The sequence below is a fragment of the Lepeophtheirus salmonis genome, chromosome 5 (genome assembly GCF_016086655.4).
Source record: "Lepeophtheirus salmonis chromosome 5, UVic_Lsal_1.4, whole genome shotgun sequence".
Taxonomy (NCBI): domain Eukaryota; kingdom Metazoa; phylum Arthropoda; class Copepoda; order Siphonostomatoida; family Caligidae; genus Lepeophtheirus; species Lepeophtheirus salmonis.
Window position 1 is genome coordinate 5470153 of NC_052135.2, and position 549428 is coordinate 6019580.

Here is a 549428-nt window from a genome sequence, read left to right on the forward strand (position 1 = left end):
ATTGTATTTCTTTATTAATAGGAACAGATTTTGATACAGCGACCTTGACATTTCAACAAAATGAAAAATAAGAAACACCCTAATTGGGGATGCTACATGCTCTCTCCCTTTGTGGAAGAATCATGCGGCAAACTTATACTTATTTATACTTTCAGTTTGTATTATACTCTGTTCATTACGATCTCGTCTAGATAAAGAGGGAATTTGCAATTAGACTATGTAATTTCATTTTTAATTACTTCGTAATGAAGTTGAACGGAGTTTATGTTTTTGCTTCAGTTTGTTCGTTTGTTTGTTAGTCACCCAGATTACAGCAAATGTTCAAGATCGACTTTAATCAAATTTAATACAAAGATTATATGTGATCACAGTACGAGGCCATAAAATATTGAGAGGTCAACGTTAAAGTTACACAAACCCTAAAAAGGTATTATCGACCAGGTTCTGCGCTCTACCGAGTGCACAATCTAGTTATACTTCACACTGGGGTGTCTTGACATTTTATGCACTTTTCAAAAGTATCCTGACTGGCAAAAGGTTTTAGAAACGCTGACCTAGAGCAACTTATGAGCAGATTGTCAGATATTAATTATATTTTCAAAAAATAGTGATATTTACTGTTGTAAAAAGTTTGAAGGGGATTTACTTGGAATCCTCTGGAATGTGCGCTTAAAGACTTTGATGGTAGAGTAAATTACTATCCTACTAAGTTTAATTAACATATGGCTTGTTGAGACTATATGTTCCCCATTTAGAACATAATGTTTTTTTATAATAGCATAAACTGTTTGTTTTATAATATGTATTTATGTACAAATTAGATTTAATTTGTTCACTTTCCTTAATTACTCTTAGAAGAAAATTATTTTCCTATTTAGGATTAGAGCAAATATATCTAAATTTGATCTTTAATCTTGTTTAATTATAAAGTATGAAAGCACAGCATGATTTCTTCCTTTGTATGCTGGAACTAGTATGTATATAAAATGTAATCTTATTATTATCCTCCTTTTACCAAATAAAACTTTCGTAATTAAATTATTCCTGCAAACAATTGCTTAATTAATCGTATAAGCCACGTATTATATCCTTAAAATTGATATTTTATATACTAACGGAAGTATCCGACATTGCATGGCGTAATAAGGCGTCATTTGGAAGATAAATCCAAAGAAATACCCCGTATTACTCTCGGTTGTTCATTAGTACACTTACACGTAACTACTCAATACAATAATACTTATATTTATTCATATGATTTGTTCTCTCCTCAAGATTGAAAGAATAATTATAAGAGTTTGAGGAAAAAATATGTTGGGATGAATCAAAATGTCATCATTTCTAAACTGTCCAATGCAGTAATTTTTTTTCAATACGTTTACTTTAAATATTTGGGATAAGGCAATAGAATGGGTACCAATAATGTAGCAAAATTTATGAATATTTCATGTGCCACTCCTTTTCAATCTGGTATTTTGTCGAAAATTTATGATATTGAAAGTATTTTTTTTATTTTTTTCAATTGAGAAAAGAAAAGATAAATTTGTTTTCAAAAAGAAAATTTGAAGAAATAAGAAATTTGGTGGCCTATCTGTTATTGATCTGTCAGCTCTATGGAGCTACTTGAATCTCTATTGAATCGGTCAACTTTGGAATAGTGATCATTAATGGAGTATTTATCTTAAAAAGTTTCTTGTGAAACAAGGCCAAAATTATAAAAGTAATCCCTGCAATGGAGTGTCAAAAAGTTTAAAGAAACCAGGCCCTTATTCTTCAAGACTAGAGGGATCCTGCAAAGGCTCAAAATAAATTATCAATTAATATCTTTGGAATGGGAGATGCTGCTGAAGGAATGTTTATATCCAATAAAAGTTAGACCCCATGATACGTGGATTGTTGCTGACACTGATATATACCCATCTTTTGTAAACATAATATCAGTTCGACACTATTATTCTATATTTCCCAAGAAAATTGAAGTCCAAAGACCAATTGTGCTATTCAGATTTAGGTTAGCTACAATTTCTGAATTATTGCTGAGAAAGTGCACTCTATCCCCTGCACTTAACTCTTTATTGAATATCTGAAACGAAGAAAAATAAAATGAACATACACGAAGCTAAGCTTTTATTATTAGTAACTTTGACTTTGGCAGAAAAATGGTTTACTGATCGTAAATTATACGTTACCCTGGAAGTTAAAAGTAAATTTTATAAAGACAAACATGAAAAATACCCTTTTTGCTCTTTAATGGAGACTTCCAATCATTCCTTGTGTGAATGTTTTCTTTTAAATATAATATATAGAGACGTTCTTTCAGTTTTGGATCACTCCTTTGGATGCCAGCTCCAGATTAATGCATTTTTAACCTCTTATAGAGGGACAGACAGTCAAAAAGTTAATGCTGTACTTACAAAAACACAGCATATTTTCTTCGTCCTAAGGTCAAGGAGAGGGTTTAAACAATGTAAAGCTGTACACGAATATTTTAAAATATTTATATTACCTAGTATTTTTTCTTACGGTTGTCATTATTAAATAGAGGATAATGTATCTGTTTATTATTCCATTTGCATATTTCTTTTTGTTTGTGTCTCAGGTTAACTGACCGAAGGTTCTACATGCACTGACTCTAAGAGTCTTTATTAATACAACTATTATACGTACTTTATTTACATGTTAATACAGTACATAACAAATTCTTAATTAACTTCTGGCCATCTCATTGCCTGAATCTCAGCCCGCTATACTATAGTATCTGGTTGCAAGTGAAGTCCAAAGTCTGCCAAGCCCACTCGTAAGCATTGTCGATCTCAAGTCTTCCATAAAGAAGATGAGACACAACTGTATCTAGTATGAATGCGCAGTCTTCTGACCCTGCTTGTAGACTAGGTTATAAATAATGTTCATGTTTATACATTAAATGTATCTTGCAAGAATGTAGAAGAATTATTCACTACCTGGTAGTTGTTTAGACGACACTATTTTAGTACACTAGAGGGATTGAGTGCCAGGAATTTAGCTCTTTAATTGTGTCTACAATTCTAGAAAATATTGTATACGTCGTGAGTAAAAATCATATGGTAGCATCATCTATGGTCTCATAAAAAGAGACATCTTGCGTGGGAGAAAAGTTTTCAAGTAGCCAAAGAATCTACTCAAGGTAACAGGGGCGTTCATAACATTGTAGGAGGTTATTTATAGCCACTCATGATGCTGAAACTAAGGATGTATCAAATGTTCACATTCGCTTCTGTTTAAAAAAAAAAAAAATCTAGTCACGTTGTTACCTCGCTATGACAAAAATACCCAATTTATTTTCTTGTCAGCTATGAATTCCCTCGTCTCACTTAATACGTCGTCATGACTACTTCATAATTTATTATTTTTGATAAATAAACGAAGTAATTAGTTATACTTAGACTGGACATACGTGCAATTGATGAAACAAGACATTTGGGTCTATTGGTTGAAGTTAATTTTTAATCAGCTGCATATTATGTTATGATTTTGGAGTATAGATTATGACATGTTTCTGCTTTAGAAATATTTCAAATAACTTGTATATTTTATACTTTAGAAATATTTACATTGAGACCTCTTCCATTTCTTCACTTAATGTTGCAAATATGATATGTTATACGATGAGAAATACTACAGTAATTATTATAATTTTACCCTTGGCCGTAGATTACTAGTAATTTGATAAATTAAGGTATTACATAAGGGATATTTGAGATAGTAGGATAAATTGGTATTAATAAATTTAAAAAAAACAACGATTATCTGTAATTAAAAATATTGATTGTATATACATGTAGAAAATTGGGCAAATTAAAAATGACAAATGATACGATTTACCGGGGGGTTCATTGAAATCTGAACACTTAATAATTTAATAATAACACCGTCTACTCCGTCAGCTGGACCAAAACGTTAGAGAGGAAGATTGGCTCTGTAAAAAATGTCAAACTGTACCTTTGAGGATTTAAAGAAAACAGTCGATGCTAATTCCCTCAAGTCCATAAGGGCCCATACAAGAGATCTCAGGCTTTCAAGCCGGACTGTCCAGAGACCTATCGAAAAAGTGGGTAAAAATAGCCTTGTGAGGGTGGAGAGGCCACTTTTGACTCCAGAAATATCATTTGTTCCAAGATTCCTTTAAATGAGTTTTGTTCCAGGCCTTTTGCCGCCACCTGGAAGCCATCATTGCCACTAAGGGTGGCTTAATTATTGATTAAGAGATCTCAGACACACATCTATTTACAGTATTAATTTTGTTGAAATTATATTGTAAATTGATAAGTTATTTCTTGTTAAGTTTAAAACTCAAAGTGTTCAGATTTTAATGGACCACTCTGTAAAAGTTATTTATATCAAATAAAAAAATAGATTCAACAAATTATAAATTCAATAAATGAAATGAGACATTTTTATACATAAACAAATATACTTATTAGCCAAATAGTTTGCAGACATAAATATATACATAGATAAAAGCACATTATTTTTAAGAGTCTAGAATAATCTTTTACTTGTTTCCGAATGACAAACAAGACTTACAAGTAATAAGCAAACAAGGAATAAGATTGGAGTGTTCATTGTTTTAATTATTGACCAAATAGACCGTATATCACAACCTCCACCTTATAAATGGAATTCATATCAATCTGACTGAGATTAGTTATTTTTGAGTTATATGTATCAATGGTACTGAAGGACTCTTATGAATGAAATAGTTTTCTTAGTGTAGGAGACGAAACAGAGTGGACTTAAGGAGGCATATAACTCAAGAATTGCAATGAAGGAGCTGGGGATGGAGGATGATTACTTTCTTTGTTCCTCACTATGTCTTTCAGTCGATTATTCTGTCTTTTTATGAAACTGCTCAGTTCATATAGGAGTATACATATGATGATTCTGTAGAAGATTTGGAGCAATTTCTGTAATCTCGAGCAGAGAAGCAATGATTTACAATGTCAGTATTTATATCACAGACCTTGATGTAAAGGTGTATCTAAACAATGAACAACCCTTCCATTAAAGAAGATGAGATCAGCCGAGTGAGGCACAAATAGGTGAGATGTCTTGAGCATAACATGAATTTAAAGAAATGATCAAATGATGTTTGGATAGGAGATCTAAATGGAAAAATATGAACTCTTAGTAACGAAGGGTAGATGCAGATCTCATTAAATACAATCTGGGTGTAGGTGAAATAATTTTTCTAAGTCACTTCACTTATAATTTTAATTATATTCAATATTGCACTAAGGTAGTCGAACAATGGATTCCTTATTAAGGAGACTTATCGCAACAATGATTTGGCAAATAATGAACAAAAAATAAAGAAGATCACAAGAAACACCTTTTTTTCCTTTTCTATTTTCAAAACAGTTATTTATCAACACTTTTTGTCCAGTCATACTATGAAGATGCTCCGTTTTACAATTTCTTGTTAATCCTTTGCCGTATATAGATTTATATTGATCATTTTATTAGTTCTATTAATAAATTTTGGAAATCGTATACAAATATATAGCTATAATTTTAACAAAATCATACTAACCAATATCATAATACAATATTGAATAAATACTATTTAGGATTTTAATATTATGAAATATATACAGGGTTGGGATTTTAAATCTGGAACAAGTTTAGACCTCAATATCTTTGCAAACCTGAAATCTACGTTTATAAAAGTGTGCTTATCAGATTTAATTGACAAAACATTATATGAAAAATACAACCTCCCTTGAGATGTCTTCCAAATACCAACGTCGTGCAGACCTTATTGTGTGCCTTTGTGACCCATATATGCTGAAAGAAACAAATAGCTCAATAAATAATGATAATGTACAGCATAAATTGATGTTAATAGCTCCGGTGTCATGCTAGAATATTAAAATGGTACAGTTTGTTCAGATCCCTGAATTGGAACCAGATATATTTTTAAAAAATAACCAATATTATTAAGACCTTTATGTTTTGGGTAAAGGAAATGTGGCCTCCTCTGGAGCTGAACCCCTTGGACTACTATGTGTGGTGTGTCTTGTAGAGAGAGCCCAAAAAACGTACACTTGACACTTTTGCCCCGTGCAGGATTCCATTCTCATGGCAGTAGCCAACATGAACAAGGAGTTCCTCATCAAGGCCTTTGCCAGGTTCATGTTCCAGGTTGGAGACTGTGGTTGAAGCTGGAAGGGGTTGGTTTGAGTGTTTGACTTCACTATGGACCCCATCATGTAAGAGCTAAAGATTTGTGTTTTGCTGAATTAACTTTGGGAATATCTATTGTATATATCTTATATGTATATCCTTAAATTTTCTGTTTTTAATATCTCAAATCTGTATATGTTTTTAAAAATTGTAGAGAAATAATGTGACAAGACAGTTCTGGAGTAATTTATTGATGAATAGCAATTTTAATGATTGACTTATTTGACTAACTATCAACTGATTTTGAGCTTCTTTTTCTATTTCTTTTTGGATGAAAGTTTGCATAATAGAATAGAAGTAAGAAAGTCCAATTGTTTATAACCTTCTGTCACTACATCATGGCACTTTTAGATATGTGATACATCACTTGTTTAATACGTAAATATAAGTACATATGAAACAACTAAACTAGTCCATCGTTATTATACAAAGAATGATAGTTTTCTTGAATATTTATACATTCATAAATTTTAACCAAAAAAATAATATATATATATATAGGATCTTTCACCATACTATATAAGATGTGGACCAAGTATGTCACATCACATTTAAGATATTTCTTTATTTTTACTTTTTTATATAATATAAAACTTGGAAAAACTCATATCCTTTTTTTACAGGCATTATCGTTCATTTCCCAAATGACGAAGAGAAGAAGAAAACACACACAAGCCATAAATAGTAAATAATTTTTCCTTAGTTAATGTGTTCTTTTGAGTGACTGTATTAATGTGCATAGAAAAAAAAGTTTAGAACTTGAAAAGTTAAAAGAAGGAGCTTTCAAACATTTATGTTTTTTTTAAGTATATAAGATCTCTTTAAAAAAAACATGGATTTATGACCATAATTATATTTCATATGCATTTAGTGGGGGAGATTGAAACAGTTGCAATATACCTTAAAATAACCGACTCTAGTATTTGTAATGACACGGACTCCGACTCCAACACAAAATTGGATAAACTATATTTTATAGCCTATATAAGTACTTATGAGTCATTTGAGTGTAGAGAATATAAATATAAATTTAATTTATAGCTATGGGTAGTTGTTAGTTCTGGTGACTGGAAGATTCACCCAAGAGTTGTCACCCTGGGAAGTTTCGCCTTCATACACGTGGTAGGGTAGCAAAATGTGGACTGTTAATTAATGCTTATTTTTTCATTACTATGAATAGGTGTATTAATTAATTTTTGATATTCTGTTTTTGCCGTCCTTTTTACATAAACAAGCTATACTAAATATTTATTCATTTCATCATCATGAGCGAGCAACAAGCAAAAAGGCAGCGCATCTCAGATCTCCTTGATGCTGGAGTTGATGTGATGAAGATTACGATCATTGTTAAATGTTCTAGTAGCCTGGGTTTTAAGTTGGGCAAGATGGGGGAAAAAAATGGAAAATACCCCTCCAGGATGTTAGGAAGTGGAGGGCATAATTAAGAGAGTGCTCCGAAGTTCTTGTTAAGTTTGGAAAAACAAAGGAGGATCCCAATCAGCCGATGAATCGCCTCGCCAACGACTTCTTTGTGTCTCATAGACCATCAGGAGGGCTCTAAAGCACAAAATGGCATTAGTTTCTTTAACAAGGACCCCATGGCACTTTCAGACAAGTTCTGAAAAGTTTCTCGGACAAGAAGATTTTCACAGTTGATCAATTCCACAACTGCTGGAACAACTGTTGGCTTGCAGAAACAAGAGTATAGGACCAAGGGATTTACCACACCAAATATCCGGCCCAAACTATGGTCCTCGGTGTTGTGACTTCTGATGGAAAGAAGATGATCTTTTTCAAGGCTGGACAGAAAATTGGACGGGAGGCCTACTATAAGGTGCTGAAGTACACCATCTTGAGATGGCTGAAGACCAACTATCCGGAGAGTAACTCCTTGTGGACTCGGGAGGACGGAACCCCTTCCCACACGCCCACCAAGTGCCAAAAGTTATGTACAGATACTTATAATTTATAAACATTTTGAAAAAAAACAAAAAAAAACACCTCAGGAACACTCAATGTTGGGGAAAATTTTGAATTAATATTATTATGTTCGGCGCTAAGGGTCATTTGGAACAAACTATGCAAATTTCCTCATATTGTTTATTCTTCATTATTATTTTATATATTTAAGCAATTCAATTGAACAAGTAAATAGACTTTCTTTCAATGTTGTAAAACTTATTAGTATATAGTGACAGCATGTATTTCAAGGCTATAATTCCTTTGTAGAGGAATCCCGTAAAAATGTGGGCTTTCATGTGGTTTGAAGGAAAACCTACCAACCCCAAAACTGCATTATGCATTAATAGACAAAATAGATCTGATACCACTTGACACACCACGAAAACATGTATGACACAATTTTAGATCGTGGCAAAATCCTTACAAAGTATACTGAAGAAAAAATACAGCCTGTTGAAATTTGGAACTGAGCAGTAATTTTGTTTCTTCAGATAATGTTTCTAGAGTGCATGATTATTTTCTCCCAAACTGGTGGATTCCTAAGACCTCCATATATTTAAATCATGTTATTGCTGTTTCAGATTCATTGGTAGGATTATATTATGATCTTTAAATGCAATGGTGCTATGCATAAATGCAGTTTGGCCGACCTAAATTGCGAGCATTGAAATTTTCAATCTATTAGTCTAGTTGTTGCATTGGTTCTCATGTCATGATAATTTTTTACTTTATTGGGCTTTCATTCACCCAAAAACGTTATTAGTAATACAAGAGAAATTATATGCTTTTGTAAATTTAACTATAAAGGGATTTTCATTGGATGAACAATTATCCACTCTTTCATTCATAATTGTATGTAATGTTTGGTTCATTCATACAAAAATGTAAAAAAAATGATATGGATATATTAAGAATTTATCGCGGAAACTGCCCAACTTTATTTAACCAAATTACCAAGAACACAAGCAAAAACTCCCTTACCTAATTTCAGACTGAAGGGTTAGGGCATAAGTGAGTTTATCTCAAAAAACGAAACTGTATAACATACATACATAAATGTGTTTATGAATTTTGGTTGATTAAATGTCATCAGCAGATATAGTGATTAACAAGGCTACGATATTCTTCATGACATCAATCTAAATTTCCACATCCCTAAATATGATATCATGGATTATTCTTTTTATATACATAAATAATCATCAATAAATGCCATCATTATACAAATTGATCAGTGGGAGTATGATAAAATACAATTGTACTAAAAATAAAAGTATTTTTAATCGTTAACACTTAAGTTATCATAATTGAGATGCATCCGAGTCTTTTCATTTAAATATTTGAACTAAATATTTTTAATAGTATTTATAAATTGACTTAGTAAGCTACATTCAAATATAAAACTCAAAACTCTACAAATTTTACATAAATAGTTCAAAAAATGTATGTATAATACTAAGAAAAAATTGAAATTCTAATAATAATATTATAAATTTGAGTTTTTATGACTTTTCTATTAAATTTAGGTAAGTTCCATTTCTAATACTTAATTTCAAGACATTAATATATGTAAAGAGTTGGGATCCAAAACTTGCAAGAGCATGACTAAATTACAAAAAACGTGATTTTTATGGAGTCCAAAAAGACGACACAAAACCAATTTGTGAATTTTATAAATATTATATTAAGCTATATTTTTATTCAATACTTCACAACCGCTCGAACAACCCTGAGTAAAACAATGACAAAACTGTTACATACACCATCACAAAACTGATCATCAATAATTGCCCCAGCACGCTGGCGAATAGATTGACAGCTCTTGAAGATGAAGGCCGTGTCGATTGCATACCACGTTGACAGCTTGGAGTTAATCCAAATTTGGATGGGGGGTGCGGCATACATTTTTCTCTAAGACGCTGCAAATTACAAAGTCTAGTGGGTTGAGATTTGGGATGGAGAAGGGCTACATGGAGGTAGGACATAAATCAACCATATTGTTTCTCCATAAGTTTTTGTTATTCTTTGCTTCATGGGGCTATAATGAATTTCTTCATGTTGTAGACAGTCCGGATGGAGATGTCAACGGTCTCTACAGCCTTCTTTGTACTGACACTGGTGCAGAGGAAATTGTACAAGTTTCGCCTTTTTTGTTGTTGCTCTGACATTTTCACACGTAGAGACATATAATAAAAACTAAACTTGTTTTTTTTTTGTTTTAGCTATCGTTTGGCTGCATAATGAAACCTCGAAGCAAGAATTGACGGGGATAAAGTTGTAATTAATTACTAACACTTGTTTTGCTTCCCTACTCCTAATGTACAAATTCATTTTAAATGATAAATACATTGAATGATACCTCGAAAGGCAATTAATAGTGATATAAAACTATTAAGATCTATATAATTCACCCCCATCTTGCGAGCTAATAACCTTCATTCATTCAATTTAATTAAATAAATGTGTATTTTGAACTCACGTTTATTATTGTATTTATTTATTAATACATTATTAATACTTTCAAAAACTTTATTTCAGATGTTACGTACCATCAAATAAACATGGGGTATACTTACATAATACTTGGTTTAAAAAAAAAGACAATACTTATGGTGAGTTTTTTAATTAAGGTCGAATATTTTTAAAATATTCCACACATACTGCTATACTTGGCCAAAATTATAGTATTTTAATACACTTTGTATACAAGGGTCGGAAGCAAAACGTGTGACTGATTTTAGAAAAATGTCAATCATTTTATTTTTTGATAAATAATTGTAAAATATTTTTTAACAAAACCTTGAGACACAACCTCTGTCAACATGTTCACTCCATATGGCCGCCCTCAGCATCAATCACAGCCTCCACACGGTGGCAGAAATCCTTACAAGAGATGATGATGAACTTTCTCAGACATGTTGTTCCACTCCTTCATAATGGCGGCCTGCAGGGAGTCCACTTTTGGGTCAGATGTCCGGTTAGTTTCTCTCTCCGATGTGTTCCACACAACAAATTCCAACGGGTTTAAATCCGGCTAAGATGATCACCACATGTTCTTGAGCCAAAAATCAGCCATGTTCTCGGCGCAGAACTTTTGGCATTTGGCCGATGTGTGTGAGGGTGCATCATATTGTGTCCCCACATAGTTGTCATAATATAGTATTTTGAATATTTATTTATTTTTTAATTGATATATGTCTAATTTGTTCTATTATCTCATGTTTATATTTGATGTTAATTTAGAAAAAATATAGAAAATACAGTGTTAATAGAAAATAGAGATGCAAAAATCAAATTACTTTATTTTTATTTCAAATTGGTTTATTAATATAGGTAGGAATTCACCATGGGGAATTCATCACGTGGTAATTAACCGGAGGAGAATTTTCTTGGTGGGAATTTTCTGGGAAGGAAAGTTCTCATTTTCCTGTCAAAGGGGTCATTTTGACTATTTTGAGTTTTTGGATAATCATTATTCGATCCTGTTCAGTCCATTCTTAGAACCGGTCTATCGGTCTTTGGGATTGGTCCTTAGGACTCTCAGTAATAGAACTGACAAAGAAGCAATACAGTTGAGTGATGTCATCAAAGACCAAACTTTATAATTTTTTAAGTTACTGAACTGGAAGGGACTGAAATTTGCAGTCCTAAATAAGGACAAACACAATATTATGTAGTTACAGGTGCTTCCATGGAAAACATTTTTTGTCATTTTTCCTGTAGCATAAACCATAGCAAACTTTATATCAAGTTAATTTTCATTCTTAACTACACTTGTAATTGAATGAATTACATACAGAAAGCTTATGTTAGCAAAACAGTACATACATACGGGAAGGAACACAATCACACAAAGGGGTGTTTGTGCTACTACAGCTTTCCTCTTAAGTCCTCTTTCATTTTATAGTTATTATCAATCATTTCTTTCATTTTTGTACATTTCATAAATTTAAGAATATGAAGATCTTCATCATCTTCTTACATGGCATGGTATATCTCATATAAGAGCGATAAAAATCTGTTAATAAGATGGTCTGCACTTTCTTCCATGCAAATATGTCTTTGCGTTATTAATGAAGATAATATCAGTGATGACAACTTCGTTGTAATTCAGAATTTGTATTATTTTGGGAAGAAACAAGTATTTGATTTTTACAACCCAATCAAAGAGGTGAAAATAATTATGAAATCCCTAAGGATAATCATGTATATTGTTAAAAAAACTCATGTATTTTGGGCATGTTAAAAAAAGATAACTAAAACCAACATGGTAACCCTTATGTGTTAAATAATAATGACAACAGCATAGGAAAAGAAAATTTATTTCTTGAGTTTATTAACTCCAAATAAAACAAGTGAGCTAAAAAAAATTCTATTTTAATCACTAATCATGTCCAATTCTTTCCCGAGAGTCCTTTAGATAAATCTACTTATTTCTAAGTCTCCTTCATAATTAATCCTGATTTGGTATTTGCCTTCCAGGTACATGTCCAAATGAGTAATGTAGACTCATTTATTGTAATGTAACATTATTATCTTCTCCATATTTAATAAGCTCAATGGAATCGCCATAGCTTAGTGACAAAGCGCTCCGGGGAGAATATTCTCTTGAACTCAATGTGTGTTCGATCCCAGGTGATTCCTGGAGAAAGAAATGTACATATAATACTTTATATATATATTTCACAAAAAAATTCCTAAATTAGATGGAGTAATTGTAATACTATAATGTTTACTTATACTTAATCAGTGCAACTCCATCTTACCAATTAAAGGAACATAAAAAAAAAGAAGCTCAAAGCTGTTCACCAAATGAATAAAAAAGATAAATATATATTATACTTGTGGCAAAATTGTGAATATTAATACCCTTACACATACTTATATATAACTGATTTCGAATAAATTTTCTCATTTATAGCAGTTGTACCAGTGGGTGGGGGTTGTTCAAAATCAAATTCATTTTTACCTCTACTTTTCGGGTGCAAGGCCATGTTTAAGCATTCTATATAAAATAATTTTTACTTTCTCGCCAAAATGAGGACATTATTAAATACACTTTCAAAGGTTCTTGAGATTGATTGTAAAACAAAGTTGAAACTATAAAAGTTAATAGCAACTTTTGTTTAAAACTATGATCTTTTCTCCAGAATATTGAAAGTTGAATCCTGGAATCAACTGGAAGCAATCAATCATTCTGAATCATGCCTGAAGTCTTATATTTTATGAAATAATAAATATTAAGCGATTTACTTCCAATGATGCATTAATAAGTCATAATTCATTGTAGTGTACTATGAAATAAGGGTTAAGACCGCATATCTATATATGTATATTGTAAACTTTCACTAATAATTAATATGGATACCATCTGGGAAATTAATATATATGTAGATATATATATATATATTTAGCTACATCAATCCCAAAATATACAATATACGAATTTTAAAAATCCTAGTTATAGTATTTACATGAAAATTTGACACCCTTCAGATGTATTGAATTATTTTTCTAATAAAATTATTTTATTTCTTCTCTTACTAATAAACTCTAATTAACTCTTATTTCCGTTGTCCAACGATTTGACACTCTATGTAACAGTAATTTCTATTACTTAAGCCACTTGCAATAAAATTGAAGTACTGATAAAATCTGATACTTTTTTATTCGATTTGTAGGTCAGTTCAGTGTTTCTGATCGTTTGGGCATCCAATGTATTGGGGGCATCCACTTGATTTTCTTCAAAATGAAAATAAGGAAAATATTCTTATGTATCTCTTGAGAAATGGAACTTTATTGAAACTTTAGATAATCAGCAAAATAACTTCTTAATCTCTCAACAAATAGAGAAAAACGTTTAAAAAAAGGACATTTTCTATTGGCTATACAGGAAAAAAATGCTTTTTTAAGCCTGAAAATTTAAAGACATAACTTTTTCCATTAAAATACAATAAAAAGTCGAATCACTCTAATAGTAGGGCACTAATACAAAAGCTAGAGTAAAAGTTTAGAAGAATTTTTGACCATTTAAATGACCTTAAGATTGTACAGTATTAACATAAAATATGATATAACTATTATTTAAACTATAAAAGGGCTTTCATGATCGCAATATTCGGTAGTTGCTTCTTATTACTTTGAAAAGTGATAAAAAAAATTATGGTTGAAAAAGTAATTTTTGGGCTAGGGCTCATTTTTTCTCTCACCAAAATATCACAAAGATATATTGTCAATAGAAAAGTTTGGCTTAAATTGAACTTAGTTGTAGCATATACTTATTTTGAATAAAATTATATCTCTATTAATTAAGTAAAGAGTATATGTGTGTAAAACATGGGCTTAAAAGTGCCGGGCTTTCCCCCCCAATGGCTTTATCTTTTTTAATTCGCCTCATTTTCAGTTAGTACCAACCTTCAAAATTTCATGACAATATATTCTTTAGTTTGTGAGCCATTGTGCTAAGTGTGACGCTAAATTCGATTTTAAATTTAACACTTCTACTTGATAGGAAATAATACCGTTAAGGTTAAGTAATGGCTCGAAAATTATTATTTGGATTCTGCTCCATAAACCAAATAAAAAATAAATAATTTTAAAAAAGCCAATTTTGAACGAAAAAAAGTGTTTTCTTTGTTAAGTCCGTGACTTTTCAGTCAATGTGTTATGTATGAAAATAGTCAGAGGGTACGTTATATATAGTGCTCCCTGATATATAGCAGATACCCGTACATTATAAAGAAAAGTAGGGAGGATAATATACCGGAGCAATGTATAAAATGAATTAAATATCAGAGGCGTTGGTTCAAGTAATTTAAAAAAAAGGAAACAAAAGATTCAATATTTTATATTAAATTTTAAAAATGAATGCAAGTTTGTAGAAACGTATAAATGTGTTCTTGAAAAACAAAGACTAAAGAAGAGGATTTGTTCGGGAGCTACCTTCTATAATATTAAAGCAAAATTTGTATGTTCGTCAACACCCAATAACACTGGACAGTGCCAGGTACTACTGCTAGTAAATTTTATTTCAACATGATATAATCCAACCTATTAGGACCGAGGTGTAGATTTTTCCACATCGCCATTTAAGTCAGTTTAAATATTAAATATCTGCGTGAATATTTATTTTATTTGAACCTTTATTTTTGCTAACGATTCTCATGTTGATCTTATTTATATATTTTTTAGATATGAAGTACGGTCAAAATAAATATTAATTGCTATATTCATTAAAACCTAATTGAACATTCGTACGTGCTCATAAAAGACGGGTAAAAGACCTTGAGGATATGTTGCAGAGTTATAATTGTAAGTCTTTGTTGGACTCAAAGTAGAATTGAGGATCGACATCGGAGTAATTCTTGGCAATATCCTTGTTTATTTCCTTCCACCCATCCTTCCACGTAACAGCTGATTGTAGCTTATCTTTTAAAACGGCATGACAGCTAAGCTGTTCTGCTTCAAAACATTTTCTAAATTGTGAGGTTTAGCATGATGTTTTTAGGTTTCCTTTTTTTTAAGATGCCCAGAATACAAATGATATTCGTCACTAGCTATCATACGTTTTTGACCATTTTCTTTTTGAAGACGAGAGGAGATGATTGGCTAAAAATGCTAGTCATGTATATTGAGTTATATTATATAAATGAGTCAGCTAAACTTATTCCACTTTTATCAATTCCTTATTTTTCCAATTCTCTTCCTCCTCATCGTAAAGTAGTTTTTAAAAATACTTACTCAAAAGGCAATGACCTTAATTCACTCCATCCAAAGAAATATTATTTTTACTTTAAAAATAAATATTTTGAAAGGCTTTGTTTATTGTGTTCTGAGATCTTATGAATAGTATATTGAGGAAATCATTTTATTCAAACGTTACCTTACATATATGAATGTACATATGTAAGTATATTCAAAATTAATGATGATAATAAATATGTAAATAACTATAGATTATTTCATATTTTTTTTCAATAAGTCCAATTTCCAATCAAAAAATATATAGTACATATCAATTCTGGGTCATTTTGCCTCGAAAAGATTCTGCTGCATGAAATATTCCCCGTCTTTTTATCATTTTATATTATCGGTTCGAACTTTACTGTTGTATCTCGATCAGACTAATTACAAGTATGCAGCTGGGAGAGGAAGAAAAAAGAAAATATTATCAATATGATGAACAATTATCATTTATCAACCATTGATTAATGAATTTTATAGTCAGTCCTGTTCTTCTTTCATTTTGAATCCATCTTTTTTATAGGATTTCCAATATTATCTCAAAATGGAAGAGTTGCTTAATATACCAGGAAATGTTGAATTAAAATTACAACTACGACAAATATTATAGTTTTATAATCGTAAAAGTTCATTTGAGTTACCAAGTGGAATTTCTCAACAGAGATAATGTTATTTTCTACAACAGGTTGCGTGTATGGAGCTTCTGATCCTCCAAAGAGTATTAGAACTCTTTGACTGTTTTCTTTTCTATTATTATTTAGTAATGATTTTCCTTTTTTCTTTTTCTCCTATCTAGTTAATAATTAATCTAAATGAGATAGAACTATAAAAACATGGAAAGGCGATGAATTTGTCATGCAGAAAAATCTTCTCGAGACAAAATTACCAGGTGCAAAAATATATGTAAGAAAATTACAAGGCTACAAAATTGTTCATAGCAAAATTACCAGTCACTTATATATCATATGTAAATGATTGATTATACTGGTTTTCCTATTAAATATTAATATATTATCAAGATACATTCCACCACAAAAATACATTTATTACATTTGTCATATACAGATGTATATACGCTGTATTGGAGTATATATATTTAGAAAGCACCAAACACTTTCCTAACAATAATTGAAGTCTTACAAAAAGCATATAATTTGTATATTTATAACATAAACACAACCGTCTCTCAACGGATTAGAGTACCAGACTTATTCTACTTACATAAAAACATGAAATAATGTTCTAAACGTATACATATATGGCTTGTCAATACAAAAGTAAGCTAAAATTATTTGTCTCAAAATTGAGTGTGGATTACATTGGTATTCTTTGACGAATTATCTGTGATTTTTATCAAAATTTACCCATTGAAGGAGTACTACGGAGTGGATACATAAAATGTACGACTCCGACTCCAGTATTTTGAATATCTCCAACAAACAATTTTACAACAATATATTATATAGACTATATTACTATTGTTAATTTGAGTGTAGATACTATAAATATAGATTTAATTAATAGCTATAGGTAGTTATTAGTTCTATTTAGTAAATAATTTGGCCAGGTATAAAGAAAATATTTAGATTATAAAATATTTTACATGATGAACAACCATTGAAATGGATCAAAAGCTATAAGTATCTATTGCTACTTCATTAATAAGTTTTTGAACATTATGCATGCACTCGTAGCATCTCACTGCAACGCTATAATTCACATTGATGATATTGACTATTCACGAGAATAAGTAATGAAGTAGCATGCCTAGTGTCTACACTCTACGCAACATACTCATTCAGACTTTAACGTGGTTTATAGACATTCTTCCTTAGACAAAAGCTTCGGAAAATTCGCAGTGAGCCAGTTCTACGTAATTCCTGCATATTTTTGTGACCTTTAGACATGTCTGACATCACTCTTCCCATCTTTCCTCCATGTTGTTCTGGCTGTGTGCAAAAAAAATATCGTCCGAGAAAAACCAGAGCATGTCGCGATGAAGTGTGTGTTTGAGGCTGTTACAAAAATTTCGGAAGTGATTTCCTTGGCTTTTTTTTTGTTGTCAAGACCTTCCTCATCTTGTATGAGTGGTTACGAAGTTTTTTGTGAATGCTTAGCTGGATCAGTGACTCTGACCTGTCAACTTCTCGAGCAATTGCGCTGATGAGCTTCTTTGGGTCCTCATTGACGTTTGCTGGATTCTGGCCAAAAATCCTGCCGTTTGGACATAGTCTCTTCGATCTATGACCTAAAGCGGTATTAATGTTCCCTTTAGACCTCTCAAATTCCCGCTTAACCTTGAGAACAATCGTCTCAATGAGTCCCAGAGTTTGATAAATTCGTCGCTCCCAGCGCGGACTCCAAGGAGGCCTCCATACCTTTTCCAAATATTTGGGACAAAAAATTATTAAATTGATTCAATTTTAAACAAACTATCTAACAAAAGAAAGAAAAGAAAAATGAGCTGCCCCCAAGAGACCGCATTTACCAAAGAGAGAGCGCCAATTGAGCACCCTGCATATTTGGGTTTTATTCTGTTGCACTACATTTGTACGTATTACATATGTTTGTAATACAATTATACACTTCTTATAAAGTGTATTTACATAGTAGGCGCCTACTCAGAGTGGTTACAGCTTACTTGAAAATGATTAATAACACAAAATAACGAATTACCTTCGTATATACTTTGAAAATCAAACTTAATTATATACATGCCTTGGGTAATATTTTAATCTAGTTCACTTACTTCTCTATACATACACATATTTACACGCAATAAATCATTGCTTTGAATGTATAACTATGGGTTCATAAATTCCTATAAATTATGACTTTGCATCATTTAAAAAATAAAATGATGTAGACATATCCTTTAAATCCCTTAGAAGGAAATGTCTAAAAATAGACGTTGATTGTATATACAACCAATTTTAAAATAGTTTTGTTTATTTGAAAATAGTATTATATATAAATAGCATGTCCCAGTGTATCGTGAAAATAAACTTTGGAAAGGTTTCATTTACTTACAAAATAATTTACTGTAATTTAAGTGGTAAAGCACTGAAAACAAACAATTATTAAGCTTAAAGACTACATAATGCACTTTGACCTTAGCCAACAGGCCGATAAGTAACGTAGCTCTATGCACAACATGCTTTAAAGAAATTATTCACACCTGAACTGAATGTGCGTAGGCTCGCGTCTTGGTAGTTCATATAGAAGGAAATAAACTCAGTGTATGTATATGAGCTTAAAAGACAATTTTTAGGGCAGATGGGGTAATTTCAATACTATAATATTTACTTCTAATTAATCCTTGCAACTCCATCTGAACAGTTAAAGGAACATAAAAAAATTGATTGTGAAACAAATTTCTTCATTCAGGTCAAGAACTACTGAGATAAAAGCCAAAAGAAATCGTGTTTCAGCACTTCTTGACGTGGGAATGAGTTATTACGAGATATCCCCTAGCGTCTTCTGCTCAAAGGGTATCATTACAAATATTAAAAAGCTGAAAGACGACAACAAGAACCTTGAGTAGATGCCTGGAAGCCACAAGGTAAAAAAAACATCTCAAAAGTCAAATTGTGAAGGCAAATTGACAAATCACTAGCCCAGGTAAATGTTTCCTTGGTCCTCACTAGAAGGTAACCCTCTTGACTATGGGAACGGGGAATGACATCGAGAAGAAAGCATTTGTCACTTCTTATGTGAATGGTCTAAAAGGTGTTGTGGAGAAGGGGTGGGCTGACATGTAAGAAGATGAATACGTGAAGAAGACCTGGAAGTTTTCATTCCTAGGATGAAGGCCAATAGTGTCCACTTTATGATTTAATTGTTTATAAAACATAAATAGATATAGGCAGTCTCATTGCCTGACTATGTCACGTGGTCTTTTTTAGTATTTTGATCAATTTGAGATGGGTAAAATTCGTTCACGATTTGCAGGTACACATATTCTAGTTGAATACAAAGTTTATCTCATAGTTTGCAAGTAGAAATATATACAATAAATCAAATTGACTTTGGGGGTACCAAATGGCTCTAGATATATACCTATGTAGAAACAAAATTCTCGAGAGAGTCCTTCGAAATTGTTGAAAATAATAGAAATGTTGGACAAAGGACATACAATTAATACCCGATTTAAAAAAGGAAAACAGAGATTTAACTTATTAGGTATTTAAAAATCTTGTAGATTTTTTTGATACGTAGTATGAATATTTTAATATGAATCTAAATATTATACGGAGGCATGTATAGTATATATTGGAATGTTTTGATTTCTCATGAGAAAGAGAGACATACAATAGAAAAAGACAAGGGAAAGAAGGTTAATTTATTGATCAGCAGCAACAGAAGACTTTCTCTTCAATATATATATATATATAATCAAAATAGAGAGCTTTAAATGGTACCACTATGGAGTTGTGTAACATGATATTTTAGTTCAATAAAACATTTTTATAACAATATATATCAAAGCTTAAGAAATACAAATTTTTGTTAATAAATCTTTTATTTTTGAGGGAGGAATGAAGATATTAAATAGTAGACGTAATAAATATTATTTTTTGTTAAAATGGTGGATGGAGAAAATAGTTGAAGAGAGTGAGAGAGAAAGAGAGGTATTCGGGCTGAGGTTGGTTCCTTTGGGCAGAGCTGGCAGTATAATATAGTTTTAGAGTATGTTATTCCCTTCACTCTCTCTCTCTCTCTCTCAAAATTTTTGCCTTCAAATCTATTTTTCTTATGAAAAGGGAATAATCATTCTAAGGCATAGCATGATTGAAGACAATTTTTTTCACAAGTGTATTATTTTATGAACTGTGTGAATAAGTTTTAACTAAAAAAATATATAGGGCTACTACCCTTATCAACATTGATATTTCTACATGCTTAAATAAGCAGGAACAAACCTTCAACAAAAGATTTTTCGTACTCCAAGTGCTTTCATCCCCTTTGAAAGGTAAATATAAAATATCTTTAACATTGATGTTGTACATAGAATAGAATATCATAGATAAGATAAAAATGGGCCAATTTATAAAATTGCATGAATTGATTTATTCCTCTATTTACATCTATATGTACATATAAGAAGAGTTCAGCATTATTTGGGCGTGAGGGAAAGTTCTTTTTTGTGTGGAGGAAAATATGAATGAAAGAGACATTTTTTTCAAAGCCAGGCTTAATATATTATGTATTATATTGGATGGCTCTGTTTATCCTTTAACTAAAACTAGCACAAAAGGAATCTCATCAGAGATAATTATACATTTTCATTCTTATCATATTATATTTTTACTCAAAAAAAGTGGAAGTGATGTAAAATATATTGAATAGGAGTGCCTGAATCACGTGCTCTCTTTAAAGTATCCCCCCGTCCGACCTTGTAGTATATATATATGTACTTAATTATAATATTGAAGTTGTACCTATATACTTTGAAAATATAATTACTCTTTATGCTACATACAATTTGTATAATATTTTATAATCATAATTGTATTATAAAACTAAAACAAGGCACAATTTTTTGTTTTTTTCTAACTACATAATAAAAAGATACTCGTATTTTTAAAATCAAATTAGATTCCCTTTTATTCTCCCTTTTCATAAAGCATCCTTCAAAGCCATATACTCACTATACTTTTATATTTATCACACTTCTATAAATCTCATTAAGCTTTCTTACATCATCAAAAAGAAAAATAAATACAACGTCATTAATTTCCGCAAGTCCTTTACAAAACTCTATAGAAAAAAAAAATCATTTTCCTAATAAGTTAATTTAGTGTCTATGTACCCATATAAAAATAATTTTTTATCCGAGGATGACAGATTCTATTTATCATTTATGGTATATACTTTGTGTGTAATCAAGGAGTTCTAAATATATTTAAGGTTTGTTTAAGTTGATAAAAAAAATAAAAAAATTCTTTTGAATTTTTTATTTTATTTTCTTGCCTGTATGTCTTTGTGCAGTTAAATGACAAGGATTGGAAATAAACTTGTAAAAAAGTTCAAGGAATGGTTTCACAGGCATAGTTCTGTATTATTTATAAGACTGTTGAATTACAAATTTAGAAATTAAGAGTTATATTAGTCCTTATTTATTCAGTAAAATTAATTGCAGTCTTAAGACCAGTCCTTTGGACATTCAGTACGAGCCGATTAAAAAGAAGCAATAAAGTTGAGTGACGACATCAAGGACCGAACTTTACAAGTTTTAGGACTGAACTGGACAGTACAGGCCCTAAATAAAAACTGACTCAACACTATACATAACTACTATTTGAAACATTTAAAGTATTCACCCTTAGCTGTAATGCCATCCTAAGGACATTGCTGAAATTAGGAGCAAACTGAAGTAATCTCTTCCATAGAAAGAACCTCTTATTTCAGTTTTTTCCTTGTCTCCAAAGAATAAATGATGTTTTCTAGATTTTCTTGCTTTGATAAATCAGTTATGAACTCCTTTATCAGAAAGTAAAGAAATGTTACTTAATTCCACCTAATTAGTAACTTAGTAAATCTAAATAACTTTCCTAATTACTACCTTGTTACATAATAATATAGTTATGCATTTTGCTCCAATAACTTATCAAATGGAGTTAGTAGTCTATGTGAACAGATCTTTCTGTGAATAAAAATATAATTATGCATATTACATATGTATATGTTCTTTTATATGTTTTGCAAATAAAGGGCAGAATAGTACACTATTTGTTTACGTTAGTCAAAGTGAAAAAAAAAAGTTTTTAGATGTTCTAAGCTAGCATCAAAGTCATTTAAGTTTATTTACGGAAATTTTGTACACTTTTGAGAACACATGACTTGCAAAAACCGTTTCAATATATTTAAAGAATTTATGGAAAAAATAAAAACATTTTTATCATAACTTGTAATTCCACAATAATTTACTTTTTTTTAACAAAGTTTATTGTGAGTAGAAAAAAAAATACTTCAAAAATGACCAATGTTTATATTATGAAAATACTTTGAAGATTTACGTTTTATATTCAGCGTTTTAAAGTTTTGATTGTATATTTATTGCACACCTACACTCACATACGTACCGAATGCGCCCGATACACATGATCAAAAAATATTTGAAAACGATCTGTAATGCAATATTTTCTCTTCTACTCTTTGATTTATCTCCATGATACCCTCAAGACGACTCCTGAAGGTTTGACACGTCTTTCTTATCTATTCATTGGACATATATCCCCAGTGTTCGTTTACAGTAAACTTCATAGCCTTGATTTTTTCGTGTCTAAGTTTACATGCCTTGCACTCTAATGCGACAAGAAGGCATAGTACAAAGGGTTAGTGTCGGGCTTGTTGCAGGACCATACTATCATCAGGAAAGCTAGATCGAAACCCCTTGCCCCTGGGAGGAAGTGAGCCTCCTTATTTTATATCCTACATCAAGAAGCGCGTGAATCTTAACGCGATTGTCGCGTTCAGACGCAATGTTCTTGATAACTTAAAAAAGTACAAGACAAAACTTACTAGAAATTCTGTTTATTTGTCACATCCTATTGATCAGAAGTATACAATGATTCGTTTTCAAATAAGTAATTATATATACAAATAGTTTTATGCTAGAGTAAAAATTAATTTTATAAAGTGATATGTATATACATATAGCTAGCAAAGCCTTTTACAGGCTTCTTCTCTTTAACCTTTTTGTGGCATATATATGTATGTATATTTATTATATATTATTTTCTGAAGTCTAAGAGGAAATGTAGTATACTATTCATTAATTATTTTACTGATGAAAAACGGCTGCATTTAATGATCTTACATGCTGCATTGACCATGAAATCTACACTGCAGTATATTGTACAAATTTGCCGGCAAGCCATACTTTCTCTATCTATCTCGAATAGATGAGACAGCGACAGAATATAGTTGAAATTCAATTATCGCAACAATTTAATGATAAAGATATAACTTTTCAGTAGGAAGAGAGGGATCTCGACTTTTCGAGATATTTGGTGAATTAGCACTTTGGAGGAACATAAAAATAAATAGAATGTCTCATTACATAGAAAAGGTTTTTGAGTTTGTCTCTTATGAAGTATTCGGGGGGGAACTCGGAGTCGATCCGTGGACTGAAGAATGAGACCAAAGGAGATCATATCTCATTCAGTAAAGCACTAACTTTTTCTTTTATCTATCATGAGCCATTACTGTGTAATAAAGTCCTCCAATGATTGTATAATTCTACTTAGAAACTTATTCGAGCAATTTTGATCGATTGAGTCGAGATCCCTTTCCTCTTACTCTAATAATATATTCTTCATTTTGCAAAGCTTTTGCAAAATTATTTCCATATTATTAAAAGGTTGCGATAAAGGAATTTCAACTATCAACTTATTGTTGTCTCCAATTTTGAGCTAGAAAGAGATAGTATGACGTGCCTGTGGGTCAGATTTGGACTCTCTGATTCCAGAAATTTTAACTATGGTTGCTGTGTCAAAAAATATACCTGGTGCAGGGTACCAAAATAAGTCGGGTCCAAATAAGAAACAAAGGCTTTGGAGTCTTTCAACCTGAATCACCGCAGGGTACTTCTCAAATCTTGGATCAGAAAATGGATGTATCTTTTTTAAAGGCTAAATCTTTAAAAGAATCCATGAATTCCTTTCCTTCCTCTCAGTTATAAACAACATAATTAGGGATTTACATCAATCAAAGAGTCCCTTAAGTGTATGAACTCCTTTTGGATTCTTAGTCCCGGCATAATCTAATTTTCTTTTTGACATATTAAGAAATCATTATTTCCAATTTCAAACCAATTGATTACCCTTTTTTTTTTTTTCTTTCTTCGAGTCTACAAATGTAGTGTTCGCATCGCCAGTGTTAGGTGAGCTCCCTCTAGTGGTATGTATATAAACATCATAAATAAGTTAATCCTCTGCTATTGTAAAGTCAGTTTGATCCTTACGGTGGTACTTGGAGATAGATCTTGATATTTTCTCAGGATCAACACAATGTTAAAGTTTTGAAAACCACTGCATAAGGGATTTTCTACATAATATAATGTTCAAAGCAAATTTTGAGAGGTCAAGGTAAAAGATGAAGGGGGGAAAAAATATTAAAAATGCATAATTGATAATAATTTAGTCATTTATTCATGATACTGAGCTCAAATTTGTAGTCATGACGTTTTATATAAATCTTTCATATAGAAAAAAAATCCAAGGAGAAAAGTTTTTGAAGTAAATATAACCATGCCATTTTGGTTGAAATAAAACCCCCAATTTTGTTGAATATATTTTGTAAGAGTGTCTTAAAGAGTCTTCATTTCTTCATTCCTAAAAAAATTGAGCAAAATGAAATATAATACCTAATAATATAATAAGGAGCATATTTTACGCATCAAAAATTAAGTATCAAAATATATAAAATCCTCTTTATTTTGGCTTATATTATATTTTGATTATAAATTCCCCCTTTGTAACACAAAAGAGAAAGCAAAGGAATATGAATTGAAACTATAACAATGCACACCAAGAAAAATCACCATTTTTTTGAAGTAATTAACACTTCAATGTGACACTTTAAATAAAAATATATTACCTGTATTCGGTCAAGCTTTTCAGACGATGTGTTATGAATTTTCGGAGAAATTTCAATTCATCGAATTGTCATAAAACCAGTCATAAATATACAAAAGTGTTTAGTTTTGTAAATGAAGCAAACATAAATGAGTGTGTATTCAATGTGTCAAGAAGGGAATCACGACTGGACACAAGGATGGCCAATAGACCAGTTTGTTTTTCAACTTTTTTTGGAACTTCGATTACGGCTTGTTCAGAAAAGTTATAATATGGTAAGAAAATTACATATGGACAATTTAATTGTCATTTGCCATCTTTAGGTAGCACGTCTAGTTCAGAATGTGAAAAGAAACAAAAGTTCGTTACTTTTCATGGTTCTTTTCAAAAAATGTTTAAAAAATAAAATAAAAATGATGCAGATGATCAAATTTTCCAAACTTTTTTTTTTTTTTTTTGCTCAATAGCATAATTTTTTTTAAAATACTTTTTATAGGTTAGAAAATGTATATAATATTTATTTAATGCAAAATAGCTAAAAATATATTTTTAGTATCTATATTCACTAAGATAAAAGTTTTTTTCTTTAATTCATAATTTGATTGAGATGTGCGACCTAAGTATGGCCTTGCAGAACAATGCAATTTAGGATAGTTCATTTTCATACCATATAACAACTTTTCTAGAGTGACCGTAATCAAAATTGGGGAAAAGTTGAAAATCAAACCACTCCAATGGCCCCTCTTTGCTTGTTAAGAGAAGCAATGTACTTTTAATGAAAAAATATAGATAACAATGTCTCCTCATCTTACAATAATTATATAGTAAATGTCATATTCTTATTTTTCTGTCCATCTACAATTATTAATCAAAAAGTTTCCCTTTCTATTTAAACTTTAGTTAGAAACATAATTAAGAAGAACTACCTACACAATAATGTATACCTCATTTCGACATATAAACGATTAAATGTCAGTACTGTCCCTGTAAGTTATCATAATTTAGATACAGGGTGGACCCTAAATACAGTAAAATGAATAATTGTATTTTTTTTTTTATGTTATTAAATACCTAAAAATTTTCATGAATACTACTGACTATATTAATAAAAATGACGAAAAAATTATTAAAATTGGTTTTTTTTTATTTTTTTATTACAAAATTACAGCCTTGAGTTTGTTAGGGAAGCATCACAGCAGGCAAGGGCCATTTGCTTGAGAATATCATCCCATTCTTGAATTAGGCAGGCTTTCAGTGAGGTTTCTTGCCGGTTCTGCCCTCCAAAATGGGCAAAGCTCAAAAATTCATTGGTTTCCAATCTTGACTGGACTGGATGGAGGTAAAAAGTCGCGGTCCAAAAACTGAGGAAACGATTCTAATACCACCCCTACGTCATATTGTTGAAAAGTCTAAGCCTCTTTTTGAAGTGAGAATTTCAGAAACCCATTCTCCAGGATGTATTTACTGTTAATTTTGAATAAAAAGTGTCTAGTGCCTTACATGATCTTCTGATAGCCCAACAGAAAATCACTAGCTGTGGTTTTTTATTTGGATAGATTATACGAGTTGTATCAGATTATTCTATAGGCAAAGCCCGATCATTTTTAAATGTTCAATTTAGCCTCAAATGAAAAAATATTTTCATCACAGAAGATAATGTTGGGAGCCATGCCCAGCTTCAACAAACTGAGGAGTTCCTTGCTTCTGATTGCTTATTTTCTTACATTTTGAACAAAAGGGACGGTCTCTTTAGATGGCGGTAAGGGAACATCTTCATGTCGTTCTTCACAAGTTTGTTCATTGTTGTGGAGCACATGCAAATGTCAATAGTCATTTTACGGAGGCTCCTCTTAGGATTTCGCCGAATTCTATCTTATATGTTTTTGATGTTCTTTTTTGTCTGTGTAGTTCGTGGTAGACCACTTCGAGGAAGATCTTTGACACTACTTGTCAGTGTGTTTTATAAAGTTTTATGACCTGTAAGGCCATAAAAATCTCTGGATTACTCTTTCCCAAGCAGTGAAGCTAGACAACAGCATCAAGGTTGACTTCCATCCTTGTAAATGAAGAATCACAAAAAAAATATGTTAACAAACTTTGTTTACAATTAGTCACTTATTTACCACAAAAATTTTTACACAGATATCGAGATACCTCCTTTAGTTATATAAGCTTAAACATTTGTTGCCGTATTTGGTGTCAGCCTCTATATCTAAGCTTTCTATATTAGGGATTTTTCGATTATATCGTATATAAGTACATACGTTTCTGTCTGAGTGTGAATATCTCACTTAATACGATTATACTAGTTAAGTTAATATCCCTTTTTTTAGTTCCAAGTATTATGTCAGTCTGTAAACTCAGACTATAACGATTAGATTTATTGAAAATTTTATATTTTTGGTATTTTGAGGTTTGAGGTAATGGTGGTAATTTATTAAAAGCTCAATAAGTAAAGTTAATTATTTACCAGTCGTATGTAATACCAACTAACAATAAGAAGGAATCCAGACCTAACAAAGTAGAGTGTAAAACTCTCACTGATATTCATGTTTTTTTATGGCCCTTTAATTGGTAAGATGGAGTTGCACAGATTTAGTATAAATATACACTGTTGTATTACAATTACTCCATCCGACCTCGGAATCTTTTTTAAAGTCCATATCAGTGTAAACTTCATCAGCTATTTTCAGTTTTGTCTTGTCTTCGTCTCATCTTCATCTCGTCTTCGTCTGCCAATAGTCTTCGTCAGTCATTAGCCTTCGTCCTCATTTCGTCAGCTTTCGTCTTCGTAATAGTTTCGTCTGCGGCATAGTATTGTGTTCGTCAGACATCCGTCATTGTTTTGTCATACTTATCTTTTATTTCGTCTCGTCTTCCTCAGAGTTTCCTTATTCCTTATAAACCCTTATTCGAGACTTTATTTACTTTTTCTGCCTACATGTTGTACAATATACCAGCGGGCCCTTCACTGTTTTGATATGACTTCTCGAGTATAACCAAATTTTTTAGTTATATGATCCATTTGACTTCCTACTGGGTTTGCAAACACATCCCCAAGGGGTGGGCTGGAGGAAATGTTGTACTCCGCAAATTAAGGATTTTTTATTAGGATAAATTTGTTTTCGTTACTCTGGCAATTTAGTTGTCTCTTCGTAGCTATGGATTTTTAAAATTTTTTCAAAAAATTTAATATTTGTAATTTAATTGTTAAAATTTTCTTCTAAAAATGAATCTGAAAGATTTTTTTTTTTACAGACATTCTCATTCTTTATAGCCAGTGCTATTTTTTCTTTGTATTCGTAGCCGTAATAGACGAATATTTACATATTTAATTTTTTAAGTGTTCTATAGTTTATTAATTATTTAAAATTGAGTACAATATCTTTTAAAACGTAATGATATTAAAAAAAAGCGTACAGATAATAAAAATATCAGTGCCAGTGATTGGAAAAACTTTTAAAGAAATATTCATTTCATTTTGCAGTAACTAATTATGAATTCACATGTAGTTTATACAAAAGCCATTACTTCCAAATTAATTGACTTTCCTAGTTTGCTATCTTCAAGTTCAAATCCAAGAAGTGCCTAATTAGAAAAATACGTACAGAAAAATTTCATTCTAATTCATTATTGTTATATTAGTGACTTTCTTCAGATCCCCCCCCATCCAAAAAAGAAAAACGTTGAAGAGGCATTTATCTCCTATTTACTTAAATGAAAGATACCTGATGCAGACTCATTACCAAATATTATCTGGTGAGTAGATCAAAATTTTATGTGGCCATAATAACAATGTATTGCAATACATTTTTGCCTTTAATGAATTAAATACGTTAATGTTTGCCTAATACGGCTACGAATATAAAAAAAGAGAATACTGGCCCCAAAGAATGAGAATGTCTGTAAAAAAAACACTTTTTCTCACAGATTCATGAAGGATTCAAAAGGGACTAAAATTTAACAGATTTTAAATATTTTAAATTCAACAAATGCTATTTTGCAATTTATAGTTATTGTTCTTAAACGTTTCCAAGCCTGGCACCACATCCTTGATGTTGACCGCCTTTACAAACACAGTAGGAAGTCAAATGGATCATATAATGTGATTTGAGTCTCGCATAAGGGATTCATTTGCCAACTACAACGATTTGACGGTGGGTTATGAACCTATTCCGGGGATTCTGATTTATTGCACAACTTGTGGGCTGATGAAATACATATGTTACGGACAATGCAATGTGGAAAAAATTTTTTATAAAATTTCCAATAGTGTGGTCATTTTACATTCATTAACGTTGTCAGATAAAATAATTGAGGGTAATTTGATTATTACACAATTCAATGCTAAATAATTTGATCGTTAGGTTTAATACTAAGTATTACACCAAAAAAAGTTCAAAAGTCCTGCGAATAACGACCCACCTTTTCGACCAGTGATTCACTTGGACAATCCATTGGCTGTGGTGTATTATAGAATATTGAAAGGGATCCTTAATGGTCAGGGAAGCTGTGGTGGTGGTTAATGATCCACTTTTTGAACCTGCGATTGTTTTGCACAACCCATGGATGGGGTGTATTATATGATATCAAAAGGGGTCCTTGATGCTCAGGTAAGTGGTGGGTAATGATCCACTTTTTGAACAAGTGTTCATTTGTACAACCGGGATGTATTATAATATATTAGAAGGTGTTATTGATACTAAAGATAGTGATGGAGATAGGTTTTGATCCCTCTTTGGAATCACCTGTATATTTTGCAAAATAGAGATGAGTCTCTCGTGACAATTTCTATCTTTAAAATAGTTTGATTTAGTGAATACTATATCTATTTCAATGAAAACATAACAGAGTATGAAATGAATAGAAATAAAATTGTATCATAATAAAATGCTTAACGATGAAATTGTTTAGCATTGAATTGTTTAATAATCAAATTACCCACAATAATTTTATCTGATAATGTAAATGAAGTTAAAATGACCATTGACCATTCCATTGGAAATTTTATAAACTTATCGGGCATTTTTCACATTGCCCACTCTAACGTGCATTTTGCACATTGCCGGTGGCACATACATACACACCACACAAACACATAATTATTAATAAAATTTAATACGCTTTAAGTAAAGTTTTGTGTTATGAGTTTCTTTTAAGACAAGTGAGGCATGTTGTAGGAACCATCAGTATCAGGTATTGCATGGAATTTTTTTTTTTTTTTTGTGGTTCGTAATCGTAAGTCATTAGTTTGTCAGTGTCATAATATAATCTTCGGTATAATTCGTCATTTTGTGTCGTAGTTATCTTTTATTTCGTCCTCGTCGGAGTTTCGTCTTCGTCAGAATTTTGTCTCCGTCAGAGTTTCGTCTTCGTCAGTTCCGTCTTCGATTCGTTTTAGTCATGATTTTTGCAAGATTTTTGCCTGCATCTTATCTTCGTCATGATTTTTGTTAGATTTTTTTTCTCGTCTTCGTCATGAAAAAAAGTTGGATGTACATCAATTATTAGTCTGGCTTCCATAAGCCTCCAACTGCTTCCGTAACCTCTAACACACATTGCCAATTATTGACTATTTTTTTATTCAAAAAGTTGACTCAGAAATGCTCAAAAAATTCTTAAAAATCAAATTTTGTTCGAAAAAAAATAATAATGGATTGATAATCGGCGCGCCAAGTACTACAAAAATGGAATATAGAACTTTTTTTCTTGATTTGTGTACTTTTTTTTTTGTACCTCGGAACAACTAGGTATATTTCAACTTATTATCTTAACTAAACATAAATCTTAATTCTTCTTCATTTTTTATACAATTTTTGCAAAATTAAAGTAAAATCATTAGGGAATTGAGTAATTGTGCTTTTAAATTTATATATAATAAATTTTAAGTTTGTAGTATCATAATTTATTGCCTTTTATTTAAGCGAGTGTAAAAATATTAAAGATACTTGAGCCCAAAAGCCAATTTAAGCTTAAACTAATCTCAATTACTTGGTTCGTTATACTAACTTTATGATTACACTCAAACGAAAAAACTTTGGATGTCTCAAGTGATTGTTTACAAAAGAAACATGCTCTTTTTTACGGTGTTCCGATGATAAATTATTTATCAATAGTCTAAGAAGTTTCTTTAATTTTTTTAATTAACCTTTATTTTTGAGATAACAGAGATAGTAAACAAAATGAAGGAATTTCTGAGTTTGTTGAATTCTGCCACGCCTCCCAAAAGTATATAGAGGTTTTTTCTCTGGAGGCTCTATTCAACCACTCAAAATGATCGGGTTTTAGTTAAAAAAGATATGACTCTCCTTGTTGGAGCTATTAGATGCACAAACCAAAGTCAGTGATTCTATAGGGTGCCATTGACTGGCCCGGTAAAGTGATAATTATTTTTGTGACCTCAGGAGTCAAAGCTAACAGTATTTAGGACGTGGACCTCATCCTAGAGAAAAACCTCTAGCCATTACCCAATTTTCACTTCAAGCAAGATCTCAACAAGATCACTCTTACACATCCAATATGATGCAAAAGTCATATGAGATTCATTTACTTGGCTTTTGGATCAACAACTTTTAACCGTTATCCAGTCCGAATATGAATCGAATGGTTTTTGAAATCTAATCTATTTAGGAAAAAAAAAAAGTCAAAATTTGATTGAGTCAAAAAGACTCATCCTCATTTGGATGTACTGTACGCCTCCCTAACTAGGAAAATGGGTAAACATTCTCGAAGAAGGGCTCAGTGCCTACTGTGATATCTATCGAAATAAAATCAAGACTGTAATTTCTGCAAAAAACGACTATTTTGATAATTTTTTGGTCATCCATTGCCTTAATATTCAGTAGCATTTATGCAAAATTTTCGGTTAAATTTTATGGAAATTTAAAAACTTTTTTGAAATTATTCATTTTACTGTATTTAAGATCTACCCTGAATTTGCCAATTTGTTATTTTCTAAAACTAATTTCTAACATTCCGTTTTTCAAAAACTTTTACAGCTGATTTTGTGTGTACTTTGTTATGATTGAAACAATTAATTAATTAAATTGATAAAGGCACCTTTATCTGAATAGGGGTATTTAATGTATTATTTTGCTTTAGTCTTTTGCAATATCATTGAGTACACCTTTATTATTGATTTTTATGGGTTAAATCACTCAACATTATATTTTTTTACGGGTGTCTATAATTAGCTTCTTTCCGTCCTCATTACTCTTGATCGTGACTATATTTTTAACCTATATATTGGTATTTTATAAAGTTTTTGACAGTAAGTCACGTAAATTTAAAAAAAAATAGAATTAATGCATAGACACAGAGACATTATAATTATTTTTGCTTACTGTAAAATGCATACATAATAGACAAAATAAATTTCAATTTAAAAAAGCCTTTCAATAGGTTTACAGTTGAAGTTGAATGCACTTTTTTTAGACATGTTCATTGATACACTATATTTATGAAGTCAATAATTTTTTTTTTGATTTTTAAGTCATAAATGTATATACCAATACCCATATACCAATAAAACGAAAATAATATTTATTACATTTAAATCAAATGCAGAATGAATTTTACTCTGTAACAAGTTTAGTAAACATATTTATCCTTTATTTACTAATTTTCTAATGGTCCTGATCTTTTAATAAATAAATGAGTATGTATATAAGTAAAATACAAAAAAAAAAAGGTGAAAAAGTAACTTTAAGATCAACAAGACAATATATTATGGTTTAACTTTATATATTTAAAAAAAAAAAAAAAAACTTCCAAAGAAACCCTCTGTTCTCAGAATCAGACATTTAGGTGAGTAAAACTAAACTTAAAAATAAAAAAAAACTAGAATGGGCTCTCGGTTGAGAGCAAATCCTTCGCGCCTAAAATCAAATTGAGTTATGCATCTCAATTTGTTCAAAAGTTATGGTCGATTATGCATTTTGTACTTGTTTTACATTGATCTCTTAAAATTGAATGACATTTTACTGTGACCATATATAATCTTAATACAAAGTTAGATCATAATCGATCCTAACTTTGATCAACAAAATAAAAAACAAGCAGGAATATAAATTTAACTTAACTTCGTTGACGGAGATAAAAATCTTTAGCACCAAAAAAAAAAAAAAAATCACACAAATTACAAAACAAAACAAAAGCCACAAACAAAGATTAATGTCGGACAAGTTGATTAGAGGATTGTTAGCCAAAAAAAACTCCATACCACACCGTGAATGATATAAAAAAAGCTCGGAGATTATTTTTATAAAAAAATAACAACTTTTTTTTCGTGATATTGCATTATGTAAAAACATTCTTAACAGTGAAATAGGATATTATATTCCTTTGAACCCATATTTTTGTGTTATTTTTTTTACCCAGCTCTCTATACCTGTTACAAATTAATGTTCACTTACGAAAGGTTAACACACCAAGAAAGCTATAGCTTAAAACCTTTCTTTAAATTAAGATACTTTTATTGGCCCTAATATAGTTATTTTCCCAAAAAAGTATAATAATTTCTCATTACCTCAGTAAGAGAGTTTTTGTTTTTGTCTCTGTTTGTTAGTTAAAAGGATTACGGCAAAAGTTACAGATTGATTTTTATCAAACTTGGTGCGTAGCTTATATATGGTCACAGTAAGAGTCCTTTGAATTTTGAGAGGTTAAGGTAAATGTGACACAAAATGTAAAAAATGTATCATGGACCATAACGTTGGAACTAATTGAGATAAATCACTCAATTTGATTTTTAAGGGAATTTGTGCACTCTACCAAGGGCCCATTCTAGTTTGTTTATTGTGAAGATTAACGTGGGATACTTTAAATGCAATTTGGAGCGTCTACAACGTGTTCATAAGAATAATTGATTGCTATAAATTTTCGATAAGGTATCGAATTATACAAATGTAATCAACTCTCAATTTCGAGAAAAATCCTTCTAGCTTGCTTTTGTGTTGATGGTTAAATATGTAAATATTGCATGTATGTTTAATGTACATCTGTAAATCAAAATCGTGTATCTTGGTAAAATAAATCAGTCTGTAAGTAAACTCACTTATAATACCCTTTTATTTTTTTTCGATGTTCCTTTAATTGGTTAGATGGGTTGCATTGATTAAGTATAAGTAAACATTATAGTAATACAATTACTCCATCTAATCTAGGAATCTTTTGGTGAAATCCATATACCTATAATATATATTTTTTTCTCTAGGAATCACCGGGGCGCAAACGTATACCATAAAACCATTATTTGCTCATGTAATTCATCTTTTTCATTGCTTCATTACTTTTGTGCAAAAAACAAAAACAAAAAAACAAGCAAACTATATTACTCAAAAAAATGAAAAATAGCAATAGCAATATCCGAGTGATTCATTACAAAAGCGACATATAACATATAATGTTATTACAAGACATAGTAGTTTGTGGATACAAATATTGATCTTTTGGGGTTGTCATGTTTTTAAAAAATCCGTTATTCATCTTCATTTTCCAATTATATTACAAATAAAAGATGGCCGGCAAAAAAAATCAATTAAAAAAAAAATTATAATAATTAGCCAAATGAACTCAAATAATATGATATAACTAGAATGGGCACTCGTTTGAGCGCAAACCTCTGCTTATGGTCATTTTTTCCTAAATAAAATATCATTTAATCTTTATATTTAAGTCAACAATGTGCAATGTTAAATTTCATGAAAATTAATCTCTATTGCATTCACACTTTAATATGTGTTATACATAAGTATTGTTTGACACAAAGAGCTGATTTCATCTTATTCAAAATTGATGGTCGATTATGCGTTTTTAACCTTTTGAATGACTTTGACCTTTAATGTTTTATGAAGCATCTTTATTGAACCAACATAATGACAGCAGTTTTGAGCTTTGTACCTTAATATGTTCCAAAGTTATGGTCTATTATGTACTTTTCACGTTTTGTGCTACCGTGACATTTTACCTTGACATCTCAAAATCTAATGAATTTTGACCCATATAATATATAGCCTGTATGCTAAGTTAGATCAATGTCGATTTGTAACTTTGCCGTAGTCCTTGTGACCAACAGAAAAACAAACTAACAGAGGCAAAAACATAACTTCCATCCAAATAAGCTCAAATCACAACTATATTTATAGGAAAATTATTTGCTACACTTTTTACTTTTTTACATATTACTCAGCTAGTAAGAGTTATGTATATTGAGATCTCATATTTTGTACCAAGTTATAGACAATATGCAATATTTGGCACTAATTTCATTATACATATACTTATAAAGTAAAACCAAAAATTAACGCAAGCAATTTTTGTAGCCAACTTGCCTCATCTATGTGGCAATTTGGAACAGTTTTGATTATCGATAAATACTCGTAAAAAATAATAGTAATATCTTTAGGTATAATTGAAACAAATTCATATAAAAATAAATTATAAACTTATCAAGCTAAAAAATATGGTAGTTATTTGGCTGGTGATGAGGGCTTTACAATTAAGAATGACAAAGTCCAAGGTTCTCGTTACCACAGAAGTTCCATTATTCTTTTTTGAAATTTCAAAAAGAACGAGACCTTTAACGTATTTTTTTCTCCCTTTGTCAACGCTTTTAAGTTGACGGATACAAAATATTTAAGGATACTGATGGGAGGGCAGTCTACAAACGTAGGAAGTATGTTTTTATAGAGTTCTCCAATTGACATTATTGGTTTGAACTTTACTGTTGTATCTTGACAGCTAGGAGAAGAAGAAAAAAGAAAATTAAAATCAATATGATTGATTTATGATTGACCAACAGGAATTTCTCATCAGAAATTATTTTTTCACAACAGGTTGTGTGATTGAAGCTTGTTTTCTCTAGATAGTATTGAAACTCATTAAATATTCCTTAGTTATTAATTATTTTATCATTGTTAACCTTTTTTTTCTTTTTCTCCTAGCTTTATAATTAGTTTGATCGAGATACAACAGTAAAGTTGGAACTGATAATAAATAAACACATAAAGGTGGCAAATATGTCATATGGCAAAATCTTCTCGAGGCAAAATCACCAATCAAATGAAGGCGATGAAATTTTGGGTATAAAATAGCCAGTCACGCACCTGTACCACCATGACAGAAGCTGTGTTTTTTAGAGCCATTATTTTATCTTTGGAACTAGCAATATACAGATTGTTGTGCAGTCATCCCCATTGTAGATTTTTCCACCTAAAAAACTTTGTGACGTTGGGGAGCTTTTTCATTCAAGATAAGACTTTACTTTGCCAATCAAGCCTCTGCACTTACATTTCATCAGTGAGAAGCTGCTTGATTTCTCTAGCAAAGACTTTATTCCAAGATGTTTCACAGGTCTTTGAATGTTTTGTTCGGACACTCATCGCGTCATTGTCATAACAGATATTGACATCATAGGATAAGCCTTTATGGTTCGCTTAGGAGTGCGGATTTTCTCCAATCTTGGCTTAGGTGGAGCTATTTCAGTTTTACGAGTATCACGATAAACCTTACAATTCTAGACACAGTAGTCATATGTAATTCAGTAACTTCTTTTAATTTCTGCAATTGCGTTGTAGGTACAGCAAAAATTTAGGATAATTCACTTTTTAGACTGCTGAATTGATGATTCTTTTCGATATCCCGCTTCTTTTTTTTTTGATGACTTGATTATATTATATACTAATTTAAGGTAACCATTTTTTTAACGTGTAATCGCTAATAATGACAAGAAATTATAAATTATATCGATGACAGAATTTACCTGTGCATCACTGTACGTCGGATCTCATTATAAAATATTATAAGCAATTCCGTATTAACAACCTTTCATTATAATAACATGCAAGTTATCATACAATCAAGATAGAAGGGACTAGATCCAAATACTTTTAATTATTTAATGTGTTTATACTAGGTTGACGTATCAGACAGCTCACAACTTCAACGTGAATGAATTGGTAACCAATATTTCAAACACGGAACACGACCCTTCCTACCTTTCCTGCAATGTTCACTCGACTTTTATGTTCCATCATGTTATCATATGGTAATGGTCTAAGGTAGAGAACAATGAACGATTCATTCATTTCACACAGATCTGTACTATTGCCCTGTACCATATAGAAGATGTTGCATATTTTCTATGTTGTAACTATCTTTCTCGGTTTTTTAGCTTCCTGAAAATTATGTATGTATTGGACAGGTAGCCAATGGAATTATATCATTATAGCTTAATTTTTTGAGCATGCAGGTATTTAAAAACTTATTTTATATGACGTACACACTTAATTGTATTGGTATTTCTTAGATCAAGTATCTACACTAAAAATGACTTAGATTTAAACCTCGATCTAACGGATGAAAAGGGGAGAGGGTGTCTGTTAAACCCGATAGTCGTTAAAGCAACCATAAATTTCACACACCGCGAGATACATAAACACTATCTTCTAACTTCTGAATGATATCTATTTTATCACCAGTATTTAGATTCACGGTCTTTCGTTTCTCTACAGGTGCCATAATAATAATTTAAAGCACAGAGTAACAAAAAGATATTGTTTCACTGCGTAATATAATTAAAATAAGATAAATATAGTTTAACAGAATCAGTGGTAACCAGGCTGTAATAAAAAAAAAACATACGCCGCCAAGCGGACAAAATTGGTGTAGCTGACTTAGTGTGTTGTATCCGAAATCTGTTGCAGCTGGTCCTGTTAGATCAAGGTGTTAGTTAACTTTCAACATGGATACACATACTGACAGACATACTTTGTATTATATTATAAATTCAATAAGAAAACGAGTAGCTAGTTTGGATGTCTTGATTGAGTCCTTGTAGAGGACAACTAAATGACAATTTATAAAAGTAAAAGTTCCTACTTGAAGCATAATGAACCAGAAATTGGTCACTCTTAAGTTTTTATTTTGAAAATGCACATAAATAATATTTTAATACTTAAGTCTACTTTCCCCAACTTTGGTGTGAGGGGCCTGTATAGCAAAGTTACTGACACTCTGACGGATAAAAAGTTACTATATAACACCAATAGAAGATCTCTTTCAGTCTCTTCTGTCATTTTTACTTTGTAACATCGATAAACTTGCATAATGAGTGAATTTTTAGCTGTTGTCATGACTCTTCTTCAAACTAAATTATAATGATCCCTTCCATCTACTTTCATGATAACTCCAAAGTCTGTATTGTCTGAATATCTTCTCAAAAAAGTAGAGATCCCTCTCCTCCTGCTACAATAATATATTCTTTGCGTTCCAAACCGAAGAAGAGTTATTTTCTTATTATTGAAAGATTATAATTATTACATTTTAAGTTTTCACTGTCACTATCTAAAATTGTAGACTTAAATAATGTACCTTTTACAAAATGGCAAAAGCCTTTAAGAACTAAAATATGAACAATTTTTTTAAACACTAAAAACATGATTTATTCTCTTTGAATCTGTAAGGTTTATATTATACAAGTACACATTGCCAAGTTTTATTTAAGTATATAATATATAAAATGAATGAACTAACATGAACTGTTTAAAAGGGTTTGAATTCAAAAAATATAAGCTACAATTTTATTATTTTATGTATCTAATGAACATTATATCCTCCTTTTTTTTATATTCATGTCGTGAAAATATAGAATTACTTACACTCTATATAATTAATGTGCAGATAGAAATAGTTAGACTACACCATCTTCCCACTAAAAATATAATAATCTTTTTACATTCTATGTTCTTGCCAGAAATTGGAGACTTGCAAAAAAAAAAAATATATATATATAATTAAACAAAAGATGTGAGTGTATAATACAAACGCTTTCTGGATAGTATTTTGCTTGGCCGGTTCAGTCGTGAAATATCATGTGTTGACTATGGAGGTTTCAAAGGAAGAAATTTGCAATGTTCTACAATTTTAATCCCTAAAAAGGAAAAAAATCGTCGAAATATGAGATGTATACAGGCTGATACTCTTTCAGTGGTTCAAGCAATGTCGTTTTGGTGTAGAGGATGCGAATGATGTACCATGCACTGGTAGGCTTGTCGTTAAAAATGTCGATAAAGTTGAAGAAATTTTTGTGACAGACCGGCATGTATTCAGTCTTAGCATCGTCCAGGAGCTGAATATCGATCACAAAACCGTTTTGAACCATTTGTAGAAGGCTATATACAAAAAGAAACTCAAACAGAAGAGGTATTGTGTTTCATCTAGACAACATTAAGCCGCACACATTTTTGATGACCCGTTAGAAGCTCCGGGAGGTTGAATGGGAAGTTCTTATGCATCCACTTTAAAGTCTACACCTCTACCAAGTGACTACCATCTGTTTTTGTAAACGGTCAACACACTTGGGGGTACAAATTTAGTCTTAATAGAGGCATGTGAAAATTGGTTGGCATATTTTTTTGCCAATAGGGACAAGGGCTTCTACGAGAAGGGAATTATGAAAGTAAATTTTCGTTGACAACAAGTGACCAAACAGAACGGGGTATATGTGACTTAAATCGGATGATTATAAAGCATTAAAATAAAGCAAATATTACGAAATTACTTTTTCCCCAACCTATTGTAATGTATAATTAATCACATGGGGGTTGTAAAAACTGCAAAAACTCAAGTAAGGAAACATAACATATTTAGAGTTGTAGAAAATATGACCTAAAACGAGGGAGATACTTTTTGTAGTGTTTTTTATTATTTTTCAAGGCAATTATCTTTATTCTTTCATCCTTGAAGAGATTCAAAATTTTGAAATAATTTGCATTAAATAATTTTGATAGACATTTTTTTAACCTATAAAAAGTGTTGCAAAAGTTTTTTTCTAAATTTGGCTTATAGAACAAAAAAGTAGAGAAAAAAGTTAGAAAATTTTATGATCCACGTATAGCACGCGTCCTTTTTTTTTATAATGACATGTAAAGAAAAGATTAAAAATTTCGTCTATTAATATTGTTTTTGCTACATAGGGTAGCTTTAGAAAAAAATGAATCTTTTGTATATCCTAAAATAATGTTTACCATTTAATTATTTAACACAAAATAATGATTAATATTGTATTTTAATGATGAAATAAAGAACTTTTGTCTACTTTCAAACTTTGAACAGGATGTGCTACCTAAAGATGACATTGTAGAAAAATGAACTTTAGCATAGGTAATTTGCATAATATATGACAACTATTCCTCACTATCCGTAGTCGAAATTTGGAAAAAGTTGAAATCTAACCGTTCATATATATATGTATATGACGAGGAATCAACAGGAAACTGTATTCTTGTCCTTTAGGAAGCTGAACATAAGTGTGAATTGACATGTTTGTACGGAAGAAACTACGTTTAAAAATTAGAGAAGGAAACACAGTTGGTGCATGTTTTCCCTAGACTCATAAGCATTACTTTAAATATATAAAGTATTCTGTATTGATTGTCATAATAAAAGAATACGAAATTGATAGATTTTATTTGAAAGACTATTTTGGGCCAATATAGGGCTTTTAAATAATATAAAGGTTTTAAACAATTGTTCAAATTCTGGGGTCAAATTTATATTTTTTTCCTTTCATTGATTTTTTTCTCAAGATTTTTTTTATGTTGATGGATAAATATGTACTTACCTTTTCTTTTCAATATGAATTTCTTAGCTTTTCCAATACACTTTTTTCAAAATGTGTATTCCAATATTACAGAGAAAGACAAAATTTGCTTAATTTTAATATAGATAGTATTAAAATTAAAGATAGTTTATATGTTTTAGTTTTTCTCTAAAAATATAAATATTTTTTGTTTTAGGACCCCTCAAGGTGAGAGTCCTGTTCATAAGTAAGAATTGATAGTTTAAGATTATCTGGTATGATTGCTGAAATGGTATTGATCCCATGATGGCACTTCTGTAAATACCAATGATCATAATTAATAAAGAGGAAATTTTACAAAAATATCAACTTTTTAAATGATTTGGGCTCTCCTGTTTAAAAAAAATCTACTTTTTAATCAAGCAGTTAAATAATAATTGGATGTAAATGAACCGAAAATAATCTGTGACATTATTTATAAAAAAATGAAACCTTATTTTATAAGACCTAATGGTCCTAACGTAACTTCCCTGTCGATACATAATCTGAGACCAATCATTTTGGGCCACCAAAAATTGTTATCTTACATATTTACAACAATCACAATGAATTTGTTTGATTTTACACTACATTCAACATCGTGTCTTTAAAAAAATTCAATTTTTGTTAAATTATTTACCAATAAAAATAAGAAATAAATGGGAATATGGAAAGTTGAACTCTAATTTAACCTAGAATATCTTTGTCATATACGGTCATTCCATAATCAAGTGCTTTGCAAATGGTGTTGTAAGAAATTTTATAGAAAGTAATTAATTTACATAGTAATTGATAATTCAAGACAAAAAATTAGATCCATATTCTTTAAATATATATTTATTTTATTTTAGACACCCTCAAAGATAATAATTATTATACTCATGGTCAAGAAAAAAACTTGTAGTAATATTTGAAAAAAATAGTAGATAGAAGCAAAATAAAGACAGTTCATTTTTTTCCCTGTTCATTTGTTCAAAAATGAGCCCATCCATTCTATCTACAAGCCTGCATTTATGAAGTCCAGTTGACCAATGGGGGGGTTAGCGATTTAATGATTCGTTAGGATGAGGGGAGGGAGGGGGTATGGGATATTTCGGAGTCTACTATATTGAGAACTGTTAACTGTTTCGCTGATCGTCAATAAAACCTTTTCAATACGAAGTATATCAGCAGGTGTGTCTGCAGATAGGGGGGTGGAGGGGATGTAGCCTACCCGAAACAAAGTAATTTTTGTTTTATTTTAGAATAAAATTTCGCTTGGTAAAAAAAATTATGAGAAAATAGGGTTAACAATTTTTTTTTTAATAATTTCTTTTCTAAAAAAGGGCCATTCGATCAAATCCCAGCAAAAATTCCAAAAATCATCTCTCCAAAATATAATACTACGGACGCCGCCCTTATCAGTGGTCTTCAAGATAACCAATGTATTTTATATATATGTACATACAGGGGGATCTAAAAATTAAGGATGTCCAATTGGAGGGGGTCAACATTTTTTACTTTTTTCTGGACGTCAAAAATGTATTATTCCAGGTCCCCAAACATTCTTCAATACTTTCCAAGTCATGTTTGAGTTGTTGTTGTTTTTTCTTTAAATACTTTCAAATCATATTTTCACCAACTCTAACCATATTCTTTATAAAAGCTGGAAAACTTATTTATAATTGTAATGTAATGTTATGTCGCAAGGGAACATTGTTTAATTCATAAATGTATAAGATGTTTAAAAAAGAAGAAATTACTTATATAAATATCTACTTAATTTTCCATTTGCTGATAAAATCCTTTTATGCTCGTTAATCCTTTCATTACTTTTGATCGTAACTTTGTTAGGTTAATAAGGAATTTTACCAAATAAAACTCTAATGATCATTTTTATAATCAAGGCGTACTACATCATTCAAATCATTAATTCTTAATTCGCACAAGTAAGACCATAGCTATTATGATTGTAATCCTTACAAAAAACTTTAGGATGTCTCAATCAAATAGGGAAAATCTTTGATAAAATCATTAAACATTATTTGAAAATAAAGAGCTCAACTTTTTGATTCCGCTGCATTTAAAAAAAATTCATACATAAATCACAATTTTCCTCTGAGATAAATCAACGTGGATTAGTCTACATAAAAATAAGATTTATTATTATATGCAATAATTTTCTATTATGTAGGGTAGACCAGGTACATTTGAAACATACTCTTTTTCCCAAATATCAAAAAAGCTAGAGACACCAAATTTACTTAACATTTGTATAATTGAAATACAAATGATTGTGAAAAAACATGAACAATTTAAATTTCCTTGGATCTACAAATACACAATATAATAGGTGTAGTAAAAATAATCATTTATTTCCCAATAGATAGCTTTAGTAATGTGTATCTCGCGTTGTACATCGGTTTACACTTATGTTTACTTCCAGTGAATTATAACTGAAATCGACATTTTTATTTAAAATGACCTTCCTCAACCTCAATTACGGCCTCCACCCTCTTTCTGAAAGCCCCACAAACCTAAGAGATGTATTCTTCGGCCAAGACAGCCCATGAGGCCTTGATGGAGGATTACAGATCCGTAAGGCTTGTTGCAGGCTACTTCCTCGACCTTAGCCTAGATGGAATAATCCAAAGGCTTAAGATCGTTCTTAGACACATTCAAAAGAATTTTGGGCAAAAAACAAACTTTTCTCCTTTTTGCCCTAATAATGAAATGTTTCTTCTTCCTTGTTCTTGATTTTTCTCCCAAGTCATCTTTAATGATCCTTTGGAGCGTAACCTCACTCAAATTCATCTTTTTGGGCGTAACACGAATCATCCTCACTGGATTTCTAGCAAAGCAGTTTGTGACACGTATAATCATAGCCTCTGTTCTTATCGTTCGTTTACGACCCTGTCCTTAACTTCTGTTTGAGCTCCTACATGGCCGTCCGACTAATTCTGAGGTAATATACACCAAATATTTACAAATAAAACAATTGCAAATAATTATATGAATATAATGCAACCAGGAATTTTGTAAAAATTCCGATCAAAACTGGAACTATGTGCATTTTTTTAACTCTAGAATTAAATATGACGCATGTATTATTTTTAGAAAATATAAGTAAAAATAAAGTTGTACTTTGGTTAAATGGAAAAATAATTTACATTGAGGTTTAGTTCATCAGCAAATCTATCGAAGTTAAGTGTTGAAATTTTAAAATTCGGTTATAATTAATTACATTATTTATATAAAAAAAGGAAATAAATAAATCAAAATATAAATAGATAAACAATGGAGCTTTTATTTATTTTTTATAAACCTCTTATTATTGATTATTTCCATTGTAAAATTTGAAAACACATCAATATTGCGACTGAACAAGACATTTTAGTACAAAATACTCTTAATATGAATTAAATCCTTTTTTTTTTTTTTTTTTTTTTTTGCTTTAAATAACTTCCTTTTACGTAAAAACATTTGAACAACAAGGCGTTATTCTTTTTAAAAAACCCATTAAAATATGGTGGTTTTTAACTTTTAAATGGCATTTTCTAAAAATGGAATGTTTGCATATAAAATATAAGCAAATATTTATGAACAGTATTAAGTTTTTTCAAGGGGTAACTTAGCTTCATGTGGACGATTGGCTTTTTTCTTATTCAAAAGTTAGCTGAAACCTATAACAAGGCTAAAAATACTAAAAAAATTAAAGCAAAATTTCTAAAAAATAAGTTTAATTCGCCAAAATTAATTATAGATTCGTTATCAACGCGTCAAACACAATAAGAATTGTATATGGAATTCAAAATATTTATTGTTGACTTGTATATACATACATAATTTTAAAATATTGAACATAAAGTGAATATTTTTTTTATTTTTTTTTTAGATGTAATATTTTTGTAATAATCGATCGTTTATTTTAATATATTTACTGTAAATTATAAAAATCATTTGAATTATTGACCCTGCCAGTCAACAATCGTTGCGGTGATTGTAGACGTGGTCAAAAGTGAAAATCTGTTTATCAGAAAATATTTTCACATTTGAACCATGTCCCTTGTGGTAGCTGAGGATCTTCTAACAACTGGTGAGCCTCTTCTCCTTCAGGGCTATATTAAGGAGGAAGTGGAAGGACTACATATATAAGTCATTGTGGACAGCGGCTCTGACGGTCTTTTCATCGAGCTTGAGCTCCTTGTCTTGCCTTTGGATACTCGTAGTGGGGTCCTTATCGAATTTGATCTTCAGAGAGACTAGGAACGCTTGAGATTATCGGTACTACTCCCAGAGGACCTATTGACACCCTTCCCAGCCTCTTTGGCAAGTTGAATGCGATGGATAGTGCGCAGGGTGGCCCCAACGATCTTTGCAATCTTCTTGAGGCTCAAGAAATTAATAACTCTTTCCCTTTTTGCTTTGCACTCAATTTTCAACGTAGAACATTGAACATGAATCGAGGACTAAGAGTATGGACTTTGTATTTGTAAGAAAATTAGTCAGTACAATGATAAAAAATGTACAGGACAAATTTAATTCCGCAACTTCTATATTTTTTGTTATTTTTCAGTACACAATCATTGCAGTTAAATTTGAGATATGGTAACACTTAGAACACCGGAGTCAGTTGCAAAAAAGAGCTGAATTTTTCTTGGTTTTGTCATTTTATATATTTACACTTTGCAACAAGAATATTGGATAGACAGAGTAGGCCTCTAAATAGGTAAATGGGAGTTAAGTCCAGCCAGCTCTGAGTAATTGAGCCGTAAAAAAAGTGTTGACAATATCCTTGATTTTTAATTTTTGTGCCATCATTATAAACATCAGATAAATTAGATCAATGCGCTAACAAAAGTACATGAATTCAACTATCGAAATTTATCATTTGTTCTTTAGATCAGTGGTTCCCAAACTTATTTGAGTTCACCCTTAAAATATATTGCTACACAATGTTCGACTCCTACACCTCTCATTGAGAGATGAATAAGAAATTTGGATTGCATTTTGGCAAATAGATTATTAAAGGCCATTTAACCCCCATAAAGTCCAACCCAAATGTAAATAAAAACTTATTTGACATTATTGATCAAAAATAAAGATTTTAATTCTACAAATATTTAAAAATATAAGAATCCAACGACAAAATAATCGAATATATTGTAATTATAAAACCAGTGATATATCTACTACTTATAATTATTTTATACTATCAATTCTCTTTTTTGCAATAAATAAAGTAAAAGTTGAGACTTCCAAACAAATAACATTATAGACTATGGATGTGATAATCTGTTTATAAACAAATTATGGTCTTAATGTTACCCCCACTTTAGTAACCACTGCTTGTGATCACTTTCTCAATTAACAGTTTATTGATTATACATTTTTTATTATCTTTAAAACTCTAGCTTAATTTATACATAATTGTATTTTAATTAACTAATTGATTTATTTGTCAAATGTATATATGATAATAATATAGTATTAAATCTGCAGAATGTACAATTACTTTAATTAGATGACGTGCATGTACTATCCTTATCAATGTTACGACAATATCAAACCACATTAGGAAGTATTTATATTTTTGAAATAGAGATACTTGATAATTGAAAGAAAGGGGCATTGCAGCCTAAATTAATATAAAACTTCTACGAGATAATAATAACAGATATAAAAAAATACTTGTTTTTTATATTTTTTTCCGTTTTTTCTCCTGTCTTTTTAGATAGTCTTCTAAATTATTATTATCTTGACGTATATGTATGCAAAAATAGAATGCAATAGAATAAAATACAAGAAAATAAATTTTTTACTCGAACAAACCTTAAAAGAAAACACACTTTTTTGCCTTTTTTTAGAGCCACGAATAATAAATGTTCAAAGCCCATGCGGCAAGCATAGCCGTTGTCCAAAATCCAAATGACTTGTATATTTAATTTCTATAAACCTTGAAGAAAGGGGAAAAAGTTAAAATTTGAGCAGGTCTATTGTATATGTAAAATAATAAAAATATTATTATTTTACATATATATATGTATATGTGGCTTGTCAACAATAAAACCAGTTAGAAGGATATTTCTCAAAATTGAGCTGGATCAAATTTGTATTATTCAATTAATTATCTACCATTTCTGTTTGTAAAAATTGTAACTAGTCTGTTGGAGGAATTGCAGATTATACTTAAAGGCTTCAAAAATACACTTTCAAAATTAAGTATGATAGATTTTATGTTTATTAGGCTATATATTGGTACCAAATTTGATAACGTTTTTATGTGACGTTGCTATTGTTGATGTCCGTCATTTTGGGGGCCAAAATCAGTAAGCTTTATGACAATAAAAACACTTTTTTTTATTAATATTAAGGAAAGTAGTGAGCTATTGGATGTCAAAATGGAAGTAACAAATAAGAGGACTTAAACCTTAATTTCTATTAAAAATCTATCTCTCTAAGTCTTAGTTTTATTATATATCAGACCCTAATATGTATAAAAGATAAGTTATTACATCGTTCCATATTGTAGAAAATCAATTAAGTATTACAATGGAAGGAATAAAGTATTGTTCTCTAATGATCCCTCTTTCCTCGTTCCTAATCTAACTAAAAAGTATTAATGGTTATACAAATTTGCAATTTATAGTACATATTACTTTGATTAAATTCAAATATTACAGTATCTCAATGCCATCAATTCAATGTAAATGTTATTTCTTTTTTATTTTAGAAAAAACAAACATTTAATGGAGTTTAATCAAAATTTATTAATAATTTATCTATTTGACAATTATCAACTCTAAATTACATCTCCTTCAATTATGATGCAATTTATGACGTCAAGGGAAATAATCTATACTAAACATTCTTAAGTACCTTAATTACTCCAAGAATTTTGAATATTGAACCAATATGTATTTTAAATATGATGTAAAAATATATTTGGATTTTTTTAACATTCTTTATCTGGCTTATAGATTATACACAATATTTTTATATAAATAAAACCGGAGCAAAGGCGTAACAAGTACATAAACAAACATTGTAGCTTAAACTTACTCGTCCGGAATATAATTTCAACAAATATTCTTAAAAAATCAATCTTAAAAGAAACTAATAACAGAAAAAATAAATTAACAATCCCGAGTTATGTTTTATATTTATTTAAACTTCCTAGACCCCTTTTAAAAAGAACTCTTTAATTACGTGAAGTCAATGTAAGGTACTGAATTTTCTTGCCTGCAAAACTCCATGGCTACATACTGATTTAGGAATGCCTTCCTAGATGATACCTCTGAATAAATATTCTCGAATAGGCTGATAAGTAGTAAGTCGGTTCGTAATGAGGGCTTTATAATTAAGAATCGTAAAGTCCTGGGTCTTTCTTAGCGCAGAAGTTCCATTCTACTTTCTAGAAATTCCGAAAAGAACGGATTTAAAAAAATTATGGATGTACATAAGTAGGCTGTCTACTCTACTTAGAGTAATTTTTGGGATAATAAGAGATAGTTGGCCTATACCAACACTTACATGGGATATAGATCATTTAATGCCCCCAATATTTATATATTAAATGCATATGTCTCTGTGTCCGGGATTTAAGGGGAAAGCAATGAATAGATTTTGCAAAAAAAATTCATGTAGTTTTCTTGAGACTCCAGAAACGATTCTGGTAACATTTTGTTGGCCTTCCCCCCAATGCCGGCATTAAAATAGCATTGCTCTAAAAACAAATTTTTTGATTAACAAACGACTACTTCATATATACAAAATGAAGAACGTAACATTATAAAAATGATTCTCGTTGTATATTGGTTTGTATCCTTACACACTTTAAAAAAAAAGGAAAATATAAGGTTTACCAAGAAGAAAAAAGAAGAGAGACTAAGACAAAGGATTTTTAACCTAAACATGACAGTTGAGTGAAGGACAGTTACACAGTTGAAGCTCAATTGTCCATGATTTTTATATTCAATAGTAATAGTTTCATTTCATTAAAATTCAATCCTTTAAGAAGTTTAAGAAAATATTATATTTTTTTTACTATAGGTTTATTATTTTTTCAGAAAAGTATAAATAAATGTCCTGGGCATCACCGGGCCATCTATTCTAGTAATTTAAAAAAAAATTGAGTCAGTGGTTTTCGTCTAAACTTGCGTTTTCATTTAGTTCTTACCTTGTTGTAGCCTTATATCAAATTAAAGGTACTGCTAAATTGGTATAAAAGTTAACCCTTTCTGAAAGTTGAATCTTTTCAAGAAAAAAATACTTTTGTCGAGGGAACCTCATATTTTGTTCCAACTATCTTCTAAAATATCGCTATTATTTTTCTTTTCTTGCTTTGTTGTTACGTACTAAATAGAGAATAGCTATTTGTGCCACGAAAATGATTTTTTTATTTAAATGCAATTTTCTCTCCGACCAGTTATCAAATTAAAAAAATAAAAACAAATTCTTAAAGCTTTATTAATTCTAATGTATTTTTTAAATAAAATCGTATTCAGCTTCAATTACAGTAAATTTACGAGGCCAAAAGCGCAAGGATCCCTTCGAAACTTGGTCATTTGCTAAATCCTGAAATTCCTTCTCGGTCCGACCAATAAGTTTGGGGTTGCAGGGGGTTCGGCTGGTTTGTCATTCGATCGTACCCCACACACAAAAAAAATCCATCGGCTTCAGGTCCATCGAGTTTGGATGGCAAATTTCTGGCGAGATAAAGTCGTCCAAATTATCTTGAAGCCATTTCATACTTCTTTTTTTTTCTTTTTTTGGAAGTGTGCCAGGGAAAATCACCTTTAGAGGTCTCAAATTCCTTCACAACCTTGCAAACGAACGTTTCACTAAATCCCTGAGTTCGAACAATTTTTATGTTGTGGCTCTTGGTGCGGATTCCAAGGAGGGCTCTAAGCCTTTTCCAAATATTTGGGTCAAAGAATTCATCAATTGATTCCATTTTTTTCCAAATGGGCAAATTAGAACGAGCTATCTAACAAGATAAAATCGAGTACCTAGGTACCTGCGTTTGCCCAAGAAAGCGCCTCAAATTGGTGATATAGATAGCTTGCACAACCTTTTTATCAGTTAAATGATATATGATTAGAATATTTTATTAATGTAGTGTCAAATATTACAAATGAAAAATGAGCATGCACATTTTACTTTTACATATATACATATAATATAAGTATTATATACATGAAGTGATTGAATAATTAAATGAATAAAAACTGTATTTTAAACATATTTGTTTTCGTTTTCAGGTAATTGAATTTCACTTTGTACTTCTGTCATATTTATATGGGGTAAGTCAAAAAATATACTTTATTAAAAAAACTGTAAGCTATGTTAGAATAAAGAAATAAATTTGAAGTGCATTTTTATTCTTGAATTTTTTGTGTACATAGATATCATCAAACTATATTAAAAATATAAAATTTATGTAATTATTAAAACATTTTTTCCGTCAAAAAATGTTTTTACATGAAAGAAGAGATATATTTATTTCTTTTATAAAAATGCATTTATTAAAACACTTTTAAGAAGAGCTTATATAAATATAGTTATAATCAAAGTTTTATCAAAAAACTTAGACCAAAAAAGGTTTAAGCCAGATGTTATATTGATAGCTTAATATAGTTTTTATCTATTTATTGACAACAAGCAATAATAATTGCTAATAGTTTAGATAAATTTATCATTCTAATTTGGATGATTAATAACAAGTATTAGCAAAAATATTTATCTTTGAGTCCAATATTTGATTATAGTGTATTCTTGACACGGGAATAAAATATATGTCATTAAAGTTTTCGTTGACCAGGCCACAAGTCAATTGATACATAAATAATCTGTTCTTGATCCTGATAAGAAATATACAAGGCGTTGTAACCTAGAACAAGGCTTTATTTGACTATCTTTGACTACAAGTAATATTTAACTGACTCCCAAATCAGTTTTCATTGAATATTCTCATTATGATATACAATATTAACAAGATATTAATGATAACATAATACTACAAACAATACACATAATAAATACCACCCAGAGTGGGGATTTTAAATACGGAAAATTTAAATTTCCAAAATAAATTCTGCTATTCACAAATCTGTTGATCTTACATGTACCAGCCCATAGTCAAGGATATCACTCAAAAACCCCACACCAGATTCAACTACATCTTCCAACCTGAGCCCGAATAGGCATATGTCTTGATGAGGAGCTCCTTGTCCATGTTCCTTAAGAATGGAAGACCCGTAAGGAAATAACAGTGTTATGTGTACGTTTATTGGACTCCCTCTCTAAGTCTCCCCGTACATAGTCGTCCAAAGGGTTCAAATCCGGCGAGCCATGAGGCCACATTTCCTTTGCCCCCAACATAAAGGTTTTAAAAGTTTTCTTTAACTCCTTTGGATCCAGTTTTGCCTTTTTGACAGAACCCTTCTTTCTTTCCAGCGTTTCGGACTTGATAAAGGTGTAGACGATGGTCTTGGAGACACCCAACTGTTTGGAGTGCACGAATGGAAATTCGTGGGTCACGTTCAAGTGTCATTTTTTTACTTGTACGGAAGTTAGAGATCTCAAGTTTATTTGTTTTGTAACTAATTGCTTATGCTTTAATATCTCAAAATATGAACTCATTTATGTTACTGAACCTTAATTAGTTATTGAATTAGTAAGTGTTCATATTTCAATGGAACACCTGGTAGATGGTGATTTACTACTCTATCTACGCTTGTTAGGTGAAGAAGAAAATATTAAGTTCATTACAGCTTACAAAATGAACCAGTTCTTCTTCGGTACTCTTTCAAGTCTCTATTTTGATGTAACGGATTTCTTCCCCTGCAAAATTCCATTACTCACATCCTGAATTAGGAATTTTCATTGTGAAAGAGACATAGTGGGTTGAAACTGCCAGGATGATACCTCTCGACTCATCCTCCGAAATAGCCTGATAGTTTGTTGGCTGGCGATGAGGGCTTTACAATCAAGAATTGCAAAGTCCAGAGCCCTTGTTACCTCAGAAGTTCCACACCGTTCTTCTTTGAAATTCCAAAAGAACAAGACCTTTAAAACATTTTTCTTCCCCATTCGTCTTCCCTCTTAGATTTATTAGAAGTTTCAATTATTCCGAGATGGAATCTAGGATTGAATATTTTCTTTTTACGATCCTCGTTAAAAGAGTTAGTCATTGTCTTTGCTGATATCTTCATGGATTTTGCCATTCTTCCTATCAAACTTACAAGATAGAGCAAAATTATCATATGGAAAATCTTTTATCACATTAGGAGCTCTAACATGCAAAATTATCTTTTTTCTTAGCTTTGGAAGGAGGTTTCTAGTTGAATGCCGTGTAGTTCGTGCAGGGTGATTGCCTTTGTAATAAAGTTCAACAACAGCGTTTATTTGATCACCAATCATGATTGATCAAGATTACCTAATGTAATAGCTGTTTATACTAAAAGGTCAGAATTAAATCCAGGATTAATTCTAATTTACAGCTTGCTCTAAAAAAATTATTTATTGCCTCAAAAATAAGGATTATTCTATTTTTAATTATTTTTTATGGTAATCAGCTATGCATAAAAAAACCTTGTATAGTTATATTTTTTTTAGTGAAAATCTAACTATATAACTTAAGTAAACTTTATTGTGAAAGCAGAATTCATTTTTCATGTATTCGTAGAAGCATATATTATTAAATTTGACTCTCTATATTTTTTTTCACCTTTGATGTTTATTTTTTCATAAGTTTTTTTTTTTTTTTTCATTCCGATTCAAGAAAATTCAATGAATCTTATAAATATTTCATATTTTATTTATTTATTTATATACCTTTGTTTAGAGCAACTGTTGAACAAACAAATCATTGGGTTTTAAAGTATAAAAAGCAATAATATTTATCTATTATAATCAAACATTTACTTTACAAAATAAATTGCTTTCAATAATGTTTCATAAATTTATATATATTTATATATTACAGTAGGGATTGAAATCCAGTAGAATCGTTGATTTTCTTAGTGATTTCTACTAGGAGAATCAATAATTCTACTATTAGAAATTACAATACTATTCACTCCTAGCACAAATTAAAATTTTACAGAGGGAGATAGGAGCATTGAATATTTTAAGAAGTTGCGTGTTTTCGAAAATATGACGGTATAAGTCATACCCTCTAATTTACCTATTATAAAATCATAGCTAATAATAAATTCTTAAGTTAAGAATTTTAACATAAATAGCTAAAAATAAATAAAATATTTTTAATTTGTAATCTTTAAGATAGCGTGTTTGTGCTAGTAATAGCAAATCATTTACATCATATTTGCCTCTTAGAGTTTTTGTACCCGTGTATTTCTTCTAGTAGTCCTTTACTAGTGCTTTTTCGTTTCCGAACGATTCGTTCTTTTGAACGAATCTATTTAGTGACGTACTCAGTTGCATAAATGATTCGTTCGTTTATACCGTAATTTTCCCATGTATAGAATATACCACCCAACCTCGATCAAATATTTCAATCCACTTTGACAATTTTATTAATTTATTATGAGTATATTCAAGTGAAGAAGCATAAATTTGTGTATCGCACGGTAGTTAATTAGGTTGCTACTTTGAGTGCACTCTAATTTGATCATACGAACAACTGCCAAGTCACCAACCCACCAACTAAACTGGTTTAACAAAAGATCTGAATCTTTAAAAAAAAACTGTTCAACAAAAAAATTGAATCCTTAATATATCCTGAATATATTCATATTAACTTAACAAAATTATCTCCGTGGAATCATATTTTCATAGTTCACTGTGATAATGTTCAAATTTGTTTTGAATTTCCAAAAGTGATAAATTACATTGTATTAATGATTGTAAGTCGTATATTTTGAAGGAATCTATATTTTTCCAATAGTCTTTTAATTTTTTAAAGAAAAGAATACTTTGACTTGTTACTTTTTTGATTTTCACTTTGTAAACATTTTTTAAAATCAGTTCATGAAGATGATGACGACAAGTAAATAAAAGGATTTATCTTTTAAATTTTTGCTGTAGCAGCATAACGGTACTGTTAAGACGACCAGCATTGGAAGCTGTGGTATCACAGCCGAGAACTTGCACCTTTTCTTTGAGTTCCAATTCTAGGATTGCCTTCCATATGTAAAGATAATCGGGAAACATTCTTCTTTCGTCTTCCTGTTATTCAAAGCAGGCAGTAGTTTTCCATCTCAAAGTAAAGCTATAAGATCTGGTCCTTTGTCTATAAAATCAATTTTTATGGCGTTCCCTGATCTTTTCTTCGATCACTCCGTATCCTTTAGATAGGAGACTACTGATAGAAAATTCATGAATATTGAATAGTTGCTTCAAGAATAAAGACTGTATCTCTCATACTTAATAGACACCTATCTAATTCAGCTATTAAGTTTGGAGTGATGAAATCTTTCTTATTCATTTTTCAGGTTTTTATTTCATGTGAAACTATTTTGAACTTGTTCAGATATAAATTGGAAAAAATTCAAACAGATTGTATATTAATTTGGAGCTCCTAGTCTGTAATTGCCTTTGAAGTTAAAATCAAACAAGGTCAAAACATTTCTCTAATCTGAAATTTAAAATGTAATATGTAAAACCTCACTGTCTTTAAAATATACTAAGACTTAATGGAATACTTGTATGATGAATAAAAAAAGTATTATTTATCAATTTGAAAGATAAACTCAACATCATCAATTTATGTAAAATAGGGTGGATCTATATACTAATAGTCAGACGAGTTAAAATACACGTTTGCTTAGTACTTTTTGTGTCATCTTTATTTGAATGAAAATTTCCCGGTCCACCCTAAGATCAAGTCAACGAATTGCCTTTAAGCTCTCGTTGGCACCTGTTATCGTTGTCTTAGAGAATTTATTTGTTTCATATTTGAGTAACTGAGATTAAGCAGAAAAAAAATTAGGGGTTTACATTTCAAATTTTTGAGAAAAGATATTTATGTTATACGTCTTGGGACACCCTAATGTATATGGGTCATTCACAAGAAATTTTCAAGAATAATCATATTTAGCTCAAGTTTTGTATGTTGTATCATTGATAGAAGTCATACTTATAAATAAAATATGGAGACATCATTTGCTTTCTCTTTTTCTTCAAAATATCTTCCATTTATTTATTACATAGTTTGCGTGACGTGAAATGTTTAATATACTTAAAAATTTCTATATAAAGTCGATACTACATTTGTGTATGAACACATAATATATAAAAACCATTTTTCTATTTATTTTCTCGATATTTTTGATAATAACTGTATGTTTTCGAATAATTTATTGTTTTTCGTGGGGTAAATTTATGTTGAGTGTTTATACCTTTTTAATTGCTACAATTGGGATAAATACTCGGGTAATTCATTTGTATGTTCTAAAATACAGAATTGTGCACTACAATTGCAAAAAAAAAAATGACCTCATCCAGATCTTGTAGGAGTCTATTGCAGTTTTGTTTTTCCACCTGAAGAGGTTAGGTAACTTATTAAATACATTTCTGTCTTTTTTTAATTTTAGTCAGTTGTCAAAAAGGAGAAACACGATCATTGATCATTGTATCATGAAAAATAATACAAGTACGAATTAATGAAAATATGGCACACCAGTGCTCCGTCGATGCAAAGGGTTAAGGTTTTTTTTTATATGAAGTGATGACGGATGATAACTTTAGTCTCTAGAGCACTCACTAACAAAGACAAACAAAAAAGTGCTCAGAGTATGAAAAAAACTCAACAGTAACTGTTTGCGCGTTTATGCAAGATTAATATTTCTCTTTAGGAAGTTCATGTTCTATTACCACCTATGCTATTAAATAAAACCCAAAAATTCCTCATAATATATTTGTTCAGCATCTGGAAGAGGTCAAAGTTGTTAAAATGAATGTGCACGACCCTGTATATATGAATATCAATGCCTCATAATGTTTTGTACACAAACAGGCAATATATTTCAATCATTTATATTTTATGAGCAGGGAATTGGATCTATACATGGCAACACGTCACTACGTCAAAAATTAATTAAATTTACCTAGATATTCGGCTATATTAGGTATGTACGTACATGTAGATGTAGCAATATGAAATGGAATATCAAAGTAATATTTAGTATCGCATATACCTTTTGTAAAAGTTATATTTGAAAGAGGAAGAGAGACACATGAAGAATATTTTCATACAATATGGGTAAATATTATTTTATTGCATAAAAAAGAATTCTTTTTTATAATCTGAATAATAAAATCAAAAGATAACCTGTATGAAAAACAGGGATAGGATACATTGCATATAATACTCCCTGATGTGTATCATTTTCATATATTAATGACAATGCAGGCGTGTGCATATAGCATCGAGCGTTTTATATTGGGAGCACTATCTTGACCGTATTTGTGTCCTTATTTCTCCCTGATGTAAATCATGTATACATATTTTGATCTAAGGTATAACAGTGTAGCCGTATTAATGCAATGTTGGAGGCCTCTACACATAGCATCGAATCTGTAGCACTGTCTCGGTTTGTATTTGTTACTGTCCTCTTAACTATATCATAATTCATATGCATTTGTTAGTATATGTTAAGATACACGCTTGTATGTAAAAATGAATTAACTTTACTTTTTTTCATACTTTGAGCACTTTTTTTTGTTTGTCTTTGTTTGTGAGCGCTCTAGAGACTAAAGTTGTCATCCGTCATCCCTTCATATCAATTTTTTTTTCTTAACCCTTTGTATCGACGGAACACTTGGTGTCCCATATTTTCATTATTTCGTAATTGCATTATTTTTCATCTTATCTAAAAAAAAAAAAATGAAATCATAATAAAGACTAATAGAAATGCTCTCAAATTTATTAAAAAATATTTTATAATTGAACTCTATCTTCGTGCTATATAAGTCTTCAAACTATGTTTTTTTTTTTTGGAATTCGATAAAATTATATTCTAACTACAATATACTTTTTATCTATGAATAATTTGAGTTTTTCATTTCTTATTTAATATTTGTCTAGTATAAGGAGTAATTGTTAAAAATTTTGCTTTGTTCTGATTAAAAATGCAAAAGTTATCTAATTTTAAAATCGTTGGGACCGTGGTGTCCCTCTGGGTTTCAAAAGTATTTTTTTCGCTTCTTTCTTTTCAGACACGTATATATTGTTCTTTTAGCTCAGGGGCTGGCAACCTATGGCATGCGTGCCACTGCTGGAACGCGCAAATTATAACGTATTTCCGTAGTTTGTGTGGTTTTTTTTTCCATTATTGTTCATGGTGGGACACTCATTGATTAGAAATATTGAAGTTGGCACTCTATGTCTCAAAGGTTGCCTACCCCTGTTTATAGTATTCATATTAAAGTAAACTTTATATGTAGACAGATTATCAAGTAAAACATAAAATAAACTTAAACTATTATTGAACAATTTTGAATATTTTTTGAGTAGTTATTGAATGTATGTAGAGTTGTTCATTTACTAAATAATGAAGAAAACATCAAAGCAAGAGAAATTTTAATATTTTAGCAGCAATATTCGTGACTCAATTTATAGAATTTTGGACGAAATAGATAGTGCGTATGAAGAGATTAATATTAAATTTATTGGTAGTAAAGGTATTCAAAACACCATGACCAGATGTCGTTTTGTAGACATACTTCGAAATCTTTACCTTGCTGATAGTTTTAAAGATGATAATAAGATGAGCATATGATTAAGTTTAAAGGGCGTTGTTCATCTATGTAAATATATCAGATTTAAGCCCATCAAATGGGGCTTCAAATTTTGGTGTCCTTGTTCCAGCAAAACAGGGTTTCTATGTCAAATGGATATGCCCCTTGTAAAAAAACTTGAAACAGCAAAAAGCCTAGAAGGAACGTAATGGAGTGCTTACTTTGACAACTTATCACTCCTTTACAGAATAAGAAAAATTGTATCCAAGAAAAAATTATGGAATTGGAACGGTTCGATGAAATATGACAAAGATTATGACATATGATAAGGAAAAGGAACGAGGTAATAGCGAGTTTATTTTTTCGGGAAATGTAATAATATATAAATGGATAGACAACCAATAAGTTATTCTTGTTTAGTGAAGGATAGGAATTGCTTTGCAATGTTTCACATGTAAAACATTTATTATATTCATATTAATCATTTTTCTAAATAAATTATTCCTTGTTTGAATTGGAAATAAAAATTATATTAAAAAAATGAATAAATGTAAAGAATTCAAATACAAAGTGTAAATAGAATATTTTTTATATATTTAAGAATTACCGTTTTCACTCAGAGGGACACGGGTGTCCCACCAAATTCTGGCAAGCCTATTAAATTTATTCAAAAAATTATTTCTAATATGATAAAAAAAAATCCAGAATTTACAAAAAAGTTGTTTGTTTTTATTTTCAATTCTTTGTGAGCCTGAAATGGTTAAACTCTTACCTTTATTCTTTGATTCTTGAGGAAATAACATATATGAATTCATATAAGTATTAAGTAGTAACGACCAAGTGTTCTTATGAAAAATGGAGATTAGCACTTTAGATTTCTTACGTAGTTATCTTTTATATTTTTAAAGAAAAAATTTCATGAGCGGACGCCTAATTACTCTGGGCAATGCCGGGTACTACCATTAGTATACTTAAATAGAATATATATTATATGTAATACATCAACATAGAAACAATTTTGAACAAAAATTAAAAAAAATAAAAATCCCAATTTATTTTTTATTTCGTATATACCTACAGCTTTATTTTTTTTATTAATATAAACGTCAATTAAAGCCTTTGTATTCAAATTTGTGGGATGATTGGAGATACGAAAGAATTTGACCTATAGTTTAGAGCCATTATTTGATTGAAGAACTTTATTTTGTCCCTGATTCGGTATTTTAAAGAAAATTCTCACAACTTCTCAATCTTTTACTGTGACAATCAAGTCTCCTGTCTCCAAAGGGTTAAAAATAACTAGTAAGGGTGTACAGATGCATCGATATTGGCAAAAATCAAACTATTTTTAAGTAGCTGAATCGGCTCAATACTGCCGTTTCCACCGATACCGTTGTATACTTATTTAGATAGATCATTTGATTTATTTAAGCTTTTCTTGAAAGAAAAATTTAAGGTTACAGATAAGTGAAATAGTTGCACTAGACCATGTCGTTCAGACTAAAGGACTCTAGGTAAAGTGTGGGCACTCTTGGCAAGGAAGGTAAGGATTTAGTAGCTCTCAATTCTGATTGGATTAAAATTAGAAGCTCCTACATGTTCCTCCAGACACGCAGCCAGTTTGAACAGGCCTTCTCCCCCTTAGTGAGAAGAGAAGAATAAGGGCGACTACGTCACAACAATAATACGATATTATAGGTCGGTGTTAGGAACTTAGTCTTCCTTGTATTTAGATTGAATTGGTTATTTTTCCCTTGACCGCTATTTCCATATATTCCTTTAGTTCAGACAAATTTAAAAAAAAAAAAAAAAGAATATACAAATTTGCAGGTATGTACAGGAAATTTACATGAAAGTAGCCTTTTAGAAATTAGTCTTTCAAGAAGTCCGTAAGGGTAGGAGTTGGGTTGAGCGGTATATTTTAAAATCATTAAGTAACTTTTTCACTAAATATTTATTTTTCTTGTTTGTTGAATAATATTGTTTATAACAGAACTGAAAACGAGTCTATATTTTCTAAGTCAAGGTCGTCATCAGTATTTGTACTGGGCCGAATTAAAAAAGACACAAGTCTGGACTCGTGTACTATTTAATACATATTTCAAGTCCTAGGGGAAGCATATAAAACTCAGATAGAAGCTGGAAACAGTTCCAAGACGATTTGATCTCATCTGGGTCGACCTTGTAAAATAATAGAAAATAGCCTTTTGTTAATGTCACAAGTATTTTTAATTATTATCAGTGAGGCAATTGAAATCAGATCAGAAGCGACGAGGCTGACTTTAAATGTTTAACAAAGTAGGGGTGTAGGACTCCCTAATATGACCCAACCAGGAAAAATTTGAATCCTGAGTGTAGAGAGGAATTAACTTTTTAAAATTTATATTCATGGACAGCTAATTATGATTTATATATTGATGTATTCTTAATATTCCTTCCGAAAGTAATAAAAAGATAAACATTAAAAAATTAAAGAATTTTGTTATTTGTTTATAAAACTCATTAAAACTCTGGGACTGAGATTTAAAAAAATCGAGATTCAACTAGTTCTACTCCAACATGCAATAAATAATATATTTTTCGCCTTGCGAAAACATTTCCTTATTATTAAAAGATTACGTCTGTCGCTGTCTCCAATTTCGAGATAGAAAGAAAAAGTAAACTTATACAGTGTACCCAAATACTTTAAATATTATTCATTTTGATTTTATTTATTGTAAAAAATAATTTTATATTATATTATATCAACATAATCCATTGAATTTTATAAAAGTGTTAACTATTTATTACTCAAGCAAAAAAAAACCTATGATAACTTCAATCATATTATGCATGTTCCCTTTTTTATATATAATATATATGTGAAAGAAAACTTTATTTACAAAAAAAGATATTTTTTTTGCACAACATATCCTTTTTAGCCCCATATATACAAACAAATCATTTAAAATAATTTGCACAAATTGTTTATAAATACAATATTATGATTGAATAACAAAAAAATAAACTATTGCTTCATAATTAAAAAATATGTTCTATTGTATACATATCTACATTGTACCAATAGTATCTTTTTAGATTTTTGATAAATTAAAATACTTTCAACGGAATTACCTAGTAGAGATACAAATACCAGTGACGTTAAAATGTATCGCATAAAAAAAATATCTATATTAATAAAATATATAAATTAATTAGATTTATTCATTAAGATATCTGCAGGGCGGATATTTTCAATACGGAAAATTTAAAAACAGTGTATATTACTATTTATTTCCTAAAATTAGTTCTGCAATTCACCAATCTTTTGCACTTACATGTAAGGAATTCCATAGTTAAGTCAATCACTCAAACCAACCACCTCGAGCTTCAGACACAGTCTCTAACCTGGCTATTAACCTGCTACAGTCCTTGATGATGAACTCCTTGTCCATGTTGGCCACTGCTTCAAGAATGGAAGCCCAATAGTAGTCAACAGTCCCTCCACGACGTCCCACACTTAGTTGTCTAAAGGCTGGGCTAGAATGCCACATAGAATTAGTTCTTATTAAATGTTAAACTAACGACCAAACTAAAAGAGATATATATTATCTGCAAGGTGGTATGATTCACTGTCGCTTGGGCTAATATAAGTATGGATTACTTAAGGGCGCTAGTATCGCTTAAGATTTCGTCAACTATTGTGTGCTACTGGTGTATTCTTTAACTACAATATAAGATTTATAGTTAATAATTATACTTATATTAATATTAGTTATTACTTATTAATTAATAATATTTCATCTTTACAAATTACAATATTTGTAAGTTTTAACTAATTATTATAATACATACATACACCATCGTCTGTGCTGTCCCTAGATGCTCGAGAGGAGGACCATTTCGATTCCCTTCAAATGAAAGTACATGACTTAAAAGGAGGATTGCTCTGAGACGAGAAGGCGTGAATGGTTAACTCTGGAGGCTATCTCCATACTCTGTGTATTATGTGAAAAATACTTCAAACCAGAAGATTCCCGAGTGCCAAGGCAAACTCTCGCTTCCGTGGGAGAAAAATCATATCGGCATTTGAAACGAGATGCATTCCCATCTCTTTTTCCTTGACCACAATTAAGTAAAATCCAGTTAAGGAAAATTTTCGTTTGATCAACATTGAAAATGGAGCAAGTTTAAGGTCTTTAAATCTTCCCAAGAAATTTTAATTTATAAACTCATATTTTTTTATATAGAATGGTAACATAATTATCTATGGCAACAGCATGATCATAACTCCTGATCAATACTTGGATGTGTTAATGGAGGAGATATAGACTGACAACATTAATCAGGATATTTTAAGTCCAACACGAGATTAAAATGACCAATCAGATCCGTTTACCACAAATAATCAATATGTTCAAACTGCCTGTACCTAAGAGGAAATCCTTCGATCTATGTTCTCGATCCGAAACTTTGTTAATAACTCATCGGGTAGATGAATAAAATACTATTTATCCTAGGATATTTATTTAGAAGGATACTAAATAAATAAATTGATATTGAAAAAATATATTTAATATCATAAATTAGATAGATCTGAATATCATCATATATGTATTAAATATTAACAGAAAATTAACATTCAAATGCAGTATCTAATTCAAAAATACTAGAAAATTTACAACAAAACATTAAAACATAGCTATTTCTTGCCATTGCATAAGAGATCAGAGGGCTCCAATGAAAACACTAAAATTTAGATTTTTATAAATTGTATGAAGATAAATTATTTTTAGATGTTGAGTGCTATTGTTGTCTTTTTTTAAGAGCTACAAAGTCATATTTCCTCAATATAATTTTTTCTTGAGAATAAATGTTGGTCACTTTCATTAACTTTGTGAGAATGAGTAATTCATAAACTATATTCGTATTATTTTGAAAGATCCGTATCCAAAAGGATGATAGCTCTTCGATAAGTTGGCGAGTCTCTGTATATTTCTGTAGTTAATTACCTTAGAGTTGGATAACTAAGAATAGATTTTGGGCTTTTTTTCTGTTTCCTATCTTATTAAAGGTTGCTCAATACATTAAAGTAACGACATATTAACTCTCTACTCTCCAAAATATATCGTTTTGAGATTTTGTAGATGATGTTACTTCATCATTTTTTCTGTTCAATTTAAAGAAAAAAAAATCCACTCTTTTGCAGAAAATTTGACACTTTTGAAATTCTTCAGCATAATTGATATAAAATATTTTTACAGGAGGAATCAAAAATGGATTTTGAAAAAGTCTACACTGCTCATACAAATGAATTTCTTGATTTGAATACCAATGTAATAAATTTGTTATTTTTCATAAGAGTGTATTGATAACATCCAAAGCCAACAATATTTATTTTTTCAAAATATTTTTAAGTTCCAAGTTTAGTCGTATTAGTGGTACTTGATATGCTGATTAGTGTTTCATATCACATCAGATTTGCATATAATTTTACACATTGTAAAGGTTTGAACCAACTTTTGATTAGAAAAATCAGTAACTTTCATGAAAAATCAACATGATTGAATGCTAATCTTAAAAATATAAAATATGTATTTTATGTAGGATTAATGTAAAATAGTATACTACAATTTTAGAAGATAATTTTTAATTAATAAATGATAAAAAAAAAAAATCATTTATAATTAATACAATATTTTGATAATAATTTATTGTAATATTGATATTGGATTAAAATAAGAAGTAATCGAATATAAATTTGCAAATGATGTAATAACTTTTTTTATCATCATATCAATCTTTAAGGAACTTTGCATTTAAAAATTATGATCAAATCAATATTGCTTAATAATTACCCCCTTACCAGCACTAAGCATTTATAGCTTGAGTGATTTACTATTTATTTTTGGGGGAGGGAGGCTTGGTTTTTGATTTTTTTTTTTTAAATTCAAATATCCCATTTTTTGGAGAAAAATTTAAAAATATAAAGCTATTCACAGAAAATTAAATAAAATATCAAATAGAAACTTTTTTGAAAAAAAAAATCAAATATTACAGTTTTTGGAACAAAATATTCAATTATTACATTTTCTAGTAAAAATCAAAAAATCCGTAATTATGTGGTCTACAGGCCACACCCTCCGGATTCCCCAGAATTATGGACCACTTATAAAATGTTCTTTCAAAATTTCAATTACCCCCTGGAGTCCATCTAAGTACCCCAAGGGGTACGCGTACCACCATTGAGAATAACAACCCTGCATAAAATAAGTTTGCACTTTAATAGATAAAAACCAGTTATTATATAACCTTTTAAAAACTTTATGTTATTTTTTGTCATGATTAAATAGTACCATATAGAATTTAAACACAATTTTTAAATTAACATTAAATTTTGCAGATAATATATTAAGTTGACTCAAACCTAAAAAAGTGTGAAAAATCAAAGACTTATACGATATGAAATAACTAATTAAAGATCAATGATCAACACTTATAGTATTAGTAAAATTAAATATAAAACATGGAACACTTTTTTGTTGGCATGTTTAATTAATTAATTATTTTTACAAGTGTAACAGATAATTATCGTTTTTAATGGAACTGAAAGTTTTGTTCTTAACTCATTGTCTAAGATTCGTTTTGTGTTGATCTTCCTTTTAAATAGTACTGCCTTATCTTACTAAACACTTACAACAAACCTTTATATGACATTAAAGGTTTTACAAATAATATTTTCTATTTCAAATGAGTCAATTTGATCTCTCTTCTTTTTTTTCACTGGAATTGAAGCGAATTAACAAATATATTACTCGATTAAATAGAACGAGAATCATCGGTATTGATGGTTCTTAGTAATTTTGTTAAGGTTTTTAGCCCGTTCAGCTTCAGAGGTTTTATCAGTCCCAGTTTCGGTTATTTCATTTCAACAGGTTCGGTCTTGGTTCAGCTTTATCGGTCTCGGTTCTTTTTTAAACAGGCTCAGTTTGGTAACAGGCACTTAAAACAAGAGGCGTGACTAGAAAATTCGGCCGATAAAATGATATTAAATACAAGCAGGGCTGCAGCTAACTTATACGCTGGATGCGTAGTGCCCCAAGTTCCAGCAGGAACCCATAAAATGAAGGTTGCTTAAGAAAATGGTTTTTAAAGTGGGGGACGTGAGGGTAGACTAGGGGGGCACAGGAAGATAGAGACTTGAGGATTGCTTTCAGTTCATACATATGTTATACAGTACACAAATTTCGTATAAAAGACCCATAGGTAAAAAATTATCAGTGTGGGGGGGGGGCCTTGCCCTTGTAAAGTTTTGGAACCCCTGGCTTAAGAAATATTATAGGGCCCCGACATGCTTAGTATCTGACCTGAATCCATAATATACCCGCTTCCACCTCCGCCTGGAAGCGGTCATTCCCGTTAGGGACCTTATATTAATGATTGAGAGTGCTCAGATACACATCTATTTATAGAATTAATTTTGTTAAAATTCTGTCGTTAATTAATAAATTATATCTTGTTCTTATCTTCTTGAAGTTTTAAAATATAAATAGTCAAAATAAATTAGTGTTTTTGTATTATAAAGAATACAGATTTAAATGGACAATGTAGGTATATTTAATTCAAAGACCATTTCTAGATCAGATGGAGTAAATGTAAAACTATAATGTTAACTTATACTTAATCAGTGCAACTTAATGGGACCAATTAAAGGAACAAACAAAAACAAAAACACACAATGACATTTCCTGATTTCAATCAACTGAATTGATTGTGTGTAATTATTGCATCATTCAAACAAAGAATAATAAATCCAATTTTCTATATTATCTCATACATATCTACTAAAAGAACTTTCAAGGGTTTTGTGTCTTACCACGACTAGAAAGGTACTTCTCTCAACTAATAAACAAATAAAATATAATGTTCAGAAGAGTACACAAAAATATTATGACCTTGACCAAATAGCCTTTTGGTAAATTATAATTCTATTTGAGTGCCTTTCTCTTTTATATTATATACAATTTCCCCATTCCCTCATATGGATCTTCAATGTACGAGTATAAGAATTTAAAAATTAAATTAATATAGAAAAGAACATATCATATCTAATCCAATTACTATGAATAGTTCTTATTATCTATGTTCACTTTTTAGATTGCTTGTCAAAAAAAAAAAAAAAAAAAAAAAGTCGAAACTCTCAAAGCAGTATCTTTATTTTTTTAAATATATATGTACTTTGTAAAAAAAATTTCATACATACATCTTCAAAGAGAAAAAAACAAACCCAATAAATAGGGAGGAAACTATTGCTGGAATATGTTTTACTTTAAATCCACAAATGTTTTATACAATATTTCTATATTGTAATTTATAACAACAGTACTAAAAAAGAAAAAAACGCGGATCATTAAAAAACCATGAAATCATCAATTATTCAGGGTTCTTTTGAAACCTAATGTGTATTTTTAACTATTAAAACAAATAAAGTAAATTTCATTAAGGAAAATGATTTTTATTTTGTCATTATTGAGAACGCTCTTATGGTATCTGCCCCATAGGTCAAATTTTAATTAACACTTAAAGAAATGCTCACAAATCGAGTTTTAATTGAAAAAATATAATATAATAGTGAAATAAATTTTGTTTGCACACATCACTATATAGAAAGGAAATTTTTTAATTTACTATTGTTATGCCATCAGAAATGTAAAAGTCAAATTAAAACTGTCAACTCATTTTTTACCTCTACTGTATTTTTTGAAAATAACACTTCTTCATTATAAGTTTATATTTGCATATAAGTTTAATAATTTCTTTTTTCGGATGATATGTTTACTTATTTTCCTCGAAGAAAAATCAAATATTATATATGCTTAACTACATATATTTCAACTCTACAAAGTTTTTGTTGTTAACGAACCTACTTTCATTCAAACAATGAGGACCAAAGATTTGTATAGTAAAATATAATAAAAAAGTATGGTAGTAGTTTTAAATAAAGATAAAGATTGTATATACAATACAAAATAAATACATTAAGTACACACATAAGGCAATTTTTACTAAAGTATAAGTTATCTTTAAGTATATGTCATTTGATATAATATTAAAATATTTTGCCGGAACAATTATTAAACAAAGACATCACACAACCTCGTAAATACGCTGAATATTTATACACTTTTTTTCAATTATCAATTTATATGTCTTCTTTCCTCAAGAATGATAAGAGTATGATAAAAAAAATTAATATGAGGGGATGACTAATGAGTACTTTAGATACTAGAGCCCTTAAAAACAAATAACATTCCTTTGTACAAACCAGCGCTTAATTTTGCATACACTTGCAATATTTCATTAATACGTACACTGTTACTCCTTAGATCAAAATTTGTTTATGATTTACATCAGGGAATACTATTTACAGTGCATCATGTTTTCATAATTCAGACATACATACATACAGATAAACTTTGCTTTATTAATAAGATATGTTCTATTGAATTTTGTTAATATTAAAAAATATAGCGAGAATAATTGTTCTTACTGAAACGTCCTCTCATCAACTAACACAAAAGAGTTATTATATACATACACGCTACGGAGGTAGCAACACGAGATTGAATATAAACTGGGCAGATAAATATAAGGATAACTGCATATATAAAACTCTAAACATATGTACATATATACACTCATTATTTAAAAAAATGAGTCATCATCGAACATACAAACAAACTGACAGACACATAAGCCTAGTTATATTAACATAGACATTCATATATGTGCATGAATAAATATTTTGAATTGCCGTAGGGAATATGAAAGAAAATATATATATGCACTTTACATATTTTATTTCTTATAGATAAGCCTTTATAAAATTAATTAAAAATTTTATTTTCATTTCTAGATTCATATATCCTAAGAGGCAATAGAAAAACGATAGCAAATCTTTATATTTAAAAACAATTGTACGTAAATGAAAAAATGTTAAATATGTTGTGTGGTACTGTATTTTTGAACACAAATCAAGAACAGGGGAACATCCCAATTGTGTGTTTTATTTCATAAATATATATATTCCAATATTTCAAAGACATATTCTCCGCCAGTATGTAAAAAAACAAAAAAACAGACAATAGAACGTGTTCACTCTGACAATTTTAGGAATCTTTGGGAAGAGAGCAGCTTAGCTTGTAAGGATGTTCATTTAAATTAGCTGCAAGTAGGCGTGAGATCAAGGAAATAAACACAAATCTGGATCTTCTATTTTACTCAAAGTCCAACAAAGACTTACACTAATATCTCCCTAGTAAAACATCATTTTTAGTTTTCATCTTTCATAAGCACACGCACTTGTTATTATTTATACTTAGATGTTCTGTCTTCAAGAATCAAAGAATAATGACAACCACATTAGAAAAATAAAAACCCTGCTCAGATTACCAAGCAAAAGTTTTTTACACTTCTTCATATGACTGATGTGAGTAGGGCTGGGCTAAAGTATTGAAAGAAGGTATCGTATCGAGGCAGCTCGCCTGTAATAATTCAGCACACGCGTTTTATTTTTTTTTATTACAAGAAGTTGCTTTTGAATCAACCTTCTTACGTCACAATTCCATTCCTGTCATTAATTTCATTCATGTATAACCATCATTTTTTTTTTATTCTACCTACTTCATTCTTTCTTCATTACGAAATAGCATTATATAATTCTGTTATATCTTCGATGAAAAAATGAAATTATTTGTAAAAGAATTAGTTGTTATGAAAACGAAATTCGAAGTTTTCAATTCAGATTCGCTCAAAAGATAAATATTCAAAAAATCGAAGTTTTACTAATGAATCTATTAAAGACGCATTAAAACTAGGAATGGCTTGTGATAAATTGGATTATTTTATTAAGAGAATACTTGCTTCTTCTTTGTACAAGAACTCTACAAAAAAGCACTGAATTTTTTAAGTTCAATGACGGAATTTTAACTAAAGTTTTTTAAATGTTAAAAAGATTAAAATAAGAAGTATGTCCAAAATTGATAGGAAAGCTTCTTTAGCCGACAAGTGCCCCATTAAAGTTTCTCTCAATTATGAAGATAAGAGTAACTCCTTCATAGAAAAATCAAAATTTATTAATTCAGAAGAACATATCACTAAGCATTAGTTTTTATGCTCTCGAGAGTGTCCACAAGTCGTATAAATTCTATAGCTGAACAAATGTAATCTTATCTATATAGAAAAATTGTACATGATAACTGTTTTTGTAAGTCAAGCATTTCATACTTAAGAAAATGGTCTAGAGTTTTAAATTTAAATTCAATAATTTCCTCTTATATCATATAATTTTATTAGATTTTTTTATTTTGATTTCAATTAATGTTTAACTCCATGGCAATCGAAACAATGCTTACATGACAGTCACACTGAACGATCTCCAATATTTTATAAACATTTTCGACAATTGCCCTTCCAGAGCATGGAGCAACTTTGGCATCAAAATGACTGGAACGGAATGTACGCGATTAAAATTGCACGGGAGTGTCTGTCACAATATCAAAATCATAAAAACTATTTACATTTGCCTTTATAGAATAAAAAATTTCAAATACGGCGTATTTCCTCTTTGCTGGTGTCCATCTTTGACAACCCCTCAAAGAAACCTGAGTCAATTAATCAAAAAACTTTCTTTTAACTTTTTTTAGTACGAAATTTTATCTTTATAACGGCATCTAAAGTAAACCGATCCTATTTATACATAATGAGGTAAATCGAGTTAATTTTTTATGTGGCCCTTTATCTTAGAATTTGTAATCTGTAGAATGAATTTTCTTTTCCTAAGCATTTCTCATTATCATTTAATTCCTGAGTATCTTCCTAAATAGATTAAATTATGTATATTCTATGCCAGATTGAATATTCGTGTGTGCTCATAAAAGACTGAGTGTAACCTAGAGGATTTGTTGCCAATTAATCATTCTAAGTACTTGTTGGACTCAGTGTAGAATTCGGGATTGATATCGGACTAATTATTGCCCCATATTCTTGATTATTTCCTCCTCCTCCCTTTTCACAGCTGATTGTAGATGATCTCCTCCAAAACATTCTTCAAATTTTGAACCATGTTTATTTTCGGTTTCTCTCTTTCAATATGCACATTATACCCATGATTTTCTACACTACTGTTACAACGCAGGATACACTTTAGTAACGCCATCTTTTTGAAAAATAATGAATATCTTTTATCCTATAATTTCCGTGAGAAACTCAAATAAGAATGAATATAATAACTTTTTTCAACTTCTTTACGAGTTTTTTTGTTTTTTTTTTTACTTTGGGCTTACACATAATTCACAGCTTTATTGATAAAGTAGGAAAGATGCTTATGATGAGGAAAATAGTTGTCTGGCCATTTATCAAAAATATATTGAAATCTTATTTTATTTTCTATTCTTTATTGTTAATTAAATAATGTTAAACAAAAGTTATTGAAACATAATTTCTCCTTTTTTGTATTCCAGCTTTTTTGTATGAAAGGTATCAACAGCCTACACTTGGATCATCGTTGGATATTCCTTTCCATTCGTATGTATATATGGTTGATGAACATAATGCAATAGGGTAATCTTCCTATACTAGCAAAGTAGCCATATAAACATCGATATCCTCATCGATAAAGGTAAGCCTTACATTTTGTTCGTGACTATCTATTTGGTCCATGATCCCATTATCTAGAATTCTTTACAATATGTGTTTATGTAATTTTATCACACTCCTTATCCAATTGTATGTTTTTCTAATCCTATTTAGATTTAAAAATCAGAAGTAGTGTACAATACAGGGACTTTATGAAACTTTATTTAATAAAGTGCCAATGATTCTTTACATGGATGATACATTAGTGATGTGCTGGTTGGTTTTTTTGAATTCTGCTACCGGCCCAAAAATTTTTATTCCATATAACTATTAAATAATTATTTAATTACTAACTGTAGTTCCTAGTGTTTCCCGAAGTTATTAGGTGTCGACGAAAAGACACATATTGCTTTAATAATATAGAATATAACTCGCCAAAAAATATCAGTGTTACTCTCCATTTTTCTTGAGCACACTCACACGTACCTACTCAATACTTCAGGGCCATACACATTTAAACACTTTCTGAGGAATTGGAAAATGTTTATCTTGCATCCACACAAAACCAGCATTCCATTTCACCTCTAACAATATATTTTGAAAACGGCTAATAGAGTGAAATAATCTGAAAACGTCGTTTTCGCATAATTATGCTCCCTGTATATTATACTCATTTTCTTTCTTATAACTGTACGAGGGTGGTCTAAAAATTTCTGACTTAACCAAGATACAATACATTTTTTTCTGATGTTTTTTAGTGTTCCTTTAATTGGTTAGATGGAGTTACACTGATTAAATATAGGTAAACATTATAGTATTACAATTACCGCATCTAACCTAGAAATCTTTTTGTGAAACCTACGTACATACCGGGTCGTGCAAAATTATTTACTGATGATGTAAATATACTTTTTAAGAGGTTTTGTGGCAACCAATCTGATGGTTTCGTATTTTACTGTTAAAATAAACTAAAATCCTTCCTGTGAGAGCGTAACAACTTCCACACATGAGACCATGTCCAATCAGGAAACAAAGAGTATCGAAATTGCAGCCCCTCCGAGTGGGAGTGCCTCATAACAACATTAAGGAACAGGTTGGGGCTTCGTTGAAGACAATTTACAACGTTTCCAAGCGCTTGGAGGCTGGGGGTGATCTCAAGCATTCTCCTGGGGCTGGCAGGAAGCCCACTGTCTCAACAAGGCAAGTAAAGGCAGTGTTCAAGAGGACTCCCAACAGGTCCATTGCCGACATGGCCAGAAAGATGGGAATGTCGAGATCAACTGTTTCAAGGGCATTGAAAAGGGCTGGAGGAAAGTCTCTGAGGCGTACTGAATGCCCTCTGCTAACTGAAAGTCAGCGAGAAGTCAGACTTGAGCGTGCCAAGAAAATCTTGAATGATATCAAGAGCTCATCTGGACGGATCATCATTTTTTCAGATTAGAAAACTTTTACGGTCGATCCTGTTTTCAACAGGCAAAATGACCGTGTTGTGAGCTTTGGAAGTGTTTGAAGACCCAACGGGAAGGCCATGAAACCGTTATGGGTCCCCACTGGCTCAGATTAACAGCGGGGGAGTATGTGAAGATTCTGGCGTCAAAGGTCCTTCTGTGGATCAAATCCATAGTCGGCAACTCTCCTTGGGTTTTCAACAAGATGGAGCACCCGCCCACGCTTCCAAGAAAGCTTAGGAGTGGCTCAAGGACAACAAGAACTTTTGGCCAAGGATTACTGGCCCCCTCAGAGTCCAGATCTGAACCCACTAGACTTCCCTATCTAGGCACACGTGGAGACCAAGGCCTGCAAAAAAGAACATAAATGCCTTAAAGGCTGCTGTCAACAAGGCCTGGGCCTCCATGGACGCCGATTACATACAGCAAGTCTGTGGCAGCTTCAGACGTCGCCTGACCAGTGTCATTGAGTCAAATGGTGGCTACATTGATTAAATTTGATCACAAACTATTTTATTATTCTAAAAATGTATGAATAAATTGTTTCTCAAGTCATTCGAAATGTCATTATTGTCCGCGATATGTTCTGAACAAAAATCGGTAAATAATTCTGCACGGCCCGGTACTTAAATTATTAAATATTTATTTCTCTAGGAATCACTTGGGATCGAATGCACATTGAGTTCAAGAGAACAATATCTCCCTAGCACATTGTCACTGAGCTATGTCGATTCCATTGATGTGACTAGCTTTTATATACGAGTGCTGCCATCTTCACGTTGAGATCGAAAACTTTTCAAACCAAACTCGTATGTGTATATAATATATTCCTTTAGTGAACTGATTCAGTAATAACGGGGTTTACTTATATTTCCCAAGGTATAAATATGTAATATCATCGGATTCTATTTCTACTCGCTATTAAAGATTTATCATGACGTCAATTCTAATCCATAAACATCAGTTACCAATTGTATTTACTCCTATCCATCATTAATCATCACTCATCTTAAGTGCTACTCCCAATCACCCACCCATCCTACAGCCCTACACAAAAATTACTAACTAGTGTAGAAACATAAACCGTATGACGTCATTAAATATCCTTCTTCAAAATGGGAATAAAATGTCCGAGAATGAATTTACTGGGAATGAAATTACTAGGAATAAAAAGACACGGGAGGAATTTACGGGGATATGCAACTTCTTCAAATATTCAATGCTACCGTCTCCCTGAATAAAATTGTAATTAGTCCTAGGAGAAAATATGATTTTAGTATCTACTAATAGAATTATTGATTCTCCTAGGAGAGATCATCATCCTAATCAGTTCTAGGACAGATTAAGATCATGATCTCTACTAGGAGAATCAAAGATTCTACTGGATTTCAATTTCTACTTATATATATCCGACGAGGGATCTACAAGAAATTGTAATCTTGTCCTTTTGGAAACGGAGTACGAGTATATAATAACTTATTACTTCGTTTATTTGTCAAAAAGAATAAATTATGAAATAGCCATGACGTATCAGGTGAGAGGAGTAGATCCACAACAAACAACAAAATACAAAGGGTATTTTTGTGTTAGCGAAGTAATGCCGCGCTAAATGTTAAACGAGTTCTTTTTTGTTGCGGTAATTTTGGCACGAAAATTTACGTTACCGGTAATTTTGCTACATTACATATTTTCCCCCTTTTTAAGTTTTATATATTATCAGTTCGAACTTTAATGTTGTATCTCGATCAGATTAATTATATAGCTAGGAGAAGAAGAAAAGGAAAATAATGATGAATTAATAAAAAGAAGGAATAATTAATGAGCTCTAATACTATCTGGCCGGAGAAGCACAAGCTCCAATCACGCCCTCTGTTGTAGTAGAAATCATCATTTTTAATTAGAAATTCGAGTTGGTCAACTCGTATGAACTTTGTACAATTATAAAAATAAAATATTTGTCGAAAAAGCAATTATTATATCAACATCACGTGGTATTTAAGGCAACTCTTCCATTTTGGTATAATATTTGAAATCCCAAAAAGTATGGGTAGTCTAATTGTATACAATTCAAAATCAATGAAGATGCAGGGCTGAATAAAAAATCATTAATCAATAGTTGATTAGTTAATTATATTGATATTATTTTCTTTTTTTTTTTCCTTCTCCATCTTGATAATTAATCTGATCGAGATACAACCGTTAACTTCGAAACTATATTATAAAACATAAAAAGGTCAGAATATGGCAGGTGGCAAAAACTCCTCTAGGTATAATTACAAGCAGCGGAATGTTCGCAGAAAAATTTCATAAAACCAAAATACACATTCTGAGCTATGGGCTATAATCAACTCGCACATCACTAATTATATTACTGTATAGGCTATGCATAAATTAATTTTCATAAAATCTAAAACTGTTTTAAAGTGTCCATACTAACATCAATGTATAAATCATATATGTAGAAACATAGTTATTTAGAAAAAAACACTTTTCGTAGGTAGATATTATCATTACATTATTTGTACTCATGATTTTATTCTCATTATTTTGCAAAGGTCTAGTTGCAAATACTTTTATTGCAATTTAATAAATATTTACTGTCTTTGCACTTTTTTTTTAAATTGTCCTAAAAATAAAGTTGGATTCGAGTAAAACTCTCGAGTTTGAGATTCTGATGATATAAGTCGAGCAAAGTTTGAGTAAGGCAATATTCTTGTGTTTTCTTTCCAGTTTCTAATATCGGGTTCGAGTTTGCAATCAAGAAATAACTCCAAGGGCCACAAAATATTGATTGTGTTCATAAATAAAAGATAACGTTCATAACATGAAAATATTCTGTGGCCATTGTCTTGGGCAGTTAATTTTTTTTTAAACTGTAAGAGTGTGGCGGGCCTTAGAACTAGTTATAACCATTGTTATTGTGGTCCTAATTAATTCAGTCTAGTCTTCAGAACGGTCCTTGGGAATGTCCTTAGAATTTTTACTAGAAATGTCGAGGGTTTATTAAGGAAAATAAGATATATGAGATACGTATCAAAAACATTGCATATTTCTTCCAAAAAAATGTCATGTTTTCATCATAATTCAAAATAAAAGGAACATATATTTTTATTTTTACTTAGTTATATGACTTATTTTATTATATAGTGGAATAATTTATAAAAACGAAAAATATTAGATAACTATAGATTGCTTAAAGGAGCTGTCGTTGCAGCATTTCATGTCAGCTATTGTCCGGCATTTTAAATCAATCAAATTTATTATTATAAGGAAAGAAAACATGAAGTGATCATATAATGCTTAATACTTTTATAATAATACAATCACTTTATATATGACGTACATATGAGTTATGACGTATTATAATTTTGAATGAAGAGATCGTGGAGGCAATTATCATTTATGTTTACTATTATTAACTATTCACCATCCGTAATTGAGTTAAATAATTCAAAGTAATGTCCAAAATTGGTCATAGTTGTGCTGCATTTGGGATTTTCCCAAAATAAAGGGGATTTTGTCTAAGACTTGGTAAAAATAATTTTATTCATTTTAAATTGTAGTTTTATGTATGTGCAACAACTTCTTTTAATTTATTTTTTTGTTTTCTATGTATTTTTGAAATACAAAAATAAATAACATTATGTATGTATTATTCAATTCTCGAATAAGCGTATTTATTCTCAAAACGATACTTTAAGTTCTTGTCTGAAACGTAAATTATTGAACTAAAATATTTCATCTATCATCTGACGAAATTGCATAAGCATGGCATTAACTATCCATGTGATATAAATATTTTAGTTGCTACTGATAACTAATAAGCGATAAATATTAAAAGCTAAAAAGATTCAATTCATAACATAACTTTGCCCCGACAACAGTTGACTCCTAATCCACTACTGCAGAGCCAACAACTTTTACTTCGTCACTCTATATATTCGCTATGGGGGAAACACTCATAATGACGTCAAGAAGAATCAATTTTACCTACTTTTGCGACTCACAAGTTGGATTGGACTGGAAGGGACCGGACGGCGGTCGTAAATAAGGACTGACAAAACCCTAGTTATAATCTGTAGCCTGTAGGTTATACCCCCACTTCTATCCTTTGTTATGAATAATAAGAAGTAAAAAATTTGTAGGTTTGGCGTCATAAGTATCCGTTATTTTCAATAGTTATTTATAAATAGTATTTCGTAGGCAATATTATATGTTTCTTGATATCGGAAATAACGAACTAGATACTTGATTACTAAAGGCTCAAATAAATATTTCGAGTTTGCTTGGTTCGAGTTCAAAGGTATTTTGAGTCTTCAAAAGATATTTTGGATGAGTTTGAGTAATACTCGATTTCAACTCTTACTAAAAATAAGCGCAAACTTTGTATCTACTTCAAAACTAAAATAATGTAATTTTATTAGTTAAGGTATGTATTAAGTGTCGTAGAAAATACGGTTTTGTATTAGGCAGTTGGAATGATTTAAGACATGCTTGCACGCAACAACAACTTACGGGAATAAATCTATACTGATTATAGGTATATGTAGTGGAGAAAATAAGTATTTGATCCCTTACCGATTATTTAAGTTTTCCCACTGACAAAGAAAATAACTACCTATAATTTAAATAGTATGTTTATTTTAACTAGGGGTGTACCGCAAGCTGAGGTTGCTAGGGTATTTTTTAGTCTAATTAAAAAAAACACTTGCGGAATTAAGAGTTTATTTATTACTGTCTCGAATACTCGTTACTGGCCTTAAGACTTTTTCGTCGGTAACAAACTTGTCAATCAAAAACACATATTTTTAAAATAATTATTGAAAACCTATCAAATAAATTATCCGCCCCGTAATGTATATTAAATAAATTAATTAAAAAAATTATTTGAATTGTGGACATAAGTGTAATTCAACAGTTCAAATAATTAACCTTTTAGTAAAGTCGGGTTCTAACAAATATATTTTTAATGACACTAATGCAAATTTATATCAGGATTGTTGATCTATATATGTTCATCAATAAAAAAAATCGTTTAAGAACGATCAACGAATTCAAAAAGTAAACGACAAAAAATACACTTTTAAATTGTTCATCGTTATTTAGAATACATTACCTCATATCCCTCTTTTTTTAATATCTCCTAGAATCCCATGGTGTGTTATTTTTTTTCATGAAGTACTTCGATTTCTCTCGATATATATATTCTCACAGACAAAGATAAGAATTCATGACATTATTTGAGATGTTTTGAAGTACTTTACACGTCTCGATACGCTAATAAATTTTATATTTTACGGACTTGGACGCGTTTGAATAACGAAAAAAGAGGGTGATGAGAAAATATTAATTTCGAAATTACAGGGAACTAATCAAAATTATCTACAGATGGAATTAATAATAGTTACTGGCGATAATTATATAAGACAGTTAGAAACAATTTTGCTCTAATTTTATGTATATATGACTCAAATATGAAAAATTGCAGAAAAATTCTAATAATAGAATGATTGAACACAAGAATTTCAAAGATTTGTGGGTGGAGGATGAGGAATTTCTGTATTTTCCATTATATTTTTCTTTGTATAACTCTTCAGTTCAATAATATAAGTATAGGATGATTTGATAAAAGATACAAACATTATTTATATCCAATAGCAGAATAGAAAGGCATTGTAGGCTAAACTATCGAGAAAAGTCTATAATCATCTTCCACTTGTATTCCAATCACAAAAGAGACTCGTACGTAATAAAAAAATGGCTAATCAGCGGTGAGGCTTATACATAGAGAAAAAATATAGAGAGATGGCAAGAATTTATTATCGGCTACTTGGCTTGGTTAGGCAGACAGGGGAAACACATTCTTATCTTAAAAAATAATGTACAGCTCTAGTAATGTGTGTAATTGTAGATATGTTCTAATCCGAAGGGAAAAATAGAACTTGAACTTGATTTGACTTGAACATATCCTTAATTATTTAAAAAATCCTCTTAATTCTATTTACAGGGATATATAGTTAGGTTTTTCAATTTATGGCTGTTTTGGGGTTATTATTTAATTTAAAAATAATCGGCAGATTGATACCGAAGTAAAATTCAAACTGTTTACAGCGATTCGTTCAGCACTTATAAATTATAGTTAACGTATTTGCTTTAATTTTTTGCTATTAGTTTCAACAATAATATCAGTTTGTTGTTTTGTATACATTGGTTTGAATTATCATTTGACATAGTCATCGTGGTTTTATATTGTTCTATGGCTTCTCAAATAAGAGCACTAAGCCTGGTCTTAGGTTCCATAAATTTCCTAGATACCCAGTTCCATCGAAATTATGATAAACTACCTATATTTGAATTGTATCCCATCCCATAGGAGTTTGAATCAGAAAAACAACATTTTCCTTCTCAGAATACGTTATGGAGACAGATATGTACATTTAGATTTCGAACAAAGAAGGGGAGGAATAATGAATTCGTGAGTTAACTTCATACTGAACAAAAGTACCGAACCAATCCGTATGGATAAGTAACTATTTTGATATCTCAAGATATTTTTTAGGAAATTTTATATAATTTTTTTGTTCAATGAGGACTCAAACAAGTATATTCTTTACATGAATAATTGTTTTCCTTGTGACGACAAAATTATTTGACTTCTATGACTCTAAAAACCCCTGAATATGAGTTCTTTCAAAGTGTTGTATCTCTATTTTTTTAAATTCCCAACTTCGAATAAGATATCAAAAAATCCCTATATTATACGACAAACGTATGCCTTGTCACCTCTCTATATATTTTTCTCTTTGGGATTATAGTGTCCAGGTTATATAATTATCAAAATAGACCATAAATAACAAACTCCACCTTATAAATTGAATTGATATCAATGTGATTGAGATGAGTTATTTCTGTGTTGTATACATCAAGAACACTAACCAATGAAATAGTTTTCTTAGACTAGGAGACGAAGCAGAGATGAAATAAAGAGAAAAATACAAAAAAACTTAAATGAAGGAGCTGTGGATGGAGGAAGAGAACTCTCTTTGTTCCTCCCTGGATCTTTAAGCAGATTATTCTGTCGTTTTATGGAACTATATAGTTCTCATACGTAGAAGTATACGATGATTCCGTAGAAAATCTTGAGGAATTTATCTATTTTTGAGGATAAAGTAAATGATTTCTGGTAGATCTCCACATATAATACAGCAAAAATGAAGCCAACGGCCATGACCGAAGAGGGGAACTTGTGCTACACCACATGAGCATCCTAATAGATCTCGTCAGAGAAAAAACAAACCAACCGAGTCGTATTTCAACTTCTTCAAGAATGAGGTAGAATTCGTCTCACTGGCATGTTGATGGGGTTTTGATTCAGAGTGGGAGTCACAAAATTCCTAAAAGTTGAAGTGTTTTAACTGTATTAACCTTATTCAGATTGTATAATTTTACACCCTTAACAGACAGCATCTGTACAAATGTACCCACATATATTTTGATTGAACTAGGTGTTCTTTTTTCAATGTTAAATGATATTTTTTTCTAAAAAAATATTATTTTTTGATCCGTTTGATTTTCGATAAAGCATGAAGGAAGAAAAATATGGCTTGGATGAAAGCGTTGAACTTGGTACTGCTGTATCTCAAAATCAAATTTTCACTTAGATGCCGAAGGATGAAACTGAATGCCTTAAAAATCCAGTGCCAAAGGTGCAAACAAGATTGCGTAACATTCTTCAACAAAGAGGTGGGCCTGCAGCTAACACCAACTTATTTACAGAAAATAGCTATGTATGTCTGTGATCAGTACAGAGATGAGTGACATCATTTTGAGAGAAAAAAATTGGAAAGGTAGAAGAATTTGTAAAGCTTTTAACAATAGCCTCATCCTAAGATTTTTTAATGATTCTGAACAGTCAACAGTAATACCATTTGAGCCATTTACTAACGTTGAGCTCAATACATTTTTTGGCATTCTTATTGCTGCTGGTGTACATCGAGAGACTCTTGAAGATATGTAGAAAAAAGGTTCTCAACTATGTCTCGTAGCCGCATCAAGATGATGCTCAGAGTTATTAGATTTGACAACGAAAATATATGTGTAGAGGTTGCTCCAACGGATGAAGCTGCATCAACAAGATATCTTTGTCTACTGTTATATAAAAATTTTGAGATATCCTACAATCCACATGAATATATCATTATTGAAGAACAGTTATTTCTAATTCGAGGGTGTAAAAGTTTCACTCAATATATACAATCTAAACCGGCTAGGGATGATAGAAGATTTTCTGCGATTGTGATGCGTCCAACGCTTACCCTCTACATAGCAAACTTTATACTAGAAAACCAGTAGATGGCCCCAAACTGGTGAAATTGTGGGAGATACAGTTTTGGATCATTATATATGTATAAAGGCTCTAGGACCACCGACAATTTATTTAGAAGTATTGAACATCTGAGATATGCCTTTAGTTAGAGCAATAAACAAAAAAGATTCCTATCAAGTAATAGACATTCAAGTAAGGAAAAGAAAGTTTACTTGAACAATTTTGCCCACCATAAAGAGGCAACTTTTTTTTCATAACACCTTAAGATGAACATATCAGTTGTGCTTCTGTCATCTATGTATATAACTAGAAAAGTAGAGACCACGCAATCAAGCAAGCCAGAGATTATCAACCATATATTATAACAAAACCTCAGCAAGATTGGTACAATGCTGAGAGATTACGCTGTAAAACAATGAGCAATGCGTTGGCCTTTGGTATTTTTCTATAATATGATCCACGTCTCTGCCTTAGCGTCGTTTATTATCTACAGACAAAACAACCCAGGGATAATGAAAAAAGTACAATGGAGAAAGTTTCTGAAAGATCTTGCAAAATAGTTGAACATACTCGCAATGAAATCTGGTTTGTAGTAACCGGATCGTTATGAAAAACCATTATCTTCAAGCTGCATTGGAAATGGTCTTAGAGTAGTTTTTTGAGAGCTCTCAGATGTGTTGATAAAAAGTTAGACATACTTTCATATGAAAATGGGTACAAATGTATCATACAGTCCGCCGAAGGTTCAAATTTATTTTTTTGTGTTCTTTTTTCCTCTTTTCTCTCAACTAAAGTATACCTGTAAAAAACGGTTCAAATTCATCCTAATAAGAAACAACATACATTTAATATTATTAAAATACTCTTATTTCAAGTTATTTCATTTATATTTTCATTTTTTTATATCATAATTATTGAATAATCAGGTGTATGATGAAATTTTCGTTTTGGTATAAGTTCTTTTAGATCAGTGGTTCTCAAATGGGAGTACAATTACCCCTTGGAGGTAAACAACAACAGGGGAAAAATGACGTAGTTAGTACTACTAAATACGACATTTGAATCACTAAAGTAACATCATACCTAATTCAAAACCTCTTTCAAACAGACAAGTTGGTTATAGGAGGATTCGCCTAAACATTTTTGACTTGAAAGTGCCTGCCTTGTAAGGGTTTTGCTTAGTAACGTTTTCACCTTCTCCCGTTTTAACCTTGTACTGTCTTGCTTTCCAACGTTTTTGCCTTGAGGCTGTTTTACCTTTTTTTTTTTTTTTTGTATATAAAGGGAATAGTTTTAGAAGTTCGTTAGTGGAATTTTTACAGTTGTATTCCTGCTTTGAGAATCTTGAAAGCAAAAGGTAAACAAATTAGACATTCACAGTTATTCAACCCTTAATACGAAATTTTATAAACATTTAGAAAGAATCACAGAATACTACGGCTACAGTACGTTGCGTAGAATATTTGGTATTCATATGCAGTCCATATTTTCAATCAAAATACCATGAACATAATTAGTAATGTTTACTTACATCAAACTTTTATTCAAGAATTATACATCAAGATATGAAAGTCAAGGATTATAACAATAAATATATTTATTATTATATCTCTGAAAACTTTATTAATGATTGTTGTATTTAGGTAGATATTTTTTTGCGCTAAAGTACACGAATCCAGTATTTATATTTATAATTGTTTCAAATCAATCATAGTTATGTATATATATCATTAGTTAAATAATTATATTTCCCAACAGTATTTGTTATTTTAGTTTATCAAATTGCAATCAACCTACTTTATTAAGTTATCAAAAAGTTCATAATTTAATATATTTTCAAACTAATAGTTTTTTAGGTAGGTATACAAATCTATTTTTGTGGGTTCTACAAAATTATATTTCTGAACATCCTTAAATTATTACCAAAAGTGTTCAATGTTGAGGACACGGTGTTTCATATCACTTTATATGTGCCAATCTTTTTTTTATATCATAATGATTGAATCAGGTGTATGAGGAAATTTTCGTTTTGGTATAAGTCCTTTTATATCAATGGTTCTCAAATGGGAGTACACGTACCCGTTGGAGGTACTTGAGATTTTGAAACAATATTTAACAAGTGGTATAACTCTCAGGGGCGTCCGCAGTAGGTGAGCTGGATTAAGATCAATGTTCTTAATTGATCCCCCCTCAATTAAGAACATTTCGGTTTTTTAATAGACAATTTAATGTTTAATTTTTTTTTTCAAAAAATTAAATATTTGAAATCTTATTAATTTTTTTGTGAATAGCTATGGATTTTTAATTTTTTTTTTAGAATTTTAGAATTCCAATTTTAATCCGAAAAATTAATTTTTTTCTGAACAGCTGTATATTTTGATTTTTTTTCTAAAAAACCTAACATTTTGAGAATAGATATGGATTTTTGAATTTTTATTCTCTAAAAATTTAATTTTTTGAGAATAGCTAAGGATTGTAAATTTTTCCCAAAAAATTTAATTTTCTGAGAATAGCTATGGATTTTTGAAAAAAAAAATCGGAAAAAAATAATATTTTGAAACGTTTGTTCCAAAAATTTAATTTTGGAAACTTTTTTTCCAAAAAATTTTAATTTTTGAATTTTTTTTATTTTGGTAGGGCCCTGATACTATGTTTTTCTTCCATTTGGTAGGATCCAATATCCTCACTGTAAGTGAAAGATGGTTAATTGCCAGAAACAAAAGATTTTTTTCACACATAGAAATGCATATAAGGCATGAAAACACAAAATTGCAAGAAAATTTATTCAAGAGGCAAAGGGAGGGAAGCAAAAGTGAAGGGTTAAAGCGAGAACAGCAAAAACTAGGATTGTGATAAATTAATGAAGTATGTGATTATATTATATTCACAAATTCATGTAGAGACTTTCATGGACGAGGTCCACATTTTGATCTTGATCTATAACTCAGAACTATAGTACAATCCTTGATGTTAGTAGATGTTTCAGTATATTTTTATGGCCTTTTGTTGACGAAACGGTCTGCATATGAATCTAATGTTTTTTCACTACGTACCGTAGCAATAGTACTCCGTGATTCCTTTTAAATGTTTGGAAACCATCGTATTAAAGGTTGTATAATTGCTATTTTATACCTACATTCAAACTACTTCATCGGGGGAAAGGAAAAAAAAAAGATGATTTAGCACTTTTTTGTGAAAACAGTTCATATCTATAGTCATCAAACTAATTATTTATAAGACAATAAGTATTGTTTGGATGGATTTAAAAAAAAATACATCCGGATATATGGATCTGAGTCCACTCGTAGTTCTGTTCATATCTGTTTATGACATTGGGATATCCACGGTGTTCAAGGATCTCATCTCTTTAGAAAATGTTTTTGTCCCTTGCTCGGTGGATGACATCTCATTTAATGGAAGAATCAGTCATTGTGTGGATACCCTTTAACGTTCACATTTGTTTATTCATCATTCATTTGTTCAAATACACATCCGTCGCCCTAGATCTTGTAAATTGTATGGAATAATTGTACACTTCTAGAAGAACTAAAAATATGTTTTATCAAGATCAATAATACCGGAAAGAAATGTCCATTGTGGAACAAAGGTACTTATCATCAATTTTGGCTAACATATACAAATGGAAAGGTTCGATTTTAATAAAATTTTACGAAATAATTCTATATACAGTATCGAATAGAATACTATTTAGGATGTCTGGGAGTACTTAAGAAAATAATTGCAGTTGGTATGACTGACTTATTTGACTAACTACAAGATGATTTCTGGCCTTCTTTCTGTTTTACCCCCATTGTATTATCCGAGATATTTTTTTAAACGTCATTTCATAGCTTTTAATTTTATAAATTCATATATGTGTGGCGATAAGATAAAAGCAAGCTTGGATTTTTTTCATGAAACAGAGAAAAACGCATTATGAGTTTTTTAATTCAATGAAAAACCAAAGAGGATTTTTTAAAGAGTCAAGTACAATATAAAACCATTGAAAAACTGTCTAACGAGTAATAAATCGATATATATTTGTTTCAATTTTTACATGAACATATTATATACAAATTCAGTCAATTTGATTGTGCAGTATTTGAACTTTAAATAGAATTTTGATATCATCAATATAATCAATTTCTGTTGGAGAGACTTTTGTTAACCTGATAATCCTTTACTTTTTTTCGTTATTCTCGCAACCTCAATACTTCTACACTCTTCTTTAAAAATAATTTTCACTTCATGAAGTCTCAGTATCTTTTATTATCAGTGTTACCAAATAACTGATTTTTATCAAGTTCAGTTAACCTTAAAAATGGGAGGCTCCTTAGGGCTCTATCACTTTTTTAAACTAATATAAATTATAGTACTCATATCAACGGATATGTTTATCATACCGTCGCAATATTGAGAAAAATTATCCCATCTTATGTTATATAATTATTCATATATTTATGAATATCCTCAAGTAGTAACTACGTTATTTGCCAAAGATAATGTATAAATCTTGAATTAAATTATATATATTTTATTCTGCACATCCTTTATATACCAAGTAATACCATACTATACTATACCATATAATTAAATATTCAATGTATGTACTGTATATATGTATATCCACACACACACACATATTATAAATGGGTACTAAGAAAAATATATTTCTAAGTTTATACTAAAGATGACAAATCTAAGCATGTTTCTTTTTTCAAAACTATTGAACATTCGGTGCGAGGTAAATTTGTCTTTTTACATTTTGCCTTAGGATATTTTGCCACAAGGATATTTCGGCTTAACATATAAATAAATGAAGTTTATACGTCGTTATTGTTTTTTTCCGTTGAAATTGATGTTCCCTTTGAATTTTTTAAATCAAAATAAGTACATAATATTTATTACTATAAAATACATTAAATGTTTGTTTTCTGTTGGGATAATGGTAGAATTATACTCTTGCCTTATACTATGCTTGTTGTCAGTCCATGAGTTTTTTAGTATGAATATTCCATCATGCTTAATGATAATTACTAACGGAGAAGTGATTAGCAATTCTTTGATTCGAATCCTTGCCCTTTGAATTTTTGTTATTATACTAATTTTATTACCTTTTTTGTGTCTGGTTCGAATTCATTAAGTAGTGAAATTTTGTTGGTATTTGCATTGAAATTTTGGGGCAAAATTCCATCATTTTTCCAACAGAAAACAACCATATAATGCGTTTTATCGTAATACACAATACATATTTGGATTAAAAAATTCCAAGGGAACATCAAATTTAACCAAGATTAACCAAAACGACGTATAAATCTTATTTATTTATATACTAAGGAGAAATATCCTTGAGGCAAAAAACTTGGAAGCAAAATTACCTAGCGCCTGAATATTCATATAGCTGTTGTAACCCACTTCTTCATAAAATAATATTATAATGATATTACATTAAATGTTTATTGTTCTTTTGATTTTGCAAATGAATTTACAATTGCTAGGGAAATGCTGAAGAGTAAACATGAATGAACACAATCAACAGCATGACAAGAGTCAAAGTGGCTATAAGTCGTCACAAGTGCAGCGTGGTCCAGCTCCATTTGCTTCCTTTGAAGATATAAGTGTTGCGTCCTTTGATTTGTCACCAGGGACTGACATTCCACCTACATTGCCAGGTATATTTAGCATGTAGTTATTGAGTAGCTTGCTTATAAATTATTAGATCTAGGCATGGTTTGCTAAATTTTCTTTCTGAAATCCTAAAGTTAGTCTAAAACCCATTAATAAACATTTATTTTTATATTGAAACTTTAATACTACATATTATGCATAATTCTATTTTAAAAATGATAAACACATAACTTAATTTAATTACCTTTTCCTAGGGATTCGAGAAAACGTTCACGCAGATTTTAAAAGACGTGTTGACTCTTTTCGAAGAAGAAACCCTCCAGAGCCCACGTCTCCTCTTGACCAAACGGAGAGACTTATTTTTGTAAGAATACACTTTCTTTCCGATTATGATTGTCATTATTTATATGTTTATTATCATATTAGGGTCAACGTGATCAGTCTGTGACGTTTGGATTCAGAGAAGGTCCTTCCTCTCTGGATTTACGTCGATCTGGAATCGAAGACCTGGATTCTAAAGAAAATACATCTTCTCCCCTCTCTCGGGGAATTTATATTCGTCGCTCACAAAGATCAAAAAATGAACAGTCTTCACCTGCTGCTAAAAAAGCAGCAGTCAATTATAACTTCAAAATGATCGATGCTTCTGCTACGGATCTTAGAGATCCAATTGATCGTAGAGGATCAATCACATCTCGTGAAAGCTTTACACCATCTATAAAAAGTAATTCCCCTATTGGAGGGTCAAGTTTAAGAGCAATAGAAACAAGCTTTTGCGGTCCAAAGCCCATCCATAGTGGACCTAGTTTTGAAACAACACCTGTACAACCAGCAATTTCCTCAATAGCTTCATCTCCTATGAGTAAAACAACCAGTCCAGGGCATCGATCATCTGTAGAAGATAATATTAGTTTAACAGAATCCGAAACAGAAGACAGGAATCTGGTTGAGGAAATTAAGAACCGTACACAATTGCCTCTCACAAAGCAGGACTCCTATGCCAGCGCTATATACTCTAGTGCAATAAAAAGACGAAATATCAAAAAGCAAAGTTCTTATGAAAATGCTGTTGAGTCTGGCTTGCAGCAAAATTTTCGGCGTAATAAGCAAATACTTATGATACGGAAACAACCCTCTTATACACGTGCAATCGGAGGATCATTTGAAGATGAACATAACGAAGAAACTCGTGGAGTTCGTATGAGAAAACAAGAGTCTTATTTAAAAGCAGTTGGTGAACTATCGCCAGAGTCTGAAGGAGGTAATCCAAAAATGGATTTCCAATCTTTTGATGGGTCACCCTATAGGTAAGATATGCATCTACAATACTTTAAGCCACGGGTATACTATTATGCTACTAACACACATTACCAGATACTTATCAAATGTATCACCTGATGCTGTTAAAAACAAAAAAAAGTTTTATAATTAAAGTTATTTTTGTTGTCATTTCGTATATCTGCAAATGATAAAATTTAATTGGTACTCCCAAAAGACCCTCTCACAGCTTTGATAGAACCATTGAACAGTCATTATGAATTTATAATACACTTAAATTCGTTGTGTTTGTTCTTTCATGTGGTCCAGTTCTGTCCACATATTAGTCAACCAATTTATACAGTTCGGTCTTTCAGGATCTCATTCAAATATAATTATTCCTTTTTTTTAAATCAATTCTGTTAGTACTGACAGTCCTAAAAACTGACATTCTTAAAAAACGGTCTCTAAGACCGTTTGAACCGCCTCTAAGACGTGACTAAACAGGATCGAATAAATGAGAACCTACACAATACTAGTTAGGTAATTTTCCCTATAAACTATATTTCCTTGAACAATTTCGCCTTCGGACATTTTGCAGCTATTTTTACTCAATGATGTTTCACTTTAATGTATATAAATAAATGAGATTTATACATCAATTTGGTAATTTTTGGTTAAAAATGATGTTCTTTTGGAACTTATTAATCAAAATATCTAATATGTATTAGTATAAAATGTATTAAATGGTTGTTTTCTGTTCGAAAAATGATGGAATCTTGCTCCAAAATTTCAATACTTACAACAACAAAATCTCACTATTTAATGAATTCGAACCAGAAACAAAATAGGGATATATTTATATAATAAGAAAAACGGAAATATACAAACACGTCAACGATTCGAAAGAAGAATCACTTCTCCGTTCACATAGAACATGATGAATTATTCATACTAGAAAAGACTCATGGAGTGACGAACACGTATAATATTAGGCAAGGACATAATTCCAACATAAAATCATCATTGAATGTATTTTATAGTAAAAAACATAACTTATTTTGATAAAATTTTGAGAAAATTGCCAGTGTAGAAAATTGCCAATTGGCAAATTTCCGTCATTTATTAATATTATCAGAATACCTCAGCCCAAAACTTGTTTTATGCCATGGTAATGCTTTGCGAAGTTGTGGCTGTGGTTTTTAAACTCCTGGATGGTCCTGCCATTACACAAAACAAGTTTTGGGCCGAGGTATTGGGATAGTGTTAATAAATGACGAAAATTTTCCCAATGTCAATTTTCTCTGTTAATTCTCTCCTACATGTAAATATATCAACTGTTACGCAGGTAATACAATTTAAAAGGTTAATGACTTCTGGATAATTAGTACTTGTGGGTGAAAATAAAGAAAAACATTCGCACTCCATTTCACCTCTCCCTCCTTCTCTCCAGAGATAAAAGCAATGTAAGGAATTTATTTTGTCAAATATTTTGTTTATCCATATATTCATTAGATTATCTCTTTATGAGTTCAAAATTCCTTTAGTTCTAAATGAGTTAGAACAAATACGTATGTATATCATGGACAAAATGAAACATTCTAAGATAATATCTCAGACGCATTTTTGATGCGTCAACACAAAATATTATGAATAAACATCACGAAAAGGAGACATCCCTCGAGTGTTGTCGCTAGCCCTTTCTTATCATATAATATAATATACATATTTGCAAGTCTGTTTTGGGTTTTATCACTCATGGGATCCAAAATGGTCAAACAGATCCGTCCGAAATAAAGCAAGTAGACGTATAAAATAACCGAGCAGATTCCTATGATACTTTTTTTTTGTGCTCCCGAGGTCATTAGATTATGTTTTTGACCGAATTCTTTCTGTTTCTTCCATCTTCTGTTCTCCTCCTTTCTCTTTTTACATTTTTCTCTTTTCTTCAACCTTCATTCTTAATTACTATTCTCTTCTATTTATCCCTGCAACACGGGCACCCTACGCTACTATATAAATCAAATAAACCTATTTATATAACTAATTATAGAACGATGTTGATAATTTTTGGACTAAGCCCCCCCCAAGGATGAAAGCTAGTAATACCCCTGCATTCAACATTTATTTTTTACTTCATAAATGTGCAGACTAAAAAAATATTATCCAAATGTATTTTGGGAAATACATTTATGTTATATTGGAACTTATTTGATAAGTTGAAATGCTCAATACTGTTTACAAATGTATTTAAGACATTCATTTGACTAACGAGACTTTCAAATATAATATATTATATTATTATTTTTAATTTGCAACAGGGAATGTTTACGACATTTAATTGTAATTTTCTGTGCCTCTAAGGGATTAATCAGATTTTTTTTAACAACTGCATGCATATGATTTTTTTGTGGCAGATCAAATGAATTATTAACATAAAAAGGAGAATTTTCTATATTTAAGTTGCTATTAGTGTAGGAAAAATATTGTAATTTTACATATTTAAATATATATATAATATATTTTATTAGTACCAATAGTATCAAACATTGCTAGGAGTTATTAGGGGTTGGCGAGCAAACAAACGTTGCTTAAAAATATACAAGATAATTCCCAAAAATTCTCAGTCTTACTCTCCGTTTTTCATGTGTGCCACAAACTTGGTAATACACTTTATACTTATATGTTCTCTCCTCAATATAAAAATAATACCTGTAATTGCAAACATCTTTTAAAAAAAATAGATTGCCAGGAATGATAAAAACTGGCACATTAAAAATACTTAAAATTTACACCCCTAGATATGCATTCCTTTTTTTAATTTTAGTAAGACTCGATCTGAAGTCATAGCTACGCACACTTGTTGCTATATGGTTATTTTTAGATCAAGTAGTAACACTCAAAAATGAGGAATCTGTAAACATTTAGCCGAATTGTGCTTATTAACATAGTTGTATTTAAAAAAAAAAATATAGACTGGCAAGAAAAAGTTTGAAATCTATACTTTTTCGTTATTTTCATCCATATCAATATTTTTTGATACTTGATCAATATATTTTACTTTAACACGATAAAGATTAATATGAAAAAAATAGATCCATTGTATATTATTTGTCTGTTTTGGCCTAGCTTAACAACGACAACGATCCGATACGTTCATGCAAATGAAAGAAGCCTCTCACATCTTATATATAGAGCTATGGCCAGCCCTCTTGATTAGAAACTAATATGACTATTGTGTGAACCGTATTAGGAAGATTCGCCTGGAACATTTTTGCCTTTTACGTATTCGCCTTGTAGATTTTCGGTTTGAGAGATTCTCACCTTGAGACGTTTTTCCCTTGTGATGCTTTTGCATTGAGACGTTTTTGCCTCGTACTGTTTTGCCTTGTGAGGTTTTCGCCTTGATATTTTTTTGTCTTGAATAATAATAGAGGGAATAATATTTCTTCTTGGTTATATAGGTTCTGTGTAGAATTTTTACTGTTGTATTCACAATTCTTCACACCTTAATTATAATACGTTGGTTTCAAAGTATCGGAAAGTAATCACGAAATGCTACTACTACGGTCTGTTGCGAAAAATAATTGGCATTCAAATGCAGTCCATTTCTTCATCAAAATGCCATGAAGATATATTGACTTACATCAAGAGTAAATAGAGTTGAGATGACGACCTCTTACATGAAAGTCTACATGTATTTTTGAATATAATATACCAACATACTGCATTAACTTATCCTTTATTACAATCATACATTTTGCTGTACTCGCTTAGACCCTTTACCTGAGCTTCCCTTCCTGTGCCTCGGGAGTAAATTATACAGCAATCTAGTGTATTTTTTCTTTCTTATGCGTGCTTTGTGATTATATGTGGCAATTAATCATCTTCCTATTACTGTGAGGATTTTGGATCCCAACGAATGGAAGAAAAGTATAGTTTCAAGACTCTTCCGAATTAAATCATCCTTTTTAGTGGTTGATAAATAGATACAAGAGCCCCATTGAGCTGTAGAGTTGTCGAGCTTTGAGGATTTTCTAAGATTAGGAGATCTTCACAGTTTGAGGTTGAAATATCATTAACTAATAAAAAAACTAACTTTGATTATTATTTCAGTCTATTTCAAACTCATAAAAACTCAAAGAGTCCATGCCTAAGATGGTACATAGAACATAGGCGACTATGAAATTTCTAAGGAACATAAGCAAACAGTGTAACTAGTTTGTTAATTTTCCTATTACATAAAGAGAGTCTTCTGCGTAGATTGTTATAACCGGAGATATATCTGATGGGCGAGACTTTATAAATTTGTGATGGACAATATTACCTCACATCAAAGTTTCTTTTCTCAAGAGATACAGAAGAATAAAATCATCAATTTCCATTTTTAAGAGATACAAATAGTTGCTCAGTGAACTATTTTGGATACTCAAACGATCAACACTGTTATTACCTAAAAATTACATAAAATGAGTTTGTGGAAAAGTATACAATATACAATCAGAAATCCCTTTCCATTGTATAATACAATAAATTGTGACATATTTAACCTTTTCTTCTCTAATAAAAGAAAACGTATCGAATCATTTTAGGTTAATCTATCCTTATTAACCATTTCATGAAGTATATAACTTGGACCATGATTGAGAATATTTTATTGGTTCCAGTTTATTTATATTCAACTCTCAATGTATAGGGGAAAGATAGTATAAAAAACAGTTGCCAATTTTATGAGAATTTCCATCTTTTAAATTGTATTTCAAGAGGATCTGTCTAAATAATCATTTGATATATGTATGAAATTCATTTGGTTAGATATGATCACATTAAATCTCCAAAGACATATACCCTGTGTCGATGAAATCCTCCTCTTAGAGAATATCTAGAACAACGACTTTTAAGATTATGTCTGAATGAATTGAAAAGTTGACTAAGAATATCTAGGAGATGTCCTAAAATGAATTATTTCCTTCATTCTAAAATATTATATCGAATATTCGTGAATATTTTGTAATCCTATAGTCTGGAACAGTCGTTAGGAACCTGATTTTTTTTTTGTTGAGCCTATGTCTAGGCCCATATAACAAAAAAGATAATCTTTACTTAATAAATTTTAAAGAAGTGAGGGGAATATCTACACGTGACCCATCATTGTGAATACAACGTTAAAAAATTCAACTAACAAATCTTTATAACGAGGAAGAAAAATTCCTTTTATTATTATCCAAGGCAAAAAAGGCTCTCGGTGAAAACATCGCAAGGCAATATTGTACAAGGCAAACCCGTCTTAAGGCGAAAGTGTCAGAAGGCAACAACCGTACAAGACGAATACGTAAAAGGTTCAAGACCAATTCTCCTAGAACCTGTGGGAACACCTAGACAGAAAAGTTTGGGAAAAGTGTCCCACAAGTAAGTGGAACATTTTGAAGAATGCCTGCAAAGATATCACACCTCCCTATCATGAAAAACTAACAACAAGAATACCATAAGTCTGTTGAGCAGTTATAGCGGCAAGAAGGATTTTTTAATTTAGATAAAAATTGAAACAAAAATATTTTGATTTTTTACAAATAAATGTTTATACTCATATTGAATCTTAATTCTTCTTCATTTGAATGACCTAATTACTGTCTTACCTGATGATAAAGTCATCGATTGTTAGAAGTATAAGGAAATTCCATTTCTTTTTTCCAAAAAATTTCTTGGCAGTGTGTATTCGAAAGTTTACCAATAATATTATGTTAACTGAAAGAGATGTTAACATTATATGACGATCTTGTACAAAAAGAACAATAGCATCAACCGTTTTTCCTTTACTAATATCAAAACTATAATTTTCCCCTACGTTTTGCCCATCATTGCATAAATGTAGATATGGAACTATTTTATCAAATATATATTAATATTACAAAATTTGTTCTTAATATATTTCAAACCTGCTTGAGTGAGGTGTAGAAGAACGGAGAAATCACAACAATGGCATAACAGAAGTATAAATGCCCATTTATCAACCATTTGTCATACTTTATTGAATATAAACCCATTTATTAGATCCAAATATCCATGTCCCATAGGTATTGTAGCATTATAAGTATTGATAATCCTCAAGCAAAAAGTTAACACAGTTATCAAAATATATCCCTGCACTAACACAAATTATTTATTGGATTTTAATATATTTGAATTAATTGTTTAATTTATATGTATCTTTTTATCCTCCATTAGAAGAATGCGAAAACAAGACTCGTACATGAGAGCTATCCAGAATAATGAAGATGATGATATCACTCCACTTCCACGGGTGTCCATTCGGAAACAAGAATCGTATATGCGAGCAATTCATGGCTTAAGTTTTGAGGGTGGTACCGAAAATGAGTCGCCTCAAACGCATGCAAAAGAGTGTGGTTCCACGTTTAGGAAACAGGACTCTTACGTTCGGGCAATTGCTGCATCTGAAGGTGAAGATGCAGCGGATATTATTGGAGCTCGTTCACCCTACTATAAAAAACCCAAATTTTCGTTCTCAAGTAGTAAATCTAGTTCTATGGAGAGTGCTGGTTCACGCTTTAGGTAATTTAATCTCGTTTGATTGGACAATTATATATAGACTGTGTTTGGAAATTCTTATACTAATGTTTACTTTGTTTTCAGATATAATAAATTCACAGATCAAATTGAAGACTTACACAAAAAAGAAATTGAGACCGCCAATGCAGCCGCCATTCGCATTCAATCAAACTATAAAGGATATAAAACCCGAAAGGAAATAGCTGAAATCCGTGCGTTTTATAAGCAAGTATCCGAGTCAGATGACATTAGAGAGCCCTTCTCTGCGAAGAAGCGGCAAGACTCATATCTTCGAGCGATGGGCTGTTTATCACCTGATGAAGAATCAAAATCAGACAACAACAACAAGGGTACATTAAAAAGCTCATGGAAAATTCGGCAAGCATCTTATCAAGAAGCTGTGAGATCCAATTATGAGCTCAACGGAGCAAATAACAATGATATTGTGAATGAAAATTCAGAAAATGCCTTTAGTAACAATATCTTCAATAACAATAACAATAATAATAATAATTCTACGAATATCAATAACAATAATATCAATAGTCGTCCAAGGAGACAAGACTCCTACCTTCAAGCCATAAATACCTGCTATGACAAGATATCCCCTCCTTCACCCCGTCGTCAACCTCCTAGGCTCAAAGGGAATAGACAGGATTCCTATCAAAAAGCTATTATCGGTCCTGAAGATCACGAAGATGAAGAAGAGGTGCTTAGAAGGCGATATCCATTTAAGAGAAGACAGGACTCATATCAAAATGCGATTGAAGATATCTACGATGAGCCACGGATAACAATCGATGAGACAGCTGCTGCTCTGAAAATTCAAAAAGTATTCCGTGGACACAAGACGCGGCAGGCTGTGATAGCGATGAACGCTGCTATCAAAATTCAAAAAACATTTAGGCGGCACAGAAAAATAAAAAATGCGCGGGAAGTTTCCTTGGCCATAATAAAAATACAAAAATCATATCGAAGATTTGCAAAAGGAAAAAGACAGCAACAGGAACTGAATATGACAATTAAATCCGCTATTAGAATTCAAGCCTTATATCGTTCTTATAGAGAACGCAAAAAAGTAAGACAAATAGTTGAGGAAAGGAAAAAAATGGAAGAGTTGGAAAAAAATACTCAGAAAAGTAAGGAGGCCAAAAAGAAAGATGTGGCTACTAAAGGTATTAAAAAGTTAGAGGAGAAAATCCCTGCAAAGTCAGTAGAAGTTAAAGAAGGTGATATGAAGGTAAAGTTGTGTGAAAAAAGGAAAGAAGACTCCATGCCAAAATTGATTTTGCCTCCCAAAAAAAGTGCTAAGGCACGGAGTCAAATAGTAGAAATTGAAAAAAATAGTGCGTTCTTAGCAAGTAACGAAAAAGTTAGGAAACAAATCAGGGAAAATGTGAAATTTTCTGCTGAACTGTCCAAAAAGGTGACATCCTCGTCAAATCAAAAAAAAGAACAAGCCAATACCGAGGAAAAGGCTAAACCTGTAAAAGTTGTAAATGCAAGTCATGATTCAAAACTGTTCCCAAAACAAGAACAACCTAAGTTATTCAAAAAATCATTGGCAATGAAAGATTCGACTAAATTGAAGACCACTAAGCCAGAGGAAAAGAAAGAAGAATGTTTACTTAAGAAAATAGAAAAAGTTGAGAAAAAATCGAATCAAATGAAGAAGAGTACCAATGTTCGAAGGTTAACAGAGAAGAAAATTGAAACACAGCCCTCAAAGGAGAAAAAAACAGAAAAGAAGAAACACAAGAAGCTGACTAAAGAAGATGAATCATTTGCAGATATGGACGCAGAGGAGTTAGCTGAGGCAGCTATGCAAATCCAATCTGTATTCAGAGGAATTAAAGATAAGAAAGATGACTCACATGATTTAGATCCAGTTGAAGTTATAAGAGCTGCCTTGAAGATTCAATCTGTTTATAAAGGGGTAAAGTCAAAAAAACTGAATAATAAACCAACTCCTCTACCCCAGGAATCCATGGATGCTGGGGATGTAGCAGAAGCTGCCTTAAGGATGCAGTCTGTTTATAGAGGATTCAAGGCAAGAAAAGAACTAAAAAAAGAAAATACTCAAATCAAAAAGGACGAAGAACAATATCAACTATCAAGAGCTGCAGTTACAATTCAGACAATTTACCGAGGCTTTAAAGTTAGAAATAAGTTGAAAGAACATAATAAAAAAAAATTGCAAAATATCAAGGCTAAAAAATTTGTTCATGAATTAAATTCCACTAAAAACAAAAATAAACCTTTACCAAAAGAAATAAATGTTCCTGATAAAAATGAGTTGAAAAAAGGCAAAGAAGTTAAAAAAATTATAAACATTGATAGAACAATAACTCCTAGTACAGATGGAGTAAAAACATGTGTCATTGAACCCAAACGAAGAAAGGCAAGTTCATTGGTGGGGAAAAACTCACGCAAAGAAAAGGAAACACTACCCAATTTAAAAGAAAAAGATCTGGCTAATACTGCCGTCAAAATTCAGTCAATTTATAGAGGATTTAAAACATGTCCAAAAAGTAAGAAAGAGGATAAAGATTCTTTACCAGATCTAAATGATAAAGAATTGGCTGAAGCAGCTGTCAAAATACAATCTGTTTTCAAAGGATTCAAGACCCGTAAGAATGTTAAACACGACCAAGACGATAATTTGCCTAATTTGAAAGACAAAGAGCTCGTTCAAGCTACAATAAAGATTCAATCGGTATTTAGAGGTTTCCAAACAAGAAAAGATATCAAAAATAATCACGAATTATTGCCAGATCTTAATGATAAAGAATTAGCAGAGGCTGCAGTAAAAATTCAATCGGTATTTAGAGGTTTCCAAACAAGAAAAGAAATAAAAAACGATGAAGAATCTTTGCCAGATCTTAATGATATTGAATTAGCAGAGGCTGCAGTAAAAATTCAATCGGTATTTAGAGGTTTCCAAACAAGAAAGGAAATAAAAAACGACGAAGAATCTTTGCCAGATCTCAATGACAAAGAATTAGCAGAGGCTGCAGTAAAAATTCAATCGGTATTTAGAGGTTTTCAAACAAGAAAAGAAATAAAAAACGATGAAGAATCTTTGCCAGATCTTAATGATAAGGAATTAGCAGAGGCTGCAGTAAAAATTCAATCGGTATTTAGAGGTTTTCAAACTAGAAAAGAAATAAAAGAAGATGAAGAATCCTTGCCAGATCTTAATAATGAAGAACTAGCAGAGGCTGCAGTAAAGATTCAATCGGTATTTAGAGGTTTCCAAACAAGAAAGGAAATTAAAAACGATGAAGAATCTTTGCCAGATCTTAATGACAAAGAATTAGCCGAGGCGGCAGTAAAGATTCAATCGGTATTTAGAGGTTTCCAAACTCGAAAGGAAATTAAAAACGATGAAGAATCTTTGCCAGATCTTAATGACAAAGAATTAGCCGAGGCGGCAGTAAAGATTCAATCGGTATTTAGAGGTTTCCAAACAAGAAAAGAAATAAGAAATGATGAAGAATCTTTGCCCGATCTTAATGACAAAGAATTAGCCGAGGCTGCAGTAAAGATTCAATCGGTATTTAGAGGTTTCCAAACAAGAAAAGAAATTAAAAACGATGAAGAATCTTTACCAGATCTTAATGATAAAGAATTAGCCGAGGCTGCAGTAAAAATTCAATCGGTATTTAGAGGTTTCCAAACAAGAAAGGAAATTAAAAACGATGAAGATTCTTTACCAGATCTTAATGATAAAGAATTAGCAGAGGCTGCAGTAAAGATTCAATCGGTATTTAGAGGTTTCCAAACAAGAAAGGAAATTAAAAACGATGAAGAATCTTTGCCCGATCTTAATGACAAAGAATTAGCCGAGGCTGCAGTAAAGATTCAATCGGTATTTAGAGGTTTCCAAACAAGAAAGGAAATTAAAAACGATGAAGATTCTTTACCAGATCTTAATGATAAAGAATTAGCAGAGGCTGCAGTAAAGATTCAATCGGTATTTAGAGGTTTCCAAACAAGAAAGGAAATTAAAAACGATGAAGAATCTTTGCCCGATCTTAATGACAAAGAATTAGCCGAGGCTGCAGTAAAGATTCAATCGGTATTTAGAGGTTTCCAAACAAGAAAAGAAATAAAAAACGATGAAGAATCTTTGCCAGATCTTAATGACAAAGAATTAGCCGAGGCTGCAGTAAAGATTCAATCTGTATTTAGAGGCTTCCAAACAAGAAAAGAAATAAAAAACGACGAAGAATCATTGCCAGATCTCAATGACAAAGAATTAGCCGAGGCTGCAGTAAAGATTCAATCGGTATTTAGAGGCTTCCAAACAAGAAAAGAAATAAAAAACGATGAAGAATCTTTGCCAGATCTTAATGACAAAGAATTAGCCGAGGCTGCAGTAAAGATTCAATCAGTATTTAGAGGTTTCCAAACAAGAAAAGAAATAAAAAACGATGAAGAATCTTTGCCAGATCTTAATGATAAGGAATTAGCAGAGGCTGCAGTAAAAATTCAATCGGTATTTAGAGGTTTTCAAACAAGAAAAGAAATAAAAGAAGATGAAGAATCCTTGCCAGATCTTAATGATAAAGAATTAGCAGAGGCTGCAGTAAAAATTCAATCGGTATTTAGAGGATTCCAAACAAGAAAAGAAATAAAAAACGATGAAGAATCTTTGCCAGATCTTAATGACAAAGAATTAGCCGAGGCTGCAGTAAAGATTCAATCGGTATTTAGAGGTTTCCAAACAAGAAAGGAAATTAAAAACGATGAAGAATCTTTACCAGATCTTAATGATAAAGAATTAGCCGAGGCTGCAGTAAAAATTCAATCGGTATTTAGAGGTTTCCAAACAAGAAAGGAAATTAAAAATGATGAAGATTCTTTACCAGATCTTAATGATAAAGAATTAGCAGAGGCTGCAGTAAAGATTCAATCGGTATTTAGAGGTTTCCAAACAAGAAAGGAAATTAAAAACGATGAAGAATCTTTGCCCGATCTTAATGACAAAGAATTAGCCGAGGCTGCAGTAAAGATTCAATCGGTATTTAGAGGTTTCCAAACAAGAAAGGAAATTAAAAACGATGAAGATTCTTTACCAGATCTTAATGATAAAGAATTAAAAGAGGCTGCAGTAAAGATTCAATCGGTATTTAGAGGTTTCCAAACAAGAAAGGAAATTAAAAACGATGAAGATTCTTTACCAGATCTTAATGATAAAGAATTAGCAGAGGCTGCAGTAAAGATTCAATCGGTATTTAGAGGTTTTCAAACAAGAAAAGAAATAAAAAACGATGAAGAATCTTTGCCAGATCTTAATGATAAGGAATTAGCAGAGGCTGCAGTAAAAATTCAATCGGTATTTAGAGGTTTTCAAACTAGAAAAGAAATAAAAGAAGATGAAGAATCCTTGCCAGATCTTAATGATGAAGAACTAGCAGAGGCTGCAGTAAAGATTCAATCGGTATTTAGAGGTTTCCAAACAAGAAAGGAAATTAAAAACGATGAAGAATCTTTGCCCGATCTTAATGACAAAGAATTAGCCGAGGCTGCAGTAAAGATTCAATCGGTATTTAGAGGTTTCCAAACAAGAAAAGAAATAAAAAACGATGAAGAATCTTTGCCAGATCTTAATGACAAAGAATTAGCCGAGGCTGCAGTAAAGATTCAATCAGTATTTAGAGGATTCAAAACGCGTAAGCATGTAAAAAATCAAGATGATCATGATGATGAAGACTATTCACTACCCAACTTGAATGATAAGGGATTAGCTGATGCAGCAATTAAAATTCAATCAGTTTTTAGAGGATTTCAAACAAGAATATCAGCTGCCAAAGAAGATGATGAAGCCTTACCAGATCTTAATGATCAAGGACTGGCTGATGCTGCAGTTAAAATTCAATCTGTTTTTCGCGGTTTCCAAACAAGAAAAGGCATCAAACAGGATGATGATGATTCATTACCAAATTTAAATGACAAAGACCTGGCAGAAGCAGCACTTAAAATTCAGTCTGTTTTCCGGGGGTTTCAAACAAGAAAATTTAACAGGAAAGAAGATGTAGAACCCCTGCCAAACTTAAATGATAAAGGTCTAGCTGATGCAGCAATTAAAATTCAAGCAGTTTTTAGAGGATTTCAAACAAGAAAATCAGCTACCAAAGAAGATGATGAAGCCTTACCAGATCTTAATGATAAAGGACTGGCTGATGCTGCAGTTAAAATTCAATCTGTTTTCCGCGGTTTCCAAACAAGAAAAGTCACCAAACAGGATGATGATGATGCATTACCAAATTTAAATGACAAAGAAGTGGCAGAAACTGCAGTTAAAATTCATTCTGTTTTCAGGGATTCCCCAACAAGAAAAAACATCACAAAGGATGACGTTGAATCGTTACCAGATTTAAAGGACAAAGAACTGGCAGAAGCAGCAGTTAAAATTCAGTCTGTTTTCCGCGGGTTTCAAACAAGAAAATCTTCCAAGAAAGAAGACGAAGAACCTTTGCCAGATTTAAATGACAAAGAACTTGCAGAAGCTGCAGTTAAAATTCAGTCTGTTTTCAGAGGTTTCCAAACAAGAAAAGACATCACAAAGGAGGATGTTGAATCGTTACCAGATTTAAATGACAAAGAACTGGCAGAAGCAGCAGTTAAAATTCAGTCTGTTTTCCGCGGGTTTCAAACTAGAAAATCTGCGGCAAAAGAAGATGAAGAGCCCCTACCGAACTTAAATGACAAAGGGCTAGCTGATGCTGCAGTTAAGATACAATCAGTGTTTAGAGGGTTCAAATCAAGAAAAAGAGTGAATAATATTAATGATCATTCTTTGCCTGATTTAAATGATAAAAATCTTTCTGAAGCAGCTATCATGATTCAATCTGTTTTTCACGGTTTTCATGCAAGAAAAGACCTTAATCCGGCTGACGAATCATTACCTGATCTTAGTGATAAGGATTTGGCAGAATCTGCAATAAGGATTCAATCAGTTTTTCGTGGATTTCAAACTAGAAAGTATATTACAAATAATGAGCTCCCAAACTTAGATGATAAAAAACTTGCAATGGCAGCCCTAAAAATACAATCAGTTTTCAGAGGATTTAGAATGCGTAAAAAGATTGATGATAAAAAGACTGCAGCACTTGTAGGCTCTGCTATAAGAATCCAAACAGTGTTTCGTGGGTATAAAGCCAGGAAAAAAATTAGGAACGACTTACTGCTTGTTCGATCGGCAATTAAGATTCAATCACACTACAAGGGTTATAAGGTCCGTAAAGCATTGATAAATGAAAATAAAAAAAGAATGAGAGCAGCTATTTTGATACAATCATGTATTAGAGCTTATAAAGTCCGTAAAGCCTTGAAAGAAGATAATCAGAGGAGAATACGAGCAGTTATTTTGATTCAATCATGTATCAGGGGATATAAGTCACGAAAACGGTTGAAAGAAATTAAAAAGACGACTTCAGCTGCTTTAATGATTCAATCTTGCTTTAAACGATTTAAGAAAAGAAAACTTGCATTGATAGAAAAACAAAAAGAAGAAAATGCAGCCATTCAAATTCAAAAGGTATACAAAGGGTTTAAAACAAGGAAAGATAAAAAAGAAATGGAAACTTTGATGTTCGCCGTCATCAAAATACAATCGAGTTACAGGTATTATTTTCTATGTTTATAAGATTGTATGTTATCTTAATACTTGATAAAATATCTAAAATATATGATTATTTTCTATTTAATATATTACAGGAGCTATAAACGTCGAAAAGAACTAGAGAAAGATCAAAAAGCTGCTCTTCAAATTCAAAGAGTATATCGTTGTTTTAGAACAAAAGAATCAACTGAGGATATTACCCGTTCAGCCATCCTTATTCAGGGTGCATTCAGGAGATTCAAGGCAAGAAAAAAAGCCCGTCTTGAACGAGAACAAATTTTGAAGGAAATAAGAATAGTTTCTAAGACCAAAGAAGTGGAAGTCGAACAAAGAGATAAGATAGATGTTTCGTCAAGGCGAATGACACTAAAGGAAACTTCAAGTTTTGACGAAAGGTTTAATTTATCTGAATCCAAGCTCCCCCAACGTCGCCGAAGTGCAGCACCTGGATATTCTCTTCCAATTGTTGATGAACGAGAAACCGTGAAAAAATCAAGAGCCCAAATAATTGCTCTACAGAATAAAGAATTATTCAATATTGTAGCTCCAATCGAGGAAAATCCATCACAAGAATTATTCAGACATCCTGGTGATGTAGTTGCTGCTGCAATAACACTTCAAAGATTTTTTAGACATATTAAAGAAAGAAAAGAGTTATATGGAAGCACCAGGAGGAATACGCGTCACCGGCAAAGACATGCCATTCGTAAGAAAAGACATTCAGGAACCTCATCTAGTTCCGAAGAAGGAGTTCAACATCACGAATCTGAATCTGAATCATCCGTCACTGAATCAAAAAGTGCGTTAATTCATAAGAAACCATCCTCTTTGTCCTCCTCTTCCTCTGAAGAAGCAATTAAAAAAGGGATTTATTCCTCATCTGAATCCTCTTCATATTACGCAAAAAAAGAAATGAGTCACAAATCCTCTTCAGATACAGAGGAAGAGCTTCCAGATTTAGAAGACTCAGATGTTGAAAAATCTGCTATAAAAATTCAGGCTGTTTTTAAAGGGTTTAAAACGAGAAAAGCTATTCATAAGGATAAGAAGGAAATGGAAAATGCTGCCATAAAAATCCAATGCGCTTATAAGGGTCATAAGGCCAGAGAGAATCTTCAAAAAGAAAAAGCGGAAATGGTTGATGCTGCTATTGCTATTCAATCCGTATATAAAGGTTTTAAAGCAAGAAAAGTGTTAGAAGAATCAATCAAAGAAAAGGAAAGGGTTGTTCAATGTAAAGATGCAAAGAAGCCATCTATTGTAATTACAGATAGGTCTATCGAAAAAAATGACGCCATAGACGAGAAACAAATCCGCTCTGCTCTGAAAAAAGGTGGAATACCAGCAAAAGATATAATTATAAAAGGAGAATATAAAGAACCAGTTACTCCAGCCTCATCAATAGACTTTGACCATATGCCCCCAGTAACATCCTCTGGTAAAAACTATCCCCCTCCTTCACCACCAAGTAACGGACGAAAACTATCATTTGGAACAAGTAATCAAAGATTTAAAATGGAACAAGTTAAGAGAGATTTTGGTGTGGTTGGAACCCTTAGAAATGTGGGCAAAAGCCCACTTCCTGCTAGGTCTTCAAAATTAAAGGAAGTATCCATCCCAACAGTGCCCACTTCGAACACCTCAAATCTACCTCAGCAACAAGTAAAACCAAAAGATTATGAGTCTGAGGCTTCTGCTGAAGCTAACACTCTACCACAACAACCCATGACATTCCAAGGAATTATGAGACAAGCATCCATAACAAACTTTTTTAAAAAAGGATCTCCTACAACACCAGATTCTCCGGATGTAGAGGGAAAGAAAAAATCTATTTCTAATGTTCTTAAAGAAATGAACGTCATTCCTGCCAAAATAAATGAGGAAGTTTCATCAAAACAGACTTCTAGTTCTAATAACAGTAGCAAAAAACAAAATTTCTTTTCATTTTTCAAACGATCTGACAAAAATAAAAAAGAAGCTACTCCGGAACAAGCCTTTTCTCATCCAACTTCAAATGTTGAATTTAAGTTTTCTGAAAGTGTAAAAAACCAAAAACCAAGGGAGGAGGCTAAACCTACAAATATCCAAGAATCAAATAATATATCAGCACATGAAAAGAAAGCTCCATTTCCTAACAAAACAGAAGATCAGGATGCAAATAATCTTAAAGAGGATTTGATTCACAACGTTTTGACTGCAGTCGAGAAAAATTGGCTAAGTCAAGCCCCTCAACCGACATTAGATAAAGTAGCATCACTGATGGATAAACAAGCATCTGCAATGAAACAAGAGTCCGAGTCAGACTCCGAAGAATCATCAAGGACACTTGCTCAAACTTCAACAGGAAGAAAAGAAGATGATGAAGAAGAAGTCGGCTTATTTCGCCAAGAATCTGGTTCTGAAGATCTTCCATATTTAGAGACAACTCTTCCTCAGGAAAAGTCGGGTGTCATTACAATTACTCCAGCAGCTAAGCGACCACAAGAATGTATGTTAGCAAGTATCTCAAGACCGCGTAGTTCAAGCAGTCCTAGATTTGGCAGTAACATGAGATCAATTTCAATTGCTGTTCCAACTCCCCCAGTTGTTCCAGATTCACGAGGCGTTGATGAGTCTACTATGATTAAAGTAAAACTCCCTGGTGATCCCAATAGAGCTGGTCGATTTGCTAGAACCCGTCAACGATCAGTAGATACTTATATTTCTTCAACTCTTCCTCGAAGGACTAATTGGGTGAACTGTGAGGACATTCCAGACAAATTACGAACAGTTCGTCATTATGCATCAAGGGAAGACATAGAGATGCCTCGGATAATACCTAGAGAAGAGTGTGATTGTGACTGCCATGGTGATACACATTCATTATCTTGTAGCAGTAATAGTAGTTATTCAACCGTCAAACCCATAAAAAAAACTACCTCTTTCTCTTCAAGAGATCAAGGCTTAGCCACAGTCAGACCTTCCTCTACAAGAAGTTTGCCTCGGCCTCCCAAAAGGGAACCCCCTCCACCCCCTCCAAAACGAAAGACTCAAGGACCTCCGCAATCATCTAAAAAGAAGTAATAGATGTTATCATTTTGGTATTGTTATCGTTATTCATCTACCACCAAAAAATACCTAGAATTTGACGTCATCCATGAAAAGCCAATTTTGTCCAAAGTTACAATTGTGCCAGATATTGCATTTCAACGAATTTAGTATTATCTTATTTATACAAGGTTATGCATAATCTTAGCCAAATTTTATTGTTGTTGCATTTACACATTTTCTAATTATTATCTCTATTCTCAATTGGTAATTTTATACTCTTCTTCACAATTATTCAATATCTTCAAAGTTGCATTTAATCTTAAAAAGCAAAGGCTAAATAAGGGGTTGTTCAATAATGAAACAATGGAGCACATTGTTTAAATAAACAATATCCCCTTGTTTCCTCCTAGTTTTGGCTTTAAAAAAGTTAGCATTAAAAAAAAAAAGTTGAGTGATTCAATCTTTTTACTTTCTTGTTCAAGTGTGTTTACAAATAAAACCACTGTTTTCAATGGATAGCCTCATACACATTAAAACAAATTAAGAAATGTTTATTGAATTATTTAAGGTACTTTTAATAATTAAGAGAACAGTGTTCTTTTTGGCTTTTTAACTTATCAAGTGCATGATCGTTTCATTCTTCTACTTCTTTGTTTTCCTACAAGTTTTAATTACCAATAGTAAAAGAATAATTATTCAATGCAATTTCTGATAACCAATATTTAAAAAAAAACCTGTTAAAAATAAGTATTTATTTCAACTTTACAGCCAATCATTTTTCAACCTTAATTGAAAAGGGTGCATAAATATTTTAAAAATTTCTCTGCCTTTCTTCTTTGTGTTTTTATAAACACAGTATAATAAGTAAAGCTGAGATTTTTTTTTCTCAATTCATTTTTTAATATGTACATTACATTGAATCATTGTGGTTCTTATATTTTTTTTCACTTTGCACAAAAACCTTTCCCTGTTAGGGACAATAAAAAACTGACTGTGGTAATGTTTTTCCTTTTCTCCCCAACAACTGTCACTTCTTCAACAAGGGTAAAATAAAATAAAGCTATTTTTTAAATGGGAATTTTGGGTTGAAATTATCCTCTTTTAATATATATTATTTTAGTAGTACAAAATTGTTCTTAATAAATTCTCCATTATGCATTGATTCTTTTTGAAAATTAAACGAAGTAATAAGCTGTTTTATCCTTAAATTCAATAAGGACAGGAATACAATTTCTTGTTGATCCCTTGTTGTATTTAAGTTTATGTAATGGCCATTTTAATATTTGTGTGAATAAGTTTTGGCTATCACATACAAATACAAATGTATAGATACACTTTTTTTATAATATTGCTATTTAATAGAATAATACAGTATCGAATTAAATGCTATATAGGACATTAATATTATGAAATGTATTTATGTAATTCCTTTTAAATTTTTTGGATAAATTATATGACAATGATAGTCTGTGATGACTACAGAGATAAATATCAGTTGGTATGATTGACTTATTTGGTTAACTACCATTAAAGGTAACGACGTGTTAACTCACGTGGGCCAATGGTTTCATTAAACACCCAAGTATTCAAGCATGTTTAAACATTAACTTTCTCTATTAGTACTTTTTTTTTGCTAATGACGCTCACGAGAATTTAAATAATTTTTTTTATTCTTCTTTAAATATGAAGCACTTTAAGTTTTACTCATAGGATTTAATGAAATTTATTTAAAATAGTGCGTCTCAACTCATTAGGATAAGTAGTGCTTTTTGTTTAGAAGTACTAATTTTCTTATTGTAATACATTTCATATTAGTGTAGTCATGGAGCATTCATTATATACATGGATACTACTTTACCAAAAATACATAGGTTGACATAAGGAATTATCTTTAGTATATCTACGTGGCGTTTGATTGGATAAAAGATTATAGGTAGATATTTATTATCCAATCCAACGCCACGTAGATATACTAAACATGATTGTTTATGTCAGCTTATGTATTTTCTGAAAAGAAGTGAGTGTCTCCATGTGTCCTTGGTATAGTCAACTAATATTTGTACAACATTTTAGATACATAAATTATTATTTTATTTAAAAAAAAAATCATTTCAATGGAAGAAAGTGTTGAAATGTGTAAATTATTTTCGGGACTCGGCCCTTATGGGTGAAATGATAAAAAACAATATGCATTATCTTTTCTAAATAAAAAAAGATATTTAACAATTAATTTGTGCCTATAAAACCATATTTAGAGGCCATTTTGATCCCAAAATTCCATTTAAAGTAAAATGGCTTGTGCCACGCCAAAATTGAATGAGGGGTATCAAACAATGTCAAAGTCAGTTTTTTTATTGTTACCAGTAGAAAAGGCCTTTTTGAAGGAGAAAAAATATTAATCCAAAAACGGCAGAGCCTAATGTACATGGATAAACTAAATATTTAAGTTTTAGTTTGGCATTTTTCTCTCTCCATAGCTTTAATGGCTAGGTAACTCTTGTTTGTTTTTATTATTATTTAAAAGAAAGCATATTTACTATGACATGAGATCATAACTTTACAGTTTTAATTTCCTTTTAAATAATGATGATACTTCCTTCAGTACAATATAATTTGTTATTTAATACTGTTATCCCTATCATGATATATAATTATTAATTTTCCTTCAGAGTATATCTATTTAACTTTGCCTATATTTCATTAAAATTTTGTCTTAAATAAATATTATATATTGTTTTCATTTTTTTAAATATATGAACTTATGTATGTTTGAAAATGCATACTCTACTTCCATTTATAAACCAATTTACCAACCTAATCTTTTAACTCGGCCCATTTACAACATCATCATCAATCATGTTAATACTTTTTCCCATTGTAGACATTGAAATATAAATAAAAACCTTATAAATTTACATCTAAAGTATCAAGAATTTATGTCAATTTTATTCATCTACATATAATAAAATTATTCATTCCGATTTTCAACTATTTAACAAATTCTTTTTGAAAAAAATAAAGACTCTCAATCTAGCGCTACGAATGTATTTGTACTTTATTAGCATAAAGAGGGGTTCATCTAAGTGTTCGCCAGCCTAGGTAAAAAAAGTAAAATACTGTTCTAAACGGATTTTATTAAAATTTTCACAAAAATCAAGATTTTAACATAAATATGATGTATAATTAATAAAACCGCCATTAGATCTTACAAGAAGTTAACAACGTCCCTGTGAAATCCCTACTGCCTTCTTGACTGTCCGATTTGGTAAAGACTCTTTATCATAAATCTGTTAGTTTTCTGGTGTTGTAGGAACCTTAATTGAAACCCCACTTAATATTTCTCCAGACAAATAGTATAAAGGGCACAATACTGGAGAGTTAAGAGGCGAAGAACTTGACGGGGTGTACATCACTATCTCAAGAAAATGAGTGTACTTTTGCTGGTGTAACAGTTTGCTTGTCTTGCGGCCAGATCAAATCCCGGTATGTCATGATGCTGCGTATCCAGGGAAGTACTGTGGTGTAGAGAAAACTGATGTAGACCTTGGTTGACTCTTAGGCCTTGCTTGAAAATGAAGGCCGGCATAACGTAACCCTCTTTGCCAAATACCATAACTTATTCTGGGTACTTGGCTTTCATGATCCTGGGGATGTTATAAGGACATTTTGCCAAGCATCTATTGTTCCTCGATTTATGATTCTAAGCTTGACATAAATTTTTCTCATCTGAGAAGAACCAGACAAGATCTTTCTCGGAAGCCATAAGTTTAGCTTGATCAAAGCCTTGGCTCGGCTGTTTTTTTTCTTCCCTTTTTGATTCCTTATTAAGAGCATCAAAAGAAAATTTCCCCCCGGTTATTTATGCTTGTATAACAACATACTATTATCATGAAGGATACAAACCATTGCTAATTATAATGTTACACCCAATGCAACTACCCCCGTTGTTGTGAACATTTAAGCCGTTGTTTTTGCCTTTTTATGAGCTTTCTGAACACCATTTCTTGGAGCTCATGAACCATAGCTAATCCTTAAGTGACAAAAAAGTAATATTTATTGACTATGTAATATTGGAAACCCTAATGATCATACCCAAGTCTTTAAGTGAAGAAAACTAGTGTCAGACAAACTAGTTGTGAACCATCCAAAGCTACTACCCTCGTTGTTGTGACCATTTAAGCAGTTGTTTTTGCTATTTAATGAGTTGTGTATCATAATTCTTGATATGTTTAGCTAAAATAGAAACATATTTTAGGGTTAGATTTAAAAAATATTGAATACTTACTGTTAGGCAGTACAAAATTCAGAGTTCCATTTCGAAATTAGTAAATATTTTATACTTTTTACTGATAACTTGATCGTCATATGGTGTGGATGACTCAAAACATTTTTATATGTATTTCTATAAATGACATCAGTACCAACATCCTCCATTAATTTAATGATGGTTCCTCGAGAATGGACGTGTTTACCCGTGTATTTCTCCATAATTTTTTTGAACGTAGGATGATTAGCAATGGATAAGGGTATATTACATGTAATAAGCATCTTTGTGAGATCAGAGTTAAAGTCTGATTTGATGTATTCATCATTAACTTGATTTTTTAGATGAATATCCATGCTCTTGATATGAGATGAGGATAATGAGTGGCGTGTAATTCTAGACAGGGGACTATAGGCACATTTATATCGACATATTCGACAAGCCATCTATTTCTCGTCCGGTACATATTTTCCAGATTCCTGGGCCTCCATTTTCATAAATCTAGACAGAAGGCGACGTTATTTTAGGCATTTTATTCAGTTCTCTATTTACTATCAGTATCTAATATTATATTAATATTGAATAATAAAGGCAGGAATGATTACGTTCTTGATAGAAGAAGATGTATATTATTTAATCAATGATGTCATGCGTATTTATTCTTTTCTCCTCGCAGGCTTTTCTATTCTTACCAAAATTATCAACCTTACTCATAGCACAAACTCGTTTTAGTGCTCTGTTGTTACGAAGGGAGTTTGTCAACCAAGATTTCCAAGATATATGAACCTGTCTACCCTCCTTTCGATGAAGCAAGTTATCATTTCTCCTTAGCAGAGAAACGCCCCCAAAATATGATTTTTCCATCCCCATGGGTGACGATGGTGTTCTCGGAGTTATACTCAGCATTTTCCTTTCTCCAAACACTTTTTTTGTTCTTTACTGTTAAAATAATCATACCATTAAAATTATAAACCGTGATTTTCTTTGTCAGTAGGCAAACTTACAAAATAGGCAAAGGATAAGAAACTTATTTTATCACCTACATACATGGATACTACGAAATTTGGGAACATAAAAATACTTTTTAAATATTAATAATAAAAACAATTTTCCTTTTATTATAAAGAAACTCTTTTACGACTAATATTACTCGTTTGTAGGATTGAGTATCGTCCTAAAAATATTGTTTTAAAGCAAATCAGTCAGTAAATTAAATAAAAAATAATATGCCAACATAAGAAACATTTCTGGTCCTCTTACCTAATTAGGTGTTGTTTTGAAAATGATGAAATGATTACATTAATTTTTTTTTTTCCTATATATCTATTATTTTCCAAAAATTATTCCATCAATCATTCAATAGAATGCACATTATCAAATTGTCAAAGTTCAAATAAATATTTAAACCCACAATTGCTATACTTTTTTGCCAACTGTTAGATATATAATTGCACTTAATTTTCACGTCAGAATTATTTCATCATATTTTGAAATTAAAAATAAGATTTTTGCACTTTAATTTATCTCCTTGTATTCACTCAGGGTTGTCGACAGCAATCTATGTCCAATGGCAAATCAATTTTGTAAAGGAAGGAGTAAATAATTTAACATAATGTGAACATAATTCTGGTCTCAGTTAAGTGGCGAGAAGGTTGGTGCAAGCAATGTATTGTGTATATCCTACAGTATTGAATCGGTTCTAGAACTAATTCTATTATAAGTCTTATCCCCCACCCTCCCTTTCAGTTGAATTGTTATCGAAACGATTTTTTAACGATTCAACGGTTTTACAGGCCGATTAGACCATTGGTTCCCAGCCTGTGGATCCAGGGGTGTCTGCGAGTTTATATATATATATTTGTGTGTCTGTGTGTGTTTTTTTTTTTTTTTGGGGGGTTATTTTTATAGATTTACTTTTATAGTTGAAACAGGGATAGGCCACGATCAAACTAAAAAATATATATATTAACCACAAGGCAGTGTGACAGGTGTTACATCAACTTATGTTGGCCCCGTTGCATTCTCAAGTTATAAATTATTACTTATTAAACTATTATAAATCCTAAGATTCCTAGCTTTAGCTAAATATTAATATTTCATATTTGGAAATTTTAATATTGCGATATTTTTATCTTGTAAATTAGTGAGTATTAAAATTCATAAATATGCGATTGTCTTTTGTTGCCCCTGGGTTCACTAAGGAAGGATTATTGGGATTCCCCGCTGATGAAAGTGAAAGTTTTAAATGGTGGACTGTTCTGAGACGTGAAGACGTTAAAGCTTCACTTTGGAGGTTATCGCCATATTCTGTCTTATGTGAATAACACTTGAAGGCGGAATATTTTCGCAAGTGGCAAGGCAAACTTTAGCTTCTGAGGGAGGAAAATCATATTGCCATTTGAAACAATATAAAGTCCCATCCCTTTATCCTTGGTCAAAAGCAAGTAAAAATCAATTTGAGGAAAATCGTCGTTTGACCAATATTAAAAATGGGACAAGTCATAGGTCTTTCAATCTTCCTAAGATATTTTAATTTATAACCTTATGCTTTCTTTTATAGAATGACACCATAATTAGCGATGACAACATCATGACTATGACTCCAGATCAATACTTGCATGCTTTAGTTGAGAAGATACAGACTGAGAACATTAATGAGGGTATTTTAAGTCCAATACACGATAAAAATAACCAATCAGATCCATTGATCACAAAGGATCAATATGATCAAAATACCAGTACCAAAGAAGAATTCCTTCAAATCATGTTCTCGATCAAAACTTTGTTAGTAATTAAAAATATTTTAAGAACTGTTTAATCCTCATCACCATTTTCCTAATGCAATTCATCTTCCTAAATTTTGAAACTATATGCATAGTGGGAAATCACTATTTTTACAAATATTGACTAATATTATAACATTAAAACAAGAGATCAAATAAAGTTAAATCAAATAATTTGAAATTAGCCATAACTATGTAATAGATTCTAAAATAAATAAATAAATTGAAACTCATTTCGAATACAAAAATGGATTTAAATGTACATCTGGATATCATCATGTATATATTAGATATTAACATTAAAAATAAAAATTCAAATTGATGAGTCTTATTCAAAAATTCTAGAAAATTTACAACATAATTATTTATTTTCATTGCATAAGAAATAAGATGGCTCCAATAAAAATAGTATTTAAATTTCTAAAATTGTAATGAAATAAATTATTTATAGATGTTGACTGTTATTGTTGTCTTTATTTAGGAGCTACAAAGTAATCATACTCTATCAACTCTATTAATTTTGTTTCCTTGGTGTCACTCCAACTTGGTAAATGTTATGAGGGAGTCACAGTTCCAGGAAGGTTGGGAACATCTTGATTAAACGGTCTTTTCGTACTATGGGACTAGGTATATTTTTATTTTCTTCACTTCTAGTAGGATTGATGAATATAAAACGAAGAAAATACTATAAATAATAGCTGGAATGTATAAATTTCCAGCATTATATGTTCTAGCCACGCACTTTAAAAATTTAAACTTCAGGTATCTTGTTTCTTTGTAATAGGTGATGCAGAACAGTTGAAATAATGTGGTTTGGAACTACGTCATTCCAGCTAAATTTTATTTGGACCAGACTCATAGGACTGGAGCCTTTTTAGACTGACCTTACACTAATCAAATACAAAAATATATATCATTTAAAATCCGTTTATTAATAATACTTTTAATTTGTAAATGCATCTTAGAAACAATGAAATTCCTTAAAATAATACATTTCTGGATTATTTTATTAGTCATGAATAACAATATTTAATTAATTAAAATAGATATTAAATACTAATAAAATTCATTCCCAAGCAGGAAAAGATTTTCCAAAGCATTATAAACTTGACAATCTACCAATTTAACTATATCTTAGAGCACTCAAAGAAGATTGGAAACCTGCCAAAAAATCAAATACCCAATACGTATTTGAGATCTACGTTGTTCACAAAGAACCCAACATAATTTGCCTTCATTGTTGCAGTTTCAAAGTGACGTATGTATTGTATTTCGAAAATTATTTTGTGTTAGTTTAATTTGCAACATAAAAAAAAAGATGAATGTAAGTGTCAAAAAGGCTAAAAAATCTCTTACGGAAGGCTTCATAAACATGAAAGTAAGACAATTAATTTGCTTTCTGTCTATGTTTTTTCCCTTTCAAATTGTGGGAGTTTTTATTTTCGCCCAGTTGAATAAAATTTAATAAATTAGGAAATCATCTATGATTAAGAGACTAGAAAATGAAATTTCAAATCTGTAACTTAATCCAGCCCTGAGTTCTAAGCTTTTTTGATTAATTAATTATTATAAATTGATGGAGGTATTTATAATTTTGTAATGTTTGATAAATTATTTTCCTAAATTAAGGTTTCTTAATTAGAGACAATTTAGCCTAAAGGAAAACTTGGAGGTTCAGAAGGTAATTGTTTTCTCTGAATAACTTTTATATGAATATAAATTCCTGTTTTTCTTTTAAAAATACTAACGATGGTGTGAGATTCCTGGGAGCATGCTACTAACATTGTCAAGTACAAACTCTCAGATTCAGCTTGACAAATGACTAGTTTTATAAAAAATGTTCAGAGATATAAACGCTTTCATGGAGGGAGACCAATAGATTGATGTCTATGTTTTAAAATATTTCGTATATGTTTCTTTTATACAATTTTGTTCTAGTCTTATTGAAATATTTGATTGTTTTTTTTTATTTCGATTAATAGACGTTGTCTGAGCTTTCAAATAATTAATTATTGTAGAAATAGTTGTGAAAAATTAGTCATAATACAATCAAATATAATGTACAACTTCACTATCATTCTTATTCATAAGTTATAGCTTTTTAAGCAAATTTTAAAAGAGTTAATCTATTTGATGTATAAAATGCGAATGTCTGTGTGTTTGTGTGAGTACCTCTATCATGGCCAAATTAAGAGATTGATTTTTCTGAAATTTTTCATCTAGGTTTTGAAGGATCAAAAAAAGATTAGGGTAAGAATTTTTTGGCCTTTAAGGTCATGGCAGCCTTAAAATGATTTTTTGAAAAACAAATAACTATTTTATAAAAAATAAAAAGTAAAGACCGTAAAAATACGCCGGCCAGACTTAATCTACCTCCTTATAAAAAATGGGTGCCATTATACTTACAAAAACCAATATGCAGTAAAACTAATTTTTAAAATTTGACTGTCTTTATTTTTTATTTTATATTAAGCAGAATAATTTTTAATTAATTTTAATTTTTAATGTCACGGGAAACGCAAGGAAAACCTTCTTTAAGGTTATATTTAAGTATCCATCACAGCAAAAATATACACAAACTAAACAACTTTTTGGATATAATCTCTTATACTGTTTAATTTGATTGTTAAAACTTTACCTTCCTATATGAGGTGCCAAATTCTATCTGCCAAGATATATAATTGTTTTTTTCTGTCAAAGCAAGTAAGAACAACGAATCAATAAGCTCTACTCATCAATGTAATATCATAGAATAATTCATGTTTTTGTTTCTTATTAAAAGAATAAAACAGGTTTAATAAGTATTCAGGGCCGTCCACAGGGGAGGGGGCTTGAGGGGCTTTAGCCCCATCCCATATAAAGGAATTCTTGAAAAATTCATGATTTGAAAAAAAAGAATATTGATGGGGTAGAACAAATTGTCATGAGAAAACAATATAATTTTTTTTTTTTGGGTTGTGCATCAAGAAATCTTTGATAATTTGAATAATTTTGGGGGAAGAGTAGCTTAGCTGTTATGACCTATTATTGAGAGCAGCAATAAGATGAATGAAATAAACACAAACCCCACTCCGTATCTAGCAATGATATGAGGAGGATTTACAACAATGTCCATCCCAAATTTTACTCTTTGTTCAACAAGGACTTACACTTTTAACTTTGCAACAAATCTTCAGTGTTACTTTTCGTGCTGATTACTTTATATCTATGATAATAGCTTTGACAAATTAAAAAAACAAGAACTATATATTCAGGTAGAAACTTCAAAAAAACCATTACAATATATATTTTTCATCATTGGTAAAATATGTTTATGTTTACGGTTGTATCATCATCAGAGCGCGAGGAGACGCAAGAGCGATACTTATGGTACACTTGAATGAAGACCCTAATTAATATCAGTATCAGCTATCTGTTATATGATTTGGGAGGGAGAAAATATTTCCTTAGAATCTTTTCAGCTCGTTTGTTGAGGTTAGGTAATGTTCTTTAAAATATTTATTGACAGTTGTAAGACAAAGGTTATAGTTGAAAGATTCATAACATCATTAAAGCATTATTCTTCATCCTTATAACGAATTTAAAACTTGAGAACACAGTTGAATGACGTAACACAACTTATGTCTTTAATAATTAATTTTAAAAATCTTACGATAAACTAATTTCAAAACATGAGAGCCCTGTGGTATAGTTACATTAAGATGTTTATAAAACCAATTTCATTTTATGTTTATTAGACAGCTAGAAGTAGGGGTTGCTTTTTGGATTTGTGAAGTTTAACTTAAGGTCTTAGGAGAACGAAAAGAGAATATACATTCCATGTAGTAGTGATTTATATATTGCATTTGGAACAGGTTACCCCTCAATACGACTACTCACGTACTTTTACCTCTCATCCTTTTTAATCATTATTATTCAGAAGTACACCTAGAAACGATAGAGGGGCACTGTCATAAATGAATGGAATGGCTCTTAGGAACAATTTTTGTGGAATGCTACTTTTGAGTTCGAATCAGAAAGTAATTGCTAATTAGGAGACGCAAAAATGATCAATAAATGTTTCTATGTAAAGGGGAAATCATTCAATTTTGGGACTTAGAGAGGCTCAGAAAGTATATAAAGGGACTTGAATCCTTGAGTCTTGGGGTATCATTATTCGACTAAGGTATATGGAAGGATACCTACTGGGCTTTTCTTCTTAATTAAGTCATCAACAGCCGAGGTTTTGGGGACAAATCAAATCTTTACCACTTATTTATAAAAAAAAGAGATAATATGTGTGCTTTACCTTAATCTTTTCGGAGCTCTCAGAATAGCCTAAACTCTGCCTGTTACAGTGGCCTCCACAGACAAGGGGCTACATCATACTTGAATTGATTAAAACAGGAAGAAAGAATGATTTTTGAAAAAAAATAATACTGCATATTAGCTTCAATTGGATTAGAGTCTTTCCAGATCCCAGATAAAAAAAAAAGTTTTAATAGATTGAAGGGACAAGTGGTGATGTGAAGAAAAGTCCGATATATCACTAATATATACTTCATTAAGTTAAATTAAAAATTACATTTGTATGGTTGTTAAAAAATTACTATTTGGTTGTATCAATACTATTTATTGTACTAGGGGTTAATTCCTGGAATGTAGATGGTTCAAGAGTGAAATCCTAGGGGATGTAAAGATTGGGGGGGGTAGTTATTCAGAGATAAGTGCCATAGAACCCACCCATTGCTAATGTTTTAAATCGTGTGAATTTTTTATCTCGCAAGTTCGTTTTGGAATTGGTAATTTGAAGAATGATATTTTTTTTCTTTAGCATTTGTCATTACTGTTTAATTTCTGAGTATTGAATTTCCTTTCCTAAAAAGATTCAATTATATTCCAAACCTGATTGAACATTCCTGTGTGCTCATAAAAGACGGAGGGTAACCCTGAGGATTTGTTGCAAAGTAATAATTATAAGCTCTTGTTGGACTCAGAGTAAAATTGGGGATCGACATTTGAGTAATTCTTGCCAATGTCCGTGTCTATTTCCTTCTTCCCCTCCTCCCTTGCTACAGCTGATTTGTAGTTGATCTCTTACAAAACGTTCCTCAAACTGTGTTAATTTTTGTTTTTTTAATATCCCTATTATACACGCGATTTTCATCACTACACATTGCATTAAATAGTTATAATAGGAATCGATAGAAGCTCTTCTTTGATTATATAGAAATAATGATTCAGATTTAGATACAAACGTGTTATAGCTCTGACAGTCTACAGCGAGTAATTAATTAATACATGTAGAATAAACATTTATTTATCAATATTAAGTACTCGACTTTTCCCATAGTCGCTACAGAACTAATAATAATTTCTTTTCTTCACAATGATGGACTTAAAATGGATGGAGATGGACTTGAGGGAGGAAGTTGCATTTCCACGTGGCATTGTTTAAGATACATTTTTTCTTCCTTCATATTAAACATGCCAACGTATATCATATTCATTTTTCTTATTTACAGGAAACTCTAAGTAAATAGATTGAATTTTAATGAAGAAGATTTATGTAAAAACTGGAAGATGTTTCGCATTTTTTAAATATACATACATTCTGAGTATATATTTAAAAACATTTGCACCTGTGTAGTATTATTTTTTTCTTTTTCTTAAAGAGAAAGAGATAATAATGAGGAAAAGGAATGGATAATGTATATTAATAAAATTGTATAAAATATGACCTTACGCCAGTGAGATTTTGTTATAGTTGGCACTATGTAAAGTGTGTTTTTTTCTGAAGCTGTTATCGTTATTATTTAATTTTTGAAGAGTGACAATTTAATCACCAATACATGTCTTCCTGAATGGCAAAGACTAGTATTAATGAATTTGTTGGATAGTTTTACGTAGGGATGCTAATCGAGAGCATTTTGGGCACGTTAAAAAAAGAAAACGAACATCAAATAGTAACCCTGACAATTGGAAGAACGTTTTGGAGAAGATGGGCTTTGCTTTCATGCTGTTACACTAGATAAGCTACTATCAATTGTGACGTGTGAGGAGGGGTGGAATGAAACAAACATGGCAAGAATTACTCCGATGTCGATCCTCAATTCTACTTGGAGTCCAACAAAGACTTACAAATATAAATCCTCAACAAATCCTCAGGGTTAATCGCCGTCTTTTATGAGCACACAAGAATGTTCATCTAGTCATTGAATACAAATGAATCCAGCATGAAAGGAAGTTCACTACTCAAGAATTAAATAAAAATGACAACTGCCAAGATTCTTCAGATTGCCATTTAAAAAAGAACCCACAGGCCAGCTAAAAAAATCAAACGATTACATCACTACCTAGCGTTACTTTTCGTATTTCAAGAGCACATCCATTGACTTATTTTTAACTAAATTGAATTATATACTATAAGATTTGGTTAACCATATAAGCAGTACACCTAGAGACGGAATTTCCATTGATCAAAATAAAACTATCCATTATTATGTTAAAAACAGAAACCGAAAATTAACGGGGTCATTTTGAAGGTTTGGGAGAAGAGAAGCTTAGCTGTCATGACGTTACATTAGATCAGCTTCAATCACTTGTGACGAGGACAGAGGGAAAAGGAAATAAACAAGGATATAAGCAAGAGCTACTCCAATATCGATCATCAATTCTACTCTGAGTCCAATAATGACTTACAATCTTAATTGTATTAACAGGCTCCGCAACAAATCCTCAGAGTTACTCTCTGTCTTTTATGAGCACACACAAATATTCAATCAGGTCTTCAATATAATTGAATGTAGTAGGAAAAGAAATTCACTACTACATAGTAATATAATAATAACAACAGCATAGGAAAAGAAAATTAACACTTCAGTTTACCAACTGCAAAAAAATGGGAGACCTAAAAAAACAGCTGATTTTAATCACTAGTTTTATGTTTTAGCTCTTGTTGTTATTAAAAAAAGAAACCGAAAATCATCATGATACCCCTAGCAATTTGAAGAATGTTTTGTAGGAGAGCAGCTTAGCTTTCATGGGTTAGAATTAGATCAGCTTCAATCAGCTGTGGCTAGGGATCCACAAGAAGTCGTATTCCTGTCTTTTTGGAAACGGAGAATAAGTAAGTATTGCCTAACCTATTACTTTCGTTAATTTATCAAAAATAATAAAATATAAAACGTATCAAGGTAGAGGAGGGAATAGACAGCTGACAACAAAACGCATAGAGTACTTTTGTGTTAGCGAGGTACTGCTGTGTAAGACGTCTATAAATTTACCTCTTCAGAGTGGTCATGAAATATCCGTGGATGAATTTTTCCGGGAACAAATATACATGGAACTTATTAACCAATCAAGAGCTGCCAATCTGATTGCTGGCGTTTGAAGGAGGACATATTGAAAAATCAATAAATAATATACCTAAATATAGTATTTAAATATATCCAAATTGTTTTTGAGTGGTCCTTTCTGAATTTTATAAAAATCATGTATACTGAGCTTTAGTTATGATATTCCAAGTTTTGAATCCCCACTCTGCATACCAAAATTGAAATATATTACATATGTATGTGAGTACACTGTATACATTGAGATGGAATCATTCCTCAATTATGTGACTTTCAAAACGTGGTAAAAGTTGTTTTTTTTCGGATGAAGTAAAGCTCTCTCTTTTACACACACACATACATTGTATATACAATCTAAAATAAGAATCTTTGCTCTCAAAATAGGTAAGAAGAAAATAGTGATGCGACAATTATGCTAGAAATATGGTTTTCATAAAACGATGTTACATTAGTTATATATGACAAATAGGTATTCAATTGATTGTACTCAATTCAATATACATTGCTCTATGATCTATACTTCAAACTATCTCCATCACTTTTTTCCTTTTTTTTTTTTTTGCATCCGTTCCTACCCTCCTCCCTTATTTATTCTTTCCTTGCACGCCCGTACCTATTTAAAAAGGAGAAATAAATACAGGTGCGCTTTCAAAATGGCTTTCCAAAAGAGGGAAGGGGAGAGGGGGGGGGGGCACAAAAGGAAAAAAAGAAAGAAAAAGAATCTTCTATGGAAAAGAAAAAAAAAAAAAAATACGATAACTTAGTTATCTTAGAAAAGTCATTATGTCACCATGAAACATAACTCCTAAAAGAGTACTTCTGTTGAAGTACTCATGATTTTTTTTTTGTCGAGGGAATGCATTGTGGATACACGAGCATGATGCATTCCTTAGACTCATTATTTGTGCTTTGTAAATATTAGTTCTATATAAATATATTATTACTGTAAGAAGATAAACAAAAATAACCCATGGACGAGGTTTCTTGACCCATCATCTCATAAAGGTAACAAAATTAATAATTCAAATCCTACGAAGGAGTATTTTCCCCTATGTATGGAAATACAAAATCAATGTCAAATGTAAACAGATACTTTTCTTTATATATGTATGGAAGAAGACTAATCCGGATTTTTATATAAAACATATGTTCTTTTGTTCGTAAATATGTCGTTTACCACTAATTTTTTAAAAGGAATTTCCAGATAAAAAAATATGTAACTCCAGATTATTTTTTTATTTTAATACCTTCATAATATATACATATTACATGCACCTAATAATATATATTAAATGATTTTTTTTTTCATTTGCAATACACGTGGCATTGCTGACTTTCTAAATAAATAAATACATGAATCATTACTCATTCATTATGTCAAAAAGAGGGTTAAAAAGAAGAGATGGGAGTGTGGGGAGGTACAGATAAACGAATAACCATTTGGCTAGTGCAGGTGTGTTAACTCTGTTCATCTGGCATTCTGTGAAATGCAATTGATTTAAAAAAAGCTTAAATGGAAATTTTTATTTATTTAATCAATAAGTTTATATTTACTGTGTAAATACACAAGTTTAACTAAAAACATGATAGAAGCAAAGGCAATATGTGAAGGAATGTCTACACATATAAAATATTTGATCACATTTTATATTCATTCACGTTCCAAATTTGCATTTTGCCTTGGTCATGGTATATTATTGTAGTAATTCCTTCATAACTTTTTTAATTTAACGTAAATTTTATATTCAAATTGATTTTGGGAATTACAAGAATCATTAGATCTATTTTTAGTGGAGCAACGGGGAACATAGAATTAAGGACCCTTCCCTATTTTCCGTATCTTTTTTTGTGAATTTTGTGGTGTATGATTTCATAGTTCTACTTTGCCTCTTCGCCACATACTCCATCAAAAGTTGACGTAAAGACTTAACAACAAATGATCCATGCAATTAGGAAGTGTCTATATGGCAATGAAGAATATTTATTTATCTCATCTCAACAAATTTTTTGAATATTTTTTTACTGAACCGATGTTTTTGAAAACAACCACGTAAAAAAGCTTATTACTTCGAATACTAGAAACAGATTCTTAGATTCAGATGCAACATCGTAGTTATAAAATGAATTAACGTAACGGATAATTATCTATTATCCTTCTTATCACACATAATAATAGTACTTTAAATGTGTAGGGTAAATTCTCTTACAAAGAGATCGATAGATTCATCAAATAACATTTTGTAACACTTACGGATCCATTCATAGCATGACCCAGTCCTTTTTTATATTAAGTATTGAAAACATTTGTGAGTTAGGATAAAAAAAATGCAGATGCAGGTTGTAAATTTAGAATGAATTAACATATCAGAAAATAATTAATTAACCTTCTTTTCAACGAGTAACAAGAGTCATCAAAATGAGGGGGATAAAGTCCTTACATACATTTTGTAAGACGTAAAGATTTATTCATAGTATGGGCCAGTCCTTTTTATATTGAATGAAAACTATTGATAACATTTGTGGCCTCCAGTTGGTACCACTCGATATTTGTGATAGCCTGTATGTGTATAAGTCCCGACAAAACATTCACTCATTCTCTTTTATAATCATGTTTAAAAATCAATGTTTCTCCTTATAACCAAACTATGACTGCAAGGACAGCTTTCTTCCTTTGGAAGAAAGCACTTGATAAAGGGGTAGAAAGCCCTCTCTTCCTCTGAGTGGTTCACCCTTAAGAATAAAACAGAGCAAGCCTTCTCTCTGTACTCTTTAAGCCTCCATTTCTTTTTCTTCTTTTGTTTATTCATAGAAGTTATAATCTGTGAAACTAGTATTCTCACATGATGGGAGCCATTTTAGATGGTAAACCATGGAAAAAGTTTTAAGTGTAGAGAAAGTAGCTGATATCATCAGTATTTTGATCAAGGGTGAGTTGAAAGTACTTACAAACTTTATAATCACTTATTTTAAATGTTAATTAAATACACTTTCATTGTTTGAACGATATATTAATTGTTTCTTAGTATTGCTTTTATCGTCACAAGGCTTTTATTTTCTTTTTTCTTTTTCTTTATATAAGGAGAAGAGAAAAAGGAATAAAAAGACGTGAAGCGAAAATATTTATCAAATAAAACTGAAAAAATCGGATATGATTTTGAATTTAGAATATGTTCAAGGGATTGGCTGGTATAAAGAAGGTCGTAAAAGGTGGTTTTAACGTTGTTGCAGAAACTTCAAGTCAGCTTGCAGATCAGGTGGTAAATGACCCCAATAACTCAAAAGATAGTATCAAGGTAAAAAGAAAACTCAGACCATTGTTTATAATTTTTGATAGTAAAATATGCCCATATATGTACTTAAATTGTAAATATGAGTCAAATATCAAATATTTCATTATTTTTAATTGATTTTTTATTTAAGGAAAACATTAAAAAAAAGGTTCAGGGTGGAGTAGCAGCCGTTGTAGGGGCAAAAGAATCCTCTGCACCAGTGCGAACCGAGGCAAAAGACAAAACATTAAAAGTAGCACATGACATTAAGCACTACGGAGCATTTTCTGAAGACGTTTTAGGCTATTCAGATCCGACCAATGAACTTAGAAAGGCTGTGAAAAAAAAAGAAAAAGCAGCTAAAAAGGCTCGTAAAGAAAAGAAAAAGAAAACTGGTAAAAAGGAGGATCTTTTTGATCCTGAGAACCTTGCTAAATATAAAAAAGAATTAGAGGAAAAGCGAAAAGCTGCAGAAACTGCCGATAAAGCATCCGACGCATCATCCAACAAGGACGAAACTGAGGATGTAATTAAACAAGTGGATTCGGCCTTTGCTACACCTGATAATCGATCTCCTTATATTTCAAAAGCAAATACACCTAAAGAGGAAAAGGAAGAGTGGCAATTATTTAAGGTGAGTAATTTATCAGATTGTTCGAATTGTTATAAGTATCTATTTACAAACTTAATTCATACGTAAATATTTACTATAAAATATACTTGATCATCCATTTTATCTTTTTAGAGCCTTACCTCAGGAGTTGATAGTATAATTCAACAGAAAAAATCTGAATTAGAAGAGCTTAAACTTGACAGTTACTTTCAAAAAAAGCCTACAAGCGAGTCAAAAAGTGCTCAAGAGCAAGAAGCCGATCAAAAACAAGCAAGGAAAAAAGTTTGGGTCGATCTCGATCAGGAAGAATTCGACGACTTTGATGGTGTACTTTCTGCAGAAGAGGATAGTCAGGAGGGAAGAAGCTTGAAGTCCAAAGATTCAAAAAGTAGTGATCAAGTTCAGAAAAAACTAGAAAAAAATCATTCTGCGAGTAGCGAGGAAGAAAATAGTATCGATGAGAAGAAGGAAGATGATATTGGTCTAGTTGAAATACCAGAGGATGATCCTTTTGATCTAGATGAAGAAGTTGAACTTTTTAATACAGATTTTGTTGAGGCACTAGCTAATGTAAAATTAGCTGTTATTCCAGATTCCCCTACTTTTGAAGATGATGCTGATGACCCCTTTAATACGGCTATAGCAGATGATATTATTAAGAAGGATCTGAGCGAAAAAAAGAAACTAGACACAAAATTAAAATTTGAAGGTCTTGGATCTGTGGCAGACGTTTTAAGTGGAAAAGCCGAAAGCGTTGATAAAAGCTTCATCGAACATACTGTTCGCAAGAAAAGACGAAGAGCAAATCGGATTAACTTAATTGCAGAGTCTGAATCTGAAATAACTGCTATAGAAGATATTGGAGTTATTGAAATAAAAGTAACTAACGGAGAGTCTGAGTCAATATTAATCGATGAAGTAAACAAAGATTCATTGAGTACAGGAATTGTTGAAGTTTTAGCTACTACACCAATTAATGAATGTAATAAATCTGAAGGCGAGAAGGAAAAATCAATCGATGTATCCGAGTTTGAAAATATTGAAGACAATGACAATAAGCAGCAAGCTCTCACCTCAAATGTTGCAATACTCGCTGGAGAATTAGGAACAGCAAAAGAAGAATCTGAAGACGAATTTGATGCAGCTTTTGATGCCCTAGCAAAGGAATCAGTTACTAAGACAAAAATACAAGAAATTGAGAAAACTTTTGAAAATGATGAAGATTTATTTGACACATCAGCTGCCGATAGAATTCTAAACCTTGCTTCACTTACAGATAAGGTTCCAGAAGAACCAGATGAAATTGAAGAATTAGCTAACTTTGATGATCCTTTCGATACATCTGCATTTGATGAAATAACTACTGGTGTTGAAGAAGAACTTGAATTTGATAGTTTAGCATTTAGAAGACCTGAAGTTATTATAACTCCATCTGAACTCACTGTTTTACCACAGAAATCACGAAAAAAGAAGTCTAAAGGAGAAGACAATCCCTTTGGACAAAAAACTGCTTCTTCCACAGACGACAATTGGACTGCATTCAAAGAACCTCCTAAGCGTCCACCTCCTCCTAACAGACCTCCTAAGCCTCTCCCCTCACCTGTTTTAAAAACAATACAACTTGATCCTAGTCAACGACCATCTGTTGTTGTTAAAGCTCCAAGTAACGATTCCATAAAATCTTGGAACTGCGCTGTTGCCGATAGTCTGATTCATAAGTCCCAACTTGAGGCGCAAGAAGCAGCTCTTCAAGAAGAATCAGAAGAGTCTGACGAAGACGATCCTTTTGATACCACTGAGTACGATCATAAAGTACCAGATATACCAGAGGAAGAAAGTGAAGATCCATTCGACACATCAAACATTGGTGAGCTTGTTCCTGGCGAAGCTGAAATAAAGGCACTAGGAGCAGAAGGGAAAATTGATTTGCTAGGAGATAATGAAAATACGTTAGAAACTAAAACATTAGAGCCGCAACTTGAAGAGCCTGATCCTTTTGATACTGATTTTGCATCGAAGGTATTACCAAATAAAGGAGACCCATTTGATACTTCTTTCGTAGAGTCAGGTGAACCCGGTAAAGCAGAAATACGTGCCTTGGAAGAGGAATTTATTGATAAAGAAGAAGAGTTTGAAGTACGCAATAAGAGAGAACTTCAATCTTTAAATAAAGTCATCGCGAAAGGATCTGCAGGAAGGGCACGGCCATATGGTAACTTAGAAGCTAAACTTCAGATAAAAGTTCCAGATATTGCAGATAAGCATCAAGAAGAGGAGGAAGTACAAGAGGAGACTGAAGACGAAATAGATCCTTTTGATACTTCAATTGTTGATAAAGTAATTCCGGTGAGATCAGTTAAAAAGTTAAAGGCATTATCAGTAGAAGATGATGAATTTGATCCAACATTGACATTTAAGGCTGCTAAACAAAAAATAGAAGAAGAATTAGATCCTTTTGATACATCTATTGCTGGTGAAGTAATACCTGAGCTTAAAAGCCCAGAACCTCCACCATCCCCTCCAAAACAAGCAATTGAGACACAGATTAGTACTGATAGTGACGATTTTGACCCAAGAAGATAATCATGGCAAATCCTTTTTTATTTGACTGTCCTCCACCTGCAGCAGAAGCTAATCCCTTTTTAGCCGATGTGGCTCCCCCTTTAAATCAACCTCAACAACCTCCAAATCCTTTTCTTGCTGAAACCCTACAGCAAGTCCCTCCAAGTTCTACACATAGCCAACAGGCGTACTATAATGGAGGATCAAGCAATATGGCTGCCAATCCATTTGCAACTGATGCTTATTCAGCTCAACCACAACAGCAATATTATGGCCATTATGGTCAGTTTCCTCAAATGCACAGTTATGGTGTAGCGCAACATCCACCTCCTCCAGATTCGAATTTAGTTGGAGCAGCTGCATTTGGGGTTGTTTCTCATGAGCCTGTTCATGAGCTTCCACAGAAGTCACCTCATGAGCTTATGACAGAAATTCCAAACGAGCCACCTCAAGAGTATATAAAAGAAATTCCACAGAAGCCACCTCAAGAATTTGTTAAAGAAATTCCCAAGGAGCTACCTCAACAAGTTATAAAAGAAGTTACAAAAGAGCCACCTCAAGAAATTCTAGGGGAACCATCCCAAAAAAGTTCAATGAATGTCCTTCCAGAAATTAGAAAAGAGATTCCTTCAGAAATCTCGAAACAAATTTCCAACGAGATTCCTCAAGATATTATAAATGAAATCCCTCAAGCTTCAACTGAACTTCAAAAAGAGCCATCTCCTCCCCCACCCCCTCCTCCTACAGCAATAACATGTTCAAATGTTTTTCCTGAAGTCGAAATGCCTAAGTCCATTGAAGAAAATGGGGATGAAATTATCAATTTTGAGGAACAGAAATGCCAAATCATTGAGAAAGTTGAGGAGATCAAGATTGAAGAAAAAGATATTTCTATTGAAAAAAATGATGAGTCAGATACAAAAGCAGGTGAATCTTCTGGATTTAGTCGCATTTTTACAAACGAGTCATCCATTGACGAAACAAAGAGTGAAGAACAGACAATTCCAGAGGAGAATGTGATTGAAATATCAAAAGAGGAAGTAACAATGAAAGATGCAAGTGATATAATTAAGGAAGAAAAAGGCAATGAAGAAAATGAGTCCAAGCACCTTGAGGATACTTCTGTTGGAACTTCTCTTTTTGGAACTTGTACAGAAGAAACAGAAAAGAAGCTGGATTTGACAGCAGCTGCTTACGGAGATGATGAAGAAGTTAAAGATGTTGAAATCCTATTAAATCAAAAATCTGCTCCCCTTCTGGAGCAACAAATCGCTCAAGAAGAAACTACATTGAAGATGACAACTGGCGATGCAATATTTGCCGATTTACCTCCAATGCCTAACTTAAATTCCACTGGAGCATCCATATTCGGAGTGAGTGAAGAGGCAGCCCTTGATAGTACAGGAGCTACACTATTTGGTGTTCATGCTCCGAGAGAAGCTAGGCCTGAGTTAGGAGCTATGACAGGCTGGGATGATGCATTTGATCAAAAGTTTAACTTAGCTGATGTTGGAAATGTGGCAAAGCCTGGAGACCCATTTGACCCATTTATAACTTCAGAAGGAGCTGTTCCAAGTAACGATCCTTTTGGAGTTGGTGAAGTTACGGTGAATAAAGTTGAAGGCTTTGGTTATGATGATGGATTCTCCAAAGCAAAAAGTATTACTGCAGTAAAGAATACAGAAGAAAATCCTTTTCTAGAAACATTGGAACCGCCTGAAGATGAACCCCTCTTTGATGATGATACATCTCAACCTTTGGAACCCTTCCCTAGATTAGATTATTCTGCTGATGGATGGGAGATGTTTCTAAGACATCCTCCCAAGAAAAAACTCACATCCCAAAGGTAACACATATATAATCATTTTATAATTTCTTCATTTTTTTTTGTTTACGTTTTTGTTTTTAGATTTTGGAAGAAATGTTATGTTCGTCTAGCTATGCAAGGTGATAATCCAGCAGTAGTTTTATTTGAAAGCAAGGACAGTAAAGACCCATTTCAAGAACTACCACTTCAATCAGCTTACTCTGTTTCTGACATATCTCATCAAGTATTTGATCAGTACTCAAAGATATTCACCTTAAAACTTCAGTATATCTTTTACAAAGAAAGAGCCGGAATTCGACCTGGTCAGATGACAAAAATGCAAAAACTTACTGGAAAAATTGGTTTTCTAGCAAAAGCAGTGGAAGAAGCTGATTACGAAGGCGTCAAGGAATTTGCTAGTGACATGAAAAAACTTGGTGTTCCTCTAGAACATGCTCCACAGGTATATAAAATAATTTACCTAAATCCATTCAGATACAGTTTTAAACTATTTTTAATTTCCAGATCTCAGAACTCTTAAAATTAGGAAGTTATAGTTTTGAAGACTTGAAACAATTCACAGTTTCTATTGAAGAAAAATTATTTGGTATGGACATTCATCGGGATCGGTCTCTGACTTATAAGACAGAGGAGGTCCAATTGACTGCTGTGGATGAACTCTATGTTGAGCAAGACAAAAATTGGAAAATATTGAAACAATTGGCTCGTGTTAGAGTATTCTTTTGCTCATTTTTAACTGGTATGCCAGATGTTGAGTTAGGTGTGAATGACATGGAAAGAATGGGATTAGAAGTAGTTGGAAGGCATGATATTCTTCCAGTTCCTACGGAACAATGGATTCGTTATGAAGACATTGAATTCCATTCAGTGATAGATAAAAAGGCCTTCGAGTCTGAGGATCATATAATTAAATTTCAGCCTCCAGATGCTTGTTATTTAGAATTGATGCGCTTCCGTGTACGACCTCCAAGGTCACGAGAACTACCATTACTTGCTCGTTGCAACTTTGAAATCACTGGGAATAACGTGAGATTTTACAACTAATTTAACATATATTTGTAAAGAAATTATCATCATTATCTTCTTTCTTTTAGGTTATAATCAAAGCGGATATGCTCATTCCATATCATCACACAAAAGCATGGGGTCAAGTACCATGTGATGACGTCTCCATGAGAATACCCCTGCCAGAGTGTTGGATATATCAATTTCGAACTGAGAAGCATCATCTTTCCCTCTCTCAAATAGCAACTGGTAGCTTGAATCTATCTACTCGAATGGGATCTGTTAAATCCGCTCATCGTCGTGCAGGAAAGGTCAAAGGCTTAGAAAGATTTTTAGGAACCATGGAAACTCATAGTCAAGAGCTCATGGAAACTTCATCAGGACAAGCAAAATATGAGCATCAGCATAAGGCTATAGTATGGAGAGTTCCACGTCTTCCCAAGCATGGTCAAGGTAATAAATTTAAGAAAATCTTTTTGTAAAATATAGATTTTACAAAAAGGATAATTCATTTTTCTCTTTCAGGATCATATACAACACACGAATTCATATGTAAGCTCCAGTTAACAAGCTTTGATCAAATGCCTGAGCAATTTGAAAAGAATTTTTATGTGGAGTTCACACAGCCAGCCACTGCAGTAAGTCATACGGTACTCCGCTCTGTCTCTGTTTCAGGAGGCTCTGGAGAGCCACCAGAGAAATTCGTTAAATACCTTGCTCGTCATGAATACAAGTTAGAGATTGAATTTTCTGAAAAGGAACAGAACACCTATATGCAGGCAGCTCAAAAGAAGCCACAAACTGAAAGCAAGACTCCACAACATAATCCAGATGCATATATAGGACAACCAGAGTTTCCTGATGATCCTGCAATCTGTAATAAAGACTCAGACACGGATTCGGATTAAAAACCATGTTTAGGAGAATAGGAAGTATCTGAAATACCTGTAACCAGTCTAGGGTTATTATTTTTTACATACACTCAGATTATCAGGAAATTTTTTGTTGTTAATGTACATAGCTATTTAAACAAACAAAAATATAATTAATTACATATACTTTATTCAATATATAATTATACTACATATTATGTAAATTCTCTTTGGCGAGTACACTTTAGTGATCATTTATTGTTCATAGTCAAACACATTAATTCCCTTTTTATATAGTATATACAGCACATAGTAAAATGGCATATGCCCTTCTAATGACAGCTTTTTCTTATTTATTTGCTTTAAGTTTAGTGTGCTTAACTTTCCCTTACTTCCTTTTATTTTTCTTACCTTAGTTTTCCCTCTTTAAAATTCAATGCAACTGCCAAAGTTAGTATCCTCACCCTATTGTTTCCCTACACATTATTCAAAATTCTAATACATATTCTCACACAGAAAATCACGGTAAAAACGTTACTTTTGCATAATAAGTGAATTAGTTTTTATTTTTTTATGAACTCATATACTATGTAAATAATATATTTAAATTTAAGTCTACATAGATTGATGATCTTCTCAATAGAGAACAAATATCATCATCACACATCAATGCAGCATCATACCAAAAACTAAATTTAATTTATTCACATACAATATATTGAATAAAGCTCGTTATATTATCTTCAATTGTTTGATTATTAATTTATTGTACATACACTAATTATTATAAAGATGTTCATGTAGCTCACATATTCGTAAAAATGATTAAAACTATATTAATTAAATAATATTTATTCCCGTCGTTATAAGAACCCTTTGAATGGGCCGGACGATTCGAGTGCAATCTAGTCAATATTTAATACCGAAAGCCTAAACAATGTTGCTCTGTCACATTTAAATGGTTTATTTCATGTATATTTTTCGTTAGTATCTTGTACATTTATTTATTTTTATTAGTTTAATTTATGTTTAATTTAATTTTTACACGATTACGTGTCTCAACTTTTTGTTTCAAATTGAATATATATTTTTGGATAGTCAAATACTAAATTAAATATTTAAATCATGTCTTATAAGGGTTGTTAAACCTTACCCGTGTTATCGTGGATGCCATAATTATTTTATTCCATAATATTCAGCCTCCCATTATAAAAATACTACCCCTCCCTACAATATTTTTTCTGTATAGCAAATCCATTGTTTCAATTCCTTGTGTTTGTAAATAAAATGCTTCTTATTTCAATCTTATACTTTATCCTTTCTTCTCATACTATACATATATTGTAATTTTTAAATTAAATGTACTACATTTGCACCTTATCACTGATATTTATGTATTTGAAAATTATAAATTACGTTGCATTTGTTGAAAATACCTAAATTAATAAATTCTCAAGACAGTGTTTTGACAACTCTGATTTGAGGTTTATTTCAAAACCTTGATTTAAAATTGCAGGATATCTTCTTTACCTTTAAATACCAGACAATTTATGGGGCGGATAATACCGACTGATTTCATTGGATCCAGGTTTACTCTTTGGCATCTTATTATACCGTCATAGCAAAATATGGAATTTATTGCGAGGTTTCTTTCATAGTAAGCCATAATTCAAAATAAAATCCATTCGGTAAAGGGTGTGGCAATATTAATCATATAAAAGAAGAAGGCTCTATGACTAAAGTGGGAAATAGAGGGGAAACCCCAATCGATAGACTTCCATGGTACCCGGTACTTTCATATTAAATTATTTTGCCTTAAACCAATTCGCATTATTTCGCCTTAATATATATATAAATGAGGTTTATAACACATGGGATGAAAATTCCCAGACTTCACACTTACATGGCGTTTTTTAAATTTAACTCATTTCTAGATAGTACCAACCTTTTTTTATAGATCAAACACGGTACAAAAATCTTATCTAAACACTCAATTATTTTTCAATACCTATGAAAATGGAGGACTATGTCGTATTTTATTTTTATTGTCATCAATAATTGTGGGCTTTGTTATTCAATTATGGAACATATTTGAAGATTAAATTAAATATTCATAATTTGAGAATTTTATATACAGTAATAGGGTGGTAATAAAAAACAGCTACGAACCAACAAGAACAAAGAAAATATAATTTTCTGTTTTGTTTAAGCTGCATATGCCATTTATTTATGCATTGAGGTTTAATTTTATATTTTTAACATTACATAATACTCTTGGGAGTACCCAGCATTGCTCGTAGTCATTAGGCGTCGTCAATAGACAAATATAAAAACTTTACTTTATTATTATAGATAACTCCTCTTCTTTTTTAATATACTTTATCATCCAACAAATAACGGTACGTCATTACCTATATTGTATCACACAACCTTTCCTATAAAAATATACAGAAAAAATAGCTAAAGTAAATTGGTAATTAGCCAAATAAGTCAAATATACCAACTTCTATTTATCTCTTAAGTACTTCGAGACTGTCAGTACATATTATTTCTCCACAATTTTTAAAATGAATTATTACTTATGAATATATTTCATTAATTTAAAATCCAATATAGTATTTTATACAATACTAAATTATCATATTGCTAAGTGAATACTCTTATTTGTACATGATGACATTTAAATTATTAATTATTTGTATTCTAACAGTCGTTTGAGTGACATGATGTCAGTGTTTTTCTGAAAATAGATAAAAAGTTTTTGCTTTTTTGGTAGATTGTTTCCCCTTTGTAGTCCTTGTGCAGACTGTATTTTTGTTTCTGGCGGATATTGGTGTATCCAAGTTTCATTTAAATTAATGAATCGGCCTCAAAACTTGGATTTAATGCGCCAAATTTCATTATAAATAAAAATTTAGATTTCTAAGGATTCATGGGACTAACATATGAAATTCATAAAATAGATTATAATGAATTTTAAGAATTAAGATAGGGATGGGTGATAAGTGATAACTAAGGTTTTTTTTGGAAAAGTTCTCGACAATCTTCCTGTACTCTTATTATGTTGTTATACTTAAAAAAACCTTTCCGAAAATGTATAACAAATTATGTTTACATTAAATTTTCCCCTAACATGTTCCAAAGAAAATATAGGATAATTATATTTCCAAATTTGTCTGCCTAATAAACTTTAAGTATCTTACACATTAAATTAACAATTTATATGTAATGTGTAATTTAACATATATTCATTTTATATTCTATGTGTATAACTTTTAGAAATAATTTCTGCCACTAGATAAATGTTATTTATAAAACGGCTACATAGTTAAAATGATGAATATATTAAATCTTAATATGTATATGTGAGATATTTTCTTCGTAGGATTTCTAAATTGTTCAATGGGGACAGTTTTTGTTGAATCTGTTCTTTCCCCAATAATATTTTAAATGCAATAAGGTATTTTTCATCAATTTTTTCTTTCCTTTTCTTACGGGGACAGTCACTTGTATTCTGAAGGGGGGGGGGAGGAATTTCAAAGATTGAATCAATTCACAAAAAAAAAAAAGATTCGTTCAATAAATTAATTCTAAAATCCCTCTCTCCAATAAAAATAATTTTCACCATTAGTCGGAATGATTCAAACTGATATTTAAAAATCCTGTATTGAATCAATATAGAATTATTTTTGAGATTAAATTGTAATGGAAAAATTGTAATCTACTGACAAAAATTTATTTAATATATATATAAAATATAGATTTAAAAAACATTGTAGATAATTTATTACTACATTACAGATCGAACTGCATTTAATCCAAATTATTACTAAGGAATACAAGCTGGCTGGCTATGGTTGGATTTACACTATTTCTGCGTTCAGAGATTATTTATTTTGTGATGCTGTAAACACGTTCCGATGGGAAAGATGTAGCAATAATGCATAGTATTTTTCATTAATTTATGAAGTTTCGAATAAATAATCCCTCGATGTTGCCACCAACTGAGGGGTACGAAGTTCTTGATGGTAAAAGTACTGCTAGAAAAGCTCGAACTTCTAAAATTTCAGCTGAACAGACGTAATAATATTCTTACTTCTGGCTTTAACTAATTTAAAATTGGAATTCCTCACTGAACATGAAATTGAAAGGACAAAACATGTTTGTGAGGTTTCAAATCACTCTTCCTAATGTTATTCTATAGATTTTTCTAAAATATATAAATATAATAATATCTTAAAATTGGACCCTTTTGTTCGTGGGCTCGGTTAATTCACCTCTTCTACCTCCAAACTTTTTCCAAAGCTGCCTACTGAATAAGATAATTTTACCTTCCAATAACTATGCATTTCTCGAAACATAGGGATTAGGGATGCTATTGAAGAGAAATTAAAGGGCTTCGAGGCTTCCCACAAAAAGGGTGCCTGGTAAAATTATATTGTTAAAAAGTTTGGGCTATATCGTTGCGTTGTATGATTCATGCAAGCAAACTATTGAATAATACAAAAAAAAAAATCCATCTTTTATACTAAAACATATCTTGGCCCAAAACAGGTTAAATTCTTGCACTGCCGCTTCTCTGAGCATCAAGGATCCCTTGTAATATCCTATAACCTACTCTGGTTCACTAGATAACTTAATGCAAAAGTCCACATATCAGTTCAACATTCCTTATATGCTAAAACTTCCATATCCTATGAATAATGATATAATATCATAAACTTGTTTTGTAGTAATGTAATGTAGGCATTCATTTTAGTTATTAGTTAAGATCACATGCCGTGGGCCGAGCTGTATTTTTAGATATTATATGATTTCCGTGATGCTTGAAGAAGCGGCGGCATGTGAATTTAACCTACCTTGGGGGCCAGCAGTTCACATAAACAATCCGTGGGTCGGGGTGTATTATAGTATAATAGAAGAGGCCCTTGATTCTTAGAAACGCGGCGGTGGTGGAGTTTTAACTACTATGGGGCTCAGCCCTTTACCGGCACAACCCATGGCCAGGGTGTATTTTTGGATATTAAAAGATGCCCTTGATGAGCGTTTAGTGAATCAGTTCTTTTGATGATTCAGTTCATTTAGTGAATCAGTTCCTTTGATGATTCAGTTCTTTTAAAGATTGGGTTCTTTTGATTATTCGTTCTTTTGAGGATTCCTTCTTTTAAAGACATAGTCTCTTTGATGATTCGTTCTTGGGATGACCCAGTTCTTTTGTTGAATCAATTCTTGTAGTAAATCAGTTCTTATAGTAAATCAGTTATTTTTATCAAACAGTTCAGTTGGTGGGTTGTTGACTTTTCAATCATTTGTGTGCGCGAATTACAGTGTACTCAAAATGAACTAATGAACTTCTGTACTATACTTGAATATATTCCTATTTCATAATAACTAAACATAAAAGTAAAAGTGGATAGAAATATTTGATTAAAGTTGAGATATATGTATGTTCTATAAATGGGAAACTTACAGTATAAACATACAAATTACAGAGTTCCATTAAAATGTTAATTAAAAAGAGGGTCCGGCTTTTTGCAGTTGTTATCTGATTCAGCAAGAGTATTCCCTGCCTTAATATATATTTTTATTTACGAAAGCCTTTATCATTATTCTTTTTTATCTATCCCATCAAAAAGTCAATGACAATGAGTTCTACTAATATCTGGAGTGGACCGAGTGTCATCACTTCACCTCATGTAGGGGTTAGTGTATCTTTTATAGTTTAACATCAAATGGCAAAACCTAATTGACTTTGTAAAGTATTACACCCTTTTTATTTCAACACCATAAAAAATCTTGGTCAAGTCAAGTGCTACAAATAATATCTTTTCCATGGAGACAACATTTTCGAAGTAAAATAAAAATGGTTTTGATTAAAGAAAAGGAAAAAAAACTCGTGTAGAGTAAGTGTTTCGATCTGGGAGTGATATGGATAGATAATTAAGAAAGAGATAGAGGATCGAAGGGTTGAATGATAATTATACATAAAAACCGAAATCCAGTTTGGATTTTGGATCTTTTCAGATCATACTAGTTTACTTAAACCGTACCCAAGTGCTTCAGATCTGGATCAAAGGCCTGGGGATCTTTTAAATTGAATAACACAAGGAGTAGAATATACCGAGCACAGCTTCAATAAGGAATATTGGCAACATTCATTTTTCAAAAAACATTGGTGTATTTTTCTTCATTTCTGACATATATTGGCTGCCTGGGGCATATAATTTCATATGGAAGTATAAAGTAAATAAAAAGGTTCCCATCGGCCATTTTGTAAAAGAATAAAATATTTAAACTTATGAAAAAGGCTTCCTCCTCTTTTTTAAACAGAATGATGGATTTGAATTTTTCCTTAATCATCTAGAGAAGGTTTATCATACCAATAATAATTAATAATGATAACTACGCTATTCTCAACGCACTCTGTCAAGCATTATAACTAGTGATGGGGCGATTCTTAAAAAATTCCATTAATATTTTAAATAATAATTACAAAATACCATTTTGCTATCAGTGGTATCCACATGATTTTATATTAGGGTGGGGGAGGGGGGCTTGTTTTTGAAAATCCACAAATTTCCACAATTTTTTTTCAAAAACCAAATGCTATTCTCAAAAATTAAATTTTCGGGAATTTTTTTTTAAAAATCGACATCTATTTAAAGAAAAATTTGCAAAATCCACAGTTGTCCACAAAACTGAAATTTCAAAAATTCCATGTTGCTCAAAAAAAAAATTCAAAAATTAAATTCCGGAAAATTTAAGGATAATGTTTATTACTCAATCACTCATTTTCCCAGGAATAATTCAGCAATTCACAGATTTTTTACTCCTACATGTCTATAATGATGTCAATCACTATAGCCAACCACTTCCAGCTTCAACCACAACCTCCAACCTGGCCCTGAACCTGGCACTGGCCTTGATGAGGAAATCGTTGTCCATATGGGTCCCTTCCTTGAGAATATAACACTCAAGTAGTCCACAGAGTTATGTGCATGTTTAATTGCCTCTATCCAAGACGCCCAACACATAGTAGTCCAAGGGGTTCAGATCTGGTTAGCTAAGAAATCATTTGTCTATTTATTTTAATCGTGCATTACATTAATGCCCTATCATTTATGATACCATAACGATCTTGAGTCTTCCTTGTAGGTTTTTCCCGACGAATCAGACTCCTTGTAAGCCTTGATAACATGGGGAAAAAAATGATTTCTTTAGTTTTGCGAACTTAATAATCTCGTTGGTGGTGTACCTGGCACGTAGACACAGAATAATGTCTGGACGTCTCATATTGGTAGGATATCTAAAGGATTTTATATTTATTTTTATATAGTTTTGTTAATTAAAACTGATGAGCACACTTTCAGATTTAAAATACACACCTTGTATGTAGTATATGAAATTATGAGCTTAAAAGGTGAATTTCTACTTGGCAAATTATTATGTTTAACAAGTTCACAAGTCATTCCATGATTCAAAATGAGTAAATTTTTTTTTAAATTGTTGAATAAGATATATTTTTAAAATTACACATATTTATATTTATTTAAATAAAATTATTTCTCAAGTAGAGTATTATAAACAATTCACATTCAGGAACAATCAATTATTACAAACTAAAATGAATAATAATTATTTATTGTATACAATAGGTAAGTGAACATATAATACAAAATTTTAATGTAAATAGAATATTTTTGCAAATTTATATATATTTATATATTGTCCATTGATAAAAAGTTTTATATATTTTTTTTGATATTTCATATACGGATTGTGTATTATTACATCTTCTGCAAGAATAGCTCAAAAAATTAAATAATGATTGTGCAAAATAAGATGCTTTAAAGATATGTCTCTTCTATATTAGGGTCTTGTTGACATGAATTTATTCTGACATCCCCCAACATGTTCCCTCTCGTCTGTACAACACTACTGTAATCAATGGCGTCAAAGCTGGGATGGCGTGAAGGCTCTGATTTTCTTGTCCTTTGCATACCTCTAATCTCTCCTGGAACTGTGTAGACTTGTGCAGGATAATTTCTTCGGGCTTCAAAACGATATCGTTGTATTGATCTTTCATGAGGTTTTTTACCTGGTCAAATAAAAAAGGAAATTTATTTAAATGTATGCCAAATTGTCAATTTCATGCCAGAAATAATACAAAAAAAAAAAAACCGTCGATGTGTTTATAAATTAGAAATTAACATATTAAACGTAACAATTCAAACAACTTCACGCAACCATATACTTTTTAATGATTTTATAGTGTTTTTGATCGATAACTAGATGTATATATAAGAAAAAATTGAGGAAAAAATGGTAGATAAAAAAATGGCAAGATTAAATAAGGGAATAATAACAAAGTGGAAAAAATGGCAGTAAATAAAATGTCAAGATAAAAAGGGAATAGTAAAAAAGTGGAAAAAATGACAAAATTCTATCATAATCATATCACCATTGTATCACATTGTAAGATTATTTAAATAAACAGACACGGCCGTGATTCGAATGGAAGAAGTGCTAATCACTTAATTCTCTGTATCAAATATAAGGGCTGCAGAGTCGGAGTTGGTGCCTTTTTTGGTGGAGTTAGGAATTGAAAAATGTCTTCCGACTAAGACTCCGGCAACCTAAATTAGGATCATTTATTTAAATAAAACTTATTTATAATGGAAGGCGTACATTGAGTATTCGTAAAGTTTTTGGTTATAAATTATAGGTATTAAGTGTGATTAATTTTTGCTTATTAAGTTAACTCATTTATAAATTTACTTCAGAAATTTATAAATTGCTCTATGGTCCATACCCTCACAATTCCTAAACATCTTTAACCCCTATGGACCAGTGTTCTTTCAGAAGTACGCCAACAAAATCGTTCATATAATTCATATTTATAGTTTAATTTTTATTTATCTTTGCAAGCATGCTCAAAAGATACTATACAGCAATTAAGAATATAATTTGGCATAATAATATAGCTTGAAGTACAACTAAGAACTCAAAACTCAAAAGACTAATCACATTGCTAATTTAACTCCTGCAAAAAATAAAAAATACATTGGTTCATATAGGCCTAACCACTATATTATTATGTTTGATCGAGCATAGACATTAGCTATCCTAGTTCATTACTTAAGTCTTGTGAATAGTCAATGTCATCAGAGTAAAGTTTAATATTGGAGTGAGAGGTTGTGGGTATTTTTTCCCCGGTTAAGAGTCTATAAATTAGGTTCATAGAGTTATGAATGTATTAGCAACGTATATATTGCGATCCATTTCATTTGCTGTTCATCTTGTTGAATATCTTACATTCCAAATATTTTATATATACCTTGCACAATTATGTACTACATTTAACTAAAAACTACCGATAGCTATAAATTAAATTTATATACATATATAGTCTATAGACTCAATAGTACTTATACACGGTATAAAATAGAATATGTTATTAACAAGTTATATGTGGTACTCTTTCATCACAGAAATTCAGAATTTGTCAAGTGTTTTTTAATGAAAATTTTTTATTTTCTTAATTTTATTTTAATTGGTTAGATGTACATAGTTGCAATGATTAAGTATAAGTAAACATTATAGCATTATATTTACTCTATCTAATCTTCTTTGAAGTCTATATACATAAAGTATATTTCCTTCTTTAGGAACGAGGTCGAATTTTTTTTAGTGTTTGGTCACATGAAAGATCGATATATGCATCTTCCATACCCAACAACAGATGATTATCTGTGGCGGTAAAAGGGGGGTATCCAGATATGTTTTTGCGGAGCACTATCTTCTGGGAAATACCTCTTAATATGATCCATAAAAAAATATGTACATTCATCATTATTTAAGTTTTGATGCCAGAATCTAAATTATATTCTTCTTTTTTGGAAGTCATCTTACGACTCCGCGACCCCCACTTTAAGAACCACTGCTATAAGTAACCAATTTAATATTTAAAAAAAAAGTATATATATAAACATATCTTTGGAAATAAAAATAATTTTCAAAAAAATTATTACGAAGTTACAATGGGCATATTATTGCATTGAAAATTTGTGGTCTCAATTATAAATTGGACAAAATCGGGAATAGTTTGTCTGTTCTTCTAGTGTTATTCCTATTTCAATATATATATCCCAAAATAAAGGCAGATTTATTGTTCCCAATGATTGTATTGTAATAATACATAAAGAAAACCCATAAAATTTTATATCAAAAAGCAAACAAATAGTTGTAAAATTAAATTCAACCAAAATGGTTTCCTATTACTTTTGGTTGGGAATCCACATGAAAATACGTTTTCATTTATACTGAAATTCGTTTCTATAAATATTTATAGAAATAACCGAGTAATTGTATTATTTTTTTCGGAAATACATTATTTATTTAGTTATCTTGAGTTAAGTTCCTACAAAATGGGTAAAATCATACAAAAATCAAGTAAAATTAAGGGTCTTATTTAAATGATAATATTTTTGTACATATTTGCATTATATTATATATGAAATCAAAGAAGGAACTTTACATTACAACTTAAAATAAAAAATATAATTAAAATTGAACTTTTTACCAAATAATATTACTTTCATTGAAAATACCTGGAACCAACATTATCAAGAAGAAAAAAATATAAGTCTATTTTTCTCTTTGATAAAACTATTCTAAGATGTTTCTTGTTTTTCCAATCAATGAGGACAAAATAATTATTCCATAGAACCCCCCGTAACTTTCATTGGGATTTTAAGACCAAGTTTTTATTGAATATATTTTTTTATCATTTACACGCTTCTGCTTCTTTTTTCTAAGACATTCCTGATTTTTATTATTCTATATATTAACTTATACTGCCTTTTTCGGGATTTGTAGGTGTGTTCGTTTAAGACAAGATGCTAGGTATACAATTTTCAATCAATCCATCCAACGGATATTGCAAAAAATCTGTTCCACCTTGCCCCTGAACTTTTTATAGATGTTCTTCATGAAACTCTGGTCCAAGTTGGCTCAAGCGTTAAATACGGCGAGTTTCAATTTGTCTAGTGAGTCCGCCCTTCACACCCCACAATATGGTGTAGTCCATTAGTACAGCATCCAGTGAGTGGGAAGGCCAACACTCCTTTGGAAAGTTTCCTTTCTCAACATCTTTTGTTTACTTTGGAGTTGTAACAGCTGGTGCCGTCATACTGCAGGTCCCAGTCGTCTCCGTAGGTCCTTCTGGCCCAGAAGAAGATATCCTTTCTAAAATAATAATGAAGATGGCTGAATCCAACTTCTCACCAGGTTAAAGGAATGGGAAATCTTACTTTGTTCATCCGATCCAACCACTGCCACTGAGTGTTTAACAATTATTCATTGTTTTGACTCTTCCAAATCAAGGTTTTGTAAAACCAAAAAATAAGTATTGCAGTATAATTGATCTTGAATGTTCAGATAAAAAAGAATCAGTGAAAGAAGAAATAATTAGGGACAGTTGGAATCCCGTTTAAGTAAAGGTTAAAAAAGTATGATTTATCCTAATGACAACATTAAAAAACAATTTGTAATAAATATCCATATTTATTTTTGATAGTTAGGTTTGACATTTTTTATTTTATTGATATTAATTTACAAACATATTGTATATTTCGACTTAATAGCCTTTTTTATTGCTATCTAATAATGTGTGAGTTTATATCGTTTCATTTAAATACATAAATGAAATTTGTATTCTATTTTTAACAATATGTTTACAATATTTTTTATTAGTAATATCAAGATATACTGGAAAGACGATTTTGGTGCAAGTGATACAAAGATGGCCAAAGTATGAAACATCATGCTGAAAGAGGCAAAGAGAATCAAATTTGGATGTGACAAGAAGATGAAACTTCTAGTACAAGGTCACACAGGTCACGGGACATTCCTGACCCACCTGAGTAAATGGAAAAATATCAATGCAACACTGTATGGAAGAATCAGAGGCCGTAGAACATCTTATAAGCACATGCCCTGAGATTTTATGAGATATATCAAGTAAATCAAGAAGAAGATGAAGAAGAAGTTTGTGTTCTAAAATTGATGAAATGTTCAAAAAAAAAAAAAAAATAATAATATTCATAACAATTTCAATGCCAAACTAGTCATCAGGGTATGTTATAGTAGCATTAAAAAATACCCCAAAGTAGGGATGTGTTCTTTACCTTAGTATTTGTATATTCTTTTCACATGTATGGCTATGGTCAATAAACAAAGTTTTAAACAAATTGACTAACCGGAAAGACCATTTGTATTAGTAGATGAGGTGCTTTAACCAATATTTTGGAATATATTTGAGTAAGAATCAGTGGCGGCTCGTAATTAACACTTATAGGATGCTATTACTAATATATAGTTTGTGTTGAGACTCGGTTCAAGATAGATTTTTTTTCCAATTCGGTCCTAAATGATTTTTTTCTAGGCATTAAGACCGGTCCAAACATCGTTTCTTTAGATTACCGAATTAGTCTAATTGTGCCGAACTGCCAATGGAAGCGTCTTTGATATATTCTTTACATAAACCCCTATAGTTTTAGTAATAACAAAGTAATTAGTCAATTTATGACCTAAACAAAATAGATAATTATAATAATAACATGTTATATACATTTTTTTGGAATGATAAATGTTGTCACTAATGAGTTGAGTTGTTAATTATACATATCCTTTACTTTCTTTTAGTACTATGATGACGCAATACGATCATCTCCTAATTTTTTAATCAAAGGTATTATACTTTTTTTTTTACCCTTTTCTCCAAATCCGGTAGGAAATATTAAAGGATGTGTCAGTAAATCATTTCCCGAGTATGACAATTATACAGAATAGATGTTTTAATAAAATTATTTATTTCATTAGATGTGACATATTTTAATCTTTTTATAGCATAAATGTATGTATAAAATACCTTATACATAAACTGTTCAAAACATTCTTAATTACATGTCTATATACAGTTGTACTCTATGCGTTATTTGCATAATTTTAATGAGTTTTTCATATACAGTGTCCAAACTCTGTTATACAACAAAATTTGAGCGCCTGCAACGGACGTACATTTGATGTACGACGTTGTTTGTTGTTTTAATGGCATCAATCAACAAAATATTTTTTCCACAGTCGCGGAAAAGGCAGAGTGCTCTTGTTGCAATCCGTACCGGATGAAAGTTATTTGGTTAAAACTTTAAGTTTAAATATTAGCAATTTTTTGAAAAATACAGTTAATTAAATTTATGGTCATGTATTAACTTTTCTTATAAACACATTAAAAAATTGAAGCATTATTGTTTATTTTCAAATAAGACCTATTTTTTTATTCTGGATTTTTGAATCTTTTTTTTTAATTTTGAAAGTTAGTTTTTCATAACTGAATAATTTAAAAAAATATTATGAAAGTAATATGGAAAATGCTCAAAAGTATGACGGAATTAGTGATGGGAAATGCTGAGATTGCAAACTTCTTAAACATACATAGTTCTGTTGTCAGGAGAGTCATGAAGGAACATTAGTGTTGTGACGGTTAATAAAATTAATATTGACATTTTGATACTTTTTCGACTAAAAATGTCAAAGAACTTGTTCAGGTTTAAGAAGTTTGCAATCTCAACATTTCCCATCACTAATTCCGTCATACTTTTGAGCATTTTCCATATTACTTTCATAATATTTTTTAAATTATTCAGTTATGAAAAACTAACTTTCAAAATTAAAAAAAAAAGATTCAAAAATCCAGAATAAAAAAATAGGTCTTATTTGAAAATAAACAATAATGCTTCAATTTTTTAATGTGTTTATAAGAAAAGTTAATACATGACCATAAATTTAATTAACTATATTTTTCCAAAAAATTGCTAATATTTAAACTTAAAGTTTTAACCAAATAATTATTGTTTCGTTTGTTAACTCAACCCTTTAGATAAAAATTTATCTACCCCGCTAATGAAGTTTTTATTTAATTGGACAGTAAATAACATTATCATGATAAAAGTAATTGATGTTTGGATATTTTTATTTATAATCATAAAAACTCAAGTGATTCTAATTTTCTCATGAATTCTGAACTAACAGGTCTCCCTGAAAAGTTGACTGATTTCACTGTTACTACTTATAAATATATATTAATTGTGAGTGTTGCCTCTCAACATTAAAAAAAATTGTGTTTGACGCCGGGTTGAATAAAAAGCAAAGAGGAAAATTACAATATGTTGAATCCTTATTTCAATTGACGACTCTGAATAGGTTCTCATCGGTCATTCTGTAAAATTGGAAAAAAAGGCGTTTGAATCGCCTGAAAAAAGAGTCATCTAGAGTTATCATATTCCATTTGGATAAGACGCCTTTTTCTCTTGGTGAAAATGTATCATAAGAGACAGGCTTTAACTTTGACCTCAGCATGTGGAGATTCTCCCCCCCACACACACATTGTGGAAAGGAAATTTGCCAACTAACAAGTGATTGCAGTCGTTGGATCGGATGGACAAAAGTGTGATCTTTTCTTTTTTGAACCTGATAAGAGGTGGGATTAAGCCAATAAAATTAATTATTTGTGAATCGAGATATTCCCTAGGCAAGTGTGACCTTCAGAGATAATTAATGGCTCCAGTAGACGGCGTCACCTGTCACATTTCTAATTAATGAAGGAAGCTCCTAGTTTCTTCCAAAATGAGTCTTGTTGTCAACGCTTACCTGATACTGCACCAATGGACTAATAAACTGTCTGTTTATACTTTTTCGTAAAAAAATTTCTTCTTCTTTTTTTTCTTTTTTTTTGAAAAATGAAACATTTATGCGCTTGAAGGGTAGTCTCATAGGCATCCAATTCAGGAACAAGAATCAGTTGAAGGCCGGCGTAGTTGACACTTGAGCCAAATTGGACCAGAGCTTCTTAAAAAAAGCTATAAAAAGTTCAAGGACAAGCCGGAACAGATTTTTACAACAAAAGTACTTGGATTGAGTGAAATTGTCTAATCTTGATTAAAAGTAAAAAAAAAAAATAGTAATGCCTTTTTCAATTTATTATCTTTTATCCAGTCTTAAACAAAGCGTCTCGTCTTCAACGAACACACTTTTATATGTAATTCTATATTTTGTTATTTCACTATGTATATTTGGTTGCCATTCCTTGATTACGAATATACTAAATAAAGTACTAAAAATCAAGTGTTGAAACATTCGATATATAGGCTGATGATATATTTTTATAAAAAAAATGAAAAATACTATATCTCAAAAACTGGATATGATAGACAAAAACTGAGTAAATCAGCTACTTTAAAAGCCCAAATTTAGTTAGAATTTGTTTAAAAACCTTTTGCTAGAAATATCTCATTGACTAGTGTAATTAAGGCTTCATTTAAAAAGAGTATGTGTTTAGAGGAGGTATAATCCAATTGCAATATTGACTTGTTTTCATTATTATTAAAGTTATAAAAATAATAGGAGGAAGAGTTAATAATATATAAAAGTAAAAGTTGTATTGTTAGCAATTTATATTTGAATTTATTTTCTTCCTCTTTCACACAATGTACATAATTATTTTAGGAATATTAAAATTCATTCATTAAACCTCCATAAATTTCTACTTTAAAAAAATTAAAGTTAAAAAGGTATACCTATTAAACTAGACCAAACAATTTGAAGAACTGGATTCAAAGATAGCGTTTCTATGATTTTATTAGCTAATCTAGGTATTTCTAGTCTATAAAATTTCTCTAATGACTTTAGAGAAAATGGGTCGTCCAGGACGTCCACAGGAGACACACAGCCTTGGCAACATCACCCTTGTTTGTAACCTGATTTACTCAAACCTTCGTCATTGATCACCAACTGTAAACGGAACATAAAGTTTGAGCACAAAGATGTAATTTATTACATCTTTCTTGTTGAAGAAAATTTGTGGATTTCAAGGAGCTATGGGGATGATGATTCCTTCTCAGCTCTGACCAAACAACTAGAAATCACACAAGCTAAAGTTAGGGCTATTGGAAAGGGCATTTGGAGGCATCAGAAATTGCACCTAAAGTAAACAAAATTTATCATCACTATAAAAGTTAGAGAAATTGTTAGATTATATTTGGAAGGCCCCAATATAAATTCATACATCAATTAAAGGTTTCATACTTATGCTGAATTTTTGTAAGTATATATAACTTAAAAACATAATTTGGGATTCGCTCCTTTTCTTGACTTTTGTTCAAGATTATTTAAATGTTGACGGACCACAAATATAATTAACTTCCTTTAGAGAAAAATAAAGCAAACTTTTTTTTGTTTTGACGCGCAACAAATATAGATAAATTGATATTATCGTTTGTTGGGCATAATGAATAGATCACATTTGTATTTGTAATAAAATAGTTGAGATTAAAAAAAAAAATTTATGACTTGCCTTGCTCAAACCTACCTATGTAATCATGTAAAGATACTTAATCATTGTTCTGATGTTATGATTAATTAACAAATCATATCATAGTATAATAATTAATTATTTTTTCTTTTTTTTATTAATAGTTAGATAGATTTATAACCCTAATACGAGAAATATATGAAAGTTAAATGGCAGAAAAGGCTCAATGAAGATATTTATATGTTTTTTTTTTAAATTTTATAAATCCTTTTTTGTATAAAAAATTATATCTATCCATCAAGTTTATTTATATTAATTAATATGAAGAGGATTTGATCTGTTTAAATAGTATGATTGATGAAGATATTTTTCTATTCTTATTGGACATGTAACATATATGGCCTTAAAAATTGTATGATGAAACGCTTAGTACAATTTTGAACAAGATGTAATTTGCTACAAGATTTCCTCATTCCACAAAAAAGAGAAAAAAAACTAACTTTTGTCTCATTTGTTACAAAAAGCGTCATTATTTTTTTTTTATGATGTAGTATTTTATTCTACTTTTTCATAGAAAGATTTAATAAAAGAATAATATACTCATTATCTTGGAAAAAAAGCTCCAAGTTTAAATATGGAGCTGATGCTTAACGAAACTTTTTTTTACATTCAACTACAGAATGTATTCACACACATATTATGTACCAAAAATTATAATTAATTGGAATTATAAAATTACAAAAATTATAATCAATTGGAATGATACAAGTTACTATTGTTATGAACTTTAAAAAAAAATTAAAAATTAACAGCACACGCGTCAACATACAAACGGCTAATTTTTTTTAAGACGTGTTTTTTCTTTCCTTTATAGACCCCTCCATCGCTCTTTTCCTTTTCTCTAATTTATCATTCAGTATATTATATGACGTAGTATCGTTCATTCTATGTTGACGTCATTATCCGGGAATCTTGTCCATTTATTTAGGTCTATAATAACAAAAAATAGCCATTCCGAATCCCTCTGGTCTAGAGAATTCCCGGGTCCGTCGGTAAGCTTTATACAAGGGAATAATTCATCATTTTCCTGTAATCTCTGACTGGACAAAGACAGCTTCTAGTATCTCCATTGAGGGATGACCAGACTCTTCCAGGCTTTGTGGAATAAGCAAGATTTTATTTTTAATTTTCAGGTTCTGTTTGTATTTCAAAGTCGTAGCTATAAGCCAATCTATAGGTCAGAGCTCTTGTCTTTACTTTTCACTGATAATACAATCCACCATTTTAACAGCAGGAGCCACTTTTGAGCAAAAATAAAACAAATGGAATGAGGCCTCAATGTTTTCTTTACAAAAAGAACACATTCTAGAATCAACCATTTGTTTTGACTTATTAGTAAATAAAGAAGAGGTTGCCAATCGGTGTCTTAACAATTTTTGATGGGAATCTGTTAAGTAATTTTTCAATACTGTTTTTGGGTTTTATACCTTTACCATTTCTTTCAAGTCTAGTCTCTCCAATCTTCTCTTGGCGATAAGAGACGAAACTCAATTGTTATCACCGTTTATTGCAGATCTTATTCTATTTTTAGAGAGTGCTTCCACTGCTATGAAGAAGCTTATTGAAGACTCGAGATTACTGGTTTTGGAACGGTAGCATAAGACTAATCTTTTGGTTCAACTTAATAGAAGGAAATTGCCTAGCTCCATATTTTTACGAGATAGGTATTGACCAACAGAAGTTAGTCCTCCTTCCCTTAAAAAAACGTCGCCACTTCTCAACCTTGAATTAAAGTTAAAAGATTCAATAGATCTCTTGGTATGTTGAATGTTATTTATAATGGATTCCCACGACCTAACCATCTTTCTCCAGTATTGACTACATTTTTTTCATCACACCAAATAGCTCCGATGGTCCCATAAATAATCTGTCATTCAGATCATGACCAATTTTTTTCTTGAACTCACCCTTGATCCTTAACGCCCAGAAATCACTGTTTTTCCTCAATCTTGTAAACCAAAAGAAGTTCAGCACTTTCCACAAATCCTCTATGTTTGGTGATCCGAGGTCCCATTCTCCGATTTGCGTATTTGTACTTCATCTAAAAATGTAAGCTCTTTACCCCCCACACATTGATTTTCCCCTCAATTTGTAAATATGTTCACATATCTCGTTGGAGAAAGATGTATATGCCAAGATGTGGATGACATTAGTATTTATGATTTGGTCCCAGACCTTGAGTTTTTCAAATCTGGTTATGGTTACACCTTTAGAAAAGTTAACACTCCTTTCAATGATAGATATAATTTTTTCTTCGTTTCGTTTTAAGGCTCCCAAAGCAGACGTGGACACTTCGAACCCAAGTAGGGTTGCCACTGAAACGGATTTGAATTTTCCAAATTATGGCCTCAGATCTTCCTCACATTTGGTAACGATCATCGTCTTTCCTATATTAACCGATAGTCCAGACTGTATTTTTAATTTTCCCAATGTATCAAAGATTGCACAAAGGGATTCTGTCACTTTCTCTCTGGAGCCTGAACAGAAAACGATGACATCATCAGCATATAAAATACATTTCAGAGGTAAATTTCCCGACGATATACTTTTTATCCTTGAATCCAAGTTTATCATGTCTCATGGACCATTCATCGCAATTATGAAAAGAGATATAGAAATAAGATCTCCTTGTCGAGAGTGTAAATTGTTCGATGAGGTATTTATGTAAAACCGAGTCAAATTCTTTCCCAAAACCACGGAAACCACCGCATACTTACTTCCTGTTGATGAGTCAATGCCTGTGGGTATTTTGTATGATGTATTCAAGAGAAAGATCGGCTTGTGATTTTTTAAATTAAATTGGTCTCTGTTTTTTTTTCAAAATTAAAGTCAGAGAGCCCCAACTCATAAAGTCTGGGATAAAGCCTTTCTCAAAATATTTCCTCGAAAATCTTTCGCGAGTATTGGTGATATAAGTAAATAAAACTCTTTATAAAACTCGAAAGGCAGGCCCGAGGGGCCGGGAGATTTGTATTTCTTTATATAACTACGCAGAAAACTTAGAATTTCATCGTGAGTAAACAGTAAATCCAATTCCTCCATAGTTTTTTTACGAACGAAATCGCCGATTTTTCTCTCTCTCTTGTAGGGTTCCCATTTGCTGAATAGTAGCGTTTTCCATTTCGTGGGCTCTTTTATCATTCTCTAACTGTAGCAAAAGTAACAGAGGTTTTTAGACGCGCACTCTGGACAGACGTACAGGTTTCGTAAAAATTGCTAATATCGCTTGTAATTTCGGAGGGCACTTCTGTGATCTCACCCGTCGGTATTCTAAGTGTAGATATTCTCTTTGATTGGGCTGCTTTGTCCATATCTTCTAAAAAAATACTCTAGGAATTACGAGCTTTACTCGTTACTCACTTGAATACTCGTTACTCGCTTGAATACGTTACTCGCTTGAATACTCGTTACTCGCTTGAATACTCGTTACTCGCTTGAATACTCGTTACTTGCCTGAACACTCGATGCTCACCCAAACACTTTTTCTCCCTAAAAACTTGTCGGTCAAAAAAAATCAAATTTTTACTGAATAATTGAAACTTGTCATTTAAAAATTTGTATAGTTTTCTAGATAACTCTGTATTTGTAATTGAATATAATATATATGTACATATGAAATGATCTTATAATAACAATAATACTAGGATACCTGAAGGACTATAATACATTTAATATCAGGTACAACCCAATTTATTTTCGTAATTTATGTTCCACGGATTAATCTAAAGATTAGTTTAACTTATTTGAATTGTGGTCATATGCGTAATTGAACAGTTATGGTTATAACTTGTAACAAATATTTTTTTAGTGGAACCGATGCTTATTAATATAAATGCATATTAATGATAAGATATAGAGAAATAGACGACTAAGTAATTCCAAGCAATGTTGAGTACTCCCGTTAGTCTTTAAAAAAATCAACAGAAGATTATTTTTAAAACGAATTGAGATTATGAGAACAGATTTCAGAAAATTCAACATATTTTTATCTGTGGAAAACATAAATTCAAAATTTCTAAGAGAAAGGAAGTAAGTCTAGTAAGATTTAGATGTTATAATGGGCTTGAAAAACTAAACAAAAAGAATCCCAAGTTTTGACGAGTTCCGAGTAATTCTATTCTTTTTATGCCCAGGAGCAGAGTTTTTTCCGTCTTTTTTTATATTTACTTCATAAAACATGGACCAATTTACGAGTTTTGCTCTTGGCTTATCACTAAATATTTTATTAGTCAATATGTTGTGTACTAGTTGTAGCATATGTACAAGTTGAAACTTGTATAAGCAAATTGTACAAATTGCAATTTTTAAATCTTAAAATGCATTTTTTGAAAAAAAAAAAAAATTCATCTAATTACCAGATAGGTTAATTGATACTCGTATGTGCCATCGCTTATTTATTTGGTCTATTCCTATCAGTCCTTGGGCCGGCTTCGTAAGACTATTGGTCCTTCAGACTGTCATTGCTAGAACTGATTAAAAAAAGAAGAACTGCATTTGAGTAACGTCATCAATTACTAAACATTATAAGTTTTAGGGCTGATATACATGACTAGTATACACCTAGTCTTCAGCCCTGAACAGGAACTGACACAACACTAATTGATACTATCATTTCATGGTTATCTATTAAAATTACATGCTTATTATGTATTAATGAGAAGTATAACTCAAGGCATTTGAACATTATGATATGCTAAAGAATACTTATAACAAATAATTTTTTAAGTTTGTATTCAAAAATGATCCCATTCATCATTCCTGGAATATTCTATTATTTCATTATCCTCATCCCAAGTACTCTACATTCTTTATTCAAAATTATTCCTCTTTTTGTTTTGGATTTTTGCTTATAAATACTACAACTTGTACAAAATTGCAAGCTGTACACAACAGATATATATCAACGATTCCTTGTTTTTACATAGAATGACATAAAATATAAGAGACACACAAATACATTTAATCATTAATAAAAATAAGTGCAAGAAATACAGATTCGTGGAAATTTATATGTCCAGTACTTTTTGAAAAAATCTTTAAGAGATTAAATTTTGTTGTTTATCTCATTTGAATATCTTAGCCTTGAAAATGATTAACAAATAAGTCTAATCTTTTTCAATTGTTACGACAAATGCGTAACGTATGAAAAGAAATGACTCTAAATAACTAGTTGTTGTGGATAATCATTATTAATTCATGTAAAATTGGGCATATATTGTATTTATATAATAAATTAAACAAAATTTCCCTTGTAATGACTAATTATGAGATAATTTCTTAATTCTTACTGCAAATCAATATATTCTTTACTCTAACTAATTAGTCTATAATATTCAAACGGATAGAAAAGCTTAAAATTATTTTTTTAAGGATCCTAGTATTTTTTAAATTGAAAAAAGTAATTAAAAAAAATATCAACTTGTTAAGAAAATATGAATTTAAAAAAGTAACTCAAAACCACACTTGACAAATTCGGTTGAAAACTAAATATATTCTTTATATTATCTTACAATGACTTCTTATTTTAAGTTTTATTTTTTTTTTAAATTGTTGGTGAAGTAATGATTGATGCATGGAATGAAATCAATGAAAACATGAGGCAATAAATATTTTCTGGAGGAAAAATTAAAATTCAGGTAAAGTACAATGTCTTATAAAAAAAAAATGTCATTTTATAATTGCGAACTCCATAAGCAATGATCATTCCATTATCAAATTATTTTGGTACAATTGTAAACTAGGCTAATATTGTTCGTTTGTTTTTGACATATAAACAAGTTATATATCTTTGATTGCTCCACGATTTTCTACTATTGAAAAAATCAAACTAAAATACCAGTTTAAGAGAATGTTTTTGAATTTTATTTGGAAAGATTGTTTATATCTCCATTATTGAACATCTTTTTTATAACGAGGTTAATGAAGGGGCTAAAAATTTACCACAAAATTAATATGTACTTAATTTCATGATTCACAGTTGAACAAGTAATATTTATAATTAAATAATTTATATTTTTTGTCATTTTTTAATTATTCCATCGATTTCACATTTAAAAATATCAATTAAAATGCTAAAAATATTTGTAAGAATATATTTGAAGGAGAAAAATAAATCATTACTTTAAAATAATGTTAAAAACATAAGTTTGGCATTTCTATCATAATATGATTTGTTATAATTAAAGTAAAAACCTTTAATTTATAGTTAAGCTTTTATGAAATTTGTATTACTTTAGACAAGTTTTGGGAATCAAATTAATACGTTATCGTAGCGCGTATTATATAAAATAGCTACAAAACATGTTGTTGTACGGCTTGACCTCAAATTGAAGAAAAGAAGATTCTAAGAAGTCAAAAGGAAAAACAAAAGAACGACTTTTTAAGAAAAACAGTTAAATTAATTCACTAAACCTCAATGAAACATTGCTAAATATGCCAAATAATCTTTCGCCAGACATTATCATATTAATACAAAAATGTATATAATTATATTCAAAGTTTTAGAAGTATACTCAAAAGTATTGGTGATAAAATGTAAATTCAAAGGAATAAGAAGCATTTTCATAAATGTTGGCCTGTATAATATCCTAGTTTACGAAAGGAGGATCATTCTTTAAAATTTAGCATTTGGTAAAAAATAACTGCTTTTAGGAGAATAAACAATCTTATAAAAAATTTTGCATCAAATATTTTTTTTTTCCCACTATAAAAAAAAGAAGAAAATTGCAGAGCAAACCAAAAGACGTCTAATGTGGCTGATATTGTCAACATACGTTTTGTATACGTGTATCCAAATAACAAAATAAATTAATTTGATAATTGAATGAGAGTAGGGTATGACCAAACTAAAAAATATAAAAACATTATACGCTAGGTGGCGTGAGAGTATGTGGCTTGCTGTTTATAAAATGAGGCATTGCTCAATTTTTTTTTGAGAGTTCCCTCTAAAGGGTGTGCAAGCAATCTATGACGTCACTTTGGCGTGTTCTCTTGGGCAAACATGAGCACTTAAGTAGCCTATTTTTTTTTTTTTTTTTGTTAAATAGCTTGTTGAAAATTAGACCAGTAATACAAAAAATGGAATCAAGTGACAAATTCATTGTTCCAAATATATGGATCCATACCTTGACCTGATAGATACCATAATTGCCAAAGGGAGGCCTTACATGTGGCAGTGGGACTGGGCTCCCGGTCACACCTATAAAAAAAATCTCAAATGGCTCTAAAACAATTTGGTCAACTTTATCTCAGCGCATTTTATCTGCGAGATTTTTTTGAGAATGGTGTCGATGTGATCGAACAAAACACCAACCAAATCCCTTGCAATACTAAAGACAAACTTATCTGTTGGATCAAGAAGGAATTCCTGGAGTTGCCTAGCGACCAAGTGGTGAAGGTCTGTTAGCACTTTTAGCCTTGTGTATAGACTGTAATAGAGGATGGAGATGATTATATTGAATAAACTAAAGGAAAATCAAACAAGCTTTCATAATTTTCTTTATTTTTTTTTAAATTTGATAACTTATTGAAGAAAAAAAAATCATTTTCGGTACACAGATACCTTGCGCACCCTGTACATGGGAAACATCGTATATCCTATCTGATATCTTTTATTAAATAATATTATCATTCAGGGAGTTGTTTTATTTTGCCAAAAGACGGTGCAACTCTCTGTGGCTTTGTCTACAAAAAAATATTAGTGAACAACGCTCATGCCCATTGAATTCGGAATTATAAAATAATGGTTCCTTTTTATTAGTGTAGTATGTATACACATTTAAAGGTAATTTGTTTTTTATCACAGGGCTATGACTGCTTTTGTTTTTCATGCAATTTGGAAATAACTAAATAATGAAATAAGGCATAAGTGAGCATATTTATGAGATTTCATGCAATTATAATTTATTGTGTATATACAGAATAGTAGCTATAGGTAAATAATATTAGTATTATAATATTGAGTATTAGCAAAAATTAATTAATTTTTAATTGAAGCTAAGCTACTTATGGTTTCAAATATCCAAAACGTATTTCTTTTTGTTATGTACATATAATCTTTCCTGAAAGTAAAGAAAAAAATGACGTTAATAAACTGAGGATTTTCTTTAATATCTCAACATTTTTAATAATTATAACGGGTGTTACGTTGAAATCTGAACACTTAATAATTATTGAAAGTTGAGTGATTAAAATTAATTCATATTCGATATATTAAAGCATAATTTATTAGTTAAAAAAATCTGAGCTGTCTAGCTTATGTACAAGTTGAGAAGATGATACTTGATCGTGATCGACAAATTTACATTCGTCCACTCAAAGGAGTTGGGATTCTCCAGGATCACCGTCTACGCCATCAGCAATTCCGAAATAATAGAAAGGGAGAAGGTATCTCTCAAGAAGCAAAACTTGACTCGGAGGAGTTAAAGAAAACAACTTAGGGTAATCCCCTCAAGTCCTCTAGGGCCCATACAAGAAATTTTGGGGTTTCACGCCAGATTGTATAGAAAGCTATAAAAAGTACGTGAAAAGAGCCTTGTGAGGATGGAAAGGCCACTTTGGACACCAACCATGAATAAAACCCCATCTCTTCCGTTGCAATAATGTTTTGAATGAGTCTTTTTAGTTCTTTTGAACTCTTTTGATTTTTTTAAACTACTTTTGGCTCCCTACAGCCTTGATGCGAAACCCCTCAGCTTTACCTTTTGGGTGGATATTGAGGGGAAGGCCTGCAATGTCCGTCATCCAAACACCGAGTAACTCAAGGCCACTGTCAGCCGGGGCCGGTACACTGTGACAGAGGCTTACATCCACAGTGGGTTTTTGGCCTTCTGCCGCTGCCTGGAAGTCATCATTGCCGCTAAAGCGGCTAAAGTAATGATTGAAAGAGCTCAGACACACATCTAATTATACTATTAATCTTTTTGAAATTATATTTTTAATTGCTAAATTATATCTTGTTGAAGTTTAAATTCAAAGTGTTCAGATTTTAATGGAACACTCTGTACATGTAAAGGAAACCTTGCATCCTTTAAAAATTTGATCAAATCTCGAGATACTTCTCCTCAGAATGTCCATATCATTCGGAAAGAAATACATCGAGACGACAAAGTGATTTTGATTGACATTTCATCATAAGTAGAGTTGCCATTTTTTTAAGGAAAAAAACAAAGTTTAAAAATTAGAAAAGGAAACACAGTTTTTGCGTGTGTTACTTAATAGGTAGAGTTGAGTAGTTTACAATTAAAAAAGAACGCCAGGAGATAGTGAACACGAGACATATAGTACACCTGAATTAAGATCCTTGTAAATATTTGCTCCCTTAAAGTAGAGAACCTTCTGCTTTTAAATATAGCATTAGTGCAGGGAAAATATTGCAATTATATATAAATTAATATATATTTATTATTAATACAATTTACAACAAAGATTGGCTGGTAAACTTCAAGAAAAATAAGTTAACAACCCTACCACCGATTAAATAATTGACAATAGCACAAGCAATAATCATTTTTCTGTAGCTACTATTTAAAGGTAGTTTTTTCATTAAACTATTGAGATATATTATTAGGTCGTTCTGTGTTAACTTCTCCCTTTAAAGTAAGCATTCTCGCCTAGCTTTTGTGTAATTTTTTTTATAAATGATTAATAAAATAATTATATATATAAATTTAAATATAGTTATTATATTTTTCTTGCATTTATGGTATTTTAAATGTGAAAAGTTGTCGTTTTTATAGAAGTAATTCATTTTCTCCACATAAAACCATTTAAAAAACAGCTCATATCAACAATGGTCTTAATTCAGAAATACCGTATGTCTCACTCTTGTCTTTTTCTCAAGCTCACTTTTTCCTTACAAAAATGTCAATTCGAGTCATAATATGGATGTATTAGATTAAAAGCTTTAGCCCGCAGCTATGAACATCAGATACAACTAGTAAAAATAAGGATAAAGTAAAATCTGAAGATACGAGTGCGCACAATAACCAAATTTTAATAATGATACAAACTGGTTCAAAGGTCGTCATGGAACACGAACGCCACTTCAATCTTAACTTGTTTATATTGTGATAATTTATTCTGACGTACGAACTACGGTCCAGTAATGGATTAAACTCGTATGTCAAGATATTGTGATGTATTAGTATTTTATCTCAGGGGTATTATAATTTCAAAGTTAGCTACAGACAGAAGATGATTGCTTAACTTTTTATTATACCATCAGAGTCAATTAGAGTTGAATGTAGAAAAACAAAACAAATGTGACATTATATTAGCTGTTATATTTGCTGAATTATGTGCACATCTTGTCTCCTCTAATTGAATATGTACAATTTACAATTTTTTTATCTTAGAATTCATTATTTATTTACGAGATTGGCCATTCTCATTACTACCTATATATTAATACTCTCATTTCATTTTGATCTATTAAAATTACATGTTTATTATCTGTAATATAACTCTAGGCATTTGAACTTTATAATATGCTACAGAATACTTATAATTAATAATTTGTTATAAAATAGTCAAAAATGACCCCATTAATATGTTGATCACCCATTGAATATTTAATTATTCTAAGATATTTCATCCCAAGTACTCTAAGTCCTTCATTTCAAATTATTCATCTCATGCTTTGCTTGCTACTTGTACAAGTTACAAATTCTACACAACATATATATGTATTGATTTATTACTTAGAAAATAAGCCCTTCTAAAATTCAAGTATGATATATTGAAACGTCATATTTCCACCTTCATTATTTTCATGTACATTGACGCCATAGAATCATTTTTAAACAGCTATAGGCTATTTCTTACTTTATTCCCGCTCATGAGTTATAAATGAAAAATAATTGAGGAATGATTTCCCTGTCCTTAAAATAATTGAGGTGTGAACATGATTTTACAAATCATTAAACTTGAACTCTAAAAGGGCTGAACTTCTAATTTTTATCTTATCCTCAAGAGACCAATATGATCATATCGACAAATATGTAGGTATACAAATGTATCTATAAATTAATCATAGCTCTAACAAATATGTTATGATGTAATTATAATGCATTTTGTGCAATATAAATAAAAACAAATATTGTTTTTCCTATTATTTATTTTGATATAAAAAGGTACTCAATAAAATAAATAATAACTTGCATTCTAATGCAACTCAACATTGAAATAACAATCACTATACATAGGGTTGTACTGGCTCTGAAATATTATATCTAGTTCATTCCAATAAAGACCGATCCAATGGACTGACCATTCCAACGTCTGACTGTAACTGATTATTATAAAAGCTAAATCAATTTTGTTATTTAACTTTTTAACGCAACTTAGAAATCTACCAACAGTACAAATCAATTTTATGCATCCTAATTAATGTCCATTTCTTTAAAACTATCTCAAAATTAATCATTTGAAATTTGAATGTAATATTTTCAAAAGATATAGAGGGTTTCGATTTAATATTATGTATATAGTTTCTTAACTATATGACAACCGAATTAACAATCATCATCTTCAGAGTTGGAACTTAAAACTTTGCTGTAATATTTAAATACAATTTTATCTCAATTATTTATAATTACAAAGTTTCATTAGACAAAAAATCGACAGCTGAAACAAAAATAATCTAGTTTTGTTTTGATCCCATGTCTCTAAGTGTAACCACAACTTACTTTTTGAAATAAATAAAGATGTAGTGTATTTTTCTTTCAGCTGTATTGATTCATTTTCGTAAGTTGACTCATGCATAATTTAAAGTAACTGACTCTACGTATTATACTGTGTACCTTGGTAACACAAAAATAACCTATGTATTTTGTTGTTCCCAGGAACCCATTTTTTTTATCCCTAGTCGTATATATTCATATTACCATAATAATAAACACAGGTTGCGTGAGATAAATCTATAGAATTGTTCAGAGGGAAAGAAATTTTTAATATATTGTGTTTTGTCTTCTCTCGTTGCATTTCTTTATGGCTTCATATTATAAGAAATTTTGTGAATATATTTTAATTTGTTTTTATGGTTATTACTATCTTGACGTATTATATGTATACAAAAATAGAATACAATTTAATAAAAAAAAATAAACAAAGTAATTAATTAAACTATAATTATGGTCCGTTTCCAAAACGGCAGGAATACATTTTCTTTATTTCTAGTCCTATATACTTAGCCATCTTATTATTTATATGAAGAAATTTTAGCAATCAGATCCAAATTTATCACCCTTTTTAAAATACTTTTACGATTCCGTGAAGTCAATGGAAGGTACCGGATTTCTTCTCCTGCAAAAATTCCATGACTCACATCCTGATTTAGGAGCTTTCATTGTGATAGAGATATAGCAAGCTGAAGCTGGCAAGATTTTATGTTTTTAATATGGCATTAATATGCTTAATGGCCTATCTTTTTAGTTTGTAATATGTATCAAATTGACCTACACGGTATTCTACGTGTAGTAAATGCTTTGGACTGTTATATAGATAATATAAATACTAGAGCATTAAATTAAATCTGTTCTATTACTTATAATGATTTTTTTTTCTTTTTTGATATGCCACGCTGAACTTAAACTACACATGCTCGTTGCAATACTTTTATTTCTTAGATCATGTAGTGACGCTAAGAGTTGTGTCGTTCGTTATTTATTCGGTCCAATACAGTCCATTGATAGGCCAGTCATATCATTCCTTGATACTGGTACTTATAACCATCTATCCTTGGTAACGGTCCTTAGCTTTTCAATATTTGGAATTTCTCCTAAAAATGCTGAAAGCTTATTAAGGCAAATAAATTATGTATTAAGAATATTTCACATATCTAGCAAAAAGGTTATTTTTTTCATTAAGATACAATATAATACGAGCATACTATATTGTTACTTAGTTATATAATTTATTCTATAGGTATATTAATAAAAAAAACACCCTCAATACGTCATGAAGAATCAATATTACCTTTTTTAAGGATGGACAAGTGGGACTAAACCGAACTAGATGTGATCAGACTGGATCCTAGCCTTGGATTCAAAATAAGGACCGACAAAACACAAGTAAGGTATTAATTAGACACTAAAAAAAAGGTTTAAACTGAAGTACAAACTTTACTTTATAGGGTACGAGTGGGATTGCGCAAGATTGCTTGGAGTTAATAGACTTAAAAAACTGACAGATAAATTTTGCCTTAATAATATACAAATGTACAACTTCCATCTTCCTTTCTTATTCAAATGGCACTACACACACTCATTGCTTATTAGATCAAGTAATGATACAGTTCTAATTTATTTTGCGGATACTAAACAATTAGGCATCTAAATACATACAAACTTTGCTTTACTAGAGGGGGTACCCGACATTGCTCAGACTTAACATACTCACAGACTATCTTTGTTCCAAAAGGATATAGGGGAGAGTGAGGATACTTGTTACGAAGGAGACAATAACTTAAAAATTTAAAGTTATCTAACCACCCTGTTCTTATACAATTGAATGTCTTCCTTTATTTATCAAAAAAAAAAAATCCGGGTTGCCTAATGATTAGAGTTATAGAAAATTTTGACACATGAAGTTAACATTTTAGGTAAGAGTTTGTTGGGATATATTTCTATTATAAAATATGAACTTTTAATTTTATTTTATTAAATGTCATATTCTATCATGTTGTTCAATTAATTAACATGCTTGTATATATTATTCCTTTCAATATTCAGTTCACATTATTTATTTTAATTCCAACACTACGGAGGAGACTTATTACACCCCATTTTTATTATATATACTGGTACTATATATGTATTATATATAATATTGAATAAAATTGGTTTTTTGTATAATTTCATATTTTACTTTAATTATCAATCACAGTAAATAGTAGAACAATAATTTTTTAATTTTATTTTTAACAATACTCTATTTCTGTAAATGTTTTATTTGTTTATCTTATAGGTATATCTAATGATAAGTATCTACTTTATGCTTACAAACTGTAATAAAAGCTAAAATAAATGCAGAAATAAAACAAATGGTGGTTTTTACATTTTACTACTATGTTGTAACATGTCTAATCCTAGCATGTATCATGTCTCTTCTTTGTGTATTAAGTATCCTACTTTTGGTTTGTTTTAAAAACACCAACAAATGGTTATTAATTATTACACTACCTCAAAATACTTTAGAATTATTTTTCTTAGGTAACTACCTATGTCATGTTGCCCGGGCGTTGAATTATCTTTTAAATTGTAAAACTTATGACAGTTAAAAAAAAATTGATATTTTGTGATGTGTATCCTCACTCTCCCCAATTGTGTACTTCCCTATTATTTCTTTTTGAATATGACATGCTGCACTTTAAGTTATGAAAAACCAACCTATAAAAAAAGGAAAAACTGTTTTTGTGTGTCCTCTTTTTTATTCATTATTTAATCGACCGTTATAGTGTTAACTTCTCCCTCTGGTGTACGTATTATTGCCTGTCTTTGCTGTAAATTGTTGTAAAAATGCATATCTCAATTTTTTTTCCCCTGGAGCAATGCTATTTTAAATATTCTCCTTTTTACAGCAGTAATTCATTTCCTTCCCCCAATATCATATAACAGACAGCTGATATTAACAAAAGTATTCAGGCACGTGTACCATATGTCTCACTCCCTCCTTTTTCTTTGTGTTCTTTTTTTCATACAAACAAACTTTGCTTCATAAATATAAGTGTGAAATTTATTTATTTTAGCCCATAACTTGTTTCCTTTCCTACAGACACTATTAGAATAAATACTGTACTCTAAAAAGGTTACATGACAAATATTATGAACAATTTTTGTATAATTGAAGATAAAAACGTTGAATTATGTTCTGTATATCGATTTATACATTGGCATTGATAAATAACATAATATACCTACCTATTATATATATCACATTCAACCATTACATATTATATGAAAGTATGTTATTTTTATAAGATATCATATACATATGTAATAGTTGAATGGTTTTATGACTTGGTATTATTTCACATAAATATACTGTATATGAAGGAGCTTTATTGTGAGCCTTTAAAAATGGGCGGAATGGGGGCAAAAAGTAAAATCCAGGAAACAAAATCTGTCTATCAATAAAATATTTTTGTATGTTTTGATATTTTTATCATATGTAGAAAGCTATGAACGACGTTGATATTTTTATTTTGTGATGTGTCAACAAAAAGTGTTTAACTATGTAACACTTCTTCTCCCTTCACTGTCTCTAAATTATTTTATATTTAAAAAATATAATTTTGATGACAGAAACGTTATTAATATTGATTGTTTATCCAGTATTTTACCAAAAAAAAAAAAATATATATATATATATTTTTGTATCTCTCTTTTTTAAATGTTCATATAATTGTTCAGATGGAGTTGAATTGATTAATTATCAGAAAATTATTATTTTATTTTATGTAGGAATTTATAAAATATAGATATTTGTTCAAACATAATTATAATTATTAATATTTTTTTTTTTACCATTTACTGCTAGGATTAGATAAATTATTTCCAACATAAATCCATTAGATCCCCTTCGAAAAGAAAAATAAGTGATTTAAACTTGAATATACCCATTACAAAATTAAAGATAAAACAATTATTGATGGACTAATGAATTACAAATGTTTGTAATGAACGTAACATCCATAAGAAAAAAAGGGTTAAATGGTGTAAACACACTGAAAAATTAGGTGTTCCTTGGATATATTCGATGAATTTGCGGTAGTTTTTAGCAATCCCACACTACCTTTTTGGGCCACTCTGATGGAAGAGGGTATTCAACCATATTTTATGGTACCCAAAGGTATTTATCCGCCCTCCATAAGTGCAAGGTAATTTTATTGCAATAATATTACTCATACCTGAAGGTAATCCCATGGTGATGGAATAAACAAATATGTTTAGATATTTGCCATAAACAATATAAAGCCAATTTATAATGCGTTATTATTCATCATAAAGTTTAAACAAAATATGGACAATTTTTTCCCAGGCAATTTTCTCCAGGGGTGTTTTCCTAGTACTATAAATATTATACCAGTACATTTACTCCATATAACTGTAGAATTATCTTTTGAACTTCAAATACATGACGAATATTTTCATCTCTATAAACGACTGAGACGCAAACCTACGCACATTGAGTCAATAGAATAATTTATTCTGTTGTCTCTTTCAAACTTGGTAAGGCATTAATTTGGTAGAGTGCAATGCAAAGTCACCATTTTTATAAGATCTAATGGTGTTAAGTTCAATTTATTTTAAATCAAACTACTACTTATGTAGGATAAAATTTATTTAGCCAAGATGGACCTACACAAATTTATACTTATTATAATCAAAGATAATTAGGAATGTTTCTTTCTAAAAGAAGCAAATCAGATCCTTCAAATAAATGGAGCATCAGTTAGTTTTATATTTTATCATAAAGTTTTTCGTAAATTACCTACGTGCTGAAAGTGTACTTAAGACCATTATTAAACCAATCCCATTTGATTTGAAACTTCTTATGTTAAGAATAATTATCCTAATTATCGATGGATAAAATCAACTTCCTCGGATGAATATATGGCATTTTTCAACTATGTAAATATCATATTCCTTTTATTGAAAAGCAATTACAAGAAATCACCTACTAAAATTTCGCCAGATTTAACCTTTCAAATTCGAATTACATGGAAAACTCAAAGAAAATGACACTTTGTTAAATTAACCTGAAGGTCACCCCACCAAATAATACAATTGGTCAAACAATAACAGCTACTAGAATATACCATACCTCGAAGCACCATAGCACTATTATTAAACTGTCTCTATTTTTTTTATTTCAAATATTCTAATGTATGTACTTTAAAAATAATAATAAAATATTGGTGAAGTACAAAGTTCTGAACGTTTTTTGCTAGATGTCTTTAATGAGTTATATATCAAGACTAATCCATTGCATAAAAAAGAAGTTTAAATTCTGCTTATAGTTTAAGCGTACACTGAAAAGAAGTTCAATGACAGTTTTGTTTTTGGTGAAGCCAGTTGTCTGTTAAGGCGTTCCAAAATTGAAGTAAAAAATACTTTATGGCATTGACAGCACTAACCATTTTTATTTAGAATGAGCCATTTTGCAAGTGCACTCTTCCCGTAATTCCCTTTCTCATCGACTATAAATCTTGTTTGGCTATCCTTTTCCTTGCCCATTTTAATGATCACCTCTTCTTGCCACGGTCTCATACGTTCTACTATTGCGGGTATAAACTGTTCAATAAACGATTCAATTATATCTTTAATTTCGAAACAATATCTTCCTTAATAGGATTAGTGATATCAATTTCCCCATTCTCGAAAAATTCCATCTCTTTCACAAAATTCGCGATTTTCTGTATCTGTACAACATGCATCCCCTACATGAGCTCTAAAAATCCTGCAACGTTCTTTCAGAACTAAAGTGTTCCATTATTAACCTCTAGAAAGGCTGGAACTAACCTCATACGCCCTGAAGGTGAATTGTCCCATTTTGATAAGCCTCTTCCGCAATACAAGTAAAGCCAACCTATTTTTTATTGACAAATACAGTACACTATGAATTTATAGGATATATAAAAATCATTAATTCTTTACGGATTCATCTCAGCTGAACCCTATATCATTAGAGGTAAAAGCGAATAGTTTACCAAAACTGTATCAAACATGAACAACTTAACAATTATAAGCTTCTATTGAAATGTAATTACAGTTACAATTATATTTGTCCCAGTCAAGACAAAAGCTACCACAAATGATTTTTCTCAAAATTGATTGTGAATTACATGTATATTATTTGGCAAATTATTGTCAATTTTTATCAACAAACTTTTGAAATTAACCCATTGGAAGCGCTGCATAATGCAGTTAAAGTAGCTATGTAAAATGTGTCGTTACTTTAAAAGTATACAAAATTGTTAAATTTTATAAGAAAGGGCAAATCGGAGTCAATATACTGGGTGGGCCAGATAAATTGAGGAAATCTTTAAAGTCTTACAATGTACGAACTAGATGAAGTAGAACCATAATTTTTTTATTATTTGAAAGCTACATTGAATGAAATTCAAATATTTATATTTAGATCAACCTTTATTGATAACCTCGGCTACACTGCACCAGAAGCTTTGACAAAACTGGGTGACCTCCTGTAGATCCATATTTGCCATAGTACAGGTAATTTACGTTCTACAGGAGCTCTTTAGATGAAAGATAACTGGCACAGACCTCATGCTCGACCCTCCCCCAGAGATGGAAATCGCATGAATTCAGGTCCAGGATGTTTGCAGGCGCAAAATCTGGGCTCCAAAAGTGAGGAAATTTTGTGGTCCAGACATCCTGCACTTTTTTGACTCTGTGGATCGGTACACCGTCTTGTTTAAAGGTGTATTGACCACCTCCTGAAGCACCTTCAGGTACACGTCTGCCTTCATTGTTTGACCCTTCTTGAAAAAGTGGGGAGGGAACATGACGTCCCCTCACTGTAGATGACATCCAGGAGGATTCTCCATCTTATGACTTTTCAAAAGAGAAGTTCAAAAATGAAAAGGGAAAAAAATGAAAACAATTCATTATGGAAATTTACGTATGACTATTAACAAAATAGGATATTAGAGATTGGTGGGGTAGCATTCCTTTAGCACCCAAAGCAGGGCCTAGGTTAATTTGAGGCCAGGAAAACGCAGATTGAGGTAGCTTGGGATCTTCGGGTTTCGGTCCGAAACATTCGAATGTGGCGGAACTGTCACCTTTCCGGGGAGAGTCTCGACAACAAGGGTGGAAGCGGAAGGAAGAAAACCCTTTGGAGAGTTGCAAAAACAACCATCGCCAAAAGTCTCACGAAAAAAGGCTTATCATTAAGGAAATTAGTGAACAATATTGACGTTAAATGGTTATCTAGTGTCACATGAGACTATTTGTAAGTAGTAAATGAAGAAATCTCTGAGGGTCTTGCCATACAGACCTATTATGCAGTCGAAACTCAAGGAGATTTAGAAGAAAACGCGACATATTTTTTGTCGTGAGAGAAAAAATTGGTCAATAATTGACTGAAGAAGAGTTGTTTTCGCTGACGAGTATACCTTTAACTGTTTCACCATCCCAATTCTCAGAGTGATCACATTTGGACTCACAAGAAGAAAGAGGTTGTGCTGACTCCCAAAGTAAAGTTCCCTTGAAAAGTACCGTCTAGGGTCTTATGAGCTAGCGGGCTTTAAGTGAGCTTCATTTTATACCTCGAGGACAAACTGTGACGTGTTCATGCTATGTGTAGACCATACTCCAGAAGTGTATCATCACTGCAATGCAAAGGAGCCGAGAAAACGGATCGGTACTGACGCAGAAAATGTTACTACACATATCAAGAGCCATTTTCCAGCAAGACGGAGCTCCTGCTCATGGCTCTCACGCGGCTCCTGCACAGCTTCAGGCTATCTTTGACTCATTTCGGGCAAAGGTTACAATCTGGACTTGTCTTCCCTAGAAAATCTATATGTTTGTGCCAAGTGTATATATGGCTTTTCGAAGACTGATGATGACTGCTATAACTTCATTGGGCAGGAAATATGGGCCCTCAGCAGTTCAGATATCCGTCTGATGGATAATTTTGTGTGGGGCTACGTTTAATCTAAAGAAAATAGAACATATTATGCCATCAATGACTCTTTGATTGCCTACATCGAGAAGACAATGATCAACATGCTAAAGAACAACCTTGTCAAAGTCTACTCCTCCTTCCGGGCTCGTATCTAGGCTGTGATTGATGATGAAGGCGGATACATCAAAGGATCTCTTTTTGCCACACACATGTACCATTTAAGCTAATTTTCAAGTAAATTTGCCAAAAATGTGGTCTCAGTGATAACTTAAAGATTTTTGAATAATGCGTAGCTTTGATCTTAACTTTTACAATGATAATATCAAAAAGTAAGACACTTACCAACCTATTAATTTCAGTAATCTTAAGATTAAATAAGGACCAAAAAATATACAACAACATTGATAAAGGGTTTTATGAAAATTTATTCCCCAATTAAACTGACAATTAAGTAAATTTTGTCATTAGTTAAGAAAAAACTTTAGTGATATTGTTTTTTTTTAAATTATGTTCAATCTTTGAAAGATTGTCGTGGTGATAACATTTCTATTAATCATACGATTTAAAAAAAAAAAAAAATGTTCTATTAATTAGTCAGAGTGAGTTGCACTAATTAAGAATTAGTAAATATTCTAGTATTCCATTTACTCCATTTCACCTAGGAAGGTCATTGAAGTCCATATCCATGGTCTATATTTCCTTCTGAAAGGAGTGATCGGTACTCGGACTTCCAGACATGGAGTTCAAGAAAATAATTTCTCTCGAGTGTTTTGTTTATTGAGCTACATCGCTCCAAAAAGAATTTTGCTTACCTTTAGTGTACAGGGTGTATCAAAAACTATTTCCTGATCCCTTAGAATGCTGATATCTCGAGGATACGTTGACTGATTTTAAAAATCCTGACGGGAAATTAGAGCTAATAGTCTAAGCTGTTGATATGACTTGTTTTGTTATTTTACAACTATGGAAATACTACGCAATGCGTAAAAGTATCCCCTTTGCTCCGTGCAGGAGTAATAAAAACGAACATTGTCAAGCAGACCGGCGTGGATCCTAATACAGTGTACAACGTCATAAAAAAGACTGGAGGTGGTCGCCCTATAAAAAAAACCATCATATATGATCAAAGAGACCGCCATGGCTGCTGCAAGGAAGCCCACGAGATCAATTGTTAAGAACCAGAATGTTTCAAAGGATACAGTCAGAAGGGATCTTCTGATGAGAAGACTCGGATTGTATTACCCAGTTTGCTTATAACACTGAGGAACAATGATGTAGATTCTCAATTCAACTCTGAGTCTAACAAGGACTTGGAATTATAGCTTCACAACAAATCCTCAGAGTCTTTCACGCACAAGTGATTATTTTATTCATATTGTTATCTCTTCAAGAGTAAAATGATAACTATGATAGCTTTGGTAATTAAAATATAGAGCAATTACAAATATCTTCAAATTCAAAGTATTTTCGGCATATTTTCCGAGGCATCTTAGTCGATTTTCCCACTTTAAGACTCCTAGTTATTTTTTCAAAGTGGCGTTTTTTAGCATTAATAGATGATCTCAGTCTTCTACAATCAAAATGAATACAATAAGAATCTCCACTCTGCAATTTCTGTAAAATATTTATCTTTCATTTTCTAGCATTCTTTTTCACTCCTTTTCAGAAGCCTGACTCACATGGAGTGTGTACATTATATCCCTGTTCAAATATACTTGCAAGAAAATCATGTATCAAAATATTGTTTCTCCACGTTAGTAAACTTGCTGTTCCAGTTTCTGCTTTTCAATTTATTTTGATTATTTTGTGGAGATGAAGACAATGATAAATAATTTGACTAGGGCAGAGGTAAAGAATCAAAAACAGTGTGTTGTGAAGATAGAGTTTGGATCATTGTTTTCTTGATTGAATTGAGCGTAAAATAAAAAAAAACTCGCCTTAACTCTTTATCTAACTTTTAAAATTGAGGTTTTTTTTGTTTTTTATTTCAAATATCAATTCTAAATCTGTAATCGTAATTTTGATCCCACTCTGCTGTCACTTGTCACTGCTGAATACAAAAATAAGGTTTCCGATAATTTGACGATTGGTATCGGGCCAAAAATCAAAAAGTTTGTTAAGCATTGGGATATTTAAACATGTTTTTGTTTTCGAACAAGAAGGAAGATTTTTCTTCCTAATTAAAAAATTTGTCAATGTCATTATATAATACTTTTAAAACATTTTTTATCGTTTGCACAAGAAATAATTATATTTTTAAATACTTACTTCACTATTTTTTTAATTTAAGACTATCGCTGTTTATTTAGTCTAAATAAAATGTCTAAGTAAAGTACTTTAGTTTATTTGCCGATATGGCAAATATATATATTTTTTTGTTTGCCACTAGGGCATTCATAGTTTTCTAATACAGATTACATTGTTTTTAATAATTTAGTAAATAAAATGTATCATTTAAAAAATAAAAAAACTACGCCCTCATTTGAATCACCATTAGTAATCATGTACTACAATACAAATTTAACTTTCGATCATCAAAAACAGTTGATAGTTTCATGACAATAAAATAATAATTAACAAATAATCCCATAAAAGTCCTAAAATACAATATTAATATAGATAAAATGCCATCAAAGTCATCGTCTCTTGTATTGCGCAATTTTTATATTATATACTGTACCTTAGTAATTATTGCACCGATTTTTCTGTCATTTGCTGTTGATAAAAAATAATTTTTCGAAAGCATGCAGGCAAATTCCTCTTCAATGATGATTTGTACACCGCTATAGATTTCTGTTAATCTACTGTATTCCCAGAGTATGTGGTCAGTTGTTTCTCTTGTTAAACCACACAAAAAAAAATCTGCTCTCTTGTCTTTGTAGTATTTCCCGGCCGCTTCAAGAGTAACCAAAAGTACTTAAACCATTTCTCAGGAGTGGTTAGATATTTATTTTTAATGGATTTCATGCCTTGCCGTGGAGTTCTTGGGATTTTGCGACGGCTTAAATAAGCAATTAAAGGCGTAAGGGTATGTTGTGTTAGACATCTTCTCAGGTACCAGGTGGAAAAAATACTGATCTTGATTATCAAAGGAAATGTTGGTCGCTGTACTTGTAAAAAAATGTCCTAAGACTGACCTATAGAAGGAAAAATCCATCTGATTTACAGAAGAGTTAGACTCTTTTAAATCTGCGGCTACTTTCAATGTAAAATCACCAGTATAACTGTAGCTAATACAATTTTTCAGAGGCATTTCCTATCCCAAGGAGACTTCAAGTTTTTTGATTACTTCCCAAGACCCATCACAAAATCCTTTGAGCCTAGCTGAGAATCCGACAAGTTTTTTGAAGACTTTGGAGAGGCATGAGTATGGCCAGTCGTTGTATTTTAAGCCTTTTTATTAACTACAAAGTGGTTCAATTGGTGACTCCAAAAATATTTTGTGTCCCACAATTTCCTGATTCAATAGGAGTTGAAGCCTTTTAAAAATTTAGCAAATGATATCAGACTTAAGCCACCATTTTTTGTATTGGATTGTGCATTCTTTGAGTTGATATATTTTTCTTCGTTAAGATTTTGAGGAAATAATCTTCAATGACATAAATCTCAGAAGCTATATTTGGGCAGAATGCAGATATTCGTAACAAGTGGGTGATTTTGGGCACAATGTACGTGGTCCATGTGCTTAGTCTATCCCATATGCATCAATTTAGGTAGGCGTAGTGGTTTAAAGGTATTTTTATCCTTGAGAGGATTTCTTTACAATTCATCAACATACTACCGGGACCAACACATGAGTTAATAATTTGAGGTTTTTTCCAAAACTAAATTGTGGCCACTCTTTGGATATTAGGGGGCCATTAGGACATAAAAGTTCGGGTTTCTCTTCATTCACAAATAGACCAGATTTGTTGGAAAAGCTTTTAAGTATACTTATAAATGTTTTAATTGATTTTAAAGTTTTGATAGGACTTCCTCAAAACACCATAGTTGGGTTGTCTGCAAGGCACAGATATTTTAAAGTTCTGTCGGATAGTGGAAGTCCTTTTATCGTGGCCTCCGAGTGAACATTACGAATAAGTTTGTCAAAGTATATGATAAAAATTGTTGCAGACAGTGGATCTCCCTGCGGACGCCCCTTTTATTCTCAAAATAACTGCACTGGTTTTCATATCTTCTGGCTGTTCTGTTTCTTGCTAAGGTTACACCGACCATTCCGATGATATAGACTCCAAAAAAATTTATATACAGTGTTTTGATAATATATTCGTGTGATAAAGTATCATATGCCTTGGCGAAATCCACAGCCATTAACGTCAGCTCTTGGAGCTCTTGGTCACTTTCTATGCACGTTTATAGAGTGAAAGGATTGCAGTCCATCAGCTTATGTTTTAAGAGACCATAGTGAGACTCATGTAAAATTTTATCCTAGATGTTGTTTATGAGATTTAAAATAATGTATGTAAAAATCTTATAAAGACAGCTTTGCATAGTGTCAAATGTTTTATAAATTTAACATCATCATTTTTTTTAGGAATCAGTATGATATTTCCATTAGACGCATATGCAGGGAAATATCCGACGCTCATTATCTTTTCGTAAAATTGTAATAGGATAGGAGTGATATAAAGTATATATTTTTTTAAAAATTCAAAACCAGATGGTCCAGGAGTTTTATTAGATCTAGCGTTTCCTCACACAGCAGGTATGATTTCTTGCATTGTTAAATGTTTCTCCATGAAATTATTATCATCAGGAGGAATTGTGAATTTACGGTCCGCATTAAGATATGGCAAATATTACATATGTTATGAAAAAATGTCTTTTAAAATCTTCAGAGATGAAGGAAGTTTTTATGTATATTTAAAAAAATGATATCTGAATACAGTTGTTCCTTGAAAATAAGGAGTTTCATTCGATAAATATTAAAAAAATAAGGTAGGAATCACCCTATCGTCGGTCCTTCGATCTTTAATTGCTGATTAAATACAGAAGAAATAAAGTTGTCTGGTACTGAACTGGTCCGGATGGAGACAGGACTGGTCCTCAGTCCTAAATGAGGATCAACAAGAAGCAAGATATCAATTATTCTTGTTTATATTAATCATAAATAGAAAGAAATGAGGGGAAGACTATAAGGATAGTAATTTCTGAATCTATCAAATCTACCATTCAAATATCTGTCAATGTAAAGGAACATGTAACAACATTGGCTCATACTGAAACATAGAAAAACAGAAACAATAGAGATCAAAAACCTATTTAATATTGAGTATTTTATTTATTTTGACATTACACAGAGCATTAAACATTATTTTTTTTTGGAGGGGGGGGGATTTAGTTTGTATTTCAAACTACATCTACCACCAAAAAAACTTTTGTATAAATGTACAAAAGTATTATAAGACCTAAAATTAAATAACAAAAGGTTTAAAACTTGAAGAACAAAATTAAACAATTCCATTTTGTTGTTCAAAAAAATATGTATGTACTCTTGGCGCCTAAAGATTAGCCTTTATAATGTTCACAAAAGAGTCTCAACTCAATTGAAAGAGACCTGGGTTCTGTTTTCTATTATTCTAAAAAAAGAAAGTCCCTTTTTTAATGTGTGGCTTTTCTTTTAGACAGTGTGTAGTACTTTAATCTAAAAGGAGCATAAATCATTCCTTATCTCATAGAGAAGGTGACCTTAATTTACTGAGTCTTGCTTTATTTGACTTAAATATATCATATCCATATTACAAAACCTTATTACAAAAGCAACCAATTTGTGTATGGTTTTTGGTTTCATCTTTAAACTATCAAAACTCAATTTAAAAAAAATATGGTTGCATTTTTTTTTTCATATAGGTTTATTTATTTTTTCCAACTAGGTATATGTTTTTGTAATTAAAGCTTCAAAGATCCGTTTAATGATTTTCATTTAACAATATAATTAATATTCGAGGGAAAATTACGTGACTGACGACAAAAAATATGAAAAATCCTTAATCCCAAGGATTAATTTCAATTTAAAAAAATATATCAATTATTTGGTTCATTGTACTAAGTTTATGAGTATATTCAATCAAAAAATGTTTAGATGTCTCCAGTGATTGTTTATATAAGAAACATGCTCTACCTAAGATTAGTTAGTTTGTAACCACTTTGTACCACAACCAAAATTAAGAATATTCAAACATATTATTATTAAGCCCTCTTACTATATACCCAACTGTGTATTTAAAGTCAACTCAATTTTTCTTCATCTCAATCTATTCTAAAAATTGATTTCTTTAATTTTAACTCACTAAAAGCATTATTTGCCTCTTGTTTCTTATCATTTTTATACAATTAAAAAATATCCGTATGTCCAATTTATCTTCCTTAAAAAACAATTTCCTTTAAATAAAAAAGAAGTTTTTGGGCTTTATTATACTACTAGAACAGTTGAATATCATTTTTTTAGTTGGAATAATGACTGTTTGATGTATAAGAATAGTCACTAGGCCGCACTATGTTAAATCAAAATTGAAAAGAATATCAAATTTTAAAAGCCAAGAGGAAGTCAAATTTCTATCGAAAAGTTGTAATTACTTTGTGGTATCATTTTCTTCTGATATAAACTTTGATATTAGAGAGGATTTTCTCATAACCTTCACCAACAAATTTAGAAGGAGGTTATGTTTTTCCCCCTTTTTGTTTGTTAGTAAGTTAGTTTTTATGTTTGCTAGTCACCAGGATTACGCCAAAGTCGATCATGATCAAACTTGTTAAGAAAAAAAAAATTAAGGTCACAGTAACAGCCCATAATTTTTAAAAGGTCAAAGTACCACAAACTTAAAAAATACGTAATTGACCATAACTTAAGAACAACTTGAGATACATCACTCAATTTGATTTGAGGAGTAGATTTACCCACTGCCCATTCTAGTTTCATAATGTTTTCAGTCATTATCATCGTTAAAGATCCTATTAAATTTGGCCGCGATACTGGCGTCTGCTTCTGCAAATAATTCGTAAGACAGTCCTATTGGAGGATCGTGAATTTAAAAAAAAATACAATCCAATGAGACATTTTACTCCTTTTGTCAGCTGATTCTTTCCTCAATCAATTGCACATATTGTTCCCTCCATGTATTTCTGTCTCCATAAAGATCACCGCATAAAAAAGTCTTTTTATGTACAAAAAATAAATTCGCTATATTTTTTCCTTTTATAATATAATGATATTAAGGACAGTTGATTGAAAATGTATATTTAAAGTCCCTTATCTCTTTTGCTAGAAAGAAAGAAAAGGCAAAATTTTTATAGTTAGCAATATATTAACATATGTATGTTTCCCTAGTACTTTAAATAATTTGATCAAGGAAGTAAAAAAAAAATTATTATTTTAAAAAAGTACAGAGCATATTCTGTTTTATTTTATTAGCATAAATAAATTTAATATAACAATATTACCTGTTTGAGAATTTTTGTTCACAAATTTAATTTCAAAAAATATAATCTCAGGTAGTAGTGTTTGATTAGAGAATATCTTTGTACTTTCTGAAAATCTACTATATTTTGTCATGGAACTATTTCAACATACACGTTCGGTCGCATATATCGCTCAATCGGATAATAATTTTGTCAAAAGACATTCTGCTAAACAGTATATATATATAACATATAGGCTAAAAAATCCTGGACTTAACAAAGGAAACACATTTTTTTTTGTTAAAAATTTGCTTTATTTATCAAGAGCAACATTACCATTCCATCGCCGCTTTAACATGCCAATGCCACTTTTTTAAAACGGTTTATCTTTTGCCTCAAAATAGTTTTCAGTTTCAGCAATAACCTCTTCATTAGAGCAAAATTTCTTACCAACAAGCATTTTTGTAGGTCTGAGAATACCCATGTAGAGTAAGGTGGATTCAGAAGCAACTTGAATTCATGTAGTTTTGCCATTGTTTTGATTAACTTGTGACACGGTGCATTATCCTGGTGAAACAACATTTTCTTTTTCCTCAAATAGGCCCGTTTTTCGATGATTTTTTCATTCAAACGCTCTAATGATGTTATATAATAATCACTCGTAATGGTATTTCCCTTCTAAACGGACATAATGAATATGATGTCCCTTTTATATCCCAAAATTCCGAAGTCATAATCTTCCCAACTGATTGTTGTGCTTTGGGAGCTTTGGAGGAGGTTCACTAGTTGCTGTCCACTCAGATGATGATAGTTTTGATTCTAGAGTGAAGTGATGGATCCAAGTGTCATCATCCATTGTCACACACCGACGCAAGAATTCCGGTTTGTTACATTTAAACATGGTCAAACACTGCTCAGAATTATCAACACCTTTTGTTTGTGGTCAACAGTGAGCAAACACGGCATCCACTTTGAACAAAGCTTTCCCATGGACCAATGTTCATGCAATATAAAGGCAACACTATCTTTTGATATCTTGGCGATGTCAGCTAACTCACTCAACTTCACTTTCTGAGAATTCAAAACGCTTTTGTGGATGTTGTTATTGTTTTCTGTTGTATCCACCTCATCTCGACGTCCACTGCATTTTGTATCATTGGTATCTCTACGATCACATTTGAAGACGGCAAACCAACGTTTAATTGTTACTTCTGATAGAAAGGAGTCCCCATAACTGTTTTTAAGAAATTGCTTCATTTAAACAGTATTTTATTTCCCGATCCAGAAGCGCGGTAAAATTTAAAAAAAACTAAACTGTTTTTAAAATGACAGACGTAGCTTCAAACTTAGTACAATAACTCACAAACTAAAGAACAGCTTGTCATGAAATTTTGACAGCAGTCTTTTGAAGGTTGATACTAAATGAAAATGAGATTTATTAAAAAATGTTCTCTATGTGTGAGGCTATAGTAAATAATTTTGATTATGATTTATTAAAAAGCGTTTATGATTCCCATTCATGTTGATCTTACAAGGACAAATGCTTTGTTGTACTTACTACACATATTAACCCTTCAGTGACCATTGTTGATTCATTTTATGATAAAAAATTAATAGATATTTACTTTCATTATTCTCTTTGTTGTTCTTTAGTCAATGACTTATTTTTTTACATTCAGTAATGTTTATAATTTGTACTTTCTGATAATGTCATTGAATAAATAGTTTGTGGTTCATTCCGGATTGAGTTAATTAAAGATTGGACGTAAGAATAGTCTAATTAATTTAGAGATCAGTTTTGGATTGAGTTTTGCCTTAAACGCAAAATCCAAAACTTATCTCTTTTTTATCTCATTCTACTAGTTTCTGAGATACTGGAGGTTGCAGTAACTTGATACTAATATAGCAAAAAGTCATTTTTGTACTCCTGACACCTTATGTGAAGTGTATAGTGTGGGGACCCATAACTTGCCGTAGAATGAATAACTTATTTTTTTGTTTCAGCTGTTGTTTAATTACGTAATAAAACCTTGTAATTAAAAACCCCTCATTCTGTATATATAAGGATCTTGAAAATGTCTTAGAGCTTCTGAATATTTTCAATACGCAATATATTTATTTTTTAGTTTGAAAAATGAGGAAAAGCGGAGTTCATCTTTAGATTCTAATAAGTTTGTCATCATTATAGTAATGAGGAGCATCATAGCTATTTTAAATAAAAATATTTCATTTTTGATTTATTAACGACCTATTCAAAGATATTTAATTATATGGTTCTTTGCTCGATTTTGTATTTTTTGGGGTTTTCTATTTTTAGTAGGTGTGTATGTACTAGCAAACAGTTTTGGATTCTTTGTTCAAAGATGAATTCAATTCATTTATAAAAGTCCATGTGATTAATTTTGACTCTTCTATTGTTTCCGGCCGTTAATTATGCTATGTTTTATTGAAGATTTGTTTCAATACAAGAGTGTTGCAGTGTGACAAAGACGGAGGCCACATAGACCACGGCCATAAATTCTCCAAGTTGTATTCATACCACTTTTTTGTGTTTTGTTGGTAATGTGGCTTCCAGGCGTCCTCTTAAGCCACTTTTTATCGTCTTTAGCTTTTTAATTCTTGGCAATGCCACCCTTGGAGTAGGAAACGATGTGGCAGATCTCGTCTTAGCTAATTTATGCGTCAAAAAGCGCTGACAGACTATATGTTTTGGCCTCCTTCTCAATTGTCCTTGTCCTGATGAAGAAATGTTTTTTACAAGAATTGTTTGTTTTTATTATTCGACCAAATGAAGTAAATTTTGTAAAGTTTTTTTTTTTACAATTCACTTGGACTCGCCGTACTATCTTTGAACCTTTCCAACTCGCCCGCCGATGTAATGTTACATTCTTTAGAACTTCGCCCAACAGTTACAAAACGAGGGTTATAATTGAGTGGTTTAGTAGGGCGTAGGGGGATGAAGCTACTTCCGGTCAAAATTTCAGAAGAAAAGTCGTTTGAAAAATACATTTCAGCTTTTTGGTTAAAATATACCTCATGGTTCTGTAACTTCGTATATAAAGTAGTTATATTTTTACAAATATAATTACTTTTCTGATCGGAAATACATTAGTGACATTTTTTTTAAATTTAAAGAAGTAAATTTGATGACGTATCCACAACTTTTGCTATAAACTGAGTGATATAAACTCAAATAATATATTGTAATAGTTGATAGAAGCGGAAGGAAATATTACTCCTCGAATATTATGAAATGTATATACTTGTACATAAATCTTTTTCTTCTGAGTATATTACTTATAACCTGGGGTAGCTAATCCACTACAAAAATAGGTTTATATTTTCTCTTCTATCATATATAAATATAATATTGTAAAATTATCAGGATAAAAACAAACAAAGATAAAGAAAAGCTTATTCAATAAATATTAGCAATAAACAAAACAGAACAAATAAAAACGTAAATGATATATTTGTTTTTTCAAAGCTTATAAAGTATTCTTGTATATAAGTATTATTTCAGTAAAACTATGAAACCTTCATAAATAATAATATATTTATATAATTAGCATATTATTTCTTCTTATTTTCATCTTATCCGGCATTGTACAGAGATATAAACGTTGACAAATAGAATCTTGCAATCTCCTCTGCAACAGTGTCAGGGCTGAGAAGGAAGCAGATACCCTTGGCATCTCCGTCCAGATTGCCTATAACGTCAGCATAGATATGTGTTTCATCGTCAAGAGCTGCCTTACTGCTCGCCACCTTGTTAGGGTGTTACTGATTGTGAGTAGGACATATTTAATAAAAAATATATTATATGAACATATCACAAATTTCTTTTGAGTTTTCTGTTCTTTATTTTATCAAAATCAATTTTTTCTTAATTTTGTTATACTCCTGCAAGTTTTGGGTTCCTACTCTCTACTTAGATGCTCTCTCTCTCTTCAAGGATAACAGGAAAAAGATAACATCTTTTCAAAATAAAAATGTTTGTCAGGTTCAATAAAATAATTAACAATAAAAAACAAAACTAGCAAGCTAAAAAATGTTTAGAATTGACCAATGATGTTTTTGAAGATATTAATTCCCTAAATATTTACATGTATTCCCCCTTTTTTTTACCTGCTGAGTTTTAGCTACACAGGCTAGTTGTTAAACATAATCTAAAGTTACATCTATATTTTTTAAATGTACTCCCCTTTGCTTGTTTTAATGAAATGCACGGTGCTAAAGCTACACACACTCCTAAAAATAAGTCATCCATAGACAATCAAACAAACAGACGGACAATTTTTCCTATTGATGCATATTACAGATGGTTTTTTAAAAATGTATGTGAAACATTGTTTCAAAATATTTTAATAAAGATGTATCTTTACATACTTAACCGACATAAAATCAAAATTTATTAAAAAACGATAGATAAGTGGCTATTCATAAGGTAGACTTTAATTTCATACTTTCTAGTTTCTATTCAGTTTACATATAATTTAATTTTCAGATACAGGGAGATCCATAATTCTTAGGACAATTTTAACAGTCAAGAAAGTACACAAATATTTATATCTCCGACAAGTTGTCCCATGTATATATTATGGGGCCATCAGTTCGCTAAAAAGTCACACTAACCTCACTCTCTAGAATATATCATATGGAGAAGTCCTTTTCGTTGAGATTTGGTGAAGAAGGGGCCACATATTCTTGCTCGCAAAGTGATGAAAAGTGGTTTGACATCCCTCTTGCACAGACTTTGCTGTATGTGAAGGTGCTCCGTCCTGCTGGAAACAGTAAGACCCTTCACAGTGCTGTTCCCGGATCAAGGGAAGTATCGCCCTTCAACCTATCGGGAATGAAGATCGTAGGAGGTAAGGGCCGTCCACACCGTTCTCTATTTACCTACCTTTGTGTCTTCATAGACATTAGGGGACCACTCATATCCTGTCATCGACACTCCTGGACTTCTTGTACGGCTTGATCGTGTAGTGATCCGATGATTTGGACACATTGAGGTCTATAAGTTGCCTCTTTCTAAATGAGGTGAAATGATAGCGTGCTTTGAGTTCATGATGTCGTCGTTAGAGGCTCAAGAACACGTTTAAGATTTTTTTTTTTTTGCTAGCAATCGACAAAGATGAATCATATGCGACAAACAGATTTAAAAAATATACAGCTGTCTAGGAGAAATATTGAGATGAAGTTGTTTTCCTAAGAGTTATGAGTCACTCTGTAAATTACGTTTTCATATTATCTTCAATCCATAATTTACTTCAAGAACCACACTTCTTTCCCTTTCGAACACAATATGTAAGGGTTTTCATTTTTGTACTGTCGCAATAAATCATTAGTAAATATACACTTTCTGCTATTTGAAATATATATAATTCGGAAGAGCACTGGATCTATTATTTTACCCATTCTCAATTTTGTTCTATTATAATTTAGTACTCGAATCTATCAATGATATAATTTTATAACCATTACAACACATGTAATATTAGAGTATAGTAATTTTCGTTCTTTCAAGAGTATTTTTATCAAAGGCTTTCTATATAATTCAAAAAATCAAAATAACTTATTGATTTCTTATATAATCCTTCTTTTATTTTATTTAAACATTAGTAAAAAATGTTGTGTTGTATTGTATCTTTTTCTATAACAAATTAACATTATATTTCTTTTGATAATAAACTGTTCTTTTAAAACATATATATAAAGTATCTACTGAATGATTGGTTTATATTTTAAATCATATTTTCATGCCTTTCAATAAATTGGGATTACTCGAGGGATTATCGTTTGCCTTGGAATCACATCATAAGTGCATATATATAGAACATTGTCCGCTCAAGAAACGCTGAGCTCCCGCTCTGTTAATAATTTTGTGCTCGCACTTCCGCTCCCGTTCAATTAAAAACGAGTGGTGCTCCTTTTTTCGCTCGTATAGGTATATTTGAATTTTACAACTCTCCCAGATTGCAATTAAAGTTGGCTTTTTAAAAATTGTTATTATTATTTTATTTTATTTATGGGCCGGAGCCCTATAACAATTTCAAGCTATTGCTTAGCTTGAACGGTATTTTTCCCATCCAGAAGCAGTGTAAAATTAAAACATGAAATAGTTTTTGATCAATTGTTTTGAAAATAATAAAAGTAGTGTCATACATAGCACGTTAAATAACTCCTTCCCAACTAAGGACAGCTTTTGAATGTTGGTAATTGAAATGATACTATCACGTGCACGCAATCGCAGCTCTTAGCTCTTGACCATTCACAATATATTTAACAATCAAACAAGAGAGTAATCTAACATCTTTTACCTGTCCAAGATAGGCACACTTCATGGTGCATGTCGGTTTACGAACTATGGTGAACTTTTTTGTTTTGTTGGTTTCAAAAATGCCCCGTCAAATATTTACTCAGAGAAATCAGAAAAATTGAGGCACCTATAATAAGAAAAAAATCTCACTTTGTATCAAAGATTATGAAGCCTCACAAAATCAACTTTCGGTTTGGAAGTCGGCATATTCTATTAGGCAAACGACCAACATTTCCCAACAAAGTGTTACATATCAAGAACGTATATGTCGACGTAGTTCCTTTGTCTCAAACAGTTCATCTAAGTCTAATAATTTATCAAACATCAAAAATTACCCACAGGGATTTGCTATTGTTGTGAATCCCCATATTGTCGTAGTAATATTGCTTATAAAAACGATAAGTCACGTTCCAAAACTGATACAGTTTATAATAAAGCAGTACCTAATGTGAAGAAACTATATATTTCTTCATATTCAAAAAATAAAAATTGAAAATCAATGTATACGACTTCAAATTTATCATATATAAATACAAATCCAGCAATTCAAATTTCCAAAGCTGCTAAAACAACCCACACGTAAAAGTCATCTTTACATCTTACTGTGGTAAATCTTTCCCATTTGAAGTTATACCTGATACCGCTGCAACTAAATCCATAATTCCTCTCAACATTCTCCAGGATTATAGCATTTGTTTTTTTTTGGAAGATCGTGTTGTTATTATTCTAGCAGACTCCAGTTCAACAATGATAGCTGAATGCAAAATTGATATAAAGCCAAAATTCGGCACTTATGAGCTATTGTAACGTCAGCATTTTCTAATGATATTCTACTTTCATGGCAGGATATGATTAAACTTGGTATGATAATTCCTAAATTCAAAATCACTAGAAACAATAACAATATTTTCAAAACTGATGTTATTTTGAAATATTCATCTATAGATGGAAGTTCATCAGTATCTTCTCGTCAAAGGCAAGCATCAAATCGGGTTGAGAAGCATTAAAAAGTACAAAATTAGACAATTTATCACAAAGGGTTAAAACACGGATAAATACATATCTTCTGTCATGTAATCTCAGATACTCTTGGAAATAAAAAAACCATACAATACAATATCTAAATAAATTATTTTCCATATGAACAAATGCAACTATTAAAATAAACTTATCATCCATACATAATAATTAAGCAAAATCACTTTGTTTATTTTTAAAACGCCCCCGCTACATGTACATATAGTACACACTATTTCTACTTGAGAATATTCTTCTTCTTTATAAACACAGGAAATGCAAGGCATCGTGCGATAAGACAGGGACCGCTATATACATGGATCACTCTCCATTTTCAGAAAATACAAAGGTTGACATAAACAATTATCTTTAGTAAATCTACGTGGCAAATAAAACTGTTTGATTTCATAAAAGATTAGAGGTAATAATCTACTTAAATATTGGACTTATCAACTTTTTATTTGTGAATTTATCTCATGGATTCATGAGCAAGTTCGTTTCCCAAGAGGAATCCATCTATTTTTGCTTCTTTATTCGTGAAGGACTCCTAAATGACGTTCGACTGGCTCTCATACCCATTTAATGTCTTAAATGATGATTGAAAAGAAGCTCAACCCTCGGTGTACTCCTCGAAGAAAAATAAGAGCTCATATCGTTTTGTATCGTGATCTTTCAAGTCTCAAGTGAATGAATACATATAATATAGAATTTAATATATTAATGAATTAATTCTTTACCTTGGTCTGATACTGATGGATGCTGAACTAAAGGGATGTTCGAAAAAGTACCAACTGCATGATAATTGTTTCCTCCATTTAAGGATTTATGAGAGGATTATGTGCTTAATCTATTTCAAAAAATTACATTTATAATTTTAGAGACCTATTCAATCAGAGAATAATATTCATGTTACATATAAAAAATTGTAGCCATTATATGTATTTCTAAATACTGGCCAATTTTAAAACATATTTAAATCATTAGTATGTTTTGTTTTTTTACCATATGATTTTAATATTTTTATAGTAGCATTATAATTGACATATATCGTCAACATCTAATTATTTGGGAGCATCAACATCGTCTAATTTATTACTAGGTCAACATTAAGTTGTTTAATTTTATAAATTTAGAATCCTTCCCTTTTCTACTATCAGACTCAACATGGTATTTTGATCCAGATCAAGGGCTCTCACATGAATATTCAACTGATGTGTTCAAATCATATGGAAAAAGAAAGAAAGTGTTTTTTTCATGCAAAGGTTGTGATTTGCAGAGTAAATATTTGAGGAAGGATATAAAAAATGTGGAACTTGTAAACGTTCCAAGAAAAAACATATTAAAAAAATACTGCAAAAGATTTATATGTACGGAATATAACTGATAATTTCTTGATGTAATTATTGTACATATTATATAATGATGGTTCTTTTTCTTACGGAATGAAATTTTTAAGAATTTGCCTTTATAAAACTATTTCTAGGATTTATTTTTACATTTTTAATTTTCACCAGATGGCATTTATCACTCTATATCAGTGTGTTCGTTTTTCTCTTCATCTATGTATTCTACGTTATGTATAACTTTCTTAAAAAATTGTTATCATTTTTTCTTCATCACTTAAATATTGTGATGGACAATATTACTTAATATGTGGTAGTTTAGAATATTGAAATATCTTGTAATCAATTTCTATTTGAAACTATTTATACATGGAAAATTAACCCTTAATTTTCTTCTAACAATACATAAGATATTAACTAACTCATTAACTCCATAATGGATTAATTTATTTTCATTTTATTATTTTTAATTTGAAAAGGAAAATAACATTAAAGAATGAAAATCAAAGAAAAAAATGTTTATTTTATTTTATGAATTATAAAATTTACTTAAATCCATTATGAGCTTAATATTGTAAGGAAACTGTATCAATTCGGGATATAATATTTTAGATAAAGGAATTAAACTGTATAAGACAAATTGTACAATTAATTTTTTCATTTATATTTTTGTTTTGCTGCAACAATACGAATTAATAGTAAATATCAATGTTATTTATTATATAAAATGTCATATTTAGTTGTTAATAATAATAAACCTAACGTTAATATATATTTTTTTGTTTTGTTTTTAAATTTACGTGCAATTTTTTAATAATCCAAGAATATACCTATCAAGACATGTAAATAAGTACTGCGTATTGAGTATTTAACTCTTGAAGATTTAGTTAACTTCAAATTGGTTCCAACTACTAATGTGGACGTTCAACGGTCGTCTACTACCAATACTGATCGAAGGCAAAACTGTATGTAGTAAAATCTTTCTAAAATCTTAATTTGTCAATTTAATATAGCAAAATTTATGTGTAATATATAGAAACATTGATTACTTTAAATTTTCCTTATAAAATGATAAATTTGCAAAAAAAATTAACTGCATCTTTTTTAAATACAAATTGCTCAATTTTGGTTTTTGGGTACTCATTTTGGGCAAAAAAAAAAAAATATTTAAAAGTCCTAAGTCAAGTGATAACTTTTTGGTATTTCAAGTGTTCATTAATTTGTTCCTTAGCTATATTCAAAGCAATTTTCTAGGAACTGTAATATTATTATTTAACATGATTGTATTTGAAGATATGATATTATAAACTACAACATACGAATATATTGATCGATGGTTATTAGCATAAGTAACCATATTTTTGAAGATGTTACAATTTTGATATAGTTGAAAGATATTTTCCAAGTTCTTGAACACACACTTTTCTTTCAACTATCCACATACATTATAATAACATTTGTGTTATCTTTTATCAAATATTTTGTATGTAATATATGGTACCTGAAGAGAGAAATGACCATATATCAACTTTATAAAATATTTATTCCTTTTATTTGGAAATACCATCGTACCAAAAATGACTTCCATTACTTTTAACTGAAAAAAACCTTCAATATATTTTTTGTCATATTTGGATGTATTTAACCATAATTTATAAACTTATTTCCATGGATCTTATTATTAGCCAAGATGGTAAAAAAATGCAGAAGACCTCTCCAGAAGGTCAAGGAGAGGAAGGCATAACTTAAAGAGGGATACAAAGTTCTTGTTAAGTTTGGAGAATGATATAATAGAGGATCCTACTAATTTGACGAATCACCTCGCCAACGACTTATCTGTTGCCCTTAAGAGCATCAGAATAGCTATAACGCCGAATTTGGAATTAGGTTCTTTCACAAGGACTTCATACCACCTTTTTACAGAGGGCACCAAAGCTAAGAGGCTCGAGAGGTTCAAGAAAATTCTCACATGGATAACGGCAAATGAAAAGTTTCTCGAATAAGAAGATTTTCACAGTTGATCAATTCCACAACCACTGGAACGACTACTGGCTTGCGGAAACAAATGAAGAGTCCTCGGGATTTTGATCTCTGATGGAAAAAATATACCCCTGTTCTTTTTCAAGACTAGACGGAAAATCGTGCTAGTCGCCTACTATAAGGTACTTAGGTACACCATCTTGACATTGCTGAAGACAAACTGCCCTGAGGGTAACTACGTGTGGTCTCAGGACAGAGTACCCTCTCACACGTTTGCCATGTGCTAAAAGTTATGTGCAGATAACCTGGTTCGATTCTTGACCATAGAGATATGGCCCTCTTACTCACCAGATTTGAACACACTGGAATATTCTATATCGGGCACTTTGGAGAGGGAAAAAAACAGGACCTTACACCCAAATGTGGACTTACTGAATTCAACCATAGTAGATGCATGGGATAACTTGTCAGAGTAGTTTTTCATCAACATGGCCTTCAGGCGACGTGAAAAGGCTATGACGGACAATGAAGGTGGTCATGTTGAGTAAAAATTTTTTTGCAAAAACCTTGATAACATGTTTTGTTAGCATTCATCTTTTTATCTGTTATAGAAATATTGATGTAATTTTAAATTCATCTCTCGAGTCCACGTTTTGCTGCCCAACTCTACATATCAGGCGATTCCTAGGTCAAAAGGAAAAAATTTAACACTATAATATAAACTTATAGTTAATCACTGCAATTCCATCTAATCAATTGAAGTTTTAAATTCAAAACAAACAAACTGTAAAGTGAAAAATTAATGGTATTAGGAGTAGTATTACGATTTATAAAAATCCTAACTTCATTTATATTGTATTTTAAAATGTACATTTAGTTTATTTTCATATATAAAGAAATGGGCAATAAAACTTTTTTAAAGTACATAAATGAGCTTATATTTTGAATAAAGATGTCTGAAATTCAAAGTTGGATAAAATTCCAAATCCATAATTTTATTTATGTGCTAATCTATTGTAAATAATACCATATATCACATTTTAGTTACATCTATTTCCTCGTCAAATTTTAGGATGTAATGACCATATACATTCTGCCCAATATTTAATATACATATTTGAGTATACATATTCTGTGCCCGCTTATAGTAGGTTTTTTAGAGAAAAAAAAAATTCCATGTTATATGAAATTTGTGTAATTGCTCTCCTATTAAACTTTCTTTTAGAATCTATCTTTCTGCAAATGGGTCAAAACTGTTTTTAGATCGATGTTCAGCTCCAGGGCGATGCTAGACTGCTAACATAATGGTCTATCTCGATATATTCAATTATTTTATCTATATTTTCGACGACAGGGCTTCAATGCCTTGCATATAATATAACTCCACTACAATAGAACGAAATTTCTCGAACACGAATCGAAAGAATATCAGACACGTAAACATTGCAAATTTTCTTGATCACTTTCGACGTGTTTTTCCCTTTCATATGGTAAAAATATAAAATATGGCGAATTTATTCCTTTGAGACCTCTACCCGTACAACACCTTATCATATGATCCGATGTGGCTAATAATAAAACAAGATAAACTTAGTTAAAAAAGGTTGGAAATACAAAGTTACTTTTTCTCCAACCTATTATAAAAAACAAAATATCAGGGGGGTTATACCGTACTCTACGGGGAGTCAGAATTATTATGAAATACACATTGTTTGAAACCGCATTATGCGGGAACATCTTGTATATGCTTTGTATTCCAATTTGTGTGATGTATTAAGATACCCATGAATTCTGGCTATAGTTTATAACCTTTATTTGATTAGAAAGATTTATATTTGCTCGAAATGGTCTCATTATTTTATGGTCACTTTCAACTTTGGCTACGTTAAGTTCAATCAGCGACATTTGACGATAATTTGTTGAAGAAAAAAAAATATAATGCAAACTTATTTTTAGGAATAATGATCCTAGTTTGATTTTCTATTGATAGCCCACATATGTATCTTCATGATGTATTTTTTTCTTTTTTTGGTTTTTCATTTCTCCTGCCAACATATATGTATACATACAGGGTTCGAAAGCAAAACTTGGACTGCTAATAAATGCTAATTATGTAATTAAAATAGAGAGGCTTTGTCATTTTTTCTTGCATATTCTAAATCTTCTGTCCTTTCTGCATAAGTAAACAATAATAAATATTTCTCTTATCTTTCATCATGAGTGAGCAAGAAGCAAAAAGAGATAGAGGATCTTAGACCTTCTGGATGCCAAAAAAAGGTGGGAAAGATTATGGACATTGTGAAGTGGCCAAGATAAAAAAGGATGGAAAAGGCCTCTCAAGGAAAGAAAATAGTGGGGACACAACTTGAAAAGGGATTTTGAGTTTCGGGGATACCTGAAAAAGAAGATCCAGAACGACCCTACAAAAACCAAGAATTGCCACTCTAACGAGTTTGACGTTGACGAAGGGACATCCAGGAGGCTGTGAAGGAGGACTTTGGGTTGTCCCCTTACACAAGGACCCCGTGCCACCTGATGAAAGACACTCTGAAGGAAAAGCAACTGCTTAGGTGCAAGAAAGTTCGTGCGTGGATCAAGGTAAATGGATCCACAGTAAAAGTTTTCTCTGACAAGAAAATTTTCACCATGGACCAGGTCTACAACCGTCAGAATAACCATTGGCTTGGAGAATCACCGGAGTTGGTCCAGGGGTGTTCCGTACAAAACATCAGTCCCAGACAATGGTCGTGGTTGGTCGTGGCAAGAAGATTACTCCCTTATTTTTTAAGGCTGGGGAGAAAATCGGCCAGGATGCCTACTACAAGGTGCTGAGGCTCAACATACTGCCATGGCTCAAGGCCACCTTCCCAGAGGACAACTATGCGAGGACCCAAGATGGTGCACCTTCACACACATCGGCCAAATACCAGAAGTTATGTGCCAACAAACATGACTGATCTTTGGCCCAAGGACATGTGGCTTTCATCTTCACCGGATTTGAAGCTGTTGGACTTTGCTATGTGGGGCACATTGGAGAGGGAGACTAACCGTACATCTCACTCGAAGGTGGACTCCCTGAAGGCCGTCATTGTGAAGGTGTGAAGAAGTTCATCATCAACTCAGGGAAGGATTTCTGCAACCGTATGGAGGCTCTGATTGATGTTGAGGGCGACCATATTGAGTGAAAATGTTTGGCAAGGTCGTGTCTTAATGTTTCGTAAAAAAAATTTAAAATTATTTATCGGAAAGTAAAAATATTGACATTTTTTTTAAATCAGTCATTCAGTCCACGTTTTGCTTCCAAACCCCGCAAACTATAAGTAGGTCCATAAATGATCTTAATTGAATATTAGCACAAGCAAACTATCTTATAGATAGCCGATGAAAAATTAAAAAGATTTTATTTGTATATACCATATTTACGGGAAAATTTTAAATTAAAACGATCTATTATAAACTAAAATTATATAATAGGCAAATTTCTATTGTAAAACCTCCTCCTATACAATATTTTTTGTTATTTTTGTCCATTTGATAAAAATATATCCAAATCAGTTCCCTCTTTGATACTGTTTAAAATGCTACATATAATTGATATTGACTATGTGGAAATATTGATTTTAGTTAATATAAAGCAATTTTTTCCAATGTTTGAGTTAGTGATTTATTTATTATCATTGCCATTGGTAACTTGTCATGTCCTTCTTTAACCATAATGAAGATTGAAGATAAATACTAAGATTAACTCGCTCATCTTCTTCCTTATTCCCTATTTCAATTCGTATTCATAATTGGTTTTTTTTTATTTTATATATTTAATTTTTTTGCTGCATTTTGAAATCGACAACCAATACCTTATTAAAACTTTCAGACTCAGGGAATCGACCTTATTTTATGAAAAAAATCAACCTATTAGCAAAAAACCAAACCTGCCCTAGAGAGTCCATTTTATTTTATGTAGACAGTATGTATCTGTCTCCTGTCTCAGTTTTTGAAATATATGCATTTTTATCATTTTTTTTCCTAACCGGAACGTACATCGCACACAAATAATCTTTTTTTTTTTTCAAACCTTTTAATATTTGACTTTTTCCGTTCTCCAAGGTATATAGAAACTAAATATACTAGTCATTTGGATTTTGGAGCACGGCTATGCCTGCCGCATGGCCCTTGAAAACTTATTGCCATTGGCTCTAAAAAAGGAGAAAAAACGTGACTATTTTGTATTCCGTCTACTATAGCTTCGCAATGGCTTATAGTATAGCATTGATATGGATATCAAATCGAAGTCAATAAACAGTGCTTCAATTATAATAAATATGTTATTAACCCATTATTTGTGCTTATGGGTATAACTGGTATTCTCCTAAGTTATTATTATCTTTTAGTATAACATACTAAATACAAAAATAGGCCAAAATATAAATCAATCTATAAAAATATGTTATTCATACTTTATTTGTGCCCATGAATAAATTGTTTGTAACATACAAATAAATAATATCTTAATGTACTCATCTTTGTTTTACGATCTGCATATTTATCTATGTACCATAAAAATAAATACAACAAAATACTGTTGAGTGCAATCTGAACACTGAATTTTTTCTTTCTTTAAGATATGGCGCATTAATTTATTGGGTAATCTGTTATTAATTTTCTTAATATTTGCGATGCATACTGCAAATTACTATCAGTTTTATTTTGGTTGCTCTACTATATATGAATAATAGTGAAGAACTGAGATATGTATGTCATCTCGACAGGAACTTCGGAGCGGAAAAGTGGTAGGCGAGATACGTAAACAGTGGAAATACGAACAAAAGTATTAAATCCTTCCACAAGAGCATACAGTGATGTATACCTTATTGCACAACCCAGCTCCAGCATCATGGGATCTCAAGTTCAGACAAATCGTCAGATTTTGCAGTATTTTTTTGCATTTGAGGAATGCAAATACAAATAGTGATATCGAATTTGTTGCTCTTGCAACAATACATGCCGTTATGCTGTTCTGGAGTATGGCGAGAATAAAACACGTTCCGTACAAAATGCAGTAATTGTTTTTAAGATGATCCTTGAAAAGAACATAAAAATTGTCAAAAATATGAAAAGAGATTTCGAACTCGATAAAAGGTAATGAATTGAGCTTTCGAAAGATTTGGAGAAACCATTTTTTATTGGGTCAAAAGATGCTTTGGATGAAATTAGAAGGGATCGACAACTTTCAAATCAAGACGAAGATAAGGACCCTAAATTCTACTTGGATCAACAGAAAACCCAATAGGCACACATGTCAGGGCGTGATAAGATATTTGAAAAAATAGTTGATAAAGAAGAGCTTCCGTGCCTCAACAGAACTTAATGATATCTTAAGCGATGAAGATCCAGTGAACTGTGCTCGTTCTTTTTCTAGTGATGATTTGATGATAACAAAGGATTCTCATGGAACAATGGATCTTAAATTTCCTCGATCCGTTCTTACCACTGAAGATATTTGCAGTACTGCAAATCGTTTATCACTGTCTGACAACCAAACTACAGCCATGGTATCTCCAGTAATAAAAGCATGAGGTGCAGATCTTAACCATTTTTACTTATCCACCTCAACAACTAGACGAAATAGGATCAATACTCGCTATAGTTTGTGCCAAATATACAGGAATAGCTTTAAGGAAAGTCTACCAAAATATTGCAGATTACACTGGGTACTCCACAGTACGGGGAAGGGAAATTGCTCCGTGTTCCTAACAGATAACAGGTTCTACTGGACTTCAACAATGCAAGGATACATTGGACGTAATGGAAACATGGACCTTATTACCATTTCCTTATTCAGTTCACATGAGACCATGACAACCCCTATAAAACAAGAGCTGGCAATCAAGCTATCAAAAAACCGAAAAGCTAGAGTGTTATAGAAAAGGCAAGCCAGTTTTTCCAGTCATTACTCAAGCTACATCTCTTACAGACTTGGTAGGACCTGAATCACATTTTCTTTTTGATGCTCTCGGGTTGAAAAGTCACTATCTTATTACACCGGCTGATACCTGGGAAAATAGTGAAATCTATAGAACAGTATGGGAGTTTGTTAAGTCAGTAAAACTGGCCAATGATGTTGCTGAAAGTGGCTCATGAGTGACTTTGAAACTAGGATTACCACCGATCAAGAGCAGAAAAACTGTTTACTGCAAGTTGTGGAGTACCACAGGCATAAATATATAAAAGATATAAGTTTCAATCTAATTTAAACCATTAAGAATATTGCCTGTGTACATTCGCGCCCCGATGATCCGTAGAGAAAGAAACATACTATATGTATATGGATTTCACCAAAAGATTGCTAGGTTTGACGGAGTGATTGTAATACTATAATGTTTACTTATACACTTAATCAGTGGAACTCCATCTAACCAATTAAAGGAACATTAAAAAAATCAATCTAGTATGTTATATTGGATTGTTTTTTAGTATGTTATATTATAAGATAATAATAACTAGGAGAATACCTAAAAGATAGGTGAAAAAATAAAGAAAACAAATATTGTTTAATATCTGGGATACAATTAAATTATGGGCACAAATAAAGAGTTAATAACATATTTATTATTATTGAAGTAAAGTTTATTGGCTTTGATTCGATACTCATATCAATGCTATAGGATGAGCTATTGCGAAGATGTACTAAAAAGAATACAAAAAGTAATGTTGTTTTTTTCCTTTTTTTAGAGCCACCGACAATAAATTTTCCAGGCTCATGCAGCAGGCATGATCCAAAGGATTGGTATATTTAGTTTTTATGGACCTTGGAGAACGGGAAAAAGTCAAATATTAAAAGTTTCGAAAGAAAAGTGTTTTTTTTTTCCCAATGACTGTTGTTGTTTTTAAGTAGCCGCTTAAGATATAAAAACCTTTACTCCAACCTTTTCGCTCTCAGTCGTCAAAATCAAGATTCAAGATTAGTGCCCTAAAATGATTCAAGATTTGTATTTTACAGGCAACACTCCAAAGGATATAATCCATGTCACAATGTACAACAAGAAGACGGTTTACAATGTTGTAAAAACGTATAAAGATGGCAGGGACATCAATAAGGCTCCTTGTGGTTCTCACCTGGCCAAAAACAAACCTTTTTGTCCGGGTTGAAAAGATCCACCATGGAAAACACAGCTGTCTCTATTTCAGGACACGCAAAAAGGAGGAGTGTTAGTAGGAGGACGTTGGCCCAAGCAATCAAGGAGGACTTAAATCTTTCTTCCTACGTCAGAGGCCGACGACATCTCCTTACAAAGAAGATGAAGCAAGTCAGGGTGGAGAGGAGGATCAAATTGCATCGTATCTGTAAGAAAAATCCAGGCATTATCAAACTAATATCTCACGAGTTCAACTTCACTGTTGATGTTGCCTACAAGGCACAAAACGATCAATGTCTGACAGGTTCAAGGTGCTCAGTACCTCGAATAATGAAAACTAGAAATCCAGCAAAGGCCATCTTCTTTGGACCTGTCAGCAGCAATGAAACGCTGATGCCACTCTACATATTTCCACCTAAGGCCAGGCTTTATATGGATGGGCACGTGGATCTACATTAAACAGCTTTTTTGCCCTGGTTGGCCTTCCATTACCCTCCGAACATCAAATTTATGTGGATTTAGAACTCTGCCCCTACTCACGTGTCCAAAAAGTCCATTGCATTCTTGGAAAAGCATTTTTACAGAGTCGTCAAGCCCGAAAATGGGCCTTCTCACAGCCCAGATCTCAACCCCTATGACTACTCGTTGTGTTTTGAGCTGAGGAGGAAGGGTAATAAGACTCCCCATAACAGTCCAGTCTCCCAAAAGTGCTCCATTAAGTGAAACATGGCCACTTTTACTACGGTCGAAGGTATCTTCGCGTTTTACCCTTCCATCACGGCCTGGACTCTGTAATTGAAGCAAATGGTGTTCTCATCGAGTAAAAAATGTCCAGAAATAACTACTGTAAATTATGTTGGAAAAAGAACAACTATGGTCAATAAAGAAATGTATAAAATTATGTAACTTTACTGTGTAATGTAAATACATCTGTCCACCACTGTAGGATTCCTTACATTTCCAGATTCTTCTATTGTACATTTCAACCATTCAACCGAAAGCAAGATAATTTATTGTTCTGAGCACGGTATTTTATTTTTTACTTCGAGATTTCTCATTATTTGGCCTTTTTATACGTGGAAAATTTTACTTCTATGTGAATCTGACAATATAAATTAGTTTATTTTGTAAATGGGGTTTTGTCCATATAAAAATTAACTTATTTTTAGATAATTATATGGAGATGAAATGTAAAATAAAGGAAATTGAATTATAATTATGAAATATTTGACGATAATAATTCTCATTTCTATAGAAATTGAAAGATTGACAATTTTCTCTTTAATATCAAATAAACGAGTAAATTATTATTTTGTATTATTTTTTTGTCCATTTTCTTATCAATTACAATAATGTAGAGAGGGTACGGCTACATAACTTCCTTTTTTTATAATTCGTGGCAATCAGGCTGTAGAAGCAGTAGGGGTGGGGGTCGTGGTTTAAATCTTGAGGCAAAATTCATTTTATTTTTGGAAATAGAGTCGGTTACTATCATGTGTTGGAGTAATGATGAACCTGCATTTGCTGTCCAAAAGAAATATTGCCCAAATTATAATAAGGCTCCAATGTTTGTTAGGGTTTAATTTATGAAAAATAGTTCATTTCTACCATTTCTAATATATAAATAACATTTTTTTCAGTTTTTATAATTTGAAACTTAAAAAAAAAATTGAACACAAATTACTCCATCTTCTATCCCAGTATCTTCTTCCTGGTGTATAAGTAAAGAGGTTTGATATTGGAGTGATGAAGCTTCGATAGTAGCTTCTCATCTCATTTTTAATCGTCTTTTGTCAAATAAGCAGCTCAAAATTATTTTATATCTTTTCTAATTCAGGAGATTTTCTCGATTGAAAATCATCTGTAATGATACCAAAAACTTAGTTTAAAGAGACAAGTCATGAATTTCCTTTTGTTCATCATTCATCTTATGCACTAGCCACGAGATTTATAATTTTCCAGGTGGTTTCACATTGATTGAGTGGTGGGAAGAGGTAAAACGGCCGAAAATTCAATTATATTTAATTTATTTAGAGATAGTCAAGCTTGGTACAGTCGAAATATCCTCTGGAATCTTTTTTAATCCTTAGTCAAAATTAGAGGAGGACAATACTAGATCCAGAATATTGTAACAAGCATGAGTTGCTTCTTTAACTTTTTGTTCAAGTAACATATCTTGACGTATAATTTTATCAAATTATACGTATGCTTGCAAATGGTTATTAAATTAATAAAATTTTAATTAATTTGTAACATAAAAAAATTATGTTACAAACTTTAAATAACAGAACAGCACATATGCATGAAAAAATTTGTCTAGATGAGAAAATCATCTTTTATTTTTGTCAAAAAATTTCCAAATCAAAATTCGTCAAGAAATGTACAAAAAACTGTTTATAACTTATTTTGCAAAAAAAAAAGTAGTTAAAAAGCATTTATTAAAAAATGAGTAACCTTTTTATTTTGTACTTGTAAAAACAAAAAGTTATGTTGAATAATCTCGTTGAAAAAATAACCCTGTATAGCTGGTTCATTTTTGAAAATATTCGAATATTATGTAATAAAATGTAGAAGTAAAAATTTTATATCGAAAATACATCGTTTTGTGGCATTTCACCTCAAAAATATAAAATTGACGTTGAATAAAAAAAAAGGAGAAGAAAAATGATTAAAGTCAAAGGAATCAAGAAAGTGACCGATATTTTACTTAAACGTCAACTTTTATTTGTCAAATTTATACGCAACCCAATTTCAAAACAAATTCATACAAAGTTTATTTTATCAAAGAATCCAATATTCAATTGAAAATCCTTTTTTTTATACCTGAAAAAAAAAATAATAATAATAATAACTGCAATTTTCACCAGTTTATTTTTTTAACCACAACTTTATGGACTTTGAATCAATTTAGAAATTGTACTTATTAGTAGTTGGTTTTTTGTTTAGACGGTAGTTATTTTAAGTTACTTATACCCTATCTAGTCTCCTTGATCTCCAAATAACAATTTTAGTGTTTGGTTAAAGAATAATTACATAAAGTTTATTAGATTTACACATCACAGCTTCAATATTGTCTTATGTAATTTGTAAGCCTTGCAAAAAAGTTAATTTGTAATAAATATGTATTTACGCAAGAGTATGTGACACTTTCAGTCCTAAGAATGAATTTATTACTAATAGATGGTTCAAGGGATCTACAAAATGTAAAATGAATTCGGAAAAGGTGCATTATAATATGTTTTCATTCTTTAAAATAGGCTAACACATAATATATGTATATAGTTTTTAGTTAATCTTATGACCATAATGAGAAAAGTTAAATTGGATTTAACGAAATAAAAGAAATGGGACATTACTATAATAATTTATATAATGTGTGAACATAAAAATTTGGAAATGCTATAAATTCACCAACACAAAACTTAAGCAAAAATATCTATACAACACACATCGTTACCTTTATTGCAACATGCAACCTTTCCTCCAAAAAGAATCAGAAAGAAAATGAATTAGTACGTGTCCAGATTTCAATGAACCACCCGGTATAAGTTATATATAAATGGGCAGTTTATATGTATATAACTTATACCGGAAGGTACATTGAAATGATAAATTATTAATTCGTTCATTTATCGAAAATAATCTATTATGAAATCGTCATGACGTATCAAGTGAGACAAGGCAAGTTTTTTTTATAACTTGTAAGTGCAAGTTATAATTTGATTTTTTTTTCAAATATATGATGAGTAACTTGTTCCTTCTACTCATTCAAATATAGTGATCATAACTTATGTTGTGACCATTTTTTTGTATGTATGTTTTTACAAGTGTGCATACTTGTGTCAAAGCATTACAAGGCTTAAAGTGTACATAAAAAGTTTTTATATGTTGTTTTATACGCAATAATGTTTTTTCATCTGAAAATACTGCTCGACACAACTTTTAATCAATATGTGAGCCCTGAGTTATAATAATTGCCTCAATACAAGGCCTAAATCCCTTGCAGACCTTGACAATGTAGTTGGACTCGAGCTTGGTCAACTTCTTCTTGACGGACGCCTCTAGAGAATGGACAATCCTTTGAGGAGTAGCACACACAGTCTTCTCCGGACGAGCCTGTATAGAGTAGTCCAGGTAGTTTGCGTCTGGGGAGGAGTGCAGCCAAATGTTGAGCTCCCAATAGTCAAGAAAGTTGTCTCTCAGGAAGGTTTGGGTCTTAACAGCGCGATGACACGATGCTCTATCTTGAGTGAAAATAAAGTTCTCCCAAACTTTTATTTGGCCCAAAGTAGCACTTTCTAATCCAGAATTTCGATGTAACCATTTGCATTAAGTTGCTCCTTCCTACTCATAAAAATGGAAGGGAAGACTTAGCCTGGGATGCCCACTGGATTTTTTCTCTGAAGACATGTTCGACTGAAGCTGAGACATGTTCTTGATGTTCGGTTGTGATATAGCGGCATCAAGACTAAAAAAGTTTCATCAGAAAAGAGCAAAACTTTTGCAAAATTATTGTCCGCCTTGAGAAAATAAAGAATCTTCTTTGCTCTTTCCAGCCAACTTAGCTTGCTTGTGTACATATAAAAGCTCTAATGACCATAGGTATATTTAGGATTTGCAACATATATTTCCTATTCATCAAAAATAAAGAAAATAGGAGCAGCACTTACATTTACAAAATTCAAAGGATCCTGTCAGAAGGAATTACCAGCTTCATCACTCAATGAGAAAATAAAAGTGTCCCACTTGAAACCTTATATTTAAATTAATATTTTTGTATGCTACTTTAATCATCTTTCCCCTTCCGGCTAATATTCCTTAGAGCTCGTAGACAGTGGGCCTGTTCATAATATTTATATAACTTCAGTTGATAATAATATATAAACTAAGATTATGACGCGCATTTATGAAAGTATGATACGTTATCAGGCAAGAAATGGATAAAAATAGTCTATATTTTTCATTTACTTACAGGAAATATTTGAAGGGGGTCAATTAACGTCCTTGGATTTCAGGAAATGGACAATATTTTATTTGAAAATGTCTTCTCCTGTTTATAGCATACAATAATCATATTCAAATCATCCATTTTCTAAAATAGTCTATTACTATTCCAATTCCTTCAAATAAATTAATAATCATAGTTATTAGTGAAAATCGTTTGTATTTTGGGCAACTGAAAAAAAAAAAAAAAATGAAAATCAAGCTGCTGAACCTAACAATTTGAAAAATGTTTTGGTAAAGAGCAGCTTAGGTGGCATGATGTTTCATTAGATCAGCTACAATCATCGATGATGAGAGAGGAGGGGAAAGGAAATAAACGAGGACATTGGCAATCATTACTCAAATGTCAATTCTCAATTCTACTCTGAGTCCAACAAGGACTTAGAATTATTACTTCACAACAAATCCTCAAGGTTACTCTCCGTCTTTAAGAGCACATGGATATTCAATTAGTTTTTGAATATAATTGAAGGAATTAAAAAGGAATTTTCACTACTCAAAAGCTCAATAACAATGGCAACAGATTAAGAGAAGAAAACTCATTCTTTAAATTAACCATTGTACAGCGTTACACAAAAACTAACAAATAGTTTAGAAGCATAAATAGTATAACATCACGAAATACCTATAGCTTTTCAAAAAATGAATGGATCTGGGACGAATCTTGCTTGGAATCAAATTACCAGGAATGAGAAGGCAGGTAATGGATTTCCAGGAATCTAAGTATTTACCTAGCAATGGATTGCCACCCTAATGCACACTCCAGTGTGGAATGAGCATATTAAAGCAAAATAAACCGAAAATCAACAAAGTAACCCTAATAATTTCAAGAATGTTTTGGAAGAGAGAAAGAATAATGTTCATGACGTTTCATTAGATCAGCTATAATTAGCTATGACAAGAGAGGATGGAAAAAAGGATATAAACAATAGCATTTGCTAGAATTACTCCAATGTCAATCCCTAATCCTACTCTGAGTCCAATTATAACTCCAGAAGATATCTTAACGCTTACGCATCCTCTTTTATGAGCACACACAAACGTTCTAACAGATTTTGAATATAATTGAATCTATTTAGGATAGGAATCTCACTACTCAGGAATCAAATAATTTTGACAATTTCTTCTTTAAACTATCCATTACAAATTAACTAAAAAATACAATGGACTGACACATTATTCCTAATGCATATGTTTACATTAATACATTATAGATGACAGTTTCATACAACTTTTAAATTACATATTTGGTAACTCTTTTCTTTTAATTTAGTTTCAATGCATGTTAAGAAGTTATTCATTATAATTTCTAAACAAAAATTTAAAAAAATCAATATTTATATTAATTTTACCGATTAAAAAGCTATATTTCATAGTATTTTAACAATGAGTGTACAATGTACATCTATAATGATTGATAGTAGTTTAATGGTTACACAAGTCTATAGAGAAAATATTTTGAGTTAAATTTCTAATTCTAGTAGTACTTTAATATGTAAGTACGAGTATCATATCTGATTTTAGAGTATATTGTAATTGAACTTTTTAGTATTTTTTATAGGTTTGAAACATATTTTAATTAGTAAAAAATCGTATCAATATTGCAACTAAACTACACCCATTAGAAATTATTACAATTTTGAAAAAAATCAAAAAAACATTAAAAAAAAAAAGCAGGCCGATTAATTACACTTTCAATGATCCAAAAATAATGACAAATCAAATCATTATTCCCCTTTGAACAAAACCATTTATAAAATTATTTTTTGACCTTCAAATTGCATTTTAAATTTATTTTATGATTTGATATAAAATATTTTCCTCAGCTATTTTAAATCAACATAATTTTTTTTTCATAAGAATATGCAACAACGTTTTGGCCCGCAGATTGAAACCCACATCAAGCTTTTTTGGAAGAATTAGGGTGAAAAAGGGTTTATAAAATGCATATTGTTAAAAAGTTGCATAGCACAAAAATGACCATTTGGAGCCTTTTTTTAATAACATTTTGTGGAGTTTAGCTGATTGTGACGTCATTAACTGTCACCAACTTATGATTACGTAAAATTAGATATCTTTTTGTTTCCCCCCCCACACTGTTATGTAATATTCATAAACAAAATAATATTATAATGGAAGAGCCCCCGGGATTTGTGTATTTGCTACCTGAATACATGTTATTTTTTCTCTGAAGCTGTTTTTATTATTATTTTAGTCTCTAAAAGAGAACATACCACGAATGTATTTTCTCATGAATGATGAGGATCAACTATGAGGAGTTATAAGATTAAGTCCTTGTTGGGCTCGGAGTAGAAGTGAGGATCTACAACGGAAAAATTCCTTTCCGTATCATTCCTAGATACAGTTCGTGTTTATTTCATTTAAATCCTAGCACAAGGGGGCTACTTTAATGAAATGTCATTACAACTAAGCTATTCTCCTCCAAAAAATTCTTCAAATTTTCAGGTTAACCAAGTTAGTTTTCGTTTTTTTTTAAATACCGATGGAGAGCACTATTTTCATTTATGATAACATTCAAAGATTTATCCCAATGACGTCATATATGGATGAGGACATCATCACCAAACTTTTCAATATTATTTTCTTTTCAAAAAGTAGGGGCTCATCATTAACAGTATCACTAGCCACTTGATTTTTATAATATGTTAAGTATATTTATAAGTCTGTGGTATTATCAGGACTCTAAAATGGTAAACAGTCTGTAATATAGCAAGTAAACATTTAAATTAACAAACCATGTTTCTATGATATTTTTTGTGGGCCTCCAAGGTTATTAAAAAAACTATTTTGACCAGAATAAAACCTCCTTTTCGTTCTTCCTTTCTATATCTCTCTTCTCATCTCTGTCTCCCCCTCTTCTGTTCTCCCTCTGTACACATCTACATCCCTTCTATTTTCTTCTACCTTTGTTCTTTGCTTCTATTCCTCACTATTTAGACTGCAACATGGACACCCGCTACTAATATATATATATATATATACAAAATCTGCCTACTTTTATAAGTAATTATAAACCAGTGTTGATAATTTTTGGGCTAAGCCCCCACCCCCAAATGATGAAAACTAGCAACGTATATTTTATTTTAATTGAGGATAAATTGCTACGAATTACGCGTAGGTATTATAAGATATAAACAAAATGTCCGACACTCATCCCTAGCTCAAAACTATAAAACTAAATAAAATTGAAAAAACTCCAACGTTTAATACAGATTGAATTCCTAATTTGCGAGTAAAGTTCTAGTATTGAAATAAAAATGATACATATGTGAAGCTTTAAACGATTTCACATAAAATTATAATTTTGTTGACCTGTGTTATTTGTAAGTAGATATTTAAAAACTAAATACATACCGAAAGAAGCTCCGCCCTCTTCTCGTTCAAAAATATATTTTTTTGTACACGTTTTGAATTTTGAATTGTTTTTGAAAAATACATTAGGTATTATTAAAACTGAGTTTCTTGATTTTCGCATGGCTCCCTTGCATTATTTTTCAATAATACGTTTGTCGTGTTGGAAGGATAGGAAGGAGAATGATCTTCGGATTTTTTAGTATTGATTCTCCATGATGGAGTAAAAGTATTATCATTCTCTCTCCGATGACGACGATGAGCCATGGGATGATTTGGAGAAACTCCTGAGCCCAGTTGTTTTATTATTTAGATTATAACAATAAAGATGATTATGAGGTGGTTCATTCAATTTACCGCAAAAAAGAAATCGACGAAACGCTTTTCTAAATTTATCCGACATTGCATTGTAGAGAATTGGATTGATTGCGCTGAAAGAGAAATTTAGAATATTATTTATTAATTCGGGGTTCACTGCTTTTTTTTTCAACAAATTTAATATTCTTTTGTCTTTTTAATTATTAAATCATTCCCTTTATTGATTAAATCTACCTTTCTTCCAAAAAGAAAATGGAGAAAACAGGCATACAATCACTTGTAATTTAGTTAACCAATTCTTCCAAACTGTTGAACTATCGATTATACATACATATTAACATTTTTTTCATTACCAACATGTCAACTCTATTATTTGATTATTGGCTTAACCAATCACGCTTAAAAAATACTAATAAAAACTAAGAACAGAGAAATCGACTGCGAACAAAAAATAATTTACTCATTTGGATGTGTTGTGGGATAATGCCGTAAATTGTTTAAAAACCTTTAAAGCATTTTCAAATGACATCATCATTTTAAAGTTTGCCATCTTGAAGCCAAAAAATTCAAATGATTGACTAAGTAGCCCCTGCTGTATACAATGGTTTCATGTTAATAAGGATTTTTTCATTCAACTATTTATGAATTTAGTACAAAATACATATATTAACAATTTTTTTCGACATGGCGTCGACTGTGGTATGCAGAGGCTTATATAAGGGGGAAGAAATTTTAATAATAAAAGGAGCTCATCCGAAATATCAGCAATTAGACTAAAAAAAATCATAAATAAATAAAATCATCCAAATTGTAAATGTTTTAAATAATAATGATGGACTTGAAGTTCTTGATATTTTCAATGCTTGTACTCAATGTAAACATTTTGAGAATCACTGTCTTTGAGTATCTCTACTATTTATTAAGTAATCAATGATTTATATTTGAGATAACTGCATCAACCATTAAATACCCTAACTATAAAACAAGTTACCGCGATACTTTTAAGTGTATAAATCTACTCAATCAAAAATTTACTGCCTTGATGCACTATCATTGAAATACAGGAATTGTATTAAATTAATTGTACCATTTATTTAGAAAATAAAGTAGATATATATGGAGTGGAGATCCAGAAATTGAAGTAGTATGACCAATTTGCGATATAATAAAATAAGAGATATATATATATTGACTCTATATTGGTCTGAAATATGTTCTCCTTCACAAGGAATAACAGTCTCGACACGCCAAATAACATATTAACAGCTCTTGACGTTGAAGGAAACACTGGGATGGTAGCAGCTCGGAGCTAATCCAGATTTTGATCTCAGGTGCAACAGATATTCTTCTCAAAGATGTCCTGAACTTCTAATTCAAGAGGGTCGAGATTAAAGCTGAAAGAGGGGTAAAAGAAGGCAGTTCAGAAGTCAGCCATATTGTTTATGCAGAAGTTTTGTTCCTCCAGGCACTAACACTGATGCGTAGGAGATCGCACACACGTTACCTTTTTTGTTAATGCTCTGACATTTTTGGACTTAGAGACATGGAATTTTAGTGAAAATTGTTAATTTTGGTTTTAACTGTCGTTTGATTTGGAAAATAAACCTTTGAATTAAAAATAATGGCACAAAATTTTAATTAAATGTTACTGCAATTTTCGGGTACCCACTCTGTATATAAATTGATAAAATATCCCCCGTTTAAAAATAATCAAAATTAATGGTAGGTATATTTTTGTATTTAAAAGTTACAAATTGATCGTATAAATATGGATATTTAATAGTAATTCTGAAAGTGATAATTTGATATAATATATTAATTATTGGCATTTTGTAATAAAAATTGAACTAAGGTTTTTTTTTCTTGAATGATATTTTTGAGATATGTTATAAGATATGTGTCAATTATTTTAATTACTTAATCTTGCCTTACAGCAATATATGAGAAAAAAAAAGTGTTTTATTTAAAAAAAAATAGCCGACTTAGACAAGCAAATAAAATAATAAAAAAAGTATACTGAAAAGTAAATAAAAGTTTATACAACTCTTATCACTTATGAACAATCTTTTATTAAATGATCAATGAAGGTTCTAAAATGAAGATTCCTTTTATATTTGTGTGCATTTTTAACGTATAATATACTTTCATTATTGAGATTAAACATTGTAAATAAAGAGCTTACAATTTTTATAATATGTATATTGCCATTATTTATAAGATTTATACTTCACTTCACTTCAGTTCACCCAAGGGTTGTAACCCTACCCTCTCTAATTTTAATGAAACTTAACACAATTGATCCCTGTGGGTAGAAACTAACTCCTGTGAAAGTTTATTCCATTTGGATCAACAGTTTAGGAGATATGATCTTGTGAAGTACTGACTTTTCGACAAATTTGACCTGAACCCCAAATTTTAAAATCCCATATCTCCGCAACCACTTTAACAATATCGATGTATGAACTATCATTGAAAAGTTAATAAGCCTTGAAAACCAATTCCGGTATCATTTTTAGACTTGGAATATAAAACGGGGTTATGAACTTCGAAACTTTAATTTGACCTTGGGGTTGACCTTGAAGACCTCGTGACCTTGGCGACCTGAACATGCCATGAAAATGTTTGTGTTCATAATGTTTACTATAACATATCAAAAAACTGGGGGGTGAATACTCAACAATTACAATGAGAGGGGTTATAATCAAAAAAGACATGCAAATAACATTTTTACACAAATCTTGAGGAAATATTCCATCGCCATCTGGAAAACAACTTTAAAAAGTAAGAACAATTGAGTTTCTAATATGTTCTTATATTTTTCGCTATTCATTACTCCTTTAATAGGGTAATCAGACGTTTTGAACCACAAACACTTTCTACTCTTCAAAGTCATTTATTAAGATGGTGATGGAAAAAAATCTTTGAAAGATCTGCGATTAATTATTATCTTGAGTGACAGGAAATTCATTTAACTCTAGTCCATTACAAATTTTAAGGACAATAATGAAAGCTAAGCTCAGAAAAATTGATTGATCGACAATGAAAAAGCTGACTGCTACAGTAATTCAGCTCTGGCATCATTATGATGATTTTTATAAGATGTGCCCTAACTTTGTTAATTCAATGGCAAATCGAGTTTAAATGGTCATAAATGCAGAGGGCAGACATATTGACTACTCGCATGTAATATTTTTCCATTGACAAATTGACTTTTCAACAAATAAAATAGATTTTGGCGAAATATTGTCTTATTTTCCCTTTGCCGATATTAGTTTTGACAGGTCAGTATGATCAGTAAATATATCATTGAAATTTAAAATATAGTAAAAATTTATGATCTATTCTTAATCAATTATAACAAAAAGGTCTTTTACAGAACAATAATTTTAGTATAAATTATTTGGTTACAAATGAATTTGCTAATATAAAATAAACTGTTTAAGAAAAGGTCGAGATTTTTTCCTTATTCTTAGAAATGATTACTTATAATTGATTTCCTTCGCATAAAATAATATATAATATACATCTCACGTATTGGTTCAATAAAAGTGATATACAATCATACAAATGTACCCCTTGCGTCATACTGTCGATTATTTTTTAAACTTAATTAAAAACTACTTTGTGAAGACAGTGACAAACAAACTAATATCGACATTTTCTATTCGATATGGTCTTTCTCAACCCCAATTACGGCCTCAACCCTCTTTCTGAAGATCGCACAAACCTTACAAATGTATTCTTTAAACAATTCAGCCTGTGCAACCTTGATGGCGGACTAAAAGATCTCACAGACACCTGAGGCTTGTTACAGACTGCTTTCTCTACCTTTGTCTAGAGGGAATAATCGAAAGGATTAAAATAGGGTGAGCTGGGGGCCATATGTTCTTGGACACTTTCAAAGAAGCTTGGCTACAAACAACCTCTTCTCCTATGTGTCTTTGGAAATCTAAGTTAGAGTTTTCTGCATTTCCAGCATAATTTTAGCTTCAATTGTGTCATCATTGAAGATACATACAAAATTTATCAGTAAATGATTATAAGAAATAAACACAACTAAAAAAATTATATGAAAACTCGAACTATGAGCAGTTCTTTAAGTTTAAACTTAAATATGATGCATGGGGTACACACTTATTACATAACATCATAATTACAACTAAATCCATGATAAAGGTTATACCATTTTAATAATTATATTACAAATATTATTATCTATATTAATTAGATGCCCATTATTTCATATAATTATTATGTTAATGATAGTAATTAAAAGATATTCCACACAAATGAGAAATAAGGGAGTCATAAATTGAAATTGAATTACCGTATTTAATAATATTTAATATCCTAATTAATATCTAAGGGATTCAAATCGAAAGAACTGGGAAAAATCATCGTTTACAGTTTTTGCAATAAATTTGCTAAATAATCTCACCAATTCATGTAGATACAGGTTTTGGCAAACATCAAATACCAGAGATCCATATATGCAGGGGCTGAGTACATTGTTGCAAATGAGTTATAGACTACAAGTCCACGATATGGGATCCAAAGTGCAGCGAATATTGTCACAACACAAGCAAGCATTTTGACGACCTAAAAAAAAAAAAAAATCATGAAGTTTGTTGTAAATACGTATGTAAAATAATGTTCAATATTTGTAATTTCAAGTATGTTTTCGCAAATTTTTTGACGTCATAATTAGTAAACAATGAAGTATTCACCTTTTTTTAAACAAGTCACAAAAATTATTTTATAAGGTTTATAAATTTAAAGATTTTGGACTGAAAAGTCCCGGGCTTAACAAAGAAAAACACGTTTGTCTTTTCTAAAAATTATAATTTTTTATTTAATTGTATATTCTCTTTAGGAAGTAGAGTCCCTGCAACACTTTTCTAGCCATTGCTTAGCTTGAACAGTATTTTGTCTCTTAATGAAGCAGTGTAAAATTATATCACGAAATTGTTTTTAATTTTTTACTTATTTCTGAGTTTTAATAAAATTATATATCTGAATCCACCATAATCTGATCATACTCTATAGCGCTACGAGTATGTCTTGTGTTTATATTATCCCACAAATTCTGACAACTGGATTGAGATTAGCATAGAATTAAAAGTGTACAAATTGTGGAAAACAATAAAATTTCGTCATTCTCGCAATTACTGGCTATTTTTTATATATGCTGATATATTTTGTATCCTTGGGCCTCAGAGGTCTAGAGAATATTGATTCAAAATACATCAATGTAGGAATTCTGTTTGGATCGGCAGGTTGTAATAAGAGTGCATCTTCAAAAGTAAAAGCATGGAACTTCAGTGTGATTGATACAAAGAGACTTACCGATAAGGAATAAGTATGTACAGGAGACCAAACTGTGATCTTTATGGCCACAGCATAAGGATCCCAGCATCTACAGTAATGGATTTGATGCAACCATATATTTTTTGCGTTACTGCCCAAATAGATCCATCCAGTTTCTAGGAAATCTGAATTCATCGTATTCATCAGCCAGAATAATTGAATTGCTTGTGAATTTTTAGTTCCAAGTCGTGGCTAGAAGGTTTAATTTTATGCTTAAGTGCTTACGTATTTATGTTAATAAAAGGCAATTCCTCCTAACAATTCATATTTTGTCATTTTTAAGTTTTGTATATGTATATATATATATGTATAAAGATAGACTTTGTGAGGCCATTTATTTTACAAAATCATCTGAAAATAGTGCGTGTCACAACTTTTACAATATGTGACCCATCAGTTCCAATAATTGCCTCTATACATGGCCTAAATCCCTTGTAGATCTTGACTACTCCTACTTGAGGGCAGTTTCTAACACACTCTCTTCTCTAAAGATTAATCTTGGATACATATCTACAAGCTTTATGGACTTTTATTTAGATATTTATGGAATAATGGTAAGACAACCAAAAAAGTTATTCTAATCTGGAGAATTTATATTACCTAATGTTACTTTTGTACAAAGTGGGGTAAAAATATTTTTTCCGCAAAAAGTTAATCTTATCTGCATGTGAGAGTGTGTATTTCTAAATATGTACATTGTATTATCTTTGATATTCTAAATACACCCAAATATTATCTGTACAAGTTACAACAGTGTGTCCCTGCGAATCGGTAACGAATTACATATATTAAAACATATATAAACAGTTCAATCTCAAAAAGGCCACCTTGACATGAATCCTATTTTTCTGACATGTCAGCCTACACCTTCTCCACGGCAGCCAATAAGGCAAGAAATGGGACGTGGAACAGGCCGTCCTCTCAATGGCAGCCCAGATTGCGTAGTCAAGAGCGTTATAGTCTAGAGACCAGATATATTTGGGCCAAAACATCAACAAGTACTCTCAATACCACTTTTGACCTTTACAAAGTTTCATTCACGATTCGCTGGGCCAAGCTGTAGTTGCAATAAATAATTAGATTAATCCCTTAAAATGACTAATTTTTATGAAACACTTTTCATAAGCAAAATGTAATTATTGAAATTTTATTAGATGTTACAAAAAATATTAATTGTTTATTTTTTGACAATTTTGATGATTATTACTAATTGATAAATATTCTGTAGCTCATTATAAATTTCAAATGTCCACAGTACCATCACTTGTAAATGTATAATAAATGTTTCATAATGCTAGATCACACTTAAAGTATTGTTTTACACAGTTTAAAAAATAAATCAGATAGGTGACGTTCATACACTGAATATACCAAACATGGCTATTTTAATACTGTTGTGTCTTGACGAGGTGTGTTAGAGACAAACTATAATATAACAGGAATCCAGGACCACAGAGAGAAAGAGGAGTAACGTGGAGGAATAAGACAAAGGTAGATTTATAAGAAACACATGTATGTTATGTTATGGTACTTAATATAAACTACTCTGACCTCATAAAAGTTGTCCAACTATTTATACTATTAAAATATGACACAGTACTTTATATATATACATAACACACAAGTTTAATAAAAAAAACAAGGTTAGACCTTGCTAGAATATTCAATCCAATGCACCGACTGCTGGGCAAGAAGGGCTGATTTTGACAAAACACAGAACCACTCATAGACTATGACGTCACTATTGCTTGAATTTTCAATTCAATGTATAGTACCGACTGTTGGGCAAGAAAAACAGATTTTGACAAAGCATACAACTCCTCATCTAGTATGACGTCAATATTAAAAGCGTGGTGGAAGTCAAACATCAGTTGTACACGTGTTATGGTATAATCTTGTATTTTTTATAACCTTGCATAACACATATCAAATAGTAACAATAATAAGAGGAAGAAGAAAAGGAGGGGAAAAGAAGGAAAGAAGATTCTTTGCAGTTTGTAAATGCACTCCAAATACCCCATGATATTTTTACATTTTTTTGCCTTTAAATAACTTTTCATACATAAGTTTTAGACGGATAGTTATATCATACAAAAAGATACGTCAGTTAATTAACAAATTATTATTTCATATTTTGCATTATTATTCATGGAGTTCTTATCCAGCTGAGAAAAGAATATCAAGGATCTCCCCACCAAATCGATGAATTCTCTCGCTATCGACTTCTCCGTGGTTTCTAGGACCATTAAGAAGGCCATGAGGGATGACTTGTGATTTTTATTATAAACAAGGACCCCATGCCACCTTCTGGAAGTGGCCAAGAAGAGCAGTAGGCTCGTGAGTACTTGTTTTGGTGCCCAACTCTGTATGTGTATTTGAAAATCTATGAGAATATGCTCCTTCGAAAACTATCATTATAATTAGGTATTTTTTTATATACAAACAAAAAGGAATTCTATTTTTTCAAAGAAATACTTAATTAGTTTTATAGAAATATTTTTCTTTGAATGTATGTTTTACATTCGGACTGAAACGAACTTTAAATGTAGTTCAATAGATGCAATTAATTATTTTTCATCGGCCCTTAATGATCTGATCCCCTACAGGTTATTTAAAAACAAAAGAACAGTGTATTTTAACTTTTTTTCGAGTAACTTTATCTTTTCTCCTAATTTGAACAAAAATAGGCACAAATATACAAAACCTATGAACTATCGGAATCAATATTTAATTCAAAAAATTTCAATTTGCATTTTTATAATAATTGATTTTATTGTTTCTTTATAACAACTTTTTTGGGAAAGCTAACATATAAACAACACTTTGAATATTTGTCGGAACGTTCGTCTAAATTTATAATGTAAAAAAATATATTTTTTTTTAAGAATAATTGAATGCGACTAATTTTTCAAATAGTTGTAAAAACAATCATATAGTTAGATTAAAAATTAAAAAGTTGCATTCATTCCAAATGTAAAAAGTTTGTATGACTTATAAAAATAAATATACGTATATCAATACCTACTATTTCTTAAATATTCTAGCAGTTGGTTTTAATACTTATTGTTTTGATTATTTTTGATAGGAGCTTTTGTGGAAAAGAAATAAGGAGTACTACATCATAATTTTCTTTGGTAATTGAAATTAAAAAAAAAAAAATTTAACCCAGGGGACAAAAAAATCAACATAAAACAAAAACACCTAATTAATTCAGTCTTTCTTATTTTTTTAATCACAAACACTGCAAATGTCATCAAATTTTATATACTTTTTTAAGAAAATTAAAATTAATGCCTTTGTTTATATAATATCCATGTATTTTTTTAGAAAGCTACAAAAATTCAATTCAAGGCCTTTGAGAAGTTCATATTTGTTGAGTATTACAATTTGATGACAAAACTTAATCAAAAAGTAGAGAAAGTTCCATAGATTGATTTGTAACATTTTATAAAGAAACAACTATAGAAAAAATAGTAAGACTTTTTGTGTTAAGATCATGAAAAACCTAAGAAAGTGTTGATGTTAGGATTGGAAGGAATATTAACGAAATACATAATAAATTCATAAAAAATCCTATGTTATTAATTTTTAGCAATTTTTCAAAGTTGGAATTCAAATAGTCTATTAAAATATTTTTTATTAGAATTTGATCATTGAAAGAAAAATAGTAGAAGTCAAATAAATAAACATTGGGAGAGGAGTCAATGTGACAAATTTCCCTATTGTTTTCTACATATATCTTAGTACTTGAACAAATTACTAATTAAAATGATTTGTATGAAAAATTAGTATTTCTGACCTTCTTATCATAACATAGGATCCTTGTAAATTGTAAATGAATTTTCCTAAACAAACTTTATTAATATTTCTTTTTAAAGTACAAGTATTTAGACATTGATACTTTATATACTTATCTTAGTTTATATAAACAATTGTCAAAACTCCCTTTGACATATACATCAAAGAAAAAGCAACAAAATCAAGAAGGAGAACAAAATATTTTATAAGGGATACCTGGGATGACATAGACGTCTTCCAAGACGTCGATGTCACCGTTTTTCCAGCGAAAAATATACTCAGTCTGGCAAAAATTAACTAATATAGTGGCTACATTAGAAGTAGTCGTGTTTGGATCGATAACATCCCTGTTGACTACCTAGACACAATTATCTATACCGTTGGGTCCAAAGATGAAAACGGTAACAGCGGTGCTGGATGGGCTATCATTCGAGGTGCAACGTTAATCTACTACTCATAGAGGTTATTGCAGAATGAGGGATTTGTATTCCAAGCAGAGGTTTTTGCATTTGCAAAATCAGTTTAAGCTCTCATGAAGCAAAAAAACCATTAAAAATGCGATAATTCGGTCAAATTCTCAATCAACAATTGCTGTTGTCATTAACCTACTACAACCAGCGAGGAGTTCAGAAAGTGTAAAGAAATGTTGAACTAAGGGAGGAATGAGAAAAATATATATCTTGTTTGGTACAAAGGTTATTCTAGTTAAAAAATATAAGTACTTATATTTAATTGAAATAATATGTTATTTAAAAAAATGGAGCTTTATCTTTGAAAAATAAAATAAAATATGTAAAATCACTCCAAATATTCATTCAGGAGTCGCTGAGACACATTGTATGTTTAAAAAGTGTGTCGTTTACAATCAAAATTGAAAATTATAGATAAATTTTCAGATTTTTCTTTTTTTCCATTGCAAACCTATTCTCTAGCAGTGACAAGGTTGTCTGGGTCATTTCATACTTATAGCCTGGATCTTGTAACTAATCATCAAAGCAAATAGAGAAATTTGATGATAAATTGAAGATTTTTTCTTTCAATTTATCTTAAAGATAATAAAATATGTTATAGATAATAAATCCATTTTCTAAAAAGTGGAGTCCATTTTTCATAGGTATTTCTGTCCATTACTATATACAATTTTATAAAGAATTTAGAAAGATGAATATCTTACCAAATTTTTAGTTTATACAGATATGCTGTAGTATGTATGTATATTTAAATCCACATATTTATCATGCGGAGAAATGCTACATCACGCTTCTTCTGATACAAAGTGTGTATATTTTTAATATGTATATAGAATAAATTTAGGAACCCATAACTTTAAATCTGGAAGCTTCCTTTTAAATATTTAATTGAAAACTTTCCATTTTTACAAAAACATAAAAAATATGCTTTTGAATAGTCCTATCATTAGTTGATTTGTTATGTATTACTCTTATTTAGCTAAAAATATAGTTATTTATCCAATTATGATTTAAAAGTTACTTATGAAGAGTGATTTTTCTACACTTATTTAACCCTTTGTTAGTGAAATGGTATATCAAACATACCAAGATTTATAAAATTCTGTTTGTTCATTTAAATCTACATTTTATCAGCAATACTTGCTATTATGTTTCTAAAATATTAAATCAGATTATATGCAATTATTTGTTTATCTAGATAATGCCTTATCTAGAATTTTTTTTTTTTAATATTTAGCAATTTTTAATCAAGGTTTTTTAAACTTAATTTACGGGTTTGCTTCAAAGGTTTTGTTCCTTTTAATTTTTGGGAAACTTCTATTTTTTCAATGTGAGGACGACTGAGCCGTACAAAATTTAAAAATATAGCTATTATTTTATGTAATACACAAAAATACACCCAATCTCATCAAAAACTGACAAGTACTAATTTGATTCCCACAATTCACTTAGTATAATGATTATTTCATAGAAATGTTGAATAAAAAAAAATTAAATGTTTTTACTATAATAATAATAAATGATATCTTGTTAAAACCACAAATTAATGTTTTAAACAAAGAATATGTTTTATCTGTATGTCTAATTTTGGTAAAAGTATTTTTAACATTTTAATTAATATTTATAAATGCAAAATGGATGGTATAATTAAAAATATATATAAGAGCAATAATGTAATCAATAAATATTAATTCCTCTATGAATCATTTTTTTCCAGTAGTAATCTACAATCACCCATTAATATCTGCATTGAATATAATAGTATTGATGTAGATGTATAACTGAAAGGAGGTGTGCGTCTTCTTTAAGCTATATTCACTATGTATACCTCCGACATCCCTTCAATAATGTTTAAACTCCATCCATACTATTTTGAATTATACTGTCTACCAGGACAAAATTATATAGGACCATTAAAGAGTGTCAAATTTGTTAAATCTGGGAAGGGACATGTTAGAGTTAGAGAAACCACATATTATTCTCGCTACAGACTCCTTATTTACCAATAAATGGTAAATAGAAGTGGAGTACTCTTGCCATCTATAATGACAACTATTTTAGGGCTACATCTCTTCTTAAGGCATAAGAAGTTTTAGTGTTCAGCAATTTTAGAGTGATGATCTTGGAGAGCGACTGGCTTATAATGACGGATCCGGCAGGGGATGATAATTTTAAGTTTTGGATTGCATAATAACAGATTTCATAGATCAATTGATCCACCTATACAGAATAATGGTAGTTCCACGCCTTCCTTAGTAAAGACACTGTAAAAATAAATAACATGATGCACTTTGGTTGTCTTCTTTTACTGTCGGATTAATTTATAAAATAATATTTTATGTGACACAAACGCTCTATTTTTGTTAAATCGAATTTCTACACGTATTTTTTTCTTATAATTTTTTATTTCCACTTTACTGAGGAGTCCTTTAAGTTTTGAAATATTGTAATAATGTACTAAGTTATTAGTCCTCCCTCAAAATTAAATAGATAAACTGAAAATAATCATAAGTCCACAAAAAGCTATTCGTATTGAACAGCTTTAATCAGTAATTTTATGCAGTTATAAATATGATAAGTAATAGTTTGAAGAAAAAGTAATTTTGTATTTTTGCTATATTTCAATGCTTTATAAAAAAAATATTATGATCATCTAACTTAAGCCAAGCATGCCCCGAGAATAACGAGAATCCTACTTCGTGATTCCCTTTTCGTAGAAACTGTTATCCCTATTGGCAAAGAAATTGGAAACCCAATTTGCACAGGCCTCTATATTGGCAATTTTTTTAAATTTACATCGGACCTCCCGGAGCTTCTGGTACATCATCAAAGATGTGTGCGGCCTGGCAATAGCTTGATGATGTATTATTGTCTCATATTCATCAACGCAGACAGCTTCTGTTCGATCATCAGTTTCAAACAGTCGAGTTGCTTACAGTAGAGGGCAGAATTGAGCGTTTGGCGATAGGGGAGCAGATCATGCCCTACCAATCCCACCAAACATACAGCAAGACCCTATTGGTAGTCAATCCTGGGTTGCCCAGGGTTGATCCGTTTCATTGGCTTTTCATTACAATTTCTGTCACTTAACTCTGACGTAAGTGATCCCTTTTTTGTAGCCAGTCACAATAGTAAAAAAAAATTATGGGGAATTTCTTCCTTTGAGACTTCCATACTCGACCTATGATAATTTACCACAGAACCCGTCAAGTGGAAAACTGTTCAAAAATTGTTTGTATTATACACTCACACTTTTGCAACTCTCTATCTTTGGGCCAATAACGAACAAGATATGTATACTTAGTTAAAAAAAGGAAATAAAGAAATAAATACGAAATTACTTTTTTTATAAAACGGGTTTCCTCATCCTCATATTTAATCCATGTTTCAAAATAATTATGATGGTAATAAATTTATAGTCTAAATGTAAAAAAATTATGTTAATAAATGTAATAAATTTTAGCTTTTTTTTAAAAAAATAATAGAAAGAAAATGAATGATTAAGTGTTTTAAGTGTATCCATTATGAAAAAACTCACTATATTAGAAAAAAAATTCTTTATTAAACTGGGCCTCAGCTGTAGGAGCTTTATTCAGCTTTAACTGTATATAGGTATATTCAAATTATTTTGAGTTTATAACTATTCGTGATTACAAAGTTAATCAAAGATCCACTTTTATAATTAAAACAGAGACAACAAAGTTTCACTTTTTCAAAAATCTTTCAAAATAATTATTCTATTTTAGTGTACTTGAAAAGTTATTTACAAATCTCTTATTTCTTTTTTTCGTATGATATCTTGTCTGTGAGAATTTTATATTGCAATTTATAAGTAACTTTTGTATGGAAAAATCAATAATACAAATAAAAATAATTTTATTCTTTTTCAAAAAAGTACTCATATTTGACTTAACTCATCTAATTTTTAGAAAATGCCAATAATTTTTTTTTATCATAAGGCTTCTGTTTGAATAGAAAAGTTTATCAATTTTGAATTTTTTTTTTTTACAACAACGGAACTTATTTTTTGCGTACATAACTAGAATTTAATTTACAAATGAGCACTTGGTTCAATAAAGTTAAACTTACCTGGAAGGTGGATTTTAATTTAACTACATTTTAGAGGGAATCCATGGGACGGTGATAAATTAATAATTAAAGAATTCATTGCCAATTTATTTATATTTAAATTAATTTATTTCATTTTTATGGAATATAATTCATTATAACGTAATTTAAAAAAAATTAACCATTTAAACTCTATAAATTTGATTCAATATTGCAGCTTAATTAGAAATTTTAGAACCAAATACTCTTTTATAAATTATACTATAATAATTTACGCTTAAATATATTTATTTGTCGTCAAAATAGTTAATACCAAAATGTTACATCTTTTCAGAAAAACATAATAAATCGTGGTTTTTTAACCTTCAAATGACTTTTTTTTAGAATTGAATTATTGCATACCTAAAATAAGAATACATTGGAACTCTTTATAAAATTTTACAAGAAGAAAGGAAATTTTTTGTGTGAATTATTAATTTCTATTTGTCGTCAAAATAGTTAATACCAAAATGTTACATCTTTTCAGAAAAACATAATAAATCGTGGTTTTTTAACCTTCAAATGACTTTTTTTTAGAACTGAATTATGTAGTAAATTGCATCATATCGTAGAACTGGTTCCATTATACTCCTTCCCGAGACAGAGTTGCAAACATAGACATGATCCATTATAAATAATATTAATGCGACAAAAGGAGGAGTGATGATTCTTCTTGTTCTAATTTCTTCTTCTAATTTATGTACCGCGTGTCTTTTCCTTCCTCTATTAGTTCCAATAAATTAATATGAGATCTTTCATGTAAAGTATTGCCGAATAATCAAGGATCCCCCTGCGTACATGAGTAGGTTTGTTTATTTTGAATTTTATTTGCTTAACCCTCTTGTTGTCTTCGGGTCAAAATGACCCATCGCATAGTTTAACAAACCATAAAAACCAATAAAATAACGTTTTTTCGGCCTGATATTTTTTGACTTTTCCTAACTTGTCCCGAATATTTAAAAGAATTAAAAAAAAAAAGATTCGCAGAAACATTTCTGTGTAAGCAGTACAAAAAAATGCACAAAGATTGTCTTCCGGGTCAAAATGGCCCATAATAAAATTTTAACAGAATTGGAACTTACCCATGTAGTTGCGTATTAAAAAATGTTTCTTTGTTTGATTAGTCTCTCTAATACGCAATTTCTTATGAGTAATAGCATAATGACAATGCAATATTTGTTCTTTGTCTGTGCATTTCAAGGGGGGTATAAAGGTGGTTGGTTTTTTAGAATTCACTGCATTTACATTTTTCAATATGAATGTGCGTGAAAGGGATAATATTTTTTACATCTTATCAATATGGATATTTCAACAGCTCCTGAAGAGGACGATTACCAAATGGATGGTACGGTTCACCTAGTAAAACATCTTAGCAACAACTCCTGACGATTACCATAGTTGGTACTTGCTTGCATCAAAAGAGAGAGAAGTCTTCTCATTTTGCCTTCATACCCACTTTTAGTTTCTTATTTACCTTAAGAAAAACTTAGTTCTTCTAAGCCCACTGCACAGAGATGGTAGCATTAGTGATCGTGACGATAGAAAGCCAATCATAATTATGGACTACAATCGAAACAAAGGAAGTGTGGACAATCTAGACATGGTAATTGGAACATACACCTGCAGAACGATGACTGCCCGCTGGCCCTTGAAACAATATCATTGACGTTTCCTCTTACAATACCTTTGGAGACAGATCAATCCGACCTGGATGTCTCACAAGAGCCACAAGAGAAAAGTGTTCCTGGAACAGCTAGGAAAGGCACTTGTAGCTCCACTCATTGAAAGAAGGAAAAACGTCCCCCGAACAGAGGCCTCAGCTCAGATTGTGAAAGCTTTTCAGAGTGCTGGACTTCTGGATCGACCTGATGCTCAAGCCTCAACTTCTACTTTCAATGCAAGCAAGAGAAAAATATGCCTGTTTTGCCCTAAAGAGAAGGACAATAAGACGAATAATACATGTTTTAAATGCAATAAATACATATGCAAAGGCTGTTCCTTATCATACTGTTCATCATGTGCTCAATAGATGAATTTATTTTACATTTCTATTATTTTGTCATTGTTTTGTAAGTATTTATAATTATTTAGAGGAAAATTGAAAGCAAGTATGGAAAAAAATTGCTTTCCCATATTTTTTTATCATTATTTTAGCTATAAAGTTGATTTGGGCAGGGTAAAAGCAGTCATTCAATGATATTTTTTTGTGAATTAAAAAGCGGTTCTTCTGGCAACCTGAATTGTAGTCGTTAAAATATTAAAAAAAGTCAAATAATTTTATAGCAAAGTATTTGGGTCATTTTGACCCAAAGGGCAAAAGGTGTGTACAGAAAATGAAGACAACCCAAGGGTTAAGAGATAAATATTCAAACAGCAATTGCACTCCTACGTTTATTTTTCTCCAATATTTTCGCTCTTTCATGGTTTTTGAAATTAAAAAAAAACATGATTCGAATAACGTCTGAAATTAAAACTTTTGATTTCAAACTTGTCTGAATTGATGAATTTCGGTCATTTTTTGATAGTATTTTTAAATATTTAATAACTTCTTTATTCGATCTTTTAATGAAAATATTTTGATACAAAACTTTTTACTAACATGTTTATCAATTTTTTTATCTAAAAAAATCTCAAATATAACGAACAATGTCTATATAAAATATATGAACATAAACATTTCTTCGATGTGTCCGCCGATGCGTAACTTACCCTAAGTCATCCTAGCCCAACTTTAGTAAAATAGTAATGTGTTGGTTATATGCAATGATTAGAGTTGAGAAGTTTGTAATGAAAAAAAAAACACTAGGTGAAGGCGGGAGCGAGACATATGGTACCATTGGTAATACTAATATCAGCTGTCCGTTATATAATTTTTGGGGGAGAAAATTAATTACTGCTCTAAAGAAGAAAATCTTTTAAATTTAAAATAACATTAGCAGAGGGCAAATTTTGTAATTATATTTAAATAATATTTATTTTTCTTTTATAATGCATTTTTAAAACAATTTGCATTATTCAATAATTTATACTTCAGAGGGATAAGTTAACACCATTAAATAATTAACAAAAAAAAAAAAATGCACACGCAAACACCGTTTTTCTTCTTCTATTATTTGAAGGTAGTTTTTCTTCATTACAAACCACTCAACTCTAACGATGATGTAAATCGTCTGTATTTTGAGATGACACGTGTTTTTTATGGAACTGGTATTTTGAAAAATGAATTTTCTTTTTCTGAACTGTGGCCATCATTATTTAGCTCCTGAGCAAGTCAACTTCCTTTCTTACTATTTATAAAAAAATAAAATAAAAGGGCAACATATATATTTACAGTTGTAAATCATAAGCATTTTTTTATTGTACGATTCCCTATGTTATTGGAAGCCTGGAAGCTTTTTTTTCCAAGGTGTTATATTTATCATTTCATTTTTGAGGTAAGAACAGCTCAGTATTGAGTTACTACGTGCTCATAAAGAACAGAGAGTAACTCTGATTATTTTTTGACACTGATGATCTTCTAGATTATTAATGCAAAGTGTGTATGTATGTTTGATTGTCTGAGTAGGACTCGTATGTAACAATGAATGTGAGTAGTTATAGCTCAGTACATCAAATTAAAAAGAAAAAAGGGAGCACATATTTTTAGGATTATAAATCCTAAGCACTTTTTTTCATGCAAGTTTTTATCTCTTTGCAACTTTACTTTCTGAAGCTGTTTTCATTATTATTTCCTTCTTGAGGAGAGATCATCCAAGTCTGGAGTTAGTACATAGATGTACATAAAAAATGCAATGCAACACAAATGATTTTATAGGAAGTTATCTGCTATACTAATAAAGCTAATTTATAGTATGAAAACAAAGTTTGTCTGTTCGTTTACGTTTAAAACCTCTGAGGAATGCCGAGTATGTACTACTACTAGTAAAAACAATATTAAATCAAAGTTTCTATAGTTTTGGGTTTTTCTGCAATACTTGAATAACTAGAATTAATTATAATAAGTTTCCAAAATAAGATAGGTCTTGAGTATGTTGCTCAAATTTGTATGAATTTAACATAATGCATATTCAAACAAATATATATGAAATGCAAAATAAGGGATTTATTTATAAATTGCATTAAGATCCAAATAAATAAATATGGATAGATATAAATTCCATTAAATATGGTATATGTAATATGTATTGCATTTTATCTTATTCAAACAAAGATCGGTTTGTTATGTGAAGAAAAAACAAATTATTCACTATTAAAAAATGTACACAATATAAAGGTTCTACAATTAATATTTGTGTAATCTTTCTCTAGTGAACTGCTATATTATAAACACCAAAATTTGTAAAAATGCTTCTTATTCCTTTGAATATTCAATTGATCTTCAGTACTTTTTGGTATGTTTCTAAAACAAATAAAACTAATAATGTTTAATTATTTATTTATCCTGGGAATGAAGTATTTGTACATTTTGGCAATTTTTAATCCAAATTTACTTATTTTAAACGGTTTTATTAAAGGCGTTCCTTTGTTTTTCTTTCTGATTTATTGAATTTTTTTTTTTCTATGTCAGGATACAAACTTTTTTTTGTGTATTTTATATTATACACGCAACCTCCTCAAAACATAGGGATTCTAATTTGTTTCCTACAATTTTGTATAAAATAATGCAATTTTTATCAAAAGGAAAACAAATTAAATCTTTTTGAAACCCCAAACTCTTGCTGCTAAGATTACTTTAAAATAAGGATTGATTTTTTCTCAATGTCTTATATTCATACAAGTATGACACCATTTTTAATTTTATATTTACGAGTTGAAAATAGATGGAATAGTAAAAAAAAATGATCCAAAATATACTAAGTATTCATTATAATCGTTCAACTGTTAATAATGCAATAATATACATTTAATTTTTTGGGGTTTCTTTTTCCCCTGTTCACTAACCACGTGATAAAAAGGATATTCACTAACAGGGTTAACTATTTAAGTATTATGGTTTATCTCCTGGTATTTTAGCAGCAGGGCCCCGTATTTCTAATAGGCATCATGCTTGTTTGAAATATTAAATTAGAGATTTATCCTTCAATGAAGGTTATTTGAGAAAAAATGGAAAAAAATATATTTTTTTAAATAGTTAGTAGTAATTTTTGTAAAAACACCGTCATTTAATAAAATATAAATATAATTTATTAAAAAAAAGTAATAATCCCCTGAGTTTTTCCCCCTAAAAAAGTTTGTTTTGAAAAATGAAATAAATATCCTTGATAAAAAAAAGTTATTTGATAACAATATAAAATATGTTTGTTTTCTAAAAAAAGTCACAGTTTTATTTCATTAAAAAGTAAAAGTATTTATAACAGAAGCTAATTGTCAATTAATTTTACCCTTACCTAGATTTTAATTTAGATCTTCTTCATCCGTTTTAGACAGGACCTTACAATACCTAATAATGCCCCCATTCGCCTACACTGAATTTATCAGGGGTTAGCACATGAAAAGAGGGAGGGGAGATAATAACTAGATTATTGATCTCGTTTAATTATAGTTAATTATTTAAATGCATTCTATTTATTATTTCCTAATCCTATTATTGATGTTAATTGTGTAAAATTGTGAATCTAACAAATATAAAGGAAAAAGAAATTGTGAACGATTAAAGTTCAGATAAAATATACTAAGAGTGTAAATTGTCCAGAAGAGAGAAATTTGAGATTTGTATCTTTTTTAATCTTTTATACATTAAACATGTACATAAATCATTTTTAGGGGATATTAATTTATTAATTAAACAAATTGATTATTACTTATACTTTATGTTTGTGATAAAGTGATAATTCATTTATACAGTGTGTGTGTATTTATGTATGTATATAAAAGAAACATAATAATTATTTAAAGAAAAAAAAAACCTTCCAAGGAATCCCGGATATAATATGTTTTTCAAAACCTCTCGTATTGAACTATTTCAAAATATGAACCTTCTTTAAGTAAATCATTAAATAAATCTTAGTTGAAGAACAGTTGACATGATATAAAAATTTAAACAATTTATACTACAGTGTAAATGATGAGCATTGATCAAAAAGGATGTCCAACAAATAAATATCTATTAATAACTTCATCTACTAATGTAGGAAACAATAATTAATTTTGAATCTTTCACGACTAGCTGAAATGATACTATTTCCTTTTGAAATATAAATTACTATGTATAAAAACAATTTTCTGAGGAAATAACAAATTCGAATAGGTGTGAGCTGCTGCATAGTTGTATTCGAATCAACTTCTTCTGAATTCTAGTAATCATAATCCAAGTCATGTCCGAGTCTACGTGATTCCGAGTCCATAAAAAAAGGCACAAGTTCAATTTGAGACTCGTGTAGTTGGAGGTATATTATTTATAACTTTATATTTGGTAAATAATATTTATAAAGAACCCAGGATTACTCGGAGATATAATGTGTCGAGACAGACAAACTTTGCTTTTTTTTAATAAATAAGATTTTTTATATCTTTTTCAATAATACGCGTTGAGTTTCACAGAGTGGAAAACAAAACCTACGACTAAACTATGAAAAACGTGATTTTTATGGAATCAAGAAAATACAACTCAAAATTTGATATGTTTAGCTATTTTATTTTTATATACTTTTTTATTTGATATGTCCTCCTTCACATGCAAATGACTGACTTGATTGGCGATGAAGGCTATATCCATGGCGTAGCACACTATCATGATAGGAGCTTGGAGCGAATCAAAATTTGGATAAGAGATGCGACATACATTATTCTCGAAGACATTTCAGACAAAAAAGTCCAAGGGGTTGAGGTCAGGGCTCAAGGAAGACCAAATGGATACAGGCCAGAAGTTAGTCATATTGATGCTGCAGAAGTTTTGGTTCTTCTTGAGTGTATGGAACTGTAAGTAGTCGATATGGAGATGCCAACGGTCTCAACAACCTTCTCTGCTCTGACACTGACTCGGGTGAGATCAGATACGCGTTTTATTTTTGTAACTCTGATTTTATTATGATTAGAGATATAGGATAAAAACAAAAGATGTTTATTTCTGCATAAACTGTCGTTTGACTGTGTAATAAAATAACGGAGATAAAATTCTTAATTAACTACTACGGCTCCTCTCCGTAGATACAAGTAATCGTTGTCAGATCTCATTTGAAGTCACATTCATTATTTTTTATTAGTTATATTTACTCCCCTTTTCTTTGTTAATATGACGCACTAAGCTTTAGCTAAACACAATCGTTATTAAAAAAAGATCTCCAACGAGAAATTAACTTCTATTTATTAATATAAAAGATTTATATCTTTCTTATTATAAACGTGGATTACCAGATACCACATTAATCATACTTTTTCACACAATTTAGTTCTAAAACTTTGCACTTTAAAATCTTCAAATCTCAAGAGGTTTTGTGATTAAAAATGTTCTTTTTGGTGTTGAAAATGCGACGTTAGTCATTTACGTACATTCAAAATTTACTTTATCAGTGCCTTTTCACTCCTACAAACAAACACATTTTAAATCAAAAAACCTTTCCATTTTTATAGGTAGAGTTGCTGAGGTTTGAAGATTTTAAGTTTCAAAGCTATTGGAAACAAATTAATATACAACGTACATATATATGAGTACGTGCATGACGAATATAGTAACTCAGCTTGAATCTTTTGTACCAATAAACTCTATAAGTACTCTTAGAAATATCAAAGAATTTGTAATCGAACCTCTTTTATCATATAATTCAGTGAATCCCAATCTTTCTGATACTGTGAACCCTTAATAGCATTTTCCTAGTTGCAGTGACACCAAGCAAACAAAATTATTAGGAATTTGAATTCTAAATATCGAAAAATTTCTAAGCACAATTAAATTTCATTTCAAATGCCAAATCGTGGTTTTTCAATTTGTGTTTCAACTATGAAATAAAATCCTTGCTATAAAAAAAATCCTTGCTATAAAAATTCCTCAAGCTATGTTTTTTTCCAAAAAATGTATCAGAGCGTCTTTAGGATTAAAGATTAGAGGGTAATTGGATTTCCCAAATATTATTGAGGAAAAAAAATCCAGACCACAACTTTTCAAAAATTCCTGCCTTTCTGAAATTTTATATAATAATTTATATTTGAGTATATTGTATTGATATTAACACAAAAATACAACAAGGCCTTAGGTACATAAAATTGGATTTGCAACCACAGGTTCGGAACCACTGATGTAGTTTATACAAGAAACCACCATATTAGTTTTATTTTCAAAAATTAATATATCTGTTATTTTCAGAACTTTTAATTCTGTATATATTTACTAAAATGTGGATTATTATTTGATTTTTTTTTTTTTCAAATAATTTTATTTATACCACAAAAACATGGCAGTCTAAATTATAATTAACTAGACATATTTACAAAAAAATTAAATAAATAAAAAAAAGACAAACAATTAGGACAATTATGTTAACCAAACAAAAACATGAAACACTATAATACAGATTTATTGTCCCGAACGAAAATAACGAGTGTTTAACATGCAATGTTCTCTAATAATTGTTTTTTAAATTTTTTATTATTGATATTTTTTTATTCGCTTTATGGAGTAAAGGTTCCATAACACTTTTCAAGCCATTCTAAAGGTATTTTCGCTCATTAATATATCAAATTTTTGAGTCAATATTTTGGAAATAACAAAAAGTACTGTCAAACATAACACAATAGCTCACAAACTAAAGAAAAGATTGTTATGAAATTTTGTTCTCACTTTGATACTTTCCTTTATCTTTTTTTTACGAAACATAATTAAGATATGAAAAATGTATGTAGTTATTATATAGACAAGAGTGCATGCTACAAACACACTCGTAAGTCATATATTTACAAAACCTTCTACAGTGTGGGACAGTAAATCGTACCGTGCCTATTAGTGCTCAATGTAGTTCTTATTCGATTGTAGATTATTCAAAATGATTGATTCATAAATTTATGAGCTTTCACACCCTGAAATATTGGGTGCGTAACGCACCCAAAAACGACAATGGAGGCAAAAATTATCCAGGGTTGCAGATCTCCTCCGCGGTCATCACTCTGGAACGGAAGTCGCAGCCATTTTTAATTACTCTTTTGAGCTTATCTATAAGGTCTATAGGCTCATTAAAAGTGCCAAGAAACTCTTCAGAAAGAGAGGAAGTGGATGACAAAAATGACTTATTCACTGGTGTGGGTCAAGTGGGGCCATGGAGCACCAGGCAGTGATGAGAAAGGTTGTAAGTCCTAGTTGTATGCCAACTACCTAGAAGGGGATTACGTTTGGCAAAAATAAGGAATTATAAGGGTAAGGCTTTGTTGGACTAGGAATAGAATTGAAGATTGAAAACGGAGTCATTTCTGCCTTGCTAGATACAGAGTGGGATTTGCCTTTATTTTCTTCTTCTCATAGCTTTTTCTAGCTAATCTAAAAAATGTACATTGACACTTTGTACATTTTGTTCAGAATCAAATTGATTTAAATCAAACAATCTAAACCGGTACAATTTGTTTACGCACACTTTATGTATGTTTAATGTATAAAAATGAAAAGAGAGGCAAAAAAATTAAAATTAGTCTATGTATCTACTTTGTATAAACCTGGAATCATATATTTACATAACTATTTCCTGCACGCAAATATTTTAAAAATGAAACAAAAATCTATCCCTACATGTATAAGATTGGATAGAGATATTACATATGTGGTATTTCAACATGAGTACATTCTTGAACAAAAATTAAGTAAAGGAGAAAATCCTAATTTTTCACCCTTCATTCATGAATACAAACAGGTCAATATTTCATATACCAATTTGAGTTAATTATATACTTATTTTTCGAATTTGTGGGATGATTTAAGATACCTCAGAGTATTATCTATAGTTTAAAACCTTTATTTGATTTATGAAACTTAAATTGGGCCCGATACGGCCTTTTTAATAAAATTTTTGTTCTTTTATTATGACAATCAATTTTGAACACTTTAAGTGCAATTTTCAGCTCCTCCAAAGCGTTAAAAATATTAATTGGTTGATATAGATTGACAATAATTTGTCAATGAGTACAAAATATGTAATCTGCAATCAATTTTAAGGACAATCATTCAGGCTTGCTTTTTGTGTCAACAGGATATATAAACAGTAGATTGCGTGCTATAGAACTAACTTCAGCTATCCAAAATACGAATTGATCACGACATGAATTTAGTTATAAGTAAGAATACCCTGCAATTTTTTTTTGTCCGTCCAGAATTCGAATGGCTGCTTCCAGTCAAAGCTTCAGCCAGAAATAGAACTTCTCCAAAATGTGTTATTATTATTATGTATATTCTGATCTGTGTGTATATTTTTAGAGTTTTATATATACAGTTGTCCTTAGAAGGCACAAAATCTTGAAGTTCCTTTTAGCTCATGAAAATTGTTGTGTGTGTGTGTTTTTTGTTTGTTTTTTGCTCATACTTCTTTGCAAATTACATTATTTATATTGTACAAGAAAAATAAAAGCATTTTCACTCATTTCTCTTTTTGTCAAACAAACGAATTGCTCACAGTATTACTATATTTACTATGGTACCTGGATTATATAAATGAATGGACTAAATTAACATGTTTTTAACAAAATAATCGATTTTTTATAAAATACGTTTTTATTTTCATAAAAACTTCTAAATTTAATTAAATAAATGGAACTAATATTTATTTTATAAGTAGGCATGTAGGCGTAATAAATCGTTTTGTATAAATTCAGTACTCATGCCTACTTATAAAATAAATATTAGTATATCTTTTGAAAATAATTTGAGACAATTTAAAACCTCTCAAAGTCCTGTTGAATAATACAGATTATGTTTCGGTAAAAAGTATAAATTTAATATATATTCCATTAAATAAATGCTACAATTGCACAAATATATAATTTAATGACAAAAATTGACATCAGGGCAAAAAGTTTCTTCTTAATATTTTTTATTTTATTTTTTATTGTTCCTTAATTGGTCTGTTGGAGTAGCACTGATTAAGTATAACTAAAGAGTATAGTATTATTTATAGTATCCATCTGACATATAAATATTTTTTGAAGTCAATATGCATAAAGTATATCCCCTTCTCTAGGAACGATTGGGGAGCGAACCAAAGCACATTAAGTTCAAGAGAATAATTTTCCGTAGCAAGTTGTCCATTAAGCTACGTTCTTCTATTTTATTCTTACTTTTTATTTTTGGACCATTATATTTCCAGATTTTTTGGCAAATATGATTTAAAAAATTGCACAATACTTTTTTTTTGTGGTAAAATATACATAGTATTTAAAACTAACCCAAATGGAATCACCAACAGAAGATATCAAGCCTATTACATTTTAAGATATAGAACGCAGGAGTGCTGTTGTGATCATTTTGGTTAACAATGATCTGGATATAAGCAATACTGAGGTCCCAAAGATACAGGCACGATCCATGGGTCTGCCAACAGGACTCTGTCCCTCTCCATCCTTCCAAAATGTGTCTGTATTGGCACCTGGAGTATGGCTACAATTCGAGGTCCGATTATATTTGGGCTTCTATCTCCATCAGCCGTAATCCGTTGGATTATTTTGTCTGAAGCTACCTTGAGTCAAAGATCATCAAAGTTCCTCTCACCACTAAGAAGTCTCTCATCGACTCCATCGTCCTGGAATGCATATATTTAGAACGGCTTCTAGTTTGTGGGGACAGGGTGGGGTAAAGGGCAGAGTCCAAGAGGTTATTAGGGCTAACAGAGGCTACTTAGAGTGAGATATATTATCTATGATTATATCTGCTGCCCATTTTATTTTAAAAGATGAAACATTCTTATTTTATGTACAATTATTTTTAAATTTGTAGGCTGGAATGACATTCAAATCTTCTATAACTATTTTTGAACTATATTTTATTTAAAGGGTTAAGCTAAAAATAATTAATTATCATAAAGAATAATTTCTAAGACGTTTTGTAATTATATTTTTCTTTTGACAACAGTAATAAAGCTTAAAATATTTTTGTAATAAATCAAATTATCAAGTACATATTTTTTCTTTTTAAATATTATTTATTTTCCTAATATAAGCAAAAAAAAAAAAAAAACAGCTGCTCATAAACTTTTACGCGAATATTTTTGCTATGATGAATATGCTATACAGATTTTTGTAACATATGTTTTACTAATTATATATAACAAAATTTATTTTTTTTAAATTACGGTTTTTAATTATTAATTTTAAATAATACAAATATTAAAACTAAAAAAACATTCTTTTTTTGTAAAGAAGTTGATATTTTAGTGCATATAAAAGATTTTCACTCATTTTTTGAGATTTATAATTTACAAAAAAAAAAAAATGTCCAATAAGGTATCCAGTTTAAATTAATACTTCGTTTGAGGTATTAATGAATAATTGTTTTTACTGCTTATAATTTCCTAATTTTAATACGTTAATAATTAGAATCTAGTTTTAAAATAACATAATGGATAAACAGCTGAATTATTCTTTGATAGAACAACATTCAATCCGTATTATTTTTAAAATTACTAGAAAATAACGACAGTAGCCGGCATTAATGGGAGTTATTTAGAGTCAAGAAACAGATTTAAAAATTATGTTATAATACAATCCTATCCAACGATAGGGAATTCAAACTTTCTTTGGATTATCTATGAATAAATTACATGTGTTGTGCGTCAATATAAACACAAGCTTGAACAAAAAGCAATTAAAGGAGGAAGTTCTAAATTATGTTTTTTTACTCCATATATACTCGTAGGTAAATACAAGGTAATATTGCAAAGACAAATTAGTGACAATGGGAGTTTCGTATTTAAATTTGTGGAATAAGGTAAGATACACAATTTTTTTGGCTATAAGTTAGAATTTTCATTTGATTTAAAAAACTGATATAGGTGCCCCCTATATAGCCATTGAAATAAAATCTATCAATTTATTTTTCAAATATTGACATACATTTTATCGACTTTAAGTCCGAATTTGCTGCTTCTCCACAGGGTTAAGGAGAATAATTGGTTCATAGAAATAGACGATTTTTCGTCCAAGATTACAAATGTAATCCCTACTCAATTGGAAGAAAAATAGTTATAGCTTGTCCATTATTTAGTAGAAAAAATATCAATTTGGGAACAAAGCATGATTTTTTGTCCTTCTAAACGGTAAGTGAAATGTTTCTTTTATAGTTTAAGAGAATATTTAACACAATTTTGGTCAAAATCTAAATTGCTGGAGTTTTTTTCTAATCATGTAAACATTGTGCAATTGTATAAAACGTATAAAAATAAACAATAAAAATAAAATGTATTTAATTGCATAATAAACAGAGTTGAACGATTATAAAAATTATGTCATTTAAATTTTTGTATCATTTTTTTCAAAATAATCCATCCATCGTGCACTCTTAAATATCAATGGAGATGTTAAAACACTTGTATTATTGTATACATTGAGAAAAAAATAAATTCTAATTGATTTTAAAATATTATCAACAACATGGGTTGGGGCTTTAAAAATAAATAATTTGTTATTCTTAATGTGAAAACATTAAATTTTTTATTCTTTTAACAAAAGATACAGAAAAGGATGCCCTGAGTCACTTTAATGTTTATTGCTGCAATCAAATAATTTTGTAAGCCTTTACAACGAAAATATGGAGGCTTTGGAACTTCTTTCAACAGCAATAACCATTTACTAGATGTGTATTCCTATGATATTACTCTATTTGTGTAAGCAAACTCCGATAGACAGCTTATCAGGAGAATTGAAGTTCTTCTGTATGCGTTTGGGAAATACTCAGACAGATAGGGCCTAAAAATTAATATAGATAAGACTGCTTTGCTCATGATTTGTTTGTAGTGTCCGGATAGATAAAATAAAATTAAAGACTCTACCATTCCTGACAAAATTGTAGTTTTGGGCATAGAATGCTAGAAAAAATGGCAAAACACAAGCTAACTAAATGTCACTAAATTATGTTATCTAGAAACAAGTAAAAGTATTCTATCTAATGAAGCTATTGGGGAAACATCCATAACATGAGGCACTGCTCTAATGCTAAAGCCCTTATTGCGAACAAGGGATGCACCTATCAACCACTGGAAGCTGAAGAATTAAGCATAATTTCTATATCTTCTGCAGTGCGATACTCAACCTTCTCATTGAGGATTCCAAATGTGTTGGGTTATGGATGGCAATATGGAGGGAATTTTGTACGATACTACCCCAAAATATCAGCAAGATATTTGAAAATTTTAAAATAATTATTAGGCCTTATAAAACTTTTGGGAAGTAATTGTTTTTAATATGAATTTTAGACACTTGACTTAGTTTTTAGTAGTTGTTGTTGTTTTTTCAATGTTTTATTATTTATGCACGTTTTACTCCTCAGATTCTATTTTTATTTCGTTTACTACATCTAATCATGTTTTAATAATTGCCCGAATTTTTTTAATCAGCACATACTGAAAGTTTCTTCGGGAGGGGATTAATCTAAAAAAAAAAAGTTTAATTATGTTATATATAACTCAATTCCTCTACCTCATAATTTATATTATGATACAGGTGTTTATGTATAAAAAAACAAATCAACGTTTTATTTAAAGTGAGGAATAGAGCAGAGTTTTGTTGTCACCTCAGACTCTCTTAGTTCATTCCGGAATACCTAAACGAAGGATTTGTCCACGTTTAAGTAGTTTGCAATCTCAACATTAACTTGTCCGGCACGGATCGAAACAAAAACACTGTATCTTTTCTATGATTATTTAACCCAAACCAAATACTTATGGCGTGCTGTTAAAATATCAAAAAACGTCTTACCTGGGCATGCTCATGCACTCAAATTTGTCGTTACGGCTTTTGAAATTATGTATTTGCCTCTCTTTTTCTTTGTTTGTTGGTCTGTTGGTTACCAGGATTACAGAAAAAGTTATTCATTACAGTTGATTAGTTTAAAAATTGGTATCCTACATACAAAGTATATTTAAAAAAATAAATGAACTTCTAAGATGTTTTCACTTAATCATTCAAGTCTCTTGCTAATTTAATTTTCTTATACCATTTAAATAATATAATTAAACTAATTAATTAATTATAGACATTGTGCAGATGTTTATATAAACTAATTTACTAATTTCAAAGGGAAATACTACATGTATTTATGAAGATTAAGTTGTCATTTAAATACTGGTTTAAAGATACTTTGAATAGGTTTTCTTTTGAAAATAGAGTCATTTTATAGATGAACAAATACTGTTGCAAGTATTTTACTTTCGTTTTAATGAAATTCTATTTATTTTGTTGGTAGGATACATTTCTTTTTCTAATGATATAGTTAAAATATGCATTTAGAAAATAATCTTTTTAATACCTTTGTTTAAATAAATTGTACAGGTTGAGGCCTCTATTTAACAAGCAAAACCATTTCTTTCTACAATAAAATCAAATTTAAATTTAAAAAGGCTACGTGAAAGCTGAATAAGAAAACAATATTTAATATATGCTCCCTTTGGTGTCATCAACATCCTCGAATCGACCTAGGAAACGGGAACAGGTCTTGATGACAATTTCCTTTGGTCCATTTAAAAATTATACCCACATCCTGGACATCAGCTCGGATTCTGTGGCGAAGGAGGATCTGTTGGCGCATCTCTCAACTGTGTCCATACAAAGAAGTTCATATTGTTGAGATCTGGTGAGATTTGAGGGCAACCACTAGGTACAACAAAGTAAAACAAAAATCTTGTCGTCACCTCCCTCCAGTTTTAGTTCCTTCCTGGCTCTCCATACAAAGTTTGTAATCTTAACATAATATCTCCAGCGCAGATCGCAACAAAGACACCTTGCAACAAGACAAGAGTGCACCCGAAAGAGGGAATAAGAATTTCATTGTAAACAAGTTGATATGATCTAAGTTAAACTTTTTATTTTTAACATCCTGACTACATTGTTATCTAAAATAACAAAAATGACTTATTTTCATTCCAACATACATTCAGATACATATTTTTTTTTTAATACTTAGAATGTTTTAATAAAACACTCTATGAAAATGCAACTAAATGAAAAGTGTTAAAAGTAACAGTTTCTATTAAAAAATTAAAGAACTTGAAACTGTTGTCTTTTCCAGGTTTTATTTCAATGCTTTATCTTAGAAACAGTTTAATGTACATATAATTTTATATTATACTAGCAGTGGGTGCCTACATTCGATACTTGAATAGAGAGGATTTTATAAAAGGTGCTTAATTACTGATATCTTAGGAACTTGTGTATAAATTTGTGGAATGTTTTCCTACAACCATTAAATATGCATTGGTCTAAGAGACCATCCGAAGAATCTTATAGACTAAAAGAATTGACCTTCTACTTCATATCATATTAAAATATAATTTTAGAAATGGGAATTAGAGCATAATAATCGGCTTAGAACTGAGTTTCAAAGAACTCCTCTAGCCAATGCCAATAACAATATATTTTTATTCAATGCATTCATAAGTTACTTATAGAGTTTTATTGATTAGGTTTAAATATATAACTGTACTTATATTATGAGAATTTTTCCAATATTATGCGTAAGATACTAATTAGAAATAATTCTCACAGATCCTAAAAGCTTAAAATAAAGATCTAAATTAATTAATATAATCGAAATACCATTTGTATAATGAGGTTGAATGGATTTGTATACAAGTATTATCCTAATACATAAACACTAAATAATTCCCTTAGATAAGTATTATCATAGCAGGATATATATAATCAAATTACACTAAAAATATATAAAAATACTCAATAATAGGTTTTTTTAAACCTTACTATTTACTAGTGTTAGTACCAGGCACTGTCCAGAGTAATTTGGCATTGGATAAAGGACACATTTTGCTGTAATAATGTTCACACGTAACTACTCAATACTTATATAAATTTATATGACGAGTTCTGTCCTCAAGAATGAAATAATATTTATAAGAGTTTGATATATAAAAAATCTAATATGTTTGAATAACTGATGACTACATAAGTCTTTGAGCATTTAATAACATAAACAAACAAATTTATTTTAACATACTAGCCTTTATATTTTAATAAAATCTTAACATATACTAGAAATGTATTTGAAATATGCATTTGATATATATCAGAGAGCTCTATAGACAGTGCATCCTGTATACACATTTGATGCTATATCCACACGCCTGCCATATTTCAATACTACTACTACACAAGAATGAAAAAAAAAAAAAAAACTTAGATAAATATTTTTGTGTGGCAATTGTTATTTTGTTCGAAACCCATATTTTGATAAAATTTTATGTGTTCTGATCCAGGCAATTTGTCTCCTCGGGCAAACTTCCCCCTCAGGAAATTTCCCTAGTACCGTTAACTATATACATTAGGGAGCACTGAATACCGTTCACTGAGTTACTGTTTTCATAGATTCACACAGAAATACAAACTCCGTTTTATAAATATATGATTAAGAATAAAAGAGGGCGAATTTTCAGTCTAGTGAGCTTTATCAACGACAAACTTTACTTATGTACAAATTTTCCAAAAGGTAAGTAATATGTTTTTTGTTGGTCAATAGGGTATTCAGTTCTATTGAACAAATTTCTAATATAGATTCCATTGATATAGATATAATAATTTAGCAAATAAAATACATCATTTAAAAAAAAAAGCTACACGCTCACTTTAATCACCATTGGTAATCATGTACTACAATTCAAATTTACCAAGGTGAGTAACATTAGCACAAACTTTTTTATAGCAAATTTTCTGAAAGGAAGCTTTCTTATATCCAAATTAATTTGTCCATGGTTATGGCAAAAATAGAATAGACCTTGATTGAAGTGTACAAAAATACTACGTCTAAAAATATGCATTTATTATGTACTTGTCAAAAAAGTTATTGCTCTAGGGAGTTACACTTCTGTTTCTAAAAGAAAATTATTTGATTATGCGTTTGAAAATATAAACAATCTCTTATTAAGGACTTATTGATGAACTATAAAGAATGCACTGACATCAAATATAAAATGTGTATGAAACTTTTCATTCTATTACTAATTCAAAATCTTTCAATTATTATATATTCTCCATTTAGCAATCTAAATTTAATTTAAATAAATACAAATATGTGTATTTTTTGATTTTCAACAACAGTCAAACTTATATTCTCGAATAGAATACCTATTAGGTATTTATTAGTGATGTAGAGCTTTGCGCAGGGAATCTTGAATAAATCTTTGGAAAGTTTTCGTTGATTTACTAAATAATTTACCTATTTTTTGGCGGAATTGCAACTAGTCGAGTAATAACAACAAAAAATTCTTGAAAAATAAACTTGTTCATGTGATCAAAGACAACTGACATATAGGACAAAATAAATCGTTTGTCAGTTTTCTTGACAAGGGAATGAGTTAGTACGTGATCCCCATATCGTCCCTTCCTCCAAAGGTCTCATAACCAAGATCAAAAAGTGGAAAAACGACAACAAGAGCGCCCTTGAGGAAGCCTGGGAGTGTTGGTCAATACAGGAAAAGTTATGTTGCCTTTTGGAATTTTTAGTTTCTACAAACTAAAAGTGTTCTAAGCACATGTAGTCGGTGCAGGTATTGTTATTTAAGTGGCATGTGTTTAGAACACTTTTGTACACGTTTAGTTTATGTTCAATTTGTTTCTTCTCAGTTTTCCAGCATTTTTTATCATAAATCCCTTTTTTTAAGATCAACACAATATCCAGGGAATGAGTATGCCAATAAACTTATTAATTATATAATTTTACCTGAAACTATTTTATGTAACGATATTTTACCTTAAACCATTTTTTTGTGTTAGAACGTTTTGCCTTCAAACCATTTTTTAGTCAAAGATATTTCGTCATATTATGTATTAAATAAATAAGATTTATATGTTCATTTTTTTAGTTTTAATTTTTTTTATTCTTTTGGAAAATTGATAGAATCATGCCCAAAATTTCAAAACGTACACCCAAAAAATCTCACTATGTAATATATTCGACCAAGAGACAAAGTAGTTAATCAAATTAGTATAATTAGAAAAACAAAAATAAATAAATACTTCTCTGTTAGTAATAATCATTAGACATGATGGATTATTCATAAGTTGGAAAAGACTCATGGATTGACGATCAAGAATAATATGAGGCAAGAGCATAATTCTATCAATGTTTTAAAAAAACATTTAATGCACTTTTAGTAATAAATATTATCCTACTTTTATCTTTCCTAATCGATTTCAAACAAAATTAGTTGTACAAATCATTTTTTTAGTGATAGAATAATGCAACGAAAAAATAAATTGAACAATCGTGTAATGAATCTTATAAGGACTTGGAAGAACTTTTTTAATGTGACCTGTAATTTTGCCGTGGAGATTTTTTACACCGATTAGAAAAAAAAAAAAAAAAAATAATGATTAAACAATAATAAAAAAGGAATAGACAATGAGTTTTAATATTATTTGGTAGAGCACAAGCTCCAGTCTTTCAGCCTGTTGTAGTAGAAAACATAATTTCTTATAGGAAATAAATGTTGGTCAACTCATATGAACTTTCTACAATTATTATAAAGTATTTATTCATCCTTCCATTTTGGGATAATATTTGAAATTCAAAAAAAAGATGGATCGACTGAATGTATAAAATTCAAAATTAGAAAAAAACAGGGCTGACTATAAAATTCATTAATCAGTGGTTGATAAATGATAAGTCAATCACATTGATATTATTTTCCTTTTTTCTTCTTCTCTTAGCCATAATGCATAGACTGAGAAGTACAGGGCTAAACACATAGATAACAGTGGTTAATTTTATCAAAACAAATAATAAATAAATAAATGAAAATAAGTTCATCACCATTTTAATCTAAAAAATCGCCCTTATTTTGACCTACTACGGAAGAAAGAATCAAATAGTGCATATTTTATCTCATTTGCTTGTGCAAATTTGCGTCTGTAAGTTTTGACTTTCATACCAACCTGAAGAATGTTTTCTTATATGTATTCTAAAGCTGTTATTATCATTGTTGAGAAGAGAACATATTAGTAAAAAGTTTAATCATTAATGCATATGAATGACAGAGAGTATCGTTGAGTAGTTTAACAAATTTGAGGGTCCCAAAAATTGGTCTTATTGAAAATTTGGTATAGATTTTTATTTTTAATAACAATATGTTATTATATGATTATGCATTAATGTTTACAAAACTTAAACAATAAATGGAGCTATTTAATTTGCAATGGTAATACATTTTTCTCTAATTTTACTACCTTTCTCTTGCCTAATCGATCCAAAACAAAATTAATTGTGCACATATATCCATTTCATATGGATCTTCAATACTTATTATTTTTATTATACTCAAAAATTATTAATTGGTTTTAAGTACTATTCTATTCAGGTGTTATGTATTTCTAACATTTGATGAAACCCATTTCATAAAGTTTCTGACAGTTTTTTTTTAAATTATCAACTATACGTGCCACAAGGTGGTATAATCTTTAATTTTTTGACGTTAGTATCGACTACTCTATTGCTCAATTTTTAGTGGAGCAAGGGGCAAAATAGAACTATATCTCATGGCCCCATAACCCCTTCCCAATTGCCGTGTTGTTTGTAGCTGAGATTTTTGGACAAGTATTGGGCAAATAATCAAACTACAACCATGAAATCATACTCAATAAATTCAACAAAAACAATACGGGCAATAGGGAAGGGTCCATAGGGTAATGAGGCATAGTTATTAAATTTTCCATTTGCTCCACAAAAACTCGACATATTAAAGTAAAGGGATTTTCAAATTAATTAACAAATAAAAAAATCACCGTTAATAGCCAAGTTTTTTAATTATTTATTTTCAGTTGTACACTATAGCACTTAATAAAAATTAGAAAAGCAACCGGAAAATATTCTAAGTATTAGTGTTTCAATGTAGCAAATTTCAGGCATAAAATGAATTTAAGTTTTATTAGTATTTTATGTACACTTAATGAATAGTTTTGTTTTTTTTTGCAACTCACGCAAAATTTCCATTAAATTAATGTTCCTAATGAACTGGATAAAAAATTTCATTATCCACTGGTATTCCTTAAAAAGACTTTTTTAATTTCTCATTTATTTTTAATATTTCTTTACCTACTGTTGATGATTTTTTTTTTATCAAATCTGATTTTTGAGAATTTTCATCTTAAAATTTTCATAGTATTTTTACCCTTTTATTAAGTTTCGGCAAATTTTTGCATAAGAAAAAAAAATTGTAATCTACAGAAGAATACATCCATTATCTGCAAAAATTTAAGTTGATTTCATATATGGATCTACTTCTATTTCTAATAGTATCATCCCATCTTGATTGATTGAAATTAAAGCTACACAACATTATTTTAAGGATTTTGTATGGAAATGAATAATACTTCCATTTAGTATTTGCTTATAAGTAGAATGAGTTCATTTGAAGTGTAAATAGTTATTTATATTTGATTTAACAAACATTTTTGCTTCTATCCGTGGCATTATTTATTAAAACTCAATAATTATTATTGATTATTGGTTGAAGAAATTTTCCCTTTGAATTTAAATACATGTAACTCAAATAGCAAAAAAAAATATGAATAATTACTTTACTGGGGTCTTGAAATCCCAATATTTAAAAAAATGTGTGTTTCATATTTGTACCCTTTTTATGTTTCCTTGTTAACAGAAATCCTGAATTATTTTCATTATTCCATGTATGCACTTCACCACTATTAGTGAGTCTTTATCAAATATTCTAGGAGATATTATGCATTATTCACTATTTTCTTCTCTCCAACGAAGTTTTTGTGAAAAAAAAAAAAAAAAAAGCTTCCATTTCATAATAAATGACCATGGATATTATATTTATTTTTTTGTTTTAAGGAGCCAAATAGAAAATAAAGAGTTAACAAAAATAACGCTGTGATTGCTAAACCTGAGATTTTAATTTAAATTTTTTTTGTTCGGTATTTTTCTACTGGGTATTTTCAATCTTCAGGAAAAAAATTCCCTTTGTGACATTTCTTTCAAAAATTATGAAATGCGAAGATAAATCAGCTGAAGTTTTATATTTATTACTTGCATTTTTCGCTTCAGTATTCCTTTAAGAATAACATGGAAAGAGAAACATAATTAAGATCTCTGCAGTCTTTCAGGAGGGGAGGAGTATGACAGAGACTGCTTGTCAAGCAGGTATATGTAGACCCTCTGTGAACGCAGTCTAGAGGAGGATGGAGGACACCAACAACCTGGAGAAGCGTTTTGGAGGTGGCAGGAATAAAATTCTTGATCCATAAATATACCAACCAAGTCAACGATAGCTGACTACATGGATATCATGAAGACAAAGTTCATCCCATGGGTAAAGATAACATTTATAGATAAAAATGTGGTGTTACAACAGAACAGGGTCCCTGCACACTTGGCAAAAGTACTACAAAGTTTTCTCCAGAATGATATGACCTTCATGTCAAAGGAAATATGACTCCTATACAGGCTGGGCAATTAGACTTTGTCTTTAGGCTCTACATTGAGTGCAAAGCCTGTAAAATTCGTGGCATAAAATTTTTATTTGAACAATATCGACGCCTTGAGGCAGGTACAGTGGTTCTTTTATCTCCCAGCAAAAATGGAAAAAAAAACAAAATTCTTACAGATAAAGCTAAAGCCACTACCCCCCCAACTTATTTGGAATAGATCGTAGAATAGCATAAGCGAACAAAAAATACCACTCAGGCTGAATGTGAGCGGGGGTTACTAAAGGAATAGCTGGAATAAAGTTTTCAGGATCTGCTAATAGCCAAGGGGAATAAGAAACTAAAGCCCCTATGAGACAAAAAATAAGGCCGAAGCCAAAAGCGTCTTTAAAAGTATAGTAAGGATCAAAAGGAATCTTATAATAGTTTCCTGGAACCCCTAATGGGTTTGAAGACCCCGTTGAATGAAGAAAAATTGTATGTGCTATAACTCCGACTGTCGATAAAAGAGGGATTAGATAATGAAGAGCAAAGAATCGCCTCAAAGTAGCTTTGTCTACTGTCAGTGTTGACGAGTTTTGGGGTGTCATTGAAGTAAACTTCATAAAGTAGTAAAGGAGTGATGCCATGCTTTCAGGAGGAGTCTAACGGCCGTCTTTGATGATGAGGGATGTTACATTGAGTAAATTCAATATTTCAATGTATTTATATAAAATATAATAAAAAATGTCATTAATTTCAGACATTTTGTCTTAGAAATTCATATTGTTGAAGATATTGCATTCATTTGTGAAAAGGACTGAAAATCTGTACCCAGTTGATAACATTTTTAAGTAAAAGACTGAAGCATAAATAATGTCTATTTTTGTATCAAAGAGATACAAAAATACTAATTTAAAGACAATTGCATATAAGTTGATCATACCTGTTTGATATTAGAAACAAAAAATCTTTTAAATAAAAATTGTTCAGAATTTAAAAATGGCTGCCATAACAAGACTTTTTGTGTTAGGGTATTGAAATCCTGATGTGAAATATATAGGAATAGTTACTCACCCTTCTTATATCTGGGTAATATTTTAAACTAGCTTAACAAAAATCATATTAAAAAATATGAAATATACATATATATAGATGCATGCTAAAAATTAATTAGGCAAGTAAGGTCAAATTTTGATTCGGTATTTGCAGTGTATATATTTAGATCCACGAATAAAGGATAAACTTCTTTTATAAACTTTACAATCTAGATTCAAAATCAGTAAATACTTCCCCCCATTAAATATAATTATCACTTATAATATTTGATATCAAACTTTTTTAACAATGATAAATTATTTCTTCTTCATGAAGTATCTTTCAGACTTCAATATCTATGTACTTGAAGATAGATTGAATAAATTATCTCAAAAGCTATAGGTTTTATCTTGTGAAAACATAAACACTCTTTGAATATACAGGGTGGACAAGGTAAATCCAGAATAACTTTAACGACTAATTATGAGACTTGTATAAGAGATAGAAAGATTATTGTTATACATTTGAAAGCAACATTAAATGTAGAATGACTATTTATAATGAAAGTCTTCATTCTCGATAAGTATCTGTACACGGTGTCTGAATGCGAAGTATACAATTGCTTCCTCGTGTGGATCCATGTCTTTCATTGTATTGACGATGGGCACAGAGTCCTTCTTAGAATATGTGCCGGGCGCGACAACATAACAATTACTCGGCCTCTGGGACTTAGTGGTACTTTTGTTTGAAAGGTTAGGGATACACTTGTGGCCTTTAAAGATATTTTGAGGCAACAGCAATGTCTCAAATGGATCCAAGACACTTTTGGCGACTTCATGTCACGGGATTTTGGGGCTCCAAACTGAATTATCTGAATGCAGAAGATTTTTTTTCGTGTGGGGTACGATAGAATGACAAATCAAGAAGGAACTCCAGGATTTGCCCAAAGACATAGTGGCTCGCTCTTTCGGACTGTAATTGAGGCTAAATGTGATTTTTTTAGATTAAAATAAATTAGAATCTATCAAGCTTTTAGAATCTGGTTATATTTTTTAGATCTTATAACTGGTTAGAGAAGAAAATTGCTTTTGAAAATAAAAACATCCTTTTCGAGGCACAGATAGCTTGCCATCCCTGCATATATTATGTTTTTTAAACCTCTGAAGTTAAGAATAAATCCTATGGGAGCTATCTAGTCCAAACCTCTACCCTCACTATATATGCTCCGTTGAAAATATTAAGGAATTGAGTTTATGTGTTACGTCTCATTTTAATTTGATTTTTTATTATTGTCTCTTTCACTTTTTCTTTAAAAAAGCAAAAAATATGACAAAGCAGTTTTTCAAAGTGACATAATATTACTAAAATAAAATGATTTTCGCATTTTTATATGTGTTAAATAACAAAAACAATATATATATAAAATCAAACTATTTTCATAAATATTTAAATTACGAAATAGTTTATATTATGTCATTAATAACTCATCATAGAAAAATATTACTAATATGAATAAACAATAGGTGTAGTAAAACGAAATCGGTTATTTTTCAAATAAATGGGTTTAGTAATGTGTATTTGGCGTTGTTTATGTGTGCTACGTTTATGCTAGACGACGTTACAGAGATAAAATTTTCAGTCAAAAGATATTCTTAGAGAGTGATGTAATTTTTGCCAGCAAAGAGAAAATACACTATATTTTTTTCGTTTTTTTCGAAAAAGGCAAAAATACTGTCTAAAAATGTGAATGGTATTTATGGTCCTGATACTGCAACAGCCGATCATGCAGTGATTTGGTGTTGTAGATTCTGATCTGGTAATTTTTATATCAAAGATGCACCACACATTGAAAGGCCAATTGTCAAAAATTTGGATAAGATAACGGATATTGTCGAGCCCAACCGTCATGTAAGTATTGTGTTTATTGCTATGGTGTTAAACATTTAGGGGAAAAAATAATAATCCAAATACATAAAAAATAATGGTCGTCTTTTTACAACACCTATTATTTTTAACTGATGGAGTTTGAAATGGTATACACTGTTTTTTATTCGGTTAAGTAATATGTTATGACCTACATGAAGTCCTCACATAACGCGGTTTCAAACACAACAGATTTTGCATAACGTAGAATATATATACCTATATTATCATGTGCAGTATATGCAATTATTTTTAGTTCCCGTAAAGTACGGTATATTCCCCACATATTGCTTCTTTTTTTTATTATTTCATTATAATAAATTATAAAAACTTTATATTGGGGTTAACAAGAATTTTTGTGGTTATTTAAACACTAGACTTAAAACTTTTGGTTATTACTTATTATAGCAACATGCAATTAAACAGGCCCCTGAATAAATATCGATGAAGATCCGATTATTTAAATTTTACAGTATTGAAATGACCGTATTAAAAATCAAGAAATATCCGATCATTATTAGAATTTAAAATAGTTCTACTAATATCTTGTCCAGCTTACATTATTTTAAATAGTTTATGATGAATAAAATGTTTATATTTTCTTAATTATATACTTTTTAAGTAGTAAAAGGTGGACTTTGAAAAATAATTGGTCCCATTTTAGGAATTGTAGCACTAAAAAAGTAAAGCAAATTTTTCTTGTTCCTAAAAACTGCGATAAGTAGGGGACACCCTACCCTGTATAAGTATTGAAGACATCAATAACAAACTACTGATCAATAGAAATAATAAAAATAACCTAAGAACTCCTTCACTTTAAGTCGACTAAACAACTTTACCTAGACTTAAAAAGGTTTAAAGGTTTATTAAAGATACTTATTACGAAGAATAAATGTAATCAAAATTAAAAGTCATTGTTCATTTAATCTATGTGCATATTTTTACATAATAGGATGAAATTTCATTTTTTTTTTTCTGCGATATAGAACAGAAATGATTTTTATTTCATTAAGTGAATTTTCGTGTTTGTTAGTGGCACGTATTTATGAAAGAAAATTGTGCCATCTGTTTTTATTCATCTTCAAGGGATATATTTTAACTTCGAAGATGGGGATAAAGTCACAAAAACAAGGTGAGTTTTTTTAAAGATGAATATCTGCCTAAAAGATTGTTATACGATATTTTTTAGGTTATACAAATAAATATTCTATTTAATTTATATAAACTGATTCTACACTCACTTTTAAAATATGGCAATTCTTACATTTACTTTGTTACAATAAAGGTAATAACGTGACAGGGAAGCATTTTTCTTCTTAAGGAATTAAAATTTAACAAATATTAAACTCTTCACATCATTTTTCTGAATTATTAACTATTGTGGTGTTTGCTTCAAAAAATAAGGATGATTTTTGTAGTAATAATATTATACTGTTAGTCAATTACTGTACAAATACTCAATTATACGATCTCAGTTTCCACAGTGAAGTTATCTTTGATAAAGATAAGGCAAATTATTAACGCAATTATACGTAATAAAGACAATATGGATAATGTAATTAGATATTCAAAGATTTTTTTCCTTTTTTTTCAAACTGTACTTATTCTAGTTGGGACTGTTGGGAAAAATATGAGCTCGAGCATAGTCATAAAATAATCTTTATCATATAATTATTCTGAATGTATGTAAGTTAAAAGTTTGTACATACAACATGCATCTTAACCGAATGAAATAATTGGTAGATATTGACTAGAAAGCCAAGTATAAGTCTGAAAAGTTTGTCTAAGGATATTAAATAATTAATGAAGAGGATTTAATGAACTGTGTAGAATGCAAAAGTTTTTTGGACTTATACGTATAAAAAATCAAATGTTAAAACAAATTAGGTGACAACTAATTTTCATAAAATAAGTAAAAAGTGTTCTTAAAATAAAGTTTAACTAATTTTTTTAGTAGGAGTAATTTTTAAATAAAAATGACCTTTAACGTAATTTGAAGCTGAAGGCAACTAAACAGTATTAAACAGTATAAATGTTTTATTTTATTATTACGAACTACCAAATTCAGAAGAGATATATAGAAAACATTTTATATAGTTCTTAATAGGTATATACAGGGCATTGTAGAGTAATTGGGAATTACTTTTTGCACTCTATGATATTTATAGTATGGCCATCAATTGATCAACCCCAAAGAAAATTTGTGAAGTTGTTGCAAGGTATATTATGTTTTGATCCATTTGATTTTACCTCCTTTAGCTTCAATAACTATTGGGATCCTTGTACTGAGCTGTTCTGCAGCCTTGATTACATGATCAGCTGGGATCATCCCTTATTTCTCGGAAATGTAATGTAGTAATCCAGGTTGTTCAAATCTGGATTTTTAATACAGATTATTGTCTTTACAAGAAATGGGACCCTCTGAGATAGGAATGACTGCGTTGAACTGAAAGCATATTACGGAGCAGAATCTTGCAAGTGCGCCACATTTTTTAATTCAAGATTATCTTCCATTCAAAGGAGTATTACTTCCTTGGGCATCTTCAGGTACTCAGCTGTGTCGGACTTAATTCCTACCTCGATCAAATATGGTGGTACGATGGAAATTGTTCTGGCGACAGCTCCAAAAACTATAATTTCAGAGGGATTCTGGGACTTCAAAACTGATACGATTTCAGTCAGATCACAGGGGATGACTGTTGCATTTTACCGATTAAACTCTGCATCTACCACAAACTTTTTCTCATCGACGTGCACAAATACTTTTATGTGGTTTTTGCGCTTCAATTAGTTAAAAAACTTTCGACAGCGATCAGCTCTTATGGCCTTGGTATTCTCTGTAAATAAAGTATCACATGAAAGATAAAACGTAGGCTGTCACATTGAATCAACTTTTAGTGCAAAATTCAAGGAAAGACTCGAAAAATAGCAATTTCAAATATTCCCAATCTATTAGCAAAGACCTGCATTTCCGTGAAAGTCAAGTGACTTCCTATTATTAGTCAATATTTGCAACATAATACTTTAAATTCTTGCATTTTATAACATGAGGCAAATATATCTACAGATTAAAATAAACATTTTAAGGGCTTACGAGCATCTAATATTTAAAAAAATAGGTCAACCCTAATGCATAATAATCTTTTACTATATGTCTATGTTGGTTCAATTACTCAATAATCTTGTTACATAATGTTACTTCTATAATTTGAATAAAAAATATTCTAAATGGAATGACTATTATTTTCCAAAATTAGCCGATGTATTGTTCAAATTAAGTAGATTCTAGACGATAAAATAATTTTGTAATTAAATTATCACTCATTGGATTAGCTAAATATTTATCAGTGTAATTTATTTATTTACATTTGTAACGTATGTAAATAAATGGACTAATTTAAAAATCAACCATAATTTATATTAAGGAAAGGTGATGGAGGTGATTTTTTTAGAGACAAAATTCTACAGTATTTTTTTCTTAGAAATACAGTCAGTTGCAATTATATGTTGGAGTAATGAGAAACGTGCATTACCCTACAAGAAATAAATATTGCCAAAACAAGATTTGACATAAAAGACATAATATTTATAAAGTAAACACAATTTCAATCCAGCCCTTGAATTTTTAATGTTGTGATTTATAAAAAATAAATTAATTGCTCAAATAAATACTATACAAAAAACAATTTTCCTTATTAATTATCATAATTTGAAATTTACAAAACTACTTGACCACGAAAACTCCGCAGATAATTGTGCTAGGGTACCGTCCGAATTTAAAATTTGTGTGAATTTATCTAATCAAGTTAGTCCGACAACAAAATATTTTTAAGACCTTTGTGGAATAGCCAACAGCTAATTATGTAATGATCCACTTTTATACTGTAAAACATGTTGTCAATTAAATTTTGAAACTTTTCGTATAAAATAAAATTTCTTATAAAACATTTCAGTGAAAATTTGTGCATAGAGAAACATAAAAATGAAAAAAATCACCAAGGAAAAAATAAGTTATGTTGCTACACCCTGTATAACTATTTCCATATTTTTAAATACAGATTTTTATATAATAACTTTATTAAATTTTTCAACTGTGTTTAGTTATAGCTTTTATTAATGATATTTGATATTTTCTACATAAATTCACTTGAAGAACAAATTAAGGCAGTATCTGGCTTCTTCTTTTTATTTTTTGCATATTTGTACTTAACCAGTAACTCATATCAAACAAGACTTTAAGTCAAGACCTCCAAAAGAGATTGGTTAGTTGCCCCTAACCGTAACTTTTCTATGGCTCTTGAAGTGAAGGCAATATACAAGAAATAATAATGCTAGAAGATGCAACAGAAAACCAATCCCAACAAATTTAGAATTAATCCTCTTTAAAGAAATTATTTTATTTCTCAGAATACAGGTAATTCACTTTTTATTTCAGTACAAATTTATTAATTTTAATTTGTAAAGGTCTGCAAATATTATTTTATTCACTGTTAAATATTATATTAATCATTTGTAATTATTTTTAATCCTAAATATTGGTTGTATCTTCAAAGACGACAAAATTGAAGCAAAAATAATTCTTGTGTTGGAAATTCTTGTCCACCAGAAGAGGCCAACTAAGATTGCCAATTACCTCAAGATCAGTCAGATGACCATCTATGGCATTAAAAAGGAATTTGAAACCCAACAAAAATTCCCCAAAATGTTAGGGCAAATTAGGAAAGGAACAGTAAGAGAATAGGACATTATTAAGCCTGTCAAAAACTGTTTTTGTAGAAACTCAGTGATGACGATTCGTGGTATGCATAAGAAGATGTATTTGAGCGAGTTAACTTTCCAAATATCATTTAAGAGGATTTGGGGATAAAATCAAGAGCAAGGGGAAGAAACATCTCATTACGACGGGCACAAAAGAGAAAAAGTTGTCAAGAGCCAAGGTTCTTTTTATTGTGTCCAAGGACATGTGGCCCCCTGATCTAAATCCTTTTGATTATTCTCTCCAATCAAAGGTCAAGGGGGCTTCCTGCAGTAAACCTCATGGGGTTTTGAGATCTTTTGAGGCTGCATGGGCTGGCTTGTCAGAAGACTACATCTGTAAGGTTTGTCTGGCCTTCATTAAGAGGGCGGAGGTCGTAAATGAGGCTTAAGGAGGTAAAATTTAATAACAATGTCGTTTGCAGTTATAATTCACAATGGAAATAAACTTAACTTCGTTCTCACTATCTTCACAAACTAGTTTTTACTCCAGTTTGAAAAACATTCTTCAGTGTAAACTTAAATATGACGTTCGGGGTACGATGAATGTTTGTTGACTTTCAAATGACTTGAAATTTATATAATCGTTATCAAAGAAGTCTTTATCGCTTAGCAGAGTTATTATCATTTTTTTAAATCCTTGGTCGGGAACTGAGGGCACATTATCATATGTAGAAGTTCGTTGAGTAATTTTAATTTCATTTAAACGTGGAAGATTAATGATTTATTATATATACTATAAAAAGATAATAAAAAGATAAAAGATAAAAAAAGTTAACTGTTTTTTAATACTTTTTATTACTTATTTATAAGAGTAAGTATCTATTTATTGGGTTATACTATCACTAACGAAACCTTAGTAAAACATAAAACACATAGCAATCTTTATTAAATCTCTCAGTCTTCCTCCAAAACAAGAAAAGTAGCTCAAATCATATAGTAAACGATTACATTTCAGTTATCGGTCGGAGTTTGCGGGTTGGACGGAAACATCAGTGCAAATCGATCTAAAAAAACGTGAGAAAAATTGGGTCAAAAACCGACTCTTTACACTTGTATTTTCTATCCAAATCCCAGATTTTTGAACAGGAGGGTCAAGTTGTTTTCTGTACTTTGTCAATAATATTTATTTTTTGGTGGTAGAACAGTCAAAGGGAGACTCAATTTTTTAACATATTTGAGCATTTAAAGATCCTATCTACAAGGTGGTAGGTGAACAGGCTTGCAAGGACCATCACATACCTAAATTTTCTCCCTGGACAGATCCTGCTCCTTCGGAAAAGATGGTGAAGATCTATTTAAGAGCAATAGGAACAAACAGACCAATTCTAGAAAACCCAGAAGTCAAAATATCCCTTCCAAAGAAAATAAGAGATTACATAAAAATTGAAATATTTAACAATATTTCTTATCCAACAACATCTCTCTACACAGGGGGCTAAATAATTATTTAAGTCAATTTAGAGGCATTGCCAAATAATTAAGCTGTACAATGTAAAAAATAATTTCATAAAAGAGGAAGTGTGAAAGAGGAATCAGCCTTTTGACCTCACCTACACATTGAAAGCACCGACATAAGACTACCAATATAAACATTAAACAATCTTTTTTGACGACAAATTTTGGCCCTCTCCTAAATTCACAGCAAGCATACATGAAGTACAGATTCACCTTGTAATGAACTTCATAGAAACGAAAGAAGTATGTAACACATGTTCTAGAAGAAAAAAAGCTTGCCGATGATTTTAGAGACTGCTCGGAGCTGAGGCAGATCTGGGAGTTGCTAGAGAAGGAGCTTATATGTATTTTAAGTAGGAATTAAACAACAAACAAGAAGCAATGGGATTTTTAACGAAACCAGTATTAAGCACAGAATGGAATCAAAGTCAATTAATTTACAGAGAATAAATGATCATTGGCAACCACAGCTCTTAACAAGTTTAGATTTTTAAATTTTATTTAAAAAATATTTTTGTTGTATTTTAGTGCACGGATGAAGAGACTTTCCAGTTGGTTACTTCAAATGCTTTTTTTTTGTTTGTAGTCTTGTCGCATGTCACATCAAAATGATAAATATTTTTTGATATAATTAATATGACATAATGACTAATGTTTATGTCATTATTAATCAATGTAGTTTATGCATTCGACAATGCGTAAACAAATTTTTTTTTATTCAACTCGAGGGCGTCCGCAGGATTTTATTTTGAGGAAGGGATTATTTTTTAAAGAGACAAAACACAATTTTTTAAATTTTTGAGTAAAATTTTTGGGGTCGAACTTTAATTTTAAGAAGTGACAATTTTTTTGGAAATAAAACTTGACCAGTTTTTTACCTGTTTTGTCGTTAAATTATTTACAAAGTGATAATTTTTGGATTTTTTTTTGGGAGGAAGGATTAAATCCTTCCAGCCTAACTCCTGCAGACGCCCCTGAACCCGACGTATATTATTATACAGAAGAATGTTCGCTATTTTGTAAAGTTGACCAAATTCTAAAGTATCACAAGATTTGCTTGGGTGTTGGTTTTGACCTCCTAAATTTTTGTTTTCTGTCCCATCAAAAGCCGTTACCCTCCATCCGGTTAAAGTTCTATTGTATTGTAAGTACTTCAAAATAAGATCAAATTAAGAAAATAAATCTTTTTATTATAATTAAGGCAGAAAAAAATATTTCGTAATTTTTTCAATTCGTAATTTCTTTAACTTTATTATGTAGTCAGTTTGTAAGTTAAAACTCATCAAGTAACTATTGACAGCATACAAATATAGATAAATAATTATGGATTTTCTATTTATTCAGTAATATATATGATTAAACTTTTTCAAGAACAATATACAAATGGGAAACAACATACATAGCCTTTAAATCTTTGAATCCTCCGTAAATTAATTCATGAAACCAGACTTTTGAAAGTTTTTATTCAATTTTGATCCTAAGTGATTTATAACAATTAAATTTTTATAAATTCCTGAGGCGGAACACATAAAAATTAAACCAAAAATTCAAAAAAAAAATGCCTAGAAAATTTTTTTGGAAACGAGAAAAAATTTTAACTTAATTTGGGTTAACAACAATTGAGACATAATTTGATTTAGCTTATAATTTTCGTTCTACGTATTTTTTTAAGAATCCAAAATATAATGTTGAATGTGATTTTTAATTATCCTCCTTTATTGTCAATAAAACTTTACTCAAAAGGTCACAAAAATGATATCATTCGAAAGTTAATATTGTAAATTAAGCATTTTAATGATAAAAAGTAAATGAGTCAAATACATTTTCGAAAAAATAAATTTTCTTTCGAACCAAACTTCGTTAAATTCAGACAATTTTAAGAGTTTCATAGATTTAGTTATAGGTAACTTCGTATGCTCAAAGTTATTTAAAAACTAGTCTTTTTGGTGACAATATTCCACCTCAGTCAATTTTCCTTCGGGCCATTTTTCTCCGGGGAAATTTTCTTAGAATCGTATGTAAATGTCCTATTAGCTTTTCACCAGTGTGTTAGACATATCCATCATCGTGTTACTTGTGAAATGTGTCATAGTTCTGCCGTTACTTTTTTAAAGAAAAGTGTTTTATATATCTATTTATACATATATAAATGTTTTATGAATCCCTGCAGAAGAGATAAATCATTTGTGTATTCCTTAATTGAGAAAAAAATAAAGATAAATATAAATAATGGATCAATAAAAAAAACTGAATAATTTTATTTAAAAATGAATTTCTTTAAAATATTTTAAGAATTTTAATATAACTTTGTCAAAAAAAAAAAATTGTATTTCACGTATGTACATAATAAATATATATATATTATAATCCACCATAATAAATTTCACAACCAACTCAAAATATAAATAAATTTATTACTATAGGCAAAAAGGAATGTGATAGATGTCTATAAATTAGAATGGTTTTGTTTTTCAACTTTTCTCGAATATCAATTACGGTTATTGCAGAAATGTTGTCATATGCTATGAAAATTACTTATGCAAAATTGCATTATCCTACAGGGTTATCTTTAGGTAACACATCTCGAGCAAACTATGAAAAAAGGCAAAAACTCTGTATTTAGTGAATATAAATAGCTAAAAAGACATTTTTAGCTATTTTGTAACAAATTATTTTGATAGACCTTTTTTTTAAATCAACATATGTGTTTAAAAAGTTATTTATAAAAATTAATTGTATGGAACAAGAAGGCGAAAATAGTTAGGAAACCAAGTATAGTGTGCATCCATTTTTTCACATATTCAAAAAGAAAAGATTAAAACTTGATAATTATATTCTCTCTTTTTACTTCATATAATATTTTTAGAAACAAATTATTTTAGTATTTTACACTGTATTTTAGTCTTTATTGACGAAATAAAGAACTTATGTCTTCTTTCAAATTTTGAGAGGGATGTGCTTCCTAAGAGAATATCGTATGCGAATAAAATTTTGCATAGGTTATGTCGTTACTATGTCACAACTTTTCATCAAAATTCGAAAAAAAGTTGAAAAACAAACCCCCCTAATGTATGTACATATATATATATATATTATACAAACGTTTCTAAATACATTAATATATTTCTCTCATAACATATCTCATCCAAAAGCCAATAAAACAAGTTTAATATATATATTTTTTTTTTCGTAATGACAATAGCATTTAAAATTTTGTTTTATACAATTTTGAAAATTACATCAGATAGTTGACGTCCCATATTGTCATACACTGAACATAGGAATTTAATACCACATGGTTCTTTTTTTATTTGTTTCTCTATAAATATCTTTGCATTAAGAGGTTGAAGAAGGATAGTTATTTCATTTTAAAAAAAAGATGCCTAATGTAATGAAAAAATATCTCATTTTATAATTATGGATGACAAGTTGAGCTGGTAGTTAATTATTTGCAATTCAGCACATGTCTTAAAAATGGTGGTTTTTCTTAAATAAATGCCTTTTTAATTACTGATATTGCAAAAGTTATGTAATAAAGAATTTTGGAAATTGAAAATGCTATTAATTAATGTTCCATTCTAAAATATTATATCCGAAATGCATCGTTTTGTGGCAATTTTCTTTAAAAAATGAAAATTGATGTTTGGTGAAAAAAGAGAGAAAAATGAGAACAATTGAAAAATTAGTCAGAAAATGACAGATATTTCAATTAAACAAAATTTTTATGTGATATATTTACATGCAAACGAATCTACGTACACATTCCCAAAACTTTTTTTTTCTAGGAATCCAAAATTTAATTGTAAATCCTTTATTTGCACCTGAAAAAATGAAACTGTAATTTCACTGATTTTTTTTTTTTTGCCTATAACTATTTTGATTTTGAATAAATTTAGAAATCGTTTTAATTAATTTGGTTGTTTTTTGGGACGTGATTTCCTTTTTAATTTATAATTCAACCCCCTATCTGGTCTACTTGATCTCAAAAAAACAGTTTTTATATTTTGGGTAAGAAATAAGCCCCCCTTATATAACCCCCCCCAATTGGGACCCCCGTCTTAGCCTGACCATGTTTAAAAAAACTATGTAAAATTTCAGCTTCATAGGTTCAACAGTGTGGACAACCATAAAATACACATACTGACTCAAACTTTACTCTATATACATTATACGTATTCGCCTTTTCCTCTTAACAGCACTTCTCTAAAGCTTTTACTCAATTGTGGATTTTAATAATTGTTCAGTCTACAAATAAAGGAAATATGAATAGTTCCAAAATACGTAAGTTTCGTCTTCATATCTCACATTTCCTAACTATTCAACTTAAATGCTCTGTCAATATCAACATCTAAGAAATTTTGTGAAATTTAAATTATCTTTGACTGAACCCAAATACAACAAAAATACTGTCTTCCATTTAAAATTATATTGTCACTGTATTTTGAAACAGTCTGTATAAGTTGTTGTCTATTTTATGTCATTTCATGTTGATTAATATTATATTAATACATTATTAATTATCATTCATTGTAACTCACGTTTTTAATTATTTATTCCTTTAGAACTCTTTTAACAGGTACACTTGCCTCCACAATTAAATCATAACTGTACATATGACAACTTTGCTCAAACAAAATATTTTCACTTTAATGAAGAATTCAATGTTTTAACTAACCTTCACTTGGGAATATGGGTTGAATATGGGTTCAAGACCAATTTATTTGTATTCAAGTTTTCATCATGAAAAGTATTTTGGGTATGCATAAAATAAAGAAACCAAAAATCAACATGATAACAATTTAAAGAATGTTTTATAGAAGAATAGCTTAGCCATCATAATATTTCAATAGATCAGCTACAATCAGATGTAACAAGAAAGGAGGGTAAGTAGGAAATAAAAAAAGACCTTTCGAAATAATTACTCTCAGTTCTCCTCTAACTTCAACAACGACTTACAACAACATCAAAACTTCGCAACTAATCCTCAATGTTACTCTATCCGTCTTTTATGTAGTAGAAAAGTAAGTTCACTACTCAGAAGTTGAATAATAATGATAACAGCTGGGGAAAAGAAAATTCATTCGATTAGTAACTATAAATTAATGGGCGAGCTAAAAATACACACAATTGTCATTACCCAAATTTAAGTTGTTGTTTTTTTTTTCAAATTTACACTCTCCTGGATATCGACCCTATTTACAGTTTTAGTATAGAAACATTCTATTTATTAATTGTTTTTTCCATACTAGTAAGATAGAGAATAGAAAGGCTATTTGGGGCCTTATGTAAGTCAATGCTAACTTGTCATAGGCGCCTATTTCTTCCATTTCTACGAATTTTGCTTCATCCAGTTTGTGGAATAGTCATCTTTTAGGGTAGTAAGTAAACCCAATCCGGAATTGTTACATCTTATCTTATCTTAATGTCTTAGAATAATTTATTACTTACTTATTTATTAATTTTATATTGAACCCCAAGTATCAGCTAAAATTATCAAACCCTTTTTATTGTATAAATATATATTTGACTATTTGTGGTCAATTTAATAATGTTGAGAAGTGAAAGGTACACCATCTAGTTTGACTCTCCATTATAAATGAATTTAGTTGCTGGCATTCTATATTAATTTGATGTATATTACAAATACTTAAAAGAAAAAGGAATTCCATATATTAGAGTGAACAAAAATGGCTAAACAAGTTTAATACATTTGAAAAAACTTTCTCTTGGAGCAAAATTTAAGAAAATTTTCAGAATATTTTCATTGTCATTTCAAAAAGATTACAAAAGCTTTAAAATACAGAGGATCATAAAAACTAATCAATAAATATAATAAAAAAGGAATTAATTCCCAATATATTCATTTGAAGTTAAGTAAAATAAATTCACTATGTAAAAGCGCCCCCTATGTGAGTAACATATCTAAATATTCAATTTGAATGATCATCTACTTCCAATCGGATGTAACTATTGCACAACGGAAATTAATTTCTCATCTTTAGGATTTGAGTTTATGTTTGAATTTTTTTTTTTTTTTTTTTTTTAAAGCCTTATTTCATTTTTTTGGTTGAATTCAATTCTTAGAGTAAACATAAAATGTACAATAAAAAAATAAAATAGATATATATAAATTTAATTATTATTATAATATTTTCTCTGCACTAACGCCATTTTAAATGTTGAGGATTTTACCATTAGTAGTAACAATTCATTTTCTCCCTTTAAACTCATAAAATAGGCAGCTGATATTAAAATACGTCCTAATCCAGTATTTCTTTATCTCTTGCTACTGCATTCTCTTTGCCTTCTTAGAAAAATCACAGTTATGCTTATTAGTACTTTAGTCATTAGATGGCTAACTAATTCAAACAAAAAAAATCATTTTAACTCACCAGCTATTCTATATAATTTCAACTTTACCATATACTGAAAATGCACATAAATTATGATTTATGGTATACATAAGATACCAATAACAAAAACAGTCTCCTTGTATATATGGACACGCCTGCAATATTTCATTAAAACAACTTCATTATTATTTCTCATTTCAAAAATATTTATATGATTTACATCAAGAATCACTATAAACAGGTCACCCTACGAACACGTTCGTTGCTATATGCACAATCCTGCAATAGTTCCTTAATACGACAACATTATTATTTCTTAGATTGAAATATGTTTATGATATACATCTTGGAGCACTATATACAGTGCAACCAGTGAATTGTTTTCATATACACAGACAGACCAACTTTACTTTATTAATATAAATTAATTACTGAACCTCTATATATGTAGTATCATATAAAAAACAGTCATATAGTAGATGACTTGTCAAATAACTTTTGTATTTTTTCTTCGTAGATTGTCTTCCAACTATTGTAGTTGCAAATCCTAAGTATTTTGGTGTGTAAGAACCCCAAAACCAACATGGTAACACAGACATTTGGAAGAATATTTTGGAGGAGAGAAGCTTAGCTGCTGTGACGTTTCAATAGATCAGTTGTAAGCAACTATGACAAGTGATAGGAGAAGAAGGAAATAAACAAGGATAAAGCCAAGAATTACTCCGATGTCGATTCTCAATTCTACTTTGATTTGCACGAGGATTTACAGTAGTAACTCCCCAACACATCCCTCCATGCTATTTTTCGTTATTCATGAGCACAGACACTCGTGATGACACTTTATAGTGTGATGTTTTCTACTCAAGAATTAAAGCTTAATTATAACAGCTTTTAAAAATAAATACACTGTTCAGATTGACAACTAGAAAAGAACTCATACCATAAAAATGATTAGGATTTACAACTCTATCTATTAACATTACAAATTACTATGTAGTTTTGATGCCTTTTACTTTTTATTAGTGTTCTGAACGCAGATTTACTTGAACTCAATTTATTTTGATGAAAAAAGTACTATAATTAAAAAAAGTAACATAGTTGACTTACTATTGGATAATTTGGGCAATTTTTCCTTTCTTTTCATTTCAATAATTGAGGTATGCATTGCAGTGTTTCTCAAAGTGTTAGATTTTGGCCTCTATTTCTCACTTAGGATTTTCGGGTTACATTGTATAAGTTTACCTGAATGTCATATTCATTTTTTCCCCTCTACATTGCTTTGGTGGGTTTATTTCCTTATTTTTAAAAGGTTGCAATGATTGACTTTCATTTATCCACTAAATAGGGACAAAAAGCTTAAATAGTAGGTGTAATTTGGTTAGAGCTAGGTGTAGCATAATTGTGAAATACAAATCTGACTAATGAGGCTAAAAGCCAACTTGCATAAAACTAAAACCCCAGTAACTTTTTATATAAAAATATGAGACATCTAATATGCAACTGCTTAAAAACACATATTATAATCAAAAATAATGGAGCAACGCATGTACAATCTCTTTCACGTTCTTGTCAGTGCCAAGAAGACTGTAGAGGCCGTTGGTATCTCTATCCAGCCTGCTTGCCTACAGCCTCAACAAGTTCATTACAGCGTAATAAAGCCAAGAAGAACCAAAACTTCTGCATTAACAATATGGCGGACTTCAGGCCTTCCTCCATGTGGCCCTACTTCAGCCTTGACCTTAACCCTTTGGACTTTGATGTGTGGATTGTCTTGGAGAAGAATTACTGCAGTACCTCTCATCTAAAATTGTATTCGCTCCCAGCTGGCATAATGACAGCATGGTACGCCATGAACACGGTCAAGAGCTGTCAATCAGTTCACAGGCTTATCAAAGCTATAATTTTTTTGGAAAGAGGACATATTGCATAAAAAGTATAGCTCAATGTAGCATTTAAGTATATGACAATTTGGTTTTGATTTGTCTTTTCTTTAATCTATACAAATCACATTTTTCGTAATTTAGTTATGCTATCGCAAGTTTTGAGCCCCTCTGCTTTAATCAGTAAACCACATATTTTAACAAATACTCCGACATTTTGAAGGCATTAAATAATAGACTAATTGTTGATATATCCATTTCCCTTTTTGGGGGGAGGAGGGGGGTAAAGGTTGATTTATACAAACAGAATTACTCAGGATAAACATTTTGAATTTTGATTAAAAAGGTCATCAAATCAGTTATTAAACTATGTTTTTGTTGTAAACTAGCAAAAAAAAATCATTATTCCATTTCAATTGTCAACCCTTCACCCCTTCACATTCACCCTTAATTAACTTCTTCAAAGACTCACTAAAAGATATTTCCTTTGTTATAAATACAATAATAAATTTCATACCATCATTAATCATGTCATATAAAGGTATTCTTTTTGTGTTTTTGATAGCTTTTAGATATAATTCTTTTCGAGGTAAAGATAAATTTAAACTTTGACAATATAAATGTATAATTGTGTTTAAATGGTCCTTTTATGCAAAGGACACAAAATTTGAAATATTATAGATCTATTGAAGAAACAAATTATTACATTTAATAGATTGAATCTATTTGGCAGACGGGTGGGTTATACGGATTATCATTTTCTTGAAAATTGTTTTTCTGAGAGATACTGGGAAGTTCATCATATAATTTCCAGATCCAGGGATGAGATAAAAAAATTATAAATATTGTCATATTGAAGTAATATGATATTTTTTTAAAGGAAATACAAATTTTAAGCTAATTCCTGAAGGATTGAAAATTTATGATCTATTTTTCCTACTTTAGAAGTTAAAGTTGTTTTTAAATTTTAAAAAATGTTACTTAAAGATGCTTCGTGTTAAAATACCGATACTAGTTTTGATATTATTGGTGTCGTGACAGCATTACTCGGTTTTTTAATCTACTAATTTATTATTCATTGAGACCTACTTTTAGTGAACTTTGATGGGCATATGAGCGGCTTATATAAATACATTAAGTATCTCTATATAAAAATACAAAACATTTTTGAGAAAATTTGTACTTTATGGATCTCCAATTCATATATATTTATACCAAATACTACATATTTAAGTTAACACTGAAACAAAGGCTCACAACTTGAGTTTCGATTGGAATTTTTGTAAACTGAAGTTGCATTATATTCTAATAGTCATTGGCAATATTTTTTATTTATAAATATTGGTTGTATCTTCAAGGATGACAAAATGGAAGCCAAAATTATTATTATACCTACCACAAGATCCAACCGGGATTACCAATCACCTCAAGTTCATCCGAATGGGCATGTATGACACTGAAAAAGCGATTTGAAACCCAAGGAACAGTCCCCAGAATGTATGGGCAAGGTTGGCAACGCAACGTAACAACAAAGACCATGATGATTCTTGTCAAAAACCGTTTTTCTATTCTAGAAATCAAGTGAAGATGATTTGCCGTATGCCCAAGAAGATGAAAATAAGTGAGGTGAAGCTCTGTAGGACCATTAAACCTAGCTTGGGAGCAAAATCAAAAGCAAAGAGTAAGAAACAAAAAGGAGGAGAGATTGGTTAGAGCCAAACTTCTTTTAAAAATGTCCAAGAACATGTGGCCTTCCAGGTCCTCTGATCTTCAGCCTTTGGATTATTCCATCTTGGCTAAAGTCGATGGAGGTGTCCACAACAAGCCTCATGGATCTGTCAGATCTTTAGAGTCTGCCATCAAGGGTGCACGGACTGAATAGTAAAAAACTACATCCGTAAGGTTTGTACGACCTTCAAACAGAGGGTGGAGGCCGTTTTAGAGGCTGAGGGATCCTATATTGAATAACAATTGTCGATTTCAGTTATAAATTTAATTTTGTCTTCACTGTCTTCACAACCTAAGTTTTAATAAAGTTTGAAAAACAATCTTCGGTATAAACTAAAATATGACACATAGGTTAGGGAGCTCTGTATCCTTGAATAGCTTAGAAATAAAAATAAAGATATTCAAAGAATCACATTTTATTGTTTAAAAACAATACATGCATACTTATAAAAAGTTAGTAAATTAAGTAGAGATTTAATAACTATACATATCATTCATCAACTTGAAATTGTATCTGATTAATTATTAAAGCCATATTAATGTATGTTATATGTAACTATATATATAATAAAAACAATAACTGTCAATCCATCTTCTCAAAGTTAAATCAATAATATAAACAAAATATTCAAGTAGTTAATAAACTATTTTATATATTTATATATCATAATATAAGGAAAGAGGAGCAACGGTATTTCCCTACAAATTGTGAACGAATTTTCCTAAGCTCAGCATATCTACATTCTCAAAAAGTGAAAGTAGTAATACAATCAGACTTTATATATACAATTAAATCCCAAATTACTACCTTTGGCATTCACAATGGCCTGGTTCCAAGACCTGAAGGCCTTGCAAATCATCTTTGTGTATTCTTCCGACATGTCAGCCAACCCTTTATCCACAACAGACCTTAGCACATTCAAAGTACATTGGAAATATCACAGGCTTTCCTCCCGATGGCCCCAAGATCCCACAGTTAAAAGAATTGCCTTTTAGTGATGATGAAGGCCATATTGACCAGTGTCAGAAATTTGCAAAGTTGTATTCACACCACTTTTGAGCATTTTGACCTAGGGATGTTGGCGGAGCCTTTCTGGAAAAATACTTGACTTTGGGGTTGTTGGCCTCCAACCAGGGAAAGAAAACCGTCTCCCTTATCTCCAAGTATACGTTTGTCCCTATTTTGAGGTCCTTTGGAACCTAAAAAGTCCAGGAAATTCGCTGTCTTATTCCTGCTTTGAACACCACTTCCAGGCTTCATCTAAAGGCACTATTCAGGTCATTTTTTAGCTTTTAAGATCTTGGTAATGAGACTCTAGAAGCAGAAGATGATACGCAAGACGTCGTCATAACTCATTCCGGCCCCAGAAAGCACTAGTACACGATTTATTTTGACTTCTATCTCAGCTGTTCTTGATTTGATGAAAAAATTTGTTTTTCAATAATTGTTTGTTTTTATTCGTGTAGCAGTTGATATTAAGGCAAAAAATCGAAAAGTTTTTAAGAAAGTCAATGGAATTTTAAGATTAAAATAAGAAAAGAAAATTTTCATTTTCTAATTTGAAGTGAGTAGAGAAACACCTGAGCCTTAAACGCTGAAATGATTGGAAATTATATGTAAAAATTGAATAATATAATATAAATGTCGGGATATATTAAATTCCCAGGGTGGTCCAAAAATTTGAAAAATCTTTAATGGCTTATACAGAGCAAACTAGATGGGAAAAACTTAAATATTTTTTTATTTTATGAAAGGTACATTCAAAGAAATTTAATCATTCATAATTAAATCTGCCTCTCTTAATAACCTCACACCTCAGTGCCGGAAGCTATAGTAGGCCTCGGGGACCTCGTGCACATCCCACTTTTGCCATTGCATTGGTTCTGGTGTTTTAATTTACATTCACTGGATAGATGGAGTAGTCCAAGGAAGTAATTAAACCTTCCAAGACGACAGTGTGCCGGGCCACAAGGCCAAAAAGGGGCAAAATATCTTGTTGACAAAATGTCCTTACTTTTGGAGCCCAGATTTATAGTATGCAGACCTGAACCAATTCAATTTATATCTCTGGGGGTGGTGCTTTTGTTGACGAAATAGTAGTACTCGGAGTATTGCCCAAGGGAACATTGCACTAATAGAAAATGTGTCCTTCATCAAGTAATAGTTTAAAAAGTTTGCTTCCGTACTACCATTATAAAATTGTTAAATTATTAATATTTGAAATTTTTTTTTTTGAAAAATTGTTAATAGTTTTGATAGTGTTTATTTCTCTCTGAGGGAAAAATACGTTATTTCTAAGCCTCTATTGATTTCTATAAAATTCACTGGTTTAAAATAAAGTCTGTGGACCAAAAAGGAACTTATAATTTGTGCATATCGTTACAATAAGATCAACTGTCAAAATAGAGACTCAAGGAAATCCAATGGCACTGGAAAAAAATCAAAAACATATGTCTTCATACATTCAGGGGGAGAAGAAGGCTCAGGATAGTTTTAAGAAAAAGTATAATGAAGAATGGAGCAGAAAATGGATTAATACGTGAGCAAAGGAAGTGAATGAGAGTGTGAGTAAAGGGGTTTTTGTTTTTGGAATTTAGAGATAAAAGGAATCATAGAAGAATAGTTCACGATATTAGGAAAAATATGGAGATAATAGCTCAAATGCTCATTGAACTTGGATTAGAATCTGAAGATACGATATCATACTCTAAATTATGAAACGTTGGAGAAGTAGTACTAGAAGTTTACAATGTTAATTAAACAATAGAAAAAATTGAAAAGAAAGGAAACTGCCAGAAGATGCTCTGTCAGATATCAACATCAAACGTTTCTCAAGAAGTAGTTTGATAAGACCATTCTAGTGGTAGATCAGAGGAAGCTGTTGTTTTTCATCACTGAATTTTGAAACTCAAACTAATAAGGAATCATATACTTCAAAGGAAATGTTTTAACCACCAGAAAAAATGGAAAAGATTTTGAAAACTAAAAAGAAATAAATGAACAAAGAAGGAAGGATCACGTTAAAAAAATAACATACATAAAAATATTAATTTATCATACCTCTCCTAAGAAAAAAAAACTGAATCATTTATACACATATAATATTTTACACATTAGTAAAAACAACTATATATAATCTGTCAATATACGAAATTTGGAAGACACAAAGAAGGATACAACAATGGCTAAAATGATATTTCCTTTTGTTTCGGTTATTGTTATATACTGTTTTTACTTTTTACAGTGAATTGACAAGAAACAATTTACTATTAAGAGTAAAAACAGTCGCCATAATAAGACTATTTCTTTTTAAAAGCTTTAAAAGACTTTGTAATCTATACTAAAGAGTCCAAAAAATTTTGCCAACATCGAGGGGTAATACTTAATTACATCTGCACCATATTTCCATTTTGATCCAGAGGTCTCCGGAACCATCAAAGAGAAGGTAACATATCTTGCAACATCTTTGATGATAACAAATATTATTTCCTCAGCAGCTAAGGGCTGATATTTCATAATTTTGGAGGCAAAAGAGGTTTATAATTCAATAACACAAATTCCAACACCTTATTAACTTTGCAGTTTGGGGTGTCTTGGAGAAGAATGTCGCTACACCTTTCATTCAAATTTAGACTCACTTCGACCTGGCATCATGACAGTTTGCCAATATATGTAGGCAGTTATTGTTAATAAAGGAGTACATATTGAATAAAAAATATGGCTAAATATATTAGTTAAAAATATCACTATTTTTTTTTGAATTTGTTTTTTTCTAGATTCTATAAAAATCCCGTTTTTCGTATTTTAGTCATGATACAACAAGTCTTTGGTTCTCGATCTGTAGACATTCACTACAAATAAAGAAAAAAAAGAGATAGTGTCATATTTTTTTCAAAAGATCCTACCATATATAAATAATAATAAAGTTATTATTTTTGTTTACGAATGATACTACCTAAAACAAATAGAGTTTCAGACTGTGAAATTAAATCTAAGCAGACTTGTACGCCTTCACCCTTTTTCTGTAGAATCGTAAAAAAAAACTTTCCGTTCAACTGTTCATTTTTGAATTATTTATTTACTCATTTCCTATTTCATACATGAAAGCGTTCTCGTTTTTTACGTTCTATCTAATTTAGCAATCTCTTTAGGAATATCCGACTTTTTTATGCGCCAAAAATGTAAAGCATCATTTAACGAGTACGTTAGTGTATGTATATATACTTTACATGCCTGGTACTACCTTATGATCGAAACACTGAACGAAAAACCCTTCTCAAGTTGCAACAACAAAAAATGAATGTAACACTTACAAGCATTCATTAATATAAGTCTTGGGGGGGGGGTCGCCGTATGAGAGGACAAAAACTAGTCCTGAATCACTTGTTTATATTTTCGGCTACAACTCGACCTGAATGCACTGCCCCAACCAGTTAAGAACTGCATTTCTTAGTATGAAAATGTAATAATAAGGGCATTGCAATGGTCTGCATATTCCTATATTCGCACAATTGCAAAATTTATAATTTATTTTGTATCACTTGTCTACAGTTTACGTTTTGTACAAAGTTTAACATTTTATTTTGCATTCGAATTGATGTTACATTTTTTAACTATTATTAAAGGTTTTTATTGTTTGTCCGAATATAATAAATGTCTTTGGCAAATAATACGACTATATTTAGGTTAGTGTGCTATTATAATATTGAATATACATATGTATTATTGGCTAATATCTTGCATATGGCGCCAAATTGATTCGGATTGGCACTATTCAATTGCATAGTTGATCACAATACCACACAAATAATATTTTTTTAATTCAAGAAGCAAAAGTAAGTAAAAGCGTCAAATGTCCATTTTCTTTTATTTTTCAACTGACTCGCAACTGCGAATAATAGTTTAAGAATAATGATTTGAATTTGATATTTATAATAACAACTTATCCCCGGGTTGCTAGACCCATTCATCATTTAACTAAATAGGGTATTCTAGTTTAGGTAAGATTGTAATTTTTACGTATTTATAGTTCAGTTTGTAGTTCCAACAAAACTACAAATTGTGAGTTAGGAAATAAGAGGAGACACAAAGTCTGGACTAGTGGTCCCCAGTTGGGATAACTTAGAAAAATTTAGGAGTAATGGGAATGGATGAATTCTGCAAGTAGATTGGTTTGTCCTGCAGAGTCCTCGAAAGTTTATGGTAAATTAATTTTACTTCAAGTTCTTTTAGGGATCATGCTAAAAAAGTTAGCTTACCCCTACTCTACATAGATAGTAACTCTATTGTCATACATTATTCGGATATTACAACGTGAAAAGGAAGACGCAAGAGAGTATGGTGGCGCCATGCTTAGTTAACATTAATTTTTTTGAAAATACAACTAAGATTAGGGGGTACTATGCAAGCATTAAGACCAAAGTTTTAACATGTTTTCCAAATTTGAACAGCTCCTTCTTTTGAAATAATATTTTGTTAAATTACTATTTTTCTTTTCCAATCCATAGGGAGGCCCAAACGCTTAGTAGTCCATTCACAGCTACATCAAAATTTTGAGGGACCATCTTAACGTGCCACAGGCTTCATGGCATTGAGTAATATTTTGAAGAATAAACAAGTGGAAATCTTAATCCACAATTGTTGAGCCATTTTTCCGAATTTAAATTATGAGCAGTTAAAATATCTCGTGTGATTGCGTGTTCTTTTAAAATTGAGGGGTCCTTTAAATTTCTAAAAAAGAACTTTTTATTTATACTCTGCTGAATTATATCAATGGTTGAGTCATTTTTAAATGCAGTCCCCATCATAAGTACAGTTCCCGGTTCGTTATACTTCTTCTCCATTCTACTTCTGGATTTCTTGTAATATTTCGGGACAATACGAGATAGTTGGTCTACTCCACCACCCATTGGGATTTAGGGTTTTTCACGGCTTCGATATAATTCTTATAAAACAAACAATTAAGGCATTTGTCTTCTTCTAAAATAGTTTTTTCAGCTAGTTGCAGACTTGATGTAGCCTTATATAAAATTAAATCTATTACCAAATTATTAGTAAAGTCAACTCCTTTTTGAAGGTTGAATTTTTTGCCTAAATGAAATTATTTTGTTGACAGAGGTCCGAATTTCGTTACAGTTATCTTCATGAATATCACTGCAATTCCATTTGATACCCAAAATTTCCACCATTCTTCTAACTTTACAACTTCCGAATTTAAGATCCTCTTCAGGCTTCCTGGAGCCCAAAGGTAAAACAGAGGTCTTATTTTTATTCACAGCCAATCCTGTTTTCTCTTGTAACTTCCGAAAATAATTAAGTAAGACTTTTATTCTGGCAATTAGCTGAGACTCAGAATTTGCCTCTATAGTGAAAGTTACATCATTTGCATACAAATCAATAATATGATGAGATCCCTCAAAGCTAATCCCAATACTTTTGTACCTCTTTGTAACACCTAATACGAGTTCTTCAATTGCAGCTATGAAAAGAAGTGGAGCCGAGGGGTATTCTTGACGACAGCTCTTTTAAAGACGATTGGCTTGCTATCTGGTGCATCCAATGAGATCGTTGAAGTCCCGTTATATCGCAGGGCACGAACGGGCTTAAAAACGTTCCGGAAGTAACTTCTTTACAGATCTAAGAATTTGCCTATGTGAAATAGAGTCAAAAGCTTTGCAGAAGTCTATTGCTATTATTGCTCCAAACTTTTTCCTACTTTTCACTGTGCCAATTGCAGCTTGAATATCGCGTGAAACATCGGAAATTTTCCTATTCTTTAAAAATCCTTTTTGTTCAATCCCTATTTTTTTTGTTGGGAATTGGTTGCATCTGTTTAGCCAATACTCCAGAGAGAATCCTATATAATTCATTGAGAACCATAATTGGTCTCCAATGGCTATAGTTTGTCCCATCTTCTTTTTTCGGAATCAATGCAATTCTTCCTTTTGTTTGTGATTTGGGTAGTCTTCCAAACTTTTCCATAGAACGTCCAATTTTTAAAAGATACGGAACGACTTCATTGCTAAAATTGGAATAGATTTTACCCGAGACTCCATCTAACCCCACAGGCTTTATCATCCTTATAATACTTTCCTATAAGTTAGATATAATATCTTTGGAGAAGATATAATTCCCTTGAACAGTGGAAATTTCATATCTTTTCGGAAAGTGGCATCTTTTTGTAGCAACAATTTTTTGGAAATGGGAATGAAAGTAGTCTAACACATCTACCGGTTTAGGTATAACTTTTCCTTCATTAATAATTTTTTTAACACCGGGGGCAGAAAATCTGTCTTTCCTAAAAAAAATTATTAAATCTTCTATAAGCAGACCCTTCCAACTCAACTTTTTCTTTCATTTCTTCCTCAGCAATTTCGTCAGTTCTAAATAAATTCAGAGAATCTGCAAAATACGTGTGTGCAAAAATTGATCCATTATTGAGAACATTATCCACTTGACTGGCGTATAGCCTTTTTTCTTTTCTATTTTCCAAAAGAAACCGTGAAGTCGTTGAATGAATTATTTTTGTGAGCTTTTGAGTTGTTTGGTTGGATGGAAAAGTGTCATTAAACCCTCCTAGCAGTTCTTTTTTAAATTTATTTTTGTATTTATCGTCTTCTATCAACCATTTCGGTATACTTACTTGAAAAATTTTATAAGGTTTGTGTAATTCCAAGCAGATAAATTTATGATCAGAGGAAGGTTCAGGTTTATAAAATGCTTTTTTTACCATATGAGTCAATGAAGGAGAAATCAAAGCCAAGTCAATTCTGGAAAACTGATTCCCTCCCTTCCAAGAAATACCCACTTCCGCAATGAATTTTTTTGTTAAGTCAACAAAATTGAACTTAAGAATTATATTTTGTAGAGCAGTAAGGATTGGATAGTGTGAATCAAACTTCTGGAGATCAACATTAAAATCCCCAATTAAAAGGAATGGAGTTGAATCCTTTATTTGGTTATTAAAAATTGCTTGAAAAAAGGAAGTAGACCTTTCATAGAGACAATGGCGTTTATAAGACTGAAACTCATCCCATTTAAAGAAATTCGAATTTTATGCCAATAGCTTTTGTAGGAGAACTCTTTAACGCAGGAAACATTTTTGATTTTCTTTGGAATAAGAGTTAAGACTCCTCTATTAGATCCATTTCCACTAAAGAAACCATGAAATATTTTAGGTAAGCAAATGGGGCAGTTATTATAGCAAGAAGAAGAGATCTCTGATTTAATATCCCGAATACAAATGATGTCAGGATCCAATGACATCAAGTGGTTCATTACTGCATGTCGAGATCTTCCATATTTACCCCCTCTTGTATTCAAAGAAATTATTCTATTGATGCCCGTATTCAATTTTTGTTCCTTTGAAATTTTATTCGGAAAGAAGTCCACAATTTGGGTCTGTATTTTTTGTTTGGTAGCTTCATTTTATAATAATGTAAAAAATAAATAAAAGGATAACAGGAGGGGTCACCAATTATCAAGAAGCACCAGACTCAGAGCTTTCTGACTTTTTCTTCTCTCTTACAGGGGAAAGATCTGTTTCCTTCTATGTATTTATACTCATAATCAAGAAAAGAAGATGAATTAATCGTTGGAAAAAATAGTCAAAATGCGACACCTTGTAGACAGTATGAAAATGAGGACTGTTTATATTTTCCCCCCGTTCATCACTCATTTTTTTCCTTTGGTCGTTCATTCGTTCAAAAAATGAACAGTAAGCGTGAACACCGTTCGTTTTTCTGGGCAATGTCCAAGCCTGACTCTTAGCAATAATTTCTTAAAAAGTTCCCTTGAAGAAAGTATTCATACCTTGCATCAAAACATCTCTAAACCACAGTTAGAAAAAAAAGTATGACATATTATGTATCTTGCTGCCTTAAGAAATATAAATAATGTGTTCTTTATTTTAATTTTGTATAACCCCCCAAATACAAATGTATTTGTTGTATTATGATAATTTCTGTGCACTAAATATAACATCTATGTATGAAAACGATGCATTTAAAGTAGAGCTCTAAAACATGTACACAAATAGTAAAATTACAAATGTTTAAACATTTGTCATATGCTGCTGTTTTTAAAATGATTAACTTCGTAACTCACAATATTTACCCAGAATTACTTATAATAAATAACCATAAAAACATTCAAGAGTTGATTGGAAAATGGAACAAAAAAATCTAGGAAGTAGACAGGAATTTTGATAAAAGAATGAGGCATTAACACTAAAGACTTAAGATCTAATTTATTTTATTTCCGGATAGAAGATGGTTCCACTGGGATTTTGTATTTAAGGAAATTATATCCTGGGAAAGGGAGATTGTCCATGGGGGATATTTTCTTGGGATTTTTTGTTCTATTGCTATTTAATCTATATAATAATTGGATTATTTGATCATGATTCCTCTGTAAAACCATTCTTTCTTTCCATTCAACAATGACAATAATGGTTAATTTATGATAATGTCGTCGAATAAACTATGAATATGACCTGCCGGTATGTAAAATATATATCATCTAAAACAAACATGGTAAGCCTACTACTTTAAAAAATGTTTGGGGAAGAGTAGGTAAGCTGTCATGAGGTTTTCTTCGATTAACTGCAATAAGCCATACAAGGATTAGTTAGAAAATAAACAAAAGTACCACTCTCTATCTAGTATTGTCATATATTGGTAGGAATTACTTGAAATTTTCTCCTCATTCAACTCCTGGATCAACAAAAGTTCCACTTATATATCCAGAATAACTCTTCGAGAATGGTCGTGAAATAAATAGTGTGTATCCGTTTCTTCGGAATTTATCATCTGAAGAATGTTTTCCTCAGCTGTTGTCATTATTACTCAACTCCTGAGTAGTTAACTTCTTTTCCTACTACATTCAAATATATTCTAAACCTGATTGAACATTTTTGTGTGCTCATAAAGGACAGAGAGTAACTCTCAGGATTTGTTGGGGAGTTAAGATTGTAAGTCCTTGTTGGACTCGAAGTCGAATTGAGGATCGACATCGGAGTAATTCTTACCAATGCTCTTGTCTATTTCCTTCTGGACCTCCTCCTTTGTCACGACTGATTGTATCTTATCTAATGAAATGTCATGATAGCTACGCTACTCTCCTGTAAACCATTCTTCAAATTGTCAGGGGCTCTATGTTGATTTTCCGTTTCTTTTTTATAGCATACCCAACATTCAAACGATTTTTATGACTATCCATGAGCACACCCATAACTAGTCACTTTACCATTATATGGTCTCTCCTCAATAGTGTTATGTCGTCCTTACTTATTCGTTCTAGTCCACTCAAGTCTTAGGACCTATCTTATACGTCCTTATGACCGTCAGTCTATTGGACCGGTCCTTGGAATTTTTCATAAAAATATCGAAAGATTATTGAGCAAAATAGGATATATTAAATATGTATTAAGATTATTGCACATATCTTGCAAAAAAAAATTATATTTTTCATTATAATAGTGACAAATTATATTGCTACTTCGTTATATAATTTATTATTATATAAGGGAATAATTAAAAGGAGGAAAAACACAATTATTGATGTAATGAGGGATCAATTTTGCCTTCTTTTAGAGATAACAAGTGGGATTGGGTTAGATTGAACCGGATTGGACCGCGGTCCTTAGTCCTAAATAAGAACAACACAACACTACTCCTCAATAATTAAATATAAATGATTGGAAATTTGGGAAAAAAAAAAAATTACTCTTCATCTTGCAACCACAAAAAGTCTTGCAATCGTTTTAGGACATATTTTTTAAAACTCTATCAATAATTATATTTTAGTATATAGTTCAGTTTGAATCAAAGTAACACTCCATGAATCATAACCAGATATAGATTGATATATTCATCTAGTATTTTTCGGCCAAATTGGTCACGTACAATTTTTATGAAATGATTGATTATTCAAGTTAATTCCATTTTTAAGTACATGTCATTTTTCCGATACTCTAAATATTAGATTACAAAAGTAGATCGATTGTTTTCATATGCACCATATTAATTACAATATCCCACATGTGAAAATAAAGAATATATAAATGCACTTTCATATAAAAATACATAAAAATTCATATTTTCATAAATTATTAAAAATTCAACTTGCAATTTTTTAATGGATATATTTACATATTTAATAATTACTTTAAGCCAATATTCCTAATATTTATCAATTATTTAAATATAATATCGGAGGAGTTATTAGTGAAATCAGTGATCCGAATTTTATTCTATTTGAGATATGCTGTGCTTATTTACAATCACTGGCTCTGCACTGGGTATACGTTTTATGAAGCGTACTAAATGACAACAGCAGTGAAAGAATAACGAAAGTGAGACTAGAAGTCTTGTTACCAATTTTTTAAATTAATTTTTAAGTGACTATTTTTACAACATAATCGAAGAGACCATAATATGACCATCGACGCCTTCCAACATTGCGTTGGAAGAGATAAATAGCGTCACTCTTAATGTATTGCTGTCTTTAAATAACGACGCAAGTAAAAAATTTCAATGTAAAATATATTTTAAGCAAAATTAACCATATAATTTACTCTGCCAGATACCCTCAGGCTCCGATTCTAATAAATATAGAAAAAGTCGGAGAAAGAGAGTTCGATATTTTAGGAAACTTTGCAGAGAAGGGACAATATTTACTTCTTTCCAAAGATTTAACATATGTACAAGGATCAAGAAATAAAAAAGAGAATCTCAAAGTTTTAATAACTAATACAGGCTCCTCCGTGTCTAAAATGCAATATTTTTTTAATGCCACATCTTTGTCTTATTTCCTATATTTCGATGTTTAACCCTATTAAATTATAGTCAACAATTGTCAAAATAAACTTTAAATAAAAAATAAGCCAAGTTAACTCAGAAATATGAGCTTAATAACCAAAAACATGGAGCAGCACAAGGTTGAAATTCTGAAACTATTCTTGCGTGGAAAATCACCATCAAAGATCTCTAAAGTGCAGGACGCCCACGAAAGGGACACCAAAGGAACCTACAATGCCCAAATTAAGGCCAAAGATGTCAAAATAGTTGATTGAGGTAGGGCAGCATTGAAGGCAGAAGAGGCTAGACATTTTAATCAGTGGAGCTTGTACAATGGTATCATTCATATATTATCACCTTATTTTTTCCATCGATCTTCATGTCTGGATATTAATGATTACATTGATATATTTTTTTTAATACCAATTTGTATTATCATGTTAATTATGTTAAGTTTTGATAAGTTTGATTGATATCACTGTACAACAAAATCACAATTTTAAGGTATATGAACAGCATGTCTCAATTTAATAGAGTTTGATCCCCTAATTCCAAATATGGCCTTATTTTTTATCTAGTTTTTTCTATTTTTAGCTATTATTATGGTTCAAAGCTTATGTAAGCGTTTTTTGTTGAAGATCCATCGAAAGTCTGTCTTTTGGAATTCCTCACTCACTTCTGATCTGTAACGAGTCATTTTGTGTCTATGGAGCTTGAAATAAGGATGGATGAGTTCATGGATCTATGAAATCAAAACATAATGAATGAATGTCTTAGATGAGGGATTATCATAGTCCTGAAGAAAAGTTAATTTTTGTTTTGAATTTTCATTTACTGAACTTTTGTTTTGCTTAAATGACTTTGATTATTTGCATACATCACCTCTAATCATAGTTTCATATATTAAGTGCCAAATATATTTAGTATAATGTGTACATTTCTAAAAATTGTAATTAGTATGTAACTGCTTAAATGAATATAAAAATATCTTATATAATTTGAAATTAATATAAGCTTCATTTATCAACCTGAAAAAATAAATTTAGATTAGAGCATATCTTTGATATGAACAAAAATGTTGCTTTGATACGGATTTATCACTTTTCCAAAGTATCTAGAAAATCTTATTTTTCATAATCTTGTATAATGTATTAAGACAATATATAATTTTAAAGTATATTTATTTAATATATCTTTCCAAATAAAAATTAATTTTGATAATTTGTAATCAATTTAATCAACAGTGTGATTGTTATGCCTAATGTATGAATTTGTCTGGAACTTAATAAGCTTTTCCTCGAGAGTTTACACTGTCAATATTTCGTCATACTAAATTTCTTGGCTAACCTTTTTCGAAACATCAATATTCCGAAAGTGTGAATTCGTTTGCTCTAAATATATAAATATATATTACTACGTCCTTAAATTAGTAAAAATTGCTATACTCCGAATCCTGAAGAGTTTAAATTATATCAAATGTGATATCTAGACCACTTCAGATTACCAATGATAAGTTTACTTATAATCCTAAAAGCAAATGGCACCATTTTTTAAATTGTGATAAATTCAAATTTTCAAAAATGGCACTTGTCTTAAATGCTGGTGAAAATAAGTTTATTTAATTTCTCAACATGGAAAGAAACTGCTTAACTATTTGGGGTTCCATGGCCAGAAACGACGTTTTTACACCATTAATCAAAACATGTTTCGATTTTTTTTTTATGTTGGAGATCAGGATAAAAGCTCTGGCTTCTCATGTATATTGTTTACCCTGCGTCAAAAATATCACTGTTTGGATGAATAATGGTTCTCGACATCTCTCTTTTGCATTACCTATGACATGGAGAGAGCAAGCAAACCATAGCACGGATTGTTATTTTTGCATGAAAAGTAGCTGGTATTAAAAAATATGCAAAATGCACTGTAATATATCCAAATTTGAAATTGGCTTTTAGACCAATTCCTCACAATGAAAAATATCCAATACTTGTTTCTCCGAATTAAATTGAAATAATTGCCCATTGCAGTGAGTTTATAGAAGATGACTATACGTAAGTCCCATCAAATTGTTCCTATCAAAAAGTAAACCTCATTTAATAAATGCCAGGAAGAAGTAAATTATCTCATTCGATATTTACATCTAACAAAACAGTCTTCCGAAATTTTACCTACAAGATTAAAGAACTGAAATCTTCTGAAAAAAGAGACTAGAATCAGTTTTTATAGGAAAAAAGATTCAGATTTCCAAAAATATTTCGCACTGGAAGAGGGCATTGTTTATTGTAATGGCATTAATGCCGTAATGACGGAGCTTCATAAATAAGTGGCGTTGACTTATTTACTCTTCCAAGACAAGCCTCAAAGCTGTACCACTTCACAACAGGAATATACTTCCTTCTGTTTTTATTGTGTATGCAGTGGACATGAAAGAAACCCATGAAAGTATGAGGCTAGTTTTACCAAAAATCCTTTATATTAAAAAAAGAATGGGTAATCTGTAGAGACTAAAAAGCTACACCACTTTTGCTTGGTATACAACTTGGCATTACTAAATATTGCTGATAGAAAAGCTGGAAAAGAAGCAACCATTATAAAAAGAAGCAGTGGCCTAAAAGAATTTTAATTCCGTAGAATAAAAATATAAATAAATATTCTCCTGTCGATCAAAAAAAGACATTTTTTCCTCCACTTCATATTAAATTGGGCTTAATGAAAACTTTTATAAAAGCATAAGACAAGAATGGGTAATGAATACCTGAAAGAAAAGTTTACAAAAGTTAGTAATGCAAAAATAAAAGAAGGTTTGTTGTACCACAGATAAGAAAATGAGTAGCGAATTTGAAGAAAAACTATCAATCTAAGAGTGTGCAGCATGGTTGTTATTAACAAAAAGTGGTTCTGCAGTTCTTAGGAAATTTAAAGTCTTACAACAACAAAAAAACTGTTAAGGATCTTTTAGCATCTTACAAGCTTTTGGGTTGCATCATGAGTCTAAAAATACAATTCCTAAGTTCTCACTTAGAATTCTTCGAAAAAAATCTTGGAGATGTTAGTGATGAACACAGCGAAAGGTTTCACCAAGGTTTTCATTTTATGGATAAAAGATATCAAGGAAAGTGTAACCCCACAATGTTGGCGAATTATTGTTTGGGGCTGAAGAGGGATCTTCCTAGCCAAAATAAAGACGAAAGTCCTAGTCACGTAAATTATATTATATTTATGTAAATATAAAAATATTTATGTACATCTAGTTAAATTTCTTCAGACTTAAACAAATTTCACAAGAGAGCTTATACGTAGTAACTGATTAGAGCGTTGTCACGTGATGTCAGCACTGTTAATGTTAGCCATTTGGGGGGCTTAAATAACCAAGTTTTACAATTTATAACTATAATAATAAATACAAATATCACTGTTTATCATTGGCATAAAATAGTATTCAATGTATATGTTAAGTCTTTTTATTGTGAAAAGGTTCTAAAGAAGTTGATATGGAAGTGAATCCTCCGACTTTCTTGTCTTTTTACGTAAAAGCTGTTATCTTAAAATTTTGTCCACATATCAAGGGTTCCTTCTTCCGTGATGCTTAGATGCCTCCACATTGATAAGTTAAAGAAAAATTTCGTTCAATTTCCGCAACACTCCTCCATCCATGAACATCCATCCAAGATAAAACTTAGAAAATAGATTTTTCATTTACACTTATTCTAAGAATAACTAGTTTCAGTTAAACTGTTCGTGTATCCTTATTTCAAGCACCATCGACACAAGATGACTTGTTGCAGATCCGTATTGAGTGGAAGATTCCAAGAAACGGACTTTTGACGGAGCCTGGAACAGACCTTCACTAAGTAAAAAACCTAGCGTCCATGGACAGTCTACAAGGAATTCCATCCTGCACATGAACACTTCTTCATTGATGAACACCGATCTCCAATTCGGGATCTCAAAAAGGACTTTATGTTACCTTTCCAAACACTTCGCAATCGTTTTTTCTCACTTTTTCTCTTTGTTTTCCTCTCTTTGCTTCTCTCTCTTCCAGCTAGGGAAGTCTAAGTATATGGACTTTTCTTATGAGGTCAATTCAAAGTGAGTTTTATTCTTTAAATATTGTCGTGGCCTAATCTCAAATGGACAACTTTATAGAGCATCTTTGTGTAGATTTTTTTAAATTTAAATAAAGTTATGAACTTCAGCTATACCATGCTGATACTTTTAAACTTTTTGAATACATCCGTCTTGAAGCTATGATTCTCTGAATAAAGAGCACCAATATCCAACTTTTACCAATGATAGCTCGAGTTATAAGCATGATACAAGCATTTTCAAAATAGTTTCAGAATTTTTTAAGATTAGCCTTTAAAATATATTCGGAAAATGTATCTTTATCTTCAACACCAAGCGCTTACAAAAGCTTTCGACATTAAAAATAGAAAAAAAGTATAGCCTTTTTTTAAAGACAACAAGGCTAGCAGAGGAAAAATAAGGCCATATTAAGAGGAAATCAAACTTTAATAAACTTGGCATGTACTGTTTTTGTACCATTTTTGCTATTGCAAAGTGTATTTTTCCCCATATATCTTGGTATTTAGTTTATCGAAAAAAAGAAGAAAATGTACTTAGGTTGAAAAGCTGAGTTGTTTGTATTTGAACCTTGCTCTGACATCCACTTGCTTCTAAGTTTAAGTATTTTTGTTTTAATTTTTTTCTGTATTATGGCATAACATATGCATTGAATCTCATAATAAAAATATCTCCTATCTTGTTATATACGGAAAAATGAATGCATTTTGTTGAAAAACAGAATAAAAGTTTGATATTTCCTCTAGAACTCACGAATTAAATAAGTAGCATTGTGTAAGAAAAATAAAATGATTTTTTTATTCAAAATCAAAATCACTTTACTATCGACAATATATGTATGACATTCATGATTGAGTTTTGATTAATTATTTCAATTTTTATTCCATATCAATCATAAATATATTTATGAACATGTTGTATATAAAATTTAATAATTACATCTATAAGTTATAATTTCAACTACTTAATGCTATAAAATATTTTTTTGAAAGTCTATTGTAGGGATATATTTATTGGGATTACATTATTTGAGTGATTATTCTTTATATTAGAAAGTATTTGGAAAAAAAAATAGTGTCTATCATTTCTTCTATAAAAAATACTAATTAGATTATACCATTTATCCAACATCAATAAGTCACGTCTTACAAGAAGATAATTTATATTATTACTGGCGTTCATCAATTAGCTCAACTCCAAGAATAGAACAGTAATCAAAAATATACTCAAACACCTTTATTTATTGAGGAATAAAATGAGAAAATTATTAATATTAAGGTGGAGCTTATTTTTTAAATGTTGGAAAATATCGTTTACAGATAATATTGGCTACCTTTGAATCATTTTGAAAAAGGTAGTTCAACGGCTCTAAGGTTTTGAAATTTAACACTTTTTTAGAAAAAAATGAGTTTTTGTTTTGATATCATCTATTTAGTAAACATGACAGTTTTATGCCATAAAAATTGCTCGTAAGGGTATATTAGCTCATAGGATCTAAGCCTATCAGCAATTAATGCCTTAGAGCTTAATAAAGTAAAATCTAAGGCCTTAAACTTCTTTGGAGACTCCTTCTTTCTTTGGGATAATCCAAAATTGAAAGGTCCATTTCCGAGACCTTTGATGTTGATGGTGAAGAATATTTGCTGAATTTTGACAGCCGTGCAATCTACAGAGGCATGCATTATATTGTTAAAAAATTTCCCATAATCTTTGCATGGTTTATAAAAATTTGACACAATTGGCAAAAATCTGAAATTGAGGGTTATATTTTTCCTACCATCCGAAATATACATAAAGGAAGATAAAGCTTGTTTTTTTCTAATTTTCTCAAAGTTCAAACAAATTTGAAAAGTAATCACAAATAAATTGAGCTTCGTCTGTTGGTTTAATTAAAGTCATTTTAAGATGCCAGGGTCAAGGAACAATACAATCTTTGTCGCTCTTTTTAAAGGGAAGTAAAAACGACCATCGGAAAAGGAGATTTGCCTTTAGGTCATGAAAGATTTTTAAAAAATTGCAAGGCTTTCTTTTTTTTTTTTTTTTTTTTTTTTGAGTGCTAAGACTCCAAAGAAGGCAAGCTTCTTAACCTTGGCTCGGATTAAATCCCAAATATAATGATGTTTTTTTTTTCTAAAAGAAGTGCACAATTTTTAAAACTTTAGGGTCTTCAGGATTTCGGAGGTAGTACTCCCGGCGCGTAGTAAACTGCCAATGTTGGATCTTTTTGCCTTCATTATGATGTGTTTGAACTGATTATTTACAAACTAATCTTTTATAACTACACGCAGCTTTTTGATTACAGCAACGCAATCTATTGAAAAATACATTTAAAAGAAGGCTCAATACTTTTTTTTCTCCGGGCGCACTTACAAATTAGTTATTTATGTACATAGACTTTCAAAAAAAAAAATTAAGATGAGTGGAGATAATCAAGGATTTTGTTAATTATAGTTTGAAGCAAGGATGTCCAACCTTTTAACATAATGGGCTGCATTGCTCCTTGAAATATTTTAATGGGCCACAGAATCTACAAAATAATAGTTCTATTTTTGTTGGAGCAACGTACAAAGTAGAACCATGCCTCATTGCACAATGGACTCTTCTTATTTTCCGTATCGTTTTACGTGGATTTTGTAGAGTATATTCTTATAAATCTACTTTAACTTTTTGCCGGATACTTTACCAAAATTAACTTAGAGACCCAACGAAGAAATTGGGAAGAGTCCCTTTGACAATGAGCCATTGTTCTACTTTTCCTTTTGCTTAACCAAAAATCGCCCTTAAATTTTATGAAAAATGGCTACATAACATAAAACTATTGAATACAAATTTATTTCAACTTTTGGTCAAATGTTTAAAAGAAGCCGAATCAAAATTTTAACGGTCAAACTGATTCAAGTAAAGTCAATCTGATGCAACATCAAATATTTTTCAATAACTGTACGTATTATGCACTCGGAAAATCCACGAAAGCGTCTATAGAGGATTTCAAAGCCTTTCAACAGTCGTTACAGGTAAAATTATAAAAAATAAGGCCAGCCGAGATTTGACACTAGTTGTACATTCTTTGCTGTCATAAAGAAATATAATGAAAGGGACTTTCTATCTTTTTATCCCGAAATTTTCGAACGTACAAAATTTTTGCATATCCTAGAAATATTAATCTTAAAATCCCTCGAATATAATATTTTCAAATGCCACGGTGTAGAAGGAATGTGGTTCTTAGCAATAGCACGAAGTATATAGCTGTGTTTAATAAAATCCCGGACTAAACTTTGAGAAAATCATTCGATATTCTTGCTTTGTTGACGCACCACATATATTTTTTGCCATAAGCTTTAGATACCAGTATTATACTTAAACTCGATACTCATTTTATTATGATCAAAACTACAACTTTGAGACAAATTTAGATATTCCTGTTCAGGATTTCACTTTTGTTAGAAGGATTATATGTAAAAGCCATCATACCAAGATCTAGGAATTTTAAAGAGAATAATGAGAAAACTTCATTTTTCATTTTCTACTTATTTTAACTCTTTAAAAAATAACCATGATAATGTTCATGATTAAAAAATTACAATTAAGCAAGAAATCTATTTTTATTCCAATAAAATTAATATATTGTAAAAAGTGAACATTTTTGATAGATTATCTTTTGTATGAATTTGGTTGATATTATCCGTGCAATTTGATGTTAAGGCCATCATAACATTAAATACATGATAATAAATTGAATCCAGTCACTCAATTTAAACAAGTAAATCTCTAGTGGATCTTCTTTTTTTACTTTATTTTGTAATGAGTCATTACTTAGTAGTTACTGGAGTTAGTACCGGCAATGCCCGGATTTATTAGGCATCGATAAACATTCAAATTTTGCTATAAAAATAAAAAAGATAACTTCCGCAACGAATCCTGGATGTGACTCTCTATTTTTCATGAGCATACTCACACGTAGCTACTCACTCAATATTTAGACTTTCATTCCTAAAGAATAAAAATAATAGCTTGAGAAAACAAAATCTAATTTGATTTGAAGAGCCAAGAGAAGGCTACTAAACCTTATCTAATGTCACATTCATTTTTTCATAAATTTTTATTTAAAGTAAATCTCTTTTTTCTTTTTAAAACTAAATGCCCGTGAGATTTATTTTATTTTATAAAGTGCTCCTTGTAAATTATACTCCCTTTATTTCTCTATACTCTATTGGTATATAAATCAGCTCGTGCTATATACAATGCACCCGGTGGCGTAAATTATAATACATAAATAACATATAATTACTAGCTAGATTGTTCTTAAGTTGAATTAATACTCCTTTTTAAAAACTTTTTACGACAATTAGCAGATTAAAAAAAAAAATGGTTACTAACTTCAGTCAAATTCTATTAACTCACTGATTAGTCAAATTGTATCTTATGGTAACATACTGAAATACCCTGTATTTCCTTAATGAAACATCACTTTAGATTGAGGGAAGCAAGAGTCAAATTCATTTTTTTTTACATTTTATGTACAGTACTTCCATATTTTTTCTGTTTTAATATGAGTTGAACGAAACACCACCAAGAATTAATTTTATCTTATACAGTGGTAGTTTTAAATTAGCGTCTTTTTTTAAAATACTGTATTGGTATATGAAACAGGGAGCACTATATAAAGTGCTCCCGGTGACGGGTTTTTAGACATAAATAAATTGCGGATATATATTTGAGTTTATGTTAATATGAATAACTCGGAGTCAAATTTTGTTATATTAATAAAAAAGATTATTCATATTATTTCTGAGTTATTGATTAAGTCAAAGAAGTATTCCGTCGTTCTACTGTGATAGTATGAGATAGGAAAACAAGGCTCTACTCAACCCCTAGCTAAATCTGCTCCGATGGACAACTGCCGATAATTGGAAGGGGACGCCATCTCAAATCTCATCTAAAAATCCTATCTAATTTATATTTTGTTATGTCAATTAACAATTTATATGTCTCGGTAGTTTACATGATCTACTCACAATTTGTGTTTGATTTATTATTTTTTTCTCTTTATATCCCAACTTATCGCATATAAAATCAAAAGTGACTAAAAGAAATGACTATATATTGTATTATTAGTGTTCAAATATAATCCTAAATAGTGGTGCTCCCAATTAATGAATCGAAAAATATTAAATATAGAATTTAAAGAAAAAGTATCTTGTGAAAAAAGTAAATTGTATTAAAAATAATTTCTCACAAAAAGTATTTTTATACTGCTTCTTCACATTTGCACATACTCAATTTGATACGTTTAATATAAGATGTAAACTCATGTAGCATGTCCTATTTCTTCTTCTTTTCTTCATTATTTGATAGATTGTCGTGGATTTAACTTTTCCTTCTAATATATGCATTATTGCCTATTTTTGGTGTAAACTTAAAATAATGCATAATGAAATTATAAGATAGTTACAATATTTTCCCTATTTTAATCTGATTTTAAAAGAATATCTCCATTTTATAACAGCAATGCATTATCTTCCTCCCAAATTATATAACAGGCAGCTGATATGAAGGATGGTCTTAATTCAAGTTTACCATAAGTATAGTTCTCGCCTTCTCCTGATGCTCATTGTTTTTGTGTTTTTCATTACAAACAACTCAACTTAAATAATATCAATTTATTTTAATGTTAGTTTTTAATAGATTCTGCATTTAATGTTTCTTTAGAAAGTTTAATGTGTGGATATTTTTATCCTTCTTTACAAAATAAATGTGTTGTGATAACAAAATCTATTATTATTAAATATACTTAGAATATTAAATCTTGTAGTTCTTCTTCTTGAGGATCTACGAGAGATACAAAGAAAACAAGAGTTCTATTCCTTCACACCTCATAATAACACATTTCTATTTAAACTACTACGACCATGCTATAATTGGTATTTGCGGTGGTTATACGAACGTCTTCCTTGTGAAAAGTTTTGGATAGTCTGACATGATGGATTGCTCGAACAAAATAAGAAGTTATTCTAAATAACCCTATTAGGAGTAAATAAATCAAGATTACTCATCGAGATTGCATCTACTTGGGGGTAACAAGAATTCGAAATCGATTATCGTGGAACGGAACGAAAAAGAATGAATTATCAGGTTTGTACAATTGAAACTAATGGATTCACATTCGGAATATTTAAAAATAACAGATAAACAAAAATTATAAAAGGAAGAAAATGTAATAAGCCATTATCTCAAAACGACATTGAAACTTCAATCTATGTATACAAAATAAATGTCGAAAGAGGGTGTTCATTCGTTAAGATATCAGCATCAATTTCTATTGAAACTTATAACTATACAAAAGTCAAATATTTTCGGTTGTAAATAAGTTGTATTGGTTATAGAAATGTTTAGTGTAATTTTGTTTAGAATCCATCAACTATGCTAATTCCGACTGCGTTAAGGACCCACTCGAAGCTCCTTACATTGAATTAGAGAGCAGATTTGATATCATGATGTTTCATTAGATCAGCCGTGACAAGGGAAGAGGGGGAAAATGAAATTGCCAAGGACAATTTTTCCCTTCCCCTTTATCAGTCGAGGTTGAGAGTGAATAAATAAGCTAGTCGTGAAGTAATAAGGACAATAACTGAAGAAAAGAAAATCAATTGCACTGATGACCAACTCCAAAAAAGCGAGCTAGCTAAAAAATACACCCGGTTTACATCACTACTGATCATACCTTATTACTTAAACTACTAAGAACATGCTATAGTGTAAACTATAGAACTTTTTGAGCTATCTGAAAACTTTTGATAATTTTATGATGAAAATATATCTACAAATTGTGTAATATTGTTTTTTTATGAGAAGCCAAAATATAACTCATTAAGTGACAGTTGTATTTGTGCATCGATATAAAGAAAATGAACAGATGATAAATATTTAAAATAATAATGAAGGAATTGGAAGACTGATAAACAGAAACACTTTAAATGTTTATACATGTATGAAAGATAGTTGTAGATCCTGATTTTTTTTTTAATTGTTTCTATGTGGTTAAAATATCAAAATTAATTATAAATATTAAGGACAACAATCATAGAAGAAAAAATGGTACAAGTGCAATATTTCACAAAAGTTTGCTAAAATTAATAATAAATCAAATTCATACCAATGAAACTAGGTATAGTAATAATTATAACTGCTTCTTGAGTTTTAACTGAAAAACTTTTTTTTTTATAAAAATGGAATTGCATGTTTGTTCCACATTATCAATTTAGCAATAGTATCAAAAGAAGTATTGCCTAGCTAGGGTTAAACTCAATTTGAGCGATGTTCGATTCTTGAAATTTATGTTGAATTGTGAGGAAACATTGTTTGTTTACTATGAACCAGAAATTTTAAAGTGTTGAAGGAACGAAGGAAGTCAAAAGTTATATTTGCTTTTGACCAACACACAAAGACAGCTTAATTCATTCTTTCCTGGTGATCCCGTATTATATCACAAAATACAGGGTTGATCTTATCTAGCAGCCCACATTATATTATTTTTAATCCAGAATGACATTGGTGCGAAATCACGGAGGAAGATAATAGGACATATCATCTCTGAATAAAGCAACCTTGGACGGTTGGAAGGAAAAAAGAAGATTTTAAATTTAATCAAGGTCACCGAAATTTGGGGAAAGTTTTGGTCATTTATGGGGATTTGTTTTATACCGTTGATGCCAATTTGAATAAGTAGACCAGTCGCTACATCACAACAGAACATCCAGACAGTGTCTCAGTTTCAATTATACATATTTTCAGAACAAAAATCCAGGCGGAACCATGGTCTTGGACGTTATGGAACTTTTTCTCCCATTAGGAGTGGCTCAATACGGATGTTTACATCGAACTTCTGAATAAGACAGTTCTACCTTGGGCCTAAGAAAAGTTCGGGGACAACTTTTTCATCATGCAAGACGGAACTCCGTGTCATTGGGTCGCTAATACCCAGGCCTTCCTGAAATACAACTTTTCGAACATTTGGGACCTCAACATGTGACTGCCTTCCTCTCCAGACGCCTTTGGACTATTCTATCTAGGTGTGTCTGGAGGACAGGGTGTGTGCTACTCCTCACATGAGTGGCCAGTCTTTAGAGGGTTCAATCAAGAAGGAGTGGACCAAGGTCGAGTCTGACTACATAGTTAAGGTCTGCAAGGGGCTTAGGCCTCGTATTGAGGCAATTATTAGAGTTGATGCCTTACATATTGAATAAAAGTTAAGCCAAGCACTATTTTGAGATGATTTTGTAAATAAATGTCCTCAGAAATCTCCCATTTAAATTTTACTCTTGAAAAATAAAATAAAATAAAGGATATGTATCAATGGATAAGATCAATCCTATATTTCAAAATGAAAAGATGTTTAGAATTCAAATCTTTTGTTAACATGGATATTAACCCGTTAAATACCTGGATTAATACTTGACCATACAGTATAAGCTTAATTATAGAAGTTAAATTATTTTAAAAGTATCCTACCTACATCAATATAAATAATTTTTTTCAATTTTTAAAAGAAAAAAAAATGGAAAAAGGGTTTACACAGTTGTATTTTGGCTTTCACAAAGAAAAAAATCACAAAACATAGATAATTTGTTTGTGGAAGCTTTCACCAGCGGTGGGAAAAAGTTCGATTACTTCAAATACAAAAATACAATATAAAGTCCTAAAATATGGAGTCTAGTTCGAGTCCTCAGATTTCTTTTGAGGTCATTGCAAGTCCCAAATGTTAAGGCTTTCTTTAGTTCTCCAACTCTGACTTTCACAACATAATTACAAAATGGTGCAACAAATCCGTTTCAATTACTTTTAAGACCAAGGATGTAAAAATATAAATCATAATATGGCAAAATGATTTCGTATAATATTTCTTACCGAAAATAATAAACATTCAATAATTGGTTTAAATGTCAATGTATGTGTTAAATAATCAATTTATTGGGAATGAAAAATTATTAAAATAATATAATATATCTAGTATTTATTTAAATGATATATCATACTTTTGCTTATAAATATTTTTTGAATGCATTTATTTTTACAAGTACGGCTTTCGATGCTCTCTGTCATAATATGTTGGAAAGTAACTCTTTTCTTCGAAACATTGTATATAATAAATTTAATATTAGTATTTGAAACTTAATTCAAAGAGACACCAAATAATTTCTTGAAAGACATCCTTGCCAAATTTACGATTAAATAGGAATGTAGCTTTTATGGATTTTATTAAGATTACGTTTTGGCAAAGTATTATTTATGATATAACAAGAAATAACCTAATATCATTAACTAAAAGTATCATATGACTTATATATACAGCGGTGCTACTTTTATTATCCTACAATATGGTATTATATTGACTAAACATTTTGCTCGGTACGAAATGGCTATAAATATTGAAAAATATATTATATGGAAGTTTAATCATAAATTATGAGATAAGAATGTAATAGTGTTATTTATATAATTAGATAATGTGTTGTATTATATAATAACTTTCATCAGCAGGCTATTAATTTAAAAGATAGATGCATTACTGTACCAAGAAACGTATTTTGGTATTGTGTATCATTTTAATCAAGTATAGTTAAACCTTAAATTATAAAAAGTGGGGAAGGGAACACAATATTTTTTCGGTTTTTTCCATACTGTCTTTGACAGACTTGTTTAGTGACTGTATTTTAATAAGTTAAATTTTTTTTTTTGTCATTATTAACAATAAAGATATGCCTATTGGGTTCTAGGACAATTAGTCATAAACATTTTTATCAAATGACCCGAAAATGATATTTAATTTATTAATATACATTTGGTCAAGTAAAAAATTCTGAGCGTTTATCGATGGATGCCTTTACTACTTACGATTTATACATTGCATAAAAAAGGCTTAAAGGTTGAAAGGCTAAAAAAGTTCATTTACAGGGTTGTGTTTGTTGAAGCTAGATTTTTTGTTAAAGCGTTTCAAAATGGAAGTAAAAAAGTAGAAAATTTGATACATTTTTCAGTATCACTTTGAGCCTATGGAGAAGGTGAAAAGGTGGAGCAAGGAGCTAAAAAATTGGCTTGTTTATAGACCCAATCCAGTATCGAATACAACAATAAAGATATGGTTCCAACAATTACGTTCTGTAATATGGACGTCAAACATGAGGCACGATCTGCCAGACCAGTTATCGAAAATGTCTATAAAATAATGGAAAACTTCGAGCTGGACCAGCATTTTTATTTTATTTTCGGAATAAAGTGGAAAACACTCAAAACAATTTATTTTACACATTATATTTTTGTATTCTAAAAACAAAATGGATTTTTTTTTCTTAGGCCCATCTAGAAGAATTGTTGTTTGTTTTACTCCAAAAATAATCTTCAGTAAAATAAATATCTTAAAAAGTAATTTTTTAACTAGTAAGTAAAAGATTTTTTAAGTAGGAAATTATATATTACATTGATCAAAGACATCATCATAATAAGAGAATTAAAAAAAATATTTTTACATACTGTTGAACATAAGCTGGCCATGAACGTTTGTATTCTAAGGCACTATTATATCTAGAGTTGTATAAAATATCACCAGCCTGTATGCTAAAAAGGAGACGGAAAAAGACATCGTCACCATGACAATTTGAATAGTCTTTTGGAAAAAACAGCTTAGCTATTTTGACGTTTTGTTACAGTAACTGTTAGCAGCTATAAGAGCAAGAAAATATACATAAAACCAACTCCGTATCAAGCTAAGATGCCGAGTTGAACGAGGTGAATGAGAGATGTGATCTCTTCAAGAATTAGAGAATTATGGAAACAGCTTTGGAAAAACAACAACAAAATTGTTCGGATTGACTATTAAACGACGCGTTATACCGGGTGGAAAGTTGAAACTTACACACTTGCATTTTATTGATTGGAGATATTCTGTGTGAGAAAATTAAAACTGTCTGTAATTGTATAGGTACCCACATATCTCAAGGACTTGCACCTTTTTGAATGTTTTAAATCAGACGAAAAATGTTATCGTAGCGAGATTCAATGCTTAGGGCATCAACTCTTCTTCGCGCGGGTCACAATCCAACAGAGGTAGCCATGCTGGCGAGAAAGGCTTGTAAGATAACTTATAATGCTAAGAAAAGGCTAAACTACAATGAGACCATAGAAAGCTCCGGAAAAAATCATAATTGGCATCCAACAGCATTGCAGTACCCCTGATCTAGTTCCTGAAGTGTTACGGGCTCGCAGCATCCATGTATATACACGTTTTCAAGGCCAACCTGCTCCCCTGGGTCCAGGCTAATTTATATGATGGCAACGTTGTCTTTCAGTAAGATGGGGGCCCTCACTCTGCGAAAATTACCCAGACTTTTTTGGATAACAACATTGCCTTCTGGTACAAGAGAATGTGGGCAGATACAGTCCGGATGTCAATCTCGTCGACTTTTTTTCTGGTGCCACATTGAAGGGAGGGCTTGTAGCAGCCGTCAACCGAACTTCGAAGTAATGAAGGCATAAGTCGACGGGGAGAGGGCTACCATTGACCCGAACTTAATTTGCAATACGTCCACTTCTTTTTGCAAGAGACTTGTCACCACCTGTGAGGCCAATGGTGGCCGAATGGAATAAATAAATTCGGTTTTGTTTATGTATCAGAAAAGGATTAATAAAGATTTTTGTAGAATTTGTAATTAAGGAATATCAAGCTACTTTCTTTTTTCTTTCCATGTGTTTTTCAAGTTTCCACGCAGTAATTAAAATTAGATGCAACTGTAGTTACATCCATAGATGGAAATAATACTATAATGGAAGAGGTCCTGTTTTTTGTAGTTGCTACATGAATATATAATTTAATTTTCTGAAGCCGTCCTCATTCTTGGGAAGATAACATATTATACCGTTGTATATTATTATTTATATTACACTTTTATTTGATTTTAATGCATATGTTTTTTACACATCATAATAATACTTTATTTTTTATTAATGTTATGACTAATAGTCAAAGGAAAAAATTACTTCCCAGTAACTTAAAAAAAAAAAGTACATTTATAGGAATATTAAATTCAAATAAAAGATATTGTAGTTTGCTTAAAAGGGAAGCATTTTGATCAAATATACATTTATGTCAAAAATAAATAATGATAATCTATGTCCTTTAGTATTGTGTCTACCTATAATAAAATCATACATTTTCGAATTTAAATGTATAGGGCACTAAAACTACAAAAATAATATTATATTAAAATGGGTAGAACTTTAAGTACCTTTTTTCTTCTATTATGATAAATATCCTATTAAATGATCTAACAATGATATACTACAATAGGGATAAATAAACTTAAGGCTATTTTTAATTATAAAAGCATTTAGGAAATAATTTGGAGCTCTCCGGTGTCTGAAGTAAATGATATATAACTAGTACCTATAGGAAACAAAGTTTCTTCTATTTTTAGACTGAAATCAATATTGATTCATTTTTGTATTTTAACTTGCGCCGGTGAGCGGGCTTGAGCTAAATATAGATGATGATGAATATTGGGTGGATTTATTAAGTTTCCCTATTTTAAGGAGTTGAGAAATTTTAAGAGGGAATTTTTATTTTCCTAAGCTGTAGTAATTATCATTTAACTCCTGAGAAATGAACTTCCTTTTTTACTGCATACAAGATTTCATTGATATATAACCGGATATAGTATTTGCATGTGGTCATAAAAGACAAAAAGTAAGCTTGATTTTTTGTGTTAGAGCTAAAACTGTTAGTCTTTGTTGAAACCAGATTACAATTGAGGATGGATATCGTAGTAATTCTTGCCATGTCCTCGTCTATTTCCTTTCTCCCTCCTCCTTCCTCACAACTGATTGTATCTTATCTAATGAAACGTCATTTTATTAGATCAGCTGCAATGCAACTATGTATGTTGCGTGTACACATAGTCTGGAATTACTTCGAAGTCCATCCGCAATTTTACTCTGAGTCCAGCCAGGACTAACACTTATAACCCCTGAGCAAACCCTCATTGTTAGTCTTTGTCTCTCTTGGGTATAAGTACTACTAATGCTTACAGTTTCTGTCTTTAAGAAGTAATTTGTAATGAGAAGAGCTTTGGATAGTAAAAAACCCAGTACGGATTATCAACTTGAACAAAAAGCTCCAGTGTTCTTGGACATGAACTATTCTCCTGTATCTATATATTTATATATTATTAACAGAAGAATAAAAAGTATTTTCTAACACCCTTTCTAAATATATTAATCGAATGACGCTAAAATTTTATTTTAACAAAATTATATCCAGCTCCGGGGCTGGGTCAGTTACTCCAGGGCCTCAGGCCCTGATTATAAAGTTATGATATAGACCTTTTAATATATATGTATAATATGGGCATTTTGGTACACAACAAAATAGAATTGACACGTTTATTTGTTAAGGTTGACAAAAAAACAATATTTAAAATATTCGAAGAATGCTTAAAATACCGTGTTCTTACAATCACTATTGGGCTGTGGTGGTGAGTAAGTTCTACCAAGAGGACAGGAAACATTGCTACTTTTGTAGAAAATATTTTTAAATAACTTATGTACATGCCTATCATGTAGGACATAAATTATATTTTTGAATGCTCCTTCTATAGGTTGATGAATTTGCACTGGCTAAGTATAAATAAAATATAAAGTTGTGATATGTGACAAGAACCTCACGAAAAGTAAATTATGGGTATTTTATGGATTCTCAATAATTTTAAATATTTAAAAATGGAAAATGTTAAAAACTTGGAATCAAGCTTAGTGTTGGATATTGAACATACATTTTTAAATCAATATAAAGGATATTATAAAAGTTAAACGTTATCCATTAATACATCCACATTTTTAAGCATTTTATTTATAGCTCTACTTTGCCTCAACTCTATTGCCCTGTTTCTATTGCCTGTGTTCCTCTCACTGACTCTGTCTCCGGAAGAAATAGAGTGAGATATCAAGACAATGGATTTTTCCAATATAGGATCCTTTATTAACAGTTCGTTCCTCTATCTAGATATTTAATCTTAACCAACGTATAGTGTCAAGTCACCAGCGGTGCACCGCTTCAACTCATCATGTTATCCGTTAGGGAAATATCAACTGCTCTATGGTTCTAGACTTGCGATTCCTATGTGGCTAAGAAAATTCTTTGGTTTCATCAGATTATGGGTAGTAATTTAATTAATTATTCTACCAAAAGACTCTAAATTTGGGATTCATTGCATGTATTTATGATAAACTTTCGTTTGCAAAGAGGAATTCACTTATTTGTCTCCTTGACTCACTTTTCCTGTTTCTTCAGAAAGTTTTTTCACAGGATCTTATCCTAATTTAGATGGTAATGTAAAAGAAGTTTAGCCCTCAGAATATGTATCTTTACCGACCAAGGGCTAAATTGCAAATAAAATGGAAGAGGTGATATCGTTTTGGATAAAGGTCTTTCAAGAGAATATGAATATATATGAATTATTATAAAATACTTAGTGAAGAATTATCAACTTAAATAATGTTCTTTGTATGACAGTAATTTCGAAGAAGTTTAAAGAAAGTTACCACACATTTCTTTCTACGGTAGTCAAGATAATTTAATTGAGGAAGAATTACTTTATTGCTAAATAAAGGCAACGACAGCAGACACCAACATCTATAAAGAATTTCTCATCATACAATTCATAGAAATATAAATACAATTTTGATCAGAGATATTGGATCTCTTGTCCAATGGAAGCAACTATCGATTTTCTAATCATTTATTATATATTTCTTAGCAATTTTGAATTTCTTACTCTTAAATCATACTTTTTATCAATTTTTCAATTATATTTTTCTTCATAGAATGGGAATATTGAATAATTGTATGATGATATCCAGATGGTCCATTAAATTTATTTTTGTATATTGAAATTAATTTTTATTTATTTATTTAACCTACATTTTTTTTATATCAGTTATTCAACTGTTATTCCTCTTCAACTGAATTCGAAACCAGTCAATTCAAGTTGACCTGTTCTGATATAAAAATTAAATTTGATTCTTAGCATCCAGTTTTGTTCATTTTTGAAAGTCTTAAAGATTTTTTTAATACTCTACAACTCAAAACATAGGGACAGATTTTGACTCGATTCTCTATTTTAGAGACTTGAGACATAACTTGATTACATAATGAAAACTCATATCTTGAATAGGACTCAAAAGTTTATAATAACGACTCGACTTGGACTCGAAAGTCATTTCAATTAATAAATTGCATATAACTTCATGTACTCTTAAAAAGTATCTTTTATTTTCTCAGGACTAGAAACTGGACTCGATAAAAATATTCATTCATTTGAATGCATAAGTAAATACTTGAGACTCGACTCGGACTTGCAGTATAAGGACTTTTGCACACTGTTGCCTGGCATACATCTTTATTTAATTTTCTATAAACTCTTTAATTTTTTCTCAAACAGATCTTCATATTTAATTTTCTATCAAGTCTTTGATTTTGTAAGCCAATCAAATGATAAGGAAGAGTAAAAATTAACCAATCAGCTGATAGGGCAAAGAGACCATCTTTTTCCATTGTATCTCTGCCCTATCGCCTTAAAAAAACTCGACCTCTTCCTTAAAGACTACACGAAAAACGATGCGGGCAATACCGAAGATTTTTAGGGCAATAAGGCATCGTTCTACAATGCCCAATCCTCCACCAAAAATTGACCAATTATATATCGTACTCGGACGTACCATTATTATATATTTTATTTCGATTTATTTGATTAATACTTTAAATAACTCCAGAATTTAGTCAAACTTGTCGATAGACAACATACATACTAAGACAAACTCGTTAATCCTCTTCGTAATTCCCTTTTTTAATTCGCATTTAATTCAATTTGTTCTCCCTAATTCCATTTGTACAATAATTGTTTTTTTTTTGTGCATTTTCGAATCTACAACACAGACCTTAAAAAATTTCTAAGACACGATCTTTTTTTTATGAAAAAAATCAACTTATTAGTGAAAAGACAAATTTGCCTTCCAGAACCCAGGAATCTGGTCTGATCAGAATGAAAAATAGTTCTAGGTACGTAACTAAGAATTCTGAACAACCATTATTTATGTCTAAAGTATATATCTGTCTCTATTTTTGAAAGAAAATACCTTATGGTTTTTATTAGCGGACATACAAACATATGTGCAACTATAATATTATAGTGTAGTAGATTTTTGAATTTAAATCCTATTTAGACAAATCTGACAGTATCTCAAATTTTAAACACTTAGAGCAAGTTAAATTTATGTAGAAAATTCAAATTACTCCCTTTTTCATTTTCTTGGCATATAAACTTTACTTTGAGATTGAATTTTCATAGTGATTTCAGTCGTAATTATCGTTTAAAATCCTATAGAGTATTGCAGTAGTACAAGTGCTATGCATCTGCAGACAAGTCGTGCCGGACGTTAAACACACAGCCCTAATAAGTACATTTTTTGCACTTGAAATATTATATGGTACAAAGCTGCTTTAATTTTTGATTCTTTCATTTATATTTGATTTAGACTTATACCAAATCATGAATCGCCAAAATAAATAAATATTTGTTTTGTTCATTATACAATATAAGAAAAAAAATAGAAGAGAAGAAAAATTTATACAGTCATGTGTATTTGACTACATAATCAGTACTAATCTTACCTGTACTCTCGATTGATTACTCTTAATAGCGGCCTCACACATGATGCTTTCATTTCCACAAACTCCTCCAAGATATCTACTTCTTGTACTGGGTAGCAACATTTTTGCAATGAGCGAATATAAAACTACTGATAGTACAAGGGGTAGAACGTAAAACAGTATTATATCCGTAAAGAACATAATGAAATATTCGGTTGAATCCCTACGTAGACGAAAACTACAGGTAGTTATTTCTCCATAGCCCTACAAAAAAAAAAGAATATACGTTATTAATCTTTTTATATATGCATTAGTTCGTTATTTATTCATTTAAAATTCAGTAATAACTTAAACAATACTGTGTATAATTGCACTATTTCGTATTATATGCATAGTGTCGGTTATACTATGGGTGGGCCAGAAATAAGAGAAAAATAGAAGGGCCTTTATATTTAGAATATGCCTAATCCTTGGGACTCTATTTTTAATATTAAAGCGGGAGTCCTGAAACAAATAGTTCCAATGCCCCTCTCTAAAATCAGTACGATATTTGTAGTTTGTAGTTTGTATATAGCATTTTTCCTGACGTCAGATATGACATAATAGACGCTTAGTGACGTCATATTGGAGAAATAGTTATTGAAATACTTTGTGGGGTCTAAAGAATTGCAGTAGATTTTAATCATAATATTGAGGTATCTAGGAGTACAACCCACAGGGAGTCCACTTTTAATGTTAAAGTGTAAGACTAGAACAAGCCTTTCCAAAACCAGCACTGTATTCGTAGTATGTGACCTCATATTTGAGAAAAAATTATTGAAAAATCGAGTGGGGAAAAGAACATTACAGTAGCATTTAATTACAGTTTCATCCCCGTAATTTTCAATTACAATTAAAAAATAACACGTTTTGTTTTTCTAAGTCTAAAAATGTAAGAGAAATAACAAAGATGCAACTCCTGTAGTAACTCCTCTGGGTTGTTGCTAGTGCTGTGAAGACTGCAGAGTTTGTTGACATCATCTTAAAACATCGAAAAGTCCATTACAATCCCATACAGCCAAGAAGAACCAAAACTTGTACAGAAACAATATGGCTGACTTCTGGCCTGCCAATTTTTGGCCCTCCTCCTGCCCGACCTCAACCTTGTAGACTTCAAAGTCTATGCGACTAGGAGAAAAATGTTTTTAATAATTCCATAACAATCAATTGTTTGGAGATTATGTCATGCTACTACAAGTTTTGAGTCCTTACTGTGTACTAATACAAAAATTGAAAATTTTCGTTATGTTTTTAATGTTCTTAAAAATGAAAAAAAAAATAATGATACGGATTTTTTTCATGACTTTATTCATTTAGAGAAATACTTAAAAAAATGAATAAAAAATAAACCTTTTTTTTATAATTAATTATCTAGGAAATGTAAAACATCTTAAAAAATATTATTGTTTATTATGTTATTTATAAATTTATTCTTAGCATACGTTTCATCTAAAAAATTGATAGTGAATAAATAAACTAAACAATGGCACAAAATATTAAAACTTTCAATTTCAGAGATTTTATTTTTACAAAAACTAGCCTTTTTAACACACATTTCCGTATACTATCTTAATAAAGTGGTTCTTTATATTTTCAAGAGCTTTGATTTCCTTTCTATACATTGAATTCCACAAATGAGAAGCATAGCTTAAAAAGGCATAACATTTGTTTCATAAAGGTTCTTCATCAGTTTCATATTTTTAGTTTTAAAACTTCTTTTAATAAACCCAAGTGCTCTGATTGCTTTTCTAACAATAATTTATTATATTCTACAAAATAGTTGTAGGATCTAATTATTTTAACTTGTCTTTAAATAATATTGATCATCCAATATGTAAAAACTAATTATATTCTTAGAAAAGTTTAAAATCCTTGAAGGGAGACAATTCGACCTTTTTATTTTTTCCACCTTTATGCGGTACTGGCTGGAAACAAACATATAACAAAATATACCTAATCCTCCTTTCTACTCTTGGTAAATCTGCAAATCAAAATTTGCTAACATTTGTTATACATATAAACATTTACAAGTAAATTGAATATGTAAGTTTTTCCCCCGAATTGTTTGATTGGTTCCTAAGATTTGGAGTTCTATATTTTTGTATCCCAATAAAAATATTTTCCAATTTTTTCCATCAAAATCATGAATTCCTATGCAGTTGATACCCAAAAAGGAAAAAAAAAAGTTGACTTTTTTGGATTTTTTTACTTTATGTTTCATATATACGAAGTATTTTATATATTAAAAATTGGTATCAGTGATAATGTTGACTATGAGTGCATTTTATTATTTCCAAATCTGAATGTATATTAATAATTGACTTGTGAAATTTATTATTTAATTCAAATAAAAATTAAAACATATTTATAACCCACAAAAAATATATATTCCCACATTCATGTAGGTGATACATAGAGTTCCAAGGAATCCAAATTTACCAAATTAAAACTAGATTAACAAAACAAACAAATTTGCTGTCAATTTTAATAATATATGTAAGATCATGGCTGCAAAATGTCCGAATATAAATACGAAATATAACGATAATCTTACATATTTTTCTTCCTCAGAAAGACTTTGTTTATTGAAGTTGAACAAAAGGCTCAGAAGATGCGACTATTTAAAGGGTGGTATGCACGAGGGTTTAAAAAAGAATATTCGACTTCTTATCTGAAAAACCAATCAAATAACTCGGTTATAATAAAATTTGAAGCTTGCATAATCTGCATACAGGGTGTCCACGATAAATTGGAACTATCTTAAAATTCAACCTGCTTGATAAAAAATGGAATTTGGAGTGTATTCGTTAATATGAAAAAGTTAGACTTGATATTAAACAATAAATTTATTCAACATGTCCTCCCTCAGCAGCCACCATCTTCTCCATCCTGCCCCTAAAAATTTGCATGCCCTGATGACTTCCGCGGAATCGACAGCATTCCACTCCCTCTTAATAGATCCCTTCAGGGCTGCGATGCTCTTGTGGCTGACCTTGCAAACCTCCCTCTCCAACTTCCCCTACCAGTAGTAATCACACGGATTGAGGTCGGGTGAGTTGGAGGGCCAGGTGTTGCGATCCCAGAAAGTGATGTCGTTGGATTTGAAGAGTTTAGTGGTCCTCATGGCGATGTGTGCGGGCGCTGAGTCTTGTTGGAATATGAGCTCCCTCCCAGCGGCCGTATCCTTCATCCAGGGGATGACGAACTCCTCCATGACTTCGCAGTACTTTATCGCGTTAACCCTTTCCTTGGGATTGAATAAGAAAGGAGGCATCACCTCACCGGTGCTGCAGATGACACCCAGGGTCATCACGGAGCCGGGAACTTTTTGGTGAAGACCGCAGGGACCTCTTCTCTCTCCTTGGCAAGCCACCTGTCATTCTGGACGTTGTAGCTTCTGTCGACAGTCCAGTTCTTCTCGTCGGAGAAGAAGATGATTCTTCCTCCATGGCTCTTCAGGTCATTGAGGAGACATTTTCCGTTGGTGAGCCTGGTGGCCTTCATGGATGCCGTGAGGATGCGCTGTTTGGCCATTCGGTATGACCTGTACCTGAGGTACCTCGTTCACAGCCTTGGAGACCTGCTGCTTGTTCACTCTACGATTCTTGGTCAACCTGGACAAGAAAGTCCCCGGTGAACCTTTGATGGACTTCCGGAGGCCTTCAAGGAAGCGGGGAGTGTGGATTCGGTCACTTCTCATGTTGTGGGCCTTGTGGCAGACCTTCCCCTCAACCTCCCAGGCATTGAAGACCCGATACACCGTGGTCTTGGGGTAGTTAAGAAGCTTGTAGATAGCAGAGGGATTGTGTCCCGCGAGAGCCAATTCGAGGATGGCGTCTCTCCTTGCTTGTTCCATGATGATTATTGTTTGTTGTCAAAACAATTGTGGTGGAAGTTATAGTGTATTATTCACGCAACCTTTTATATTAGTATGATTTAACCCCGAATATCCATATTATGGATCTGGATGAAGTTTAAAGTAGTTCCAATTTATCGTGGACACCCTGTATAAATTCTACATGGCTAAAAAGTCCTGGCCTTTCACTCATATGTGGCACTACTTTTTTTTGTAATTGATCTCATTTTCAGCTAGTACTCACTTTCAAAAGACATCTGTCCCAATCTCATGTCCGTCTATTCTTTAGTTCGTGAGTTATTGGGCTAAGTATGATTCCACTTTTGTTATTTTCAAAATAATGAGTCAAAACAATTTTGTGTTTTAACTATACAGTGCTTATTGATCGGAAAAAGTGTTATGGAAACTATGCAAACAAAATAGTAATAATGATTTAAAAAAAAAAAAAAAAAAGCAATTTTGAACGAAAAAAAAATATTTTTCATTGTTAAGCCTGAGACTTTTCCGATCATGTGTTTTACTAAATTTGATAAATTTTGGATGAATAGTATTTTATTCATTTGAGATATTTTAATAATCATTTATTAATTTTACCGTGCCCTTACATATAACGTTTTTGTTTCTTTGTTTGTTGATCAGTGACACGAAACGTATTTGTCAGCCGTCTAAAAATTCCTCATAATATAAGATTATTTAAAGTTAATAATATTTTTTCTAATCAAAATTCAGATTATATTTCTATAAATATAATTAATTATAATTATCTTATCAGCAAACGTCAATTATCATAGGTTTCATCATTCACCTACAACAAAAAATTAGCAAATGAATTTGATGTGTCAATTGATGATTTTGAATAATATATCCGCCCTTTAGATGTGTTTTATTCAATTATACAACGTCAATGATTAATTTATTACATTTTCTTTAGTAAACAAAGGCAAATGATCGATATGTTTTCATATTGATATCAATTTTGCTTGCACTTGGGATTTATAATAAATAAAATGCTATTTGTTTATTAGATTAATTTCATATCATGGTCAAGTTATTGAAAAAATATTGTCGTGAGTATTTACAAATTATAACATCAACTCAAGCTTCTTTCTATCCAAAGGGATGTTTCATTAAAATAATTTGTTAAGTGACTATGAGATTCATTTTAAGTATTCAGTTAGTACATAAAATTTTACTGAATTGAGTGAAATATTTGCTCTTTTCCAAAAATCTTAATAGTTGTAGTGAAGAGTATTTCAAAAGTAACATTGTTTCAATTTAAAAGTCATCAAGCGAGTAAAAACAATGAGATTTGGTAATTTGTATTTAGTTTCTGAGGAGTGAACTTCCTTTTCTACTACGTTCGATTATATTCAAAACCTAAAAGTGTGTGTATTGAGTGCTCCAAATGGCTGTGTCAAAAAGGTCAAATCGGACCCGTATGAGTTATAGAAAACATCCCAGGCAAATCCCCTATAGTTCATTAGGGCCCATGAAAGAAATCTTGGGATTTCACACCAAACTTTAAAAGAGCTATCAAGAAAGTGGCTGGAAAGTGCCTTGTGAGGACGGAGAGGCCACTTTGGACAGTAGTAATGATAGAAACCCATTTTCTCCGTAGCAAGACTCTATTGAATGAGTCTTTTTAGCTCTTTTGAACTTTTGGCCCCTTCTGCCTTGATGGTAACCCTCTGGACTACACCTTTTGGGTCCATATCCAGGGCAAATCCTGCATTGTCTGTCATACAAACTCCAATACCCTCAAAGTTACTGTCAACCAACACTGGAACGCAATGACAATCGTCTTGGGGGGGGGTATGGGGGTATCTGCAAAGGGTGTCAGGCTTCCACCACCGCCTGGAAGCCATAATTGGTGCTAAGGGCGGCTACAATAATGATTGAAAGAGCTAAGAAACACTTCTACTTATAGCAATAATTTTGTTGAAATCCTATTGTTAATTAATAAACTATATCTTGCTAAAGTTTAAGATTCAAAGTATTCAGAGTGTAATGGACTATTCAGTATTGTCAAATAGTTATTTTTAATACCTTGTATTGATTTTAGGACAAATATACGAGATTAAGTATCATTTTATAAATAAAATAATCCAATATTGTTTTTTTAATAAATGAAAGATGTAAACGAATTGCTGCTAAAAATCCAGTATCAATAATGCTTTCTAAATGTAAAAGGCCTCTACGTGGGTTTTTCTAACTACCTTGGTATTATTTTTTATTGTTACATAGCTAGGTATCATCTCTTATTGGATTATTTACACATATTTTATTTTAGAGAAATATATATAGGATGTATATATTAGCTTCTTACTGATTTTGTAAAGTTATGAAATTACGTGTGTATGTAAGGATAAAATAATTATTTACATAATACATTCACAAAAGCTTTTAGATATTGCAACCATTAAATAATTTTATGGCTTTGCACAATGGGTAATTGTCATATATAGATGTAACTCCTTAAAAATAAGCTCACTAATAGTTGAAAACGATAGAGAACCAAAAAATACGTTATTTGTTCCAAATTACAAAAATAAAATTATTTATGTGCATCATATATGAAATTTATCTAGAAGTTGAGTGCTTTTTATTTGATTTGATTATAGTTTTTTTATTACTCTTGGGAGGTTAAAATTTTTATCAATAAATCTTATAATGTTAGAACTAATGGGAAAAGTTGTTTTCATTTGCTATAATTTGAACTTTTAAAGAAGGATGAGTTCTTTTGGAAATTAAGGAACTATTCATACATATAGTTGCAATGTGATGTGGACATCACCATTCTCATATGATTTTCAAAAGAAAGTTTAATGTCAGTATGAAACAAAAGTTGACTTATTTTAATTTTTTTTAAAGAAAGATGTTATTTTGATTTTCTTTGCATAATAAGTTGATTTTGAGATTTAAAAGTCTTATGTTTTCTACTTGACTTTTAGGAATAATAAAATTACTATGGATAGTGAATATGGTTGATAGACAGTATGTACTCTATGCTTACATACAGTTTATACGTATTATTTCTACTCAAATAACCTCGAAGGAGCGTTTAAGAATTTTAAAGTTTCTTTCATTTTAACATAGAAAGCTTTCTAACAAAAAGTAGAAAAAAACAAAAACAATTTCCCAAGAAATTTTTAGTTAATTTAGATAAGAGGTCTGAGTGAAATGAGTCGTCAGAGTAATTTATTTCGATTTTCTTTGTACATTGGCTTTAATTATAGAAACTTGTTTTGTTTTTTTAAGTATAACTAATCAAGCTATTTTAATAGACTGCCATTATTTGTGGTGCGTAAACATTAAAACAATATATATAATTTATATAAAATATATACAGCTTAATTTTTTCAAAGACATATTTAAGACACTAAAGATATTTATATTCAAATTTGTGGGATGATTTAGAATACCCAGAAATTGTATTTCTAATTTTAAACCTTTGTTTGATTTAACAAGCTTAGGTTAGTCCCGATATAGTCCTTTCAAATAAAATATGTCAAATTCTTATTATTTTTATTGAATGGTAAATTTTGTTTCCTTCAAATGAAATTTACAACACAACCAAAATGTTAATAAAAATAATGTATTGATGAAAACTAACAATAGTTCCTTGAAGAATACAAGTTATAACTCAATTTTGAGAAAAAATCATCCTATTTTTTCTTTACATTGACAGACCACATATTGTAACTTTCTACTACTCTCTGTCATACTAAATTATACTAACACCAGTATGCCCACAAGTCAACAAACATTATTTTAATTTGATTGACAAAAAAGTTTACTGGTTACAAAATATTGATTCAATTTGTAAATAATTAACTAATTTAATAAACACAAAAAGTAATCGATCAAATTTTGACAAATATTTATACCATTTTTCAAACTTATTGACAATCTTATTAATGCATATGTTTGTATTCAAATATGATGTATTTCGTAGGCAATGCATACCTAAATATTTGCATTCAATATATTTTAAGTACATAATAAAACATAATACATCTTGTGTGATAGACTAAAATCAAGGGAGAGGGCCCATCCAAGAAAAGAAAAACGGTTTTAACGACGTGACCCATCCGTTCAGAATTAGATCCAAACCTATTTTAAAATTACAAGGTTGAAGAAATTACACTACACATAAATATAGTATAACAGCTCAATATGAATTTCGTTTTTCAATATGCGTTTATAGATTGTGTTTTTTTTAGTCAGATAAACTCATTTTTATTGATTGAAACAAAACATCAGCTTATTTGACATTTTTGCACAAAAAGACATGTGACAAAAAAAAACTTATTTTTTTTTGTTTTAACTGTCCTTTGGTTGCGTAGTAAAACTTTTTAATTATAAATGACGGGAATGCAGTCGTAATTAAATGCTAATACAAGTTTTGTGTCCCACACTGTACATAATTAAAATACCTTCCATTATCTTCTTAAACGTTTATTAATTTCTTTATAAATTCAAAGTATTCTTTTGTTTATGTAATTATTTCTCAACTACAGTTATAGTATAAATATGCAAAGAGAAGCATATGAAATTTTGTAGAGTATTTTAAATTGTAAGTGCAACTACATAATCATAATTAGTTAATGGTTTTTTATTGCCAAATATTTAAAGAAATCCGATGTATTACTACTCCTTAAATATAAATAAATGGATTCCTTCTTATTTGTTCACATTGAAAGTAAATATATATATTTATCCTTATCTTAAAGGATTAAGAAACACTTTTCTCCAGTAGATTAAATACTTTTTATTTGCTATTAATATTATCATTTGGTATACTAATACACCCAAATTTCAATACAAATAAGAAATGATGCAACCTATTAGAAAACCTTATTTTATTGTTATTATTATTTTTTTTGAATAATAGTACCATGAGTAAATTTGGGTTTTGTCAACCAACATCAAAATAGATACTTTAGCATGATTAAAAAAGTTATGTTCTATGTAGTTCTTAGAATTCTCAGAAGATATTAGGATAATTTTTCAGTCTTTGCGGTAGATAAGCACCCCCAAGGAAGTAAGACAGGGTTAAAAGAACAATGACTTTTTTAATTACGTATTTTTTGTTGATCAAACAAAAAAGTTGTATTTAGTTATTTCAATATGTGCAATAGGTAAGTTTGCATTGTTCAAAATTCAGTAAAGGACCATATAAGGATCGTAATATATAAATATTCCAAAAAATTTAATTATTATTTATTTTTTCTTTGTCCTTTTAATAATTAGATTTATTTATTGAGAGATTTATACAAATAAAAATTGCAATACAAGTTTGCTACATAATAGTATTACTTTTGGTTATATAATGTTTTCTCCTTTAATATAATAATAAGTTTATCCCTATAACACATTGGCCAAGCTGAACAAAAACAACACGTTTTTCCCTACAAAATTGGCTTTATTCATCAATATAGTCTGCATTTCAGCGCTGTTCTTACATTTCAATGCCAATTTTATAAAAAACTTAATGTTTTGCCTAAAAGATTCCTCAGTTTCAGAAATAACCTCTTCATTAGAGTAACATTTCTTACTGGCAAGCATTTCTTTAGGTCTGCCAGCAGCCAGTAGTTACGGAAGCCAATGGAAAGTAATGTAGATGCAGAAATAACCCAAAGTTCAATTAATGTAGTTTTGTCATTGTTTTGAGTGACTTGTTACACGGTGCGTTATTCTGGTGAAACAGCATTATCTTCTTCTTAAAATGGGGCGTTTTCCCCGGATTTCTTCCTTTAAGCGCTCTAAAAACGCTATATAATATTCACTGTTGATAGTATTTATCTTCTTAAGGGAAATAATGAATATCATTTCACTTGCATATCCCAAAATATCGAGACCATAACCTTTCCAGCTGATTGTTGTGCTTTTGGGAGCTTTGGACGAGGTTCACTAGTTTCTGCATCCTCGGTGTCTCTACGATCACTTTTGATGTCAGCAAACCAACTTTCAATTATTATTTCGATGAAACGAAGTCACCATCACACTTTTTAAGTAATTGTTTAGCTTCAATGGTATTTTTTGCCATCTAGAAGTTGTGGAAAATTAAAACACTAAATTATTTTTGGTTATTGTTGTGGAAATAATAAGACAAGCGTCACACTTAGTACAATAACTAAAGAACCCTTTGTCATAAAAATTCCGATAAAAAAAAGTTAGTACTAACTGAAAATCAGGTGAATTAACAAAATAATTTCACCTATGTGTGAAGCCAGGGACTTTTTGGCCCAAGTAGATAGGACAACTCATCGAAAAAACTAAATAATTTTGATCATGATTAGTTAATAAGCTGTTCTGATTTTTATTCATGTTGATCTTGCAAGAACAAATGCTTTTTATATTTTCTACAAATTGACACTTTTTTCTTTTTATCAAAACAACTTTATTTATAAATACCAATTTACACGTGATTGAATTAAAACTAAATTTTCTAAAAAACGCAATGATATATGCGTAAATATACAAGTATATGATTAACATTCTTCTTTTTTTCCCCACAACAATCAATCTTCACAAATTTTTAGGGACGGCATAAAACTCAAATATAAATAATTTAAAAGAACGAGCTATGAGTTAACGAGTTAATTATGACTAATGAGCAACTCGTAATAATGTAGCATCCGTATTTATTTCCCCCTTTCTTCTCCTCCGCCCACAAGGTAATCAGTAACATTAAAATGAAAACATAACAATAATTAACCAATAAAATCCAGATCTATGTTCATACTCGCTAAATACAACTAAGAATACAAGCGTGCACGTACGTGCCTATGTAGTAGTTAACTAACTAACTACAGGTAGCTAAGGTGGATGGGAGAGGAAAAAAATAGAAATAGTTGTTAGTGAAAATAATTACTAACACATCATTATATAGTGTTTCAAAAATCCAAACAAATAAAGTAATACACAATATAAAACCAAAAGTCTCGGACACACCATTCCTGTTGCATTAAAAGGAATTAAAAGTCCTGCTATATCAGTGTTAATTAAAACTCCCCGAGAGGCACCTTTTCTATTTTTGGTGAAGGGCTGTCACCTCTAAAACACAAGAGTCTAGAGCTTGCATATAACCTTCGACGCCAAATGTAGTCCCTCGTTGGTTCTTTGAAGCCGTATAGAAGATCATCTGGATCAAGGTTTCTTCCTATTTTCTCCCCTATACCCTTCCTCACATTCTCTATGATGTCTCGTAGTGTTCTACAGTTCCGAAATATATGAGAAATTGTCTTCACTTGCTTGCACTTCATACAGTGTGCCCGAGTGTCTTTAAAATTTCTTCCAGTAAAGGAAATCCCCGATGATATCCGATATTTCTGGTATATTTCCGTTGGATTGAGGACCGGGTACCAAAATGACTTGAGATATTCATCTTTATTTTCCGTCTTCAAGGTTGCTCTACCAAACTTATTTCTGAAATCATCCTTCGCCAAGTTGATCTTCACCTTTCTATTTGGGATGTTATATGAACTCCCCTTCCTCGTAATTGGGTTGAGTGTATATTTTCCAAGTTGATTTTGAACCATAATGATCAAGGGGTGAGTAGTCTCAATTTTTAAGACAGTGTCTATCTTTCTTAAACTAAGAGAACCCTTTACATTTGTAGGTATTTTTATTTTGAGAAGCTTACTCTAATGGAGAAAGGCCACCCTTCTAACCTCGAGCCAATACATCTTCCTTGATCTCTTTGGGTATGCATTGAATCTCTCTCCATTGTTAATATTTAAATTATTTTTCCCCATGTGCATTACTCTTTGCCACGGAAAAATATGCAAGGTTCCCCTCTTTTACCATGATATCAATAAGATGTTCCATTGTATCCCAATATCGATCATACCAAAGCTGCCTCGACACTTTGGAGTGAATAATCTTCTTGTCCCTAGCTTTTTAGGTAAACGAATTAGTTCCCTCTCTTTCTACCTCCATATTAGACAGCTGATATTTATTACAAAGCAATTCATCAGAAATATAGTCTATTCTCCTGCTTGATTTACATTTTTCATTTGACCTACTGAATGTTGACATTTAGTTGCCCGTTATATCCGCGAGATCATACAATTTATTTGAAATTGAAAGTGTAAAATTAAAACAGTAAATTGTGTTTGGTTTATTGTTGTGGAAATAACAAAAGTAACGTCACACTTAGTACAACAACTCAACTAAAGAACACCTTCTCACGAAATTTCGACAGATGTATTTTAAAAGTTAGTACTAACTGAATATCAGGGGAATTAAAAAAAATAGCGTCAAACATGTGTGAAGCCAGGAACTTTTCGGCACATGTGTTATATTGTAGATAGGACAATTCATCGGAAAAATCTAAATAATTTTGATTATCACTCATTAATAAGCATTAATGATTTTCATTCATGTTGATCTTGCAAGAACAAATGCTTTGTTATATTTTCTACAAATTGAAACTATTCAGTGATCATTGTTAATTCATTTCATCATAAAAAATGTATATATTTTCTTCTATTATTCTGTTAATGGTTCCTTAGACAATGACCTTTTTTTTACATTCATTAATCTTTATAATTTGTACTTTCCAATAATACATATCATTGAATTAATCGTATTATGTTTATTACGGATTGAGTTCATTAAAGATTGAACTTAAGTGTAATAGATTACACAAAGGAATATAGTTTTATTACTTGGACTTTGATAAATGGATTGAATTTGCCTTAGCAACCCCCAAACTGATATCCTTTTTTAGACTAATATATCTCAAAGACTGATTACATGATATATGTATATTTATATGTATTCTGACGTCATCTTTAGTTAAAAGATCAATTATAATTTTACAAAAATGAATAGGTGGAAAACGTGTTTATATAAGTTGAAATGAACAATATATTTCAATAAATGTAATGATTTTTTTTATTGGTTTGTTCAAATTAAATTCAAACCTCTAAAACTTTGGAGATGCTTTGTCACTCATGTGTAAAAAGATATGCAATGTAAATTTGAATGTCACTATAAATCCACTTTGACTATTCTTTCCAAAATCATAAATGGTTCAACTCTACATGGGATATCTTCTGCATATATTTGGTGGTCCATTGAAATCTAAACACTAACTAATTCAAAAACTAATTAAGGTTGAGTGATTGAAAGAAAAATTCATATTGCAATAAATTAAACCATGAACAATTAGTTACAAAACAAAACAAAACAAGATTTATATCACTGGTCATCATGTTAATGTAATTTTCTAGGTTTTTACTAAATAAATCGTTGGTCTACTACTGCTCTGTTTATGTTGATGAATTCAAATTGATAGTAGAAAATCTGTCATTATGTAATTCAACTCTATATGTCCATCCCATGACGGGTCCATCATCAACGTATGACCTTTGATGTTTCGATATACCTCGAAGCATACTTTTGTAGACCACAGGGTACTCATGAGTTTAACTCATGCAGTATAAAGGATCCCCTGCAATTCGAATATGAGGTTCTCAATCTTGCTTGAATTTACGTATCTTGGGGATTTGGCGATAAGCCAATGGGAGCGAGTAAGGTTTTGGTCATATTTTCTTTCTATTAAACTCAACCATTCCCATTACCAGAGTAACATTAAGACAATCATAAAATAAATTTGGGAAAGTCTAAACCTCTTTCCAGCATAAGGAACACAGCCTATCTTCGAGCTCAGACTTGTACTTATTTGTGAACAAATAGGGCGTTGCTATTCTGTAACGAACCTATGTATGTTTGGTGGGAGTCTGTGAAATGGGTTTTCAAAATAATTATTCGGTCAATGGAATCAATACTGTTGTTGTTCATGTTGAATCTTCTTATTCTTTTATTAACTATAAGTGATGAGTACTCTACATTAGAGAAATAAATATTCAGGTCTATTTTTTTTTTTTTTTCAAATTGGGAGGGTAATCATGCCATTTTTAGTTTATTTTAAAAGCATACCGGAAGGGGTTTAGATTTACTGCTCTAGTTATCTATCTAGTTAATTATTTTTGCATCAAGTTCCAATAATAATAATAACACTATTAAATATATAATATGATCTTTCGCATGTTTTTTATTCTTTTAGTATAGCACGCGCATATGCAATTATTTTCACGAGGAATGCTTTTCCAATATATCTATTGGAGAATCGTTTGTACTTATTTATTTGTTTGTACACGCACAAAAGGTATTTATAAGTGTTGATGCTTTGCTCAATATTGATCCACATATAACCATATATGTAAATATGTATGTTTATAGATATTCAGAAGGATATTAATATATTTATACTTATATTAAGTAGACATAGAAATTGATGTTAGGTATAACAGATATTGTACAAATATAATGATATATGTACTACATTATATATTCATTTTTATTCGTACAAAATGTATATGAATTTGCATATAGATTGAGACGTACTGAAAAAAAGATATACTAATATGTAATTCCGTTTTAATTGGAGATCATCAATAAATTAAATAATTCGATTGGCTGATGGCGACCAATCCAAGCGTCAAGGGTGGATTTAAGATTGAAACAATCATAGCGAAGGTGCTCTTTATAAAGTATGGTGCTAGGTATTCCGGCTCAACTATGCCTAGAGGTTTGGAAGAGCTAGTGAAGATTGTCTTTAGAATTATTGGTGTTTTTGACGAGAGAGGAGCAACGGTGGGTTTGGAATTGTAAAGAAATAAATAATAATGCTTATAAGCATCTTTTCTTTAGAACTGGCTTGTGATCCTCGTTGGATCTACAGGCTCTCATTTTTTATTTTTTTTCCTCGTTCTATTTTTTTTTCTTTCAAGAGTAGTGAAAATGAATTATTTATCATTGTATATAATATGTAAATGATAATTTAATGAAGCTTTAAGTTAAGTTGTGGTGGGGTATATATATATGTATATGTGTACGGTTATTGCATGAAATAAATGATATTATTATAACAAATAAATGAGATAATAAAATTACAATCAAAATATTATTTCGTATTTGTCAAGTCAGGTATTCTTTGTTTTTATAATGATTGTTTTTTATGGCTTTATGCCAAGTGAATTACATATTGAATTAAATTAATTAATCAATGATAAATGTTCCATTTGTGCTTAATGTTGCGCACGTAGAATCAAAAATAAACTGCAGCTCCATTGCACTTTTAAAGTGTTTTTTGTTTTTTTAATAAATATATGAACAATGTTGTATAAGTGCATATTTTGGTGGTAACTATAATTAGCATAAAAATAAATGAAATAAATCAAAACATAATTTAACCTAGCAAAGAAGAAAATTAGGATGGAAATCTTGTACAAATGATTTATAAACAATAATCAAACTTATTTTTAAGCACAAAATCCAAAACTAATATCAGTCATCTGATTTTGTAAATATCTGGGATTATAGTAATTCGGGTCTATTATCGTACAGTGTCATTTTTTATCCTTAAAACAATCTCCAAATTAAAAGTAGGATTAATAAAACTTATGTAAAAGTGTTTTAATGGATTATGTATCTTGGTTTGAACTCCCTATATATTTCCATTTTTATGCTGAAAAATGATTAAAACTACACTTTCTTTCCATATAATTTATTCATAATACATGGGGATAATAAATATCATGACTTATGTTATAGAAAAATATTCAATTTATAGTTAAAAAAAGGTTTATTTAAGAAATAGGCATCTCCTAGGATTTTGTTTCATTTTGTTGTGATCTCATTTTTTATGAAGGAGTACATGTAAATACTCAACAATAAATATCATTATATTTTTTTCCAATTTCAATGCCAATTTCATGAAGTCATGCCTCGTAAAAGGAAGATCGAAGCTATCGAAGGAAGATACTTCCAATTTTTTCATCCATTTCAAGAGATGTTCGAACTCAGAGAACTAAGAGAATAGAGTATATTCGCACCTTGGGAATGAGATATATTGATCAAAACCATAGAGCGATCCATCGATAATTTTAATATTTCGAAATGGGATCACTTATAAAATACAATAACGAAGAAATATCTTTGGGGATGCATATTTTTTGTTCGAAAGACCAAATTCCTTCTATGGACAAACAACTCGATTACAAAAAATGAACAAATAATAGTTTTACTTTAAATTTTTGACATTATATCACAAATCATATACCATAAACACATGTCAAGATATTTTTTCTACATCGAAGATTAAAGAAGACAGTATAGCGTTACCCTCTGGTCTCCAAATATTTTTTGATTATGTTTAGTGGCTACGGAAATATATCTCGTAAAGTTGAAAGTATGGAGTGTTCATATTTTAACGTTGCACCTGGTAGTTTACCGAAGTATATCTATGAAATATTGGACAGCATAAGCAAAATACATATGTATGACGTCAAATAATAAAATTGGACATTTTCCATTTCCTTGATTTTGTTCAATTTTGTGTTAACTCACCACATATGTTAATATATTTATTTATGATGAATACATTGGTTGGAAGAAAAATTAATTTTGTATTTTTCGCTTATTACAATGCTTTATAACAAATGTTACAACCATCCTTCATAATGCCCCTGCCGTTGAAGACCTTGTCCCTTTTGTCAAAAAGTTGGACCATCTGCAAATGATTCAAAATACTTGTATAATTGATGTTCAGCTCCTGTCATGAAGGTCTATCTCGATATTTTTCATACTTTTATCGTCATTTTCGACAACATGCCTGCCAGTGCATGGCGCACTTCTACGACAAAAAACGAAATCGCTCAAGCCACTGTTGTGCAACCTGAAATGAAAAAGTATCAGCCCCCTTTACATTGCAAATTTTTTTAGTAACTTGATACGCTTTTTTCCATTTCTTGTAATAAATTTGTAAAATATGGCGAATTTCGTCCTTTGAGATCTCCATAATCGACGCACTATATCGGCCAAGCACAATATTGTCAAAAAAAGTTTGTAGTATTCACTCAACCCCTTACAACTATATATCATATGATCCAGTGTGAACAAAATAAACATAGTTAAAAAAAGGGTAGAAATTCGGAAATTACTTTTTCCTCAACCTATTATAAAATATATTAGCTACTAAAATTTTGAACATACTTTTCTTCAATACTGTAAGAAATATTTAAAAACCAGTTTTTACGTTAAAATAGTAATTAAAATCTTCGAGATAAAGAAAACTATTTTTTGTATCACTCTCATTACTAAGTATGAAAATGTATCTGTCTTTTTGTAGCTAATTCTGCAAGAAGATGGATTGAAAAGTTCAAAATAAAAGCTTGGATATCGCAAATAAAGATAATCATGCACGCGACAAGAACTAATAAAAAGTCAATAGCTCAAGGGATGGAGAAGAAGGTAAATAAACCAATATCAAGGATGTAGAGTTTTGATGAAAATGGAGTATTGATTAAAAATATATATAAGGAACTAGAAGTGCAGCACGTTTACCGAATGAAAGGAAGGAGAAACAGAAAATAATGGAAGAAAAAAGTTGCAAAATTTGTGTATTGAACTTTTTGAAATTTAGTAACAATTATTTCATTATGAATTGCAATGTTGATTTTTGTTTAATAACCTATGACATTATTGTTGGATAATTATGTAACAAATACTGCAGTAGTTAGTCTTCAAACAGTCCAAAAACTTTTATTTTTGTACTCTGAATACTAATATGGATTCTAAATTGATTAAAAAAACTAGTTTCATCGGACTTTTAGTATAAAATGTTTATTTTATGAAAAAATAAACTAAAGCTTTTAATGTAAAAAAATAGAAAAAGATAGATTGAGTAAGCTTTTTCTATCTTTCACTTGTAACATTTACATATTTCCAACGATTATACTCCAACAACAACAACATACAATTTACAAGTATAAATTTATCTTAGAAAGATTAATATAAATGTATGCATATCCATAGCCATCTTTTTTAATGTTTGATCCAATATTTTAATAAGTACTAAATGAAGGTGAAGAAACTATACGGTAGGTTTTTAAATATCCTTAGTGCTTTCAGAGTCTTAGTGCAGTCGAATTTTAAAATATCTGTCTGATATAACAGATGGTAGGAAGTTATTGACGCAATTTCAAATTCAATTTGTCCTTTCAAAATATAGCAAACTATTTAACACTGTGCTCAATGCTTTAAAAAATTATCAGGCTCTGCAAATTCTGAAAGATTTTCTTCTGATCAATTTGAAGGGATTCACAGAATGAGCAATCTCTCCAATTATATTCCTTTGATTATTGAGTTGCAAAGTTAATGCTCCAGAAAAATACATCATCAATAGATAATGCTATGTTAAATTGCAAGGCATTTATTACAGAGAAACAGAGACAGTTGAAACCTATACAAAAAAGGAGAATTAAAAGGGATTTTATTGCTACAGCTGCTCACTATAGTGTTTTCACGATTAAAATTCCAGATGATAACATCTCAACTTGGAAGTTTGCGCGAGATCTGATCAAATTTGAGCATTCACTCTCAGCAAGATACTTGATGGTTTTGTTTGTTGAAGATCATTTGTAATTTTAATGAGCTCAATTTTTTTTTTGGTCGAGATAATCCTTTGTTTATTCTTTCGATAATCTAGTTGTGGTTTTTAATGCTATTTTATCATCGTTTTAAAAATGTGTGTTTAATTCTATTATAGTCATTGTTGTTCTTTTGTCTAGGAAAGTAATCATACAATCTTATTTTTAAATTATATCTGTAAGATACTACTTCTGTAGATGAATAAAGAGGGGAAAATATTAAGAATAATTGCTCGTGCATGAAATATCCTTATAGTTTTGCTTAATTATTTCCATTGGTACACAAAGGTACTTTACTATCTATTAAATATCATAGGTACAATATTAGTAGTGATGAAAATCGTGTGTAAGAACTACATCTTTTGTTAGTCAAAGTTGGCCTAATATCTTGATATATACTTATGTACACGTTTAATACAAATAAATTGTCTATGGATTTTTTTATATTTATGTATTTTGGAGACATCAAACCCATATGTACACAAATATATTTGGCTTTTCAAATATCTAAATATAACAGAAAATTTACCATTCAACAAATTCAATGGTTCATTTGATATTGAACGGTTTCTAAAGTCAATTAAATTGACATTATATATATATAAGCAAACGATGTATCAATTTACTTCTTTTTATTACTAAACACACAACATATTTGGCTTTGTAGAATAACAAAAGATCATAAAGTTTTTATCCTTTGGCATGAATACGCAACATATATTTGTTGATTTTAAAAATAAATACACACACAATATTTTGTAAAACAACAGCTTGACTTCATTGTTCCTAGTTTTACTTATTATATGTCGGTGTACTAACCAGAAAGTCTTTATTTTTAATGATTTTTTTCCATTAAAGTTTATCTTTTTATGAATCAATTCAGTTTTTACGTGACATTCAGACTCGACATTTTTCAATATTTGATCCATATTTTCGACTATTGGCCATCCAGAGCATGGTGCGTCTTTGTCTTCAAAATTACTGAAACGGAATCCACGAAACCAAAATAACGAATGATTGGCTGTTACACTATCAGAATAAAATCACTAATCACATGTTCAGCCACTTGGCTTGCGTTTTCGCCTTGCTGATGTCCATCATTGACGCTTGATCAAACAATACTGAGTCAAACAATCACATAATTTTTATTTCGATGGCCATCCTGCATAAACCCGTCGCACTTATACAATGCCAAATACACATTACTAATGTCATCTATTGGAAAAATAATGGATTTCCTTTTTCTCACCTATTATTCTAAATTCATAGATATAATTATTCTTTGGATTCCTAAAAAAATACGTACAATGAAGAAAAAAAACTAAGTTGAACATTCCTATTTCTCTATTAATTTTTTATTCCAAAGACCTCTTTCGATAAAATATTATTTGTTCGGTCTCGGGCAAAATTCTTCATTGCACCAATTTTGACCTCGTGCAATTTTCTTGATACCCAAAAAAAATAAATTATTTTTTAACTTATATGTTGAAATGTATTTTTTTACATATGCAATAATCCCGTTGGTAAGTGTCATTAGATATTAGTATGATGTTGCGTCAGCCAAAACGCTAAGTAGGTAATTAGTAACTAGAAGAAAAAAAATTATCCCAAAATATTTTTTTGGGGTTGTAGTACTTTTATGATAGGCTTTTCACTGGATAAAATTATTAATGGAAAAACGTAGCTCAATGGGCAATGCACTCAGGAAAAATTATTTTCTTTAGCATCCCTGTGGTTCTTAGAGAAGGACATATATATTATGTAAGTATATTGATTTAAGAGAAGATACCTAGGTCAGATGTAGTAATATCAAGGCCCCAAAAAACGGATATTTTTATGTAATCAATAGTTTTAAGAATTGCTTTATTCTTAACCATTCCAAATAGTAATCCTGTAAAGTTTTGACGATTTACCAATAATTGGATGACAAAAATTATAAATCATGAAAGGCTGTAGGTGGCACAATATTAAAATAGACTGAAAAAAATCATTGATGGTATTAAGTTAGAAATTTGATTATAGCTCTTTATTGACTTTGCTGAGGACTAAATAGTCCCCCAAATAGTAATAGATACCTTGGCTGCCAAAATTATATCCTAACAACCTAGATTATCCAAGATTAACAAACTCATCATCTTAATAAGTGGTGTTTTTTTTAAATTTTGGGATATTATTAAGACCAATCATTTAATCAATTCCATTATCTCAGTTGACGTAAAGAAAAATGAACAGGGTTAACGTTGAACAGTCCAAATTTATTCGTAAAACCATTAAAAATCCCTAGCATGAATATCATTATAGCAGTTGAGCTCTCTTCTATTCAAACTGTATAATTACAAGAATGTCTGCCCCACAATGTCAGACTATCATCAAAAATATATTTTTGCATCTTCTGGGTAGGACGTTGAAATATAAACAATCACACCTTTTAATTTCAACAAGATATATTTTCGTAACCATGTACACAAAAATATTTGGAGACCAGCTGTATCAATATATTGTAAACTTTAATCTTTGATTTAGCCCCTTCTAGCGTCCATGATGGTCTTAAGACGGCTCGTGAAGTCTCGGTAAGTCTTCCTTATCTATTCTTTTGACATAATGGCCCAATGTTCATTTATTGTGGCCTTCATGGTGATAATGTTACCTGTCTATTAGGATACAGGCCCAGAAATATACACAATTCCAGAGAAATTGATGTTATTGCTCAGCCATTTTTGACTAGCTTTGGCTGCGTGGGTAGGAGAGCCGTGTTTTTGGCAGACAACATTGTCATCCGAGAAGTTAGCCCCAACCCAACGTAGGAAAACGCCTCCAGATTTTATTTCCAGCATGAAGAAACAAGTGGATCTCCACGTCGCATTCCGACTCATCTTGTCGATAACTTAAAAAAATACTACAAATAAAATTTATAGACATTGTTATGAAATGTTCACTGTGACTAATTTTATTTTTGTTAAAATGTCACCAAATTCAATTTATAAATAGCCTAGCATTCAGATTTCACTATCGCAGTAGATATTTATTTATTTTTCTATGGTCTACTCAGTTGATTGATTTAAATCAAATAATTTTTCAGAAAAAGGAATATTAAATTCGTTTTCAATATGTAAATATATTGCTTTTTAGAATAGCCTATTATTTCAAAATGTAGAAATCAAAAGCGTAAACATTTACAAAATAAATATAAATATTAACTTATAACTTTCAGAAGAACAAATTAGAGAAATGTTAATATCGGAATAAAAGCAATTTTTAAAATAAGTTAATTTTTTACTTACAATTAATTACAGCAGCACAATTAGAATAATGTAGCTATTACTTTATTAAATACAAGTAACCTTAATTAAAAACTATTGTGTGGGTTTATTTTTTACCCCGTTCACTAACCTTGTTTTAACAAGAATATTCACTAACGGTTAGTGATATTGGTGAATAATAATTATAATTTAATTTGTTACCTAGACTAATATTACCACAAACATTGTTCATAACAAATGTTAAACAACTAATCAAAACTCTAAGTATAATCGTTAATTAGTTCAATGCCTTTTCAGTGACACTATAAAGTGTATAATTCACCGAGAGCAATTGACGGTGACAGATATATATAGGTATTGATACAGTTAAGATACAAAAAATGAATAATAATAACGACAACACATCATCTAATGAACCTATATCACATCCCTGGAGTGTTTATCCGCCCAAAGGACTTAAATATTCTTTCATATTCTGTTTGCATCATGAAACCTTTCTTTGTCAATTCTCAATTAATCATAGTTATATTGTATTCCATTTTTTGAGGAAATATAATAGTTTATTGCTTTTCGTGTTATTTAAAAGTTATGAAACTAATTATTGAGAGTTCAAAGAATATTTATTGCTTTTTTATTGTGGATCTAACAACCCAACAATGAATATGAACAAGTGAAGGATATCTTATTCTGCGTATAAAATATGTTGTTTGATATTAATGTATCCTCAAGTTATTACAAAATTGGATATTTTTTTCACCAATATCTATTTTTACTATTACTGGTATTTTGATTGTTTTCAGTACATCTTCTCTAAAAATAAAGAATTCATTTTACATGTCATCATTTCATATTTAGTAGAACTCTTAATATACTCTGTAAATGTATAGGAATTATGAAAACGTCAGAGAGGAATTTTATACAGTGATCACTTTATAATATACTCCCTTTTTATACTGTATACTGCACTTTGTATACACGCACGATGGTACATGGAAAACGCGGGCAAAGATTATATTAATATGACTATGTGGGCATTTTTGAAATCAAAAGTTCATTTTTTTAATTATCCAAATATACATTTATGCTTTCTTTATTAGTACAGATGACACCTGAGAAAGGATAAAGAGCGCATTTAGCTTTTAAAATTAACTCCTCTTAACTAAGAGAATCTACTTGTACAAATATATATACATTATTAAAAGAATACAAAATGTCTACTTTTCCCTTTCATGACATTCCACATATTATGTAAAAATTACTAAAGCAAGTAAATTATATACTGATAAAATATTCATTTTAATGTATAGGTGGTTAAGCACGCCATGGAAATACTAGCATTAGAATTTGAATGGTAGTGGCGGAGGATTATAAATGTAAAACTGCATTAAATGGTTGTACCATACTAGGGGTGGGACGGAACGCTAAACCTACGGTTTGATACAAAACGCAGGATACCCTTCATGGTACGCAGTTCCGTAAGTCACAATAGTAAAATGGTTTTATTAATTATATTTAATATAGTTTTTCAAGTCTTTCTGATATTTTATTCTTAAATAATATATCAAATAAATTATTTCCCAATATGACGTCATGTGAAAACGTTGTATTACGAAAATATTTATCAAATATATAATATATGATAATATATTGTATGTAACTTTGTGTATTATATAGATTCATACTTACGAGTATGAAATGCACCGAATGCATTTCTTCTTTGTTTATCAAAAGTCGAATAAAAATATATAAAAAGTACTGGTCAAATGATAAAGAAATGAGTAATGAAACTATAATCACATATATTGATCAGTAATTTCTATCTGTTGTGTATATTTGACATTGAATGTGATGCGTAAAATATATTTATGTAGATAGTTAATTCAGATAAGTAAATGATTGCAATGTATTAATAGGTTTAAGCCAACTTTTGAGTAACAAAAAAAATCAGTAATCAAAATTGAAAAGAAGTGAATGTTGCTCATAAACCGAACTTTTTTAGGAGTTTCTATATCAACAATTACTCAAGCCTATAATACATTTTTCGCACATAAGAAATATAAAACAATAAATATTGTAACAAAAACTCTTTAAAAAAACTGTTTTTAACTTTAAACTGCAGTTCTCATGATGGAACGATCCCAGTTAAAATATTAGTCCCATTTTTAAGTAGCATAAAGGTGGATTACTGATTATATTATGGGAATATTTTTTTTTGTTAAAGATGCGTTAAATACTTAAAATTCTGGGATAAGTTGAAATATCAAGAAATACTAGCTATTACCTAGAGCAAGAATACTCATTCAACCTACGATAAGTTCCACACATAATTTTTGTTTATAGGTGGTAATTATTAGCATAGAATAGCCCATATATAAATATTTTTATAATGCAATAGTAAAATCTGAATGATAGAACGATCGAAATGATAAACTACCAAAAAAGAATAAAAACAGCTGGTCTAAAGCCTTTATTTGATTAATGATGTTTTTTTGGCTTTATCATGGTGTTTCAAATAATATATAATATATTTTTTTAGACTATAACTTGAAAGGTACATTTTATTCTAAGAAGTAAACTGACTAGTTATTTCATTTTTTGTCATGTTATCAAGTGCTAAATTTCATTTCCTTTCAACTTATCAATGAAAGTTGATTTCGGGAGTAAAACATTAATAAAGATAACTAATATTAAAATATATTGACTAGTCCTACCTATAATTTAAACCTTTAACAAATTTTGCACGATACATTTCGTTTTCAACGATATCTTGTCTTGAAAGGTAATATTAAAGGAAAGTTTCTCAAAAAAATTAGTATTTATTTGTATAAATGTTAAAATTTCTTTTTAGTTATTCAATTGGTTGTTTAATACAAGAATGTGAATTCATATAATATTATAGAATTTATATGTAGGGTTTATATACAGACATACCCATCTTCAAAATATTAAATATTTCCTCTCCGTTAAGTATTTTATTAATGAATTATGGCATGTTCATGCAGGGATAACTAATTTTAAATGATAAGCAATGTTTACTCTCTAAATGTGTACCACTAGAGGGAGATCATAGTGAACATAGTAGAGTGTTCATTTGGAATTCATCTTTGTATTTTAAACATAAATGCAAAAAAGTGTATTATCATTTTTCTAGACAATTAGTAATATGATAAGTTGTTGTGGATATAATTGAAAATATTTACTCCTCAATTGACTAGTTAGATTAGGTTGAGGCCATTGCTTAGCATAGATAGTATTTTTCCCATCAAGAAACAGTATAAAATTAATTGAAAAAAAGAAAAAAATTAATTTTGATATATTTTTTTTTTGGGAATAACAAAATTAACGTCATGCTCAGCAGAATAACTCACAAACTTAAGTACATCTGTTTTTTGAAAGCTATTACTATCTCAAAAGATGGTGCATTAAAAAATAATGCCATCCATCTATGAAGTACAGGGCTTTTCAGTGTTAAGGACCGATAAAACCTGTTATAAGAAAGAACTGGACCAAATAAATAAACTTTTAATGCGAACTATAATTATGAAACAGAAATAAAACTTTTCAAATTAACAAAACTTGCTTTAAGTTATGTTGTCGCACCCTGTTTAAAAATATCCAAAAAACATTTGGCTTGTATTTAGGTAAACCTCTTACTATAATCGTAATAACTACCATTATTAAAAATGTATGTGTAATACCTTTTTCAGGTTATATTGCATTAAAAGTCAGAAAAAATAACTATAATTGATTCATATTTATCTGAATATACTTATAAATAATAAATAAAGCAATACCATTACTTTTTTTCTCCGTTCCATGTCCAATTTTCGTATAATTCAAGACTTAATGTATGTCTACTCTACAAACATCTAGAGTATACAAACATTGGAAGAAAGTAATTATAAATGTAATACTACAATCACATTATATACATAGATTTATGTATCAACCAGATGGGTATTGATTAAGAGGAAAAGAGCATTCGCAAGTGAGAAAAAAACAAAGCATGAAATAAGTGCCTTACAGATTTTAATTCTTTGAATGATGTTTTTTCCACTTTTATGAAATACATTTTACGAGTAATACATTATGGTATACCATTTGTAAGATAATTTATCATTAAATGGTGTACAGTAAAGTTATTCTATCAAAAAGGTCACAGAAAAAATTGTAATGTACAGGCTTCAAATATAAAAACTGCCCACGCTCTCATATTTACAAAAAAAAAAAAAACATAAAAATTGTTAAAATAATAAAAGAAATAATTGTTTTATTTTTATTTGCTTACTTTTTTTAATTATTATTACGTAATCTGATATATATTGATCAGATCTAATTCTAATAGTTTAAAATTTTATACAAATTCAATTTCTAAATATTAATTAAAGTCATTTTTTAAAAGCACTAGTTTACATACATTTATACCATCAGCGGATTTTTGGCTGAAAACATTTTAGTCAAAAGATAATTATCCGAACGGATATTTCACAGAAGGACAATTTTATGAATATATATTTTGCCAAAGAGAATTTGTGCAACGGTCATTTCACCATAGGGTCATTTGGGACGTTTGGCCGAAAAATAATAGTAAAATCATTGATATATACGATTGCATATACTAATTCAGTTTAAAATGATATTACGTTAAATTAAATGAGGACTATTTATATGTTATTGTATACATCATATGCTTATGCTTATTGTAAAATGATCGTAGTAAAAAGGTTGCAGACAAAATTGTTACGAGGCAAAATTGTCGTGTACAATCATATTGTCAGCCAAAATTGTTGTGCATAATAGCTCATATACCTAACCCATGGGTCGGGATGTATTATAGTATATTAGAAGGAGTCCTTGGTGCTTAGAAACGCGTGGGGGCGGTAGAATCGAACAACAATCGAACCACATACATACATGTTTTGTGTTTATAAAATGATCAAAATTAATATAATTAATAAAAAAATATTTTTCTCCAAAAGAAGACTCATTAGTTTACCTATATGACATATTATATAGTATATCAACAATACCTACTTATCATACTATCATATAAATGGAATTGAAATATGAAATCGTATATATGAATAAATTTAATATCATTTTTCAGGCAATCGTCCCAAATTGTTCTTCGGCAGAAATGTTTTTGGTCATTTGTCCAAGATCCCATTTATACATTGCTACGAAATATACGTTAAGGAAGAAGGCGAGGCGGATAAGGGGGTGAGTCCTGTCGGTCGAGATATAAAACGGGAAGAAGGAGCACAACCCCAAGCCTTCATATAAACTATGCCACCTAATGTTATTTGTCTTATCTTCGGTCTTCCTCACTCCAATAGATTATTTGTCCTCACTCTTCACCTTACAAAGTACATACACATACATTCTAACCATTATACTGCTTAATGTAAAAAGAAGACGAAAAAGTAGAGCAAATGAGCCGGCCCTAAACAAGATTTGAGATAACATAAGTAATTATTATTTTAAAGGTCCTGGCGAAACCTGTTTCTTCGAGGAGAACCCCAAATTCTCGAAATTCTTTGGTACGTGTATCTGCTGGGACACGTGAGCCTCTAGGCCTGATGGTATTCTTCTTTTACCAACCTTCACTGTATACATTTATCCTTGGACTTTTGTAAATAAAAACTCAATTTTAAAAGCCTCGTAGTGCTTGGTAGATGTTGCCCTAACCATTCAAAGGGTTTCAGGACACAATATAAGCTCAAAGAATTATACAATCTACCATACCCATAAAGGGATTTTTTTTTTTATTTGGCCAGGAAAAGAAAAGATGGAGAGATTACTTTTGCTCCGATTAGTACCAATGGATGGCACAAGCATTTCTCGACACTAACATTTGATTTATTAGTATAGAGAGAGGATGTGCCAATTCTATATGGCAACCATTTTCGGTGTGAGTCAGTGAACGGGTTCCTCATAATTGTTAATGTGTCAACTTCATATTGAGTCCAAGTCTCATCAGTCTTCTCTCTAAGTTTTTTGTTGGGGCCTTGTCGTCCTGGTCATTCATCAATACTGCAAATACTTCCTTACTTCGCAGGCTCTCTAAAGCTATCTATATATAGGAACAGGGAGAATCTGTTTTGTCACATCACATTTTTTTTTTTTTTCAAAGAATATATCACTGGCTCTCAAACATATCATTTTTCCTTTTGACTTCTTCCTGGACCTTAAATTGACCAACAGAGGTAATATTATATTCGTTTAGGAACTCCGCCCTGGGTTCATCAGGGCCCAGTAGAGACAGAACTATGTTCAATGTAGAGTCTCAACGCGATCGTATTTCTTTCCCATAGTTTCCATATTTTTTATTTACTTTTAATAGTTCCAACGGACCTATATTAATCTGCTTCATTAAAAAAAAGTCCCGTATCTTTCAAGAATCAGCTTTTTATATTAATTGGGCAAAAATATTTCTTTGGAAAAATCTTTATAATACAAAAACAGTTGAAGGGCTTCCATATTGATAATATAGAGAGGGCGCCAAGGCCCATCCCCAAAAATGAAGCGTGTACTCTGGTTTGGGAAGTATATGGGTTTGAATTACACCACATTAGACCACCTCTTATTTTATTATTTCTTGGTTTATATTAATATCCCACGCTCTCAACCTTTTGTATTGAATTAAAGATATGTTAATAAAAATTCTAACACTTTCTTATAGTGATTCGATATTTTTTAACTCATTTATTCTCGTAGCTTCTATATAATCTCCATACAGCCCTACGCCAAGTAGAACAGCGAAGCAGAGATTTCTAGTTCACCAAAAAAGCCTCAACTCACGATCACAATTCAAAATAATTGATGTATTTTTATGATTTATTGAGAGACCCTATACCTTTGAAATTATTAGTAGTCTTGAACGAGGATCTGTGGAACTAAACGATTTATTTCTCAGATCCAGCCAGAAATAAGGTAAAGTCATCAGCATAAAGTGCAAAATTACACCGGAAGTTTTAAATTTGTAGACCTCTTTTACTCTAGAAACTGTTAATAGCGATTATGAATAGGGCTGAAGATAACAAATCTCCATGTCTGGTATCTCTGTTTTTCAAATTTGAAATTTGCTCCTGAAATATAAACTCTCGACGATGCATGTAGTAGAATAGCCGAGATCATATCTACAAATTTATCTGAAATCCATTTATGTACATACAACAGTCGTAATACCTTGTCGACAAAGTCGGTGTCCCTGACCTTCCTGTCGGCGCCCTCCTCCTTGGGTGCCCTCTTTATGGTGGCATCAACATCCCAGGTGTCCTCTAGCTTCTTACGGATACGCTGAACAGTCCCTAAATTCACTCCTAAGGTTGAAGTAATCGTTGAATTGGAGATTTCACCTCCACTATTAACCAATGCCATGACTACGGCGGGCCTCGAAAGCTCCTCGTTCCACTTATAGCTCTTTATCTCCTCATATGATGACGGCATGATGCTAACTGAACTATGTATCGTCAGCTGACGAGAATAGCTTTCCTGTTTGGTAACTGGTTTTTTATTTGATAATGTCGTCTTCAAGTTATCAAGGTTTAAATTAGGCGACAATCTGATCCCCGCTCCCTGTATATACTTAGGGAATAAACTGTCAAAAGCTTTCTCAAAATCTATTAAGAGTGCTGCAAGTTTTCTATTCCCTGACAAGCAGTGATCCATTGTATCTTGTAGGGACTCCGGAATACCAACAAAAGTATCTGCCAGACATAAGACTATTCTGGTTAGGATAGCTGATGTGGGCTAAAACATTCTTTATAATTCTATTCAAAATGCCTTAAAGTATCTTGAAAGATGTATTCAGGAGAGAGATTGGACGTTAATTCTTGATCAACGTCAAAATTATTTCACCCATGAAATCTTGAAATAATCCCTTATTGAAAATGTCCTCAAACAACTGCTCCAATATCAAAGCCATTTGCAAATCAAAAGTCTTTAAAAACTTGAAAGGAAGTCCAAAAGGTTCATGCAATATATATTTTTTTATGTATTTTTAATGAAGTTAAGGATCTTACCCTGGTTTATGGGCAAGTCTGTATTCTTAAAAATATATTCATTTATTGACATAGGAATCTCTCTTTTTTTATTTATTATGTTGATGATATATTTACATTATTTTTTGTATATATATATATGTATTTTGTTACAAATATAATATTGATGATCAAAGATAATAACTAGTTCCTTCAAAGACATAAATATTATTAATTTTTTCTGAGGCGAAGAATACATATCCTGCTGTTTATTATATGAATCTTTTAATAGTTAAATCATGATGAAGCAGAGGTGAGAACAAGTCGAGGCCAGGTCAAGTCACTAGCCATTTCAATTTAAGTCGAAAGTCATTTTTTTTCAAGTCACACTGGAGCCACAAGTCAATAATAAATGACTCTAGTCAAAATTTATAATCAAATCATTTTTTTGAAGACTCGAAACTAACTTGATAACATCACATATTACCTATTGAAAGGAGAAGAGGAATTAGTCTCATGGTAGCTCTGTGCCTCACTCTTTGGTCTACTTGTGTCAGAAAGTCCAAGCCACTTTAACTTGGAAAGCAATATAACATTTTGTGGTCAACCATAATCTAAGTTTTGTGGATCCCTAACAGGTCACTTGACGTCCTACTGAAACTCTTGCAGATTATTCATATATTTCTTTCGTAAGGATTTCTGCTCAATTTAATATTTACTTGAATATCAAAAAGACTTGTTTCAGGCTCCATTTAGAGAAAAAATATGTTTTGTGGTCGACATTTGGGACGATTGCTATTGACGTACGGTGTAGTACTAACTCTTTTCGATTATAAGAGAAAAATTAGCTTGAAGAAATATATCTAACTTTGATTTATGTCATTCATTCTGCAAGAAGTTTGTATATTCCCTCAATAATGACACTGAATAAGAGGTTTTTAGGGATAAAATATTTGAGCAAACTAAATTTGATTAATTGACGTTTGAAGAAGTATGATATAAATATGTAATAAAGACATCAGGGATAATTGAAATGAGTGATTTCTATGTTATATTTGTACAACGATGCCATTGAAGGACACTTATCAATGAAATAGTTTTTTAGAGTAACAAAACAAAAACAAAATTGACTCAAGGGTGAGTTGCCTCAATAATTTCAATGAAGAAGCATTGGATGGTAGTATGAGAACTCTTTCTGTTAATTACTGATAATTTGGGAGAATTATTTTGTAACTCTTTAATTCTTATAGAAGTGATTCCGTAGAAGATCTGGAGGAATTTATGAATTGAGACAATGATTATCGAGGCCAGAAGTCACTGTCACATACCTTGAAGTAAAGTAGAATCTGCATAATGGACGATCCTTCCATTAGAGAAGATGACATCAACCGAGTGAGGCACAAACAGGCAAGATCCTGGAATAGAAAATGAAGTTTAAGAGAGGATCAGAAGACGTTTGGCAAGGATATACAAAAGGAAAAGTGTATACTCATTGGAACAGAAAACAGATCCATTTATCTGAATGTTTTTTGTACAAAATATCCATGTATATGCCCATGAATGAAATGTTTTTCCATGCTGTTCCAAATCTTCCCTTCTTTCACATCCCTTCTTCGGCGGGGGGGAAATAAAAATACGAAGATTAGAGTATTCAATCGGATAATTTTTCTCACGACAGTTGACTCAATTCTGTCTCCATTCTCTAGTATTCTTTGCTTTAGCTGATCCCACTTTTCATTATTTCATACACCTTTGCTACTCCTATTCAGTGTATCAGTATATTTTTATTTTCTACACTTTTATATTCATATATATTTATTAACATTATAAATAATTTAATCCCCTAAGAGTCTCAAGTCATTTATATTCAAGTTTTACTCGAGTCACAAGTCATTTTTTCCCCAAATCCAGTCACAAGTCATTTCAGCTTAAGTTAGACTCGAGTCACAAATCCTTATATTAATTACTCGAGTCTTACTCAAGTCCATGTCATGTGACTCGAGTTCACAGTTTTGGAATGAATAATCTATTTTGAGTAAGAGATGAAAAAGAACGGAAACTAAATTATGTCTGAAAGTTATTTATTACTTTAATCAATCAAAAATAAACACATGGAAGTTTATAAATTAATTGTGAAAATAACAATTTTATTATATATTTTATTTCTATAATTATTTCAAATTAATTATTATCTATGATAATTTAATGATTTTAATAACAATATTGATATCCTTATTTGGTTATCAACAATTCGAAATTAAAATCATAATAACAAACTTTGAGCGCCTTTAAAAGCTGCACATGCATGCTTAGGGCGTTGCATGTTAATTTGGGGATAGCCAGAAGTATTTGGCGTCAGTTGAAAAATAATAGTATCGATCAACGATGTGTTTATTTCGCAATCGTGGAAAAGGCAGAGTCTCCTTATTACGATCCACAGTTATTTAACTTAGACTGGGCCTTTGTCTGGAGAGTCTAAAAGAACAAGAAGATCCGGAGGTGCTTATGACCTATTGCAAAGCCACACTTCAAAGAAAATGTTTACTTGGTTGTTAGATTTTTCTTTTTTTAATTTGTTGGACCCTGTGTTTGGCCTCCAAGCTCTACGACCTCGATCCCAAATTCATACCGGGATATTTCAATCTCATTATGAAGAGGGAAGAGAAATGACAGAATTTAATTTTACCTTGCAAGGAACCATTTAATCATGATATCTACAGATGATATACAACTTAAACCAATAAAACAATTGAATAAATCAATGGGGCATGAACAAACTAAAAAAATAAATTATCTCCAGTGTAGTGTAGAAGAGTGTAATTTAAGCGTTCAACATAAATAAATTTCAAAGAGTATTATTCTTTTAATTTATTTTTCTTTCTCCCCAAATGCAATTCTGAATTAAAATATACAAATACAAAACATATTAAATAATACAGGGTGCATGAACATAACTTTATTTTTTATGATAAGTGACAATCAAGCTATTTCGAGGTTGGCGTGGTTTTATTTAAGAGGCGATATTTTTCAAGTGTTCTTGAAAATGCATTAATTCGATGTCATGATTTAGGTGTCAAAATATAGGTTGGCCTAATATTTTACCAAGTAAATAAATTTCAATTAAGCTCTTTAGTTTTTATTGGTGTGATTTATGAAAGGCTTTTAATTACTCAATTTCTAATATACAAAAAAAAAACTATTATTCTAGTCATTTTAATAATTTGCAAATTACTTGAACGCAAATATCTCCAATAATGGAGAACTGAAATGAGTGCTATCAGATTATTAGCATTATACAAGAATTATAAATTTGGCAAAATTGTCTTAATCAAGTAATTGAAACTGGATTAAATTTGGAAAACCAAAAACTTTAAGAACCTTGCAGAATCCCAAAACATAATTGTATAAATCAATAAATATCCATAACTACATTGAGTGTGACAGGGAAATTTTCCGCGATCAAGAAGTAAATTCCAAACCTTAATAACTTTTGATTAGAAATTATAATGAAAAATATTATTCAAAAAACTTTTAGCAATCAATCTTGGCAAGAATGATTCAATATGGCAACCTCCAGCCTCAATCACAGCCTCCACACGAGGTTGGAACTTAGCCCAGGTTGTTATAATATAATCAGCGGGCATACTTCTTGCTTCTAGATGCTAGCCTTGACCTCCTGCACATTTCTATGTGGAATTATAATCAGCGGACATACTTCTTGCTTCTAGATGCTAACCTTGACCTCCTGCACATTTCTATGTGATGTCTTCCCAACCTTGCTTCCTAAGATGGTCCCCACACTGAAGTCGAGGGGATTGAGATCAGGGCTGAAAGGGGGCCAAAATGTCTTATCCCAAAAGTCAGCAAAGTGCTCTTACCAAAAGTTCTGTGTCTTCAAGGCGCTATGACTGAGGGGAACGTTTTGGGTCCACCCATAGTTGTTGTCAGGATAGTTAGCATTCAGCCAGTGCAAAATTTTCTACCTCAGGACCTTATAGTAGGCCTCAGCCCCAATTTTCTCATTGGGCTTGGAAAAGAAGGGATCCATTTTCTTCCCATCAGAAGCCCCGACTCCCAAGCTCATTGTTTGGGGCGGATGTTTAGTCTTGACGGTGTCCTGGACTTCCTCAGTTGATGTTGCTTTAAATCTGTTGTTCTTGTGGTTCAAAACCCGGCCGATTGTAAATATTTTCTTGTCTGAGAAAATTTTCACAGTCGACCGTTGACTCTTCCAGTAATTACAAGTGATATCGTCCTCGTTGAACTCAACATCCAAGCGGCACATTGATACTGTTGTATCATCCTTGATCTTGGCCTCCAGGGACTTGAAAATTGGTTCATCTCACTTCAAACCATTTCCTCCGCTTTCCTTCTGACTCATTTACCATTTTCCTTGGTCACCCAGATTTTCGGGACTGTTCTCACGGTACGCCGACAATAACTGAACTTCTTTTCGGATCAACATCGGCGTTAAGAAGATCCAAAAACCTTTGTCTTTTTTATTCCTGTTTACTTATTTTTCGTCCTATTTAGATAAAATCAACTCATTGCGCAAGAAAAACAATACATGTATCGGAAAATTGCTTGAGATGTCACCTAATACTTTAAATAGTGCAAAAAAGTAATAAAATAATGAATTTGATACATGGAAATTGAAATTTGCATATATAAGTTGCAACTTGTACACAACATATACTATAAGTGTTCCTCTAAAACCTCTCAATAAAAACCTATTTAAAGAAAATGAAATAATGAAAAAATAAATAGGTTTTTTTGAAATTATGGATCTTTCTTTTTAAACCATGGAAAACAAAATTTTAATTTTGTACTAGCCTTTTGAAACAAAAATAAAACTTTTATAATTTATAAACGCACTTTTATCCCACCCTGTATTCAAGGGGCTGTATTATTTTGCTACAAGACGGTTGCACTCTCAATTATTTTGTAAACAAAACAATAAAATTAAACAATGTTCATGCCCCATTGGTTCATTTTACTTATGCAACACAAATATAAATGCACAGTGAAAATCATTTGAGCAAAAATGCAGCCTCCTATTTCAGTAATAAGAAAATTATAAAGAAATCGATGTAAGTTGTGTGTATTTTATAGGAGGCTTGGTTTTTTTCTCCCTATTTTTTTTTTTTTTTTTTTTAATTGGTAATCTAAAGAATAAATTTTCTTTTCCTAGGGTTTTGTCACTATTATTTAACTACTGAGTAAAGAGCTTCTTTTCCTAACATATTCAAACCCTGATTGAACAATTGTTTATACTTATAAAAGAGGAACAATACCCTCGAGGATTTGTTATGGAATTATTATTGTAAGTCCTTGTTGGACTAAAAGTAGAATTGAGGACATACATTCAGACTAATTTTCGTAAGTATCCTAATGTTTTTTCTCCTTCCTCCCTTGTCACATCTTATTATAGCGGATCTAATTAAACAACATGACAGCTAAGCTTATCTCCTCCAAAACATTCTTCAAATTATTTGACCTTCAATTTTTTTCGAATTTAGGTTACAATTAGTACAAAAGAGTTTTCATACAGTATAGAAATGACCTATGCAAAATTGCATTGTCCTACGTGGTCATCTTTAGGTCCCACATCTCCATCAAATCATGGAAAAAGATAAACACTCTTTACCTAGTCAATATAGAAACTAAGAACAAATGTTTAGTTATTTTACATTTTATAATTTTGATAAATATTCTTTTAACCTATAAACTGTATATCTCTATCATTATTAATGAATGTAAAATAATGATGAGTGCTGTACTTTAATCTTTATTGAGTTAATAAAAAAAACTTTATATCATTCCAAAAATAAATCAAAATGTACAATCTAAATAAGACATCATATTAGAATGAAATTTTAAATACATTATTTTCGTACCAAATCCCAACTTTTCTGGACTACCCGTTATTAGAATTCAAAACCATGTTGATTATCAGTTGGTTTCTTTATTAACAAGCCCGAAATACTCGAGTTGTTTGTTTTACTGATAAGTACTTCTTAACAACAGTTTAACACTCAAATCCTGCCCTTAAAATAATAACGGCAATATTTCCCTGGGTTGTTAATTTCCCCCAACATTATTTTGTAGTTTTAGTAGTATGAAACTTTATTTACCCCTAGTAGATGTTACACATGATACTAAAAGCATATTTGAACAAATTGAAAAAAAAATCCCATTGTATGTATTTATGCCCATGAATTGATTATCAAAAAGTGTGAATAGAAAGGAATATTAATTTTGTTGACATTTTATGAAAAATTCATTATAAATTAATGAACTATTGTCAAGCATCTTCCATTCACTTTCTTTTTTCCTTATTCATACTCAACGTTGAGATATATAAATTATAAAAACACTTGAAGAATATCCTTTTAAATTCCAACAATTGATTCCAAAATTTGCATATAAACTAATAAAGTATCATCACAAAAAAATAGTTGGATACAGTATAGGATTTTTTTTTCTTCAGTTCCTTATTTAATCATCTTAGCTTAAAAATAAAATATGGAATACATGAATTAAGACCTTTTTAATATCAACGGCATGTTTTATGATTTTGGATGGAGAAAATGGATTACAGCTATAAAGAGGAGAACCTTTTATATTTAAAGTAGTATTAATGCAGAGAAAATATCATAGTTATAATCAAATTCATACATATATTTAATGTTGCATTTTTAAATCAATTAATAACAAAGATGAGATGTTAACACACCACGACAAATTCAATAATGAACAAAAGAGAAGAAAGAGTGCCCATATCTACTGTTTCACTTTTTCTAATTTGTGTATCTATGAATATAGGAAAACGACTCAATATTTCAAGTGTGCGGAAGGTTAATAGAAAGACAAGGTTATACCATAACGTGTTTACGACTGATGTTTGACTTCCACCACGCTTTTAATAGTTACATCATAGTGTATAAGTAGTTGCGTTGCGTTGTGTTTACATTTTCCATCGTATAAAAAAAGAAACAATCTACATTCTTGATTCTAAAATTTAACAAAGTTTTCATTTTATTAAAAGAAATTCATTTTCAAAACCATTGAGGATCTTCTACGTTGTAGTACTTTGTATATTAAGCTAAGTCTCAGTTTCTACAGAGGATCACTTGGCCATAGTGGGCTACAGCCAGGAACGAAGAAAATTGTCAGATTTCACTCAAATCCATTAGGAAAATTAAATTGAAGGCTTATTAGTTATTCTGTGTTTACTCTTCACCCTTGTTGTTATTAATTCCAATCCAAGAACAATATATTCCGTCCATATATATTGTAATTACTTATAAGTTATTTGTATTGACTGTCATTTGTTAAAATGGCTATAAATTATCATAAGCATTCTTCATCAAATAGAAGATACTAGATGAATACTCCTTGGAGAATGTGTGGATTTTAATCTAACAAAAGATCGTGTTACTTCGTCACTCCCGGCATGAAAAATAGGTAATTGTGATAAAGTGCAACATCAATACATATACTTACATATACTTAAGGATCATGAATTTAAAAAAAAATCATAATGTGCATTATTATGTAATGATTTAATTAAGCTTAAGTATCTTAAAACGAATCCTTTATTGAAATAGAACTGATTAATCCACAGTCAAACAGTTCCCACATTGACTCTTTGTGGACTTGAAACAATAAAAAAACTTTGCTCCCAATAGCATTACAGTTGTGTTTGAAAAAAATATTGGCTAGCCAATTTCCGAGGAATTGCTTGACAAGATTTTTAGACTTAGGTATAACAAAGGCACTAACATTTCAAGAGTTTATTGTTTAAAATTAAATAATGAGCCTCAAAAAAATATATATAATTTCTGTCTCTATTTTTTAACTAATGAAAGGAGCAGTTTTTCGCACGTTACTTGCTATTTTTCTTTTTATGCAACTTTTGTTTACAATATTAATTTACTAATGAATGTACGAGTGCGAATATTTTTTTTATAACTTCATATTCTTACTTAGGATACTTTTCTACAATTATGCTGATGAGTCGATCCATCAAATATGTTTCGGTATAAAAAAAAATCCCATGAAACTTAATTAAATGCTTCTAAATTTTCATGCAAAAATCCAAAAATATTCCGATGGTTGAAACCGTCCCCCCCCTCTTGACAATTTTTCAAGCCATGGACTTTGAGGAACTTGGATGCTGGAAGTATTACACCCCAGAGTGGGAAATTTTGATGTAATAATTTGGCCACATATCCAGCAACATAAATAAATCCTTCACCTTCAAAGATTTTAGGAAGATGTAAATCATTAGATGTTTGTTCTATTGTATTTTCATCATTATTTATATCTTCCTCAATGTCACCCATAATGATTTCAGGATAAATTACAGGGAGCGGGGATCAAATTGTCGCCAAAATATTTTTCTACAAACAACAACACAAAATATACATTTTTTAACTTTTTTATTGAAAATCAAAACTATGACGAGCATATAGGTATAGAGTAGCCATTCATTTGATATAATCACCGTTGGCATCAATAACGGCCTCAATACGGCCTCTGAACCGGCCACAGGCGCTCTTCTGACCATCTCATTGTCCATGATGGAGTCCATCAGGCTGGCCTGGGTGCTATGGGGATGTCTGTTGGTATATCTCTCGACATAGCCCCAGACAAAATAGTCCAAAGGATTAAGGACGGGAGAGTTAGGAGGCCACAAATCCTTGGTTACGACGTCATAACAGTTCTCGGTTAACCACTGCATGGAGATTTTGGACACAAGGCAGGGTGCTGAGTCCTGTTGCCACACCTATGGCATTCCAGATCCCTCGCCATGGCCTTCATGGATCTGGTAGTGTCACCCTCAACCATCTTCTTCACCTTGTCGACAAAGTCGGTGTCCCTGACCTTCATGTTGGCGCCCTCCTCCTTGAGTGCCCTCTTTCTGGTGGTGTCAGCACACGACAATAGTTTTCCTATTTGGTAACCGGTTTTTTTATTTGGTAATGTCGTCTTCAAGTTATCAAGGTTTAAAGTAGGTGACAATCTGATCCCCGCTCCCTGTATATCATCGATATCTTGATAAAATTCTATATTAGCTTCTCAATCTACTTTGCTTAAAGTAGGAACTAAAAGGAGATGTAGGATTAGTATATACACATTAGAGTATTGGTGATACTACAACCTTTAATTTGTTAAAACATAAAAGCAAAACATTGGTCTTCTTCAGATCTGACAGGAGCATTCTCAACAACCATTTTTTTCTGAGCCACTTATTACGAGTATCTGAAATGGATCCATGGACTCTACCGCATTAAAATGAGAGTGGTTTGTCCTATATATCTTATTTTTGAAAAAAAAATTCAAGACAATCTTGATTTAAAGTAGATATATATGGAATAGACATATAATATATGGAAGGCCAATTTCATTATTTATTTATTGATACAATGATATCAAAGATTTTGAAGAAATACTTACACCCTTTTGGTAGGGCATCAAAAGTAGATTACATAGGCAACACCACTTCACCATTATTATTTCTCTTAATTTGCTTCATTATTACAATCACATTTATCATGCCTTGGAGAATATCCTTTTCTATATCCAAATTTATTCCATTGACATTTTACATTGAGATTTAGTAAATATCTTTTCCAGTTCTCCTTTCATTGCTTCCTTAAAGTTAGATTTGATTTTAAAAATCTATATTCCAATTGAAGGATTTTCACTTCTTTGACTAAATCTGCATTCTGTTTCCTTAGTGACTCGAGTTCTAGAATGAGTGGATTTTTCCGGTATTAAAAGCCCTACTAATTTGTATAATCCGGGATGCACATGGTTGATTAAATGTGTTAACCTTTTCTAACACAAGTTTTTTAGTTGATTTACGTTGGTTTGAGATGATTTGTCAATGTCTCCAAATATATTTCAGTAGAATCTTCTTCAAAATGATATACTATCTTAATTCATTTCGTTTTCCTTTGAGCATGCTCAAATCCTTTTCCAAGTATGAGACCTCTGGAAGGGATAACATTTTCTTTCAATGTTCTTTTTAAAAGTAGTCCAAGCAGTTCACCTTTAAATATCTTTTATAAGCATTTTCCTCAAGATGATTCTCACAAATTCTAGGGTATTTTTCTAAGGGGTCCTTTCGATGACAATCACTTTCCCATTTTTTCCTCCTTGGGGGATCCTTTTGAAAATAATGATGAATTATGTTGTTAGAAGAATCACAAATGGCAATTGCACAACTAACAGTTTCATTGTGCGAATACATTATACTTTTTCTGAATGGCGAATAGGTATTATTATTATAATAATAATAATCAATTAGTAATACTATATATTTATTGTAAAATATAAAATAATACTCCAAGGATACCAAACTTCTCTCTTTGGCCCACAGCGTAGTCCCAGTTTTAATTTTGGCATTTTATGACTTTGTATTTGGTACCCTTTCTATTCACTATGACGTCAAAATCTCCCTCTCATACCCAGCAGTTGGTACAATACATCAAATTGAAAATTATAGCTAGCCCGATTACATGATGGTCTAACCTTGTATTTATATTAACCTTGAGGTGTGCGTATATAGAATTGAACGTTTATACAGGGTCCACTGTATATAGTGCTCCATTATTTAAATCATATAAACATATTTTGGTCTAAGAAATAACAATGTAGCCGTATTAATCAAATATTGCAGGCCTGTAAATATATAATTAAACGTTTATACAGGGTCCAATGTATATATTACTTAATATAAATATCTTTTCTATTGAGTAGTGGCGTGGGAGTGGCTTATAAAAAACAAAGAATAACACTGATGATTTTTTGTGGAGTTATCTTCTATATTATTAGTTGAAAATTGACATTTTATCTCGGGCCTTATTACTCCGGGGAATACCAGGTACTACTCCTAGTATTTAAAAAATGAAGTTATAATATTTTAACCATGAAAATGACAAATTTTGTCTTGTCTCCTATGTTTTTCATGACTTCAAACAACTTGAAATAATATGGACAGTCCTGTGTGAAAGACACATTCCCTATCTTAATAGAGGGCCTAGCCGAGAAAAAAAAGTTATGGTTTGAACGACGTAGCTTTTCCGTTCAGAATTGGATCCAAATCTATTAAAAACATGATTGCAAAGTTCAATTTTGAAGAAAATACACTCCACGGAACATAACATATACTGCACTATATGAATTTTGTTTTTTAAGTCGCGTTTTGTGATTGTTTTTTAAAAAAATTATTTTAAATTCGATAATTATTTCACTCGTTCTATATTTATTATTTTAATGTTCCTTTAATTGGTCAGATGGAGTTGCACTGATTAAATATAATTAAATATGATAGTAATAGATTTACTATATCTGACCTAGGACTTTTCTTTGATATTTTGATGTATACATTCATCATGTTTGTGTATTTCCTTCTACAGGAACGACCAAGGAACGAACCAACACATAGTTCTCTATATTGATTTCATCAAAACTTCAATTTATTTGTCAGATTCTATTATTGATCATGTTTTTTTATTGAAGTGTTTTGTTTATTTGCAACAATTTTTGTGATTGTTTTATCTTTATGTTCTGTCGATTTTTTTACCGTTTTAATACTGTTAAGATTAATTTTTTAAACAAAAAGCTCCTACAAATATTATTCGAATATTCATTAATCTTAAATAGTTTTAAAAAAATGTTAGATACTAAAATAGTGCAACTTTGAGTCTATATTGACTGTGTATAATGCACAAAAAATTAAATATATTTTTGTGGTCTCCTCTTACAACATATCACTAACTGCGTTAAACAAAATAATGTTCACTAAAAGAGTGTTGACATGAAATAATGAAGATCAATGTGTTGTAAAACACTTCCATTATACTACGTATAACTATTTAATTGTAAATACAGCTCTATAATTTTATTTTAAATGCATCTTTTTTTTTTTCAATGCCCTCTTCAACAATATATCAAAGGTTATTTTTAAAAATGATCTTTAAAAATGCTTTTATAAATTTTTTTTGTAAGAATCAACATTGATATTGATATTTAGTGGAACAAAGGAAATGGATCTAAAAACTGATGCATTTGTTTTATTAGAAGAATAGAAAATAGATTCTTGGGACGGGTATTGGTGAAAAAACCAAGTCAATAATGTCTTTTGAGGCAAACTAGATATTAAGATTGAAAGAGAAGCTACCTAATTATTAAAGAGTCTGAAGAGTGATTTGATTGATTCATCTCTATACTGGTTCAAGTGCAGGATTATTATCTATACTCCTTGTCTGGGAAGTATATTTGGTAAAGCTTATCAAGAGAGGACTTGTTTGTTTTTATTTACGGAAGGGAACTAGAGAGCTCAAAAACATTTTTATATATGAAAGCAGCATCAAGAAAGATATGCATTACTTGACCCAAGCAATGACGTCACTCGTGCTTTTTTTTTGGGGGGGAAGGTTGCTTGAGCTCCTCCCCCTAATTTTTTTGTTATCTTATATTTAAATAATCTTTTTGGTTTTTCGTGTTATCACATAAGGAATCCAAAATATTCAAACAGATCCGTCTAAAATTTAGCAAATATACATAAAACATAAGCAAGTATGTTATTGTGATGTTTATTGGGCATTTGAGGTCAATAACACCCTGTTTTGAAAGAAATGAAACCTCCTTTTTCTTCTCTCTTTCTATATTTATCTGTCTTTTCGATCGTATTTTCTTTCATTGTATCTTTCTACATCCCTCTTTAAATTTTCTTCTACCCTCATTCATTGTTTCGATTCTCCCCCTTTCAGCCTTGCAACACAAGCAACTTTTGTTCGTATATATGTAAAATAAACCTAATTATTTTAGAAATTATATAACAGTATTGAATTATGATGAAATTTAGCAACCTCCCTGGTCCCAAATATTATATATGAAACATAATTTTTGTTTTTTAGACGGAAGAGTTCCTATTGTATATATACCGGCTCAGAAAAATGATTAATTAATTTTATTAATACTAAAGTGCAGATTTTTTTATAAGTTTAGATGTTCAAAAAACCTATTGTCAGATAGTTTAATTTTAACTTTCACGTTACTGCTTATAACATTAAATTTAGGAAAACAACCTACTATCTTGGTGTCTATTAAAAAGAGCCAACAAATCGTTTAAGTTCCAAATTTAGTTATCGTATTGTAAGGTACACTAATAAAGAATATATTATTAATTAATAATTTTATAGTATTTTTAAACATGTTATAGGTTTGAGACAACTTTGAAGTGAAAAAAAAAATCAAAAATTATACTAGAAATGAAAATGTATAGTACAAAATTTAACTTAAATTTCCAAAATATATATTTAAAAGTCACGGTCTAATCAGGGACAAATATAACTCAAGGGTATTACAATCATCTTTTTGTTTTTTTACATGAATAAATAACACTGCTCAACAAAATTTCATCTTTTTTTTCTTGCATGGACTTCGACAACGGATTCTTATAGAATTTGGGCTGTTGATTCCGAATATATGCTTAGATTTATAACATCACATCAAGTTTTTGTGATATCCGATATTTAATATTTGTGGATGTTTACATAAAAAACCTATAATGATAGCACGTGTTCCTGTTATGTATGTATCTTTCTCTCTCTTTGTCTCGAGTACTTAACGTTTTCTAATATATATCTCGATGTGTGCCAGCTCTTCCTTTAGCAATCAATGTATCCTTTATTTAATCCAATCTATACCGGTAAAACTCTCATTGGATATTATTTCTTGTGTTGCTCTAATTTGGATTTAGTAAACGTTGAAGATTATATATTTAATATTTTTAAATCCCCATCATAGCTGTTTACGAAATCCGAACACATCTGTATAAGTGTATAAGCTAGCCATGTCTACATCCTCACGCAGAAGAAAGTGCTGTAGTGACCCAGGTATATTCTGCTATATCTGTGGATGCTTCACTTTATCCCTCAAAACGGAATGTAACTCACTTCGTTAAGAGTGTGTACCTTGCTTATTTTAAAGTACCGCTAGGGAACCAAAATAAAAAATGGGCACCTCACATAGTATGCACGACTTGTCTCGAAACTCTGAGATCTTGGTCTCAAGGAAAAAATGCTTAATTCTAATTTAGTGTGCCAATGATTTGGAGAGAACCAACAAGCCACCTAGATGATTGCTACTTCTGCCTTGTAAATGTTAGAGGATTCAATAAAAAGAACAAGCGATACATGACATACCCTAGCATCTCTTCTTCAATACGGTCAGTTCCTCATTCGGACGAAATAACTGTACCTACTTTCACCAAGTTAGCAGATATTGATGATGAAGCACAAACTTCAGCCAATGATGATGATGAAGAAGATACAGATGCAAATTACACACCATTGGGTTCATTGTTTGGTCAACATTTTCTGTATAGTCAACCTGAATTGAATGACCTGGTTCGAGATTTGAATTTACCTAAACAATAGGGATACATCTATATATGTCACCATAGCGATGTAAAACACACTTTAAACTTATTTTTGAGCTATCAATCTGCTGAGTTGTTGGCGTCCAGACTGCAAAAGCGAAACATGCTTGCTCAGGGCACAAGTGTCACATTTTATCGTAACAAAGACGCAGAACTGAGGAAGTTCTTTGATTCCGACAATCACTTTGTATACTGCTGTGACATTGAAGGGCTTCTTGTGGCTATGAGATTATCTGCGTATCATACAAGTGAGTGAAGACTCTTTATTGATAGCTCAAAAAGAAGTTTAAAGTATGTTTTACTTCACGATGGCAACAAAAATGGATGTATCCATATTGGACACTCAGTCCCCATGAAGAAGGAGTATGGAAACATCAAAATAGTGCTTGAACGATTGAAATACCTCGATCATCAGTGGTTAATCTGTGTGGATTTAAAAATGGTGAACTTCCTTTTGGGTCAACAAGGAGGTTACACAGAATACCCTTGTTTCCTTTGATACTGGCACAGTAGAGCTGACAAGGATCACTGGGTTAGAATGGAATGACCATCAAGGCATACGTTGGTACCTGGAGAGAAGAATGAACCACTAGTTGATCGAAAAAACATCATCCTTCCACCATTGCACATCAAACTCAGTATTATGAAGCAGTTTTTAAAAGCTCTTGATCACAATGGTAATTATTTCAATACATATGTTCAACCTTTCCGAGTCTTAGTGATGCAAAGAAAACAGCAGGGATATTCGATGGACCCCAGATTAAACCATTACTCAGGGACATATATTTCATTAAGAGGATGGCCGCTGTCGAATCTCGAGCGTGGATTGCATTTACTAATGCGATGCAGGGTTTTCTTGGGAACAAGAAAAACGACAATTACCAAGAGATTGTGGATGAACTTCTCCTTAGTCTACTAGAGCTCGTGTGCAGAATGAGCATAAAAATGCACTAATTAGACGGTCGCCTGGACAAGTTTCCAGACAACCTTGGAGATGTTAGCGACGAACAAGGTGAGAGGTTCCACCAAGACATTAAAGTCATGGAAGACAGATATCAAGGTCGTTGGGACTCGCATATGATGGCTGATTACTGCTGGAGTTTGATGAGGGATCATTCAGATACTCACCATAAGAGGGCGTTATCAAAAAGGAAGTTTACCCCAAAAATGAACTAATATGCTTGTCTACAAACAAAAATACACTGTTCCTGCATCTACTAGTTTGATATAACATTCTATGTTTGTAATAATATTGAATTTTGTCAAATATGTGTTAGTACTTTCACATTTTGTATTTTTTTTTAGTTTCGTATGTTTAAATAAAATTAGATTGTTGTGTCTTGTATTGAAAAATAAAATAAAGCCTTTTAATCAATCTATTATTCAAAAACCTAAAGTGATAACCAACACATTGAAATCAGCAGCCAATATGCAAATAAAATCACAAAAACAAAAATAATGTATTATTTGTCTCTCGTAAATTAAGGATTTTTGGTATGTGTTGTAGTATTATTTAATCACCCTTTGTTCAAAAACTTGACGTGATAAGCAAAAATTAATGACAGATTTGGAATCAACAGCCAAAAAAGAGTTAGATTCACTATAAAATGCAAGAAAAATTGAGTTGGTCAGTGTAATTGATCAATAATTTGTAAATCGTTCAACTGATTAACAATGGAGTAAAATATGTAAAGTAATATAAACATGTTTGTTTACCATTTTTTGTTGACAATTTTAAATAAATATTACTTAATTTTAAAGAAACATTCTAATTATCTCATTTAACAGTCAAAGCAAATTAGATAATTATAATTAGAAACAAGACTGAATAATAACTCGTCCTTGCTAACTTTACCACACTTTTACTTATTCATATGTATGTAACATATAGACTGAAAAGTCCTGGCCTTCACACATAAATGGTGCTATTTTTTTTATTCACCTCATTTTTTGTTGTAACCAACCTTCAAAAGGCAGCTGTCAAAATTTCATGACAACTTCTCATCTAGTTTGTGTGTTATTGTACAAAATTTGACGCGGTTTTGTTATTTCCAAAACAATGGATCAAAAAACAAAAAATTCGTGTCTTAACTTTACACTGCTTTTTTGATAAATAAAAAAATACTTTTCAAACTAAGCAAAGGCATGAAGAGTTTTTTAAGCACTATGTTCTAAAAAGCAAATAAAAAAATCCCAACAATAACTTAAAAAAAGTAAATTTTAAATCACTGTTGGGCTATATCGGTTCTAAATATGGAACTCAAAATCCATCTTGTACCATGGACTGCTTCATTTTTTTCAGTCCTGCTACTTGAAAAAGGCTCCTTATTTTATAGCACTCTTTACAATAGATCATTTTTTCTTATAGTAAAGTACCTCAGTTGACCAATAGGGGATGAGGAAATTATATTACCTATAAGGTGGTGTGACAGCTTTCGTACATGATGTGATTTTGTAGAAATAAACATCCTCACCAAAATCCATCAAAATCAGTGATGACCATTTCAAAGAGTTACAAAACATGTGTAAACTGGACATGGATAACTCCATAAGCCTAATTAAACTATATAGCATTCTTATAAATATTAGATCATTAATTATCGAAAATAATTAAGGCTGACGTCTTTTATCAAATACTGCTGCATTGAAAAACTTTAACGTTGAATTCCAACGGAACCGGATGAGATGTCAATATGTTTTCAGTATCGAAAACTAATATTAAATGGAATTAATTTCATTTTATTTTCAAAGTCAATTTTAGGCATTCGGCAGAGTAAGGTAGAGAATAAAAATTACATTTTAAAAAATAACATACGCTCAGCTACGCTGCAAAAAATATGAAGAACAACCCAACGGGAGGTTTAAGTTTAAATAAAAGCCGTTAGACCTATCAGGATATACATTTTGTATATTTTCACATGCTTTAAGCTTTGGGAAGCTGGAAAATAATTTTTTTTATCTAAGTATGTCCTATATTCTACTTCAACGGTCTTAAAGTTATTCCAAAATGCAATTTTTTATGATTTTGAGTAGTTTCTGGACAAAAAAGTATAGATAAAATACAACATAAAATACCCAAAAAATATATTAAACTAAAATATAACCATTTTTGAATAATACTTTTTAAATACTTTATTATTTTAGTTTTAGTATTGCCAAGTGCAAATATACAGTGAGAATAATTCTTTTTTATTTATTTTGTATTTAGCAGAAGAGTTTAAAATTAAACTTTCATTTCTCTATATCCGGGCAACAGCGAGCAAGCCTAATTTAGTATTATATGAAATGACGTTGAAAAACTCGTACATATAAATCCTAGTTTTAATGCATCTTTTATACATTACACTCTCTGAAAATAACATAAATGAATCCACGCCAAATTTATATTGAAAACAAAGATTTTTCGTTATTTAGTTCATAGTTAAACGTTTGTGTGGGCCAATATAAAAATAATATCGATATTTAATTATGGATATCAGTAGTGTTATGTCAAGCCTTATTTATTTGTTAAGTCAGGCTCAGAAATTCTCCTATCATACCTTGGGACCGGTCCTTCAAAATGTCACTACTAAAACTGTGTAAAAAATGGAAGAAATATAGTTGAGTGACGTCATCAAAGAGGGAACTGTATAAGTTTTAGGACTGATATGCAGGACTGAACTGGACAGGACTGCAGTCTCCAGTTCTAAATAAGGACCAACACAACATAAGATATCACTATCGATACGGAAGACTCAATATCCATATAAAAAGTGAAGTGATGGACTACACATATATATAACTTATAAATTATCTTTAAGCCGACTTGTTATATAAACTACTATAGAAAAGTTTAATTCAGAGTTAACCTCCTACAAATTTCATTCAGACTAAACTTCCAGTAAGTTTCAGTCTTTCGTTTTACAGTAATATTTAAGAGTAAAAAAAGCCTTGTCAAGTTATGGAGTGCTATATAGGTATGTCTACAATGAAGCTCACAAGTATTGAATCTATAAGGGCTTTCTAGTTAGCGGGCTTAGTTAATGGATTTGATGCCATAGAAGTTACTTACCAGGATACGTATAACGTTCATCATGTAATTATACAGTACTAATGCTTAATAGTATACAGGGAGCGGGGATCCCATTGTCGCCAAAATATTTTTCTACAAAAAACAACACAAAATATACATTTTTTAACTTTTTTATTGAAAATCAAAACTATGACCAGCATATAGGTATAGAGTAGCCATTCATTCGATATAATCACCGTTGGCATCAATAACGCCCTCAATACAGCCTCTGAACCGGCTGCAGGCTCTTCTGACCATCTCATTGTCCATGTTGCCGAATACCTCCTTGATGGAGTCCATCAGGCTGGTGTTGGTGCTATGGGGATGGTTGTTGGTATGTCTCTTGACATAGCTCCAGACAAAATAGTCCAAAGGATTAAGCTCGGGAGAGTTAGGAGGCCACAAATCCTTGGTTACTACGTGAAAACAGTTCTCGGTTAACCACTGCATGGAGATTTTGGACACATGGCAGGGTGCTGAGTCCTGTTGCCACACCCAGGGCCTGTCTCCCGCCACCCCTTGGATCCAGGGCAGAACCACCTTCTCCATAACATCCAGTATTGACTTTGTCGACAAAGTCGGTGTCCTTGACCTTCCTGTCGGCGCCCTCCTCCTTGGGTGCTCTCTTTATGGTGGCATCAACATCCCAGGTGTTCTCTAGCTTCTTACAGATACGCTGAACAGTCCGTAAATTCACTCCTAAGGTTGAAGCAATCGTTGAATTGGAGATTTCACCTCCATTATTAACCAATGCTATGACTACGGCGGACCTCGAAAGCTCCTCGTTCCACTTATAGCTCTTTATCTCCTCATATGATGACGGCATGATACTAACTGAACTACGTATCCTCACCTGACGAGAATAGCTTTCCTATTTGGTAACGGGTTTTTTATTGGATAATGTCGTCTTCAAGTTATCAAGGTTTAAAGTAGGCGAAAATTTGATCCCCGCTCCCTGTAAATAAAAATGTTGTAGTGCTTACTTAATGAGATTTGATCTCCTGCGTCCTCATCTTTCAGTCCACGGATCGACTTTACATAATATGACCTTCCATTTACTTTTATGATCCTCCAATGTGCTTAATACCCAAATATCTCGAAAAAGTCCAGATGCATCTCCACCTAATCCAATAATATATTTTTCGCTTTGCGAAGTTATTTCTTTTTTATTTATACCAAGGTTACGAGGATATTATTTCAACTATCCACTGTCGCTTAGTCCAATTTCGAGGTAGAAAGAGAACAAAAACGTATGGTCAAACTTATACCTAAAAAAGGGAGCTGTGTAGAAATAAAAAAGTTAACCGATTACAAAGGAAAAAACGGTTGATTGTATACTCTTTCTCTTGTTTTATTCATTATTTAATAAGTTGCTGTGGTGTTACCATCTCCCTCAAGGAAAATAATGACTGTTCATTTTTTGTGCAAATTGATTTAAGAATGCATAATAAAATAAATATATAAATGAATCCAAATATAATTATGATATTTTCCCTGCACTAATGCAGTTTTAGATCCTGAAGGTTCTCCTCTTTGTAGCCAAAATTATAGAAAAGACAGCTGATATCAACAATGATCTTAATTCAGTAACACCATATGTCTTGCTCCCACCTTCTCCTGGATCTTTTAAACAAATCCTATCCCGAGGTATATTTACAATGTACATACTATTGATGAAAATCCTGTGTATTTTTGAGAATAGTTTGGAAATCTGAAGAATGAATTTTCTTTTTGTCAGCTGTGATCAGCTAACTTCCATTTATACTAAATTTAATTATATTCACAATGTGATAGATAATTTGTGTGTGCTCATAAAACACGGAGAGTAACCTTAAAGATTATTGGGGGAGTTATAATTATCAGTCTTTTCGGACTCCGAGTAGAATTGAGTACAAAATCCCCTTGTTTATCTCCTTCTCCCCCTCCTCACTTGTCACAGCAGATTGAAGCTGATCTAATGAAACGTTATAACAGCTAATCTGCTCTCTTCCAAAAAAAAAAAATCAAATTTTCAGGGTTACCATGTTAATTTTTTCTTTTTTTTAACATCCCCAAATACACACAATTTTAATAACTACCCACGTATACAGCTATACTGTTATTTAAAAAAGTGTAATAAAAAATATTTTGACAGAGGATTAAGTAGTGCTTACTCAGTATGCATGACTTGTTTTGTACTAATTTCTTTATATATTTGTATTGTATATGAAGTAATGTACCCTTGGAATGAGAAAGATCACATTGAGTGCATGATACATACTTTGTACGGTCTTGGGTATTCGCACACTGTACACAAATATAATGCATGCATTTTTACACAAAAAATAATGTTTGATTAATAAAATATAAATAGATATAGGTATGCATCCATTCCTTATAGAGATTAATAATTATACATACATCATTGCTTGCTGTTGGACAAGCACAATTGCAAAAATAATAGTGTTGTTATTAAAATCCATAAAACATCAATTTATTTTATCTTTTATTCCATTAATATTTATCTCAATCATAACAGAGCTTTCATGATGGACGGACTCGACCATTTCCATTAATTTATCCACATGTTCGACAATTGATCTTCCAGAGCGTGGTGCATCTGTGACATAAAAATGACCAGAACAAAATTGACGAAAGCAAACTACCATGTGATTGGCGGTTACAGTATTAGGACCAATAAAACTATTCACATTTTCAGCCGCCAAATAAATTGGTATGTTTGTGTTCTATGATTTCAATTTCAAATGCTCGTTTTTTATTTGAAAGTTTGTTTTTTATAATTGAGACTTCATTTAATGTAACATTGAAGCCTGCTGAGGGAAAAATTGGTGGGAAGCAAAATTCAGAACTTTGCTTCTAAAACAATTCATAAAAATGTTCGAGATTTGTAGCTCTACTGAATCAGTTTATCTCGGAGGTAATTCACAAGAATCGTTTTGCCGCAATGGGTGAAAAATGACAACTATATGAGGTGCTCACATCGTTCACTTTCACAAATAAATCAGCTTCTGATTCTGTTTTATGCTAATTATGTAAAGAGCCTGTAGATACCTCAGAGCATCTATTATTTTCGTGTTCCATTCTTGTGTCCCTCTAATTTCTGCAGTGAATGGGATCGTTGCAGAAAACTACAGAAATTTCATCTCTAAAAGAGATTGATCGGTCTCAAAATGAGCCAACTGTCTCAACAGAATGGAGAGAGAGACAATCATTTCAATGGTCCAGACAACAATATATTCGGTGAGATACCACAAACTCTCCACTTGTACTAATGTCATTACTCTTACAAAGAATGTAATTATGGTAATGGGAAAATTCTTAAAAATCAAATTCATTTATCTCTTTATTAATGATTTTAAATGTAATTTTTATATTACATCATTTTAATTTTATTTTGTAACGGTTATATTTAATTTTAAATTTTAAGCTCAGTTTTTTTAATTATAGTATTGTTTGTATTTTGTGTTTAGTGAACTTCAAAAAATAATAATAATATTAAAAATGTAACATTGAAGCAGATCCTTGGGGGGGTATTGTGAGATTTGTTGCTATCCGCTTATATTTTCTTTGTAAATAACTTTAAAAAGAAGGTATTGGTCTTGCTTAAATACTACAGGTGGTAACTTATTATTTGTTAAAAATATATAACAGGTTTTTCCTCATCTTTATTTTCGTGGAAGATCGTTTTATGTTTACGCACTACATATTTATATTTGTATCTATGTTTCTTCTTCGAAATAGATTAGTTTTTTGTCAAAAAATATGTAGCTTAAAACATTAAAAATAGAAATCAATTTCGACTGTTACATCCATGATCAATATATTATATAATCATTGTAGTTTGATAAATAAAATTTATTACTCTTTTTATCGTACCATATCCTTTACACAATAAAAGATTTTTCCCCGTAGAAAAAAGAAAATATAAGCAATTTCACATTTAAAATTTATTTTCCAATGTGATACAAATTCCTATGCATTAGAAAGCTTCGAGCAAAGATTAAAATTCTCTTGTTAGAATAATTTTTTATACTTGTATGTAGTATAAATATTTACCACTGTTATTTTTAAAATCTCATGTATTTGGCGTTTCTGTACACATGTAGATTAACCCAGAATATACAAAAGTCCTTTAAAATGTTGATGGGCTATATAGTGAAATAGGTATATCCTTGCTATAGGATAAAAATTACCATTCTGGTCACATATCAAAAATTGAGTTCTCACTATTGTGATCATGTTCAACTTATACTCAAATGTATGTAAAAATATTTTATGTATCTATCTGGCATATTTATAACATAAATTTTAATGAGTAAACATTTTATTCTGCTTCTACTGAATCATTTTGAAATATCTAGAAATTATATTTTTATTCTAAAACAATGTACCTTCTCGTAAAGATACGAAAATTTCTGCACTTTCTTGGATTTTCGAGTCAGTTTACATCTTAAGACGTAAATATTCCAGTAAATGTTGGGTAACCGAGCTTTAAATCAAGATGCAAAACCAAAATTCGAAAAATACTTTACTCGAGTTTTATAAGCATGTTATCCAAAGTTTGGACATAAATAAAGTATACGGTTTAAAGTAACATTTTTATTTATTCTAAAACCATGAATAACCTAATGTTATTACTATTATAACATAATTATTAGTTATTCCTGGAATTATTGTAATTCTAATTGTATTAGACATTACTATTTTTTTTCTTTTCTTGGTCGAAAGACACATCTGTATTTCCCTAGGTAACCCATAAAATTCAAAGTAAATTCTAAAGGAGGAGTCCCATAAAATCAAAAACACATGTAAATGGGGATGAGGTCAAAGTAGGTGGCCCTTAAAATAGATCATACAACATGAAATAAAAGCAAAAAACATAAAATACCGCACACAAAACATAAAATAAATGAAATGAATTTGGCAACCAATCTGATTGTTTCTTTTTTTCTTTAAATCTCTCATAGAAGTTTCAGTATTGATAAAATATCTAAATTACTAAAATCTGAGGAAACTCTTTTTACATACGAGACCTTTTGTGTTTTTGTTATGACCTTATTCACTATATTTTTTGCTTTCCAACGTAAAAAGAGAAAAATTCTTCTTTTGAATATATAAAACTTAAAACTATTAGTTTGTACGATCAGCGACAGATTGATGATATCAGTTTGATATGAGCTGAGAGGATACCCTGTACATTTATTTGATGAAGTATGTGGCTGTTGGAGATTGTGTCAATTTTTTTTGTAAAATCTATAAAAACCGACATTATGTTAACTTTCTTTTTTGCTAGCCATCCATTCTCGGACAGATAGAACGGCATTGTAAGTTATCTGGTTTTTTGAAAACCTAACTGGGAATTTGTAACATTTCTTATATAATTGTCAAGCCTGTCAGTTATTAGTTTTGTAAAAAATTTAAATGCTTTTTCATAATCCAAGACTCGAAAATGTCTGTGTTGGAGTGTAGATTTGCATTGTTACGCGTCTATTTTTTTCAAATCTTGGAGCATTGAAGAACCCTGATATTAATTTGGAAGTTGCCGCTCTTGGAGTAACATTTTCAAGAACATATATAAATGACTCTCCTGATGGTACATAAATTGACTTTATCTATGATTGGGATCCAAAAATATTGAGGGATATCTCAATTAAATTTCCCTGTCCAATTTCTCTAATTTTTTCCTCCTTCCCCATAATTGTGCAACCCATTCAATGCGTTTACTGAGGACTTAGCTCATTGGAGTCTTCACCTCCTGTGGTCTTGACGTCTTTTCTGTTTGTAAAGATTTATATTTTGTCAAGAGTACTTCTTTCCATAACGTTAAAAATATCAATCTTCAATTTTTGATCTACAGCGTTTTTTAACAGAGGACTTATGTAATCAATTACTTTTTACTATTGCTATATGAGATTAACTACAGGTACATTGTGGTTGCACATCAAACTTTATCTTTCTTTCTGGAAATTGGAGACAGTGACAGGGGGTAGTTGAAATTCAATTATCATAGCCTTTTAATAACAAGGAAATAACGTGGCCAGCGAAGCAAAGAATATATTAATAGAGTAGGAAGACAGGGACTTGACTTTTTTTGTGATATTCGGTCAATTAGTACTTTGAAGGATAATGAAAGTAAATGCAAGGTCTCAATGTATGGAAAAGGGTATTGATTTTGTCACTTATGGAGTATGTCAGTGGGGGATCCGATCCTTGGACTGAGGTATGTGGGCGGAGATCATAATGTAATGATTTGTTCTTGTATTTACCATGAATCAAAAACACATCATTATATTTTGCCTTCAAAAATACATTAGAGCAGGGATCAGGAACCTTTTTGGCTGTGGTAGCCATGAACGCCACTTATTTGTAAAGTGCATAACATGCATGCCGCATTCACACAATAGGAAACCAAAACTTTTATTTTAATTTGCTTTAAAAAAAAAATTAAACTTCAATAGGTTACAAGTTTTATCCTTCAACATAATTTTCCCTAATGACCTTTTTTTTTTTAACCAAAAAGTTAAATTATTTGGATTTTGATCTGATAAAGTTGTGACTCACTTTAGAAAGCAGCTTATTTTTAACGTTATCATTTTTTATAAAAGATTTGTCTGGTAGCCAGATACAGTCATAAAAAATGACTCGCAAGCCATGGGTTCCCAACCTATGCTTTGATGATACAAGTGAATAATATTTAATGAAAAAATATATAGATAAAGCCCATTTCGAAAACAGAACACAAATTGAGGGAGTTATTTCCTTGATATGAAAAGGTTACGAGGATTGAATTTCACCTGTCCGCTGTAGCTGTCTCCAATATCAAGATAGAGAAATAAAGTATGATGTACACGCAAACCAAGTACCCTTAATTAATTAAATTCATGTGGTAGGAATTATCTAATTTTTTTGCATCATTGATGAATTAAAAGCTTTTTTATATACATTCATCATATGTAACATAATTGAAATATATGACAAATAACTTAGACTGTGATCTGAAAAGCCATTAATATAAACATCAATCCATTTTCATTTTGTAGTGCAAAAAAACTTCTGCAAAAGGCCCCTTTAGTTGGGTAAAGAAGGCATCACATTCATATCGCATAAATAGAATATTTTGACCTTTTTGAAATATATTGCCCTCTGTTTTACAAACAGATTTAAGTTTCACTATGGAATGGAATTCCCAATAAATATTTTATACAAGTTTCCATTTTTTCATTTACTTTTTTTTTATGCAATTGCATAAAAAATAAATCAAAGAATTGAAAACTCTAAAAATCTAATGCATAAACAGTATTAAAATATGACTTTCACATAAATATATAGTTTGTTTTTAAATAATTAAATAAAGTATAATTCATGCTATAACAATATTCATTACATTTTAAATGGTGAAAACTAAGTAATTTACAAAGAGCAGGAGATTATTTGCTTAATTTTTTAAAACCCAAAGTAAATTTATTTCTTTATAATTAAGCATAGCTAAACTTTAATTGCGTTTTTTTATATTACTTTTAACATCTATTGAATATAGAGGAATATTTAAACAATTACTATTATAAATTAAGTTTTAGTGCCTGAAATAGATTTTTTAAAGATACAGTATGTATTTTTTTCATATGTATATATAAGTGGGTAGTCTCAAAGTTTCCAACATAAACGTGAAGATGGCAGTACACAAAATAAAAGCTAGTCACATCTATCTTGCATCCTTCAACATTTACTCACCAATGTTTATTCTTTGAGTCAGTTGATGTGAGTGTTTTTGTGAAATGGACAAAATCGAGTATTGAGCTGTTATTAAAGGTTTATTTTTAAAAGTGTAACCTTTAAATAGATTTAAACAATAGCAGACATATAAAGGGTTTGTTAAACTATGTTAATCAATTCGGTGACATTGAGCGAAAAATAAAAACTGTCTTCTGAACAATTATTTTGCAGAGAAAAACGTGGAATACAATTTGGACGGGTTATAAAAATGGGAGCATCTCCCGTTGACTTTGGAATTTAGAGAACAGTCGAGGGGGAGACCGATAGAGCTTTCTTATTAAAAAATTCCGGAAAACCATGTATGCACTAGCCGTGCGAGAGAAGTATTGGTACTTCACTCCTTGGTTGCTCCATTTTACTCCTTCTCGTTTTTTTATTATTCAATTTAGTAGAAAATATACATAACAAATCTTGTGTCACAAAACCTCTCTTTTAACGAGTTTGAAGACAATCGACGAATATATAACAGATTTATTAAAATTTAAATTAAATGTACTACTAGATATGATTAACACATTATACGTAGCCTAATTTTTTTCTAGTAAGGAGAGACGAAATTAACAGCATCGAGTACTTGGATACCATTTTGGAGAAAAGTATCCAGCCATATTCCAATTTCGACTTCATGTAAGATATTTATACCTTTCTACAAGATGGTACTTACTCACAAACATCTAATATGATACAAAAGTGGTATGAGATTCATTGTTTTAGGTTTTAAATAAAAAAAATTAAAAAAAATTACCCTCCATCCAATCCGAATTGGAATATAATGTATTTTAGAATATAGTTGATTATGGAAGACTGGTTTAGCCCTATCCTAATTTGGATGCACTGAAATTCCCAGGGAGATGTCCCGTGCCTACAGTGATACCTTACCAAAAAGACTAAAAAGCTGTAGTTTTTGTAAAACGGAACCCCTTTTATCTTTTTTTTTTTTTTGCCTTTGCCAATATTTGGAATAATATTCAGTAATATTCCTTCAAATTACATAATACTAATTACAGAAATTAAAAAGTTATATGTGATTATACATTTATCACTATTTAGGGTTCACACTGTTAATCAGAGAAAATAATTTTATACCATATTATCTTGAGGAAATTTTTAATTAAAGTTATATTCGTAAAAATTTGTAAAGTAGTATATTTCGAAAAATATAATCAAACTAAGTTATATTTGATATTTTTTAAATTTACTTTAAGACCTTAGAAAATATTGATTAAACGAATATCAATGTGATTATGTGGTATTTTGTATAAAATACGTTAAAGGTAAAGCTGATTTCCCTTTGTAATAAAATTAATCGATAAACAAGACTTAAGCGTAAATAAATTGTGAAAATTATTGGTAAAACATCTGTGGTATTAGTAAATAATAAATTATCGATAAAAGGGGAATCTACAGTGCTATACTAACTATTTACCTATATGGAAATTTACTATTAAACAGAGAACATCCAACTATATATAAAGTAACCACAAGTACATTTGTTCATAAAAGACTAGGAAAATTTGTTGGAGAGTTATAAGTAAGACATTGATGTACTCAAAGTAGAATTGAGGACCGACAAACCGAAAAATCCTAGCAAACAAATACCTATAAAATTACATATGCAAATTTGGATTGTCCTAGCGGCTCATTTTTAGGTCTCACATCTCAATCAAATTATGAAAAAGGCAAAAACACTTTACTTAGTCAATATAGATACTAAAAATATATTTTAAATTATTTTGTACAAATATTTTTTATATACATTTTTTCAAACCTCAAAAAAGTATTCAAAAGTAGTTTTGTCTTTTTTTTCTAAAATAGTCTCATCTTATTTTCTTTTATATAAAAAGAAAAAAAAATTATAAACATTTGATGATCCGCGTATAGTGCGTATCATTTTTTTTTATATGTATATATTTTGAGAAGGGAAAGATCAATTTTTTTAATGTTATTCTTTATTTTTGCTACAAATGATAGCTTTCGATAAAATTTTATTTATATTTTTTATAGGGTATAACAATTTATATCATCATTAATATGAGCAAATTCAGGGTTCATGCAGTATATTAATCTTTATTGACAAAGTAAAGAGCCTATGTCTCCTTTCAAAATTTGAACTGGATGTGCTACCTAAAGAAGACACCGTAGAAAATTTTTATGTGGGTTACTTCGAAATCAAATAACAACTTTTTCGTGTGAGTTATAATCGAAATTTGAAAAAGTTGGAAAACAAACCGTCCTAGTTAACATTTCATTTTGGTTTCTTTATTTTTACGTACTGGCGGTGCTTTTAATTTAGTCATGGAACTCTAGATATCTGGAATAAGAACGGCATTTTGCTTATTCCCAAATTAGTCATTTTTTCTTATATTGTATATATATAGAGTAAAATAGGGCCCGAATATGTTGGGTTTGATAAATTGGGAAACTATAAAGTTTAGCAAAAAAGAGTGTAAATTTATACACATTCATACTTTAACCTTCCAAAAAACTGTCTCGGAATATAAATTAAGCACCAAGAACTGTAAATGTAAAAAGAATATTTAAAAAGAAGAATCTATGACTCAAGTAGGGGAAAAAAGAAAACGAAATGATTTCGATAGAATTCCAGGATTTGACATGTCGTAATATTTCAAGCTTTTTTATGACAGTATATTTATAAGAATGTTTTATTAACAACTCAAGTGAGCAACTTTTATATAACAAATGATATATCATCCTTTCTCAAATCTATTTTCTTAAAAGCTTATTCATAAGGAAATTGTTAAATAACTCCCAATATTTATTCTATAGAGAGTTGATATGTAATTCATTAATCATTATTTGTACATATGTAATCAATTAAGTATATGCTATCTATGAAATAATATTTGTAAGAAATTATTAAAAAATATGAATGGATATAAGACATTCCCATCAGTACGTTAAATAATTTTGCCCGCACGTCGAACTTTCCCTTACTATTTCGAAATTGAAACAGTGGATAGTTGAAATTCAATTATTGCAACCTTTTTAATAATATGAAAATAATTTCACTATGAGTAAGGAAGACACTTCGCACTTCAGAAAATATGTTATTGGAGAATCAGAAGAGGGATCTCGAATCAAATGATCGCAATTTTTGAATAAGTTTCTGTGTAGATTAGACCATCGTTGAAGTTTCTTTGTAATTTTCTGCTTGAAGAGTTAATGGATTTGACGATATATCCGTTTCTCTCCATGACACCGTTCATCATGTAATTATACTGTTCATGGAAAATACCAGAAGAAGTTATAGTGATTCACTTAATGATATGTAATCCTTTCCGCCTCATCCCTTAATCCATGGATCGACTCCTAGTCTACCCTCTCCTTCATAATTATTAAATTATATGGATAAAAAGGATTATTAATCAATTATAATTACAACAATTTTAAAAATAAGATAAAACTATGAATAAAACAGGGGAACACTCATTTTGTACAAATGAATTCAAGCCAAAAAACGGTATTAATCTTTGAGCACAGACTTCAAAACTCTTAGTCATTTGGGAATTACAGTAATTCAGAAGAATTCGTTCTGAGTTATTTTGTACCCTTATAGCGATCCCCAAATTAAAAGTAGGAATAATTAGTGTTTTTTATGATTAAAAAGTGTTTTTATTGATTCTGAATCTGGTTCTGAACTCGATATATTGCGATCTTTAGGCAGAAAAATGATGAAAAACTACACTTTTATTTAGACCCTTATAACTTATTCATAATACATAGTGATGAAGAATATCATAGCTTAGTTGATAGAAAAGTATTTAATTTATATTTTAAATAAAGATATATTTAAAAAAATATCCATCTCCAAGAATGTTTGTTCCATTTTGTGACATTTTTCCTCGCCCCCCCCCCCTTAATAAGAGAGGATTAAAAACAAGTAAATTATTATTAAAAATTTGAGAGATAGAGAAGCAGATCAAGACTGACAAACAACGCTCCTTGCTTGGGTGGTCTTTATCAACAGTATTATTATGTGGATAGCAGTGTGCTTCCACTGGTCTTAATCAACGTGGATACGCAGTTTGGATTCCGAATGTAATAGTTCCGTTCGTATGCTTTGTCGTGTAAAGAGCCAAAACATAATAAAATCAATTTCTGACCAAAGTAAATATGGCAACGTATTCACCCAACACCCATTTTTGGTAGTGTGTAGAGTCCAGGGCATGTACTCTTAGGTACGAAAACATCATGGACATGAAGGCCACCGTAAACAAACACTGGGTATATATGTCCAAAGAATACATAAGAAAGACGTGACCAGCCTTCAACAAGTTTTTTGAGATCATTGTTGACGGGGCTACATCGAAGATTAGAGAAGACTACATAGCGTAAGAGCTGGTCTCTAATTATTTTTTGTATATGTCTAGTGGTCTCAGAAATATGTGTCGTTAAAATTAAAAGTATTGATTGTTCAAATTTCAAGGTCGCACCCGGTATGATTAAATATTCTTCACTTAATCATACATTGAAATCGGAACAATCAGTACTTTTAACTTTAAATACATATATTTCCGTAGCCATTAGACATGACCACAAAAATATTTATACTTTTCCCTTATAGTTAATGCATTTTCCAAACATTTTCTCCATAAACTATCGGTTTTCATCTCGAGCTTATATTGTTTTCTTCCATAATTTTCATTATTAATGCTGTAGATTCCTGATTTATTATCCATAGTGCTGTGAATTTTATTTAGGATTGAAGACAGCAACTCCGTCCAATTTAGTCTTAGTCCGGTTCAATTCAGTCTATTGAAACTTATAAAGCTCTGTCCATCGTGACGTCACTTAAATTATATTGTGACGTCTTCATTTTTTAAATTACTGTTTTAACTATTGTATTATTGACAGACCGAAAGACCGATAGTCTTAAGGAACAGCCCCAAGGATTGATAGGACCGGTACTAAGACCGGACTGGACAAAAAAAAAAGGACAGATATTTCACTTCTACATCCCTTTCCCATTTTTGAATCCGCTCTACAAGGGATGGATTTTCCATTCTCACTTCACTCTTTGTCCGCATTCTTTCAAAGATTTAATTTTCTAACGTAGATTTTCCACAAATACTTCTAAATACTTAATGTATGTCCAACTGTGCCACGTTATGTTTTAATCATCTGCAACGAGTTCACCTAAAATACTTTGAACAGACTATTTATTGAATGACAATAATATTTATATCTCATTATAATTTATTTTTTTCCGTAAATATAACACCTCTTGGATTAATTAGTTTGATAAATTTTTAATTTCACATCATTTATTAGCTTTGAATTTTACCTTCAACCAATGTAGATCACAACATTATGTTTATCCTATCTTGCAAACTATCTTCCAACAAGAGAGGAAAAAACAAGGTCCAATATCAGTTAGGATCTAGCCAATTCCTCCTAAACTGTGGTTGAATTGTCAAAAACTAATTTGAGTTCAAAACACAAATAAGAGATATAGAGAAAATCAACAAGAGTATATAAAAAAAATCAGTGTAATTTTTTTTATCGTGGAATATCTTTTTGTGATATGAAAAAGTTTTTTTCTTATGTTTTTGAGTAAATGCTATTACAAATCAAAAAAATATTTCTTAACTAAGTCAACTAGACTTTTGCAATTAATTAATTATTAAAACAAATTGCCAAGTTATAATTTTTGTAATGATGTCTGTGTTTTTCTGTTGATCAAATTCAAATATGATTTGCTCAAAAGAATAACAATATTCATATTCAAATAACATATATGTTATTTGAAATAAATAGTGTTAGATCGGTCTGTAGTCAGGTGTGAATCAAAATTGTCATTTTTATAACTGGTGCGTATCAGCCTTGCTTGGTAACTACAACAGCTGAAATGATATAGTTACTAAGTATGTTATTTCATTCCTTGAAGTTTCATAATAACCTATTTCAATGAGACAAGTTACCTGAAGTTTTTACTGCGAGGTTTGTGACTAAAACTTATTATTATGTGTTCATTAATTATTTTCTTCGTTTTTTATATTCTTCAATCCTAACTAGGAGTGAATAAAATAAAAAGATAGCTAGGACTGGTTATTATTGGTTGTTAGGAATGGTAAAAAAGATCAGACCAATTAAAAAAAAAAAAAAGACTGAAGGGAGGGGAAGGGGTGATTAGGAAATCAGTCTTAGGGCCGATCCAACACTACGAATAGACCAGGTTCAAATACTAATATATTTAAGAGCTTGATAAATATATTTCTTTATACAAACAAAGAAACTTTATGAGCTACACAAGAAATACTTTTTTACATTCAGGTGCTCCAATTACTTCAGATTGTGAAGACTTCTTTTCTTAGAAGATTTTGAAGTTTTGAAATTCATTACACACATTGTGCAGTGTGCCAGATGGACATAATGGAATCAATTGATGAATTTATTGTCCTAAATATTTGAAAAGGCACGGAGCCCTCCTAGAAATACACGCTGTGAGCGACAATACAACGATTGCTCCAAATCTGGAAATTAGTGAGACTTTCGTTCGCAAGGTTAGGAAGAAATTTATGCCCTCCAAACGTGATTTTGAGGCAACAGCAATGCTGAATGAGGTAAAAAAGTTGAAGTGACTGTGCTCGGACGCCAGAATTTTACCAATTTGGAAGGAGCAGACCTCATCTGCAATCAAGTGTTTATGTAATTATAAATATTTTCTAAGTTCTTAATGAATATATTTATATCTTAGACATTTTTATATGTTTATATGCTAGAGACATAAATCCCAAGATAATTCTATATTTATTTTTGTAGGTAGTACTTGAAAGTTATTACTCACACAATAAATTTATAGCTCTTCACTGCATTCATATTTCTCAGATCAAAAATTGAATCAGGGATTACTATATACATTATACTTACTATACATAATGGATGACTAATGCAAAACGCCTGTGTTACTTGATTAATATCACAACATTGATATTTCTTAGACTAGTAATATGTACATGGTATGTTCAACTTCTGAGGATGTGACTTAACAGACTCATAGCTTAATTTTGAGTAAGTATACTGTCTTTAAATTTTTACAGAAGCTGCATGAATTTATTTTTATACCTTTTCAAGTTAAAATTTTGTCTCTAGCAATATGTCAACAAAAATAACAAGCCTTTTTCTAAATCGATTGAAAATGGAACCTCTTCGTACGAAAATTGCCGAACAGATCGAGGCAAGGTTCAGTATGAACATTACGACTGTATACAAGGTTAGGGACATCTTAAGGAAGGTGAAAATAAAAGAGAACAGGAAGGCCAAGAACACCAGCAAAGATCCAGGCGGCCGTAGTTATGATTGAAGCCAACCTTCAACGTCAACCAGGAGGCTCTTGAGGGAGCTGGAAGTTCATAAGCAAAATGCAAGCGAGTTACCAAAGGAGGACTTTAACCACAAGTACGGACGCACCCGGTATATAATATACATCAGGGAGGATAATTTATAGTGCAATCTGTATGATAAATGATAAACGCCAGTGAGATTTCATTTATCATTTCTTAGATCCGAAATACCTTTTTTCCTAACATGAAAACTTAACTTCATATACACAGATAAGCTTTGCTTTATTAATAGAGATAGGTATATGTACTTTTAACACCCTAATTTATCAATATTAAGTCAGCGAAATTATATTGTACTTATTTGATATGGTACATAGTATTATGTAAAAAAAAAATATTGTAAAGCTGGATAATGGATCTTTACTATTGCAAAAAGGTTATTTAAAAAAAAATCCTATACAGAACAAGGCACATTATTATGAAAAACAAACTTTAATTTTTATCCATTCATATTATTTATGTAAGCTCCAATTTCAGCGTCTTGGGAAACACTTTTTGCAAAATTTAAAATACAGAATTGTCAACATATGTATATCTATGTTTTAGAATGTAGTAAAAAGAAACCATTGTTTTTAAAGTATTTTTCTACCATAAATATTAATTTCCTTGGCAATCAGAACAATTTTTGACATTTTCGACAATTGACCTTCCAGAGCGTAGCGCATCTTTGACAATCAAATTACCGGAACAGAATCCACGAAATCCAAATTTCACATAATAGGATAATACAGTATCAAACTATAAACAATATTTATATTTTCAGGTGGCTGACTTGCGTTTACCCTTAATCAAAGAAAAACTTTAAAATGTGGCAATTTTATCTTTGCTCGTGTCGATTTTTGACAATCGCTCAAACAAATCTGAGCCAAACAATTACAAAACTACTTTTTTTAAATACAAAATCTTATCATTCTATTATCATATAATGTTAACTAATGGACCATAACGTGGGATACACATTACTAAAGGCATTTCCTTTGGAAAAAGAATGTGTTTTTTTTATTTTACACCTATTATTTCAAGATATTGGATTAATTCTTTTGTAGGGGGCAGGACATGATTGCTTCAGTAAATTCAATCAGCATTTATAATTTTGAAAAACTTATGGTCATTTGAAAAATAGGATACAATTAAAATAAGACATTTTTCTTCAACTCAAAGGATGAGTTAAAGTTAGATATGTATTTGTCGCACAATTTTGACATTCTGTCCAACCTAAATCCTACAAACACTTCCGAATGTGATGCAAAAACTGTCCACAGAACAATCTTTACTGAATACATCATAATAGATATGAAACTTTGACAGCATCATAAATCAATCTTCTCAGACTTTAGTGTTCCCTAGTTCCAAATAATACTAAAAATAACTTTCTCAATCCCTTAATATTACATTTTTTCCCCCCGTTTTTTTATGTTATTTTAATTGATTTGATGGAGTAGCACTGATTAAGTATAACTAAACAAAATAATATTACATTTACTCCATCTAACCTAGGAATATTGTGTAATGTCCATATACATAAAGTGTATTTCCTTCTCTAGGAATGACAGAGGCACGAACCTCATTCCTCCCAAGCGTATTGTCAAAGAGCAAAGTCAATTCCTCATTACATTTTATTCTTGAGGAGAGAACATCCTATTACTGAATAAGTAGTTTTCTTTTGATTGTGCTGTTTGAAAACCGGTAAGTTGAGGGTAATTATTCTTTATATTATTAAATCACAATTGGCGTGTTCGTTGACCCTTATTACCGTCGTAATGTCGGACACTATAACTACTAGTATATATTTGTCCTGTATTTAACAAAGGAAATGAAAATTGTCCATATTAAAGCTATAAAATCAAAATTTGGATGTTTGATGACTCCTAATAACTCCAGGCAATGCCGGGTACTACTGGTAGTAAATAATAAAATGTTTAAAGCCATTCTCGGCACTCACAACGGCAGATAAAATTAATTGGAAAATTTATTCACGTTTGTTTACGGCAAGCCTGTTTATTTGCGGAAATATTTATTACAGGGTCTTTGTTTAGCCGATTAATTTATAGCTTTGAAGTGATAGTTTCTCAAGAAAAGGGAGAAACGTTATTTTTGTTAAAACAAGGAAACAGGTTATTTTGGATAAACGCAGGCACTTTATTTTTTTGTTAGGTAGCTTGTTCAAACTTGCAATAGTTGGAAAAAATGGATTCGATTAAAGAATTCGTTGTCCCAATTATTTGGAAAAGGCACGGAGCCCTCCTTGGCACCTTCCCTGGGAGAGACAAAATTATAATAATCGAAGTCTGGAACACAGTGAGACGTTCGTTCGTAAGATAAGAAGGAAATTTAAGGCCTCTGAAGGACTTGTCTCTTTACCTCACTTCAAAAAGTGTCTTAAATGGTTAAAACAAGATTTTGACGACTTCATCAAGCCAGAGTTTCGGCCTCCAAACATGCTCGACCTGAATCTTTTTTTTTTTGTGGAAGATCGAACAAAAAACCAACCAACCCCTTGTAAAATCAAAAACAAACTTATCAGTCAACTCAAGAAGAAATTTAGAATTTGCACAGAGACCAAGTGGTGAAGGCCTGCTCAAGCTCTCGTCCTAGTATAGAAAGTGAGGCTGGCGAGGATTTCATTAAATTAAATAAATAAAAATACATCAAACTTTTTAGAATCTGGTTTGATATTTTTAATCTCATAACTGGTTTGGAGAGAAAATTGTAAGTTAAAAAAAAAGCTTTACATGTTACAGATAGCTTGTGCACCCTATACATTAATCGAAATATATGTTACACAACATTAGATACATATTTGGTATGATTTATCCGAAAACTACAAAGTATGAAATTGAAACATGTAATTATATGAAAGAAAATGAGAAAATTACTACAATTTTTTTTTTTTTTTTTTTTGTTGGTAGAAAGTAATTGAAATTACTTTTATCCAAGTACAAATTCTTTCTTTGGATTTTTTATTTAATTTTTGGGAATACAAATATGATGAGCTGTCTGTGACACAAATATATATAATAAAATTTATTTGATATACATAACAATAGATATGGAATAATGAGATTTTCTAGGATATTTGTATAAGTAAAAAATATTTATAGATATTTCTCAGGATTGTAAGATTGAATGAATGAATACGAGGCTTCTTATTAATCTTTCTATGATTTATGGGTCATTCCAGGTTATGTGTTCACACCCTCACGGCATGACTGTCACCGGTTTTGTTGATTTTTGGTAAACTGGCTTTTCTATATGAAATAAGAGAGTGTTTTGTGACTCACTTGGGCCGTTCTAGGCCCGGTCAAAGTTATGCCTAATGTGTTGGACTGGTGTTGTTCAGAAGGCCATAACAAAATATGGGCTAGATTTTAACAAAAATTACATCAAAAGAAACACAAGAACCCAATCTATAGTTTATAGTCATTCATAATCTTATTTTAATCAAAAATAAAAGTTTAGGGCTCTGATGCACCCTTCAAAATGACGCCCCTGCTAAGCAGCAAGATCGATTTTGTTTTAATTTTGGTAGAACATGTCTCCATATATGTTTTCAAAGATATTCCAAATTAAGAGTGAGATCTTAATCGGATAACTTCGAATAAGAGCTTTAACTAGAGTATGTAGAGCCGCTTTTATAGTATAATAGTATTATTCTTCTATATTTCAACTCGTGTTTTATATAATATACATATTTTCTGTTGATTAATAAAATAAATAGGGGTTCTTCTTGAAGTATAATATAATTTGAAGATTATATATTTTATTAAATAAGACTATAAATAACTTTTTCTCATAGGATCGAGAAGGACTGAAATAAAAACCCATCGAACGGACTGTCAGGTTATTGCATCTATTGTATGCAACCTTGCATTAACTTTGTGCAACTTTCATAGTTGAGATGCCTTCAAACTCTCTGATAATCATGAAAATATATTACTCGGCATATTTTAAAACAACAAAATTGGCGAGGTACAATTTCAACAGCGGGAATCCCCTCTTAAATGTGAATCCAAGTATACAATGCTAACTATACAAGACTTTATCGAGATTTTCTTTGAAAAAACAGTCAAGCTAGTCAAATACTACTAAATTGCAAAGGTCCAAGTAATTTCTTAAGAAATAAGAAATCACGATGGAAGAAGTTGCGGTAATTGATGACTTTTCAGAAAATGACAGTTTTATTGTCCAAGATGCGGATCAGACATTTCATTGGAATAAAGCACAGACAGCAATACACCCTTGGGTTTATGGTCGACTATGCCACTACCCTCACACTTTTATATGTAATTACAACCATTATGATGTTGTAGCCGTACATTTACATATACCAGAAACGACATGTAAATCATTTAAATGAAAAATTGAGTTAAATAAATATATTACTTTTCCGATGGGTGTGCGGGCCAATATAGGAAGTGCAAACCTTCCTTGAACCTCACGTTTCACCAAAAAGGGCACTCAATTGTCTGCTTAGTTGCATTTTTTTGCAACAAGTCATGATAAGGGATAATGGTTGAAGGGGTACTATCAAATGAAAACCACGAAAGAGAGCCTACAAAGTACTTGTAAAAATCCAATTACAATTCAGAACAATTTATTATAATAACCACAGGAAGGTATGAAAAATCTGAAATATATATATAATCAATCAGTAGAGCTGTAAGTCATATCAAAGGATTTTCCAAAACAAGTTGGGGTGTAATCCGTGAAGAAAGAAGAGATAAAGATTTCAAAAAAGAATTGATAGAAGAATTTAGAGATGTATTTTGTGATGGGGAAGAATTGAAAATTATGGAGGGGCAACCAATGAAGATAACTCTTAAAGAAGATTATCAACCATGCGCAATTCATACTACAAGGAACATACTATTCACTTATAGAGAAGAAGTGAAGAAAGAAATTAACAAAATGGAAAGAATGAAAATAATAAGTAAAGTCGGTGATAGCGCAGTAGATTGGCGACATCAATTAGTAGTTGTACCCAAACCTAGTGGAAAAGTGATAATATGTGTGGATCTTAAGAAATTGAATGATCAAGTTAAGAGGTCAATCCATCCCATGAGAACACCTTGGGACTTAATATAAAGTTTTCCAATAAGCATTGAGTTTTTTACAACATTGGATGCAAAATAGGGATATTGTCAAATGGAACTGGAAGAAAAATCAATAGAAATGACGTGTTTTATGACTCCTTGGGGTAGATATTTTTTTAATAGAGCTCCAATGGGATTCAAAGCAACGGGGGACACATATTGTCTTCGTGGAAATGAGGTATTGGAAGGTTTATCAAACACTTACAAAGTCCATTTTTACTGTATCACACAATTTTGACGACCATATTAAGAATGCCCTTAGAATCCTACAAAGAAAACAAAATAACATTAAATCCATCTAAATTCGTATTTGCACAAACTAAATTAAAATGTTGTGGCTATATTTTATCCAAGAAGAGTATTGAAGCGGATCCAAGTAAATTGAAGGCCATAAAAAGATTTTGCAGAGCCATCAGCTAGAAGGAAATTGAGAAGTTTTTTGGGATTAGTGAATCAATTGGGACAGTTCTAACCAAGAATTAGTGGAGTTGTAGGTCCACTGAGAGAGCTTTTATCGTCAAAAGTATTTTGTGGACCAAAAATCATTCTTCGTCAATGAAGGAAATTAAAGAAGTTTTAACTTAACCCCCAACATTAGCACCGTTTGATCCAAGATTAGAAACCAAACTTGAAACTGATGCATCGAGAATAAATGGATTGGGATATGTGTTATGTCAGAAGCACAAAGAAGAATGGAAATTAATTCAATGTGTCCCCCAATTTCTACCAAGTGCTGAAACAAGATACTCCATGATAGAATTATAATGTTTGGGTGTAGTACGGGCTATAGGAAAATGTCACATATATCTAGCAGGCTTACTTACAATTATGCATCATAAACCACTTGTTCCTATTCTTAATAATTACACCATAGATAAGCTAGATAATGCTAGACTCATTAGATTCAAATTGAAAATGTCAATGTATCAATTTGAAACGAAATGGATAAAGGGGAAATATCAAGAAGTACCAGATTCATTATCGAGATCACGGGGGTCTTATCCCGAGGAAGATGAAGAGTTGGATAGTTATGTTGAATATCACATAGAACAAGTTATTAGAGTTGCTGTTATTAGAGCTACTCATTTAGAAGATGAATAAAGATTCGTAGATCCATTATCATAGAAGATATTAGAAAAGAGGCAATGAAAGATCAAACATATAAATATTTAGACAACGCAGTTAAAGACAATTGTATAAACGATTCAGTACAACCATTTTCCAAGATATTAAACGATTCAGTACAACCATTTTCCAAGATTATTTTTCCAAGATATTAAACGATATAAGTACTAAAAATGGTTTTGTTTTATATGGTAATAGGCTGGTGGTTCCAAAAGAGAGGCAAGTTCAAGTTCTTCAGGGATTGCACAGTTCCCATCAAGGTATCGAGAAGACGGAAAAAAAAGCTAGGGAGATGATTTATTGTCCCGGAATGAACTCAGATATTGAAGAAATGATTAGAACATGTAGAAAATGTATAGAAAGATTACCTAGTTTACAAGAAGAAACGAGGATGAGGAATCCGATACCAAAGAGGCCATTTGAGAACACGTCTGAAGATTTGTTTGAGTATGGAGGAACTCATTACTTGGTATATGGAGATTGTCTTCCAGGATATCCATATGTAGAGGAATTCAAAAGAGTTCCATCTTCGGGAGAAGTATTAGTGACATTAAGAAAAATATTTTCTGAAACTGGGATTTCTGTGATAATAAGAACAGATCAAGGTCCTCAGCTTAGTTCCAGGGAATTTCAGATATTTTTGAAGATGTGGGGAGTAACATAGGGACCTTCTTCACCCATTTTCCGCACAGTAATGGATATGCTTAGAATTTGGTGAAATGTATGAAGAATCTATTATTGTAAACAGGAGGAAAATGTAGAATTCTGATGAATTCTTACATGGAATTCTGGAGTTTCGAAACACTCCAAAGGCAAATGGAAGATACGCAAATCAGATCTTATTTAGGTCATCTAGTAAGATCGTGTTTACCTATTCATTGGAAGAGCAATGGTCCAAGATCCGAAAAACAACAAAAATACTTGACTTGGAATGACCCTTATAGAATATCATCAAGTCCCACCACTCTCTCTAATGAATCATATAATTATATTTCTGATGTATTGTCTATCAAATACTATTTTATGCATCAATCTATCTTGACATATAATATATCTATATAACGCTGCATGTACATAGTGGATACCCAAAACTTTGTAGTAGTTAATTGGAATTTTAGCACTAGGGTTTTTAATTACAAGGTTTCATTAGACAACCAAACAAAGTTGAAACAATAATAAAAAAGCTTTGTTTTTTCCTGTGTGTCCAAGTGTAAAAGTTTTGGGGAAACAATAAAAAAGGCAGCGTGTGTGCATTCCCTTCTGCACCGTTGTCAGTGCCGAGAAGGGTATAGGGACTGTTGACATCCCCATCCAAACAGTCTCAAGAAGTCCAATACATCCCCATTTATAGCCAAAACTTTTGCAGTAATAATATGTCCGACTTCATGCCTCCCTCCATGTACCCTCCTCCAGTCTGGACATCCACCATTTAATCCTTTCGCTACAATTGGGATATTTAATTTCCTATAACTTTTCTTAGAATTATTCAAAAATGTTAAATGTTTTTACTTAAAAACGTCAATTTCTATATGTTCTTTAATTTATTGTCTTCATCTTTTTAAAATAAATATCTTACATAAAAACTTATTTTAGTTATAGTAATTTTTGACAACTTGTACGATTTTATTTATAATTAGACAGTTTTATACTAATTTAGAAGTTTTATTGCATTATGTCTATTTAATTTACTGTGAAATTTTCAAATTCATACTTTATTTTATTTTTTTAACAAAGAGACGTGGGTGTTCTTATTGGGTAAAGTACGTTAGGTGTTACAATATTTATTAATTATGTTATAATGGTAGAGAGTTTGTAATAAATGTTGAAGAAATCCGTGCCTTTCTGGGAATTAATCTCATCATGTCAGTAATGAAGCCTCCTAATTTGAACTCGTATTGGAGCATTGATAATTTTATATCATCTGAGGATATCAAGAATGCAATGACCAGAGCTTGATTTATGTCTCTTCTTCAAAACCTCGTCTTCGCTAATAACTAACAAGCAAATAAATCGGACAACTATTACACAATATGATTTATTATTGACCATTTAAATGAAACATTTCAATTTGCCATGTCCGATGCTCCAGACCAGGCAATTGACATACACATGACTAAATTCTATGGAAAATGTCTGACAAGAATAAACTCATAAAGTGGTAAAGGTGCTGCAGTGAAATTTAATTTCCTATAACTTTTCTTAGAATTATTCAAAAATGTTAAATTTTTTTACTCAAAAACGTCAATTTCTTTAAGTTCTTTAATTTCCCTAGTATTTCCTACCCATAAAGGGTTCCACCAATACTTTCATATAATCTACCGTTAATTCTTCCGATTCTGGGACAACATTCCTCGTCAAACCCCTTATCCTCTGGATAAGAATAGTCATATTTACACGTTCCTTACATTACTTTTTGGTGGAATATTCATATTTTTAGTCAATGTCAGTATTAACTAGAGATATCAAAAACATCAAATTAGATGAAGGCGAGACTGTTGTAGTTGCATCTGAAGATGTTATTCTTGAAGGAGAAAATTTTAGTATCAAGTCCTCACTAGTGCTTGAAAGCCAAAGCCAAAAACTGAGTATGGGGTGAAGAGTGTTAAGTGTAAGTCCTTGTTGGACTCAGAATAGAATCGAGAAGAGACATTGGGCTAATTCTTGCCTATGATCTTGCAAGATACAAAGATGATTCTCTGTTTATTTCCTTTATTTCATAGCTGTTTGCAGTTAATCTAATGAAATGGCATGATAACTAAATTGTTCTCGCTCAAAACATTCTTCAACTTGAGGAATAATATGTTGATTTTTAATTTCTTCTTTTTTTAAACCCGCAGGTCGTATTTTCTACAACTCAAGTTATAATATGAAAAAATATTCTTTAGCTTTTGTAGAGTATAAACAGAATGGCTTGGATGCATCAAACAGAGAAATTTGTTTAAAAAAATCATAGTGAAACATATTGACTGGTTTGTTCTTAAAGGCTTTTCTAATGGTCAAAGTTATAATTGAAGTATATGAGATTCTCTTTATATTTCTTATTTTCGTGATTCATAATGATGTACTTTCAAACTAAGTGTATCTAAACATGAATGGCTAATTTCTAAATGACTTATTTAATCAATAATAAAAAATTCAAGAATTACTTTAAACAAAATTTTGAGGGTGCACTATAAAATTATTGTGGTGAAAAAGTTTCCGACAAAATCGTTGGAGTAGTACCGTTGTTTGGTAAAATCGTTATGTTCATTATCATAGTGAGACTAATTGTTGTTGGTAATAAAATCATGAAGCAATTTCATTGTTAGCAATAAGATTTTATGTTGCTACATTGCAAAAACAATATTATCGTGTGTCATTTCATTCCAATTATATTACCCGGCCAACCGTTATTATTTACCCATTTTAACACACAAAGTATTAAAGTTCATGGTGAGCTCCTGGGCCACAAAGCAGTTTAATTTTCTTTACTGCCGCTTCCCTAAGCATCATGGACTATTTCTAAAATGCAGTAATAGACTCCACCCCACTGGTTGTGTAGATGAACTGCTGGGACATAAGGCAGGTTAAATTCTTCCGCTGCCACTTCTCTGAGCATCAATGACTCCTTCTAATATCTCTAAATACACCCCACGTATTTTGTCTGTGACCGATGATTTTACTGCGCACTGATATTAAACCCAACGATTTTCTCTGCTACGTTTTTATCTCACCAAAGTTTTAGTCATTGTGGACACGCAGTTGTTTTGTAACTCTCGTTTGAGTGAGTTGATGTGTGTGTTTTTGTCAAAATGGAGAAAATTAAATATCGAGATTTTAATAATTATTTTTTTAGAAAGTATAATCTTTAAATAGATTCACAATATAGCATACTCATAAAAGCTTGTTGGTTTGAAATTTGAGTGTCTGAGTTAGTTCAAGTTGGTGGTTTTAAGTAAAAAACTAAAAGTGTATTGAACAATTATTTTGCATAGAAAAATGCTAAGTTCTATTTGGAAGGGTTACAAAGATGAAAACAGGGCTGGGAAAATTGCTGAGAGTAACAAAAGAAAACTTGGGAAAAATATCTTGTATCTTTGTTAGGTCGTAAACTTTTAAGAGCACCTCGTGTATATATATATTTATAAAATCTCTTGCATCTTTTCTATATTGAAATGTATATATAAAAATGAAGAAATCAAAGGATAAATTTCAATAAGAAAGTTCAGTGTTTTGACTTCACCTATCTGATATTATTTTCAAAACTTTCTAAAACAAAACTTTCAATTGACAATATCAATATAAAACCAAAAAATAAACTATCTGAAATATAAAATTTTTTTTATTGCCTTTTTGAAAAAGAAAGTTATGTATAACTTAGAAAGAAACAACTCCATATTGCAGGTTAAGTGAACTTACCTATGAATAAAAATAAAGTTTATATTACAAAGTGTGATATTCATTACATTTATAGTGTATTTTATTACAAAAACTTATAATCAGTAGATATATTATGTTATAAACATCTTTGAAATGATCAGCAGGGAATTTCTTCTATCTATATTGGAATAATATTTATTTGATGGAAACAGCATGTGTTTCAAGCAGATTGCAATTTAAACTAATAGGGGGTAATAAAATAGATATTCGGTTGATATAGGCACATACATAACTTGTATCAGTAAATCGCTTGCATGGAGTTCAAGAAGGAAATACAAATATTGCGAAATGTAAAATAACAAAACAATATGAAACAAATTAATAACATCATTCTACGAAACTCTTAATAAAATTTCTATATAATTGCATCATTAATATACAGAGTGCACAAGTTATAGATACCTCCACTTTGGCGCACTCTCTTGGGCAAATGCAGGCAAAATGAAATCAATTGACAAATTTATTGTTCCAAACAATTGGAAAAGCCACAAAGCCCTATAATGTATTTTCCTCGAGAGAGACAACATAAGAATTACTCGAGCTCTGGGACTCAGTGAGAATTTTATTTTCAAAATTAGGCAGGAAATAAGGTCTCAGTCTCTATCACATCTCCAAAAAAAAGTATCGAATAACTCCAAGACAATTTCCTCTCACACAACTTTTGGCCTCCAGACTCGCCGGACCTGAATCTAATGAATTTTGAGTGTGGTCAAAAATCGAACCACAAACCAGCCGAACCCCTGTAACACCGAAGACGAATTTACCACACAGATAAAGAAAGAAATCCAGGATTTCCCTAGGGAACAAGTGGTAAAGACCTGCTCTAACGTTCAACCTCGTATAGAGATTATAATTGAGGCTGGAAGGGATTTTTTTTTTAAATAAAATAAATTTGAATCCATTAATCTTTTAGAATTTGTGTTACTTTTTGTAATTTGATAATTGCTTGGAGAAAAAATTGCGTTAGTAAAAAAAAATCATTTTTGCTGCATAGATAGATTATATAAATGTAGTAGAGTGTTCGCTATTTTTTAAAGTTGACCAAATTCAAAATAATCATGGATCATGAAATGTGGTTATGTGTTGATAAGGGGCCTCTTAAATAGGAATATATATATATCACTCGATTGAATAATAACTTTTAAAAGTCTGATTTCATGAATTAATTTACTGATTATTCAATGATTTAAAAACTATAAATATTTATCGCCATTTGTATCGTGTTCATGAAAAAATTTAATTATATAAATAGCTGAATAAATAAGAATACATTATTATTTATTTATACCGGGTGTCCCGAAAGTCTTGACCGGTACCTTCGATGGTTTTTTTCGAAATTTTAGAGACTTTTTACGTAAATGGTGCGTAAATAAAAGTCGAAGACCATGTTCAGATTAACAAATTTTGTTTCAATAACATTTCGAAATTCATAGTTGTTTTTGACATGGAGGCTAAAAGACATGAAGTAGCTGCTCTGCTTCGTGCAGGAATCAGCCACAAGGAGATATCTGAGGCCACCAGCATGTCCACTAGCACCATTGGCAGGATCAAGAGGAGGTTTCACAAGGGGGGAAGTCCTTTAAAACAAGCCTCGAAGTAGGAGACCTGTCTTAAAGGCCACCAAGGCCACTAAGAAGAAGATCAGGGCCCAGATCAAGATAAACCCTCTTCTGAGCATCAGAACAATTGCCAAGAAGAACAACATGGGTAAGACTACTGCTGCCAACATTGTCAAGGGCATTGGGGGCAAGTCCTTGGTCTGCACCACCCGTCCCATGTTGTCCATGGCCAATATGGAGGCCAGATACATCCGATTCAAGAAGATTTTGAACAACATGAAAAGCAATGGGGACAGAATTCTCATTTTTTCCGATGAGAAAACTTTTACAGTGGATCCAGTATTCAACCGCAAAAATGATCGCTACATTAGCCTTAATGGTTATGTGGGATCTGAGAAATATGTGTCCATGACCAAGCATCCAGCTAGCATCATGATGCTTGGAGTTGTTGGCTCAGATGGTAAAGCCATGCCTCCAGTCTTCTTCCGAGAGGGCTACAGGCTCACCTCGGAGGACTACATCAAGGTGCTCAAGACGAAGGTGGTCCCATGGATCAGGAAGGAGTATCCAGGTAAGAGGATGTGTTTCCAGTAGGATGGGGCACCCGCACACACAGCCAAGAACACCCAGAAGTGGTTGAAGGAGAATGTGGAATTCTGGCCTAAGGACTTCTGGCCCCCCTCCTCCCCCCGACCTGAACCCCTTGGATTTCAGCATCTGGACGCACATTGAGAGGCAGGCTTGCAAAAAACGCCTCAGCAGTACCAAAGCTCTCAAGGCCAGTATCACCAAGGCCTGGGCCAAGATAGACCCCACCTACATCAAGAACACCTGCTCCTCCTTCCGTCCCCGTGTTGTGGCTGTTATGGAAGCTAAAGACCAAATTGTTAAAAACATATTATAGATTATAACCAAGCAAAGTTTTTTTATTAAAAACATTTCTCTTTATCTCTACTTTTAGTCCTTGTAGATCTTAATGAAGTTGGAAGTTGGAAATCAGTCAGGACCTTCCGGACACCCGGTATTTGTATGTCGTCAATAGTTACTTTATGAGTTTTTACTTACAAAATCGACTACATAATAAACTCAAAAAAATTAGTAACAAGTTCAAAAAGATTATAAAATAAGTTTTTCTTTTCGTATGCCTTAATTATAATAAGATTTTTTTTGTAATTTGACCTCATTTTGAAATACTTTCAGAACGCTGGAACGTTGACCGGATGGAGGGTAACGGTTTTTGATTGAACAGAAAAAAAAAATTAAGATGTCATTACCATGATAGTTTTGAATTTGGTCAACTTTAAGAAATAGTGAACACTCTAATATGTAGTAATAGAAACAGAGGCTATTCTATAAAATGAATTAGAAGAAAAGTAATTAACCAAACAAGTGTATAGGATCGATTTTATGCTACCTACATAAATGCAAATAATAAGGCACACCTTATTATAGTGAGTTCATTTTTGCATTCTTTTATAAACAATCTACAGTAGGCACAATAATTTTAAATTTCTTGAAAAAGAAAATTAATTAGGTATTAAAATGGTGTCTTATTGTTAAAAAAACATTTGACAAAATTTTGACCAAATTTTTAGAATATTTAGAGAAGTGTAACGGCCTTAAAGTTTTGAATTTTACATTGTTATAGAAAAACTAAGTATTTCTTTGTATTATGACCATATATATACATGATAGGGTAGCAAAACGTGGATTGTTATTTAATGTTTATTTTCTCATTACTATAAAAAGGTTTAGTGATTATTTTTCGATATTCTGTTTCTGCTGTCTTTTTGACATGGTCAAACTATAACTAATCATTGAGCGCGCAACAAGCAAAAATGCAGGGCATCTCAGATCTCGTAGATGCTGGAGTTGATGTCATGAAGATGACGGACAGTGGTAAGTGCTGAAGGACCCTAGTTTTTATGTTAGCCAATATATAAAAACAACAAAAAAAAAATGAAGAGACGAAGACCTCTCCAGAATGTTAGGAAGTGGAGGGTATAGTTTAAAGATGGATAAGAAGTTCTTGTTAAGTTTGGAGATGAATATAAAAGAGGATCCCACTAAGTAAATGAATCACCTCGCCAACGACTTCTTTGTGGTTCTTGGGATCATCTGGAGGCCTATAAACTATAATTTGTGATTAGTTTCTTTAACATGGACCCCAAGCCACATTCTGACAGAAAGCATGAAAGCCAGGAGGCTCGAGAGCTACAAAAAAAATCCTAATATGGATCAAGGGAAAGGGGTCAATTGTGAAAATTTTCTCGGACAAGAAGATTTTCATAGTTTATCAATTCCACAACCACCAGAACAACTGCTGGCCAGCAGAAATAAAAGAAGAGGTCCAAGGGTTTTACCACACCACATATCTGGCCCAAACAATGGTCCTCGTTGTTGTTGCCTCTGATGGAAAGAAGATGCATCTGTTCTTTTTTAAAGCTGGACAGAAAATCGGACAGGAAGCCTATTATAAGGTTATTAAATACAACACCTTGCCATGGCTGAAGACCAACTACCCGCAAGTTTAATTACTTGTAGAATTAGGGCGTACATCTTCTTACACGTCCACCAAGTTCCAAAAGTTCTGTGCAGATAGCATGGCTTGATTATGGTCCAAAGAGATATGGGCCCTTCCTCATCAGATTTGAACCCACTGGACTTTTCTATATAAGACACTTTGGAGAGGGAAACTCTTTTATTTCCATAACATATCGCAACCCAAGTGTTTGGCTGATAAATATACAAATTTGCAATTACGTCAAATTCACTTAAATTCAGCGAAAAAATGTAAATTTTTAAAACTTTTGGGCCGTTGAGCTGCCTCTAAATATTTTTCAAAACTGTTCAAGCTTTTCTCCAATATTATTTTGTACAATCACATTTAATTTCTTAATCTAATTCTACAAAATTAATTAAAATTATTGTGGCCCTACTTTACAGAGGCTAAGAATGTGTGGCCAAATAATAAATGGGTACATTGGGATACAAAAGCATTTAAAACAATACAATACTGAATTGGTATGGTAACCTTTACTAGCAGCGATATTGCGTCATAGAAATAATGTTCTTTCGATGACATAACCCCTGAAGAATGGAGATACTTAATCTAGATTGAAATGCTTCGGGTGTGAGTCCGAACTTGATTTTCTGAAATCAATTTTGCAATTCAATACAAATAAGGTTTAGCTTATTGTTTGGCAACTTCTCGATACCTGAGGAGCTGTTGGGTCATTTCGTGGCACTATAATCGAGACTTTTTCCACTTCTTCCATTTATACTTTCGTTTCGACTCTGTGTTGAAAGTACTAGAGGCTTAAATGTATTATGGAGGAATCATAATAATTGGAAAGAAGTGAATTTTGAACGATAAAAATAAACGTAGAAGATGGATAATCGAATAATTTGCACTTTACCGTGTGTCCTTTCTAGTTATTTATTATTACAGACGATTGCTATAACTTCACCATTGATCGCTTAAATTAGTATCAAATGTAGACTATCAAATACAATGCATCAATCTGTGTACATGAAACAAAGACAAAAAAAAACCGAAGAAAAATGGAAATAGTGATTTGCTTTAAGTAGTTGGGAGTTTTTTAGAAGTTGTACTTTCTTTCATAAGGTTTTTTTCTCATTTACCTATCGTTTCTTAAGTAAATATCTTTGAAAAAAACCGGCAAGTCAAGGATTTTGAATAAGTTTGTTTCATAAAATGTTAAATTCCTGTTCAAATATTAGCTCAAGTAACTTAGAGAGTAACTTTGTTTACATTGTTAAAGAAGTATTTACTAAAATAGTTTCTTTAGATGTTTCGTATTTGTAGATTATTAACAAAGAAAATTAAAATTTTTATTAAAAAAAAACCCATTGTTGTATACCTTTTTAAAACACACATGACATAAATATGAAACTGTAACAACTCTGTAATGTTTCATTAATAAACTAAATTAATGCATTGGATACATTACGAATAATTATTTCAAAAAAGGGTATCCCTATGGAACTCATTGATATTTTTGTTTTCTTCCCCTTGGTACTTCCCATATATGTACAGTGTGTCCCTGCGAATTATAAACAAGTTTTCCCTAACTCAACTTCATCAAGACCCTCAAAAATTAAAATTAGTAAGACAATGAGGCTTTAAATATTTATTTTACGTTATATTACAATTAAATCTAAAAGTGATCACCCTTGGCCTCCCCCTTGCTATTGATTCTAGGCCTTGAAAGTCTTCCTGACGTATTTATCGGACATTTCAGGCAACTCCTTCTCCACAGCAGCTTTTAAAAGAACGCCATTCACATGCAAGGTGACACAGTCCTTTCTCTCGATGGCGATCCATAGTCAGAAGGGTTCCAGTCTAGAGAACACGAGGACACAATGCCAAGGGCCATAAATTCCCCAAGTTATTCTCACACCACTTTTTAGTTTTTGGTCCCTGTCGCTGGGAAAGTAGTGTTAGCGGAAAGCATTATTCCTCTTGGGGTAGTTGAACTTCAGCCATGAAATAACCCCTGTCTCCATGACCTTCAGGTACACAACCACGCAAAATCATTAAGGTGGCATCCTCTTCCCGTCGGATACAAGGAGCCCACCACTTATGAAATATCTCTCAAGGCTCTTCTTGTCGTCTTTAGGTTTTTTATTCTTGTCAATAAAACCCTTGAAACAGGAAACGACGTTGGAAATCTTGTCATAAGTCATTCCCGCATCAAAAAGTGCATATAAACTATTTGTGTTCTCTCCATTTCAGTTGTCCTTGGTCAGATGAAGAAATTTGTTGCTCAAAAGTTGTTTGTCTTTATTGTTTTACGAGCTGATACTGCGGAAAGAAACGATGAATTATTTAGCAAGTCACTAAAAACATATCCAGAGTTTCATTGAAAATTCACTGGGACATCTTGTAGATATTATTTGGATGGTAACTAATAGGTCTTCCCATTGTACCTTTTACCTAGGTACGTTTATTTTACTACCATTAATCTTTGTACATATTTTAAAAACAATAAATCCAATAAAACTTATAGTTTCAAAAGTACTTATAAAAATTTATGTACATACTTAGTCAGATTTCTGTAATCGAGAAATAATCGTAAATTAAGTCTTTTATAGTCTCATTCTTGAATAAAAACATTAATAACTTTGGAAAAGGATCGCTAAATGATAAATATTAGACGATGGACTTGCTTTTATTATTTGTTCAAAAGTTTTTATTGCTAATTGGGCAAATTAAAAGATTTATTTCGGGCACATCAGTTTTTAAGGATGGTAGAACAGAGGAAGTTACATTTTAATACAAATAAGCATTGTGATTGGACTAATTAATTACAAAAATATAATTATATTCTTTGATTTTTACTTATTTTGGATAATTGAATATTTCAGCAGTCATTTCAAGTATGCAATTAGTATTTTTCCTATCAGATCAAATATTCTTGCAAGTGTAAATCTCAAGTTTTTTTTATTTTTACATCAATTATAAATTTGTGACAATTTTAGAGTACATAACATATAAAAATTCAGAAAAAAAATGTAAGAATGCATTTACAATAAATTTTAATTTTTGTGAATCTAATACTGATACGAAATTTGTGTGTGATTATTTTTCGTGTATGATCACACAATTCTCAGGAAGGGCAATGTTAATTTTATAAATTCCTATTTTCTATTGTTTTATTCGAAGATGAATAACGCTTTATTCTTTTAGTTTGTAAACAAAAATACTAGGAAATGTTAATAATGGATTCCTATTTTTAAAATGTTAAAAGGCTTGCGGAATTCAAAAAAATAACTCGTGGTTAAAGCATATATTTTTTTAATTCAGTAAATTTAATTATATTATATTAAAAATACCGCTAGAGGGAGCTCACTTATAACCAGTGTGTGAAAAATATCATAAATAAGTTAAGTCTATACTATGGTATATTCAGTTTGGCCACTCATAATGGTGATACTTGGATATCTTGACATCGTACACTGTGAAAAATTTAAATGATAAAGCAAAAAACAGTGATCAAAGAAAATTAAACATTATAACATAAATTTAGAGACTAAGAAGCACTTAGTCTACATATAGAAATGGGATTGGTGTAAGTGCTCAAGGAGAAAGTGGACGCAAGACATATGGGATTACTGTTTAAGACCTTTGTTAATGTCTTATATAATTTTGGGTGGAGAAAATGAATTTTCTTTCAGAGGGACATATTAATACACCCACGACTTATTAAATAATGAACAAAAAAGAAGAAAGAGCACATGCAACAACCCTTTTTCCTTTTTTAATCCCTATATATTTTTATTTTTTCTTTAATAAGTTCTAAAACGCCATTTAGGTGAGTCACTATCTAATTTGGGATCAAATTCTTAGCCTTATATAAATGTGCTTTAGGTCTGTAGTAATTATTTATAGATAATAAACGTTCAATCTCTGCGTGATAGTGTTGGATGTGTCTAAAAAGACTACAGTCCTTTCAGTCCGGTCCTAATAAAATTTGTCATCCTAGAACCGATCTGTATCAGTCTTTCCTGGTAATTAAACTAGTTATTATTTCAGTTGTTGAAGTTTCGTCATAACCTCTTTCAAAGAGACAACATACTAGATGTTCAAAGTATGAATGTTATATATATAATATGTGGGATGGTAAATAAGATCTCCGGATTAAAAAATTAGACTGAAAGAGAGTGGGACTGGAAGATTGATTAGAAAATCAGACTTTGGGCGTATCCAACACTACTAAATGGATAAGGAAAGCAAATAAAAACAATACAACCTGTACTGTAAAACGGTAAGGAATTAATCAAACTTGGTATAAAGAGCTTTTACGGAGCTTGGATTAGCCAAGATAACTCTATACATGTACAAGTAGCAGGCACTCTTTATTTTCTTTCTTTTTTCTCCTTCGTTGTTTGAACTAAGGGCAATTCTTATAGAAGCTAACAGTTATGAAATGAAAGAGGTTATTGAATTAATACAATTATCTTCGAAAATTCTTAGGGAATTGAAACATTGGTTGATTTATTAGTTTTATGTCATCAGAATAATCATTTATAAAAAAGATAGTTAAATTCTTTAACTAACTGTTAATAAACATCATTTTTATAACACAGATAGTGAACTTGGTAAAAAATAAACCCACTATATTATAAATTGTTGCAAAAAAAAAATGAATATAAGACATCAATTCCTAAGACATCTTTATTCAAAAACAATATTAAGAAAATGAGTTTGGGGTTTCAAAAAAGATATAATTTGGATTTCTAATAATAAAAACATTAATTCTTTATTAAATATTCATTACTTTATGCGAATTTGGGGAATGAAAATTGAACACATCAGTTTTTGATGAGTTTGAGAGTTACAAAATAATGCTTATCTTTGATATGAATTGATTTAAAAATGCAATTTAAAATAAATATGTATAAATTTAAATATATTCATAATATATGTATTTTATTGCCTAACTATGTCATTCTTTTCAATATTGCATTCAAAAAAATTGATTTTCTTTATCCTTATGAAAACTTCTGGTAATTACATATTTCAAGATTTTTTTTTTGGAAGTTTCGAGGACAAGAGTATTTAGAAAGTTCACGAATTATATATTCAAATAAATTTGATGAAACATCAACAACTTCATTTAGAAACTAGGGTGACACAGGAATATTAGGAACTTTGATCTTCCTCAAACTTGAGATAAGAGGATTATGCGTTCTGTGAAAGGCATTAATGATAGCCGGGATTCAGATATTGGTTAGTTTGATAAGTTTTTCACTATATTGCAAAGACTTTGGACAAATATACATATAATGATATCAAACACGCTTTTATTTTCTGTTTAGTTTTGAAAATTATAAAAGTTTGTATATTACTGAATTTGAAACATATTGTAAATTTTGAGCCAACATATTGGGAAGTGTTTGTGCTATTTTTTTATGCTGTCTAAGAGTAAGCAGAGTTCAGATGAGGAAAACACAATTATTGAATCAATCATTAACTATAGAACGTTTATTGCTCAAGAGGTAATAGAAAATAGCGTGATTAACGGAAAAAGTCTGTGGACTATCTTGATATCGGTTGCAGCAGGATACACCAATTTAACCCTTAGGATTCCCCAACCACAAAACTTATGGTGAAATTATGCCTCTGAATTAATCAAATATTTTCCATCGATACAAATTTGGTATGAAAGTACTTTCATGGATGTATGAAGTACAAGAAAGAAACAACGGATTGAGGGGTCTTTTTTTTTTTTATTTAAATTATTTTGGTGTTTTTTTGCAAAGTAAGTGAATTTTTAAAATATTATTTTATAAATACAAAGATTTGATTTTATATAGGTTTGTAACATGGCTAAACAGGTCATCAAAAGGAAAACCATTACAAACTAAAATTTACTTTCTTTTATCAATTTAATTAATTGTATTGTATAATATTAAATGAAATTAAGACCATGCTGAAAAGAGAAATAAACTTTGGGGATACATCTTGTCATTAAAAATATGTTATTTTGAAATAAGAACTTTGGAGATTTGGACTCATCAAGGAGAAAAAAATTGTCAAAATATAAAACAGGTGTTATATTAGTAATACTAAAAGATATGCTAACCAGCAAAACTATTCTGAGTGTAAGTAACTTTATGACTTTTTAACTAATATGATACATTGCAAAAAATAAATAAATTGTGAAATGGTGAAAAAAGGATATCTATATTGATAAAATTAAGTCAAAACTTTAATGTTTTGATTTTGAAAAAATAGGATTTTTAATCTAAGAACTGACAATGTAGTCATAATAATGAAATATCGCAGGCCTTTTTCGACGTAGCATCGAACGTCTAAACAGAGTGCACTGTATATACAAAGTGCTCCCAGATGTATAACATACACATGTTTTTTATCTTAGAAATAAAATACTGGTCAAATTGTGTGCCAGTGTATACAGGGTGCACTAAAGTGGTTACGACCTCTATTTAAAAAACAACAATATTTATTTATATGGAATATCTCCTAAACTAATCATCTCATTTTCATAAAAACCAATTCCGTATGAAAGTTGATGTAAAAAAATATATTATTCAAAATAATTATCTGACTTGTACAAGAGTAGTTCCCAAATTGGGAGTTGTAGGACACGGCGGAAGGGTTTATAATTTAAAATGTAGCATCAAAACATAAATAGTGATGAATACACTTATTTTTTATACTTCTTTCCTAGATTTATTTAAAAATTATTTCCCATAAGACAAAAACTAGACATAGATTCACCCCCCAAAAAACGTTTTATTTTTTTGAAAAGATACAACCTTCTTTAACTGTTTTATTTTATAATTTATAACCATATTTCATTAAAATAAAAACAAAAAAGACTAAATAAGTGAAATTGATTCACTTTGAGAGGAATATCTTGTTGCATCATTATTTCTCTTAGATTTTCTACTTTGATGGGCCCTGCAATAGTAAAGTTTTCTGCAATCAAGTTTTTGCAGCTTGAAATAACATGTTCAAATACTCCATTTTCATCATTACATCTTTATGAAGAGAGTCCAAACAACAAAGAAGGGCTTACAAACTTCTCTGTAATCCTATGAACATTCAATGCAATAAATTCTCTTTTCAGTTTTGAGAGACAGTTTGTCGAATTCAACATTTTCCCACCATGCTTACAGCAAACATTAATATAAATAGACATTGATATTTATGTAGAAAATAGCATTCCTTTCTACTAAAAATACCTTATTTTATTAAAGTTCATTTTTTTATGGAATTGAAAGAAAAAAATGCTGAATATTTTTACACAAAATTATGTTGAGCGTTTGGCCTGAGAGAAGGGTCGCTCCTCCTGTAACCCCAATATATTTGTTTGCTTCATATAGCTACATATATAGTAATCATAGACATACTTAAGTAAATAATAGATTTTGTATTCAAATTTGTGATATGAGTTAAGACACACAAGAATTTTGACTAAAGTTTAAAATCTTTATTTGATTTGGCAGACTTATATTACCCTGATATAGGGTTTCAAATATAATCCCTCAATTTATCATTTGTTTATTGTGGTGATCAATCTTGGCTACTTTAACTGCAATTTTTTCCATATGGTGCATAAGAATATATATTGACGTTAATTCATCAAAGAAAACAATGTAATCCAAATATAATTTTTTGGAAAAATATATTTTTTTTTCTTTTGTGTTGACAGGCATATTTATCAGATAAAAGTCAAATCAACAATAGTTTAATGTATGAAAAATAGTAATTATATTTATACCAACAAATACACTTTTGCATTTGTGTTTTTTATTTAATGTAAAATTATTTTATACAAATATCAATTAATTCACTTAACAGATTCATTATTACAATTAAAACATTAAAAGAAATGTTATACACAATTTTATATTGAATTACAATATATATTGATTTTTTTTTTGTATACATATTATGTATTGGGTTTGGGAAAAAGTTATTTCCTATTTTCGCTTTATTTCAATGCTCTCTACAATAAGAGGTATTACAATCATTCAATTTAAGCCAAGTATTCCCCGTTCTGTTCGATAACTTTTTGTCACACAGAATACAACTTAATAATTCCTTCTTGTAGAAGCCCTTGTCCCTAATGACAAAAATCTAGTACAATCAATTTATTCAGGCCTCTATCGAAGCCAAATTTGTAACCCCAAGCGCGTTGGCCATAGGCAGGACCAGGTTTTAGTCACTTGGTTTAAGGTTTGGACTGTAGGGGGATGCATAAGCACTTCCCATCCGAGCTCCAGGAGCTTCTAACATGTCATTAAACCTGTGTGCTGCCTGGCTGGCGTGTCTTGATAAAACACGATTCCACTCTTATTCAAGTTTATTTTTGTATTCAGCCTTCTTCAAATGATTCAAAACGGTTTAATGAGCCATGTTCATCTCTTTTATATAATTTTATCGACATTTTCGATGACAGGCCCGCAAGAGCATGGCACTTCATTCGCCTCAACTACACCATAATGAAATCCCTGGAACCACCTATGTGCAACATGAACAGAGATAATATTGACCCCGTACATTGAAAACTTTCTTGTGCGCTTTCTACACTTTTTTCCCTTTAAGATAGTAAAACTGTAAAAAATGGCGAATTTATTCCAATGAGACCTTCATACTCGACGCACGATAATTCACGAATGAACCGGTCAAGGGCAATACTTTCAGAGAAAGGTTTGAATTATACAATCACACCTTTACAAAACTTTATCGTATGGTCTAATGTGATCAATAATAAACAAGGTACACTTAGTTTTAATGAAAACTGGGTAATACGATATTTCTTTTTCACCAACTGATAATTTTAAATATACGATTATTTAAATGAACATCTTCTTTTTTAATTGCAAAATGCATTATTCCATCTTTTATTTTCAAGAATAAAAAGATTAAGATGAATGGTACAGAAACAGAAGGGAAGAGGAAGAGAGCCGGAGATTCTTATACCCATTCACAAAGACCTCAAATTTATATTTTTGATTACTATTATAATTAGTTTTAACAATTAGACAAATGAAGATAAATTGTTTTAATTATTTGAGATTAAAACCTTTTCTTGTTAGACCTTCTTTAGTGAATGCATTTTGTGTAACCCTGTTCGTGAACTGGGTAAAAAGAAACTCCCAAAAATAAAACGTATTTAATTATTTGATAAACAGTAGAAACATTATTCAAATTACATCATTTTAGTTTTGTACAATTTTTTTTTTTCAACTATTCAATACATTTTACACTTGTATTAAAATGCTAAAAGACTGACTTGAATGTAAGGCATCGAAGAAAAAAATATCTTATTTAAAAGATAATATTTTATAACACAAGTTTGAAGTTTCAAAACATTTAATTTTGTTATTAATATAGTCAAAATACTAAAGCTTGATTTTGATAAAAACTTTAATATTCATTACTTTATACAAAGTTTGGTAATACATATATGTCTATGAAAATATATTCAAGCATCGACTGTTCAACTGTCGTTAGCTCAACTTTCATGTTATGATCAAAACTTATATTTTTTATTCTTTATTCATCTTTTTTTTTTCTTTACACCTTATATTAAAAAAAGTGAGTAAAGATACATACCCAACATGAAGCAAGGATATTTTTTGAAATTTTACCGTTTTTATTTTTTGTTTATATAAATTAGAGGTTTCTCTGTCAAAAAAAATGATTTTTAGAAAAATACTATTTTAAGGCCACCATAGCTTTGAAATTCAAAAAAAAAAAAATCTTATCAGAACCGTCTCATTAGCCTTAAGAATCTACTTAAAGAATTTCAGTAAAATCCGGGTTTTTTTCTTTTCTTTTTTGACTGTGAATCCCGGACACACACCGGAATCCCAGTGTTTTAGAGAGAGCTTACTAATCGTGAATATTTACGATTAGTAATACTGATTAATTTAAATATTTTTACATCTTAATATCCTATAATACATTGAAATTAAAATTAAAACTTTTTGAAAGTTTTTATAATTTATTCCTCAAAAAATATTACCTTGTCTAAATTTCGTAAATTTTAACTCAAATTCTGTTGCAATCGTTCGTTTGAAAATATTCCTGACTACAAGGACGTTTGCTACATTTAATAGGTCCATTAATATGTAATTTGTGGAAAAACGAGTCAATGGTAAAGTCCTTAAATACGTTCAAACGATAGTTAACATAGAAGGCCTTAAGATCAAAGTGGTGCTTACATGCACCGGCAATTTTATCATGATGCACCTTTTTGATATTGTCACTTAAATTGAGAGCAAAAACATTAACTTAAAAAAAACTTTAGTAAAGCTTTCGGCATCATGTCAACAGCTGATCTGGATATAAAAGAAGATTGAATTTACAAAGGAGGAACGGCGTTGCACCGTGACGATGATTTTTGTAAACAAAAACATTGAGATTTCGAATTGGGAGGTCTCAAATGTAACTGGTGTCCATATCCCGACAGTGAAAAAGATTTGTAATGTCATGAGGTGTCTCAAACAGGTCCCTAAAGTGGCAGAGTAAGAACTGCTATGCTTTAAGAAAGACGGCTCCCAGTAGCCCGAATCATAATCCAATGGATTATTTTGTCGAAGGCTACGTTTAATCTAGAACAAATGGAACATTTCATGCCATCAAGGACTCTTTGATTGACTCCATCAAGGAGACAATGACCAATATGCCAAGGAACTACCTCGTTAACGCCTGATCGTTTTCGGGCCATAAATCCCGGTCGTGATTGATGCAAGAGACTGATATATCAAATTTTCTCTTTTTTAACATTCATATGTACAATTGAATCGAATTTTCAAGTAAATCCTCCAAAAAAAATGTGGCCTTAGTGAGAGTTACATGATTTTAAAAAATCCTCGATTTCATCATAACACATTTTATGTATTTACTATCTATTGTGTTAAATTTTGGGACGTCTAAATTAAACAAAATCGGAGTAATTGAGCCAAAAAAAAAAGTTTTGCAATGCTTCCTGGTCTTTCCTACTTATTAACATGTTTCCTTTACGTTTAATAGAATAAGAACATTAAAAAGTCGTTACATACATACATGAGAGAAACCTTAACGAGTAAATATTTAGATTCCTTTGTTGAATGATTCAATGGACCAAATGATATATATATATTTTTTTAAATTATAATATTAATTATTTCCCTACAAAAACTATTTATAAATAAATATATATTTTTAACTAATGATTGTCCAAAAATATCATTAGATTATTAATTATCCATCACATACCATAACTAATCATTACCATGACATTTAAAAAAAATAAGATAATTAAAAAAAATAAACGAGAGGAAAATAAGAAGAACATATTCAGAAAGGGTGTAGCGTCAGTACTGCAAAAAAGGTACTGATTAAAATATAGAGTGCCACTTTGGTGCAATCTCTTGGGAAAACTTAGGCAGCTGATTTTTTTTTGTAACATAGCTTGTTCAAACTTGTTCCACTTAGAACAAAAAGGAATCAATTGAGGAATTCGTTGACCCAAATATTTGTAAAAGGCTCGGAGTCCTCTTTTGAATCCACACCAGGAGCGACAAAATAACACTTGCTCTATTTTTGGGACTCAGTTTGACGTATGTTCACAAATTTAGGAGGGAATTTGAGACCTCCAAAAGACACGGCTCCTGGCCAGACCTCGAAAATGTCTACAAGACTATTTTGATGACTTCATCTTGGGGGAGGTTTGGACTCTAAACTCGTTGGATCTAAATCTGATGGATTTTTTGTGTAGGACGTGATCAATCTAACCGAACTACCTGCAACACCAAAGACCAATCGTGTTAAGAAGGAATTCTAATATTTACCGAGGGGCCTAGTGGCGAAGGGCCAGCTTGAATTTTCCGCCTCTTATAGAGACTGTAATTGAGGCTGAAGGTGATTTAATTAAATACAATAAATCACAATCAATCAAGCTTTCATAATCTTATTTTATTTTCTTAATTGAATGATTGGTTTGAGAGAACATTGCATATGAAAAAAAAACAAAAAACATTTTTCACGGCACAGATACCTTGCATACCCTATACATCTTAAATCACTATTAGGCAAACTGATAGGGAAAACCTTGTAGTATTAATTAAATAGAACACATTCGCCTTCGAAAATAAATCCTTCAAACAAAATTTAACTTTTATACTATAATTTGTCATAGTCCAAGACAAAAAATTCCTTCATTTGGGAAGGTGGGATACTCTCTGGATACCCTCCCACCCTCCCCCTGAAAACGCCCCTGTATATGGTTGAGTATAAAAAAGTTGTAAGGTTTGTCTGTAAATAATAAGTTTATTTGTGTTGTTGCTTAAATATACAAAATTGATGAATTAATTGTATTTATCAAAATATCTTCTATAACTGACTTAAAAGTAATTACTCAATTATACATAATACATGTCTTGGAAACATTTATGCTTTATTCTTTGTTAATGATACGGTATATGCATAAACAATAAAACATGCGCTACAACTGCACAAAAATAACCATATTCTACGTTCTTAGTAATTTTCTTCTTTTTATACAGCATACATACAGTAACATGATATATTGATACACTGGCAGTAATATGAATATACAAATTTTGATTTAATAATATGTATATAATATAAATTCCCAATAAATCGTTTAGTGTTACCCTCTGTTTTTTATAACCATGCTCACTCATAGACACTTCCTCAATACCTAGACATTCTCTCCTTAAGAATAAAAAACAAATAGAACCGGTGCCCAGTAATTTTGCATTAAACTATTTTGCTTCAGGACATTTTGTCTTAAGCCATTAATTACCATTAGGGATAATTCGCCTTAACATATCAATGAATGAAGTTTATAAGTCGTTATTGTTTATTTTTGGTTAAAAATTGATGTTTCAATTAAATTTTTTAAATCAAATATGCTACATTTATAACTATAAAATGCATTAAATGTTTTTTTATTTGTTGAAATAATAATAAAATTATGTTCTTGCTTCATTTTACGCATGTTCGTCAATCCATGAGTCTTTTCTATTATTATGTCTAATGATAAGTACTTACGGAGAAATGCCTTTTTTTTTTCTTACTACCTACGTTGTCTCTGGTTCGAATTTATTGCATAATGAGATTTGTTGTTGTACGCATTGAAATTTTGGGAAAGTATTCCATCATTTTTGAAACAGACAACAATCATTTAATGTTTTTTATAGTTATACAAATAACGTACTTCTGGTAAAAACATCCAAAAATTAACAAAAACGACGTAAAAATTCAATTTATTTATATATTAAGGCGAAATACTATTGAGGCAAAATGTCCTACGGCAAAGTAATTAAAATTAAAATTTTGTGAGGCTAAATAGCTTATTGTAAAATGACCTAGCGTCAATAATAAGTTTGGTTAATGTGATTTGATGAGCCAGGGAGTACAGTAGCTCACCCCTAAACCTCATCTAAATTCAATTATATATATATATAGTATTTCCCGGTTTTTTTCTTTTTTTATATTAGTTGAACTAAACGTATGCAGGATTTAATTCATTTTATACAGTGCTCTCTGCTTTTTATACTCTTTTTTTATATACTGTGTTGTTATATGAATCAGGGAGCACTTTAGACAATGCACCCCGTGACGTCTTTTTATACTGCATTTTTTACTCGCTAGATGGCTCTTAATTTTAAAGATTTTTTCACGACACTTCACAAAATTTTATCATACTCAAGAAAAGAAGTTTCACACAAATTGTATTCACTCTGAGTACTTTAATAGTACATCACATAATGAAATGTCCTATTTTCCTTTGTGGAACATCTTTTAAGATTGAACAAAGAAAGAGTTGATGTTATTATAAATAACCAAGAGTGCAATTTTGCTTCATTAATAATATACTGTAGAAGGAGACTTTTAATCGTCGAAATTTCGTGGTACTAGGTTTGTAACAACGAACTTGTTGTTTTCTAAAATTTATAACATAAATTGAATCAGATTTCATAGGATACTCAATGTTCTAATAGAAAGAATAAAAAATATATAACGAAAAAAATGAACACTAAATATTTTACATGTGCTGCTATTTGAAAACCATTCAATCTAGATGGCAGAAATAAAACGAGAGGATTCTATCATTTATATATAAACTTTTAAAATTAATATGTTGTTCAATTTTCTGATACATAATTTAACCATAAGAAAATCTTGAAAGGATCTTACGAATCTTTAACAACTATTTAATATAAACAGTAAATTGATTTCTTGCACCTGATTAAATATATTCTCCTAATACATACTTTTTAAGGATATATATCAGCAAAATATTATCTATAAAAATTATATTACATTTTCTTGTATACTTCATTTAAAAAAATGAATTAAATCATACCTAATCCTACAAACAAATTATTCTTGTGATAAGTGAATACTCATCATAATTAAAAATTCTAATATTAAATCCTTTTTTTGAATTAGAAATACATTCTAAATTTCTTCATTTAGGAAATTAAGTTTTTATTTGCATAATTTAAAAGAAAATTCAATTATTTAGTTAATGAAGTCAATCAAGAAAACTATTCTAAATTATGATTAATTATTAAAAAAATGCATAAAATAATCGCCTACAAAGAATTACTTAGATTTTCTTTTTGTTGGCTGAAGCGAAAAGTTCCTACAGGGGATTTCATATCTATTCTAGTAATATAGTTTTCCTTGAATAACTTGTGGGTATTCCATGGACAATATAAATACAATCGATGAATTCGGCATTTCATGGAGGCCAACTTCAGACGGTTGACGGACACAAAGGGTTTGGCATCGAAGCCTCCCACATAGGAACAAGAAGGTTCTTTAGATAAAATTTGTGGTTTCCCTGTCTACTCCTGGAGAGTTTCTGAGATCCTCCTCAGCCATAAATCGTCTTCTTGAAGGCCTCTGTCTGCTCCCCGATGGCATTCTAGGACAATCCCGCGCAGAGAAGCATTGCAATTGTAATCCTCATCTTAGATTTCAGGATTGATATCAATATTTAATGTAGAATACCAGTATCGATATCAAAGAGGCAAATATCTTAGTTGGTAGTGAGGTGATGATGGGCTGCAGATATTTTACTGATTGGTTACCCATAACTTGAAGTAGCTTTAATTAAGATTTTATCCCCATTATTTCTAATTATGAGGTTTATTAGAGCATTAAATGACAGCTGAAACAAAACAAAAGTTTTTTTTCTAATTTGTCTCTAAGTATAAAAATGTTGGGGCAACAACAAAAAGGCACCACCCCGTGTGTCATCTTCTACAATCCGGTGTCAGTTCTGAGAAGGAAGCAGAAACTTTTGGCATCTACATCCAGCCTTCTTACAACTTCAAGAAGTCGATTACAGCCCGATACAGCTAAGAAGAACCAATGCTTCTGCAGGAATAATATGGATGATTTCTCCCCTGCCTACATATACCGCTTCTCTAGACCTAAGCTCGACTCCCTGGACTTTTCTGTTTAGTGTGTCTTAGAAAAGAATGTATGCCGCACATCTCATCTAATTGGGATTCGCTCCGAGCTATCATCATGAAAGCAAGTTATGCCATGGACACAAATTTCATTGTCAATAGCTGTCAATATATTCGACGGCATGTCTTAGTTGTTATTGCAGGTAAAAGAGGACACGTTTCATACAAAATATGGCTAAATACAGTATTTAGCCATATCTCAAGTTGACTTTGAGTTGTCTTTTTGTGATTCACTAAAAATCCCTTTTTTCGTAATTTAATCACGCCTACTGCAAGTTTTGGCTCCCCACTCTGAATATATGTATGAACGGTCCCCTATTTTGAATTACAAATATCGCTACTAGTGTAAGGATTAATGCTTTAGTTGACATCCTATTAATCTTATTTTGCTTCAAAAGAAGTGATGTGGAAACTGAAAAATAAAGAAATGAAGCCATGATGATTCTCAAACATCGGACTCAAGACTGTATGTATTTTTTCAGAAATACATCCTTATAAAAAATGGTATAATTACCTTCATGTTTTGTTTTTCTTGGAATGAGCTGATCCCGTATGAAAATAATATAAAATGTGTGTATTTTTTAGCTGACCTGTTCTTTTGGAATTGTTAATCTGAATAAATTTTCTATTCCTCAGCTGTTGTCATTATTATTTAATTCCTGATTAGTAAAAGGGTCTGAATTGTTACGTCACAACAACGATGCAACTATTTCGGTCTGTGACACAAAAAAAGGTGGGATACCAATGCTTTAGATGGTTTGATTTTCATTCCACGTTATATTGCTCTCAATTAGACAGTTGATCCTATAAATATGCATTCTTCTATATCTAACTCAACAAATGATCAGTTTCTCAATATTGAACCAAATAAAATACGTGTTTCTTCATTTATCGGCTATTAAATTTAGTATTTGACACATATATGTACATTCAAAATGGTTTTATGATTATGTTTTTGGAGGTAAGATCCCTTATGGAATACTTAATGATTTTCTACAACCCATAATATAACTACTTATAGTAGTACATCATACACAAAATATTAGGTATATTAAATATCAAACATATTAATATCAATAGTTATACATAGCTCTGTATTGTATTTATTTATTAAAAATTATTTATTCTTTTTCTAAGGAGACGCCACAAGAATATTTTAATTTTGAGGCTAATTGGAAGAAAAATATAAGAATTAATATTATTTTTGTGGCATATTGATGAAAAAAAATATACTTTCAATTAAGAAAAACAAAGAAGTAAATACATCAAACTTGTGAATTTCACACTTATATTTTTGAAGATCTAAAAACGGCGTTCACTTACTTATACAAAAATAACCACTGTTTTTTTTTGTTTGTTTTTTTTGCTTCTTTTATATGTGTTTTGAACGTTAAGTGGTTGAATTACAATGTGCTCTTGTGAAACTATGAACAATTATATAAGTCAACATAGAATTTTCATCAAAAATTATTTTTAGTGTATCATACAGCATTTTTGACATTGATTCAAAATCTATCTTTTTATTTCTTCTAACAAGTACGGTTTTTAAGATAAAGCATATTTTTTTCTTTATAAGTTTGCATTGACAAATAAAGAGAGTGTTTTTACCAAGATTTTTGCACAATATAAAATAGTTACAAATGATTTGAAAAAAAAAGCATGATAGTGGATCATTGTTTGATGCTGTAACGTGACAATCCAGGCAAAATATACCAAATGATAACACATTTACAACACTTCTAATAAATAATCTTTATGTATATTTTTATTGTTGTTTTGTTTTCCTAAAATGAGACTATTTACATTAAGTTTGACCCATCTCATATGAGAATCTTAATAATTAATAAATTCCGAACCACTCTATTTCAAAAACTCTACTTGCTTTAAAAAAAAAACCATATTTGAAATCAGAGCAAAAAATGATATAAAATTTGTTACGAGAAAAAAAGTTTAATTTTGTTAAGCAGTCCTATTGAATAATAAATCAATATTTGGGAAAAATTGGCTTATAATCTGCTAGAATTTATTTTCCAAAACTTGGGGTTTTACACAAAAAAAAAAATTGGGAGAATCTTGCAATTAATTATTTCATTAGAACAGATTACATTAGTTGAATATAGTTTATTAAATTAAATATTGAATGCATATTAAATCAAGAGATACTTGGTTTAAAACTATGGCAATTTATACTTTTTAAATTATTTCTATGGGCATCAATAATTAATAAATGATGCCCAACAAAGTGCTTAAATGTTTTGAATGAGCCCTGGCGTTAGAATTGTATATTTCACAATAATATAGCCCCCAGCTCCACCAACAACTGTTGTCGTTCATCACTAAATAGTTAAGTTTTTTTTTCTTTTTTGTGTGTGTATAAGATCAGACTGCAAATTTTGAGCCATATCTTTATTCTAATTAATACATTTTCGAAATCAATTGAAAATTTAATTAAAATACATTCAATTATTAGTATGTTTTTGGTTATAAAAAATCGACCAAGCACTTGTATATTTTTGTTTATTGTTCCTTAAATTGGTCAGATAGATTTGCAAAGAATTAGTATAAATTGACATTATAGCATAACTATTACTCCCTCTAACATAGGAATCTTCTTTGAAGTCCATAGCCATAATATATATTTTCTTCTGTAGGAAAGATGGGGCCCAAAGCTATGTACATTGAGTGCAAGAGAATAATAATTTCTCCCAAGCGCGTTGTCCATTGAGAAGCGTCGTTCCATTCTTATCTAATCAAAATAAAATTAACGACTCAAGGAGGGAAACAAAAATATAAACTGGCAGATCCAGAGATCAGATAAGTAAATCAGATCAAGAAAAGAGAATATCGAGCCAGTACGTACTGACAAATAATCGTTGGTAAACATTCTATATTTAAAATAAGTATTTCCAATCCATGAATTAGTATTTGATTATTATAATTGCTTGAGAAATGTAAACATGGAGCCAGCAAGGGAAGTGTTGTCATTTGTGCAACACTGCGTATATTATAATTGTTACTTTGGAGATATGTCTCTCAACCTTCAAACTAGGTATATTTATATTTTAAAGAAATTACAATGAGCAAATCCGAGGGACTCAATCTTACATCAAATTTTATCCAGAAATCTTCTTCACACACATTCATAGAATATATAAAACGAGATCTCCCATTCTTCATGACAAAAATATAAGTATATCTCTTTAGGATCCACCTGTGACTTGTTGGTAATAATATAGGATGCTCAATCTCTAAGACCTAGTCAGATCAGGCTACAGAACTCAAAAAAGTGGGATATGCGAGCTCTAAAAATGCCGACCTGCACACTATTAGTTATAACTATAAACATGAAGAAAATGGGAATTCAGAATATATGCGTAAGACTAGCTGAAAGTTAATTTATATTAAAATTCAATTTAGTTACCTTCTAGAGAAAATAAACAATTATAGTAGTCATACAATTTTAATATCCCATTTTTAAAAGTAAGATTTATCTTTAGTCTCAAAATAAATCCCTGTTTTGTCGATTACATCTTTATTATCTTATAATTATTTTCAAGTGAGTATAATTGTAAGTTTTTTAGAAAGGGAAATTTCTCTGAGGGCTAGTTCTAGAGAATAGAGTAGATTACAAATCAATTTGTAGCCTAATCAATGGATTTTTATGGTTATTTTCAGTATTTTGTGATACGGTACATTGTTATGATGAAATATCAACATTTATTCAAATGGGGCCGTTCTTTAGTGGTTTTATCCTTTCATACACTCTAATAATGTTATAGTGGGTCTAGTTTAACTCTTTATGAGGGAATCAATTAATTTTGTACAATGTACATCCCAGAAAACTGATGTCATAGCCTTAAACAGGGAATTGTTGCGGTTTTCGCCACTTTGGATTCGGTTAATCGCGTGAAGTATAAACGGTAGACTGTTAATTCGTCTCTAGAGTGTAGTGAGGATACCACATTTCATCTATAGTCGCATACGGTCTAAAAAATCAGTAATTATTATTTTTGAATTTTGCTTAAAGTTGCTCCGTTGTTGCTTTTGATGGATAGTGAACTAGCAGGCCGGCCACTTTGCATACACTGCTTTTGCATAACCAAATATGAATACACGAAATGTCCAACACGTCTCTTTGTTGTCTACAAGGTCTCAGCTATGTCAGTCAACTTCACTTTAAGGTTATTCAAAATTATTTTGTAAACTGTTTTAATGTTTTCGTTAGTTACTACTTCTTTCATACGTCAACTGCGTGCATCGTCTTTGATACCCATTTCGCTCGTTTAAATTAAGTGAACTATTTTTAAACGGTTGATTTTGCTAAGGGAGAGCTCAAATAATGTTTATCAATCCAAGCATTGGCTTCAAAAGGATTTCTTTCGGCAAAAAAACAATGCCTCATCACGCACGAAATTTCTTATTTTTTATATTTTTTTGAACAATAACTAAAGTTGCTCCATTCACGAACCAATTGTCTGAAAGCTGACAAACTTGTACGTGTATCGTTTGATTCTTCATACTAACTATAAATCTTAAGATTTCATTTAGTGGTGTGAATTATGTGTCTGCTTACGAACTTTTCAGCCGACATAATACAATAAAAGTAACGAAGGCATAATAAATCCATAAGTTTTTTGGACACACAATTTACTATTCTTTTGAAAAATAAAAATGAAGCTAAAATGAATATAGAAACAAATCTCATATTTGACTTTTTTATAAAATATCTGACATATCAGTCAGTTAATATTTATTTTATACTTTTAATTGTGAATATATAAATAAAAAATTACTAAATGACTTTTGTTACAGGATATTATAAACTGAAACTTTGATATATATATATATATTTAGTTTAAAAGGATGGAAAATAATATATTTAAGAATAATCTTCTTTCTTGCAAAAATTAATTAAGAATTTCAAGTATGATAATATACTTACTTCAAAAGGGATCTCCCAGTTCCGAGAAAATGCAGTTATAAAGTCAAAAAATAATTTATTTTATTTTTGAAAGATTTATTTCCGTAATTAAAATGATTAAGGACAATTAGGACTCTTTTGGAGTAAATATATATATGTATATATATTTTAAATAAATGCTTTTATATTTATTTATGTACTTTAGTACCAATATTACATTGAAAGGGAGTTCAAAGGTAAGCACAGTTTTTTTATCGTCTAGGAAAAAAAGGACCTACAAAATTATGTTAATACAAATTCAGATACGATAAATTACGGTAATTTTAAATATATTTTAAGGTTCTGTGTGCCATTCAGAATGAATTTCTTGACATTTTTAACTTTATTTTAGTGATTATTTCAGAAGAAAACGTATGAATAGAGGAGCATATATTAGCATTAAAGGGATAAACAGTAAACATTCGACATCTTCTTTAAATATTCATACATATAAAATAAATTTTCTGTGTTTCTGTCCTTTATAGGTGTTCACAATGTAAACCCTAGGAAGCTGAAACTTTGCGTGGGGGCCTCTTTTAAGCCTAGTCAAGCTAAGACAGCATGCTAATTATCAGGTAGACCAAATAAACTTATTCTGTTCCCATAACACATCAAACTGTTTTTGGAGCTCAAGCAAGATACACTAGGGGCTGAGTTATAAATAAATAAAGTGACTGGCGTCTCAAAAAACAACTATGAAAATAAGGAAATTTTCCTAAATTTATTCAAAATCAAAAAAGTTATTTTTATCTGAGGACTCTCACTTAAACCAACCAAGGACAATATGTTCCAAAAATTCCAAGATGCAGTCTTTTGTCTTCATTTGAAGACCTTACAGTAAAAAAAAGCCTAACAGAATTTAATCAACTTAGCTTGAAACTATCAAATATTAGATATTGACTAAACATAGGATAAAGGTTTAGTCTAAAGAAATTGTTGGAAATTTGTAGGAAAAATGAAATTATTTAGTCGGTTAGATTTGATATTTTTTTTATATCCCATTTTTTCTCTTCACTAAAGACAATGTACAAATTCAAAGTAGAAATTTCCAACAATTTCTTGAACCACTTTGTTCTTTGACTGAGATGAAAATTTTAGTTTTTTTATGCACAAAGGATAGCTGAAACACTGCGTCAAAACGCAATCACTGAACCTTCCTATAATAATTGGAAAATTAACATTAATTAACAGTTCATTTTTTGCTGTCCAAATCTGTATATATTACAATTGAGATATCTATACATTTTCTGATGTACCCATATATCAAAATATCTGTCATGGATTTTGAGGAAATACGATTAGGTATATTTATATACGTTGTACGTACATATAATGTTTGAAATTATTCCTATATATTTGATAATTTAGGTATTGATCATGATATGCTCTTGCCTAAATATTAGATATTAACACGTAAATGTCATGAGCACCAGCCTATTGTATAAATTTATTGTATTGATTTTTAATGTAAGAGTTACATAGTTTTTATATTCGAGCATAAGTTGAATATCAGGAAAAGGAGAAATCTCCAATTAATTTATGTATTGTAGATCATTAAATACAACCAAATATTAATAGACATTTTGGTCAATTAACACATTTCCATTCAAATTTCTGTGATGATTATAAACACTCAAGGCCGTTAACTATACTTTCAAATCTTCATTTTATTTATGAAATTTAATTTGGCCTAGATATAGTAATTCAAATAAAATCTATCAATTTATCATTCTTTTACTCTGTCGAAATCACATTTTGCAGCATATCTCAAAGATTAATCAGAATAATGTGTTCACAGAAATTGGTAATAATTCATCGAAGAATATAAATATTATTCAGACTCAATTTTGAGGGAAAAAAATATATATTTGCTTTTGTGTTGACTTGGACATATAACTTTTAAATTTTAAATCCCGAAAATTAAAGGATAACGATTTCTATAATTTATTTTACAAAATTTTTTATTTACCAAGAAATTTACAATTCTTTTGCTCTTACAGGACCATAGTGAAGACAATCACTCAAACTTCAGGCAGTCTGCAGTGCATTTTTTTTTTTTTTTTACTCTCAGAAAGATCATGAGTCTTCTATGCAGATTTTCTGACGCATCAACGCCTTAAAAAGCATTGGCAACATAATAACCATTTGATTTGGGCAGCATTGTAGACACAAAAATCTCCTTTGCACCTTTCACAGATGCACACCATAATGGCCGTATGGCGTGGTATTCCGAGGATATTTCAATGATTTGTTATATTTTTTCTTATACGGTTTTGTCAGCTCAATCGGATTAGCACACTTTCATAAACATAGTTATCTAAATTATCACGATATTGACGTCTAAACTTGTTCCATATTTTAAATTCCCACCTTGTAAAGTTTTAAGTACATTTGCTTTAAAAAAAAAAACAATTCAAATATCGATTAAATACGTAGCCTCAATCGAAAGAAAATAGATATACAACTTCAAAGATGTTTTTCATTAACTAATCGAATTATCTTTTCACAAGAAATCAATTGACTATTTATTGTTAAATAAATGTTTAGATGATAATGTGAAAATTTTATTCTTTAAAACCCACTACAAAATGTTTTTGATAAGAATAATAAAAAAATATGTGTTCACTATACCATATAATTCTAAAGAGTTTAGAGAGGGGAGAATATAAAAAATGACAGAAAACAAGTCAGTCTTTTATTTTCCCAGGGAAGGCCTGACTTTGATAAATGGCTTTAAATTATCCCAGATGTGATAATTATATTTTTCCACCAAACAAAAATACAATAAAAATTACAAAAACATACCCTGGACACTGCTGATGGGGACTTGTTGCAAAAATATAAAACATGGGGTATTTGAAAGAAAACAAATAACACATTCTACGAATTAAATATTTATTAAAAACAAAAAATGGGTTATAAAACCATCCGGTTTAATTGCACATACAGGGTACAGCAACATAAGGTCCTTTATCCAAAAGGCAAAAAAACAAGTTTTATATGTTTCATTTTTGTTTCATTATAATAGGAAACATTTAAGGTTTTGTTTTTGAAAGTCATATCAGATGAGTGACGTCATTCATGGTCCATACACTGAAACTTTGTATTATAATACCAGGTTACCAGGTGGTTATTTTGTTTTCTTTGAATATTTTTTATGTAGTGGTTTTAGTAGAATTATTATTTCAGAAAAAAAGCTACAAAATTATTTATCAATATATTTTTTTTTAATCCCTTTTCTTGAATGAAACCATACCACCTACATTTATATTTCTACAGTCTGATTGCATTATAAAAAAGGAAGTTATGTTGACAAACCCTGTATAATTTAGGATTATTCGTAAATAATGTATCAGCTATTAATAATACACTTTAGAATAGAAATGTGCTGCAAAAGTTTTGTGACTAAAATGAATAAATTAATTTTGTTTAAATTAAATATCTATAACAATTTTATGGATATAATTTATAATAATGTTATTAAGGTTAATTAATATTAAATATGACCACCGTAGGCAGTAATAAAGGCTTCCACGCTGTGGTGGAGTTTCCTGCAGGTGCCACTCACACGGCTTCCTACTGCTAACTGAGTCTTTTAAGGTCTCAACAGTTGGGTTTTGGATTCTGTAGCCCTGGAACTCTACTTGCAACCAGAAACTATAATCGAGGAGATTCAGATCGGGTGATTATGTAGGCCCAGAGTTTAATATGTAAAAAAACTGGAACTGAAATAATGGTTCATGTTTCACTATCTCTTCTTTGAGGAGGGGTATATTTTGGGCATGTAGAGAGAAACTACCAGCCTCTCTCATGCTCCTTGACACAGTGGATTTTGAGATATGGATACCAATGGTCTCTATCATGAAGAAATCCAAACTTCAGTATTTTGTGTTCTTAGAAAACAGCTCGTAGGGGTTCACTGAGACCATTAGCTATATCCAGGCCGTCCTTGACGCAGTAGTTGCTTGTATTTGAGCCATATTTAATCACAATAACTACTTTTGGGGACATTCTGGTGGTAGGCAAGGCCTTCCTGTTCTGACGACATGTTAATAATTTACTATGAATCATTACTGTATAATTATTTCATTGTGCAAATACGTTTCTCTGAGTAGCATTTTTACTTGTGAATATCGATGGTCTCGAAGAATAAAGGAATCTTCAGTCTGTTATTATCTCTCCTTTTTAAAGGTACCCAAACCCCGAATACTCCATAAGAGAAAAACCCACATCCTATTCCACATAATGAGACTTTTAATCTGCTTTTATGATTTTCCAAAGTTATAATTCTCCGAATATCTCGAAAAAGTCAAGATCCCTCTTTTCCTGCTCAAATTATCTATTCTTCGCTTTGCAAAGTTATTTCCATATTATTAAAAGATTGCGAGGATTGAATTTCAACTATAGGCTGTGTCCAAATTCGAGATAGAAAGAGAAAATTCTGTGCAGGTAAACTTAAACAGTGTACCATATTGTATTGAAGATCTTTAATGTTCCTTGATATAGCAAAAAGAAGTGACACCAATAAACAGAAAATACTCCATATTTACAACTTTTCTTCAACAAAGAAGGCGAAAAATGTAAGGCAGGCCATCCTTGAAATAGTAGATGCTGGTATTTTGCATTTTTTGAAATGTGAATACTGTTTATTGTCCTGATACTGTAATGCCTAATTACAGAGTATTTTTGATTTAGTCGAACTTCCTTCCAACCGTTTAAGAGTCAGAGATACACCAGGCTATTGAAGGCCAAAATGTGGATAAATTAATGGAAATTGTCGACTGTGACCGTCATTTAAGCACTGTTATGATTGCTGAGGAGATAAACATTGGTTGATTTTTTTTTAATCCATTAAAAAGTATGGATTTCTTTTTAATAAGCTTCGTAAATAATAGCTTTATCATAGAACTTTAAATGTTAAAATATGTTAAATATATTAGTTCCATTCTAACCATCAACCAATCATAAAACCTACCACTCAATAACTTTTCCCTTTTTCCGTCTTTGAGGAGTAAAAATTATATATAAAGCATAATAAAAATAGCTTAATGAGGCGTAGCTAAAAAAAAAATATATATTTCTATATATTGGTGGGAAATAAACGTTAGGTAACTGAATTTTATTGACATCAAATTCTAATTGGAAGAAGTTAATAAATAAAAAAATATCATTTAAGTTCTCAAAGGAAATGTGTTCGTATTTTCAGAGCATTTTTTTCCTTTTTCTTTTGAAAAGTGAGTTAAAATATCTTGATTATCAAAAAAGTATATTGTAAAATATGTTTTATAATAAGTTAGATTTATTGTAGAAAAGAAAAGTGATTTTGATGTCAAATTAGCTTTCATTGTTATTAATATAAACTTGTTTTCGAAGTAATTGTTTTATTATATACTTGATTAGGTCATTTCAAAGGGGTGCCCCTCAATTGAGTATCAATGTCGGAAAAAATAGGAGGTCACTCAGATTTTTGATTAATTTAAAGTGACTTAAAAAATATAAAATAAAAGCTACTTGAGAAAATACCCTTTTCTGGAAAGGTAAACTTTTAAGAAGACATTTCACTAAATATCTACAAATTGTAGGAAAATGTCAAAAAGCCATAAAAAGGCCAGGAGGAAAGTAAAACCTACTCCATATCCCAGCTATTAGGGATCTTGTGGTGCTGTGAGAACCTTTGTTGGAAATTTATAACAAATTGCCCCAGTCTATATAGTTAAAAGGTTCAAATCTGGCTAGTTAGGAAGCCAAAAACTCGGGGGAATGTGCATCACGTTCTCATAATAGATCTTCATTAATAGTACGATGAACAGTTAAACAGGGAGTTAAGTCGATGCTTTTAGGGATTACATTCATCGATTGGTTAGGATTCTTCCCAAATTTGTTGTAGATTTTCTTCAACATAGGTCACAAGGCTTCCAAGAAATCATCGTCAGTGGATCCTCATTATCCTTCTCGACACGTTTTATGAATTTTTTAACGCATGAAGTAGTTCATTCGACCGCTTTAGCCAAAGACGAGTTGTCACCATATAAATTGCACTAAATATACAACAGTGCACAACATTTTCGTTCCTGATAAGTAGAATATGTAAGGATGCATAATGAGCAACTTACTTGATTAATGACATTTTAACAGACTGTCTCCCAATAAGGGTGTGTGTATTAAAACCTATTTGAAGGAGGGCACAGAAAATTACAAGGGTTTATAATATGTACCCTACTGTAATTTTTTTTTAAATTAAAATAGTCCATGACAAAGTAAAATTTATCAATAATAAATTTGTAACAAAACTACATAGTTATTTCCTATATATAAAACTATTTTCTTTTATTTGCTTTGCTCTCCTTTAATATGCAAATATGTTGTTTGTCAGTAAGTATTTATGCCTTCAAGGCATAAAAACAGATTTACTTCTTCTTTGTTTACCCGTTTCTTAAGTAAAATATACGTATTTATTAGGGGGAAAAAATCGAATTCAAACAACTTGTAAAACATACGTATTTTAAGAAAACCATACTTACTTTGATTTTTAAAAAAACATATTCAAATGCTCCCTAAAAATAGTTTTAAATATAGTGTGAAGGATATTTTATCGTTATCATTTTTTACCATAGAAAGCCCTTTTTTAGATTAGTGTATACATATACATACATACAAACTTTTTTATTTGTATAAAGGGCCTTTTTTAAAATTGTTGACGTTGATCATTTTACATATATCTATATATATTTATACATATATGCTTAGTTGCATATTTGTTAATATATATTTAAAATTCAATTTTTATAAAATATAAATATTGGGAAGGAGAAAATTAATATAATAAATTATTTTTTGTGATTAAATGTTTATCTTATAATATGTACTCTTTATTGAAAAAGCGTCAAGTTGAGATTTATTTTTATAAGAGTAAGTAGTATATTAATCATGATTAAATTATCTGCTGCTACATTGAATTACATATTGAATGAGTATATAAAAATGATTCGCTGTATATAATGCTTCGTTATGTTTACCATGAACATATTTTGATCCATGAAATAAGAATTTAATTATATTCCCTGATGTATTTTATATAATTATTTTTGATATAAGAGAAAATAAGTAGCCTTATTCCTCAAATATTATTTTTCAGATTTCTTTATTTTACAATTTTTATGACAAAAAATATGTACATCATAGATAATTGTAGTTTAAAATTAGTTTTCAAAGACAAAAACCTCTTGAGCGATAAGAATATACTAAACTATAAAATGAATAAACAGTAAAAAAACAACTTATCATTTAAAAATACAACGTTCTATTGGTTAATATGTCGATCCGATTAATATAGAAGTACCAACAACAAAGAAAGATATAAAATACCCCAAAAGTCAGAAATCTAAGAAATTAGTCTATTTTTTTTTTTTTTTGCTTATTAAAGACCCTTATAATGTGAATTAAAAAGTATTTTAATGAAGTATTGCAGGGGTGTGCAGGTATTCAAAGAGCACTGTTTCTGGTGTTTTTTGTTTCTTATTGGTGTCTTACGTATTTTATATAATAATTCAAGTGCATTTTTAGTTTATGTTGAAATTGGAATTAAATATCAACGCTGTTAAGTTAATATGAATTTATTTGTTTTATTAATGATTGCTCCAAAGACTAAAGTACTCACCACTCATCCCACAATATTCAAAAAAATTAAACTCCTAATTAGTAGGAATCAAGCATGTTTTCAATGTAACTTTCAGCTTAACTCTCCAAAATTCAAGGCTTAAACTTTCGATATAGATGATTGGTTTGAAATATATGGCTCATTATGTTTTCTTTCAAAAACCGTTATAAAGGTCTACGTAATCAAAAACAAAACATCAGTGACGTACTTGTACTCTTTTTGGTAAGAATGTTTTTAATTTGTATACATGCTACAATTAAAACATCTTTTAAAGCATTATAAATTAATCATTTACATTTTATATCATTTTTTTTTTAAATATTTAATTCATTTTCACTCGTAAATATTAATTAAAATCCTAAAAAGTTTCAAAAAGATGGAATTTGTTATTCTTACATAAAAAACATTTTTAAATGACACATAAAATTTTATTTTTAATAGAAATTTTGATAAAATATTCATTAACTTATTCAAATTTTAGGGATCTATTTAGTACTTATCCATTTTTACATTTTCTCATATTGTGAAAAAGAAAAATGAAAGAAATCTAATAGAAAAAAGAGAAACCACCTTAAACCAAAACAGTTAATTAAACTCAATTGACTTCGTTTAAAAATGCAAAAGATATGAATAAATCTTAATCATGCCAATATCAAAATAAATAAAGAATTGGATATAATCTTATATAATATTTCAGGAGTATACTGAAAAATACAATTATAAATTTTAGCCTTAAAGATATAAGAAGCATTTTTATTAATGTTGGGGTGTACTAAATCCCAGTTTCCTATCGGAGGGAAATGCTCATTACCCTTTATTTTTGATTGTACATATGAATTGATATTATATTAGTGATGGGTTTTTTGTAATAGTGGGAGGAGAAGGCGTGATCGAGACATATGATACACGTGAATTAGGAGCCTTCTTAATATCAGCTGCCTGTTTTATTATTTTTAGGGAGAAAATGAATTACTGGTATAAAGAACCATCTATTTTTAAACTAGCTTTATGATATCATGAAATTACATATATTAAAATTTATATAATAGTTCGGGGAAAAAGTAATTTTGTATTTATCGCTTTATTTCAATGTTTTACAAGAAGGGTTACAATAATCCGATTTAAGCCGAGTATACCCCGTTCTATTCGATAGCTTGTTCCAACGTAAAACGAACCACATAATGCCCTTCTCGTAGAAGCCCTGGCCCTCTATTGGCAAAAAACTTGGACAAACTTGTTAAGCTTTAAACATACGAAGTTACTTATAATTACACCTATGAAACTCTAGAAATTACCGGAAATCAACTAATTTTGTCTTAACAACAATTTATATTTTCTGAAAATGTATTTCCTCTATTCACTTACATCATTCAAAAGCTTGATTAGCAATATTAGGCTTCTAATTGCATATTTTTTTGCAAAGGAAACAAAGGTATATTCGTCCTTTTTTTTTTAAACTTATCCTTTGATTTTCTTTCTACAATTTTTTTTTTTTTAATCCATATTTCGATTAAATTTTATGTGTTCCAACCAAGTTTGTCTTCAATCAGTTTTGCTAAGTTGTTGTTGATGCCACTATTGCTAGCTGTTCTGTCAAATCCTGGAGCAACAACGTTGTTTTTCTGATTCCAAATTTCCAATAGGTCTAATGTAGTCTTGCATTGTTAAAGTCCGGTGGAATGAAAATGAAGGGAACGCCAAGGAATTGATCTTCCTTGTACTGTGGAACACCTGAAACGAGTACAGCGAGACTGTTTCAAGTTATCTAATTTAAACCACTAAGAATCAATGCATTTGTAGTGTGTTATATTGTATTGTTTTTTATTATAGAAAAATATAAATATATATAGAAAAAATGTATCTTTTTGTATTTTATTATATTACATATATCCTATTTTTTTATACATATACGTCAAGAGGATAATACCTCATAATTGTAGCTCTATTCAATGCACCTGCAATAAAATGAGGCTTCCCCTTTGTCCATTCTATTTTGAAGATATATGGGGCTATTTTTTTTATAAATCTCAATATACATGAGTTATTGATTGCACCAATATCAGTTCCATAAATTATTCTAATCCGTCCTGATTTTACATTCTCTTCCTGAAAGATACATTTTGCATTTATTGATGGCCCTAAGTATAGAAAGTAATTCCAATTTATAAGTTGCATATTTTGATTCAACCTCACTTTAAAATCTTTACCCGCAAAGTAGCAATTTATGACATCCTTCTTCTCTGTTATAAGAGCCTATCTTTATACATGTAGTCTTGATTTATCGGTCATTATCGGTTTTATTTTTTGAATGTTTTTACAACACTCATTGTCAAGTCATTTCGGCGGCAATATTAATCTCCTGAAGCGTTGAAACCCTTTGGAGTTCTTGTGAATTATTTTCTTCCCAACAAGTTAGGAATGTGATTAAAGCTTTGCTTTTCATCCAAAGGAACTTTCCAGTAGTCTTTTGATGCATCCAAAGGGAAAAAAAGCTTTGCATTTGGGCGAATTTGTCTATCTAAAAATTTGTTCAATCTTCTATATTTGTCCTTTATGTAGGCTCCTCAACTGATCTCAACATCTCCATTTTTCTTAGCTCAACTAAAGTCGCTCTCTATATATTCAAGTAGAATTGGGCATGATACCAGTGTGATAATAGGTTCAATTTCTTTATTCTTTTTCAAATAAATATATAATCTATAAGACTGTCGTTAACTTCTAGAGATTCCAGTTTTAATTAAACATCTATTCAGATTCTTTCACTTGACTCCAAAGTAATATGTTGAAAATCATTCGTCCCATTTTTAACTACATGGTTTAACTCCAAGAACATTACATAATGACTTTCAACTAATAACTTTCTATAATCTTGAAATTCTAAAAGATGTTCTATTGACTTGTTCTCCCATTCTGCACACTCCCTTATGAGTTCCTTGCATTTATTTAATTTAGGGTTAGCCTCACTAAGGTGATGCTGATAAACAGTTAAATTAGCTAGAATATCCTGATCTTTAATTGGGATGTTTCTAACCTCACTATTAATTTCACTAAGACTTGCAATTAACATTGTGATATGATGACATACTTGTCCAATCTTCCAATGAAGAGTCTTGAAAGATTTGTAACTGTGACCATCCATCCTTGACTTCTTCCTTTCTTTTCCACCATTGTTATTAATATTTAATGAATTAATTAATGACACAATTACTATAGTGTTTTATCATTCTGTTTATAAATATCGTACCTATAACTTTTTCTCTTTTTAAGAGAAGACTTCAGCTTTGTATCTCAATTTATTCTGAAATGGTTGATATTGCGTTTTAGACCTTTTGGGTGACTTTAACCTTCAATCTTGCCCTTGAATTTATTTATGAAGCATATTCATTAAACCGGCACAATGACACCAATTTGAGGTACCTCAATATGTTCAAAAGTTATTTCCGATTATGTATTTTAACTTTTTTTGCTACTTTGACCTCACAAAGTTTGATGGGTTGCAGTGACCATATATTATCTTCGTACCAATTAGGATCAAAATATATATGACACTTTTGTTGCCATACTGGTGACCAACCGACAAAAAAAAATAGAGGCCAAAACATTATGCTCCTTTTTACATTTGTGCTACTTTGATTTCGACCTCTCAAAATATAATGCCCTCTTCTTTGTCTATACGTAATTTTTGTACCAAGTTTGATGAAAATCGAACAAACAAATAAACAGATGCAAAAACATAACCTCCGTTCAACTTCCTTGGCTAAGATAAAAATGATGGATGCTGTACTTTGAGCATATTCTGTGTACTGAAAGAGTATCTTGTCCAAGATTATTAAAAATATCTTAACCTACCTATTTGTTTCTCTCAGTTACTATGATCTTCAAATTATTTCATACTATTTAAAATGTGTACTAAATCAACTTTAAAGAGGGTTAATGTTTTGTTTTAAAATAATAGCTATATAAGGAAAGCAAATGCTTCTTTTTTGAACTTCTTTAAAAAAAACCTACTAAATTTCATGAAATTGTGTTCATTAATTAAAATGAAGAGTCCAATAATGAATTTCATTTGACATAATGAATTATGTGTGCAAGTTTTATCATTGAAATACACTTTTATTAGTAATTAGCAGTAGTACCCGGCATTGCCTGGAGTAACCAAGTTTTGGCTAAAAGACAAATTTTGCTTTAATAATTTAGGAGATAAATCCACAAGATATCGTCAGTATTACTCTCCGTTTCGTATCAGCAAACTCACACGAAACTACCCAATACTTATATTATTTCATATTAGTCTAGAATTCTCTAGAATGAAAAAATAATAATAAAAGTTTGAGAAAAAAATGTAATATGATGGGATGGCTGAGGAGTACTTCTGCCCTCACAAACAAAAAAGAGAAAAAAAGTGATCCCCGTATGCTTATTACAAAATAAATCTGAGAGGTAATCCATTTTTACATATTTAATTCAAATCTTAACATATACTGTTAATCCATATGAATTATGATATATATAAAAGAGAATAACAAAAGCAAACACATACAGTGCTACATATGTAGATGGGATTGTGAAAAGCGCGAGGAGAAGGCGGGAGCGAGACATATAGTACACCTGAATTAAGACCTTATCAATATAAGTTACCTGTGAAATGACTTTGGGGGGAGAAAATGAATAACTAATAAAAAAAATGAGAATCATTCTCATCTTAAAAAAAAAAAAACATCAGTGGGGCCAAGATATTATAATTATATTTATATACATATAAACACATTTTATTATGCATTTTTTAATTAATTTAGATCAAACATGCGGGAGAATTCTTCTGTTAAAGGGAGATGTTAACATCCCCAACAACTTATATAAATAATAGAAACCAAGAAGAAAGAGCACAAGAATCTAAGTTGTTTTATTTTTGAGTCACTGTACTTGGGTTTTCTTTACACAATTCCCTTTTTTTCGATACTTCATACACACCCCTGTAATATTTCATTAGTACTACAGCATTATTATTTCTTAGATCAAGTTATGTTTATGATATAAATCAGGGTGTATAAATCTTGTGACTGTTTTTCATAGAGACAAGTAATAAGTCTGACGTTTTATTATATTAGCTGCGAACAGCAAGGAGAGAAAGGAAATAAACACAAATCCCACTCCGTATCTATCAATGGTATACCTAGGCAGGAGTTACTCGGATATTGATCCTCAATTCTACTCTGAGTACTTATGACTTCCCAAAAATGGATTAACTAGTTTTACTCTTCTTTTTCATGAACGCACTAACATCTAAATATAAACATATTTTTGATAGGAGTAAGTCAAAAGGTATTATATAACTTATTCAATTGCATTGCAAGCAATGTTGGTTAAAAAACTACGATTGATGAGAATACATTGTATACTTGTAGTCAAATAAATAATGAAGTAAATTTTTGAGTAGGCAATGGAAACAAATTATATATGTAGATATAACTAGAGTATTCCGGTAATTACTTTTAAAATTAATTCCATGTTTCTCTACGTCCTTAAAAACTTTTTTTTCGTTTTTTTTATATTATTTTTTGTATTTTAGAGCAGTCACACTAACGCTACAAATTGTATGAAAATTGGAAGTTGGAAGTTGAAATTTTTGAGTGTCATAATTGATATATAATTATTTATTTAAGTATTATTTATTCTCAACCAAACAGGCGAACATAATCATTATTTATAAATAAGTAAAATAATGCATTTCAATAATGAAATACTTTAGAGAAATTGAATTATAATAAAGGGATTTTTTCAAATTCCTTCATTTTCACTAAGAATCTTCTAAAACGTGTATAAAATTAAGAAAATTTAAGTTGTAATTTCATTCATTTTTTATCTTCTTTTCATTTCTTTTTCCAGCTGTCCTAGTTCTTTTTCATCTCCCCTCTCTAAAAGATTCAATTTTCAAAAAAGTGAGACAGGATAGTGGAGGAGTGCTTGTGCACTCATTTCCTCCTCAATCCATTCCGGTATTACTGAACTGTTTAACTGGACTCCACAGCATTAATTTTTTTAAACATTAAAAAGAAAACCCGTAATAAGTGTCTCGATCTTCATATCTTCGTCAGCTTCTGGAGAATTCAAGAAAATAAAGTCCTTCTCCTTCAGTGTTACTCCGTAGCCTTTCTTAACCCTTTCCCCGAACATGCCTGGTAGCTCCTATAACTCTCAGACCCCAAGAAGAGGTGAGAGGACTTTTCCACTTTGTCTTTACAGAAACTATATTTTCTTTTATCTTCCCAGGGAGCGTTTGGAATTCGTAAAGAGAGTGGACGTTGCCAAACGGAATCGGAGCAGTTTATGATGCGACTTTCTAAAGGATTCGTCGATGGCAACGTCACTATGAACTAGCCGTTTCTTCAACAAATCTCTGGGGTTATTTTGCATTAAACTCCTTGCTATTACCATTTTAACTGATCTACTAAGCAACACTTGTTTAAATAAACAAGCATATCATGTTGTTTTTTATATATAAACTGTAGGGTTAGCAACTATCTTTTAGACATAAGACAGTTTTAGACAGTACAGCTGACTTTATCTCTCCAGCCATAATGGAAGAAGTAGTAAAGTATGTATTAGAGACGGGTTTACTTCTCATGTAATTAAGTCGAGTTTTGGAAGTGCCCAGAGCAGCTTTTTAGCGGTATTTTAAGCCAGCTGAAAATACGGTTACTGGTGCTACAATTAGCTCCAACATTAGCTTGAAAACTGGTGACTATGTTCTAGTGAAGTTTTAGACAAACAAAAGCTTGGTTTTAACAATGGGACTAGATGATGTCCAGGTAAAAAAAAAATCAGAAAATTGGCAACAACTACCAGTTATCCGAGCAGAAAGACGTAAGCTTTGTCGATGTTTCTGACTCTGTCATGAGGCTTCCAAATCCTCAATTTGTAGGCAGTGCATCCAGAGCTGGGACAATTTTAAATTTTTATCAAACTTGTCAAAGTAGGAAGTGTAGCATTTTATGAATAATATTATACTCTTTCTACAATTAGTAGCTAAATGTGAACAATAAACAAATTTAGCTTTATTTGTACAAATGTAAATTTTATGGCCCATCTTACCAAAAACATGGGGTAATATGGGCTTTTCGCAGATATTAAAAAATGGGATCTAACTTTAAAGGATCTTTTTGTGCTATATATTATCGGTAAGAATGTTTAAGATACAATATGAAAGTACATCTACTCTAAAAGTTCCAGCTACATCACAACAATAGATTAAAAAATAAAGGTCATTTTGAAAAAATGGCTATTACCCAGTTACCTTAACAAAATACTAAAACACTTTTTTTTTTTTCTAAAAAAGTGTAACATTTCAAAACTGTAGGACTGTTGAGCTCCCTCTAAATATTTTTCAAAATGTTTTCAAGTTAGCAAAAAATACATTTAGATTTTAAAAAAAACACTTTAATAACCGAAAGATTTCATATTTGAACATATAAAAAATATGCTCCACCTTACTATGTAAAAAATTAAATATATAATAATTATGGAAAAAAGTAATTTCGTACTTTAAGCTTTATTTCAATGCTTTATAAGAAGTGTTACACTTATCTAATTTAATCCATGTTTGTCCTATTCTGTTCTATGACTCGTTGCCAACAAGAACCCAACTTCATAATGCCTACATATATAGAAGTTAAATAGAAGAACAACCAATCTTCACAGGCCTCTATTGAGACAATTGTGTACCCCCAAGCGGGTTGGTCATAGACAGAAACACTGTGATAGTCACTTGGTGATAGGTTCAAATTGTTGGGTAGATACATCAGAACTTCCCATCCGAGTTCTTAGTGCTTCTGGGGCGTCATTAAATATGTGCGCGACCTAGAGTTGTCGTGATGATGTCTTGTTATGTTTGTTTTTCTCACCAAACTTCTGCTCGATTGACAGCTTTAAACGGTCGAGTTGTTCAAGGTGAAGGGCACAATTGAGTAGGGGAAAAACCAAATAATCCGAACCACTGTTCTTCCTTTGACACCTACACACTCGATGCACGATTATTCACAACAGATCCGGCCAAGCAAATACTGTCTGGACAGCATTTGTTGCATTACATATTTACAATGTTGTATATTAAGATCTGATGTGACCACTAGTAAACAAGATATAGTTAGTTTAAAAAAAAGAAGCAGGAAATGTGAAATTACTTTTTCCGCAACCTAACATAAAGATCTAATAACATATTTAATATTTTTGATATACCCTAAAGGTAACCGTCTTTTTTCTTTGTCAGTCTCATATTGGCATTCAAATACATAGTATTAGTTCATTATTTTCCTATGTTTTTATTAAAATATTTTTATTTTATTTTCATACAACATGGTTTTTTAGACACCCAGATATCCGATATGAACAATGTAAACGTCACATGAGACATTCTATAAATAATGATGGAAATCATGTGTATTTTGAGGATTTCATAAAAAAATCAATATAGTAATCCTCACAATTTGAAGGTTTTAAAGGAGAACAGCTTATCTATCAATACGTTTCATTAGATGAGCAGAAATCAGCTGTGACAAGGAAGGAAGGGGAGAAGAAAATAAACTAGCATATTGGAAGGAATTATACATATGTCGATCCTCAATTTTACTCTGAGTCCAACTGATCATTACCCCTCTGCAACAAATCGTCAGGGTGACTCTCTGTCTTTTATGAGCACACACGCATGTTCCGTCAAGTTTTGAACATAATTGAATGAAGTGGGAAATGATGTTTGCTACTAAGGAGCTATATAATAATCAAAACATCTTAGAAAAATAAAATCCATTCTTCAGATTACCATTTCCAAAAAACGGGCGAGCTACAAAATGAAGCAATTTTAAGTCACTATCTAGAAAAAAAAAGAAGCAGACGTCACTCACCTTGTTCTTTTATTGGTTTAAATGTTCAAATAGTAAATCTCTAAACTCTATTTCTATATAATCTCATTCTATTCAGTAGCACTTATTTGAAGTTTGAGGTCAATATTTGCAAATTTCATACAACTTTAAAATGGGTTAAATAGTATTACATAATATAAAACAAAATTTAATCTTTTCTTTGTGTACAAGTTCTAAGATCTCTTTACTAAGGCTTTTGATCTAAAATACTAAAAATGCATCAAAGATAATGTTTCACTTTTTTTTTTCAACAATAATCACTTCAAATAGTCCTGTATTACTTCTCTTTATCTTTGATTAAGTATAGAGAAACTGAAAATCATTAAACACACATCTTAGACCACTTTAACTATTTAAAATAAAGAGCTCGCAATTTGTTACAGATAAACCATATACTAAATAGAATGAGCGATCCGTAGAGCACAAACATCCGCTCAAAAATCATTTTCCCTAAAAATTAATATTCATTTGGATTATCTATCTCAATTTGTTCGAAAATCATGATCAATTTTGCGTCTTTGGCTTTTTGTGTGACCTTGATATATCAAAAGTTCCATTCGAGCTATGCATCTCAATTTGCTAAAGAGTTATTATGGACTTTGCATTTTTAACTTTTGTCTTACCTTTTCCTATCAAATTTAATGGCTTATATTGGTAAAATATATAATTTGACGCTGGGTGTTTTTGCCTTAAAAGTTTTTGCATAAGGATATTTGCCGTAAAGCTACTTTTCCTCAAGGATGATTCAGCAAGGACATATACATATATAAGTATATGAGATTTATAACGTCGTTATTGTATAAATTTTTGTTGAAATTGATATTTCCTTTCAATTTTTAAAGCATAATATGTATTACTTATTATTTTCAAAAACATTTAATGGTGCTCTGAGGAAAGAACAGTGATTTACACTTCGTTTTGCTCCCGAAAGTGTCAGACAAAGAGACGATTGGTTGCAGTGAGGCAAATCACAGAGAAGATTCGGGAGGCACTCAAAGGTTGGGTTATAATTAACAACCAGCTACCTCTTCTTCTGACACATCATGGATCATAACAAAGTTACTGTTCTTGCATTATATTAGGCTTTTTCGTAATGTTAATACATCATATCGAATGATAATTGATAAATAAGACTGTAAAAGTGATTAGATATTACTAAATAAAACTAAAATTCTACAAAAAAAACAAAAAAACTTCACTAAAATAATCTATATACACTTTTGTATTTTAATATTATTAAAAATCATAAAAATAGTTCCAACATTTGTGTACCTAAGTTATTCAAAGTAACGACGTATATGGGCCAGTCCATAGAAAATGTGCACACGATTATATTTTTTTATCCGATTTGAATATAATTCGGGGTGTCAAATTACCCTTTATTGGGAAACGAATATAGGAAATTTCTGAAAATTAACTCACTCCAGTTATGAGTTCTGAGTCTCTTTTTCATGATAATAAACTGGATTAATAATTGTCTTTTCACAGCGAACCTTTCCAATAAAAACTATCTAAAGCACCTAACACCAAGCGGAAACAAGTACTTTGTAGCAAATTGATCATTAAATATATCCGTAGACAAAAAAGGGGTCCCTTATTTCCAAAACATCTTTAAAAGAAGAAGTTATTTTAAGACCAACTTAACAAAGCCTGTAGAAATTATTGACTATTTTGAGCCTGCAGAGTAGAGAACAAGTAGGACTTTTGAATTGATTAGTTCAATTTTGTTGACGTTTTTATAGAAAGGGGATGATGATATCACCAACACTTCAGTCTTGGAGATAGATGTTTGAAATTAAACTTCCAAGAGCCCCAGAGTACTGTATCTGATGATAATTCATCATTTGATACTTTTTTATTCCTTTTTTAGTCACGTAATAAAAAAATAGAGTTAAACTCAATATATTTTTTGCGCTTCAATATTTACAGCATCTTATCCTCTGATTTTGATACAAAAATTATCAGAATGTAATAAAATTCATATCTGACTGAACAATAAAAAGCGTATGCCTATGGTCTTGGGATATATGAGAGGTATAATTCAAACATTCTATATTAATAAATCAAAGTTTTTCTGTTTGTGTGAATTTTTGAGTGTACCCTGGGACATATATATTATATGAATAGATTTGTACATGAAATTTATGTAAAAATAACTATAATTTTCCAGGTGCTTAGATTATATTTTATACAGCTTTATTCTCTAAAGAGTTAAAGGCTCATTTTTAACAACAAGGAAAGTAAGGTTCAAATTAAAAAGTAAAATAAAAGCATTCTACATTATAATAGATTGGGGAAAAGTAACTTCCTACATTTCACTTTATTTAAATGTTTTATAAGAAGTGTAACAATCATTTGATTTAAGCCAACTATGCCCCGTTCTGTTTGATAACTAGTTGCCAACAAGAAACCAACTTTATAATTACCTTTTTGTATAAACTCTTGCACTTATTGGCAAAAAAACTATGCCAAATAATTTTCACATGCCTCTATTGATTCCAAATTTTTATCCCAAAGGGGGTTGGCCAAAGAAAGGAAAAGGTGATAGTCACTCGGTGCCAGGTCCGGACTGTATGGTGGATGCATAAGAACTTCAATCCGAGCTCATAGAGCTTCTGGTCCGTCATGTAAGATGTGTGCAGCCTGGCATTGTCTTGATGAAACATGATTTTTCTTCTATTCAGCAATGCTGACCACTTTTGTTCCATCGCCGGCTTCAAATAGTCAAGTTGTACTCAGTAGAGGAGAGGATTTAGCATTTGGCTGTAGGGGAGTAGATCATAGTAGATTATTCCCTGCCAATCGTAAAAAACACACTGCAATACCCTTCTGACAGTCAATCATGGCTAGGCCACAGTCTGGGCCACTTTGTTGGGTTTTGACACCGATTTATGTCGCTTGACATTAACGTAATTGATTCATTTTTCATCGCCAGTCATAATTCACTTCAGAAATGAATCGATTTTGTTTCCATTCAGCAGTGATTGGCAGATGGAAATGTGTAGCATGACATTTTGTGCCAGCTCGTGCGGCACCCAAACATCGAGTTCCTTTTTGTATCCAAGCTGCTACAAATATTTTGAAACGGTTTTATCATCAATGTTCAGTTCATGGGCGATGCCACGACTTCTAAAATGACGGTTTATCTCGATATATACGAAATACCGAAAAACGAAATTACTTTTTCCTAACCTTATATAAAATAACGAATGGGACTTTATAAGAGGTTTAGCAACTTGCGTGTCTAGCCAAAGCTCGGCAAGGGAGTGTTCAAGAGACAAAATTACTCCCTGGCTCATAAGGCAGAATGCTATTTTAAAAAGAATTAAAAGGGGAGTACATATATATATAGGGTTGTAAATACTAAGCATTCTTTAGTCTGCTAGTTTTGTTGTTGTTGGTAACCTGAACAATGTTTGGTTTTTTTCCCAAGATGTTTTTTTCATTTTGAAGAGCAAACCAAAACCAAAGTATTGAGAACCTTTTTTAGAGTCTGCTCATACAAAAAGGAAAGTAACACTGAGGATATGTGATAACTTTTATAGTAGGTAAAGTAAAAAGTTAATTAAAGAGTGTTTTTTTTTACAATAATTGAACATCCGGAGTTTGTAATTTGATAAATTTGTTGCAAGATTCAAGGAGGAGTATTCCAGAGTCAATCCTGCAGAAAACGTTCCCTTTCATTCATTGGTTGTTGTCGAAATCTGGTTCCCTCACATATCCGATCATTTAACCGAAACTCTCATTAGATTATATAAATATTTTTACCTCAAAAATGAGAGCCTAATGAAGGAAGGTTTCCCAGGTGGATTTTCCTTAGAAATATGTATATCATAAAAAGAATCTTCTCATCTGTAGTGTTATCTAACCCAAACTAAAATTCTCTCTATTTATTTTATCCAGATAAGAAAAGAGAACAATTTTCACACACAAAAGGGCAAACTGAGCTATTTTGACCCCGAGGGTCAAAGTAAGCAACTTTTTGAGCTATTGAGAGATCTCTCACACATCTTAAGTCCAATTATAATCTTATTTTATTTTAAATTTCATTATTTAATATTATATATAATAGACATGTATAATGAATGTTTGATCAATTAGCAGAGTATTAAAGTAATAGTTAATAAAGAATAGTTCTATTGATTGAGGGACTCCAAATTTAATTAGTGTGTACTAGCAAAGTATACAAAGGATCAATATTTACTTGAGGTCATAAAAAACAATAATCAAAGTACTTTTTCCATTTATTTTACTTATCCGCTGAAGGCATAAATGCATTCCCTTAAAATAAAGCTTTTTATATCACAATGTATCTTTATATATGAATGTATTTCTTAAGTATTTAGTTAAAGGATTATATCCAAGTATTTTCACAACATAAATATGTATTGTTATATTTACAAATGCGTCCTTTCATATCAAGCGGCTAAAGGAAATGTTTGGATTTGGATCTGTTTTTAAAATATATGTTCCGGAAACTTTGATGACGTACTCATCAAATATGGTCATCTACTCCAACTCAATGAAGGACATTAACTCAATAGTATTTCTATGGGGCAACATAGTCCTTGGCCTCAACGGCACCCCAAATCCCATGGTCAAGTAGCTTCAGATCTGTTGAGGAAGGATCCCACAATGTCCAGGCACAGAAATTCGCCCCTTATCCAACTTGAGAGTTGTTTTTTTGCCCTTGACCAATTTGGTGACCTTTAGCGTTGTTGTTATGCGTAGCCATTTTCTCTTGCGGCTCATGTCTTTCACGGCATTCCTGATCGTCCTTTCATTAAATTGTGCTTTTTACGAGCTTGCACATCGAGGTTCGAAAATTTTCTTAATATTGTATGTCAAGGCACTCATAATCTCCTCCAATTGTTTAAATTTGTGGCCCAACCCCAGGTTACTGTTCATAGCTGCCATAAACCTCAAACGCCTTTCCGATATTCAAGAGAGTGGACAAATTCACCGGGTTGTTCACAAAAAAATTGAATGAGATAAAAAGAAAGGTCTTAATTTGTTTGAATATATTTAAGTTTTAATTCATGATGTATTTTTGCTTATGCACACTGTAGATGTATATTCTTCAATGAATTATATTCAATTGCTTTCAACAAATTAATCATATTCAACCTGTGGCTGTGTGGCAAATAGCGCTTCAAGTAAAAAAAATTTATCGTCACTGAGGCTAATAAAAGTTCTAAACTATGCATAAAATTATTGCGTATCTTAACGCATACCCCAAATTTGAATACAATGCCTATAATCGACTCAAAAATGTCTAAGATTTTTGAAAAGATATGTTTTATGTTGTCGGGCCGCATATGTTTACTTAACATTTGTTGTTTACATCTACAGATATTGGCAGATTGAAGAGAAATGAATTTCGAATCAGCCCCTAAAATAGGGATTATATAACAAATAAAAGAAAAGGACATATAATATATATGTTTTGTACATGTTGCAACTGGTATAAGAAAATTGTAAGGGTTGTTACCAAAAAATGATATGAATAATTCTAAATGAAAAATTTACAGTACTTTGGATGAGATTCATACAATTATTGAAAAAATATTCCATGCATGATCCATACATTAATGGTATAATTTTTAACTATTTTAATAAAAAAATTAAAAAATAAGTGTTCTGTGACTCTTTTAAAGTTCAAACGACAAGAGTTATATTACTAATATATATACATATTAACCATGAATTTTTAATAAATCAAAATGAAAGGATAGTAACCTAGTTGGTGATTAGAATGATGAGTGTTGTAACTAAATAATGCATTTTAAAAAACTTCTGTCAATTATCTCGCACAAGTTGCAACTTGTACACAACATCTACATTAAACAAATTGATTAATAATAGTAGCATTTCTAAATATTTGCAAAATTATTATTTTCTGACTATTGTATTTTAATATAAAATATATATTTTGCAAAATAAATTATTCTGTACACTTCTATAGTTTTTGACCACTTTTTACAAAATGTCATTTGACAAATGACTTTGTGCTCAAGGTAAATACTGTTGTTTTTTTTCGAGAAAAGTACATTATAATTTAGAATATACAACACGTCCATTTCCCCCTGCAAGTTTTTTTTTTTTTTTTTTTGTAAATTAATATGAAAATACAGTGTAAAATGGACATTTTAAGTAAAAAGAAACCAAAAATCAACATGGTAACCCCGACATCTTTTGAGGAGAGAAAGAATAATGCTCATGACGTTTCATTAGATCAGCTACAATCAGCTGTGATAAGAGAGGAAGGACAAAAGATATAAACAAGGACATTTGCTATAATTACTCCGATGTTGAACTCAAATTCTACTCTTTGTCCAACAATTGTAACTCCGCAAGAAATCCTTACGGTTACACTCAGTCTTTTATGAACACACAGGAATGTTCAAACAGGTTCTGAATAATATTTAATCTATATATATATGTATGTTCACTCCTCAGGAATTAAATAATAATGAAAACTTCTAAGGAAAATAAAATTCAGTTCTTCTTTACAAATTCTCTATCCATTGGATTATTATTATTATGCTATTATAATTATTTTTATGGATTTTTATACATTTTTTTTTGGGTGGGGGGGTGAAGATTCATATAAGAATAATATTTTAATATAGTAGAGTAGTTTGATAAATAGTTCATCTGGTAAATACCCTATGCGTTTTTATTAGGGGACATACATCGTTCAAGAACAATATAGTAGTAGATATTCCTTGACACAAAGATAAGCATATTACAAATGAGTTATTAACTTTAAATAACATACAAAGATATATGAATGAAAAAATTTGTCTAAATCAGAAGTCTATTTTTTATTTTTGTCAAAAAAATGCCAATTGAAATTCATAAAAGAATGAAAAAACCTGTTTTGCACTTAAAATCATAAAAAGTATATAATAGAACTTATTGGCATTCTAAAGAGGATTACTACTTCTTTTGTGCAAATTTGATAAATGTTAGAATTAAAATTTTATATCCAAAATGCATCGTTTTATGGTATTTCTTCATAAAAATTGAAAATTGTCTGATGATGAAAATAAAAGATAAATATTTTTTTAACTTTTCAGAAAATGACAAATATTTCAGTTAAACATCAATTTGTATGTTTCAAATTTATATGCAAACAAATCTGCAGACAAATTTTTTTAAAATTTTGTTTAGAATTTTTGAAAACAATATTCCTTCGGAAATACATTTTTTTTCACTTTAAAAAAACGAAAATGCAATTTTCACGGATTTTTTTTTTTTTTTACCCATAACTTGTTTGATTTTGAATTAATTTAGTAAACGATTTTGCATGTATATTTCTCTTTTGATAAGGTAGTCACTTTTGTTTAATAAATCCATCCCCTATCTAGTCTTTTGGAGCCCCAAAATGTAATTTTTGTGGTTTGGGAATGGCATAATAACTCCTTTTGGGTATTCATAAAGGACACATACACAAACTTTATTTTATATATTTATAGGTTGATTGTTATCGCTTACAATATTTTTTTTATAATTGAATTATTAGATAATATACTATTATTTGATTTGGTGCCATTATTATTAAGTTACCAAAAGTTATAAGCTGTGTCAGACAACATTTCTTTCACCTCTTATGTCGAACTTCCCATCGTTACGTGACACTTGGTTGTGTGAACGAGGATGATCAAAAGATGGTTAGCAATTTTTCCGAAATTAGACGCAATTGTAACTTAAGGTCTCAAGAATCCTGTGAATAGAAAGTTCCATTCTCTTATTGGTTTTCTCCCCAAGAAGTTACATTTCGTAGGGATCAGTCCTTAGAAACGGTAACAATTTCCAAAGATTATATCCAAATGTATGTTCTTGGAAATTTGTCTTGAATGAATTAAAAGACGAGAGTATGAAATTCTTTATTGAAGGGAAGCATTTCAAGCATGTGTGCCAAATCACTGTTTCTTTCTTGATGGGAATGTCCAAAAATGCCTTGGTTATTTAAATACTCATTATCTTGAAAAAGTCCTTACTTGGATGACACATAGATCTATTGCGAATCCATCAAACAACACATACATTTACAATATATATACATCCATAAGCGACAGTAAGGTATCAAGAAATTTCTGGAAAACCTCATAAATGACTGTTCATTTTCCTAGTCATTAAAGTAAATATATCATATACCAGAAATATGTTAATTTCAATCATGCAAGATTTTGGTTATGAAAGAAATTGCATTGGAAGGCCGCATGTCCGCAAATAGGAATTATGGGAAGGCGAAGTGTGGTTTGCCATATACGTCATGATCATTCAGAAACTTTAGTTTCTTTGTTCAGGGAGTTCATCCTAAAATATCTTTTAGACCACTGGACATTATAAATTGATAATTTCATGAAATATCATTGGGAATTGGAGTTCGAATTGAAAAAAGTACAACAACACACGATTCAGTTATGCTAATAATAATAATAGAGATGAAGTTCAACTGTTTACAATTTACTTTTCCGATGCTTTCATATTCATCTATTCAATGAGGAAAGACACATTTTCTATCTGTATATAAAAAATCAATTTATTTGCTGTTGAAGATGAAGGAGCAGGGGCATCTTACATATAGATGTTTGATGAAGCGGAAAAACTAAGGTTATATATTGTAATTTTTTTAAATATTATTAAAATATTCACTTTCTTTATACTTACTACAGGAAACTTGTCAGTAAGGTTCTATTTCTACAGCATCACTTTTAAACCAAGAAATAATATATTATAGTGTAGCTCCTTTACTTGAAATTCAATGCAACAACTGTAGCTGGATAGTTTCCTTCAATTATATTTTTATTTGCCATTTATTTTTTACTGCTTTTCAGAGGTCACAAAAGGAATTTCATAGTTATGGACCTTTTAGCATACATTGTAATGCGGAGAAAGTGGATACAATCTATTTCATTTACTAGTAGAGAATAATTACAAGTTTTCTGCCGATTGCAGCTTTGGAATGAGTTTTAAGTTGTTGTTGTTTTTTTAAATCAGCAATATATAGATTGCATTTATGATTCAATTGAACTAGTAAATAATAAATTTCCAAAATTGTCTGCAAAAAAATCTTAAATGTTCAAAAATTAGAACCCGTGTATAACACATTGAGATGAAAGTTAGGGGCCCAAAACCGAAATCTTCAAATAATGTATCCTATTTCTCAGGTTAATATAATCACATTGAACACTTTATATAAATAGGAAAATCTGAATGCTCAATAATCATTTTCTTCTTTGATAAAAAAAAGATCGATGACTCAAAAGTTTAATATATTTTATATTTAATTTAGTTTATAGTAAAGAACACATTATATCAAAGGGATGATTATGAAATGTATTACACAATAAAATTCAAAGCATTTTCGTTTGCTTCTTAAAATTACTAATATAAAGGAACTCAAAAGTCAACTTTGTACTTAACATCCATTTTATTCTTCTCTTCAACTCCGAATGTTTACATCATTTTGTCCTTAATGTAGGACGAAATGGTTAATTGGTATCAGCAGAAGTGAAAAAAAAATCTTTTGTCAAAAATTAAGATCTAATATATTGAATAATTCAACATTGAGGGCGGCAAGGAAATAATGAATGCAGAAACATCTTCTCAGTTGTTTCGATACACACTTATTACATGCATATAATTAAGGAAACATCTTCCTCGTCATCCTCAAAAAGCAATTTGTGGCATAAATCCTAACTCATAAATGATATTCCTCTCAATAATAATATAATTATATTTGCTCAAGGCTAAAGCAAAAGTTGAAGTGAAGGAATTAAGAGGATTCATTGGAAATATTGGAAGGCATTGGTAGAAGAAGGACGAGAAAAGTCATTAAGTTGTAGCATTGTATGTTTCTATAGACCTCAAAACATACTACTTTTGTAGACTGTATGGTACGGAACTAAGTCTAATCCTTGTGGAATAATGAATCCTTTCTGCTTTGGATATGAGGCCCTTAATCTTGCCTGACTCCATGTATCTTAGGAATGTAGCCATGAGCCAATCGGAGCGAGTATGGGTTTTGTCGTATTCTCTTCTTATTCAACTCTCTACCATTTCTATAACCGGAGTAACTTTGTGATAATGATAAACTAGATGGGAGGAAGTATTCACCTCTCTTCGAGAGCAGGAACACAGTTTGTTATCTTCAAGGTCGGCCTTGGACTTATTTGTTAACAAAGATGATATTGTCATTCTGTAAAGAAGCCATTTTTGGTGGGAGTCTGGGAAATAGTTTTTCAAAATAGTTCTTGGGTCAATCTACTCAACATTGTTTTTTAGGTTTAATCAGATGTCTTCTTTATGTCTATACACAATACAAAAAACATCTTCACCCTAATGCAAGTTATTTTTAACATATAATAATATTTCTCCCATTTTATGTTCCCTCTACAATTAAAGTTTTATTCATTAATGAAATTAATCCTTCCTTCAAACACCAAACAGTTTCAAACTATCGATCCGAAAAACTGTTGAATGTCATTTAAACGCAATTTTTATTTTGAAGAAAGTAACTATCAAAGTAAAAATAAGATATATTTCTCGTTTTGATTCCATATTTATCTGCAAGTAAAAACTCTTCTATAAAAACAACAACATATCCTTTCTTTTTCTAGACTTAAAAATCCTTACTAATATGTATGTTATTTTTTTCTCAATTACTTAACCCCACGGTAAATATAATCAACATACATACACATAAAGAATTATACAAGATATTCTTTTAATTAGACAGATTTCCCTTCCGTTTTCATTCTCCAGGTAATTACGATTACACTTTTTTGTATATAGACTCTATGTATTGGTATAATTGCTTCAGGCATTTATTTCCTTAAATATTTATCCTTAGTCATTAAAATTAAAAAATTTAAGGATTTTTCTAATGTAGATATATAAACAATACAAAATATTTTTATAACCATGCAGTATATATAATAGAACTTTTTGATTTAAGTATAAATAAGTTATCAATTTTACAATACTCTACCAAATTAGTTTTTAATCTACAAAGAGAGATTTTTATGAGATACTATCAGGCTTATCTGTGTTATGGCGTCTGTGTTACATTTATATCGATAGGATTATCTAATAAAATTGAATAGAAAAAAAATAAATCATATTGACTTAACCCATTAAGACCGAAAATAAAATAAAAATCCAAATTGGAACGCCTCCTTTTATTGAAATGACGATATAAATAAATAAAAAATATGTCTATAAGTCTCAAAATTAGTATATACTTATAGTCTATTACTATTACTGAACAATTTACGTAAAAAGGTATGGCAGAAAAAAATATTACAGAAGAAACTTATTAATTGTTGACAAAACAGCTTCTCATATGTCGAAAAGATTTTTTTTAAATAAAAAAAACGGATTTACAAGTCTCAAAATTTGTACAAGTAGTATCTCTTTGTAATTCTTCTAACATATTAATAAAAAAAGTAAAAAATGTTATAACACTTTGCGTTCAAAATGTCAGACGCACATTTTTGAACTTGCTCTTATAGCTATAAATACTTTATATCTAAAAAATATATAAATAAGTTACTATCTAGATCATCTTGAGCAACTGTCAAAAAAAAAAAAGCAAAGTTAAATATTCACATAATTATTTAATATTTAAACTTGCTTGAACCCATTACAGGCGGTAATAATTTAGAAGAGTTATAAATAATTTGAGGATATAATTTATCTATTTATGACTCAAATAAGATAAATTTATTTATTAACCAAATTCGTATAGTAACTGTTTAATTAATTAATTAATTATTAAGTATCAGTAACATTTAGGTGTACATAATAAGAGATATATGATTTGGAGATATATTTGCTGTTAACTTGTTGGATTCAATATAAAAAAATGATGTAAGCACATTATTAACTATGTATTGATATGAACAGAAATTTAAGAATTTATACCAATCATGAGTTACCAGGCTTCATAACCAGAAGTCCATTTAAGGGGGGTTACCGATTTAAGAATTTTTTTGGATGGGGGAGGAGGGGGTTATTGGATATTTATATTTGGAATTCCACTACATTGAGAACTGATCAATGTATCACTGATCAAAAAACTTTTTCAATATTAAGTAAATCGATTTTCTTCAATATGTTTTATTTTCAAAATTCCTAATTACATCCCTTTTCTAAATGAGAACCCCTGGTATATGAAATCTCTGAAACCCGAAGATTAAAGGATTTACAGGTTATTTTTTATGTTATAAGAAATAGGACTCTAACTCCTCCCAAGGGGGGTTGAGGGTTAAAAAGTTGGGACATAAAAAATTAATGTAAATTATGAAAAATGGATCATGAGCAACATCAATAATCACAAAAACAATTGATACTTTACGAGATTTGTATCTTTTCTTATAAGCCATAATTTTGAATTGAACAACACTCTCGATTTGAGCTAGACTCTTGATAAATGCGGTGCGCCAGTAAATAATTTATAGTTTATATAAACAAAAATAAATTAATAAATATTGCATGTACATTTAATACTTATTTAAACTAGTAAATTAATTAACATATCGCCTGTAATAAGTTAATAACAATGTTGAAAAATCTACCTTCGGTCTTAATGGGACAAAATTAAAGTAGACATAACAACTTTTGACCTAAAATACTGAAAACTATTAACTGTAGCATTTTTTTATTCAATAAAACTTTTATTTTAACGTGTTAATTTTTTTAATCATGTATTAATTTTTTTTTCTTAATATCCACTTTAAAATAGTATTGTTCTATCGACTTGAACATTTATCAACTAACGTCTAATCGACTCAAATGACGAGTTTTTTTTTTTTCAAATGATAAAAAAACCGAGTCAACTAGATACTTTACAAAGTAGGCTTAGTTTTTATCCTCAAACCTCATCGAATGTTAAGTGTGTCTTGGTACTATTCCTGATAAATCAAAATACCAAATAAAAATAGCCCTCAGTTCTTCCTTTAAGACTGATTTGCCTTAAGTTAACATCCCAGACATTCTAATTTTACAGTAAGAGAGAGTAGAATCCAATTCAGGGGTCTTTATTGGAACTTTGGAGACATTTGAGGATGTGACTCTGAATAATAGTAGAGGAGGGATGAATTTTAAATAATTTACCCAAATTTTTACGAGGAGCGTTAAATAATAGAAATGCAGTGGAGATATGAAATTGCAGGTAAAAAAAATTCCATGATAAATTATCGCAATTGAGCTCATCACTCTCTTTCCCCATAATATCGGTAGGTTTAAAGCTTTTAAAAAGGTCTTGCATATCTCTTGAACATATTTCTTAATATTGGATTGAACGACATTCTCAAATGCCATGGAATGGGCATCATATTTAATTCTGCAGCTTTCATGAGTGGGTAAATATATTTACCACAGTAAAAATTTATAACATTGAGTTGTTGCCCAAATCGTGAATCGAAAGAATATTATTTGATAAAGCCAACAATTCCAATTTTTTGGGTTCTACAAGAGTTTTAAAATAAAACTACTGATTACAATTTTGTTTCACCACGTCAATGGTCAAATACGATAAAAAAGACGGTGGTCCTTTCCTTAAAATCCTTTGAATTGCTGCTAAAGATGGAGAAAATTTCTTTTGATGAAATCTGTTCCAAGCATAAGCCAAGTGTAACAAGGACTTAATGGGATAGTGGATCGCCACTCAACGTTTGGATGTCGCGTAAGATCAATTGAAACTTTTTGATATATTCTCTTCCGATGAGAGATTTGGGTTTTTGATTAGAGATAAATAAAATCTATGAAACAATTGATTGAGACAGCTAGATTTCATTCCGATTTTTTTTATCGGCCAACCAGGGAATAGCTGTTGCTTTGTAAATTATATTAGGAACTATTAAGAAATTATACAGATCGATTCCCTTCTGAAGGTCAAATTTTCCCCTAGAGGAGATTGCTGAATTAATATATTTATCTAGAAACGTAGATTTCGAAAAAGAGGCACCGATTCTGTCACATCCGATTCCAAGAATTTCAATTGCACTCCTAACAGCGCAATCTACAATTTGAAAATCTTTATCAGGATTCCATTTACCAATAGCAAGAATCGTGGTTTTTTTATTGTTGATTTTTAAACCAGATCTCCTTTCATATTTTTTGAAGTAGCCAATTACAATCTCCATCCGATGAATTAATTGTGTTTCAGAATTAGCCTGTAACATTAATGTGACGTCATCGACGTATATCTTGGTCCTTTTGGAACATTGAAGTTTTCCTCTTTTTTATAAACTAGCAAACTTTTTTTTTTGGATTAAAAAAGTTATTAAAATTATGAATAAAACGTGTTTGTAATATTTTGATAAAATTTTCATCCTCCACTGCCCATCTGGGTATTCTAAACCTTTTCTTCGTCCGACTATGCTCAATATCGATGTCTATCATTTTATGATCCGATTTAGCTTGGCTTTAAAAGAAGATTACTAGAATAAACTTCTTCTCTCACCTTTAAGATGCAATATATGAAAACTGTCTATTTAGACAGAAATGATAACTGAATAATATCCTCAAGATCCCCAAAAAGACAAAATGAGCCCTTAAAAACACAGTGACAAGGAACAATTAATGCAAAAATCACTTAAATAAAAATATTTTACACATTTAGATAGTAAGTTAAGATTTTAATCCATGAGCATCCTTTCAGAAAAGAAATCATAAATCTGTATTTATCTATACAAAAAAATATAAGAACTTACAAAATGATAAAATACCTTCAGGTTGACGAAACCCTCGCAACTACAAGTAGATCTGTATCAAGCAAAATAATTTTTTCGACAGCTGGCAATATTGTAACTCCTAATTGCTCTTGTTTATTATCGGATAATTATATTTATATTGCAAACAAATATATAAATTGGTAAATAATCGTACAATATAACCCGTGTATATTTTATAACAACCTTCGTGTTTAAGAGAAGTTAAGCATACTTGATTGTAATAATTTATTTCTACAGAAAATAAATTATTAAACCATAAGCTTTGAAAAAATTTGAAAACCTATATTTGTTGTATATTACAAAAAAAAATTTACTAATATAATTTACCGAACCGTGTACCGTGAAGGGTGTACTGCGGTTCGTACCGAGCTTCAGTGGGTTTAGCGTACCGTCCCAACCCTAATATACACTAACTTATTCAAAATGATATAGTCAAAAATTGTATGTAAATCTTAACATTTTCTGTTTTTCCAAAAACAAAAAACAAAACTTATGGCCAATTATGCGCACAGTGTTTTCCCCTTATATAATATATTAAACTTCTGCATCAACTTTTTTTCCAAGTTCCATATGCTTTAAAAAACTACAATTAGTATGTTTATTTCATATTATTTGTTAATCATGTGAAAAAAAAATGTAATTTTTATTATTTATATGTAGAAAGGTCCAAAACGCAGAATGTTTCTAAAGTTGTGAGATTCTATGTTGTTGCATTTTTTTTTAATTCAAAACATATTTATTGCAATAGTTGAAGAAGTTTTGGAAATACTTAGATTCAAGCAAAAATATTTTGTAATCCTTGGACTATTGACCTTATAAATATATCAGTCAAATTTCCTTTAAATCTATTCACTCTATTATACTATCATTAATTTTTACTTTGAGCAGAAAGATAATGAAATTTGGGAAAAAGCAATAAATTACCAAATTTTTGAGTTTTCGTTTGTGTTTAATAACTCTTAAGATGGTTCGAAAATATTTGGACAATTTTACAAATCATTTTTTTGCGCTTAAAGTAAATATTACTTTAACCACGATAGTACCAGTGCACTGTGCACCCGGTGACCATTTTCATCCATTCATACAGATAGACAATCAAACATTTTTTTTTAAATATAGATTTCCATTTATTAGGTCCTTACACTAAATACCAACAATAGATGAAGCTATTTTGGCTAGTTGGGCCAATAGATTCCTTCTAACCAATATATTCTTACGTTATAATTTTTACGATTGGAAATTCTTAACTTGAATACGAAAAAAGTAGTTCTCTTTTACTTTACGGATTTAGATACTATTATTCGTGATTTTAACTCAGGCGGATCATACCCCCTCATATTTCAAAAGTCAAAACGAAATAATTTGAAGATATAATTTATCAGATATAACCATATCTCTAAAATTTCTTATTTTTTTTTTTTTAAACCTAGATACACATATATTTCAATTTATTCTCTCAACTAATGGTAAATCTTCATTCTTGTGTATATTAGTGTGTATACAGTTCCAACTTTTTAGATCATATATTTAAATCAAAAAGAACGTTTTCGGAATATAAGATCTTCACTTTTTGACAAAAATTAAAATAATCCCAATCTGATTATCTTATTCATTAATAGGGTGGGGATTTTAAATCTGGAAAATTTAAGGATAATTTAGATTACCATTTATTCCTCAAGATTTATTCTGCAATTTACAAATCTTTTTATCTTACAGGAAGGAGTCTATAGTGAAGTCAATCATTCCAAATAACCACTTTCAGCTTCAACCACAGCCTCCAACCTGGCTCTGAACCTGACACATGCCCTGTTGAGGAACTCCTTTTCTATGTTGGCCACTGCCTTGAGAATGGAAGTCCGCAAGGAGTCAAATGTATTGTGTGTACGTTCATTGGACTCTCTCTCCACACATAGTAGTCCAAAGGGTTCAGATCTAACAAGCTGGGAGGCTACATTTCATTTGGCCAAAATATAAAAGTCTTAAAAAGGTTTTTTTTTTTTTAATAAGTCCTAATGCAATTACCCGATTTAAACAAACTGCATTAATTAAAAGTCCTAGCATGACACCAGATCCGTTAACATCAATTTAAGCTCTTCAGCATGACACCGGATTTATTAATATTAATTTGAGATCAGTAGCATGATTAGAGATGGATTTATTTGCATCCCTGGGTGTGTATTTGGGACGGAGGTATTACTTTCATATTCAGAGGACATCTCAAGGATTTTGTAATGTTACTTATGCAGGTTTGCCAAGATATTGAGCAGTAAAAATGTTCCAGATTTAAAATCCTCAGCCTGTATATTCACATAAAAATATATCAATCAACGTCTTTTGAAGGAGCTCTAATTGTGAAAATGATGTATTTCTCCTTACAAATGTACATATAGAAATGTATCTAATGGTACCTACTCCATGTTATTGATATTAATGTGTTTTGACAGGTTTATTATCAATTAATGGTAAGTATCCATAGACAACAGAAAGGATCAGAAGAAACCCTTCTACCTTTGTATGTTAACCTGTTCAAAATTACCTTATTTTCTGGTTCATCTATATTAATAAATCAATGTTTGTTTAGATGAATGCGTGAATATAGGAAAACGTGTCACTGGGTGCTCCATACTGTAAATCATATATACATATTTTGCTAAAACAAATAATAATGTAGTCGTATTAATGAAATATTAGACCTGCCTATGTGCATATAACAAGAGTACTGTTTCTGTTTATTTTTGTAATTAGTCCCTTATATATAATGTACATATATGCTATGGCAATATTTATAATTAGGCATTATATAAAATACCTAGGTAATGTATATCATACCTGATGGTGTCAGGCAAACTATATATATAATAAGTGAAATTTTTAATACTTTTCCGAGGTATTTCATTTAACACCTAGGTATTATATATAATGACCAGTAACCGTAACCAAGCAAGGTATTAAATGTTGACAAGATTTTGTACAATATAAAAAATTTCCTTTTAATTAATGTTTACATTTTCAGTTTCCCTTTCGGATGGAGTCTTTAATAAAGAAGTCATACAAAATTGTGAGAATAAATATTCGTAATTATATATAAATAAGTCGATCATATAACTAAATCTGTAGTAAAGATTTATCAGCTACATTGGGTTTGAAACATATTTACATTGGGTTAATACTCCTTTTTATGAAATATTAATAACTTATTACAATTTGGCATATATTAGAGTTAATTATATTAAATTTGAGAACATTTTTCTCGTGAATATTCAAGTATCATTTTTTTAAGAACTTGTTGAATGCCATCCATACACTAAATTTGTAATAAAAAGAACAAAAATTAACTGTCTAATATAAAAAAAAACACTTTTTCATTGGTTTTAATATAATAAAAAACTTATTTCAAACTTCTTGTTTTGCTTCCATACCAATCCAGAGACTATTTTATTCAAAAAAAACATTGTTTTCATTTTGTATACTTAAGAAACTGTATTGATATTGATATTTTTCATTTTTATCAATTACTTCACATTAAATTATCTAAACATTTCCAACATACGTACACTTCAAGAATTATACAAGATGTTATTTTCATAAAAAGTGTTATTCTCCCATTTTCATTCTCAATGGAATCACAATTTTTTTATACATAAACTCTATAAATTTGTAAGATTGATTCTTGAATTTCTTCCCTCAAATATTTTTCCTTAGTCATTTATGCTTCATCAGTGAACTTGTATTTTTGGTATCCAAATTTTATAAAATGTATTCAAACCTGATAAAAATATTTATTATATATATATAAGTTTAGTATGCTCCTGAAACATCCTTAAGAACAAATGTAACTTTTTACTCTCATAAAATTGTATATTCATAGAATTATTCGCAATTTTTAATCAAGTTTTGTTAATTTGACTAATTCGTTTCCTTTTAAGTCGTTCTTTTGCTTAATCTACTTCCTGTATTTTTTCAATTGAAAAAAAAGTAACATAAGCTGATATTCTATATATCAAATTCAACCTCAAGTAAATTTTTAGTACCCAAAATTCGCTAAAATTAATAAATGTTTTATAGAAGTTTTTATCAAAAATGAAATTATAATGCTTTAACTATGATAATCACAAATTATATCTTGTTCATGCTCAAATCTAATATTGTTATGATTCATTTGCATTATTTGCAAATATTGACGGCAAATACATATAAATAGGTAACTATGGATTTTCTATTTATTCAGCAATTTATATTTTAAAACTTTTTCTAGAACAAGTTATCTTTTAAATTTTGGAATACTCAGTAATTGAATTAATGAAATCAGACTTTTGAAAGTTTTTATTCTATCTTTATTTTGAGTGATTTGTAAGAATTAAATTTTTGCGAAAAACAAACATTAGTTATCCTATAAAATTAGTTATCTCCGTATGAACATGCCATAATTCATGAATGAAATATTAACCAGCGTGGAAATATTTAATATTTTGAATATTGGTTATGGCTATTTATAAAGCCTATATATCAATTATTTAATATCATATGAATTCACCTTCTTATACTAACAAACTGTATAATAAGTTAAAAAAAATGTTTATTTTTATTCAAAGAAATTCAAATCTTGCTGAAATTCTGCCTTGTTTATATTCCGCGAGTTGTTCTCTTACGATGCAATATTCCGTATAAAATACTTTAAGGGGTATTTAACCAATTGATATTTACTTTGACTTTTTTTTTCTATAAAATAAGTAAACCAATTTGCACGAGATTAAATGGTGTGGGTAAATAAATTTATATATTGTATACCAATTATATTAATAGCTTTACAAAATATTGACATGAATAAATATACAATATATTATCGTGAATACAATTAATTTTATATTATTCAATAAATAGATTTATCAAGCACTTCCATGCCAAAACGGAAGAAAGCAGTGTAATCCAAACTTTTATGTACGATATATATTAGGGTGGTTTGTTTTCAACTTTTTTTCAAAATTCCATTACGGCTAGTTCGAAAAAGTTGTCAATGGGTTAGAAAATTACCTATATAAAACTTCCTTTTCCTACGATGTCATCTTTAGGTAGTAAATCTAGTTCAAAGTTTGAAAGTACACGAAAGTTCTATATTTCGCGAATAAAGATTAAAGTACAGCATTAATTATAATTTTCAGTATTGAATTATGATAGACATTATTCTAACCTATAAAAAATATTTATAACGTTTTTTTCTATAGCTACCTTTGGGAGCAAAAAGAGAGAATAAAACAAAATGAATTAATCTTTTCTTCTAAAAATGTAAAAATAGTAATGCACGCTATTAACAAATTTTCTTTAGTTTTTTTTTATCTTTTTTGTTCTAAATGAGAATGATAAAAAAACTTTTAAACACTGTATTTAGGTTTAAAGAATGTCTATCAAATTTATTTAAATGAAATTGACGAAAAATCTCTTATTAGTATCTATATTTACTAAGTAAAGCTTTTTTATATTTTTTAATCATTTGATGGAGATGTGCAATCTAAGGATGACCTCGTAGAACAATGCAATTTTGCATACGTAATTTTTATACCATTTAACAGTTTTTCTGTACTAGCCATGATCGAAGGTGATAAAAAGTTTTAAAAAAAACACAAGACGTCCTAATGTACAGATGCAATGGATTTTTCTAAAAAAAAATATTATATGGACATAAATTTGTATACTTGTGTTATTGACAGCTGTGTATATTCAATTTGGAAAGAATTTATATGTTACAATTAATAAATTTTATGCAATCCCATTTTCTATTTCTTCCGACACATCGTAATAAGTAAATAATACGTGTTGTAAACAGAAATCAATTATTTTTTTCCCCTTATCTTTATCTTCTAAGTAATCAAATAATTACTTGATAGTCTATTATTTTATCCACATTTTCGACATTTTTCCTTCCAGAGCGTGTTTGTATATTTAATATCAAAGTTACTAGAAAAAAATCCACCAAAGCAAAGTTCCACTTGATTGACTATTAGAATATCAAGACCAAAATCACTTGTTCGAAGAAAAAAGTTAAAATATGGCGTATATTCTTTTTGTTGGTGTGCATCTTGAACGACAACTCTCACAAACTTGAGTATGACAATCAGTAAAATGTATTATAAGTTTTTAGAAGGAAAACTTTTCTTTCTAACATTATCAAGTGTAAATCGATCACACTTATACAGCGGGAGGTACATATTACTAGAGTAATCCATTGGAAAATCATGGATTTCTTGTTACTGCATCTATTATAAAATTCATTAGTTTTTTCTGCCTTTTTTTGTGTGTTAATTTAAAAAATAATAATCATCAATCTTAGAGATTTTTAGGAAAATACAATCAATTGCAATGACATCTTTGTATGCCTAATTGGACTCTACGAAAAAATAAATAACAAACATTTATCTAATTTTCAATGAAAATTGTACAGGCCCTCCGTTCAAAATGCAAAACTTTTTTAAATGTAATACCTTTGTGGTATTTGTTATATGTGGATGTTGTTTAACAAGCAATTGTCTAAAGAATTTGTAAAAACAAAATAATAAGAAAGTCAACCGAGAAATAAAAGTGTCATAACCAAAAATATAAAACAACGCAGAGCTGAAATTCTGGAGCTATCTGCGAGAGAAAATCACAAATTGAGCTCCCTAATGTGCTGAGATGTAACCAATCTATTGTGTACCAGGTGACCACAAGAGGTACCAAAATCTTCTACAAGTTTCAAATTAAGGCCAAAGAGGCTGAAAGAATTGGGTTGAGGCAGTTGAATGTACCATTGAAGGCAAAAGAGGCCAGGCGACTGTGGTTGGACTTACTTGTGAATTTGATAGCAACCAGACCACCATACACTGCTTGGTGAAGCAATTCTTAAGCTTATACACCTACAAGATAATTCCTCGTCAGGGTTTGAAGTCTTTCAAGTGTGAGTGCTGGAATATTTATCTTTAAATATACCATCCGGTTCCTTTATATCTTTTATGAACAAACATGAATGTTAAATCCGGTTTTGAATATAATTGAATGCAGACGGAAAAGAAGTTCACTCCTCAAGAGTAAAATAATAAAGATAGCTGATTAACAATGAAAAAATCCATTCTTTATATTACCAATCCCAAAAAAGTGGATCAACTAAAAAAAAACAAATGATTTACATCACTATAGAAATGGTTTCATGTGCTAAGCTGGAAAAATAGAGGTGCTACGTTCAGGATAGATAACATCCTATTTTTATAACTAAAACTAAGTATTAAGCGTTTTTAGGACCCGGAAAATTCTTCAAATCTTTTTTATGATCCTTAAAAGTTCGAGTACCCGAATCCAGTTCGTGTCTTGAATTTTTTTGGATAATACAAGTTTACCTATACTGTGTTTGTGTACTTTGGATCCAGGTCCAAGACCTGACCCATCTCTACTTATATATAATAATCAACCAGTCCATTTCTTAGTATCGCCCTCAACAAGCATGTAAAAAATTAGAATATCATTATTTTAATGTGTCTAATTTTATTTTTTACCCTGACGTTTTATACAAATTAAAGTCGAATAAAAAATATATACACCAGTCCAAAATAATAATGGGCAATTATAATAATAAAGTAAGCTGATTCACCATTGATTTTCTTTTCTTTATTTTATGAACAGGCAATTAAAAGATGATTCAATGAACATCTCATACTTTACAAAAATTCTAAGAGAATATATTATGAATTTTCGAGATTCATAGTTTGTTTTCTTCCGAAATAAAATCTTCATCTTTTTTTTTTTTTTCATTAACTCATTTCAGTATCCCATTCTGTTGAAATGTGTCTTCCTTTTTTATTGTAAAAGTATAAGCTAATTATGGCAACGATGAGCAGTAGATGAAAAATTGCAATGATTTATCATAACTCTGCTCTAATTCCCTATTAAGTATGTAATACTTCAATTTTTGGCAGGGAACTATTCACCTTTATTACCATTGCTAGGCTAAAGAATTGGAATAATGTTGCCAAATAAGAAAAAGGACACTAGTTATTTTTGCTTTAACCAATAATGATATAATATATTTATTGACACTGTCAAGAGAATTCATTTTTCTTTGTATTTTTTTTTTTTTTAATATTAATGGTTTTAAATAGGTATGTGGGCTTTCGAGAATGGGACTATGTAGGGAATTATATTCCCTTTGGTTGGCTTTGAACTTATTATATTCCCAAATGCCAATCTTGCCGTCGTTAACCTTTTTTAATCGTTTAGTTCACTTTAACTATTCATTTTTTTCTGCAAATTTGTTTAGTTTTATTAACAGTGAATTCGTTTAATCCGTGACATGTAATCCCATGAACATTTTCCTCGCTGGCAATTTTGCGTTTTTATGTTATGTGTTCGTAATTTATCTTTAGTCTTTATAGTCTAGTCAGCTAAGTTATAGATCTGAAGAAAAAGAAAAATTAAAGAATACTATTTAAAATGACAAAGGAGTCATAAACTCACGATCATGAGTCCATTTCGAAAGGACTAGAGGCTCTTTATTTTGGAAATGAGCTTATTTGATGCTAAAAGAAATCTAAAATACTCCATCGATAGAACGAAGTGAATGTTTCAACAGTAAAAACTAAAGGTTAATTGTTTAATTTGAACCGTTTATCGTGTATTTTTTAAAAGACTTTTCGTCTTGTATTAAACATTTTCCGAAAAATAAAACGCAATCATAATTAATCGACAAATTTCCAATATATTTTAAAACAAGGGTTGTCTAACATTGGTTTTTATGCCAAATCGGTCCCGGCATCCCCTTTTGATGGGCACACCCCCTTTTCTCTCTTACAACATAAACCGACCTAAACTTTGGAGATTATGGATTGTTGAAATAATTTTGTAATGAACGAGAGAGTGTAGCTAATTTATTTCATCTTATAAAATATACTTAAATTTTAGCAAAAAGTTAAGATTGATATAATTAATTCCCTTTATTTTTAAATTAAGTTTCCCCTTTCTTTATTCAACTGCGTCCTTACTGAACAGGTCTAGGACCTTACAATATACTAAAATTCCACAAATATTGAGACAAATAAAAGTACTCCCAAACATCCCAAATCTAGTAATGAATACTCATATATGTACGTGAGTATATATTGAGAGAGAGAGAAGAAAATCGAAGTACTCATGAATATATTAAATAACAATTAGATTATAGAAGATATGGAAAAAATAGGGTTCTAAGATAATTTATCCTCCTAATTAATAAAATTAAGTTACCCTCCAGGCAGGACTTGCCTCTTTAAATCTAAAAATATGTTCCCTTAATGAAATTAGGTTATTTCATCATGCAACCATGATAAAAGCAAAATTGATTATTCAGGGAGTTGATATGATTTGACTGCTTTGAATAAAACAATTTTGCAAAAAAAAAATTGGTAATATTCTGAAAATATCTTTAAAAATAACATTGATTCTACTAAAGATCCACTAAGTAAATTAAATAATATTTATGAATGTATGAAAATACGTCACTAGGTGCATAATTCATACTCCAATACACTATACAGAAAACAGAGGGAGTATAATATTCAAGGAGCACTTAATAAAATGAATGAAATATTGCAAGTGTTTACTTCAACTCTTATCTATTTTTTTTTAAAGTGGGAAGTAAATTATAAAAGATACGCCAATGAATTTTTGGCATGTTATTTTATATATTATTAGGGCACAATTTGTATATTCGTCAGTGTTAATAACCCGGGGTAATATTGGGTACTACTGCTAGTTTTAAATAAGCGATGAACGTTGTAAAAGTGTATTTTTGGTCGATCATCGCGTATCGTTCACTTTTTTTAATTCGCTCACTGTTTATTGTTCATGAAAGATTTTAAAGGATTAACACTTTTGAAAGACTGTCAACAAGTTTAATGATGAACTTTTAAATAGTTCCCCCAACGTCCAATGCACTTCGAGAGGAGGATGCAAATCCCTCAAATGAGGTTGTCTGTCCTTTAAAAGTGATTAATAGCAAGTGATTAAGATCTCCCGAGTGTCCAATTGTTCGGAATCATTATAATGTAGCAGCAAACTTGAAACAAGCAAAGAAAAAAGCCAGAAAATACCTTTTAATTTTTGATATCCACAAATATTCTCTAAAAACGACTTAAATAGAAACTACTATGTCTGCAAGAAAAATATAAAGTCGCCAGACCACGTCCGTACATCTCTGACTATTGGTTCACTCCTTTTATAGCTGCAAACTTGGCTATCCCAGATTTCAGAGCATAAACCTGTATTTGCCTCATTCTCGAATCCAAGGCTAACCAAAAAGTCATATTGGAAACTCAACGTGTCGTGTTTTGTGGTGCGACTTTGAAATCCCTTTTCCAACGGAAATTTTTTGTCATTCTTGGTTTTTATGATGTCCTGAATTAGTTCTATACTCAAACGCAAGTTTTGCCCATGTACCTTATGGAGTGCAAAACATGTAAATTTTAAGGGATTTTGGAGTACTTTGTGGGGGATCTACCCTCAAGTTTCCGACCTAATATTTTTTTCTGTCTTGGTTTTTTATGATGTTCTGACATAGTACTATACATTGGTGCAAGTTTTGTTCATGCACTTTATGGTTAAAAAAACCGTCCGGACTTGGAAGGTTATTGCAAGATTCTATGGAAAGAGCCCAAAAATGAAAAAGAGCTTTGCAACAACACTAATCGACTTTCAAAAAGCCTTATATTGGTGTTATATTTTCTGTAGAGAAGGGCTGTAAAAAAAGGGATCCACCAGCTCCTTCACTATTTTTGATAGCAATTAACCGTCTTTGTAATAGTATTAACTCGAATACGAAGATTAAAGTTTAAATCCGTAAAAGTGTTACTCTATGCAGAGGATGTATGTGTATTTACTACCGGTACCACAAAAGAAATTAATGAAGCTCGAGGTGAAGTTGGATGGGTACTGAAAATGTTTAATATAAAGTCTGGCATCAATGTCAACATCGAAAAATCAGGAATTGTCAGCCACATCAAAGATATCCTCAAAAAGTCATTTCTATCTTTATCTTCTTTCAACAAGTTTTTTTATTAATTCACACACAGACTAAACATTTTTTAAGTATGTACACATTTGTAAAAAGAATAAAAGAAAATTTTTCAAGTATGTTAAAGCATTAAACCTTTTAGGGGTGAACATATCCCAATTGAGTCAGACTCACACCTTGGAAAAAAACTATAAAAGAGTTATTCCCATCCTCAAAGGTGGGATATGAGTATACAAGTCCTTGATAGTATGGTCCTTGAGAGCCTTAAAATATGGGACAAACATATTTTTGCACATGCAATACATATCTTAAGATGTATAACATCAAATAGATAAAATAGTTTCAATGAAAAAATATTTTGTATGGGGCTTCATAAGGAGGTATATTTCAGAAAATAGAATGGTTTAGTCAAAAAAGTACAGGGACTTGGATCGATAGACATCAAATATATGTAGAAATCCTTAAATCAGAGCTGGCTTATGAGATACATTGGGAGTCAAGACGCCTGGCCTATGAAGCTTGGGAACAGATTCACTAGGTACAAGGGCGAAGTATTTCGCAACAAGATATTTGTTAAAGTCTCCAAAAGAGCAGATTTTAATTGCCAAGATCGTGGGAATCAATATTTGGGACATGTATTATTTCTTCCCTTAATTGGACTAAATGAACCCCTTCATATTACCCGAGTTTCCGCTCGGGTGAAGAACTTTTTCAGGAGTTCAACATTACTTCAGTCGGGGAGCTACATCACTCTACATCTATCAAGAACTTCGTCTTTTATTGCTCTGAGTGGAGTACCCTCAAGCCTGGTTAGGGAAAAATTGATAACAAGAAAAATTAAAAACTCTACTTCTAAAATAGTTCAGAGAAGATATTTGAGATTCGGAGCTCAACTTAATCAGTTTGGCTCGGAGGTGATTCACAAGAATACTTTTACCACAATAGATGAAAAATCTATGCAATATAGGGTTCCCACTTCTTCCATTTTCACAAATAAATCGGATTCTGTTTTATGCTCCATCTGTGAGGAGGCTGTAGAAACCTCAGAGCACATATTATTCTCGTGTTCCTTTGTCACCCCTCTAATTCCTGCGGTGAATGCGAACATTGCAGAAAACTGCGGAGATTTTCACTCCATAAGAGATGGGAGCCAACTATCTCAACAGAATGGAGATAGAGACAATCATTTCAAAGGTCTAGATATCAAAATATTCGGCGAGATGCTACAATGTCTCCCTTCCCACTAATATCGTCCCCCTTATCAAGAATGAAATGATGGTAATGGGATTTTTTTTTAATCTTACACATTTATCTTTTTATTAATGATTTTACCAGAAACTTTTTTATAACGTTTTTATTTTATTTTACACATTATGTTTCTGCTTTGTTTTAAGTTCAGCTATTTTATTGTTGTACTGTTTATATGCTAATTGTAGAAAATATATATTTAATAAATAAAAAAGTTTGCCAAATACTAAAGGAGGTGAGGGATTTGTTTAAAATGATCAGAGTATGACTGTAGATTTATGAAGGTGTAGGCATAAGTATCTCCGTAATTAAATCTCGAAAAATATAACAGTTTACTCTCCCTTATTAAATAGAAATAAAACTATGTCTAAATTTACAAACTCAGGTGGATTCTGTTTTGTGTAAATTCAAATTTGTTAAATACTTTAATTAAAATCAATTGAAAAATTAAGTAATTAAATCAATGTAATGAGATGTCTTAAAATAAGATGTTGCTACCTTGAGTGTAGCACTGGGTATTTGCTCATATACAATTGAAAGGATTATTAAAAATTCACTTATAACTTCTATAAATCACATATGTTTGACATTCACTTTTTCTTGATATTTGAAGTAATCTCTTACAATATGTATGTCAAGATTATAAATACAAATTTGAGAAAATGAGTTCTTACGATTATTCATGAATTTCTAGTTACATGAAAGTTTATCGACGTATTTTTTTTTTTTTTTCCTTTTTTCTCCCATTGGACTCATAAATAATTCTTATTGTATAAACATTATACACTTACATTAAAAAAACGGGAAAGCATTGTTTATTTGATTGTGAGCATACAGGCTCCTCCATTTAAAATACAATACTTTTTAATACTTTTTGAAAATAGTCAGATTTGGTGTATTTCAAAAAAATTTCATCAAATTAGAAAAATTTAATTCATAAATTAAAAAAACACCTACTTTACAATCTCAATTAATTTAGCCACTTTTGTCCTTAATGACCAGTTCCAGCCCGGTGTGGAACTTTGCACATCAGTTCTTTACAATGCTCGGCTACAGATTGGGTCAAGTAGAGAGGATGGCAGACTTCAGTTGTCCCTTTGTTGTGTATTGATCTCCAAAAGCTTCCCCTTGATGTGCCCAAAAATACCAAAGTCCACGAGAAACAATCAGGGGTATGGGGAAGCCAAGAGTCTGATTTTCTACCTTGTGGAGGAAGATTTCGCACCGGATGACGCGCCTTACTCAATCCAAAGGCTTCAAATTTTGACGAGGAGTTATCTTGTTGGCATTAAGCTTTAAGTTTTGCTTAACGAACTAAGACATGGTGGTCTGACTGCTATCAAATTCAAGAGCAAGGTCATTGACAGTTACCTGGCCTCTTCTGCCCCCAATGGTGCCTTTAACTTCCTCAGACAATTTTTTTGTGCTCTTTGGCTTTGATCTGGACTTTGTAAAAACTTTTAGTGAGCCTCAGGGGGTCAACTTGTACACAGTTGAGGGGTTACAGCCCATTACTTTAGATATCTCTGATGGTGATTTTTCAAGCATTGATAACTCCAAAATTGCTGCTTTGTGTTGCCCCATGTTTTTAGATATGATACTCGTATTTCTCGGCTGACTTTACTTATTTTTTTGTTTACAATTTCTATAGACAATTGTTTACAATAATTAATTAGAGCTATATATCAAAATAGAACAAAGGTGTGCCATTTAAAAAGTGTTGTATTTTAGACTGAGGTGCTTTATAGCAAGTAGATGGGGATCACTTAAGGTGTCTTCTTTATTTGAATTTTAAGATATTATTAAAGATTTTACATATTTTTATATATACCATAATTAAAATGAAATACAATTCATTACCACAAAAGCTCAGAGCATCTTATATGTATACAATAGAAGGTCATTGGCCCTTATTTATATCCATATTATTGATAGTTATAAAATAGATTTTTATAAGAATGTGATTTCCTTTTGTTTTTTGCTATGCTTTAAGTGCAAGTTTACCTTCTCATTATACATGGATAATTTGAGATACAATCAATTTGAATATAGTTGTACTTGTGTACAAAAAAACGTAAACAGTTACAATCTTTAGTGCATAATTTTTATTAAAATAGATCTTTTCTTATTAATTCTTTCGAAAAAAACACATTTAATAGTACTCATGTTAAATAATAGGTGTTTGTTTACAATTTTAATTGTTGAGCTTCAAGTTTGTAATAATAAAAATATGAGGAAGATTATTATTATTTTTTTTTTTAAATAAAGTGTTCCTTAAAATTGGTAAGATGGATTTGCACTGAATAATTATAAGTTGAGACTATAGTATTACAATAACTCCACCTGACCGAAGAATTCTTTTTGAAGTCGATATACAAGGTGGGGATTTTAAATCTGGAAAATTTATGGATAATGTATATTACTATGTATTTCCCAAAATTAATTCAACAGGTCCTTATGAAGGTCTCTGGCCCTGAACTTGTAACATGCCTTCATGAGGAACTCTTTTTCCATGTTAGCTGTTGCTTACATAAAAAGGAATGTACAAGTTTTTTGTACTCTCTCTCCAAGACGCCCCACACATAGTACATAGGTCAAGGGGCTGAGATCTGGTTAGCTAGGAGACCACATTTCTTTTTCTCCTAAGGCGATGGACTTAAAATCATTATTTTTTTCAAAATAAATCTAGTTACCTTATTTTGCACAACCCACAGTAATTTAAAATTCTAGATTGACACTGAATCTGTTAACATTAGTTTGAGCTCTCTAGTGTCAGCTGAATGTTTCGTAAACATAGATGCCAAGATATTGAGGTCTAAACTTGTTCTGGATTTAAAATCCTCACCGTGTCTACTAAGCGTTGTGGCTTAACAAGACCCATCGTTGCTGAAATTTGTACATTGACAAGCTGGAAATGTCAAGCACAAAAATATATTCAACCCTTATTTTACTCTTGCTTATTATTGTAGACATAAAAGTAAAAATATACGCATCTGGAAAAAAATAAATGCAGTCTTTATTCAAGATATCAAGAAGTCAATGGGTTATTCATTATTTATTTTTTTGTATTTTTTTTCTTTTTTTACATACATAGTATTACTTCAAGCTTTAAGGAATTTGCTGGGTGTAATTTTTAGTTTGTTTAACTTGATGTTCTTGAACTTATCAAAACAAATATGTTAGAATGGTATGAATTTTCAATAATATAAGGTTATTAAAATTATATTTCATTATACGTAGTGTTGTGTCGGTACTTGGACCATTCCTCTCCAGTTTAGTCATTCTTATCAGTCCTTAAACTTATAAAATTTGGTTCTTCATGACTTTAATCAACTTTATTTATTCCTTTTTTAATACGTTATATCACTAATAGTCCGATAGGATAGGCCATTAGACTGGACTCGACCGAATTAAATAAGAACTCACACAACACTAAAATATAGTTTGTATATGTACATACAAAAAAAAAGTATATTAAATAGATACATAAATTTCAGACTTAAAATATGTTTCCAACTCTGGTGCAGTACTCTTATGCACGGTTTCCCGTAAAATGCTTATGGTGTACAGGTTGCTTAAAAAAAATTCCATGGTGTACAATATTACTGTGAGACAAAATTGTTGTGGTTAGTTTCATCATCTTGATGCAAGACAATATGGTCATTAATATTCCAGTAATCAAACTATTGAACGATCAAAAAATTAAAAATTCCAATTGAAATTATATGAATGGTGAAATGATAGGTCCCAAGGCAGTTTAAACTCCCCCACCGCCGCATTTCTAAGTATTAAGGACCCCATCTAATATGCATTAATACACTCTGGATCCCGGAATGTACAGATGAAGTGCCGGACACCAAGGCAGCTTAAACTCTACCGCCGTCATACCAAAAAATAAAGAACCCCTTCTAATGTTCTATAATACACCCCGGCCAACCGGTAGTACAGGTGAACTGGTGGGCCCCAAGGAAGGTTAAATTCTTACGTTGGGGCGTAAGATGTATAAATTTAAAAAAATATTTTTCATGATATAAAACAGAATTGGCTTTGGATTATTTCTTAACAGTTAGTACTTGGCATTCAAAAAGACTGAAATTCTTAATGGCTCGTCCCAAGGACTGATAGGACCCATCCTAAGACTTAACTTGCCTGAATTTAGTAAGAACTGGCACAAAATAAATTATATGAAGATAGTTCAGATAAGAAAGTTGAAAGACTCATAATTTATTTATAAAGATATCTTCTCTTTAAAGTTTTTTCAAAGAGAATTATGACTCGTTTATTACTTTTGGTAACTAAATAAAAAGAAAATTGCAATAAGATATAATTTTAGAACAATTGAACAAGTTGTTTATGTTCTACTTATAACTTTTCGTTCACTCCAAAAATATGCTGAAGTTATGAAAGGATCAGTAGACTTGATTCATAAAAATAAATTTTATTTATATACCATACATACATAAAAGTTAAAACTAAAAAAAGTTAGGACAAACTGATTTTTTTTTTCCCCTTGAAATCTCACATATGTGTAGCAAAAACTTTGGCAATTTATATTAATTAAGTAAAAAACTTAATAGTGTCAATATATTGTGCAAATATACTTTATGTATATATTTTTTTTTTTTCATTAACTATCAAATGAAAAAGTATGATTTTATATTAATTGATATTAATATTACCTTAACGCATCCAGTTCGAGTCTTCGTAAGAAGTAACCAGGGGGAGCAGTAAGTCATAGCAAAAGTCCAACAAAATAAAATGATCTTTTTAGCCCTGGATATGGTACAAATGGGTTTGGAGCGAATGGGATGGCAAATAGCAAGATATCTCTCAATGGTAAAAGCCGTGAGACTCAACGCAGAAGCATTAATGCCCAGATATTGAAGATAAATCATGAGAGTACAGCCTAGAGAGCCCCAAACCCATTGATCTCCAAGGATATGATAGCTTAGAATCTCTTGTGGCACACTTGAGACCAATGTAATGGTATCAGCAATGGCTAGACTCACAAGATAGCAATTCGTAGTGGAGTGCATGGACTTTGTTTTCTTGACAACGGCACAGACTAAACCGTTTCCAGCAACTCCAACAATGAAAATGATACTTTGAAAGAGAGTGCCTACAAGAGCATAGCTGAAGGAGTAGTACTCCTGATCCTTGCATGTGACTTCTGTTGTATTCTTATCACTAACATCACAAGGACGGCTTTTATTTCCGTTTTCTAAGCAGAGGGAGAGACTTTCATTTAAATACGCGACGAATGAGTCATTGCTTGATGCCATTGTAATGTACAAGGGATTTGTATCTAAGGGCTCTTCCTTTATCAATATTTACTTTTATACACAACACTGCACACACTGTTTGTCTATGTATAAATATATCTTGATATCCTGTTACTTTGGGATGTAAAAGAACTAACCATCCATGCAGACATTTGCTTAATGAAAAGTATATAGTTCTTTTTCCTTCCTCGGAGTTGACTTACGTCGCTCTCTCTCTCTCTCTTTCCCTTTCTTTCTCCTACTCGGAAAACATTTTTTCTCCACCCTTCTTCCTCTTAGTTTTCCTTTACATATCAAGGGTTTGTCATTTACTCAAAACCACCGTAAAACTCTTCTTACTTTAACCTTTTGTTAGTGACATGGGATTTTATGTACCCCTAACTTTATAAAATTGCTTCAAATCTATGTATATAAAAATGTATAAATTCCCGAAACTTTTTAGCTTGATCCTGAAACATCCTTCAAGAATAGTCCATTAAAATCTGAACACTTTGAATGTTAAACTTCAATCAGATATAATTTATTAATTAAAACTATAATTTCAAGAAAATTAATACTATACATAGATGTGCACCTGAGCTTTCTTATTCATTAATGTAGCCTCCTTAGTGGCAATGATGTCTTCTAGGCGGCAGCGGTTGTCCTGGCACCCGCTGTGGATGAAGTACTCTGTCATTATGACCTAGTGCTGGATGCCAGTAGCATTCAAGGCATAAGTATTAGGATTACAGACAATGCAGGCCTTACCCTCGATTTGCAATCAAAATGGGTAGCCTTCAGGGCTGTAGAGGGCCAAAAGTGTCAAAAAAGAGTTCAAAAGGTCTTAAAAGACTAATTCAAAACTTATTCAAAAAAGTATGGTATAGGAGCACAGGGGTTTCTTTCATTGCGTGTGTCAAAAGTGGTTCCTCCTCCTGCACATCTTTCCCCTCAATTTTTTGATAGCTCTATGAACAGTCTGGTACAAAACCCCAAGATATCTTGCATGGGTCCTCCTGGACTTAAGTGGATTAACCTAGAATGTTTTCATTAACTCTTCTGGGCTCCAGTTTGACCTTTTTGATAGAGCCCTTCTCCCTCTCCAACGTTCTGGACTTGTTGACGGTGTAGAGGGTGGTCCTGGAAACGCCCAACTGCTTTGAGTGTGCTAAAGGTAATTGTTTGGTCACGTTCATGTGTCATTTTCTCAACTTGAGAGCTCAAGTTTTTTATTTGTTTTTTATTTTGATTGATATTCACGTTTGAAAAAAGGGATGAAATAGATTGGAAAATATTACAAATTTAAATAGTGTATTTTATAGTCTATCTCAACATTGAATCATATAATAAAACTTGCTTAGTATTTTGGCTAACGTTTTATCCTATTCCTTAATAGCGTCAAAAAAGATGTTCACTAATGGAAGGTAGAATGGATTTTTCTGCTATAGTAAGTAGATTTTCAAACATTATTAATTCAAAGTATTTTATAGTCAACGCCATAAAATAAGACTCTTACTAAGAATTTTAATATTCTTATTTTTTTATTTCTTTTAATTGTTTTAAAAAGTATGTTCTCCACACTTTTAATAAACATTATTTTTATTAATAAAGCTAAGTTTGTTTGAATACGAGTCACCAAGTGCACTGTATAATATACATCCAGACATGTATGGAGGTTTTTAGCATGCCGTCTTTGTAACAATGGAACTATAGTCCGAAGATGTTCCAAGTAGAACAGCATAGTTAAACTCAAATTAACGAAAGAGAACTGGTACTGTATACAAGTCGCATAAATAATTCCAATTCTGAACATTCCCATTGTATTACTGATCAAGATCCTTATCTCCTTCAATATTCCACTTCCATAACATGAATCATCCAAGTTCTGTAAAGTTTATGGAAATTTGCACTAATCCAGTGCTATCCAAGATAAAGAAAGAACTTAAGGGGAAGTGTATAATTCTTGCATTGAACGAAACTACAGACACTCGATCCATGACAATGACATTGGTTGGTACTTTATATGATTATTTTTTGGGTTGTCTTTATTTCATTAATTTGGAAGATGTTACAAAAGCTAACAATAAAACGATTACAATTGTTGCTATAAAAAGTAACGATCTAAGCTCCGATTTCAAGGGCTAAAGGCCTGAAACCATCAATCCTGCTAGCGAATTTTTTAAATAGAAAAGCACCCCAATTATTAAATATGATTCTGAGAGAGTTTTTATTGTGATGTCAGACATAGATGAAAGGTACCTTTTGCAGGATAGTAGCTTCAAAGATATTATGATAATGAAATGGAGCATTGAATTATTAAACATTGGAGATTTACTATAAAAATAGTTGAATGATCTAATAAATCATACAAGTATTAATATTAATGTTTCTAATTTCATACATTTTTAGGTATTTGAATATGGCTATTGGAACCGTTGTCCACGATGATGGATTAAGGTTTGGTCATTATACACGTTGACAGACGTAATATGTATCTAATATTTAAAATTAAAGTTAATATTTCTAATTATTTATTAATGTTACTACATTTAGAACTTATGGTGTCAATCAGATATCTCCATAGTAAATCTCAATGTTTTGTTTGATTATTACTTTTGACGTGAACCTCCGTCAGATGGGACTTTTTGGTACATTTATGCGAACAATCCCACTGAAAACCCTTTTCGAATCAAAGTTGATGATAGAAGGTTTTTTTTAGATTGATGGATTCAGATGCCCATTCTCTTAATATGAAGTATTCGTTGTTTTTCTCTATCCCCTACTGACATTTTGTTTTGAAAGGTTCAAGGGTAATATCTTGGCAGAGATTTTCAACGATAGTTAAACTTGGGAGTTGTGGCAATTTTTCTAACAATGCTTAAATGGTTAACTGGATTGGATTCAAATTTTATTGAAAAAACATTATTTCTTACAAAACTAGATCCTAGTTCAAAACATCTTTTTCTTTTTAGATTCCAACATTGTTTTCATCGATAACATTAATAAACTCTTTGACTGAATGAAAGTGGTTGGCAGAATAGTCAATTGTTTGAAATCACCTGAATAATGATAGTGTTTATATTTTAAAAGTTATCAGGACAAAGCGTTGCTATTCTATTCAGACCCTGAGCTAGACAAGTGAAATACAACATAACTGCAAAATGTTATTTAAGGTTTTCGGTTGCTTCCATGGAATACCCTGCTCCATTGGTATGAAAACCTTCACTCTTTCGTTTTGAAATCGGAGGAAAGAACGTTGCTTATCTTTGTATACTTTCCAAATTAATATAATCCAAAACGGACGACCCAAAAAAATACCATCTAAAGGATTAACTGCGAATGCAGTCAGGGATTACCGCCGAGTCTGTAGTTTCTTCTATTGGAATAAATATATCCTTATCCTCAAAAGCTTACTGGATCTTCAATAAAACATATTTACTTTGAGGCTCCATTGACTTGGCAATGGAGAAGCAAGGGTGAATCACTTTTCCTATTTAAAATTATTTGGATGATTCTCAAAATGAAGTAGAATATTCCAGTAGACAAGCATTTTGGTTAAATAAGTAGTAAAATTGAGAATATCAGAATTGGAGTCAATTATGGGACTTGTATACAATTTTAAATTCATCTCCTGAATTCGGTTTTTAATTCAGTACTTCAAATTCCAAATTAAATACTTTGTCCACATCATTACAAAAGTAGTATGTCAAAAATTGAGAAGAACCTTTTGAACTCAATATATTTTTACCTAAATTAGCAGTGATTACAGAATATATTGTCAATTTAATTATCTTCTTAAATATATTAGGTATTCAAATATAAAATATTAATAAATTGTAAAATAAAATAATATTCATTCTTTTTACAAGTATTTTTATTTTAAACATGTTATACCTCTGAATATTTAATTAGAAACATTGTTGATGAACATTAAACAAACACTCTAACTGATAGTAATAAATTAATTATATAAATATTTGGTTCTGTAATTTCATACTCTATTCCAAAGTAATCGGTTAATATATATGTAAACTACTTAGCCTCTCATATGTTAGATTTATATCAAATTAAATTAGTCACATTTTCCATTTTATTTGTTTAATTTCTTTAAATGTAGATTCAACAATAATGAACATATCAAGAAAAAAAGAAACAAGTATATTAAAGTAGAATAAAAATTTGTTTGTTAACAACTTTCATTAAGTATTTCTGTTTGTTATTTTGATGCTCAAAATCTTACATCATTTTGAACATTAATCTATTCTGGTCATTAATTATGAATTAATATTGTAAACATAATCTATAAATATTATTATATAGTATTAAGGTGTTCAATTAATTAAAAATAAAATGTCATAAAAAGAGAGACTGTTTAACACCAGCACGACTTGTTTAGAAATGCAAGGGACTAGTATCGCAGTAAAAATGAATAGGATTTTATACAACAGTAACACAAAAATTTTGCCAATTTTTATTAATATAAAACTTTGGGAACATGTTCTACATAAATAGGAGTATCACTGTGCCAAAAATTGAGCTGGTTTTTTATCATAGCTCCCAGGGCAGGACCTCAAATGTAAGTTACTTCTCTCTGGAAATTTGGTAAATTTTACTTACGTTTTGAAATCTTAAACATATTTTTTGATTTATATAGACTGAAAAAAGAAAAGTGAACTAGAGTCATTGATAATGTTTATTAGAAGTTGACAACTGTTTAAAAGTGTATGAGAATTTTATATTTTATCACTTATTTATTAAGTTGGAGCTAACGTTAAAATTTTTTTTCTTTTTTTTTTTTTTTTTTGACTTGGAACTACGCCCTACGCTCTTGCTAATATATATGCTTGCTGTTATCATCACAATGGCGTCGATAGTCCCTCTTTTCACTATTACCGCCTATAAAGTGTACCGAGGTGCCAGGGAATTCTCTATACCAGAAGGATTCGGGATGACTCTTTTTTTTATTATATAATTAAATAAATGAACAAGATTCCACCATCGTGACGTCAACAAAAAGTTGATCGATACTCCTTTATATAATATGGGGTATACGTATACTGAATGATATATTATAGAAAGATAAAAGAGCAAGCGAGGGGTTTATAAATAGGGGGAAGGGGGGTGTCAATTCATTAAAATGAGCAAATTAAATTTTAGCTCAACTTTTCGGATGAAAAATGATATTTTAAGCACCATGAGAAAAAATATTAATTTCCGTTCACACTACCCCAAAATTACTTTTTCATTAATAAATGCGCATTTTTTTTTAACATATTGTCAAAGTAATAATAAGAAATTCGCCAATGACGTGATCATTAAAGCCTTTTTAAGCTTAAAGCTATAAACATAGAAATGTAACATTTAAAGTTTATAAAGTACATTTTTTAAGGTGATATCAAACGTCAACTTCTTCTAAGTTTTTATTTTTGCGTGTGTACCATTTATTTTATTCAATTTTTAGAGTGATCTGTTAATTCGATCCTCTGTTGTATAATAAAGAAAAAAATATGTTTGAATTTTGTTTAGTCTTCAAAGGGCGTTTTTCGACCTTTATAACTATGTGAAAAGGACTTTTTTAACGACATTTTCTATGTATAAACAGAAGGTTCAATTTTAAAGTTATGTTGCTGAATTTCATAAATTTAAATTTTAAAGTTATGTAAGTGTTATTAAAGTTCAGTGTCTCAAGTAATACATAAGAATATAATTCTTATTTTTCATTTTCAACAAAAACATAAAAGAAATACTTTAGATACTCAAACGATCAAAGCCACTTTACTGCCCACTTTTAAAAAAGTTCAGAAATGTATTAAATGATTTCTTAGACAAAGTAATGAAGGCATCAATAATATACGATTTCAATGGTCCCTGATGGTGATGGTCATACCAAGTTGAGTCTATAATGAAATTTTGTTTGATATTATTATCTATCTCCTGGAAATTGAAATATGAAATAAAATCATCTGGAACCAATCAATAATTCTGAATCATGCCCATTATATGTGTTATATTTAACGAAATTGTTAATATTGAACAATTTATTTCCAATGGGAAATATGGCTTCTTTTAAAAGAAAAGTATAGACTAAATAAGTCAGAATTCATTGTATTGTACTCAGAAATGGGGTTTTTCACCTTATATATATATAACTTGTAAATCTTCACTCATAATTAATCTTCATCCTTTCTGGAAAATGAATTTATATATACAATAGCAGCATCAATCTAAAAATATCCTCATATACATTACAATATTAAAAATATTCGATATGGTATTTGTATGAAATACCCTTCAGCAATATTTAATTATTTTTCTACGACATTATTGTTTCATTTCTTTTCTTACTTCATAACTTGTTTTCCTTATTATCCATTGTCCAACTATGTGTAAATTTGTTTTTGGCACTCCACTTAACAGTGATTTCTATTACTTTAGCCGCTTGTTATAAAATTTAGGACTGATACTCATTTGATTCGATTTGGAGGTCAGTAAGACGCTTTTGATCGTTTGAGTATCCAAAGTATTTCGTTGGTCTACAATTAGTTTTTCTTCAAAATAAAAAGTTTCAAAAGTTCAGAAACATAACTTAAAATTCAAACTTTTGAATCCCTTTATAAATAGAAAATGTCATTTTAAAAATCTGTAAAACATTAAAAAATAAAGGCAAGATACCCAGTTCACTGACAATGGAAAAAATAGCTCTATTTCCGAAGAAGGGAGATAGTTCCAATTTTAGCCCTAATTTTGAGACCCATTATGGACCTCAACGATTCATACAAAATTCTGTTTGGGCTTATGGCTGCACAAATTGAGGAAATTCTTAATAAAAGGATTGGGCTTCAACAGAAGGTATTTTAAAGAAGAGGATAAACTATCATGTCTCTCAAAATATTCGTGCTTGTATTGACTAGGTTCTAGAAAGGGCAAAATTTGGAGCTGCAAATTGGGATCGACTTCTATTAAGTGTTCGATTCTATTACACACCAACAAATATTAAATTTTGAAAAAAGCTTTGACCCAGGAAGTTTTTAATCCCGTAAGAGCATTATTATATAATGGAACATCAACTATATCAATTAATGGAATTGAAAGTGAATCAATTACGCTAAGGAGAAGTTGCCGGCAGGGCTGTCCTTTAGCCCCATTGTTTTTCGTTGTTGCGGTTGAGGAGATGGTCAGGGGTGTTTTAAGAAAATTTGGTGAATTTGGTACTGACCATTGCTTTGACCACGATCTTTTTCCACTGTTGTTCTACACTATGATCTATTTTTTATTGTCAGTCACCACCATACTCTTCAAAAATGTATCAATTTCGCTACTTTTCAGTAAAGAGTCGTAAACATCAATTCGATCCAATAGGTTATTTTGTTAAATTCGTCCGACACCCATACATCAAGCTTTTTCTGAGGACCAGCCTTATGCAAATGGTTCCAAATGGGTTTCTGGCTCATTTCAATCTCCTGGGCAATGGAATAAGTGCACACATGTTGGTCCAACTCGACGATTTCCATTATTTTATCAACCTTTTCGACTTCTATATTACTAAAACGGAATCGTTGCAGCCACTGATTTGCTGTTGAATTCATTACCGTATTGGATCAATAAACAGAACAATTTTTTTTTTTTTTTTTTTTTTTGCTGCCTTCTCTGTTTTTTCACCTTGGTAGTAGTGATACTGAAGAATGTATCTAATTTGTCATTTTTTTTACTTTCATTTTGGATTGCTGTAGCATACCAATGACTCTACCAAAAAAAACTGTGCATCAAATCTATACACTTTAAGTTATTAACCTTTAAGTATAATTAACCTTTGTTTGCTGCAATCTAATAATCGTTAGATATAGCTTAGTAAGGAAAGTAAGTAAGCGAAAAACGCCCAGAAATTTTTACTTAACCTTATATGAACTAATTAAATCTCTCATATCTCCAAGGGCCATAGAATAAAACCTTTAATTTTGTTCCTTTAAGTGAGATATTGTTCTGATAAGAGTTTTATCAAAATCAAAGGGTATGATGTGGAGATATTTAAGGTAAAAAAATATGATGATTGTCAATCATACTTTTTTATAACTGGATAAAAAGAGTTTTTCAGAGACGAATATAAATAAAGATAGACACGTTAAACATTTCACACTACTATCTAGAAATCTCATTTGTATATCTTTTTTTAAGTTATCAAGGAAATAGTGTCTGAACGTGGGACTGGTGAGAAAATTTGAGCACTTCTTGACAAAGAAAATAAAATGACACTGGAAACTTACTTCCTCCCATGGGGTTGGGCTTACTTTCTGGGTGATAATACGTTCTTATAACAAGGCAGCACCTCATCCCCACACTGCGAAAGATGCACAAAGATAGTTCAGTAATAACATCAATTTCTGACAATAAGATGTATGGCCCCTTTTTTTCCTACGCCCAGCCTTAAAATAAAAAATACATAAAAAAGGCGTACCAAGCATTCATGAGGCGTCTTGAGGGCATCGTGAGCGACAGAGGAGACTATATAGTAGAATATTAGAGGAGACAATAGTGCGTTAGAGGTTGTAGAAAAAGATTTTTTTACTTTTTTGTAAATATATATCATTATAGTTATAAGTATAGATTGTACACATTTCAACGTTGCACACGGTAAATACATCTAAACCGACATTTAAATTCATTCTTGGAGAGTACCATTTGTATATATATACATATTTGTACAATGTAAGTACATACGAAAATAAAAGAATAGCCCACAAGTATTTTGTTCAATTAAGTTCCTTTTGTATCCTTTTTTTTTTTAATTTAAAATTTCTATTGTAATATTTGTTTTATTTAGGCATAGTATCACACTTGCTCTCGTATGTGACATCACAATTAAAAAAATATCATAAATAAGTAACAGTTTTATATAACACCAAATAAACCAATTTATTCATCAGACCAAGGAGAACTGGGATGGAAGCCAAATGAAATCGTATGTCAGCGCTTCTTGATCCATGAACGAGTTATGATGAGATCTCATCCCTAGTCCCCTACTTCAAGAGTACATTACCAAGATTAAAAAACTGAAGGACAAGTTCCTTAAGAGGCCACAATACAAAAAAAAACAACTCAATTGTGTTATGAATACACTTGCCCCTGGTCAATGGACCCTCTGTAATCACCAAGATACAAACCTCTCGACTATAGGATCTTGGCCACCATCGTGTGGATGCCCTAAAAGCTACTGCGGAGAAGGAGTGGGTTGAAGGGAAAATACGTGAATAAGACCTGCCGGCCTAGGACTGATACTATGGTGTAGATCAAGTATATTGACCTATTTCAAGTAAAATAAATATATAAAGTTTCATTTATCTTACTACGTGTAGTTTTGATAATTCGTTCACAATTCCCGGAGGACACACTGTACTTCAATTCACCAATTGACCTTGGTTAATAACACTTTAACTATATTTTATGCAGGAAAATATTAAGCCATTATTTTTAATTGAGGACTAATGAATTTTATGAAGAAGTAACAACTACATACTTACTATACTCTAATTAAATATAGTTCAATTCTGTGATAAATTTTTGTGTACATTGTATAAGTTTGCCTGAACGTCATACTTTCTCGTTCTATCTTGAAATTGGAGAACACGTAAGTGGCTAGTTGAAATTCAATTGCTGCGAACCTCTTCATAAAAAGAAGAATTTGGAGTGCCTTACATAATGGACTCCTCCACCCTCATCCCATAGTCAATGGATCGACTCCCAAGATCCCCGCCCTCTACTCCAACATAATCCATAAGAGACAAACTCATAACCTCCTCCGCATAATGAGACCTTACATCGACATTTATTATTCACCAAAGTGTTAATATTTCGAATATCTTGAAAACGTCAAAATCCCTCTTGTTCTACTCCAATAATAAAAGGGTGCTCTGAAAAGTTCCTAACCTCAAGGTGAAGATGGTAGCACTCGTAAATAAAAGCTAAGACAATCTATAAAGCATCTTTTGAAAATTTCTCAGGAAAGTTTCAGCTGTATTGTACGATAAATATTTAATGACAGCTGAATACTCGATTTTGTCCATTTTCACAAATACACGAATTTGAATTTGAATTTCAACTTTCCACTTATGCAGTTTCCAATTTCGATTTAGAAAGATAAAGTATGACGTGGAGCAAAATTATATAACGTACAAGTTGAAATAAATATGCATGGTTGATCTTATCTAGTTATTAACATTTCATTATTTTCAATCCAGAATTACATTGGTGCAAAATCACGGAGTAGGACCACAAGACATCTTATTTATTCAGGGTAGTGTTCTTGGACCTACCCTCTTCTTTGTCTACATGAATAACCTGTGTGACAACCTCAGATCCAAAATATATATGTATGGTGACGACACAAAGCTTGTTCGTCACTTTGAAGAGGAGGCCAAACATAACCTCAAAGAATTTCTGAGGTGGAGTGACCGTTGGAGAGTTCCTGTAAATCTTGAGAAGAGCTCCTTTATGATATTTTCGTGGTAGATCTTGGAGAGATGAAGAATGTGGGTATCTTTAAGGATCTTGGAGTGCTGACTTCTTCTTATAGGATTTTTAGCGCTCACAGTTACAATATTTTTAGAAAAACAAACAGAGCGCTTGGGGTTATTAAAAGGAGTTTTAAAACCAGAAATCTGAAGCTGATGAAAAAGTTTTATGAAGCATTTTTTACACCTATTTTAAACTACGCTTCTCAACGTGGAATTCAATGTATAGAAAGGAAATCATAGCTATTGAAAATGTACAGAAACGCTTTATTGAGATAGTATGGAGTGATATATCATATGAGGTTGGTTTACATCTAGACGAGCTTTTGTCGCTTGAAAAGAGGAGGAAACTTCAAGATGCGGTTATTATCAAGCCTACAGTATGTAGTAAGGTGTACCACACTAGGTTGTCTTCCAATTTTTAATTTAGTTCAGCCATCGGCAAATACTAATTACATCCAACATAGCTATTTTAATCGAACTATAACGATTGGAACACCATCCCCGAAGAGGTGAGAAGAAAATCTTCACTTCACGGCTTTAAGGGACTTTTAAAAAATAATCCACATCTACTTTAATTCCATTCCACATTATATCATTTCATTTTACCATATTATTTCATTAGATTTTATCATATTATTTTATTATACTTTATCATAATGTTTTATTATATTTTATCATGAGTCGACAATATTGGGCTTTTTTTTTAGCCACTAGTCGAAGCCAACCAAATTAATAAATTTGAAAAAAGAAATGGATTTAGTAGCCTCTCCAATAGTATCAACAATGGTGCCAATAACGACTCTCATTATAAGGAGGGCACACCTATATTTGGATATTATGAGCGAAGTCCATGATGAGTCTTGGTGGCACAGTTGTCATAATAACCTACACAATATTATACTCCACATTATATCATTTCATTTTACCATATTGTTTCATTAGATTTTATCAAATTGCTTTATTATATTTAATCATGAGTCGACAATATTGGTTTTTTTAGCCAATAGTCGAAACCAACCTAATAAATAAATAAAATAAAAATTGTAAATTTTAACAGGTGATAAGCAGAACAGCAACTACACCACGACCGAATACTCACATAATGTCTCATCTTAAGTTAGACATGTCTTCAGAACAAAAAATCCAACCAGAACCATGGTCTTGGGAGTTGTGGAGTCTGCCCCCCCCCTCCCATTTTTGTGGAGAAGAAGGAGTGGCTCAATGCAGATACTTAGATCAAACTTTTGTACAAAATAGTGCTACCTTGAGCCAGAAAAAAATTAGGGGACATCTTGGTTTTTGCTAAAGAGGGAGCTCTGTTATTGTGCTGCTAAGAACCAGGCCTTCTTGAGAGACAACTTTTCAGACTTTGGAAGCCTCAACATATGGATGCCCTCCTCTCCAGATGCAAACCCATTGGACTGATATATCTAAGCGCGTCCGGAGGAGAGGTTGTATTCTACTCTTCACAGAAGTGCCCAGTCTTTAGAGCAGTGGTTCTTAACCTTATTGGAGGTATTGAAATCATCAAGCTTCATCAGTGCATTCACCAAATCCCTTCATGATTGGAAAATATATATTTTATGGGTGCACAAAATGAACCACTATTTTCAAAGAACAAGACCATCAAAACATGATTTTTGCGAAAAAACTAAATCATTAAATATTAGTTGCAAATAAATTTTGTCTTTTGCTGTTCCCTTTCAAACACAAGTTCAGAAATGCGTGGTTTCACCTTGGCAAGTGCTATTCTCATTTCGTTTTCGCAACAGAGTCTGTTCATTTTCTTTGCTTTTATGTCCATATCCTCGAAAAGGATTTCTCAAAAAAATATATCTTGTTACAAACGGTATGAGTATATCCAGGGCTTTCCTTTTAATAAGAGGGTATGGTACGATTTCCTGACACCAAAACGTTGACAGTGTTGTTGATCTGAAGAGTTGCCGTTGAAGCTTGTTCTATTAAAATTCAATGATTACATCGAGATGTTCATCGTTCACGTTTGCTATCGCAACACTAAACGTGGAAGGATGTCTCGCCCATAGCCCCATATGACCATGTATTGGGGAAATATCCCTCGAGAGACTTTATAAGATCTTTTAAGTGCATGGCAATTACTTGCTTCAGCTCTACAGAAGTACCTCAAATTCTGAGGTACATTTCTTTACACAGCTCTTTAAAGATACGGTCCTTCATAACACATTTTCGCACGTAGTTCACACATTCAACAACAACTTATAATAACTTATAAAAATGATGTGTGGTACATCGGATTTCACCAGCGCTTCAAAACCAGACTGTCGTCCCAGCATGGCTGGAACTTCGTCAGAAAAAACTGCAGAAATCATTTTCCATGAAAGATTGTTGCCTCTGAAGAAGTTATCCACGAGTTTCTTCACATCCCCTTCTTTGGTTGATGTTGTAAAAGGCTTACAAAATAGAAGATCTTCTTGGACCACGTTATCTTTCATATACTGTACAAATACGACAAGCTGGCTTAGATTAAAAATGTCAGTAGTCTCATCGAGTTGGAAGCTGAATTTTACAGGGCTGGAAATAAGATTTGCAACTACTTGAGTCAAGATGTTATTGCACATGTCGTTTATTCTCTTGCTGATAGTGTCATTCGAAAGAGGAATTTGGGATAACTTATCTTCAGCAGCTTTTCCCAGCATTATATTCGCCATGTTCAATGCGGTTTGTTTTATCCTTGTTTCACCAATGGTGTGTGGTTTGCCCTGTTTTTGCGATGAGGTAGGCTATATCGTACGATTCTGTAAGGACTGGTTTGTCAATTGAGTAAAGCGGGGAACCGACAGAGTAGCCACTCATCAAATTAAGATCTCTTCACCTTGAAATTAACAATTGTTGTGTTCTTTCATTTCCCATCACCATGCAGCTTTAGGAAGTGTGCCTTCAGTTTTGCAGGGCTAGGCTAGAATTGCTCAACTTGGCAGTGCAAATCGTGCATTTTGGACGCTAACTCCGATCACGTTCCTTTATACACGTGAATCCATATTTTCTATATTGATCAAAGCATTTTTTTTTGGTTTGACATAGTAAGAAGGGATTGAAAGATTATCCATTAAGACCGAAGTGAAGATTTTTCTACATAGTTATTTATACAAATTTGAACATGTAATATTTCCATAAAAATTTAATTTATTTGAACTTTTGCTTTTGCGGAGGGCACTCATGATGATGGAGACCTTATTGTTATATATTTTAGATATGAAGTACTTTTAATATTAATATTTGTTACTATATTCATAGGAAAAAGCTAATAAATGGCACGCCTGACATTTTTAACGTAGTGTGACGACATTGTTTCCTTTTTTTATCCATACTTCTTTTTTTATTTTATACGATAGATAAAAAAATAATAAGGAATATATTATGTACAAATTTTGATACTCGAAAATACATTTTTAATTAAAAAAATATTATTTAGATATGAGGGAGGCTTAATTAAATTTCTTCTTGTTTAACAACCATTAAAATAGTCTCTTCTGTAATTACAGTCTAGTTAGTAAGTGGAGATGGTGTATTTGCCAAACCCCTGTGAGTGTCTCACCGAACCCCTGGGGTTCGACCGAACGCAGGTAAAGAACCACTTCTCTAGAGTGTTCCATCAAGAAATAATGGATCAAGCTCGAGTCTGACTATATCATCAAGGTCAGAAAGGTATTTAAACCTCGTATTGAGGCAATTATTAGAGCTGAGGGATCATATGTCCTCACAAAATCTCTCTTCTAAATTAAGTCTTGAAAAATCATAAAATGTGTACTACTAGATAAGATTAACCCTGTATGAAATTGGTCTATCAGATAAAATTGATGTGTTGTCTTCACTGTAGGCTCAAATAAATTACAAACTCACTTATTACATGAATACAAATGAGTTGAAAACTCTACAGCATAAATGGAGCTCAATTTGAAATAGAATCACGATCCTAAAATTTATATTTTTTTGATGTGAATATGGTTCAATACACTTAAGACAGTTAAATATTTACATTTAAATGTTCTGAAATAAGAATTTTTAGACCTTTAAATGAGTGAAGTATAATTATTGTACTTCCAATCAGACAGTTACGACTACATGGAAATATTAAATTATTATTTGAAATCAAATTTCGAAACTTTTTGAGGAAGAGAAAGCAAATGGATGGTTTTCATTTTTTGTTTTTTTAAATCTTTTACAATTGTTATGTCGTTTTCTGCAAGTCCCATAAAATATGTATTTTAATCTTTTGAATGAGGTTCAGATAATTTCCATGTATCTTTTAAGCATCTGTTAGTAAACTTACACGTCGAGACTTTTAAAAATGATTCTTTTTCCTTTGAATCTACATTTTAACGCCAATACTTTTCAGTATATTCCTGTAATATTTAATCAAATTACATGCAATTGCATATTAACATAATTTATTTTGCAATTTTTTATCGATATTTAAAGAATTTAATTAATTGTTATGCTAAAAGTCCTTTATTTGTTGTTTATTTTCCTTTTTATATCTTGGTTTCTTCTTTGTTTTTCAATCTGAGAACTGAGGGGTACAAGGATAGCTACAACATTATTATAGTGTAGGTATTATTTTATACAAAGCACGTAGCCTCATCAAAAGCCGATGGTTACACATTTGATTTCCTAAACTTTCATAAAGTTATGAATATTTGATGTAAATTTTAATCAGAGACCAAATTTTAATGTTATACTATGAGAATAACAATTTGTCTCTTGTTAAGACCTTCATGCTGTGTAAATTATAACAAAAAAAAAAAAAGAATTTACATGTTTTCAATTTCTAAAACTTATAAAAGTATTTTTAGAATTTTAAATGATGACTACGAGTACAAAAAAGGCTGGAATAGTTTTAAAAAATCATACGAAATGTATATGACGTCACTATTATAGTAGTTACTTTTATACGACGTTCACTAATCGTGTTATATAAAGGATGTCCACGAACAGGGGTTTAATACTCTCGATACTACCAATTCTGAAACAACATTTTTTCCAATTGGTTCAGTTACTTAGAACTGGTTTGACTAAGGCCCAGTCTACACGGTAACTTTTTTTAAACAATAAAGTGTTCCTTTATTTAGATTGAAAAAGTTAAGCGTCCACACGAGGAACAAATATGCTTAATCCGAGACGTTTAAGAATGTTGTTATAATGAGAGAAGAAGAAATGAGCGTATTCAGTGTGTAAAAATTAACTACTCCTCACATTTTTATAAGTTGCTCATACAAGTTAAAGCTTGTACACTCATGGTCAAAGGTTTAAAAAATATATATAATTTGGAGATGGAACACTTTTTATAATTACTTCCTGAAAAGATTTTTTTTTCATTTGTCAATCCCGTCATCGTTACTCCTGTATTCATGAAGGAAGAACAAAAATTATAAAAGTCTGTGTTGGAGTTGCACAAGAATTAAGGATCGACATCACTTTAATTCCTACGTATACCATAGCTAGTTGCGGAGTGAGGGTATGTTTATTTATTTCATCTTAAAATTGCTCTCAGCTAATTTAATGAAACATAGCTAGTTGCAGAGTGAGGGTATGTTTATTTATTTCATCTTAAAATTGCTCTCAGCCAATTTAATGAAACTTCATGACAGTTAAGCTTTCTAAATTGATTCAAATTGTCGGGGAGCCTGAGTTAATTTTCCTTTATCTTTTTTAAGCTGTTTAATTTCTGAGGAGTGTGTTTCTTTTTTTACTTTATACAACATATCACCTATGTATACGAAACTGGATTGAACATTTCCGTGTAGTCATAAGAGATGGAGAGTATATCAGATGATTTGTAGAGGAGTTTACAGTTTGAGTAATTTCTCGTGTCTCAAAGTTTTGTTAAAAGAAATTATTGACATTTTTTCAAAATCAGTCATTCAGTAACACAATTATAACTAATATATAAAAAGGAATGACAAGACAATATAATTTACATTAATTATTTCAAAAATAGATCCACACACCTGAAAAATTAATGTTCATAACTTAAACATTATCATATTGAAGTTGGTAACCTTACTAGAATTGAGTTAGTTTTCAGATGATATTTTTCTGCATTCCTGTCCGATGTTGTCATTGAGTTGAGAAATCAAATTTTGGCCCATCACATTCAAGAGGATTTGTGAAATATTTCCAAAAATGCTTGAACATGTGTACCTTGATCACACACAGTATCACTATTGCTTCGATTGTAGTTTCTGAGCTCTTTCTTGACTAGTTGGGGTGCATTTCTTTGATTTGAGCTTAGTTTGGGTGTAATGATGATTTAACTCCTAAACGATTCAGGGTAATGCAGAAGTATTCTTGCCTTTGGAAGCAGTTAAATACTTTTTTAAATTGTGTACAGGGTCGAAGATGAGATTAAATTTTCAATTAATGTTATGTGGGTGAGTAATTTAAGTCTGGAGCTCATCACCATAAATAAAATGAGTGAAGAACTTCATGTTGACTGGGTGGTTATCAACTAATAAGGCCACAACGATCAATCCAATTTGAAAGAAGGTTTTCATAATTTGAGTATATTTGCTGTGTAAGAATTAAGTGGTTAATTAGGCAACCGGTATAAGTGCTACCACATCCATGTAGTTTCCTCCATCGGATTTGATCATAAATATAAGGACAGTTTTAGTTGAGTAGACCTGATTGATTAATAGATTGTCATTACGCTCTCTGCTGTTAATGTATTTGATCCTTGTTCCAAGATATTTAACTATAGATGACGATAGTCCAGTCCCTACGGTAACTGCAGTAGACAGAGTTCTAAGATGCTTGCAACATGGAACTCTTAGACAATTCGACTTGAAGATTTGATCATAGAGGGCTGCACTAACATTTTGCCACAGAAGACAAACAGAGAGAAGACACCGTGAAAAGCTCCTTCTGTTGGGGTTTTTGAAGAGTAATGTCATCTGTTCCGTGTCTGGGGATGCATTTAGTTTCTTTAAATAAGCGCATGATGATTCCATAAGTCTCTTCATTATTCAAGAACTCATTAGATCCTAAATTGTAAGCCACTAGTGGATGCTCTGTTGGGTCTAGGAAGACGCGGATGGAAAAAGAGGTAGATCGAAAGGTTTGGGCACACTCAAGGTAGAGTATCCTTTGCAGTCTCCTGAAAAGCTAAGTAATTCCATTAAGTACATATTCCAATCCTTGAATTAGTTTTATATTTTCATTTCAAAGTAACATGGCCTTTTACCCAAAGCTAGAACCTGTTTTTCTGAGATTGTGCCCATGAGAGTCCTACTTTAGTTCCAGTTGACGATTAAGTTCACGACAACTGTCCTGTCCTTTGTCTACGGAATAGGTGATATAATATTTCGTAAAATGTAGGCGGCTGTCATTGCATATATTTTTGAATTCACTTCGAGATCCACTTTCTGTCATGGAACAGTCATCTACTATTTGGATTCATGTTCCAAATTAGGAGGCACATTGAAACCACAAAAACAATGGTATAGGATCTTAAGATTCTTAGGGGTGCCGTCATAATCTTGATGGCATCTGTGGGCACAGCACTTCCATCCCATCACCTTATAACAGTGACCATCGGAATCCTGAAGCTATAAATATAGTATATTTCACTATTAACACTGACACAAAGCGAATTTTATAGATCTTTCTTATGCGTATCCAAAAGGTTGTTGGGGGTGAAAGAGCTATTTTTGCTTAAATAACAATAATAAATGAGGGTTCCAGGCTTTGGGCCAAAAGATTGTTGCATAGTGTTATTCATATTTTCCGATCAGTAATTTGTAAAATATAATCTTATTCCAGATCTCATTTTATTAAGGTCCGAACTTTGAGTAAAATGCTTCTAAAATATTAGAAAAGTATCCGTCTTATTTTGGTATCGGATTTACCCCAAATTTACTCGAATATTTACGTCTAAAGATCTGAACATATCCGAGAAAATGTGGATTAGTCTTATCTTTAATTCAGTGTTGTAATTGTTCCTGGTCTTTGATACGTTGTTTTATACTTAAAAATTATCCTTTTATTCCAAAAATGGAATAGAAACTTTATAAGTGCGCTATACACTATACTTACATAATTTTACAAATAAGGATAAATATTATTGACCCATTTTTAGATCGTAACAAGAAAGGGCGTTTTAATATATTAAAAAGGAGTGAATTGATATAATTTATCAGTATGTTTACATATTTTGCTTATATTAACAACAAAAATTTATTATTTTGTCTACATAGAGAATAGTTCCATAATGATTACATAAAATAAAACTTTTAATCAAGTAGAAAATATCAAGATACCTATAGTGAAAGGCCTAGAGAATCCTTTGTTCGATTATTTACAATTTTGGATGAAATATAAAATAGTTATTAACATGCTGTCCATGGGTAGTGTGTATGAGAAGACAAATGAAAAACGAATTGGCTCCTTTTGTAAGGCATCAAAAGAAACGGATAGGCATTTTTTATTTGAATGTGAGCATATAGGATATGTCTGGTATCATTTAAGGTGTGCTTATAATTGAATTTTAAGATATGGTTAAGTACTAAATATTTCACATATTTTTATGGCCTTAAGAAATAAAAATTTACCTACAAAGTTCAGAGTATCGTATACAAATTTGGATCCACAAGAACACCATTGCCTGATAATTCTGTCCAAATTGTTGATAAATATATAAAAGATTTTTATAAGAATGAAATTTCCTTTTTGTTTTATTTTATTATGTTTTAGGAGTTTCCACATTCATGATAAAATAAATTGAAATGTAGTTGATCTTGTGTACAAAAGAAACTCCTCGAAAATAAACTATTTGAATGAACAAAATAGTTATTCAAATTCAATAGTGACAATAAGTGATATGCTACGAGCAAAGCTCTTCAATTAGTACTCCAGTATTAAGAAGTAAATACAAAAAAAAGACAGCAAAAACTCGGCTCGTGTGCCTAAAAGGCAAGTATTTACTCGGACGTCGTTAAAAACTCGTCCAAACAAAGGTTTCGCTCTTTTTCTTTTTTCTATATTTTTTAAAATATGATTCATTGAGTCAGGGAGTACTTTAGTTCGTTGCTAAACCTCATTTAAAATCATATTTATCTTTTTAAATTTTAGATTAAGTATTTCTAGGTTTTTTTTAATGAGTTCAACAAGACAACTGTGAGATTTCATTCATTTTATACAGTGCTCCCTAATATTTTTCCTTATAGTGTTTTGACATTTGATATATGTCAGGGGACACTATATGCCGTGCACCTTGTATACATGCTACATGCTAAACAAATCATTTGTTTCAAGATTTAATCATACAAACCGATAAACTTTACCCTATTAATATAGACTAAAGAATTAGTTTTTTAATCAGTTTATTTTCTTTATGAATGAATATTTGAATGAATGAAATCCTTACCCTTTAAACACTTTATATTTTTCTACCATCATTATTCATAAATATGCATTCTTATTGAAAAGCATCAGACTCACTAAAAATATTTTGGGCATAACTTGAATATAGAAAAAGATTAACGTGTTGATAATATAAAACGATGAATTACGTCGCAATTCAAATAGTTACGCTAATTTCCAAGTTAATTTGTTTAACATAAATGACAGGTTTTCTATCATTCTTTTAAAAATCAGATTTTTTTGACTGACGAGTAACGAGTTTTCAAAAGAGTAACAAGTATAGCCCGTAGTTCCTAGAGTGTTTTTTTTGGAAAATTGAAAATACTATAGCAGCAAAATTCAGCTTGCTTATGATCACTTGTCATAAATAATAGATTTTCTTATCCTCAGCTGTTATCATTATTATTATTTAACTCCTTAGTAGTGAACTTCCTTTTCAATTATATTCAAAACCTGATTGAATATTCGTGTGTACAAGAAGATGAATAACTTTGAGAATTTGAGAGTTATAATTTTAAGTCCTTGTTGGACTCAGAGTAGAATTGAGGATCGGCATTGGAGTAATTCTTACCGCTATACTTTTTTATTTCCTTCTCCCCTCTTCTCCTCCTAATTCTTCAAATTATCAGGATTGTGGTTTTCTTCTTTAACATGCCAAATACACATGATTTTCATCACTAGTGAGTTTGTAAGTGCAGAGCCCACTACAAAGGCAGATATTGAATTTGCTCTGACGTTAAAGGTTCAACAATTTATATTGTAATATATAAATGTTCTTGGAACTAAAAAAGCAAAAAGAAACCCCAATGATGTATTTATCCTTTGTAATGATCATTTAAGAAATGTTGATATGATTACAATGTAGGACTCAATCTAGGTTAACATTGTATTCTATATATATATAAAGAGAAATTGAGTATATTCTTTTGTTCATATAGCAGTTTTGAATCATTATACTGACTGTGGTACTATTAATGAAGAACACACAGGTTGTTACGAAACTATATTAAACAAAGTGAAAGATTTTGCTCAAAATTTGTCATTTTGTAAACAAATGTCCTTTGTTGGATGCAAAAAAACCACATTTAAATATCGTGAGTTGAACATACTTTATAAAATATTTTAAGAAGCGCATCTATGATTTTTTTTTCTTTCTTGCATTAATTTGGTTGAAAAAGTTTTGTTATTTCTTTCATTATTGAAAAACTCTAATTAATGTTTCATACAACAATAAAAACGATATCTAAATTGTGTATTTGGTTTTTTTACAGAAGTGCACCCCAAAGAATTTGGAATTTTTGTAGGGATAAAAAGTTACAAATAGTTTGTATACTGCAAGAGTGCGTACATTTTGGTTTGATTTTAAATCATTATAGATTCTTACGGACTTTCTAACACCGCGGAGAAACTGCCCCTTTCTCCTTGTTCTTGCTCATATGAGCAAATTAATATAATATTATTTGGTTATTTTAGGGTCTATTTATACTTTTTTGTCTCTGATGAAGTAATAGATAAATATATTTGATTAAAACAGATTTGTTATCAAATTAAAAGTTACAGAAAAAAAGATCATTCAATATGTGATTTAGTGCATCTGTTTTCATTTTATGGGAACCAGGGAGGGTGTGGGTGGTCAAGTAGTACGACCGAATGTAGGGATCCGGTTTGTTCCAAAGTCTTGTTAGAGTATCCTGATTGGAGTCTTCTTGGTTATTTTTCCACAAGGGATTATTGTGAATGGATCGTAAGTATTTGTTGATCGGCTCCAACCACTATTAAAAAATTATTGTAGTCCAGAACAACCGTTTCTTTTAGTCAGTTCCCACGAGTGTCCTATCAAGCTCTGTACTATTGGGCTGAAGTTAATCCATCTATCATCATCAAAGCTTTTATAGGTGATAAAATTAAATCAAAAAGTGATGATCTCTTACTCTCGTAATTGCTCAACAAGCTCACTTGTCCTCTTTCTGATCAAACTATAAACAAAACTGCTTTCTCAATCGCTCCCTAAGTTTATATAAATAGGGAAGCATATTTCTGACTTATTAGTTCCTGTATAACAGTCTTTAAAATAGCCATTTTGTCTTTCAAAGTCAATTTCATAATTTTGAAATAAAATAAAAATTATTTTCAAGGAAATTGGAATTATGTAAATAAATAAATTTTTTCATCATAAAATAACTCGTCCAATTTATATAACATAATTACTAGGGCTGGGATGCTACACTAAACCCACAATTCGATAAAAACTGTGGTACACCTTTCTCGGTACGCGGTTTCGTACCCTGAAATAGTAAAATGTTTTTTTTAAAAGAATTATTTTGAGAGCTGGACAACAGGAAAAAGTATAAATTGTCAAATTAAACATTTTACCTAAATCCTCACAATACAATAAAATAAATTCCAACCAGATGAAATTTGAAATTGTGCAGTAAATTTTTCCTTTTTTTTTCGAGATTGAAACCATAATTCTGTTTATCCATTCACAAAGTAAATCTATTAACTCCAGAAAATAATCAAATATTCTTGTAGCTTCTGTTTCTGATGAATAATTCATTACCAAATGCTTTGGTACGGTAAAGATGGCAAATGATTTAATGCTGCTCTTTGGAGTGGGAAGATAATTTTTCCGTAACTAAATAATGAGCCATTGCGAAAATGTAAATTTTAATAATATTATTCGGTAAAGCCTCTAACTCTAGCCTTTGTGGGTATAATTTATTTTTAAAGAAAAGCTTTTTGTCAAAATTTTAACTCATAATGTTAATTGTTGAAGAAGATGTTGAATTCGTAGTACCTATAAAATCCAAGCTTCTTATTGAAACTAGCATGCTCATATATTTTGGATAGAATTGCCCTCTTGTTACAACTCATGATGTACTTTCTAATGAATGCACCAAGTATCCTGATCCTGTTTTGGACTATCGGTCGATATATATTTACAATGTATGGATTATTTGTGATTATGCTCGGCTTCTCTTCATTAACTAGTAGGCCTGACGTTGTGCCAAAGAATGAGAATACTCTACTGACTTTTATGAATGGTTCTATTGTCAACACAGTGCTTCCATTGATTATAAGAGATGTATCGTCTGCGTAGGCATATACAGAAAGACCATCCCTAGCTTTTCCTCAATAACTTGTTATTATTTATTTGATTGAAAAGAGGATCTACTGCAATTATGAATAGCAAAGCCTCTATCAGATCTCCTTGTCTACAGCCTCTTGACACCTGGAAGGTTCATATGTTTTAACCCATACCTTAGTAAGTTGATGATATCACCATCATTTACGCCATTGCTCGTATAATAAAGTTTCCAAATCCCTTATTTTTTAGTGTTTAAATGGTGTGTAATTGAATCAAATGCTTTTTGAAAAACAAGGACAATAATAATGCAGTTGTTTTTTTTTTTTTTTCGAACGCTGTTTGTAAATTAGTATTGACGTCTTCCATCATATAATCTTTTGTAAAACCTCTCTAAGACTTACTAATAGTATCAGGAAGCCTCGATTTCAGTATTTCGTCGACTGCATGAGAGAATACTTTATAAACTGTGCTCTGTTGTGTAATTGGTATCAAATATTGACGTATCGGTAGTCTTTCTTCTTTTTTGGAATTTTTTTTTTGGAATCCTTGTAAAAGTAAATCTTCAAAAGAATTTTTTTTTTAATCGGGGCTAACCAGTGTTAAGTTCGTCAAGCCTGACAAGACGAAATCATTTCGTCAGCTAAGCTTTTTTTCATGACGAAGACGAAAATCTGACAAAAATCATGACGAAGACGAAAATCTAACAAAATCATAACAAAGACGAAACTCTGATGAAGACGAGACAAGACGAAGATGAGACGAATACGAAATAAAAGATAACAACGACGAAACAATGTCAATGTATGACAAAGATAATATTATGACACTGATAAAACTCTGACAAAAACTAATGACTTAAGATTACGAAGACAAAAAATATTAATTATATTACTGATGTTGATGGTTTCTGCAACATCCCCCAATGTTCTCATAACACAAAACTGTTCTAAAAGCGTATAAAACTTAAGTAATATTTAATTGTCTGTGTGTGTAATGTGTATGTATGTATTTCATCAGCTCACAAGTTGTGCAATATGTCAGTATTGCCGGAAGTAGGTTTATAACCCACTTCCAAATCATTGTAATTGGCAAAGGAACCACTTATTCGAGACTCTATTTACTTTTTCTGCCCACAGGTTGTGCAATATAGGGCAGTAGGGCATGTTGTGGGCTCATATCCCAACGCCAATTTACTGTTTTTTTATATAACCTCTAGACTATAACTAAAATTTATATATATATATATGATGCATTTGAATTCCTACTAGATTTGCCAGAATGGGGGATCAGGCTTAAAAACGTTTAAGATCCATAACTGTAAATTGCAAAATAGCATTTATTGAAGTTAAAAAGTAAAATATTCAAAATCCGTTAAATTTTAGTTCCTTGTGAATCATTCATGATTTTGTGAGGAAAAATATTGATTTTTTTTTTTTTTTACTGACATTTGATGTCTACGTTCCTTTTTCTTTGTATTCGTAATCGTAATGGCGAATATTACGTATTTAATTCATTGAAGCCCAGATCTTTTAAATATTCTTATTACGCCTACATAAAATTTTGTTCTACTCACTAGATAATATTTGGTAATGGGTCTGCAATTATCATCAGATACCTTTCATTTAAGTAAATAGGCACTAAATACCTCTTCAACATTTTTCTTTTTTTAGAAGGAGGGGGCCCCCCTCCTTCTAAAAAAGGTAATTGGGAAAAAAAATCACAAATATAACAATAATAAATTAGAATGAAATTTTTCAATACGTATTTTTTCAAATTAGACACCTCATGGATTCGAACTTGAAGATGGAGAACTAGGAAAGTCAATTAATTTCTATATAATGGTTTTGTATAAACTGCATATGAATTCATAATTACCACATGAAAAAATGAAATGAATATTTCTTACAAAGTTTTTCTAATCTCCGGCACTAATATTTTTATCTTCTGTAAGTTTTTTTGTAAAATCCTTACGTCTTAAAAGGTTTTAAATAATTAACAAATTATAGAACACCAAACGATTTTTAATATGAAGTGAATATAAATAAATAATAACCATCAAGTTTATTAAAGAAGCTCCATCAGGGTGAGACACAAGGTAACTTTTCTAATCAAACATGTACTTAAAGCAGGCATGTACTCATTCACCCTTGTTCTGTTCAGTCGTTCATTTTGTAAAAACTTTCTGTTCGCCGTTCATTCGTTCTTTTTTTTCCATTCAATCGTTGTGGACAATAAGAAAATGAACGCCATTCACATTTCGTTCATTGACCATTTTTTCTTCTTTTCGTTGTTCATTCATTCAAAAAATGAACAGAAAGAGTGAACACCGTTCGTTTTTCCGTTCAAAATCAAGCCTGACTTAAAGTATAAGCAAAAGTTGAACTAATTCTATAAATTTAGAAATTATTGGATTCAGTTCTAATTACATTCCAACATACTTTACTGAACAATAAACGTTAGTTCATTAATTAGATGCCCCCAAAAATTGCTATTGGTCAAAGAAGTATTTAAATTAGTGATGTGCCACAAGAAGAACTCATAAATTGCCACTCGAGTTTTATGAAGTAAATAAAAAACGATACAAAAACTCGGCTTGTGGACATAAAAAGCCGATTGAAGCTTTGAAAGTCTAACCTTTTTTGAAAATGAGGCACAAAGTCCATGACTTAATATAACATTACCCAAGTCTAGTTATAGATACTGAATTTCGTAAACTATAAATTTTTTATATAAGTAAAATCATATGTTTAAATAAATTCTTGTACGTCAGTGTACGGTAATATGCTACATTAAAATAGCACATTTTAGATTATTTATATTGGATGTCTAATAACAAATAAAGGGACAGAAATAAGGAGATGTGTTAAATAAATATTTTTATTTCAAGTAACAAAATCATGCATATCTATAAAAAATGCAAAAAATCACAAAACTTAAAAAGTTCTAATAATTCTATATAATTCCAGAATGTTATTTTATTCATTTAACCATAATATAAACAAGGTAAGGAAATATAAGTAATAAACTATGTTAACTATGTCAAGCCTAACGAGACGAAATCATTTCGTCAACGAAGCTTTTTTTCATGGCAAAGACGAGACTAAGACGAAGACAAAATTCTGACGAAGACGAAACCCGACGAAATGATGACGAAGACTAATGACTGTCGAAGACTATTGGCTGACGAAGACGTGACGAAACTGAAAATAGCTGACGAAGTTAACACTGGTGCTAACTCGTCCGCAAACATTTGATAAATTTCAAAAACTATCCCCGATATACCAGGTGATTTGTTCCTTTTGCCACAGTTTTTGATTGGATAAATAATCTATATTTCATTAAAATGTTTTTCGGCCATCAATAATAAATCAGGAATATAAGGCTAAGTATCAGCAGTGACAAAATCTGCACTGTTCAATAGGCATTTTTTAAATTTATTTCCCCCGGGGAATCTCTGCATACATAGAGTTTTCCGTAGTAGTCGGTAACAATAGTGTTAACATCTGAATGACTTTCTTTTCGTTAATTATTATTATCAAATAAGCACCCCACAGGGATTGATTGTGGGGGTTGAGTTGACTGTACTTCTTCTTCCTTCTTTGGTCAATTTACTTGAATTTTAGCTCTGATATGTCGCCCCTATAATTTTTAGTAACCATTTCTGAGATCATATTTCTGGAATTTAATTCAATTGTTTTCCATGTTTTATAACTCCTTTAAAATCTCCATTCCCTTCATAATCCGAATCTTAGTGTTGACAATTACATCATGTAGTCTTTCTTTGCATATACTGTCTTTCAGAATGGTACGATTCAGAATCCATCTTTTATTGTGTCTCCTCTCATTTCTAGTTACAAATTCTATAAGAATTGATTTATGATCAGAGATGAAGTTTGGAATAATATCGATCTTCGATGGTTTGCATCCCCCATTACTCTCTAATGAGGCACATGTACAGCCTTGATGGCACGATTGTCTTTTTCTTTGTTTTGGTTGTTATTTAAAAAATCTGCACAGTCCATTATCTTCCAAAATCATAGCCCTGAGTGCTGTGGACTTCAATGCCTCTTTTTGTTAAAATTACTAAAGCCCTTCTTGCCTTGCTTGGGTTAGATTCGTTAAGATTATACATTTTGGAAATACCGTGATATTTTGCCATACTGGTTCTTGTGTCACAAAGAATTACGACATCAGGTCACTGCAGATAGCATAGATATTTAATCATCTTCTTTTTCAACATCATAGCACTGAGTGCAGAGGATAGCTTATGGTTACCTTTTCCATTTGCTGTAGAGTCTTCATTCTTAAGACGTAAGTTAAAATCATCAGCAAAGATTGAGTCACAGCTCTGCACAAGAGGGGAAACTAGTTTTGAGTAAAACTCTGGTTTGTCTGGATTCAGGACATAAATACCAAAAAACATCAAATAATAGAATTTTATTTTGACCTTACATAGATTTCCACTTATATGTCTGAAGGTGTCACAGACTTCAATGCCTATTTTGTTAAAAATACTCCACCCCCTTCTTGCCTCGTTTGAGTTAGATTCGTTAAGATTACATATTTTCGGAATACCATGATATTTTTCCATTCTGGTTCTTCTGTCACGAAGAATAAAAACATCAGGCTACTGCAGATAGCATAGGTATTTAAAAACGTCATTCTTTGTTTTATCCAGGATTAAAGAATTCATATTAAGAGAAAGGATTGCTAGAGTAATTAAAATGTACTTAAAGGGTTATTTCTTTTACTCCTCCTCGGACTTGTATATAATTCAGTTGAATTCAATCGATTCAAACTCACTAATATACTTTGTTTCTGATTTAAAGAATCACCACCTTCTTTTAACACATTACATGAATTTTTATTTACATCTTTTGTAGGGGAATATCCCGATTTCCTCTTTAATAAACATGTCCTCAAATAGTTTAACAATGGTGTTCCGATATTTTTTGTTGTGTTATCCATCTCTTTAGAAGAGGGTTTTGTACTTTTATTGATGTCAGTATCCTTATTCGTACCAATATGATCAGAGAGGCAGTTCTGATTTTCATTAGGTAAAACCATTCCAGAGGATTCAGCAACATTCGATGGCTCTTCCGATACGAGTGTTGTGCTCCCTTTATCAATAGATTCAGGAGAGATGTTGTTGTTACTTAGTTGAATAAAATTGTCATCCCGTGTTCCATTTACACTGACTTCGAACCCCTCTGTTTAAGTGGTCATAATATTAAACTCTGCATCATTGTGAGCTTCATACTCTTTAACATAAGAATCCCCAAAACTGGTTCTCCTATTGAAAACTAGCCTCTCTTTGATTTTAGCATTTAGGATCTTTTCATAGACAAAAGATTGAACTCGTCTTGCTGTACAAGTTAAACTGGTATGATCCAGGCTATAACACCGATGACATTGCCTTTTGACGCCATCAAATTGTAGACTGACAAGGCATCTCCCAAGTGGTATGATTTGAGGGATAGCGTTTGGACCTACCTCAATACTTATTATATAGGTTGGACCTCTGATTTTACTAAAGAATTGTAAGTGAACAGCTTTATTTGTAGGTGGGCACTTAGATGGACCATGGCCCAGAACTTTCCTGAACTGTGATAGCCTTGTAGTTATCACAGATTCATCCTTAGCTCTCCCTATTGTGTTTAGAGCTTCAATTTTTAAGTATCGTCCCATTTAGTCTCTCGGAGCCTTTAATTCTAATTTTGACCATAGTGTCGCAACTGCTCACTGACAGAATTAGAGTCTTCTATACCCGCTTCAGATCCGGAGCCCTATTCCTCACATCAACTCGATCGTGAGTGTAAAAATTTGTGCGATCAACAAAGGGTCTAGGATTGACACCATATTTCTTCTTCTTTGAACCCAAAGAAAATTAGCATTAACAATATCCACAAAATCGAGGTAATTCTGTCAAAATGAACAATCATTATCATCTGTTAATACAAGGACAAAAGTGTCCCATTTAAAATCAAAGTTTAAATTAATATCCTTCGACGCATCTTTCATCATTTTTTTGCGTCTTGCTGCAATACTTACCTTTAATAGCTCAGCTTCTTAGGAATTGGATCCAATGAATCATTTTCCGAGATTAACCCCATCAGGACTAGATATAATAATAAAATAGAAACGAATAACGTTTGTATATATATATATACTCCAGTAATTTTTTAGATGATGATTGACAAGGAAGAAGAGCATGCGCGATCGACTCGTGACTTTGACATTTTTCAAAGAAAAGAAAGAAACGTAAGAATATGTTTAATATAGTAGGTATATTAACACCGAAATTTTTTTCACAAGGGAATTATGTAGCTCTACCATATGATTCATTTTCAAACCGTTTCTACAACGAATGTTTGATTATTGAATAGTAAAACATTTTAAATACTTTATTTTGGCTAAGTTTCGAATAAGTGTACTATATGTATTGAGTTGAACGTTTACATAAAGATCCCAGCCACATCCCTGCCCAAAAAAATAATCAATTCCGTGAGATATAACTATATTATTTCGTCATTTAAGGTAGTGCCTTCAAATTCATGTCAGAGGTAACTTGTATGTTTCGACTCCCGAGTCTCTCCAGATAACTTGTAGGTTTTTTTAATACATCCTACGTCAGTAATAGGGTATTATCTATTATGTGCCAAATTTCAGCATATTATATACTGGTTATTGAACCTCAGATTTGATTTTTAGCCGTTATTACAAAGACTATGACTAGTTAAACAGTTTAATAATACCAGAATGGATTAAGGAATAAATGCGTGCACGCACACTACTACGTTAATCCTGTCACAATTATTCACTGGGGTATCTTCTATAAGTTGGCCCGCACGTCATACTTTCTGTTTCTATCTCGAAATTGGAGACAGCGACAGAGGATAGCTGAAAATCAATTCTCGCAACCTTTCAAATATAAGGAAATAACTTTGGTACGTCCAGCGTAGGGGACGCGAAGTGAAGAATATTATTGGCTGAGGGAGGGAAGACGGGAAGTGAAGCGGAAGGATCTCGACTTTTCCGAGTTGTTCGGTTTCATATTTTTCAATTATTTTTTTAAAGTTCATTTATGCTCCACTTTTTTTTCGGTTTCATGACTTAGTGAATTTGATGGCATATATGTTCTCAGAATGATAACCATTACTTTCATCGAAGAAGGAGAGAAAAAGTATATCTGAAATGTTATTCCCCAATTGTACTTGTTCGATAGCTTTGGATCAAAACAAAAGCATTTTCTTTCGGATGGATTGCGAATTAAACGAATTGGAAATTTGAACTGCTTTATATGTATATGATTCTATCTGTAGTTTTCTATAAATTTTAATGTAATTTGTTCATTTGTTATATATTGTAATTTATTAATTTCTTGTGATTGCTCTATTTTGTTACATGTTGATTCATTTGTGTCTAATTTTTAGTAAATCCGATATTTTTTGTTAACTGTTACACATATTCGTTATTAAATATTTAAATTTTTATTAATATACTCAATACTTTTAATTTATTAATATATTCCAAGTTTTTTTAATTTATTAATATATTCCAAGTTTTTTTAATTTATTAATATACTCAATGTTCATAATTTAGTATAGTATTCTTTTCTTTATGTAAGTATGCCCTTCCACACAATGAGACCTTGCATCTGTTTCAATGACCCTTCGAAATGCTAATTAACCGAACAACTCGGAATAGTCGAGATCCTTGAGCTTCACTTCGCGTCTTCTCTTCCGCCCCCAATAATATTCTTCCCTTCACTTCGCGTCCCCTACGTTTGACTTACCAAAGTGAGTGATTTCCTAATTATTGAAAGGTTAGAGAATTGATTTTCAACTATCATCTGCTGTTGGCTCCAATTTCGAGATAGAAAGAGAAAGTATGACGTACGGGCCAACTTATACAGGTGTTTTTCTTCTCTTTTTTTTTTTTTCTTTGTTTAATAGTTAAAAGGATCTGCTTTATGTGGGGGAGGGGGGGAGGAAAAAAAAAAGAATAAAATAAGAACGAAATTATATCTTACACGCACCAATTAGTTTTTTTTTCAATTATGACTTGTATGATGTATTTAAATTTCATTATATATATGTATATTGATGAAAAATTTAGGCATTTTCAAACTTTGAATCTTATCTATTTTTTGATTAAAATGTTTTTTTCAGATTGGATTATGGTTAATGAACATGATATTTACAATTGACATATATTGCTGTATCTTTGTGTCTTTCTGAAAAATAAATAGACGTTATTGGCAGTTTAAAAAAAAGGATCAAGCAATTGACTTATGCAATTATGAAATTAAGATAGTGAAGAACAAAGTTAAAGAATTGACATTCAGATTGAAAGCGTCAACTTACAAAAACATAATTTTGAGAAGAAAACGAAAACTTGTAAAATTAAATTGAAGAATTTGAGCAAAGATGCACCAAGTAAAGAACTTCAAATTACCAAATCAAGCTTGAAAAACATACAATGAATAAACATTGCAAATTAATATCGTATAATCGATTCCAGACTAAAAATAAGTTACGCCACACAGTTCCAAGGGCTACATTCAACTATACAAAATTAATACTTAGGAAAAGACAATCTATGATTGATAAATTAAAATCTGAAAATGTATACTTACAGGATAAACTTAACTCTGAGGTAGCAACAAGTTACTACTGGAAAAGAAATTATAATACCGTCCTACATTTGAAGACGTACCCAACATCAATTAGAATGTTGGTGTATTTGTGCATCTTAAACAAAGTTAGTTCCAACTATGAACGTTCCAGCTTTGTTAAATGGTTTTGCCCTCTGTTGATAATATGAACATACCAAAACGGAGCATTATAGAATTAATTAGTAGGGAGCTTGGCATTGTTTCTAGTCTCCAAACTGCTTAACTCATATTAAATAATCCCAATGTTAAACTGGGATTTGATGCGACAACATAAGAAGACGCTAACATTAATTCAATTCATTTTACCACAAACGAACAAATATGTTTCGTTGCAGTAGACGAATTACCTGGTGAAACGGCTGAAGATTACGCTAAGCATGTTAGTTTGTCAGTAAATGAATTATGCGAAATTTACTGTCTCATCCATGAAACTGCTTCCTTTAAAGAAATTAAAACCAACATAACGAACACTTTAACCGATCTATATCCTTCAAAGTATGTAGCATTTAGAGAAATAAATGAAGAGTGGGGTAAGTCTTTCAATGAGCTGCACTGTAAATTACATCCCCTGGATTCAATTACATCTTCCATAGAGGCAGCTTTGAAGAAATGGGAGGAGTCTAAGGGAAAATTATATGGTAAAAATTGTATGGGTTCCAATTAAATACAACAAATTGAGAAACAAAAATGGAAAGGGTGACCCCACTGGATTTGTAATTTTCTTCAATAGAAATGAACTACAAAAAACAATTTTACAAAGATATAGAGGGAATCTTCTTCCTATTAGTATATCATATTGCTGAAAAGCTTTTAGAATATGAGGATACATTTAGATTATTTGTTTGTACAATGACTTCTTCCGGAGGCTTAATGCATTCCATTTATGAAGATTTTAATAATACTACTTGCTTAACTCAACTTCATGTTCCAGATATGCTCGGGAAACTTCTGACTTCTATTTTAAAAGAAAAAGTTATAGGATAAAATGTGTTATAATATTTCATATTGGTCTCAAACCGAAAATTACGACACCGCTGAAGAAAGTGTTTGCTTTAGGAGCTGATGTTTTAGTTGGAGATTTAATTTTTTTTTTTTGATTAACTTAATCTTACAATATTCTTATTATTATAATTTGCGGAATGTATATAAATATTTAATAGTTAGGCAATAAATTAGTATTTACTTCTTTGTAAATAGAGATCATTACTGAATTATTATTAAACTACATATGTATATAATACATTAATATAGATTTCTAAAAAATTTGGGGTGCTTTCGTTAAGTTTATTATTAATAATAAGTATGTCTCAAGCTTATTATGATTTGTGACGTCATTTGAAAATGTGCAGCGCCAACTAGTGTTCAAATAGATGAAGCATACAAAAGTTGCTCATGTAGAAAAGGAGAAGATTACGAGAAATGTTTTTAATTTTTTGCAAAGAAATATTGCAATTACTTGGGGTATATCCAACCAATTAAGGTAATTTTGTTATTATTGCATTAAACAGGTAAAATTACATAATGGATATTATATAAAGATACGAAAATATACTGTTTTGATTTTTTGATAATATAACTAAATATAGAGTCTCGGGAAATCCACTAAGAAAATTGGCAAAATTCTAGATTTAGCACAAAGCCAGATCACTTAAAAAGACACAAAATAAACAAAGAAGCTTCACAATTCTACCGATATAATTTGTCACGTAAGAAAAAATCAATTATATGTCTCAAGGTATCAAAATCCACTCCAATCCCCTTAAATTTCCTTATAATTTAATCTCCAAGATCTTTTAGTCTAGCTACAAATAATAAGGGCTTGAAAAACAACCTTGACAGCAACTCTTTCCTAAAGTAATTGGATCGCTTTCTCCATCGCCCATCGAGATTGTTGACGTGTCATTGAAGAGAAGAGCTTCGATAGGATTAAAGCATTCTTTTGGATGAAGTACTTTATCTACTTTCAAAATATGGCTGTGTATGAAAAAATCAATGCTATGCTGAAGTAAAAAGCTATAATTGTACCAAAAGTTCGTTTTTGCGTACAATTTCACCTGTAGACTGTACATTTCTTTAAATGTCTTAAATCTTTCTCCCTTTAAGAAAACATTTTTCTATTTTACCAGGTTGGAGTTCAAAATTGACTCTATCTCACTGGGAAGAAAACCCGAAAAAATTTTATAGGTCTCATTGAGCACTGTGATCGTTCTCCAATTGTTAATATAGTAGCCATCCCTTTTTTAGGAATCAGTACTATTCGGCCTCTTTTTATGGATTGTGGAAGTATCGGGCGAATTTCCATAGACTTCCCCAGTTCACTAAATAGGGAACAAACTCATCTAGGTATTACGTCAAAATGATCCCACCAATATCATCTGGATCAGAATATTTTCCAGCCTTAAAATGTTTTTTTGATATATTTCGATACTACATTTTTCGTATCAGTCTTTCGGGATTTTTTTTTTTTTTTTTTCTAGTTGCGTTTGTTTCAGAGGAATTTTTTTCTTTAAACTCAATCTCAACAATCTCCGAAAGACAAAACATATTGGCCGTTTCTGCTGTAATTGAATGAAAAAAGAGAGATCCGTTATCCAAAATATGTTAAAAATCCTTTTGAAATGATAATGTTTTCTTCCATTTTCCTTCTAACAAATTGTAGAGTTGTGAATTTAACAATGGAAGTTAATAAACTAAAGAGTTTCACTGGATTAAAAGTACAGTTAAAACTATGAGTAATATTTGATTTGAGTTCTTTGATAAAAATGTTATCCATCGCTACCCACCTTTGGGCATTAAAACACTATTTCAATGATAAGGTTGAATATTAATTTTAATCATTACATTATCTGATCGAGGGCGAGGACAATAGGTTAAATAATTTTTTAGAATACAAAACTGGTACTTAAGTGAGCAAAACATGGAAGTAAGGGACCTTACATCTTGGAGGCAGGTAATCTCCGGGTTTTCTATAAAGTAGACTTTTCATAAGAGAATGTCCAGAAATTCGATCCCTTCTACGCCTTTTATTCAGTAAAAGCATTTTACCGTATCCGATATTAATATTTTGATCCCTAGAACTACTCAGCTTGAACAAATCCTCGATTTTGGTCTATTACGAAAGACCTTTTTAAAATCGAACCTGACCTTATCCTAGATAGTAAAATAAGATTGGGATTTAGTCGTGGTTTTTTTGACTTGCATGCAATGGTTGATGAGTCTTTATTTTTTTCCTTTGAATTTTACTTCTGTGTTCCTTTTGAACACACATACATGCTATAATTTTTTCAATTGTATTCTCCGAGGAGGAGTCATGGATGCAATATTCTCTACAATTACCTCAGAAGGAACAATATTATTATCCTCAAGAAAATGACGGTTTCTTCACAATTTGATCTTTCTTTTATGACTTCCTCGTTTTCTCCACTAATATCTTCCTTGCATGTTATTTCCAGGACCTAATCAGAGTTTTCAAAAGCCGTTTTTACCACTTCTTTGAGACATGATGATTCTTTTCTTGATTCAAATCCCTTTATTGCCTCAAAATAGCCCTTCTTGAGGAACTTCTTCATCCGGGATAGGTTGTGAACTTGACAGGGAGTCTTTTACCTTGCTTCTGGCAATAGCTTGTTTAAGCTCATTAGTGAGCTATTGAAAATTTAACCTGGCGTTGTTACATACATGTTTTGTATGTCCAAGGCCAAAAAAGTATTGAAACTGCAATTTAGGTCCTTTATAAATATCAACTTAAATAGGTATCCTTGTAATCGAACCATCTTTGGATGTGGTAGGGTGAAGCCTGAGGATATCATGGAGGTTTTTAAGGTCAACCCAAGAATGAAAATTTCAGAGTAAACCAAGAAGAAGAAGGTGCATCGGTCTACTGTGGACAAGGCCATCCGAAAAGCTGGAAGAAGGTCGCTAAGAAAAATTTAGAGGCTACTCCTTTCCCAACGTTAAAAAGAACTTCATCTTCAGCGATGTCAACAACTCTTGAATTCAGAAGCACAAGAGTAATCGGGTAATTTTTCTCTAATGAAAATACTTTTACCGTTAACTCCGTCTACAACAGCCAATATGATTGGGTGGTATGCTTTGGCAAGGCTGACAACAGAATCAGGACAGTCACCAAGACCAAACATCTGGCCTCTGTGAGGAGTTTGGGGCTTATGGCATCAACTGCTGAAAAAATGCTTTCAAATTAGTTTCCCGTTGAATACTGGTTACCTGCACCCGACCACTTAATGGTGTTCAAGGAAAATGTGGCCCATATATCAAAAAGACCATGAATAAGTCCAACAAAGTCCCTTACTTATTTCAGCAGGACGTGGCTCCTGCCGATACTGCTAAATTGTACAAGAGTGGATGGGTAGCAACATGAACTTCTGGTTCAAGAACCTTTGGCCCGCTCAAAGCCGAGATTTGAATCCACTGGATTACTCCATTTGAAATTGAGAAGAAAGCCTGATAAGTCTGTCACATAAATATTGATGCACCGAAGACCTCTGTTAACCAGCAGTGAGGGATCATGTAAAAGGATGACGTTAGCAATGTGTGAAAGGGGTTCTGGAGGCGGTTGGTGACTGTCATTGAGACTGATAGCAACCGGATTTATAATTAATGTGCATTGTAATAGTAAAAAATATTATAAAATTAAACTTTCTATGTACAATATTATCCTGATAAATTATGAGTATTTTAATGGCTACTTAGAGGAAGGTCTAAGTAATTTTTCTACACCCAGTATAGAGTTCCTTTTTAGGCTCCATTAATAAGCAAATACTTTAGCAATAATGATTTATTAAAATATACACACATTTATTTTTTTGTTTGTCGTGAGTAAAGAAAGCTGTAATAACCCTTCTCGAAGATCAAGTATGAAGACCTTGAATGAATTAGTAGGCAGAAAGAGTTTGATGTATAGTTTAAAAATATATTATGTAATATTATGTCATTAATAGCACTTGTACTCAGTATTCTTGTTCCCGTCCTTATTTAGGACTAAAGACACCAGTCTCTTTCAGTTCAGCCCTGCCAGTCTTAAAAAAATTATAAAGTTGGGTACTTCATGAAGTAACTCAACTTTATTTCTTTTTTGACCTGTCCCAAAAACCGATAGGAGCAGTTGTAAGACTGGACTGCACTTCAACGAATAAATATGTACCGACAAAATACTAGTCCCAGTATTGGTCAAAGGTATTAAGCCATTGAAAAACATTGTTCACATTGCCAACAACAATAAAAAACGCACGTTTATAAATATTAACATTTATAACCACACATTACATATTGACAAAATTAAATTTTTGTGGGAAAAAAATTGTAAAATTTATTATAATTTTCTGCTAAAAATCAAAAATTCCTTTATTTGGAGGGGCGTACCACCCGTTCAGCCCACCCCCTACGTGTGTACCCTCTGGTTCTCATATTTAAACATTGATATAACGAGCCTACTCTAGCCCTTTGCTAAACCTCCTCACATTTGTTATTTTTTATTGTAGTGAACTTCCCGTTACTTTTTTTAATATGAGCTTCATCCGCAAATGCTCGTTGATAAAAATGAGTCCTCAACTTATATTTTACCTTAACTTCTGCAAGATTTCATTAATCTTTACACATCGGTCTGATCCTAGATACAAAATATACTCTCTTTTCTATTATTTTTATAAAATGACTAGCACACTTATTTGCATTATTATTTAGTAAAACAAGAATCTACACAAAACTAAAATACACTGAAAGATATATTTATATATAAGGGGTGCCAATAGGGGCTGGATTGAGGGACCATAGCCACCCCCCCCCTACCCAAAAAAAAGGATGAATTTTAGTTTTTTCCTAGAAAATTTTATATTTGATTTTAGTTTTTTTATCAATTTAATATTTGAAATTAAATTTTTCCATTTTTTTTTTATTTAACTTTTTGTGAATTGCTATCAATTTTTAAAAATTTTCTACTCGAATTTTATTATTTGAATTCATTTTTTTAGAAAATTTATTATTTAAAATAATATTTTTCGTAAGCAGCTATGGATTTTTAATTTTTTTTCCAAAAATTTAGAATTTGAAATTTAACTTTTGAAACTTTTTTCTCAAAAAAAAAATTATTTGTGTGGAAATTTTTTTACAATTTCTTTTAATTTTTGGGGACATCTATAGATTTTCGACATTATTCTGCGAAAATTTGTGGGGTTTTGGAAATTTTTTTCTAACAATTTAATTTTTTGTCAATAACTGTGGATTTTTTAATTTTTTTTTTTTAAATTGTTATATGTTTTTCACAAAAAAATTTAATTTTTGGATTTTATTTCAAAAACCAAGGCAATTAACTAAAAATTTCCTCTTATTATACATATTGGCAAAATTAAGAGTTTTGCCTTTTTCAAGGTTTGATCGAGATGTTCCACATAAAGATGACCACGTAGGTTAATGCAATATTGTATTTGTCATTTCCATACCATATAACAACTTTTCTACACTATCCGTAATCGAAATTCAAAAACACAAAAAAAAGATATCGAGCGAAGTCGTCTTTAATTATGGTTGCTTTTAAAAGATTAGAATCATCTTCTTAAAAATCAATCTTGTATCATTACGAAGTTTGTAAGCTTCTATATTTCTTAACAAAATTATAATAACACCAAAACTTATTTGGAAGCACTCTATGTAGCTACGTAAAAGTAAGATTCTCTATTGGATAGTGTATTGTGTCATTTGTATCTATTACTTGGTCAACTGATTGATATGTTCTTAAGAACATTTCACCTAAAATATGTTTAATGATTTTATCAACTTATTGATTCCTTGGTGCTACAATTGCTCCTTCTTATAATCCTATAATTTCATTGTACTTTTGACAAAAAAGAAACTTTTCTTCAATTTCCACTAAAGAAAAACATTTATTTCCATAATACGTATTTTTTTGTAAAAGATCAATCCAGACCGAATTTTTCTTTGAGACCAGTTCAGATCGAACTTCTTTAAATTATCAAATTAGTTGGGTCCTCTAAAAATCATAACGTCATCAGACCGGGTTAGAATTTCCAGAACAAAACCTTACACGAATATATAGAATTTTTTAAGTATTTATATATGAATAATGTGTACAAGTAAAGGTTTGTAGAAGATGCAACTAACAAATGAGATGAATAATTTAAATAAAGGATTTACAGTACTGGGATGCGGATAATTAAATTATATATCAATGATGTAATCTTTGACTATTTTAGTAAAAATAATGAATATGAAGTATTTTTTTTAATGAATAAAAAGCGCGCTTAGTTACAAAAAAGTAAACAAGAAAGAATAAACTTCTTGTGGGATCGGTATAACTGAACATTCCCACGACTACATGGCAACAAATCCAGTAAAGTCAGAACTTGTAAATATAAATGTACTAGAGGGAGTGCCCTGCATTGGTCAGAATTAGTACTTATAATGCGTACATGAACTGTGTTTTAAAAACACATGCTTGGTGCTAAAGACACATTCATTTTTTTTATATATATAATATTTGACACGTCAAATTAAATGTAGTGTAGATTACATTTGTATTTTTTTGGCAAAATATTGTCAATTTCTATCAAAAATTTTAATTGTTAAGCCTTTTGATGTGTCGCAAATTGGACTTAAAGTAACAAAAATTTATCGTCATATTAAAAATTGACAGATTTTATTTGAAAGACCATATCGGGACCAATATATATATTAATTTAAATAAAGTATAACCATATTAAAAATTTTGAAGTATCTTAGTTCATCCCACAAATTGGAATAAAAAGCCTTTAGTTGTTTCGAATATTTATTTGAAATATTGGGTTGTATGCATATTTGAGGCAAATAAATAAATTTGGATTTTCCACTTTTCTTTATTTTTGTTCAAGATTCTTTTTATGTTGAGGCACCAAAAAGGTAATTTTTTCGCTTTTTTAAATTTGAAGTTCTGAGCTTTAGCTACACATGTGTGTCCTCTGTTGGTTGGGGGCTCTGTTCATAATGAGTAATACGTATTAGTCTCAACTTATCATGTTTGATAGGTCATTAATTTTATAGAACAAAAAATTGACTTTTATAAGGTACCACTGATGCTAAATCATTATCAATGTAAAAATAATGTTAATAAAATTCATTATATAGATTATCCTTTTGATCTATTCTTACTATCAGTAAAAACTTGAATTAAATCAGCCAACCAACGATTAAGGAATTTTGGAAATAGGGTCCTTTGTTGATTTGTCTAATGTTTTTAATTCTCTAAATAAACTACTTATTCCAATTTTTTTAAATCATTAGTAATATAAATAGGAAACTGTAGCAAATAATTATATTTTGAGTGGAATTCTAAAACTGATTGGTTACGTCCAGAGCTGATATCTCATAACGTTAAATAAAATAATTTTTCGTTCAGACTTTATAGGCAGATCGGAAGTAGATGAACAAAAAAAAACTATTACATTATAAAGAATTTTGAAATATTATTCATAACGCCCTCCTTGATACTAACAGAATAGTACTGAAATACATAATCTGAGACAAATCACTTTAAACAAAATTGACCACCTTGTCTTAAATTATATTCAAATTTTAATAAAAAAGAATTGTCAATAAGAATAAGAAATGAATGGCTATGCAAAAATTTGCACTCTTATCTAACCCAGAATACATATTTCCCATACGACCATTCCGTTGTCAAGTGATTTGCGGATGGTGTGATATGAGATATTTCATAGAAAGTAATCAATGTACTAACAAAATCAGGTTAATATTTTTTTAATATTACTTAATGTTATTTTAGGGACACCCAACGACAATAATAATTATATCCATAATGAAGAAAAAAAGTAGTAATCTTTGTAAACAAATAGTTACATAACGACCCCTTATAAACAATAAAAAATGAACGACCAAATGAACGCCGTGTTATGTATTTTATTTATAGTATTAAGTAGGCTTACTTTACCAGTTTTATCTATCAAAGTATTTTATATCTTAAAAATAACTCTGTATTTTAGTAGCATGTGTGCTTCTCTTTTAACTAGACGTATAATTAATAAATAGAAAATGGCGACAAGTCTGAGATATTAATAAGTGTTTTACTCAGATATAATTATACACGACACGCCGTTATTTCCCCCATTTATCGTTCATTATTCCCCCATTAATTTGTTCAAAAATGAACGGAAAGCGTGAACACTATTCATTTTTCCGTTCAATATCCAAGCTTGGTACACGTACAAAAAGACAAAACTTTGCTTATTAGAATAAATTATGGACGTAAATAAATTGTCTTCCAGGCTTGGATATTGAGTGAATAATGAGTACCCTTCATGTTTTTTGTTCTTTTTTGAGTGCCTGAACTGAAAAAATTAGATGATTAACCAATAAAAACCTGTAAATGACGTTCTCCAGGGACATATTTTTAACACAGATTCGAAGATATAACCAAGTGACGAAACTTTAAACACATTATCAATTTTTGTATAGAATTGAAATTATGTCCGCTTGGAGTGCAGAGATTATTACTTTATAACTAAAAATACGCAACCTCCATGAATTCATACGGTAAATTTTCAAACAAAAATAAGATACGTCACTAGACGCAAAAAGATTGAACAACATCAAGGGTGTACCTCAGACTGTAAATCTTGCGAGGAAAAAGTTTTATCGTAGTTAACTAAATTCGGACAAGAAATGATCACGTGATCGTCGTTTCGTTAAAGAAAATTGAACCAATAACTGGAAATAAATTAATGAATTATTGCCTGAACGGAAATTCTGCAGAAATGAACGGGTTCAAGACTGTGGTTTTCTATGGTTCATCGATCCCTTTTGTAAGCTCTCTTATATCTGTGGCAACTATCCTTGAGCTAGGTTTGTATCGATATTTAAATTTTGACGTTCTCTTCAAAATTTTAAGGATGGTTCTGCGTAAGACACAAAAATAATCTTTACAAAATGACGACATCATAGATGTTATCATCAATTTTTGTATAAATAATGGAATAATTTAATTTGGCAAAAAATTAAGAATAATGGCAAACTATTATCGTGCATGAAAATAATTTACTTGGTAAATTGAGGTACTCCACTATAATATCATTGAAAGTGGATTACGTAGAAGGCACCTTAAAAGGAACGAACCCGATTTTAATCCCCATACTAAAAACTGATACAATACTACCCAGAATACTTCACTAGTCACTAGATGCACTTTATATAATGTTCTCTGATGTATATAATAAACATCTTTTGATCTAAGAAATAACAAAACAATCGTATTTATGATATATTGAAGGCGTGGACATATAATGAACTTCTTCAGGACCTCCACAGACGGAGGATACTTGGCAAAGGCCTCATGTTCGACATTCCCTCAGAGATAGAAATCGCAGGAGTTTAAGCCCTGGTTGTTTGCAGCCAAAAAGTGAGGAAATTTTGTGTCCAAGAGATACTGTACATTTTGGCCTTGTTTGCAGGTAGACTGTCTTTTTAGAAGGTGTAATTTCTTCCTTGGGCTAATCCATCCACCCAGGGAATGTAAATTAAAGGTGCTACACCGGAACCAGTCAACCTTTTAAATAAAAAAATAATTATAGTTCTACTCCATCTACTTCGTTCGTTTCAAGATTTTCCTAATTTATCTTGACCACCCTGTAGTACTCCATCATGTAAATCATATAAATATTTTTAATAAAAGAATTCTAACAAATGTAGTCGTATTAATTAATACAACATGAACCAGGTTTTTCTGTACTTATATGTTCATAATTCATGTGAACATATATGTTAAGATTTCAATTAAATATATCATAAACGCTGGGAGTGGTATGTCAAAATAAATTTTGTTAAGCACGTCATATAAATTGATATAGGTATTATTGTATTGAGTAGTTACATGCGATTGTACTCATCAAAGACGTTGAGTAACCCTAAAGATTTCTTGTGGAGTTAACATATACAGGGAGCGGGGATCCAATTGTCGCCAAAATATTTTCTACAAAAAACAACACAAAATATACATTTTTTAACTTTTTTATTGAAAATCAAAACTATGACGAGCATATAGGTATAAAGTAGCCATTCATTCGGTATAATCACCGTTGGCATCAATAACGGCCTCAATACGGCCTCTGAACCGGCCGCAGGCTCTTCTGACCATCTCATTGTCCATGTTGCCGAATACCTCCTTGATGAAGTCCATCAGACTGGCCTTAGTGCTATGGGGATGTCTGTTGGTATGTCTCCACATGATCCAAAGAATTAAGGTCGGGAGAGTTATGAGGCCACAAATCCTTGGTTACGACGTCATAACAGTTCTCGGTTAACCACTGCATGGAGATTTTGGACACATGGCAGGGTGTTGAGTCCTGTTGCCACACCCAGGGCCTGTCTCCGGCCACTCCTTGGATCCAGGGCAGAACCACCTTCTCCATAACATCCAGGTAGACCTCTGTATTGACCTTTATACCCGTTTCAAACATGTGAAGAGGCATAACATGACCTTCACTGCTGACCACCCCGAACACCATGACCATTGCAGGGAACTTGGTCTTCATTACCTTCCTCATATGGCTGGTGCAGGTGGCTATCCACCTGTTGTTCTGCTTGTTGACCTTCTGATCTTGACAGAAATTCTTTTCATCAGAGAAAAACCACAGCATTCCAGGCTGCTTTGGGTGCTTGAGCTTGTTGAGCAATTTTGTTGACTTCATCAGCCTGTTGTCCTCTGCCTTCTGGGTCAAGATCTGGCCTACCTGCATCTTGTAGCTCCTGCACCTTAAATCCTCAGATACACAGTCCCTTATTGTTTTCTCATGGCAGCCCAGATCCCTCGCCATGGCCTTCATGGACCTGGTAGGGTCATCCTCAACCATCTTCTTCATCTTGTCGACAAAGTCGGTGTCCCTGACCTTCCTGTCGGCGCCCTCCTCCTTGGGTGCCCTCTTTATGGTGGCATCAACATCCCAGGTGTCCTCTAGCTTCTTACGAATACGCTGAACAGTCCGTAAATTTACTCCTAAGGTTGAAGCAATCGTTGAATTGGAGATTTCACCTCCATTATTAACCAATGCCATGACTACGGCGGACCTCGAAAGCTCCTCGTTCCACTTATAGCTCTTTATATCCTCGTTCCACTTATAGCTCTTTATCTCCTCGTTCCACTTATAACTCTTTATCTCCTCGTTCCATTTATAGATCTTTATCTCCTCATATGATGACGGCATGATGCTAACTGAACTACGTATCGTCAGCTGACAAGAATAGCCTTACTATTTGGTAACCGGTTTTTTATTTGATAATGTTGTCTTCAAGTTATCAAGGTTTAAAGTAGGCGACAATTTGATCCCCGCTCCCTGTATAATATTAAAGAAAAATGTATCTTTTAGCTGGTGCCTCATTACTCCAGGCAAGTGCACATACTTCCACTAGTATAAGATAAATTGGAGGTAAGAATCAATATTTGGAAGGATGCAGTGCATTAAAAAGCTGACTTATCAGATGCACATTTATGGCTCCCTATGTATTTGCATTTAATTTATTTGAAAAATCAATTGACATAGACATAAATTTTAATCATGGAGTATATCAAATTAATTATTATTCTATGGTCAAAGGTCTTTTTAATGCGATTTAAAATATAATTATTCAACCATGGATAAATCTATGCAAATTTGAGCTCTCCATTCTTTATATTCAAAAATAATAATTTATTTGAATAATTTCAATTTACGGAAAAAAAAGTGAATTTATAGGAGATGATAAAAAAATTATACACATAATACTATAGAACAAAATTCAGATCTTACAATGACCCCTGGCTGAAATCCACATTAAAGCCATAGAAAACTAAAATTAAAATTTTTAATCGCAGTAGGCTTAGTCTTTAAAGTAATTAATTAAAAGTCACGTTATTGAGTACAATATTAATTAATTTAAGGTAATAACAATGATAAAAAACATTCCAGCATTCAATAAATAAACTATTTATTAAATTATCTTGAGTACAGTTCCTAAAAAATGGGTTCAATTAATTTAATCCTAAATAAGGACCGATACAAGACAAATTGAAATACTATAAAGTTTACTTTTATTTAATCAGTGCTACTCCAAGTGGCGAAATAAAAAAGACTAATAAAAAAATATATTATGGATTAAACTTATTTAAATTGGTTTCCTCTTCCGGCCTCTAAAATATTCATTACTCATTACAATCTGTCAAATAAAGGACTTAGTTATATAGAGACAATCCTGTTGCATAGTGAAATCGGGCTCTAATGTTATATTATTTAAAATAGAGTTTTGAAGTTTTGGTCCTAAGTGGCATCCCTTTGTTAATGAAGCAAATCACTTTGTCAATCAAAACTATCTCAATTTGCGTTGAAGTATTGGTCAGTTTGAAGTTCGGATAATGTTTATACCTACATAACATATGTGGTGAGTTAGCACAAAATAAATATCAGTCAAGATATGGAGAAACCACCCTATCCTTTTTTTTACACCATATATACATACCAGAGATGGGGTCAAGTACGTTAGTATTTGTACTTAAGTGTGCTTCAGTCCTATAATTTAGTATACATATTTATGAAACCCGAGTACTGATACTTGTTTAAAAAGTAGGATTCATGAATAAGTACTTTTGACAGGAAATTGGGAAAAAGATTTCATTTATTTCGTTTTAAAATGTTAAAAAAATATATTTTTACATCGATTGCAACAAGTGCGTTGTTAGCCTTCATAATTTGGGTAGGAGGCTTAGCCTACAAAATTATCAAAACTGTTATATAATTACTTATATAAATACTCGTAGGTGTATTTAATATGTATATGTAATAGCAGATGATGCCCGCATTGCAGGTCTGAATAGAGGGAAATCGAAACAAAGAATGAAGGTGGAAGAAAAGAAAAAGAGAGAAGGATGTAGAAAGAGACAGAGGGAGAAGAGAAGAGGGATTCATTCTGGCAATATTACAAAAATTGAATTCTATGTTAAGACAATTAGATCAGTCCTTTCCGTTTCGGACGATTAACTGTCTTCTTTATAAATCAGTTTTATATTGATTTGATAAACAAAGGTAGACATTCAATTGTAAAAGAACAGGGTGGTTAGATAACAATACATTTTAAATTTATTGCCAATATAACATGTACTTGTACTTAAATAGCTTTTAAGAAAAAAAAAAACTTGCACTTTAAATTTATTTGAAGTACTTGTACTTAATTAAATATATATATTTGTACTTGATCGCATCCTTGATAGATACAGTCTAATATTTAATGGACTCATATCGGTCATATTAAGTTTACTGTGGGAAATCGAGATATATACTTGATACTTGATATAGTCAATTGTTTGTTTGTCTGTGATATTGTCATCAATTCTAAGTATTTAAGGAGCATTTTCTTTTGATAATTTGATCCAAAAGTTAGGATTTACTTCTTATTAGCGCACCCGTATTTTCGTAATCCAAAAGCTCTTCGAGTGATTCATTAATCCCAATTGATTTCTTATTCAAGTCTTGTAATACTTTTAATCTTTCTCTAAGTGTCCTTTTTTCCTTTGCTCTATCCCACCTGGCTCAAATTAGGATTCCTTTACTAGCTTTTTCAATATTTTCTAATGTGTAGCTTGGTGACATTCAATTTCCATAAGGATTATTTCATTCTACACCTTGTTGTGATAGATGCGTAAATAGGTGAATGGTCCGAGATATAGGGTGGTAAAGTCGTAAATTCGTTATGCTATTATAGATGATACATGGATTTTTTATCTAATCTACTCCTAATTTTTGTAAAGCTAGTAAAAGTGAACCTTGGATTTGATTCGTCCTTCTAAAGACCGAGGTCGATTAGATTATATTTTTTTATTATGTTTTCTCTGTTCTTCCCATTCCTCAATCCATCATATCCCTCTGCGTCTCTTTTGGGTACTCTTGTCATTTTGAGATCGCCCATGACTATTGATTTTTCTGGATTCGATTTGGCACGTGAAATAACGTCGAGGGAAAATCTCCTCTGTCCTTATTTGGGCCATAAATTACGAAGACGGTTACTCTTATCCCAGATAGTTCTTTTTCAACTACTACAAAATTCCCTCCATCATCCGATGATTGAAGCTTGGTGTTCGTTGTTTTTTTGTTTTCTTCATAAGTAGGACCCTCTAAGAAGGATTCGTTCTGGTCATTTGGGCATTATGTACTTGCGAAAGATGTGTGAGAATCTGGTATCAAAAAGTCCAATGTATGAGGATCTCTTAGTCTTGTGTCAACTAGACCTACTATGTCTGGAAATAGAAGTGCTTTTAAATAATTTAATATTTTATGGTTCTAGAACGAGTTGACATATAGTTCACGTTGAAATAAACCAATGTGAGCATAGTATAAAGCGTAGGAAAAAAACAACTCAAAGCATTTATCCTTAATAGTTTGAGTTTTAAAAAAAAAAGTAACGAAATCATACTGTAATACAGGGGTCTCCAACTTTTTTTCAGCTGAGAGCTACATAGAAAAAAATTAAGTGGCCAAGAGCTACTATCATAACATCACACATATTTATTAAGAGCATTTACTTAAGCTTCTGTTTGTACAAGTGTGAAATTGCAATACACCATATTTATCAAAAATAACTCAACTCTAATACAATAACTTAATATCTCAACATCAAAGGTCCAAGAAAACATTAGTACACTCACTCTTTTTAAAACTTAGTGAGATGACTGGCACTGCATGGAGTCCACCAAAGAGGTGTATGCACTCAGGTTCGCTCTAATGCAGCATTTTAAATGTTCATCGGTCAGTCTTGCTCTATATTTAGATTTGATGACAATCATGTCAAAAAAAGCAGCTTCACATAGGTATATCGAACAAAATAAAACAGAAATTTTAAGTGCTGCCTGGTGATTGTAGTTTTCTGGATCTACAAGGCTCCATAAATGTTCTGAGTGTTGCGTAGACTTAAGCTGAGTATGATTCAGGAGATTTATAACCTCCATCTCCACAGGATCGACAGTGAACAGTTCAGCAACCTTTTCTGAAATTTCTGTGATGTCTACCTCCATGAATGGTTGGCAATGAATACCACACATGGCTCCAGCTTATCAAAACTAATGAACCTATCCTCATACTCCTGGCCTAGCCTTGACATGAGGTCACAATATTTATTGACATCCAAAACAGAGTCATTCCCTGCATGGTTATCTAACATTTTAACAACTGTTGGGAATTGTTGCAGTCTTTTTTTTTTCAGTTGCTGGAGGTAGCATGACAGTTTTGCTTTAAAAGCCATAACAACACTGATCATGCTAGAAATTGTTCTGTCTTTACCTTATAGCTTGGTGTTGAGCTGATTCAGATTCTCTGGCATGTCTGTCAGGAACGGAAGATCAAGCAGCCACTCAGCGTCAGACAAAAGTGTAGTGTATTCCTCTCTTGACTCCATGAAAGCCTTGATTTCGTTCAGCAATGAGAAGAAGCGAATCAGTATCTTTCCTTGGCTCAGCCACTTCACCTCAGTGTGGAGAAGGAGATCACTGTGATCAGCAGACAGTTCCTGGAGGAGCAGTTTGAAGATTCTTTGCAGTTTAGCCTTTGCACAAATGGAGTTGATGATCTTAATGACAAGTGTCATCACATGATCAAATCCCATGTACCTTGGCGCATATAGCCTGCTGATGAATGATGCAGTGATAGTTCACAATTTTAGGAAAGTCCGGGTCGGCTTTGCACAGTACAATAAATCTTGAGTGATGTCCTGTCATAGCTGGAGCGCAGTCTGTTGTAATAGACACCAGCTTTTGAATAGGCACGTTATTTTCGACAAAGTACTTTTCCACAACGTTGTAAATATCGACTCCTCTGGTAATGGTTTTTAGTGGAATCAACGTCAAAACTCTTCTCCGGTGGAAGCATCTTCGAAAACCATCCGGACATAGACAGCCATCTTAGCGGTATCAGCCGCATCCACCGACTTGTCATATTGTATTGAAAACCATATGTGTGCTTAATCCTGTCCCGCTCATACTGACTCACTGCATTGGCACGGCGAGTGTCTGCACTCGCCGTGCCACTGTGTTTGCACAAACCTGTACATCAGCGATTGTGGACATTATTTCAGTCTTACTTTTATGGTCCTTGAATAATGTGTCGCCCACCGCTGTCTTTGCTTCCTTCACCATCCCACCATCGCTTATAGCTTCTTGTGCTTTGTCAAAATGTGCACCACTTTAAATTATGCCTCCCTGGCCACGTTGGCTTTCTTCGTCTGTCCGATGAGCAAACATTGCTGTTTTTTAAGATTTCCTTATAGCTGGTTCACTTTCTCAGTCCGTAGAGTGCTGCCTGCGGGAAAGTTACTGTGGACTTGAGTGTAGTGGCTCTCTAAGTTACCTCTTTTGCCGACCGAAACACTGCTCCCGCATATGAGGCACACACACTTGTCCTTCACGCTATTAATGGAGAACTAGCATTCCCACTCCAAATGGAAATTGTATGTTTTCTGCTTTTTCTTGACTTGGCCACCTTGGTTTTCCATCTTCTTTGTTTGTGTAAAGTTCTGCTAATACTACTAAACTCCTCACTTTAGCATGGCGAGCTTGCAACGTCACTTTGGCTACATTTACACAGGACACCAATGTGACATATATGTGAATATATATTTTATTATGCACAGACTAAGTAATAACGATCCAAAAAACGAATTAAAAAAAGGCGAAGAAGAGGATTAGCAAGCCTTGAAGTTCATCCATCCCTTTGCCCATTAGAAACGTGTTTCTCCTTCCAACATAATGAATATTCAAACTTGCTAATATTCTTCCTAATTTAATTCCAATAAAATACATACATTTATACATTATAGAACCCGTTTTAAATATATATATAATCTGCGTGACGGACAACTATAATATTATACTATAGTAGATTTTTTTTTTTCGGTCAACCTAACTGGCAATATACCGAAAACCTGACCGCGATCCCCGGATATCTTCATCTCTCTCATCGTCGTATTCCTGAGACGCTGAAGGGTATTGATTACTTCCCAAATTTATTTCGGTCGGAGCCGAAGACCTCGACTTTGTGGAAACCTGGAAATCAGGCGTTATGTTGTTGACCTCCTTGGACATAGGAGGACCGTCATTGAGTTTGTTGTATTAATTAGACCTAAAGAGTTTTAATTAATTCTAAAACAGAGGGACAAAATTGACACGTCTTCTCTCGGTTCTTGTTTACATACAGTCATTTGGTTTGTGAAATTTAATTTGACTCCATATGGTCCCTTTCAAATAAAACCTAGTATAATCTTACTTTTTCATTGTGATGATGATTTTTCCCATTTTCAGAATAATCACTCTAGCTTGCTTATGTGCTGCCGGGTCACATATGTATACTTTTCTTCAATCGATCAGAATTTATTTATTACTGTACAACGAGCAAAAGTATCGATTTTACAATTATAATGTATTCTTGGCAAAAAAAAAAAAAAAAATTTTTCTTTCTAATATGTGTTAAAAAGTACCGTAAAGATAGTTGTATTAGCAGTGATGAGATTGTTTTGATAATGGGCATGTAAAAAAAATCAAAATGGTAACCCTGACAATTTGAATAATGTATTGGGAGAGATCAACCATAATTAGCTATAACAAGAGAAAAAAAGGAAATTAAAAAGACCTTGCCAAAAATTACTCCAATATCGATCCCCAATTCTACTCTGAGTCCAACAAGGATTTACCATTATAACTCCGCAACAAATCTTCAGTGTTACACTATCCGTATGAATAATAAAAATATACTATTTCCAGGTCTCTAGAATTCCATGGCTAGGTATATTTTGTTTTTTGTTTTTCTTTCCTTTATTTTCCCACTTGAGTCACAGATCCTTCTTTTTATAATAGGTGTAGTAAAAGGAAATCCATTATTTTAATGAATTTTTTTTTTCATTAATGAGTATCTCCTTGTCAATCAAAACAGTGCTTACATGACGGTCGGACTCTACGATATCTATTATGTTATCCACATTTTAGATAATTTGCCTTTCCAGAGCGTGGTGCACATTGCACATCAAAAGTACTGGAACGGAATCATAGAAACCAAGATTGCATGTGACTGGCTATTACGGTATCAGAATCATAAATACTTTTCACATTTTTAGCCGTCTAGCTTCTGTTTAACCCTTGCTAGTGTCCATCTTTGGTGTGTTACAAATAATACTGAGTCAAACAATCACAAAACTGTCTGAGAAGTTTTTTAAGTACAAAATCTCATCTAACCACAGCCTTAAAACATATACCGATCGTACTTATACCACACGAGATACACATGAATAAAGCCGTCTATTGGAAAAATAATATACTTATTTAAACTACACCTATTAAATTGTAGAAAGTATATACTACATTAAACTTAAACATAACATTGTTAAAAATATATCACAAATTGGTATTTTTGATCATATCAATAGCCTTGAATTTGTCGTGGGCTTTATATTTTTCTGGTTTTTTTATTTGCTGCAATAACTAGCGTGGGTTAGAGATAGGAGGCGTCTTGAATATGGATCTGGAGTACCCGGGTACGTTATAAATAAACTTGTATCATACGAAAAAATTCCAGACCTGATGCTCGGCATTGTTTCATCTGAAAGTCACAAAATAAAGCCAATTTTTTTACCGTTGGATAGAAACCGACTAGGAAGGATTACATGATTATTTTGCATACAAAGTGCTTCCATATGTTCGCAAGATCACACAGCAACAAAAAAGAAGCCAATTATTGCTTTCAACAGGACAGGACTCCTACACATACGGCAAAATTGTGCAGAAAAAAGTTCTAGTGGCCGAAGGGCTTCTGCCCAACGGGGAGCCCCTTCTTGAATCCCCTTGATTACAGCATTTAGTGTCGAAATGAAGGCAAGGCCTCTAGACAACATCACAGCAGTATTGAGTCCCTAAAGCAATCGGTTGAGAAACCGTGGGGATCAATACCGAACCTCTACGTTGTCAACGTGTGCAAAGCGTTCCGGAGTCGCGTGGAGCGTATCATTGAAGCCAAAGGTGCTCAGATTTATGATTAATGTTCTCTAATGAGTAATAAACAAGTTCCAAAAAAAAATCTCAAGAATTTCATTTAAAAGCTTTAGGTGAAATTAATTGTTCAACGTTCATTATGTTCCAATACTTTCTGACGGCCCGGTACATAAAAGTTGCATCCCGTGCTTATTCAATGTTTTTACAACAATAATTATAATAATAAATAATTGTTATGTTTTAAAAGTAATAACATTGGGTTATTCATTGTTTTGGCATCAGTAATTAGTTAAAAGGTAATCTTAATCCGTATCCTATCATAATTAATTCTGAACTTTGAGCAAAATGCTCCTAAAATTAGAGACATATATCACTCTAATTGTGGTTTTATATCTGGATCCAATAGTTGGGTAGCCAAAATTTACTTGAATATTTACGTCTATTGATAAGAATTTATCTGAATGCAAGAAAATGTGGATCCCTTCTATCTTTAAAGTGAGCCTACTTCTTTCACTGAATACTTAGTCAATTAACTCCATTTATTCTTGATACTGTTCTATTGTATTTTATAATATTTAATTAGATACATAGTTATTTAAACTCTTTATAAACTCATTTTAATTTAGAGTCAAAATTTATATTTGTAAACCTCCTTTATAGATAGAATTCTCAATAATACAGGGTGGTGATTTTAAATCCGCAGGACATAATCATATCTGCCTATCTAGCAGGATCTAATCTCTTTGGACTAGTATGTATAGAGCAACTTGGAGAGAGAGTCCAATAAACGTTGAAGGCTTCCATCCTCGAAGCAGTAGCCAACATTGCCAAAGTGTTCCTCATCAAAGTCTGTACCAGGTTCAGGGCCAGGTTGGAGGCTGTGATTGCCACTGGAGAAGGTTGGTTTGAGTGATGTACTTCACTATGGATCCCATCATATAAAAGAAAAATATTTGGAACTACTAGATTAATTTTGGGAAATAAAATATCAACCCTGTATCTACACTTTACAGAAAAATGTGTGTAAGTCAAGGCAGGGGGCTGAAGAGATTTGTCTGCGAATGAATTTAACAAATCTATAATATTGATCAGTTATCTATAATATAAAAAATAAGAAAATTATATTTATATCTTCTGTATTACATGGAAAGCTAATCATTAAGACGTTGAGTTGTACTGGGGGTCCATTGAAATCTGATCACTTACTAATTTAATGATTTATTAAGTTTAACTGATTGAAATAAATTAATATTTCGATATCTTCAAGCATCAAATATTAGCTATAAAACAAAATAAACCTAAGCTCTCTAGCTGACACACAAGTCGAGAAAATGACACTTGAACATGATCGACGAATTTCCATTCACAGAACACCAAGCAGTTATGAGTCTCCAGGAACACCGTCTATCCCGTCAGCAAGTCTTAAACGTTGGAGAGGAAGAAGGGATCTGTCAAAAAGGCCAAACTAAATCCGGAGTAGATTTTAAAAAATAGCTCAGGCTAATCCCCTGAAATAAATGAGGACCATGCATGAGATCTAGGGATTTTACACACGACAATTCCGAAAGCTATCAAAAAGTGGGTGAAAAGAGCCTTGTGAGGGTGGAGAGGCCACTTTTGACACTATCCTTGAAATAAACCCATCTCTTCCGTTGCAAGACTCTTTCCAATGAGTCTTTTGAGTTCTTTTGAACACTTTTTAGATACTTTTGTCCACCTGCAGCCCTAACAACAATCCCCTCGACTTCACCTTTTGAGTGCATGTCGAGGTCAAGGCCTGCAGTGTCTGTCACCCAAACAACGAAGACCTCAAAGACACTGTCAGACAGCATCTGCAGCGCGCGCCAGGTCCTCCACCGCCTTTATGCCATCATTGCTACAAAGGGGGTCTACATTTATGATTAAGAGAGGTCAGACAAACATCAAGTTATGGTATTAATTTTATTGAAATTCCATGTTAATCAATATTAAATAATTAAAAGAGACTCGTGAAAAAAGATCTTATCAAGAAGCTCATAAATATTTTAAACTCCAACTCCCAACATATATCCATTCAAGAGCATAGGATAAAAGAATTGGAGCTCCTTTTCCAAAATGTAATACATCAAATTACTACAGAAACCTATGGAAGATGTATGTATTCCTTGTATAGAAAGCTCTGCTTTAAATCTTTAGTATATTACTTTTTAAAAGAATATTCAACAATTTTTTGACCACCAATAGTATAAGTTTGAACCTTATTATTTTTAATTTGACTGGTTGCATTTTATATTAGACTATTCCATTTTCAATTGCACTATTCTCTTTTGAATTTGACAGTTCTCATTTTGAATTATACTATTCTGCATTGAATTGGACTTTTCCCATTTTGAATTCGACTATTCTAATTTTGTTATGAAAATGTTATAGTTATTTATTCTTAAATGTCGATTTTTTTATCAGACATGGTTAGAACATTTGACAGATCGAATTCAAATGCAATTTTAGGAAACTAAATTACTTAAATAATCTCTGAATATGTAATTTCGAACAATATTGAACACATGTTGTGTGTTATAATAAATTTTGATCTACTTGCAAAATCAGTTGAAAACTATAGGAAAATATAGTCCTTATCCTCTAACTTTATAAACAACCGCTATGAAGTTATATTGACTCAGAAAATGATAGTTTCGATTTTTATTTTTGGCGGAGGTATTAAGAATAAGACCCTCATACTTGGTTTGAAACCATTTCATCCCATTTTCCTTGACCAACTCGTGGGACTAGCCAATACGTCCGGTCTTGACACATTCATACTGGTTCTTCCCAGAATAATGTAGAAATCTATACCATAATTACCGATGGAAGGATCGTACATGATAACAAGTCGATGTGTTCTCATAATAACAAAGCCAAAGTTTCCACTCTTGGAGAAGTTATCCCTCTTCAACACGTATTCCCAAACCTTAAGTCCATTTTTGAGGATCTCTTTGGCCTTTGCTTCGTCCACAGTGATTTTTTTCGTCAAGTCTGATACCCAAACTCCTGACAATGTAACGAGCCTTGGAGAAGACGGGCGTTTGTCCAGTTATAAATTCCAATATCTTGGAAGAACGGGTGAGTCTATCACCAGACTCACCCACCCAGATATTCAAGCAGAGCTTGTGGATCTTCTCATGGTGCATAGGGTTTTTATCCTTGGAACTCATCTTTCTATTTAGAGCTGTACGGCTATGATCTCTCAAGAGGAAAAAATCATTGCAACATCAGTTGAAACCTCCAAGAATATAGACCTTATCTCCTAACTTTATAAACAGCTCATACTATAAACGAAGTCATTTTAACCACGAAAATGATAGATTCAATATTGCTTAAAGAATTTTTCTGTGAGGATGGGTCAGGTTTGTAGTGATTTCTTGTTTTCAACTGGGTCATCCAGGATAATTACATAGAAGAGGATAGCAGCTCCCAAAAAGTACGGTGGATTGGCCTTGATTTCCTTCAAAGACTTTTGGAAGGTCACGGCATTGTATTGGTTAAAGAGATTAATGATTAAGGACTCGGTGAGAGGTAGGATTTTTCAAGAAAAACTGAACAAAATAATAGATCATACGATTGAAGAGATAGAAGTTAAAGGCCAAGCCTGTGTAATTTATATTTCGAGGGAAATAAATCCCTTTTGAAAAACGAACTCTGGGTTAAACTGGGAGATGACAATGAAGATGCTATCAATAATGGAATGGAAAGAACCGGTAGAAGATAATGTAAGGATTACATGTCTAGCTAAAACGTTGATTAAGAACAAAACAGATTTTGTGGTGGAATTTTTTTATGTCATATCAAATTTTGATTTTAGTGAAAGAATCGAAAGGGAGAGAATTTTTTGGCAGAGGAAAATATAAAAAAAAAAAAGAGAATATAGACCTAGAAACTGTTACTTTCGTTGTATCAAGGAATGGAAAATAGATGTTTGAGTAAATTTTTGTTGGAAAAGTCTAGTAAGTCGGTCTTTTTGGAACTGATAGATATAAATATTGCAAGAGAGGAAATGAAGATCTCTGCTACACAACTTTTAAGGAGTTTGAGAAGTTGTTTGATGGATTTCTCTCTATACAGGTTCAAGTATAGGGTTATTACCATGTCATTTTCAAAGAGACGATCTTTTTTTTCTGCTTAAGGGAATTAGAGATATGCAAAACATTTTTATATGAATGCAGCGAAACAGGCAAAATATGCAATCATTTAACCCGAGTAATATATGGCAACATGAAAAATTGAAGAGTTTCTTTTTTATTTGTTTAAATTTATCATTATCAAATGACAATGCACTTTATAAAGTTAAAATGTAAAAAACCGTATATACAACTAGTTTAATCTTACAATTAAAAATATGTGATTGGTTATAATAATAATATGAAGTAAGTGAAATTTTTGTGGCTATACGCGTGTACAAAAAAGTTACATTAACCCTAAAAATTATATATTCAATATTGATACCAATTTTTAAAAAAAATTAATAAAACTTGGTAGTGATTAATCGAGAAGTTATAAAATCGAAGATATTGTAACTTTTTTTTTTCTTCCCGTTAATTATATCCAAAAGACTAGGAGCTAGATATTCATTTTCAAAGTTGTAAAGGAAAAATATAAATTTATTTAATTATCTTTTCTCATGTTGTCTTTGTTACATACATGGTTGATCTTATCTAATTGTACACATTACAAGATTTTTTGTGAGGACATTTATGTTGCTCTGCACAACTTTTATTCAACAAGTTTTGGCCTCAGCCAGAATGATCCCTTGCAGGCCTTCACTATGTAGTCAGACTCGAGCATGGTCCACTCCTTCACTCACTCAAGACTGAGTTCTGTGTCATCGTGCCACTTTTATCTAGACCTTCCTGAGATACAACTTTCCTGACTTTTGGACCTGAACATGTGGCTTCCCTCCTCTCCGGACGCAAACCCTTGAACTACTCTATCTAGGTGCTTTCTGAAGAAGAGTGTGTATGCTACTCTGCACAGGAGTTTCCAGTTTCTAGAGGCTTCTATTATAAAACATAAATTCACTTTCAAAAATTTCATCCTCAGTTAATTCACCAACTATCGAATTTTTAGTAAACAAAAGTCAAATTTGGCAAATGAAAATATTTAAATTTTTTGAAGCCTTCAAAATTTGCTTCACGGAGTCAAAATAATTTCCTCCAGAAAGTTGATGATAACACCTAAAACGAGATTCTATATAATCATTTTCAAGCAATCCATTGTCAAGAACTGATTGGACGGGTCCTAAGACTGGCCTGGACCGAATAAACAAGGACTTACACAACATTACTATCGACTATAAAAAAATTAAGGTTTTCAAGATCCGCCGGATTAGGAACTTGTTCCTTTTTGGTTTCATTACAAAAGTGTTTGGGATATAGATTCCTATTAGCAGTTGCGTTATCAGATAAGAGATAAGAAGTAAATTTAGAAAATGGTAAAGCGATTGACTAAAACTACAAAAAGTTTATTTGGTAAGACAACTTATTCCCACCCTGTTACAACTTTCTTTTTATTGAGATAACCAGAAATAAAAATGATGACCAATCTAATATCATATTAAATCCCTAAGCAAGTTTTGTAAGATGTCCTTGGGATGGAAGGTACATTATTTGACTTTCTAGTAGATACTTAATATTATTTCCTGCTTAGGACAAGTTAAAGAGAGAGAAGTTGAGTACGCCCGACAAATAAAACTAATTATAAGAGGTTTTGCTACACTTCCTTTTTTTAGGGAAATTCCATCGTACTTTTGGCTTTATTTTTAAATTTTGCTTATTTAGAGTATATAGTTTGCGTCTGTTCACATAAAGAATAGAACCAAACATTAACCAATTGGCTAGAAACATACAACATCAAGCTTCTCACTAACTATGAATATTATAAAAATATGCATTTAATATCTCCTGGCATTCATAAATAAAATACATCCATGTTTATTGTTTCTTATCCAAGTTATATATGCTAATATTTCAAATTTAAATAAAAGCAAAAAATATCAAATCAGTGTTTTGCGGTGCGGCCCCGACAATTGTTGCATTCTGAAAAATGGCCCTGCTCTTGAAAAGGTTTCCCACCCCTGGTTTAACTAATATTAATATAGCTATGTAGCTGCTGTAGGTAGAATGAAAATCTCACTTGACATTTATCTATAAAAAAATTATTATGATGAACTTGTTATGTTGGGGTGATTTTTTTCTCGATTTTACATGCAATAATCTTCATATTAATCTTTGAAAATATCAACTCAAATGAAGTTAATGAATAAAAAATTTAAATTCCCAAAGTGAATATTAAAATCAATTAAGAGACATAATTAATTATCTGTAGCATTGAATTAAATAGCTAAATATTACACTTTAAAAGGTCTCTTGAGCCTCTTTAGTTAATTTTGATTTTGTCACAGTGAAAAGAAAGATTACACATAAACTTTCGCAGAGATATTTTATTATATATCAGCTTTTAAGTAATAAATATTATACAGGTAATCACATTTTTAATCAATTTTATCGATACATAATAAAATTACAAATGATTACCATTGTACAATAATCAAATAATGTAATGAACAAAAAAAATGTATAAGAGTGGAAAATTGTATTACTAGTCATTCAATAGCTTAGATTATGAGCAACCCCTCTTAAATAACCGATAATGTAATCATTATAACAATTTATAACAAGCCTTTTCAGAACTAACACTCACAGTTTTCCTTCCTTTATTAAGTTCATGCCCATCAACGTATTGTTCAATCTTTATTTCGGGCAATTTGTGTTCTTTTTTAATACATTCTAAAAATTTCCAAATATTTGGACGAAAGGAGGCCATTTGTTCCTCAAACCTCCCTAGATTCCATCCTTCAACGTTGTTATTTGTTTTTGGAATGTTGTTTAGGGACTGAATTATACACATTCCAAATTTTGTGAGAAAATTTGAGAAAACGTTGACTACGTCGTCGATCCGGTCTTCCAATCCAAGTGTTCTCAAAATAGTCGATCACGTCTTGAGCCTTACTTGGAAATATATCATTCTCACAAAGAGCTTCGAAAGCATTTTCAACCAGGACAAATGCCAATGCACCAAGCATTTTTAAATTAAATGTGAATGTAGAATCATTTTCGTAAGGCTGCTTAAGTAAGTCCAGTAGATTGAATCTTTCTTACAAACCATTGAGAGAAATGGAAAAACAACCTCTCTGTTCCGTGTATGGAAATACATATTTGATGGCATTCATCATTGGCATTTCAAAATCTGTTGAGATAGTGATAGGGACTGAAGATGGATCAAAAATATTAAATGCTTCTAAAAAAATTATATATGTTACTTCAGATTTAATTAGGGAGTAGAGCATATTCAAGTGGCAGAAATATATTTCGTTTAAAGCCATGAATAGTATATATTGATAAAAAAGAGTGGGACTTGTTTTAAAAGTTCCGTCTGTGTACCAGTGCTCACTTCTAGAGAGTAGTTTTAAATTGTTTTGAGTACAAAAGATTAATACACGCAGATCTTCATTTCTTGAGTCAAAAAATAAAAACTCTTTAACACTAGACAATTTTTTGATATCTTTGAGAAATACGATGTCCTGTCGATTTTGGAGGAGTGCCGGACAAAAACTACTTCTTTGTCTTATGGTGCACATCGTTCTCTTGATATTTTTTATGGCAGGTAATTTATCTGCAGCAGATTGGCTGCATCCTTCAAAAGCATTTGAAAGTATTATGCTGGGAGATTTTACAGTTTTGGTAGATAGTTTCAACCTCTACCTTCGCTGCATCTCCAAGAGGATTATGTTCTCCAACTACTTTGAGGATTTCCTCTTTAGCTAAGTGAATCCGTGCTCGACATTGTGTTTTTTTGGTATATTTCTCATTTCCAAAAGACTAATTTGCATGTTTCTTATCTTTAAAGTATAATTGTATTTTGGAACACAGTTTGTTTGACCTTTTTCACTCTTTATATAGTATATTCCATGGTTACTCCTCCGTCTTCACGAGCTCAAACACAACAAATAATAATTTTCTATTGACATTATGATTTCAGTAATGTCTGTCTTAGCAAGTAAATCCAACATATTGGTGAAATGGCATATGGCCATTGGCTGAACCTAATCCCTGTATAGACAATTTGCCCAAGATGAGTAGGGATATGAAAACTATTTAAATTCTTGAGTCCAAATCAAAAAGAAAAATATATGTCAGCAAGTTTGATAGACGACATATCTGCTCTATCACTGTAAAACTATAGTTCTTCTTCCTCGCTAATACGTCTCAATTTTCTAAATAGGGACAAATAATTAATAAGAGCACTAATATGTTACTTATACTGTTCTAAATGTATGCTGACTAGGATTTTGACAATTTTTATATCTGTAATGGTGAAAAACTACAAAAAAAAATGACAAATTACACCAATGGGGCTTGTCAACATAAAATCAATCTTGAACAAAAGTCAAGAAAATCCCGATTTATTTTATTACTCTATACAGCCTAATATTTCATAGACTTATTTGAGTCAATTATAGGCTCTGATTTTGTTGATGTCAATTGAAGATCATTCGTTGGAGAATAAAAAAGTAATCTATACTCAATTATGAAAAAAAATATATATATTCTAGATTGATTTTGTGTTGACGGACCACAAATAATATAACAACTCGAGAGGAGAAAAGGAGCACATTCGCCGTATAAAAGTTAACTCAACCTCTGAACTTGCACTTGCAAATTCTATAAGGACTATTTAACGTCCGGCATGACTAATCCATAGCCAATAATAATAATTAGGAATGAAAATGAACCTAATAACTAATTCATAATAATAAAGAATATCATCTTATATTATAGAAAAATATACTATGTATTATACTTGCAAATATATAACTTTATCTTAATAATGTTTACCATTTCAATGTAATGACAATAACGTCATACCCCTTAATCATTAATTAATATTACCATGGCAATAAAAATATAATAATTAATACTGCACTTTGTACAAATTCAAATAAAGTAATTACTAATTATATCTGAAATATTGAAATTCAGTACTCATCCTGAATGGATCTCTTCATTGTTACACTCCTGGAATCTTTTTCCCAAGGAAGGACTCAACTTTGCTCTCTTATGAAGCCTGGTAGTTGAATGAATGAAGAATGATCTTAGGCCTGAGCAATTCTTAAATTAAAAATACCTTTCAATTTCAAATTGCTAAATATTTTAGTTAAATGGTTATAACTTCATATTGTTGTAGTACCTAATTAGCATATCTTATATTTCCCATCAAGAACATTTTATCTGAATCGGAATGTAAATTGATCCCGTCATAGTTTCAACCCTAGAATATATTCCATGTTATATATGGATGGTTAGATTCCTCCACAAAGAAGGAGTCGACTCTATTCTCGTATGAGGCTTAGCTTGGTTCTCTCTTCACATAATTTTCATTCGGACATCCTCTCTGTGCATATCGAAATTATAGCATCGCTTATTGAGGATAAAGTATATCGGATCTCTTCTTTTTCCTAATTCTTAAAGAACATTGACGTCGTATCCGTCTTTAGTTAATGAAGATCAATCTAAGCAAATGAAAAACACTTTTAAACTCAAAATGTCTTTCTCCATTAACTCAAATGTTTATGTATGTTATTTTTAATATAATTAAATTTTATGATAATAGCTTATGTATCATATTAATTTTCTGTTTATACGTCATACTTTACTTTATTGTATTAGCATATTGTTTTTAATTGTAATGTATTGAATAAACGTATGATAATGACTAATTCAACATATCTATTTATTCATAAATATAACATTTAACTTCGATTTGTAAATATATACATATATATCATAAATTAATGTGGGTAACCTTGTTTAATTTCTTCTATTTTTCACTCTGTAAATCTTATTTAGCAACTATATTTTTAGTTAATAATTTTAAAAATCTATCAACTGAACACAAATATATATCAGACACACCAATAGCAACACATAATATAATTATGAAAAGAGTACCGATATTGTAATATGCATATATTTTTTTATTCCATAGTTTATTAAATTTTTCTTTTATTATATTTTTTTTTTTTGTATGTTCAACTTCAATACAATCTCTTTTTATGTTTCAAGAATAATCGATCATGATTTGCACATCCCATCCTCCTCCACTAAGTTTTTCGATTAATATTAAATCTTGATGAAATCTTTCTTCCCGTCCATCACTTACATTACCAAGATTATGAGGAAAGCTTGCAAGATGGCTATGAGGAAAAGGAAGTTTGATACTATTTAACATTCAATTGCTCTGTAGGCTTCATCTGTATATGCACTAACTCTTTGTAATTAGTTACTTAGTATTCTTCAATAAGTTATCCAAAAAAAACCACAGGCATTCCTTTCCAGATTTGTCTTTTTATTGATCAACTCTTCATCTCTGATAAGTTTTTATATTGTCACCCCATCAAAAATACCGTATTCCAGGAAATCAATTTCTATTTTTCAAATGTATAAGACCTTAACTTTGGTTTAAGCAATTTTGTTCTGATTCAAGTGTGAAGCTAGGAGCAGATGTTTTTTTTCCTAATCCCAAATCACGTATCAAATCATTTAATTCTAGCCGGTCAAATTCTTTAGGATGACAAGATATGTCTTCTAAAATTTAAAAGTCTGGATCATTTTATATTCCAACATCTTGAAAATTAAAAAGATCGTTAGCTGTAATGAAACCCTCGCACGTGTGCTAATTCTTGTACTTCAAACAGTTCATACAACGTGCTCATTTTAAATACTCTAATCATGATATATTAATATTATCTAAATAGCGTGTTAGTTTCTCAAGATAATCTTTTCTTGGGATGAACTTTACTCCTGGTGAACTTGCTTCGCGATGAACTTGTTTCGGTATGAACTTTCCTCGCGATAAACTTGCTTCAGGATGAACTTGTCTTGGGATGAACTTTCCTCGGGTAAAAAGAGGGAGGTGAACTTTCTGTGAGTGAAAAGAGCACAGTGAACTTTCATGTAACCCAATAAAACATTTAACTTAATAAACTCCATCATGGAGTAAAGTTCTCAAAAATTTTGTTTTCTAAAATGCATTTTTATCCTCATTACCCAATAAATCCTGGCTCGTTCTTATTCTCTTGAACCAGGAGAAGTTTAAAGACAACCACTGCTTTTAGATTTTGACAATCCAACCAATGATTGATATCTGGAGTTTTTCTTTCGATATATATGGCTTCTTTTTGATACATATAAATTGTAGCACGAAATCCTCAATTTTTTCCTTCAATTTGTAAGTGTATAGAATGAATTGCAAAAGATGTAATACTTTTAGTAATATACTGACATTCCATGCGGTAACTTTGTCTGAAAGATTGAGTCCAATCTTCTGGTTAAATTTTTATACCCTTCCTGAGTATATTTATAATTTCCTTCGTATTATTTTTTAGACTCTTCTACTCGATTAAGTCAATGAAAGATTCTTGAGATTTTTTTTTCGGACGAGAAAATTTTACAGTTGACCACTAATCCAACCGGAGGAAGGACAGATAGATATGTTCAGATCCTTCTTTGGTCCAAGTCATCATGAATACGAAGAAGCCAGCTAGAACCATAATGTGGTTGGGGGGGGGATGCCCCACCCCACCACTACTTCAAGAAAGGCGAAAAGAAAAAGCGGACGTCTACCAGAACATGCTTTGATTGGATTAATCCCTGGTTGGATGAAACAGCTCAAAGAAAAAAAATAACATTCCAACAAGACAGTGCACATGCCCTCAAGTATAATTCGTCTGTTGAGGCCCTGAAGAAGTTCATTACCCGTACAAGGTTCCCCGGACCTGCCAATGATTTGCCGTATGGACGAGGTTATCAAGTGGATCACATTATGAATAATTGAATGTCCCTAAATATAGCTAACAATTAACCAAAATTTATGGTTAATTCCATCTAGTTCGTTTGTTATAAGCCCTGAAAGATTGTTCCAATTTATCTGGATCACCCTATATATATCTAAAGATGACAAATTAGAAAAAAAAACTTGTTATAAGTTTACTAAAAAGTCTAATATTAGTTATGTTTATATTAAATATAAATATAATGTGTCAAATGCTATTAATAACATAATAAAATGTTGTATTTATATATATATATATGTAAATAAAACTTTATAACAAACTACTCTTTCAACTTTTCTATATACTGTTTTGAATTTGAGAAAATACTTTTTAACGATTAAAAAGGAGGTGGAATTATCTTTTTCTTAAGAGTCTAATAATTTTCTCATATTAAATTATACAAATTAGAATCCAAATTTACATTAGGGAACATCCTTTTTTACTTAGTTAGTGAAATGTGGTAAAACATTACCCTAAACTATTTTCCTAACTATTTCATTCATGTTGAGCTCTTACATATCAATTAAATTATTTAAAAAACAATATTAAGCATTAAATTAACCGTAGTAACACAAATGAATTTTTGATTTTTTTATAAATAAAACATTATAATTTCATTTTTGACAAAAACTTCTATGATATATTAATTATTTTTAACGAATTTTAAGTACCAAAAATGTATTTGTTAATTTTAATGAAGTTGAGCGTGATGTTAAGAATAGCAGCTGATATTTTATTCATGGCAACAGGTACAAGGTTAAGAATAAGATCGGGAAGACATGATTTATTTGATAAATTCAATATAAATTTATTAATTAGTACTCACTTTCGTGAAAGTAATGTGAATTAATTAATCAAAAACTTTTGTTCGAAATAGCAACCCTTTCCCCGGATCACATGACAGATACGAAGAGGTATACTATAAGTTATTTGTCTGACCTGAAAATCATGTCCCTCATTTTCAATGAAGAGGCTATGAAGATCAACCCAACGTCTACATGGCCAGATTGGTTGACAAGATCTTTCAATGGCTTCAGGCCACATATGGGGATGTCCATGACATCTTCAGCCAAACGGGGCAGTCCCTCACGTTGCAAAAAGTGTGCAGGTGTGGTGAAAAGCAAATTATTTGGGGAAATAATATGTGGCCTCTTAGCAGTTCTGATATGAATCCCATGGGCATTTCTATGTGAGCCATGATTTAGGAAAAACAAAAGAAGAACTAAAAACGAAGAAACTGATCAAATTCATCAAAGCTTAATTAAGAACTATAATGTTAAAAGTAATTCCAAGAAAATAACGATAACAATAATCTACAATTATTCTAAAAGATGTTTCAGAAGCATACTAAAAGATTCGGGTGATAATATCTATTTTAAATAGATTTGAAGCAGTTCTATAAATTTTTGGGGTACAAAAAGTCCCAGTTAAATACACATGTTGAAACCTTTAGTAGAGCCTTTTTATTTTTCTATTCATTCTTTCTCCACTCTATACCCCTTCCTTACATTCTCTCTATCCAAGACGAGCTCTTTCATATATAAAAAATTAGAAAAAACGGATCGACTACTCCATATTTTTCTCAAAGCCGCCTGGGATCCCCTACACTTTATAAAGTAGAGGATTGAGAGGACACTCACAACCGGACTTTTATTTTTTTTACATTTGGAGTGCTGGCTTGACGTCGGTATGAGGATATTTAGTTTGTCTCGGTTTCTAATCCACAAAAAGTTATCTTCGATGGATCTCGGAATTACTCATTTAAAAATAATGAGGTGATGGGCATTTGATACCGGCACTATTTTTGTCGGATTTAATGAATGAATTACTCTTATTTGTATTCACATAATTTTCGAGGATATCCAATGAGTTTTTTGATCTACTCTGCAAATATTGTGTGAGAATTCGAAGATTTTGCCCTTCACATGAATGCATTTTTAATACCACCATTCGTAAGAAATTCCCAGAAAATGGTAGACGGAATAAATAGGAGATGATGTTTTGTTTTAGACTTTGACGCTACTACCCCGAGAGTTAAAAAATCTCCCAATACGGGGTTAAAACTTAGAAAAATGCTATAAATAGATATGTGTTTGAGCTCCGTTGATTATTAATGCAGCCGACCTTTAGTGGTAATGATGACTTCCAGGCGACGGCGGAAGTTCTGACACCCGCTGTGGATGTAGTCTTCTGTCATGGCGTCCCAGTACAGGCTTACAGTGGCTTTGAAGGCCTCGTGTGTGGATCACAAACACTGCAGGCCTTCCTCTTTACATGCACTCAAAAGGTGTAGTCGAGGGGATTCGTATCAGGGCTGTAGAGGGCCAAAAGTGTCAAAAAGAGTTCAAAAGAACTCAAAAGACTAATTCAAAATAGTCTTGTAACAATGGTATCAAAAGTGGGCTCTCTGCCCTCACAAATCCTTTTCTACCCATTTTTTTATAGTTGTCTGGACAGCCTGGTCTGAAATCCTGAGATATCTCCCATGGGCCCTCTAGGAGCTTCAAGAGATTATCCTTGTTTTCTTTAACTTCCCCTGATCCAGTTTGGCCTTTTTAACATAGCCTTTCTTTCTCTCCAACGTTCCAGACTTGCTGACGGCGTAGACAGTTGTCCTAGAGACATCCAACTGCTTGGAGTGAGCTAATTGAAATTCGACAATCACGTTCAAGTGTCATTTTCTCGATTTGTACGTAAGCTCTGGTTCATTTTATATCGAAATATGAATTAATTTTAATTTCTCAATTTTAATTAGTTATTGTATTAGTAAGTATTCAGATTTCAATGGACCACTCGGAAATTTAATTATATAATATTTTTAATGATGGAATGATATATAGATATAATATCATTATCCTAATACAGCCATTTTTAAGCCCATTTTTTATTTTTTTTATCTTTTTGTACATTAAAAAAATCAATCTCCTGTAGGACCCAAATGATATGTAATTTTTCACAAGGAATAAAAATGAACTACACACTAGTATGGTTTTTTTTCATTATCTTAGCCCTGTATAATGCATTGTTGTATATTATTAACAAATAATGCCCCTTTAACCTTATATATTGTCCAATATTCATATGGATTATGGAAAAAATGGCACAGAAAAAAGAAATGGCAATATTCTTTTAACCTATAATATATAAGTAGGTTAGAGGGATACATTATTTATCGTCACCTATATTAAGTATCATATGTATGTACATTTTGGTTATTGTATTTAAAATTTACACTTCTTTTTTCCGATTTGATTAAAATTTGGAGTGTCTAATAATCTATTATTGAGACCCTCGATAATGAACCTTCAAATCTGGAACTCAATCAAACTCTGAGCTCGATCAAAAATCGTCTTGAAGCCCTTTGTGTTTGGGATTATAAAAGGTAGTTCTTTTAAACGTTTGCAATTTTCTCTGGCATCACCTTGTCACCTTCAAACCACTTATAATAAAATCATACACTAATGGAGAGTAAGTCCGATAAGAGAAGCTCTTCTTGCTTCTGAAACAGATATGACTTCGATTTTTAAATTTAAAAATATTATTGCCTGTCCCCCATGCTTAGGTGTCTATAAATTTAATTTTTGTGGCACTTGATGTCATATCCTTGGTGTTTTTGTTATTACTACTTGATAATGACTTAAAATTTCTAAAATTAAGAATGAAAGATTGTGTTAATATAAATCCATCAATTCCCTCATTGTAAATTCAAATATCACCCACGAGACCATTTAAGGCCAAAAATAGTAACCATTAGCTTTTTGTAAGAGTTTGTATCTCAACAAAAAAAAACTATAAACCAATATTTGAAAAACAATACTGACAGTTTAAGGATGTTTTTTATCCTCAAAAATTTCCTTAAGTTTTGTGATACTTTACTTTTATTCAATAGAATTCCCTTTGGTTAGTTGCCGCACATACAGATATCTATATTTTTAAAATATCGAAAGAAACTTACAGAGTGTTCCTCATAAATATGACAAGTTCAACAACATTTTTTTTTTTTTTTTTTTTTTTGAGAATCTTCATAACTATATTCACAATATGAAGACTTCAATAATGGGATATACATTGTTGGGATATCTTTTGCATCTCCCAACCTTTCCTTCGAAAAGAAAAAAGTAAAAAGACCTAAAATCATGTGGTAATTAGCCTATTCTTTCCTATTATAAAATTGTTATTCAATAACTGTTAGGATTAGCTCACAGATTAGCAATAGGTAATTCAAACTTACTTTACCAATCACAGTGACCAGAACATTGATAGGGGAAAAAGAAGGGGAAAGGTCAAAAGCTGAGAAGAAATTTTTTATCACACAATTTTATGTGTGATGTATAACATCGTCAGACATATCATTTTGCGGGGCATCGTGCTACTATTGCAAAAACACTTATAGATAAATCCTTCCCTAGAATCGGGTGTAAGTGTGGGCCCTTAACTCGTAATATTATGACTTTGAGCAATTATCTAAAGGACCTAACTGACTATAGATTCAATTCTTTTAAGCTGTGTTGGATTCAAGTATTTGTATCGTCCACAATTTTTTCACAAGTACTCACACTCGCCTAAAATATAATTTGAAAAGTTCGACTAAAGCCGATTGAGTAAACTGGAAATATTCGAGTTTACTGCTAGGAAAATTATATCAAAAATAAGAAATGGAATTGTTAGTGATGCGGCCTATATGTTAATAAGCAGTGTCCCACCAGTATATTAAAATAAAGGAAACTGACAATGAAAGGGGTCATTCTGGCAATTGGAAGAATTTTTGGTCAATTCTACTCCAAGTCAATTCTTCTCCAAGCCCAACAATCATTGTTAATGTTATATCTTTCATGAGTACACGAATTAGTTATTATACTTTATGCTTGTCTCATCAGGAGTAGCACAGGATTTTGCTTTAGCAAGGTAGAATCTAGTGTCATTGGCCACCATTTACCTGCTCTGAGCGTGATGACAAAGAATTCCAGCTCATGTCTACTTTACTTTTTATTTGTTTATTTGACAATCAACAAAAAATAATACTTACTATATATTTTAATATCAGATAGATTGAGAGAGAACCTAATTAAAAATTAGTTGAATCAAGAATAGCGGGAAAAGGGTAAATCAAAAATGTTGCACTTTACAAGCGCCGACCTGTATATAGGCTCACCGGATTTTTTTTTTTTTTTTTTTTTGAAAATCGAGGAAGGATTTATCATTGATTCCTTGCATTCTTAGTCTCAACATATAATTTGGTCATCCCAAGCTATTTAAATGCCTCCAGTACGCCCATCTTAATTCTGTACCTTCCCTGGAAAATTGTTGGGCCAGTATTGATCCTATCCTTGGGATTCCTTATGAAGGCCTCGTCTCTATTGTACCTCCTGCAACCTTCTAGAGTTATAGAGAAGGGCTGATTATCCTTCATCTTCTTTTTACGGCATAGATAGTGACCAGGAACACCCCAAATATGGCTTCAATCTCCTGGGAATCCGAAAACCAAGCCCTCCCCCAAAAAAAAAAAAAAAATATATATATATATATAATCCTACGGACGCCCTGACTCATCATCAATAGAAAAATATCTCCCTCTCAAAACTAAAAAACAGTCCTTATCATAAATATTATGATTAAAATAAAGAACAATTAGGAACTAGTTTGATTGAGAGTCGGATTGCGCCTACAGTTTAAACAAAGGATCATCCCTGTATTAGCTTTCACTACGCCTTTAGGTTTAGTGACACCAAATACTTCGAGCATACATGTCAGACTACTTGGTCCGTGTGTCAAGACAAGTCGGCGTTTGGTATATAAAGATAAACCTTTTATCGTTATTTGTAAAGGGCATGTCATTTTATTGGGAGAAAGTACATATATGCAGTTTTCATAAAGGTACTTAAGAAGGGTAACTGTATCTATCGTTCTTGTACACGTCTAAGTGTATATATATATATACCTTTATATATACTTGGACGTGTACATGCACAATAGATGTGGTAACCCGCCTTAAATCATGTTTGATACCTTGTACCTATTATGTTATATCATATTTTGATTTGCAAAAGAAAAGGACACGTAGACAAATCAGTAATTTTATTAATTAAGGAATAAAATTTCGATTTTTTTTAAAGATATTTTAGATCCTTTTTTTTAAGTAGATTATTTTTACTTTCGTCTCTAATCATTTTTAATTTTATTTTGATTTAGTATCGATTTTCAACATTTGCTATTTGTTCAACATAAAACGGGACATTTATAAAAAGCTCAGGATGCTCTGGATAGGATGTAAAAAGAGAACAATATCTGGCAAAAGAGAACAGTTGGTCACACTAACAGTTATATATGAAAAAAATGTGATTATGAAATAGGGAGTAAGTTTCAGTAGTTGCAACCTGAAGAGTGATTTCTTTTTATTATCCAAGGCTGTTATGATTATTCTTTTATTCTCAAAATAGAACGTATAAAGTAGAGATGTACCAATAATAAAATTTTATTCGATTCCGGTATCATCTTTATAGATGATTGGAAAAAAAAATATTAGCAATAAAATACCACACTACATTTTACTTGATTAGACCCATTTTGTAGGAAATGTATTCAAGATAACTTAATAAATAATTTATCTTTTGATTGTATGAATGTCTTTTCTCAATTGTTATTTCTTTTCATTTTAATTTAAAAATTTGTCTGTGAATCGAAATTATCAGGGAGCGGGGATCAAATTGTCGCCTACTTTAAACCTTGATAACTTGAAGACGACATTATCAAATAAAAAACCGTTTACCAAATAGGAAAACTATTCTCGTCAGCTGACGATACGTAGTTCAGTTAGCATCATGCCGTCATCATATGAGGAGATAAAGAGATATAAGTGGAACGAGGAGCTTTCGAGGTCCGCAGTAGTCATGGCATTGTTTAATAATGGAGGTGAAATCTCCCATTCAACGATTTCTTCAACCTTAGGAGTGAATTTACGGAATGTTCAGCGTATCCGTAAGAAGCTAGAGGACACCTGGGATGTTGATGCCACACTAAAGAGGGCACCCAAGGAGGAGGGCGCCGACAGAAAGGTTAGGGACACCGAATTTTACTGCCCTGGGTGTGGCAACAGGACTCAGTACCCTGCCATGTGTCCAAAATCTCCATGCAGTGGTTAACCGAGAACTGTTATGACGTCGTAACCAAGGATTTGTGGCCTCCTAACTCTCCCGACCTTAATCCTTTGGACTATATTGTCTGGGGCTATGTCGAGAGACATACCAACAGACATCCCCATAGCACCAAAGCCAGCCTGATGGACTCCATCAAGGAGGTATTCGGCAACATGGACAATGAGATGGTCAGAAGAGCCTGCGGCCGGCTCAGAGGCCGTATTGAGGCTTTTATTGATGCCAACGGTGATTATATCGAATGAATGGCTACTCTATACCTATATGCTCGTCATAGTTTTGATTTTCAATAAAAAAGTTAAAAAATGTATATTTTGTGTTGTTTTTTTGTAGAAAAATATTTTGGCGACAATTTGATCCCCGCTCCTTTACTCTACAAACATCATTTTTTTTTAAAAAATCCTTTAAAGGACAAACCTTCAAGAATGGAAAATTTAAATATCATTGTTGTGTTTCATGGTCTAAATAACAATAGTAAATGTGGGTTTTAGCTAAAGGGTGTTCCATTTTGTTGCATGGGCTTTACAACAAATCTTCAGTGTACCTCTCTGTAATTAATTAGCACACGCACTTGAAATACGTTCCACTTATTTGTTCTCTCCTCAAGAATGAAAGAATAAGGATAAAATATTTGGAAAATAAAAAATACTGTTCAAATGATCTGACTCATGAATTGTTAAAAGTGGGTAAATGGAATACGACGAATTTTGTAAAATTCATCTGAATGAATTTTTAAAGCTAAATCAATTGGATTTTCAAGACTTTCAAATGCATTTATAGTATTATCATAATACTCCAAACCTTTTAATTTTTTGTGATGGTACTACTGAATTAGTAAAAAAGTTTGGCCTATCTTGACAATGGGAGATGCCAACTAAAGGTTGCATTAACAAAAATATTGTGTGTACCCGAAACTCAGATAATGCTGTACGTGACTGATTGTCCCATGAATAAATATGGGATTTGTGTAAGAGCTCTGAAATAATTGAATTAAGACCCTTGTTAATATCGACTGCCTCTTATATAATTTTGAGGGATCAAGTGAATTGCCGCGATAAACAAGAGAACCTTCTACAGTGTGCGGCAACTAATCACGCAGGAGGATTGAAATATGTTTAGAGATCATACCCCTTAATTTAAACTATTTTAAGTTACATGAGCTAATTCTATAATTCAATCAGAACATTTTTTTCAAAAAACAACATTCATATTACGATCCAGAGCGACGACAGAGGTCCAAAGAAAAAGGATATCCGTCTTGCTCATGTGAAGGTGGCAGAAATTGTTAGGATCGTCGGCTGTTCGGAGAGACTTCTCTTCAAAGTGAAGAAGCTGAAAAAGGACTGTCTGACCCTTGAACAGAGCCCTGGCAGTGATAGTTACAACAAAATTTGGTCTCCAGCCTTTTTGGACTCGGTGAAGGAGAAGATAGAGAGGAGCCTGTTGAAGAGCATGAGAAATATGGCCCATTTTCCAAATTAAAAAAATAAATTCAATATTTGAAATTTTATTTCCAAAAAAAAAAAAAAAAATTCTGTAAATAGCTATGAATTGTTAAAAACAAATTCCAAAAAAATGGAATATTTGTAATATCATTATGGATTTTTTTTTTTTTTAATTCAAAAACCAAGGCCCCTGCAAATTATAATCCTAAGGCTGCAAATGAAGGGATTTCGGTCAAAGAACTTTTAACCACTGTCAAGCGCAATCCCAGACGTAAACCTCTCAACAGAGGTCGCAGAGGTTGTACCTCCGCCCTCCAAAAAAAGGCATTTTTCATTTGGACTAAAAAAATGAACATTTGAAGTTTATTTAATTTTGTAACTCTTTCTTGCAAAAAAAAAAAAAATTAATATTTTTTTGGGAATAGCTTTTGATTTTTTAAATTTTTCTCCAAAACATTTAATCATTGAAATGTAATTTTTTTCAAAAATTTATTATTTGATATTTAACTTTTGAATTTTGTTTAAATACCTGTAGATTTTAGAAATATTTTTAAACAAAATTTAATTTTTGAGAATAAATTGAGGTTTGAGATTTTTTTTGATAAAATTTAATTTAATTTTTTGGAAAAAGTTTTAATTTTTTAATTTAACATTTGAAATTTAATTTTTGAGATTTTTTTTACAAAAAAATAATTTTCAAATTTATTTCCAAAAGTTTTAACCAAGCCGCCACAAAATATAATCCTAAATGAAATTATACTCCACAAAATCTATGTACGGCGATACAGACATTAGGAAGGCTTCGTAGGACAATAAGGCCTACTTTGCCGATTGCTCTACCAATAATTAATCCACCTTAATTTTGAACAAATAAACTTTTTAATAAAATGTTTTTTTTTCAAGGTTTTGTTCAAACGCTTAAGAAGTTTATTGAGTTTACGAAGCTGCCCAAATCAAATGTTTAAAGGTTTTCAAGGAGTCAGATGTTTATTGTTACACAAGCAAGGAAGACTCTTGATCGTTGTAAGAGTAAAAAACGTACTCCAGACTCCAGGACATGATCGACGACGACCACAACATCTCCATGAGTGGTTGTTGATGTAAGTGATGTACTTGAAAATGAATTCCCCCATGTTAGAGAAAAATATACGTGTATTAATGAATTAGTTTTGGGAAAAACAATTGTACAGTAACTTTTGTTTTTTTCCATAAAATTTAATAGAATTTATTTTTTGTCTATAAGTTTCAATTTATTTCCAAAAATATGATATTTAAAATTTAATTTTTGAATTTTTTTTCCAAAAATTTTAATTTTCTGTCAAAAGCCATGGATGTTTGAATTTTTTTCCAAAATGTTTGATTTTTTTGTGAATAGCTATTCATTTTTAAACTTTTATCCAAAAAATTCAATATATGAAATTTTTTTCCAAAAAATTTAATTTTCTCTCAAAAGCTTGGATTTTGGATATTTTGTGTGAACAGCTGTAGATTTTTGAAATTTTTTACAAATAATTTAATTTTTTGTGAAAAACTATGGATTTTTGAGTAACATTTCCAAAAAAGTTTTTGTGAGTAACATTGATTTTTTTATTTTTTTTTTCCCCAAAAATATAATTTTTTGTGAGTAGCTATAGGTTTTTGAAATCCTTTTTCCAAAAAAATTAATTTTTTGTCAATAGCTGTGGATATTTGCAATTTTTTTAAAAAACAATTTAATTTTTAGATTTTTTTTTTAAAAAACAATTTAATTTTGTGCGACCTCTCAACCATATGTGGAGGCCCTTGTAAGCTGTTGTGTACAAGGAGTAGGTGGACATTAGCGAGAACATTGGGAGGAAAACGTTCTTAGTCTTCTGCTCCAGGATCGAGGCCATGGTGGTGGCCAAGGGAAGCCATTTGAGAAATTATATAGCTAATGACATTCCAATAAAAATAATAAAAAATTCAATTCTCTCCCTCTTTTTTTTTTCGAAAATCTGAGCAAAATTGTACACGGGAATCAATTACTGGACGATTTGCTACTACACACTCTACATTTAAAATAGGATTTGTAAAAGAAGGACGTTTTTTATTGACATTTATTTCTAAATATTCCGGATCGTGCTATATTTTAATTCCGTAATTTTTAATTTTCGTTTGTCTATATGTTTTGAATAATTTGTATTTTTGAATATTTTCTTACATTATTAACAGATTTAAACAGACTCTAAATGTTTGAATACATGGCAATAAAGACCAATACAAAAAAATAGCAATTAAATGCATATTTTTTTACAACTCTAGATATAATACAAATAATTATAAGAATCTGTGTTTTTTTAAAATAAAAGTATTTAAGCATTTCTATAATTCAACGATTTTTCTTTTTTAATTTTATGAAAGTTGTATCTTGTAACAATACATAAGAGCCTTATAGTTGAAAATAACTTTTCTTGAAAACAAAATCATTAGTTTGAAACAAAAACTACAATTAAACGAATTGCAAATATTATTATTTTTGAAATGAAAGTATAGTACAAATACTATACATATATGAAAATGATCAAATAAAATATATTAGAATAAACTATTACAGAATTACTATAACAATAAAGGGGAGTCTTAGAACCGGTCCCATCGGTCTTTGGGAGCGGTCCTTAACTTTTGGCCTATGGAATTTTTACAAAAAATAAAGACGGTTTAGTAAGTCAAGTAAGGTATTAAGACCAAGGCACATATCTTGCAAACAATATTCATATTTCCATTACAATGCAATTTAGTACGAGCCTAGAGGGTTGTTCAGGTAAATCCGAACTCCTTTAACTGTATCCTGATCAAGAAGAAAATCACGTAGATTTTTGATATTTTGTTAACAAGTTTTAATATTACGAGATAAAAAAATCATTGAATCATTTGCCATTTTCGCCAATCATTCGCTCGATATGGGGCCAAAAGGGTATGTAGGACTTGAACACGGACGCGAAGGATAACTTGTTCAAGTACTTGATGATGGAGGCCTTCAATACTGTTGTGGGAATTGTTAGGGGCATTCCTCTCTAACTCCCCCTAAAAGATGTAATCCATGGGATTCACATCTCCATATATTCAGACTTGTTGAAACAGGAACTCGACACCATTGGCCTCAGCTTTAATCCAATGTATCTCTTGGCCAGATAGGAGTTCATAGTACCTGTCTGCAACCAAGAGGGGCATGATGCTGGCCAGAAACTTGTTTTTAAAGACATGGTGGACTATGACCAAGCATCTGTTGTTGTGGGATCTGTCGACGATCCATATTTTCTCATCCGAGTAATAGATTATTCGGATATCATTAGACTTCAAATCGTTCAACAATTTTCTTCTGTGGCAGTACAAGTAGACTTCATTCTGTCTGTAATGATATACTTTTAGTAGCGACGGTATGACTTCATCCTCAGGTCAGTATTTATAGCCCTGGAGACTATTGCATGGCTGACTTGGTGCTTTTTGGCAAGAGTGTTAATCGGAGTCCCAGGAGATGACTTCAAGGAACGTTTTGAAGCCTACGAGGAATATGGGAGTGCGTTTTTTATCACTCTGGGACTTGTGGGTTTTCTCTTATATCCCCTCCTTCTTCCAGCGGTTGTAGTTGTTGTATACTGTCCTCTTGGGATATCTGAGCATATTCTTGATGTACGCTGAGCTGTGTGCCAAGCAAGCAAATTAGATGATGATGTTCCTCCGGGTCTCCTACATCGTAAATACTTGTTATGAATTTAAAGCTAAAAAACTAACTTACTTAAAGCTAAGGTTCTATCTCTCACTATAAATTTAAAATAACCAAGTTGAATGATTTCCTTAGTGTTGAGGATGTAGTTAAAGATGGTCCAGATGTACATGAACGACACTATCTTACATGGCGATAGGTAATTTTACCTTAAAACATTTTGCCTCATCGATATTTCCCCTTAATATATAAACAAACAAGATATTTAGGTCATTTTTGGTTAAAATTGATGTTCCTTTGGAACATTTAATCAAAATATGTCATGTATATTACTATAAAACGTATTAAGTAGTTGTTTTCTGTCTGAAAAAATATGGAATCTTGTCCCAAAATTTCAATGCGTACCCCAACAAAATCTCACTACGTAATGCATTCGAACAAGAAACAAAATAGGTAATAAAATTAGTTTAATAATAAAAACAAAAATAAATACACACGGGGATGATTCTAATAGAAGAATTGCTTATTACTTATGAGTTAGTAAGTTTTCATTAGACATGATGGAATATTCAATCTAGAAAATACTCATGCATTAACAAACAAGCATAATAATATGGCAAGAGCATAATTTCATCATTATTCCTACAGAAAACAAACATTTTATGCATTTTATGGTAGTATATATTACATATTTTGATTTATAAAATTCAAAGATAACATCAATTTCAACCAAAAATAAACCAAAACGACGTAAAAACCTCATTTATTTATATATTTAATCGAAATATCCTTGAGCAAAAAGGGTTTAATGCAAAATTAATGGAAACCACATTATATTGTTACTTAGTGATATGGTTTATTTTATTATATGACAGAATAATTTAAAAAAGGGCAAAAACTCTTAATGATGTCACAAAGAATCGATTCTTACAGAAAGGTGGGACTGCACTGGTTCTCCACCCTAAATTTAGGACCCATACAAAACTGGAGAATGCTACCACCGTTTAAGAGTACATATAATTATTAAGTTTGTTTACTCGGTTAAAAAAAGGATTCATATACCCAATGAATCACAAGAAAGAAGAACATACTTCGTCGCACCATGATTACGTCATTCTCCCTTTCGATTCAGGAATAGCTTTTTTATCTCCTCTCAACCTCGAATATCAAAAAGAAAAGGAACATTTGAAAAAAAATATGATTCCCATATAGACCGAGCCTTAAAGTCCTTGGATCTTTTAAAGTATTATTTTGGAATATGATGGTGTAATCTAAATTATTTTTACCTCGGGAAACATTAAAGTAATCCTAATGGTCCAAAATTTATTCATTGTGGTCAACGAAGAGCAAAATTTTATATTCGATTAATAAGCCTTGATAGTTGAATAAATAACAAAAATATTCTTTCAAGCACCCAATCTTAAATACCTTATAATTTTTTTTTTCTCATTGTTATTTTCTTATTATGAAGTTGTATGTCTTCAATTTACGATAAAATAAAATTTTTGCCATTGTGATCAAAAATCAGGAATTTATTAGGTTTTCAGAGAAAACGTGAATTGTTCTTCATTTTTGCGTACTTACAAGGCATTTTCTCTGATTCATAAACCGAGACCTATAATAATAAAAATATTAGCTACAAATTATATTTGTTTGTTTCTTTTTACGCTTAAATAGCTGTTGTTTTAATTCATTTTATCAAGTGAAAGACGTTTTAAATAAGTAATATAACCCAAAAATTATTTTTAGGAGATTTTTTTCCTAATTAATATTTACGTACTTATCGTGTTTTATGATGCAAAATTATACTAAAATATGCTCACCCTTGCCAACAAGGTTGTTTCAGATGTAAAAAAGTTACAATTTGACATATTTTAATTAAATACTATATAAAAAGGTGGTTTTTTTTTATAAATTGAGAAGAAAAACATGAAAATGTGTAAAACACTAAGATTTTTTACTATATTGCCTATAAGGATCATTGAAAATTCACAGTTTTTTTAATACTTTATATTTGATTAAAATATAATTTGTCATGCCAGATAACACAATATGGGGAAACTCAAAAAGTAAATTTTAAATCTGCAACTCAATCCAGCTTTGAGATCTGACCATTTGTTAATATGAAAAAGTTAGACATGACATTAAACAATAAATTTATTCAACATGTCCTCCCTCAGCAGCCACCATCTTCTCCATTCTGCCCCTAAAGGATTTGCATGCCCTGATGACTTCCGCAGAATCGACAGCATTCCACTCCCTCGTAATAAAGCCCTTCAGGGCCGCGATGCTCTTGTGGCTGACCTCCCCTCCCTCCAACTTCCCCTACCAGTAGTAATTACACGGATTGAGGTCGGGTGAGTTGGAGGGCCTGGTGTTGCGATCCCAGAAAGGGAAGTCTTGGGAGTTGAAGAGGTTAGTGGTCCTCATGGCGATGTGTGCAGTCGCTGAGTCTTGTTGGAATAAGAACTCCTCCCAGCGGCCCTATCCTTCATCCAGGGGATGACGAACTCCTCCATGACTTCGCAGTACCTTATCCCGTTAACCCTTTCCTTGGGATTGAAGAAGAAAGGAGGCAACACCTCACCAGTGCTGCAGATGACACCCAGGGTCATCCCGGAGGCTGGGAACTTTGTGGTGAAGACCGCAGGGACCTCTTCTCTCTCCTTGGCAAGCCACCTGTCATTCTGGACGTTGTAGATTCTGTCGACAGTCCAGTTCTTCTCGTCGGAGAAGAAGATGATTCTTCCTCCATGGCTCTTCAGGTCATTGAGGAGACACTTACCGTTGGTGAGCCTGGTGGCCTTCATGGATGCCGTGAGGATGTATTGTTTCGCCATTTGGTATGTCCTGTACCCGAGGTCCTCATTCACAGCCTTAGAGACCAGCTGCTTGCTCACTCCACGGTTATTGGCCAACCTGGACAAGGAAGTCCCCGGCGAAGCCTTGATGGACTTCCGGAGGCCTTCAAGAAAGTGGGGAGTGCGGATTTGGTCACTTCTTATGCTGTGTGCCTTGCGACAGACCTTCCCCTCAACCTCCCAGGAATTGAAGATCCGGTACACCGTGGTCTTGGGGTAGTTAAGAAGCTTGTAGATAGCAGAGGGCTTGTGTCCTGCACAAGCCAATTCAAGGATGGCGTCTCTCCTTGCTTGTTCCATTATGATAATTGTTTGTTGTCAAAACAATTGTGGTGGAAGTTATAGTGTATTGTTCACGCAACCTTTTATATTAGTGTCATTTATCCCCGAAGATCCAAATTATGGATCTGGATGAAGTTTAAAGTAGTTCCAATTTATCGTGGACACCCTGTATATTACATGATTCGATAATCATTTTTCATGAAATGACCCATCGATATTTATAATCACTATTAAGTTAATTTTCCCCATCCATGGGCATGTTGGCTCATTTAATTGAAAATATTTAAAAGAAATTATGACTCATGTACCATCAACTATGTATATTATGTGATTGGTGTCAAATGGTATACCTATATTATTCTGAGCTTTGCAAAAAGAGCTCAGTATCACTTCTACACGCTGATTAATATTCCAAAAGTTAAAAATTTGCCAACAAGCCCCACTTTCCTGCATCAATCAGTGGGGAAACTGAAAATAAACAAAGAAAAAAATAGTTTTAGGTATTTACCTGCTGCTCATGCTCCCTTACGTTACTGCTAATCATGTACGATATTGAGGACTGAGCATATGGTTGAGTGTGAGGAGAGGGTGGGAGCAATATATCTCGTACTATGGATTAAAGATTATTTTCAAAAATCAGCTGCCCATTATATTATGATTTTGGAAAAAGGAATATGACGTGTTTCAAAAGTTGTTTTTTTCTTTTTTAATATCAAAATAGTTATATATTCATACTTCTTGCTCAGCTTTAATCATATTCAGTAATGCATAACAGTTGACCATTTATTAAGAAAAAAAGAGCTCAAGAATAAGAATTACTGGTATACTTTCTTTATTTAAAATAACATTAGTACATGGAAAATATTATAATTGAAATCCATGTATATTTATTAGATTATGTACTTTTAAAACCAAAGATAGGCGAGAATGCATACTTCAGAGAAAGAACCTAACGCCATGACGACCTATTAAATAATGAACAAAAAAGAAGAAAGAGTACACGCAAAAACAGTTTTCCCTTCTCTCATTTTTAAATGTAGTTTTTTTTATTACAAAGATGTCAACTCTGATGATTTATAACTAGAGTTGAGTAGTTCGTAACGAAAAAAGTAACTTCAAAAATTAGAAAAGGAGAAAAGTTTAATGTGTGTATACTTTATTTTTATTTTTTTCTCCCGAGGAAGGTTTTTATTAAAGTAAATAAATATAAACAGGAAATTTGCATAATATATATGCAATCATAAATACATATTGTAGTTCAAAATTAATTTCCTATTTAGAGACCTTAAGTTTTTGGCCTTGCCTATCATGTACTAATCATTAACGAATATTAAAAAAATATTAACAAAAAGTTATCGAAATCATTAAACATTCAAGTTTATAATAAAACTCCGACTTTACAAAATACTTATTTTAATAGTTGATTATACATTTAGCATTTTAAAATGCCTAAGAGAAGTTGACGGAAAGTATTTTATTAATTCAAAAACGCACTTCCATGATGCATCGTTCGTTAGAATCGATATCTTGGAGTCAAATGCCTTAGAGAAATCCACTCCTATTACAGATCTACACTTATTCTTTTTCCTAGTTGAATCCATTGCGATCTGAATATTCCTAGAAATTTCTGAGATACGTCTCCCCCTTAGTAAACTTTTTTTCTCCGTACATAAACGTTTATTTAAAATCGAAACCATTTGCCTAGCCAATACACCAGCCAATAAGTATATCTATAGGCTTTGTTTAATATAATTAAAGTTCTGCAATGAACTAAACTCGTTCCATCAGCCTTCTTTGGAATCAATGAAATTCTTCAACGAGTTAATGCTTGAGGAAGTTTGCCTTTAAGTTCCATTTCCTCTCTGAACTTAAAAAGATATGGGACTATGGCGTCAGAACATAGAGGTGTTTCTTCTTCTTTTTTGTTTTTCTTTAATTAATCGGTCGTCTTGGTGTTAACTTCTCCCTCTGAAGTATACAGTATTGCCTATCTTTGTTGTAAATTATTTTAAAAATGCATAATAAAATAAATATATATGAATTTAACTATATTTAAAATATTTTTCCTTATCTTTATATTTATCTACATACATGTATGATATGAATAAAGATATATCCAAAACATAAAGTAATATAATATGAATTGCGCTAGGAGGAATTGCGTTGTATTGGCATGAATAAACATTTTAGCTTCAAATTAGACTTCCTTACCAAGACCTAAGCCTAAAAACAATCAAACATTTTGTTATGTATTTAATATTTCCTTACATGTTTTTATCTTCTTGTATATTCGTCTATGTATTATAAGTACTGTGTTTTACGTATTATAAATAGTCTCGTCTTTTGTAAATATATAAGAGTATAGTTAGAATACACATGAACTTATAAACAGTGTTACATTATTCCTCCACGTGAATTCTTCTCCTCGTGTCTCTCGGTCATCCTGGATCTCTCCACCTTATAAAGAAGTTTGACTCTCTCGTTTGTCAAGACGCAACATTGGCGACGAGGATGGGATCAGGATCACGTGACCTCCCTGCTGTGGGATCATCGGTGAAGCTAGCCCTGTTGGAGTTGGGTAGCCCTTTTTCGTCGATGGGGAGAACGCTCGTTCGTCTGCGGAAGGCGGAGCAATATGGACTGTGCCTCAGTTTGGGCCTCGTGGAGGAAGGAAGAGAACCTTGGTCACTTTCAAGAAGTGAAGTGTGTGTCCGGGTCAGGGACCACATAATTAAAAATGGATTTATTCCTACGCAATTTTGGTTCTCTACTGTTCCTACTCTCCCGTTCACATCATTGGTTAATGGATGTGGAACGGTCTCTCTTCTGGATCATCCCGAATTGGATGAGGGTACATCGAGCAAGATGTCTCCCAGGGACGAGCAGGGTGCTCGGGGCCTTAAAACCTCAACAAGGGTGAATGTTATTTCTCCCAGGGACGACCAAGGTGCTCGGGTCCTTAAAACCTTTATGAGGAGTATTGTCCTCCTTTCTCCGGTGCGCGTGCTGAGAGCACGGCATGGAGATAAAGTTTTGCAGTACAAGGAAGAATGTTTTGTCCGTGCCTGGACATGGATGGAGCGGATCTATAGGCTGCTGTTCATGGAGAGGAACCTGTTTAAGCACCGCCATGGATTTGGTGCTTGGGGGGTGATGTTATGTATTTAATATTTCCTTACATGTTTTTATCTTTTGTATATTCGTCTATGTATTATAAGTACTGTGTTTTACGTATTATAAATAGTCTCGTCTTTTGTAAATATATTAGAGTATAGTTGGAAGACATATGTTCTTATAAACAGTGTAGTTTCATTCCTCCACGTCATTCTTCACCTCATTTCTCTCGGTCATCCTGGATCTCTCCTATTATAAATAAGATTGTGTCTCTCCCTCGTCAAGACACAACACATTTCAACAGGAGGAGCACAAAATTATATAAAACAATCACACACACTAAATAATTCAAAACATAATAATCAATCGATTAGACTCCCTCCGATGAAAGCCTTCATACCTCCAAAGAATTGTTTTTTAACTAGTCATTATCTAGCTGAATCGGACAGTTTGTATTTTTCCTAGGAATAACCACCAATCCTTGGTATTTTTAGTTTCAGTGGACAAAACTATTGCTCTCAAGTATTCTCTATGAATTGGCTCTCCACATTCCAATTTATTGGCAATAAGAGCCTTGGCGCTCAATATAGTGAAATAAATTACCTGATTTTCAGAGTGTTTTTGTCTTTAACTTTTCGGCAAGCAGAACAAAATGTTTGTTTGGAAGATATTAACGTTTTCTCCTCTACATTAAACAGAAACAAATTCAAATAAAAAGGAAATCAAATGCTTTTATAAAAGTAGAAGGTTCCCCTCTTTATAATAGTAATTCATTTTCTCCCACAAAATCATATAAGACGCAGCTGATATTAGCAAGGTTCTTAACTCAAACGTAACATATGTCTCGCTCTCGCCTTGTCCTCGGGATCTTTTATTCATCACGAACTTCTCAACTCTATGTAATATGCCAGTATGTAAAAATAATGAAAATAAAAAATCAAAGTAGTTATCTTGATAATTCGAAGGATATTTGGAAGAAGAGCGTCCATGACGTTTTATTATATCAGGTGCAAGCAGTCGTGAGAGCAAGGGAATCAACCCAAATCCAACTCTTTATAAGGAAATATAGGCTGGACTTACTCCGATCTCGATCCTCAATTCTACTCCGAGTCCATAAAATACTTACACTTATACCTCCCATGTAATCTCTCATTGTTCTCTCTGTCTTTCATGACCACTCGCACTAATTATTACTCTATACTTATTTTTTCTCTCCTCAAGAATTAAATACTAATGGCAACAGCCTTGGAAAATAAAAAAAATTATTTTCATATTAACTACTAGAATAAACCGGTCCCGCTATAAAGGACTTGTTTTGTACACTTCCAGCCATTTTATTATAATTTTCTTTTTCTTTTTTTTTTTTTAGAGTAAATGTAATGCAGATCCCATTGTGCTTCGTTTCTATATAAGAACAAAATTTTCTCCAGGTTACTGACAACAATTCCCTTTTCGTAAATGGAATGATTTATGTGTACTTCTTTTTTTATTTACATTCCAATTAATCAAAACTCAATAAATGTATCCTTTGTCCCTCTTGGAATGATTCTCTTTTAAACCCTTTGATACAATGAGTGAATAATTGTTATATGAGTGTATAGAATACTCATACATGGTATATTTAGGTCTACATACTCGTCGAACACAAATAATATCATATTATTTCCCATGTGATATCAAATTTGAAATTACATATGTACAGGGTGCACAAGCTATCTGTGATGCAAAAAGGAGTTTCTCTTCAACCAGTCATCAAAGTAAAAAAATAAAACCATACTCTAAATGATTGATGCAGTCTAATTTATTTTAATCAAAAATCCCTTCCAGTCTCAGATCTGAAAGCATATAAAACTAGGTTAGGATCTGGAGACAGCTCAAAATCGTACGAATCGTTCATAAAGTTGGTGTCAGAATTGGCTGAAATTTTGGTATCAGTACATCCCTAATAAGGAACATTCCTAGAAAATAAACAAAATTAATTTGGACCGGACTTATGGGACTGCAGTATATTTAGTTTTTTAGACCGATCCAATAAAAGTAACAACGTGCAATCCGTTTTTCATGAGCGCACCTACTCTATCAATACTGAGACGTTCTCTCCTATAAAATAAAAAAATAATATGATTTGTTGATCCAAAAAGTACTTTAGCTCGTTGCTAAAACTCATCTCATGTCATATACCTAGATTTTTTAAATTTTATAGGAAGCACTTCCCGCTTTTTTTATTTTTTAATATAAGTTGAACTGAACGCCTCCAAGATTTCATTCATATTATACAGTTCTTTCTGTATGTTATACTCACTTTTTTTTAATGTATTGGTATATGACTTACATCAAAAAGCACTATATAAACGAGGGTGGAATCTACATTGTCATGTCTTAGATTAAAATTGCCGTCATTTGGTTCAATGATTCATAATTGAAAATAAATAAACATTGCGTTATTAAGATACATACATAGATTAGAGAATGATTTTTTAAATCAATTTCTCTTCTTTATAAATGAATATTAGCCTGTTACAAAATATTATTTTCTACAATCATTATTCATTAATATTCATTCATATTGATCAGCTTCAGTACCACTAAAAATATATTGGCTATAACTTGACTATTGTAAAAGATTAACGTGTTGATAATATAAAACGATGAATTACGCTATTTATAATACTTCATTATGCATTTATAAATTATAATTGAATTTAGATACTTTTTAGCTACGTAAGTTGGAGATTTACAATAGGCCAGGAAAAATACTAAAACATATACTGTATTTGTATCATGTTGTTGCAGTATGTGGCTTGGGGGTGCAACATTGATTAATAAAAAAAGTATTTCTATTCTTTCTTGCGCCTCAAATGCAATTTTGAATTTGAATTTACAAATAAGACATATATTATTATACTATCTGTAGCATTGCCCAGAGTTATAAAGCGTCAACAAACATACCAATTTTGCTTTAATAATATAGAAGATAAGTTTGTCCATCCTTTTTATAAGCTCACTCACACTCATTCAGTACTTAGACATTATCTTCTTAAGAATAAAATACATAAGAATAATAGCTTGAGAAAAAAAGCTAAATAGGCTTTGTTGAGTTAGGGAGTACTTTAGCTCGTTGCTAAACCTCATTTCATGCCATTTACATTTTTTTAAATTTTATATAAAGTACTTCCCACTTTTGTTTCTTCTTTTTTAAATGAGTTGAACTAAACGCCTGCAAGATGACTGATTTTATAGAATGTTCCCTCTATATTATGATCCCTTCTTTTTTTAATAATACAGGGAGCGGGGATCAAATTGTCGCCCAAATATTTTTCTACAAAAAACAACACAAAATATACATTTTCTAACTTTTTTATTGAAAATCAAAACTATGACGAGCATATAGCTATAGAGTAGCCATTCATTCGATATAATCACCGTTGGCATCAATAACAGCCTCAATATGGCCTCTGAACCATCTCATTGTCCATGTTACCGAATACCTCCTTGATGGAGTCCATCAGGCTGGGCTTGGTGCTATGGGGAAGTCTGTTTGTATGTCTCTCGACATAGCCCCAGACAAAATAGTCCAAAGAATTAAGGTCGGGAGAGTTAGGAGGCCACAAATCCTTGGTTACGACGTCATAACAGTTCTCGGTTAACCACTGCATGGAGATTTTGGACACATGGCAGGGGGTTGAGTCCTGTTGCCACACCCAGGGTCTGTCTCCGGCCACTCGTTGGATCCAGGGCAGAACCACCTTTTCCATAACATCCAGGTAGACATCTGTAATGACCTTTAGACCCGTTTCAAACATGTGGGGAGGCATAACATGACCTTCACTGCTGACCACCCCGAACACCATGACCATTGCAGGGAACTTGGTCTTCATCACCTTCCTCACAAGGCTGGTGCAGGTGGCTATCCACCTCTTGTTCTGCTTGTTGACCTTCTGGTCTTGACAGAAATTATTTTCATCAGAGAAAAACCACAGCATCCCAGGCTGCTTTGGGTGCTTGAGCTTGTTGAGCAATTTTCTTGACTTCATCAGCCTGTTGTCTTTTGCCTTCTGGGTCAAGATCTGGCCCACCTGCATCTTGTTGCTCCTGCACCTTAAATCCTCAGATACACAGTCCCTTATTGTTTTCTCATGGCAGCCCAGATCCCTCACCATGGTCTTCATGGACCTGGTAGGGTCATCCTCAACCATCTTCTTCACCTTGTCGACAAAGTCGGTGTCCCTGACCTTCCTGTCGGTGCCCTCCTCCTTGGGTGCCCTCTTTAGTGTGGCATCAACATCCCAGGTGTCCTCTATCTTCTTACGGATACGCTGAACAGCCCGTAAATTCACTCCTAAGGTTGAAGCAATCGTTGAATTGGAGATTTCACCTCCATTATTAACCAATGCCATGACTACGGCGGACCTCGAAAGCTCTTCGTTCCACTTATAGCTCTTTATCTCCTCATATGATGACGGCATGATGCTAACTGAACTACGTATCGTCAGCTGACGAGAATAGCTTTCCTATTTGGTAACCGGTTTTTTATTTGATAATGTCGTCTTCAAGTTATCAAGGCTTAAAGTAGGTGACAATTTGATCCCCGCTCCCTGTATATTTGTATATAAATCAGGGAGCACTATATAGAAGTGCACCAGGTGACTTATTTTTCATACACTAAGCATAAATTATTTTTTACGTAAGTTGTGTCAATGTTACTTTTTATAGACTTTTCACGACAATTAGCAAGATGTTTTGCCAAAGAAAAGATGTTTCACTTAATTCAAACAAATTGTAGGAACTCACTGAGTACTCAAATTAGATAGAATGGTAAATCCCCTAATTTCTTTAATGGGACATCCTTTTAGTTTGAAGGAAGGAAGAGGAGATGTTATTACAAATACAAATACAAACTTAGAATTATGAATAAAGAGGATAATTCATGGAGTTATACTATTTTGCCACAAGACAGTGCAACTCTCAAACGTACTGTAACAAAAATAATAAAGGAAACAACGCTCATGCCCTATCCTTGCATTTTAATAGTGTCTCCCTGCGAATCATGAGCGAATTTTCCAGAGCTTAATTTTATTAAGATTCTCTAAAAGTACTAATAGTAAGAAAATGAGAGTTTATAAATTTATTTTACTTTATATAAACCATTAAATCTCAAAGTGTCCCCCTTTGGCCTCGATCCTAGGCCTTAAAGGTCTTCTTCATGTATTCCTCCAACATGGCAGCCCACTCCTTCTCCACGGTAGCCTTTAGGGTATCCACATTTACATGGGATGCGGCAATGCCCTTCTTCTCGATAGTGTCCCAGATCCCAAAGTCAAGAGTGTTCCAGTCTTTATGACCACATCAAACAGGGCTGGAAATTTGTCAAGTTGTAGTTTCACCATTATTGAGTTTTTTTAGCCTTGTAGCTGGGGGGGATTACCTCTCAAGAATCTAGTTTTCATTCATCAGCTTTTCAATCTTGATAATGAAACCCTTGGAGTAGGGTACGATACGAGAAATCTTGTCATAACTCCTTGCCACTTCAAGAAGCATTGACACACGGTTTTTTTTTTTTTGTCTCCATCTCAGTTTTCCTTAGTCTGATGAAGAAATATGTTTAACAAGAATTGTTTATTTTTATAATTGCACTAGTTGTTATTACAAAAGAATCTACTAGGATTTAGTAAGTTAATCAAACCTTTCCAAAGTTTCATACACGATTTGTTGGGACACGCTCTACATCTTCCGACGTCCAGTCGAATCATCAAAGCAATAGTGAGCTACGCAAAATTGAGCGCCCTCAAAATTCTTGGGCGTGCTCATTCTTTTCATCAAGGAGCCAATGCCCAACATTCCAAGGAACTATATCGTCAACACCTGTTCCTCCTTCTGTGCACGGATCCAAGCCGTCATAATGCCACATGTGGTAACCTCATATTAGCTCTTTTTCACATTCATTTGTAGAATTCAACCCTATTTTAAATTCAACCCGCCAAAAAATGTAGCCTAATTGACAGTTTAAAGAATTTTTTAGTTGCGTCCATGTGATCTTAACACCATGTATAATTAGAATTAAAAAGAATGAAATTTAATATAGAAATATGAATAAAAATTTTAAAGTCAGAAATAGGAATTGTATTACAAGTTTTATAGGTACAAACAGATGTTATACGTTAATTGTTTTTTCCAGACGTAGATCCATTTTGTATAATATATATTTATTGTTCCCTCGACAGAATATTTCACTTTAACCCTATGCAGAAGCATTCCATATAGAATATAAATCTTCAGAGTTTAAATTTAATTTATGCATACATAATATGTTTCTTATTGGATTTAGAAAATAAAAGTTGGTTTATGTGTTTTCATTTTAAATGTAATTATATAATTCTTCTTTTATATACATTTATACAAATAAATTTTACTACATATGAATACTTCCTATTTTTGATTTTAATTGATAGGTAATAAAATCTTTGCTTTCTTATTTGATGTCTTGCATAATATATGTAAATTGAAGGGTATGTTATCGCCAAAGATATCTTTTACCACAGTATTTGAACGCTCAAAACAAGTGTATTTATTATACAAGAACTACGTGCTATTCATTTTCTTATTAGTAGTTAATATTAAAAATACCGGGGCAATCTATAAAGTTTCCATTAGAGTGGTCATTCTATGTTCATTCATATTTTGGTTAATTTGATTATTATCAATTTATGGCAAGCTAGTCTAATTATGTTCATTCTGTAGATTGCAGCCTGCATTTTGGTACACCTAATGTTTACGAGTGGCTACTCATTCTCACTTCAAGGATGTAGTATGTAGAACGCTCATAATATGTTGTACAAACATTGAAAAATATTTGACGGTATCTCGTATTTTCTGAGAGTTTAACAGGTAGCCAGATTAACTATTTTGTCCTTGAACAATTAGATTTGGCCTTTTTTATATTTGGTCTAAAATTGACATAAATTTGTATTTAATATTTTTTTTATATAGTCCCTTTTCAAGAAATTAAACTTAATAAGTTCTGCGACCCATTAAAATATTTCATGTAACAATGCAGCCCATTGTATTAATGATCTAGTACATTTTCATTATAAGAAATTATAACAAAAGGCTCTATTTTATTTTGTAAAATATACCTTGGCCAACTGGTTGTGTAGGCGGAAAGCTGGTCCCTAAAGTGGACCAAGACCCATCGCCATAACTATCCTGATTATTAAGGACCCTTTTTAATATATAATAATACACCCCGTTCCACGGGTTACACAATTGAACTGCTTGTCCACAAGGGGATCAAAACCTATCGCCAATGCAACTTACTTGTCTTCTTTGCCACATCATAAGAATATATTGAATATCTCAATTTGCTCTCTCATATGATTCCTGAGACTGTGAATGATGGGGATTTCCATGCACAATTTCACTTGAAAAACATGTATGCTGAGGTATATTATAGACTATTAGAAGGGGTCTTTGATGCTCAGGGAAGTTGTGGCGGTCGGTAATCATCCACTTCTATGGTTCTTTTGCAAAACCCGTGTGTGGGATTTATTATAGGATATCCAAGGGGTCATTGATTCTTATGGAAGCGGTGAGTAATGATCCACCTTAAGTGCAAGTGGTTTACCTGAACAACCAGTGAACCGGGGTGTATCATAGGATATTAGAAGGGTTCCCTGATACTCAGGATAGCCACGGCGATAGGTTTTGATCCCCCTTGTGGAAAAATGGTTCACTTGTGCAACCTGTGGTTGGGTTGTATTATGGGATAACAAAAGAGGTCATTTATGTTCAGGGAAGCGGTGGAAGAGAATAATGATCCACCTTTTGAACCAGTTGTTCACTTGCACAACCCCTGGGGCGTGGTATATTTTTCAAAACAAACTTGAGTCTCTCGTGACAATTACTTATCATACAATAGATTGATTTGTGAATAGAAATTTCATAGATTACCCGGGAATTCTGTATATTGCCCAGGTATTTTGCACTATGCCCTGGTATTTTTCAGAATGCCCGATTTTCCACATTACCCGCAACATTTATATAAAATAGGGTTTATTTGGTTTTGCCCTTTATGTGTACCCACACCGTTGAACCTAGTAGATTAAAATGTTGCATGGGTGCCTCTTTCGAACCTGGAAAGGCTAAGACGGGAGTCCAATTTTTGGGGGTCATATTATGCTAAATACAAAAACCGTACTTTGGAGTTGCAAGAGACTAAGTAGGAGGTTGAATTATGAATCATGAAATGATTGGTGTCTTTAAAAAAACTATAAGAATAACTAATTTTTTAAATTTATTCAAAATCAAATAAAGTTATGGGCAAAAATGAAATCGGTGGAAATTGCAATTTGTTTTTTTCACCTGCAAAAAAATGACCATCAAATAAAATATTGGATTAATCAATGAAATAAAGTTTGTAGAAAGTTGTCTGTTATTTCATTTGCAAATAAATTTGACACATAAAAATTGATGTTTAACTTAAATATCTTTTATTTTTTTTTTTTTTTCAATACTTCCTATTTTTTTACTCTTTTTTTTTTCATCAAACGTCAATTTTCAATTTTAAAAAGAAATGCACAAAAAGATGCATTTTGTACTTAAAATTTTATAACATCATTTTTACAATATTTGCATAAATGAGCCTGTTATTGCGATTTATTCTTAAGAACAATATTTTTCTTAACTTTTGTGTTTCTTTTTACAATACCAATAAATGCTATTAACTATCTTTAGGCAAAATTGATGGAAAAAAAAAATTGATTTGGCTATTTTTTTATAGAAATTAAAAATGGACATCTCATCTAAACAATTTTGTATGCATATATATGGGTATATTATTACTATTAAGATTATAAAATCATTTAAGGGGTGGGGAGGCTTAATTTGTGGATTGTCTTACTTAACCGGATTGCTATATTGTGATTAGTAAATGTAGTATAAAATATAGTCTATTTCCTGGTCCATCGTTATTATCAAAACAATCAGGATCTTACTCGACAACAACGCAACATTTATAGTATAATTATTGATATATGTAGTAATTTAATATCAAAGTATTTTCTGGATAATTGTTTGATTATCTTGACCATTGTCAATGTGAGTTTCCACTCCCTCCTTGGCCCGGGCAATCTATAAAAATTCTGATAGAGTGGTCATGTTACGTTCATTTACATTGTCAGGTAAAAGGATTGTGGGTAATTTGATTATTAAACAATTCAATGCAAGCAATTTGATATTTTATGACATTTTTATTGAAATTTATATTGTATTCAGATAATCAAGCTATTGTATGATAAAAAATTATCAAGAGAGACTCCATTTTATTTTGCAAAATATACCACGGCTGGCAAGTTTTGCAGGGGGAGAGCTGGTTCCTAAGAGGGATAAGAGCCTATCGCCACCACTATCCTGAGTATCAAGGACCTCTTCTAATATATTATATTACACCCTGGCCCACGAGTTACGAAAGTGAACTGTTTGTCCACAAGGGAGATCAAAACCTGTCGCCACCGCTATCCTAAATATCAAAGACACCTTCTAATATCCTTGCTACAACCCGGCTCATGGCTTGTGCAAGTGAACAACTGTTCCAAAAGGTTGATCATTACCCACCACCACCGCTTCCCTGAGCATCAGGGATCCCTTTCAATATCTTATAATACACCCCGGCCAATGGGCTGTGCAATTGAACCGCTAGTCCAATATTATATGATATCAAAATAAGGTAAAATTAACGTCATTATACATTCACTGTTAATAAACCACAATTTTGTGTCGATTAATTAAATATTACTTCTAATATTTTAAAATTCTTAATTAGCTTGTATTTAAACAAAAGTTCTAATACTATTTGCTTAGAAATAAGCAAACAATATTATGATAATATTTTGTTTAAAAACTTTTTTAGAATAGTTTTTATGGTTCTAGGAGAATTGGCCAACAACATTTTCGCAGAAGAACAATTTGCCGATATATCCGTTATAAATATATGTATATACATATTTAATTACTATAGAAACTTCCTTTAAAAAAATAAATTCGACACTTCTTGTAAATATATAATTTAGTCAATTAGAGAACGGATGTTTGGGCAAACTCCATAGGAAGGTTTCGTGAATTCGATGATTTCAGGGGCCTTATATTTCTCGTAACGGTATTATATTTTAAATGCTAGTTTTCCTTTTCTCATGCATTTATGAAACTATTCTGTGAAATCTATCTAACTTATCAATTTGAAACTTTGAAAATTTGAGTACAATCTTCGTCGTCATACTGAAGCAAAACATTTACCAAAAGGTGTATGGAACGTTACACTCTGAGAATTATGAGTCTATGAAATATAGTTTAGAAACTCAAAGAAATTTTGTTCACGAGAAAGTTTGCTGTAAATGAATACAAGTTACAAAACGGACGGATTATGCAGTCCGCACTGGTAATTCTTTCATTTATCAGGCCCACAATAAAAATAAGTTTGGTAACTCTTGCACTGTAATATAATATTATAGTACATAATATGTACCGTTTTATATACATATTTTATACTAACCCAAACTTGCTAATCTGCGTGACATACATACACGTTAGGGGGTATCAAGGGAGCCCAAAATTGAGCTATCACGCATTCTGACCCCTCAAAAGTTGTGAATGGTAAATAAAAATCCGTTTTACAAAACAAAATCCCGGATAAAAAAATTTACCCCACCCCTTTTTGTCTGGAAAGGTTTCTGTATGAAGTAAAAAAAATTATGAAATAAACTTTTTTTTCTCATTTATAAAAATGCTTTATGTGCTTTAAAAAAATGATATTGCACGATAGGTAATGTTTTGCTAAAGTTAAATCCTTTACTTCTACAGCGTAATAAACGTGGTGCCCCCCGGATTTAGTTCGATAACAGACGAAAAAGATAAAAATTACTTATGAAAAGGAGAAAATTCTGCAATATCTTATTTTTTTTAAATTCTATATAAGTTAGTATATAATAATGTGGATAAGTATCTTTAATCTTTGCTGAATGCAAAATGCAAACATATTACATGTAAATATATCAAACTGGGTACTGAAACTTAGTTTTAAATTTCCTTGTTTATCTCTTGAGTTTAAAGCTCACAAAATGTATCCGCGTCTTTGGTTATTACCGCAAATCTTACAGGAAGCCTCTGAAACTAGTTTCACTGACTTTTCCACAGATTGGGAATGGGATGATATTTCTTTCATTTCAAAGGCTCATTCATTGCTTTCATAAGTTCTTTATCTGACCAATATTGTAAGATTGGAGGAACTGAAATTACTATCTTAGACCAATCAATCATATTCATGAAATGATTTAATTCATAGTTTATTTTTTTATTGTTATACTATCATTTGCCATATTTAATCTCTGATAATGTAGTATTTCATTTAATAAGTTCCTTATAAATTTTTACAAATACTGAATCAAACTATATCCAATATTGACATCAACGACACTGTTAAAGATGTCAAAATATTAAAAAGTCGTTTTTTAAGCAAGGTACATTATAAAGTCACAAAATGCCCTGATGCTATAAACTACAACCATTTTTTAAATATCCAATTATGTGAGAAAGTTGATAGGGGTCAACTATTGAAAAGAAAATAGATAAAATATGAGTAATAGATGTTGATTAGTTTCACCTTCTAATATAATTGATTCATCTTGTGTCATCAATCTAAAACTTTGTGTGGAAATATTGAACGATGATGAAACAAGAGCATTATTTTCATTTTTTAGTATGTCTTCAAACATATTTATATATATATATAAGTCAAATTCAAGAAGAAACAGATTTCAGTTCCATTTTAACAATTGTTCGTGATGATGTTCATTCTTTAGTAGAATTATTTCGAAATATATCGTATAAAAATCTAAGATATAAGTATGTTCAAAAATAATTTTTACGAACACTAGTATAATCACAGTTATTGAGAGATAGGCTCGAAGGAAGTCTGAAAAGTAAAGTCTAATTTCTCCAAATACTCATAATACTAGGAAGAAGCAGCGATTTCCTCTTCGTTATGATCCAGGATGTGTCAGAAGAAGAGGTGGTTAGCTTTGGCGCGGCAAACCACCGAGAGAATTCGGGCAGTTAGTCAAAGATCGAGTTATTGGAGAGTATGAGGAAAACTCTAAAGCTCAGTACAGTTGGAGCAATCTGAAATTGGAATAGAACAATGGTGTTCGTCTTTTCATAGTCCTTCTATCTTGTCCAAAGTGAACTATAATAAATATAACATTGTGTTGTTACCTAAAGGACTCGAATTCTCGAAGTTGTTTATCTAGGACTGGGAATTCATACTTCCAATGTAGCAAGCCAATTATGAAAACCATAAATTGAGACTTATAGGTTGTTTCAAGGAATTTTTATGTGTATTTTTCTAGTATGATAAAATAACATTTGAATTATTAACTACGTTTGAAATAAATAATAATGGTCTGAAGTTATATTTATTAAAGGATGTTCTATATCTTCATTATTCATTTCAATTTAGAATAAGAATCCGGCTCCAACTTCATTAACATGTAAAACAAATATTAATGTAAATATCAATGTTTAATTCCATCCATTAATTTATCTATTGAATAAATGTAAATGCATATTTCATGGTGACAGAAACGGCTCTAAAAAAATTATTCGACACTCGTGTATTTATATAATTTGGTTAATTTTGGTACGTATGGTAAGGACCAACTCTATGAAAAGATTTCAGGTGCCTTAAATTTCTCTTAACTGTATTGTATTTTAAAAGTTTGGCATTTGTGAAACTGTTTTATGTATTTAACTCAAGATTTACCTTTCAATTGCAGATAAATACAATCTTTGTATTTCTTTAGATCATGGTGGGTATTAGTCCCTTTCTGGGAATCTTGAATCCACTAATAATTTTTGAATGGCCCTTAAAATGTTTGTTTTATGTTTTTTAGTGAGATGACTCTGTCTTCAACAGGCAAATGATTGAGTAGTGGCATTTGGGAGTGACAGAGGAGCACCGTTAGGTATCCACCACCAAACATCCTGCTTCAGTGATTATATTAGGCTCGGTTGCATCCAACGGGAAGGCCATTAATCGTCCGTGGTTCCCTTTAGGATACAGGTTTTAGACTCATAGAACTTCTTCAAAATTTTGGACACCTAAGTTGTCAAACATAATTCGTCATTAAATATTTAAATATTGTTCCTTGTTTCCCATCTGTTTGTCCTTTTGTCTGAAAACAAAGAATTACTTAGAAATAAAAATAATGAATCAAATTATGAAGCAAATGTTTACTTTATAAATGGGAAATATTTCAATGTCTGTCCTAAGACATTTTCTACGTCAGCTTCCGAGCAATTTGGAATTATCTTTATACATGCAGCTGAAATAGACCAAGGAGCTACGACCGCTAAACAAACAACGGGTACAATCTAAGCAAAGAATGGTCATCATTAAAAAATATAGTAATAAAACTTATAATCTCGTGGTATGGTTTTTGATACTGCTTCAACTATGGGAGAGTTAAATGAGGAAAGGGCTACTAATCATGAAATTTTACAAGTAAATTCTTAAAAAACAATTACTTACTAAGTGGTATATTTTGTTGTCTTATTGAATTTCCTGGATTTCTTGGATTATCGTCATAAAAAGAGATATGTTTGTTATGTATGTTTTGGTATGTCCAGTAACATAATGTACCCTCCTTCAATATAAAGATTGTTATGGTATTATAAATATATTATCATGCATATTCTTAATCAATCGACAAAAAATATTTTTACCTCCAAGTTGTGTTCTAGCCATGTCTGCAAATGCAGTAACAGTATAACTCATCTGAATGTACCACCATCTTCTCCATCCTGCCCCTAAAGGATTTGCATGCCCTGATGACTTCCGTGGAATCGACAGCATTCCACTCCCTCGTAATGGAGCCCTTCAGGGCCGCAATGCTTTTGTGACTGACCTTACACGCCTCCCTCTCCAACTTCCCCTACCAGTAGTAATTACACGGATTGAGGTCGGGTGAGTTGGAGGGCCAGGTGTTGCAATCCCAGAAAGAGGTGACGCGGGAGTTGAAGAGGTTAGTTGTCCTCATGGCGATGTGTGCGGGCACTGAGTCTTGTTGGAATATGAACTCCCTCCCAGCGGCCGTATCCTTCATCCCGGGTATGACGAACTCCTCTATGACTTTGCAGTACCTTATTGCGTTAACCCTTTCCTTGGGATTGAAGAAGAAAGGAGGCATCACCTCACCCGTGCTGCAGATGACACCCAGGGTCATCACAGAGGCCGGGAACTTTGTGGTGAAGACCGCAGGGACCTCTTCTCTTTCCTTGGCATGCCACCTGTCATTCTGGACGTTGTAGCTTCTGTCGACAGTCCAGTTCTTCTCGTCGGAGAAGAAGAGGATTCTTTCTCCATGGCTCTTCAGGTCATTGAGGAGACGCTTACCGTTGGTGAGCCTGGTGGCCTTCATGGATGCCGTGAGGATGTGTTGTTTGGCCATTCAGTATGACCTGTACCCGAGGTCCTCATTCAAGCCTTGGAGACCAGCTGCTTGCTCACTCCATGGTTCTTGGCCAACCTGGACAAGGAAGTCCCCGGCGAAGCCTTGATGGACTTCCGGAGGCCTTCAAGGAAGTGGGGGAGTGCGGATTCGGTCACTTCTCATGTTGTGGGCCTTTCGGCAAACCTTCCCCTCAACCTCCCAGGCATTGAAGACCCGGTACACTGTGGTCTTGGGGTAGTTAAGAAGCTTGTAGATAGCAGAGGGCTTGTGTCCCGCGCGAGCCAATTCTCGAGGATGGCAAAACAATTGTCTCTCCTTGCTTGTTCCATGAGGAACAAAATGTGGTAATTTTATATTAGTATGATTTAACCCCGAATATCATTATGGATCTGGATACTGTAACCTGGCACAGGCTAAATGTTTCTAACCTGCTGCTATCCATGAGCATCAAAAACCTTTCTAATATTTAAAATATACCCTGGCCCTCAGGTTGTACAGGTAAAGTGATAAAAATACTATTTAAAGGGCATAATGGTCACGAAGACCAAAAAAAAAAAAAAGTTACCAGAGCCATTTTTAGAACCATATGAACCTACATTAAAATTTTTATGGAAGTTGGACGGTTATTGAAGGACAAACACACACATAGACATTCACATTTAATAAATAGATATATGTAGATTAAGGTGTCCCAAAAAATGCATTCGTGTAATGAAACCTGTGTTATTTAATGATAAGGGTTTTCAATATATAACTAAAATGACAAAAATCCTACTGATATCATAAAAATTCAGTCAACACTGGAGGCTTAAAGATTTACTCGATTTTGAAGTTAAAAATAGCTACAAATGTTATTTTTTCAGTACATTAAAACTTTATATTTCAGTAAATATGATTAATTCTATGAATTATATTATTTTGTGTGCCCTTTATTTCCATTCTGATATTGCTAACCATCAATATTTTACTTTATATTGTTTTAAACTAATTTTTCTTTTATATTTTAGTTACATAAATTTAATTTAAATACTTTTTCTGTTATATACTAGTTTCAGTTATTTATATCAACTTTAAAATACATTTTGGTAAAGTTAGGCCTACTTTTAGAAGATGTACGTCGAATTAAGCAATTCTACAATATATAGCCTATAGGCTAAATGAAGAAGAGGTTTTTCTAGGTCTCTTTCAATAAGGAGACATGCTCTTTTATGAACTATATATGAAGTATTTCACCTGTTGTTCTTTCAATTATAAGGATAGCCAATATTTTTTCATTAATAGAGGCTCCAGTTGCAACTACTGCCAATCTCTCTACATTTAATACTATTTTTGAATCCCAGTGAATTGTAATTCCCCATGGATACCTGGATATTAATTCTCTGAAAGAGTATATCACTTCTTTAGATATATTTGTGCGTATTTCCTTGGGTGTTTGGGCTGTTGATGACTTTAAAGGAATAGGATCCTCAATTTCTTCTCCACCAGCTTCAATTGTTGCTGCAATCATCAGAGTAGTCATTCTATTCGAAATTTCTCCTCCATCAATGACTGGCTATTTCCGGAGATGCGATAACATTTTTGGGCAAGGTCACTTGCTGATTTTTTTTAAAGCTAGTTGATCAGAGAGCTTCCTCTTTTTGAAAAAAATCGAAATTGTTTTGAACTGAACTTCCTGGTTTAATTATAGGGCATTCTTCATTTGAAAATTCATTATTGTTTGCATAATCAAGAAGCTGTTTTTCTTTTTCGAAATGTTTTGTCTTTTATTCAGTTTATCTTCCTTTTAATTTTTTTTCCGGAGGCCTTATCTTTTACTACCAGATCTACATTTTCTCCTGCTCGTAGAATTTTTAAAAGCTTTATATCTTGTAAAGCTTAAACTATTTCTAGCATTAAATGCACTATATCTTCGGTTTTGGGATTAGAAATATCAAAAAGCATATCTATGTTTTTCAAAAATTTCTTAACATTTAGTAAATCAACTTTGGATGTCCTTGCATTGTGCCTATTTAAAGCTTACCCTTCCTTGTAGATCTTGATAAGTTTTTTCGTGGCACAATCTTTTGTAACTGTCGCTAAATTGCACATTTTCCAAAACAATTGGACTTCATCGATAGCGACTCAAGCTGGTTTCATATCTAATTTCCCTGGCCTGTATTTGATTATAGTGTAATAAAACATGTTTTATATAATGAAAATATTTCAAAACTTGACCAACTGTTGGTAAGGTTGATGATTCCATATTTCCGTACAGCTTTTAGTAACAGGTTTAACTTTAACCATAATGTACTTTAAAGTAGAATAATATAACTCAAACTAGTATATATATGCAGAAAAAACCTAAATTATACAAAAATTAGCCTAAAATATGAAAGAAAAATAGTTTAAAGCACCTTAAAATAAAATATTGATTTTTAGTTGTATCAGAATGAAAATATGGGTAAAAAAATTATATAATGCATAGAATGAGTCATATTTACTGAAGTTTAAAGTTTTCGTCTGCTGAACTCAATAAAGTTGTAGCAATTTTTCCATTCAAAATCGAGTTAATCTTTACACCTTTAGGGCTGTCTGAATTTTAAAAATATCTCTATGATTTTTGTTATGTTGGTTATATATTGAGAAACCTCATAATAAAACAGTGATACCAAATAAGTTTTTTTTTGGGGACATGTATATATATTAGTATACTTATTCTTGAATATAATAAAATACTGAAGTAGGTTTGCCCGGTGTTGCCCGGGACATTAAGAAATATTCTTCTTAGTATAAAACAAAAAATAAAGACTGTAAAATTTTAAAAATAGTTTTCATTTTTTTATGAGTATGAGTATACTAATATATAGGCACTGTTCTTACAGGTGATGAGTAAGTAGTTGCTATATTCTGGGTCAGACGCCAAACTTGCTGTCTCTCAGCCGCTTCTCTGAGCATCAATTTAACCTTCTAATATACCAATATACTTTCAGGTTCTACTGGTGAAGCACTGGGACACAATACAGTTTAAAGTCTACCACCACCGTGGTTCTTGGCACCAAGGAATCATTCTAATATTCTATAGTGTACCCCAGCCCACGGATTTTACAGGTGAACTGCTTGGCCCGAGGCAAATTAAATTTCTCCTCTACCCCTTCCCTGAACATCAAGGAATCTTGATCATCCCAAAATACACATCAGGCCTCAAGTTGAGTAGTTGAAGTACCAGGCTTCATGGCAGTTTAAACTGCTCCGCCACATCATTTCTAAACACAAAGAACCCCTACTAATATGCTAGAATAAACCCCTATCCACGGGTTTTGGGATGTTGGTCCATAAGGCCGTTTAAATTTCTCAACCGTCACTTCCCTGAGCACCAAGGAACCTTCCTATTATCCCAAAATACATCCGACCCTCAAGGTTTAAAGGTAAATTACCAGGCCTTAGGGCAGTTTAAACTGTACCAAGAATCCCTTCTGATATGTTATAATACACCCCATCCTGAGGTTGTGCAGGATCGAACTTGACCGAAATAAAGTTTAAACTTTACCCCTGCCATTTTTTTAAGCAGCAAAAACCTCTTGAAATATGCTAGAATACACCTCTGCCCACGGATTATGGGCTGCTGGTTAAACATGAGGCAGGTTAAATTCTTCCACCACCGTTTCTTTAAGCATCAATGAACCCTTTTAATATCCAATATACACCCCGTCCCTCAGGTTGTACTGACGAAGTACTAAAAATGCTATTTAAAGACCGCCATGGCCCTGAGAACCCAAAAAAATATTATAGATTTTAAGAGTAATGTTACTGTGATATGCGAAACTTTTATAAAAAATTTAGATTTCCCAAAATCTTGCGATAAAAAAGTAAAGATATCCTTGCTATATATTTATGACTCCAAAAAATGTACTGCGCAGTTTCAAATCTCGGCTAGGCTTATTTTTTATAAGGCTCTATTTAAAGACTATGGAAAAACTTTTAATTCCTCCATTCACGCTTTTGTAGATTGTCCCAATGTTCGAATTCTAAAAGTATGTATTTCCTTAAATGAAAGGGGATTAGATGACCAAGAATCAAAATTACAAAAGCACTGGTTTTGTTTGGGCTTTCGAAACAAAGGCGCCGGAATTAGCGTAATTAAATTCCAAAGCTCTTATTACCAGCAAAATCACAAATTATGAACCCTTAGCTACTGAAGAGATAAGAGCTATTATCATCTCAGCTATTGCAAGGTATGCTTCCTTCTCTTTGATGGCTCCTGACACCTCTGTATCTGGATAGAAATATGGAGGTGATGTTACTAGGTAGTACCCCTCGATGTCCGTAAAATATTTAGACTCTGTAAAGTGATTGTAAGATCTTAAAAAGCTTTTAAAAAGAAATAGTCTTACTATGGAGACTCCTTGTACTTTTAATGGTGGATTGATTCTTATATTTTTCTTATTTGCTCCTATTTTAGTTTTAGTTATATGCTTGTATGTGTTCTAAATTCTGTATGATGAAGGATTTTATTTAGTTAGTTGTTTTGATAAGTAATATGTATATAGTGTTTAGGTATGGTTTTTTTTTTTTTTTTGGAAATGGATAATTATAAACTAAAATGTTTATTTATGTGATGATCTTTTTACGTGATCCTTCTTCCTTCATTTATTTCTTATGTAATTTGTGCATATAAAATAAAAATCTCAATAAAAAAAAACATTTATATATTACCAGAACCGTTTTTGGATCAATAAGAACCAACATGAAAAATTTCACAAAAATCCATCCATTAGTTCGGTCGTAATTGAAGGGCATAAACACTCACAGACAGGCATTCACATTTAATATATAGATATATATTATATTTATTCTTGAATATGATATATGTACATATATTAGTATATTCGAAGATTTACAAAATGAATATGTAGAATGGACATGTTAAAGAAAAAAATCGAAAATCAACATGGTAACCCTGAATATTTTGAGGGGAGAAAGAATAATGTTCATGACGTTTCATTAGATCACAATTACAATTATTACTTGGGAAGAAATTATTTGGGTTACGCTCTATCTTTTATGAGTACACGTGAATGTGCAATCAGGTTTAGAGTCATAATGACAACTGCTAAGAAAAAGAAAATTCCTTCTTTATGTTACCAGTATAAATTGCATTTTATTCCTCTAAACAAGAAAACAACGATCAAACGTCCAAAAAAATGGTCCTTCATAGACGCGTTTCGATTTGAAAATCTGTGAAATGTGAAAAAAAAAAAGATAACACGTATATTTTGCAACAATATTTTGACAGTTTAAATTTAACATGCCTCATGGTATGAGTATTTTAGTTCCAAACATGCTGCAAATAAATGAAACATTATCTTTCGTTACTGCCTTTTATGCGCATGTATTTTGATCTTTCTCTTCATTTTTATTATTCAAATCTCATTTTTTGATCCCAAATGTGAAATATATTATAACTAAATATACTTTCATTGATCATTTATGCCAAATAAGACAACCAATCTTACGAATTTATAATTTATTAATAAACTCTTAAAAATACAATCTTTTACTTATTGTCCCTTAATTTGTAGTTTGGATTTGAACATATTTTTATTTTTATATTATATAAGTTTGATATTTTTCATTTATTACGAATATTTCATTTTTTTTTTTTTCGATAACCTTTCAAAAAGGAAACTATGAATCAATTATTTTTAATAATTATTTTTTTGTTTCATTAATAGGAAAAATTAAAGGCTATTTTAATTTTGCTCTGAAATAGTAATCTTGTCTCTGTTGTCCACAAATTTGAGCTGAAGTTTGGTTACTTCTTTTACTGCACGTTCTCAACTTTGTGTGAGACATGGTATTTCGATAAGTTTAGTCGATGAAGAGACGAAACTAATTTGTTGACTTTGAATAATAGCTACTTTGATGAAAGGTCCAGTGGCTCTATTATTAATCATGAATATTAATACTGATATCTCCTAAATAACTTCAATCTCTTATGTATCTTATTTTTTATATCCTAAATTGTCTATCTTTTTGTTTTTGTAAAGATAGTAGAACATGCTCAGAGTGAGCATGACACACACCTTTCTCCACAAATTTCATCGCGATACTTTTTACTTTTTTTGAAAGTGCATCTATTTTTTATATTTTGAATTAATTATAGTTGATGTAATGTATCTGATTGACAGGTTAAAATAATCAAATCTACTTTAATTTATAATCATATATAGAAGTAAAAATTCCCAATGGATACCGGGATCACCAGAAGTCCGACCAAGTCGATGAGGCAGCATGCCAAGGCTCTCAATGTAAGTGATTGGACTGTGAGGAGTTATGCAAAAGTTTTGGGCAAGACCTCTTATGTACGGCGACATTGGTAACTGCTTTCAACAGCAACTATGGCCAACATGGTAGAGAGAGGACATAAATTGTTGACTTGGTAAAAGTGTAATGGACCGGTATGGCCGCCCTCCTCTCTCCTGACTGCCACCCATCGCCTATGCCTTTTACAGAGTGTTGTCAAGAAGAGAGCCTGTGCTACCCTTCACGGAATTTTGGATGACCTCAAGGCCTCTGTTTAGTAGCAGTGGGAGGCCATGTCTAAGGCTCTCATCTAGAATTCCTGCAGTGCCTATATAATATAAAAATGAAAGATGTGATTCTTTTGAACAACTTCTTTTTTGTTTAAACGATAATATAAACCACCATATTGTATTCAACGTACTTTTTTGTGCTTTAAACGAAATAACAAATGCAACACAGCAATTACAATATTTACGTGTCATCATTTTAAAATATGATTGGATCAGAATTATACTAATAAATGTCTACCCATATCAAATCATTTCTTTAAGTTTTACATTATATATATTTTTACAGTTCAATTTCAAATGTCATCAGTTATATTAAATCATATTTAATTTCGAAACATTTTCGTGCAACTTTACATTTCTAATTAATGAAGAAAATTATATGTTCAACTGAAAAAATCCATCAAAATCGTCTTATTGCACCACTAAGACCCAAATCTTCCTGAAATACAACTTTCTGTACTTTTGGGACCACAACAACCCCCTTAGACTCCTTTATCTAGACGCGTTTAGAGGATAGGGTTTGTGCTAATCCTAGCAGGAGTGCCCAGTCCCTAGAGGCTTCCATCAAGACGGAGTACATGGTCAATGCCTGCAAGGGATTAAGGCCTCGTATTGAGGCAATTATTAGAGCTGAGGGATCATATATTGATTAAAAGTTGGCCCAAGCACAATTTGCAGATGATTTTGTTAAATAACTATCCTCAAAAAACTTCTCGTTTAAATTTTACTATTGAAAAATTAAAAAAAAAATATAACGTGTACCTCTAGATAAGATCAACCCTGTACCAAAGTTAAGTGTACAAACAAAAAAGGCACGCCTATCTATTGTAATTTTTGAAATTGTGTAAAACTTATATTTTGTACTATCATTACAAGAAATTTTTTTACTTAATTATAACTTTTGTTATGTCGCTGCACCCTGTACATAAAATAGTCTAGCAGTCAAACAGTTCAGTATTCCACGTAACTAATTACTGGAACACTTGATGAAATTGCTGTAAGTATGCATATTTGAACATATATTTATTTGAAAAGTACTCTTTACTTTAGGAATCGAGAAACAATTTCCTTCAAGTTTAATAACGTTTATTTTTATAATATAATTCATATAATTTTGATAATGCCTTTTTGTTATGCACTTCCAAAAAGAAAAAAAAATCTTAATAGAATTGAATATGATTTTATAACTATTTTAAAAGTTGTATAAACTGTAAAGGATTTTAAAATTTCTATGTTGGAATACGTTTTATGGAACCTTTGTTATTGCCTTTTTTTTACTATCATGAAAAGGAATCATTTTGTATTATACAGACTCCTCCGTTTAAAATGCAACAATTTGTAAACTACAATCAATAAACTCTCAAGTCAAGAAAATTCCAATAATCACTAATACATACCTCATTAAGTTAAATTAATAATTACATTACACTGTAAACTCTTATTTTGAAACTCCAGAGTTTACAACTAAACTGTTGATATTTAAAGTATACGATATCCGTAAGAAGTCATTCTTCAGCCTAATTCTGCCGCAAAAGTAAAAATATGGTATTTTGTTTTAGACAATTATATTATATAGGTGACGTCTCCGATTGCCAATACACTGGGTAAATTGAACATTGGTATTTTAACACATGGTTAGGTTTTTTTTTGTTTTTTTTTGTCATCTTTATACGACTTTTAAAAGAGGAGTTTTAGACAAATTATTGTTGAATACAAAAATATACATATATTTAATTGACAAGATATCTTATTATATAGTTATGTATAATCATTTGATTAAATAATGAGTAATCTGTGATTTCATCAAGGTCTCCAAAATGTTGGTTTTTCCGTAATAAATCCGATTCCAATTACTTGCAACAAGTTAAAGTCCAATCGGATGACATTAATTTTAGCTCTCTAGTATTATTATCTGTTGAGTTGTTTTTGTTCCAAGAATTTTGCAAATTTGAAAATGAAAAAATAATTTTAGACATTGGAGCAATTAACTGTTTTTTATAAATCCCACCTAGTAAAAAATCAAAAGCCAAAGTTAAACTATATAAAATATTCTGCCAAACGATTTTTGATAGTCTTTTTAGTTTGTATAAGGCAAACGTTTGTTCCTTACTACTCTAAAACATGACTGTATTTTCAAAAATACTTAAAAATCTCACCACTGGAAGGAAACCCCAATGACATCTCCAGGGATCGATCTTACCTTTTTTAAGGACTGACAAGTGGGACTGGTCTGGATAGGACTGGAATACACTGCACTACTGAATAAGGACCGATACAACACTAGTTAAAGGATAAGAGAGTGCTGACCTCTATGGGTGAGCACGATATATATATATATATATAAATAAATAGAATGTTATTTGTGCCTTTCTAAAAAGCCACCTCAGATTTTAAGATTCATAGGTACCATTTTGAGACATGGGGATGCTACAAAATATGGGGAAACAAAATATATAGATATCGCCAATCAGGAACTTTTGTCATTCTCTATATTTATCCTCAATATATTTTTGTGTTAACTACTCTTGAAGCTATACATAATAGGTACCTTTGTCTAAAATGCAACATTTTTTAAATGGCGTACCTCTGTCCTATCTGCAATATTTTAATGTTCAACCACATTAACTTATTGTAAACAATTGTATAAAGAAACTGTAAACAAAAAATAAGCAAAGTTAACCGAGAAATAAGAGTATCATGACCAAAAATATGGAGCAAAGCAAAGCTGCAATTCTGGAGCTATCCGCTGATGGAAAACTACCTTCAGAGATCTTTAAAGTCCCGGGCTGTAACTGCTCTATTGTATACTGGGTGACCCCAAGGCACACAAAAAGCTTCCACAAGGTCTAGATCAAGGCCAAAATAATGGGTTGAGGCATTAAAAGTCACCATTGAAGGCAGATGAGGCAAGGAGATCGTCAATGGCCTTGCTTATGAATTTGAGGGCACCCAAACTACCATGCGTCGCTTGGTGAAGCAAGGATTAAACCTTAACGCCTACAAGAGAACTCCTCGTCAAGGTTTGAAGTAATTTGATCGGGTAAAGTATGTGAACTGGTGCAAAATCGTCCTCAACAATCTTGGCCTTCCCAGAGCCCAACTGTTCCCCTAGAGGTCGGTATTTTGGGCAAAGTTTTTGGGAAGACGATACACAACAAAAAACCAAGTGAAGGCCACAATCATCACCTAGAGTTGCGCTTTGTAAATAAGTACTGCGCAAATTTCTGAACTAGGCTGAAACTGGTGATTAAGACAAAATAAGATCCTTTCCTTATTTTGCTTATCTGTCTTTTATGGAAAGCACAAGCTGCAATGATATATTTACTGAAAATTTTGTTTCAGCTATTCAAAATAACCTCTTTCAAGAGACAAGAATTGAGATGTCACTTGAATATAGTTATGAATTGCCACACTGTATATATTAGAATAAATTATATAACTCCTTAAAAATATTTTTTTATTAGTAATAAGTGATTACTATAATACAGTCACAGTATTAGAAACGTTAAAAAAAGTCGAAACTACATATTATGAGATGGTTGTACTACTCTTACTCCCCATCTTTTAATACCCCCCTCCAGCCATCTATCCCCACCATTTTACCCCCTATTACAGGATATAGAAACCATTTCACCAAACATTCAATCTTTTAACAACCATACAAATGTAATCATTAATTTAACTTAATGACGTAAGTTCTAGTGATTATTGGAATTTTCTTGACTTGAAAGTAAAAGAGGAGTTTTCAATTATCCATTTATTTATGATTTATTAATTTTTATTATAATAATTAATAGCATAATAATAAACTTCAATCATTGCCAGAGGTGGGAACTCGGACTCATGGTTTGTTCATAATTGAACAAAAAGATATTAATTGACATCAAAATCAAATTTTACTATACATGTATGAAAAGAAAACACCTTATTGTTCATGTAATATCAGAATATATTTTTAAATATTCCGTATAAAACGTAAAAAAAACAATTGTGATCTTTATTGAAGCAAAGTCCTACACCACATTTACTGGAATGTACGTGTGTTATTAAATGACATCCCAGTATCTTGCATTTTTGACTGATCAAACCTTTGAACTGTAGAAACAAGAATTTTCACCAGTCAGAGATGAGAGCAACAATACAACTTTATTATCATACCCATTGTACGCAAGATATATCGACACCATCGAAGCTTGAAACCATCTCGGTAGAAAAACCTTTTCCACATGATTTCATATCTTTCTCAGCTTGTAATTTGCAGTTTGGCAAATTATTACGTCTAACCGTGGCAAGTGAAAAAATACCTTGTTGGCAAGCCACACTATCAAATTTAATGAAGTAAAATAATTGTCAATTGTACAATTTGTATCCAACATTTCTTGGTACCTTTCAGCTCACTCTCACTTCACTAATTGAGGGGGAGCTTAAATCTGTTTCATCATCTTTTCTTCCCAAAAGATTTTCTTTTCTTTTCTAGTATACACCTCAAAATTATACAAATATCCTGAGGCACCACATAATAGAAAAAGTTTTTTGATCCATTTATGAGGTATTGCTGGTAATTACTGTCTGAAGAAACATTTAACTTTTGTTGCCCACATCTGCTCATCAATACTATGGATCTCTTTCAATGAAACCTGAAACTCATTTTCTCTTAAATGCTCAACGACTGGGTGGATTTTATATAATCTGTCATGATTTTCATCAAAGGGATGGGTGTCATTTTGGTTTCTTCCGAAGTGAAGATAACGCTTTATTTTTATAAATGTATGTGATAACAACAATTTATAGGTTTGAGCTCCCTTACGTGCATTTGTTTGATATTTGAAGAAAATGAGAATTGTTGCACATGTGCAAAAAAAAAAAAAAATCGTAGTTCACAGAAAATTTCTCTAATTGATTTTGTTGCACATTTGTTACATAAGAAAAAAGGCCCATAAAATATTACATATATGTATAACAAAGTACTAAACTATTTGTATTTAAATCATTATAATTCAATAGAAAAATTATTTCATTAAACAATAGGGGAGGAAAAAATCGTATTTCCCGTCACCCCTTAATGAAAAGTTTGGTTCATGATAAACCTGAAATTGTAATCCTTCAAAATGTTAAGACTTCTACCTCAGCATCTTTTTTTTTTAAACTCCCCTTTTTGGATTCCTCAAAAAGGCTCAGGTATGGATAGGGAAATACTTTCTCTAATTTTAAAATCAATTGAAGAACCTAAATGTGTTAAAGAATTATCTAGGTTTGGTGTTTGGTTTAAAAATTTTATTCAAACAAAAAGTGGAGGTTTTTATCTAATTAGCACATAGGGGCCTGATGTGATTTTTCTTACCTTCTTTCAATATATTATCAACGTTTGTTGATTACTTTTCTCCTTTATTTATCATAGAAGATTTAAATGTTGACTTATATAATATAAATCTTCGAAGCTAATAATAGAACTAAGTTTGAATGACATTATTATAACTTTGAGCCCAGAAAACATTGTGTCCTGTAGAATTGACCAGAAGACTTCCCGAATCGATCTCGTCTTTCTCTTTTCACCTATCTTATCCAAAACTAAAAACGTTTTTACCACCCTCGTCTTGATTCAGATCATAAGCTCATTGAAACTGTTTTCCTAGTTTGTAGACCTAAAAAACGCTTTCAGTCCCTCAAATGAGTATTGGAAGACAAAAAAATTATCAACAAACTTCAAATACATTTTATTAATTCATTTTACATTTTATTTAATTTTTTTTTTAAACTTGCTCATCTTCTATTTTATACAGTTAAATCTACTACATAAGAGTTTGCTCGTAAAGAAAGAAACAGAGAAAAGTCATTTCAAAAAGAGATTGATGGAATGTTGGAAAAAGGTTCCATATCGTTACGTTCTATTACTTCAGATAGTACAAACTTATTTTCTTTTTTAATGTTCCTTTAATTGGTTAGATGGAGTTACACTGATTAAGTATAAGTAAACATTATAGTATTACAATTACATTTATATATATTATACCATATTTTTTTCTCTAGGAATGAGAGACCCTACGCACATTGAGTTCAAGAAAATAATTTCTCCCCAGCGCGTTGTCCACGGAGAAACGTTGATTCCATGAAACTTATTTTGATTCTCAGAAATTGCTGATTTGGAATTTAAAGTAAACATCGACAATAAAAATTACACATGTAAAAGATAAAAAACCTTCATCCTAATCAACGTTTTTCTTCATTTGTCATCAAGGAAATTATCAATGATGACCATATTATTACAGACTCTTGGGAGATATTAAATAATTTTCCGTTACGCTTCCAGAAAACTGTTGAAAGTGAGAGAGGTAATTTTCCTTGGCCAAAATTAGGTAAGCACTGGATTTGTACGGAAAAATTTAATACTTCTTTTATCAAAAAGAACTTTACAGATTGGAAAGCTTCGGGGCCAGATTGTGTAATGACAAAATTTTCACTCGCCTTGATTCCCAAGAAAGGTTTGCCTAAGGATATCAATAACCAGAGACCAATTACTGTCCTTAATGAATGCAACAGAATCATTTCCGGTATTATTGTAGCCAAAGTGGAGTCAATTTAAAATTATAAGCTTGGTCTGGAACAGAAAGGATTCATGATGGTGAGGAGGATTTCTGACATGTCAAGAAATATTCAAACTGGAGTTGAGAGTGTAAAAAATAAGGGAGCTTAGGTGCAATAATTGCAATAGACTTCAATAAGGCATTTGATAACATTTTATATGGACATATTTTGAGAGCAATAAATAAACTTCTTCCAGAAAAAAATTTCAACCCAGTTAGAGCTCTTCTATATAATAATATGTCGAATATTACATTAAGTGATTGGGAAAGTGATCAAATAGACATAAAAAAGTTGTCGCCAGGGTTGTCCTTCAGCTCCGCCACTTTTTGCTGCTGTGCTTAAAGATCTTGGGGATCCCACAAGAAAGAAGTTTGTGAGCTTGGAGTTGATTTTGGAACATCAAAACATATTATTGATATTTATGCTGACGATATCATTCTGATATTGGAGGCAAAGTCAGAAAACCAATTAACAAAGAAGATTACCCCTAAGAAGTCAGTTATTTTCCCCTTGGTTAATGGGATCCTTTTGAATAACTTAAAATGGGTTATTGATCTATCATAAAGAGTGTCGATATTTTAGGAATGAAATAGGAAAGTACAAACTGGACCGATCGAAACTTTTTTATTCACCAATGGACGAAATTTAATCTCCAAAAAAATATCCTCTTTTTTTTTACTAAATTGTTCCTGATACTATTTAAATATTACACGTTTACCCAAAAACGTAATTGACGAAGAAAATTCCTGTCTCCATAAGCAATTTCATCGAAGCTATATAGATTCCATAAAAAGACCAAAAAATCATTTAGGAGGAGGATTGTCTTTGCTCTCTATAATTATTCAGAAAATGTATCAAAAGATTCTAATTGATCTTTGAAGGGAATTCCGAGTCTGAGTGGTGTGCATCTATTTCGTCCCATCCTGCTTACAATTGGTTAATGCTAGGAACTGATTTTATTAATGACAAAATTAATGAATTCTCTGGAGCAATTGTCCAGAGGATCATTTGGAAAGGGGCACCTGTATTTTTATCCTCTACTACTATTGACATTCTGCGTCAGAACATTAATAAAAGTGTTTTTTTGAAAGCCTTTTAGATCCAAAAACTTTGGAATGGACAGCGTTATCTAGTGAAAAAAATAAGATGAATTCAGTACTTAGATTAAGAATAATGTAATAACTGAATATTCCATAGATTATCGATATATTAATCGTATAATTTTTTACTATTTCAATACAAATGACTAAAATATAAGTATTATAAGGCACATTTTAAAGTTCAATTGCCCACAATTATATTACTTATAAATACGTAATAACAATCTAACTTTAATAGATCAAGATGAAATCATAGTATCAATTAACCTAGTTGGTAATTGGAATGATAATGCATTTAAAACAAAGGAATTGTAACTTGCACAATTTACTCATTAAACAATTGCAACTTGTAACGTTGCGACACTGAAATCTTAAAACTAAGTTATTGAAAAATCGAGATGTTCTCGTGAGTATGTCAGAGACGAACATAAATAAAGTTAGATATGTTGAACATTTCATAACACTGAGTAGAAATTTCATTTACTTATCTTTTTTTAAGTTATGATGAAAATGGCGCGTTAACGTGATTCACGCATGAAGTTCCACTCTCTTGATGCAGGAAATAAAATTTGGAGGCTCACTTCCTTCTGTTGGTTCGAGATAACTTCCTGGATAATAATTTGGTCCTGCAACAAGATGGCGCTTCTGCCCACACCATCAAAGCTGATCAAGGATTGTCGAGTAATAAAATCAATTTCTGGCTAATAGAAATATGGAACTCTTATTCATTTGACGGCAACATTTGGACCACATCTTCTGATCACGTGTACAGTCCAGGGTCTCTACCCTTAGACATGAAAACATCATGCGCATGAAGTCCACCAAAAACGAACATTGAGTCAATAAGTCCAAAGAATACATAAAAAAGAGGTGTCTTGAGGCCATCGTATCCGCCAGTGGGGCTACATCGAAGATTAAAGAAGACAATAAAGCGTTACAGGTGTTCTTAAAATATTTTTTTTACATGTTTAGTGGCTCTGGAAATAACTCTCGTTAAAAGTATTAATTGTTCATATTTCAACGTCACACTATGAGTCTACTACTTCTTATAAACTATGCATATTGGACATGTAAGCTTGTACTTGATAGACCCTTAGAATTTTATTGTAGTTAATGCTATTAATATTAAATGTGAAATAAGTTACGTAATATTATACGAGGAAATTAATTATACTTGGAAAATTGCCCTGGAAGAAAATTGTTAGTCATTTCATATTTAAGAAAATCATATTGGTATATTTTTTGCTATACGTCATTTTTATCTTCCATTTGGACAATTAGTCTTTGATTTGATATCATAATCATATACCCATGATTCGTCACCAGTTATGATCCTTTTGAGCAAATCAGGATATTCATTGGCATCTGTCAACAGCTCATTATTGATGCACATGCGACGACTTTTATTGTCAAAATTAAGCAGTTTCGGAATAAACCTCTCACAAACTCGTCTCATGGGCAAAACATTCGAAAAAATTTCATGGCACGAGCCGAATATCAATATCCTCAGCAACCTCTCAGATAGTCATTCAACTATTTTCAAAAACAATTTTCTTTATTGCTTCAACGCATTCAACGTGCTTGCGTGGCCAGAGTGATGCTCGTCATTGGCATCTTCCCGGCAATCTTGGAAGAGTTTTTACCGCATATAAACATTCCGTTGTTTCTTCTTTTTTTTTTTACTCAGAACAGTATCACCGTATCCCACTGTCAACATTTCAAGTGTTTTGGATCACTGTGTTTCATTTTTTACAAAAAACTTCATACAAATTCTTTCATCAATGCTTTTTAAAGTGACATAAAATTTCCCAACACAAAAAATATTTATGACCGTTATGCCTCTCACAAACAAACTAAACATTTTATATAGCTTTAAACAATAGATATATGTTCTTGTTCGAATGTACTAACATATTCAAATATCAAAAAAATATGAATATACGTTGCCAGCAAAAGTAATCTTACTGTTTGAACACACCTCGTATAGCAGGTGTATGATTGACTTATTTGGATAACTACCACATAATTTGAGGCCTTTTTTCATTTTGGTGGAAAGGTTGCATCATACAATAAAGGTTAAGAAAAATTATACAATCAAACTCCCATATGTATAATTGTAATAAAATTGAAAATATGGAAATGACTTGTATTGGAAGTGAACGTCATGAACTTAAACTTTTTCTAGAAAAATATTTTAGGATGGAGAAAAACTTTCTGAAGAGGTTCTAACTTTTATTTGACATCCTCCTTTCCCCATAAAAACAATTTTCAGTATTTTTATATCTCACAGCTTGTCTGATGTATCTCTCCATCCGATAATTCCTCCTTTTCCTTACAATAAGTAAATAAATTCTAAGGATTTGTCGAAAATATAAATAAATTGCGCACCTTACTTCAAATACTATGAATCTCCACTGCTATCATTAAGCAGTCTGCAAAGCCGGGTTATATTGTATAAGTTTAATTCAATCCTTAAAATCTCTTTATAATAAGGAAATAAAGCGAATAATATTTATTCAAGTTGGAGAATAGGGTTTCTCGACTCAATCGATTACAATTGCTCCAATAAGTTTCAACGTAGGATTAGAAAATCATTGGAGTTTTGTTTCAATTATCGAAATTCAACTATTCGTTGTCACTGCCTCCAATTTCGAGATAGAAAGAGAAATTATGACATCGGAAAAAACAGTTTTATGAACTGATATATATTTATTGATTATGCCATAACGCTCTTTTTTTAGAGAATGAAAAAAATAATTGACGTTGTAATTTACATAATACTACTATTTTATACATCATAAATTAATCAATTATTTTTCATAACATATTTTAAATTAAAACAGTTTCAGGGCTTAGAGTTTACGAGGGACAAGCTATCCCACCTATTTCTGACACCAGTATAAAGTAAACTAAAGGAAAAATCTTTATTTAAAAACATATTTTTATTAAAGCTTGAACACCACAATCAATTCAGGGAATACATTTTTTTACATTGAAAAAAAAAGAAGAATTCAAAAGGAAAAACAAGGATACAAACTTTTTAGCAAAACATTTAATCAGACACACTAAGCCTCCATTAAATCTTTTAAATGTAAAAATAAATTATATGCAAGCCATAGAATTTATTATTAAATAAGCTATTGCATATGATCAGATTTAATGTTTCAGAAGCATACTGAAAAGTATTGGCGATAAACTGTATATTCAAAGGAATCAGAAGCATTTTTTTTTTAAATTTTGGGCTAAATAAAATCCCATTTCCTAACAGGAATATTATTCATTTTTACCACTAAATTTTCTTATTTTTCTACAATTATTATCCTTTTTTACCCTTCCTTCTTTGATTAATTGTAGCATGTAGTTTCACATAAATTTTCTGATGATGTTGAAATAAAAATGGAGTAATATTGTACAAAGTCAATTAGGTTTCCCCATTTGATTTTTAACCATAAAAAACACACTTCCCCCTAGATGAGGTTAAGTGATTGACCCTTGGTTCACTCCAGATATTAGTAGAACTCATTGAATTAGCATTACTTTTTAGTTGTTACTATTTTCCTTCGATGGAGATGGAGCCCAGAATTAATATCACTTCAGAGACGTAATCACAAAGTCAAGAAGGGAGTTCCTGGTTCTTGAGCAATACAGCAAATATTATACCTTGCACATTGGAGATTAACCACTCAATTTTTCACATATCCTTATACCGTGAAGACGTTACAATGGCCAATCTGAGGGACTCAATCTTACATGAAAGTTTCTTTAGACTTCTTCCTCGAGCATCCTAAGATTTGGGGTAATTTTTATACAAGGGTAGAACAAATGATAAGAGGTCTACAATTATTTTGGCAAAAATAACCAGTATTTCCTAAGGATCTTCCCAGAACTATTTTTTGTAAAAATACAAGACGTCCCTAGTCTGTACCTAAGCCATTTTTGACGTGTGTTAATAGACGGGTTTTTAAATTGTAGTCTCTTGTCAATCCTTTTTTATATATTAGTTATCATTGTGTACCTTTTAATATTTTATGTATTCAAGTTTCTACATTTTTATATTGCCACACCCTTTTTACACGTGGGTCAGGTAACTTCCCTGTATTATAGCTTTATTGTATTTTAGTCGCGTATTTAAGTGCATCCATATAATATTCTCTTTTTAATTATACCTCGCCCAGAATCACCTCTTTTATATTCCTTTTACCCGTTGGGTTGGTGACGAGACTGAATATTAATATATTGATTGTATCCTTAGGTAAAAACACAACATCTGGCTGACTAGGGTGGTGAAATTACTCCCACAACTGAACCTGGAGTAGCTTCGAGCAGAGTGCTAAAGAATTGAGCTTGTCGGGGACGAGGAAATTCAGGGGATGAAAAAAAGCAGAGTTATGTTCTATTTTAAAGTACCACCACTTATACAGCAGTTACATC

The 549428-nt window shown here is 31.0% G+C and overlaps 4 protein-coding genes, 1 long non-coding RNA gene and 1 pseudogene across 13 annotated transcripts; 4 read left to right on the plus strand and 2 right to left on the minus strand.

Moving 5' to 3' along the window:
- The first annotated feature begins 20661 nt into the window (after positions 1-20661).
- On the plus strand, positions 20662-107350 carry LOC121119089 (uncharacterized). 4 transcript variants are annotated; one of them, XM_071888135.1, is made up of 9 exons: positions 20662-20899; positions 70314-70471; positions 85701-85874; positions 86085-86194; positions 86257-87137; positions 93313-93657; positions 93739-96800; positions 96906-101286; positions 101380-107350. In XM_071888135.1, the coding sequence occupies exons 3-9, from the start codon at positions 85721-85723 to the stop codon at positions 104345-104347; spliced, it is 11901 nt and encodes a 3966-aa protein (XP_071744236.1). In that variant the 5' UTR covers positions 20662-20899; positions 70314-70471; positions 85701-85720; the 3' UTR covers positions 104348-107350. The 4 variants fall into 4 exon arrangements, with proteins under 4 accessions (XP_071744236.1, XP_040569641.1, XP_071744237.1 ...); XM_071888134.1 differs by adding an exon at positions 50370-50411 and having other exon boundaries at positions 20685-20899; positions 93739-101286; XM_040713707.2 differs by having other exon boundaries at positions 93739-101286.
- Positions 107351-112605: 5255 nt separating this feature from the next.
- Positions 112606-125607, plus strand: stnA (stoned A). 4 transcript variants are annotated; one of them, XM_071888138.1, is made up of 5 exons: positions 112606-112739; positions 118293-118469; positions 121775-121988; positions 122116-122598; positions 122710-125607. In XM_071888138.1, the coding sequence occupies exons 3-5, from the start codon at positions 121863-121865 to the stop codon at positions 125158-125160; spliced, it is 3060 nt and encodes a 1019-aa protein (XP_071744239.1). In that variant the 5' UTR covers positions 112606-112739; positions 118293-118469; positions 121775-121862; the 3' UTR covers positions 125161-125607. The 4 variants fall into 4 exon arrangements, with proteins under 4 accessions (XP_071744239.1, XP_071744238.1, XP_040569178.1 ...); XM_071888137.1 differs by lacking the exon at positions 112606-112739 and having other exon boundaries at positions 116045-118469; XM_040713244.2 differs by lacking the exons at positions 112606-112739; positions 118293-118469 and adding an exon at positions 119446-119700.
- On the plus strand, positions 125163-130341 carry stnB (stoned B). The gene is made up of 5 exons (XM_040713243.2): positions 125163-126985; positions 127049-127409; positions 127472-127993; positions 128062-128425; positions 128498-130341. The coding sequence occupies exons 1-5, from the start codon at positions 125163-125165 to the stop codon at positions 128878-128880; spliced, it is 3453 nt and encodes a 1150-aa protein (XP_040569177.1). The 3' UTR covers positions 128881-130341.
- A 6023-nt stretch (positions 130342-136364) lies between these two features.
- On the minus strand, positions 136365-434410 carry LOC121118963 (thyrotropin-releasing hormone receptor-like). Its single transcript, XM_040713570.2, has 5 exons — positions 433520-434410; positions 286841-287083; positions 203252-203412; positions 198853-198926; positions 136365-136942 (listed from the first exon to the last, which is right to left on the minus strand). Exons 1-5 carry the CDS (start codon positions 434120-434122, stop codon positions 136692-136694), a joined length of 1332 nt encoding a protein of 443 aa, XP_040569504.2. The 5' UTR covers positions 434123-434410; the 3' UTR covers positions 136365-136691.
- LOC139905301 (uncharacterized) lies at positions 175451-190439 on the plus strand. Of its 3 annotated transcripts, none has more exons than XR_011779946.1 (4): positions 175451-176113; positions 176175-176771; positions 176832-181971; positions 189984-190439. It is a non-coding gene; the product is annotated as an uncharacterized lncRNA (long non-coding RNA). The 3 variants fall into 3 exon arrangements; XR_011779944.1 differs by lacking the exon at positions 189984-190439 and adding an exon at positions 185208-189740; XR_011779945.1 differs by lacking the exon at positions 189984-190439 and adding an exon at positions 187091-187332.
- A 53986-nt stretch (positions 434411-488396) lies between the features above and the next one.
- Positions 488397-488975, minus strand: LOC121119091 (large ribosomal subunit protein uL5-like; annotated as a pseudogene).
- Positions 488976-549428: the final 60453 nt, after the last annotated feature.

Coding starts and splice junctions, on each gene's coding strand:
- LOC121119089 (XM_040713707.2), top strand. CDS start 85,721: ATGAATGAACACAATCAACAGCATGACAAGAGTCAAAGTGGCTATAAG. Junction 85,875..86,084: donor CATTCCACCTACATTGCCAG/GTATATTTAGCA, acceptor ACCTTTTCCTAG/GGATTCGAGAAAACGTTCAC. Junction 101,287..101,379: donor AAAATACAATCGAGTTACAG/GTATTATTTTCT, acceptor AATATATTACAG/GAGCTATAAACGTCGAAAAG.
- LOC121118963 (XM_040713570.2), bottom strand. CDS start 434,122: ATGGCATCAAGCAATGACTCATTCGTCGCGTATTTAAATGAAAGTCTC. Junction 287,084..433,519: donor CTCGAACTGGATGCGTTAAG/GTAATATTAATA, acceptor TTTTTTTTGTAG/GGCTATGGAGAAATAACTAC. Junction 198,927..203,251: donor ACCTGTATCTACATGAATTG/GTGAGATTATTT, acceptor TTTCTCTTTCAG/CGCAATCAATCCAATTCTCT.
- stnB (XM_040713243.2), top strand. CDS start 125,163: ATGGCAAATCCTTTTTTATTTGACTGTCCTCCACCTGCAGCAGAAGCT. Junction 127,410..127,471: donor CTCTAGAACATGCTCCACAG/GTATATAAAATA, acceptor TTTAATTTCCAG/ATCTCAGAACTCTTAAAATT. Junction 127,994..128,061: donor TTGAAATCACTGGGAATAAC/GTGAGATTTTAC, acceptor TCTTTCTTTTAG/GTTATAATCAAAGCGGATAT.
- stnA (XM_071888138.1), top strand. CDS start 121,863: ATGTTCAAGGGATTGGCTGGTATAAAGAAGGTCGTAAAAGGTGGTTTT. Junction 121,989..122,115: donor ACTCAAAAGATAGTATCAAG/GTAAAAAGAAAA, acceptor TTTTTATTTAAG/GAAAACATTAAAAAAAAGGT. Junction 122,599..122,709: donor AAGAGTGGCAATTATTTAAG/GTGAGTAATTTA, acceptor TTATCTTTTTAG/AGCCTTACCTCAGGAGTTGA.